This window comes from Euwallacea fornicatus, chromosome 9, assembly GCF_040115645.1.
Source record: "Euwallacea fornicatus isolate EFF26 chromosome 9, ASM4011564v1, whole genome shotgun sequence".
NCBI classification, from domain to species: domain Eukaryota; kingdom Metazoa; phylum Arthropoda; class Insecta; order Coleoptera; family Curculionidae; genus Euwallacea; species Euwallacea fornicatus.
Window position 1 is genome coordinate 4,163,409 of NC_089549.1, and position 410,096 is coordinate 4,573,504.

Consider the following 410,096-nt stretch of genomic DNA (forward strand, 5'->3'; position numbering starts at 1 on the left):
GCAAAACTAGAAATAAATTATTTATTATCAAATGACCCTAAGTTTAGCTTCATTTTGATAGCATGTGGGCGATTTGATGGAATATCAGTTGAAGTTTCAATAAAAAATATTAAAACTCGTTTGCAAACCCTTTAAAAGGGTTACTCTAATGGGAATGAATATTCTCTTAACGTTTACTTTGAAACTTGATCTTGTTGTATTAATCCAAATGCTCACCAAACTTATAAACTTTTTTCACTATTTCCGTGAAGAACAAAGTTGAAAAATCTACAAAAAGGATTAAAATTTAAAGAAAACGCATTGAAGGCATAAACTGTGCCATTTTCTAAATTTTTACTGTATCTTATTTTGAAAAAATGTGGCAGGTACCTGCGGAGGCTCTAAAAGTTTACATTTCAGCTCTATAAAAAGTGAAATGTACCCAGGGTAAGGAGAAAAGTCGCTCTAAAGGGCTGTTTCTTTGAAGACCTGTAAAACCAATGATTGTGCGTTCAGATTAAGAAAATTACGTTTTTAATATTCTTCGAGAGTTCGGCTATATCGGCCACTACAATCCGTAGTGAAAAAGTAATTCCAAAGGGATGAAAAAGCCGAATTCAAGCGCCACGTGGAGCTCTTAATTACAACTTTACGCGGGCCTGGGAACCTGCGTTCCCCCGAAGCGCGATATTTTTTAATTAATTTAGAAGATTATTTTACAAGAAAAATTAAGAATTAACGTAATTTGTAAAAAAAATAATCGCAATAATGCGCACTTAATATTAGGTTGGCAAAAGGCGGCCATTTTGCGACACCTCCTCTCGCGTCGCGTCACCGCCGACTTCGCGATTTTAAATCGCCGTTTTTGAAGTCTCTTTTCATCACCAGGTGGCCCTTTTTAGCTTCGAAATGTGCCCCGATGTCCGCAGCACACGTTACGTTGCCCCAGATCACTTTCCCGCCCTTTGCAAGGGTGAAATTCACCCGAAATCGTCTTCCCCTCCCGCTGTTCGAAAATTCAATTGTGCGCTTGTCTCTGACGTAAGTGGCCTCGCGCCATCTCTCTCTGTACAATACAAATCACATATCACCGATTTTAAGTGATCCTCGGTTGGTTACTATGCGATAATATGCGAGCTCGGCCAAGACAAGAAAACAGCAAAACTGCCGACAGTCTCTGTGAAACCGGCCTGTGAATGTGGTGTGTCTGATGCGCTGTGTGCGAACTTTTGACCGGATGGATTATGAGGCGCAGTTTCTCTGTAAGTATTCAAAGACAAAAAAATCCTTAACTTTTCCCCTTCATTGTTGAATTAGTCCTGATGAGCCTTATTGGAAGAAACATTGACTGTTAAAAGCTCACAAGAATACAATAAGGTGCAAGGAGCGAGTTTCAACGCAAAAGGGGCGCACGAAAATTTTTTTATCAGGTCGTCCTTGCCATTATCATTAACATAAAGTCAGTAGAAGGTCCGCAAAAATTTGCTTTGTCGTCGTCCAAGCGGCCATTTTTTCGCAACTTTTTATTAGCAGATAGTGTCGGTCATGGGAATGACGACTCAGTTGTTGCCAAATTTAAGGTCTAGCAACTCGGGGCCCCGACTGGAATCTAATTGTGATAGAGTGCGGGGGACGTGTGTACATGTCTGTCTGTCTATAGAAGGAAGTCAAACAGCCTAAATATTTCGCACACGGCCATTTGCCATATTTTTTCCGCTCGTCAGTCGCTAAGTGGATCTCGCGGAGTTCGTATTGGTCCGGGAGTAGCTGAGTCACGCTTGTTATTTGAACTTGTACACCAAAACTTCTTTACTCTTTGGTCTGGGAATAGCTGAGTCGCGTCTGCCGCTTGGCTGCCTACAGTAAAACTGTTTCCCTCTTTTCCTTTGGAACCTTTTATTTATGCACGGCATGACGCAGGTTCATCTCAAATACACATACGTTAATTACTGATGTATATTAAACTGCTGCCCATTGATTCTATGGTTTTGTATCTGCTATATTAATTCTACCTAAATCTCCAAAGACAGTAAAAATGTTATTAAATAAATCACGTCTTATGCTTCTGTTCGGTCGTTCCTTGAATTTAATGAATTAGTCACTGAGTCAATTTCGGGAGAATTTAGTTTGAAGTTAGGATCACTCTCTGAGGTCAATGACCTCCTGCTATGAAAACTTTAATTTCAAGCTTTCTAAATAAAATTTTCCTGATTTGAGTACAGTTGCATTGGATGATTAGGGGAAAAACTTATATTTGCCCCCAAAGACCCATTTTTTGCATTAATGACTTTCTGTAAAGTTTTCTGTTGGCAAATACACCTCAGCTCTATTTTATTGGAATATTAGTAGGCTGACATTTAGTAGACAGAATTAGATATACACACTGTCGGGGATTTTTATGTTGTAATGGCGATCCTTAATGTTATAATGTTCTATTGCAGCAATTTATTACGGTACTTATCCATTTCTGTCTATTTTACTATTGATTTAGTGGGGGCAGATTCAAAAGTAATTTCTAGTATTTCAAAGGATAACTGCTGGTAAAAATTCAATACCACCATTAACTAAATTCTTGGCCTAGATAAACACTACTATTATATTCTTACAGCCGCTCAGCATTTCATGCTGAGTTTTATCCACTAACAATGATAACCGTGGTGATTACATTATTAATGGACCACACAGCATTGCATGATGAGTTTATGGTCCAATTTTTTTTTTATATGCGGTAATTTATAAAAAATGCGACATGAGATGTATCATATGTTGTAATTTTAATATGTATGCGTTTTTTAACGCTTGTCTGAATGGACCTAGTTTGCAGTAGAGTACCTTTTAAGGGCTATGAACTTTTAATGAGGTAATTTATTATACATTAAATGGGAAAAAAATTATTCGCAAAAATACGTGAACTAGGCTGTCAATGGATATATTTAAATTAAAATTTGAATGAAAGTTTGAGGATACCACTTAACACTCAGCCACCTATCAAGTGGTTTAATGGCTCAGAAATTGTTTATTCTAAAGCATAAGATTAAGTAAAATCGACCTAGTTGTTTGCAAACATAAAAATAATTTTATGGATTTAATAATGCAATAATCTACTGCTACCGAAAGTTTACATGCTAGAAGAACAAAATTCAGTTCTCTACCAATTACCACCATCAGTCCAAGAATATAAAAGTATGGAAGAAATACTTCTTTCGCTATTCTCAAAGTTTCTCCACTTGGACCTACATTTGCATATTATTCGCTTTAGAATTCCTCTGTGGCTCATCATTGTAATGTTGCAAGAACAGGAAGCGAAAATGTCATACGAAACAAAGCAGATGAGGTGTTGCTTAGCTGTATTGTAATATTGCTAAGACGAATCAAGACATATGGTAGTCATTCACGAGCATTCTTCAAAGCCGAAAATTAGAAATAAATACACTCTTATTTGGAGAGTAACCATTTTGTCTTTAAAAACGAATGAACTCGTTAATTAGAAGAAGAAAATATAGTAGATTGACAAACCTTGATAACCGTCAAAATTTGACATTTCCTGCCATGCTATGACATGTGTGACAATTATCAATAAAAAGGAGAATACATTTGGAAAAATGTTTTTGAGACATTCATTCACCTGTCAAATTTCCTATTTCAACAAAGCAAAACTGGTTTCGCATTATTATTTTCACGTAATCACTCACGGGCGAAATATAACGCTGGTTTGTACTAGTACAATCATTATTATAATGGTCGTCCTAAAAATGGTACAACAAACTGAAACGTTACAATGTTGTGACATATTATTCGAGGATGTGATTCACAAAATTTTCCCCTTAAATACAATTCGTGCAACAAAAATGAATTTATAATTTTTGACAAGTTTACATTCATGCAACTTAACCTGAAAAAGGCACTCGTATATTGCGTGCCCTCGTGCTCTTTTTCAACTTAATTTGAATTCGTGCAAACTTTCCAAAAATTATCTGTAATTTTCGTTTTACTCATTATATTGCCCCCAAAAATAATTATTATGGGTTGACAGCACGAGCGATTTCTTTAATTTCCAGCAATGAAAAAAACGTTCATGAGAACGATTCGTAATCTCCTATTAGTTCGACAAGAGAATCGAGCGCTTAACGTAATGTTTCTGGGTTTACTTTTTCAATTTTAAATTGATAGAAATAAAGTTCCAATAAATATATAAATTATATAATCCAGAAGGAAAGAAATAAAGAATGCTAATAAATGGTTGGAAGTTAGTGGTGCTTTATCATCACTGATCGTTACATATATGGCTTATGATGACACACCGAGTCGTGGAAAAACAGATGAAAATTACTTGTGTTTTTTCGTAATAGTCATTGACTCTCTAAATAATTTTTAAAATTAGGTAAGAAAAACGCAGCGGTTTTTATATTAAAACTGTCTTAATATTATCTATTAAAGATATATACAAAGTATGCATTTCATTTTTGTTTGAAGCATCTAAATTCAGTATGTTCACCGAAAATTAAAATCACACTAGAGGACCGTGATAAGATAGAAACTGATGAAGAAATTATCATTAAACAGGATAACGACATGCGTTCGACCCTAAGAAATGAAAAAAATGTTGGGTTTGGTAAGGATAGAGAAATGATTGAAAAGCAGAACATAATTCCCATTCAGTCTTCATTGATTAGTAGTTCTAGAAAATAGATCTGCAGATTATAGTGAAGGATCTTACGGTATAACGAATACATTATTGAATCCAAGGTTGCGCTCCAAGTTTGTTACTTCACCAGAACAGTAACGAAATGTTAATTTTTGTCAAGTGGAGTGGGACAAAGAAACTCGGTTTTAGTTGGATTTAGGTTGATTTGTAAATTAAATCACTTGATTTTGACACTAACATCAACTGATTTGATACATATTACTGAAATGGTTGTAATCAATTTTTAAAATAGCTGAGCACGTAATTTTAAGGGTTGTTTCTTTTGTGATTTTTATAGACACTTACGGTGCTACTACGTCGAATTATTTTCCTTGCCCTATAAACGTCAGTAATTTATTTTGAAAAAATAAAAGAAACCCTTCATTGATTACTTTATAGTTTTACTTTTAATTGTTTGTAGTTTCTACTACAAATCGAATGGCTTTTTACCATTTCATACCTACCATTTGTCGGTCTAGCTTGTGAGAAATAGGCGGAAGAGAAGTTTGTTGACCTTTCCAAATAATGATAAGAAGTTCACACAGACCATCACGGTTGAAGAACCTTTTTACACGGCAACACAGTCCCCCTCCCTTGTTAACATGCTGTTGAGAGGGCGATTTTCGAAGTAGACAAAAAACCAAAAATTTTTAGCAGAGAAACAATATCAGTATCATATGTTTTCAATGAATAACCAACAAAAGAAAGACCCAAATTCAATTTATAGTAGATCATAAGTATTGAATTGAAATTAATGGCATTCAATTAACCCATTACTGTTGATTATTCCCTATTTATCTCACCCTGAAATACGGGAAGGGACAAATAATGGTGAATGAAAAACACATTGTGCAGCAACATAAATAATTTAATACTACGTGGTTTGACTCGTCGTATACATTCAATTATCCGGCCACCACTATCAATAGAAGCAGCGGCGGGTTAACACATTTTAACCCTAAAAAACGTTATAAATAAAATTGCTTAGTAAGAAACTGACTGAACTAATAAAAGTCATGTTTAAAGGTTTCATGTATCATTAACAATCTTTAATCGAGTATATGATAATGAAGCTCTATACATGAATGCCCATCGGGAGGCCCCTTAAAATATTAAAAGCAAACATCGCCCTTGATCGTAAAATTACGCCTAACAAACATACGAGACCCTTCACTCTATTTAAAGAGTTAGCGCTCAACTTGTTAGGCTGGTTTTCAGCTTCCGGTTTGTGTGCTTGGAAGGGTGCTTAAAATGCCATTGTCAAGGGCTGTTGACCTAGAAAGGGATATAATTTGAAATCCTTTCTTTTAATTCCTCGTTACGGTGATGCCGTTTAATGGTTGTTTAAGGGCCAAATTATTGATGTGCTGTTAATTAACCTTAACTGCCAGCTAGCTTGCATAGAAATGCTGAAAAACTCAATACGTTTTTCATGTAATTTTTTTTTAATTTTCGACATTGGGACTTGTATTGGTTACGTATAAAATTTTCTAAAATTGTAATTATTTGTTTTTGAGATATGGAGGGGAGTAGATTTGTCGAATCGGGCAAGCCATGTAGGTTGCCACAAGTTGTAGTTGCAAAAGTTGAACGGGTAAATAGTTAAATAACTGACGGAAATTTGGTCTTTATAATTCTTGAAAAGAAGTAACGTTTAAAAAAATTGAAAATTCGAATATTATTTAACGTTTTATTATTCAAATTTGATAAAAGAAAGATGGAGATGGGGGCAAGCACACTTACGTACCTGCAGAAAGCGATTTCATAATCCAAGAGCGGTTGAGTTTTATATAAAGTTTTTTTCATATGTTGTGTTTTAATCGATGTTCTCAGGTAGTTCAAAAGCTTCACTAGAAATATTCCGATTTATTACATAACCACATCATTTATTCACTATAAAACTTAATTCTTCTTTTCAGAATGCAAAGTGCACCGGCTGTAAATTACTGCACATAGTTAACTATCTAAGTAATACCTTCACTGGTAAGTAATAATTAATTTCTACGTATAACACGTGTCAAGTGTTTTAATAAATTACTACGGAATTCATGACGTCATTCTGGTCTTGATGATGCCTTTCGATGCATACCAATCGGTCCTCGTTTGTTAGGCATCATTGGCGATGATGTAGTCTTGCCCTTATAATACTTCAGAATCGGAACATTTCTTAAAAGAAATACTTCTGGGGGTCCCTGTATTGTTGGTAATTTGCCAAATGGTCACTACTAGGGATATTGAAAAATCGCAGCTGTTTGTGAGACATCCTGTATAGAGCAGTTGTAATAAAAATCACGTGCCACGTACGTGGTCTTACATAAAAGGTGAAATTGCAACATTGCTGGTAAAGTACATTTTCGGTGCACTTTAAACCAACATTTACATGAAAATTCAATAAATGTCCATAACATTAACTATCAGTCGGGGCGAGCAGTGGCATTTTTTTATGGGCAACGAATGATAATTGCCGTTTCTATTTGGAAATAATAATAATTGTTCCATATTACACCCATCGAGCATCCTTAGAAGCCATTAATGGCCGTTTTCCGCATTAAGCGTAAATTGTGGTTTTACATAGCAAGACAACGAGTGTCGATAGTATGTGATCGATTTCATATAAACAGTAATTGGTTACGAATTGGCCATTTTCTAAATTTTATTAGTTCTAAGAAGGAATGTTGGTTCTGCAACATTACGCGGAAAGCTGGAGGTTAGTCAGGTTTTAAGCCTATTAAGTACCCGCCATTATATGTTATTGTCTGATGTATGTACAAGTATTCTAGCATTTGTCACACCACAGGAAAATTGAAGTGAAACGTAAATTTCGGGGAATCGTTGCAGGCATTTCCCCTTTGCAATTGTAACAGTTAACTGACGGGTTTTCACCAGGAATTTCAAGAATTTGTTTTATAGAATAAGAGAGAAATCGTGGGAGTGATAGGTGAAATCAAGACCAAGGCCACTATATCGTGTTCTTTTGCATTCACAGTCTTGATATTGTTGCAAAATCAACCATGATCGTGGCCATGTTTTATTGATGCACACCTGAACGCGCCTCTTATGGGAGAATCGCCTGCCTGCACTCCTAGATACTTCTGCGAGTAAAAAAAGTTCTTGCATTTGTCGGGGAATTGAAACTTTCGAACGGCCACTAGCGTACTCCAAAAGGTTAAAGAGGGGTAAAAATTGCCTCACTCGGGAAGAACATACAGTTCAAATAATGTGAAATAAATGTTTCAAAAACTATGCGAAAAAAAATTAAATTTAACACCCTGCATTACGTTAACGAAACATTTGCTGACCCATGTTGATATAACACTTTATTACTATTTTTAGAGGAACCTAACTCTGAAAATACCGTGTCTAGGTACATTATTACTCTAGCGAGCAAAAAAATTAGGTCACTTAAAAAAAAATGTGCAACTTTTTCGAATTATTTGTTTTAAGGTTGACTGTAAATTACCTTATGTTATTTTGCAAGCTAAACTTAATATTTAATATTGAATCGAAAGCCTTACTTTGGCTTTTTCGATTTTATTCTGGAAAAAACAGGAAAATTACATTTCAAACAAAATTGAACTTATTGTTAGGATTATTCGGAACAAAAGGAGTAAGTAAAAGTTCGCTATATATATATATATATATATATATATATATAATTTATTATTTATTATTAAATACACTGGCGAGTGTATTTAATAACAAAATGCGGTCACGGTAATATGAACATTTCTATAGGTAATAAAATTTAAAAATGCATTAAATATACTAGCGTCAGAAAGCATATCTTCTTATCAGAGAAACGAAACTAGTCGCAGTGGTAATAACGATTTCCTAATATATTTACCAACTTCAAATTCCCAGCGCGATACGACTGTAAACAGATTATAAACTAGGGGACTTTTAAACTTTAAAGCGTCTAGGTCTCGGTTATTTATTTAAATATCTGGCTAACTATCCACAATAATAGTGCACAATGGCACAGATAATAGATATTAAACAGACAATCAATAAATCTCGGTAAGCCAACCGCTTATTACTGCCTCTTACGAACAGTCTTCAAATCATTCATAAACAATAGCCTTTAACCGATCATTTATTATGTATTTATATATTAGAAGTTCTTCGGCATTTCTTCCTTATAAAGGCGGCTATTGATTATTTAACAGCCGGGAGAACACGGTTCTCCGATATAATAAATGAGTCTATATCGACTCATTAGATGTCCTTTTAAGGTTATCTATTTGTCTCTGAGGGACTTCTTTGACAAAGCGGTGGTGTAATGATGCAGTTATGGTACAGGAAGTTTTTTCCAGTGCAAATTTATGTTCTTCGGGGCCAGTGGAATATCGTCTTTAAAATAGCCCGACTCTAAACCAACACATTTTTGTTCCAATAGCTCATCAGGGATAAACATGGGCAGGTCGTTGCATTTTCCTGGGTAGTTATTAAATCCTTAATCATCAACTAACATCATAATTTCGTTAAACGTTCACACCGGCATAACTGTGCATTAAAATTAATAATCGTTTATTTTAAATCTTCCCACGCGAATAATTACAACAGCCAGTGGATAAATGAGAATTTCAATAAACGATCCGATACACATTTAAATGAATAATTAAAAGCATTGGCAACCCAGTGGGTTTCGGGTCATGTGTTTATTTTTGTGTAGGCTTACGATTGGTTTATATGTAAAAAGTATGTCCTGATTTCTGGTTTCAAAGTCTCCATGATCCTCCAAAACCACAGTTGAGCTAACAAATGAGTATTGAGAGGCGAGAAAGAGAAGAAAATTACTTAAAATTGCTACATTTTCCAATCTGCTTAATCGGCTCTTTTTTTTATCAGAAAAGACTACCTCTATACGATCTTGCATAATTGTCAGAGGTACTTCTTCCTGGAAAGAAAACATACTCTCGAATTGGGCTCAAGACGGGATGAAACTCAAAAATATGGAAACATCGAATTTTAATCTATTATATTTAAGACTGATAGCTATTTCTTCGAAGTACCACATGAAATTTACATATAATGATAAGGTACTTTTTCAATTTTTTTAAATGTTTAATTGCTATTCAATTAAAATCATAAATTGATATAGTTGTAGTGGCTCTTAGAACAGCAAACTCAGGAATAACTTACGAAGTAATTTATTTCACTATTAAACAATGAACCTCAATCAAGTTTACAAGAGGTCGGTTAACGAAGTATTTGTCAACACAATTCGACCAAGAAAGATTTTACAAGTATTACGAAGGTTTCAAGTACTAGAACTAAGGGCTAACACACATAGGTGCACTATGGCTAAGAGACAGTTATCGGTTAATTTATTTTCTATCTTTGTAGAACGTAACATCTAGTTGAATAGCGAAATGGGTCTTCTATTGGTATGTTCCAGACATACCAATTTAGTGAAACAGAGTTATACTTAAATTAAATTTTATACAAGGAAAATGGGTGAAAGTTCGATTAAACAGAGCTATACGTTTTTGAGAATAATGAATACTGAAATCTGCCGTGCCAAGGGCATATGGCTAAAAAAGTATGAAGTACATGGGCGTACCATAAGGATTCCTTACATGCAGTTAATCCCAAAATTGACCGTTCAAGAACATTCGCTATAATTTCTTTCTTATTTTTTTATTCATAATAAATATTTTCGCCAAATAATTTAAAGCAACTATTATTTCATTCAATACATCAATGTTTCAAATAAAGAAAAAATAATATATTGGAGTCGATGGGGCAAGATAATTTAAACATTCTTGAATATTTTCACACAAAATTAAACGTATATAAACAAACAATAACAAAAAATTAAATAACGGCAAAAAATTTATGAGAATGTTGGTGATAAACAATTTGGATTTATCAGTACCCCATAGGCAATTCAGTTTCGACACAGTTGTCAGAAGCCTAATAAGAATTTTCAGGATGAAAACTCAGCGATGTGAAACTAGTGAATCCGAAAGGAAAATAATTGTCAAACTTTTTTCACAAGGAAAGAGTATGCGAGAAGTCGATAAAATGGTAGGCAGAATGCATTCCACAATTCAGAAAATTATAAATAAATAAATTTAGATTCGAAGGAACAGTCTAGAATAATACAGGGAGAAGAAGAAAAATAATTCCTTCTGCTAATTGATGTACGTTTTATTTTGCGTCAAATTAAACATCGGAAAGAGTGTTCCAAAACTGACTGTGGGGATGAGCTCAAGGATTGGTCAATCAGTGTCCATAAAAACAGTTCGCAAGGTACTTAGGAAAAATAATTATAATGGACAAGGAGCTCGGAAGAAACCATACATCTCTAAAGTAAATAGAATCAATTGACTTAATTGTGGTTGGGAATACATTAATGAACCACTGGATTTTTGGAACCAAGTTATTTTTTGTGACGAAACCAAATTGAACTTTTTTGGATTAGATGGAAAATAAATTGTATGGAGAAACCCGAAAACAGAACTGCAAATGAAAAACACCGTTGCGACTCTTAAGCACGTAAAGCAGTAAAATCTGTGATGTTATTGGGATGTAGTTGGCCACTCATGGACGAAATAATGGATCGACATGTTTATATAAAAATATTAAGGGAAAATTTCAGAACTTCAGTTGAAAAAATTAACATGTCAAGGGTTTATTATTTTCAGGATGATAATGACCCGTAACATACGGCATTAATAAATGGCTCTTACAAAATGTGCCGAAATTGCTGAAAACTTTCCAACAGAATCCTGACATAAACCTAATCGAAAATCTATGGGATCTATTAAAAACTTCAGTCCAAAATAAAAACCCCAAAAGCACAATAAAATTGAGAAATGTAATTCTTCCTGCATGGAAGTAAATATCACCTGATTACACACTTAAATTAATCCAATTAATGCGACGACGACTTCAAGCCATTGTAGACTCCCAGGGAAACTTCACAAAATACTGAAGTTGAACTTTATACTTATTTTTAACTAAATTGCTTATTTATTGATATGGTGAACGCTAAATTTTGTGTCCCAATTTATAATAACAATTTGTTGTATTATTCTTTCACTTTCAAAAATATTCAAATATTTTTTATCTTTCATGATTTAAAATATCATATATATTAATGTTGACAATAAAAACTCCTAAATTCGTTCATCCCAGATGATTGTTTTAAGGAGTTATATAATTTTAACATATCTACGCTCAATTTTGTAACTGTAGTTACTTTACTTAAAGATGGATTTACCACTGTAGTGGCCCTGGACAAACAACTACAAGGGCCCCTGGGCCCTACGTTGATATTTGTTACGTATTATAGGGTAAGAGTTTTTGTTAACTTTATGATGCATGACATTAAACTTGCCTAAATGTGTTTTCAAATGGGACGCCCTGTATATTAACAAATGCGTCGAAAAACAAATAAATTTCTGTTAAAGCGATATATCGCTTTAAAAACATTTTGTGTTTTTTTTTTTAACGAATTTATTGTTTCCATATTCAAATCGTCATATTTTGCAAATAAACTCAGTTTTGTGTATGGTCTGTCCACATTAAATTATTCTACCGTTTTTATTGAAGGGGGCTCTGGAGCATTGTCATGGTTGAAAACAGTTCAATTGTTCAAGCAATCGTGAATGTTCGTTTTTCGTCGTTTCGAAGGTATTTGAGCTACACTGAAAATGATCGAGCCGAGATTTCCGAATTGAGCTTAATCATACTTATTTCGAAGTATGTCGTAAAGTTATGATTTACTTTCTTCAACACTTTTTTTAGCTGCTGTTTTTTGTCGAATTAAAGATTAATATAATTACTGCTCTCAGAATAAGATTTAGAATTTTAGTTATCCTTGGATAACGAATTACGTTGGCCCTTGGATCCTAGTCTGACATTTTTTATATATGTAGAGTAAGATTTTTTTTACCTCTATGAAATATGTATTTTTAGAACATTGGGAATTTAAATCGGGCGTAATTAATGATTTGGCTAATTTATTGCAATGTGCTCTTATGCTACGCCTATGTGTATTACCATTTTTTGTAATCTACTCAAGATAGTTAAATTCTAGAATGCATTATCCTCAGATAAGGGTTGTCTTGTGTAATGGAATTTCCGCCGCCTTTCTTTGTCGAACTACAGTTTGGGAATGGTCAAGTATCGTTAAATCAGCATAATTGCAGTGCCCCGCCAATAAATCAATGTTGCGATTTATTATTATATTTACCTAAGCGTTACGGTTTAGTAAGGTGGACAGTAATTTAATCGATAACAGCCATTTAGCTGTAGTGCGCCTATGAGCGTTAAGCTTTATTTTAGTATTTAAGAACTTAGCAACTGTAGTCACTCTCTCAGACTCTTAGATCCAAGATTCTTCCACACACTCTTTGGTGTATTGTCGCGTTGAGTTCGTCAACCCAGTTCCTCCCTAGTTATAAACCTGATTAAGTTAGCATTATTTAACAGAACAATAAATTGCTTCGTGAGTTGTTTCTGAGTTTGCTGTTCCGAGATCCATTATGCCATAATGCATTGCAATTGCTTTGTAAACTGCCACTAACCCTAATGAGCTTAGACCTCTTAAGTGCCCGAAAGTGGATACAATTTATATAAACTTAAGTTTTCAAGAATCGATCTCCTATGGCGCCAAAGCCAAAAATACAACTCAGGATATAATCGGATGGCTTCCCTTCTTAGAAAAGAAGTGAAAACCGTTTAAGTTTCGTCGTCCAATAACGAATGCTTTAGCATTTTATAGTGCCGATAGTGACAGTGATTTAAATGTGAATAGTTTTCTTCACGAAAATAAGGCATAAAAGAGACGAGCCAGACCGAAAGGAATTTCATTATGGCTCGTTCTTGAATACATTTCGGCCGCTTCGTATCGGCCTTCTAGGACGGTTTCCCCATTGTTTTTAACGGTTTTTCAGCTAGATATTGCTAATTTTCTTGTCCCTCGTGCAAATTAATTAAATCCCGATGAAAAATGATCCTGGTGTGTTGTTAAGTGTGCAAAGCTCCGAGCACGAAGTGTTTAATGTTGTGTTTTTGTATTAAAAGCTGCGTTAAGCTTGGGGTAATTTATTTTAACAGAATATTTACATACAATGCAACAATTACTTATCCTAGCGGATGTATTGTTTGTTAAACGGAAGCCCAATGAACAATTTTTGGCAATTTCACGCGATATGGGTTCATATATTTGTAATTTTATTTTTGCAACTTGCTTTGCACCCCATGGAACCAGGTGCTGCAGGAGTCAACCACTGGAACGCAATGTAACGGTTATTTCCATTAAGAAAGTTCGAAAAGCGGCCAGACAATGAAGTTGAATATTTCCTTCCATAATGTATCCTCTTTCAATTAATGGAAATTTGTTTATTACTATAGTTTATCTAGGTAAATCTGCATAGGACTCTTTAGGACTTTTATTTTGGCACTTAAACTGTATCTTTTTCTATATAGAAATTTTAATCTTCTAATTTGATTATTGGAGCTATTGTTTTCATTGTTTTTAAAGTCGTATAAAATTATTAATATCTCAGAAACACTAACAGGCGAGTAAACGAGGAACTTCAACGTTTTATCGGTATATCGAAACATGTATTTATTAGGGGACCCTCAAAAAGGACAACGGAAGAAAAAGTGAAGTAAAGGAATTCAAAGGGCAATAAACTGGGTTCCTTGTCTCAAAGCTCTAAAATGTACTGGGTAAGGAATGCATGGACATCGAAGTTCATTTTCCATTTTTTTCTTTTCCTGCAGTTCTTCTACAGTTTTTCAGATATGAACTAGTAACTCGGGGAACATACAGCTAATTGAAATCTCGATAGGCTTCTCGATTGTTTGCTAAAATCTACAGAGCCTACAGTTTTTTCTGGAGTCTCACCCGTCTTTTCCATACCGCACATCGTTCGTAGTAAGCCAATAGCCATTTATTTTACATAATAAAATTCCCTAATCAAATTAGAATATTTTTATTGTTTGCATCTTTCCCATATTTGTCCCGAAAAAGCATCTGCATTCCTGCATACCTTTTTTTAATAAATTGGTATAACATATAGTATGTATGTACATGTCATGTGCGAAGCTTGTGTGAGTGAATCTGTTGTTGATCGGACAACTTTTAATTAACTAAAATAACAGTCACTGTAGCCGATTTCGGTTATGGCATGACAAAACTGTAACTCTTGGTTAACAACGTAAAATTTGTTATTTATTTAGTTTCAAATGCTATATTTTCTTACTAGACCATCGCACAGAGCGACTCGGATGCCTGTACTCGGCCGCTGTAGGCCTATTACTCCTCTCCTATTGATCTAATGCCAGTAAAGGGAGGTTTTTTGAAGTGGGTTTAGTCAACATTTTTTCTTGCGAATCTTTTCTCAGGTTTTTGGAGTAATTCCTCCCCATGGCTTGTCGGCGCTTTTGCGGCGCTAGACCTTAAAAGGCTCTCTGCACCGTGTGATCCGAATAGGAACCCGCGGGGGTCATAACACGCACCCACGACTCGCATTCCTGCCTAGACGGAACCCAAGATTAGTTGCGCACATAACGGCGCTTTGAAACACATACTAGTGATGTCCTCGGTAACGACGAATGACGGTTCTTCCTCACTGCACACCTGGGTACCGCTCACATCGCAAGAGCTTACATCGGTAGACGTATACATACATCCATAGTGCATGCCCGAATTGCTTCTTGCCAGTATTGAATAGCATTGCGTGATTTGGACGATAAGATAACAATCTCATGCCCCAAAGGTAAAATGGCAGGACTGTCGTTCAAATGACAATTTGAACGGGTTGGGAAGTAATTTCGACTTCCTCGATTCCCTCTGAAAGTTGATAAGCACGCTATTTGTGTGTTTTTATAGAGAGCAGCTGCTGGGGTGCTAAAGAATCTTCGCCTTTACACCTATTACTTAACTATTTTTATCGCCCTTTATAAGAGGACCCCTGTCTCTTTCTATTTTAAAACTGTTCCCCATAAGTCTACAGCCATTTTTGAGTCGATTTGTTCAGACTAGATTTAATGTTTTTGTCTAGTCAAGACTTCTTATAGAGAAAGCGAACGTTGCCACGAAAATTGATAGCGGTGTCACATCCTGTAGCTGACCGCAGCTCAAGAAAAAATATTGGTCAAAACACTTATAATTCACATAAACCGAAGCTTAATTAACATTTCAACCACACCAAAATGGTAGGCAATATAGATGTTTCCGTTTTACATAATTTCTCACTCAAATTAAGTCGTGGGAGATGACAACCAAGTTTACAGAATCCGCAGTCCTATTTTAACAATAATGTGGGTAAAAAGGAAAGCGAACCGCTTAATAAACAATTATTGGCTAATTCTTAATGCATAATTTAATTGGAGGAACGCTAGAACAGCTATTTGAAAAGTGCACTGTTATTTCAATTCGAAGTTCCTTTAATTGAAATATTTCCAAACTTTGATATTAATGGAGATACAAAGGTTCTTAAGCACTATTTCCAGTCACGAGAAAACATGTATTGCGTCGACAAAAAGATATTAAAAGGAAATTTATTTTTAGATTAAAGGATTAAAAGGAAAAGGGGGTTTTATAAAGTCGTATAGAGATTATATGCTTACTTATAGGAGTTAACAATCTTAATTTCTCAAACGTCTAAAAGATGAAGTCCATGCTTCACATTTACTTGAGCATTCTCAAATGTGACTATGAATTTAGATCTATCCTATCGAAGTCTTCATTAATCATATGACGTAAATTGTTCATATTTAGATAGAAAATCATAGTCGAAGAAGTCCGTTCATGACCAACACCAAATATTAACGCACGATTGGTAGGTTCCAAGGTTGTCTGCAAAATAGAGACAAGCACCTGAGTGGGGCGCGCCTAGACCATCTACCGTTGAAGGCGTTGTATCTTTATTATATCTCTATGTGTGCCTCAGAGATCCTCTCTAAGTCTTTTAAACTGTTTTGTAGATACAGTTAATTCATTCCAGAAAATGGTCAAAATCTCTGCCAGATACAACAAGATATATCTGGCAGAGATACCATTTTGTACAATTCGTTCGTTTATTTTAAACTTTCCCACATCATCTATTTTATCACGTCATCATTTCGCAACACAACACTGACAATACTGCAGAAACATTCGCTTTGTTGTCGCTGTTGCCAAAAACGCAACGCACTCGTACATATAAACAACAATATTCAGCCATTGTTAGACTTTCATCCGTTATTTATTGAAACATTTTTTGTTACAGACAATGGCTGGTCGCCTCCCAGAACATTCCGATTGCCTTAGTAAGCCGTAAGTATTAATAATAACCGTTTAAGCGCATTTATCGTGCATAATCTAATGGTTTAAGTTAGATGAGATGAAAGAGAGGGAGGCACACTTGTGATTGCAATGAGTGACGTCAGTTATTAGTCACAGACCTTCTGCATGCGCAGTAACTTTTTTGGGGAAAATGCTACTGAATAAATTGCCCGGTATATACATAAGGCTTGGGAAATGTTATTGTTGTTGTCCACGAAAAGTGACCTTGCAGCGTGTATCCGCCATTCACTGGGAGTTGCTCCATGGATGGAGCTTATGTTTCGGTCGGGTAATGCTTCGTTTTCAAGATACAGGGTGTCAATGTTTTTTATCGTTTCATATTAAAAAAAAATCCTAAATAGTAAGAAAACACAAACTAATGTGACCTTGAAACTTGGCCACAATTTTTAATGCAGCACAAAGGAACCTTTCAAACTAGAAATTGTTGATCTCTTATTGCTGGTGGCATGCGCAGGAGGGACGCCGGAACAAAGTCAAGTAAGAAAAACGCTTTATTAAAACAATTAACAAATAAATAATGTAACAACATAAATAACAATAATAACCATAAATAACAGTGTAAAATTTCAACAAAATCGCCTTAGAATTGCTAGAGTTTTTACAAAAAAAAAATTTTAAGCCCTTACACCCTGTGCCTAAAAAACGAAGCATTGCCGGATAAATGTTTACGCTTTTTTTTTACCTTAGAATCACTTAAAGAATCACCCTTTAAAGTTTGCCCACGTACTTAAATAATACTCTGCACATTTGCTTCATTTACTCTGGAAATGTTCTCCAAAATTATACCCGAACCACAAACTAACGAGATAATTTGTGGTCAGTAATTTAAAAGTGGTGATAAACACCCAAATGTTTATGTTTGCGTAGCTTGCACTTAGCCAGAAAACATCCCTTTTTTGGAACACTTCATTTGTGTTGTGCGATGGCACTAAAAGGGGCGTATTCGGCTGTCTTCCTGTAATAAAAACATTTAAAGTTGTCTCTCTTTATTATTTATCGACCATAATTCCTTGAGCATATCAAGAAGTCGCATTAAATTCCAGGGTCTCTTCGTTTTCTCCGCCATCATAGTCATAGTAATCGAGAAATTTCCCGTCTTTTTTTAAGTTTTTAGACATGAGCAAATAGACACACAGTGTTGCTTAATGCGGTGCCACAATTTGAAGGTGTAAGTTCAGACGTAACTTTGTAAAGAAAAGGTGCATGTTCTAATGCCTCCCTCCTCTCGTAAACCAAATCCACCGACTCATCCATTACTTACCGGTCTATTCATTCTAGTCGTTGTAACGATTAATCATCATTTAAATATAAAATATTCACACCCCCATTACACAAAATAATTATATCTCGGGCCCCTTTCGTTGTGGCATAAACCTGGGTTGAAAGAGCGTCGCCGTAGAAAAACCATTCACCTTTGTGAAAAGGAACTCATTCGTTCATTAGAATTTTAGGTTTAATCGTAGGATATCCTTTTAAAACCGAGGCCGTACCGTATATTTAATTCACATTTTTATTTTTTGCTTCCTTTCTACAGGGTCTCTTCGTTATTAAAGCCAAAAAAATGCGATTATTTTTAAGCAGAGCCACAATGACAAAAAGCGTACTTCCTCCTAGCCCAGATGAGATTTACTATTTGCTAAACAGTGCACATATCTTCCTCACAAAACATCACTCTTGTTAACTAAAGCGATAGTGCGGACGGACCCGAATGACACGTGTCGAACCAATTTTAAGCCGTTTCAAAATTTGGCGGAGATCTAATGGACATCGAATCCTGGGAACGACCTCGGGTTCCCTCAGGAACCTGTCTCGTTGGTGGGAAAGTGTCGTGGGAAGCTCGGCCTGTGATGTGAACCGAACTCGGTTCTCGTGCCGGTCAATAAAAACGCTAGTCAACACGATGCCGGATAGGATATTGTTACGGAGCAGTGGCGTGCATACTTTGGCCCATAATACCCATGAGTAAAATGTTTTGGATGCGCACTTAAGGAAAAACTAATGATGTTTTGCCAGATTTAGTCGGACCTATACAGGTTATTCGCACGGCAATAATCAGACAGTCAATGAAACTCAACTTTTTGGTACGTAGTAGTGGCTGAAATACCTAAAATCTAGAGTAAATGATAATGGTTGATATTTCTTATCGTCAGCTTGGCTGGAGATAACCAAATTCCAGTTGTCATCGCCAGACGTGACGAAGTTAAGTTCCAGTTATCTAATATTGCCTATGGTACTCATTAGATTTTTACGAATAGGTATGGGTATAAATTTGAATAGGTTTTGTCCGTTTTCTGATTGCTTTTCTTTGATATAATCTATTTTTGCCATGTCTAGAATGCTAAAACTCTGCTTTTCCATATACAAAACCCTTTGTATATCGGGCGCTTTTTCGCCACTTATTAACATTAATTTATATATGAAATTTTGACATCCATCTTTCGCAGTTTTCAAGTAATCTCATAGCAATATTTATAATAGCACGTTTTCAATTTTTTTAAAGATCGTTTTTGATATGACTTACTTCTTATGATATAGTTTTTCCTACGATCTTCATCAAAAAATAAAACTTTCCTTCATAGAAAACCGAGCAGTTAAATACCAGAAAAATAAAAATATATATTTTCCCTATATTTGAAATGCTTAAAGTTTATTATTTCTTTTAACATAAATTTAATTTATCTATGAAAAACCTCATGGCTCATCTCTTATTTTTCGAATAATACCCGGGTTTTTTCGCCTTTTAAATGAAGTTACATATGTATATTACCTTTTATTTATATTGCTTCTAGGTCACTAGAAAGTCATCACATATTGTAAAATTTTATTCAGAGCACCTTTCTCGTTTATATTTCCGTTACCGTTTAGGGTCTGGAATGAACTTTTAAATTCCTTGTACCAATAATATTATGTTATTTACACTATCTAATCATTCAACATGCAAATAAAATAAATATGCCGTTTTTCTGTGAAAATTGCGTTTCAGGAAGAGACCAGGGAATTTTATGTTTGTTTATTTATGTCCGATAAATGCTGATAATGCGAAATTTTACGTTTTCGGTTACAAACGCATAATAAGCTAAGTAGTATAATCAATTTGTGGCTACAGTACTGTTCAAGTGAGTTGGTGAGTTGTGGAATTCTTGATGTGCTTTCTATCTCTGCATCAGTTGTGGTTTGTATATTAATTGTTTGAAGGGGGAGATATTTTATGCAAAAAGTCCAAATAATATTTTTATTTCACAACGGATGGAATTGTATACAAATTCTCTCCAATTTTCCCACCTAAAATTAACGTTTGGCGAGTTAAGACCGACCAGTAAGTTGAGGATCGGCAAACAGGCCATTTTCCATCCCTGTCTGCGAAATTATAGTGCAAAATTTAATAGCTACTGTAAAACTTTGAAAAATTGTTTTGTTTTTTTCTTCGTGTGTGTCACCGGACTGTAAACTAATTCGTCTCATACCTGCTTATTACATAAATAACTATTAAAAACCAGTGGTAGCTGTTCTATAGTCGTTTATATAAATATATTTTATAAGTATGTGGATTTGACTTTGCTCTTAAGACAATTAAACACAAATAATTTCACGAATAACTGTCTTACAATAATAATTAATACTACAGCTTCTGATGCACAATAAATTCACTACTCCATTTTATTATTCCATTACATCAAAAATAGCGGCAATCGTTATCGTCCTCTAATCTTTCCCTATTCATACACAAGCCCTGAAGTGCCAATTCGAAAATGTTCCCATAGGAAACTGCGACGATAAACATAAAGCCGGCTCGCCAAAAGCCCTTCTAGGAAAAAGCCCTTTTCAATCTTCCAATTTCTCGGAAGGACCGCGACTTGGGGTGAACCCTCCATAGCCCACCCATCGACATCCATGGGAATATGTTAGCTTGGCATTTATCATTAGACATTAATTTTTTTAATTCGACGACAGACGCAAACAACACTTTTCCTCAATACTGCATGCTGTAGAGTACGCCTATAAATGGGTACATTAAGTCGCCTAAACGTTGGCGACCCACATTTGCTTATATCGACACGGTAAGACTATAAAAGTTGAGCGTAGCATGAATGAATGTACCAAAGTATACAATGAACCCACGCACCAAAGAATGGGACCAAAGTAGGTTGTCTCAGGGTGAGAAAAAGTCCGACATGCTAAAAAGAACCCACAATTTACTACTACACATGTGATTTAGGATTCAAAACATAATTAAGTCGTGGTGTTTCCGTTTTGATGAAAGATTAACGTTACGTCAGACGACATTGTTTTTGAATGAATTGAGAAGATACTTGGTTGATTGTAGCATAGTAAGCGGAGTAATTTGAAAAAGAAAAATCCAGTGAACTTAGAGGATTTTTAGTAGAAATTATATATGTAGATGTTTGATTACCACCTTAGTTTGATTATCTATAGGCCATTTCAAATTCGACCCTCACCACTGGGATCTCTGAATCTAACAAAGGTACAAAAAAGTTTAAATAAAGGTAGAATTGCGTAATTTATCGTTTGACAAAATGTCGCTTTAAAAAATTTGAATTTTTCGAGCACTTCCGAACATATCCGAAAAAAAAACTAAAAATTTGAGAATTCATTTTTATTTTTTTTTAAAGCGTTATTAGACAAGCAAGTCCGAGATCACAAGTACATTTTCACTTTTCTCCGCTGCCTGATGACGTTTTCAGGTTTGCCATCCGGCTATTTTTCTGTTGAAAAATTCAATATGGCGCCCATAAAGAAAAATAAAGTCGATGATGGTAGCCGAAAGATGAACAGTCGGATGGCAAATCTGAAAACGCCCTCGTGTAGCTGAAAAAAAGTGGCAATGAATGTGTGTGGTACTTGGGGTTTTGCCAAATGACGTTAAAAAAATAAAATCGAAATATTAAATTTTAAATTTTTTTCCGGCTTTTTTGGGAAGTACTCAAAAAATTAAAAATTTGAAAATGACATTTGGTCAAGCACTCAATTATGCATTTTTGCCCCCTTTTAATTTTCGTATCTTTAGTTTCTGAGATCCCAATGATGAGGGTCGAATTTCAAATATTCTGTATATTGCACAACAAAATTTTTTAATGAAAATCTAAAGGCTCTAATTTTTTAATAGTTCACTGAGTTTTTAGCTTTAAAATTTCACTACAATCTTGTTTAACTGGCAACCATCAAAGCCAGTCCTCGATAAGTAACTGATTATCTTCTTAACCTCTCCTAACTCAACATCATTATATCAAAATATTGGAGCACCCAAAGATTTAATGTCTGAAGGGTGGACGGATCGAGGTATTGACGACTTTATGTGAAAGATAATTTCTATAAAAACGATTAAATGAATATAAATTATCATATTATTCCGAGATCTAGCAGACGAATTTTCTTTTTTTTTTCTGGCTAAAGTTTCCAGGACAGGACTACACATACATATGTTAATTTTATCCTCTTTAGGCTGGTTGAATATAATATTCTTTTAATTGTATTATTCCTTGTTCGGGACATGGTTGAATACCAAACACTTGTGCGAATGCTTTGTTGTAGCAGCAGTGTTCGATCTGGAGCTACATGTGTATCAACTGATTTATTTGGGGATGTTTGGGGGGGATATTACTACCCCATTTCTCAGTGTCGGATATTATCTCAAGACATCCGGGAAATTTGAGAGCTTAGGTGCGGTTGGTAGTGGATCATTCTCTGTCAAGAAAACTGGGTACCTTTTGGTACTCCTTGCGAGAACCCATATGCGGGAGGGGCCAAATAAACACACCTGCAGCCTGTCAAGAGAGCTCATTTTATATACTAAACGTATCACTTCTAATTTAATTAGCAGCTTTAAAAGCGAGAGGTTGAAAAGCACCTCCAGAATATGGCGGAAGCAGAACGTCGGCTAAATGGAACTCATAGACTGTCTCAGAGCTGAAGTTAGAGCTTTAGTCTGACTGGATTGCAACCAAAAAATGGAATCTACTATGTATGGATTCAAATGCGGATTTAAACATATTTGCCAATTTGAAGATAAATTTCTGTTTATTCATGATTCGTCATAGCTTGAATGATTGACTTTGCACTGGTTAAAACGTTTAAAACCGACGCTTTAACCAGAATGGCATACCTGGCATCCAAAGCATTTCTAGAAATATTTGCTTAGAGCTTATGGGACTTAACCATTCCGTTACTCTGTAAATACCAACGGGATAATTTTGTTGTTTGTATTATGTAGGTACATATTCACGTAAATAAGTGTGTTTGTCGATTTACCAACATCCGCTCATCCTGATTGATCTTGAATACAAAGCTTGTTTTTGGGTCATTTTAGATAATTTCCTTAACTGTCTTCTTATCTCTGAAATATTACGTGCTGTGTTAGGGAACATTCCTCAAACTTATTAATTGCACCCAAGAGACACCACACCCAATTGACTGGGTACAATTTGCAAATTCACCCAGGTGGAGTAATTACTATGGACAACAATTAATAATTCTAAACGATGCATTTAATAATGTCCAAGAAACTTGTCTCGGGCACTACAGGAATTCGAAAAATAATAAATTCTCTTGGTCGAACACCTGCTAACATCCAAACTCTGAACGTTTCCTCGTGTAAGCAGCTTAATGCGTTAAAAATCGGTATACCCGCTTTGGTTGACATTAATTCTTGCTCCGACACTTAATTGAAACAGTATACCCTACGATTAACTAAACGGCATACTTATTCCACTCCATAGGCTTAGTTACGATAATTAACTCAAACGAATCCCTTGAGGGATATTAGAGACAAGATTCTTCCTCAATTAGGTGCAAGTAATTGCGAAAAACGTCATTAAGATTCTTAGGATTCAAGTATCCACGCGTTCATCCGCTGGATGCTTGACATACTTTTCATGGTAGTTGCAACATTGTCGGAGGTGATACATTGTTGCCGCCTGATTTATTCGCAGGTTCCTTCCTTTGATAATCGCCTCTTGATATGTAATAATTATCGCTGTTATCGGTTTTTAGTTTTGGTTAACGACATAGAGGAACTGGACACAGCATTGGTTTTTACAGTTTTGTGTCCTCTTTTTTGGCAGGTGAGAGACTAATCTATGACGGCGCATTCGGAATGACGTCACCATAGTCCACGTGTTTGTGTTATGTCAAATGATTGGAAGTCGCGAACTGTTGCGTCTTATTTTATTATTTAACATTTATTTCCAATGCAACAATTGCTGTGAGCAAATGTAGGTATAGAATTATTGACTCAGCTGTTAATGATATTTGACTAGTCAGCAGCTTTATTTGAAGTCACAGAGGAAACTTTGAATTACTAAAGTTTAATTTTTTCGTATGGGATCTGTAGTCAGACAGGCCTAACGACCAACGCACCTCTGTGAAAATAACGTGTCGACTTGTTTTTGCCCGTATTTGACCGATATTTTCATAGATGTCTAATATTCAATAGATATTTATTTCTTCTAGTTGCTAAGGCTTTTGCACCATGTGATAATCGTTTTTGGTGGCATGTATTCACGCAAACAGTGGACGTAATTGATTTTTTTCGAATGTTCAAGATGTCGGCCATTCTTTTAGTGCAACTAAGGATACCATTCAATTCGTTAAGTAAAGCAGACTTTAACTGCTTGTTATACGCTGAGTAAATGTGACGAATTTGATCGCTTCAAATAATAGTAAAATATAGTTTTTTACTCAACTAATCAAATATTTCATTGTTTTCGTGTTATGCCTGGGGGCGCATCAAGAAGTTAATACAAAGAAACTGTGAAAAATGCGCAAATTAACCTAATTGGAAAAAACGGAGGTCCGTACATTGCTACCAAAGGAAGGTACACTGTCCACTTTGTGTAACCTGCATAAAAAAAGATAGCAATCGACACGAAACTGTACACAATCGGCTGCTAAGTGCTCTAATTTCCTGAACTAGGTCTATGCCCATGTCGGAATCCACTATACTAGGCCGACTTTTAAAAATTAAATGTCCTCTGATGATATTACACCGACTGGGTCGTTGGCCTCTCATTAGCAGCGAGTCAGACACGACGCAACGTATGGCACTCGCAGCAGTACTTACGGACGTACTACGTTATATTACTTCATTACTTCATTCATATCGAGCATGGCCTCTTCCGCACGCTTATTTTTTCTACTTTTGCTTTGCTGTGCCTCGGCGACAGGACGTTCGGCGTGGTACTACTTGAGGGCGGCCACTTCCGGATGGCGACAGCGTCACTTGAAGACAGTACCCACCTAACGATTCAATTAGTGGCCCGATACGATAAAAATATTGCATAGTCGTATGGCAATACACGACGTTATTACATTACAACCTAGAAGGTCAAAGACCTAAAGTTTCTGTTGTTTTTGTATTTCCAACAATTTTTTTCAACTAAGTGCCAATTTGATATACTCACATAGGTGTCCAAGATAAAGGGATCCAGTGTGGGAATCTAGCACACCGTCATAGATGCAGACTTGGTTAAATGAGAGCAGCGTTGCGTGTTCAAGGGAGTAGCTTCAAGGCGCCAACAAATGTACAAAATTATTTTTGGTTTGTCCGTTATTTTGTAAAAACCCACATTTTTCGAATTTAATCACTGACTGATTTAACAATTTTCGAATTAATTGATGGAATGTGTGATGCAGAATTGAAACAAGAGCTTTTTAAATTTAAAGATGCAAAAACTTAAAGAAAAACGGAAACCTTCTATAATTAAATGGCAATGCCGAAAGTGCATCAAACTTTGGCCTCTAACACTAAACATGTAAATATAATACGGCATAATTAGCTGCTTACTACAAACGCATAAAGTATTGCTAATAACTGTTTTAAAAGTCCACTTAAAGCAATATAAACGTTTTTCATGTCGTAACAGGGCTTTTTAATTATTTTAATAACATAAGTGTATGGAGAAATGAGTTTTCTACACCGTGTCGTACACGATTTGTCAATCGAAGAAATTACGTGATACAATAATTACACTGTGGAAAGCAGAAAATAAAACCTTTTCTTCCTAGAACATATATGCCTTCTTTCCTTAAATCAAAACTATTCAAAATAGAACTGAAGTTGAATTTTTATTTTCAAGCTTTATATGAACCTCGGCTAACGACCCTTCATGATGCTTCGATTTTACATTAGCTGCATTATGTTAATCGAACTACAGAAAGTACATAGTTTCAAATAAAGTTTGAAGATATAAAATATATGGTCTCATTCGAAACCTTGTTGTGGTCTTTAATATCATTTTTTTTTCTAGTTTGTTTTCTCGTACACATACACAATATGTAATAGTCCAACATGTCAACGTTTTTTTTTATAACTTTCACAAATAATAGAACATTCTTCCCTTACTTGAGGGAACAAAATGTTTTCTAAGAAGTATTCTTTCCTAACATATTTATGAGAAAGTATATATGATACTCATTTCTGTTTTTTTTTTTATAAAACAAACAGAACGTTAAGGAAAATGCTTTTTACTCCCATAAAAATATTTAATAAGTTATACAACTTAATTGGCAACTTACGTATTGGCGAACTAAGCCAAACCACAAACAAATCTAGAGTCAGCTAGGAAATCATCTAATCGAAAACGGGGTACAATAAGGGTTTTATTGCTGAAAATTCTCTGCAATCTGACAGAACGAATATTATTTGCATTATAAATGAGGCTATCGAACAATCGTTGTTTAATGTTTGCTCTTTAATTACTTCTCCTACTGTTAACCACCTGTACAAACCTGCCATTAAGAACGGTAATCAGTCAAAATCTTGACGCACCGTAACAGCGATTAAACATGCGTTACTGTTAGGTTCTTCGCCTTTATTCGTCTATTTAAGGGACGTTGAATATGAAATTTTCTAGATATAAATAAATGAGCTCTAAATATTCTTGCATACAATTAATACAGTTGTATGTAATCCCGAGTTGAAATGAATAAACAAAAATAAGTGAAATTTTCATATGTATTCTGTAGAAAGCTGTGAGTTTGTGTATGAGACCAAGTTTATCGAAATCATAATATTTTTATAGAAAGAATATGTGGATGAACTATGACATGCGTGTTTATTATTAAACGTTGCGTATATAAATCCACTACGTGGTCTTAAGACAATGAGGACATTAAAATTCGGGTTATAGTAGAGACCAAGGGCAATTTACTTTAGAACGATAATTATAAGCGGGTGTATTTAATTGCCCCCAAGTTAATTAATTCGAGTTTTGCAACGTAATGTCCGGCAAATTAAAAGCTCCAATATCCTTAATTAATTTGGGACTTGTTTATTAACATTTATATGGTTTTTTTTCATTTCCGCCTTAACGGAAATACCTGCAATATCGCATTAATACACCCCTAAACGATGCTTTTTTTTGCTACATTAAAGAAATTGGATTTAAAAGTAACGCTTAAGAAATGTTAAGTACTTTTTGGAATTTGACAAAAAAGGGCATCTGCTTCGTAAAGGGAAATCCGGACATTTTTATCTAGACATTTATTATTACTACTTATAGACATTTCGTAAATTTCTTGTCATGCTAATGCCGATAAAATGGACAGTAAAAATGTTCATTTTTAGAATTCTCTGGATAAACTTCAATTTCTCTAATGCTATTTCAGAAATTGTCAATTCCAAAGGTGAAAGCGACTGCGAAGTTAACTCAATCCATCAGTTGTTATAAATATCATATAACAGATATATATATATATATATATATATATAGAAGAAAAGACATGGACGGTATGACTACTGTGTCATAATGATGTAGAATTATGCTGTACATTTCGTAATTAAAATATATATTTCATATTTTATAAGAATAATAACATACACAATGTAATGTATAAAAGTGCGTGAACCCCACCCGTGTTTAAGGTTTTGGAATGGGGTTAATTGTTTTCCCTAATTATCTTCAAATGTTCCATTATTTGGTGTACAAAATACTTCATAAATACTAAGCAATAACGGCTATTTGACTTTTAGTTGGCTACTTTAAGAATTTAGTAAATTTTCTTCAGCTTTCTCTCGAAATTGCGTGAAAGTAATAGAGCAAACATTAAGTCATTTGGATTTTCTAATATCTATATTTCTACCAATTTGAATATTTGAAAATCTATAGTGTTTATTATTCATCATCATAGTGAAAATATAGTTTTCAGATGATTCTTCGTAAATCTCAGGCTGTATCCTTAACGACAATTTTATGAACATGGTAATAAAATGGAATTTTCTTGAACTCTTTGTCAAAACTTAACTAAAATCCTTCATTAATACCTGCACCTGCCCCAGATACTATCAGTTTACTTATACATGTTTCACACGACCCAGTTCACTTACCCCCATCTACGTCTTATGTGTATAATTAACATTTTTAGCCTCCCCAAAGTCACACTGGTCGAAAACGGGGTTTGCCTAGACAGAGTTTAAATCCGAAGAAGACCAGAGGCCATCATCACCTGCTATTTGATGATGACACCTGTTGAGGGCACGTGTAGCGCAGATGCACCTTGCACCCCCTTTTCTTCTCTGATTCTTAACGGGATCGATTTGTCGTTGGACTCCAGCTGTCCAGGCTCATTACCTGCTTTTACTGATATTTTCTGATAACATCGAAATCTGGTTTTGATGAGTCAGGGCGATTAGTTCACGTTAATCCCAAAGAGATGAAGTATTGTTAACTTTATCGAAACCACCACGTCAATGACACACATAGCATTACCTATATATTTCAATACAGACAAAACATCCTACATAGAAACCGACGGTGACACCTCTTTGGCATCATCTGCGAGATGTCCTTTGCTCGCATTCCTTCCCCAAGGAAGCTATAAAATAGCGGTTACGTATTCGTCTGGTGCCCGCAGTGACGTAACGACGCGCCGGGTTATTTTCAGAGCATCGAAACGGACGTCGTCGTTCGGCGTGCAGTGGCCCAATTGCAATTTTACGTCGCGTAAAATCCTTCTTCGCGAATTCTCCAATTTTCTCCAACTAAGTATCGAAAACTTATGTCCAATATCGGAAGCTGATAACCAGGGTTGAAATTTACGTTTTTAGGTCCAAAAATTTTAAAAATTACTCAAATGTCACTATCCTACAAAACATTGTTTATGTTTTGTGACATGAAATCTTCAAAATTCTCTCCGGCTGTCGCTTTCGTATTTTTGAACGGGGTTAAAGCAGACGTTGTGAGAAGAGGCTCTGTGGCAGAGCGACTTGTTTCGCTCTTTACTGTAAATAGAACATGTACCTAGCACTCTATGAAATCTGACTGTTATGAAAATCGGCTTTTTTTGCAATTTTTTTCTGATTGTTCTTTCATAATAACCCAGGTGATACGAGAAAGACGTGCTCAAGTAGACAAAACAGGATGCTTAAAAAACGTGTAACACTAGTGAAGGATTTTTTTTATAAACGCAAATCATTTAGATCCTAAGAGTAACTCAAAAGACGAGAAAGTTCTTGGAAAATAACTAAGTTTATTTACTTGTGGTCTGTTTGCGCATTGGGATTTGACGTTAAAATGTAAACAGTAAACAGCAATGGTTTCTTGTAACGGAATAATTTGAATGAAATTTTGTGTGGAGGAAGCATAGTACTGTACTCGCGTTTAATGAACTTTATTCCTTCAGAAGAATCGTGCCACTCATTTCATTCGTGATGCAAGCTTTTACACGGGGAATGATAGGCTTCATTATAAACTCATCCAATAGTACATTATCTGGCAGTACATTATTGGACGAGATGGAGCAAGGCCATTCGAATCCCTACTTATAATGCGTTCTTTAAACATTCCAAATATTTATTTTTTCCTTGTCCTAATCCTTTACCTTACTTAAAATTTTGGCCTGTTTATCTGTAATGATCCCGCAGCTTTGCCTGCCGCGTTTCACCTATGAATAAGTTTCATTGACCTCATCCATAGCCTAAATAGTATGAATTATCGGTATGTCAATAAACTTTGGGTTTTTTCAACTTACCTGTGAAGCTACATATATTACCCACAGGATACAGGTTGAGTATTATAAATAGGCCTGTGAGTCAGCCTACGCTTCCAGACAGTTTTAACTTTATGCCTCTCGAATAAAAAAATGGTCGAATACAGCTTCGGGACACTTTTTTCAGCTGATACCAATTAACACAAATCTCATAATTTCTACCCACAGGTTTTCCTGTATATTGTGTTACCGTGTACTTATTTATAAATCCCTAACGAATTCCAAAGAAGTGTTCCAAATATTTGACTTGCAAAACAAAACATGAAAGCAAGGATAATACATCTAAAAGTATCGGCGTGGGCGGTTTTAGTGGAGATATTTTCATATTTAATATCCCAAAATAACGAATAGGTAATGATAATTACTACACTATGTTATTTGCATGACAAGAATGTAGGCGCCTCTATTATTTTAGAGCTTGCGTAATTGTAAAAATAGACAAAATGCTCTATATTCGTCAGTTGGAATCACTTGTTATGGTGATTAAGTATTTTTTCCTTCTTAGACAGCAATAATTGTTATGGCTGTAATACATGGTCAGCAGTGCATGACTGGGTACTACTAATTCTCCCACATTTGGCCCTTATCAATTCGACTCGAGCAAATACTCAGTATTTCATATAATGTAAAGGTTATCGTCTGGAGATAAGAGCAGGCGAAGGAAAGGACACTGTGGGGCTGTGTTTACTCAAGACAAGAACTACATTTCCTGCCTCATTTTTCCGGTTACGAGTCCAGGTAATTATCTTTATATTAACATACCTCAGCAAATTGATAATCAGAAATTGGCATGACGTGGGCAAATATGGGAAGTAATGTTTAAGTTATTCAATCGTCCTATGAGCAATGGCTGATAAGTCAGTAGGGCGTTTGGACTCACACCGCAACATTCAGGCTGATTCACGATTTGGATCTAGGCCATTGAGATGTTTAATATACATAATTAATTTTTATTTTTGTCACCGAGACGGGATTTACTGGATCCTGTCCAGTCATACGGGTCAATGATCAGCTGATTCATGGAGTGTGGAACGTTTAGTTTCTCTAATGAAATTAAGTTCAACGTTCAATTCGTAATATCATCAAGGAAACCCGCAAATATTTTTTTGAATGTTCTTTTCCACATCTGTGTTAAAATAATTATAGATTGTAGTAGTATTCGATATATTTCGTGTTCCTTTGATCGGTTTCCTACATTTATTAAAAACGTAAAAACGTTCACCTTTTTCGGTCTTTGCCCATTCCCACTGAAATAACCTCGTTGAGCAGACCCATCGCTTTCAACCTCTTCCTTAAACCCCCTAGTCCTATTCCCCTACTTTCCCATTACCGTCCCATGCAATCGCACGTCGCTACCTTGAACCAACTAACCCTGGGAGAAATCAGATTACTTAGGACTTTTTCTCTTCCTCGTTTCTCACTCGGACATTATTGTTGCAGCTGTCTTAGTCCACCTGCCAGCAGCCATCGGCCAGTAACTTCATAGGGACCGCTTTCACGAACTCGTGCTTGCAGACCATGTTCCCAAATTCACGTTATAGTGGCAAAGGTAGGTTTTTTCACGTGGTCATAAGGGTTTAAATCATTAAAGTGTAGAGGGTCGAAAGTATTACTTAGAAATTGTAATCATAGTAAAAATGTCGATTGGTGGCCAGTGACTGATGTTGTGTAAAGTAGTTCGGATAAGGTGGATAATTGCAGGTAATGAAGTAAGCATACTTATTGAGGAGCACGAGAGTGCAGTAATACATGACTTATTTATTAACGCTGGTAATCAAGCCCTAATTGAAGTGATTTATGATGACGGTAGTAGTTCCTGATACTCGTTTGACATACTGTTAGATGTCAACGATTTACGTTAATTCCTAATTTCTCAATTTCATTTGAATGGCTAATTTTAAGCTATTTATTTCGCATTAACAGTTTGACTATCGCGGACTTCGTTCTAATGTTAACTGCGCATATTTCTTCCATTATGCTCCAGGGTTTGATACGTGACCGAAATCCACATTTTATCGATACTCTGTCCGATATACTTCTGACAAATTCGGTTAACATCTTCAATGGAGGTACCTTGCGAAATGTGATATACCATACGACGTTCGCATAGGCACCACAATCAGCCTGCAAACCGAAGCAAAAAATTACTAATGACACGCATGAAGAACCGCCTCGGGGTTTCAGGAATGGGTACAGTTCGATAATAACCGAACCACAGTTATGTCATAAAACACTAATTTTCCATGTTTTGCTTTTTTCACTAGTTAGTATTGTTGAATGCATTCGAGGTGCTTTTAAAGCCATTACTGCACTGACGCAGATACGCCCAATCAAAACGGTGCATTTTATTATCACGGCGTATCGTATCGTTTTTCCGGTTACAAGGAGGAATTACCTGCAATTATCTAAATTGTATCGATTATCTTGATGCAATTGTGGAGTTTTTATTACTTCTCGCCCAAATGGAACTGCGATGTGTTTGTCGTTACACCAGACCGGACCATGTATTCCGTTAGTTGCGTTATACTCGCCTTTCCCTCTTTATTTTTGCGCTTTCAATTATCCGAAGAAACAAGTACTTAGGGTCCAAGCAAATGATAATTCTCCAATAAAATATTATCAGAGATAATATAATACGAGCAATGAAAATTGTACATGACTTTTTGGGCGTTTGCACGAATGCAAATTAACTTGAATAAGAGCACGAGTGCGTGTAATGGCCGAGTTTCAGTTTAAGTTGCATAAGTTGTTAAAATTGTTTTCGCGCACGATTCCTATTTAAAAAGGGAATTTCATGATTCATGTTCTCGAATACGGTGACAAGACTCAAATATTTTTTGCTATTAAGCATTCCCAGCCCGATCAGGGAAATTATCGCGAATATTTCCCTCCAATCCGCCCATTTGAGAAATCCAATTATCGAAAATTTGCAGTGATGATTGCTAGCAGTAAAATACATGGATGATTGCTCCCTGGTCATCGCTAAATGCTCGGCGGGAATCAATGAAATGAATCAATAAGTGAAAATTGAATTTAGGCAGTAGTTTTTAAAGACTTAGGGACTGTTGGACTTAATGCGAAATATTGCCAGGGAAGTAATCGAAAATACTAGAAGTTGTGTGTGAGCAATACATTTGGGGTTAACTTTCTGTATTCGGGACATATAATATATAATAAAGCCGCGTTTCAATATCAGCAGATAATTTTGCACCCGATCGTGTGTTCTTTAAAAAACTGTATTTGAATATTTCACATTTTGCTGAAAGACCCTCGGTATGCGATATCGGTATATTTCACAAACTATTGAAATTAACTCATGCGGTTTTTAGAAAACACGAATTTATGCAAAAATGTAGTTTCCCAGCCATAATGCTTAAGATCGAAACTCCTCGTTTAATATTTCCATGTAATATTCATTGCGCCAAGGATTCTGTTTAGTCGACTTCGAAAGCAAAAGAAAAGACCCAGGCTTAACACAACTGTGCTTTTATTGGTCAAAGTTGAAGGTTCAGCCTGAGCTTACTCTCAAATTTTCAATTAGTTCAGGTTCTTTTTCAGTGGTCGTCGAGCCATAACTGAAATTTTATGGCAGAGTATGCAATACATGCACTAAAATTCATCGAGAATAATTTCTTCCTTATCCAGTGAAAATCCGATTGAAAACTGCTTCTCGCCACATGCCACGGACTAATCTTGAATCACCTTTCCGACAAATATTTTCTCACAATCTTATTCAATAAGATAATAATCGGAATTTTGCTCTCTCCTATTTTGGACAGGCTAAGTGGTCCATCACGGATCCGTTTTGGTTGTCGAGCAATAAAGTTGTGCTGCAGCTATCGCACCATCGACTGAAAAGTGCTGCAGGAATGTGAACTACATTAAAACTGTATTCCTGCTGTTGAAGACGATGAATCGTCACGGCTATTGCTCGAAAAGTCAAGTGTCTTGGGCTCGAGCTATTTGCAATAAAGCTCAATTTAGCAAGCCTTTGTTGTGTTTATTTACGATTTGGGTAAAAATATTCATACAGTGTAGCTGCTTATACATAGTGGTGCATTCGAAACACACTCTGATTACCATTTTTGCATAAAACAGGAATTACAAAATACTGCGAAGTCATATTCATAAAGACATCGTCGCATTTAGATGCCTATCGACATTCTAAGAAAACGGTATGACCCCAACAACCGTTCCATCATTTTTCTTTAAGTGTGCGTTTTTCGAGTGGCCATTTTGTTACAATAAGATCCCTAGTGCTTTTCATTGAATCGCAATATGATTGACATCAAAAATATCTCATGTCTGTACAGCTTTTTCGAGGAATCCTGCGCTGTATCTATAAGATTTGAACATCCCAGTAACGGTTCACTGAGCTTCTCTAACATCCACTTAAGCGGTATAGAAATTCCGGGGGTTGGTCTAGTTAGAAATTGATTCGAGACCACGGACAAATCTTTGGCTCTCAGTCCTAGACGACGAAAAGTAAATTTTTAAGCTATGAAGCTTTTGATCATCTTTAATATCCGTATCAGGATTAACTTTCCATATTAAATCTTCTCACACATACCTCTAAGTTATCGGCAAACCTGTCCTGAAATCAGACGTAGGCCGTTTAGGCGGCAGCGCATTAAAAGCAAAAAGTTCAGTTCACTTTTAGTGACACTAACTCATGTTTTAGTGACTCTGAAAGGCCTTACGGCGTTAAGTTCAAGGACGTCGTTTAGTTAAGGTGCACCGAAAGGGAGGTCTGCTCATAAGTGGCGACCTTCAATTGACGCAAACCATTGGAGAACGTAAGAGCACTACAAAGGTGACTTTCACACTTTTAATTTTACTCCCAAGCGGTGACATCTTTGTGTCGACGTAAAGAGGGCTTGCAGGAGTTGCCTCCTTGTTCCTAAGGCCGGCGGCGGGTCAGTCAGACGGTCAGCTTGGCCCGTGCTAATTCTGGTGGGAACGGAGCGTTAAGCTCGGTTCCCACGGAACGCACAGGGCGAGATGACCCTAGCAATCTTTCCTCTTCCGCAGTCCTTGAATGAGATGTTACAGATCCAACCAAAAATGATAAATTCCAAAGTTCTGAAGTTAGGTCTGATAATTATGTGATATCATATTGTATGATCGGAAAGTTGAAAGGCGGTTTGACAAACTTATTATTATTGGTTACGTCATTGTCGTTTATATTAGTTCTTAATTAGGAGCACTGTCTATAAAGGTCCTATAGACTTAAAGGAGAAAAAGAGCTCCCATTTTATGATATTAATTGGAGGGGGGAAGTTATCGTCCTTGGCTGAATCTTGCGGGCCGAAGAGCATATGCCCAGGCAATATGCAGAAATAACAAACAATTAACCAGTGATCTCTTACAAAACCGTTCGGTACTTTTTATTTTAAATCCGAGTACGACCGAGGAATGCGGTACATTGTGCTTATCGCAGTCCTTCAGCTGATCGGCATGCTTCCAATAAATTCATGAATGCATCTTCTTATGCAGCGTTGCCAATTCTACCACAACGAAATTCCCCAATACATTCATACTTCATTATGTAAGATTTAGGCTTAACCGCGCTTGCGAATTGTAATTAGCGAATCCTGTTGTGAAATCACGTTATTGCGAAGGAATGCTGTGTGACGCATAAAATAGAATGAAGAGGAAGCGCACGCCATGATAACCAAAATTGGGAATGGCATGCTTTAATCCGTATTCTAGTAAAACTATACCTTATTTGGCCATTCCGAGCTATAAATTAATTGAATAGCTCGTCAATGTGATCTGATTTGGAGTTATCGGCCACGAATGCCGAGCATACTTTTTTCAAAGCGAAAGGAATGCAGGCTGGTAGTTCGCGGTCCACGACCACACGACTATGAAATCGATTATGCTTAGCATCGAGAAATGCTTCAGCATTAAATCAGCCAAATTTAGAGGGAATATAATAATAAAAGTCGCGCCTCGTTGCATAGCTTTGAGGTAAAGGCGCTGAAGAAGAGAGGCCTTCTTGGAAACGGCGGCCAATGCATTAAGGCAGGCTGCAAAGTGGCGTCTTTTTGCTCTCCTGCAAATTCCATACCGTATGTGGCAACCCAGCAGCCGAGTTGCAACTTCTCTTCTTCACCCCGTCAGCTGACCTGATCCGATCAGCTGCAAACCGCATTCCATCGGCCCACGGGCTCTTCTTGTTTTTGTTTTGGCCACTCCACCGTACTACATTGTTCCCATGATTGCCCTATCGATTCTGTCCAGAATTTTTTCTGGGACATATTTCCAGGAAGTATCGGAAGATCCAAATTAAAAAGGGGTCTCCTCGTTTGTAATGGAAAAGAAGGCGAATTTGCTGAATTTACGAGAACTTCCAAACGGGATTTCCAAGAAATTTGCATGCAAAACCTGTAGTCATGATCGTGCTGTATTGAACATCAATAATTCACAAAACGTATCTTGTAATTACTTGACTTGAACCGATATTTGTCTCTGTCGCAAGAATTTTTCATACTCATGTCAAACGTGCTAGACAAGGCAAAAATGCAACAAGCCCTTTATTTGAATTCATTCTGTGGCAACACTAGTGGCATTTACAGGATTTCGTGTGGAATTTCCCCACGAAATTCGAGGTATTTTTTTTAATGGAGTTGGAATTTCAATTAACTGGTACTTAGTTGGTAATCGAAATTCATAACCACGTTAAACGCGCCTTGTTAAAGCGATTTCACAACGAGTCACTGGTAATCAGAATAATTGTTGTAGGCACTAGTACACAATTTTATGGTAGTTAAATGTATAGCTCCATCTAATAGAGGAATGTACTTTTTAATTGCAGATGCGAAACCGCAAGAGTGATATGCGCTACACGTTCACGAGGATTCTTCATTCCAAGCATTGCGATTTACTTAAAATTGAAGGTTAGTTGGTTGATTTGGGGCTTGAATCGGACTTCTTAACCTCCCGAGATGATTGTAATAAGTGCAGTGAAGCGGATTATTGATAAAAAAATGCTACCCAATCTAATAAATCATTAAAATAATTTATGCCGAGCCGTACAGAATCGATAGCATCGAAACAATTTACATTTTTTCCCTATCGGTAAACGACAACTAACTGGAACACATTCCTTCAAAAGAATTTCCAATCACTTTGCACGAAAGAAGCGGCATGAGCGGATCAGATCCGGTACTTCATGCAGGCCAAAGTCCACCTGCATTGCGATCGTTAGGATGGACAGCAGGATGGACGGTAGTTTCGATTACGCTAAAAAGTTGATTCATTATGGTCGGAATGCTTAACTTTCATAGGCCAGCTTTCTAATCGCTAATAGCTTTGAAGTGATGTTTTCTTGTTTACATAGATGAAAAACATTATCGGGTATTTCTCTCGAGCTCGCTATTCATCAATTGGACGTCATGGGATAACAGTGGTGGCTTACTAGTTTCAGGCGTATAAAACGTTTTATACCTGGGGATATGAAGCATAGCGAAGAAGTAAATGAGGGAAGTGCATTGAAGGACCGCACCGAAATGTAAAAAGTCGGAATGCCTTACTAAATTAAAGTGTTTATGAGAAAAGAGGAGAAAACCAAGGAATATTTACCTGGAATTTAATCTTAGCAGAAGTGATATGCCTAGAATAGCCAGAACTTTTAAATTTCATAACCACTGGAAAGACGAAAAGTCCGGTCTTTCTGTGGGCTGCTACTTCCACAATCGTCTGTTTCCGATAATTCGAGGCATGGAATTAACAGGACCCTGTAACTTTGAACCCAACACAATACACCTGAACTTTGAACCGAAAACCTAATTTACTATACAAGCCAGGGCCCCGCAGGAATGCATCTCAGCAGTAGGTGGCATCCCCCGTAGGCAGGTTGGCAGCCATGTCTTTCTCTGATGTTGCCGCACGCTTTACCACCGACCCGGTGAGAATTAATTGGAATGTCGACGTTGCCGAACCTACTTGGAAAGCTCATCAAATACCTATCATCTCACATTAAAAGTTTTATAGTAGAGAAGATACATGTGTCACGTGCGTATATTCCACTTCCACTCTTAGCTAAGATCTGTGTAGATTTCTCATTTCTTTACATGGCTTATTTTTTTAATCGAGTTCCGATATTGTCGATTTGATTTTTTGAATTTCATTTCCAAAAACTTGCATTCTTCTGAGGTGAGAGTTACAGCCCCTACAATTAAATCCATCACATCCAGAGAAAACTCGGAGATTTCGTGTGAGCCTTTGCCAAACGAATTCGCCACAATGATATCGTCACTACCATTGTTGACGGATTCATCCTGGCATATGTTGAGGATCTTTAGGATTTTTTGGTCCTAAGGTAAAACGTGATGGAATGATCACAAAAGATCTCGCAAATGAAAATTCCAAATTAAATAACTCACCTCGTGGAAGGGTTAGAAGAAACTTCGCTCTGGTCGTTTTATTTTCTCCGAGTTCTACGTGAGTATGACGCAAGTAATTTTTGACATGCGTACCTGACGTCGAATTAGATCGATTTCCCATCGAAATTTCTAAATTCGATTTACACCCTTAATGGGACATCGTCTGACGACTTTTAAATAGAGCCAAGGAGGCCACGACGATGTCCCTTTCAATGTCACCAGCGTCTCGGATTCGTAATGAGCTTTCTTTTTCGATTGCTTGTTCTAAATCGCACATTACTTAAGACATAAATACCCATATCCCCGAAATTTCCCCCTGTGTTGCATTTCGAAATGGTTAAAGTCCCTAATGAACATTTTTAGGCACTTATATTAATCAAGAAAAAAAAACGAAAAAGCTTAGTTTCGCACGCCTCTGCTCCAGCCCTTTCTGCCAATCACCTTCGTAGGGGGTGAGTTAAAGAGCTGCAACATTAGTACTTAAACGGTCTTATCCTCACCTCATTAACACTTTGACTGCTGCTTAACAACGGGTAAAGTACCGTAGAAACTGCATCGTCACTTGCTCCATTTTCACTAAATCTTTATTTTTATATGTGTAGTGATCAGAGTAGATACATTCAAAGGCACATTTTGATTCTTAGTTTTTAATGTGATTACTCTTGTCGAGGTCAAGGGCACCGAAAGGCAACACTTCGCAGAGTTGCTAAACGACTATTGTTGGAACCAGAGTGGGTCGTTCTAAAGAATATAATACAAGAAAGTTACAGTTTTAATCAAACACATATGTATATTTTGAATAAAAAAGAACGAAGAAAACAAAACACAAAAAAAAATTATGTCAAATGATAGATTTTTTGGCAATAAAGAAAAATTTCGAAAAAAAGATGAAAAACAAACACATTCGAAACGAATAACTACACGAAATATTTTTATAATAGAAAACCGGCTACGAACAAATGCCCATCCTTTAGGGCCCCAAAGCTCAAAACTTCGAAAAATTCTACAACTAACATGCTGTCGTTAATGTTAAAAAGAATTGGGGTATATCTTGTGTCTCTAAATTCATCCCCCCTCCTGTTAACTTTTTGACAAATTATTGTTTTTTTCTTAATCAAAAGTATTTTATATGTTAGTTACGTCACTGATAGTACAAAATAAGCATTAAAAAAAATAAAATATGGGTTAAGTGGTACCTTAAATTATACTCAAACTACATTCAATGGTTTATTACAATTCAAAATCTATCGATTACTTTTTCAGAAAAATAAGTGTAAATTTGGTAAAAAATGCAATGTCAACTTAGTTAAATACTACATAAATAATAATAAATCTTGGTTGTTCATGGCAAATTTGTTTGTTTTTTATTTTTTGCTCGCATTTATGTTATTCACATATTTTTATGTACCTTTTTATATGTTTCGTACTAAAGAGTGTGAGCATAAAATCGAAAACAAACCAATTTCCTGTCAACAAACAAGTTTTTTGCATTGTTTACGTACTATTTAACTCAGTTTGTATGGCATTTTTTAGTAGGCCTGTATCTATTTATTCTACTATATTTGCTAGAGTGTGAGCACAAAATCGAAAACAAATCAATTTATTAGCCACAAACAAGATTTTCATTTTTTACATACTGTTTAAGTGAATTTGTATTGCTTTTTTTACGAAATTTACACCTGTACTCCTCGAGAACTAACCGATAGATTTTGAATCGCAATATACCGTTGAATGTAGTTTTGAAAGACCGACAATTTGAGCTCTCACCTACTTATGTTTCAATTTGTTTAAATCGGTCATTTTGCGCTATCGGTGACATAAGCAACATTAAAACAATAATCAAACGTCAAAAGATAGTGTTTTGTGTCCTATTTAATGCTGCTTGTGAATCTTGAAAAAATAATAATTTTTAAAAAAGTGGAGGAGGGGAGGGGGGAATTTAGAGCCGCACCATATAATCCTTCTATGTGGTTGTGGTCGAATAATAAAATCAAGATCAGAAGTGGGTAGTAAACCTCGCAACACTGCAAGAAATATAAAACTTGCTAGCAAAAGCGTTGAAAGTCTTCAATTTTTAATATGATAGTTATGTACACAAGTGAAGAGGGCTGAAGGAAGATTATTCGTAATCGCGGCCGGAGTTTAAGGACCCATACGAAGCGAAGAGTTTTTATTCAGGCAAGGGGTAATTTTTTTTTAACCCTTTGGAAGATACAATGTTTCGCTCACAAATTACATATATTTAATATTCTACATGTAAGTAGAATAGTATTGTACTTAGTTATTTGATTACAGGCGGTTAAAAAATTAACCGGCATTATTTTCACTTTACGGCCCGTTGCCAAGAGCGACGGGGGTTATTGTAACTTTACGGCCAGTTGCTATGGGCGACGGGCCGTAAAAATATAACAACGCCCGATGTAAATATGGTCTATACGTTTGAGGCGGATTGTTCATTCCTTTTTTTATTTTGTTGGGATAACGCCTCACACGTCCGAACCTTCACACTCGTTGGAGCGGTAGAGTTGCACCTTATTCTTAGGTAAAACGTTGACTCACGCATGTTAGTCGCACATATTGAAACTCATTTTTGAAAGTCCATTCATGCTTCTCCATGTTGTAGTAACCTTTTTAGATAACGTGGTCTTTTCCCGACAGACTAAAATGAAAATCCCACGCTGCCGTAGCAAAAAGTTAGATCGAGAATCGTTTCCATTATAAACGATTTGAGTATTATTCTCCCGAAGCGTTAAATCCATCACCAACTGCTGGTTCTTGAAATTGTCCAATAAAATACGCTCATGGCGGCCCTGCCTTATGAAATCCCGCCGATTTGAACACTGAAAAATTCAATTTTAATAAAAAATTTCGTTCGACAAATATTCAAAAAAAAAAAAAAAAAAAAAAAAATCAAAACACCACTCGGGACAAAACTTTGATGGTCTTTTCAGGCTGGAAACGAAAGTTGGTCTGCTGTAATATTTTTTAAAATCAATTTTTGATTTGAAATCGACGGTTTTTCCTATAACGCAACTCCGTTATCGATGTAATACCATTGAAAAGCCGTTTTATGTATGTATGTACTTAGTTAAAATTAATTTAGTAGTGGATCTCTTTGGCGTGAATAAAGGTAACTTAACCTAGATTCCACGGTACATTCCTAAAATGCCTTTGAACATTCCAGCGAAAATAGATAGTTGCATAATACACGAGCGGAATATCCGGTTTCGGAAAGTTTTTATTGATTTCATGAATGAATTTAGGTTTACGACCGAGTGTAACCGATTCAGTTTGTGGGACAGCAAACGCTTTTGTTGGGGCTTCTTTGCTTGGATGAATGAACTTTCTACATACCAACGGCGCACAGTGACGGACACCCAGTGTATTGTTCGGTTCGTTCGGTAGTACCACGGGAATAATGGTAATTATTCGCGTTATGCCTATTAGTGGGCCATGATTCGTCGGGATTAGAGGAGTGAACTGTTTCTGCGGTTGTTCCCTGTGAATTTCCGAAGTTTCAAGTGGTGTTTAATAATCTGAAATTAACACACAGTGAAGAATTAATAAATATAATTTAAGCCTAAAGTGGTAATACTCTTGTTGCTGGTACATATTACTACTTACACGTGTCCAAACGCGGGGGATTTATAGTTCATTTCCTGTTTGGAGCAGTTGTCTATTTGATTACTACTTCAAGGTAAATATTTGTTTAAAATTCTAAGGAGAAATTCTTTGAATTCTTTCGGATATCTTTAAATAAGCTGTTTCTTTGAAAGTATTATTTAGTGCTGCTGTCGAGCTATAACTTAGCATTAAATGCAATGATTGGAGTGCGTGATGTCGGTTTTGTTAATCTAACATTACTTCTTAAGACTGCCTAACGAGAAATGGTCGCCAGTAAATTGCACTCTCACAATATAATTGTTCACTTCAATTTCCGCACCTTTGCAAGATATTATATTTTATAAAAAGAAAAATAACATTGACATGATGATGATATTTCTGAGGTTTGGCATCATCATTTACTTGCCATTTGTATTTTTCTCACAGGTATAAAGTAATTAAGTTGTTTTCCAACATAAGATGGAAAACACTATTGTTTTATAACCAGCCAGAAGCTATGCAGCTTCTATTCACTTTGTGAAGCGAATACTGTGCAACGAAAGTGACATTTTGGTTGCCGATCCCTCTTATTTTCCCCCCGTTTGCGAAATTATAAACATGTTTAGTCATTCTTTCGTAAAATCTAACACAAAATATGAACAAACGATAAAATGTTACCCAAAGTTGGTGGTAAAAAATAGCGAGTGACCACTAAAAAATATGTCTCACTAGGCGGTGAACCGTAAACATAGGGCGTTGATACTATTAACGGGGCTCTCGAAGCTTGACTCGTCCTGCAAAGTTACTTGCCTCGCTCTGCAAAACACTACTTTCCTGTCTTGGAACAAAAATAAATACTTTCCTACTATTCAAAACTAATTTCAAAAAACATCTGAGGCTAATTAATAGAAAAATATTATTAATTTTCTCGTATTTTCTCAAATAGCTCGAAAACTGATAGGTAGGAAATAACGCAAGAACCTGACAATTTCCTAAGTTGAACAAGGATTTACAATTTCCGGAAATGATAGTACCACGTACCACGTATCACAAAGAGATTGGGATGGTTCAAGTAGACCTGACTTAAGAGGCATGACCTCCATCATGTACAGGCATCAGCGGGATACCTGTACAGGCTGTCCCAAATTCAGCTTCAAATATGGGGATCTCGGTAACCATACGAGATAGAGAGTTGGTTAAATAAAGAGAAAATTGCGTTTTTCAGTGATTAGTGGTATGTTTTCACAAATATTTGTCCTTTAAGTATAAATTGCCGCCAAAATTCATATATTTCCTATTAATCACGCACACATCTGAGTTTTAGGGTGCTGCAAAATAACCGATAGATATTGCTTTTTTCATTTCTTAGCACTTAATGTGATTCCCTATAAAATATTCATAATTTACTGCAGTTTTTTGGGACCGAACACTCACGATATGCCTCAGCTCATCTCAACTTAATATGTCTCTTAGTCAGTACCGAAGACACGGAATGGTGGTTAGTATCAATAATAATTGGTACATATTATAATTCGGTGTATCTGCCAAGGACAATACTATTTCAATTTTACACACTTTTTTTTGTCTTTAAAGACGTGAGAGCAGAATTGAACGATAAAAACCATTTCTCACGAAGAAAAACAACAAGCACCGCGAACAATAGCCCTTACCATATCGACAGTTATGGCCGTAAAAACGCTGAAAACGAATTATGCCAAGTTAAGCGGTCTTGAGTACCATCGATAAGTTCAAATTCCACAACCGCATCGGTACTGTTCATTACTTTTATCCATTCCGGCGATTACTAAATCATGACTAAGAATGTTATCTTCACATGATCGGTCATTCATGCAACAATTGTTGTCGTTAGTTTTATCGGCTCTGGCTGGCACCAGCGATGCATAATGCAACCTAAATTGTTTATAGCTCTGACGCAGATGAAGTTCCGAGGAAATATATCGATATAGGGACGAGGAAAATTGTCGATGGTGCAGTTTTGTTTACTGGTTTTGACGATTCAAATGACTCAGCGCCGGATTTTTCTGCATATGTTCAACATTCTGCGGTGTCAACGGAAACTTATGTTGAAAGAATCATATCAAAAAAGAATTCTATAAACGCCCACTTGTAGATCTCACTGGTAATTAGCTACTTTATATCTATCGTCTTTCTCTAGGCCGTACCAGTTTGAGTGCATACGAAATATTAGCATTAAATCGTTCCGTATTATACGCAAGTGGCACTGTTTCAACCGTGATTAAGACAGACATGGCGTAGAACGTGTTACATATCCTTGTAGAATCCAGAATGTCTGCATATGAGTAGTTTATTAAGTAAATTCGCTTCTGGGTGGTACTACGTGATGCGGATCACAACTGCAGCATTGAGCATTAATTATCAGGGAAGTTTTAATTGCCGGCCAATAAATTCTCTCAAAGATCCTACTATCACCGCATTTAGCAGTTAATAAGGGGATTCCTAAAAACACAAGAGGGCTTAATTTGGCATTGATATGCGAATTGCTAAAGGCTTGTGATCGACGATTAATCCTTGAAAAAGGTCAGTGAAGCCCTCGGTATAGGTAGGCTGAAAGTAATGTGGTCAAGAAACCCTGGAACAGCAGCTATGGTAGCAGTCAATAAAGGTAGCAGAAAAGGCACCTAGGTATAAATAACACTGGTTGAAAAAACTCAGCAAAAGGCACTGACTGGGCCTATCCAATAATTCAACCATCACTGAACTCGGTAATTGCATCTCTAGTTGACTTATGGACAAAAATCACGCACGGTTGAGGTGTGGCTTGGCGATTGTGGTGTTGTCATTGGTTTGGCCACTTCTGCCATATTGCACTGGTCACTCGCTTTTCTTTACTTATTTAGTGCCTCGCATCTAAATTCTCTATACAGGGTGTCTCAGTAACTCTGTTACAACGCGATATCTCCGTTGTGGTTAGATGTACTCGAAAATGTTTTAGGACAAATTGCTCGATTTGACGAAATGTATTATGTGGTGGGATTTTGCTGTTTTTACTACTTCCGGTTGCACCGGAAGTCAATGTCAACTGCTTTATTTCAAATGGAACAACCTGTATGTAACTATTACTATTACTGACTACGCTATTTTGCCAAAAATCAGCCGTACTGCTTGCAAAGCTAATCAAGATATTTTGATATATTTCTTAATATTTAAATTGCAAATTTAATTAAGAATGGTTAATCATTCCGTAGGCATGTTACTAGCACGAAATTACAGGTGTGCTTCTAAGCTTTCCACAGCCAAACATCGCATATTGCGAATAAACGTGAGGTCTAGGAATGGGCAGATGTAGTAATTATTCAATTACCTTAATGTATGGAATCTAAAAATGCAAATATATATAGGGTGTTCCATTTGAAATAGGGAGGGTGACATTGTCTTCCGGTATAATCGGAAGTATTAAAAAGAGTCTCACCACATAATACGTTTCATTAAATCAAACAATCTGTCTTGAAACCATCTTGGAGTATATCTAACCTTAAGGGAGTAAAGCGTTACCGAGACACCCTGTAGATGATGCGGTTTATATGAAAGGATAAGAAATTAGACGTCATCTTTAATATTGACAAATTTGTCATTTTACGAGCCGATTATCGCTTTATTTATTTGTCATTATTTGCAATTCTAACAGTATTTGGGCTAACAGAAAGACCGGCAGTTTACTGTATTTAGCAGCAACGCTCACAGGAGAGACAAACTAACAGAGAAATGTGAAGTTTCAACTATTTTTGGGGTGGATTTAATATGTCCTTTTTCAAATTCTTCGTGTTGAACGGTTCTCGAGATATGGTCGACAGCCATTGTTAATGGAACACCCGGTACGCCTCTATTATTATTGCATCATTAGGAGATTTCATCATAATAATTTTCTTATATGGTTTCCTTCAGTTAAATTAGTCTTCAAAACAATATATATATATCTCTCTCTCTGTCCCTTTCTCTCTTCCCCTCCCCTCTTCTCCCCCTCCACCAGGCTATTAAGGAACTTTCAAACGTCACAAAACAAGCATTTACAATGTAGTTAAAGAACCATTATTAAACATATGTACTTACATAGTAGCATCGAGGCTGCCGCAAACTACCGAACAATTTCTATGCCACGTCCTTTAACGCATCGTACAATTTCCCATACCGGATACAATGGGCTCTTCAAAGTTACCAACTTAATGGTTCTGTCTCGGAAAATCAATAAAATGGTACCATTACAATATTCGAAGTGCCAGAAGCGCCGGTGGTTCGCTTTTCAACTCGCATATTTATTGGCAGTTTTTTCGGAGAACCGCTCACATGCGTTCATCGTACCCCGTGAGAAAGTCCGGCTCTCTGGCCGCTGTGGAATGTACGAAATGTTAACTAAACAACGGCACTGACCAACAATCGGGTCATACGGACCGACGAAGGCCCAATCGGCGTCTCGACTCTTTTAAGTTAAGCTCCTTAAATTTTATTGATAATCCTTCAACTGGAAGCGAAACCTACAAGCAGAATTATCCACGTCTAGTTTTAACTGAAAACAGTGTACAATTCCACCCCTGCTTGTGTACGCTAGCTTATTCGCAAACAGAGTTAAAAAATAAAGCATATTGTTGTATATTAATGCTATATAACAGATTTGTTTTATAACATTGTCATAAAACTTAATTTGTTATCTGCGCCACTGACCTGAATTCGAGCCAATGTACTTTTCACCTCCAATTCAGATATTGCAGCTAGAGCATCGTTTTTAGCGTGGCTCACAGATTTTTGATATGACGTCAAAAAAGAAAAAAATATATTTTCAACCAATATAGCATTGCAAAGTCATATTTCACACATTCGCCAATATAATCAATCCAATACATAGAGGTGTGTTTCTAGATTGTGGATGTGTGGGGGAGTTACGCATTTTTCCGATCCACTGTACATAGTTGAACTGTATATTTAGACACCGCCTATTATTTTTATTATACAGGATGTCCAATGATAGAGTTTGCAGCAAATATCGCACAACCCTGTAGAAATTTAACACAGGTTTTAATTGAAATATATAAAGTAGAATTGGGGCTGCAAATTGAACTGATAATAAAATATACAGGGTGATGCGTAAAGCTAACGAAAGAAATTTGCAATTTTTTAAATGGTACCGCACACATATTTTGGCATATTTGAATTCTTAGTCAAAATCTAGACCCATTTGATATAGTGCGCTGAAAGTTTCCGCCGTTTTCTGCACATTTTGCCTTAAATTCTCAAAATTTTTTTGTATATGTACATTGTATATTGTACATTTATTGTCCAATTAATTCTTAACTAATTAAAAAAAAAAATACACTTTCAACCTTTAAAAAAATTAAAAACCATGAATGAAAAACAAGTTTTCTTCATAAAATTCATATGAGTAAAAGAGCAAATCATATTAACGCATCTTAGTAAAAGGAAATTCATTATTTTTACTTTTAAATTACAATTTTTTATTTAAAACGAGCAACTGGCAAGAAAATAGTCTAATTATTTCGACAAGCTAAAGTAACAGTGTTTAAGTAATGCGTTGCCATGCGAATGACCCACAGCCACCATTGTCTTTGCGGATTTGAAATGGTACAACACGATTTGGCCTTTGGGTTAAAATCTCCTAAACAAAGAGAGATATCGGAATTGAGCAAGAATACCTTTTTTTGAGTAGAAATAGCTATTCGTTCATTATATTGAATAGAATTTGATCTCAGTAGCACTCATAAAAAATATGAACAAATACGCCGAAGCGGTGTGTTGAAATTAGCGTTTTCTAAGAGCTACGTAAAAATTAGATCAAAATTTTTACTTGGTATTTACAAAATCTAAATATACCAATTTTGATGTTACCGAAAACACAAAAACTTATTAAAAAATTTAAAAATAAATTTTCTACCGTTAACACTCTGTAAATATGAAACACGCAATACTAATGTAAACTATGTTGGGCCTTGCCATGTCCAATTCCCAACGTATCACCCTGTATATTTTCGAAATCGAAAAATAAAGGTCCATTATAAATTTATCAGTATTGTCTTCTTTTTTTAACTTTGCACTATCTTGCAAATATGGATCCTCCAATTTTTCACCCTATAATTTTTTACTTAATTTTTTTTATATGATAAAAATAGTAGACGCCGTCCAAATATACGGCCGAACCCTGTACTTTTCACATTTAAATCGGAAACTGTAATTGGGCCAGTATTTTTTGCGTCGCTCAGAGATTTTTGATGCGTGGCCCTGGTATAGGAATTATTAAGCAGAAATTATCAAAAGCAAATAGCGAACCAAAGTAGCTTACAGGGTGTCCCTAAAACAATGGTAGCAGGTAAAAAATAAACCAATTTAGTTGGGCTGGTCTTATAGAAAAGTTACGTGTTTTCATTCTACAAGGCATCAAAGTATCTCTTTAACTCTACAAACTGGAAATACAATTTTTGGTTTACAGTCTTGAAATTTCTCCTAAGGGGTTTCTGGGCACGATAAATCCATTTACCTTTAATGTTCCATACCTACAAACTGAAAGTTTAATTTCTAAAAAAACACTCAGTAGACGATGAGTGGAACGACTGATGTCCGTTCAAATACATTCAAAGTTAACGAGAGTGCCACAGAGTTTGGTACCGAAGTCCATGAAACCTGCAAGCGATCTTGGTAACCCAACAGGAAGTGACACCCGATAATTTTCTGATAACCCGACGAACTTTTAAATTTATTAATGATACGTGGCCGTCTCAAAATATAAATAAAGTTTTAATTAATAGTAAGTTGGTTAAGAGTCGTGTCGTCCAAAATATCTGGGACATTTATTAGCTGATAGTATTGGTGAATAACCCCATTCCTCTACAGAACAGTTGAGCCAGCAAGATAGTGTGAGAAAGACGGATTTTAGAGCTCCGTTGTTTCGGTCTTTCGACATCAGGATGTAATCACGCTCCGTATAAAATATGTGCATTGTCACGAGTACCGCGGTACTGTTGTTCTCATGTTCTTGACACTCATCAATATTCCCTGACGTAACCGCAGCATATGCACTATTATTGCAAGACGCCAGCATTTCACTGCGATATCAGTTCCTGCATCAATTATTCGCATAAAAACAGCAGGTTATGTTTCGATGAGGAGGATATTAAAAATAAAAGTCGGTTTTACATGGTTTACATCTATGAGTTGAGTTAAGTAGCTAAACAGTTGGTCTTCAATTTTCTGTTCTCCTAGGGGAATTTATACAGCTACTTAGGCTGAGCGGCAATTTCGTATTTACCCCCACTACGGCGTAGAAAAATCGTGTGTTACGTCTTCGTCTCGCAATTTCCAGTTCATTTCCCCTTTGAATTACTTAAAACTTTCGTGTGACAAATCCACTAATTTTATCAATTTCAGATAAACCGGACTTACCTACACGAGCCCGACATGAGAAAAAGAACTTTGAGGGGCAAATTCCGTTATACTGCGATACGAAGGCTGCAGGCAGCACTTTCCTGAGTACCTCGGAGGAGTAGTAGAGTGGAGGAAATATACTTGATGTAAACGTCTGTAGATCGTGGCCCTTTCCATAATTGCAAGATAAGCTGGCTGGAATTTGATTGTGATTTTCCAAAATTATTTCAACAAAGTTCTGATGAAATTCTTCAGATGATTTAATCACCACCTTTTCTACCAGAAATGGCTTCTCAAGTGTTTGCAAGTAAGGGAATGGTGCCTCTCGAGGAAGTTCCGACTAAAAACCGTTTTCGATTAGCCTTGTAACTAATGCTTAAAACGCCAATTACGAATTTGTAATATTTGTCATAAGTCAACAAAAACTATTTAAGATTGACGTGCATGGTAATCTCAAATATTTCCCCAGAGATCGTTCTCTGGTATTATCGACAACCTAAGTAACCCTAATATCACTGTTCCAGTTCGTGACTAAGTTCTGGTCAGTCCAAAAATAGCGACATGACTTCAGTACTCTTTGATACGGAATTTTGATAGGAACTCTTATGGTAATTTTCGACATTATATTGGTTAAATTATGCAGTCCGCTGATAATGATTTCGTTCGGTTTCATTCATGATTTCCGTTCATACAGTAGTGCTGAATGAACGGTGTTCCAACTGGTACGTTGTTATTTTTACAAGTGGTTTGTGTCTTGCATATTAGTGAGGTTCTGTTTAAAATTGTTAATTATACCAACAATGTACTGTAACTATTGCGATATGTGAAGTGTAATACTGAACGATAAGCTTGAACTGTAACTAAGAGATTTTGTACAAATGCGAACTATTTCTATCGGTGGGCGAAATATCTGGGACGTATTCCATTGCGCCACTGGAGCCGTGAGCTTTTAGGGCTTGACGATCGTTTACGTTTTAAAATTTATTTAAAAAATTGTTTCATACTTATTTTCATAAAGGCAAAACGGCAAAGGAGATGTAAAAGTTGAAAATGACTTATGACGTGTGTGTGATGACAAGATTTTAACTTTAACTGTAACGTTTGTCTTCTTGTCCTGAGAAAAACAAAACAAAATTTCGAAAAATCGTGAATTTTAAAAATTCTGTACTACCTAAATTAACCACAATTGTTTGTACTATGAAGATTGTTTTATTCGTCTTCGTGGTCACAAGTTTGTGAAGAGGGGTAGCTCATCTGTCCACGTAATTTGACACTTTCTCTAAGCTGAATACAAACAGTGCAAGAGCGGAAATTACATCTGTAATGAAAAAATAGATAACTTTCTATCAGGGTTTTATTGTAATTCAGGTTATTAACATTTTTTACCGCCTACCTCTTAATTTGATGCACAAATTGACTGGTCGGTTTCCCACGGCGGCGACCTCATTGATTAGTTTGTTATTTATTTTAGTTATTAAGTAATGTTGGGAAACCTATGCCCGTCAGTCTTTGGTTTGCTCGTGCGCGCCTGTCACTTTATGCAATCAAAGCTGGAGTTAAGTGATGATACAAGTTCACTGGCCTGCTGAGTGTCTCTATTTTCTGTACAGAATTTGGAAATGGTGATAAACATTATTTTAAAATTTGAAAATTACCATTGGCTCGCTTAGATTACGCAGGCAGATACCCTGAAACTGTTTCTACTTATTTTTTGTTCGGTTCGAGTTCATATTATCGACGGTGAACTGACCTACGAGGATAGTCTCAGAGGTACCCGACCTAACATATAAAGAAGAAAAAATGGGAAATATTACGCTATTTCTCAACATAGTCTCCTTTGGGATTGACACACTTTTCCCAGCGATGTTCTATACCGTGTTTACATTATCGTAAGAAGCTCCGAATGTTTCAAAATAGGCATCAATTTCGGGCCCCACCTCGTTATTATTGGAAAATCTCTTTCCACTGAGCTAATTTTTCAAGTTTGAAAATAGAACATAATGTGAGGGGGCTAAATCTGGCGAATAGGGTGAGCAATAGAAAAGTTTGAAACAAAGTTGATTGTTTTTGGCCATCGCGATAACGAAAATGTGGACTCGTGCGTTGTCTGGATGAAAGGAGACTTTCTTTTTTTGCGAAATGCGATTGTTTTTCCCTAATTTCGTCGTTCACTTGCTGCAATAAATTTGTATAATACTCTTTGTGAACTGTGTTTCCATTAGATAAATAGTCAATAGCAATTATACAGAGTGCATCCAAAAAAATTGACTCCATCACCTTTCCTGCAGATGAGACGGCCGCAAAACTACTTTGGAGTTCGCCTTGGCAGCTTGCACGAACGCGTTTAAACTCTGCCACTCAATATTTTTCAGTTGTTACCGAAGGACCAGATTCCCCCAGAGCAGAATCTAACTCCGCTTTGATGTTAGATAAGACTAAGATCTTTCAAATGAAAGTATTGAATCACGCATCGATGACCAATTTTTTCCATGTTCACAATTGCTAGCAATGCCAAATAAATGAAATGCGTATTTCATCAAAAATTCTGATTCGTAGTACCTAAATCAACCACTTCAAATAATTCAAATATCCACCTATACAAAACGTACACGTTACTATTACGGCTGGCGCCATTATCAGAAATTCTAATTGAAACTCATTATTTGCAATTACTTGATGTGGCGCCAGCAAAAACAATAATTTTTATATGTAACTATGTATTTGCATTTTTGACGTCATTCTATTTGTTCTTGTTTCAATGTATTACCGTTTATTTTTAATCGTATCCCTATATGTAATTTAATTCTGATTGGGTAACTCTGTTTGCTCTCTAGCATTGCTGTTGGTATAGATGAGTAAATAGATTACTGAATGTAGTACTTATCTATGAATGTGAAGTGTAGCATTTATAAAAAGATATTACTGCCTACTCTGTAAGACTGATTTATGTAATAGGTAAACTTAATTCGAATACTGATAGTTAACACAAGTCCCGGATGAGTTATTTCAGATTCTGCTGCCGGTGGAACGCGATAACTGGACGGAAGAATTCAATCTTAGACAAAACGGGTTTTCACAGTGATTTGACAGATGTTTTTGATTCTGAGATCATTGTGAAAGCTGATTTTGTCGAGATTTCATCGGGGGATTCACAGAGATGACAATGTTGTGGTTGTTCATGAACAGACAGAAACAACGAAAATATGGTTATTATCACGTGCGATCGTTAAAAAGACTTAAAGCACGTATAGAACGTGCGTCAGGAATTCGAATGTCGAGTCCCACTAAAATGGTGCTCCCCAGAGAGATGTGGGTTGATCGGAGAACAACAAAAAGGCCCTCTAGATATTTTATATGGATGGATAGGTTAGTTTAAATCTAATTAGAGAAAATTAAGAGTTTTTTAATAATACCAGTTCACATAGGACTTCTTACTCACGTGTGGTTTTCTACGTGAAGCAACACGAAAGGCCATACAATTAACTTCCTACGCCAAATTGTAAAGAGATATTTTTATTCATTTTTATTTCACGATTGCTCTATGGAATTAGTGGTTCATCAAGCAATTTATTTACCTGTGTCTATTATATACTTTATATTGTGTTTTTAGACATTTTTTATTTCAAGCAAACCTGTAATTTGTAATAAGTACCAAGCATGTTTCCTGAAACAGTATGCTGTTTAAGTAAAATGGAAAGTAGACGGACAACTATCCAGAGAACCGGTCGTGAAAGCTGTAGAACAGAAATGAAGAACTATCGGTCCAATTCTTTTTTAAGGTATTTCATTAATCTATTTACATGGTGTTATTTATTGAAGAATCAAAGGATAATTTGTTTTCAGGAACATAAACTGCACAGTACTATCGAAGTGAAATCCTAACTCCATTTCTTGAGCAACTTTATGCTGTTAAACTGCAAAATTACTATTTATAGCAAAATGGGGCAACTGTAATATCGATGGAGAAGTCTCTGGACAGTCTACAGGATACAGTCCCAAATCCCGTCCTCCTAGGAACCACTTCAACCCGTTGAGGCTACTTATTGTCTAATTCCCCGGAAAACTGGTCTCCATTTTTAACCTCGAATATACACTACTACCATTTGTATGTATATGTATAACCACCCAAATGGCGGTCCCTAGAGAGACTGCTTTTTTGATGAACCACCATCCCCCTTAGTTTTTAACAAATTATTATTTTTCTAAAATTCAAACGCAACATTAAACACTACTAAAAATATTATCTTTTGATACTCGTTCATTTCCTTAAATGTTTTCGTCATTAGTAGGGCAAAAAGGCTCGATTGTCTCCTTAAGCAACCGCGCTATTTACAACAAGATGGATACATTGCAATGTAGGTAACAAGCTTAGTTTAGATTAGGTTAGTTCAGGTTAGTTAAGGTTCCATCAAATAATAATCCACACAAGTTTCCTTACCCACCTATTGTTTTCTATAAATAACAATAATTGAACGAAAGTGACCGTAGAATAATTTTCCTCCGCCATATTATGAAGAATTATATTGGTTTTTCTATTCGTATGACATTTGATGACTTTTTGTTTGGAATGTGCGATTCTGCAGAAAAATATAGATATTTATGCTTATGAAGCCCAAACTTTTCAAGAGTTGCTACCTTCAGATTGCAATAGACGAGTACAACTTTTCCAATAGTGCCTCAATCATATTGCCGATAACAATACTCCCGGCTATGGAAATCTCAGAGTATGAGAATTTGTGCAGCAATAAGTAAAGGAAAAATTATTGATATAAAGTTGGAAAAGGTATTTATCGAGGAAGTTTGCTTAGAGAACGTTATTTATTGGAAAACTGAAGTATTATTCGTTTTCAGGAACATTAACGCTAGCGAAGCGAAATGCTGACTCCATTCTATGAACAACTTTACAATGATGAATGACAAAATGGCATTTTTCAGCAAGATGGCGCAACTGCTCACTGTTTTTTTCATTATGAGTTTTTTAAGATAGTACTTTGATGGTCAAATTATGATTACAACGCAAATAATTTATTAACTACAAAGGACTAGTAACTATTCAGAACCATTTACAGGTGATAGCTTGTATTGCCTTAGGTGTTCGTCGACGTCGCTATGTGTGCCGCGCTACCGCCCTCTGTGTCCCAAACAGTACACAAAAAGCTTTATTCCGTTTGCGCTTATAGAGACCTTCTCTTGTTCATATTGATTTTTATGCTACATACGACTACTATCACAATAAGATATTCATTTTATTGCTGGTAGCTAGATGAGGCTTCAGTCAACAAGCGACATTATCTAACTATCAAAAGGATTCCGGTTTCGCGTACATAAATCGAGTCACAAGCTATTTCTATCGGGAAGTCCGGACTTTCAGGGGTTGCAATTGTCAAGATGGAACTGCTCCAAACTACAATGCGTTAAACCCTTCTCAGTTACTGAACTAACTCTGGAAGGACTTTGGCTTCCTTTTTTTGATGAATGTTCAATTGAATTGAATGTTAAACAAAAATTTTTTGTTTGTTTAACATTATGAAGATCAAAAGACTAAAAGACGAAATGGCAGTTTAACAATTTTTGTGATCTAATGTATGGTAAATTCGTGGATGAAGAGCCGAAGTGTCTTGTGGCAACAGGCGACCGAGTGCTGTTTTTAATATTGCGGAAAACTTGGTTAGTTTAGAAATTTTTCTGAAAACCCAAATGTTTACCTAAAAAAATTATTTAAAGGAGTAGAACAAAAGGAAATTAGTAACTGGACACATGAGGGCAACCAGCTAATCTAAATCAAAGACGTCCCTTCGAATTCGACGCTCGCATCAATATAATTCCAGGTCGTCTTGGGTGTGGTTAAAAGCAATATCGAAATTTTTAGTGGGCAAGCGCTTCGGGGAATCCCACATTGCCCGGTCGCAAGAACACTCGACTGGGTGCCTTTTTGAAGATTTTCCTCATGAAAAAAACAGACGAATCATTTAATAATTTAGTATTTTCTACTACGGTTTCCGGTGAAGATAAGTTAATAAATCTTGCTGATCTATAAATGAGCAGGAAATCGCACGTCTGCTTGTGTAGGAGGTTCAGTAAATTACATGAACGTAATTGTATTTTTGATCGTCTCACCTGACATTCAATCGCACACATCGAATTGAAAAGTATGTCAAACATATTACCATCAGAATATGTTAATGCGTTTCGGCTAACAAAAGGGAATATAATTATACGTTATGACGGGCAAATATTGAAACGTGTCCTTCAAAACATCAATTAATGAATATCGTAATGTAATCACAAAGGAATCGAACACCACGTCGAATTGGTTTGATTAAGTTTAATGAAATATGACATAACGTATGCACTCGCATTATGCTGACTTTCAGCAAAATGACTTGCTGGATTTTGAATTTTTATCAGTCAGATTTGGGCTGATCGATGTTGTAGCTATGGTTGCTGGTTGCTGATCAAAGTGTATTGGAATGAGAACGGTGACATCGGAATTATTAATCAAGCACCTACTCCGGTTTAAAAAAACTTATTATTTAGTACCTTCGTGCCTTGGTGGCTCGGTACCTACAAATCATTCATATATACAGGATGGCACAACGGAAACTTTCCACTGAAGAATTTTGTCTGATGACGTAGAAAACAAAAAAACACTCGAACCCGTCAACTTCAATTCCAAGCGGGTTATATTTCTTTGATAAATCATTTTCCCAGGTTTAATCTCTCAAGGGGGTGAGTTTCACCCTAAAAATTTTAAATGAGAAGGGCCATCATGTTATATATAATTTTAAAGGGCATTTGATCGCCTTTTAAATGCCACTTTATTTTTTTTAATCTGAATATGAATATGAATTGAGAAATGAAAGATTAAAAGCGATGTTATTCTAAGAATGTTACAAAACTGCTACAGAATGTTTTTAGTAAATAAGTCGTAAAATGCAAGTCAAACCATCATTTCTACCTAAACATCAAGAATTGTAACCAATCATGTGCTTTATTTACTTCTGGAAACACTGTCGTTTTGTTTTAAAATAGTTCATTTTATTCAAGAAAAAATGGAAATTATGTCACTCGTGTTTCAAAATGATGATTATGCTAAACAGACTAAAAATTTATTGAATAAACAACACCCTGATACATACCCGTCCCATACTTTCTTGCACAGGCTGGTGACAACAACATTTCTCGAAATTGGATCTGTGGAAGTCAAAAAGGAATTGTTGAAAATCCAATAGGAAGATAAGCAGTTGGAACGATTATTTATCACGATCCATGGGGTATTAAAGTAGCGAATTTTACACTTGGAAAATTAAGTTAGTTAAGGACCTAAACGAAGATAACAATAATCCACGTTTGAAAGTTTGTGAGATAATCAGTCAACGAATCATTAACAACCAAGAGTAATTTATAATATTTATTTTTTTTATTAGTATTTTTTCTTACTTAATGGCGAAGTTACCGCCATAGTTGCTATTGTCGGTCGTCCAACAATTCAAGACTCCTTCATGAATTTCACATTCGACACCCACAAAAACTAAACTTTTAACTAGGAATTTTTGGAAATAATATTTTCGGCCAATATTTTTTACCTGGAAATCTGAATAGTGAAATTAATATGAATTTATAAAAAAATGCCGTTGACCCGGCATTGACAACAATTACTTGAGTAACGTACCCGTCACGGTGCCAAAGACATCATTTCCTCAAGGATGAATTAAGTGACGACTTACTGAACGGCCTGCACGTTCCCCAGATTTGTCTCCACTGGATTTTTTTATGAGGCCATTTAACATAAAAAATTTATGCAACTCCACCTGAATCATTTAAAAACTTGCAGCAACTATTATACGAATGTAATCTTATAGCTCCATGTTTTCATACTTCCCTTGTTTGAACTTACCAGCTTATCAAGCAACGGCATGTCGTAATTTTCCGGTCCCCTGTAGATGTTTGCCAAGGAATTATGCACATCCCTCCCTCTGTGTTTATTTAATAATCATGGCTTAGGAGAATAAGTATCAAGTTTTGCCGAAGGATGGAGAGATTAGAGGAAAAAAAGTAGAATTTTGAACATGTAAGTTACGCCCTGTATATACAGAATTACGGCAAATTTCCTCAGTAATTTTTGAACGCCGCTACAAATTTAACATTTTTTCGATATTTGAAAGAAAAAAAAAGAAATTTAATACCTTTGCAACGATTACCCCTCGAAGTCGGCCATTTAATGTTTCCAAGAGTGGTTCTCTTGACAATATAAAAATTGACGGGTATAATTCGTGACAATACGATGTTACTACATCCTGCTTTACCTACTTTAACTTTAGATAATAATATTTATTTTTGTTTACGTCTGAGGGCATGACGGCCTTAATCTCCTTCGAAGTGCGTCCTGCACATGCTTGCGTTTGCCAGTCGATTGAGTAACAAATTTCATTAGATTATCCGGTTACAAAACCATCATAAAAGTCTAGCAATCCATTTTTATTATTATTCCCGTCACTATCAGGTCGTATTCGGGCTAAATAAACAGGTGCCCAATTTTCTTGAAAAAACACCCCTTGAATTTATGGGTGGCAATTAACAGCCTATCTGCGGCCATTATTCCCAGTATGGAAAACTGGTAGTACGAGGATAGTCCCAGAAGTATCCGATCTAACACTGAAGGAATAGAATTACATTATTTCTCAACATAGTCTCCTTTGAGATTGACACACTTTTCTCACCGATGTTTTATACTTTGTTTATTGCAAGAAGCTTCCATTGTTTCAAAATAGGCATCAATCTCATACTCCACCTCTTCATCATTGGCAAGTCTCTTTCTACCAAGCATTTTTTTTTCAATTTGGAAATAAAAAATAATCCGAAGAGGCTAAATCTGGTAAGTAGGGTGGCCGAGGAAGAGCTTGCAACCAAGTTAATTGATTTTGGCCATCGCTGTGGTGGAAGTGTAGACTGGACGTTGTCTTGAAAACTAAAGCAAATTAACGTAGTACTCTCAAACTTTAGGTATAAGCTTTTTAAGATTAGGTCTTTGCAATATAGGCAAATTAAAAGAAAAATCGTCAACTCTATATCAAGTCAGGTACCTCTGGGACTATACTCTTATCAGAAATGAGGGGTTGGTTAACAGTCAACACCGGGTTCCGCCACAGCAGAGTGCCAGATAGGAAGTTTTTGTTCTCTTTGTTTAAATTATATTGCTTTGGCAAAATGTAAAAATGCAAACATTAAGAATTTTGACGTGTTATTTTTATATACCAATCCGCAGAAGGGAGGCTACCCCGGACATTTTATCTCTAAACGGTTAAGGACTTGATTTTTTACCGTTATGTTATTTATTAAATTTCCGGCGGAACTAAAGAAAAAGATATTGTTGGTTGATGCACGCCAATCTAACCTTTTTCTAGAAAAACACCATTTTGTCAAAGGGGGTATTTTACAAAAGTAACGGAATTTTCCGTGTATTTTTTACTTTATCACAAAAAAAAAATGTTCACAATAAATTTATTGCTTTGAAATGTAAATTCGTTAAATTCCATTATCTGGATGAAAAGTCATTCGGAAAATCCCATTTTCGCTATCAAATTTTGAAGAGCCGTATTTCCATAGGAGCACTTTTTTGGAAAACAATGTATAAGTATAAAAACGATCTTTTGACAAGGATTTTCTATTTTCGGGATTTTGCCCGCATTTTTTGAAACACCTTGCACGGCCCTTTTTGCAATTTTTATCGTATTTAATGCAGAAAATTACTTGTAAAATACATCTCATGCTCTCAAAAAAATGTGCTTTTAAATCCAGCGAGAATGCAAGAAAGTAAATGGTGGCTGCGGAACTTGAAAATACGAACACATAAGGTCATGTGGGAGCTTTCATGCATTACTCGACTTTATTGCACTTTTAGCGTCGCTAGGCCGAGATTTACGAGTTCATTTTATATTTTATTGGTTTTCTGCCATTATTAGCTTTAAATAATTAGAAAGAGGCAAGCCAAGCTGCAGTGATCGGTCTGGGACGGAAGAAAGCAGAAATTTCCAAATTAACGTAGCTTTCGATCATTTTTCATTGCCTTTTTCAAGATTATAAAAAGTTCAGTGGTCATTATTATTAAGTTACTTCTCGCTAGTATCCTCCGTGAAAGGAAATGTCAACCTCCTTTTAGAGGACATCCTTTTGTTATGGACGAGAGACACCCCCAAATAATCCATTGATTTTACAAGGTGTCTCTGAACATAGTGCCACGAATTGAACCACGTATTCTAGGTCTCAAAATATGATGGAATCTTATTATAAACATATATCGAAAGGCTCTTCGTTTTCGATATACCGGGTTGGAAATATTGGATCCTGAGGAGGGTTCTTTTATTAATATTTTCGAAACAATTCAAAATAAATAAATGAAAATTTGTACTTTATTATAAGTTTTCGTGCTCTGTGTGTGTCTCTATAAAGAATTTAGCACATTTTTCCAGGGGCGGATAATGTGCAATACAGAGGGTAGTGCTTGAAAAATACCTAAACTTTTTATGCTTGACACCTGATAGGGTTGTCACAGATTTGAAAAAATTACCTTCATTAGCCTCAGTTGCAGCACCGTAATTGATTTTTTTATGAAATCGCAAGGACATTCATAAAAGTCCGAAGGGCTATTAAATGGACACCCTATATAATTCCGATTTTTAAATGCAAATGTCGCGAAAACGGCTAAACCAAATGTTATATATTTTCAAAATCAGGCAATAAATGTCTATTCAATTTTTATAAAATCTACTGGATGTTTCATTATAAATTTACCCGCCTTGTGTCCTTTTTTCAGCTTTGCAATATCTATCTGTTGCGTTACGTAACATTTTCGGACGACTCAGGACACACCTTACAAATTTTGTATTTAAAGTTTTTTGAAAAAGTAACAGACGCTCTCTAAATATACGGACCAATCCTATACATTTTTTTACATATTTTTAAAAAAGTTTCTTCTTTTAAAAGTGTTTGGAGACAGAATAAGCCTGGCCATGCGTAACATGTTCTGGGCATGGGACATCACATCAACTTGCCAGTAGATAACCGAGCTTTCCCGTGAGACTTTACTTGGAGATCGTCCTTTTACCACGATTTCCTGTCCAGACAGCCATCATACCTCAACACAAATTATGTTCATGGCACTCGACATTACATTACATTAAAAACCTACCGGGCAGTAGTCAAGTGCATTGTTGAAGTAATTTAGATTTCCATCTTTATCTTGATGGTACTCGAAGTACCACCCATGTTGATTTGGAATTTTCCATTATCAATATGGTCGCTGCATTTTTTCGCTCCTGTAGAATGCCGAGATAAATGTTGAAGGGGGGCATATGCTTATAGTTTCAACATGATCCGGTTAGTACCAAAATAAGGGAAAAAATTGATGCTAAACGGCCTGCACGTTAACGCATCTCTTCCATGTCGGCTGCGGTGAAGTGGATGGACATCGGCCCTTGTCAAGAACAAATGCGGTACTTTTTGTAACCGGATCTCGTTTAAATCGATTTATACTACGCAGACAACCCATCCGGACAAGAAATTTATCCAGATTGCCGTCGTCCTTTATGTGAAGTCCGCCTCGATAAGAGCAAAGAAGCACAAGCCAGAAATTTCAGTTGTGAAAAATGTGTATTAGAGAGATATAAAACTTAACAAGTTTCCCTTTCAATCAGCATCCGAAGAAGCATAAAAGGCCTCTGGCAGACGACACTTGTTAAGTACGTAGGTTTTATGGCAAAAGTTTATGCACTTCACTTCCTTCGATATAAGTAAACATTTAGCAGAACGCATTATCTTCCAGCAATTAAAATTCTTTTATTACCTCATTAACGTGATTTGTTTAAGCAGTAAAGCAGCTCGGGGTGCTTCTGTGGTGCCATCATCCCCTCGGGTACCTCGGCTGCAAATTTCGGCCGAAATGGATTTCTCCAATAGTGCACTTTTGATTCGGAGTACTTATGGCTGCATAACTCCGCCGGTAGCAGTACAGTTATAAAATCAATAACTGCATCGTACAATTTAAATGGCGGTGAAAATCTTCTTTGACCGTTGTTAGATTGGAATAGAAAAAATAATATAACGCGCACGTTTCATTATACAGGGCCATCTAACGAAGGCGTGACCCCTCCCTGATATTGAAAAATAAGGAATCTTGGAAAAATCCCCGAAATACGTTAAAACTAGTTTCTAGAGGGGAGGAGTTTTTATATAAAGTTCAATCCTCAACTTTCACCGTTGGACGCGTCGCAGCAACCCTCTCAAACATTTTAAATGGCACGAGGGGTCACGTGATACCTCAAATTAAAGATCTTTTAAAACTACATTTAATGGTGTAGTGCGATTCAAAATCCATCGAACAGTTTTTGAGGAAAACAGCTATAAATTTCGTAAAAATTGCAATATAAACTCAATTGAATAATACGCTAATAATGATTTTTTTTCGATTTTATGTTCGCAAGCAGTTTTTGGTTAAAAAAACAGCTTATCAGGTTCTTGCACCAGATCTATGAAAGGAATGAGTCGAATGTACTTATAATTTCGTTTCTTAGTGAATATTCTTCCCGTCTTTGCCCCAAAAAATAGCTTATGCTTTGGAGCAGACTGCGGAACGCATATCTCACTTTTGGCCACATGGTATCTTCAGCCCCTTTTGGCATCAAGGTCTTCAATTAGTACCGGACAACATTCTTTAGGAATGGAGTACAACACCTTCTTGACAGCCTTGAAGAAATCTCGACATTTTTTTATGTTTTGTTGTCTTAACGCCTTTTTTACATCGTCCCATAAATTGTCAATCAGGTTAAGATCTGGACTACAGGAAAGCCATTTGAGAACCGACACACAATTCTAGTTGACCTAACCACGGACACTAGCTGTCGATGCTTCAGATCGTTGTCTTAATCAAAATTCGAAATTACAGGCAAGTTTTCTTCGGCATAGGGTAGCATTTCTATTAATTTTTATTTGATCGGACCAAAGAATGTATTTTCATGTGGGGCAAATCCCATGCTTTATGGGCAAATTGTATTATGGGCGTGCGAATTTCTTTTGGAAATCTTTTTCTTTTTTTTTGGAAAAATCTCTTTCTAGACATCAACCGAAGCCATCATGAGTTTTTGGCGAGAAATTTTTACAATTTGTCGGTCTGATTCAAAATGCGTTTTTCGATATTTCTTTTGCGCAGTAACTTTTGTATAGTGCCACGTTGTATAGTGCCATGTATAGTGCCTTAAAATGCTTAATGGTATGAAAAACCATCGTTTTAGAGCATTTTAATCTTGTTACAACGTTCTTATGCAATATCCTAGAAAACCTGAAATTAATAACTAATTGTGTAAGTTGCAATGTACATCTTTTTGATTTTTCCATTATCTTTCTTCTTCACTTCCAATATTTAAATTAAATTTATATAAGTTAATTAATATTTATATATGTTATTGTCTTTTTTCCTGATTAATTTTAAGATTTTATGATTTAATTTTTCGAATTTTAGCCTTTTTGCCCATTAAGCATCAAACTGGTCGCTCCGATTGGGTTAGTAGAAATGGGTACATTAAAAAATTAGTAGTTCTAGTGATAAGAATTTAAATATTGAGAATTATTATTAATTTTTATACAACATGAAAATAATAATAAAACCTTTTTATAATGCCTAAAACACAATTATGTCCCGATGTTTATGAAAGGTTCTGGCTCCTAAATTTTTTCTTTGTAATCCAAGAATGATTTACGTGGTTATTAAGCCGAAGTGTATTAAAGCAGCACCGAACCAAATTGGTTTGAGCCATTAACGTCAAATAAAATTATACTAAAACGTGTTCGAAATATAAAGTTTGTTCGTTAGGCCGCTTAAGGTGTTAAGTGGTTTTAAGTTTTCAGAAAAGATAGGAATCGATTCCGTTCTTTCGGAAAAAAATTATTTTTAATGAGCAATGAAAGACACATGCGGAAAAAATAAAAATGTAATCAAATATACAAACTTCCAGAACGAAACGACACAGGAAAAAAATGTCACTCAATCATCGCTTAAATTAGAAAAACATTTAATGTCTTTTAGGGGTTCATGAATTATTTTTCGAAAAACTCTTAAAGAACGCACGGCATCACCTTAAATTACAAATAACATAATGTTTATTTCCTCAAGTAAAGCTGTGTAAAGATCATATTGTTTGCTCACGTGCGGAGCGCTATATGAAAGCACCTGCTTCTCAAAAGGCCTTAATCTTGAGAAAAAAACACTTTATAAAAATAATAAATTGGCATCAACGTAGCTTCGGCGATTTTTCGGTTTTTGAAGAAGCTAAATAAAATTTAAATTTTTAATTAGAATGACCACCTGGGAGCAGATTTAGGAGGGGTGATCAAAAAGTTCCAGGACTAATGCTTAAAAAGTTTATTTAGAAATGATAAAAATTACTCAACATTGCCTTTTTGAAAGTACCCCCCTGAGCGACGTATACACTTCTTCCAACATTATTTTCTCTGCTGGTGGGAACCTGAGAATTGTTATTGTGGAATGCTGTTCAGCTTTTGCAGTGATTTTTCTAAATGTTTTCATCTAGTCAAACCGCTGATCTTTCAAAGTTCTCTTGAATTTGGGAAACAAAAGAAAGTCTGCAAGGGCCAGACCTGGTGAGTGGGGAGGCTGAGGGATGACAGTCACAGAGTTTTTGTGCGGAAATTGCGAATGGGCAACGCAGAATGTGCTGGTGCATTATTTTGGTGCAGCAGCCAATCTCCACTTCACCACAACTGTATTAAACAAGTTATGAAATTCAATTATTATGTTAATAAAATTTAAAAAACACCAATTCTCTGCTTCATTTAAATTCATCTCGTAAAATATAGAAAAATCGTCGAACGCCCAAAATTCGTTGCACAAAATCAGCTGTAACTTTACGTGAATGAAAAAACTGAGTATTGGAAAAAACAGTAGAGCTTGGGCTCGGTCACGCTAAACAATGCTGCCAGCCGTCCTGCTCTTCATTGCCATGTTGTCCCGCAATTCAAAAATCCTAGTACTTTTTGATCACCCCTCGTATATTCAATTTCAGCAGATTGAATAGTGACTTAAGACACATTTGCCCAACTCATCATGCTACTTATGAGCGAATATGATTTTCAGCTTATGTCTATCTTCAGACCATTGTTCGCCCCTTTGTTAACCTTTTTGCACGTGTTATCTATACGAGCGTACGCTAGAGTTCTTGACAGCACTCAAAACAATGCGATATGTGCCACTGTCAAAAATATTTGTGATCGCACGGTTGCTTCCAATCGTTATTTAGCTAAAAAGTGCAGAAAGTGATATTCCATTAATCTCCGAATACCGTTTTGCGTCGCTCGGTCAACGGCAATTAGCGTGCAGTAAAGAAACATTAACATACTATGCATTCATCAAGCGATACAGGGGATGCCCATTTTCGTTGGTTCTATGATTTATGAGTTTTTTTTTATATTTAGACAGGTTTTTAATAAAAAGAGTTAAAATTAGTGACATGCAAATAGATACCTATCAACAAACTAATTAAGAAGAGGGAATTGGGACACATTTTCTGGAAGGCTCGCGTTCCAAGAAATGTTTTTTTTTGCATTTCGGTCAGCGTATTGGAGTTTCACTAGTACCGAATGTGCTGAAATCTGATCTGTGAGCTAGGACTGACTCGTGTCCCATACATCTGCAATATGGTTCCAATTATTATCAACAAATACATGAATAGGAGCTCTTAATATCTTTAGTGTCAAGTTTCTTGGTCATTAGTCTGTTACCTTGCGCTACGATTTATCTGCTTAAATTTCAAGATAAAATATTCACCAAGACTTACTGTTAAATAATGCACTAAAAAGGCATCTCCTTATAACAAAAGTTTCGATATTTGGACTACAAATTAATATTTTTGGACAAAAACTGCTCGAAGCTTGATGAAACTTGCAGTTGTCGACGGGGAGGGGGGGAAAGGCGCTACTTTCCTTAAAATTTTATGACTTTTTAACTCTCATTGAGGACATTGGAGCAATAAGGAGATGAGTCACTATTTTTTTCGTGCTTGATGCTTGGGTCGATCAGAATTCTGTGTCTGTTCTAAAATGACCTTCCCGTGTTCCGGATCTGAATCAGATTGACAATTTCAGAAACGATGCAAAAAGACTTTGAGACAACAAAACATCAAAAATATTCCAGATTTATTCAAGGCTGTCAAGAAGGTGTGGTATTCTATTCCCAAAGAACATTGTCAGGCACTAATTGAGGACCTCGGTGCACAAAGGAGCTGAGTCACTATTTTGCCAAAAGTCAGATATAAGTTCCACAGTCTGCTATAAAGCATAACCTCATACTTAAATTGAAGAAGTTTAAAAAATTTACTATTCAACGATATTCAGAAATATGCAAAATGCGTCACAAAATAGCAATGAACTGAAGTTATGGTTTTTCCTATGGAATGGCAAACAACATTTTCCAAACAAATTTCATGCAACAAGTCTATGGGTAACTCTGACGATTCAGAAATGGTTGCCGGTATGGGGAAAACCAAACGAATTTGTTTTGATTAGATTAAGTACACAAAATGTGCAGATGCGAGAAGTCTGATGACCTAGAAGACCATTCTAAGCATTATTAATAAGGCTGATAATGGCTAATTTTTTTTGCCTAATCTATCTAGTACTCGGCTTGCTTATTATGAAGTTTGGACAGGACATGGAGGTGAAATTGAGCGGCCCCCTAGATCGCCAGACTTGACTCCCTTTGACTATCTCCTATGGGGCAACTTAAAAAGTAAGGTGTATGTCACGAAACCGACAGATTTAATTGAGTTAAGAAGAAGAAGAAGAAGAATTACTAACGAATGCCGCCTCATTAAGATTGAAACGCTGGAATATGTTATTGAGAAATTCACGTTTCGCATTACATTACAATTTACGTTATGTTTTTCAAGTCTACCTGCTTCAAGGGGGATTGCCCCATTTTGTGGAGGCTCAATATTTGTTTTTTCTACATAATTAAGAGGCTCATAAATTCTGAAATTTACGTCCAGTATTAACTAAATGATCCGTCTTGGCCCCATATGTTATACGAGACGCATATTAAGTTTTAAAACTCTCTGCAACCCATTACTTATTTGGGACATGTAGGTAAAAACCTGTCAATCAATGGCATCAAAATGGGCATATAACTTAAGTGTAACCAAAACCCTCACCCCCTATTTGTTTTACGATATAAACCTACTTTTTGGAAACACTATCCATTACAAATTTTTGTGGTTTTTCGTGGAAATTCTGTTTTGTGTATCTCGGAGCAGTTGAGATAAAAACCATAAGGCGTGTTAAATAAATACATTAATATACTGTGTGACATAGAAAAGAGAACACCTGATAAAAATGGTTTAATTTTAATAATTTTTTGCGTATATGTTTGTATATGAGAACACAAAAAACAATTCAGTTTTCAGCTATATTTATCAATGTATCCGCGAATCATCATGAATTTTTTTACAATAAAATATCAACAATATAACTGCAAAATGTCATTTATTGGTTTATGGTGTGCGTAGAGAGTGCTTTTAGATTGATCAAGAATAGCTATATGCAGAATCCAGCGAAACTTTCAATTGAGCGAGTTTGAGAGGTCGAATTTATGGGTCTCCGAGAGGCCAATCGGTCATTTAGGGAAATCGCCACTAGTTTGAACCGTAGTGTACATACTATAGTGAGATGTTGTCGGACATGGTTCCAAGAAGAGCAAACAGGCAGAAGGAGAGGCACCGGACGATCCGGAAAAACTACAGAATGCCAAATTATGGCCCTAAGAGATGGGTTTATCTCATCGTGGACGGATCAGTGGTTTGCTGAGCTTGGAAGGCCTATTGGGATGCGAACCATTTATCGCCGGAACAAAAGTGTGGGACTAATTTCCTATCATCCTCATCTTGTGTTACCTCTCACTTTAAATGATCGTCAAAATCGAGTGCAGTGGGACAGAGAATGGATACATTGGAATCTGGTATGGGATAATATCGTGTTTAGTGACGAACTCAGATTCTGTTTGGGTATGCATGATGGTCGGACAAGAGTAAGAAGAAGGTGGGGTGAAAAACGGGATCCTCAGTTTACAATACAGAGGCATGTTCATCAGACTGATAGAGTAATGGTTACGGCTGCTATTACATATGGAAGCAGGTCTCCTTTACTTTTCGTTAAAGGCAAAATCACAGCGCACCGATACATCTAAAAAGTCCTGAAACCTCATCTCGTGCCTTATCTGAAAACTCTTGTTAATCCAGTTTTCCAGCGACTTTCTTCAATTTTCTAATGACGCATTTGTTTTAGCGCAAGACAAACGCATACCAAAAATTATTAAAAAAAAAAAAACAATTTTACGGTGTGTTCTGTTTTCTATGTCACGCAGTATATTATCAAGGACACGCTGAACCCACAATTGCTCTTCATACTTTAATGGCAAATGCTTAGAGCGGACATGGACCACATGCGCCTGGATGTATCCTCAGCTTCACTTTTGTCCAACTTTGGACAAAATTCCATCGCCTTGTAGTGAAACGTACCACACGCATCAGGAGAGGACAGTCAGCGTCTTCGCCTGAAATAAACCATAAAAACTGGTACCACCCGCACTCTAATTACTTCAAAGTGCATTATGTTCCCAAGACACTTCCATAAAATATGTAAATTGGCATCAATCACTGCGTTATGTTAAGATATGACAAAGGTCGTCACACTTGTGGGCGTACGCTGTCAATTTTGTCAGGTGGGTCTGGGTCTGGTCCGTCAGCAGCGCTCCTCGAGTGTATCGCTTCAAAAGCATTACAACTCCTTTTACATGTTTCTTGTCGATTCTTGAATCAGAAATTAACAGCTCTTAAGAAGTCACTTCTTAAAACCCGACACCATTTCAATGGGTACTGAAGTACTTATGCGTCAAAGGCTTAAATATTTTAGCCAAATAAAAGCGGTCGGAACGTATTGTATGTTAAACAAACGCGGATACGGTTAGATTGTTTAAATTTATTTTTTGAATTATCTCTAGGTTGAGGTGATCGGTTTTTCAAATTCCCTGGTCAGAAATAGATGAAAAAGTTTCTGGCGGCTTCACGGACCTGATTTTTTATTGCCGTGGCGCTAATGTGTGCCTTCCTGTTGCCATAAAATTTGAAAGTTGCGCTCCTGCATAGACCTGTATTGTTTACCCAATAATAGGCCTAATTGGTTTTTAACAAAGTTTGTTAATTTTACTCCAGTTTACCAATTAGAATCACCTAGTTTTTCAACGGTTAACGATAAAAGAACGGTGGTACATTAGCTGGTACTAGTTATGTCGAAACTTTTGCAATAAACGGCACGATTTAACGAAATGCAATCCACTTAGCTTCGTTATCGTACAAAAAAAAAATTATGTAAATGTTGCAATTTTTCTCTTAAAAATTACCTAAGTAATGACGCTAAACAAAAAATTTAATGTCTGTAGATTGCAAGGTGCGTAATTCTCAATTTAACATTAAACCTTCGTAAGGATTAGCTAAAATGTTACGTTCTCTTCCTCGCAACAAGGCGGTAAATCGATTAATTAGATAAAAGCGAAAATAGCCAATCGGAGGAATGTTGTCTTTATAGATCTGCCTTAAAATGGAGATTGATTTGGGCGCTTACTATTTCTATAGTTACTTTACAACACGCCGATTGAGGTTTCCTGAACGATGCGAAGCGAAGTTCGGGCGGAGTGTGGTAAAACCCACTTTGCCGCATGTTCACAGATGTAACGTGACTCCCGTATTATCTTAGTATATTTCTTTTGAACATTTAGACGCATCACGGAACAATTAAACTATTTGCTACATTTAGATATTTTATCTTTGTTCAGTACAGTAAATTCATTCTAATGTAATTCGCTGGGGTAAAGTTCTAAGTTCAAGCTTAATCTACAAACAACCCTTAATGACAAGCAGTAGCGTATAAGTGACTTGGAACACCCCGAAAGAGGCAGATTCCCTACAGAAGTCAAGCCGATTCGTCCTCAGAAACCGATATAAGAAGAAACCGATAGTTAGTGCCTAGTATTGTCTTGGTCTTGTACCATTGAAAAGTTGAATAAAAGTGTTGTATCTTAATTCTCGTATAACTCCCCACGGGCACATTACACAGAGAAAAAAAGTCAACGATGTCGATTTTTAATTTTTTCATACACATAAGGCGACTTAAATGAAAGGAAGGTGCAGTCGTAAATGGAGCACCTTGTACAGAAGGCTCCACACTCGATGCCCCTAGACCTGTTTTATGGAAACTGAAAGTAATAGAAAAAATTTATACTTGAATAAGGTTGGATGACATCCATTTCCACATGAAAAGATTAATTTCGAAAATATCCAATCAACTAGTTATGACGTCGTCAATGATATATTTCCCAGAAACATACCCAAATTCTGACAAAATCAAATTGATCCCATTTTTCGCAAAAATTTTGTCGAAAAAATGTTTTCTTATATGTTACCATTTGAAGGTTATAAACAAAAATGTTTTAGGACTTGTGGCAAAAATACAGGGAGTTTGTAAAAGATAGTACAAAGTTAAGGAGGTGAAACCAGAGCCAAAAATAGTAAAAAAAGTTCCTTAAACTTAATCCGACATCACTGAGACATGGTCGTCGAAAGATGTCTTATCAGACGGATATTTTTAAACTAATTTTTTGGTTAAATAATGAAATGAAAACTGCAGGTCATAATCATATCGTATGGGTCTTTAACTATCATAATTTTCACCAAAATCGATTATAAAAAAATGAAGTTTCCTAACCGCCCTTAACAAAAATGTTCTGAATTTTTTCTATTCCTTTGAATTATCAAATAAATAATATTATTTTTTAATTAATTATACTTGTCTAATGTCTCAGTAATGGTGCTCTGTCGTATCAATGTTTATAGAAACTTTTTTTACTGTTTTTGACTTGATTTTTGCTTCCCTAAGTTTTGCACAAACTTTTCCAAACACCCTATATATCCACAAACATCAGACTAGTTTTGATTTATTGCTACATCTAGTTTGTTAGACTTCGTATCGTGCAGCAATACCTGAATGACACGTCAGGACAAGAATTAATTGGCGTTATCGGGCCAGTGCAGTGGCCAGGAAAATCTCCCGACTTAACTCCCTTGGACTTTTTATAAATATTTTTCTGATAATTCTTAAAACATTTTGGCTTCTGACTTTTAAACGATAATGCTAAAGAAAAATGTTCTTTAACAAGAATTGTGTGGAAAAATGGGATCAATGTAAATTAAAAATAAAAATAAAATATAAATTTGTCAGAATTTGTGTACATTTTTTGGCAAAACATCAGTGATGGCGCCTTAACTCATCAGCCCGACATTTTAAATAGTAATTTCTTCAGATGGACATGAAGGTCATCCAACCCAATCGAAGACCCATAATTAAAATTTTTTATATTACTTTCGGCTTTCACAAATCAGATACTCGATTTTGAGACACTCTGTACAAATATATGTAGAGGGGAATAGCTGGCCGAAACACTGTTACTATTTGTCTGTGGTCGCCGAACCTCTATTATATAGTGTGTTTCCTAAATGTTAGCAAAAATTTAGGGAGCTATTCATTGAGTAATTTTAAGAATTTTTTTCCATTCACCATTTTAGGAAAAGTGCTTTGTTCCCTAGATACAAAGTGATAAACGTTTTTTTGAAATTTAATAAAAGCTACAATAATTGTTTAAAGTTACTGCTGCCAGTGTGTATTCATACTTCTAATTTTTTCCTCATTGACAATTAAACTCTTTGAAAAGAACCAGAACTGTCATTTATTCAATTGCGCCCATCAATTATGCAATTTCTCGCATCTTCCAGGTTTCCCACTTGATTAGCGTAAACTACTGATTTTAAATGATCCAGTAGGAAATAATCCAAAGGGTTCAAGTCTGGGTATCTAGCTGGCCATAAGTGAGGTCCACCACCATCAATCCAGCGATTCCCATATGTTTCCATTACAGATTCGCGAGCAATCCTACTAAAATGCGCTGGTGTTCCATTGGGCATAAACCACACTGCACTTCTGTTTGCGAATGGTACATTTTCAAAGAATTCAGGAAGCGATTTTTCCAATAAGTTACAATAAATTAGGCCTGTAAGTCTTTCTAGTAGAAATATTGATCCAATTAGTCAATCATTCATAATTCCAACCCAAACGTTTTACAAAATTTGATATTGAAAACTAACTTCTAGTAGTCCGTATGGATTTTCTTCGTTTCATACATGATTGTCATGAAAATTTCTTATTTTGCATTTCTCAAGAAATTTGGTTTATCAGTAAAAAGAATGGACAACAGCAGTTGCCAAATTTGCACCAATGTGTGCAAAGGTATTGTCGAAATGCAATCCTCAAGGGAAAATCTGCGGGAAGAAGAGCCTGAACACGTTGTGCCTGAACAAATTTTCCCTCAAAACTTTCCACACGGGGTGTTATTACTAACATCAAAGGCCCTTCCAATTTTTCTAATAAAACTACCTGGGTTTTGCTCTATTATGTTTAGCACATTTCCTTCCAATTTTGCCTGTCTCGCTGTCTCTGGTCCTCCTGCACCTCCACTTCCTTTTAATGTACCTGTTTCACGAAGACTTAGATGAATTCTTTCGAACATTTTCCTAGTGGGAACATTATGATTCGGCAATGGTTCAATATGAAATTGCCTGACCCTTAACGAATTTCCATCGGCAAGTCCATAGGTGAAATACATGTCAGTTATCAGTCACCAATCGTGTATGTATTCGTGATGAAAAAAAGAATAAAAGTGACAAATTTGGAAACGTATTCAAATTAAATGACCTTTAACGTGTTTATTGGTGTTGTGTTCAAGATTCACAATATTTTTCTACGCTTATTTTAACTATAAAAAAAATCAATAAACATTTATGGCCTTGTATCTAGGAAAAAAAGCCTCTTTTCCTAAAATCGTTAAAGGAGCAAAAAAATTCTTAAAATTACTCAGAGAATAACCCTCTAAATTTTTCGCTTACATTTAGGAGACGCCCTGTATATGTGCGTAAACTTAATTCCTTCTACCATCCTCTTCATTTAATTACGAAAATTACTGGCCCACAAGAACATTTTAATAAGAATGATGAGGAATAATCTGAAGAATTTGGCCACCCCATTGATTACCCATTCACCAACGGTACGAGAGTTGATGAAGTGACACGGCAAAGAAGGGTCAAGAGTGTGGGTTCGCCCATGAGCTGTTTACTCGGCGGTACCCTCCTCGTGGCGAAGTACCTATCGGAGAACCATCCGATGACTTTCACAAATTAAAATTTATGTTTCATCCAAGATTCGAGGAGTCTTTAATAAAGTCTCGACTCGTGTAATTGACATCGCGTTAAAAACCATCGGCTGCATTCGTCACGCCGCGCCGTCCTTCAACGATTTTTCTCTTCGGGTAGGAACTCAAATGATTTGACAGAATGTCTGTCTATAAGGATTAAATTAATATGATTTATGATTATGTCGTTCGCGTAATTAATTCAAATTTACCTTGATGATTTGGCTGTTATGTCATATCGCAGATTTTGGAATATACTAAACACGTAATACGTCACTCAACAAGCCTCAAGTCTGACACATATATGACAGCATTGTTAACAGACCCACTTGACATTTGGAGAGTGTCAACCTTCAAATAATACCTGTCAAAAATTTATGACATTTTGTCAGTTAGTTTATAGATTAGTGGTTTTAGTGATTTCAGTTGTCTAATTTTCAAAACAATGAATGACAGGATTTGGCGTGTTGATTGAACGTTGCTGTTTAATAAGAAAAATCCTGCAGAAGCCCAATAGAGGCTGGTCAAACGGTGCACAAAGAGAATCACCCATTATTAACTGGTATGCTGAATGCTCTGGCCGCCCAAAGTCGGCAGGTGTTCCGGAAAACATAAAAAGGTCCACAAAATGTAACAGTTTTAAAAATCGTAAAGTGAAATTGCGTGAGACAGCTGTCACCTTACAGATATCCGTAACTAGCGTGCCTACAATTTTACCCGAAAATTCGATCATGCGCACGTGGTTTTCGAAGTGGATGTTGCTTTTGCGCAAACCGGACTAAAAACAATCACACATCAACGAGTCGCAGCGCTGTTTGGAACTGTTCAAGCGAAATGAAAAGGATTTCTTACGTTGACAATGGATGAAACGTGGGTACACTATTGCATACCTGAATCAAAGAGATCGTCAATTGCGCGGACAGCAGCAGCTTAAAGTCGTCCAAAGCAACCAAAAACTTAAAAGTCACCTGGCAAGATTATGGCATCCGCATTTCGAGACTCATACGGTATTTTATTCATCGCCTATCTTGCGAAAGATCAAACTATCAATAGCAAGTATTACATGGCATTTTTGAATCTATTGAGTTAAAGAAAAATGGCCTCACATGCAAGAGAAAAAAATGCTGTTCCACCAAGCCAATGCATAAGTCGGTGAATATGAGGTTTAAATTGAATGAATTACGTTTACCACACCATTACCCACCGTACTCTCCAAATTCGGCTCCCAGCGACTATTGGCATTTTGCAGGCATCGAGAAAAGTCGCTCCAGGGAAAGAAATTTGGTGCAAATGAAGAAGTGAGTGCCGAAACCGAGGCCTATTTTAAGAGCAAAGACATATCGTTCTACAAAAGAGCATCGAAAAGTTAGAGGGACTTTGGAATGAGTGTACGAGGATAGCCCCAGAAGTACCCCACTTAATAGTTAAAGAAAAAAAAAGGAAAATATTACATTACTTCTGAACTCCATTTTTACTATTACCCCTGTTACGATCCGGTCGTATTTGAGCTAAATAAACAGGTGCCCAATTTTCTTCAAAAACACACCCCTTGAACTTATTGATGGTAATTAATAGGTTGTCTGGGGCCATTATTCCTAAGATTAAATACTGGTAGTACGAGGGTAGTCCCAAAAGTACCCAATCTAAGAGTTAAGGCAGAGGATTACATTATTTCTAAATATAGTCTCTTTTGAAATTGACACACTTTTCCCAGCGATGTTCTACAAAGAGGACTGAAATGTTTCAAAACAGGCATTAACCTCGAATATTACATTTCCGTTATAGGCAAATCTCTTTCCACTGAGCCATTTTTTAAAATTTTGAAATAGAAAATAATCAGAGGGGGCTAAATCTGGCGAATGGGATGGCCGAGGCAAGCTTCGAAATCAACTTGATTGATTTTGGCTATCGCGAAGATGGAAGCGTGGACTGATGCGTTGTCTTAAAAACAAACACAAATCACTATAGCGCCCTCAAACTTAACCTTTTTAAGGTTAGGTCTTCGTGCTATAGGCGAATTTTGAGCAAAAAATCGCCATCTATACCTCAGATCGCGTACTTCTGGAACTATCCTCGTACCGCTGTTGAAGGAGAGCGTGTTGATGAACAAAGTCGAATTTATTTTAAAAAAATTGTTTTTCTTAGTTAGATCGGAGACTTGTTGGGCGATTTGTTGAACAAACAAAGGTTTAGATATTTGTTAGTTTTCTTGATGCATCTAAGCAGGAAATCCGTAGTGCTTGATAATCGAGGCCCGTATCAAATGTATATTAGTGTAATCATAAAATTTGCAGACAGTTAATGCTTAATGGTAATGGTTTCCTTGCCCCTTGACACAGGCAAAGCAATGCGATATGACGATATAGTTATTTAGAGTTGCATTCAATGCTGCAGATAAAGTATTGCAAGGTTTAAGGTTTCTCCATGTTGCGGTTTCTCTAATGAGTATTTGCATATACGTAGCTAATTATCACCGGCCGTAACAATTAATTTCTCCTTCCTAGCAGCGATGTGCTGAGGCAAAAAAACGATGAAAACAGCGTCATCGAAGCAAATAGGTCGTCGCCAGACATTCGAGAGATGATAGATAGAGATTTCAACATGGAAATGATCCAAATTTAAATTTATTAAATTAAGTTAGAGACCATTAAATTCTCGGGCTGGACACGAGTCGTGATGGCATGTTTTAATAAAGCGACCGTGGAAATTAACTCCGCCGCAATCTTAATTGATACCAATCCAGGGACAGGAAATCGGTCTTTTTTGTCATTCTGCTTCGCTGCTTTTCTGTCCTCGTTCTGGACTAAAAGCAAGTTTCGAGAGATACATTGCACGGTCTTTCATAAAGGGGCCCGTAATGAATACGAAGAGTTCGCTGCCTGTTTGCAAATAAACGGCTCCACAACAGTGAGGGACACGGTCGAATCTTTATATACTACAAACAGCGTGAGAGTAAACATATTTTTTCCTTAAACCCTTAAAGCGATAACAAATAATATGGAGAAAAAAAATTAAGTTTATTCCTATTTGAGATTTTTTTCTTTAAATCGAATCGAAACATTGATATCGCATGCTCTACCATTCGAGTGACCCTCGTTACTTTACTGAGCCGTACAAAGGTGTTCGCACGTTCTTATAATAGTTCGGAGAAAATTCAATTCAGGAGAACAAAAGCTGGCCGCAGATATGCTACAGGCAGGATCAAAACAACAGAATGTTGCCCAATTGCTCCACGTTCTTCAAAGTATGATAACCAGACTAACAACAGGGTTTCAACAAACTGGAAACGTCGCAGAGGTGCTGCGCACAAAGCGAGCGAAGAAAATTGCGGCTGTGCAATAACGACTTATTACAGTCTCTGCGCGAAGAGACTGCACCCTGCAGACATATGAGTATTTGGCGGGCGATTCAAGTTCTCATTAAAGCAGTTCGTAGGAGACGCAAAGCAGTGAATATAGTCTCGAGAAGACACTGTTTCAGCAGAGGTCCCCTCATCCAAGGAAATAAACTTGCAAAACTAGAGTGAGGAAGAGAGCGCATCAATTGAGGTGAAGAGTGGCGTTCTGCATTTTTAATGGACAAGTCAAGATTTGGCCATAATTGCGATACTCGGCATGTTCGTATCTGCACAAACTGCGGAGTGAGCAGAAACTTAAAGGCTCTACAACAACTGCATCCTTTCAAGAGAGACACAGTAATGGTCTGGGGCAAAGTTTGCTCTTAGAGGAAACGTACGTATGTGAAAGAAACATGAATGAACAAACCTAAGAAGGAGACATCATCGACAACATTTCATCAAATTTTCCACCTGCTATAGGAGAAAACTTCCGATTTTTGGTCCGATCGCAACGTGCAGCAGTCGTTGCAGATGCGATTAGGAAATGTAAGTGTCGAACATTTACCGCGTCCGTCAAGATCACCTGACCTTAACATTATTGAGCGTGTGTGGGACATGATGCAAAGAAGTGTTGAAGAACATCGACCACTCCCCGAAACAACGCCACAGCTTCGAGAACTTCTTCCATAGTCATGGGAAAATTTACCACACGACAAGATAAATGGTCTCATTGAAAGTATGCCAAGACGATGTAAAGCATTATACGCTAGGGGAGGTCAGGTGAGGTCATGCAAAATACTGAATTTTCGATATGTACTTTTCATGTTATTTTCGATTTTTCAAAAATTACTTCTCATGTTTTTGATTCTCTTAGATAAATTAAAAAATATCAACAATGGTTTTTTGCTTATTTTTCGGCATGAATTATCAATTTGTTTTGATCGCACATTGCCACATATTCGTGGTAATTTTCAAAAGTAGTCAGTGGTAGCGTGGCTTCGGTCCTCCTGGATATGTTTAAAATTTCTATGGAACGATTTTTCCCAAGTCAATGTTACGACTATTAAAAAAAATTAGGAAGAATATTAACAATTTTACACAATCTGAGATCAAGAATCTTCAGCCTTCCAGCCTTAAAAGATATTCGTGCTGGTACTGTGCTTAAAAAACTAAACCTCCCGAGTCAAGGAGGGATGGAAAAAGCAAATAACAGTAGTTTTAGCTGCTAGTAAATAGATTATATCCACATTTTCTTAAGTAAAAAGAGATTGGCGGGTTGTAAAGGAAATAAAATTAAATACCATTTTTGTCAAAATAATATTTTTAATCATAGAAATTCTAACAAATAATATAAGTATTACAAAATGCGACTTAATAATAAAACGAGAACTTTGAAAGTTCATTCAGACCCTTACAAAAACGATTACTGAGTTGCTTAGAGTTGTCATCTTACTACAAGAACATTTTTTACTACTTAACCTAACCTACAGAAGGAAGAATTTCTAGAAATTTCTAGAGTGGACGATAGATTTTACTTTCAGCAGTAAAAATATCGGTCCCATATAAAGAATAAACCGCTTAGGAAAAAGTTAGGTACAGCAAAAATTTTTCTCAATCTTAAGAGCTCCTGTCTCCCAAAACTCTTGAAAAAAATTTATTAAGCCAAAAAGATTCTGGAAGATCGTTTCTTCATGAATCGGAAATCGCGATTGATTTTGCTTATAAATTATTTCTTGAAAGGTTAATCTCTTTATACCATTAAATTTTGTTAAGTCGCTTTAGAGGTACGAGCACTTAAAAAAGCCGCATTTCCTAAATCAAATTATCGGCTTTTCCGTGAGCAATTTACTTAATACAAATCACTAAGTTTACTCAGTAGGTACTAATTTAAAATTTTGGTGAAATGCATTGGCTCATCTAAATTCGGTGTAAAATTCGAGATTCGCAATGAGCAGGGAGGAAGTTCGTTATATACAGAGTGATTTATGTAGTGTCGGGCATTACCGCCAACTTCAAGACCATGTCTACAGGATGATTCATTGACAATGAGTTCACCGAAGGCTGGGGATACTGCACGTCAAATGATCACGATGGGAAAAAATATGTTTTCCCTGAAAATTGACGGTTTCGGATATATACAGAGTGAAGAAAGTTAAAATTTTAATTCATTTTTTACTATTATTCTAAAAATATCTAACATATATATATACAAAGTCAAAGAGATTTTTTTCAAATGCGGATTGAGAGTTCGAAACGAAACAAGAATGCATAATTAATAGAAAAATAATTGCTCTTTCAGATTTTGAAGCCAATTTGTTTTTGGACATTCAGGATAAAAAGTTATTGACTGTAAACTCTGCGAAATAGACCTTAAGTGGCGCCCTCTATTAGTAACGCAGAAATTCCAAAACGTACCTTGTTCGTCTTCTAAAAAACCATAACTTTACAATCTTTCAAGTGTATAGATATTTTTACAACAATTACAAAAAAACGATTTAAAATGTTGACTTTTAACACCTTGTATATATCCGAAACTATCAATTTTCAGTTATTCCGGTGTTAACGAATCACCGTTTATACAGTTGGAGAATGGGTTTCGAAATCCACATGTTTAAAATCGAGTTTGAAACACCCTTTAAAGAATAGCACATAAAATAGTTCATAGAACACCCTCTATATGTGGTGTCTTGTTTTTATTCGTCTAGATTACGAAAAATATGTATATCTGGTTTCATGGTAAAGTGCCATTTTCAAATCTTTCCGACATTAGGACAATGCACCATGCATTTTCGAAAATAGCAATTCTGATTGATAAAGTAGAGCCAAACATATCTTATAACTAATCTTGATTTTGAGAATTAATCTAGATGACAACTTTGACATCTGTCAAAATCTATGTTGAGATTAGACTTAAATAGTCACGCGCAAACTCAAGAAGTACCTCATCCAAAAGTCATTATGTCGAAAACAAATCAAATATCCAAATTGCGAAAAAGGTACTCGAGTTTCGAGTGGAAGTGAAAAACGCAACTATGTGCGCGATTTTTCATTTACAAAATAAATTATAACGATTTCTAACTTCGAATATGGCGGACTTCCAAATTCCAAAACTAATACGGTTACAGAAAGTCAAAAATTGTGCCTAACGAGCAGATCGTGTTGGTATAGCTAAAGCCGATCCAGACTAATCCATAACACTCGAAATTATTGGAGCGGCTTGGAAACTAGATAAGAGTATATTAGTTAATTGATTCATGCGCTAACAACTGCTGCGCATGGTTAGAAAATATACACGTTGGTTAAAGAAAATTCGACGTTTTACTTTTTTGAAAAAATGTGCCTTATAAAAATTGAATAAAATCACCCTTAGAACACAGGGAAATCGAAGCATTGATGCTATCCCGTAAAAAAAACTTATTTAGGACCCTGAGAGTTTTTGAGGCACCCTGTATGTCTTGAAAAATATATAATTTTGAAGTAGGCGCAGAACTTCTTTTTACAACTCCTGAAATTAATTTTTGCCGTAGTTTTAATAGTAACAGAGATATCAACCGATTACAAACTCTTGGGGCACCCCGTATAGCTAAAATCGAACCGAAATTTGGAATCGAATATAGTTGTTTACTGTCAATTTATAACGGATGGTTAAACTCATCCAATCCCTGAATTTGGGCGAAAAGAGAGCTTCGACGAGTAAATATGTTCATCGGCAATCTCCCCTATTATACGTAATTGCTTCAGATCACTCTTAAAGTCCTCCATGCAGACTTCCCACAAATATCACTTCATATTTACAAGAAAATAACATAAAGCAGTAAAACACTGTAACTATGAACAACCCTACATATTATAGTGCGCCGCCGTTGTCCAACCTTCGGTACCGCCCCCCTCAACAGTACTAAGGCTCCCCAAGGAGGAATTGCCTCCAAAAATACTTCTTTGTTGCACATACTGTGGGTACGGCATATACTGTGCATTACTCGGATAGTAAGAAGAACTCGTCGGTCCGGGACTTTGATAGGTGCACCCTTGAACGTACTTTTCACTCTTTAAGGATGTACCTTGGAGCTCGTGATACCTCCCGAAATTTTCAGCAAAAGCACCATCAGGTTGGGAAATCAAGGCTGCTTCCAGGCAAGGTCTTTTGGCCTTGTAATTGTTATTTCCTTCATCATCTTGCTGCTGATCTTTGCAATACACCGGACCGAAATTCGGAAAAGGCCCTTGAGAGGGTAAGTACTGGTCTAAGTCGCTACTGTCCAAACCGTCATCAGCAGTGAAAATTCCGTTGTAATTACCATCCAGCTCGGACATGCGATGGTATTGCTCCATATCTAGCCCATGGGGATCGCACGAGGTTTTGAGTAGTGGGTGTGACTGAATCTGAGGGCTGTTTGGTTGCGAGGAACAAGTAGAAGGGCTGGTGCTATGGCTTCCGGGGCTGCAAGGTGAGTCCTCTTGCTTCAATGATCGACTGAAGTTCTGACCGTTTTGCAGATGTGGTGGATCGGGGTTCTTATTAGGTTTGCGGCGTCTGGGTTGGTACTTGTAGTCTGGGTGTTCGCGCTTGTGGATGACCCTCAGTCTCTCTGCCTCTTCAATGAAAGGTTTCTTGTCGTTCTCACTCAGGACCCTAAAACAACGATGAAATAATTGTTTAAAAATGGGGTAGATAATGAAACTAACTTCCTTAATATTTCTTAGGATTAGCCTGACAAAGTGCCAAGTAATCCAAATACGCACAGCTGCTTTTTAGTTCAAGTTATCGATTTAGGGAAAGACGGAAATTATTGAGCAAACAAAGGGTTGTACATTACTTCTTGTATAGTATGTATACTATGGGGCTTTAAGGCGACAATGTTATCTAAAAAATGGCTCGAAAGGCAGTTTAGTAAAAAGGGGAGATAATAGCAATTCTTCAAATAAAGAACACCTAGTTGACTTAAATTCAGGAAACTGAGAATTTTACTTGTTAGTGTAATTCTAATAATATTTGTCGTTTTTTAGTGACAAATAGTTTTCTTTACTGCGCTGTAGGCCACTTAATCTATGAATTACTTGAGTATATTTGTTGCCTTCAAGTCTGCTCAAATCATTGAAATTCATTAAAAATTCATTTTACTCGTCTTAGGAAGAAACTAGAGATGGTTCTATAATTATTGAACGCACCTTAGACGTTTCAGTGTCGATGAGGGACTGAAAATTGCCGTACATTGAACTGCGCAGCAAAAAAACTGCATTGCGCAGTAAAGAGGCTGCGCTGTGCAAGTTTTTTGTCAAACTTGAACATTCAGCTAAACTCAGGTGAATTGACAGTGTCAGGTGACACTGACAACTAATTTTGCGATTGAAGAACGAATTGTGGTTCCGAGTGCTTTGGCCGGGCATGGTCTGACGCTCCAGTAAAAAATTGTATGTTTTCCATAGCGAAATGAACTTCTTTTTATTTCTCTCAAATAAGTTGACTATGGGGCAAATTCCTTAATTTAAATTCAAGAGTACGTAATTTGTCGAGCGAAATTCCTAAAATTTTTTTCGGCATATTCCATTGAATCCAATTATGTTCGATGTAGCAGCACTTTTACTTACTTCAGTAGAAACGCTAATTTTACGGGTTCTTCCCAGAAGACCATCAACGTAGTTTAGCACTGTCAGCAGACTCCATGACAGTATCAATAAATCAGTATTATGTGTATAATATACAGGGTGTTGCTTATTGCAATGCTAATATTTCATGATGTCATTTCTCAGGTTACTTAATGAAGATAAGTCCATATGAACGTATGTCTGCCACGGCCCAAAATTCGCTCAAGCGCGTGCAAAGGGGGGTGAGTCGCAAAATGTGCATTTTTAGTTAAATTCATAACTTAATTAAAAGTTTGTCTTAGGGTTATACAGGGTTATTCACGCTATACGGAACGGAATATTGTGGTCAAAGTACGAAGCTTTCAAAAAGTTTTACTTTTGGGCTAAATGGGCTTCTTATATAGTTACTTTTAAAAATAATTTTGATATTGTACAGGGTGTCCCAAAAATTCTAAAAGTATTAAAATTATGTTTTTTTTAATGAATCTCCGTGTATATTATTAAATTTTTGGATTCTCCGATCAAAATAAGACCACATAAAATAAAAGCAAAATATTTACAACAAATATTTGAATCGAAATGTAGACCTCCATTATATCCGCATTTTATAACTTAACGTAGGCTTCTCTTGGTCGTTGGTATTAATTTTCGAAGTCCCAAAAAAGACATAGATTTTTAAAATTCTCGTGTAGTTTACGAGCTAAAAATGCATATTTTGCGACTTATCCCCCTTTGCATGCACCTGAGCGAGTTTTTAGGTACAGGACGTTGAAAATTTTCTTTGCAAATATTAATTTTTTTATTTCTCTGAAAACACTTTAAATATTGCTTTCAATTTTGGTGTGTGTTAACAGGACATACATCCATAGGACATAAGAAAATATGTAATAAAATTTTAATTAAAAAACAATTCTATCCCTTTATGGGTGGCGTCCCCGCATACATGTCTTTCGACATTATTTACGAAAAAACTGGCACGGCACTGACATTTTTTCTCGGATTTTTTTTCCGATTAAGTCGGTCAATTCTATACGCAAAAGGTCTCTTACAACAAACTATAAAATCTATAATACAGCAGATGCTCGATAATGTAAATTAATTTAAACCAATTGTGTCTGACGTTATCAAAATGTTCACATTAGCGAACATGATTTATATAACAAACGATTTATTAAAGGAACATTTAATAGATATACCGTATGTCCCCGGATAGATGACTCGACTCTGGTACAAGATAACATAATTTCCATTTAAATTTTTATTTTGTGGGGTTCAGCCCAGCTCAGTTAAAGACTAATTTCTAACATAATTTCTCTTTTAGAAAATCAAGTAAATCTAAGAAATTTTCAAAAAACCTACTTCAGTGTAGAGTAAAGTTTTTTGCTGCGTCAAATACGATATAATGTTATTAAGAAAAATTGTTTAAAATCGGGACCTAAGACTCTACGCCAAATTTGAAAATGATATTTTGTCGTGTTTCTCAAATAAAAGAAAAAATATATATTTTTACCAATTTTCATTTAATTAAAATTATGAACTATTATCATTAAAGGAATTTAAAAATGTAAAATCTTACGTTAAATTTTTTTTGGCGAAATGATTAATTTGGTGAAAGATGGTTTGATAGAATAAGTCATATATTTTGGCCGTCCGGATCCCCAGACCTTACGTTAATAGATTTTTTTGTTTGGGCAAGAATGAAAAAAATAGTTTATGAGGAACACATTCTAAATGATACGAAAATATTGAAAAACGGGATAACACAGGAAGTTTGATTAATTCCTAGAAAACACGTACAGGCAGCTTTTAAAGAATTCCGACACCGTATTGAAAGCTGTGCCAACTTAGGAGATTTAGTGGAGCTTTAAGTTTAATATGAGATTATACATTTTTCCATTTAACTAATGATAATGCTTATAATAATAATAAATCAACACAGTTATTAAAACTTTTTATTTTTCTGCTTTTCGTGTTATCATTGGCTTTATTTTGTGTGTCACCAAGAACTGTTTACGTCATCTAGAGTACAAATTGTTCACGTTATTGCTCGTTCCGCATGACCCTATAGTACGAATTGTGTCTTTACACGTTAATGCAATACTTTCATTATGACGTATTTACATTTTCGAACGCCTGCTACGTTTAATATAAAATAATAACTTATAGTAAACTCTTAAAATAAACATATTAGTTAAGACAATTTTTATTTTTTTAGTCAAGAACGGCTCATCTAACAAGAACAGCGCCAGATATATTTTCCGTTTAAAATTGACCAGCTTAATCAGAAAAAAAATTCCGAAAGAAAATGTCAGTGGCTTTCTACTTTTTACATAAGCAATATCACAAGAGGTGTATGCACGAACGCCATTGGTCGACCATTAGAATTACTTCTCCCATGTACGGAGTTTCATGTCTTATTTACTTTCTGAGAAATTTAAAAATTACTATTTGAATACAAAATTTTCAATATCCTGTAGCTAAAAAATTAGGCCGCTGCGGACATAGCTTCGTATGAGCTTTTCTCCGTGAAATGACCTCAGCAATTACACTCAGAAATATTGGCACGATATTAAGCAACATCTTGTATAATGTAAATTTTAAACACATAAAATCATCTATATTTTTGTGCATGACTGAGAAAATAGGCGTAAATGACCTTCTGGAAAAATGCGGTTTACCGCATCTATGACTCAAAATCGAATGAGTTATTAGCTATTCACGAAAGAATGTCATGTGAGTTTGAATTAACCTCAATCGGCCCAAATTCCTTTCGAAAGAGTCGAAGTCGGAAGTAAACAGGTTGGGAAAGATTTGCAATGTTGGAAAGGCAATCTGAAAACAATTTTCATATTTTTTTTCTAGGAGAGAAATGTAGTTCGGGAGTTTTGATGACTCCATTTAGGAGTTTTCCTTTGCGTTTTCCCGGATTAATGAATTAGAGAAGTTGAGGGAAAATAAAACCACCCTCTGCAATGCTCAACTAAAAACCATATTATAATCGTTAAGATTTTTTGTGATTGCTCAACCAACGCCATCCTTATCGGAAGCGAACCATCATAACAATTAATTATCATCAATTATTAGAAGTTAAAAAATTGCAATTAAGTCGAAGCGATAACGTAACCTTAGGAATTATAGCGGTTCTTATCGGCCCTATCATTGAATTTATTATTAAACAATTTCCTGTTTATTAATCTCATATCCGACGACATTTCGCCGTTTTTATTTCTTTGCGATAAGTCTTAATGTTTGATCAGTGTTATTTATTCTGAGATCCACTTACTGTTTGTTCACATGCGAATTGTCTGCCACGTTTAAATGTTTACCATAGGAGACTTAAATTCCGTTTAGTACCTACCTACACCTTCACTTCAAATATTTAGTTTAAGCTGCAGCTCAAATTTTTTTAACAAGTGACAATGTGGAAAACTTAAAGGAAAAGCGAAGGGACGAAGAAGTCGAGGTTCAAGAGAAGTGGGACCAGCCGGTGTGATTTCCATCCTCCCCAGATGTCCGGCGAACCGAAAAGGCCGACATTGCAACGAAAGTACGAGGTAAGTTGGACAAAACTGGATTTCGACCCAGCAGACCAATCGACTCAAACGGAACGGCTAGACAAATATCAATAAATGAAGAATAAAGAAAAGTAATTATAATCGCTCTCTGAAGTGGTCAGGATATTCACGAGGTCGATCAACAGTAAAATACTTCTTTTTGAAGTCTGTAGTGAACGGCTATAATTATGGGCCACCCTGTAAACGGAAGTGTGCCATACACGATTCGCAACGAAAAAAATTCCCATACTCGCCCATCGTCATCCTCTTTAATGACCAGTAATGAGTACCAGGTTGGTATCTCGGCGAATCGATGGCATGCGCCGCTCTAGGCACTCTGTCGGCACGTTTGTGGCACCACCCGCTGGGGCGCGGCAGTCTTGGGACCCCGTGGGGGGCCTTGGAGGCGGGTGGAAACAATTCGGTATTTTGCATTGCTACAAGTTTGTGTGAAATTATCCACAAACCGTCAGCCGCAAACGGCGAATGAACTGCATAATAAACTGCTATCAGACCAGGTAAACCGAGGGAACTGGCTGGGCAGTTTCGAGAAGGTGCAAAAAATGTTGGGAAAGTTGCACGGGATGGTAATTGTAATGCCCCCTTAATCCCTCAAATAGAATATCTCTTCGTCCAAAACCGTAGTGTAAAGTAACTAAATTGCGAAAGTTGACTCGTTCAATGATACGAGGATAATCCCAGAAGTACCCGAACTAACGTTTAAGGAAAAAACAATTGAAAAATATTACTACCCCCGTTCCAAAATAAATGTCCAATTTCAGTTTTTTTTTCATGAATTATGAAAATAATGAAATGACGTATGCCAATAGTGAGTTAGTTAATTCAGGGATCACCCCAGCAAGATAATGTTAGATTACATTGCAAAGTTGATGGTGAAGAAGTTGTTCGCGTCGGTACTAAAAATGGGTGGAACATACGAATGGTTTGTCAACCACCAAACGGCCTCGATTTTAATGTTCTCGATTTGGATTGTTTTAATGTCATTCAATTATTGCAACACAAAGAGGCCCCGTCCAGCATTGATGAACTCATTGGGGCCGTGCATAAAAGCATGGGACGAAATAACCGCGGTAAAACTTGACGATGTTGTCATTACATTGCAAAAGTCTATGTGTTTCATAATAAGCGTTAATTTTCAAAAGATTCCTAATTCACGTCGTGCAAGGTTTGGCAGGAAAGTTTGCATAAAAGTGAAACAAAAAATGTATTTTACACTTAATCAGGTAATTCAATTTTGTCTCCTTCAAAATAATCTCCCTAAGATCCTAGACACTTGTGCCATCTTCGTTTCCACTGCTGGAAAGCTTTCGTAGCCAGAACAAAAAGCGCGTGGGGCGGCATGCTGTGAAGCCTGGATGGAAGCTGAAGAGAGTGGTAACTTTCTCGATAGGGTAATTATCGGAGATGAGTCTTGGTTTTACGAATTCGATTAGTAACTCAAATCCGAAAACAAGGAATGGAAAAAAGTTGGGGAGCGAAGGATGAAAAGTCAAGGAAATCGAGGTCGAATATCAAAACAATGTTGATGGTTTTTTTCGATTCTCAAGGAATCATCTACCGATAATTTATCTCTGCAGGCTAGACTGTTAATGGAAACTTCTACATTGATGGCCTCAAACGCCTCAAAGGTTGCGTGGCTCAGGTTCGACCGAATTTGGCCCAAGGGAGGCGGCGGATTTTCCATCACAACAATGCACACACTTTCCTAGTTGCGCGTGAGCTTTTGACACAAATTTTTTTTACCACTACAGAACATCCCCTCCATTCACCGGATTTAGCACCGTGTGACTTTTTCTATTTCCTAAATGCAAGATGCCGCTTCGGGGGCGGCGTTTGGGTAATGTGAAGGCCATTAAAGCTGATATGACAAGGGTGCTGAATACCCTCAAAACAGAGAACTTCCAAAAAGCTTTCCAGCAGTGGATACGAAGGTAGCGCAAATGTCTAGTGTGAAAGTGAAGGGTCAAGTGTAAAAGTGAAACAAAAAATACATTTTTTGTTTCACTTTTATACAAATTTTTCGGAAAAATTTTATTTGTGAAAATACACGTTATATGTCCTTTTGCATATTTTTTTAATGGAATTGGACGCTTATTTTGGAACCGAGATAGAACATTATTTGTCAACACATTTTCTTTCCAGATTGACATACTTTTCTCAGCAATGTACCCTGTTTATGGCAAGAAGCTTTGAACGTTGCAAAGTAGGTATCAACTTTGGACTTCACCTCTTCGACCTCGTATTCCGACTCTCCATTACTGGCAAATCCCTCTCCACGGAGCGATTTTTTCAAACTTAAAAAATAATCTGAGGGTGCTAAATCTATAGAATACGGTGGGTGAGGAAAGTTTGCAATCAAGTTAACTGATTTTAACCATCGCGATGTCATAAGTGTTGACTGGTATGTTGCCTTGATGAACGACGATTTTACGTCCCAAAAAATTGACGTCGTCACCTTTCTTGCAGGTGGAACGGTTTTCGTCTTCTTTAAGTGTTATACGTGAAAACTTGAAAATTAGCAAAATGCATATATAATTATAAAAAAAAGGTCTTGGTCTGAATAAGGTGCAAAATTGCACAAAGTTCCTAAAGCTACAACAAAAAAAAAGACAGTTGGATAAATGGGAAAGAAGCGAAAGTGCGAAAATAAATAAAGGAAAGCCGACTGGTTTCAAAGAAGAATTTAAAAATATTATAGTTGAGCACATATTCAAGCTGGAGCAACATATGTTCAAGTGAGCAATTACGAATGTTCGCTTACTAAATTGCAGCGAAAAATTCTGTTCCTCATAATTTTAATAACGCAACCGAAATGGAACGCAAAGCTGGGTATTGCGCTTTCATGAAGCAACATTAAAAAAATCGGCCCAAAAACCTCAGAATAAATAAATTTAAGTAAAAAATAGAGGAAACAAATCGACTTCTCAAATAAAAAATAATAAATACGGAAAAGAAACGTGTAGAGATGAGTAGGTAAATGCTGAAGGAAAGCACAATTGAAAAATCAGATTACCAAAAAGAAATTTTAGTTCTAGATGATTCAGACACCTGTAACAGATGATCAAGAGAATTAATGTGCAAAATATTAATCTAATTATTTTAGTAAAAAAGGACCTAAAAGGAATGGTTGTAGTGTATATGTTAGCTTGATTGGAATCATGAAACTCACATCAGTAATCCCGACATATGGGGGGAGGAGGGGGGAATAATTGATTTTTGATCATTTTTCAACTTTTATTTGCTACGGCTAATACTTAACCATCTACTACTGTTTTTGCAACTTTTTTTTCTTTTCCAATATAAAAGCCCAATTTAGCCACCCCATGGTCCAGTTACTACGACTCGTCGGCTTATTTTGAATAAAATTTTGACTTCAAATTTTATTCGTTATTGAGAAATATAGTACAATTGGGTTGATTTATCTTTAATAAACATGACGATGAATAGCTGTTGTTTCATTTGGTGTTATTGACAATTTGGCCAGTTGAAAATTAAGTTTAAAAAATATATATTTAACAAAAGCGGCCTAATATAACCAACTTTCCCCGAAATTTGTTGTGTTTAGAACTTTTCGGATTTTAATTCTGCATAATCTCACCCAAGTAAGGTATTTCGTGAAGTCCATGCTAAAAAGCTTTCTAAACCCTTCGGCTTATTGACCCAACAAAGAGGTGACACCACCCATAATGTTTTGTTTACTAATTAACGCATTCTTATGGCGTTTCAATTATGAAAGTCTGGGGCTTTCTGATTAGTCATCCTACGGAAAGAAAATTAGACCACTTAAAAAAGAGATTCTAAAACCAGTTCCCTGAGCAACTTCCCAATGTTCGCTCTACTCAATGTGAATTTAGGTAACTTCCGTTCGTTGCAAGTTCATTGTCTTCATGCTGTACCTTTTCGATTTAAATTGATAAAACTTTGTTACGGCTTGTAAGTTTTTTTTTGATAATTTACAGCAGTAGAATACACACTTTCCTTCACAAAACACCTAAACGTGAAAATCTAGAGATGTTAAATCGAGCGATCGAGGAGGCCAAGCAATTGTTCAGGCAAGCAAACAGTCCCTTACTCCCAAAGAATACTGTTAAGGTCATCCGTCCAATTATGCTATTAACTTGTGCTCAAAATTTGAACTAGACATCTCGAAAATTTTCGGAGCTGCAAAAAATAAGTTGAAAAAATATAAAACTTCAACACCCTGTAGTTCCACAACAAAGGATTTCTCGAATATACGGTGGATCAGAGAAATATTCCAACAGCTATGCTTTTGAGCGGTATTTGCTTATAACTAAGGACAACTTAAAGAGTGTTTATTTTTCTTTTTAATATGATTCTTGCAGTCGTTTATTAATAACAAAAAAGCAAAAACATGTAAATATTTTCTTCTCGATACAGAAAAAAATTGATAAAACTTTAATTCCGTATCGATTTTGGATATCGAAAAAATATTCGAACATTTGTTGATTCTTCAATATTCTAATGTTTATTGTAACAAATAACGCAATTTGACAGTTTTAAATCAGTGTTATTTGTGAACTTAAAGTCAGAACCGAAGAAAGTGGGTCGAATCGAAAAAAATATATATTAGTTTTGATTTAAGACAATTAGTGATACACAATTGTGAAAAGGAGCTTTCCTATCGCAAAATCGTAGAAAAACTAAGTTTACCGAAAAGTCCAGTTCGTGACATTATGCAACGTTATAAAAACGAAGATCGCATTTCTTCCCTAAAACAAACCGGACATTAACGTGCCTTAAACGAACGAAAAGAAAGGTTTATTATGAACCAAATGAAGAAAAATGTCAAAATTAGCGCCCCTAAACTGCAGATAACCCTAGAGCTACAAACGGGTAAAAAAGTATATACTGACACTGTTCGATGTCGCACACGTAGAAATGGATATAATGGGAGGGTAGTTAGAAAAAAGTCCTGGTTCAACAACAAAAATAAGAATTTCAGATTCACGTTTGCTTATGATTTTTTTTAAAAGAATCTTTCCGAGGAAAATGTCTTTTGGAATTACGTAATTTTTTATATTAAATCAAAATTCATCGTTTTCGGTTCCGATGGAGGTCGAATGTTGTGGCGAGGGCCAAACGAGAAGCTAAAGTCATAAAACTTACCCGCCACTGTAAAACACTGCGGCGGGTCAGTGATCGTATGGGGCCGTATTGCATCTCAGGCTGTTGGTAAATTGATTTTCATTGAAGGTATCATGGATAAAACAATGTACAGATTGTCCAGTTTTCGACACGTTCGCCGAATATCTCCGTTATTGTTGCAGTTCGAGGGTTGGGGGTTTTGCAAACTGTGTCACTTTTTTGTAAAACAAACGATGCCACCAGCAGATTTACCACTGTCCTCTCGCTTTTTGCGATACAGGGCGAAATTGAAAATTGTGCATTTTCAGACACCTCTAGTAATTCACTTATCGTATAAGTTATCGACTAGGTAAAAACGGAACCTTACACATTTTGTTATGCAGAATCCAGTGATGTATTCAGTTTTCTTCCAGATGCCCCATTTTCTTTGGATCATTGTCCTGATTCGTCAGGACAATGATGCAAAGCACATTGCTAAAATTGTGGATGCTGTTCAATTGTTCAGTCATTAAAACTCCTGTCCAATCCCCAGGTCTTAATCCCATTGAAAACATGTGGCATTATTTAGACATAAAAGTAAGACCACATGATATTTAAAACAAAAACGAACTTTACATGAATTGTGGAAAAAAAAACAAACTTTATAAGGAATTTCGTATCATCCATACGTAGATGTTTGCAAAGTATGATAGAAAAAAGGTTATCCTAGGTATTAGTTAGTTTTTGGATGTGATAAATAGCTTTAAGATTGAATGTCCGAATACTTTTATGATATCCAATATATACAGGGTGAGTCGGGAGGATCGTGCCAAACTTCAGGAGCGTGTTGTACATGAAAAATAAATGTAAAAAAACTTAAATGTTGTTATCCGATTTTCGTTTGTTTACAAGTTATAGCGTAAATAAAATTAAAACATAAAATTTAAAAAATGTATAAATTTCATAAGAAATTCCATAAATTAACATTTGGATATCATAGTAAATGTTCAAAAATATTGCCATTAACTTCTAAACATTTTCGGCTTCGTCTATGAAGAGCATTCGTTGCGCTCCTGATTGTTTCATGTCTTTCTTTAATAGCAGCTGCAGCATTTCTAATGCTGCAGCTGCAGTGCATCTTGAGTGTCCACTTTTACTCTGTACACTTCAGTTTTAAACCAACCCCACAAACAATAGTCTAGTGGTGTGAGATCTGGAGACCTTGGAGGCCAACTAATAGGGCCACCACGACCAATCCAACGTATTAATTTATGGAATTTCTTATGAAATTTATAATTTTTTTAAATTTTATGTTTTAATTTTATTTACGCTATAACTTGTAAACAAACGAAAATCGGATAACAACATTTGAGTTTTTTTACATTTATTTTTCATGTACAACACGCTCCTGAAGTTTGGCACGATCCTCCCGACTCACCCTGTATAGTTTGTTGTATGCTTGTTCAATATCTAATCTAATATTCCAAATTGTTAAAAAAATTGTTAACATTTTTACGTTTTTGTTAATAATATATCATTACAAAGACTACTATAAAAAAATCATTTATTTATTGTTTCTTAATACGGTATAGATACATACAGTATCCAACAATCTTGTTCGTACACATGGTTGTGTTAAAGAAAATACTCGATTTTCGCTGCAAAAAATTATTTATTTTACTGTTTTTTTTTATTATTAACAAGCAATGCATTTTATCATTACGTACTTATGTACAAGGGATTTATAAAATAAATAACAAAATTAATTAATTTAACTAAAATACCTCATTTTCATACAACATTTTTGTTGGTACACTTAAATTTAAATATAAAACTAAATTTTTGATTAAACAATAATTAATCAATACTTTGTCGAGCAATTCTTTGCTTTGATGACCGTTTGACATCTTCTATTCATAGAATAAACTATTTTTTTGCATATTTTAGGACTGTTTTTTTTTCGTTCTTGTGATACAATGTTTTTTAATTTTATTTTTGATGAGATTTCATGTTTTCTTATATATATATATATATTTTATCATTTCTCCGAAATGTTCAATTGGTATTAAGTTTGTTGATTATGGAGGGGTTTTTAACAATTTTAGAACGTTCAAAATTAGCGATTCTTTGTTGATTAAAGCCAGGTGCTTAGGATTGTTGTTTCGTTGAAACCTATAGACATGTGACATACCTAAGTTTTGCGCATTTTCGAATATCATTATAACCACGTTTATCCATAATACCATCTATAAAATGTACATTTCCAACTCCATTTGAGGATATGCAGCCCTAAATTGTAGGGGTCCATCTCCATGTTTTACAGTCGGAATTCTATTAGGAAGATTATTATCTTTATTCACTTTTCTCCACATTCTATGGATGCCATTTGAAAAAATTAATTATTGTTTCATTCGAGCAAATTATGGTATTCCAAAATTCATGATTTCTATTCATATGTTCATTCGCAAATAAAAGTCTTTTACTCTGATTTTCTTTGCTGACGTACGGTTTCTTCCGTTGGATTCTACCATGACAATCATATTTCCATAATACACCACGGATCTTTTGGTCAGAAATATGTTTTCCTATTGCATTTTCAATCGTTGGGCGAATTTATGACACGCTCACTTTGAATTTTTCTTAATTTTGTTTATTATCATACGCTCATCTTTTTCATCTAGCTTCTTTTTCTTCGCTCTTCATGAAAAACTGGAAATCGTGCCTTCGTTTTTAAATTTATTTATAATATACTGACTCGTGGAATGTGTTTTATTAGTTAATTGACCTATTTTTCTTAAGCTATAGCCTTGCACTGCCATATTAACAACAGACTCTTTTAAATCACTATTTAGTTGTTTTTCTTTGGGCATTTTGTATTAAACTAATGAGAAGAGTAAACGAATCGACAGTTTGCAACAAAATATTACTCATCTGTACAGCACGAAGAAAAAGTTGTTTACAATAGATTAGACTACGCGCTATTCAAAACAAGTGTACAAACAAAAATGTTGTATGAAAGTAAAGTATTTTTGTTAAGTTTATTGAATAGTTTTATTATTTATTCTTTGAAAGCTTTGTAGATAAGTATATACAGTGCATCCCAAAAATATTCAAACGTTCCCGTTTTGAAGATTTCACGCGTCGTAATTCAACATATTAATTATTATTTTATTTTTTTACATCAGAAATGCCTTTATCAATCATTAAGTTAATGACCTGCATAAAAAAAGAACACGAAGTTATAATAGTTTATACTCCAATTTCAAGAAAAAGTCTAAAGGGCCATTAAGTGCGTCGCAAAAATATTCAGACAGCACGCACCACGAAATGATCCATAATAAAAAAAAATGAATTCTTACGTATTTGGCATACATTTCTTGCTTGCTGAATGCAGATATCGCAAAGAAGAGTTAGAAATAATGTCCATCATGGGTCGGGTACCAAGCAAAAGTAATGTTAATTTCGATAAAAAGCAACATTTGATTATGAAAGAAGTAATTTCTATAAAAATATTGGGGAAATGCTCCAATTAAGTAAGAGCACAATTGGGGACACTGTCTAACGTTACAAAAATTAAGATATGTACTTCCAAAGACACAAACAGATCGAGCAAAATTGTTAAATGAGAGGGACAACTGCTTCACAATGAGAACCATTACAAAAAACCCCAAAGTTAGTGCTTTAAAATTGAAAATCTTGTTGTAACATCATTCTAATAAAATAATCAGCACTGAGACCATTCGTTGGTGTGTTAGACACCATGGATACCACGACAGGGTATGTAGGAAAAAGGCTTAATACTAAAAATATTGAAGTGCGATTCAATTTTGCTAAAGGATTCATTTCCAAGCCAGATAATTACTGGAATGATGTAATTTTCTGTGATAAGTCAAAATTTAATATTTTTGGCTCAGATGGCAAATGGTATGGAGGAAAGCTAATGAAGAACTGCAGAAACATAATCTTTGTCCAACGGTAAAACATGGAGGAAGTTCAATTTTGGTTTGGGAATGTACATCATCACTAGGAGTCGATGAAATAATTTTCATTGATGATATTATGGACAAAAACGGATATTTAAATATTCTAAGATAAAATTTACGGCAAAGTGCGGCAAACATGGGCATATTAAATTAATTCAAGCTATACCAAGACAATGATTTAAGACATAGTGCCTATATTGTTCGTGGTTTGCCGTTTTCCAATTGTCCTAAAGTCCCTGAAACCTCTCCCCAATCTCCAGACTTGTATCTGATGGAAAATGTATGGTATTATTTGGAAACGCAACTTAGAAAACGTGAAATAACGTCAAAAATTGTATTAAAAACCAGGTTGCAGGAAGAATGGAATAAGATTGATTTAAATTACTTAAGAAAAATTGAGTAAAGAGAGAAAAGTGTAGTTGTGGAAAAATATAGTCATGCAAAATACTGATTCAGTAAATTATGTTAATTATTTATCTTTAAATCAATTATATAGATATATTAGTTATGTACTAGCTATTACCGTTGGAATATTTTGATGACGTCTATAATGGTTTTCTAGATTTTTTCTTGAAATTGAAATGCAAACTATTATTATTATGTGTTCTTTATTTACGTAGACCCTTAAATAAATGATTGATGAACACATTTCTGACGTAGAAAAATAAAATAATAGCTAATACGTTGAATTTGGACTCGTGAAATTCTTAAAAATGGCGCGTCCGGATATTTTTCGGATTCACTGTATACTTAAAATATATTCCTTATTAATAATTAAAAAAAAAAACACAGTAAAATAAACAACGTCTTGAGAGCGAAAATCGAGCATTTTCTTGAACAAATCCATGTGTACGAACAAGATTGTTCGATACTGTACACGCCATGCGTACAAGCGTCCGAATATTTTTCCGATCCACTGTAGTTGACACAGCAAACTAATACTATGTTTATGGGTAATGGTTAAAATCCTGCTACAAGAAATCAGGACGCCCTGTATTCAGCATGAAAACATGCTCGTGTAAGATAAGCCCGCAGCACAGTCCAAGATCAACTAAATGAATCGTTTCGCGTAAGGCTCGAAACATCAGGAAGATTATCGCATGTGTGCATTCTCCAACGCCAGTTTAACATCTAAATCGGTATATCGGGATCAAAAATCGCCTGATATTTGTCATTCAAGATAGACATCGGCCTGTCAGTAGCCTGAGCCATAAATTAGAAAAACTTAGCTTAAAGTTGCAATTAGAATTGCCAAAGGCGATTAATAATCCTAGTAAAGCGACACGCTCGCTGCAAATCCAAATGGACTTTGCAAAATATGTTTGCCCCTGCCAAGAAAATTTTTTTCTCATATGTATCTATAATAAGTAGGTGCAGCAGTTGAAGTCGAACGGGATTTGCGACTTTATTTTCATGAAAACATACGAACAACACATCAAACCGGTGGGTCAGCAAGTTTATTTATGGACATTCACAAGGCATTTGACAGAATCCGGCACAGTGGTCTAGCTCACAAACTTCAAAGGTCAAAATGCCTTGAGGTACGAATTGGCGACGCCCTTCCTTTCCCCCGTTCGCTTAAACAAAAGCCAATGGCGCAGGAGGCTTAAAGCTTAACATTTAAGCCTTGGTGGCATTTGCGGAGCATGTACGAATTGTATTGAGCATGGTTTTCTTCGCTGATGGCTGCAGAGAACAGAGGAAGTTGTACGGTGCAAGATTGCACTGAAACAGTTTCCTCGACCCTCCAAATCAACCAAAGACTCATCACCATTCGAACTGCTGAGAGCTCGATGCGCCGTATGTCGTTTGCCATTAGCTCTCTCTCACCCAATCGACCAACTTTTCCTCCGATGAATGCCGGGTCCATATAGTACGTATTGCAAATAGTCGAAAAAATAAACAACGAAAAAAAGGAGTTTGCTTCCTCCGTCACCAAAAAATGTAAATAATAATTTCACAACAACAATCTCGAATTTGTTATTTCTTACTTTTTCCCACCAAACAAATCATTAGCGCCTCACCAACAGAAAAGTATGATAACACGTCATCAAATAAACCTATTTTAGTCATGACTCAGATAAATGCATCGCCGTTGTGACCACGATAACAATCAAATGAGACTCATATCGACGTTTTTATGGTGGTGTGATGAATCACGTAAATCTGGCCTTAAAATTGTGAAATGGAGATTTGCACAAGCTGGCTTGAAATATCATAAATTTTGTGTGTGTTAGACTTCTTTTCAATTTAATTTCTCTTTCTAAATCCACGTTTACGAGCCCGTAATCGCACCGCTAACAGCGTTCTTATGAGCTCATAAAGATATCGCCGTGATCGTTATTTCTCTGATATGCAGAAATTACTGTTAAATTATTTTTTTCGTCCGAGGCCCAAATTAATTCTTCTATTTTCAATTTTTACGCATTATCTTTTTTGTGATTTTATGTTAAAGCTTTTAAGTTCACTGATACAAGACCAGCGTGATTATTAATAAATCTTACTTAACGGAATCAATAAGGGATATAGTTAAATTAAGACACCGCGCACCAACGAATCATCTACACAATTCTCATTTCTCAATTTGTACAAACAAATGAGTATTTAATAGTGTATATTGCCCCCTCTTCCCCTAATCGCTGCTTCAAACCTCATTGACATGCTTGAAATTAATTTTCTAAAGTCGATTTGATCAACTTGATGTCATATGTCCGTGATCCTCAGTGACAGGTCATTTAAGTCCCTAAGGGAAACTTGCATGGCCGTAGCCCGTCGACTAATGTTGTCCCAAAAATGTTCGATGGGGTTCAATCGGGGCTTCTTGCCAACGTTTGAATTCCCACATGTCGGAGGTAAATGCGTATTATTCCTGTCACGTGTAGACGTGCGTTATCGTGCATCATTAAAAATTCCTCACTGGTAAATGTGACATGTAGCACCAATTAGGGTTGTAGAATGTCTCGTTATGTATCGGTGGGCTGTGAAACTACCGTTCTCAAGCACAACTCTGTGTAACCTCCCAAACTAACGCCTCCCCATATTCTAAAAGTCCACCTCCACAGCTCACAGTTCGGACTATGTTGTACTGGGCGTGTCGCTCTTCAGAAGATCGACACACTCTCCTACGACAATCACCATCAAAAAGGTAAAATCGACACTCATTCGCAAAGAGTACTTTGCCCCATTGACGATCTCCCCAATTTTGGTGCTCTCGGACTTACTTACGGTCCATAGGGGGCCGCTAGCAGCCCTATAGGGAGTAACAGTCGTTTTTGCAAAATTTCTTCTAACTGCACCTTGACTGATATGAAAGTTACATCAATGAGAAAATTCCTGCTGCAGCACAATGCTTGTAATCAATTGACTTCCTGAAGCTTTCAGTCGCAAAAATCGATCTTGGATATTAATCGTCCACCTTGGTCGTCCTTGGCCAGGTCTTTGAGTACTACCAGTGTCCCGAAAGCGCGCCAGTCCTCGAGATTGTGCCAATCGAAATCGTACTGCGACTTAAACTTGGGGTTAATTCTGCAAGTGCCACAGCAGCTTCACATTCTTCCAGCAAAAGATTTCCCCTCTCATGGAGACTTTGGGCCATTTTCTTTGAGGACAAAATTTTGAACTAACAAAACGCACGGAAAACACCATCTAAACGAAGTTGAATGGAGTATATAACCTTGAAGCCAGTACTGCTGAAATAGCAGTTTTAAATATTTTGTAAACAACCGTCGTTATCTCGTAAATAAAGGCGTAAAAATTATGAAAAAGTTTGAGAGTCGTAAAAAATTAATTTCAAGTCACTAGCGCACGTTATTAAACATTTTCGTAGGTAAATTTTTTAATTTTAAAAATTATGCGTTAATTTTGCGGTGCAGTAATATACATACAAAGATCTGTATATCTGTGAGAAATTGAATTAACTTCAATTAACCTAAAGAAGTGCAAATGTAGGTCTACAGTTGCACATGTTATGTATAATAATTAGCGTCGTAATCGAGATATTTATGAATGAAAGACGCAGAGGATGTATGGAATTACACACCTACCAGCAAGTATAATAATCCCACATATTATGAACGACTTTTGTAATGGTATTTTGCGACCCAGCAAATGCGCTTTAAGTAGGTGTAGTGATTATTTACAACTTTTCAAAGTATAAACATTGAGCATCAAAGCGATTTCCTGAATATGGAAACTGATAATTCTTTCATTTTTCACCGTGTTCTAGTTTTAGTGCGCTGTTTTCTAGTGTCTAGTTCTATGTTGAAAGCGAGCCTTCAAAGATCAATTTCCTGGTAGCCCCAACTTCCGCAATCTCAAGCACTTTGACGATTTTATCAATGTTTCGCATTTAGGCAAAACACCGTGTAATTTTGCATCTATCACCTAAATCCACGCCCAAAGCAGTGAACATAAGAAAAAATCGACCTCATTCCGAATTTTCCAATTTGACCGACATAGTCGGTAATATCAAATAGAAACGAAATTTCACACGACTGAACCGTTTACCATGATTACAATGAAAGAAAAAACTAACTTATTTTTAGTTTTATTAAGAAATCCGAGGCGATATCTAAGAGGTCAACTCGGGGTTATGCAGATGCGCCCTTATCAGGGTCGTTGCTCTTATTCGAATGAATTCCCTCGTTGCCAATCGGTGCACTACTTTAGCTGATAATTTGAGTAATTTGAACATACTTTTAAGGTTTTGTAAACTTCTGGTTGTATGTTTTTAATTGACAGAGTGACCTGATTGGAATTTGCACAGGGTGATTCATTGGAAATGGGACATGGCGAGTCCCAAGATAGGGGACAGAAAACTATGTCGATTGGACCTAACATACCTTATACCAATGTTGCGTGTTAAAGGTGGAAATTTTATTTCCAAATTGCTTAATAAATTTTTGTGTTTTCATAGCATCAACACCCAAATTGGTATATGTAAGTTTCGTAAGGTGACGAGTGAGAATTTTGATCTACTTTTTACGTAGCTCCTAGAAGGTGTTAGTTACAACCCACCGTTTTGGTATTTTTGGTAATATTTTTTTATGAGTGCAACCAAGGTCGAATTCTATTCAATATAGTGAAAGAGTGCCCATTTTCACTCAAAAGACTATTTTTTTTAAGCAAAAAAATTGTAATTTAAAAGTAAAAATGTCAAGGAAAAGTGATTTTTCCTTCAGTGAGATGCACGTTATTTGTGTTTTTGCTCAAACGAATTTTATAATAAGATTTGTTTTTCAATTGGTAACAAATATTAATTTTTTTAATGATTGAGAGATTTAATTATTTAATTAAGTAAAATATTTTTATTTTGGGTCAAAATCTCGTAAACGAAAAAAGATATCGGGATTAAACGAAAATACCTTTTTTTGAGTAAAAATAAGCACTCCTTCATTATATTGACTAGAATTTGGCCTTAGGTGCCCTCATAAAAAAATATAATCATATATAGCGAAGCGATGGGCTTGGTCCAGTACCCTCCAGGAGCTACGTAAAAATTCGATCAAAATGATTTTTTCGAACCTTACAAAACCTAAGTATTCTCGTTTTGGCGAGAAAGCTATGAAAACACAAAGAGTTATTAAGGAACTTTAACATAAAATTTCAACTTTGAACGCCCTGTAATTCTGAAACACGCAATATTGGTGTAAGGTACATTGAGTCCAAGCGTCATATTTTGGTGTCCCCTATCTCGGGTTTTGCCATATCCAATTCTCAATGAATCACCCTGTACACTACACCCGCTTTGAACAAGAATAATTCATCTCAGACTGTTCAGCTTCACTGCGCATAATTCCTGGGTGAAATTAGTTCAATCAACACTCATTTAGGTCGCTAATGCTGGCAAGCTTAAGTGCAAACGAATATGTTCGGTATTGCTCAGATTCTCTTGGAATTCGTGGAAAGTAACTTAATGTTAGTACTAATAATTTGATAATTACATATTAATTTAGCTCCTAACGAGGAGGAACTGCTGTCACCATAAACCTTTTTTAATTAAGAGGTGGTACTATTTACTGGTATCACAAAACAATACTAACCTCCATAACTTCCCTAAGGTCTTCGACAGCTCGGCATTATGTAGCTGAGGATATTGATCAGCTAACTTTCTTCTAGCTGCTTGGGCCCAAACCATGAAAGCGTTCATTGGTCTCTTGACGTGTAATTTTCTCTTATCTGAGGCTGCTCTGGAAACGAGATTCGATATTGCTTAGAAGGCGGCAAAATGTGAAGAAAGTAGAGACAATTTGGTGGTTAGTGCCTACTGATATCAGAAGTGAGTGAAGAAATCATGAGAACTATACTTTCAAAAATTTCCTTATAATGACTTAATGCATTATTTTGTTGTAAACAAGGTCTAATTAAAGTTGAAAATCCTGTACAGGGTGTTCCAAATTTAAGACCCGTCATTGGGATATCGGTAACTATAAGGGATATAAGGTGGCTTAAACTGGGGCAAAATCGCACATTTCAGTACCCAAGAAAATTACACTTCGAATTCGGAAAAAGTTTCGAATACTTCCACAGGTATTCAAAATTTTGCTATATCATTTTTTTTTTGAAGAGATATTTCGAAACAAATATCACTTCATTTTTTGAGACCCTTGAGCATATTAATTTGCATTTATTTATTAAAAATGAAAATATAATTGATTTTCTTTCCATTTTAAATAATTTAATTAGATCCATAATTTTAATCATTTTTAATGCCGCTTTTAAAATTTTTTATTCTTGCAAATGACACTCTGAAAATAATTGAGATATTAGAAGTGTAACAGATTTTTTATCACATAACGCATAAATCGTTTCAAGCAATGAGAACATTTTATTTTACTTTAGCAGCAATTAATATTAATTTTACAATTTAGTGAAGAGATTCGATGGAAAGACGATTTGGCAATTAAACAATTTAACATTTGTTTACTTATTTTTAAAGAAGTACTAGTAAAACGAACTCAATTCATGGTCACCTGTTTGCCCAGACATGAATTCTTTTAGTACCCATAAATTTTATCTATTTGTTATGCTTTATGAAAAATCATTAATGTTATTCATTTCATATATTAAAATTGATTAAAAACATCTATTACGCGAGTAGAAGATATTGCAACACAGATAAACCTATGCTAAAAACGATAAGTGAGAGAGTGACAGATGCTATATGCACTTTTTAAGAGAACTTTTTTTATCATATCTACTACTTTTTTTATGGCGGTTAAATGTCATTGTTCTTGGAACAGCAAAAGATAATAAAAAAATATATAAAATACAGGTCCGTATTTAAAAAATTTAAGTTAAATATGGCTGCTCCAAGACAAAACGTCGAATTTCAAATTTCACACCCATCTTGCAGGGATGAAAAATTAGTAACAAAGAAGTGACATTCGTTTTAAATATCTTTTCAAAACAAAAAAATAGGAAAAAATAAAAGTGATATAGCAAAATTTCGTTTTTTTTTCTGCACATCTCCAGAAATAATCGGAATTTTTCTGAGTTCGAAGTGTCATTTTCTTGGGCACTAAATTGTGCAACTTGGCCCCAATTTAAGCGGTCTCGTATCTTTTATACTTACCGAGATCCCAGAGATATGCTTCAAATTTGACCACCATGTATATGCACTTTTGGACACCTCTAAAAGGACATTTTGATATTTCGAATTTATTTTCTTTGCTATACTTGAGACCGCAAAAAGTTATATGGTTGTTTATAATATTAATCACGAAAATTAAGAATCATTGTTAAACATAATTTTCGCTTCTCAAAATGTAATTAAAAAAAAGTATTTTAACAAGAAAACATATTGCTGTTTATTTGCATTTTCTATAATAACGAACTCTTTCATTAAAAAAATATTAAATTTACTTCTCCTAATATCAGAGTATTGTGGCCGTTCTCGTAAATATTTTAGTAAGATTTTTTGGTCTTAAATAAAAAAAGTTGAGTTTAATGCACATTTTCAATTTTACCTGACAATTTACGACTGATAATATCATAAGTATCGTAAGCAAAAATAGTCCAAAATATTGAAGGAATTTTTTTATTTTGTCCGGAAGTGTATGTTATCAGTTGGTTCAAGATGTCCGCAGAATAGTCCGATTTTACCCATCAGCGACAAGAAAAAGGAATTGGGCTTTATATAAATTTTGTGTGTTATTGCTTTAGTCCTCCAATTACGCAAACAAATTTTTTTAAAATATACTGGGTTCACTTTATAATCAGTTTACGGCTAGAAAAAGATCAGTTCTACCAATCTTTTGAGAAAATAAAAGAACATTTGGAAACATTTTTGGACTCCACAAGAATGGATATATTGCTAAAAATAGTGTTCTACAGAGGCGTAGCATTAGGGTACATTGCAAAACATGAAATATTAAACGATATTAATACCAGAAAAAGAGGTGATGTCAGCATTTTGTTTATTCTTTATCACGATAAGTGTCCATCAATCGGCTAAAATCGGGCTTTTACGCATGACACCATTAAAAACCATCGACGTAAGTACATTGGCCAATCTCAATCGGATCGGAGATCTGTCCCTGAGCTCAGATTTTCTGATTGGCCAACTTTTCAGTCGTTAATGCTCGGTTAGGTACAAATGAATTACCATTAATGACTTACTGCAAAATCGACCGAGCTTTATCGAAGTTTTTATCCCACGGGACAGTTCCGAGAGGGCGCAGGCAAGAAGTGGAATCTCGAAATTTTTTAATGGGTAGAAGCAGTAGACGAATGCCACATTATCCAGCCGACAGGACAGCAGGCTAGATGTCTTTTGAATATTTACTTCCAGGGACAAAAATCGGCCAAGCAGAAAACTATTAATGTGCGCCTAGCCTTGTGTGTTGGCAGGAAGAGTTCCCGACCCACGGAATCACCCTGTATAATCTTTCGTGTCATCAATAATTACGTTAGCTTATCTTTTAAAATGAGAAGAAGAAACATGTTATCGTTTACTTTTCCGACATAGTACTGGCGGTTGTTTGAATCACCTGAAGTAAACGTAAAGTTGCAATTTTTGTGGCACACGCTGGCTTTTCCGTTACTTGATAAGGTGATAGAATTACAAAAAAACAGAGGGCAATCAAGGAGACGAATTGCCAAAAAGGTCAAAAGAAGCCGATGTTTACTAATAGTTGCACTGCAGAAATCTGATATCACAGACAAAACAAAATAATCACAACATGACGATTGCACAGCTGCGCTGAACATCCTCAATTTTAGCACATGCCAAACACCTTAAGTAGACAATTTTCTATCTTTAACTGTAGATTTCAGCCTCAGTCAACTGATTGCAATCCATAAATCAATGGTTTCAAGTTTTCTAAGATGATGATTTTAAACTGGCATTCACTGTCACACTTAAACACTTTTTAGACTGGTGATCATCAAACAAAACGTAGCAACCGTAGAATCGTTAAAAGACTCTAAGGCTCGTGAAGATAAAGCAAACCGCCAGTTAGGGTTAATTAACAGCAGTACCTTAATTAACATGCTTTAAAATCTTTTTGTGCAGACAAACAATTTTGTACCACGGAAAAATGACGTGTATAAATACACTTGAGCTTTGTTCTATTTAAGATCAAAAACGCGGAGAGTTAACGCCTTTAAGGTGTTTTAACTTTTAGCGGATTCCAGCGGGTGGTCTTAATTGCTGACTAATCTCGGTTTGACCAATTATCTGAAAACTCACTCCTAACGGTTCCCAGTTGGTGTAGGATGATGGAAGCGTCGAAATTTAAGTGACCAAGCAAGAAACTGAGTCGGTTTAATTAGGAAGACTCTGTAACAGTTAGGTCTGGTAATAAACAATACCAACATTAAAAGATATTAAAGAATAATTTCTCTTGAAAAAATGTAGAAGGCCGAAGAAGTCACACGGAAAATCAGGTTGGGGTGAAGGCGCAAGGAGATTCAGCCCATTCCAGTTCTATGTGAGAAAGGCCACTTTTAAATACAGCTATTGTGAAAAGTATTCCAACACATTTACAACTTTCATAAACCTGATATTAAAAAAAAAAAGATCCTTAAATACGTATAATTTTATTTAAAAAAGGCATTTCATGCATTATTTGTGATGTTCAAATATTTCACCCCTATCCAGTGACCCTTACTAACTTTTCATTTTCAAATGGAAAGGTACCCATTGTAATATATCAAATCAAATGTAATTCCCAATCTTTTTCAATGTAAACAATTTTTTAAATACAAAACATTTTGGTTTTTATGGAATTCATTAGCAGTTGAATTCAGTTGTTAGGCATTTACCACAGTTGGAGTATAGTAAAAAATGGATCTTTTATCTAAGAAAGAAGAAGCAGAAAATTGAAATTGTAATCTTTTTGGGGTATGAAAGTCGCAAAAAAACTTATGGAGAGGTGTGTCTTACATTTAATGAAAAATATCCAGACTGACCTATTGATACAAGTGTAGTTTTTCAAATTGATAAAAAATTTCAACAAATTGATAGTGTGAAAGCTGCTTAAAACTCTGGAAGACCTCGAACTAGTGGTGATAAAACACTAAACATTCTTTAATGTATGCATGGAAAACCCATACAGTCAACCAGCCTGAAAATTTTGATCGCAGGATAGAATTTTGTAAATTGATTAAAGAAAAAGGCATTCGAGAAGTATGTTTTGCGTAAATGGTCTACAGACAATCCTCATTCGATGGATATAATCGGCCTCCAGTCTATCGGTTCATTTTTCATAGAGAGGAACTTGAACAACCCGTTATACTTGCACTTGTTGTAAAACGAAATAGTTCCATTAATCGTCGCAAAATTTCCTGGAGAAAATTGGGAATAAGTAACCAATAACATTTAATTCCAACAAAATGGAAACATTATACTATGGCTGTAAGAGTGTCTTGATGCGATTTTCCCGATGGATCGGTAGGAGAGGCGCAATAGAATGGCCGCCACAATCTCCAGATCTTACACCCTTCGACTTTTTTTTGTGGGGTTTCTTAACAGGTTCCATTTACAAAAATAGGCCACAAAAATTGAATGATTTACGTCTTAAATTTCAAAGAGAACTGGAATTAATATCAGAGGCAACAATGGATATTTGCATAAAAGAGTTCGAGCAACGGCTGAATCATTGCTAAATTGTTACTGGAGCCCAATTTGAGCATTTATTGTAAGTTTCAATTTTGTTTGGTTTAATAGGGAGTTACATTATATTGTATCTAATAATTTTATTTTTTAAAGGAAACTACAGATTTTGTTTAAATTCTGAGTATAGCGCTGTATCCCTTATTGAATTATCTTCCATTTGATATACAAAAATGGGTACCTTTCCATTGTAAAAAAAGTTAGTGAGAATAGGCGGTGAGGGGTGCAAAATTTGCACATCGAAAATAATGCATTAAATGCTTTTCTTTTTATTAAAATAATACATGTTTACGCATTTTTTTTTTAATATCAGGTCTACGAAAGTTACAAAAATGTTGCAATACTTTTTACAAGCGCTGTATAAAAAAATAAGTGAAAACAAAAAATCTGTATAATCTCGACGTTAAGTCCTTTTGGCCAGGCATTGGGCAGATTATGCTCAACATTTTGTAGTTACCTGCTTGATATTTACAGATTCTACATAGGTATTTGTTTTTCTCAGGTGAATTATATCACAAGAGGGGAGTGGTAATAATTTAGTTCCGGTGATACTTGAGGGAGATGATAATCAGTCACTGAATTGCAGTTGGCACCTTTTATACGTGGGAATGTTTACCTTTGTGATATTAATCGCTTATTTGTTTAGGGTAGAATAATAAAGAAAATAAATTTTTAAATAACTTGTTTGCAAGTTGAAAATGATTTACTCAAATCTCGATACCGAAATCAAAAACACCTGAGTTCCGCCTGTGAGCATATTGAGCCAGAACCGATCAGGAATTTGCAACCCGAAGCACGCTGACTTTTAGTGTAGAGCAGATGATTAATGGAATTCGCAAAGGTAATGCAAAGTGCCCGTTACGCTGAAAGATAACTAAATTTCCTTTAAAACGATGTATCACATTCATATATCTAATTTTTTAATTTAGCTAATAAATGCTGTTTTATGTATCATCTCTAGATATTGGAGATTATTTTGGCATGTTTGTCAAAGGTGGCCGTGAAACGTCATGTGATCGAAAACAATTGAATACTGGTCTGCGCGTTGGCGCTGCGTGGAAGACCTCTCAGCCAAGCTAAAGCTGTCGGTGAATTACATTTTCCGCATCGACCGTAAAAAGTACAGTACCTCACCAGGTCAGTGACGTAGTTAAAAAACTAAGTTTTATGATGGCGGTGTAAAACGCTATCAATTTTTTGCATGAAGAAAAAAAATTGAAATCCTCGCAATAGAATACCGCAGTGATAATGGATCGTGTTACCTATTCAAACATATAAATTAAGATGTTTGCCCATATTCCGAGTAGTCTAAGCTGGATTTACTGTGATACGAAGGACACTTAATTGATGGAAAGCCCGGAAAAAACTTATTTTTTCTAGTTTTCGTGTAAAATGCGGTTACATGATCATGAATGGTGGTCACGTGAACTTTCAACTAACCAGACCTAGCCCCGCTTTCCTGATCCCTACATAAATTACTTAGGAACGCACGTTCTAATGAAATTTCTCTTGTCGTTTGGGCTTGCACTGGTATATTTTCTTTTGAACTCACAAACACATAATTCCACCATATGGGCACCCAAAGTAATATCATACGTGGCACATCTCCATGTATATCACAAAAAAACAAAGCTCGGGTGCAGGAAAAACCCTTTAAGGCATTCAAGTAGGTAAACACAAGCCCATAGGTGAGGGAAAATTTCCAATTAAGCACGCTATTACAAAAAAAAATCAATTTAGCTTAAGTCCCGAATGTGTGTTTACTTCAAAAAATCACTTAAGAACTGATTTTAAAAACTATAAAAATTAGGCAATAAGATTCAAATAAAATTATCACTGTGTTGCAAAATACGTTAAGTAATCTGTCTCGACAACTTACTTTGAAGCAATGGGCACCAATGTCCAATCGTACCCTTGCAGAACTTTGGTCACAGCATCATTAATTTCACTTTTGTCCAACTGTTGAATCTTTGGAACACTAGAAGAACTGGATGATCCGGAAGTTCCAACATCAGACTCATCCTGAAAGGTACTACCGACTCCTGTCGTAGGTGACGTTGCGCCACCATTGTCGCCGACGAGTCCCGTAGGAGACAACATTATCCTGCTGACCGCTTTGTCCTGTTATCTTTCGTTTATGAATGGACCAACGAATCACCTGCTCGCGGAACAGTATGCGCGCTCCAACGCTTTGGGAGTCTCGAATTAGAATGAAAGAAGGCTTTCAGCTTTTCGGCAGTACGCTTAAATGCAAGTGCTCCTTCTTTATTTTTAACTCGAGTACGAGCGAGATGAAGTTCGAGCCGGCACCACTCTTGAAACCACTCGAGGGACCAATCAGGTGACCCCTAGGAGATGAGGGCCCGCCTTTGATGTCCCATTGGTGAGCATTTATTGCACTATTCTTTATTCCGATACCAGCTACTCGGTACTCAACACGATCAGTACGATGTACCACGAAGTCCGGGAATAGTTTCTGATTAGGTATCTGATCACCGATCTGGGTGTACTGAGGAAGAACTAATTAATTTAAGATGTTCATACGCCATTAAGTAGCTAGTTTTCGCTTTTGAAATTTTTGACTGATTTGCGATAGAAATTTTACGCACTTAAAAATGGTTGATACGAATTTATTTGATATAAAAATGAAAAAAAGCGTTTTTTTTAATTTTTGTCTTCTCTTCCAACCATGTTTAGAATTCCACATATATCCATATTCTGAAACTCTCGGAAAAATTGTTATAAACTCTTCCCTTTATTATTTCTTTTATTTTTAACTTACTACTTTTAAATTAGTCTAAGTTTGAGAATTTTAGCGTTTATACAGAAGTAGGTACAATGGAGATGGGGAAGTAATAATATTTCAATATGGAAATAATTAATTATCATTAGAGCTCATAATTAGAAGCGATTAAGCAAAAAATTAGATTTCTTTTGCAATTAACTTCTTTTATCCGTCATGGACTCAAACCATGGTTTTTTAACGTTTGCTACCTTCCGGGATTCCTGCACCAACCATCTAAGAAAACCCTGTCTGAAGGTACTGATAACTAATTGTCAAAAATAAAAAATGCGTAATTAAATTTTGTTTTTGAAATTTGGGATAAGCACACCTGGGCCTGTCACTTTTCTAAAATTATACACGTGAACCCAACTTAATGACGCGCGTCAGACCGCCAATTCATGGGGCGTAACATGCGCCGCGACGCATGTCGTCACCATCTACTTACCTCCGCCTTCAGTCTCACTAATGAACGTCTAAATAGCTATTTATCGCATTCAGATCTTACTGCAAGCTTTTGATGATTGTTGAGATATGAACATGATAAAAAAAATAAGAAATTATTTAATAAAATGAAAAATATTTATTTATTACTTTTAAATTAATTTCATTATTTTCGAAGTACTCCCCGCCCAACACAATGCATTTATGCCGTCGTTTTTTCCAATTTTCAAAACAGGCAGAAAAGTCTTTTTCCAGGATGACCTTCTACGCTTACTTCGATTCGGCTTTTATCTCCCTATTCGAGTCGAAACGGTGTCCCCGGAGCGGTCTTGTGAGCTTATTGAACAGCCAGAAATCCAATGGTGCTAAATCGGGCGAATACGGCGGCTGTTGAACGATATGGATCGAGTTTTTGGCAAAATGTTTTCGAAAGACTAATGCAGTGTAGGAAAGTGCATTATCGTGGGGCAACAACTGAGCATTGTCTACCCACAATTCTAACCTCCTGAGGCGAATAGCTTCTCGCAAGCGACGTATAACGCTTAAATAGTAATTATTTCTAGTTAACAGTTTGGTCTGGCGAGGGAAGTTCATAAGACACATCACCGCAATAATTGAAGAAAACTGTCAATGTGACCTCGATTTTGGAGCGACTTTAGCACGGTTTTTTCAGTCTTTTTTGCAACTTTTCCATGATATTCGCTCGATTGGCTCGTTGTTTAAGATAGTACGCATAGATTCCACCTCATCTCCCGTAATAATGCGCTTCATGACGTTCTAGTAGTCAGAAATCATTGTCTAGCAGATTTCAATGCGGTGCTTTTTTTTCAATAAATTGAGGGTTTTTGGAACAAATCGAGATTTGACGCATTTAAGATGCAAGACATCATCAACTTTCGCCTTTGACCCACTGTAAACATAACCATATCACCAAACCCTCCCTGCAACATCGTCAATGTTTCCACGATAGAATATTCATTCCGCAAACAAAATTTTATACAAATTCTTTGCTTCACAAAATCAAGCACACCAGAAATTGAAAAGCTCACCTTTATATGTTCATATATATTATATTCATATATACACATGTAGCTCTGCATGAATCGAATATATTGACATGAAACTTTCGATAGATATCGCAGACAGTGCTATCAAACTACAAAGAAAATTATTTCAAGATTTTATAGTACCCGCGAAGTTTAAATAAAGAATTCACCCTATTATCACAATAGTATGTATTTGTAGTATATGGAATATTCCTAAAGTGGCGGTCAAAAATAGTTTACACACTTTTATCAAAATTAAATTTCTTGATAAATACAAATTTAACGGTGTTGTCCAATTCAGCATTCTGATTTGACTGTTTGATTCCTCTATCACTGTGCTACACAAGAGTTACCCTCTGGTTTACTTGATACCTCCTAAGTCATGTTGTACAATCATTTCACAAAAGCGCTTTTCTTATGGGACTGTTCAAGTACCGTGAGGTTTAGCTAAACCGACTTTTGAACCATTACGATTATATATTTTCTATGATTTAGCCCGGATACAAAATAAAACAAATTTATTTAATATGCCAGTTTTGTTTCGGAAAGGATTTAAAATATAAATAATTCGTTATATTTTGTATGTAAGGTAAATCATGAAAAAATCTGAAAAAGTGTTTATGGAATAGAAATTTAAAATTTTATTTTTGGGCCTATCTTTTAATCATTTTTGAATCTTTCCCATATCAATTGAGATATACAAATTTAGGAAACTCCGTTTTGAGGTTTCAACGACATCTCTCTCTTTCTCTCTCTCTCTCTGTTTTAAATTTTATTATTTTTTAATTATTCCCCCCAATCAAAAGCTTGGTTAAAAACTCATATGGCTTGCGCGTCAATCACTATATTCTAACTTCGTTGAGAACGTCCTCATCGTCCTCACTGTCTATATCTTCATCCTTATTAACATCATTAGTTTGCTTGTCTACGTTCCATAAATTAATCGACCCATCCTCGCTCCTCATTTGTTGCCCTGAAGAATGACTTTGTACATTATCTAATAGGAGCAACGCTTTTATTGGAAGCTCCTATTTTTTTAGGACATTTTTTATCTATAAATTAATTAATCTTCAAATTATGAATATGTAGAACATTAGTGATTACAAATTCATTGTCATATCTCACGAACAATGCGCTTATGGAACCATTTCAGGAAAATATTGCTAGTCATCCAAGCCATTTTTGAACAGTCATAATCAACAGGAATATTAAACATTTTAAATAAGCGCAGATTTTTTGCCTTTTTATTATCGTTGGCTTAGTTCTTCCACTATCGCATGTTTACGTTATCGAGCGTGTGATGTATTTTTTTATTTTCCGATATAACTTGGAAACGATATATGTTAGACATAAGAGTTTGTACTAATCTTAAAATTTAAAGAGAAATTGAGAAATGCCCAAAAAATTAAGGGGTTTCGTCTAAAGTAAGAAAATTGGCAGCTCCTTCTGGTATGCCTGGAAGTGTCATCATGTTGAAAATGTTTCATTTGGATTCGAAATTGTCGATTCTAACCTGAAACCAAATTTCATTAGGCTATGATAGGGATAAATAAAACTTTTTCTAATGGACTTGTTACGTGGCTCGCCCTCTATATCTTCGAAAATAATTAAAAAAACTCAATACGTCATTTGATTCGTATTATTTTCATATAAAATTTTATATCTCATTAACGTTTTGTGATATCCAAATCCCCAATCTCTAAAAAATTTGGGGACCCCTGCCATGACCTTTCATTTGATGCAACCTCACTGTACGTTTTTCAACAGTACAGAAGTTCAAATCTCCGATAGCTGCAAAAAATCGCTCAAAATCTACATAAACACGTTAATTATTCTCTCTTTAATGAAACAATCGTAAGCAAACCGTAATAATTTTCTTGTTTTTATTATCACTCGGGCACATTTCTGTGAAACTTGTGCTCGATTGCTGTTAATTCGTGATTCGGCACTTCCTTTGACATGGGGCCAAGGGGCCCACCACTGATATTTTCGTTCAGAGACAATTCATTAGTCACTGAAATATGCCTTTCAGGTTACCGCCGGCATGTTGGACCACCCTTTTTGTCCAATCCGAAGCCACATTTCACTGTTTCAATAAATTATAAGCCGAAAATTTGGAAAATACTTATTGCACCCACCATTTTCTGTACAACGTCTAGATAGATCTAACGAGGCAGTGATCATTAATTATTTGATTTTTCGCCGGTAATGATTTATTTATCACCAAATTATACCAGCTTATAATATGTCAACAATAATCATTGAAAAAGTGATTTTGACCGGATGGATGAAATGAAGCTTGAGAATTATTTGGTAAACACTTTGACGATAATTACTTTAAATTATCTGAAGTACCGATATTTTCAGTCGTGTGGTTTGTGATAACCCTGATTTGCTAGACCAAGACCCGTGCCATACATGTTCCACCTCGAGGAACCGGATTGGGGCGGAAGTCAGTTTGCCAAGTGTTAAGAATTTGTCGCTTCATGGTTGAAAGCAAAAATTCCTTTCAGGCATCTAACTACATATGTATAGCTATTTTACTTCCAAAATTCACCGCCACCAAAAATGAACTTGTTTCGTATAATTTTTCCCTAAATTACTTGCTCTATTTGATTTTTTACTTCGTTGCCTAGTACTGCTATAGAGGGAGCCCCGGAATATGCAGCTAATTTCCCGGATTCGTATAGAATACATTAGATGAACGTGCGGATATGTCGGCTTCTAAAGAACACGCCCAAATCAGGGTTTCTTCAAAAACTCGGTATATATAGGCCTAATTTAATAGTTGTTTAATATTATGAGTAAAAACGGTGCCTTTCAATTAAACTCATTTCTTTAATTCCTCAGGAATTGACTATGGCTATCACATTTTACTAATATATTTTCGCTAATCGAATATTTTTTCGGTATTATCATAGCATTTTTTGTATCATTGTTTCAATCAAAATTGATAGGATCCAATGTAATTAAAAAAAGTTCTCTCTAATTTAGGCTATTTTCGAGGCAATTGTTCCACACTGTATAATATACAAATACAGTGGGCTTCAAAGTATGGGTGTAACAAATTAATTTTCCATATCTCCAATATTTAGGAATATTAAAATTCAAATTAATATGTACATACAGTCGCACAAAAAAAAAATATTCGTGCAGTCGAAAAAAATTCTGTAAATCGTAATTTTTAACTGATTTTGTTCAAATTTTGAATAATGAAAATTCAAACCTGAACTCAATTTACGCGTTTGAGCAACTTTTGGAAATTTAACTTTTAGAGTGCTTTTAAGGGTCTTAAAAAAATTCTGTTTTGGAAACTTCTTGTGTGGTGCAAAATTTTCAATGTCATCTTTGTAATCTTGTAGAGGATTTTTCCACATATAACCTGAAAATGTTATCAATGTCGAACCACAAACAAGGGAGTCGCAACCTTTTAAAATCGCCAAAAAATGACGGTTTTCACGCAAAATGGTGGAATGTAGATATTTTTGACTATGTTAAAAAGCTGCAACTCCCTTATTTGTGGTTCCAGTATAATCAAATTGTCAGGATATATGTAGAAAAATACCCTTTACAAGATTATTCAAACGATAAGAAAAAATTTCCACCGCACAAGAAGTTTTTCTATAAGAGAGTTTTTTTTAAGACCCCGAAAAGCACTCCAAAAATGTGATTATCAAAAGTTGCTCGAACACGTAATCTGGGTTTAATTTTGAATTTTCATTATACAAAATTTGAACAAAACCAGTCGAAAATTACGCTGAACCAAATTTTTTTTCGGCTGTGCAAATACTTTTGTCAGTGACTATATTATTTCGTGTCGCATATCGCTCGTTCTTTATCGTACGACCTGAGTTGTACCTTTGTAAAAGGCGGACTGTAAATTTTTTTGATGTTTTGAACCAATATTACTTCTTAGATGATTCAGTTGAATGTTAACGTGGGGACGAGAAGGTCCTTAATACGAAATGATTTAATAATTGGGTGTTATTTCGTTTCACATGCTACTGAGATAAGTCGTTAGTATAGCTGATATTTAGTGAGTGAAAGAGGATGTCGTGTAACTGACATAGGGAAAGATCGGGGCCGATCTACACGTAAGTTTTGGCAGGTCCAAGGGAACAACGTGATTGGAAATCTGGCATAAAGTTGGAGTCGGTTCATCTTGCAGTAAAAATTAAGATCTGATTTGATGTGGTATTTGGCTTTTGATATTAATTTCGGTATTCTTTAATTATCTTTTTTAAAGGTCTAGAGGTTTTCTGAATAGAAAATTTCACATACATGACGTGTTTTGCGTCTACGTTTTCGTGGATTCGCTTTTGTACGTTTTTTACTTTTAAAATATTACTTTAAAATACAGCTTTTATTATGATATCAGGTGCTCAAGAATCTTTGCAGTCTACGTGACCAAAAAAATCTTTAAATTATATATACATATATATACAGGGTGTTTGGTAGTCGGTTGAGGAAACTGAGCAGGATTGCAAACTGCAAATGTCATTCTGCATCGATTTTACCAAACTTAGTTATATATAAACTGTTACTAATCTCAAGACATACCACTAGAATAAAATAATAATAGAGTATTGTTAAATCAAATGCTGTATTAGGTAAAATAAATATCAATCAAAATATCATAACTGCCAACGAATCTACAAACTTTTAACATTTATGTTCAAACTATAAGCTGTTGTTTTGAATGTATTTGAGAGTTCTAATTCTAATGTGAGTTGTGGTACCAACTCGCATTTCATTTTTAACTGTTTCATTTGCTTGAAAAATTATAGTAATAAGATGACCCCAATTCTGAATTTCTATTTGATACATTAGTTCTTTCATATGCCCCCACACAAAGAAATCCAACGGTGTCAAATTGGGAGATCTAGGAGGCCATAAAATAGGACCATTCCTGCCAATCCATTATAATTAGACATAGATAAATATTATTATTTCTGGCAGATACTCCTTAACAAGGAAGTTTTATAATAATTTGGATTATTAGGGCGCAAACTATTTTGTTTTTTCGATTTTCTAATTAGTTATTTTGATCCTCATGTGACGTTCACGTACAATAAGCTGATTATTTCATGTAGATCATAGTAATTTGAGATAAATTGTTATGGAATGTGCACTTCCAACTTTCTTAAAGACAAAATGTCCATATTTAATAATGTTGACTATTTCAATTTATTTCAATGCATCAAAAACATACCATTTATACTGAACACTTGAAAAATAGAAAATCCTAAATGTCTCAAGAATGTTAACACTTTGCATATGACTAAATTTGGTTGAATTGGTTCAGAATGATCTATTTTACAATCCTGTTCAGTTTCCTCCACTGACTACCAAACACCCCATATACAGTTGTTTGTTGTAACAAATTTCATTAATAAATGCCCTTCAACTATCAATAAATATAGGACCATATAGAGACAAATTCAATATAGCAAAGTTGACATACAGGGAACAAAATAATATTATATTCATGTAAGTAGCAAAAGAAATGTAATACCCAACTATATATTCTCTAATTTGTTTTTACTACTACTCAGTAAAGGTTTTTATGCCAGAAGTAACTGGACATCTAACCTCCACAACAGGCATTATAGCTTGTTGACTAAATGGTTATTAATAATTTGAAACATTAAACGATCATAGTTAGATAGTTTTAAGAAAGTGAATCCTTCTGGGACCATTTAAATAAATTATTTTAAAGATTTGTTATTTCTCAATTTACTTCTTTTTCTGCAGCAGATGCGACAAACTTCATCAATGAAATGTATATTATTTCCAAGGTAACAATAGGTTAAAGTTGCAAAAATTGTTATATAGAATATTACAATATGTATAATATATCACAAATCCAAGAATTCCAGGTGATAGAAATTATATGTCTCTCTCTCAAAGATAAATCATATTTTTTTGCAATATATCAGGCTCTTTATTTTTATAAACAAAAGTATAAGATATTTGTTATTTAGTTTTTTTGAGCGCTACTAGAAAAATGAGTTTTCCTATTTTATTTTGATAACCCCTTTTTTATGTCACGTCCTCTTATAATTCTAAATTTGAAATAGCTTCTACTCTTTAATTTTTTCAAGTTATTATCATAATCATCTAAAGACAAGAAGGAAATTTATTGCAATTAAAAGTTATGTAAAGATAGCCCTAGACTATATAACAAAACATGTTTTATAATAACATTATATCTTTTCTGTTATCCACAAAATGCAACTTACAATGTGGCATTGAAGTCACAAACTCTGTTAAATAATGAGAGTTGGTTTGTGCATACCTTATATCACAGAAGATGCCCACGTTGCTACTACATTTTAGTTAAATATACATTATCACATCTTTTGGAACATAGTCTGGACATGTCTTATCAATTTATTAAACAAAATGGGCTTTGGCAACAAACGCCCAGAGTGTTTCAAATCCATAAGTACCAGAAATGTTTTGTTTACACAGAAGAGTTTCAACGTGGTAATATCTGCTTTATTATTATATTTAAGAACTATTAAATTTACCACTGTTCTTATACAGGGGCCAAAAAACCTCTCGTTTTCCTAGCATTAGAACTTAATCTAACCTTACAATTTGCAAGGAGAGAAGTAAATTCTGACAAATACAAAGCTTTGACATTTGGCAGTAGGTTATTTTGTTTTTTGTGTGGCAGCTTGAGTAGGATTAATCGGTGCGAATCGTTCTAATTTCTAATCTGAAATATCAAAAGTATCATGCTCTTTTCGCCACTATAACTATTGCATGAACCGGTCTTTAACGATACTCAATGCTACATATAGGCGTCAATATTAACATGCTTATTTGCTTTAATATTTGTCGTTATATTGCCTTCGTTTCGAAACTATAATAAACATAACAAGTTTTACTATACTTCTTAGAATACACGAAATTGTCCAAAAGAAGACAAAATTTCATTCGTGTATTTACCAGAGTTTCAATTCAATTCTAAAATTTTATAAGATACAAAAATCATGGGAAAAATCAAATGAAACTCAATAGTATAAATTCAATTTATCATTGGACAATCTTAATAAACTGTAGACTTGTTCGAAGTTAAACACCCAATGTATCATCAGTTCAAATAAGTTTTTGAAACTTTATGCATAAGTAAATTTTATTGAAATACATAACTGAAAAAAATGTATTGTCATTTTTTTATATTGAATTAATAGAATGAGCACGTTTGTTTCGACTTTTCCCTTGTTACTCAGAGCGATTATGCACATAACATTAAAGAATTAAAGAAATGTTAACGAAAAAAAAAATGTTCCCTGTGTCTACTCACAACAATCCGTCTATATAAATGCGGGGTGCTTTGAGCACCAACCGCCCAATTCAGAAGATTCAAGTGGAGTAGAGTGAACGAAGCGGAAGTGAAGTTTTCAGCTGAGTAGCGCATCGATTTAGCGTCTACTGTTTTGACTGACTAGCATACTCACTTCCGACGTCCATGTATACCGCTTCTTTCTCCGCCCGCCATTATTCTGTGCAGCCGAAATTCGTCTTCGGATTTGTGTGAAAAAAGCAACTTTTAAAAGACATTGAATATTGTTTATTATATCCTTATTGTTCTATCTTCATTCTTAAACAAATTGTTCTAAAATGGGTGATGAAAAGAAGGTAAATATACAGGTTTTTCTACCTTTAATAGAATGATAAATCCCGGAAGTGGAAGTTGTGTGGAGCAACAGCGTTTTGTTCGTGTTTTAGGGAAACGAAGCCGAACACATCAACTTAAAAGTGCTGGGCCAAGATAATGCCGTTGTCCAATTCAAAATCAAAAGGCATACGCCGCTTAGGAAGCTCATGACTGCATATTGTGAACGAGCAGTAAGCATTTTTGTATACTTCACGTTAGAAAGCATGACTTTATCACTTATCCCAGCCCTTTCGATCGTATTTATTTAAAAAGCCAATTTTCAATTAATTCTTCATTGTTCTGGTTCTTATTCAAAGCAATATATTTTCCAAATTCAAACCCTGTTTTGCTGTAGGGGCCGTTACCTTTACAGCAATATGATGCTCACATATCATAACCTAACATTTTTAGTTTAGTTTAATGTTGTTACTGTTTATTTGGGAAAGAATCGGCTTGGAAGGGGGGACAAATACTATATTAAGTGAAGGGTAATTATTAAAAAAGGACTTTAAGTGAGTATTGAAGTAGCAGGAGTATGTCTTCAATAAATTCATCTGTTACCAATTGTCATTTCGATGTTTGTGGTATATAGCAAATAACTTACTCAAGGCCCAACTTTTAGAGTTCACTACTTATTGTTCATTTTGTTTTCAGTCTGAATAGTATTTTTTAATATTTATCACCTGTGGTGTGCATACATGCCAGAAATTGAGCCGTTATTGTATGTTTGTGTCTTTGAAACACTGTTCTTAAGTTTTGTATCTTTATCGTTATCGTTACTTGATTTAATGTAACATATCATAGATATGAAGATTCCATTGCATCAAAGAGTCTAAAAATTAAAAATGAAGAACAAAAAATATTGGATTGCTTAGAAATAAGTAGAAAAGTTAAAATAATGTTTTGTAATATATCCAGTTGTTTCCATCTGTCTTATTCCATGTTTATCATGTATACCATCATTGAAGTGTGGTGTACAAATTGTGCTGGATATGTAGTTCTTATGCATTATGTGTTAAGGGCTGTATATATTCACCATTAAAGACTGTCTGAAAAGTTAGTATAATGTGATTTTTTTAGTATTATTATAAATAATTTAGTATAAGTTTTGGATAAATACTTTTGAGGTAATTTACTGAATGGGCAATGATTATTTATAAAAAATTTACCATCCCTCGTTTAGCTCTTGCATATCTTTTATAATTTTGTCACTTCTTCAGGGTATTAGCACACAAGTGGTGCGGTTCCGCTTTGATGGGAATCCGATAAATGAGACCGATACTCCAACCACCCTTGACATGGAAGAAGGCGATACTATCGAAGTCTACCAGCAGCAAACGGGAGGAGACTCGCCCTAAATTTTAATTTCTTTTGTTTGGTGGATCTAAGAATTTATTTTAAATAGTTAAATAACCTTATGTGACAATTTAAAATAAATCCTTTGAAGATAAATTAAAATAGATGTATGTAAAATAGACTAAGACATTTTCTTATTTTCGTTTTGCATAAAACAGCCCCCAAAGCATGGGACATATTCAGTAAGAAGTTTTAGGTTTTTTAAGATAGGTCTGATTCTTTTTTGTATTAAATTTAAAATCATAGAAAATAAATAAAAAAACATTTCTTAAACCTTTTTTTTTGCTTGTAGGTTTTAGTAAATGGAACTTCTTTGATTTTCTTAGTCAATATCATCTTTATTTCAGTATCATTCTAACTTTTTCTGTTTAGTACTTTTCTTGCCTTTACCAACAATTAGTTTTTCTTTAAACGTAAAGACTTCATCTCCATAGGACCGGAAATGAGCGTTGTAGTATACGCTAAATGCTAAGAAACATATTAGCGAAATAATCGCGATATATTCCGCCCTGTTTTCAAAAGGCGTTCCACATGCAGTGTACCATGATGCTCCAGCATTCGGTGCCTTTTTATTTGGCAAACAATGGAAATCAAAATACTTTTCGTCATAGTCTGTAGCACATAAATATTTCCTTTTCTGCAGAACCTGAAAATTAAATGGTTTTCTTCGATCTGTATAGAAAATGCAACAGATCCTTAATAATAATAGTAGCCTGCAGAGGCTATTAATAATTATAATATCACCTTATATGATGTTCCATTTACCGGCCGCAAATCGGTACAAAACAGCTGAGGTAAATCTAATAGGTCAATATGAAAAGTGGTAGTTTAGCGGCGAATGAGTTTCCAAGTGATTAATGCAAAACTCATGAAGTGAACCTTTTCATAGTTTTTAAACTATAGCAACATTTTCAACTTACCATTCCCGAAACAGTTTGAACCGGCACATATTCGTTACAAGGACCTATTGTCTCTTTAATCCCCGTAACAATTTCATCTTCAGGGTTAAAGAAAATTGGCATTGCTAGGAATGACGCGTAATGTAGAACAAGGTGTGATATTAACAAAAATGTGGTCCAGTGTGTCTTCACCTGGATCGATGCCAAGAAATTGCTGGATTTTGGCGTTCGATCACCGCTCCAAATTAGGATCAAGAAAATTGTGAAAAGTATAAAGTAAGTGACTTCAGAGTGGATTTTTAAGATATCATGTAGAGGATGGTAGATGGGAAGGAAAAGTAGAACCCCTCCGACCGGCCCTAGAAATCCAGCCATTATGGTAGTTATGAGTTCCCGAAAGAAACTAAAACAGTAGTTTATATTAATATTTAGCACCATATTTATCTTCGAGGTGAAACTTAGGTCATACCTTTTACTATTGATCCATTTTCCCTCGCTATCACAGAATTGTCTTTTAAGGAAGTGGAACCAAAAAGTGAAACTGGCTGCAAACGTAGAGTGGAAATAGTAAGAATTCCACGGAACCCAGTAGTGTCTGTCGTATATATTGGGGTCAGTGTCATGCCAGAACCAGTGGACAAATTTGATGCTCACTATATCGTAGGGAATATCGACAAGGACCGACCCTAAACCTACAGCAAATGGTTCTGACCATTTAGGTAGATGCATTTTTGCCACTGCTATAGACGAGTTATATATGAAACATACATCTGAAATGATAATCATAGAGGTTGTTTTCACTGTTTTCTTCACTTATTTTGTTGACGAAGTCTTCTTACTTACATAATAAAATTATGTGTAAGGGAAGCCTTCCGCCAAGGAATACTATTGGTGTTTGAGAGTGCCAGAAATTGTCTACGTCGGGAACGATATAGCACATAATTTCCAGGAATACTCCATGAAGGATTATTCCAAGCCATAGCCACGGAAGTCTTCCGCCTCTCAGAATGGCTGTGGAAAAAATAGAAATTGCCTCAAAACAAAAATAGATAGATATTTAGTTTTTTTACTGACCATGAATGAAAGTGACCAAACCTCCAAATAAAAATGCAATTTGCGCAATAACATAGGTCGGTTCATATTTCCAATGTATTCTCGGGTCAGTTATACTAATAAACCAATCCAGAAACTTAAAATCAATATTCTCTATTATTATTTGCTACAATTTTTAAAAGGTAACTTACTCCATCAAATTTTAACTCGGACAATTCAATCCCCGGCTGTAGTAATTCGTTTCCACCCATGGTAAGAGTAAATATTCGATTTTTGAGATTTGCTTGTATGTGGGTTTACATGTTTTATTACGATAATATTTTAATATTGGTTGTTTGATGACCTCTTGCTAGTTAGTTGAGTTTTATCTTATCTCAAAGCATGTCGAAGTATGTTTTAGAGCTTATCAAGTTATTTGTTCATAAAGTAATTGCCATATTTTTCAAAAAATTAGGATTTTCTACATTTTTGCATTGTCAAATTGTTATTTTCTTGCCTTTTCGACGTGATATTTTTACATTTTTTATAATACAAAGAAAAATAGAATGTGTTTAGTTGGGAGTAACAGGGATTTTGTAGATGACATATAACTAATTTTTGGTGCACCCTGTACATTTTCTTTCTTAAAAATATGCTCATTAAAAACTAAAGTAACACCTATCTGACCATTTTATCAAAAATCACTGCCTGAGCGATAAACGAATTTATTCCATGGTTTTGCCGCGCAATATAATTTTTTAGTAGTATATTTTCAATTTTTTCATATTAAACGAACGCAGCTCTTGATGCAATAAGCGTCTTATAGCGAAATAGCGATTGAAATTTAGCAAACTTGACGCCTATTCATCATGGAACCGATTGCTTTTATAAATAAAAATCAATTTACGTTCAATGAATTTTTATATTTCGTCATAACCAAATTACTGTAACTAAATCGTATACTTATTATATGCCTTAATACCCACAATCACCTCAAGGCTTGATAAACTACGAGGGACATAACTATTACAAACAGCGAAAGCAAAGCCACCCAGTACTTCCTAATAAAACCGCCATCATCTTCATCAGCTTGGATTTTCTTTTCTCTATTCTTCTTTTTACCCGCAAACTTTTTCTGGTACATTTCCAATTCCTTCTGATTTTTTAAATCTTCTTCTTTCTTTCTTATCTCGTCCTCTATGTCCTTTTTTTTCTTATCTTCTGCTTGTTTTTGCAAACATACTTCATCACACTTTACTATAGCTAAACCCTTTCGTATTGTTTCGCATTGGAATTCTCTCTTTAGACGCCGGCATTTACACGTTAATTTCATCTTTTTCTTGCATAGCTCGGGATTGGGACAGTCTCCAGAATGACAATTAGATTTGCATCGGTGGCCGCAAATATACTACGATTGTGGAAAATTAGAAAAAAATATATATATATATATATATATATATATATATATATATATATATATATTTTGATATATCTACTTACATTTTTGGGACACTGATTTCCGCAGCTTTGCAGCTCCTCTCGTTTTTCTTTGTCTAGCCAGTCGCCGCAAGGCACATATGGTTGAGTAAGGCCACAATGGCATTTTATTCGTAACATTTGTTTGCAACAAGGGCAGCTGCCAGGATGACAAGGCTTTAGGCACTCGTGAGTGCAACCCTCGGGGCGGGGTTTAGTACATGGATTTTCACATTTTTCACAATTTTCCCCCGCCTATACAGAAATAACTATTTATGTTTAGTGCTTACGGGTGTTTTACATAGGTTACCGTTCACTATGGCATTTCAATATAAATATAATGTAGTAAGTACAAGTTAGTAGTATCATATGTCTATTAGTCATGAAGCATATTTCCCAGTTATATATTAAAATTATAAATTTATTCTATATTGATGTTTGAAGTACCATCAGAACGATTTTCGTTCACCCTGCTAAACTAAGGTTTTGGCACATTATTTTATTTAATAAAATACATGTTTTATATACCTCTAAAGCGTTAGGCGCACCCTCAACAGTATGACAAAGCAAAGAACACGAGTGGTTGGTGCACGACAAGAGTCGTCCACAGGGTCTTCCACAAGATGATGGTTTTGGAAGGTGACACGGCCAATCCGCTGTTTCGTGGCCACCTGCGGAAGAACAATATAGTGACAATGACTTCATAAAATATTTTTGCGAATACGGCATTTTCGCTAGCAGGGCAAAATACTATACTATAGGATGTAGTATTCTACCTCGTAGTGGGTTTTTCAAGTTTTCTACAAACATTAAAAATGTAAAACATAACCCAAGTGTTCCAATATAAAACAATTCTGGTCTGAAATAAATATCTACAATAATTTAGAAGTTACTATCGAATCTTGTGATAACAGTGGGCCACACAGAGTGAACAATTCATCTTACCAACACAGGTGACAGGGACAGGAACTAGACAAGGTGGACAGGGTTGATCGCGTTTTTCCAATTGAGGTGCACTCTGTTCCCAAGGCATAGTGGCTTTTTGAGTCTCGACTTTAACGAGAACAGCGGAATGACATTTTGCTGGACAAAGATGACCGCAAATTGACCGAGTCTTATTGCAAATTTGCTTGCATGCAGGACAGTCCCCAAAATGACAACGATGTTGATCGCGTTTCTCATGGTGGCAATCTGGAGGTATCCTAAAAGATTAATAAATAAAAATATAAATACAATATTTAGTATGAAACTAACAAATTACCAACTAATGAATAAATATCACTGTCACTTTCAAGTAATTAGTACAGGAATGTAAATGTCAATGATATTTTCCTGCACTAGTGTGGACCAGTAACACCTGATTACAACTCTTTTCCGCATCCAAATATGCGCGAAAAGTAGACTTTACCGCGTGCAAATATAAATTAAAATTAAAGAAGTACAAAAAAAGGTGGATATATAGGAAACAATTGGTAGATACTTGCATACACAACTTTGAACATTTGGGCGGTCTAACCCTCTGCTTCCTGCCACAAGGAACAGTCAATTTTGTTTCCCCGCAACGACAAGATATTTCTTTAGTTTGCTGACAAGGATAACAAGGCCCGCGGTGACACACTGATGGACATTTATGGTTGCTGCACTGAAGGGAATTCCCGCAGGGTTTTTCGCAGGGAGGACAATTTCCATCACAACACTAAACCATCATTAAAAACTACACATGAATAGTGTGATTCAACGCGAAATAAATACTTACCTTTCTATTACAAGGATGCTTATTACAGTCTTTCATTTTCTTACATTTGGTGTCGCATAAATACTGTTTGCAACACTGTATTTCTTTGAAATGCTGACCGCAACGGCAAGATTTTGTGACAATTTCTAAACACTGAAAGATCGTGAAATTATTGTCGATGAAAAAATAATATAAACTACACGTTTCGTAAAGCCATTGGCGCACTCATGCATTGCATACATTCTCAATTCATTGGTTCATTTTTCGTTTTTGAAGTTTAGATTTGTGCATAAATGTGCAATCTAATGAAAATTGTATCTTAACGTATTATATACGCACATGCGTGGTAGAAAGGGTTTCTTATGAGCGTGAAATGTCTTGAAGCTTTACCTACCAATCCACATTTATCCTTATGACATCTGTAATTGCAAGTATGTAGTCCACATTCTAAAAGTTTGTCACAAGTGGATCCGCATGTAGGTGTCTCTTCAGTGCAAGGCAATAAATAATTGGTTTTTCCACAAGGACAAGAACGTGGTTTGCTTAAAGGGCAAGAATCACATACACCTGCATGACAAATTTCTTGACACATATCTTTTCCACAATCCAAGAGTTTGCCACAGACCTATATAACAACATACTGTAAGTAAAATAATGTATTGTTAAAACAGATTTTTAAAAAAGGAGGAAGATTCATAGATGCTCCTTTTTATGGTTTAATTTTTATATATTATTATTACATTATTTATAAATGGGATTAATCTTCTAGCATCAAAAGAGAAACAATTACAAGATCATTTCTTTAGAAAATGTGCAAAAATTGCACTCACCTTCTCACATTGCCAAAATGGTGATGAACAATCCCTCAACTTCTGCTGACTTCCACACATACATTTTTGAATGCTCTTTTTGGAACAGGGCTTGCAATCACCAGAATGACACTCATCACTGCAATTGTGCTTTTCACAACTCAATGTTCTGCCACAGCGATTACCACAAGACCAGCCTCTATTGCAACACCTTTTTGTAGAGGGTGGTTGAGAACCACAAAAACAAGGCACATTCACAGTAACTGGGCAAGGTGCACAAGGACCTAAAAGAAAAGAAACTAACCTGAACTTCATTTATACAGTATATTCATTAAAGTAAATATCAAAAAGTGAATAAAAATGGTAATTTTTTTTAAAGAAAATTAAACCAAGTGTGAAAAAAAATTTAAGTGAAATAATTTGATTCTTACTTACCTGGATGACATAACAAAAGACATTTATGTCCACAAACTGGCAACAATTCTTTCCTGCAAATTTCCCCACAAGAATGAGCCACCAGGAATGGTTGGAATTTGGGATCTTCAAGTTTTCCACAAAAGCAAATATATTTTGTGGGATACTGATCAGGAGAATATTCAGCTCTACACTTGGGACAACACCAACACACTCTCTTTTTAAGCTCAGTTTGGTCCTCAATTCTCTGTTTTTGCTGCATTACTGTATCCTTAGACCACCGTTGAATGCAATCCAAGTGGAATGCTCCAAAACAACTCTGGCAACTCCATATCTTTTTATAAAAAAAAGTTGTGTTTAGGTCGTTAGAACCCAGAAATGAGAACTAAAAATATAAATGAGGTACACACCCTATCTTCCCTTTTAATCCGAGAAATACAAATTAGGCAAGTGTTTCCACCTGAAAGGAATGATTCTTGAATAAAAGTTTGAGTTCGTAGGGCTTGATCACTTGTTCCCCCAGTGTTTCGATACTGCTGAAGGATATTGTCTGCATTAAAATGAAAAAGTTTGCCTTTAAGTCAGTTAATCAAATAAGTAAAAACTTACCTAAAAGATCAGATGATTTTACATCTTCTTCCTCGGAAGAAGAATCACCATCTTTTATGTGTTTTTGTACTGCATTCTGTAATTTAGCCTGGGCTTCTTTAAATTTTAATGGTCCAGCAGCATATGGACTTGACTCAAGTTTGCCGAGGTCTAGGGGCTTTTTTGATTTTGATGCAGGAGTGCAAGGGTACCATGGATTCGATTTTGGTTTGTTTGAACTCATTGTTGAAAGTACCAGAGCTTCTTTGGGGAATTAAGTAAGCAATTGCTAAGGTTATTAATTTAATTAATTAAATGAAGTCGGTGTTTATCGTAAGTACTTACGTCAATAGCTTCATACATCATCGACAGAGGAAGTTTAACCTGCTACATTATAGAATCATATAAACCAAGATCTACGAAAACGTCTGAATTAAAAACGAGAATTAATATCTCTTATTGGACTCTCTTTAAATTTTAATTCTTTAATAAATATATTTTGGTTGTTTTTTCAGTGTTCGGAAGGTCTCTTGTCCCGTTAACAACGTTCAGTCAAATAACTATTTAGTCTTAAATATGGCGGACTATTTTTATATTTATTGAATATGGCGGAATTCTCATGAGCAGATTCCATGAGTGAGTTATTGTAAAAATTGTAATCTATTCTGAGTTCGAAGCTAAAAACTTAGATATTATATCATTTGCTTCATGCCATTGCGCATGTGCCCAGTTTTCTTCAATATTAAAAATGTCTTCTTCAATCCACCCTTAACGATTTTAATTACGCATTATTTTCAACATCCTAAGTGGAGCCCCCTTTTGACTTTTCAGCTGGTAACTCATAATTTTTTATTCATCATAACATCAAGAAATTTTCCATATTTGAATTTTAATATGTTTCGCTCTAGAAAATAAAATAACTAGCATCCCATATTCTTTTAAATTTAATAAGTTTCAATTTAAAAATATACATAATGTTTCAATGAAAGGAGCCACCCCGGAAATTTCTTATGCTACTGTGTTTAGAGAAATTTTCCAAAGCACGTCAATTGATTATTTTTTTACGGACAAGTTTGACGTATACTTAACGCCTGTCCATAAAACGTTCTAAGAAGGGGGCACTATAGGCCCTCCAATTTGCATATGAAAGAAATGTCATGTGACATCTAATTTTAAAAGTCTTGGAATCCTCTTTACAACAGGCTACGACAAAAGATTATTTGACGAGTCGTTTAAACACAAATTTAAATTTTGTTTGTCATCGTTAAATTCACTTGGAAAAAAATCAGATTTTGTTTGTAGATCATCTATTTATTGCTTCTGAATTTGATCAATTTGGTTATAAATAAAATTTTAATTTTTGCAAAAAGGACTCGTCAAAATTACTTTTATTATATCCTCTTGCAATGTGGATTCCAAAGCTCTTAAAACTAGGAGTCTCGTAATCCTTCTCTATTTAAATTGGAGGGGTTGTAGCGCTTCTTCTTAGGGGGTTGTTTGTTCAAGCGTCAAGTGTACGTTAAAACATGGCCTCTATGTTGTAAACTCAATTCTGAGCATGATGTTGTCGTGAAAATTGATGATTCCATCGGAAATAAACAAGTTATTGACCTTTGAAATAATGAAAATTCGAAAACGTATTTTGAGAGTTATGAAAGACCTTTTCTCAAAATCAATTACATAAAAACGTAGCTTATTAGGTCCTCTTTTACTCCTAAAATGCCTATCTTGAAATTCGAAGCGATCAGGGAACACCGATTTCTCTAGGATATTACATCTGTCAAAATTTTTAAATTTCCGAAATAACTCAAAAACGGTAAATTTGAAAAATAAAATACCTTATATAAATTGATTTTAAAATTAAATAAGAAATCCAAAAGTGACCAAAAATAGGGAGATTCCATTTAAATTAAGGGTAGTCACGTGCGGGAGGCGGAGGATGCAGCGTGGGGTAATAGGCCATCTTTAAGTTCTAAGAACTTTTCTTGTAATGTCAAAAATAAACAAATTATATAGGGGGTAAATTGCTAATGGGACATCCCGCATAATTTTTTCTTACAGCAGGTAAGAAACAATCCAAAGAGGCGTCGGTGGGCTTTTAATTAAGCCCTTATCCTCCATCGGGCGCATACGGATAATTTATTAAGGTCAAGATAACCGAGCGCCATCGCGGCGCGAAGTGATGCAAACCTGACGGATACCGGAGTCGGTTATTATCCTTGATACCTTTAACTTCTATTGCCAGAGGGCAGCATGGATTACAAAAGGAGAAAGATGACTGCTCTCCCTAACCTAAAAATTAAAGAAAGTAGAAATGAATGTTCAAGAATTTGGAGGAGGAATATAAAAAGCAAATTGGAGATTGAAACTTAGAATTATCGGTTTTTGTAATCTACGCTAACATCAAATAGTCAAGGATCTGTTTCTAAATAGCAGTCGTAAGTTTCGAGAACGATATTTTAAAAACCCTTAATTCTCAATCAATCTACTCCCACAGCTATTTTTATAAGGCTTTTTACGTTTCTAAAGGCAACAATGATTATTCCAATCCGCTGCTTCACTTGTGGTAAAGTTATTGGCAACAAATGGGAAGCCTATTTGGGGTTGTTGCAAGCTGAATACACAGAAGGTGATGCTCTCGATGCTCTGGGACTTAAAAGATACTGCTGCCGCAGAATGCTACTTGGACATGTAGACTTGATTGAGAAATTACTCAATTACGCTCCTCTTGAAAAATAAAGTGTTTTAATTATGCTTATTTAGTTCATGTAATTGAAAGTGTATCTATAGATTGGAGATTTACTCGAGTCTTGGACTCTTAATGATAATGTAATTACCCACAACTTATCTATTTGAAAAGAAATAGAATAAAATTTTGTCCCATTTTTATATTAAAGTAATGTATTATAAATAGTGTCTATATTGTATTATAGTGAATTGGGTTAGCTAATACAGCCCTATTGTTATGTGAGGTCTCTCATGCTTTAATATTTTAATAGAGGGTTGTCCTCAATCTTATAATTTAGTTGCCTTGAGTTTTCTATTTGCATAGAAGTAAGAACCTTGGTAAAAGAAAACTAAAACACACCAAAGAGTAAGTAAAAATACTTTATTTGCGATATTAGGAGACAAAATAATCTAAAAAAAAAACATACTTCTAGCAGCCTATAGATCAACCATTAAGTGTTAAACTTAAAAATATCACAATGCAGTACAAGCACAACAAAATATAGTTTCGTGAAACACCAGTATCATAAATATGATTTCTTAAAACTATATTATTGACAAAACTGTAATTCATTAGAAGTGTTTGCTGCTTCATTTTTTTATCACGTTGGTAGTAATACTGATCTACATTTGATGTTACAATTTGAAGCGACTTTTAAAGATGCTACAGTTTTATCAATGAGCCTAACCTAGTCAAGGACCAGTTTCAGTTAATAAATATAGAAATTAAAGAAAAACTGCTTATATATACCTCTTCATAGACAAAACAATTTCTTATAATAAACAAAACGAGAAATAATTTATTATGAATCTCTCATTACATGTTATGTGACTGAAAATTTGCAAGTAAAAATCTTTCAACAATCAACACAGTAAGAAGTTTGTTCTTTTTAACATTGTATGGTATAAACAATTTTGTCTAACAGAGGGTTAGAGAAGATTTTCATTTCGATGCAATTTACAGGAAAACTGTACTAGCAGTTTAAACAATTTACTATAAAACGTATTTATAAGTCTATACAATTTGATGAATTCGAGCCAGAAAACCACACCATCAGACCAAAAATCTCGAGTCTATCACAATCGTCTTAATCTTTTAAAGACAATTACATTATATTTGTTTGTTGATCTCAGCATTATTCACATTCGATATTGGTACCTTTTGCAAATAAACAACACAATAGATGATAAAGTGGAAAAACCGATATAAAACAATGAATAAAATTGAGAAATCTTTGGTAGAAATATCAATCTTCGTGCTCTCATACGAATAAAGTACTGTTTATTTCTGGCTTGAAAACTACTATTATGAATTGTGTCAAAAAACATTTATTTTTTACAATTTCGTCGCCAATACGAGAAAATAACGTTGCCTTCAAGCTTGCTATCTATCCAAGCAACGTGACGTAGGCAGTTGGTGAACGGACTTAGAGCGAAAACAACTTGAGAAAGGCCGAAGGCGGTACTGGAGAAGGCGGAGTGATGCCGCCCGCTTCTTGAAGTCGAGCCCGAAAATCCGGGCATTGATCAGCTATGCAAGGGTGGCCTAAAGATTTCCAAAAGAGGCAACGACAATATTTGCATAAAGAAAGCATCTCGGCATATTGACGCTCTTCGTTTAATCCATATGTCCTGAAAGAAATGGAAGATCTTAGCAAAAGCAAGAGGCAATTAAGAAGATTCAAAAGTTAGATTAGGAATCCAAATTTTTGTGGATATGGATTTTAAAAAAATATTTTTAATAGCAAAACTCCACACGGAGAGCAGGTCTAGCGAATCTGAAAAATGATAAATATTTATATACTGCAATTGTACATCGGTGCATTGTGAATTAAATGGATAAAATAAAAAATCATGTTAATTATATACCATAAATAGCAAACGAAAATAGTTACTAACTTTTTCAATGAGTGATAAACATTATTCCAGTCAACTTTTCCTGTATCCTTTGGTAAGACTAGTTCAATTTGTTCGGGAGAAAAATGGAACTTGGTTAGTTCTCGCCATACCCTTTGCTCGCTGACTATCGAGCAAATTTGATCACAAGATTGAGCACCAGCCAATAAATCTCTATGGTCGGACAGTCTTAGAATAATCTCTCTGATACATTCCTCAGGAAGGTTGAGAAGCTTCGGATGGAGATCTGGATGGGGTTCTTGTATTTGAAATTCTGATCCCATATTGAGAATTCTATTGATTTTGGCGGAGTGTTGGTGCCACAACAGCTGAGATCCTAACGGCCCTAAATTACACTTCTAGTTACGTTTTGTTACCATTTTTATCAAATTGAGCACAAACCTCCCCAGCATGCAGACCGTTCAGCTACGCTCAGGGCTCGAAGCTTGTTTAACAATCGCCGGAAACTTCTAGGATTGTGTTGGCTAGAGGTCGCGTGTCTGGCCACCTCTTCAAGCATCGCCAATAGTGCTCTCTGGGCGCATCCGGACATGTTGGTCATTTGCTGACCGATCAGGTGGTCGAGGAGGGCGCATATGTAGTTGAAACGCCGGACGTCTCGGACAGCATTGCGGAAATCAAGTCGCTTAACTGCCTCGTCAAGTTCGTTAAAACCTGCAATCTGAGATTATACCGAATTAGTGTTATTCGCTTTAAAGGTTGTGTGATTTTTGGAATAGTCATTACCTCCTTTGTACTTTTTACGGTAATGTGGCAATGGGGTTGGTGACTTGCGGACTGGTCGGCAGAATCAATATTTTCTTTATCTTCTTCATTGTTCTCTTTAAATCTGAAAGGACGACGATTTTGGAAGATTTTCAATTTACAGTGTGTCACGTTAACAATTTATCTCCTATTTAATTTCTTTATTTTGGACATTAAAAAAAAAGATTCAAACGAGGATCTTCCTTCGTTTTTGGAGTAGACCTTAGAAATTACCTCGTTGCCTCCCCCCGCACGTTACAAAAACTTCCTTATTTCAAATAGAAGCCCCAATTTTTTGCCATTTTTTTTTAGATTTTTCGTGAACATTTAAGATCAATTTTATGTAACGTATTTTACCTTCAAAACACACCGTTTTTAATTTATTCCGGAAAATTTGTAAATTTCGACATCTACAAGGTCTCGTGGAAATCGGTGTAGTTCCCGAACCGCTTCGAATTTCTGAATCTGCCTTTTAGTGCTAAGAAAGGACCTAATAAACTAGGTTTTAACGTATTTAAATCTTAGATAGAGTCTTCAATAACCTTGAAATTACGTCTCCGAATTTGTATGATTTCAAATGTCAATAACTTGTTTATTTCAAATGGAATGTTCTATATTTCTCGACGGTATCCTGTTAATAATTGAAAAAACTACAAATATTGTTAATATAATCCTATCTCTAAACCCAGCCCACGACCTTTAAAACTAGGTGTCACATGACTTTTCTTCTCTATTCAAATTGGAGAGGTTCTATTACCCTCTCTTAGGGGGTTGTTTGTTCAAGCGTTAAGCGTACGTCAAAACATGCCCTCTATGTCACACACCTAATTCTGAACACGATACCGTCGTGAAAATTGGTATATTCCATCTGAAATAAAAAAATTATTGATGTTTCAAATCATGTAAGTTCGTAGATGTATTCCAACGGTTATGGAAGACTTTTTTCAAAATCAACTACTTCAAAACGTAGCTTATTAGGTTCTCGTTTAGCCCTGGAAGGCTTATTTCGGAATTCGCAGCGATCAGGGAACAACACCGATTTCCGTTGGACCTTACAGTTGTCCAAATTTTTTAATTTTCCGGAATAACTCGAAAAAGCGAATTTTTAAATATAAGATATCTTATATATACAAATCTAAAAATTTTAACAAGAAACTTAAAAAAAAAAAAAAATTGAGGGTTCCATATAATATAAGGGAGTTTATGTGCTATGAGGGCATACGGATCACGTGGAGGAGGGTAACGATGTAATTTTTGAGTTTCACTCTTAAAATTACAAAGAGATCTTCGTTTGAACCTTTTTTTCTAATGCCAAAAATTAATAAATTAGGGGGGTAAATTGATAATGGGACACCCTATGTTAAGAATGAATAAAAATGCAGTATTTCGATTTTCAGTACTTTTTCTCATGGTATTTTGCTTATATCGAGATTTTTCTAGCTTCAATTCCCCACATTACGACTTTTCAATTTTTAAATCCTCAATCTTATTTTTTGTCATAGGTTCGGCATTCAATGGGTTTTTAGTACGCAGATTGGTTATTTCACATAAAACGTAAAAACGGTGTTGATAATCGCGACTCCATCAAGAAGCGTTGTGGAATAAAAATTGGAATTTACCGAATAACCAATGAGTGTGACATTCGGTAAATCCTGAATATAAATTCTCAAATTGTAATTACAACACTAAATATAACTCAAAAAACGGCATGGCCTTTTGTGTATTAATGTGCCTCATATTGGTTAATCCCTCTTCCTACAGGCTTACTAAAATATCTTTGATGCATTATGCATGCTTAAGAAATCTGCTGGGATCTGGTAATGTAAATATACTAGGTATTACAACATGCCTTACAAGGCATTGTGGCAATTCTTTATTAGAATATATTACAAATGTTATTTTCTAATTGTTCTAAATAATACCTTTTTATACTTGCATATTGTGAGATAAAGTTACATTTCTTAGGTATTATTGAATTCTCTGTTTATGCCTCTAAGGCCAAGTATTTCTGCCTTCTATTGTATTTTATATTGTCTATCTCGTCCATTATAAATGCTCAAATTCGAATATTTAAATATCACAATCTGATTAAATTAACAACAAATTAAGAAAAATACCAAGTAAAATTGTGTTTTGCAACTTGTCAATGGCGGCGAATAACCGGTGAGCTTTGTGACGTCAAAATGCTAGCCCGTCGGTCAGTTTCTAATATATCTATTTTTGATTTATTTGGAAATAAAAACGTTTTCAATCAATAATCCCTGGAAACTCTTGACTTCCGAACAAACACTAATTTTGACCCACACACTTCAATAAAAAATGTTATTAAGGCCACTGACTGTCCTATTAGCAAAATCATCAATATTCCTTTTATATCATCGAATTCAAATGCCTTGTAACGTTCTCCACCCGTTCTACCATCGTAGCGTAGTTTCTGCATCCTGGAATCGTAAATAAACCCATCGGCAAAGTCACCAAACCATTTCGCTTTTAACCCAACTTCATTGACCCAAACTAAGAATTCGTTAATCGCCTTCAAGTAGGGAGAGCCAAGGGGTACTATGTAGGAAAGGAAGTACGAGTTTGGGCACTCGGGTATAATGTGAAGCAACGGATTGAAATTTTTGTCTGAGAATTGAGTGTGAATCAGCAACTCACTATCCAGATATCTTTCAATACCTCCTAGGTAGTGGGCAGCGGCGATTTCAACTGAAGTTAAATTGTCGTCAACTACTTTCATTTTCTTAACCACTTTCTTGGCCAAACGTTCATAAAGAGGAATGGGAATCCCCCTGAAAGGGTTGATGGATGACCTCATGCCCAAGCCGCTTTTATCGAACTCTTCTAGAGTGTTAATGTCAGGCAGGTATTTGTTGGTCGTGTATACCGAGAGTAATGCTCCTGAGAATACAGTCGATAAAACTATGGAATAGACGTAGAAGCTCCCTAGAAACATTCTTCTTGAAAGCCTGCTGTCCGTGGGAATTGTGTAAGTTACCGATTGTCCCAAGAATGACGCAAACATTTCTTGGAGGGCTTGGGCCAACGAAGCCGGACGAATCCTGAAGAATTTATTAATAATCCCGCAGCCTAGCAGTACTAACAAACTAAGCCCGGCAAACTTTCCTGTGACAATGTGCATTGTTCCCATCCATTTGGACAATTTCTCAGCCTTGGGCACTATCAGACAAAGTTTGTCAAAGTGGAACATGTACGTGAACTCCAAGCCCTCCGCTCCATAGGGCATCATAAACCTTGAGTTGCCCTGAAGGTCCACTATTCTTTCTAAAATTACCTTCAAACTCCCTCTGGGAGTTCCATTTTCAAACATTCCTCCATAGAATTGAGCGTCAGGTTCTAGCGATAAGACCAGCGTGAAATTCAAAAATTCGGACAGGCTGGACATTGCTACACCATCTGCTCCATAAAATGACGATGTAGATGGTATTTTCTTATATATAGTGGATCCTTGCAGGAATTTGGGGGGATGTGCAATCGCTGTAGGGTACCGCTCGAAGAGCGATAGTACCAGGGGACACCCATTTAGGTCTTTAACATAGTTCAGCAGCAGGTTTGGGTACTCCAGTATATATATGCAAGGGTACAAGACCACTTGCCCACAAGACTGATGCTTGTTGTTATCATGGTGGAAAGGCTTGTAGGTGAAAATAGAATCTTGGTATTCTAGAGAGCATGGGAAGTGAGCGATAACGTTGAGTATGGAGAATTTGGACCACAAATGTGTTAGCAAAGCCTTTATAGTAAGTAGGTTGACTACCATGGTTGGGAATATTAAAATTGTGAAGCACCGGGCACTTCTTGTCACATTAAGAGTGTCTGTATTGCTGAAGTAACTCATCAGTACTTCTGGATTTTCTCCCATGAATATACGCACCATGTCCGCATCGATGTGACTTTTCGCCTCTTCGAAAATGCCGGAAGCATCTTCTTTGGTAATATTTTCTTCGTTTTGGTAAACTACCACTTCACCTATAGTATTCTCAGTTGCATTTATTTCGTCAGATTTTCCTCTTTTCAAAAAAACAAACTCATTTTTAAGCCAGACGATCTTCTTAAGTGACTTAGAGTTCATCGCAAAGAAACCATCGAGTAAATCTAAAGTAGACCACTGTCCTTTTTCCTCCTCATATAAAATATTCGTAATTAGAACATTTTGAGATATGTTGAAGTAACGATCATAAGGTTTGTAATTCTGGAATGAGAAACATTGGTGAATAGCTGCAGATAGTTGACTTAATAGCAGACGGGGCCATAACAGCATTAGGAGTAATACTGGTGCAAATTCAAATATCATTGTGTCTATTAAACTTTACTTCGTGGGCTGTTACAGCCTTCTAATGAAACTTTTACATTAAGGCAGGTAAACTACCGAATGGGGTTTAGTTGTCTCGGAAATGGTGATTTCCGAGTCCCTTTAAAGTGTCAAAATCAAAGTAAATTATCATTTAAGGTTTAACAAGTGGTTGCGTGCCGAAAGCAATAAATGCCAAGCTGTAATTATAGAGTCTAGTTTCGAATTAAAGTAAGTTAAATTTAGAGAATTAGGCAGTGTTTGATATAATTTGTTTGGATTTCATGTGGGGAGTTGCTAGATACGCGGAAAGTTCAAAAAATACATCCCAGAAGAACATAGAAAAAATTGGTTTTCGATACGTGATGAATACTTTCATTTGAACGGAACATCAAATCGGAGTTAGATTCAATTCTGGGGGAATCTGGTACTTCGTTAACAACTGTAAAATATTGGATGGTAGACTTTAAACGGCGTCGTACGAGCTGACAAGACGAACTTCGCAGGGGTCAACCCAATGGCACTCCAGATCTGACTACTTCAGATATTGTGGTGAAAATCCATAAAACTGTACGGGAAGATCGTTGGGTGAAATTGAGCGAGTTAGCAGACATCAAAGGTATTTCGAAAAGTATTGTTCATCGCATTTTAACCGAACATTTGGATATGAGGAAATTATGCGCAAGATGAACAAAAACAGCGCCCCGAGGATGTTCCAAGGCAGTGTTAGGCAAAGTTTCGCAGCAATAAAGCGGAGTTTTTGCGCCAATTTATAACCATGCCTAAAATACGGATCCATCATTTCACACCTGAGACGAAAGAACAGTCAAGACAATGAACTCAAAGGGGAGAATTGACTCAAAAGAAGGCAAAAACCGTTCCATCACGTGGCATAATTTTTATTAATCTATCTCTCTAAAGGAAAAATCACGAAGAACATTATACAAATTAATTGCAGTGTTTACGTGAAGCAAAGAGGAAAAAGCGATTCCATTTGGCGAAAAAAGGTCTTGTTTCATCAAGACAACGCACCAGCTCACACTTCCGCCATCGCGATTGCCAATATTTTAATCAATTTGATTTCAAACTTTTCCCCACCCACTTATATACCAGATTTAGTCCCATTAGATTATTTTCTAATAATTAAAAAAAAAAACTCGATGTAAAGAGTCTTGCCAATAATGAAGAGATGGAGTCCGAAGCTGATGCTTATTTTGAAATATTCGAAATTTCTAACTATAAATGGGGTAAAGAAGCTATAGAATATTGCTGGAAATAATGTCAATCTCAAATGAGAGTATTTTGGGAAATAAAGTAATATTTTCCAAGTTTTCCTTTCTTTAAGTGTTAGGTTGTGTATTTCTGGGACTATTCCTGTATAGAAAACTGAGTTACCAAGAAGTTTAAGACTCGATTAGATAACATCTCAGAAAATTTCAATGGCAAACTCATAGAGTTTTGCAAATTATGGAATTATCTCTAATGTAATTATGAGGCAGACGTTAGGAATTGTGAACTCTTCAAATTCATTGATGACTCTTTGTTTTATTAATTATGAATTAGCAGAATTTACAAATTTTATTTTATATTATTTTTGTTTTAATAAATTAAACATATTGCGATAAATTTTTGGACAATTGCTAAACATTTTTAGTTTTCCTCATGGAATTTATAAACATGCCTAGGTATGTTATTGTAATTTTTTTCTTGGAAACGAAGCGGAATGCTAAAAAAAGTTAAGAGATCAAAATGTATGTTTAATAGGTTTATCTGAATATTACATGAGAACCGCAAAAAAACAGGGCGATATTTTTCGCTGTAAAAAACAATCAATTTATTCACTGGCGACGCTTCTATTTAATGGGTCGAATAAATATCTGATAATTATTATAATAAGCCATGGAAAAATTGTTAAAATCGACCAAAACGCTGTTAAGCTATTAATAAAACACTCAATTAAAAAAACTTAACTTCCTGTATCTCGGCAACGAAGCATTTTCGGACCCACGTTTATACGAATTTTTTTCCGTACTTTGCTAAGTGGAATCTCCTTTAGGCTTTTGTCACTTCAACGTTGAAACATCCTGTATATTACGACTGACTCTGCTATTGTCTTGCCTTCTCAGTTCCTGGAAGATACCTCAATCCAAAATAGAATCTCCGATCCTAGGCCATCTAGTAGTAGCAGTGGTAGCAACTTCATTCTACAGTGTTTCATCCCTAGATGGCTCTGTCAGGCTACCCGTCTCTATCTTATTTCTAATTTTAATCCTACCGTGCGTTGAAAAAAATCGAGTCAAGTAGGCTTTGGAATTATTCGACATCGAGCCCGTATGTCTTTGATATATTCTATGTAGTCTTGAACAAACAAATAAATCTAACTTCACTTAAATATGACTCCGTTTACGTTTATTTATTGGATTTTATTAAAACTAATATTTTCCACGAATTTGTGTGTTCGTTAGTTAAAGTGTTCTAAGTGTTAAAAATGATATTTACATTGAAATAAAAAGTCTTTACGGTTGAGGTTTATTTTCGGAATGGACTGTTCATTAACGGAAAATGGGCCTTTGAAATTCCACCCTGTCTTTTTAGCATTTATTGTAAATGGGGTAAGTAAATAAATATTAATTAGATTTATTTATGTTTCATTTTTTCTTGACTGGTAGTGAAGATTAAAATGAAAAGTGAGGTCAGATTTATTTGGTTATGTTCGGAATTATGTATGCACAATATATCACCGACATACGGACTCAGTGTCAAATAATTCCAAAGCCTACTTAATCGGATTATTTTTTGAAACACACGGTATAATACTCAAATTTATGAATTACCAAATCTCCAATTTGTACTATAAAGCGTCAAGAACTTACAACAGGTCAAATAAAAGTATTTTGGTTTACTAATAGTATTTTCTTACGGATCAGCATGTGCGAACCGAAATGTCTGCCAGGAAAATCCCGAACGGGATTAACTTCTTTGTTCCAAAAATAGCCTTAAACTTTCTTAAGTACTTGAACGTTGCTAATTAATTGCGCATTTCAGACGCGCTCTAAATCCGAACAGCAAAAATGAAAAAAACATGCTGGTAAAAGGCGTAAAACAAGACCAAAATGAGTTTATTCTTGTTTCACCTTCATAATCAAGTCAATGACAGACCTATCTAATAACAGTACTTGGTACATAATTATTTACTTTCATAAATTTATTATTGCGTTTCTCAATTAGGTAAGTAGGTACAGTTGAATGGAACAGAGATATTAAGCGAAACAATTTATAAAAAAACCGAAGACAAAGTAGAAAAGTGCATGAGATTCCACTTCAAATCACAAATATCTTTAAAAATCTATTAATTCTGAACGAATATTGTGAAAGTCCACATCATAAGAACAAAGAAACGTGTCTAATCACGCTTGAAGCTGGCGATCGATGGCCTGTGCTCGGAAAAATAAACAATTGAATATGGAAACTTACTTGATCTGCTTGCAGTGTTCGAGGACCTTTTTCTTTTCCCATCCCTCCTCAGTTTTCACCCATGCTTCCCCAGGACTTCTCCAGTCTTTCGATATAAACGGCATGCTTTAGATCTGTTCAAAATTCAAAATATTGCGTTTCTTCTGACAAAACACAAAACAGCTGATATAAACATCAACTTTCCCGTCTAGTCGGCTGGTAGTGGAGTGCGGTGGCGCCTGCGCAAATTTTGCTAGGAATCGCGCATGTCTTGCGGCTTGCAAGGAGTTCTGGTGTGGGTTGTCATTTTAGATCGGGACTATGCATTTTGCATGGAGCATGCCCTGGGGCTTGAAACGAGTTTTATTTTAAATCGGGACTGGATATTCTGTACTAAGGAAGATGTACTATGTTGATGGGAAGGATCACTTTTCTTTATTTACAAGAAAAGAATTATTGTAGTACTCAGCAAGCGTTGATAGGGCGGATATATCCTTCGAGGACGCAAGGGAAATACGGAGAATCTACCTGAGTTTTACAGAGTATCTCAAATTTCATGATTTTATAGGTCTCTCAGTTATTGCAGAAATTACAACTGTCCGTAATTCTAACCCTGATTTTTGTCTCTATCGTAATTTTTTAGATGCAGGGGTTTTAGAAACAGTATTTTGGGACCTTCTCCGCATTATTGTCATACACCAAGATGTCAACACTTAAAGTTTAGCTAGTAATTTGGTGGGAATCGGAATGCATAATTTTGTGCACGTATTTATTGGTTGATTGAAATCAGCGAATGTATGCACCTATATATGTTATGTTCATTAAGTAATGGATTAAATTGTGCACCAACAAATTATAATTAAATTATGAGAATATTAGTTCTTATAAATTACAAACTCTTGATATTATGGTGGATAAAATTTTATTGTTTAAGTGGAAATGCATTATATTGCATTATTTATATCCTTAGAAATTCTTTGATTTTATCTCATTTATGATCAACACTACTTGTAATTTCAACGAGCTGTATTAAAAATGAAAAATGCGATTTACTGAATTACTTTATTGTTCTGCTTAATAGTAAGTACGGCCAATTTAAATACATACAATATACACTTCCAATCACACACTGTGCATTTAAACTAGTTTTTATATTATTCATTTGCTTCCATAATAGTCTGACGTGGATACAAGAACCAAAATTCTCGGAAAACGTTTTTGAATGGGTACTGATTTACCCTGTAAATTTTTAGAAAGGTTTGAATTTTAGAAGAATACAGCAACGATTATGGAAGGAATAGCGACATATTTAATACATTTATTAATTATGCTTATTTATTTATTAAAAAAATATCATTAACAGCTAAAAATGTCCACTGTGATCAGTGATTGTGATGTGTAACCTGGATATGTAAATAATATGTCTTAGGTATATGATTTTTAATCTATAAACGAATATAAATAATTTTGTTCATGTTACTAATCAAGGATCAAACTGTTTTTTATTTGCTTTAAGTTTGTACAAAAATTTAACGAACTTTAGCTACTTATATGTATGTAGTTACATAAAAAATCGTTAAAAATATAAAAAATTGATTTACAAAAGTACGAGTACAATGATAGGCAAACAAGACGTATATTTTACATGCGAGTATTATACTATAAAATAGATACCATATTTCCTTTTCTCCACACAGTGCGGCTTTAAAATGCCAGAAAAAATATTATAAGGTATAGAATTGAAAAATTGGAACTTATTATGGTGTTGGTTTTGTGGCAGACCCTGTAAAATAAAAATAACACGTGTAGTGAATGCAAGAAAAAAAAGATGCATGTTTTTCCAGTTTTGTGAAATATCCATTATTCATTGTTTCATGTCCGCACTGTATATCGAGTGTCAAATGGCAGATAAATTGATAATTGGTGTCATTATTCCCTTTCTTCGTTTTATAGTGAGGGTCTTGAAAATCCTATCCAAGCGAATCTTTGAAAATATATTATGAAATCAAGCGAGGCCATAATAATTTTTCATATGAAGTTTAGAGTTGGTTTCGTGACTACTTTGTTTTTTTTTCCTCCATATTTTCCGAATGTCCCCAAGCTGAGATTAAGACATGCCGAGACTTAAGCTCAGCTTGTAGGCCTATGGGGAATACGGGGCTTGACCTTTTCATAATGAAACCACATTTTACTGAGTGTTGCGAGTATTGCGACTATGACGATAAAATGGCAACACACACGTTTAAACCGTAGTTCCCACTTTGTCGGTTTGAGTATCCTGCAAGTTCTCATATAAAAGCGCGAATTGAAATATTATATAGTTTCTTGAATTCCACCGGGGACATGCTAGAGAAACGATGTGAGACGGGAAATAAAAGTTCACTCTGCTGATCTTTAAATATAAATAATAAATTCCTGATGTCTCTTTGAGAGAAGCGATATTAAAAATCTTCCTAGTACTGCTTTGCAATTTTTTTCAACCCTTTATATCTCTTGCTGTGAGAGATGCTCAGTTGTGTAAACAAACAGCACTGGGTGGACGAACACTTCGTCTTAATCATATGTGTATCGACTTAAAAAATATAATTATTTACAACTAAAGTGCTCACAAATACAGTCGAAAGGGCAAAATTTTCAGTAAATTTTGATAATTCATATATCGGAAACATCCGGGTTGATTTTCATGATTAATAAAAAAGATTCTGAAGTTCCTTTCTTTTTATAGCGATTGACGAAGAACAATCTTGAAAAAAAATCCTCAATGCTATCAAAACATGATTCGCGATATCGATTAAAGCTGCTAAATGGTATTGGCATGGCATTTTCCTTTGTCTTGTATAACATTGAGTAAACATGTTTTTTCTTTCGAGACGAGTGCCCGTCAATTATTCTGGAAGAAACCGACTATCGGAACTTTTTTAGTTCAAGAAAATTGGTCCCGAAATCTCTGAAATATAAGCTACCAAAAATTACTGAAAAATTTATTGTTTTGACTGTTATTGTGAGTAGTTTATTTGGTAGTAAAAGTTAACAATGCTTTATTACCTTGACATCAAAGTCTAAATGCTAACTAAGCTTATTAACTAGTGACTGAACTTTTACTTAAAATGAGAAACGTTCTTTTTTCATGATCTTGCTAATGTTAATATAAAATGTACAAAATACAACTTAATTCACTGACTGATAACAAAATATTTCCTAAAGCTTTTTTTCTTGATTTCTACCCCGAATTGACTGCTAACATATTCCTATGGATGGAACGAGAAAGTTATTGAACTTGTGATTTGAGTTATGACTTAGTTACATAGGATAAATGTGATGCGTCCAGTATTAGTGAATTGAGTCGAGGAATTGGTGATATTGATGCTCTGACATCAGGCTGTCATTGATGTGTCTGAAAAAAGTTTGTTATAAATAAATTTAAATTTCAGAATATTGACAAATAAAATGACAGTTTCCTAAGCGAAAACTAACGAGTACCAATAGTTAATGTGGTTTTGATTTTGACCATTCAGCAACATTTCGAACCACTGTAATCGCAATACATGTTGCGATTAGTGGTTCATGTGTGTATCTATATATTTATATACACATGCTGTATAGATAAATATACACGCATTGCGAATACAGTGGTTCAAAATGTTGCTGAATGGTCAAAATCAAAACCACACAAGTGTGCACCATTGCTAACTTTATTATGAGTAGAAGTGGAGCCCTAGTTTAAATTGCAAAGGGTTGTATCTTTTTGTAATTTGGGCAGTATAGAAACACAATTTGTTTATACCAGTGAATATAAGAAGAGATAATACATTCCTTTTCTCTGCCAAGTAAAGGTAGTTCAATAAAGGATGTATATACAGGTTGGCGCATTTATCCTTTTGATTTAAACAAAAATATAAATCAATTATAAAAGTTGCAATAATTATGGCCAATACTGTATACTATTATACAAAGTGTCACGTATATCGAGATATCATAATTTTTCCAAATTTCCCAAAATTCTCTGTTTATTTCCATACAAGTTGCAATAAAAAAATTGTCGAACATTTGATAGAACTATCTTTTTTGTATAAATTTAAATACGTATTTTACCGATGTCAAACATGTAATAGGATCTACATATGGAAAACAAATTGTGACCCTTTAAAATTCGAAAAATGAATTCCATGAATATCAAATCTTATTCAATTTGTTAAATTACCATATGCATTTCTTTTGCATTTTTTTTATAATTAAATATTTTGTGCAACATTAAGCCTGGGTTTTAGGATATACGAAAGAGTAAGCGTTAAAAAAGTTTTTAAAGATATTTGGACGACTCTTCCATTTATATATATATTTTTATTCGCTTACAAAGTGGAAGTTGGATATTCAACAAGTTCATTTTTTCAATTTTAAAGGACCGCGTTTTTTTGTATATGTAGATTCCATTATATGTTTTTATATCGATAAAATAGATATTCAAGTTTATGCAAAAAAAAGTCATATCGAATGTTCGACAAGATTTATATTTAAACTTATGTATAATATATATATATAGAAGTAAATAGCAAACTTGGTAAAATTAAGAAAAATTACGATACCTCGAAATGCGTGACAATTCGAATAATAGCATATAAGGTAAAGTACATTGAAAATCATCTTTTTAACCCCTTTCTTTCGGATGTGTATCGGTGATCCAGATTCACTGTATATTATTCGTCATTCCAGTGGGGTTCGATTGTCCATGGCGCTAGACGTCTACGTGTGGGAGGATATGTGGACAAGATAAAATGCGAAAAAAAAAAACAGATAACCACATGAACATACAGATGGTCCTGTGATATTACTTGTGGCTATATAACACTCGTTCAGAAATAATCGTAAATTATCAGGTATATGCAACGATAGATTTTACTTGAGAACCCTTCAGGTACCTGGATAAATTATAAAAAGCTTCTATTAGGGCCCTCTATTAAAAAAATACTCTATATGAAACTTATGTTGAAATTTACGAATTTTTAAACTTTACCACCACTAAACGTTTTACCATGTGAAGATAAGTTTTGCTGGTTCCTTTGTGTGGCCAATGGCGGTGACTGATTTCTTCAATATTTAGATTGATTGAGAGATAGATGAATTATAGTTCAGTTTAGTATTTCGAAGGTGTGGGCAAAACTCTTAGTTCAACTAAGAATGTTATTAATTTCGTTCATTTTTAACAACATGTCGCAATATTTTGTGCCCCCCAAAGCTAATTGGTATTCCGTAAAGCTTATTTACTAGAATAAAACCCAACCTAAACGTCTATGTTAATATTGTTAATTAACGCCTTGGCTTCACGTCGAAACTTTTTTGCTCTCCATTGATGAACTTGGGACTTCACGGCACAGGCACCCATTATAAGCACCTGCTAATTTCGACCTTCTCGGAAACTCACGATTCCCTCGTCCCAAGTTTATCACTGATGGAAAAGAGGTGTTTTTCTCTTTTTCCCCTTTATTAAACCGGAGTGATTCATTAAAAACTTTCAAGGAAAAAGGCCGTATTTGGCGCATGAACTTCATAATGGCCTTTGCCAAAGTCTGGACCTAACAATCAAATGCAGGATTTATGTTCGGTTTTAGTTTACTTCTTGTTTGAAAGTTAGCGCAAGCAGTTACGTATTTCTTCATGTTCATAATAAAATTGTTTTCCAAAAATCTTAGAGGATATTTTGGCACCATTGGCAGCAAACCTCATAATGTAGTCTAAATGTTTTTACGGAGTTGGCAACATCAGCGGGAATTTGAACTTTCTGATAGTATTTTTCCCTTAACCTGTCGCTGCAAGTGAACGAACGTGTTCGAAATGCAACTCCGTTACGTGCTTCCATTATTTCATACAACTGAACTTTATACGTTACACCCGTTCATTAATAGCGTCATGTTGTTATAGCAAAATTTTCCGAATTAAAACTGAGGTTTCGACAGGAACTTTATTTCAACTTGCTGATCTCAATAAGCCTTTTGTGCTATAACTGAATCGCGCTGGTACAAGAACTTTTATGGAACCTTTGTTCCTAAGCGAACATTCTGAATATACGGGGAAATAATGATGGGGAGCTTTCATGAATTGTCGTGTACAATAGATTAAGATAAATATGCAACGAACATGGATCGAAAACTATACAAGTATAGGATACAAATGTGAAAAAAGAAGGAAAGGAAGAAACAAATGTGAAAATCAAAGGCGATATTGATAAAGTGATGCGTGAGATGCAGATTTTAATTATTACATTTTATAAGCTAGAAAAAGTGTCAATATCTCCGAAACGATACAAAAGTTTGTTACTCTAAAAAATGCATTTTATTGCACTGCTAATTGCGCAATTTTGCCATAAGAGAGAAATGTATACAGGGTCTTTCATAAACATACTGACAACTTTCAGGAGATGTAACGCTGATAACAAATATTTAGATCGAATAGAGCTAGATTCGCAACAGCTTCGTCTCCAAGATACAGAGTGTTTAATGTCTGATTTTTAAAAATTCTTTACATATATTATACCAATGGTTCGGTTTAAAGAGTTGAAATTATGGACATGCTATGGCGGAAGAAATGTGCATGTTCTGGAATAGGCAAAATATTTGCACCTATACCAGTAGCGTTTGTGTGGCCACTTAATGGGATATTTTTAATGAACAAAATGTTATGCCATTGACTTCTTTTAATACGAATATATTTTTTTAATATTTCATCTATTCTTAAAAAGCGGTATTATAGAGTTTTGTTGCTCAAGTAGCCGTTTTTAAGAAAAAAACAATGATTTCTCACACGTGTACCTGGTGCAAAACCGGTATAGATTTCCAAATATGTGTTTTTTTTAAATTTTTTAGGGGGAATGAATTTAACTTGCTTTCAGTTGAAGTAGAGGATATGAAGGCAACGCTTTTTTGTCTAAAAAAAATATGTCCGCAAATTAACGATTTTGACTAGACGAAATAAAAGTGTATTATGGTAACAAAATATGCTATAATCTAATGTTTTATGTAGATCCAGATAAATCAATATAAAATAGATAAAAAAACAAATAAATATTTTATGACAAATTTACAAACTTTCGGCCATTCTCCTCATTACGTACTTACTCCATACCCCTTTTGAAATATTTAAAAAGTGTTAAAAACAGAAACAAAACCTCGGTATCTAGGAAATGAAACGATTTTGTACCTACCTTTATTTGATCTAAATATTTGTTTTTATGAGATCTATATCCTATGAAAGTTTGTTGGTATACTTATGAAACGCCTTGTAGAGGACGTTTTTTAAACAATTTTCTTCTCGTAAATTACTGCGTCGTATGATTTGCTATTTTATATAGTTATTGTTGGCTATAATAACTACAGAGTTATATTTTTTTTGGAAATACTCATTAGTGGTGAAACAATGGTGGCTTAAAATATACCTGAGAGAAATCTGTGGTACTCTGTGGAGGTCGATAAAATCATCTTTAAGAAGTACCAAAAAAAAATCGTTAATTGATGGAAACACGCTTCGCATGAACCAAAAATATTATGAAAATTCGAAAAAAGGCAACGTTTAAAAAAAAAGGCCATGTTGGCTTTGGAAATTATTATCGATAATTTTTTTTATAGCGTTAAACAAGAAATATTCGTGAGGTTTGTGCAAAAGTCAATGAGTTAAGAAATGTTCTCTCAAGATTTGAGCGAAGTCGGTCGAGTAGTTTTCGAGTTCTCGTGTGTACTGCGTGCGACATTTCGGATTTCGAGAAAAACGATATTCAAGTTTTAGAGAACGAAATGCCAAATGTGAGCGTCCAAACTTTCATTGGCCTTCCGTGAATAGCCTCTTAAATACCTATCAAGCAGATTTTCCCTTAACAAATCCTCATATATCGGCAAAATGTTAATTTGACATCTTGGCCAAGAAGAAGTGGGCGGTTGAATTCGTCTTGATCCAGCGTCACCCGTACTTGCACGATCCGGCGTCATCGCACTTTTAGCCAGAAATAATACAGAAGGAAACTCGAAATTAGTTTCACAGTTCTCCTAGAATATTCTAGAGATGTTTTGATGACATTTTAAGGCAGAAAAAGAAATTGTCGAAAAATTTTTTCCATTTGTATTTTCCCCTTTAATTCCCCATCAAAATATATGGTTAACGACCTCTTATGCCGAAAGTGCCGACGCCGTTTCACTGAGCAGTACCTTCGGCGCGTTGTATTCAGTACTCTGCCGAATGGTGCAGACCGAGCCGACCGTTCCGGACTCATCCAGGACGTCTGCTTGTTCAGTAGTTACTATGGAATTTCGGAAACTTATTTTTCATGCTTTTCTTTCCTCCCGCGTTCTTTTCCGCTTTCGCCTAGTTGCTTCTATGATTTTTTTTTCTGTGGCGTATTGTAGCGCACTTTTCTTCTTTCTCCGTTATTTGCTGATGCAAGTTTCCCCTGCTGCAGAAACGGTTTATAATTTTCTTTTAGAAGATGAACTTAACTTTCCATTGATCTCCGGAACACTATAACGATCTTTTGAATTATTATCAGAAAATTTAATATCCCGGAATAAAAGCTGCATCAGGGTCATGCATCACTCAAACAGATACCTCTAGAGCAGTGTTCATTCAAGAAAACTACTGGCCTGGAAACACTTGGAACTTAGGACTTCCAATGCAACGTCAAATAGTCAATTGGGATTTTAAAGAACGGAAATTGTGTATCGACTTGTCTGGAAATATGGAGCGTAAAAGATTAAAGGTTGGCATTACTTTCTATGGGGGAATAAATGGGTGCATATCTGCAAGTAATTGGTTGCGAAAATAATGAGACCGACGTCTGGCTTTGAATATGAGAAGTTTTTAAAACATCGAACCTGCGATTTTTACCAACTTATTTGAGTATTCGATTTATAAGAATAATAAACAAATAAAACCAATTTTAAGGGCTTCGCAGTTAGACTCCGACAAAAGAAACCATTACCGGACGCAAGCTCGAACTTTGCACAAAACTTCTTTGTGTCCATTCTCGAGCGCAATTTGCCCTGCTCCATCCTCGCAGTCCTACAGCGATTACATACAAATAAAATATGAAAGTGCTTACCTATTGTCGTTCTCCATCGTACTCCTTCGTCTCCTTTGAACAAATATTTCGCTGGTTGCCTCTACACAGAGGAGGATTAGCTTCTTGTCGCAGGGCATCGGATTTTGATCCAGCAACATCTGCCCTTTAAGGTTCCCCGCCAGCCCTACTTTGCCATAGTGCGATGTGTGCCAGGCTTCGCATGACGTATCCAATGCTCTGGTACCGTCCAGCAGGGCCCCATGCCAGGCCGATTTGATTGGCCAGTGGGGGTCGGTCATCACGTTTTTACCTGATGAGCGTTTCATGGAGGCCACTTCTTGACATTAACAAAGTGTCGTTTTAACTACCGTTAAATGAGAAAATTCTGGGTTGGTGGGAGAACGGTGCTCCTCTTCCTTCGAATATATCCATCCACGAATCGAATAGTACCTCACCTCTGAGGTTGCTGACTGGTAGTACTCGGTCCACTTGCCTGACGATTGAGCTGACATCTTGTGCTCGCGATGAAAGGAATGCTCTGAAAATCAAACAGTAAAGTTTGTTTCGGATTATCCAATTTATCCTATTAGATCCTCAATTTTTGAGACATCAAAAGATTTTTGAAATGCTGCGGAAATTTCGTGTGTTGCTTCCCACCTCCAATTTGTATTGCATGCTCCGGTAACACCCTTTTTTATTTGTAAAATTTATGGCCACCTATCACAGAACTTGTATTTTTTGTAAAATTACACAAAAATTATAGTTCATTTTAAAGAGAAAAAAAAAATTTAATGATGCTGAAAACAAATATAATTTTTATTTTAAAAAATTCAACTCTGTTCTAACTCTAAAAACCGTCAACTTCTAAAGTTTTTATCTTTATCACCGTAATTTACTCAGAAAGTGTGCTTATAATGTAAAAGTTATATTTATGTAATTAGGGTAATGAAAAATTAGGAGTATTTTGCCAAAAATCGAGTTTTTGTTTATAACGTGAGAACAGAAGACGATAAAAAAATTTTGAAACCGGCATTCAGTTTGTCACAAAAAAGACATCGAATGTGCCTTATTAGTTTTTTTTCTATCTTTACTGTAGTGTCTGTACTGTTTCTTAGATTCTCTCTATAAAAACATCGAAATTCAAAAATTGCTACAGCAGACGTTCGATAACGTAAACATGTTATAGAGGAAATATTGCATTAACGTAAACACAAAGTTCGTACTATATACTTGGCGACACGCAAAAAAACGCTAATGGTAATAGGAAAAGCAAAAAATCCTTATTCACTTAAAAATTTTAGTATTCCATTTGATTATGGCTGTTTAAAAATCGAATATATGTATTAAACATTTTTTTAACAAATCGTTTATTATGTAAATTACGTTCGCTAATGTAAACATTTAGATAAAATTAACCACACTTGATTTGGATTCCATAAAAAACCGGACAACATAAATATTATTCAATTTCAATCTTACGTAGCTTTTTTAGTTTCATATCTGTTTTGATAATTTCTTTGATAAATTGTAGGCGTTCTTATTTTAGTCATCACTGGATATTAATTTTACCAACAGTTGGAATTAATTTATCATTATACAAGGTGAAACCTTGAGATGCTTTTTGATTTAGATTTCTGAAAACCATGTGGCAGAATCTAAAAACATTGTGAGATATTTTTGAACGCAATTGTAAAGTTTTATGTTTTCTTAATATTCCTTTTTTTATTCATGATAATACATCCATTCTGAAAAAAAAAACAATTTTTTTGACAACAAGATGCAATTTACCAAAAGAACGTCAACATATTTAAAACAAATAAACAATAATAAAAATAACATGTTAGTGAAGAAACATTAAGTGTCACTAAGTACCTAGATGAAATGGAGATACAAAGGTTAAATTGGCCTCCTCGTAGCCCTGATCTAAACTCAATTGAACATATATGGGACATGCTAGGAAGACGTCTATACCACAGATAGTTAGAAACCATTGAAGACCTTCGAGTGGGAAAATATTCCGCAAAAACTAATTGTTAATCGCGTCCCAAGTTTACCCGACCGTGTGACAGCTGTCATTAGAGCACGACGAAGAAATAGGCGCTATTAGTGTTTATTGATCTTTAATTTGGATATAAATTTACGTTGTTCGTTTGTTCGACATGATTTGACTTTTTTTGGTAAATAGCATATTTTTGTCAAAAAAATATTGTAATTCCTTTGAGCATCGATTGTTATATATAAAGAAAAACGAAATATAAAGCTCTACAATTGCATAAAAAGATTTCACACAGGGCCTTCCCATTCCTTCAAAAGGTGTTCAAGAGGCTAGTTCAAAAAGCGCCTTTCGGTTTCACCTTGCATAATGACAAAAAAGTTACAACTTTTGTCGAAATTAATATCCAGGAGTGATTACAATGAACACAAGTAGAATTTTGTCAAACAAATTATCAAAATCGATATAAAATTAAAAAAGCTGTGTAAGATTGAAATTGAATAGTTTGGTTCATGTGTTTAGTTTATATCATCGAGCACCTGCTGTATGTTGCAACAATCAATTTTGCTAAACACAATTTTTGTGGTCGGTTTCAAAAGTCACTTAAAATTTTCGACGAAAAAAATTCATTTGCAAAAATAGTACTTTTTATTGACCCACAATTACCATTTAAGGGGAAATAATAATATTCGCTTGAAAGCGCTATTTACCATACTCTGTATGTTGATTTATTAATTTATTCAAGAAAAATCCACGTGGTCGGGGAAAAAATGCAAAAAGGTAAACAACTTTGCTTCTGATGCCCAGTTTTCTTTCCTCGGAAGCCGGCTTCAGGCAGCTGTAATAAAATTGTGTTTTCTACAACAATATGCGATTTCTTATACTTCTAACCCTCGGATTTTATTTGCCGTTTTAGGAATTTCACAGTATTACTTTGCACTTGTGTATTTATGATACAGGAGCTTCGTTTGTTCAAGGAAGACTGCGTGCTTGAACAGGGACAAATTCCGACTCCCCTAATCAAATCGTCATGCAAATAAACTTTACAGTCTCAAATAATTTTAAATAAACAGTGTGCAAAATTCTCGAGGAAATACTCAGTTATCTGATAGCGTAAAGTTTCAAGGGGGTCGCCCAATCCGACAAATTTACCGTATTTATTTATCGAACTGAGATCATTAAGATCAGCAGAGAAGAAAATTGGCATTAATTAAAAACATGGATTGAAGCGTTTTCTCTCACTGTCATTCCAGGCACGCATTTATTAAGGTTCATTATGGGAACTTGTTTCAACTCAAATTGACTCCTTGAGAGACTAGTATTCCTCCCCTTGAAATTTACCCTCCGTCTCTTTAAAAATTACCTTCATGGCTTTTATGGGCTCTTCTCACATCTCTTAATATAGCTAAGTTAATAAAAAAAAAATCATTTTCCTGCGGAAAAATGTTTCGGACCCGTTAATTTTTAATTTTAAGCGCACATTTTTTTAGCTAATTTCCATTTACACAGGGTAACTCAAAAGCAAGTTGAGATACCTCATTTAATTTTTTTAATAAAAATGTTCAATTACAACTTATATACAGGGTGAGTCGGGAGGGTCGTACCAAACTTCAGGAGCGTGTTGTACATGAAAAATAAATGTAAAAAAACTCAAATGTTGTTATCCAATTTTCGTTTGTTTACAAGTTATAGCGTAAATAAATTTTTTTAACTAGGATTCTATTTACCATAAACGTACCTTTGGTATTAGTGATATTGATACTGCTTGATGTTTATTTTCGAGTTAAATTAAAGTGTTACAAGATGCCAAACATTTATTCAAATTTAGAATATGCAAATATGGTGTTTGTTTATGGTTTTTGTTATGAGAATGCTAGAGCTGCTGCTGAAGAATATATATCGTCAACGGTTTCCACATCAAAGACATCCTTCTAAAAACGTATTTATCCGAGTGTTCAACAATTTGTGCGAGACCGAAAAGCTTCCCAGTGCCAACATATCATCTGAACGATCTACTGAACAAAGCTTGGAAGAAGTAGAAAATATCCTGGATCTAGTAGAAGAAGATGCAACGACCAGCTCACGAAGAGTTGCTACTCAATTGGGCATTCCACAAAAAAGAGTAATAAACACAACGAATGCTCTTCATAGACGAAGCCGAAAATGTTTAGAAGTTAATGGCAATATTTTTAAACATTTACTATGATATCCAAACGTTAATTTATGGAATTTCTTCTGAAATTTTTAATTTTTTTAAATTTTATGTTTTAATTTTATTTACGCTATAACTTGTAAACAAACGAAAATCGGATAACAACATTTGAGTTTTTTTACATTTATTTTTCATGTACACCACGCTCCTGAAGTTTGGCACGATCCTCCCGACTCACCCTGTATATTGACGAAGACGCTTAGTTGAAGTTAAGTAAGTTTGTCGCCACTGTGCCGTCCTCACTTTGTCTCATTTGAGGCTATATAAGTTTTTTCGGCGAAGACGCATGTCGCCTAGTGCCGCTTCACGTTCCTAAATTTTGAAGCAAACTACAACATATGGCAACACAAGTTTCGCATTGTTCTTTTGGCGCATGGACCCATTAACGGCCTCTATGCAACATTTTGAAAGATCATAATGGATACCTACCTGAAAGTGCCTTTTAGTCCGGCTCGATGGGCCTCTCGGTAACAGTCATAATCCGCTCCCCGCACCCCTCCCGCGTTCCCAGAATATGGTTCGTTGAGTGCAGCTATTCGTAACTGAAACAGATCATAACTTATGCAGTGTCTACTTCAATTCTCCATAGCATTAGAATTCTTTCACCTTAAAACCTTTACGGATATGAAATGTTTCAGAAAGCCGCGGAAAATTGGACAAGTTGGTGGTTTAATTCTAAAGCAATATCGGCGGCGTTGGAGGAAGTGAAGGAGTAGTAACTCAATTAGACCTCTTTCCTTTGAAAAGTAATAAGGCAATAAAGTTTAATTTTCTTCCCTCGTAATACGCATAAAGTTTACACACACACATTCTATATTACGCTCATTTAGAAACAAATTGAGGAAAAGTCGTTGCGAATTTAAAGAGAACGTACCTAAGCAGAGAAAATAGCCATTATTTACGCTGCTTTGTGGGACTTTTTATAGGCTGTTGAGTTGCAAACGAATTTTCCTTTGAAGTGGATAGGCAATTTGAAAAAAAGGCGGTTGTTTAACACGTTATGCCAAGTATGATGAGAAATTGATGTTTTAGCGAGTTTGAAAGAAGAGCTGAGATAGTGCACTTGGGTTCATTGGGAGGCCCTTAAAAAGAAAATGCTGCTTATTCGCTTTTCACTGGAGAATTGAATTTCGTAATTTTTGACATTAAATAAGTAACGGAACTGACCTCCAGCGAGCTCTTGGAATCGAAATGGTTCAATGAATCAAAAAGCGCGCAGATTCCCACAAGATTCGGCGAAAATCACACAACAACGAAGAGGCGTCCAGGCTCTTGATGTCCAGATTTACATATAGATGACTCAAGCGGACCAAATCGTTCGAGCTGGCTTCCTCGGAAAAATAAGCGATGCAATGGGACAAACTTGGCACACAACTTAACGTAGAAAAGTATTTCGCGGAGAAAAACTCTGTCTATACTGCTTTTTAAGTGCATTCGAGAAATGTATTTATTTAATTTTAAAAAAATGTATAAGTAGCATGAAATATACAGAAAGTTATTTAGAACTCTCACATAGCTCGAATTATTAAGCCCATTTCCACGATATCTAAGGACAACTTATTTGCCCTTTAGATATTTTAACATCAATGGTATTTACCGATAATACTGGTTTCCTCAGATACCAAGAAACCATTGATCAGAAAACTCTACTTGACATTATTACGGAGGCTTAACGAGATTTCAAGTAAAGTCAAGTCGAGCAGCTTGAAAATGAAGTCATGCTGTAAATACTTATAATAGTTTCCTATAGCTTTATTTTTCTGTGGAAACGAGTTTGAAATAAGACATGTATCGTGGATTTACTTTTAGATATCGATAGTATCATACACGACAGCATCAGAGAAGGAGAGGGCGAGATGAAGGCAAGAGAGTGGGTAATAAGACAGGTTCTCCTCATTGAACAACATAATGAGACATGCCAGTGAAATGCCTCTCACTGATGAGCAAATAAGTAAATATCTAGTCAAGAGCATTATTCAATTTATCGATTCGATGTTAGCAATAATGTGTCAAATACCAGTTATGGCAAAACTCCTTAGTGATGGAAACCATAAAGTCCGAGAAGTGAATTACTACTAACTAAATATATTATATTTAGTTGAGAACAGCAAACTTTATAAGAGTGTGCATAAACATAAAGCCTCTTTCAAACTATTCAACTTTGGTCTTATCATTTATTAAGTACGGCTATAAATCCACTTTCCATTCCGAATATCGGGCCGATCTGAAAGTTTCCTAAAAATTGCAATATTTCAAAGGCAAACATTCCACCCCCAAAGATGGATACTGTTCCTAAGAGTTTTTAATATGCAATAATGAAATTCTTTTATCTCTCGTCAAAATTTAATAAATTTCAGAACTTGCACCCCATAATTCATGCGGCATCAGGCGGAATTCCAACGGTGCCGGTGGAGCATTAGACAAATTTATCGTCCATCTTAAGACTATATAATATAAAGAGGAGCTTATTCAATGCTAAATCATTTTATTAGGAAGTAACACGATCGCAACTTGCCCGTTGGTAAAAGAACTGAAAAATTTAAAAAAATTTACCACCGTTGAACCCTGAGGAAGACTTGATGTGAAATCGAAACGTTGGTCAAAAGTAAGATATGGAGTTTCATTATCCTTCACTTGCAAAACTCCCTGCATCCATTCGATTAGAAAATGCTATCGCTTACAATGCTCGTATTAAATTTTAGTATACATCTCAGTTCCCGAGATATCACGCGTCAGCCCAGTTGGGGGTTGAAAGACTAACGATAACTTTAGGTGCTCTTCTTTTTCTTTTGTTGAGGACTTTCCTTCCGTTCAAAACGATTATTGATTTATTCCTTTCAAGTAAAAAAACAAAAATTAAACGTTGCACAAAATTAAATTTCGTTTTCTGCTTATGCTCGAGCATGAATATTCCGAGGGTGCAACACAAGCCCTTAAAAATGTTGCACGATTTTATGGCCGCCTAGACGCTGTGGTTTTCAGTATTAGCATTGCAAGTTACTTTTATCGCTACTACAGTGGAAATGTTTTATTCAATTTGCTTTTAAATAGTTAATAGGAAAGTTCTTTCTGAATAGCTCTGAATTAATTTGTTGCGAAAAAATGCTGCTTTTAAGAGTCTTTCAGAGAAAATTGGAACTATGATGCTTTTGACAGAATTACGAGAGGAATTTTAAATGGAGCTACAGACACTTTTTTATTTTAAAGTTTAAAATTCAGTAGGAGGAAGCAGGAAGTATGAAACCGATAAAGTTTCTGACATAAGGAAGTGGCAAAAATATTATAAATAATTTCCTTTCTGCCTTCATGCCCTCAAATTTTAAAGTAATATAAAGAGTGGTACCTGAGCATAGCTGCATGTTCGCAGATCCGAGTTTATGTTTATGCTTTGGGTTTATAGCAGGAAGTATCTGGATAATAACAGATGCGGCGTTTTTGCTTAAGTAAATTTGAACGTGATTTACTTTAAAACGGGAAAGGAATGAAACAGGTGAATAACGGCGATCATTTATTTGCTTGCGGTTTTAATTAACTTGAGAGATGTGCGTATACGAGGTTGGTCCCAGAAGTGTCCGACCCGACATGTAGATGGCGATTTTTTGGTTAAAAATTCGCCCACAATACAAAAATTTATCGTTAAAAAGTTTATGTTTAAAGGTTAAGGGTGCCACGTTGATTTGCGTCGGTTTTGCAGCAGTTTTTAGTGAATGCTTTTTGAGATCTTGTGAACGTGGAAAAAATTGCTCATCGATTCGTGAACCAACTCTCATTTAAAAGGTCTTGGTCCATTGAAAATCAAAGCGGAGGTAGCTTCTGCTCTGGGAGAAAATTTGCTGCTTCGTTAGTGAAATATTGGGTAGCAGAGTTTAAACGCGGTCGTACGAGCTGACAAGACGAACTCCGCAGTGGTCGACCCGACGAAACTCTAGACCTGACCACTCTAGAAATTGTGGGGAAAGTGCACGAAATTCTATTCACAGATAGAAATTTCAGAAATTAATGCGCATCGCATTTTCATCAAAAAATTGGATATGAGAGAAAAAAAATGGGTGTCGCGATTACTCACAATTTAACAAAAACAGCGCCGTCAGGATGTTTCCAGGGAGTGTTTGGTGCAGTTTCGCAGCAATAAAGCGGAGTTTTTGCGCCGATTCATAACCATGGATGAAACATGGATCCATCATTTCACACCTGAGACGAAAGAGCAATCAAGTCAATGGACTCACAGGGGAGAATTGTTTCCTAAGAAGGTGAAAACCGTTTTATCTGCACGAAAGGCGATGATGTTAAGTTTTTTGGGATGGGGGGATAATTGTTATTGACTCTCTCTCTTTGTAGGACAAACAATAAGCAGAGAATATTACGCAAATTTATTGCAAAAGAAATTGGGAAAAAACGCCCTCATTTGGAAAAAAGAAAGTCTTGTTAGATCAAGGCAACGCACCAGCCGCCAACGCAATTGCCAATACCAATCAACTTGGTTTAAAACTTTTCCCCGCCCACCTTACACATCAGATTTAGTTCCATCAGATTATTTTTTAATTAAAAAAAAATATGTCGGTGGAAAGAGATTTGTCAACGGTGAAGAGATGGGGTCCAGATCTGATACCTATTTTGAAACGTTCGAAGCTTCTTACTATAAACGGGGTATAGAACGTCAGTCTACTGTGTCATTCTCAACAAAGACTACGTTGAGAAATAATGTAATGATTTCCAATTTTTTTTTCTTAGAGTGTTCTGTCGGCCAATTCTGGGACTATCCTTATACGTTGAGTACAGATGACAGGAGGTGGAAGAAAGCAATACTGGTAATCGCACTAGAAACGTTGATGTATGACCCATTTTCTTACCGAAGCTCGTTTGACATCCGACAAAAATGATGCCCTTAAAATTCATAGTTAGAAAACTCCTTTTCCACATCGGTATATATAGTATTTCACGACCACCTTGCACAGAATCCATTCCTTTGGCAAACTTTAATGAGACACTTTGAACAGTCGCCGAGTCTCGTTTCGATAAAAAACGGCCCTTTTCCTTGGAATCTTGAAATTTTATTAATTAAATCGAATCCCGATCCGCCCTCGGGGTGCTAGTTTATGTGTATGTAAGCGTGAAATATTGGCTCATTTCCTTTCAACAATAAAAGTGATTTATCCTCGATGAAGATATAGAAATTTGGCTGGGATTGTGCCATTTTCTGTTAACCTCGTAATCCGTAAGCAAAAATTTATTTCTCTGAATTCCGAATTGCGAATTCGGTCGGTTTTGGACCGCAAATGTTGCGAATTTATTGCGATGAGATTTCGGGTTATCTGGTGGGAAATAAATAACTTTTTCCACTACTTGCTTGAAAAGACACCGCTGAAAACACTTGATTAATAAGTTAATAATGACGTATAGCGGATTTTAGTCGGGGAATCGGTTACAACGCCATCATCGTCTCCATTGTTGTTTTATTCGTGAATATGAATATGAAATAAATTGTCACCGTTGATGTTATAATTCGAAACGCGTCGTCTTTTTTGCTTTTCGGTTTAACGTAAATTTTATTTTAAACATATAAAATCTGGTTAAAATGTCGTAGTGGCTCAAACCTTACGTTAATCGCTATTGTGAAATTAACTCACGAATTAGATCACTCAGCACTGCGCGTTTCGGGACTTAATCATGCCGTTCGAGTTATAATAATGCACCTTGTACAACATCATGGAGGTAGAAGTGAAAGCTGAAAGAAATCGGATATAAAGATTGGATGGGGAAAAAATGCCCCATGGCGGCTCTGGGGAAGACAGGAGGAGAGCTTAGTCGATCGGTGATCATGAAGGGAACTCAACACGATACTCTGTGGATGAACTAGATCGCCTCTATACTGGATTCTCCAATTTTCGTTAGAAAAGGGATGAGTAAACAATTCGTCCGCGACAAGAACCTGTTTTAGTCCCTTTATCCTAACTACAAAAAGCTGAGTTGTATCCCATTCTTCATCATGTTTTTCAATGAGGTGGATTCATGCTCGGAGTTTCATCCCCAACACGGTAAAACTCGAAATTCACGGAGGCCCAAAAAGGTCCGAGTGCTGCAAAAAGGAGCCGAGAAACGCCGATTAACTTGTTGCTGTGTTGTAATATTCTGAGAAATGGCTTTTAACGGTTTTTTGAAGGGCGTAATTATAGTTTAATAGAGTTTTATTGCCTTCCTTGCGTTTTCATTGATTTATTCCTTTTAAAACCCATTCAGCGAATTGAATATCTAATTTAGTTCTATTAGTTACTTCCAAAAGTTCTTACTATAAATTTGCTTGTGCTGGTATTGCCGTATTAAATTAACTGATAAACTATCCGTTTTCAGGATTTTTCTGGTCGCTTTTAGATATCTGCCCAATGAATTAAATTGAAATTTCTCTTCGAGCCAATCCGATCTGAAATCGATTATTCATCGCTTTGTAACTTCGTATAATATTATCCCATAAAGCTTTTCGGTTCTCTTCGAATTCCATTCAATAAAAAAATGCAATTTATCCTCATGAAAAGACTGAGAATTCGAGTCAAATTACGCCAATTCCCATAAAGCTTAATCCACAAATAAAATTCTTTCGTTCGATTTGAAGGATGCAAACAAGATTACGCTCGATTGAAGGCGTATCCAGAATCTTAAAAATTTCCAGTCGAGATCTCGCGTGAACTCAATTGGATTTAATGTTAAGATTGGGCCTAAATTATTATTGTTGTTAAAGACAGATTTTTTGTTCATAAATTACAATTTTTGATGATATTCTCTTGCACTTTACGAGCAATAAACTTAGTAATAAATCTGGACAAATCCGACGAGATTGCTCTTTACTCAGTATTTAATTTAAAATTTTGATTAAGGAATTTTTAATACAAAAGGCTTTTAGCTGAAAGGGGAATTTTAAAAAGTTCTGGAGCTGACGGTTTCTATACGAAATAGATTTCTTAATCATTTATTAACGGCAACGTTGTCTACAGCATATGCTTAGGATCTTAAGTATTCACGAACGAACAGATAATATATGATCGAGATGGAGCTCCGTGGGGAGAACTTTCAAAGAGTGGATCGTTACTATATTATTATCTGTATATTATCATATGTAATATCACAAGTGAACTGAAAATTATAGGTTAATTTTAGGGTAATATACAGTGCGACCCATTTAAGATGGAAACACCGCTGTAACTTTTGCGTTTATAACTCGATTTCAAAGAATAAATGCGCAAAAGACAAAATAAATAGCTCTATTTATGCTGTAAAAATTGTTTTCTATGTCAATAATCGGAAAAAAGACTTAAGGTGTTTTTTGGAAAAATATTAGCTGAATTCGGCTTTCTTTGCAATGGATACGTACTAAATTAAAAAAAAACAATTATTAACTATTTCAGAGAAATTTATTTTACAATTGCAAACAGTGTTATTTTATTAAGATAGCCATAGAAATAAGTAAAAAATAAAATAAAAAAATAATAAAGTAAATCTTGAAAGTTTCCACTAGCCCACTCTTCAATTCAATGCATTTATTGTATGTTTGTAAAATGGCCCTTTGGACATTTTTCAGTTGTTGAGTTATTTCCTCATAAGCTTTGGGTATGCGAGTTTGGAGATCTTCAACGTCGAGAGGACGCCACTTGTAAACTATATTTTTTACCGTGCCCCACAGAAAAAAACCGAAGGAGGTAAGATCGGGAGATCTGGCAGGCCATTCGGTAAATAGACTAATGCGGCCTATCCATTTAATTTCCAAATGCAAATTTAAATATCGCACAAGCGGATTTTATGAATAGAATTGCCACCTAATTGAAAATGGAGGTTTCTCAAATAAGCGAGTGAAAAATCGTCCGAGTTCTTACTGAAGAAATTATAGAAAATTTAGGCTATTTAAATTTCCATCCAAAAAGAAATTTACTTGACTTTTACCATTCAATTTAATTCGGGTGATTTTATTTTTATGGCCATCATGATAAAATAATATTGTTTGCACCTATTAAATAAACTTCTCTGAAATGGTTTATTATTATTATTATTTGATGAAATTTGGTACGTGTCCGCTTTAAAGAATGCCGAATTCGTGCTGTCGTTCGTTGGGCGAGTTAAAAAATAATTTTTATAGCACAAATAGAGCTTCTTACTCTCTATCTTTTGAGTCTTAGTCCTTTGAAATTAAGTTAAAAATGCAAAAGTCGTAAGGGTGTTTCCATCTTAAATGGGTCGCACTGCATGTACGTGAACCCTTGAGTAACACAAATATTCCCTGAATTGGTTCAGGGATCGTCTATTTTTACCCGTGCCTCGAAAGGAGTTATTAAATTTAACTTCTTCTCTGTTGAATAACCAACACTAGTTTTGCAGGGTTTACACAATTTATGGTATCCAGACCTCCATAACTCAAACACTTACGGGTCAAACATGAAACGAATTTAATCACGGACGCAATTTCTCATCATATTTTTGAGGTCACGTGCATCTTAGCGCTTATTTCAAACCCAAGAGCGCATTTTTTAATCGAGAATCTCCGCGTTGCAAGAATAAGTTATAGCCCTCGCAGATTAAAGTGTTACAAAAGCAATCCAAGGGAATCACCTACCTATCGACCTAACTATATAACAAATCGTTTTCTCCCCAGAAACCGGGGGTAATAAATCGGGAAACTAATAAAATAAGAGCAGAAAAGAGAGACAACATCGGAGGAAATAAATTCCGGTCAAGCACCTAGAAAACTGTTGCCGGAGTCGTTTTGGCAAAATGCAAACTTAGGACTTCCAGAAGTTATCAGCGAAAACGTCCACAGGGGACCCGTAACGGGGACTCAATAGCGGAAATCGAGAAAGGCTGCATAATTATCCCGTTTTAATAGGAACAAGGCTCTATAAAAATGTAAATATTACACATGAATTTTAAGCGAGGTCATCGTCTAATTTATCTCATTTGGAAACGCGATTTTGTGTAACAGACCTCGCCTCGCTTGTTGGGCAAAGCAGAATGCCACTCGCTACATAAAAACATTCATTTCCTAATTGGTTAAAGTGATAATTAAATTGGTGATGCAACAAGATGATCAAAAATAGAAGTAAACTTACCGTTGCAAACTGAGTAGCCTTAGCTTCTTCTGGTGACTGTCCAGGTCTCACGTGGAACTCTGGCCTCGAAGTCGCATGCACCTTGTGGGGCATAATTTCTGGCAGTCGAGGTAGCTGAGGTATTTGATTGGATGTTTTCGACAAAACATCCTGTGTAACAAGGTTGCTCGACTCGAATGGATGATGCACCAGAGGCGGTGCTCTGGTAGATGGTACTGCTCCCGGCGACGGAACTGTATGTAATAGCGCTCCCAACTGGAAAAAAGCATACAGGGAGATTTACAAATATACGTATATCGACAAAGTTTTAGGGGACGTAGAGCTCATAAAAACAAGTATTTAGAACGAATAAAATTATGTCCAAAATCGTTTTGTTTTTTAATATTTTAAAACCAGTTTGGGATACGGACATAAAATTCGGGACACGTTATGGCGGGGGAAATGTGCACCTTGCTGACTAGGTAGAATATTTCCGTTTACACCAGTGTCACTAGTGCGGTCATTCAAAGGCATGTTTTTGATGAAAAAAATGGAAATCCACTGACTTTTTTTTAACACGAATACTTTTTCAGTAATATTTCATGAATTCTTAATAAAAAAGGCCTCTTAGCGTTGTGTTGCTCAAGTAGCCGTTTTCGACGTAAAAAACTATTTTTCATTCATGTGCCTATCAAAAAAACCGGGATAGGTTTACGAGTGCGATTTTTTTGGAGAAATTTATTTAATTTTACTTTAGTAGACGTGGAGGACACAAAAACAAACAATTTTATGTCCATATCCCAAACTGTTTTTGAAATTTTCAAAAAAATGTCAAAAAAATTAAAAATTAAGCATCCTGTATCTTCGAAGGGAAACCATTTCGGACCTAACTATATGCTTTCCAAATACTTGTTTTTATGAGCTCTACATCTCATGAAAGTTTGTTGGTATGCTTCTGAAACATCTTCTATACAGGGTGATTCACGCTGAGTGTCGTACTAAAAGCTTACGAAGTTCTAATATAACTAGTAACCTGAAATGTTGTGTATCAATGTAATGGATTTTGATTGGTTCAATTGAAATATTGGCATCATTGCGAGGTTGCCAGATCTATGTGTAACCGACAACAACTTTGTTATTTTAAATGGCACACCCTGTATTTTGTTACATTTTCGAATTGCCCGGAAGATTTAAACCCAAGTTTGTGTATCATATGCTATATGTACATTGATGTAATTATCTTCAGTCGTTTTTGAGATATTTGCAAAAATTAGAATCTTTGAGAGTAAAAGGCAGCACTCATTAATCGATTTGAAGAGGAGACTATGCGTTACTATGGAAGCATTATAAATAAACAATTGTTTTTTTTGCAATATTCACTATTATCGGTTAAAATTAAATAGTGGAAAATATTTGGACATTTTGAGGACAACAATTACCGCGTTTATAGACAATTCACCATTAAATTTATATGGGCACTGTTGGTATTAATTAGTTGGTGCTCCTGCTCACTGCAATAATGAGATGAGTGCCCAACTTCTTTCGATGTTTCGAGATCGATGGATACGGTGTCTGGATCCTTAGAATTGGCCATCCTGGTTACCACATCTAACACTGGTTGATGCTTATTTATGGGGTGTCATTAAAGTAGAGTATACTGGGACGAGCTGCGAAATATCGAACAGTTAGAGGAGCGGGCGAAAGAAGCATTAGATTGGCTTGACCCAAATGAGCTCTAGAGAGCTAAAAGCATCCACGTTATGAATTCAATCCAAGAATGTCTCAAAGCAAACGGTAGCCATTTTTCATAAAATCTCTAATTTTGTTTATATCACATTGACCTGGTTTATTATAAAGGATGTTACAATTTCATTTATTTTACGTTGTTAATTTGTAGTCTCTTCCTAATTAAATCAACTAATAAGTGGTACCTTTTACTCTCAAAGATTCTAATTTTTGCAAATATCCGAAAAACTGTTGAAAATAATTATATCAATGTTCGATAATTTTCGATAGAGAATTTATTGATCTTTTAGATGCCATCCAAATATACAGGGTGTTTCCTAAGTACGTGTAAAAAATTTAAAGGCGTAATCCTCGACTGATTTTGAGTCAAAAATGTCTAATAAACATATGTCCGCAAATGCCTTGTTTCCAAGATACAGGGTGTTGACTGAAAGACGTAGAAAAAGTTTTTAAAGGTTTCTAAAGGTTTGGTGGTATTTACTAACTTGTTTATTGTTAGTTTTTTTGCTACTTCCACTACTATAAATAAGATAGTCAGTGTTATTTTGGTGTTTTACTCTCTAAAGTGAAAGAATTTAGTTCTGTGTCCCAAAAAATCAGATTATACCTCAGTTTTGAAAATTTTTCAAATGCCTAATTACACTAATCAAGAAATGGCCAATATGGTTTTTGTTTACGGCCTTGCTGATGGTAAGTGTTTGGCAGCGAGGCGCATTTACATGGAAAGGTTTCCAAACCACCAAGCTCCCAACCACCAAACCTTTAAAAACCTCTTTCAACGTCTTTGTGATACAGGATCTCTTATGAAGTAATGGTGGTCATTTTCAGCAATTCTTATAATTAATCATTAAAGCATTCCCCCAAAAAATTGTCTTTTCTAAAATTCAAACACCCAAATTGAGTCATTTTGGAAATAAAATATCTTTTTCTTGTCACATTTCAACACCCTGTATCTTGGAAACAAGGCATTTGCGGACATATGCTTATTAGACATTTTTGACTCAAAATCAGTCAAGGATTACGCCTTTAAATTTTTTACACGTAGTTAGGAAACACCCTGTATAGGGTTTTCTATTTAACTAAAGTTATGATTTAACACTCATATTCATATTCTTCTGATATCGTGCTAATTTTCTCACGCACTGTATGTAAATCCAAAAAATTTATAATACTACAGGATTCAGATAACTAATAAGAGTCTGTAGCTCAAATTTCAGCTCTCTAGCTGTGATAGTTGAAGAGTTATGCGTTTTTAAATTTCGAGGAGTTTGTCGTGCAATTAGCCAAAGAAAAAATTTTTTTTCGAAAACGGTACGTCATAGTGACGGCATATGTACATAAACTGGGGTTTAAATTATCCGGGCAATTAGAAATTATAATAAAATACAGGGTGTGCCATTTGAAATACCAAAGTCGTTGTCGGTTGCACATAGATCTGATAAATCGTCGGTTACACATAGACTGATAGATCTGACAACTTCGCAATGATACCAATATTTGAATTGAAGAGATCAAACTTCGTTATATCGGCATTCAGAATGTCAAGCCTCTAGGTATATTAAAATCTCGTAAACTTTTACTAGGACACTCACCGTTAATGACCCTGTATATATATTATTTTCGCATCCAGTGCGTTAAATAGTGCTTTGTCAAAGAACTCATCCACCGATTTCGCACCACTCAAAGTACCATCAGCAGATAAAATGTTGATGCAGCTCGGCCGCGAAATTTCTTTGTCGCGCTCTATCGATTTTTGACTCGGCTCCGCGTCGTTAAACACTTTGGATCTCATGGACCAAAGTAGTATTTGCCGCACTTGATACAAAAATATAATTTGCCGTTGTCGGAGAGACTTTGAGACAATTGGAGTGGAAATGTTCCATCTCAAAGTCCTAAATTTGCAACGGTTGCAAGAATGTCTTCCCATATATTTTGGAGATATTTAACGAGCCAGAGATTAAATTGGTCGTGAGACTCAGATGGAGGTGTGTGCTCGTTCTAAAGCAGATACTTACGAAGCAATTAATATAAATTATTCGTCTGACTGAGCTGTTCAGGTGCAAAACTTGTTTTTGGTTGAGGAATTCCAGTTGTCGGAGAGGTTTATTAGAAGAATATTGCTTTGCAATCAATGGCACGAAGTATTCCGTTCTTGTAGAAATGTCGAAGCAAAATTACAAGATATATTTTCTTTAGGTAATTAGGTAAAAGGAGTTTCCTGAATAATTGATTGTTCGCTTCAATTGCAAATTTGCAGGAAGAATCGACCCTTTTAACGGCATTCGGATCCATTGCTTTAGTTAAAATATGCAATTATTAAGTGCTCTGCACTAAAAATATTCCCTTGATTGGAACTATGCTTCGAGCGGAAATTTTAGCGTTTTTTCCCTGCTGTTACTATGGCAACTTGCAAAGTTTCTAGAATTTTATAATTGAATTTATATTATGATTTCTTAATTGAATTTCAGTTAATAGTAGTCATTTCTTTGACATTTCAGAAGATTAATCCCTCAGAAAAACATCCGGGCTTATTTACAATTGATAAAACGGACATAGCATTAACGCCCATTGGCCAACACCCCGACAAAAATACAGGCAAAAACGGAACTGGCGGATAACACCAGAGACTCAACATACAAAAGCCTTCCGGCTTGTCTACATTATTAGGTATCTCATACCGGGGAACTCAAATCATAATCAAATCATAAATTTCGAATACATACCGCGACATACTGCCATCCCGCATTCACCCGAACTAACAAGGATTCCTCCTCAATAATGTATACCATTGTCCCAATAGGGCTCCCCTTTGTCGCCTCAAGCATCATATTCCTAGATTTGAATGCCATTGCTCCAGACATAGGAGTCTCGGTCTTTTTTTGCGTCACAGCATGTGCTATAGGCGGGGCTGCCGTGGAACGACCTAGAAGTAAATAGATAACTTATACATAAAACATTGCACGGCAAAGGGCACGGAAAGTGATACTTTAATGCACGCTGAATGAACTTGACCGAACATCGCGAACGTTCGCGAACGATGGCGAATTCTGCTTTCGATGTTTTGGTCAGAAATCGAGTGCGGTAAAGACAAAAACACTTTCGTACGTGCATCAAATGTAGTCATATTTATCATTTTAAACAGTATATTTTGTACAGGAATTATTCATAGAGTTCGAATGGACAAAACTTCAAGATAAAGAACTGTCGATTAAGTATGTGCCAAAGGAAATGATCTCCAAGGATCCATTCCGGCTCTTTGAACAATGAATGCAAACTTGCATCGTGACAAAAATATATACTTATTCTCCCACAGACGACATGTTACAATTTATGCTCTTGCAGGGGCACCTGGAGAGCACTTTTCCACATGCTCTCGATATAGAGAAGAATAGATTATGGGACCCCATTTTTCCGTTTTCAAATACAATAGAAACGGCATTTTGACGTTTGTTTGTAGGGTGCAGGGCGTACATTTATTTATTTTTGGAATAACAACCACCTTGTGAAAGACTACCGACAACAATTGCTGTTTGGCAATAAGAAATATAAGGTTTCGGGCATACGTCTGAAACATGAAGGGGAATCAATTTTTTTCTGTATCCAATCTTATACGCAAATAAGGTGTATGGAAACCCAATCCCTGCTTTAGAAAGGATATATTTTTTCTTGTAAATAACGTAAGGGGGATTTGTCGATCTCAACGTTCCATGTTTAATGCGTTCTGGAATGTTTACGGAACGTCGTTACCTGGAAAGATGTCTGCTTTGAAATTAATTTTGATATACAATGTGTTCATCTGAAAACTTACAAGCCCAAGTCCGAAGCCAAGCCAAGATGACCCCATGGTGGTCATCGGGTCAGCTGATTTATGAAGGTCCCAAAGGAAAAAATCAAGAGGCGTTAAATCAGGAGATCTTGGAGGCCATTGCTGCTCTTCTGCCAATCTATCTACCTGGAAATCGCCCATCAAGCCATTGTCGCATCGGCATGATGTGATATGGCAGTGTCCCGTCTTGTTGCTTTGTACCATTTAAAATTTTCAAGTGGGGGGTAGCGTGGTGGCAAGGAGTGATTATTAGGTTTACACAGACAATGTCAAAAGTGTTCTCCCTCGTACCGTGGAAGACCACCTTACTCACTAGTTTCATGTGAATCTCCGTTTGTGCGTTGTTCGGGCTGGTAAGTCTTCTAATGAACACACTGTATGTAAATATATTCAATGTAAATAAGGTAAACGAAGTAATATGTCCCAATGCAGCGGCGACAAAGCAGAAAAGTTAAAAAGCACTTGGATAGCCAAGAATTGCAAATTTAGTTAATACAATTTCACAAGTCCGGTGTGGAATTGCTGCAAACGAATATGTGAGTGGACCACTCAGCGCCATTCGGACGAATATTGAAGTTAAAACAAACGAGAAAGTGAAGCAAACGGGGATGTACAAAAGTGTTAAATAATTCACCCTTGAGGCAATTCATTAGGAAGTACCTTTCAGAATAATACGCATAGGTATCAGGAACGCATCAGTTCAGGATGGTGAGAAGTTAATGTAAAAATGCTTCATGATCATTTAACAGCCCCAGAAAAATAAATTTATTTCTATGTTTTCCACCAATCAAGTGCCCCTGGTATCATCGCGAACTGAGCTCAGACCACCCAGAATATGGATCAATATCTTAATTTTCATGCTTGAATAGGTTACAGAGTCCATTATGACTGTAGCGTCACCTTTATCTAGTGGAAAGATTTAAATATTATTTTACTTACGTAATAAATTGAGCGCGGTTCATATCATCATAAAAATTCATTTGTTAACTACGCCGCTGACCTGGCGAGCTAATGAACTTTTCAGCGCTCGTCGACTTGTTTTGTTTTTCTGAGGGATCTTTGAGGCGATTCAATTATTTTCATTCACATGGCGTTGCACAACCACCCTCAACGAAAACGCTCCGATAATCCGCAGCGTTTAGAGACGATACACAAAACCGTATTTATTAGATAAATTTTAAAGGCAATTTAACCGCATGTATTTAATGAACGCATGTGCTGATACACAGGGTGTTAATATTTGACTAATGGACAAATACGCGGGTGCCTGTTGTCTTTTGTGTATACAGGGTGTCCCAAAAGTAATGGGACAAAGAGCGTTGTTGACATCTAGATCCGGCGAAATTGTTGCATTCCGAAAGTTAATAGTAAGAAAATTATAGGTTGTTAAAAATTATTTTTCAGTTTATTTCATATCTTTATACTCTTTTGGTGTATGGTAGTCAAATTTAGTATACGGGGTGTTTGCACCTGGGAAACAACTTACTGCTCTCGGTTCCCTCGACTAGGAGATTCCTTTTGACATCCTCTTGGCTAGTTAAAAGGGCTCTAATTTTTTTGCACTCATTGAACCTATGGACCAAAATGTCGTCCGCATCACGAAACTTTGCCGCCGATCCAGTTTGTTGTCTTCAATTGTATCTTCGAAATCCGAAAATCTATTCAAACTTGTGAAGGAACTGACCATTAAGGATGCTATAATAAATCTTTGGCTGGCATGGAATAGCCATTAGGCTGACACGGTTAGGAAGTTCCATGAAAATATTCTAAATTTTCCTAGAACTAATAGTGATGAAGATCCAGAAGAGGATATTCTCCTTAGAATGTCGAAAGAAAAATATCATAGTTAAACTGAAGAGCCAATCCCAGAAGTCCTAACCTTATTAAATAACATGAGTAAAGTTCCTACAAAATTAAGCAAAACATTATTACAGGCTCTAACGTTAAATGAAAGATTAAGTAAATATTTGAGTTTCTCATCACTGATACCTCCAGTATCCAAAATTTCGTCAAACTTACATGTTCCTAATGGTAGTAAATATCAAGGGGGATTTTTTTTTGAAGTCCTGTATCTCATAAACTAAACTGATTCTCAACAAGGTTCATATGAACTTTTTATCTTAAAATTAGTCAAAGATTCGCTCTTTAAAGTTTGCACAAGTACTCAGGAAACACCTTGTAATATATTAATTGCAGTTGACGCGTATCGAAAGCGGAATAATTTCAGGGATCTTAATGATTCGAGTCAAATTTGAGTTACAAAACGTTGAGCTTATTAGCATTAGGGCACATACGAAACGACTTTCCTAGTGAGAATCCATTCGATAAAAGGTTGAAATGACGTGTCAGCGCCACGGAAGCATATTTCCGGTTTAAAATTTATGCGAAGAAAAAGTAAAGAAGCGGGGTTGGTTTCTATTAAGATCATGAAAAATGGAAGGATCCACATACACACGCGACCTCGCCCTATTCCTGGAAAAGTGACTGTGCGGCATAAAGGTCTATTCACGAACGTTCCGGATGTCAGTGCTCGCGTAAATAACGTGCATTCACTGATAGAGTGCTTATTGAAAACATGTCGTAGCAGGTTTGGGCTCGTGGATCCAATTTTTTGAAGCTAGGATATGAGTCTCATTATTTTGTTCCAGAAATGGACCAGCTCGGCAGCTACAATGGGAACAGGTGGAAATCAAGGGAGCAAATTCGATAATAGAAAACTGGCTGGTGATAAAGTTGACGGCAAAACATGGGACGGTTATTGTTTCCATTTCATACCAACAATACCTCCAAAGGTAGGCTCAATATTTGTGCAGTGATTCAGCAAACATGTTTTAAGGAAAGGAAAATGTGTTAGTTATTTTTGTTTCTACAGGGTGTGACAAGCTCGAGCCTATGTATGGGGATCTCGGAAACGGTAAGTTAAATGGAGACAAGGTTGCATATTTTAGAGCTCAGCAATAATCCATTTGCGAATTTAAAAAATTCGAACATTTTCGCAAATAACAAATTATATCGTGTAAAGGTGCGCTCATGTATTTATTACCTACGTAGTAAAAAATAATTTACACTTCTTCGCGATTTACGCAAAAAGTATAACTTTTTGGTATAAATGATGTGCATTTGCTCCTTTTCCTTTTCTACCAATCTAATTGTGCAAAAATTATTGTAGGGGGCTGTTTGGAAAAAAATGACTATTTTGAAATTAAAAATTTTTAACTTAAATAAGTTTTTTCAAACTTTTTTTAAAATTCTTTAATTGTTTATGGAAATTAATTAATATTCAGGCGACATAAAATTTATTTCGTCAATTTGTGTCAAATAGATCAATAGACAATTGTGTTTCAGTAAAGCTCTATAAGTGTCGGAAAAGTCGTAAAAATTAAAATATGTCAAAATAATCGTTGTATTATGACACTTAAATTTATTTTCGACCGAAAACCCAGTCGAATTAAAAAAAAAACTGCCACTTGCATTGAAAAATATTGAGTGAGGGTCAGTTTCCGGTTCAAGCGGAAGTCATGCCAGGTTGAAAATATTTTAAGAAAACTTCGTCAAAGTGGGAAAAACGTTAGTTAATTTTTTTTAGTTTTTCAATTTAATAAATTGCAAAAAGAAGGATATAAAATTTTTATAACTACATAGAAAATAAGTAAATAGAAAATGCCAATATTATAGCAATAAAAAGTAAGAGAAAATATCTTAAGAAATCATCACATTTTGTGGTGTTAACAGAGATCTCTCACAAGGACACGACTTTATCTCCAGTTCACAGACTTATCATCTCTAATGGTTTGCCCCAAGACCACTAAACATATTCATAATTTCGCCCTTTTTTGACATCTCAAATAAAAATCTTGCCTTGACTTTAGAATGGAGAAACATAGTCATAAATATAATAATAAGACAATTTGTCACGGACTAGACTCGACCAGACATTAACATTTTCACATTTTATTTCATAAACATGGAAACTTCAGGCATAAGTGTTCCATTGCCTACGAATGGAAATATTTCCTTGCATTTATCCCCCATTTAGTTTATGTGAAGGAAGATATGCTGTACAATTTTAACATACGTTGGCTACAATTTACATCTGCAACGCAAATGTTACATAAGAAGCTTTTTAATGGCTTGGAAAGATGGGGGTTTACCTAGCTTATGCCTGTAGAGGAATAGACAAATCCTTAATAAAATCCAAACTTTTATTCAAAAGACAAAAAACTGAAGCCATCTTCATAATCCCGCCAGGAAATCTCTCGAAAGTATTGCTGACTGCGTCATTATTCAGCTTCTCCCACATCAATTGGATATTCCGAGAATAAGTTCTCTGAACAAATTTGATCTGATCTTTATCGAAAAAAGGGCGAGCAAAAATTGAGGGGAGTAGATAAGGTTAAAGCAGTGATTTTTCAGTAAGATTCCCTGATTTCTCTTTGTTTGTAAAACTGTCTTTAAATAGCGTAATTTAAGGTGAAACTTTACTAAAACTCCTGTCTGCCCTAAAAGTCCGGCCCTAGTAAAGCCTCCTAAACCTACGGTGTCGTGTATCTAATCTATTTACTTCGGAAGTGTGCAATAAAAATAGGAAAACAGTGCAACAACTAAACGAAAACAAGGACGACATACAACAGAGATAATACGTCTAAATTCGTTACACTACCTGCTGCTTCCGTTCTCAGATCCTTTAAGTCGGTTAATTCCTGCACTGCTCTAAGTTCCTCCATGTTGCTTTGGGCTCCTTTGGGTAAGTTTGAAACAAAACGTTTCGTTAGAAAAGAAATTAAGCGATTTAATTCGGTTCTAAGAAAGGTGTGTTTTAGGTCAAGCAGAAACTTGTCTTTCATTAAATTTAATGCAGGAAAATTCGTGTCATTTACAACCGGCCACTAGGGAAGGCCTAATGGATTTGTGGAGTTAATAATTTAGTTCCCAATTTCTGCCGAAGGCTTGAGTTTCTCAGCCAGTTCTTTCATTTATTTTTAACCAAGCTTTATGGGTGTGGCTCGAAAGTTGCAATTTAAATGGGGCTTTAGGATAAATATTAATGAGGTTAGTGGTATTTTCTCTAAACCTTTCCTTAGCTTATAATTATGTTTTGTTTTCTTTCTGTTATACTATTACTTTGCTGCACCGCTAGCAGTTTGATAATAAAATATATTACCGCAGTACAAGCGTTATTTTATTTATTTCGTGTCAGCTACGATTGATGAATAAACATTTCAAATTTCAGAAAACGGAACTGATGTAGAAGAAGTGGTCACCACGGAGAAATTCCGACGCTCTACTGAAATTGGTCCCATTTTTTGAACGGTAGGTCGCCATGCATTAGTGCCTCTGCGACGACATTTTGTTGTTCGAGAGGTGTCACGCGCCGACGCGATCGCGGCAGGTCATACGCAAGAGGGCATGCCCGCGTCACTTGATCCGATGTCGCCGCCATGAATTAGTGTCCAGTTGCCTGGGAGAGGGGGGGTTATAAGACGGAAAAATACAAGGCTCTGTCCAGTCCTTGTAGATCATTGGAAAACGGTGGCGAGAAAAGTATTTCAACTTCATCGCGTGAATTACTCTCACCTCCTTTCAGTTCGATATCGGATAAATTGTTTACCACCAACCACTGGCTAATCTTATATCAAATTTAGCTCGCGCCTTCGAACTTATCCCCAAGAATTTAGTATTTTATCGTTAGAAAACGACCTCACGAACTAAACGCTACCCTAGAAAGTTATTACTGGCTTTGAACCATAAGTAACTTCTATAAATTGGTTCAAAAATTTCCAGTCCTCCTTCTATAAACCCGTTATTGGATTTTATGATCGCAATATTTCGCCCGATTTTGATTACGGCGCGTTTAATTTCGTTCCCCTTAAAGGGACAATTTTCATTATTACGAAAATATACTTTAGTGGCTATATTAAATACTAACCTGGTCGTATATTGAAGAGAGGTTCACTGAAAATTGATTCACCAGGTTCGCCCTTCGGTCCAGTAATGGACAACCCCGGCAATCCTGGCGGTCCTGGTGGACCAGGAGGTCCAGGCATTGCAATAATTCTGCTTTCGGAGTCTCTCCCAGGCTGTCCGTCTTTGCCATCACTTCCTCGTTCTCCCTTATCGCCTTTCTCACCTTTAAGGCCCTTAAAGAAACAAATAACCAACACTGTAGGAACCACATCAAAATGGTTCAATAACCTGTTTTCCAGCCATCAGCCTTTTGATTGGAAGCGATATTAAAGCGAAAAGGCCAACAGGCTGCGAATCTAATTAATCCCTCGTGGATTTATAAATTAAGCTTGACTGCAGGTGCAGATTCATTCAAATCATGCTTAGTAGGAATTTCTTTTCAAACTGGTAAACAGACGCGCCCTTTATTAATATTAACGACCTTATTAAGGCCAGTCGAGTTTCAGGGAATAAATCATGGAGTAGAAAATGGTAATATGACCTTAAAGGATTTATCGGATTGGTATTAGTTACTGTGGTGTTACGTACAGATCCACCACCCCAGGAATCTCCTTTTTCACCTTTGGGCCCTAGCGGGCCTGACGGTCCAGTTGGTCCTGGCCTACCCTGGAAAATAAATTTGGTGTTTATACTATTTGCAGTAAACCGAATGCGGTTGATATGTGGCAGATCGCAAGTAAACACTGCGAACGAACATTATATCAATTTATTGTGTGATGTTCAAATTTTCGTTTTGGTACACAACTTCGGGGTTATTGTTGCTGTTTTACTATTGTAAAAAAAATCATCAAAAAAGTACTGGATCATTAGTTGCAGTGTCTGTGTTCAGTCAGTACATGTATGGGATTAAAGGTCAAATAATGGTTTTTTACAGGTAGCGTCCTGGAATCATTCGAATCACAGCAATGCAATAATACTTCTGATTTCCGTTAGTTTGAGTGATAAAAATCAACAAAGCACTCGGAATAAATCTCCCATAGCCCACATTTACATATCCGCATACAAAGCCCATACAAACTCTACGTGGCAATTCCACCAACACCTTTTCCGGCAATATTCTCTCCTAATATCCCTATTCCATGTAATATTCATTTCCTGCGACAACTATTAGGGCAGTAAAACTAACTTACCTTTCCATTCTTTCCGGGCGAAAGCACCGGGAAACAAAAACAAATACCTTAGCATATATGTGCATGATAAATGAAAATGTGCCTTAGCCCTTAATGGGCTTTTCACCTATTAGATGTATGATATATACTAATAACAACTCAATAATAATCAATTTGGCATTTAGCGTCGACGAAAAAAATCTTTTCTCAAGTCTATACAGGGACTTTCAAAGAAAATTCGATCCTCATAATCTTCGAAAATAATGAGTTCTCGGAGAATTTGGTATGATCTCCCAGCTTCGCCCTTTATGCGCATTAGAGCGACTCTCTCAAAAATTCAGACCGCACGGAGGGTCATCAATTGAAATATATTTTGATTCTTTATACAGGGTGATCGTTAAACATACTGCAAAAGTTCAAATTAAGATTCTCTGGATTATTCTAAGAATATTTTGTCCTTTGATCATTTTTGAAAAGCCTCTTTGTTCCGAAGATACGATAATGTAAGATAATGTGAAATATATGAGATCGCTGGATTGGTCGAGGTGGACCCCACTTATGGCCCGCTCGATTTCCGGTCTTAAATCCCCACGATGATTTTCTATTGGGAACATCTAAAGCCGTTAGTTCATGATGTTCCAGTGGAAAATGCGGAAAATTTGAGAAATCGGATCATTGATGGGTGAAATTCAATGAGAAACCACCTTAGTGTTTTTGAAAGAGTTCGGCAGTCAAGGAGGAGCCGGTTAGATTGTTGCAACCTAGCTGGAGGTGGTTATTTTCAACAGAGCATGTAGGTTAAGATGCTTGATATGTAATATTTAGTAATCAAACGTTGTTATTCTTGAACATTTTTCTTCTAGAACTTTTCTTTATCTTCGGGACAAAGAGGCGTCCCAAAAATCATCAAAAGACAAAATATTCTCATGACGGGTCAAGGATTAACCCCCTGAATTTTTCTCGCATGTTTAATCGTCCCGTGGAGCCACACGACTTTTTCTCTTTTCACTGATTTCGTGGAAAAAATTTTATAACAACTGTTGACGGGACGGACCCCGTGTAGTCGGCTCATTGCTAATCTACAGTAATAAATTCTAATTTTTGTTTTTTAAAATGTCGAATTTTGTTATCCTCACCGTCCATCCTTGTGCACTCCCCTCTGCACCCTTGCCTATCATCCCCGGTGGACCGGGAGGTCCGGGCTTGCCTCGTCGTCCTCGTCGTCCCAAATCGCCTTTTTCACCCTGTAATAAATAAAATAATTGAAGGCGTTTAAGGAAGTGCGAATACAAAATTCCCGGCATAACATGGCTGGTAACAAATTAAATGGAAGTTGATCCGAGCGCTATCGGGAATCCGACTAATTTAGTTAATTAAAATTGATGTCGCAGTCCAGAATGGTCAAGGTCAAAGAAGGAATGGAATGACGGGACGCAGTAATTTGATTAGGGAAACAAACTAAAATTACTTGTTGTTAGTGTTTTCGTCCCTAAAGGACGCTCTAACAGTCGACTTATTATCTAACCGTTTGATTTTATACACTAACTTAAAAAAAAAACCGCAACACCAAGAAGAACGCATTGTATGTATGTGAAATTTTGGTATGATTTTAGACTTGTAAAGAGAAAAAAATGATAAAAATTTCAAGTTCGTATTTTAATGCGATATGAAGTTTTTCTTTACTTTTTTATCTGTGACGATCGTTCTTTTTGCAAATTTTCTTACAGGCGGATAGCGATAAAGGTACCATTGTTAGTACCACATTAAATGTGTGGTAGTGCAAAATGCCTCCTGTACGTCAAAATGCAGTTTATCGGCAGTTAACTCTCTTTGAAAGGTGAAGAATTGTTGATATGCATGAGGCAGGTTTACCTTTCCGCGAAATTGCACGTAGATTGGATCGAAACGCATCAACAGTGCTAAGAGCTTGGAGAGATTGGTCTAACGAAGGGTCAGTAAATCGTCATCGTGGTAGTGGCCGTCCAAGAATGACGAACCAACGCGAAGACCCGCGACTTCGTCGTTCAGCGAGAGACGCCCCGTTTGATACAATTCCGTCTCTTGGTGCTAACTGGGTAGCCACCCTAAATCGAAGGGCCTCCCTTAGTACGATGTATCGCAGAATTCGAAGTTTTGGACTAAATTCATATCGTCCTATGCGTCGGCTTCCATTATCACGAAACCACAGGGTGGTCCGACTAGAGTGGTGTCGTCTGAGAGTGCGATGGGTGGATGAGTGGAGAAGAATCGTGTTCAGTGATGAGAGCCGATTTTGTTTATGGCGATCTGATGGACGGTTACGTGTTAGAAGGCGCAGGGGAGAGCGATTAAATTTGGACTTTTCGGAAAGGCGTCATTCTGGTTTAACACCAGGTGTCATGGTTTGGGGTGCCATCCAGTATGGTAGTCGGTCTCCTCTTGTTTTCATTTATGATAGATTAAATGCTCAGAGGTACATTAATAGTGTCTTAGAACCGGTTCTTTATCATACATGCACGACCATCTTTGAAGCACATTTCAACAGGATAATGCGCGACCACATGTAGCCAACGATACTTTGAGGTACTTGGAAGCTGAAAATTTGGATACTTTGCCTTGGCTAGCTCGGTCTCCAGATTTGTCCCCAATAGAGCATGTATGGGATATAATGGGTCGGAGACTTCAACGTTTATCTCGCCCTCTAGAGACCATAGATAAACTCCGTGAGCAGGTGCAGATTGCCTGGGATACAATACCACAGGAAGATAGTGACAATTTAATTTTAAGCATGCCACGTCGCTTACAGGAATGTATTAATTTAATAGGAGATACCACCCATTATTAAATTATTATTAAATGTTTTCACTTATTCACAATAATTTTGATCGTTTTCATCTATTACCCGACCCAACGTAATGCCAGAATTTCAAACGTGTACGATGTGTTCTTCTTGGTGTTGCGGTTTTTTTGTAAGCCAGTGTATTATCTACCTGATGCTATACTATAAAATGATCTGCAATGGCCTCGTTCTGGGCTATGAGATTCGCTCATTTAATAGCCATAGGAAAAATCTCAGAAGATGAATGTCCATGGCGTCTTCACGTCTCATCTTACTTTTGCATTTACCTAGGCCATCCAGAAAATCGGTTTCTATCCTACGGGATCTCCTCAGTTTTCGTCTCGAGCCGATGAAATATTGGCAGAAATCAGCAAATTCGACGAAAGATATGTTGCGCCTGCAGGAAAATATCCTTCCAGCGCCATCTGCCATGTCACCTTTGCTGCATCCAAATCTTCGCGTGCGAGCGGCAGGACTTAGTGTACAGTGCCGATCTAAAGTCAATAGCAACGAAGTTTCAATTCACGATTTGAGTGTCACTGTATGATTGAAATCTTTGTCGCACAATAATAATGGATAAGGAAATCAGTAATAATAGGAAGTTATTACTCATTGGAGTTCCCCAATTTCCTTCCATTTTCTAACTGATTTATGTCGCTTACGCTCAGAAACGCTATAATATCGAGATTGATATTCCTCGCTCTAGGCTCTTAATTTTCAGCAAAATTGTTGCATATTATTCGTTGTTTTTTTTAATTTTTTGTCCCTTCCTCCCATCCTGAGGCAGCTCAATATGCCATGAACAAGCGGATGACGACATTCGTAACTCTCGCGATACTCCATAATGACTTTTTCGGCAGATTCACATCTTGCAGCATTTTCATTGTACTTATGTACAAAAAATTAAGCATTTCATTCCTAAAGGTTCCCCACTTTTTTTTAAGTATAAATCCTTAAGCTGCTCATGCATGTAATACTAAGAAATCATCTGAAGGCAACGTTTCGATGGTCGATTTCCAGAATTATGGAGTTGAACTTTTAGACTAAACATACATTATCCAGAATTCTTCTACAGGAACCGATAAAACCGCTTCTGGTCGTTGTACACGGAATTGTCATAACTTCAACAGATAACGACATATCCAAGCAAGTAGGTAAGTAATCAGAGAACGACGAGAGCATCTGGAACAAGATTGCGGCGGTTGATTTCCAGATTCAATGGCCCCAACTCCGACTATTTTCTGGAACGAAACTATTTCACAGCTGTTACGAATTGCTGGCACTTTCCAGCCATTTTGTGGCCTTTTCGATTGCGACCTCGTTAAATCGTAAAGCTTTGCGGTGTCCTTAATTCAGTTCGCTTTCTTATTAAAGAAAATACCGGTAAGTCGTAAATTTCGCTCTTCACGTGTAGGTGGTAATCGGGTTTCTTGGAAAGATACAATCCAGGGGGCTTCCAGATCTATTTCTGCTTCCCGTTAAGATGTGGATGTTGGTAAGATGTAGTGTATTCGACAATTGCTCGATACGACTTATAAACACTTAGTAAAAATTTAAAATCTATCTTGTGTTGAAATTTGTTAAAAAAGAAATAAATTGCAATACAAAAAATCGTGATGCTTACACAGTTTTCATACGCCTTCTCACGAGCGTTGTGACTCAATACTAATTACACTTTCTAAGACAATTTAAAAGCATAGAGATCAAGACCTAGAAAAAACATATACAGGGTGTTTTAAGAACATTGATACTAATGAATGTCAAGAGGTAAGAACTTAAAAAAATAAAGTAAATAAAGCATGTTTTGTACAAAAATAGTTCTTTTTCGCTCCGCAGGATGTATAAAATATCTATAGGGCGTCCCAGGAATTTGTGCCTCTATCCGTATCTTGAAAACTTTGACTACGAAAAAATTCAAATTTGAGTATCGTACTGAAGCGGAGGTGATCTATCGTTAAAAATGATTTTTTTTTATCGAAAGATCACCTCATTTTTATAAAAATACCATTTCCGGTTATACCGGAAATTAATTTCAACTCACTTATTTCAAGCGATACACCCGGTATTTTATACCGAATTTGAGTTCTACGGAATATTATGAATATTTTTAATTTATATTATTCTATACCTAAATTTTACGGTTTTTGAAATATTTAGAATTTTCTCAAAAAAAGTACAGTTCATGTATTTTTTAACATTTTGGAAATTTCTGTTTCAATTATTTCGTCATCAACAATACACTTATTTCCTTTGTGATATCCTCTAGTTTTAAAATAATTTATTGTGCTTGGGAACTTTTTGTGACAACTGCGTTTTTTCTAAGTATCGAATACTAAATGTATAACGTAATCGCGTTAATACTTCGTTACATTCACCAATAACAATAAACATATTGAGATAATCTTCGTTTGTATAATTTACGAGCGCTGCTATATTTAAAGTAGATTAGGGGCTCCCTGTTTAAAAAATAAGATTTTTTAATAATTATTTAATGATAATTTTTGTATGACGAATTTCAACTTTTTCTTAGTCACAAGTTTTAAAACACGGATATATTCATGGGTCGCCTTGTATAGAATGCTGAACTTGTTTTTGTTTTTCAATTTTCGAAGGTTTTCAATTTTGAGCTTAAAAGTAAAAAAATTACGCAGGGCTAGAATGACGTGTAAAGGATTAATTTTCTCAGAGGGTTGTTGGGTACTGGCGAAAAAAATATATAAAATCACTTAGATATATTGGCGCTTCTTTGTAGGAAAAAATACTCAATTTCTAAAAATTGAAATATCAACTAAGGTTGTCACAAAGTTGAAGATATGTTTTTATTTGCTTTAAAACCAGTGTTGTTAGTTGGTTGTTCTAGCAATTCACTTTTACACATATTTTTCATTTAACGTTAGGATAAGTTTTCGCCGGCTCTGAGCAATCATGCCTTGAGCAAATACCGATAGTTTGTAACACTTATTCAGCAATAAGAAAAATAAAAAGTAAGTTATTTAAAATGGGAAACTTTTGTCTGAAACAAACAATTGCACTAGTTAACAAGTTTAGTTTAAACTGAATGAACCAATTTTCATTTGAATTACCTCATTGACGATTTCGCTTAAGGATTAGTAAACATTGCTGACAGTTTTCAGATAAGTTGATGAAGGATTTTCGACGCATAGTTCATCGGAAAGGGCACGAATAATTCCAAAAATATTCGAAAAGAAAAAATGAATCTATAAAAAAATATATATATATATATTTTTAAATTAATGATACTTCATTATTAATATTTTTATTCAACTTTTTTTGTTAATAAGTTATAAAATTTAGGAAAATAATGCAGAAATGACGAGTCACAATCGAATTATTGTATTATTTTTGTTACACCTCCCATCCGGTTTAATAAATGGGCCGTAAATTAAATTACTCATAATCATATTGTATTGTGGGTGTAGAAGCATATCGCATTTGCATTTTATTTTATGTTTTCATGGTGAATTTCTCACGAAAGACGTTATCTGCCTCTAAGTAAAATATTTAAGTAAGTATATTTATGTCATTTATAATTTTAAAATTTTAATTTTAAGATGCAAAGTTCACATGAACATGGGTCTGTATCGGCTTAGTTCTTAAGACACGGGGCTTTAAAAATAATTTCGTTTAGTATTTTAATTATATTTTTGTCCAATGTCATGGCAATTTAACGAAATTCTGGATACTGGGAGTATCGACGATGAGAAACTCACAATACTTCCTTGTTTTTGTTTAACGTTAGAGTGCTTCGCATACATATATGCGGTGTGGTACCTGGATTTAAATTACCACAACTCTTAGTACTGTCGCTGAAAGACGCCTTTTTGAAAAAAAAAAGAGTTTAAACTTAAACCTCCAGTGAATGTTTGTGAGTTTAAGTTGAATCACTGAGGGTTTTTGAAAAATAACCGGAAAACCGTGTCTGTTGTTGACTTTATTATTGCGTGACACCCATAAATCACTTGCAAGACTAAGACTAAACTACTTTTTTAAATAATTTAATAATATTTACAATAACTCCTGAAAGTGGCTGCTGTTTACTGGAACGCACGCATCAATTCGCCTTAACGTCGAGTGAGGAACTCTTTCGGATATGCCTGTTGTCTGATTAATAATGGTACACGATTCAAATATCTTATTTCTAATATTTTATTCACTTTTGACTATAGTTTTCTAAACTAGTGTCTTAAAGAGGCTCCCCGGAAAATAATCCAAAACATTCAAATCCGGCAATTTTGGAGGCCAGGTTTCCGGTCTCACCCTTCCTATTTCACGGTTAGGGTAATTCTCGTCCAGAAATGGACGCGTAACCAAACTAAAGTGTAGCGGTGCTCTATCGTGCACTAACCACATCCTGTTTATGATTTCTAAATGTCCACGAAACTCGTGCTCGAAAAATCTGCGGTAGTCTTCAACAGAAATTCTTTGTGCAAGGTCCAATTAGATGACCACCGATAATAACAGCACCAAAATCACAACACTGCATATGGCGGCGTTTAGCAATAAACAAAAAACTAAGTAAATATTTGAGTTTTTCATCACCGACACCTTCAGTATCCAAAAATTTGTCAAACTAACATGGTACTGATGGTAGTAAATATTAAACGGATTTTTTTTAGGCCCTGTATCTCAAAAACTAAGCCGATTTGGACCCACGTTGATATGAACGTCGTATCTTGAAATTAGTCAAAGATTCACTCTTTAAAGATTCTACAAGTACCTAATAAACACCTCGTATGGTTTTTTTCAAAAGGAATATTGTACCACGGAGGTGAGTTAGTGTTTTCCAATGCGGGCTGCACCATTTAAGCTGCGAGCCGTTGTAAATTAAATCTGAGCGCTATCCACGTATGTTGTGCTTTGTGATCGTGCATCTTCGGAGATCCGAACGTAAACGACACGGTATTCCCGGTATTGTGAAATATAATCGAATTTTAAAAGGGCAATTTTTACCTGTTTCCAATTAGGCACAAAGCCCTACGAACATTCATTACGTTTCTATTAAATTAACCTTGAGCTCCACCCAAACTTTTCTCACATTTCCAGTCGAAATTTGATCATTTTCGCGAGCGTAACGAGAGGAAACGCGCAGACGCCAATAAAACTGACAATCGGAAAGTTGTTGATTTGATTCCAAAGCCTCCTTGACGAGAACGACCAAAGAACGATATTTTGGAAAAGGAACTTTCAATATCGGAGACTTTGCAGTGTGCCCCAAATTACTTCTCACAATAAAGAAAAATATTTAAGATGATGCAGTTTTGCTCCTTTAAAGTGAACGGTCCTGTCTACTTGCAGTGCTGAACAAAAGTTTAAAATTGCTCGCATATATCCCTTAAAGTCAGATTTGGTACTGATTACCATTTATCACCATTATCACTCTATCACAACTGGGGCAATGTTGTCCGCCTCTCTCATGCTTTCTACTTCTTTCATCAGTTTTTTCCATAGTTTTATTCATTACCATCATATTAGCGAAATTCTCAAACAACAATTCCGGTTTCCGTTCACTTGATCAGTTGCATTAATTGTGTTGAAAAATCCAAAATGTATCGAAAAAAATCGGACTTCAATCCTGAAGGTCGAATAAATTTCCTTTTTTAAAGAAAAACTAAGTGCAGTATTGGCTGTAATCTAAAGGTGATTTTTCTTCATAAATCCAGCGAACTGTAAAGCATTTTATGAACTCGTAGAGCGATGAGCGCTTTAATGATGGACATAGGTCAGGATGGGTGGCAGGCAGAAGAACACGACTATTTTTTGTTGAAGAAGGATTCATTTTCTATTCATCCAGTCATTTCCTAGAGAGCTACATAAAGTCAATGTGCCTGATCTTTGCTTTGCTCGTGGTTTGTTTTAGTACTGTATTAGTCTGCTATGTGATATTCAAATTTGAAATACTTCGGACCAGGACCAACTGCATTATTCTGAATTTTTTCATTTCAATCACCACTTATGCCACATCGGTCATTTTTCATAAGTTTTTACTAGTAACTTTTCAGTACGCTCATATTACTTCTATTTATTTCATGTTTGAAGTGAAATATGCCTTTTATGTAACCGCTGTTCTAATGATAGTATTGTTGGCATTTCAGTGGTATAGTTCAGTAAATCGGTCGATAATATTCCTAACTTAAACTAACTTGTAGCGGTAGAAAAGTTACAAATGGACGGCCGCAAGTTGTTATTTGCTATGTGGAGGCTTCGTTATTTCGTACTTTGTTTCTTCGGATGAAATCAAATTAATTAGGGGCATTGTCGTAGTTGCATTAGCAGTTAATTTCGTAGCGCTGGTAGTTGCAATAACCATCAGCGTGCATAGAAACAGGAAAATGTAGCCACCTGATGAACTGAAGATATTCTACGCTTTTGCCAGTGCAGAATTGTATATGTTCGTGTGGTCGTTTTTCTGGATAAGTGTCAGTGGATTGTTTTTATGTGACTTGTTCGTAGATTCGTACCAGAGGTATGTGAGAAACGTGTCCGAGTGCATACGTCGTTTGTTCTACTGCCTTGGTGTTATGTCTTTCGGGTTAAGTTTATACTTCTTAAAGAGGTGGGACAAACATTTCAGTATGGCATTTGAGCACACATTTAAGAGATCTCTTGGGAGTTGTATTCCAACTGAGAATTATGCAGATGCATAGTAAAGTTTTGCATAGTACGTGGGTTTAATAATATTAAATATATACAGTTACTCACAAAGTTGAGCGAACATATGTTCAAATGACATAATTCTTTAAATAATGATCTGAAATGAACGAATTTAGGAGTTTTTATTGTTAATATTGATTTATATAATATTTTAGGCCATAAAAGGTAACAAAATATTTGAATATTTTTGAAAATGAAGGAATAATACGCCAAATTGTTATTATAAATTGTTAAATTGTGACACAAATTGAGCGTTCACCATATTAATAAACACGCAATTGAGTTAAAAATAAATATAAAGTGAACTTCAATATTTTGTGGAATTTCCCTGGGAGTCTATAATAGCTTGAAGTCGTCGTGGCTTTTATTGGATTAATTTAATGTGTAATCACGTGATATTTCCTTCCATGCAGCAAGAATTACATTTTTCAATTTTATTGTACTTTTGGGGTTTTTATTATGGACTTTAGTTTTTAATAGATGCCCTAGATTTTCGATTAGGTTTATGTCAGGGCTCTATGGGAAAGTTTTCAGCAATTTCGGCACATTATATAAGAGCCATTCGGGAACTATTAACGCCGTATATTTCGGGTCATTATCTTGCTGAAAATAATAAACCCTTGGCATGTTCATTTTTTCAGCTGAGGCTCTGAAATTTTCCCTTAATATATTTATATAAACATGTCTATTCGTTATTCCGTCCATGAAGGATACCGTTGGCCCTCTACATCCCAATAACATCACAGATTGTCCACCGTGCTTAAGAGTCGCAACGGTGTTTTCCATTTTCAGTTCTGTTTTCGGTTTTCTCCATACAATTTGTTTTCCATTTAATCCAAAAAAGTTCACTGTGGTTTCGTCACAAAAAATAACTTGGTTCCAAAAATCCAGTGGTTCATTAATGTATTCCCGAGCGCAATTAAGTCGATTGATTCTATTTACTTCAGAGATGTATGGTTTCTTCCGAGCTCCTCGTCCGTTATAATTATTTTTCCTAAGTATCCTGCGAACTGTTTCTGTGGACACTGATTTTTCAATCTTTGAGCTTACCTCCACAGCCAGATTTGGAACCTTCAGATTCACTAGTTTCATATCGCTGAGTTTTCATCTTGAAAATTCTTATTAGGCTTCTGTCAACTGTGTCGAAACTGAATTGCCTATGGGGTACTGATAAACCCAAATAGTTTATTACCAACATTCCGATAAATTTTTTTGCCGTTCATTCATTTTTTATTGTTGTTTGGTAATGTGCGCTCAATTTTATGTGTGCACACAGGGTATTAAGGAAACAACTTTCGTAAATTTAACCAATGGTTAAGAATATTGTCTTCAATAAAAAAATCCTTACAGTAGGGGTAGTAAATATAATCATTTCTTCGAAAATCAAGAAAAAACACCTTTTAAGAATTGGCAACGTCGCGTCACTTTTATTTCATTTTGATGCGTCCCTAAGTAGTGGGATAAAATAAATTGACATTTTTAACACGGTTTTTTTGGGTTCGACACCTGTTTACTGCGGATCTAACGCTTTATCGCTTCACCCGCTAAGTTAACTTGGGCAACCCTTTAAAGGGTCGGGTTACTTCAGATTCAGTGTGGCGTTGCCGGTTAAGTTTACTTTTACCTTTAAAGTTTTATCATCAGTTATTAAGTTTTAAAGTGCTTTTAACAATGTTATTGTTAAATAATTTTAACTTTTTTTCGTTACGCCTCGAACTATCAACATGCGTTAAATACGTACTTTAACATTTTATGAAAACTTAAGCTTATCATAGATATTCGATTACTAACTCAAACATTTTTTTTTCGCTGTTAGGTTTTGGACCTCGGTTGCAAGGAAATTTTGCTCTTAAAAATGATGTTTTTTACGTTGTGAAATTTACGAAACTTATTTCCCTAACGTCCCGTATAATTATAAATTTGTGTTGTCACAATTCCTAGCCATTTTAAAAAAGTGTTCGTTTCATCATTTCACCCTTTTTGATATATTGGAGTGAATCAAATATGAACTCGAATTATTATTTGAAAATATACTGGAACAACTTGCAAAACTGAAAGGCACATGTTATTTTTTACATAATTTCCTGATTAAAAAAAATATTTTTCCCATCGCATTAGAATTTTTTTAATACCGTTTTTGTAGAAAGAAGCGGGGCATGTTTGCAATCAATTGCGCACGAAGCCCTCAACAGTTGCATCGTTGCCGAATCTTTCTCTTCTCAGTGCCTCTTTCAACAGGCCAAACTTGTAAAAATCACATGGAGGTGAGTCCGGACTATAGGGAGAGCATTCCAACGTCAACCGGTGAATTTCTTCCATCTTTTTCCTAGTTAGTTTGCCTGTGTAAGGACGGGCATTGTCGTGAAGCAGAATCACGTTTCTGATCGAAAATTTTGTTCTTTTCCAATATGCGAGCTTCGCTTAAGCCACTAGCTGGCAGTAGTAGATTGCGTTAACTGTGCGACATTCATGGAGAGAGTCAAGGGGCAAACACCATCTGAAATCCTAAAGGACTGTCAAGAGGACCTTTGCAACTGAGAGGCGTATTTTGGCTTATGTAGATGTACCGTCACCCTTCGTCCGTCAATTTATAGTCGTTTGCTTTAGGTGTAGTGGTGAACCTAGGACTCGTCGCAAATGACAATACGTTGCAAAAAATTATTTCTTTCAGTTAAAAACTTTCAAAGAGACGTCGACAAATGACAAGGCCCTTTGGTTTCTGTTGATCAGTCAGAAGAGGAAACACCCATCTGTCCGAAATTTTCCAAAACCTTAACTCATTTGTAACGATGGATTGGGCACATCCATAGCCTATGGCTACTTCACTTGCAATATGAGCAATAGTCAATCGATCACCCTCGAGAATGCGGCGAAAGGCGGTGATATGCTGAGTCATCCCGATGCGAGAGCGGTGGGCATGGGGCTCGTTCTCAATCATTTGTCATCCTTCCAGATATTTCTTATGCCATTCACACAATTGGGTATTCTTCACACAGGTCTCTCTGAACTGTGCTTTAAGTCTTTAAATGATTTTCGCTGGTTTCACACCTTCACATGTAAGAAATTTTATAAAAATGCGTTGCGAACCCTGAAGATGTATTTCGGAGTCACTCGTGGTGATGCCGACTAAGAACGTGCCATACAGATTTTAAGCATGTTGGAGGTGGTCTTGTAATGTTGCCATCTATTACTCTTTTGGTCACGAGCTCCCTCCCGATACTTTATTAGCCGCACAAGAGAAATTTCCGTTCATAATTACAAAACTCAAAAATGGAATATGTATCCAGAAGCATTTAACATGTTCCAACATTTAAAGATTCGCACAGACCTGAAAAATTAGTCGCTCAATGAATAATACAACGAATCGAATGCCGAACTAAACACTAATTGGGACGGGATGGGATACACGTTTACAGACAAGTTTGCAAATTCTATAGATTTGTTATCCGGTCCAAATTAGTGTTTTGCTCAAAAAAAACCAGACTACTCACTATTGAAACACGCACATTTGCCCGGTTTCACAAAATGTACTCTCGCACCCTTTTTATGATATTAAGACACTAAATTGTAGTACCTTCCATAGCATAAAAATTTTTGATTTTAACAATTTTTTTAAAATTAAATTATTGTTTTTTTGACATTCCATTACACTTTTCCTTTCTCGTCAACCTCATTAACATACCGGTTTGCCCCCGATTAGCACAAATTCGATCAGATACGATTCGAAAACGTGATTGAACCAGTGAATAATATGCATTATATTACTGTTCGCCAAGGTTGTCAAGTTTCTATCCCGAAGGGCACCCTAATGCCTGAGAATTACAAGTACTTTACGACCGCGGTGAATGTGTGATTTTTTCAACTGTAACAAATTAAATCTTAAACACAAAAATGCAACACGTCTTAATTCATAACACCAGCGGTCACTTATCATTTGACATTAATTTCCATGACAACAATTAAAACGATGGAAGAGATGACGATATTGTGACGCGCTAGGTAAATAATGAGCCACATGCGTGTCTTTATTAATCTGTTATTCAGTTGTTGAAATTTCAGCGGTAGAAATGAGAGAAAATATACTTTACAGTCATTAAAAACACAAAATAACAATGCGTTTTAGAGCCAGTAGTGAAAAAAGCATAATTATACAGCAGGAAGTGGCGTTTGACAAGGTAGTCTAAATTCCCCATTCCCATCGAGATCTCGGAAACGATAAGAGATACACTGTTGGTTAAATTGTCGCAAAGCCACGCGATTAGTCACTCAACAAAGTGCCTTTTTGAAAATAAGAAAACCCCGAAGACTGGAAAGCTAATGATAATTAGTTTTCATTATTGAAACACACGTTTTGGTTGTTATTAAAATTCCCTAGGGAGACACTGCGTTAGCTGTTTACAACAGAGACAAAAGCTTTGTAATATTATTTTGAAAATAATGCGGTTTAAAATGAAATAGTTCAGTCTTTATCTCAAATGTAATCACTTCCTAATAAAGAAAATATCAACATTGACATACAAGTAGCTGAGAGGTCATCTTAAAGAGTCACATATGATAACGATGCATATGATTTTTATTATGTTTGGGCTCAGTGCAAACTTTCCACCAAACTATTGAATTAACACACAATTTCAACACGATATAAATCTGCTTGAAGAACATATTCTTTATTCTTATGGATGTTAAAGTCAACAGCATATTAATAATATCCAACAAAGTTGTTATTATAAAAACCGATTATATTTATTCATGAAAATTCCTCCGATTCACATATGCACGGTGTCCCACAATGAGGTCAAGGTTTAATCACATATTCCTTCGTCAAGAATGGAACCCTGGACATAGGAGATTAACATGGGAAATCGGTTTTTATTTTTTTGCGTCTGCGCGGCTTATCAAATTGGAAATCTTCTACATGGAGATCATAGTTCCCAAGGCCGGCCATCGTTCGGTAATTTTTCAAATTTCCTCCCTGGAGCCGTTTTAGTTCAAAAAATCACCAAAATTCAAAAATTTGAATATCTCGCATAATTGTTCGAGCCGCCAATTGGTCAGATTGAATGGTAGTTTCTTCGAGCAACTACTGCAAACGTTTTCGCAAGTAATGTTACATCTTGTTGTATTTGTTCACTTACTTGTTTGGCTGAACTTTAATATGCAGGTAGTTGTTTAATTTATTTGTTTTCACTTTTTCTAATTGAATTTAAATAAAGGATTTCATAAAATAGACAAAATCCATTTGAAGTGGGGACTTTACGTTTATATTGTTGGCGACTTTGTGTTTGTTTCGTTCTGACCTTGACTCTGACCAATCACGGTCTCGAGCGGTTACGAGGGACATTCAAATTTTTGAAATTTGGAGGTGTTTTCAGCCGAAACAGCTCCACGTTAGAACATTGAAAATATTTCGAAATGCAGGCCGATCTTGGGTGCCGTGTAATGTAAAAGATTTCCAGCTGGATAATCTGTGCAGATGCAAAAAAAACAACTAATTTCCCATGGTAATCTCTTGTATACAGGGTTCGCCTGGATATCCGGTATAAGTGTATCAGCATGAAGCGATATATTTTTAATCACGAAATATGTAGTTAAGCGTCGGGACGCCCTGTATAATTTCTGAATTTCCGGGACTAAAATAAGCTTCAGGATTCGAGAATATCCCAATAACAGGATTATATTCGTTAATTGCGAAAAAATCAAAAAGCAATAAAACTTCAATATTTGCATCTAACAATTTCTCTGTCTATAGATTCCGATCACGTGGCAAACATATGCGGGGTTTAACTATCAAATTTCCAAATTGCTACTAAAACCAGCTATGAATCGATTAAGTTCACTGATTGACCCTCCTATACACATTCCAACTGAAGTTTTCCTAGAAATTGTTGACATGCAGTATTAGTAACGTAGACAAAGAAAAAAACGACGAAAACTGGCAGTTCCTGTACCTTAGAATACGTACTAAGAGATTATGCTGCTGGTGCCGGTATTCGCATGCGTTAATAAAATAAATAGTCTTATTATGAGTTTATCTGAATACTGTGGTGAAATGTGGGTAACCACCAAGATCTGTTGTGAGTTACTAAATAATTGTATCTGCAGAATTTAAACTTAATTAAACCTCTTTCTGTGCATTTTATTGAGTTTATGCATTTATAATGCTGTAAATGCGATTGTTTTATTCAAGCTCGAAGTGTAGTTTTAATAACAAAAAATATCAGGACCGTAAGGCTGGGCCTTTGCTGTAATTTCGAGTAAGTTCCAGTGATATTCTCTAGTGATAAATTTAGTGCGAAATTGGTATACCTCCTCGCTACTTCACTGACATCTATTACACTGGAGCAGTTCGTTAAATTTTTATTTCTCTTGCAGGTATAGTCAAACTAGCTATCAGCAACCAGTAGGATGAATATCTCGATTTTTGATGACTTAGAAGAGGTATCTCCCATATCGCCTCCCCAAGATTTGATGCTATATCTAGACGAAATCGCCGAAAACACTTCATCTTCAACTTACTACTTCAACTGCTTTGTCTTTTTTAGTGGTATATTTTCCATTTTCGTGTGTTGTATAAATAGTGCGTTAATTTGCTACACAGTCTTCAAATTTAGAGCCCTCCGAACAAGGACAAACTATTTGCTCGTCAATTTCTTCATTGTGTCTAGCTTATTTTCTGTCATTTACGGGATAGAAACATGTATAATCTCCATCGCAATGAGGTACTATTTCCTAATCTACTTTCTAGCCTTGATGGAACCGGTGCTATTGAATATCACTTGGTTTATAATGATGCTGTTAGCATTGGATTGGTATAGTTCAGCCCATTGGCATGGTACATTCATAAAATTTACGAAATATTACAAATTGATATTGGGGTTCCTTTATTTGGTGTCTTTTGTTGTATTTATTTTGATCCATGTAATTAATGTACATAAGTTTATTATTTTCTATATCTTTGTTATAAATTATCTAACAATTTTGATAACTATAATCGCATGGAACATCATGAGACTAAGAAGAACTTACACAACGGAAATGATGAAGACTTATTATGCTTTCGCTAGCGCCACCCTGTATATCTTAATATGTTCACCTGTCGTCTTTTTTATGCTTATCAACAACATAGTTAATGAGTTCAGTTATAGATCTGATTGGACCCAAATATTTGATAACATAATGTTTTGGGTAATATCCATTTCAATGTACATTACTATACTATCACCAGTCCTAATTGCATTTCTCTTGACAAGATGGGATTCGCAATTTAAACTGGGGTTTGGACAAGTGTTGATGATGAAGTTTGCAAGAAACAACAATCTTGAGGGATATACGCCTTATGTGAATTATACTTCGGGTGAATGTATTGAAGAGGATGTGAAGCTATCTTGAATTACATTGTTAGTCCACCAAAATTAAGAGAAGATTAAATAAAGATTTATTACTACCAAATTTGCTTCACAGAATCTAATCCTAATTTTTTCACGTGCTTATTTATGCATTTTAAGAAATACTAATGCTGACATGGGACATACATGCCGGGTGTCCCAAATAAAGCGAATTCCAAGAGATACGACGTGACTGAAATTAGGTAAAAGTTGCACGTTTTTGTGCCTGTTCAGAAAATGTTCTAAAATTAAAAATATGTGCAGAAGCTGTCAAAATATGACCGAAGAAATGAAATTTTTGAAAATCGTAAATTATGAGTGAACATTTTGACTAAATTTGACAGTTCTCCATCATGGACAACTGACTATCGAATGGTGTTGTCAGAATTTTTTAGGCCTTCTAGATTTCAACTGATTATATCCAACTTTGTCATTTCTTATGGCCGCCATATTGGATTTTGGTAGTTGGAGGAATAGAATTACTCGTTAAATTTTTCAAAAATTAGTAACACAACAACAACAACAACAAAAACTTACCTTTATCGGAGTAATTTTATGATCTGCCTGTCCCACTCTGTGTAAGTAAATATCCCCTGGAGGTCCACGTTCTCCCTTTTCGCCTTTAGAACCGGGGGGCCCCACGGGACCCAGAGCGCCATCAGTACCAGGTACTCCTTTCTCACCAGGCAATCCTTGAGAGCCCACTGGTCCTCTAGCACCTTTTTCCCCAGTTTCACCTGCAAATTAAAAATTCTAATGTCAATAACAAAATCACAAAAGTCACCAAAACCGTAAATGAACACGTTGCTTGTAGAACTATTAGTTATCTTAAAGTTTAAGGACTTGAATGGAGGTTTCAGCCTCTTTGTAACCAAAGGGAGACTTTTGCCTCGAAGCTAATTTTAGGGAAAGAATAACACGGGCCGACGTTTTATTCAAAGAAATTAGATTTCAGTTAATTTAAATTTTAAGTTGAAAAAAGTTTAAATTTCAGTAGATTAGAAATTAGCAACTGCCAGAATCCGTAATCGAATAAAACGAATGAATATCGCAAATTACTATGAGTTAGTTCGGGTTTGCAAATGCATCCGAAAAATGCATTGCGATGCAAATGCATTAAAAAACACCAACTTAGCATTTTTTTAACTAAATTGCAATCGTCGTCCATTTTATTGGATGACGATTTTAGGCTATTTGGGAAAATTACCTCAATTTTTGTAATTAAATTTTTTTTTCTATTTCTTGAAATAAGCTCGCTACGGGTGCTCTAAAATCTGTGGAAAACCGTGTACAAGGAAAAGTGTGTGGGAAGATATGGAAAATATACTCACTCGTATATTTTTGCATTATTCGGCGCGCTTAAGAGTTACTATCAAAAATATTTTCTAGAGTATTGTCAAGGGCAGCTTTTGTGCTTTAAAGTTGCTGTTTGAGATTCTTATAGAGGGGCTTAAAAATAAGGTTGAAGCTCAGAATTTTAGGAACTTTATGGGCCATAACGTACTCCATATTTTGAATAGAGCATTAATGTTTACCTTCCTTTAAAATCCACACTTCAATCCGTACAATTTTGAAATTAATTTTAGTATTATAATTTTAATAATTCACAATATTGTTCAGGCAAAAAAGCAATATGATTTTATTTTAAATAAATTAAAGGCTGTGCAAATATTTACATTATAGTAAGCAAATATTTGGTTTCTCGATTCTTTAATGTTTTGTTTCAGATCTGGTGAAACGAGAGAATTAATGTTATATCAAATCAAACATTTTCCATTTCATGCGTGTTTACATTTTTCACTTGTTACTAGGAAGTAACGGTATGTAGCTCTCAATGCACACGAATCTGAACAATGAATACCTGGATCCAAATATTTTATTATTGAGAGCTAACAGGCGGATAAAGGCGAATAGCTATGTGCAAACTGCAAAATGAAATGTGAACCAGACATTGGACGGCAATTATTTGTTTTATATTATTCAACAATAAAGAAATAGTTTTGGCGGATTTATTCGTAGCGAGCTTGAGAAAAGTTAATTTGAAAATTCGACTTATTGCTTCAGAAAAATCCACAACTACACGCAGGTGCTATATAACGCACCCTCACACCGTTACGTAATATTATTACGCGCACGTATCAGCTCATGCACGCTAACCTGCTGGCGTTTCCATGACAATCACGTGAGATCGAAGAACTGAAACTTCAGTAGGTTTCTAATGAAACACAATATCCGTTGCCGATGAAGCAGCAGTGCAAAAAGGTTTCTACACAATCCGAAACTGCGCCTGCCGAAAATGCTGACCTAACGTATTCAGACTTGTGCGATAAATGTGTTGATGCTGATTACTGAAAGCACCAAGACAATAAATCCCTATTTTCTCATAACAGACGAGCAATAGCTTCTGAACAAAACGCTTGATTACACTTTGGAACTACCCCAATTTAAACTTACATCGCCTTGTTAACAGCAACTTGACGAGAATCTATAAAAGTTTCGCGTTTCAATAAATGTTCGTGACACAAACTCTAAATCAAGCGAGGAAGGCAAAATATACATTTCCCATATTTCCCAACTTTTGTTACTTATTCACGCCGTTACCTCCTCGAGAAGTTGTCATTTTTTTTCAATTCGATAACTTCGGCCCTGTCGATGTCGTCAAAAGGTATGGAAGTTCGAATTCGAACGGGAAACGGTAAAGAGAAAATTCTCAATACGGATAATCAGCCAAGAAAATCGGGAATAAAATTAAACTTTCTTGAAGGCTTTTTATACGTATGGTTCCAGCATTACGCACCTTTAGTGCCAGGAAGTCCGTCGACCCCCGGAGGACCCGGCTGACCATCGATGACGGCGGTGCTGCCATTGGTAGTTAGCACTCCAGGCAAACCGGGCGTGCCCGGTACTCCAGGCTCGCCTTTGTGTCCTGGAGTGCCCGGCGTGCCAGGAAACCCGTCGGTCCCAGAATCTCCTGCAAATGAAACGGAGTTATTTCATCTAAATTCTGATTAGACGTGAACTGAAACTGAAAGAACGCCGTAAGTTGCTTCCAAAAATACAGCTGATGTTCCAGAAAATAATATAAAACTTCGGCTAAGAATTTAATTATAAAAGATCCATTCTGGTCTTCTAATAGAATAAGGATTTGTTGACATTTAATATAAATTCCGAGTTTCCAGGTGAGTATTAAAATATTCAGGCCGCCATTTAGGGTTAATTTCGGTAGAAATAATGATTCCAAATAGTGTTCGTTCTTTTGGGTTGCTTCTTATTTATTTATTTATATAAGAATTGTACAGAAGCTTTCATTATTAGACAGGCGGTTTCTGCTAATAAAAATGTTATTTAGAACCACTTTATGTTAGTTACTACGGTTGGCTCAGGCGGAAACGGATTTATGTGACTTAGGAAGGTAAGTTATTTTCACTCTTGTATGCTTTAATGTGCCTTAAATTGGATTCTTGAAACTCTTAATATCCTTCCCATAACCATTAAAAAGACTGACTCTGTATATTTCTACATTTCAATCTCAACTTTTTCTACCCACCTTTTTGGCCATTAGGCCCTCTTTCCCCAGGCAATCCTCTATCTCCTCTTTCACCTTTAGCGCCTCCTCCTCCTTTCGGCCCGGCAGGGCCTTTGTCCCCCTTAGCGCCCTTTTCCCCTGTATGTCCCGGCTCCCCTTTACTTCCAGGTATTCCTGGACGGATGATTGGAACACCCGAAGAACCCTAGCAAGCCGAAAATCAATGGAGAAATTATGATATGCATGGCCTGCTCACGGGTCGGCCGATTTAGAAGCTTCCAGATGCTTTTAGCAATTCGCACAGAGTCGTCCCCAAAAGGATTTTCTCAATATTAAATTGCTTGGGAAGACAACTGTAAGAATTAGTTCCTGTCTATTGTGCTCGTCTAAAAATTATAGTCAGGGTAGGGCACAAAGAAAATATTTTTCGAAGTTCACGATAAACACATAACTTTTTTGAAAGTTTCTCACAAGCAAGTATTGCTAGGAACAGTGGAAAATCCTTAGGGGACGGCACTGCATCCAAATGCTAGAACTATCGGTGCGGGCATGTTACTTGTGTCCTAATACATTTATACTAGTGTTTGTTTAACATGGACACGTATTAACAAACATGTTCATTAATATAAACACATCACCAAATCTGATTGGCCTTAATCATCACTCTTCATTTGCAGTGGAAAAATCTGTGTCCGCGGCGGATCGCTATTCGAATTTGGTTTAGGTTTACTGTCCGAACAGGTAGCTCATATTAATCTTTTTAAGCTGAAAAATTGGTAGGTACGCTTTTCTAATTTATCCCAGACTTGGCACCCCAAATTAACTCGCAACTTAATTTCGGTTTTCCACCCCTTTCTACGTAAAGATCCCCGGCTTGTCAAACAGTACTTCAATTTTAATTAGGGTTAAGCCCGTTCTTTCTGGTTATTTCGGGGCACATTAATAATCTGCTAGCGGGCCTGAGTTTAACGAGAACCAGGAGGCAAATTTTTCTCCCCTAAATTTATCAGAAAAATCTTCTAATCCGACGATTAAAATATGTGCCAAGCTCCTGGCTAAATTTATGTCTCCACGGTCCCAATAAATTTAAGCGATCGCTACGGCCATTACAAAACAAATAAGACACGAAAACCGTATGGCCATAAATTTTTTTAATTCGTGTTTAAACGTTAAAAGGCCATTTTATGTATTTTGCGTTATTTCTGGTTCAATATTAGCGATATATTGTTATATAACACCATAAGGCCGCGAATTTCTGTTTTTACACTCGCAAGGTCACCCATAATGAGCAGAAATTTGATCGATTGACTGTATTGATAGGTTTTAGTCCAGGTTTGAATGCATTTGGTTTTTGTATCTTTTCGTCAAATACACTCGCGAGCACAAAATTAGGGTCACCTCGTGATTTGCATTTGATTTAATGGCTCATACTTTATTCAAATTTTTGTCACATGTAACATAATTTACTAACTTCATGCTGCGATTTTGTCGTGATTGCTCGAACGAAAAGTAATTTTTGTTCTTGCTGTAAAATGTATTAAAAAGTATGAAATTAAAGAACACGCATTTATCCTCAACATTAAGGTTTTTGCGGACTTCGGTACCGAGTGTTTCCTCCTCTAATAGCGGTAACAGCTTGCAAGCAACGAGGTATGCTTCGAATCAAGTTTTGGATCGCATTCTGCGGAAGATTATCCCATTTCCGCACCAACATTCCGCGAAGCTCTCTGCTATTTCTAGGAGCTGGCACACGTTTCCGTAAACGTTTATATCATCCCAAACATGCTCTATAGGATTCAAATTCGGACGTCAAGCGGGCCAGACGAATCGCGTGATTTGAATTTCGTGGAGAAAAGGGGTAACCATGCGAGTAGTGGGGATCGTAGATTATCATGCATAAAGGTTGCGTTGTTTCTAAAAATGACCATGAACAGTGCAACATGGTCTCCTAGAACCTCTGTCAGGTTGATGTACTCATTTTCGATTAACTCTAACTTCGCATGAGCCTGAAACGAAATTGTTCTTTATGCCACAACTCCGCCAAATGGGAGCCAAATACACGCTTGGGCATTCCTCTGAGTTGGAGTCGATACATTCTTACATGTCTGTATGAGCTCATAAGATAAAATTGAGATTCAGCGAAAAACAAAGCGCGAGTCTAATCCTCTACTCTCCAAGCCAAGTGTTCTCATGAAAAATTCAACCTTGCAATTCGGGGTTCCCGAGAAAGTGGAGGCCTTTTACCTCTAGTTTCGGTGGATAATCCAGCAGGATGAAGTCACCAGCTAACGGTACTTTCGCTTACGTTCACATCTCTCACTTCTTTCAGATGAGTTCGACGGGAAACTGCCGCAGCCGTTCGGTGCCTCAACGTAACAGAAACACGGAGGCTCTAGCTGGTCTAGTCCTTCCTCTTCATGATCCGGGTTTAAGCTGAGGAAATCAGTCTCTTTGGATCGCTGAAGAACTCGGTGCACAGTAGATAGACGTACGAGCATAGTCACACGAATACCAGACCTAACACTCACAGAAAACATTTTGTGGAAAATATTATATTTTTTCTAAACGTAATCCTCTAAGATTAACGTACTTTTCTTAACGATGTTCTATACTTTGTTTAAAGTAAGAAACTTCGAATTCAACATAGGCACCTTCTTCGGACTCCACCTCCTCGTTCTTGGTAAATTTCTTTCTAATGAATCATTTGTTCAAGTTTCGAAATTAATCTAAGAGGGTTAAATCTGGCGCATGAGGTGGTTGAGGAAGAAATTTGAAACCAAGTCGATTGATTTTGACCATCGCGAAGACTGAAGCGTGGACTGGTGCGTTGACTCGATTAAACAAGACTTTGCATTCCAAAAAACTGACGTCATCGTTTTTCCTGATGGAACGGTTTTTTTCCCCTTTGGAGTCAATTCTCCTCTTTGAATCCGTCGTTTCGACTGCTCCTTCGTCTCAGGTAGGAAATTATGGACCCATGTTCATTCATGCCTCGTGGCTGAAGATGATTTTGTTGAAAAAATTACTGTCCAATTTTTGTTGTTCAAGGATTCAATTGACGAAGGCTTTTCGTTGTGTGATCTGCAGGCTTGAGTTGGTTGGAATTTTCAGGTGTGAGGATGCAAATTTTTGGAGGGAACATGCCGCGTAGCATTTCTTGTAACGATAAATAAGAACGGCGTGAACGAACACGTATTAATGGTTTGGCATCAATAATCGACCAGGCCTCCTCAAATTTTCTTATTAGTCGCATCACAGTGGACGTATATGGAACATTTACCCGACCAAAGATTAGACGCAATTTGCGTATTGCGGCAGCCAGACCCTCACCATTTTCGAAATAATATTCAATAAGTCAATCAGCTTTTATGTCGGACATAAGTCTCTTTTAAAAAATTGGGGACCTTCCTAATTCGAATTATGAAAACAGTTTGACAGCGCAGGTCCAACAGAAAAAATGGCGCCAAGTTTAAATTTTGCGCTGTTATTAAGGCACCCTTCTCAAGCTTTGAGGAACTTTTCAAGTGACTCCAATTTTACACTCGGGAGTCTATTAAAGTAGTTATTGTCCCTTTGTTGGGTCCTCCCCGAAAATTGGCCAGGATTTGAGGCCGTCGACAATGCGAAAATGTCTGGATCGGATTACCAGACAGATATCGCCTTACCGCTCATCTGAACGGTAAGTAAATCACTTCCTGATTTGTTAGCCTTGGCAATTGTCTTGAGAAGAGGTGCGGTAGGACAAGTCGGTCAAAAATTGATTCTATTTGTAAATATCGTTTAAAATGGACTTCTGGGGGAATAAATGGAATTGCTTGTTGAAATGCGAGTCCGCATAAATTTGATGTCATTTCGACGAGAAGTTGCGAACAACGAAGCAATTAACGAAAGCACTGCATGCAGTTCAATGGGCTCAGTAATTGTAGGCGAACAGTTTCCACTTGAAAGTGACAAAGACAAATATAATACGGACAATGGATTGTCGGATGCACAGCAAAAGTGCTTTTTAGTTAAATATTTAATGCGAGTGTGTTGTAGCCGCTCGAAGGCCTTTTCGTTGACGAATGTTTTTTTCTTGTTTTCAGAGATTCTGCTCTATATCACACACAAACTCTTACATACACACACACGCACACACACAGTATAACTAATTAACATTTCGCGATCGTATTACGGTAGCAACTATCCCAGGTACCCAACAATGCTAGACAACCCTGAGTACGAACCAACACGGTAATTTGCTCGAAAATAGCACAACAGTTATGCATGCCGTAAGATTTAAAAAATATTTATAAAAATGTCTTATTTAAATAAATGACGTTCGGCTATTTTGGAATTCAAATGATTGTAAATTACATACAGCTATAAACAGGATTTGCACAAACCAAGAAAGGAAAAACAAATCATTGTTCCATTCCGATTTGCAAAATGGCGATGCATATTTCCATTTTTCCTCCTAAGACTATTCAATTCTTAGCTTGAAAACCATTGCCCCTAGAAATCCATTTTATTCTAGCGAACGATTTGGAAAAATATCGGAGTTTCCTTTCTTTTCAGGCAAATCTACAGTTCCAATTTTGTAAGTATTTTGCAGTCGCGTCGTATTGAAATTCGAAGTTATTGTCAAATATCCTCGGGGATACATTTAATAATATGAATTAATAATTTCATAATTAATTTTGTTTTAGTTCCGGAGATTGGCCTATTAAATTTTGTTATTTAGATTGAATCTCAGCTTAGGACTGCACCTCTCTTAGTTTATCAACAAATTAGATTTCCTCTAATGTTAAAGGAAAAAAAAATGCTTTCGTAAGTAAACACATTGGAGTTTGGTTTTCTATACTTGCCCCATGAACAAAAACCACAGGCACCTACCTTTTTGAGGTCTCCCACCTGAAATTCAAGGGAGAAGCGATAGCAAACGTCGAATAGACGATTTTAGGGTGAATACTCACATTAACTCCGTCTATTTCGGTAGGCCCCGGAGGGCCACTGGGCCCTGGTGGCCCTGGTGGGCCAGGAGATCCCTCTTTACCTTCGTCTCCTCTGCCTCCAGGTGGGCCTGGAGGGCCCGGAGGACCTCTTTCACCTAAAATTAAAAACTTTATTTTAATACTCGATCTACTAATTTACGTGATCTAAGAAGGTATCCAAAATTCTAAAGTATATTTGGCCTGCTCTACTTTTCCGGTTTTGTAATTTAAATAGCTGTTGTCATCAGCGAATGGTTTTACCAATTCCTCGGGATAGCTTTCCGGTGTTGAACAGCAAGCGATTTTTGCCGGCAGAAAGTGCATACTTTCTAACTTGTCATAATAAAATACAAAAAACTTGAAACTTTCTTTTTAAGTCGTGTGAAACTCCAGTTCTCAAGAAATTGCTAAAAATTGAATCAACGTAAAAATTGCAAAACATTTTTTGCCGCAATAATTATTGTAGTGCAACCGACAGAAAAATATCGTAAGTAAACTTTGACTTTTGTCCACACGATTGTGTTAGAGTGTCTCAATTATTTATCCATAATTACTAATTAATTAACAGATTATTGTTAATTATAATTAATTTTTTGACGCTTATCGATTACTTACTAATTAATTAATCATTGAATTACACTAACGTGGATGCTAAAAACAGTCTAAACTAATAAAAATTCATTAATATTTTTCTTTGACTATATTGCGAGTAAAGTAGGTCAGATTACGTCAGGTTAGTTTCAATCGTAAAAAATAAAAATCGACTTCTTTCGGAAAACATTTAGCATATTCTTTAAAAATATATGTACCCCTTTCTCCTTTATCGCCCCTGGGACCAGGTAGCCCTCTTTCTCCAGGCCGCCCTGGTGACCCTGGAACCCCAGGCAGCCCTTCCTTTTCTATCGCTGGGGAGTACGGGAAAGGTATTCCCATTGCGCTGAGAAGCGTTGTCACATTGCATGGACAAGAACCCTAAGAGAAGAAAATGAAAATTTTACTTCAGTATCGCAAGCAATTCTCTTTTTCCATCAAATGCACATTTCTAAGTCTTGACCTGGTTACGTAACAAGTTCCCATTTCACCGGAAGTAATCAAAGCTGAAGGACTTTTCGTTTCAGACAACTTCATTTTAGGACTTTTTGTTTCGCTCTGTGAAACATGGGCGCCACGCAAACTTTGCCATTCAAATTATAATATTATGTGTCACATATGGATGTCGTGTTCCAGGCTTTTCACTTTTATGTTTCGTATAATGCGCTAAGTTTGAAATTACTTTGCGGAAAAGTACAGTGGAATAAACTTTGTTAGGAGGTGGTGTTTGATGTAGGTACGATCATTATGCGGAAGAGTAAAATCAGTTAAATGGTGGCAACTGCTTTATTTAATAAGCCGATGAGGGCCAGGAATTCCGCAACAAAAAATGTTAAATTTAATAAATACGCCAGAAAAAGGGAAATAAAAAGCAGTATGCATATTAATAACAGCGATTCATGATCGTGACTATTTATTAAATTAAGTTGAGCTAATTAAGGTGAGGTTTGCCAGCTTTGGAAAAAAAAACAAATAAATACAACATTTCCACTACTTTCAGTTTAAAATTCATTCTCTTTACTTTAAGTGGATTTGCACTTCAGTTTGGAATTCAAACCCATGTGAAAACTCGAAACTTTCATAAATGACAGACACCTGTCATATGTCAACCATAGAAATTGTGTCATAGGTCAGATGTCTTCACCGTCACAACGCTCTCAATGTCATGCAATAATAAAAAAATACATGAAGATGTGGGGGTGTTATTAATGAATAGGTATTTTGTGTGCATTAAAGTAATCTGTTAATGCTCAGTCGACAGAAATAAAATATTTATTAAGTAAGAGATGTGCTGCTGGTGGATATACTCGTAATGTAGCTCATGTTGGAACCTAATGATTTTTAATATTTCCAATGAGAGTCTAGACTGAACCAGAGACAAACCAAACCAGAGAGAGGTTCATGAAGCTATTCGGTTTAATAGAATAATTTTCATTTCAGTTAAACTGATAATCAAACAAATTGTAGATAATAATGTTTTTGATACGAGATAGGGGACTGAGGGTAACTGGCTACACTAGAGAATTCGTCAGTCCATTCCATCCTAATGCATTATGATTGCCTGAAAATTCGATTAACAAATAACTGTGTAAATGTAGGTGCAATGCTATTATTATAACTTGTCATAATTTCAAATGGCCTAATTTTAAAGATAATAACGTGATTGAAAAACACATAATTATAATATCGAAGTTTGGCGCCTTTGTCTTGAAACTGCACTTTATTGCACTGATTTGAATGTCTTTATTTTAAACACTAAACACACTTTGGAAAGGAAATTTTAAATATGACTATAAATTTTTTGACTACTTTATACTGACTAAAGCTACTGCCGAGAGATCGGTGCCGCAATATAGTTGTCCCAATATAGGGGAAATAATAGTTTCCAATGTGAATTACGATCTTGTCTACCACTAAAATGTATGAGGAAAGTTTTATAGCGCCCGCTACATTGCGGCATCGCTTTCCTAGAAAATTCCAGTGTAATCGGTGAATTTACCTCAGGGGCTGCAGGTCCAGGTAAGCCCGGAGGACCTGGTGGTCCTGGGGGTCCTCTTATTGCTTCACCCGGTGGTCCCTGTAGAAAAGAACATTATTATTACATGCCTGTTTTAATGAAATGTTTTATGACCTAAAGAATTAATTAAAACCAGTGGAACAAAAATTACCTAATGTTTCCTTTATTTTAGGAAGTAGAGTAGTTTTAGGAGGGGGGGGGCGGGCTTAGTTAATTCGATGTCCAGTGAACCTTAAGAAAGAGTTCAAGAGGATTAATTTTGGTCACCGTGAGCAAATTGCCCTGTATATTTGCAAGGTGTTCCTAAAATTACTGCACAACGCTTGACTAAAAATTGTTTAACAAAAACAAGACGCGTTACGCAAATTTGCTTATATGTAATGTTGCTTGATTTTGCTGCTATAGGGCGTTAAAGTTCTCAATTATATTTAATTTTTTTAAAATAATTTCTAAACGCTTTTATCAGTTTTCACTAACTTTGCAACTAACAGTTACTACAAAAATTGGCGCATTTTAACGGATGCGGGATTTTTTCTAATGCGTGAAAATATTAAAAATAGCATGTGATTTGCAAATAAAAGTAATTTTTTTTTATTATCCCCGGTACGAACGATTTAAAATTTTTTCTCGTACCAGTCGACTTCATTTGAAAACTTATTTGTCTCTTGTAAAATTTTCGCCGGACATATCGCTTTCCGACAAGAAAATTATACGCGATACCTTGCAATTCACTATTGTCGTGAAGGTAATGTTAAAAAAGCCTGCCACGGTGCCCAAAGAATAGATTGATTTTTTTAAACGAATTCACTTATGTATTCACGAAAACAGTGAACTTTATTAACAGTATTAACATGTGTTATAAGAATCAAACTAAGTTGTTAATTATTTAGAATTAAAACTTTTTTAATGTTTTTGTTCCTACTAAATAACAATGGTGAATTGCGAAATATCGTAAACAATTTGTTAGGGACTTTAAGTTATTCGTTTTTTTTGCTTGTTGTGATTAATTTTGGTTTTGTTATGTATTTGCATTTTATCCCGTAAGTTACGCCCATGTGCGGCGATACTTATTCTGAGAATACCACCTGGGTGCCAGACAACATGGCCCATCAGGCCAAAAATAAGGGTACGTTTTGGCTGGGGGATATGCTACTAGTTAAAAGAAGCTTTCTCGGCCGGTACTATTGCCGTGATGGTCAATTTGTTGGGCCTGCGATGTTCCCAGAAAAGCGACTAGTATAGATATTCCCAAATGGCCTCGATTTATGGGATCCGGCGTAGCCATAGCTCGTAATGGTTCTTGGTGGTGGTGCACCCCTGGTTGGAATTCCTCGGAATTAGTACTTAAGGGATAATCGAAGTAATTTTTACCCTCTTTTTCTCTTTTGCTTCTCTTCGTGTGGAAGCTACGTCCTGTCGGGATGTGATCAGAATCATAGTGTGTAACCCGCCCATTTAAGCATTCTCTCTCTACCTATTTAGACCAAAACTCTTTCATTTTTTGATATAAGTGCAAGCTAAATACCAAAGTCCATTTTATGTAAACCAAATTGTCGTTGTCGTGGTTTCATTTATCGAAGGAATCCCTCAACACAATTTTGGGAAAAAGAGATATTGTATGTCTGGCGAAAATTTTAGGAGACAAAAAAAGCTTCAAAATAAAGTCTAGTGGCTAGTAGCAGAGAAAAAAATTTACGTTAATCACAAAGGGGGTAACAAAAATGCGACTTTTATTCACGAAATACGTGCCATTTTTGATATTCCAACACATCCCGATTTATGCAGTTCTTACTTCAAAATGTTTTGCAGCGATTTCGAAATAACGATATTAATTTGAAAACTTTGGCCCCCCTTAAAAAGAAGCAACATTGGATTTAGGTAAGTTTGCCTGGAACGCCTTGTTTTAAGGTAAAGAATTTTTTGTCTAGCGTTGTCCAGCCGTTTCAGGGACACCCTTTGCATCAACCATTTGACCTTTCCACCCATTTTCCCTTATGTTTCGTTTATGTTTTGGAATATGAATTCTATTATTTTGCATTGTTTTATGTACAAATTGTGTAAACATATACAACCGTATGTTTTGAACGCGCCTGAGAATCTTGTATTGAATATACGTATATACACATAACATAACGTGAACCCTTAGCTTTTAATTTCAACCCAACCAGGCTTAGCTCTGCGAAATAGGAGAAGGTGAAGAAAAGATACACACAGAACATATCATTAACGTCATTACACCATGCATCACTCCCCCTATTCAAATCTTAATCCCTTCCACATTCCCGATGAATTCATTATGAAGGCACTCTGCCTCTGAACGCATTAAAATGAAATATGGCAACGAAAGACCCGGCTCCTTTCTCATAAACAAAAACAACCGCAGGCCTTTGTCTTCCCATCAAAATAAACAGGAACAACGTATTGTAAATAATAAATTCTTCCCAAGAAATTATTAATATTCCCCGTTGCTGCTGAGAAAGCGGCTTTCAAATGCTTCGTCGCCATTTTCCCCCTTTAGGCCACGTTTTTTCAATCTCGAACAAAGCACTGAATAGCTAAAAGCCAATGCGCCTGAAAAAGAGTACTTAGAGCAGTAGCAAAATAGTGGAAATTTCAGCTACATCGAGAAAAGTGCACTTTATGCGGTTTAAGTGGCTGGAGCTGAAAAGTTGACGTTTAAACTGAACGTTGGAACCAGAACGCTCGCGTTCTGGTTTAAACTCCATTGTTGGCTAGCGACTTGCATGTAGTACGAGAGTTTTGAAATATTTATTTGATATATTTCTATTATTGTTCAATGAACGTTTCAATGATCGTGGCCGATGGGACAACAAAACAAAAAGAAACAGAAAGAGAACATTTCCAAATGAGAAGAAATAATATAATATTAATTAAAAAAGTTTTCTCTTAGATATTAATATTTTTTAATTTTTTATTGCTTTCTATTTCAAAAACCCCCTAAAAGGGTATTTCTTGAATAAATTCCTGTTGTATTCTTAGCACTTAGCCCCTCTCTCCATTAGGGGTTTCGACTGTGTTTCGTCCATCATTGTAAAAGTTCAAAACTGCGCTTTTAATTAACGCGATATTGAGTAACTTTTTTTTTGCTCAATAGGTCTCTTATAAATCATATGTGATTAATGGGCTTCTCACAAAGCTTGCATATGAATGTCTCATAAAATGACCGGCCACATAAGCTCTTCAATTTGGGTTTTGACTCCAAACACAGGACAAACTTTTATGTGGCGACGCAGAGTCAAAGCTCGATGAATGCAAATTGAGGTGCAACGATACAAAAAGGGACAAATTAAAGGTCTGCGCCCTTACTGCATCCGATACAGGGATAATCCAATCAGGGCACGTCCCAGCACTCAAACATTGTGCAAATCCCATTGCAGAAAATGATTCCAATTGCAGATTACTCTGCCACGTTTGACGATAGAACTAGTTTAAGGGATAATTTCAGCAGTTTATGGACTTGATGGATCGGATATGGCTCTTGTAAACTTGTTATGTTTTGGGACTCGGGATATACGAGGATAGTACTGAAAGTGTCCGACTTAACACTTAAAGAAAAAACAATTTTGGAAAATGTTGCGTTATTTCGCATTATAGTCTCCTTAGGGAATGACACACTTTTCCCAGTGAAGTTCCATGTATTTTATATCCCATTTAGAGTAAGAAGCTTCGAATGTTTCAAAATAGGAATCAACCTCGGATTTCAGCTCTTCATTATTGGCAATCTTTCTCCACCGAGCCACTTGTTCAACTTTAAAAAGTAATCTGAGGAGGCTAAATCTGGCGAATAAGGTGGGAAAATGGAAAACCAAGTTGAGTGACTTTGGCCACAGGGATAAGGGAAGTGGGGAATGGTGCGTTTTCTTGATAAAAAAAAGCCTTTCCATCCCAAAAAAAAACTGACGCCATCACCTTTCCTGCGGATTTTCTTGAAATTTGGAGTCTTCTTAGAGCAGATTCTTCCTTTTGAGTTCATTGTTTTTATTGTTATTTCGTCTTAGGTGTGAAATGATGGACCGATGTTTTATCCATGGTTAAGAATCGACGCAAAAACAGGGCTTTATTGTTGGGAAACTTTGCCAAACACTCCCTTGAAACATCCTCAAAGCACTGTTTTTGTTCAATTGTAAGTAATAGCGAACCCATCTTGCGCGCAGCTTTGTCATATCCAATTGTTACGCCAAAATTCGGTGTAAAGCACTTTTTGAAATACAATCTTTCAGTACATTTTCGTGGATTTTCATCGTAATTTCTGGAGTGATTAAATCTGGAGCGTCATCGGGCCGACCACTGCGAAGTACTCCTTGTCAGCTCGTACCATCGCGTTTAAATTTTGCCACCAAATATTTTATAGTTGTTAACGAAGGACCAGATTCCCCCAGAGTAGAATTTAACTGCTCTTTGATGTTGGATGGACTAAGAACTTTCAAGTGAAAGTATTGAATCACGTATTCATAAGCAATTTTTTCCATTTTTACAAAATCTCTAAAAGCATTTACTTAGCACGCTCCAGACTTGTGATATGAGCTTTTCAAAAATAGGTTTTTATAATATACGCAAACTTTTAATAAAAAATCGTTATATATTTGTCAGGTCGTGTACCTATGGGACTATCTTCGTATGTAGAGGATTAAGTTGACTCCAGTTTTGTATGCTAATGAACTGCTCATTGAATTCAGTCCATATCTTTAATACATTATTTTTTTTAATACATCAGAAATTGGTGTTCTGCAGTGACAGGGGAGGATTTATTCGCATTTTAGTCTATCTAGAGATTGTGGCTTCCGCCTAAAATAATTAAAGAGTTCGCTAGAATTACTTACGCCCGAAGGGAAACGTATTTGCACAACTTCATAAAGAAAACTGCTTCGGGAGATTATCAGTTCTTTTCTTCCTAAAGAAGTTTTCTACGAATAAATATAGCCGTAAAGGAACATCGTAAGTAAGTTATGAAATTTCCCAACCGGCAAATTTAATTATCCTGTAGCATACAACCGAAAAAGGGCACGAAGCAATTAGTCTGCCAGTAATCCAGAGAAATTATGGAAATTAATGCTCGGTAAAGCTGTAATATTAAATCAAGGTTAACATAAAAGCTCTTAATAATGCTAATTTACCAAAAGCGTGAGTATGTGGTACACGCAAAGTTCAATAATGAAATTACCATTGATGTTTCGTCAGGAAGTAAATATAGGAGTCTACAGATTTGTTTAAGCGATCGCCAACTTAGAACTCACTAACGACTATTTTTTAACGATCTGATAAAAGAGCGCGATCCGCGTGAATAATGTATTCATGGTCCGAACGAAATAATGAACAGCTACAGGACTTTCGTCGAGGAGGTGGGCGAATTACGGATAGTACCAAATCTGATATGTTAACTACAACTTACCTTGGCCCCACGATCTCCTTTCTCTCCTTTATATTTTCCCGCTGCATGTAAATCATTAAAAAGGAAATTACAGCAATCCTCGAGGCCGCCACAAGGACAAGCCTTACCGTCTGGAGGCGGCGGTGGGGGCGGAAATGTCCCCAAACCGTCGACGTCCTCTCTGGGGAACGGGGGGTAATCTGTCCTCTCCACCTGCAAAAGTACAAATAAATATTAAATGCGCCCGGAAATTAGACTTCCGTGGTGCGATTTGCCGGATTTTTGGTTTAACGGAGTTAGTCGAGCACCGTATCGGGTTAAATAGGTAATTTTGTAAAGTTTGTTAGACAACTTTGGCTGTGAAAACTCCGTGGGTCTAATTTGCTTTGGAACCGTGCAGTGAGTTTATTTAATTAAGATTTTAATAAGAATTAAGGATTAAATTGAGTCGATCGTAATAATCTTTTAAACTTATATCGCCAATTTTCCGCTTATATCGTGCGGCTCTAGACTGTCCCCCTTTTCCCGTTACCTTTTTAACAATTTTATTTTTATTGAAAAACCGCATTAAATAGGGTGAAAAATACTATCTTCTAATATTTCTACATTTTTCGAAATTATATTGACGTCACTGAAGGGGCAAAATGGCCGATTTTTTAAAATTGAAGCATGAATTAATTGACACCTCAAATTAAAGGTGTTTTAAAACCACATTGAAAGGTGGATTATATTTATGGAGAAAAGAGCTATAAATAGAAAAAAATATATGTAAAAGATGCCATACAAATTCAGTTTCGTAGTATATAAAAATAAAAAAATTATTTGCTAATAGAAATTACAACATAATATGATAATTAATATAACTTAAAATAATAATGATAAACCTGTTTTCGATTTTGGACAAACAAACAGTCTCTGGTTATTTTTATAAATGGCTGGGTAGTGCCCAATAATGCTAACCATTTGTCAGTTATGCGTGCCCGAGAAAAATAATTTGGGGCTATTTGAAACTCCCGCGTCCCTGGAAAGTTGTTCAACGCAAAATTGTTTTCTTTTTTTATGTTATTATAATTATTATAAATTATATTAATTATTTTAATACTTTTTCGTTTCCCATTTATAAATAAGTTTTTCTACTGTGTATGCCCTATGAAATTTGCATTGCACCGTTTACATAACTTTCTTTTCTATTTGCAGTTTTTTTCTCAAACACTATTCGATCGATTTTAAATCGCGTTACACCATTAAATGCAGTTTTGAATCACGTGTAATTTGAGGTGTCACTTGACCCATGCTTCGATTTAAAAAAATCCGCCATTTCGTCCTGACGGTGACGTCAACAAAATTTAGAGAAATAGTCAAAAGTCAAAAGATATTTTTTCTGTTCTATTTAATGTTACTTTAGAATTTAAAAGAAGTGTTAACAAGTTTACGAGGGGAGGGGGATACAGTTTAGAACCGCGCGATATACAGTTAAGGCACGAAAACTCTCCAATTCACCTTCTCGTCGCAGCCTAAAATAAAAAAAAATATTTGATCAAGATTTTGTGGGCTTGAGTGGCGCAAGTACAAGAGCCATAAAATTCACGTCTTGGGAAAACAGATTTATTGGAAATCTCTTACTGCTTGAGGCTTCATATAGATTTAATTCCATCGCCCATAAAACTACAAAGTACACCAAGCGCTCTATCTTTAGGGCTGAGTTGTAAAAATTACCCCAAAAATTCCTCCGTAGCTGCCTCGGGTTTTTCAGGGTATTGACTTAAAGAAAGTTCGTTAAAGGAGTTAGCGAGGTGCGGTAGTAATGAAATTTTGGTGGAGGTAAAACAGATTGCATTTACGACGTAAATTATGATATTTACTTTCAATTACCAGAGCGATAGACCACGAAGTCTTCATTCTTTATCCGTCCATCGTTATTTTCCAAAATAAGGCAGGATGATAGCTAAGAAATTTCAAAGCCAAACGAAATCTTTTACGGCCTCTTAAATTCTCCATTGATCTCAAAACGTCTCTTGTTCTTATTAAGGCCTTTAAAGTTTTGACGATTTTCCTTCGTAGCTCATTAATATTAGTTAGTGCAGATTTATAACTGTTTATCGTAAATCTTTTCTTTCTATTACATTCACGAAATTTGCAACTAAATCGGCTTTGCGGTCGTGCTATCAATTGTAACAAAAGAGAGAACAGAACGATAAACAAACATGTGTTTAGGTTTCAATCCCCATTAGGTTAGTTGGGTTAGTTCCAAATTAAGGGTAAATAGAGTCGCTGACACCACTTACAAAATAATTTACATCCTGGCTAATTTCGTTGTCTTCGGTGGATTCCTTGAAAAATAAACAGAAAATAAAATACCGGACTAACTTAAAAAAAAAATGAATGAAGATACAAAGAAGAAGAAGAAGAAGAAAAGGAATTCAAAAAGTAACGATTGTTAATAGACCTTTAATAATTTAAATTTGGGAGTGTTAGTACGTGAATATTGCAATTACTCACTTTCATATCTAAATTATTACCATCTATGTCATCTCCTTGCAAATCCATAAAATCCTGGTAAAAACGAAATTAAAATAAAGTTAAAAATTTAAAAATAAATAAATAAAACGATAACAAACAAAATATACTGGAATTTCAAACCATTATATTAACATTTAATGAAGGTCCCAAATCCTGATGTGGAAATCGTTTTTCCTACATTCCATCACTATCAGTTAACATGAAAATACTGATTATCAATATCGCCATGATTATCAGCGGTAAAATCCGTAAAAATTGCATGCCGACCGAATCCACAACAATCAAACAATACTCCATTGTGCCAAATCCATAAATCAACTCATAAACGGATAGATAAACTGTAAATTTAGCAAATAATTTTGGATTTAATAGAGATAAACGACAATTTTGTTTCAAATTTCCTCACGTCATCACCTTCACTATAAAACATATTTTTAAAACAAACCTGAAAATCCGTTTTGCATTGTTGCGCTGCCATACCTGGATCTGCATATATTTTCACGTGCGATAATGTACCCTTGAATAAACAGAAAAATGTTCATAATCCTGTATATATAAAAACGATTATTTCCAAATCTGTACGAATGAAAGGTTCATGCGACTTCAAGCTGTTTCATAGTTTGAAAGCATTTTAGCACCAGGTTTTACAACAGCACGCTTCAGCACTCAAAGTGAGTCACCAATGCCCATTAAGTCCTATTAATGAGTAATTAACTCAAAACAAAATATGATTTTTTATAGCTTTTAGGTGCGAAGCAGTGTTCTAAACAGTTTAGATATGCTGAATTAAAGTTTCTAATGTTGTTCCTTTAGCAACCATACAGGCGTCATAAAGACCGTTTTATGCGCGGTGCAACGTACATAAAACACCGATTATTATGCAGGCGTAATAAAAACATATTTTACGATGATAACCTTCTTCATCCTAAATATCCGACCAATAACATGTATATTACTGCCTCTGAAAACTCCGCCAAACCAACGATAGCATTTTAGTTCACATAATCCGTCATAACTCACGAAATTGCTCAGTATTTCTCTCATTTCTCTTCAGAAACTGAAAGGAGAGAGGAGGAGATTAAGCTTTACGCTATGGTTACAGTGCAAGCGTTTACTTTTACTTTGTCGACATCGGTGGTCAAGCATTCTCTTACGGAAATCGTAATCGTAACGAAATGTGACAACCGAGAAAATTGCTTTCTGATCTTTTAAATAGCTGTTACGTTAACGTATTTGTTTATCGTGACTGGAAAGAAACAGAGAGAGAGAGAGAGAGAGAGAGGGAGAGAGGGGGAGAGAGGAGAGAGAGAGAGAGAGAGAGAGAGAGAGAGAGAGAGAGAGAGAGAGAGAGAGAGAGAGAGAGAGAGAGAGAGAGAGAGAGAGAGAGAGAGAGAGGGAGAGAGAGAGAGAGAGAGAAGTTTTTCAGAGCTCTTTCTAACATCGTGGTCAAATTGGTTTTTCTAAGGGTACATCATTAAAAGCAGCAATCTTCTTCGATTCTGATGATCTTGTTACCCAACTTAACATTTAAAGATTTAAAAAAAATCGGTAATGCTACATTGTTTCTTAACATGATGGCCTTTGAGCTTGGTAGACTCTTTCATTCTATACAGTGTTTACAGTAACTAGCTTCGAATATTTCAAAGTATGCATCAACCTTGGACTGCACCTCTTCATTATTCGCAAATCTCTTCTCACCGAGCCACTTTTTCAAGTTTAGAAAATAATCTGAAGGGGCTAAATCTAGCGAACAGGGTGGGTGAGGAAAAAGTTGATTAATCTTGGTCATCGCGATAACGGACGCGTGGACTGATGCGTTGTCTTGATGAAACAAGACTTTCTTTTTCGCCAAATGCGGTCGCTTTTTCCTAATTTTTTCGCTCAAACGCTGCAATAAATTTGTATCATATTTTCCGTTTATTCGGTTTTCTTTAGGAAGATTATTATCCTACGTGTATCGGAAAGAACTCCGGTCATCACCTTTCCTGCAGATCGAACGGTTTTCGCCTTTTTTGGAGACGATTCTCCCCTTTGAGTCCATTGTTTTGTCTGCTCTTTCATCTCAGGTGTGAAATAATGGACCCTCGTGTCATCCATAGTTATGAATCAAACCCAAAAACTCGGCTTTATTGCAAAACACTCCCTTAACACGTAGACTGCCGCACCAAACTTTCGAAATCCGCCCAAAAAGCACGAATGGATTAAATTACCTAATATTACTAAAACATATCATAACCGCTAAATATAAATGATATTTTTAGTTTCTGGCAATTTAGCTAAAAATTTCATTATTGAAAGTATTTTTTTTAGATTCGTATATTTGTTTATTTATGAATAAATGTTTTGTTTAAGCACATAACGCTTGACTTATTTTTGTTTGCCGAGACGCCGGAGATTCATGTTTATCTCGTAACTTGAGAGTATACTCGTAGTAGCTAAACAGTGACCAAACGGAACACCTACGACTTAAGTCGTAGGTCCTGGGTAAGAAGTGTGTCCACGAGTTATCTCGTAGTTGGTAGTCAACATGTTGAAACATCCTTGCGGCGCTGTTTTTGTTCATGTTTGTGAGTAATCGCGGCATCCATTTTGCGGACAGATTTCCCAACTCCAACGTCAAGTCCAGTAGTTCCATCAAAATGCGATGGATAATACATTTTCAAATTCCCATCTTCCAGCATAGTTTTGTGGATTTTCACCATTTCCGGAGTGGTCAGATCTGGAGTGTCATCGGGTCGATCACTGTGGAGTTCGTTCTGGCAGTTCATACGACCGCGTTTAAACTCTGTCACCGAATGTTCTACGGTTGTTAACGAAGGATCGCATTTCCTCAGAACAAAATTTAACTCCGTTTTGATTTTAGATAATCTAAAACTAGGAGAATTTTTTAAATCTTCACAAAATTTTAAAAAGCGTTCACGAAAAACGGCCCCAAAACAAACATAAATCAATGTAGTGCCCCCAAACTTTAGACCGAAGCCTTTTAATGTTACGTTTTTGTGATGTAGCCAAATTTTTAACAAAAGATCGCTATCTACATGCCAGGTCGGGTATTTCTGGGACAATCCTCGTAGTTCCGGTCATTATCTATTATAACATTGGCGGTACAGCAACTCTTTCTTTTCTGACGCTTCCTGGACCGGCTGGATTTCCACAAACTTGTAATTTTTGTAACGCCCCAGGATGGCTTTGAATGACTAACCCACGGTTAATTAGCAGCCGGTGAATATGCGCCCAACATGAAATTATTTAACAATCGCCCTCGACCTCTATTTAAACGCACTGGTTTAATTATGACTTACACAACCATGGGGTAACAGTAGCAAATCTATGCATGGTCGGTCTCCGGCAACTTGCCGCTGGGCCGACGACAATTTTAATGCATAGTTCCTCATTGAGGAAATTTCTGGATCATCCAGCGAAATGGAAGTAGACACGCTAAATGGTCAGTAATGAAGCAATTTGTCAAGTTAGGATATTCATTGGGAGGTGCAGGGAGAATTCCAGGTCGTGATCTATAGGAACATGTGAGAGTGCGAATGGCGACGTTGATTGGTGAAGAAAATCCATTGGGAAATTTTATTTGACAGAATATTTCATTGTCACTCTTAGTTCTTTTTATGGAATGAGGGCTTGACTGGATAGAACATTACGCTTAGTGAATTGTGCAGGGTGTCCCATTAACAATTTACCTCCCATCTAAACTCTTTCTTTTTGACATTAAAAAAATGGTTGAAACGGTGTGTCATTTTAGGAGTGCAACGTGAAAATGCCCCCGTTGCGCCCCCCCTGCACGATTCATCCCATCGCGCGTGGCACAAATTTCCTTACTTTAAATGGAACCCCTCAATTGTTTAGCAGTTTTCGATTACGCCTTACATTTGAAGTCACTTTATGTGAGATATCTTATCTTTAAAATCTATCGTTTTCGAGTTATTTTGGAAAACTTGAATGTTTCGGCAGTTGCAAGGTTCCACCGAAATCGGGGTTATTCCATCGCCGTATATTTAGGAATCGGCGTTTTAAGACTACGAGAGGACCTAATAAGTTACGTTTTGGCGTATTTGAGAAAGTCTTCCGTAACCCTCGATACCCCCCCCCCCCCCCAATTTGTGTATTTGCAAATATCAATAATTTGTTTATTTAAAATAGAATGTCCCAAATTTCTGGACAGCATCGTGTTCGGAACTCAAAAATCTGCTATTTTGATTAACATGGCCTTGTCCCTATACCCCGCCGTTTCTAAGTGTCTGAAAATTTTCCCTTCTTCTGGGCTAAGTCTAAAATAATAACGTCATAAATGACGTCATCAAATTTTGATATTTGGTCAAAAAAGAAGAGCGCCGATGACTCAAAATTTTTTATAATACATTTTGGTTATAGTTTCATGCTTGTATTTGTGGAAATGCTCTCTAATATTGTTTATTCCCAAAGACAGAAACCTGATATGCTTCAAGTTGATTTTTAATTTGATATACAACTGTAAAGAAGAATTAACGCAAAAGATGTCGCGATCCTTCTACATCTAGATTTTTGAATTCTGAACACGGTGCCCTTGGAAAAATTGGAATATTCTATTCGAAATAAACTAGTTATTGATGGTTGAAATCATGTAAATTTGGAAGCGTATTTCAGAGGTAGCGAAAGACTTTTCATCAAATTCAAATATGTCAGAATGCAGTTTATTAGGTTCTTTCTAGGCACTGAAATGCCGACTTCGAAATTTATATCCATTAGGAAGCAACGCCGATTTCCGTGAGACCTTGCAGATGTCAAAATTTCTAAATTTTCTAGAAAATTACTCGAAAACGGAAAATTGTAAACGTAATATACTTGACAATAAGTTCATATTAAAATTTAAGGAAAAATCGATAAACATTAAAAAACTAGAGGGTTCCGTTTAAAATTAGGAAGTTTATGCCACGTGCCAGGGACGGATTATGCGAGAGAGAAGCAACGAGGCTATTTTTAAGTCGTAGTCCTAAAAAGAATGAGGGTCCCCGTTTGGGCCTTCTTTCTAATGTCAAAAGTCCAGAAGTTAGGTGGGGGCTAAATTGTTAGTGGGACATCCTGTGTTGAGAAGATTTTATGATATGTCACGGGTGCTTGAATCACAATGACTTTTGGAAGCGATCACGTTATCAACTGTAGACATAAAATCCCGAGATTTCAGTGGACGGAAGCTCGCAGACTTTCTGCTCAGGGAGGTAAGGAGTAACATTACCATCTGTAGAAGAATGTCAGGCAATATTCTAAAAGGCGAGTAAGGGGCAGATACGTTTGATTGATATAGATTCAACAGTCCCGGGTCCAAACTGAGGAAATCAAGACCATTTGATACTATGTTGAAGTAAGGCTTTTCACTGAAAGTATTACAAGTCAGTTTGCCTTGATTTTTCTATCCATCTAGTACCATAATTTATTTTTCAGGGAAATGTACATCAAATTGTTCAGCATCACGAAGGTTCTATCAAAGGTTTTGCCCAATAGTAGATGTTGTGTTGAAATTCCAATTAGCATGGCCAAGATAACGTGTTAATTTACATTCAGGATCAGAATTCAGGAGAACACAATCTAATAAATCTCTCACTAACCAAACTTAAATAGGTTATACTTCGAAATCGAGAAACTTTCCAACTTTGACAACTTTATCCGGCATTGAGAGTAGGAAAGTAATATTATTTCGCCTCACTTGGGGATATACTATATTCAAATTAGAGTTCGTTCTTACTGGTTATGAATACTCAGAAGATCTCGCCTAAACGACTTTCTTTTTTTAAGTTTTTAATCCAATTTTCGAGGACGAAAGTGGAAGTTCTTGAACCAGTAATGCCGTAATAGCATCATTCCAGAACGGTTGAGTAATCTTAAAAATTCATTTTAACCGTGTAATTTATCGGAGTTCTCAGTCATGTTTTATGCAATATGGCGAGTGAAAAATCGCGACTGTTAACTAAAAGATATAGGCGAATGGAGTGGCATTTTGCTGCCAGACTCGTAATATACTGCCCAAATTTCAGTTGGATGTATTTTTTTGGTGAATCACATATAAGAAAAATGCGGAAAGCTTTGGATGCAACGTCAGGAGGTCGCATAATTAACCTCCAGCTATTGCTGCCTTAAACAGCCTCATGGTTTTGTTCTATTTAGTATAAAAGCATCGAAATTTATAATATCATTTACTACATACAATAAACTTCCTGATGAGCTCAGTAAAGCAGTTGAAACTTTAAAGCACGTTACAAAGTTCCAAAGTGTAATTAGTATCGATGTAACACTCTCTTGCAGAAGGTTACAGTTAATGCTTGCAGCATGGGGTGCAAGAGTGGAATCATTTTTCACGCTTCTACCTGCGGAATTATAAGCGAACATGTGCCAGGGAAGAAGAAGGATAAAAGGATAATAAATCCACTATATCACTGACAAAATACGAGTATTTACTTAGCTGAGAGCTAAAACCAACTACTTTCTATCTTTTCGTGTTTGCATGACGATACACTTTGGCATGTTTGGACAGCGTTGTTGCTGCTACAGGAGAGATGCACTTAAATATGTGCAGAAAAGCTACAGCGGCAGTAAATTTGCGCACTGCAAACATGTTTTGCGGAATCCCAGCTTTTGCCCCGAAGGGCTTTTAATTGTTATGAAATTCCTTCCCTAGATCGCTCATTAAAATATTTCATTGACGGAAATTTTAATGAGCATGAGTTTACTTCTTCCTGGTCGTGCTTTATCGCTTTTACAGTTGCCTAAACATTGGTTTGAGATAATGTGTTATGCCAGGGTCTCAAAGTGCCTTCACCTTATCGACAGCAAACACGGCTGTTTGAGCGTCAACATGCTAATCGTAATACATTAATTTAAATAATATGACATGAGTGTAGGGGGGGATGTACACAGATAAAATGCAAATTACCTCATGAGCATGAGGTCGTTGTTAGAATTTTAAGTCTCGATATTGATTAAGGTGAAATAAATAAAAACGATCGCGAAGAGCGATTTGTAGGGGTGAAATTCAAGTTGAAAGGGAGTTTTGCGTTGGAACTGCAAAATGAGGTGTTGCAACGCGTTATCATTAAATGAGAAGGGGTGCGCCTGCCAGGGCAGATCATCCGAGAGGAAATATGCTCAGAATTCCTTTACGATTTGAAAAATGTTGCTTTCCCCGACTGAGTTCTCCAGGCCTTTTGTAAGGAAGTTGTTACTTTTTGATCTCAATTATCTCTAATGCTTTGTTAGTGCAAAGAACGATATTAAAATTGAAATATCTAGCTTTCTTCTGCGTTAGACCGTGAAATATTAAATAAATATTAAGGGAAAGCAAATGAAAAAAGGAGTCGTGCCTGACTGGAATTGATAGAATTACATCAACCGAGGAGCAGTGCTCCATCCCGCGAATCTCCTTCTAAAGCCCAATGAAATATCGCATAATAAATATTAATCGCCTAATTTCAAAAACCCATAAATCCAGCGATACATAGCTGACATTCCCTTGCAGTTGAAAGGTAATATTTCCTCTAGTGCCAACTTAGAGCCACCATAAATTTTAAGAGTGGCAGCGGAAACAAATGTTCATCTAAATGGCAAACAAGCTGCTTTCCAGACAGGAATGCCGTTTCTTCCAGGATAGGAAAACAATTCTTTTGTGGATACACGTCAATTTCGACCATTTGTTAGAGGAAAACCGACTGGCGTTCTTTTGTCCTGCAACGTTCTTCTACGAGTAGTTTGCTACTGTGGCTGAAGGTTGGTTATAAATAAGTTTTTTTAGGTCGAAAAATAAAGCAAAGTGAAGTAAATATTCCGTGAAACTTGGTCGAAAACAAAAGACACCCCTCGTTACCCCCGTCAACAGTGATAAAGAAAATTTCAATAATTTAGTCAATGAGATTCAGATCCAGCTGGAAAATTTTTGCGGATATATTAGATTTCCGACAGGGTGGTGTTGGCGGGCTAAAAAACAGATGGTTGTTTTAATACGAACACGGATTTTTCCCTTTGTTTTTCGCCTTTTAATTATCTCGCTAAAGTCCAATTACGGATCTGCGTTTGCCACATCGCACCGAATATTTTATGGAGATATAGGGCATGGCGATGGAAGTGATGTTACAAATACATATGCAAAGCATTTGCTAATTACTTTGGCTGAGTGCAATTAACATTATGTAAACCCTTATATCCATATGTTTGGGAACGGGCAAATATGTATTATGTAATATGTGGTTTCGAGATGTGCTCTAGTATTGGATTCCCGTTATGGATAACAAATAGCTCGTTGACACAACAAGAAAATTATTATCGTTTTCGGTTTCTTGAACATCTCTTCTCATCGTGTATCTTTATTCCTCGTTTTCCTTTTAAATATAATTGTTATTGTTTCAAAGCATAATTTTTTTGTCCGTTGGCTACGTGTAGTTGAGAAGGAGAATCAAGCTTGAACGCCGCACTAGTACTTCAGTCGGAAATTGTTGTTCATATTCAACTGCAAAATCGATTGTCTTGGTAATATATTCAAGAACTTAATAGCAGTTTTAAAAGGACATTCAGGTTCCATGTCACTTCAGGTTAAACACGAAACTGTGCGTTGCGTCGTAAAGTAGTCTATTAGAGCTAAATTATGATTAGTGCAACATCTTGAGTTTTCATACACCGCACCGCAAAATTGTGGCATATTTTAAAATTTTCCGCCCTTTAGTTTTCATGATTTTAAAGTGAAGATGTTACGTCTACTGACGAAGTACGATGATAATGTTCAATAGGTCCAACTTAACGGAATCAATCAGGGATATATTTAAACGAACACACGGTGAACCAAAACCAAAAAACTATATAATTTCCACTCTTTAATTTGTACAAACAAACAAACATTTAATAACGTGCATATCCTCGTCTTGTCCTGATCACTACTTCCCACCTCCGTGACATACTTCAAATTAAGTTCCTTATGCCAACTTAATCAAGTTCAAAGGGGATCCAATCATCAAAAGGGATCGAATTAATGCATTTGATCCTCAATAACGGCTCATTTAAGTCCCTAGGGGAAACTTGCAGAGTCCTGACTTGTCGATCCATGTTGTTCCATAAATGTTCCATAGGGTTTAGATCGGGGCTTTTTGCTGGCCAAGGTAACGTTTGAATATCCACGTCTTGAAGTTAATTTTGTGCTACTTGCGTCACGTGTCGACGTGCATTATCGTGCATCAATAAAAACTCCTCACTGATGTATGTGGAATATGGATTCAGCTCCATAGCTCTCAGTGTTGAGAATGTTGCACTTGGCTTATCGCTCTCCAGGATGTCGATGCACTCTCCTACGACGATCTTCACTAAAAGGGCAAAAACGAATCTCACAGACAAAGAGAACGTTGCCCCATCAACGATCTCCAAAATCCTGGTGCTCTCGGGCAAATTGAAAACACTCTCCCCGATGTTTTCCTGTCAATAGGGGGCCGCTAGCAACCCTATAGGGAGTAACATTCCTTTCTGAATACCTTCTTCTCGCTGTATCTGGACTGATATGAAAGTCATATCGATGAGAAAATTCCTGCAGCAACAGTGTGCTTTTAATGAATTGATTTGCTCAAGCTTTCAGGTGCAAGAATCGATCTTGGTTATTCGCTGTTCACCTTCGTCGTCATTGTCCAGATCTTCTTTGATTACTACCAGTGTCCCGAAAACGCGTGATCGCGCCACTTCACATCGCGGTGCGATCTGAGCTTGTGCCTAGTTCCGCAAGTATCCCGGTAGCAGCATATTCTTTCAATGAAAGACGTGTCCTATCGTGGACGTTTTGGGCCATTTTCTCTGGGAACGCAATTTTAAATACAACAAAACGTACTAAAAACACAATCTAAACGGACTCACATGAGGTATGCAGTCTTCAAGGCAAAATTGCTGCGAGAGCAATTTTTAATATTTGGAAACGACTGTTGTTATCTAATATATAAACACGTAGAAAATTATGAAAACATTTTGAGAGCCACAAAAAAAATTCAATCATAAAAATACAGTGCGAATCTCTAATTTAAAACAAATTCACTGAATCATAGTTCTTTTTTTTTAAATATGCTCAGACACGCCGATTAGCATTTTAAATTGCGCTTTTTTTGACGTAAGAAAATTTTCTACCGCATGTCCCAAATTTGAGATGTGACGTCATCGAAGATTTTTTTTTAATAGTAACGCTAGTTTTTTATGACTATTTTTGAAAGGTACATCAAGTTACACATATGTACAAAATCGATGTGCCCGAGCATATCTCCGAAAAAAAAATTGTCTTTGATTTATTGAATTTATTCCAAGTTAGAGTCTCGCATTGTATAATATAAAGGGAGGGCGTTTCTGTATTGGGAAAACGACTACTATGAATTGCGACAGCAGCCTTACAATTCAAACACCTCACGTGCAAAAATCATATTAATTTTTACATCATTAGATGATGCTCTCATGATGAAAATTAAAAAACAAAAGATCCGCTACTTTCTTCCTGAATCGGGGTAAAACATATTTTTTTCATTACATAGCCATGTGTCGCGAATGGAAAAAGTTTCATACCAACCCCACATCATTTTCGTCGTAAAATCCAAATTCGCAATAAAAAATGACGGTTGCCACTTAAGATTTCAAAGTTCCCCCGCCTTACCCCCAGGTGGTTCGGGTGGGACGTCGGGCTTGGTGGCATTGGATGAGCCCCTTCGAGACAAACAAATCTCATTTGGAACTTTTTTCAATTCGATACGTAATTTGCGAGATATTCCGATTTGTCGTTATTATTTCCATATTTCCTTAAATTTCGGAATCTTAAACCAAACATGAACGAAATTATAATAGAGCTCTTTCCCAGGCTAGCTGAGTATGAATAAAGGGATGCCTAATTACAGTCTAAATTAAACCTAAACATAAATAGAAATTAACTCAAAAAACGACTAACGCCAACTGCAGCACTGCCGAGGTAAGAGTTCATTTTATATCTAGTATTATTATGAATTTTATTATTTTCAGCAAAAAATGTTTCAACTAAAAATTCTTTCATTCTCAACAAAGGATTTGAATCTCCAAAAAAATTCTGTGCTCCGTGCGAAAAAACGAACATCATCCTACATGACAGGTGTAGGTGACCTTGGGAAAAAATTGACAGCGAAAAAGTCGATATCCCGAAAGTAAGAAATACTTTATTCGAACATTTTTTTGTAGATTCTCAAGATAGCACGATGTATGTTTGTCTCATTTATCGAGAATCACCGGGTACCTACATCGATTAACGCATTACTTCTTAGGGGAAAAGACTATCGACCAAGCTGGTGTTTTTGCCCATGGTACAAACTCCTAACAATAGGTGACTAAACATTATTTACAACCAAACTTATGAGCTACATCTGGAAGCGTTCCAACAGGGAGATGGACGGAAAGAGCAAGCGAGACTATCTTGTTAAGCAAGGCGGCTTCAGTACGCTCGAGTTGCTAAGATTGTTCTTTCAATTCTTCTGAGGTTTTAGAGGTGTTAATATTATTCTTGCCATGTGTGCGCTGTCACAAATTTATAGTAATTACCATTAACTATACATAAAAAGACATGCCATGGCTCTGAAACTACTTACAAAGTCCATCTATTATTATTATTAACATAATATTTGAACACATAGATTGATTACGCTCCAAAGCTCTTTAATATAGAGTAGCTTATCGGATTATTCGTTCCGATTTATTGTGTTACGGAGGCATGAATAATACGAAAATATCGAATATCAGAAGGAATAATGCATGAATGTCGACGATCATACCTAATATATTACAATTTTAGCAAGTACCTTAAAAATCCATTTGCATGAAGCATGATTTGTATTTTATAGTCACGAAGTTTCTCTACCTAAGACGAGGGTCCTGTATCCCACCGGTTAACGACAAGTAGTCTTAGAGGAAACAACTCAACCGTCACCGAACCGAATTACCTTAGAGAATCCGCTTTGAATATAAATTCGTTTAGGGGATTGCCTAATCAGCCAAACTACTTAAGTGCACTTAGATTCATTTGCCTAATTTTGTTCAGTGAGAAGCTAACATTAGCCTTTCGACATTCAAATTTAATTTGCAATGGACTCATCATCTAAAACTTTAGGTAGGCATGTCAATCTATGGCATTCAACCTTAGACAAACAGTATTACCCAATCCCCCTCTTAATATGTTGAAATTGCATTCATTATACCCAGTCTCTGTAAACTGATTTCCAATTAGAGCGTGTAGCAGGTATTATTCTGGCAAGACCGCTTTGGAGTTTCATATCTTTATCAGAGGTATTTGGTCAGCTATATTCTATGAATAACGAAATTTGCAATCTCCGATGGTGGGAACTAATTTTAGCCTCATTAAGGGGAGACTAAAGTTTACAAAGGTGAATTAATTTCGCTACTTGTTTTGTGTTTTAATGATACCAGGAACGCCGGATTAAAAAGAGTAAAAATCAACGAACCAAAAACCATTTACATTCGTTTCAATTTTTTTTTTCAATTTTAATATCTTCTCTATGCGATTTTACAAATTGGTATCGGAACACGAGTATGGTACCACTCGTTCCCCATCGAGGGTAATAGCCTTCGTTATAAATCTGTTCAGTAATGTACTAGTGCTCGGCGGAAATTTACCAAATTTAAGATACTGCGAAATGTCATACAGTGGAAGCACATTAATATACAGGGCATTTCAGAATCGCTCGGCATTATTTGAGGTATGCATACTAAAGTACAGAATAAAGAAAGAAATTCATATGAGCACGTGTCCGATCTCGATCGGTAAGGGGACTTACAGGGCGTTGAAAGTGAGGAAAAAGTTAAGGCTTTATTTTATTGCGCTTGATTTACTGCAAATAGAGCTTTCAAATTTTATAACGTATTTGGTAATAGGTGCTAGGTAATACGAAAGTAGATTGTCCTCCATCGCCTTGCAGGGTGGTGTATTTTTTGAGGCCTTGGTGCGTAAAATCTTCCAGAAAAATTTAATTGTACTCCACTGGTGAATTCTAATATTTTTACCAACTTCTTCGATCTATCCTTTAACTTCTCTATCCCTTGATTTTTGGACGCATTCTGTTCAGCTTGTCGATAAATGAATTAATTTTTGAATTCAATCAAATCTACGAGCCCTTCGGTTTTCGGATTTTTTTTTAGGAATTCCACGAATCCATTTACACGATTATAATTGACCTTTCATGTTAAATAAATTACATACTTGTATGGCCCAACACTGTGAAATTCGTCCAGTTTTGGAAAATGACATAAAAAAATCAAAACATTAGCTAACTCTGAAATTCCGAAAAACGAAATAACACAAATCTGAAGTGGAGAGGACCATAGATTTAATGGATTTCATAAATTAATCAATTTGTGAGGAAATTGAACAGGGTTCGCCAAAAAATTAAGATAAGGTTTAGGTAATAAATTCAAGCACTTAAGAAAAATGTTAAAATTCGTCAGTGGCTTACGGGAAATTTTTTTCTAAAGAATTTCATGGATCAAGATCAGAGAAAATACACTATCCTGCATTTTAGTTGGAGGCAATCTACAGTCGAATTAAATAGCACCTGCTATCTAATGCGCATATAAAATTTGAAAACTCCATTTGCAGGAGATGAAGCACAATAAAATAAAAATCTAATTTTTTCTCAACTTTTAACTCCACTGCGGATCGAGATTGGATACATTCTTATGTGCATTTTTTCTTAATTTTGTTCTAGATAATACATAAAGCAAAAAGTGCAGTGTAGTTCTGAAACACCCCATGGTAGTTGTCTGCATACATTTCTTTAATTGATATGTCTTAAATAGTAAACTGTTTTTGTGTTTTGTGACCGATACTGCGCAATTAATATAATACATGTGTCATTATATATCTAGTTTCAGCAGGCTCTAAAATTGAAAAATGGTCCCATTTTTCACAGTGTAGGGGATTATAATTTGCAAACTAGTTTAAAAATGTATTTAAAATTCCGTTTGTTTCAAAAATGATCCATATGAAAAACGCGTTTTCATTACTCCCTGTCTGTCGTGAAATCCCTAATAATTGCTGCTAGTGGAATAACATAGTGCGTTAGAGTCGCTCAATTTCTGCAAAACCTGGGGCACCCTGGAATATTTTGTTATGACCCTAAGATTGTAATTTTTAACACATTCCACAGATATTTTAAACTTCCGAGGAGCATCTGCGGAATTGAGCAATATAAATATCAAATTGCGAAGTGGAACTTTTCAAGAACTTTCCATTAAGAACTTATCGTAACTTTGGGAAAACCCTGTGAAATCCATGAATTTAGGAGAAATTCGGCATTGCTTAAGAAGACTTTCAAAATTTATTATTAAAAATTCTCATAATAGGCGAGGCAAGTCCTGAATTCCCATGGAATCTTTTGATATTTTAAACAATAAAACTGTCGGAATTTGCCTGAGTGGAGACACGAAAAGCCAAGGGAATGTATTGTTAAAATGGAGGAAAGCTTCGAATCCGAAGGTCGGCATAGCATAGAGGGTGCTCCTAAATGGCCTGTCGAGAAAACCTTCAACTCAAAATTATTCACGGCCCTGTTCCATTTTTGGCGAAGAGATTTTTATAAGTGCAGCAATGCCAGTCTCATGCGCCAGTGGTACCATTGAAATTTTAACTAACACACAGAGAACTTGTTAAGTTCACGACATTCTCCTTTAATTCTCCGGGACTTTTATAGGGCACTTAATCGTGTGTAATAAGGTCGTTTTCCTGTGGGAACTCATCAGCTATACATATATATGTCTGTTATCAAACTGGGGGCTAATGAACGTTCGTTTTTACTGCTATCAGTGCACTATAAACTGGAAATGCCTGGTTCCATTACCAGCTAAAGGAACTATTAATAACTTCTTCGAACGCCCTGAAATAATATCGTTTATCAAATTATTTCATGCTTCATTAACAATCTCGTAGATTTAATCCTGTCCATTATTGAAAGCTACCTATTATCTCGGATTTGTACATTTGCAGCCCTACAATGGATATCGATGGAAACTGACGTGCTGTTTGGCTATTACGAGGAAGTCAAAAGTGGCTTTTTAGTGTCTTGCACTTCTTCATTCCGATCATATCGACGTTTTGTTGTTTGATTTACTCCACTTCAACTCTTTCACTGCAATTTCACCTTTTTGCAGCGTTCATGACGAAAAGTTTTTCTTTTTTTTTTTCCCTCGAAATTTCTGGGTAAAAACATTTCACTGCCGAACGTTTCATTGTGGCAAAATGCAATATCATTGTGCCATCGAATTAAATCACAAGTCCCAATGCAACCCAGCATGGACAATTAGGAAATTAATCCAAATAATTATACGACGCCGTTCTAGTTAAATTTGTTTACAGCTATTTGTTAAACCCGGAAGTCCATTTACATAAAATTCAGATAAAAGCGTATGTTTGGGAGTTTATAAAACGGTGCACCAGAGACTGATAACATTAGACGGGAGAGCACGTTACTAGCAACTTTATTTTGAGGGCCTTAAAATACGTGAATTGTAATTTGCCTTTGGGCTCCTAAATTTCCATTTGTTTGCTTCAGAGCAGTCAAGTTGCTTTTAATCCAGGTTTATGGTGATTTCAAAGGGAACCTGAAGGAAAATCAGGAAAATGTAATGGAAAGTGAGGCACATTGACAATCAGCAAAATTTATAGTTCGCCTCAAAAACTGGATCAACTTGAAGTTCCTTCAATTTTGCCGACAAAAGGTTACTTCAGGTTAACTTTGTCTCAAATACTTAACTCACTTGGCTGTAACCTAGTCTTAAATCCTGCTACGTGGGATCCTGAAATGGCAACTTTCATATCATTAACCGAAAACGAAAATGAAGTTAGAATTCCGGCACGAATCTTGGCAACTGTGCAACGATATATTGCCACAAAGTGTCTAAATTTATGTACTATGTACGTAAATTAATATCAACTGCTATTCAACACGCTTCCAGGGCATTGGGTGAACCCCATGGAGTGGATTATTGAGTTGCGGTTTTAACAGTGTGAATTTATTGAGAGTTAGAGTTGTACTAAGCAAGTGCTTCTTGGAAATGCGATTATGGACTTTTATTGAAAGGAGCAGTAACTCATATTATTTGATCTGGGGTTGTGACAGAAAGTAACCGCACCGAATTTGAGCTGATTGCAGAATGAAATTATTCCATTACTTGTCACAGATTGCGTATTATTTCGCAGTGGGTAAGAAACGAAAAAGGCAAGAAAGTTCAGAAACGCCTAAAGGACAAGAATTGCAAATTTAGTTAGCCCAATTTTACAAGTCCGATGCAAATTTTTCCGCTCAGATGGATAGTAGAGAGAAAACAAACTTACATTGGACCAATTTTGTTAAACCTATTTTCTTTGAAAATAATTTAGGGCTGGCCAAATTATCAATTAAATTAAACAAAATGACAATTATTTATCGTCAAATTTATTGAAAATAAATCAACACGTTATTTCTCAATAATAAACAAAATTATAAATCAAAACTTTGTTCAAAATTAGCTTGCCAGTCGTACTAATTAGACCACGGGGTGGCCAAATTGAACTTTGATAGTGAGCGACAAAATAACAACGAAACATGTTTATTAAAAAAACTTTGGATCAACAGTAGTGGATCGTTAAATATTATTGGTAGCAAATATATGTCCTAAAATAAAAAAAATGTTTATCGTATATATCGGGATGGATGGTGCAGGTTTCGAGGTACCAAGCAGGGCAACGTACACACTGCGACCATTTTAGTTTTTTTTTTGTCAAAATAAACGATTTTACATTTCATATATTCATTCTTCTGATCCTCTGAGATACAACTGTCTGAAGCATCTAGAACTAATTTTTGTTTTTCGTAGCCTGATTCTTCAGTCGTGCCTTTCTTCATCATTTTTTTATGTTTCTTTACACGTATCTTTCCATATTCTGCTTCCCTCTGTTTTCTGTTTTACAAATCGATCTGTTTCCTTAATTTCCTTTAGCTTCATTTGCTTTTTCTGGGGTTCGGTTGTTAGTTTTTTCTTGATATCCTTTAATAAAAGCACAATATTCAGCTTTGCTCGCTATGGCTTTCGTGCAATTGAAATTATGAGGAATGGAATTTTTCTCTGCAATTTGGTAACCGAACATCTGTAATTATTAAGCCGAACAAATGTTGTTCCAGCTACAATATGTGCAAAACTTTAATATTTTCAAATTTTTCTTCGAAAACTATCGGCCTTTTTTTTTATTTTTGCATTTTCGCTTGTATCGCCCTTATCGAACCGTCTCTTCAAAGTAGCTTCAGGAATTTTGCACAATTTTACGCACCAACTTAGATCAATACTTTCATTTTTATAATTATGTATCGCATTTTGCAAATCTTCAGGTTTTTAGTTAAAATACTTATTTTCCGTAATCTATAATGAAAACCGTTCGCATCAATTGAAATGGATCGGTTCATTTTACCCAACTACTTGCGGTCCAATTTATCAAACTGCATGATGTAAAAAAAAATTTTTAAATACGCGAACATAACCTATAAAAGCCGATATTTTGTGTCACTGCAGTGAATTGTAAATAGATAATAAATGTAAATTATACATACAAGCAATGAAAGCTCACCATTAACTACGTTACGCCTTTAAAATAAAACAGGAAATATTACATTAGAATATTCGAAATTAGAAATTTTGCAAACAGTTTAAGTCAGTTTGAAAGAAAAAATAAAAAAAGCAATTTGAGATATAGTCGTGGTTCAATTTAGCAAACGGTCCAATATTACCAGCTTTCCCTTACATCTCAAAGGTCTCCAGACTTAGACGTGTAAAAGTCTGTAGATTTGACGTAATATGAAGAAACGGTCCAATATACCCAACTTTTCCTTAATGGCACTTATCACGGAAGCCTGAAAAATAAACCGTTTTCATGCTGTTCACCAATCAAGTTTCCGTGATATCACGTTAAACATCTGAATATGGACCCGTTTCTTAATTTACATGTCTGAATAGGTAACGCAATCCTACTAGAACAATTTTAGTATAATTTTCTTTGCTCAAAGCATTGAACGCGGTTCGCAATGTAGAGATCTAACATAATTTGTTACCTACGCCACTGCTCTGGCGAGCTACTGAACTTTCCACGCTCACCTTCAAAAGTCCAACTCGTTGATGGCTTCGACTTGTTCGGGTGGCCTTTAACCACGTAAATACGTAGGCGATTATTCAATTGTTTTCAATCACATGACCTCCCACGGCCACCTTCGGCGAAAGTGCCAAAATATTCCTCAACGTTCGGAGACAGAGTGACATTTATTAGTTAAATCATAAAATTATTAATTCACTCAAAAAAACTTAATTTGGTATCTACGCCACTGACCTGTGTTCGAGCCACTGCACTCTTCATGTTTACTGTGCAAATTGCAGCTTAACCCTCATTTTTAGCGTCGCTCAGAGATCTTCGATACGACGTAACACGAAAACGAACATTTAATTGTTTTCGTCCATCATGGCGTTCCATAGCCACTTTCGGCAGCTAACTTCGACTTTAACACGTGATGGGTCATGATACTAATCGGCATACCGGATGTCCAAGCGAACTCTGGACATGGAAGATTAACACAGGAAATCGGTTTTTATTTTTTGCGCCCGCATGGATTATCGAATTAAAAAACTTTTATATAGAGGTCGTAGTACTAAAGATTGGTCATCATTTCGCAATTTCTTCAATCTTCTAATTAGGACCATTTTGGTTGAAAACGCCTCCAAATTTCAAAAATTTGAATGTCCCGCGTAACCGTTTCAGACTGTGATTGGTCAGAGTCAACGTCAGGATTAAACAAAAACAAAATGGCCAACAATGTAGCCGTAATATCTCCATGTCAAATGCATTTTCTCTTTATTATTTATTCTTTAGTTTCAGTGCAACATAGAAAAAGTGAAAACAAGTAAGTTAAACAACTACCTAGATATTATATTAAAGTTCAACCAAACAAGTAAGTGAACGAAAACAAGAAATTTTAACACTGTTTGCAAAAACGTTTACGGCAATTACTCGAAGAGATCACCGAGCACTCTGACCAATCCTGGCGTCGAATGGTTACGCGGGACATTCAAAATTTTTTAATTTGAAGGTTTTTTGGACCATAACGGTTCTAATGAGAAGATTAAAAAAATTGCGACACGATGACCGGTCTTGAATACTACGACTTCCATCGGAACGTTTTTCAATTGGACAATTCGTATACGCGCAAAAAAATAAAAACCGATTTGCCACGTTAATTACCTATGTCCAGGCTTCGCCTGGACACCGGGTATAAAATGGAATAATATTGTGTGTTATTTTGCGTCTAGCGCAAAATACCTTGAGATTTTCTGTGAATAATTTTAATAAGCATTTGAACGCAGCAGGTTTATAACACGCCCAAATTTCAGTTGATATCACGAACATAATAGATTTGGATATGAAATATGGTTTCCGACACGCGAGGACATTTTATTTGGTTTCTCACATTCCCTTCAGCGATAGTTCCAAATTTTTTGTCCTCGAGGGACCTTTAATTAATCACTGGCTGAATTTAGATATCCGTTTCCTACTTTTTCGAGCAAATAAAAGGGAAGTTTGGAAATTGGGCTTTTTATTCGATTGACGCCATGTTAGGGACTTTAAGTTATTGGTTTTTGTTATGTATTTGTATTTTATCCCTTAAGTTACGCCCATGTACAGCGATACTTATTCTGAGAATACCACCTGGGTGCCAGACAACATGGCCCATCAGGCCAAAACTAAGGCTACGTTTTGGATAGAGAATATACTACTAGTCAAAAGAAGCTTTCTCGGTCGGGACTATTGCCATGATGGGCAATTTGTTTGACCTGCAATATTCCCAGAAAAGCGACTAGCATAGATATTCCCCAGATGGCCGCGATTTATGGGATCCGGCGTAGCCATAGCCCGTAAGGGTTCTTGGTGGTGGTGCGCCCCTGGTTGGAATTCTTCGGTTGTAGTATTTAAGGGATAATCGAAGTAATTTTTTCTCTCTTTTTTCTTCTCTTCGTGTGGAAGCTGCGTCGTGTCGGGATGTGATCGAAACCATAGTTTCACTCGCCCAATTAAGCATTCTCCCTCTTCCTACTTAGACCAAAACTCTTTCATTATTTGATATAAGGGCAAGTTAAATACAGTCCATTTTATGTAAACCAAATTGGCGTTTTTGTGGTTTCATTTATCGAAGGAACCCCTTAATACGCCATTGATTTCTGGTTAAAAATCCATCAATCCTATGGCAACTATTTTACGACTAGTCGTGAATTATGCATGTAAAGCGAAAAACTTATTTTTAGAGCTCGATGGCAAAGCCGGGTAAGCTGGAATACTGAAATGTCACGCAACTGACGTTCTGCATGTTAATATGTTTACTATTATTGTCTTGACATACATTAACGTAAGCCGCAAAGTGTAACGTTAAGACGTAAGAAACTAAAATAATTCGAAATGCAGGGTATCTCAGGAAAGTGTCCACTTCGAATATGTGTTCTGCAGTTTGTTAAAAAAATGACCGTCAACTTTGATAGGGAAGGAAATATAATTTTCGAAATGTCATCTCTCTACCCCTGGAAACCAAACCTTTGAAATTTTCAAATTGTAAGAGGGGTTGTGTTATACCTCGTTTGAAAGGTAATTTTACGCTCTACATGATCAAGATTTTTTTTTGTTTTTGTATGTCGATCTTGTAGAAATTGCACACAAACCAAATAACTTTATTTTGATTATTTCAACTGATTAATTTTATCGTAAGGAATGTTGAAAGTGATCTTCATTGGCTTCTATACACATATGTATACAGCTGATCCCTAAAATGTTTTGTGACTTTTGGTGTTATTGAACTGCACTGTTCGAGAGCTTCAAAAGAGTGTACTCCCATAAGAAAAAGTCCAGGGGACTAAGGTCAGGGAATCTCTCCGACCACTCTACTGTACCTCTTCTGCTGATCCGTCTTACTTCTTTTAAAATCCATGAATAGTATTTTTTGAAACGCCGGATTATTCAGCATTCTGTTGAACAGACGTTCTGTCGGTCCATTTGAACATGTCCCAAAACCGCGATTTGGCTTTCGTCACTCTCGTTGAGCGGTCAATGTTTTTTTTTTTAATTTTGGACGGAACCAGTCTCGTTGAATTTCATGAGCAACTCATATACAAAAGGTGGCATACCATTTTGTCGGAATGATCTACGTTGAAGGCACCAGCTGTGGCTCTTGCAGAATTATGGTTTTTGTAATACATACAGACTCACAATCTCTATTCTCTCTTGTAACGTGTATACAATTTTAATTGAATTAAAACGAAGTATGAAAACTACTGAGTGCTGAGGTAAATCATATCAGTAAATTGTTTCTCCAAAAAGACCAGGGGGATTAATTAATTTTAAATTGAATATTTAGAAGTGGCATTGTTATTGATACACCTGGGATATCGAGGCGTTTCAAGCTTAAGTCTACACTTTCAGCATTCATTACAATAAAATTCACGGTTAAAATCAAGTTATTTAGTTTTTTTTTCAGTTTCTACAAACACGTACAATGTACAAAAATAAGAAATAAAATTTTCGTGGTACAGAGAGAAAAATTACCTTTCAAAGGAGATATAAGACAACGTCTCTTCCAATTTGAAAATTACAAAGGAATGGCTTTTGGTATAGGGTAGAAGGATGAGATTTCAAAACAGCTTTTTCATCCAATGATTTTTTCCTCCCTATCACAGTCATCGTCTTATAGGATTTTTTTCCAACAAACAACATAAAAAATATTTAGGATGGACACTTTTCCCTGGGACATTCTGTATAAAATCTTTGCGAGGCGTCTTGTTGTTTGTATTAAAGGAACTATGAATGAAGTGTTAAAACTCAGTTCGAGTTTAGAACGGCCAAAGTTAGCAAAACTGCCCCGGTTAAAGTCTTATCTATTGCAAAATTGCTTTGTTTTCATTTTTCATTAACGTAAAATAATTTTGAAACATTTTCGCTAAAAGTACATTAATTATACATTTATGTTAATAAATTGTAAATGGAAAAATAAAGTTTTTTAAATGAACTTTGATCGAATCGATGCGGCTGCCGCTATTAAGTAGACTAAAATAACACACCAAAATGCCTTTTTGGGTATGAGGGTGTTGTACTGGGTGGCACAAGACTTACCAGTCAAGCAGTCACTCCGGTAAAGAAATGTAGGATTTTGATGTTTTCGGGGTGAAAATAGTGGTGAGATCAATTTATTTATTTGAAATAGAGCACCCTGAATTCAGAAAGAAAAAATAGTACGTTTTAGAGACAATTTAAAGAAGTGTGCAACTACATTTATTATTATCAAATATCTGATTTTGAGCCTGAAACAGGTGGTTAATGAAATTCTCAGTAAAAAGACCTCCTTCGTCGACATTGAAGTGACGATTGATTGCATGGCATGAACATTAATTCCGGGGAGTTGATTACCTGCACGCAAAGATTCGTTGATTCGACATTAACTTTTTTTGAGGATACTACAATAGCTTGCGGAATATTTAAAAGAAATAGTGAAGATGGGCGCTAATGAAAATGCTTTCATGTCTTAATGAAAGCTCCAGAAAATGCTGCCGTCGTCGTTAATTTCTCAAGGCGTATACGTGATAAGGAAAAGTCAACAATTCTCGTGATTTAGGTCTTCAAAGTTAGTCTATAAACCACATGATTCTGTCTGACGACGACTTTCCTGTTGGCAAATGTATTAAAGTCGTTTGCTTACCTACCAATTCTATTGTTATCATTTGAATAAAATATTCATTCCTTTTGAGTCAAATAGCTAAAACATTCCTTCTTGTCACAACGAAATACCTTGTAGTATAGATGTTTATTTGTTTTCAATTCATTTTCCTACCCTTTGAGGTCTACTTTACAAGCACGGTATCTCCCCTTCTTTGAAACTATATTGTCAATTTCCTTTGCAGATATTCCCATACTAAAAATAGCTTCTTTATACCCCTTTAGGAGGTTTAGTCTTTAGATATTCTGAGATACAAGGGCTTTTGTTCGGCTGACATATTTCACGTATCTTCTGTGGAATCTAACGGAAATAAGCTGTGCAAATCAACAGCACTTTTGCCCCCTGCGAAACCCGGAGGTTGTCAAAGATTTGGTGCGATATGAATATTTAAACAAGATTTCACACACAGTGTGGCATAAATGTATTATATCTAAAACGAATGGCATTTGATAAAAGTCCTAAAACACATTTATTTCAATTTTTAAGGGGTCGAATTTTCGTAAACATTTTAAAGACGTGACGTCACCGGAATGAGCGTAATGTGTTATCGAAAAGTTGTTTAAATATAAATACGGGTCGTGTGATATCTCTTTCGCAAGGTCTCCACATCGCTTATCCAGCAGTATAATTGTTTTTTCCTTGACTCTTAAATGACACAGTTTATTTAGTAGAACTGTTTAATTCTGTGAAATTATTATAAACGTTCAAACTGACGGCATTCAGTAATTATGCAATGCGAAGTCCGGGGAGTAAATTGTGTTTTAACATCGTCGAGAATCTCTGGGGGCTATTTGAGCGATCTTGATGTGTGCCTTCAATTCTTCTAAATTCTGTGGTGGATTTTTATAAACTATGCTCTTCTAATATTCCAAGCGCTACGGGGTCAAATCGGGTGAACTTGGTGGCCACTCGAGCTGTCCTCTCTTCGCAATCCACCTATCTGGGAAAACATTATGTAAGCTGGTGCTCACAGCAACGGCATAGTGTGATTACGCTCCATCCTACTGGGACCACAAATCACTTCTATTTGGAAACTGCTGATTCAGTTTTGACCGCAGATAATCCTGAAGAAATTGAAGATATCAATCACCAGTTAAGTTTTCCGCACAAAGTATGGTCTCATGAGGTGGTTGTTTATAATTCCGGTCCAAACATTCACCTTCTCCGGATATTGCGTGCCAGACTCCTCAATCCACTGTGGATTCTCACGAGTCCAATGCCGGTGTATTTGAGGGTTTACGTGACAGTTGAGCAAAATGTCAGCTTCGTCTGGAAAAATCACCGTTGCTACAAAGCCTTCTCATGATCGCGCAGAATGCGATTTGTCCATCAAAGTCATCTTCTAACAGCTCCTGGACCAGATGTACTTTGTACGAATGTCACTTTTCCTTTTTTAGCACTCTCAGGACTGATGGAAGAAAAATACGTCAAGTTTCTTGGCTTCGAAAATTGCTCTTTTACTAGTTTTGGGGGAACTTTAACATGACCGGCATTGCGAAACTTCTTCTCACGTCTTCTCAAGTTTACTAACTGTTGATTGAGAAACGGGTTCTCGGTTGAGGTAATTAGCATTAAATAAATTACACACTTGTGCCCGAGTCCTTGCTCTACCTCCACAGGCAATCATCATTAAAATTTCAATTTGTTCAGCCTTTGTAAGCTTCACTATTTGATTAATTGTTTTAATATTTTTAGGAAAATTATAGTACTTTACTCGCACAATGTCAATTAATAAATGTGAAATTGGCATGCTGCTTTTTTAACTTACTGCATGTTAGTAGCTAGGTCTTACATTTTTCGGTATTTCTTATCTAAATCACAAAAACCAACGAAAGCCTAAATAAAATGTTTATACGATATTTTATGCATTTATTATGATGTCGTAGAATTAAACGATATTATTAAAAAAACTTATTCATTTAAAAATCGAGAAGGAATAATTATATTGCTGGATAAGCGATGAGAAGACTTTTCGGGAGAGGAGTGACATGACTTCAATTTGTATTTAAAAGCTTTGGATTACATCATTATCCCACCCTGGAGACGTCGCGCCTGTAAAACGTTTACTGGAATGAGGTCTGTTGAAAATTGAAATAGTTTTTTGACAAACGCCCTTCTCTTTGCACTGACACTTACACTATAACTGAATCAACAATCTTCAAATAAAAATTTCAAATAAAAAACGTCCAGTAGCATGGAGCGCGACTTCACTGTGCCGTTGTTGTAAGAACGTACTTAAATAACGTTTTCCCAGGTATATGGATTGCGACCACAGGATTGATTAAATGGCCAGCAAGATTACCCGATTTGGCCCCGTTGAACTTTTTTGAGGAGCAAAGTTTATAAAAATCGACCGCATAATTTAAGACTGAAGTCGCGTGTCAGAACGAAGATTGCTCAACTAACCCCGGAGGGTCTAGAAAATGTTAAACAAGAATTTAATCCCCGGATCTCGCATTGCATAATTGCCGGATGCCGTCAGTTTGAACGTTTATAATAATGTCATAGAATTAAACGATTTCGCTAAATACAGCGTGTCATTTAAAAGTCGAGGAAAAAATATACAATTAAATTGCTCAATAAGGGATTAGCAGACTTTTCAAAAAATGAGTCTCATGACTCCTCTTTATATTAAAAAATAATCGATTACATCATTACACCCCTGGCGATGTCACGTCTCTGAAATGTTTAATAGAATGAGGCCCCTTGAGAGAGTGAATACATGAGAATTAAAATAAATGTGTTTTTTTGGAATTTCTGCCAAAATGCCGCCCATTTCACACATAATGAGTTCATTCCATACATTTGCGCCATACTGTATATTTAGTTAGTTATAAGCACTACCAACATGAGCATGACAAGTGGGACATTTTGAGCACGGCAAGTTTATTATAAGCCCGGTTTCGGTCGATATCGCCAATTTAAGCGCTCAAAGTATGAATTATAGCTTCCGACACGCAAGAACCGTATGAAATTCCTCCGAGGAAGTTTAGTTTATTATCGAGTAGAACTTTTAATCAATTCACCAGTAATCTAAATGGATATCTGATTGTCGAGATTGAAAACGGGGGAGAAAAAGTTTCGGAGTTGTCCTTTTTGCTATCGGCACAATTGATTTCGGTTAAAAACCCATCCGCAGTAAATTGGTTTGGATGTTTTACAAATTTCCCATGAATTATGGATTAGCGACTACATTTTTCTTTTGTTGTCAGCAAGTAGAAAGCGACACTAAAGGTGACTTTATTGAAACACTCGCCAGTATAGCGTGTTTTTTCCAGACCAACATTTCAGGCTAAGTTGCTGCACAAATTTTCTTCCAGCGCTTTTCCAAACTTGTTCCAGCCCCCTGGGCGTCATTGCAAATTCCCCTGTTTAACCGCTGTTAGTTAACTATTAAAATGCGACAACATTCTCCAGCTTCGGACAATAATTTATAATGGAGTTCGTGACTACTGTTATATTCACTTTGTTCGCTGGAGACATTTATTCCCTAGAGTTGTACAAGTGCACTTTTTCCAAGACCATTTGAGCAAATGGAAAACTAAAGGAGATGGAAGATGAATTTACAGTTTTTGTCGGGACTTTATGAGGCAGAATCGTAGTGACGGGCCGTAAAAGGCAATATTTTCGAAATATATAGTATCCCGCATTGTTCTCAGTTCTAATGAAGTTCTGTTTTTTTTAACATCCCTGATCATAAATTCAAAACAACCATGTTATGCATGTTTAATTTTAGCGTAAAATTCATTTTAATTTCTCTAAGGAATCAAAATTTCTCAATTGACCTGGTCGGGTAGAGTATAAACAGGCATTCAAAAAAAGTAAAATCTAAATTTGTAGGGACCTGGATTTTGCGCCAATGGTGTAGGTGGAGATGTTCTACCTACCCCAGAACATGCACATGTATACCGCCACAGAGTGTCCCTAACTTCACGTCCTTATCCCAAACCCTTTTTGAAAAATATTTTTTCAAATTAGAAATGAAACGCTCCGAATCTCGGAAACGAAGCGATTTCGGATCTAACTTTATTCGTCCTAAATATTGGCTTCTATGAGCTGTGCATCCTCTGAAAGTTTGTCGGTATGTTTATGAAATACCCTGTCTAACCGTATTTATCCTTATGCAAAGCTCATCGCTTTTGAATTATTGGCCAAGAGGGAGAGTAGAGAGGGCAGAGCAGAGGGCCCAAGTAAGTGCGCTAGAAACAGAGGGTCTTATTTTGAAAATGAAACTGGTTAATAGTAGAATTGTTTAAGCTAGAATTAGCGCTATAAGTTTTAAAATTATTAATACTAAATTAAATTTAATGTGACTTATTTTTTTGTTGTGAATAGTATTTCGTCTTCTTTTTAGTTTTGTGAACTGAAATTTTGTCCTAAATCATATTTGATTTAAAAGGGTATAGAGAAGAGAGGTTTTTAAGGCTATTTGAATTTCGCTAGCAAGCGTTACATCGAAAAAAATTGTTTAAATTCTGTTCAGGTGGAAGAATAAATTGGAACCAAAGTATTTTAATCCATCGATTTTTCTTCTGGTTTGTAATAATACATTTTAATTAATTTATGTTTCGCTTCGTCAATATGCACATTAAAAATATTTAAACAAATATTATCGTAAGCAGAACGTTTTTAATACTAAAAAAAAATTAACTTCATTGTATCAACTCGGCGATTTCGTATGAAAAACTAAGAAGGTCGATATTTCAAAAACGACAATTATTTTGTATAGGGATAAATGTGCTTATACAGATTCACCATGGTTCTATTGTTCTATCGCTCCACCAAACACCCAGTATAAATTTTGGAACGGGCTGCCAGCTCTCCTGATTTAAATGTCATAGAAATTTATGGTGTTGGTTGGTCAAACGTATCTAGACTTGGGGGAGATAGTCTAATAACATTGAAGACCTAATGGCTGCCATTAGCGATGGGAGGAACTCCGCATGAACCTGACAGAGAGATTTAATCAATTCATTACCTCATCGAACGTTGACAATCCTGAGAATTGGCGGGGATTTAAAAGAAGTTACGATGGTTTGTTTACTTTTTTATACTAACTCTAAGGGGGAGAGTAATCAAATATAAAGTGTAAAATTCTAAAAAAAACAAAAGTAAAAGACGAAGAAAAATTTAGCTTTGTACGTATGAGGCACAAAGCTTCATCCCTAAGATGGCACTACCCATGAAGGTTTGCCAACTGAATTCACCTGATCCTATAACTATTCACCCCAAAACGGTAACTTGCAACCTTTATCTCGACAAATCTTCCTACCGAACATTAAAACAAGAACGAAATCAACGCCACATGTTGCGTAATATACGAACACTTAATTCGTTTAGTATTTGGTGGGAATAATTAAATACCAATTTTCCATGAGTTCCTCAAAGGAAAATGGGGCATTACCGTTTAGGATCAGGATTATAAGGTTGTTAACACAACATTGTTAAAAGTGCATTAGGGCCGGATCCGTTGCTTTAGCGAGTCTGATTCGGATTTCTGATGCTGTTAGTTGCACGTGCAGCAAATTTATTTCACTGCAGTCTTATTGAAGTTACGTAGGAGACCGGAAATCAGTACCGCATTATTCGATATTCCTGAATATGAAAGTGACTAAAAGTCAATTCAGCAACTGAGCTTATCTGTAAACAGTCATCTTAAGATTTTCCTAAGCTGCCCGCGTCGCCGAAATTAATTACACACGTTCAGCAAGTCGGGGATTTGCTTAGGTCTGGTAGATAATTTGTCTTTACTTTGTTTGCTAACTGCTATTGGCAAGATGAATGTCCCACCCTGAATATCACGTAAAGGGCGCCGCATTATTCATACCGCCTTAGGGCTAATTGGTCAAAATTGAAACTTTCGCGGGTCTCCCGGGTACGTTAACGATTCAAGTTGTTTTCTTATAAGTAACAGGATTACTGGGTGTATTCCAGACCCTAAGCCTTGCTCGCCGTTAAAAGCGAAGTTACATGAACTTTTATTTCAAAGATTTTCTGCTTTCAGATTGATGAGGGTCCGCAATTTTATAACAAGATTATATCACTTGTGCTTAGGGTCTGACGGGTGCGTTCTGTTCCATCTCATATGGGACTGCTGTCTCTAAAAATGCTTCTCTGTAGATTAAGTACATTTTGTCGAGACGATAACGACTCATCTTTTTTCCCTCCTTTCTTTTCCTCTTTTATTTATTTATTTTTTTTTAAATAACGCCTCATGCACCATTTTCGCAATGTGGTTTATATGAAGGGCGATGATGATCTATTACGTGTGAATTCTTGTCGCACACACAACAAGAAATGTTGCGTCACGATCTTGCGTTGCTGCACTCACCTTTAAATGTAGGGCGAGTCATGAGGAATTGTACATAATTCTATCATGGAACAAGATTGTTGAGAGGAATATAAAATGAACATTAAAAAGTTGCTCCCATTTTTTACTGTTATTGTTGAAGTAGTTTTACACATTTAAATGATTTTGGATGTAAGTTTGTGATGGTAAATTGCTTCCTTCCCTTTTCTGATGAAAGGGTACACTGTTGTGTATGAGTAAGATAATGTATCCAGGGTTCAAAGAGCGCATAAGCCGCCGTCAAAAGATTCAGTAAGTTTTTTACCGACCAAACACATCACCCTGTAGACGAATTTTCAAAAAAGCGCTGTGCACGTTTGCCATAGGTTAGATGAACTCCTAGTTATGCCCAGTCAATAACTTTGACTCAATCTTTGTTGCTTAGTAAAAAAACCAAGTTTACGAAAATGCTGCTGTTCAAGATCCGTAGATCTATCTACCATCTTCATCTGGAATACGCCATATTTCAAAATAGAACATTACAATTAATAACAAAATGCAATATTGCAATATGCAATGGAATCATAATGGAAAAAACGATTTATATTTGAATTATTTATATTATAAACCTCTGGATTCTAAGTATTTAGCTCAATCAAACCAATAATAGTAAAACTCTTTTTTCTCCTTTCTTCCATTATTTTAAGTTTAAAATGTTATGAATGTCTCTAATATTTTTTCATTATGATTCTATTTCATATTGCAGAATCTTGAAATTTGTTATTAATTGTAACATTTGATTTTGAAATACGGCGTGTTCAAGATAGAGATGGTGGATAGATCCACATATCTTAAGCTGCAGCAATTTAGTAAACTTCGTTTTCTTTCGAAGCAACGAAGAGTGCCACAGATTTGGTCAACTATCAGTTCATCTAGCTTCTAGCAAATGTCCATGGCGTTTTTTTCGAATATTCGAATGAAGGGCGATTTTTTTGGTCTGGAAAAAACCTACTAAATTTTCTGAATAGTCCTGTTTTTTTGAACTTCGAATACCTTGCCTCACTCATAAACAACAATGTACCCTTCCACAAGAAAAGTAACAAAAAGCAAATTAGCATTGTAAAATTATAGCCAAAATCATTAAATGTGTTAAAACTCGCTTTATAGCATCAATAAAAATGCAAGCAACTTTTTAATGCTCACTCAATATTCCGCTGGTAATCCCGTTCCACTGTAGAAGTACATATGCAGAGTTCCTCATGACTCACCCTGTATAAATCAAATAGCTCTGTGATTAATTAAGCTATTGTAATCCCCAGCCGGGTTTAGCGATTCCTGATTAATAAGAATAACGATCCTCTTTTGATTCTTAAAATATCCGAACTTTTTCCTTTCCTTCAACAATCCTCCACTTCACTTTGAGAGAGGATTTTCCATAAAGGAACGAGAAACCGGAGTTTAACAACAATAAATCTTTCAGCTTTTAAAAACCCCCGTTGGATAAGGTTTGGGATAAAGCCGATATAATAGTGCAAATTGATCTTTATTGCAGACGATAAGTTTACGTCAAAAAAAGTATACCCACTAATTGCCGAGCAACAAAATCGGGTAATTAACCCAAATAGCTTCCAGAATTGATTTTTTCCATAAATAGTGAAACAAATTAGCTCGCGCATTAAAAATCCCTTCCGATTTTTCACAAAAATTTCGCCCTGCCATAGGGAAACAGTTTCCATTCATTTCCATTAGCGTTTTAAATAAAAACGAACCATTCACTAATATCCGCCCATTTAATTACACGAATACGACAGGAGCGATTTTAGTGTTGGATTTTTTCGATTTTGATCTGATTGACCGTTTTTTACTGATGCTCTTGATTCGCCTATCACGTTTTTGTTTCGGTACTAATCTAAAATTGATGTAACCGTACACAAAGTCCTCAACAGAAGAAAATTATTCCATTGGACGCCTCTGAAGGTAATAGAAGTGCCACAAGCACACAAATTACGGTCAATGAATTTTGCAGCGTACTTTTGGCAATTGAGCACCTGCACTACACCGGGCGATTTGTTTTCGAGGACCGGAAATGGCAATACGATTGTAGAGATTTAGAGGGGTTGCTGATGTTTCTGGACAAATGGCTCGATCAAATTACTGCCAGAATTAGCTGCGATTCACATCATGAGTCCGTAAATTTAATTGTTCGAATTCATTTGACTGAAATTGTTGCAGTTTACTGTAAAAATCTTCTTTCAAAGAGCAGTTTTCGACATTACCAAAGTAAGCGCATTTCGACGTTCCTTTCCCGTATGATGGATTCCTAGAGAAGAGTGGAGAGTGAGCCATCTTAGGGATATGCGCCATTGGCGCCACGGGTATTTTTTGTCGGCCTCCCTCGTTATGCAGAGTATGAATTTAATGCGGCGAAAGCTCTCACATTTTTGCCCACAATTTGAGAAATAAGAGGGAGTTCGGCAATGAGCTGCCCAAAAAAATTTTTTCTGCGACACGCACGTCACCTCGGGAGGTCCTTTGGTTGTTTTTGATACGCAGGATTGTTGTGGAAATATCGCCAATTTATTAAATCCCGTATTGCCTTCGAAGTATACCCTTTTTTAATTAAACAATAACAGACGCCGTTTGAACTGTAACAAGGGATAATTTTCGCTGGAAAGTTGTTAAGACCAGCGGTGTGCAAAAATTTAGAAATAAAAATTCCTCTTTGTTTGCGAAATTGCAAGTTTCATTCGGAATGACTGTTATAAAGGTGTCAATTAATAAAAAAATGGTACAGTGGACCTTCGCTAACATGGGATTAAATAAGACGGACTCATATAACATGGCGGAAAAATCGCGGTTGTGTTCGTATAAGACGCTAAAATAATGGAACAGATGTTGCGATTTTATTACGTTTTAGTTAAAATAATTAATATAGCTTTTGGCTGGTAGCACTAAATGCCATTCCGCTTTTCAAATTTCGAAGAAACTCCATTTTAAGGGTAAACACTCTCAGTTTGTTAAATAGTTACATTAAGTATTTATTTTACATCTTTGTAAAGTATGTGTGTAAGCGTATGTTTATGTAGAAATGAGCATGTGTGTATATATGCATAAGTATGGGAGCCGCTTGTTTTCAAAGTCCATAAAAGAAAAGGTAGACAACATGTATTGATAAATATTTATACAGTTGGTGTGAAAAAAAAACACTTATTATTCAACGGCCATAAAAATTGTTGTCATGTAGTGTCTTAAACTTGATTATTAATGAAGATTTATTTTAAATTAAACAAGTAGGTTAGTCGTTTTGGCCCGTAAACTGCTCATTATATGAATAACCTAACTGATTCGTGCGACAAAGATGCATATAATATGTAACCTATCTATCGTATTATAGGAAAGACGGAGCGTGTTCTGCATATAACAATTAAAAAATTAAAATTTCGGATTAATTCTTCTTTTTTAGATACTTAGAAGGTACCACAGAGTAGTCATATTTCGACTGTTTTCAGAGAAACCTCATAGTTCTAGAATAGACAAAAAAGAGAGAAACGCATATAGTATATACAAGATAACGGTGTCCAAAATGGGGATCTTGTGAAGGGTAATGGATACAGACTTGGTTAAATGGGAGAGAAGTTGCGCGTTCAAGAGAGTAGTTGCGTCACGGAGGATGATAAAATCTTTAAAAGTACCCTCAATGAATTCCCGGTTGCTAGGAAACTACAATTTTGAAGAAACCAGAAGAAATACAAATCTCTCCATTAGACTTTCATAAAATTTCACTCAGCGGAATAATCGACTTCCTTAGGAAGCTGGATCTGGTAGGTGAACTGTAATAGATATTGTGAGACAATAGAACTGCTAGGCCGTGATGCCGGGACAGTTTCGGGTCCATAAATCTATTCTAATTTAGCACACATTTTTTTTTGGATTAATTCGCATTTCCTTTTTACCGTTCATGCAGTTGCTCCGGCTCTGATCCACTTTTTGTTGGCACAGGATTTTGATAACAAAAATAATCTATATTTTGCAAATGTAGGAAAAATTGGAAAACACTGATATTTTAATTTTTCATGTTACTGAGCTCGCATTTGCACGCTCCGAATTTATTGCACCTTTCTGTGTTACGCTTAATGAAACATGAAATTTTTCCATAAGACCGAATTTTCGGTTTTAAACCTCGTAATACTCTTTTTGCGTGTTACTGGTGTCTGTTATTTTTTTAATTAAAATGGGAATATTTGAAAGAAAACCAGAGTTTTGTTAAATAGCGATGTTTCCATAACCGTGCAGTGGGTCAAAACATACAAAAAACGTGCCTTGTGCAAACAACAGTGGACATTATAAGGTTCAAAACAGGCATTTTACGAAATTTCGCAAAACGCTAGATTTTCGGTAACTTTCGGAAAATGTACTAAACAATTTACGGAAATTTTTTTATACATATATACAATGTGTCCCATAGATAATGGCACAAATGAGTAGAAGGTAAAACAATAGGGCGTGATATTTTCAATTTCGTAAAGTGGAAACAAATGGCACAATTTCCCTTCCACCCGCTCGATATTGTTCGGAGGGGGGTAATAAAGCCTTTTTTCTCTGATCTACTGCTCAAAAAGCTAAAAATTCCCAATAGATTTCAAAAGCCGATTCAATCTCTGGTGAAAAAATATGAATTAAAACAAAGCGCATTCGCAACTAATCAACTAACAGAATTCTGATAGGATTACTCTTCAATATTTCTTTACGTTTCACGGCATTCTCATCATTAAAATTGCGAGATCGCTGTAAGTACCTACTTGAACCGGGAACTGCAGCCGTTTTCTCCTTTTATTAACTTAGGGAGTCATCTTGCCATGATTTGAAACCGCATCGTTTCAAAATACCCTAGTTTTATCTAAAGTTAGACACTAAACCTGTCTAAAGTGCGTTCGTTAAAATAGAACATCACGTGTATTAGTAAATGTACTGAAAGACAATTAAATCCTCTTTAAAACGATGCATCATGTTCCCATACCCAAACCGTCATATTTAACAAATAAGTGCAGTTCTGTGTATGGTCTCTACGAATACTGTAGATCAAAAAAGCATTCATAGACCTAGGCGAGTCCCATTTCTTTGCAAATTTCGTACCTTAAAAAAAAAATTTACCATAGAAACTTAATATATTCGCACAAATAGAGCATCATGACACAGATTTACGAATCGCTGTCCTGCTTGGAGGTTTTAGGCCGGAGAGTCATTTCGTTCAAATCAAACGTTATTGATTTCGACATTAGGAAGCTCTTTTATTATTAGGAAACTTGATGTTCGAGAAATTCTTGCTATTTTTGAGCGCTCAAATTTCCATCAACAAAGAAAAATCCAATAACGTGATTTTCCAAAGTCTCAGCCTATACGTGAAGCTTTTGAGGTCCTCTGAGCGCCTCTATCATAAGTCTAGTAAGAATTTTTTTGAACCCAGAACCGAGCGACATATGGATTATGTTTCGCATACAGTAAAATACGTGATTGGGCGGTGAAGATGAAGTAGGAAAATGTTCTTTTTTTAAATCTCTTTTTTAGAGAAGATAAATTTTCTTCTAGCGGCGCTTTTTAATCCCAAACATTTATATACTGCGTGACATAGAAAAGAGAACACCCCGTAAAAACGGTTATATTTAAAGAATTTTCGACATGCATGTTTGCATATGGGAGCGCAAAAAACCATTAAATTTTCAGCCATATGTATCAATGTATTTACGACTTATCAGGAATTTTTGTTTTGTTGTTGTAAAATTTTCAATAAAATATCAACAATATGACTGTAAAATATCATTTATTGGTGCGTAGCGTGCTTAAAGAGTGCTTTTAGATTAATCAAATATTTCTAGATGACCGACACTTTCATCAATTGAACGAATTTGAGAAAAGTCGAATTTATGGATTTCCGAGAGGTCAGTCGGTCATTTAGACAAATCGCCACGAGATTGAACCATAGTGTACACACTATAGTGAGATGTTGTCGGGCATGGTTCCAAGAAGAGCAAACAAGCAAAAGGAGAGGCACTGGAGAATCCCGAAAAATTACAGACTGTCAAGATCGCTGTCCTTTGAATTGTGACTCTAACAAATGGGTTCGTCTCGTCGAGGACGCTGGCGAATCACTAAATTGCTGAATATGGAAGGCCCATTGGGATCATTTATTCAAGGATGAGAAGTTTCGAAATGATTTCCTATCGTCCCCAGCTTATGTTACTCTTCACCTTAAATCGTTGTCAAAGTCGACTGTAGTAGTAAAGACAACGGATACATTGGAATTTAGAATGGGATAATATCGTGTTTAGTGACGGGTCCAGATTTTGTTCGGGTATGCATGATGGTCGGACAAAAGTAAAAAGAAGACGGGATAAAGACGGGATCCTCGATTTACACTACAGGGGCGTGTCTAGCAGACTGTTGAGGTAGTGGTTTGGGGTGATATTGCATATGGTAGCAGGCCACCTTTACTTTTCATTAGAGGCAGTGTGACAGTCCAACAATACATCCAAAAACTTTTGAAACTTCATCCCGTGTCTCACATGGAAACTCTCGTTAATCCAATTTTCCAGCGAGACGATGCACGACCACATGTGGCTAGAGTGGCTATGGACTTTTTTCAAGGAAATGCAATAAATTTGTTACCTTGATCACCTTCATCTCCAGACCTCTCATCGATTGAACATGTATGGGATATTGTAGGTAGAAGGGTGCATAATTTACCTCATCCCTCACAAACCCTAGCGGCGCCATATCAGGCTGTCCAGTTAGCCTGGAATGGAATCCCCTAAAAGGGTATCAACCACCTCATTAGATCCGTGGCTAAACGTGTGGAATGTATAAGACCGCGCAGGACCGACAAAATTTTTTTTTGGCTTTTAACAATTAAATTTGTACAATTTTTAATGAAATATTTGTTTTAACGCAAGAAACCTACAAACCAAAAATTATTTAAATAAAATTATTTTTACGGGGTGTTCTCTTTTCTATGTCATGCAGTATTTTTATGATAAAACGGAATGTCTGATCCAAATCACGTAATTTTCCATTCACGTCACAAAATGTAACGATTGAGAGTTGCCTTTCGTAAAACGACAAGTCATATAAATTTAATATACCAAAACAAAAGTAAATATATATTAAAATGTCTGAACATATCTAAACAATTTTTGCGCGGTTGCCGCTTAATTTGTTGAGGTTTTCATTTAATTTAGTGTTTCAAATCGTCATGTTTTTTGTTTACCAACTTTTGGGGGCGAAAATTAAACTAGTGATGGCACTGCATCAATGCCCAACAAATTCCCGCTACATATTAATTTTAAAAAGATGTGGCATCTCTGCTGATGTGAAGTTTGTGACGTGATTTGGACCATATGCGCGTAATTTGCATCCTCCCAAAATCGCGTATAATTACACCCCTCCTCGGGTTAAGACGTAATGCTTGTGGATCAACGATATTAGCCGATCGTTGACAGTGGGAGGGGAAACAATAACCTGTCTCCCTTGCACTCATCAGTCGCTCAATTGCCTTTCGCTGGCACTCGCTAAAACTCCACGTGCAACGATAGTGAAAAAGGCACTGTAAGTCTTGCAATGAACTGCAAGTTACTTACTCCTGCAAACGGCATACGCCACCACAACATCACTTCACCTCCACTGTGCTTCACCGTTGTTCAGGTTTATATTAAGCTTTTTTTATCTGATCCAAACAAGTTTAGTTTGGTTTCGTCAGCCAATTTTACCACCCTTCGGATTTTCTAATTTTTACTAATGTGCCCTTTGGGGTACTCCCATTCTGCCCTCCCATTTCTTTGGCTAATTAACGGTTTATTTCTGGCAGTTCGACCGTGTTTGTTTTTTTTTCCTCAAATTGGGTCGAGTTGTTTTCCACGTGTATCTTCTTCTAAATTGTGTCTCCTCCTCGACAATTTTAGACAATTTTGTTTAGGATTATTGGTTATTTCTCTTACAATCCATCGCGTTCTGTAAATATTTCATTTGCCCCCGGGACTTATTCGCGATTCTATTTTCGTTGCGGCAATGTTCAATAATGTGCTGAATAGTTGATGGACATCTATGTACCATTTTGGCTATGTCCCTTTGGCTGTATCCATCTCTCTAGTTCAAAATGAAAATTGAGTTTCTTTCATTAACCGTCGTTTGACGATTCATTCTTTTATAGTTCCGTTTAACACAATGAAATATTGCTTTGGAATATCAAACTAAGTAAAAAGCAATTACTAAATCAATGCCGAACACCTAAATTTAAATTGAGACGTTTTGCGTCGTTTTTTGTTGACTGCGTCTCCATTAATCTGTGGCATTTAAATCGCTCATAAGATTTAATAAATATTTATTTTTAAGAGCGGCAAAGTATTAATTTATATACTCTGAAAACACTCATGTTAATTTGATTTCAGCACATTGTTTTTTCAAAATAAATATTGTGCCAAGTTTGTTTTTTTCAATATTGACTGCATCATTTAAGCTGCGAGACGCTGCGTATGGTCTCAAGGCAGTGGGACGTACCACATATCTGACGATCTAGCGGAAAAGTGATTGATCGAGATGCGATTTTTGCATTTGACAAGAAAAGCACAGTGGTTCTATTCTCGGTCAGTGGCGGAGGAAATAAGTTAAATGTTAGGACGATTTTGTAAAACGCGTTTAATTCTTAGTGCAAAAAGAATAATATTAAATTTCTTCTAGAACTTAAAGTTGGTGCTACAGCCATAATGGACAGTGCTACCCATTCGAATATGGAAATTAAGATGTTGATGCACATTCAAGATTTCCTAATCTCGGTTTGCTATGATATCTGGAGCTAACCTGCACTTAGAAGATTATTGATATCATTAAAAAAGTACTCGTCAACTACAGATATAGGCACGTCTAGTCCAAAGATGACACATTCAAACTTTAAATAAAAATCCACTATTTACAAAAAAATGTGAATCCACAGGTGGTTAAAATTAGATAGTCTTTGATTATCTCATTTAATATCGTTGGTAGTTTAGTAGGTCCTATAGTGTTATAACGTCATTCATGATTTAATGACCGTGAATAACAAATGTGATGAACTATTCATACGAAAAGTGTTTAAATCATTAACTGACCTCTAAGGATTGGGAAGCTCTGGAATTTGACCAATTAAGCTTAAAAGGCTCTATGAATAAATCAGTGAGTTTAACTTAATATGGAAAGCCGGGCATGTTGAATTTGCCATAAGCGTTTAACTAAGTACTGGTTTTCAACTGCTTTAATTAAAGTAATTGACATACAAGTTCACTTTCATACAAGTGTTTTTAGCATTAGAACAAACCTACTTTGTGTTTAAATTTAATTTATATCATATAAGAATTTTATAAAAAAAAACACTTGCTTCAGGGAGTTAATGACGATAGGGCAACATTTCTACGCAATGGCAAAAGGGTGTAGCGATTTTACGTGTGCCCGTACACATCACAAGGCCTATTAATTCTTGTAATGCATCAAATGTTGTCGGGTATTTCACAACACGTCCAATAAATGTGTTTCAAAGCTGGTATAGAAAAAAATAATACGGGGTGTCCCAACATAATTTTCTGATTTCATCTAAATGTGGGAAAAATTCTAATATATGTCAATTTAAAATTGGGGGAGTGGGGGGTTAAATTTTTTCATGGTTTCGAAGTAATTTATGTATCCCCCTAGCGGCCAGAGCCATCCCTCCAAAAATTTTAAATGACTGGAGGGGCTGAGTAACACATAATTTTGAAGCTGTTTCCATTATCTATGCAACAATGTCCTTATTGCAAGATTGAGCTGTTGGTTTTTGAGAACAATGAATGACTGTGAAAGGAAAGAAAACTGCTTATAACAAACGATTCAATTTAATGAATGCATTGCTCAAAGTGTACATCACTAACTTCCGTATGATAGTACAAGCGATTTTAAAAAGCTTCTCTAAAGTTTTGTAACATTTCTGACGTGATCAAACGGCACTTTGTAACGGTTCGTTCTCGAAGCGGTGGTAGAGATGCAGGAGCAGGATAAACCTTAAACTTTAAGTGGCCCCAGAAAACGAAAAAAAATATGGGGGTAAAAATTTCAGACATTAGTGCAGATAAGTTAACATTTCTTAGCCCCTTTCCTATAAAAAAAATTTTTTATTTGATCGAGCGCTTACCGGATTAACAATGTTGAAAATTTCAATCAGCCTACAAAAATTTCCTAATTCTCGAAAAGCAATCGCTCAAATTTGAAAAAAAAAACATGATTACATAGAGAATGGAAGCAGTTCCAAAATAATGTGTCACTCTTCCCCTTTTGCCATTCAAGTTTTGACAGGGTGACTCCGTGCGTTAAGGGGATGCAGAGATGACTTCGAAATCACGATAAAATTTTAACTCCCCCCCCCCCCCTCTGAATTCACATATTTGAGCATTTTCCCGATATTCGGCCAAAATCGAACATTTCAAGAGATGCAAATTTCAATTAGGAAACCCTGTATAGTCTGCTCGTCCATCAAGTGTTGTTACAGTACGCGTTAACACTTCTAGTAAAGAGAAACCACCTACTGGCCTCGTAATGTAAATAAGTATAACGAGCTTTCCCAATACCACCCCTGTAAGAACACATCAAACAATGTAACACTAAATCAGTTTACTGCGTGACACTAAACTGGAAGCGAGTTATTAGAGTGATTAAACCAGGAAGGCCGTTCTGTAATTTCCATTTTAGGTGTACAATACACACAATGGAAAGACCTCTCTCATTTAAATTCAGCTCGGAGCTGAAGATTTTCTCACCGTTTAATCAAACAGTTCTAAGACCTTCAGCTTTATAAAGGTTTATTGGGGATACGGTAAGCCTTGCTCTAGTTGTGCCATCTGGATCTAAATATAATCCATGTTGGTTCCAAATTGTGTTGAAACAATATCAGGAACTAATGTTCTTTCGAAATTGATTTATTAATGGAGACTTGTTCGTGTGTGATTATTACAGATATCTCCACCTGAGTTTGCCTGTAACATTTTAGGCTATCACGAAATGTAATCAACAGCGCTATGCAACGGTAATTAAACGATGGAGAATAGTACTGTGGGGTTTACGCACAGTTTGTTTAAATTGTGAATTAAAAACAAAATAAAAATCTTTGAAAATCGCCGATAAAGGGTCGATAAGGATGAGAGGTGTTTTGGGATGAAAATTACCTTGTGGGGTGTTCGTACTGGAACATTCCAGCTTATTAGCATTGAGAAATGAATCGAATATTTTCTTGTTTCCACTCGGTTTAATCTTCGAAAGCAAACTAGAGCCTCACTGACGACAACAGAGTTAAATTACTTCGCAGATTCTCTAAAAGTAGGAAACCACCGGGGATTGAGAACCAACTAAAGGCCAACTAAGTTTTTAATTAATTCCAATTGAATCTGAATCCGGCATTAAGACGGATGTCTTTAAAATTCTTTTCAAACTCGGTTCTGGGCTTTTAAACGAAAACAAAGCTCTCGTGGAAAATTGGGAGAGGAATGCTAAGTGCAATGTAATGCTACTACCATTGTTTAGCCTCTGTATACGTCTGGTATGCCTATTGGATTTTCTCTCCCATTATGTATTAAATTGTGAAACATGTTGTCTGTTTATGACAGGATTATAGATAGTATTGACACCCTCCATATACATGTTTGAAGCAAATAGCTCAGCAGCGTGAAATTCATAATTGGACGGTTAATCGAATACAAAATTCTTCTTCCTGCGATGGAAGTTCCTATCGCTAAGCTTAAAAATCGAGAAGCAGCAGGGTCGGATTCTGAGGACATTTGTCCCGTTCGTCAAAGAAATGCTTTAGAATATTAAGGGTTTTCCTGCCCATGGACCTCGTGAAACTTAAACGGTGGCCCTCGTTTAAAAATGCAAGAGGGGATTTTTCGTCGTTGACAGAGGTCCCCTTAAGGGTCAAATGAATAGTACAAAAAAAAACGGTTTTCTTTTACTGTTCTCTGATGGGATTTGACACGCCAAATCCTGCATTCTTTTCTCTTCCTGGAAAATAAGCCAAGGGCGTTTCCGTTAATTCTGTAAACTCAATCTGTTTCCTCCATTGTTCTTTCTCGGAGGTGGGAACAGTAAATCTCGCCCTAGTTTAAAAAAGCCACAGTGGCACATTAAACGGGAACATGTGCCGTAAATAGTCGCGACCTTCTTCCAACTTTAAGACATTAATTTGAAATGCAATTTATGGGGAAAAGGGGAACTTACAATTTGTTGTTAGAGTATCCAGTAACTAGGCAAAGCTGATGTGAATGGCTCTAAATAATGAAAAGATTGTTGAATAAATGCTGAAAGATGTTTTCCGCAAAATCAAACAATTTGTTTTAATTGGGAAAATATTCAAATCTACATATCTTATGACGTATCTGATTTGCAGGTTAACCCAGATATTGCTTGTGCCCTTTTTATTGGGCAGATACCCGAATCTGCCAAGCGACAAAACTTGCAATCTCTTTGATATTTTCAAGAATGTTAGCATATGACATTCTATTAGTTAATGTTTAGATCCACTTATTAGTAAACAAATTACCAAATTTTACTCAAACAAATGGTTCTCATAGAGCGGTCTTCCATTCATTGAACGGTGGCAAAATAAATTACTCTTCTAGTCAAATAATGAAAGCTTTATTAAAGTGTGCATCCAGAGCCACGTGACACAAAATAAGAAAAATCTATCATGCACACTGTGAAAAAATAAAAATGTTTCTCAACTTTACAAAAAGGTATTATTTTGAAAATACGTTCTACTTCACATGGTATGATAAAAAACATTCTTTACCATGCAGAGCTGGGACATATTCTTGATAAGCAAAATTAAACTTTTTGCGATATATGCGCAACACGTTTAGCTCTCTTTATACAGGATGTTTGGTTCATCGATACACATCCGAAAGAGGGTGGTAGGTAAGATGATTTTGAAGATATTTGACTGTATATACTATTACATAAAGTTTCATGCATTTTGAGATATATAAATTTCCCTAATTTTACGAATTTCGCTGCTTACTTCCATATAAGTTACGTTTGATCTGACTATTTTTTTCCGTATAAGCTTCAATATGTATTTTGTCGATATCAAACGTATAATGGGATCTACGTATGAAGAAAAATTGCGGTTCTTTAAAATTACGAAAATAAATTTCTTGAAAATGAAACGCCCACCAGTTAAGCAAATAAAAATAGAGATAAAAATGGAAGAGACGTTCGAGTATCTTCCAAAATTTCTTTGAACATCGCTCTTGCGAATGACATGTGGAAAGACGCAGACTTGCCGTTGCATAAAATATTTAATTAAAAAGAAAAAAAAGTGCAGTAAAAATTTATATCGCAATTTAACAAATTGAATAGAAATCGAACAATTAAAATTTTTCAAAGTTCCAATTGCAAATTCAAAATAAAAATTTATTTACTTTACCCTTTTGCTTTTTCATGTTAATTAATAAAATTGTATGTCTGTAGATGCCTTTCAGCCTGCAGACCATTTCCATTAGACAAAGCGATCTTAAAGATATACTGGGATTGTACTCCACTACTCGCCTCACATTTTCAACAAGTTCTAGGGTTTGTTTAGTTGCTCTAACACTTCTCGATTTTCTTTGAACACTGCCAGTGTCACAAAGCAATTTCACAGCATAATTTAAAGTGTCGCGAAATCGCTATTCTGGCATTGCTACGTGGGGGAATTTTCACGAAACTTTTGAAGATAAGGCTGAATTTTACAGGCCCGTTCTCTGTATTTGAAATCGTTAATTCGAAAAAAAGGCTTTTTGTTGCAGTGCAAACACCATTTTTTGCACTCAGAAAACTATTACTAACCAACACACAAGTCCGCTGAGTCGTGGAAAAAACTACTTTTTTGTAAAAACCAACTAATAATACAGTTAAACGGAATTATATTTTTAAGTGAGATTAGGTTGGTTCGTTTACGTTCGAGATTACGTAGAACATATCAATTCCGTGGTGTATTTGAGAGGAAATTTTTTAAGACACACGGTATATATTTGAAATCATAACCTATAATACACAGTGTACACAGTGTTGAGAGCATATGAAAACTCGAATGTATGACAACTTGACATAAACTTAATTTTAACCATATATTTTTAGTGAAATTTACCTTGAATTTGATATTTTATCAATATTATTTTACTGATCGCTTTCAAACTTTGTATTTACGAAAAAAATGTGGCTTGAACGAAAACATAACCTAAAAATATGGCGCCTGGAATAGTTACAAGAATATTTTGGATGCTGCCATCTATGACTTCATAGCTAAACTTACCGCAGGACGCGACATTTGACAGATCTTTTAAAAGGACAGTGGCAAAATGTGCTTATGCAGGGTAACTATTTGAAAATTAAACACGTGCAGTTCTGTACAGCTAAGAGGATTTGCGAAAAAACACTGAGACACGTCAAACTTATTTTTGAGGGGTTTAAAACATTTTAGGGTACTTCGAGCTCCCTTCTCTGTAACTTCTTAAACGGAAGGATGTTCACCCCCTGAAATCTTAAATTGAAAAGGAGGTCGAGTGACACCTCATTTTCAAGGTAATTTAATGTTCTTTTCACCCCCGAGTTTCAAGTCTTTGCGATCAACACAACTACGTTGGCGATTTCCTAAAGATACATAAATTGAGCTAGTTATGTTCAGTTATTTTACTTGTTTCGCTTTATTGTAACAACAAAAAATATTCGGATCAACAATGGAGATTATCTTTTACCTTTTTGTAAATGAAAGTAAAGTTACTACAATTGGGTAAATGTTTGAAATGTCCACTTCCAATTTCCATACAATGGAAAGAATTTGTTGAAATCGTTGTTGAATATTTTGTCGCAACTGTGAAGTGGTTTGATTATATTCGTGAATAATCTGCTGCCTTAATTCGGTCAAATATGTTAGTTGGGTCACGTAAATTCTACTTTTTAAGTGGCCTCACAAAAAGAAATCCAATGGACTTAAATCTACAGAACGCGAAGGCCACCCCATGAACCCTCTCCTTCTAATCCAACTCGAAAACGTTTGATCTAAATACTGGCAAACCGTCAGTGCATACTTATGTGCCGCACCGTCTTGCCAGAATACCAATTACTTAAATGGATCTATTATATGGATAATCCATATTGGATGCAGTCTCTGAATACACAAAATCCGCAAAACTCAATGTATATACGTACAAATAGTCAATAGTATTTGGTTCCAATAAAATGGTGCATCACTACATTATGCTATAGCTGTGAGAATATTTTGATGAGATTTTCCCTAGAAGATGCCTCGGCAAATGAAGAGCAACGGAATGGCCGCCCCGATTTCCAGATCTTACACCCATTAATTTTTTTTTATGAGGTCACTTAATAAAAGGTTTCGTTTACAAAAAAGGACCACGAAATTTTATATGATTTACGTCTTAGAATTCAAGTGGAATTAGAATAGTAATAGAAGCCACATTAGACAGTTACATAAAAGAATTCTAGGAACTTCTGACCCATTTTCAAATTGTAACAGAAGCATAGCTTGAACATTTAGCGTAGAAATTTCAACTTTGTTTGATGTAACAGTGAGTGAACTTATTTTGGACCTAATAATTTGATTTTTGAAGGAAATTGTAGATTCAATTTTAGTTCTGGGTATATTGTTGTATCACTTGTTAAGTTACCTTTCACTCAATATACTACATTGGTTATCTTTTCATTTTAAGATAAAAAAATTTGAGGGTAGTTGGATGTGAGTGAAAATTTTGAGCATCAAAAATAATGCATTAAATGTTTTTTTTTTAAATAAAATTATACGCGTTTAAGAAGTTTTAAAAAATATTATGAAAGTTACTAAGGTTTTGCAATACTCCTCGCAAACACTGTATATAATATTTTGAATAATCATTAATTTTTTGACGAAGATTGTCCAGCACCGGATTGAGCCGACCAGCCGTGGCTTATGTATCCCTGAACTTGAGTCCATTACGTAATTATTCACATCAACACTTGTCCTTAGGCACGAGAATTCCTCTACCGTAAAAGCGTATAATTAATTTTATGAACTTTAATTTGAATTAATGGCTGCATTCAACAAAGGTAACAGTTGGGCGGTTGTTAGGGAACTATTTGGAATTCCCAATTTGACTAAAGAACATGTCGGAAACAGCAGTTACTCGTGAGAGAAATAGATCCTACCGAAACGATATTTTGTGTCATTTTACTTATATTTATTGAATGTTTAGTTTAGATATTCCAATTTGAAAACTCAAATTCGGTTCGCTTTTTTTCAATATAAATATAATTGAATGATGGTAGATTATGCAAATGAGTAGTGGAGAATTTATTCTCGAAATGTATTATTCAGGATATAAATCAAATTGATTTAGGACTGGAATTATATTCAAAGGGACAGCGAAATTGGATTTTAGAATATTCATATGTAGTATATTATTTCTCATTCACATATCGACCCATGTTTTATCCCAACTCAGTATAAAATTAGGGACGGTTATATTAAGGCTTTGTGCACAAATTACCAAAACCGGCTTATGTGAAAAAGAGGATCAGTTTGAGTTTAAGGGGAGAAATACCTACAGAAAAAAATTTTTAAGCATTTTTTTTCTTCCTTAAAATTATAGGAAAACGTTTTTAGAATATTCTAGGGAAACCGTGCGACCGATTTCGGATTTTCTTCTGTATTATTTCTTGCTAAAAGTGCAACGGTGTCGGATCGTGTAAGTAGGGGTGACGCTGGAACGAACAGAATACAACCACCCACTTTCTCTACATCAAGATATGGAAATTAACATTTAGTCGATATACGAGGACTTTTCAAGGGAAGATCTGTTTGAAAGGCGTTTAGGAAGCCATTCGCAGAAAGCCAATGAAAGTTTAGACGATAACATTTGGCACTTCGCTCTCTAAAACTTTAAACTCGTTTTTCTAGAAATCCGAAATGTCGCACGCGATACGCGATAACTCGAAAACCACTCGAGCGATTCGCTCAAATTTTGAGCGAACGTTCCTTATCCCATTGGCCTTAGCACCAACCTCTTGAATATTTCTCGTTTAACGCTATAGAAAATTATCAACAATGATTTTTAAAGAAAACGTGACCTTTTTTAAATGTTGCCTTTTTTGGAATGTTCGTGATTTTCATAACTTTTTAGATTCATGAAAAGCGTGTTTTAATAAATAAATGAAAACATTTTTGGTACTTCTGTTACGGACGTTTTTACCGACCTCCACAGTGTACCGCTGATTTTTGACATGTACATTTTAAGCCGCCATTGTTTCGCGATTAATGAGCATTTCAAAAAAAAGTGCTTTGTAGTTATTATAACCAACAATAACTATATAAAATTGCAAATCAGACGACGCAGTAATTTTCCAGATAAAAATTATTAAAAACAAGCGTTCTATACAGTGTTGGTAATTATACCTGCAATAAATTGGGCACCTACAAGACATTAGACTTTTAGCAAAATTGCTTAAACATGTCTTTTTTATTTTACCCGATTTACGTTTTGGTAGTATTTTGATGCTACAGATGTTAACCCCTTAACTACAGTTACCCTTAAAAGTTTAAATGGAAGAGGGGTTCAAGTGTTATACTATTTTAAAGGTCCTTTCACGCTGACTTTATCTGAAATATTACTTTTCAGCATAGAGCAAAATAATACTAAATATACATTGATTTTCAAAAAAAAACGTAACACCAAGAAGAACACATCGTACACGTTTGAAATTCTGGCATTACGTTGGGTCGGGTAATAGATGAAAACGATCAAAATTATTGTGAATAAGTGAAAACATTTAATAATAATTTAATAATGGGTGGTATCTCCTCTTAAATTAATACATTCCTGTAAGCGACGTGGCATGCTTAAAATTAAATTGTCACTATCTTCCTGTGGTATTGTATCCCAGGCAATCTGCACCTGTTCACGGAGTTTATCTATGGTCTCTAGAGGGCGAGATAAACGTTGAAGTCTCCGACCCATTATATCCCATACATGCTCTATTGGGGACAAATCTGGAAACCGAGCTGGCCAAGGCAAAGTATCCAAATTTTCAGCTTCCAAATACCTCAAAGAATCGTTGGCTACATGTGGTCGCGCATTATCCTGTTGAAATGTGCTTCCAGGATGGTCGTGCATGTATAGTACAAGAACCGGGTCTAAGACACTATTAATGTACCTCTGAGCATTTAATCTATCATAAATGAAAACAAGAAGAGACCGACTACCATACTGGATGGCACCCCAAACCATGACACCTGGTGTTAAACCAGAATGACGCCTTTCCGAAAAGTCCAAATTTAATCGCTCTCCTCTGCGCCTTCTAACACGTAACCGTCCATCAGATCGCCATAAACAAAATCGGTTCTCATCACTGAACACGATTCTTCTCCACTCATCCACCCATTGCACTCTCAGACGACACCACTCTAGTCGGACCACCCTGTGGTTTCGTGATAATGGAAGCCGACGCATAGGACGATATGAATTTAGTCCAAAACTTCGAATTCTGCGATACATCGTACTAAGGGAGGCCCTTCGATTTAGGGTGGCTACCCAGTTAGCACCAAGAGACGGAATTGTTTCAAACGGGGCGCCTCTCGCTGAACGACGAAGTCGCGGGTCTTCGCGTTGGTTCGTCATTCTTGGACGGCCACTACCACGATGACGATTTACTGACCCTTCGTTAGACCAATCTCTCCAAGCTCTTAGCACTGTTGATGCGTTTCGATTCAATCTACGTGCAATTTCGCGGAAAGGTAAACCTGCCTCATGCATATCAACAATTCTTCACCTTTCGAAGGAAGTTAACTTCCGATAAACTGCATTTTGGCGTACACGAGGCATTTTGCACTACCACACATTTAATGTGGTATTAATAATGGTACCTTTATCGCTATCCGCCTGTAAGAAAATTTACAAAAAGAACGATCGTCACAGATAAAAAAGTAAAGAAAAACTTCATATCGCATTAAAATACGAACTTGAAATTTTTATCATTTTTTTCTCTTTACAAGTCTAAAATCATATCAAAATTTCAAATACATACAATGCGTTCTTCTTGGTGTTGCGGTTTTTTTGGAAGTCAGTTATATGTTTTCATACTTAAATGATGTTTATTTACTTGTAATTTTTTTGTGAAACATTTATAAAAGACCAAAATAATTTGAGTATCCCTTCAATACAAAATTTAGTTTATTTCGTTTAATATAGAAAAAAGAAGTTCTTCGCGCAAGTTACGAAATTTCGAATAACGCCTTACTTAACTGTATTTCATAACGTCGAAATTTTAATGATGACCTGACACGACAGAGTCCGAACAAAAAATTAGGGTGTTCAATTATTTCGACAAAAGTATCCTGATTTGCTACCCATTAATCAAGGGACCGTAAGTAAGACGGAAAAAAATTTAGGGATCATGGTCATGTGAGAAATACCCCAAGAAACGGACCGTGAAAAATTTATCACGATCAAAAATTAACACACTATTGGCATTAGAAGAAAACCCGATTACACCAGCCTGGCAGATATCTCGTGAAAATTTAATCAGTAACACATCCGTTTTGAAAATATTGAAAATTGCAAATATTCGGCGTTATAAAATGCAGATACATCAAGAATTGCCTGAGGATGATGAAGATCGACGGTCTGAATTTTGCGAAAGGATTATGAATGCTGTTCAGCAATTAGAAATATCTGTGAAATGGATTTTGTTTACTGATGAGGAAACTTTCACACTAAATGGACACATCAATTAACAAAATTGTCTATATATTGGTCTACAGTGAATTCTCATTGGATGAGAACAGGTCACACGCAGTACGCTGCAAAAACAAATGTTTGGGCGGGTATCACAGGGAAACCAATATTAGGACCAATATTTCTCTATGAAAATTCAAATGGTCAACGATATTTAGAATTTCTCGAAAACGAACTAGTTCCTAAATTATCTAATTTGCTTCCTGGTGAAGTAAATCCAGACGTACCGGACGAACGCACTTGGCTACAACAAGATAGAGCACAACCACATTTTGCTCGAAATGCTCGCTTACACCAAGATGATTCTTTTCTAAATCGATGGATACGAAGAAGAGGCTCGATAGAAAGGCCGCCGAGATTTCCCGATCTCGCTCCTCTTGATTTCTTTTTATGGGAATACGACGCGACATGACATCGACGGACTCAAAGAACGTTTAAGACAAGAAATTAGGTAAATCACTCCGAATACCTTAGAAAATGTGAGCGATGAGTTTTATCACAGTTTAGGGCTGTGTCAAGAGGTCAACGGTAAATACTTCCAACAATTTTTAAGTTAAAGGAAATAATTTAATTGTATAAAATTTTGTTTATTTTTAGTATTATTTTGCTTTATCATGAAAAGGAATATGTCGGATAAAGTCGGCTTGAAAATATCTTTAAAATGATGTATTACTTGAACCCCTATTCCATTGAACCTTTTAAGGTCGACTGTCATCCCAGCTAAGGAGTTGTAACATCATAATACTACCAAAAAGCGTATCGGGTGAAATGAAAACTGACGTGTTTAAGCAATTTTGCTAAAAATCAAATGTCATGTAGATATCGAATTTATTCCGGTAAAGTCGCCACGGTATGAATATTTTTCCCCTTAAATTTCGGAAAGTATTAAGTTTGCTTATAGAAAGCCCAAGTTCCGATTTAAATTAGTTCAACGTTTACGACTAAATAGTTGATCAAATCATTGCAGATCTCCCAGATTGTTGTTCTACCACAATATACTCGATTCAAATCAACGCAGCTTCGGCGAAAGCCATTTCCTGGTCCGCATAATTCTGAGCTTTCGGATGTCAGTTTTAATTGCCAATTAAGTTATGGCTTTAGCAGGTTCGTCCAACATATTGACAGTGCCATTAGGAACCGATATTGGATAGGAGTGTGTAACTTTGCTTATGCCATAATACACTTTAGACTGCGCGTTATTGGAGTTGAATTATTCGAATATTAGACAAGAATGTATTAGATAGGTACCTAAGTTTCAATTAAGAGTTTTAATTGTTGCAACACGGAGGTTCAAGCTGCTTAAACAAGTCCTTGTGGTAACGTTATTATCAAAGAAGAGACGTCTTTATATAAATATTAGCATTTAGGTTAGTTTAGTACGTTGCCTCAAAACTTGGAATTAAAACTCGCAAAGTAACTCGGAGTGCTTAGTTTACAACCGCCACTATTTCACGTAATCAAAATTAAATGCTCAGAAGTTTCATGGAAATATTTCTACGAAACTTATTCAGTTGATGCGGCCTTAGGTATTAGGATAGGGCGAGGGGGGGGGGGATCCGTATTGGAGTTTCTTATCCGTCTGGAGTTCCCGCTTAATTAAAACTGATTTGCTTGTTCTGGCTTAAGGAGTTTTTCTAGTAAGCTCATTTAGGAGTTGATTAAATTAGAGTTTTTGGGGATGCTGCTGAGATGTGCGAATATCAGAAGTTTCTAGAACAGCGTTGAGGCCCAACCCAATTCTCTCCGTCTCAAAACACTATAAGTGGTCACATTTTACACGTAGCAATAATATTGTACTGCGTGTTTTCTTGTGTTTATACTCTTGCTGGCAATTTATAATCAAACACCCTATATATAGGGTCCGTAAAATACACTCTGTCCTGGATAAGGCGGAACAGCATGGGGATTTTGGAAACGGTGAGGGATAGAATATCGCTTAAATTAGGAAAAAGTTGTGCAATTTACAGCAAATCAATAATCTATTTTTATATCGGCTAAATTCTGAATGGTGAAAATGAATTTGGCTATTTTCAGTTTTTGCAGATAACTTTTATGCCGTTACAGATAGAAAAATGGAAGTTTTACATTATTAAAAAACTTTTTTAAAATATTCACAGCAATGTTGCCAATTTTCTTGTCAATTCCTTACTTTCGGTGATACGTTTTTTAACTTTTGATTTTCATTTAGGCGCAAAATCGAATATTTACGTACGTCATAAAATTCTCTTATTAGAGATGTATTACATTTGGCATGTTTCTCAGAAACTCGATGAGTTATAGCCATTGTATTTTTTAATAAACCGACTACGATTTTTACTTATAGCAATGAAAATTACGAAAATTACTTACATTAAATTATGTTTTTAATAATAATAATACGGCTAAATTTGAATCGAGTGGTATTTTCAAATTATAACAAATGATCAAACAAACCACCATTACTTTCCAAATTTAAATGTGCTCTTTTCACCGAACCTAAAATTGTATTTAGCATTTTTGGGGTAATCGCGTTATATAGCTCCCTTACACAAATTTATAATTGTTCCTCGTTATTAAAAATTTCAATGTACATTTTGTTTTTTGTGTAAGCCCAGAAGAAAAAATCTAACGGAGTTATATCCGGAGATCGCGCCGGCCATTAAACATCATTGTGAGTTCTAATACATCTTCCTAGGAACTACTCAGTCATTTGCATAGCATTTATATACGTATTTATTGTCTATCGTCGCTATAACTCAAAATAATGTCAGATTTATCGAAGAACGTTTTAATGGCTTTAACTCAGAGAATTTTTGTGAAAAATACCGAATGTAACACCTGGCTGAAAAGGGAATTTTATGACGAATGCAAATATTCGATATTGCGTCCAAATAAAAATCAACATTTACCAATTTACCTAAGAAATTCCGAACTCAACAAGAAAAGTGGCAACACTTCTAAGAAGTTCTCAAAAAAGTGCTGCAATAATGCAAAATTTTCGTTATTCTAACTCTCACAGTACAAAACTTAAAAAGAGCAAATAAGAACAAAAACAAGAAAACCGCTAAATTGGTTTTCTTCCGGATATATTTTTAACTATTCGGAATTTAGCAGGTATAAAAACAGATTATTAATTTGTTTTTTTCTTTTTTCTTCTTAATTTTAGCGATTTTGTATCAATCAACATTTCTGAGATGCCCATTTTGTTCATTTTTAACTGGGACAGACTGTATATGGAATAATGGTCCCTCCCAGTTCGCAACTTTTTAAAGAATTTTTCTATCAAAAAACAGTTGAACAGTGTTGATTGTTGTTCAGTTGAAACAATGAAATGATTGAGAAAAGAATTAAAAAGTTATTGCAATAATTCCATCTACAGAGTCAGTCAGTTTATACTAGCAAGACTAATATTCGACAGAGTGCCTCATTTTAAAATCAGTAAGTCTAATAAACATATTTCTATTGTTTTTTAAATAATTATTTTGAATTTTACCACTTATTAACTACGATGTTGCACAATATTTGACATGTCTGACAATTTAAACACCTACAGGATAATATTTTTCCGCGGTCAGGCCCTCTTTTATCGTCGAGAACTTTCTTATAGTGCGCTACTGACTGCATAACCTCAAAAATTTAGATCCTTCGTTGAATGTATTTTTTTTTCAGTTACACTTATCGTACCAGTAACCATTTTCTCGTAATTTGCAAAAGTCTCTGGAACAACATTTTATTCAAAAAGAACATTTTCTAGGGTAATAAGGATATAAAAAATTACCGAAAATTTTTGTATAAATACGTATAATAATAATAAGCCAGAGCGTTATAATTTTACAAATAACTCGGAACCATTTAATTTTACTCGTGACTTTAATGGCTGCCTCAAGATATTCTGTTGTTAAAGTGCGGATGAAAAAAATGTTTATTAATGATACACTCTTTTACAGACTGTTTCAAATTACTGGAAAATGGTTACAGATACGATAAAGCTGCACAAAACAAAAAAAGTTTTCAAATAGCGTGGAATCTAAAGTTTTGAGATTAAGCGGTCAATGGCGCACCACGAAAAATTTCGGGACGTTAAAGTGGGCCTGAAACCGCCGCAAAAACTACCACCTTGTAAGTATTGAAATCGTCTACACGTGTCAAAATTTGCGGACTATCATAAGTAGTAAATGGTAAAAATTTGAATAATGCATTTCAAAAATCAATGGAGCTGTGTGGGAAATATACAACAAACCAAAATTGTCACACCCTGTATCTCAAAAACTAAGCGTTTGTCGACATGTGTTTGTACGACTCACTGCACTTAAAAAAAGGTACTATATCGAATGCGAGTCCTGCTAATGTAAACTGTCTCACTCTGTATATGACAGACCCTGTATCTTGTGACACAGGTGGATAGATCTAGAAAAAATGAAATATATTTTTTGAATTTTTCGATTCATCATTTCAACTTACGTTATTTTCCCCATCATGAAATAAATATTGATGGATGCTGGATTCGGATGCCGAAAGAAACAAAATATATGGGGGAATCACAGTCACGCACAGTATTTCTTCTACTATCGACGTGTCTTGTCCTCGCGAAGTGTCCAGTATTGCTAATTTGTCGTCTTACCTCCTGTTCTTTCAATCGCAATTTCAATTAAAACCTTATTATTCAAGTCGCCTTGCTGATGGCAACAAATACTGAAACCGAAACGTCGACGCAAAAACCAACGTAGTCTTCGTTGAGAAAATCCGATCCTAATTTTACGAAACTCTGATTTGCAAGAAAAAATGTTTTCACTGCATGGAAATGGAAAACTTTCAGTTTTACAGGTTCTCGTTTCTGAAATCTATTAATTAAAAGTTCCGAAAGACGTGCGATTGTACAGATTCAGTTTCTTTTACTCGCAGTTTGAAAACAAAAAAACAAAAATTAAGCACGAGATTCTGCAAATCATTATGTAAAATTCATTCTTCTAAATTTTTTTACGTTTAATTATACTTTTATCTTCGACTTTTTCACACTGAATTATTTCACACGCAGATACGTATATGCTTGAGGAAACATTAGAGGATTTGAATATTTGTCTGTAAATAGACCCGGTTGCGATTTCACACAATGCCACTAGCAAAGCTTCATCCAATTTCACACAAAACCAGCGGTTCTCAAAAGATGTCTCTCATGGCAACACAGAACCGGTTACTCGAACTAGCTCTCTCTTTATGACCAACTTGGCGAAAACAATTACTACCCACCGAACGAGTTCCACGTTCCGGATTTAGTGCTGGAACTGGAAACTAAACTAGTGTGTCTGATACTACTTGTAAATACCATTGCCGCACAGCTTCTGGAGAAATCCAGGAAATTATTTCGAAATTTAATGGTGGCACAAGTAATTTTCAGCCATCTAAATTGGCTCGTGTTTTACCTCGAAAAGTGGATTTTAATTAAAGGGAATTTCAGACAATACAACGACAGTATGATCAGGTGGTTTGTGAAGTAGATAGCAATTCCGGCAGATATTGAGTATAGAGTAAATATGCTCATTATTACACTATACCTATATCGGTGTACCTAATGTTCTTTTTTAAGTGCAGTAGAGTGTAGGTTTTCGCTTCGCTGAAGTTTTAAGAATTTTCGAAGAGTGCCACTGATTGAGAGCATGGCAATGCCAAGTCGAATTCTACGTTACCGAAAACAATGATCTTGAGAAGGAACACAAAAATTTACAATTTTTACCTGTCCTAAGAAATGGACACTGTTATCACTTAGCATTTTTACTATTTGACCAATTATGACTAATTAATGTTAAAAAATGCGATTTTAGCGTGGCTTTGCACCACCGCCAAAGTACTGGACTTGCACTAGGTGATTAAATAATTCCGTCTCGCTTACATTTTACCAGAATATCGATATCAGAAATCACACTGTGTTAATGGAAACTAAATATTTAACAACGAAAGCAAGTTATCAAGTTCTTTACAAAGTGCTGTTATTGTCCAATACACAATATACAATACATACACAATGCAGTTTCTGTATAAAAGCTATTGACTAGAAGGCACAATATTGAGCTTCCAGATGTCAATTAAATTGTCAATTAAGGATTGCCCCAACTTTATCGCCCACATTGACAGGACCGAGGCAAGTTGATATTAAATTCGTCCCAAATCTATTATTTCGAATGATTCGAATACAGATTACTAAATAAATATACCATCAATGCATTTCTGTTTTACAGAGTGTTTCCAAAAATGTGGATAATATTTCGGAAAAAAAAATCTTGTTAAAAGATTGTGCTGCCGATTGCAAGTTGGTTTCCAAAAATTTACCCTTAGGGAAATATAACTTTTCAAAATTTGATAGCGAAAATAGCATTTTCAAAATAACTTTTCTTCGAGTTGATGCAATTTCATGAATTCATTTCAAAGTAATAAATTTGTTTTTAACAATTTCAACACGAAAATTTTGTTCGTTTTAGTTATCCCCAGAGCAACAATTGAGGAGTGAGAATTGGTCAATTTTTGTCATGTAGAGTCCTCGATATTCGACTTTCAACATGGAGTTCTCGGAAACCGTAGCAGATAGATATTTCGTTGAAGGGAGGCAAAGTTGTATCTTTATGAGAGGAATACTTAGCGTTTCAATTTTTTTTTTAATTCTTATTATTTTCGGAGATATCCGGAAATGACTGATAATTGCTATTTTTCTTCTGCGTTAAATTACGTAGAAACATGAAAATGAGGAACATTTTCTTAAGACACTTCTTCCCGCGTTGCAACATGAAAATATTTTTTCAAAGATAAGACGTTTCGGTTTTTCAGTATCATCATTAACTTTTTTTTCAAATAAGGATCTGATCGTTTTTTTTTACGAATTTGATTAATCATTGATCATTGAAAAACAGCCATGTATTACACTTGCTGATTTACGACGTTTAGATAAAAAAATATCAAGTGCATCTACTTTTGTTATTTGTTTGTGTTCATTTCAGAAATTTAAAAAAATTTCTTGAAAATGATGTTATCAGGTCTTTTAGTTTTTAATTGACTTATTATTAGCGTTTATAAAATTTATTCGAAGATACTCTTTGAATGTTTAAAATACATTTTCAAAATCCTGTCAATAAATATTTTTGATCTAGACGTCGCAAATCGGCAAGCGTGAGAAGTGGTTGCTTTCCAAATCTCTATAACCCGTCGAATTCGCAAAAAAAACGGTCAGGCCACTATTCGAAAAAAAAAAGTTGATGATGGTATTGAAAAATCGAAACGTCGTACCTCCGAAAAATTATTTTTATGTTGTAACGCGAGAAAAAAGTGCCTTAACAACGCGTTCTCCATTTTCATGTTTATATGTAATTTAAGTCAGAAAAAAATAAAAAGAAAGTAACAATTATCGGTTTTTCCCGGATATCTGCGAAACAAATCAGAATAAAAAAAAAATTAAATGGCAAAGCACTCGTCTCACAAAGCTTCAACTTTGCCTTCAATTAACCGACTCTGTACCTCCTACGGTTTCGAGATCCCAATGATGAGAGTCAAATATGAAACGCCTCATAGATGCTACGCAACATAACTCCATTAATTGAACTCATGAGCTAAAACGTAATAAGAGTCACAAACTTATATTACCAAAAACTTCTGTTTTCGTCTGTTTTATTAAAGAATCCTGAAAACGCATCTAAGGCTTTGAGATAGGTAATATTACGAGAAACTGTTTTAAATTTGCATATGGCCTGGAATGCAGTTAATCAGCAAACTATTCAAACATGTTGGAACAACCTTTATTTGTACCAATGATCAAGATGAAAGCGATATTATCTTAGGCGTAATCACGGAACAATTCCGATCCAATGCTGAGCGCTCATTTTCGCACACTAAAATTATAAATTATTTTTCTTTTAATTAAAAAATACTTATCACAAAGAATATTTATTTATTTTGTTTTATGCGTATATATATGAAGCGTTTCTTTAATACATCGTTTATTATTTAAATCACGTTCGCTAATGTAAGCATTTCGATAATTTGAACCACACTTCATTTGAATTAGTTTACATTACCAAGCAGGCTCTATACCATCTTCGCTAACAAATTTTGAAAAATCTGTGTTACCGTAGGGGTGAGTTTTTGGAAAACAACTTATAAGCATAAGTACAATTTTTCGAAAAGAATTTTCCATTTCCTGGATATTGCCTGTACTTTTAGAAACGCCCTGTATGAGGAACGTGCGTGTATTTTCACGTGCAGTGGTGATTTGAATCGCTAACAACCGGCACGTGAGACTGAAACTATAGACATGTAACATACAGAGGCGAACTTGATGGACACAGAAAGATCTGTGCCAAACACTGCAAAGAAGAAAGGGACAAGAGATGGTGAAAATGTTAAATTGGAATTTTCAGGCGAAACAAGACAACGGTCCTCTTGTCGAACAAAATCAAGTGTCTGCTTTGGTTTGAGGGGTTACGGGGGGCACTTGCCCAATCGACTGGGCAACTGCCCTAGCCTACACCAGTGCCCAACAAATATCTCGGAGATCGTTCTTCCTCTAAAGGGTGGCTCAGTACCATTTTTCAAGCAGAAATAAAGTTAATTTTAGCTCCTTTGTCTTGAAATCTTTCAATTTTGACCGAACAGCAAAATTAAGCCTCAATTATACAGGTTAGTTTAAAACTAAAGAGAAGATGCGTTTGCTATGCTCACGCATAAAAACAGTTTAATTATCAATTTTCATCGTTAATAGACTTGGTCTTTAATTAACTCTAACGGATGCGTTGTGCCGATTTAGTTCGGTCCACTAACTTTGTACAAATAAACTGAACTAGAATGCAATTATTAAACTTACCTGAAGTCGAGCGGGCATAGGTTCAGTGAAAACAGGACTAAACCAGCCAGCCAAAGACCCAACAGTCAATGCTCCAGCAAGCACTAACACCGTGAAGCACAGGGCAACCAAAAGCCGGCTCTGGCTTGATAGTACCATCGCCATTTTGTCAGGGTTTTAGTGCCAAGATTTCCACTTAAGATCACATCTCCGACCGAGCTTACAGTTACATTTTGCAATTAACATTTCACATACAGAGTTCACGTTCACTTTATAGTTTTACTCTTGAACGTTTCGTTGTTGTGATTGTACAACATTGTAGGCTTCGTTGCAAAACCTGGAATGATTTTGCCGTTTTATGGTCAGATAGAAGAAAATTATATTCTATCGAGACCTAGGTAAAGTACGCTGACCATTACGCGTTTCAAAGCTTTATATCTTTAGGCTATGTCCCCTTAGGCCTGAATCAATGACTTCTGGTTAACTTTAACAAGAGTATAGCTTGTATTAAAAGAAACCATTGGGAAGATTCTATTTCTCGATTACATGAATGTTTTGGCCCCAGAAGCACGTTATGGACAACACCTTATTTTCTCTAGAAATTCGTTGGTATAGAAGTTTCGTGGTTCATTCGATGGGGTGAGGGAGTCAGAAACCTGGTTAGTCCAGACAAAGGATTGAAATATTTTTGACAATTTTTCACTTTGTAGTTAGGTTTTTCTTTCGTCAACGTAGAAAATAAAAATTTTATCCTTCATTTGAGACAGAAAAACCGCCCTTTTCCCCCGTAAGGCGGAAAATCTTTCCTCCCTCAGGGAGTAAAAGCCCTTGGGGAAGTATTGTTATTTTTATTCCTACTGTAAGCAAAACTGCTTCCTTTCTTGGTAAAACCGAACGATGGTCGTTTCAATTGCCTCTTCAAGCCTTGCCAGTTTCATTTGCCCCACGATCTCATCGATTATCCTGGATATCTGAAGAATTATTTGCGCACATTAAATTCATGGCCCAACTGCCATTTTGATCGCTATACGAAATACGATGCTACATCTCTGTACGAATTTCTATACGAAATGTTAAAAAGTTAGCTTTAAATTATTATTTTCTGGCAGCTCTCCCTCGGACACAATCTCTACAAACACACCCACCACACTAGCTTTACTACAGTTTTTAACTGGAAATGATATGCCGCTGACAGTTTAATCCGGCATGATTCATTACCTCAGTTAATTCCCCAGTTTTTCAAACAAATATTTAAAATTTAAAGCACAAAAATCCCTTCCGATGGTATATTTTTAGGAAAAATTAAATATTTACAGGTATCGATTTAGAATGCTCATAGGACGGCCATAAACTCGTTTCCTCCAGCACTTTAGCTTCCGATAGCTTATTTATTGCAGCAGATTTCGTAAATACTCAAAAGACGATAAAACTGAACGTGAAAATTAGATCTATTTGTTATGGGAATCCTGACCTCTTATTCTTTTAGCCTGGATAGGAATTTTAGTTCGAGACAAAAATGCCCTTAAATTCAATTTCTCGGTGAAAACTCCAAACACCTCAAAGAAGCTTTCTTTTGGAGCCAATCAGAAGCCGTATTTGCTTTCAGCTCGAAAAACCTCCAAGTTCAAGTTAATTGAAGTTGTAAAACCGTGCATTCTCCTAACAAGGTTTCAGTAATTCTGAAAATATTTCGCAATAATCATATGAAACGCGGCTTAAAAGTTCGCACGGATCTCTTCAAAGTTTTAATACTTTTCCAGGCTTTCCTGATATTCTCCAATTTCTTGGTTCGTGACTTCGCTGGTCATTATTGCCCCACAACTTCCCCAAGGTTTCTTAACCAACTTTCGGTTTAATCGTATGAGAGATCGGCACCAACAAATAAACGTTGATGTTTTCGTAATGTCGCAGTCTGGTTTCGTTTTTAGTCTTTTTTAGTGCGCAATGCAGGGTGATTTAGGGCAAATTACCTTGAGATTGAAATCGGTTTTAAATCGGGTTGGGTTGTGGCAGACAACCGTTCGGATCTTGTGCAACACTTGGAGGTGTTTGAAGAGAATTCTTGAATTTATAATCTCGTTGGAGGAGGGAAGGGGGGTGGGGATGATTAGTGCAAGAAAAGCTCCGAGAGTCTTGTTTACAGACTCAAGGTCTTTTTTCCATTTTTCGTCTTACGTTAACTTTTAATGAATTTGACTGTCTTCCTTCTGGAACCAGTATCATCACGCCGCTAGTTTGTAATGCCCCATAGAAACAGTGATGAAACGAATCCATTATGTCGCATTTACTGACGAGCGGTATAATGTGCTGAAGTGCGGAGGTCACCAAGGGAGTTACTAGCCGGCCCTTGTGCCAAGGGCCGGCTTTGCCCGGCGACTCCATGAACAGAAATAGTCCACGAATGCTCAATATATTAAATATTCACGCCACATATGGAAAATTAAAAAGTAATGTAGCAATGTTTAAATATTAAGGCACTAATTGTAAAATATACTATTGGTGGAGGAATCCTCTAAATTACAAAATTCAGGGATTTACAAAGCTGCTTTCACGGTTATCAGCAACAATGTATTGAAATAATCAACTCGCTTCGATAACGATGCACACATGTATGTGTTGCACGTACATAAAAAAATGTATCTCTTATTTTTATCTATTTAAAAAGTTTAACAAGGAAGAGAAAGATGGACAAAGAACGTCGAGTTTTTAATGAATAATGGACAATAAAATATTTTTTCCATCAGGGTAGAGAAAAGATTTTGTGCCTTATTTGCAGAGAAACTGCGGCAATTTCCAACGAATACAATGTGAAGAGACTTTATGTTAATAAACACGGTGAAAAGTATGAAAAGTTTCAGGGAAAGTTGCGTAAAAAACTGTTAAATATCTCGGAAATATTTTGTCAAGTCAACAATACGTTGAAAAAAAATTACAAACCGACGTGAAGGCGTAGTTAGGGCCAGTTAACGTATCGCAATAATCATTGCTGAAGTTCTTTGAGTTACGAAACGGATTTGATATAGATGGTGTTATTTAGGTACGTGGCAAAATGTCAAGGAGCGATCTTTTGGATAATTCTAAGACAAAAAGTTTATATAAATATAAGTCCGGTAATACATTATTTTCAAAATACAGGGTGCCCAATTTTTTTTTAACAAACGTTTTTCCGTTAATATCTCAATATTCCTTTAGCCGGCTTTTTTGTCTGTTTTTTTCGTAGCAAGTTCTATCGGTAGTTGCTTATGTGAAAAAAAATTTAAGCCAGTCACGCATAAATTACAATAACAACCATAAATAACGCTGTCAAATTTCAACAAAATCGGCTAAGATTTTTACAAAACAATGACTTAAAAAAAGTTCGACACCCTCTATCTTAAAAACAAACCATTACCGGACCCATGTTTACGTAAACTGTTCGTGTTAGCACCACTCAAAGAATCGTCTCTTCAAGTTTGGCCACGTACTTGTATGCCACCCTGTACTTGTGTTAGAAAAATTAACGCCAAATGCTTTCAGATCTCATATAGTTGCGGGAGCACTTTTGGCTGACACAACTCAACCTCTTAACTTTCTTAATGTAAATTTGCAAGGGAAAGGAAAACTTGTATATGAATTCTTTCTCCACATTACATAAATCATTTCAAACAAAATTACTTCTCTCCAAACGACAGTGACAACAAAATAATTTTTCACATTTTCAGCGCTGCGAAAATTTGCAGAAAATTGCAAATTGGTAATTAATCATTTTCTGCAAATTACCAACATATTAATATTATTTCTGTACGACGTTTTAAATCAGTTCCCTCATAGTTTTAAATGTGCACATGCGGCCCTATCTCCAAAGAGTTTGGAGGCCCCCGGTATAGCGGATGCGCGTGCGTCAATGACAACCGCCCATCAAAATTTTAGACATTGACATGTGTCACTTTGATTGGCGACCGGAAATTTTTTTTCTTAGGTAGAACCCTTTTAGAAGCATTCTTTATTTTTTCACGTAGAGTACGCTGATCGAGCAGTTTCCATTAATACTTCTGATGACATTTAAACTCACTAAAAGAAGCATCAATCAAACATACTCTATTGGCCGCCTTGAAAACTTCCCTAATATATATTTTATCCCCAAATCGAACTTACGAGCACATATAACCGGAAACTCGATTTAAAATTTAAAGAGCCTTCAATATACGTAATGGTCGAACGTCTGACTTTGAAGAAAATTTAATAAAAGGGCACCATATAGATTCAATGACAGTCTACAACGTCTTATCAAAATCTGAAATCGATGTTTCATTGTGTGGTCCTTTAGGACCGGATTCTCCGGCTTCTCTTATATTTCGTATCCAACGTATAACAGTATTGTGGTAATTGATGGAAATTTACTTCGTTTTGAAGTAGTGACGGTTGAAATTAATATAAAAAAAAAAGATCAACGTCATGAATAATTGCTTTGCTGACCATGTTCTGCATGGTCCGCTAGCAATCGATGCTAAGTTGCTTGCATTTCTTTAGGCCTAGAGTTTCTCCTCGTAAATCAGAATTTTTATCAGAGAGGTTTGCAGATTAGTTTAACTCTCTAATTCAGTCTGATTAAAGCTTCGACGTGAAATATCTGCTTTCAGTAAAAATCTGCGATATAATCTCATAATCTGCATTGGGTTTTTAAATGGTTATGAGAAGATTTATCGTGTTTATCCAGGACTTGCTGCAAGGCTGGCTCTCGCGTGAATAGATTGAATAAAATATGATACGTAACAATCATCGCCATAAATATACACAGAGTGTTCCTAAATATCTTGTTCATCCGGAAAGCGGCAACTCTTTAACTTAATTCAAGACTAAAAGTTCACATACAGGATGTTTAAGGACTACGGCATTAAACTTCTAGGAATTATTCTGTGCAGCGACAGAATACATTTGAGCATTACAACGGAGATGTTTTCCTAAGGTATTACGGCCTTATGACGTTTTAGAGAGTTATGTGTAAAAGTGTGTTTTAGTCAGTTTTTGTACTTTAATTTTAATATATTTGTGCTGCATAATACTACGGTAATTGTTCAAAATGTCGTCTTTAAACTTGAATGCACCTGTTTAAACGATGTACATGGTTTCGGGGCTGAAACTTCTTAATAATCGTTGAGAACGACATTAAATGTCGCAGCTGTTTCTGCAATCAGGTCTTACTCTGTTTTCACAGGGATTTCCTAAACCAGAGACTTTAGATGTCCTCACAGAAAAAAAATCAAATGGTATTAGATCGGGTGACCTAGGGAGCCACTCAACTGGACCACTTCTACCGATCCAAATACTGAGAGGCTTGAATAGAAAAGTATGCAGGCACACCATCATATTGCAGCCACATTTGATCTAAAATGGTTAATGGGGCATTTTCAAGAAGTTCTGGCTCGAAAGTAAATAAAATAACTCAACAAGACACACTTTGCTTTGCACATTAAAGCATAATAAGGCTGTAGCACCTGAGGAACACATATTCCGACATGGGTTCTTATACTCAAACGTCTTCTAGTGTTGAACTGACTAATCCTTAGAAGTTTGATCCCATAGTTATGAGTTACTCTGTAAACATAGGTCCGCAAACACTCCGTTATCTGTCTACAAGGCGCTCAAATTTCAGAAATTTACCAGTGTTTCTTTATAGTTACTGCAGTTTTAGAGATATTTAGCTAAAATTTGGAGGACGCCTTATGTTGTAGAGCTTACATTACTGGGCGCGTCAAGTGGTGTTGATAACTTACAGGGTGGTGTTGTTTCAAGAGTCAGATCACGCCCTCTTTTCCTTCCTGAATTTTTTCGCGGTGCATCGTTGGCACGTTTTAAAATACAAAATGACTTTATTATTTTGTTTAGGAATTTTTTGGTCCCTTGCAGTTTTTTCGTATCTACGTTGGTTATCGAGGAAAAAAAAATAAAAAACGATTTTTTGTCATTTGTCAGATGAAATTTAAATTTATTATGGGCAAGGAATTATTTATTGTAAGCAATCCGGTATTTTTAAGAATTTCTAGAGTTTATTTGGAACTCCATGTTAAAAATCAAAGCCGGGATGATCCCGAGTAATAACCTATATAATAATAATAATAATAACGTTAACAAAGAAACGAATGATGAAAGTAACCTCCTTCAATCCTTACACAAGCGTCCACCCTTCTTTTTATTGATACCCGTAGTCTTTCGAATTTCCCCGGAGTATTTCTTGCGATTTCCAATGCATCTAATATTCGATTTCATAGCTCATCAACGGTATTCACTTTTAATTTCTTTAATTTAACCACCCTGTAAATGGGCAGCGAGGCGTTTGCGGACCTATTTTTATAAGAGCTTTTCGTCGTGAAATAAGCTAAAGAACTACCCCCTTCTGGATGTACAATATGTTTAGGGACACCCTATATATTGATCGAATTTCTTTCCATACAGTGTATCTTAAGTTGGCTCTATATACATGTAAGTGCCACAGTCACTTTCGGTTCAGTTCGGCTCAGTCGGTTCAATCAGAAAACGATAAAACTTAAAGAAATTTGTGAACCAGGCCGCAGTTGTTAATAAAGTTCTCTAAAGAATCCCCATCTAACCGGCTTTCTGTCTTTTATGATAACTGGGATCGCTATGCATGTAAGACCAATTTTCGGTACAGTACAAGTAAATCAATAAATGCACTCTCGGGGATATATTGCATAATTCAAAGAACTACTAAATTCAAAAAGATTTAAATCTGAAAAGGAACATGAATATAGCTCGTGACTGAACCAACCGAGATTTTAAAATAATTCGATTATAATTGAAGGTTAGCCTGTACTAAAGTACTAAGAAATACTAATTGAATTTGGAAAAACTTTGGTAAAAAATTCGTTAAAAACAGAATTTGGTGGTTTTAAGGTTTTTCGGTTTATTTGTAACATATGTCCATGATGAATTTTATGTGAAGTAATTTCGGTGCAAAATGGCAAATTACTGACTGAATTTCCAATTATTTATCAACCCGTCAGTGGCTTCAAATAGTAACTGGAAACATTGAAATTCCCAAGGATAAATAAATAATAGTAACGCTTTACTGTCGACCCTTTTATCTTGTAATATAAAGGGTCTGGGAAATGTAGCCTACTCGTCAAAGGGACATCCAAAGGTCTAAACGAAATTTATCAAATTAAATGGTATTAGCGCGCCCTAAACACGAAAGGCCATAATAGGGCGTTTTAATCACTCTGGCCGTATCGTTCCGGTCAATCCTGGGGTTTCCAATTTTTCCTTTGGTTTTCAGCACAATTTAGCTTTTAATAATACGAATTTCGCAAAAACAATTAATATTGAAATCATGAAAGCTGCCATAGCAGAGGGGTAACGCACACAAAACACAGTTAGTTCTAGATATTTCGGATGTTATCGCCATGTTTGCGAATTCACACAAAACCACATTTTATACATATTTATAAATTATTTATTATATTACAAAGCGAGTAGCAGAAATTAAATCATTAACTTTTATTCGGGATAATTTTCGTTTTGTTTGACAGTGGCGACGAATTATGAGCCAATTAATTTCTGGTTAAGCCCAGGAAGGAAATACTGTCGTAAACAAAGCTAAAGTGAAAAATGGAACATGGCAAATGCGAGATGGTTTGTGTGTTTAATTTGAAAGCAGATTCATTTCCGCTTCGGTAATTTGCATTTTACTGTCATCCGTTTCAGTATATGTTATTGAAAAAAGGCAGGAAAGCGTTGAGTTAAACAGGGTCGAGATAAAGTACCTGGAAATAGCCCAAATCGGTGCACAGTAAAATCTTGAGGTTGACAAGTTAAGAAGATCGGTCGTGTTTATTTCCTGTTTGTTGCGGAAGTCCGCTACGCTCGCGTGCAGAAATGAACTCGTGAGTGCTCATTGGCTAGTAAAACTGGAAAGTAGAGTTTTATGCGGCGAGCCAAGCAGAGTTCAGGGCGAGCTGCATGCGAGGTCTGGATGAGTATGTTGGACATATTTTCGGTCGCGCGGTGTCAAATATTTTTTACGACAAACTTTAGCTGAGGCCAAAATAACCCTTAACTGCAGTTTTTAGAAAACGAGCTTTCATACAATACTACCGGCAAATAGGGAAAGAATTCAACAAGAATTAAATAAATTTCCATATACTTTCCAATTCCGAAACCATGCATCAACGAAACTTCTACCCAACGACAATAAAAAAAAATAGTCATCATCATTTACATTTTAGGTAATCATTCCGGCTTTTCTCAAGATTAATCCTGCAGAAACTCTAGTAATGTTCAAAGCCCTTTCTTCTCCTCTCCCTCCTAGCCGAGATTGATTAATCCACCAAAAGCCACAAAAACTCCCGAGCGACCTCCCGAAGTTTCACTCGAAAAAAAGTTTCGGAAACTTCGAATGATATTCGAATTGAGCGCATCTAGAAAGGAGCGAAAGCGACGTCGTGTCGGCGTCGGCCACGCTACTATTTCGGAAGAAGCGCCGCGACGCCGACCTGTGTTGTACCGGCAGATCGGCTGCGCACCATAACAATCATAATGTATCTCTTTTCCGGAAATTGTTTATTGCTATCTGGGAAACTGAGGCTGGAGGTGAACCATTTCACGAAGGTGGAGTTTAAAGAAGTATTTTCGCCAATGTCAGGTTTATGAAGCTTTTATGTCCGCTGTGTGCTTAGCCCGGCTAACGTGAACTAACACCACTGCATGAAATATGTGACACTTGGTTACTTTCATATAATCAGTGGTGTGATATGGTTCATAGATCCATCCTATCGCATGTTAGCAATTTTTTCTCCTGAAATATGTGATGAAATACCACTTGCGAAGGCGCTCATCGCGTGAACATTATCGAGTTTGATATTTTATTGAGTATTAAAAATTTACAAATAATGTCCACGGAAACTCGGGAATTTGAAATATGAGCCTTTGCACAAACTAGTTCTCGCGGATAACTCAGGCATTGTGGCAAAATCAGAATTTTCAATCGAAATTAACAAATTTTCCAAATTTGAAATTTTATCCGATCGCTGTCATCTCTGCCGTTCTCATGCACATTTATGTGGAACATCAGTGTATATTTTTAAAATTTTTATCTCGTTTCATCATTCGAAAGATAGTAGGGTGAAACGTGGTTTAACTATATGCAAGCAACCCACAAACTGGCATGGAAAGTGAAAAGTTCAAAGTTAAACAGCTCGTCTTACATAAGAGCTATACGAAATCTCCCAATAGGTTTCTTTCCTCTTTCCCAGATATTTGTGACAACGAAGGAAGGGAACTTTTTCCGGCCCCTCGCGACCTACGACAGACGACGCGTTTAAAAGTGGTCGACGTTTACGTTGAAATTTTCAACCCCGATTTGCACCCCATATAGGAGTACCCTTGGCTAAATGTTAAATATGTCAAAGGCAACCCGTGGCGGTAGGCCGTTTTTGATACCATCGGGCAGTTCTCTTTGCTTCTCCGATAACATAAACATTTTTCCTCCGTGCTCGCAAGAATCGAAACTTTGGGATTTATTTTCGATTTACTTGTTCTAAACGGCACATGAACTAAAGGCATCACAACACTAAGCTATGCTTGGGACGTTCTCTTGCGTTTTTTTATGCGAAAACATAAAAAAAAATTCCAAAATTTCGATTTTAGCACTGCTTCATACCCTCTTTTCGATCCACCGCGGCAGGCCCGTGTTAGAAGCCGGAACCTTTCTCTTTAGCCGACCTCCAGCCTCGAACTGTCCAAGATGAACTCCCTTCCCTCCATGACATATGGAGAGATATTTTCAATGTAAATCCAGTGACGTAGTTCATTTTTACTGAAAATATGTGGTTTGTTCGCTATTAGAAAAAAAATAAAAAATTTTAATTGGGACACTCCGGATATTATTAGCAACTATTTTTTTAAATAATTTTTTGCATATAGTTATTGCTAAGTGATGCGACACAGACACAAGTAAGTGACTTTCAAAGTGTGAAATTTTAATATTACTCGGTATAATAAAAGCCAAAAGGGCCGTAATAAATCTGCATATACCGTATAGAAAATATTTCTCTTCGATCTCTATCCATCATAACCGCGTCGCATTACGGGTCCAATGGAGGTATAAAAATTTTAAAAAATTAGCGCTCATATCCCGGATATTTAACAACTCTCAACCCTCTTCGCTCTATTATTCGAACTGTTTACTCTATTACTAATGAAGGTTTCAAGTCCATTAAACGGTTCAGTAATCTCAACGTTATACAACGCTGCGCTTTAGTGGCATTTTGCACATAAATCTCTCTTTTGAAGGGAAGGGCCTGATCAGAGACCACAATTCCTTCCTGACAGGGGCTATAAAATTAATAACACGTATAGCACACTCTTCAAGAGTTAAACAGGACCAGAGCAATTTGGCACATAACGTCAGCCTTTTAAATGGAAATGCAATTTCCTATATAGCGTAAAAGTGAGGCTGAAGAGAACCTTAGACATTCATGTGGTCATTTATCAATTGGACTGATTGTTCCAGTGCAAGTGTGCTAGACAAGGTGCCTTAGAAACAACGATTTTTTTATACCAAAGTTGTTTCGTTTCATTCTACAGGGTGTTCAAGGATTTTATTATTCTAAACTACTGTGTAAGTCTCAAAGGTTCTAGTTTATATTACAACTTTAATAAAATTTTTGTTGCAACATGATTTGAATTCGCAAATAGCAGAAGTCTTGGATGTATTGTTTTAGAAAATATCCGCGAATTTGCCCCATGTAGAAAAAGCGAGTCTAAAGTAATGTTGTTATTGTTAAACCTGCCTAAAGTGCGTTCGTTTAAATAAAACATCCCGTATATTAGTAAATGCGGTGAAAGACAATTAAATTCGCTTTAAAACGATGCATCATGTTCCCATGCCCAAATCGTCATATTTAACAAATAAATTTAGTTTTGTTTATGGCTTCTGCACATAGAAATACAGGGTGTCAATTCAACAGCCTAAAGCAATTATAGGGTTGTATATGAGGGTGATGAAGGTCAATTTCGAAATTAGTGACAACCCTACAGGGTGTCTCAAAAAAGCGAAGCATCGTAAACCATCATTTTTTTAAACAGGATCACTTGCATTTTTGTTACGTAAATCCTCTCTGAATCCTGTGTTAATTCTTACATTTTTTCTAAATTGGGACGCAGTGGCTCGAAGTTATAAAGTGTGTAACAAAAATTTTAGGCATTCGCATTGCCTCATAAGAAAATTAATAACGCAGTTAACTGGAGTTAGATTTTCGTAATTTTAGGACGTATTCAAATAGAATTTGAAAAAAGTAAGAAAATCAAAGTTGAAAAAGTGATAATGACATTTTTTATTGCGAACACCTTGCGTGTATTTGCGGCTAAATGAGTATTTGTGCCTGTTAAAGTGATTCTTCTACAGAATGTTATGGAAATAACTTTCGCAAATTTAACCAATGATTAAGCACATGATTTTGAACAAGAAACTTTCTTAAAACGGAAGTCAAAAATCTGTTAATTAAAAAAAATTTTAAGTTGGTAACCGAAAAGCTATGATGAGCTTAAAATTTTAATAAAATGTTGAAAAATGCACTAAGCATATGTTGATTGTTTTACTTGTAACAAAAAATATTCAAATTACACAACAATAATATTGCTAAAAATAATTTAAAACTTAAATAATAAGTAATGCCACTTGTTAATCGGTAAAAGTAAATTTAAGCGGCAACGCCGCACTGAACACTGAGAATCTGACCCTTGAAAGGGTCGCCTAAATTAACTTTGCGGGTGAACCGATGAAGCATTGGATCGGCAGTTAACAGGTATCGGACCCAAAACCCTTGTAAAAATACATATCTAATTTATGCAGTTAGTGAGGAAGATATCGAAATGAAATAAACACAACGCGACGTTGCCAATTCTCAAATGATTTTTTTTGCTTTCCGGGGAAATGGTTGTATATACGACTCTCGTTCTAAGGGATTTTTTTGCTAAAAATGATATTCTTAGTCACTGGTTAAATTTAAGAAAGTTATTTCCCTTACATCCTGGACGAGAATCGATTCTAAAATTAATTCAAATCTAACTTAAGCTAACTGCTGTATTAATTGTTTTATGAGGTACTGCAAATGTCTGAAATTTCTTTTAAAACTTTATTATAGCTTCGAGAGTCTGCATCTTACTGAAAAAAATCTAGGAGCTAAGACAGGATCTAGAGAGGGTTCTATCTCGTGAAAAAAATCCAGGTGATGCCATTTAAAAAAAATACACTTTATGACGTCCCACTTTTTGGAACACCATGTAGGGTCGTCGCTAATTTTAAAATTTACCTTAATTAACCTCACATACATCTCCGTAACTGATTTTTTTATGAAATCACAAATAAACTCGAAGGAGTTCGAGGGGGTTCTCAAATGGACACCCTGTATTTGGGCGTGTTTGCCGAAGATGACCGCGAAACCCATAATGGCGGAAAAAATCGAGCATCGATGTGGCTTCCAGGAAGTGTGACGCATCAAATATCTCTGGGCCAATCTAAAAATGTTGATCGCGCTGCGATTGTCGATTTGAAGGCGAAAAATACAGTGGCTTGCCAGGTCAGTGGCGCAGAAAACAAATTAAGGTTTATGACGGTGTTGTGCCTGTTGTTTTTATTTTATGTTACTTGGGAATGAGGGTTCGCATACAATCGTAAGGGTGGAATTGCAGTCTATTCTGAGGTAAAACTGTGATAACTGGAACTGAAAAGATACCACAATAAATGCGTTAGAGTAGGACGGAACCCTAACTCGGCCTGTTATCTTGCGTAGAGCAATTAATCTTACAGCTAACAGTTATTGGAAGAATTAATGTTACTGTATAAATATTATTAGTTCTAGGTAACAATGACGAATCGATACATTTATCATAATATGAATGTGAGAATTGCGTGCCTGGAAGCCATTATCCTTAACATAATAATGTCATTTCAATCCGATTTTCTAGGGTACAGTTGCTTCCGAAAGACGCAGTAATTTTTAATATGGGTAATGGAAAGGGCAAATTGGACTATTTATGTAAAAAATAAAAAAATCTGAATTACTTTTAAAATTCTGCAATCTCCGAGGAATTGTGCGGACAGCAATAAATGGTGGCTTAAGTTTCCAATCCGAAACTCTAGAGTCCTCCGACTCACGATTGATATAAAGGGGCCCCGAAACTGGGGAATAATGGGCGAAAAATGAGCATTTATTCCTAGCTTCACTCGACCTTCCATTGTCCATTGTTTCAGGCAATTCTTTGTCCTTTGTTCTCAAACGCTTCTTTTATTTCCAGCCTTGTGCAAGTCGAGAGTATAACTTTGATTGCTTATTATTGGGTGCTTAAAAGCAGCCTGCGTTTGCGTCTGGCAGAAATAAGCAGCTTAGAAGTAAACAGGAGGATGGAATCAGTTATTCGCTGAGCATTTGCACGTTGCCGCTCATTTCAAGATGTTGCTTTTGGGACTTTTCTGTCGCAGAATTGCTAATACAGTCTACAAACTTATCTCTAGCCCATCAAGAATTAAATTTTTACGTATGTCACGTGTATTGCATATTTCATGTGAAAATGACTCGTGCTGCTTTTGTCAAAATATTTGTCAAAAAATTGACATTTCATAAGAGGCAAACTTCAAAGGGGCCCAATTAAGACACGCGCACAAGCGAGCCCCATCCCGAGTAATAACTGAATTCATGTTAAAGTTAACTTCTCATAAAACATTCCATTGAAATTAGTCTGCGTTTGCCTCTGGCACATTTCAAACACGTATATTAAATAATTAATTTTGTAATATTGTGTATCACGAGTTATATTTTAATTAATGTAAGTTTGATTTATGCCTCATGAAAGCCCGCCGATACGTATATTACATGAGTTTAAACAAACATTACGGTGTCACCCGATGGAACATGTTTCAGAGAAATAAAACGATGGTTTTAAATTTTGCATTTCCATTATACCCGACAAATCAGAGCACTGGAGATTTGATAATGATTTTAAGACGTCGTTGCATGAGCACGGCTTCAACAGCTCAAAAAACCGCTCACTAAAACAAGTTGAAACGAGCATCCGGGAACTCGCTCTAACAATATCAAGTGCGGACATCAAATTTGATCGGTTTCGGAAACACAAGTTAGGAGCAAGTTTTAGTTGGAAAGTATCTATCATTTCCCTCATCTGGCCACCGACGGGGATCTCGTCAAACTAGTAAGTCGTATCAAAATCCGGTAAACTTGCGAAAACGAAACTGACGCGAAAGCAATTTCGAATGTCATCTTCCAGAGCTCGTGCTTTGCAAATGAAAGATTCCTTGGAGATTAGAGGGATATTCAATAAACTGACCTGATCACTTAAGCACTTGTCGTCAGAACAACACGGAATATTCTGGTAGCAAAGCATATTCGACTAAATGACCGGAGGCAAAAATAATTTTTTTTTCGCGTTGAAAGAATAGACACAGAGAGCAAAATGCGCATGTAAATCAATATGTACCTCTAATAAAATATTTAAAAAATCTGTATTTACAAACAGCAGCTTAAGCAGGCCTGATGCAAAGAAATAAAAACAAAAATATTCACCCATTTCCATCAGACCCAGCAGCCTCGGCTCGAAGTTTATCTGGAAATTTAAATTTCAGCGTGCAGAAAATGTTTTTATTTTTCACCCAAGAGCATAAATATCATCCGGAAGGTTCAATTATAGATGAAATTGCTAGAGAGACGGTTTCCAGTACTTTCGATATGTTTCATCACCGTTACCGTGGAAAAACTTTTCTCTTTTGAGTTTATTTGTCCAACACGTCGCGCTAAAATGATACAAATTGCACCTTTATAAATTTCGTTTACTGCTCTATCGAACCAGAGCAAGGAAATTTTAAATTGTTAAGTTTGCTTTAAACACGTTTCGAATAGCAGAAGTAGGCACGCCAAAGCTGTCCCACATAACGATGAAAAATTTCCGGCTTCAAAATCACTGAAGCATGATTTCCTTAATGATTCAATCTGTACATTGGGCGACGTGCTTCCTTTATTCAACTTTGTCATTTCATAATGAAATGTCAAGGAATTTTGACGTTTTCACTTTATGTTGTTCCCTTTTCAGTGGTATGCGCATGGACTTTTAGTGAGTGTAAGCGAAATGCAATCAGGCGAGTGCTAAGTGCGAGGGAGACGGGCTACCCTTTCCCCTTCCATTGTCACCGATCGGTTAGCGTCGTTGACTCGCAGGCAGTACGCCTCAGTTCGAGTATGGGTGTAGTTCTGCGTGATTTGAAAAGACGCAAATTACGTGAGTACATCGGGTAAAAAAAGCATTCGTACACCATATTCTTTTTAAATGGTAAATATACATATTTTGTCTTCAAATTCAATTTGGCGTTACACATGTATACACAGGGCGTGTCTAAATAAATGGTAAAAAATTTAATGAGTAAATTCTGAGTTTAATTTAATACGAAAAGTTCCTATCAAGACATGTCCAAAAATGCTTCGGCTTCGATTTATAGGGTGTTAAAAAACACTTCTTTTTCATTTTTTTAAGTTACTTGTTTATTTTGTATCGAAATTTGCTGAAAATGTCTACATATCATACGCCGAGCGTTTCCTACAAACGGAAATTTTCTTTGCGGATGCTGATGCGGATTAATGGGTCTTGAACTCTCATTTATCACATTTTTTCCCTTAATATTTTGAATTTTGAGATAAATATCTGAAATCCGCATTGAGTTTTCTCACTAGTCAGTCTATTATGAAATTTCGGTTAAATCGGTGTTTTAGATAATAATTGCGATGATAGTCAGGGGGGTGTTCAGATCGATCAATTTAAATAATAAAGTAATATTCGGTGAAATTGGCCATGATTTTTTTATGCATTTGTATGTCGTCAGGTTTGACAACTATTGGCTGTTGGTTGCCTGAAACTGCTAAAAAACAATGGTTTTTTTGGTAGCGTTTGTAAAAACACAACAGTATTTTTTAACAACCTGTAGGTCAAAGCTCAAACATTTTTGGATATGTCTTTATGTGAACATTTCGTCTTAAATTTGGCTCAGAACTCACTCATCAAATTTTTAGTATCTATTAAGAAACACCCTGTATATTCTTATAGGGCATGGGATATATATAGGATGTATAGGGTGTACATATACTATGTAATAAATTAATTTTCTCTGAACTTAAATAATAAAAATGTTTGGACAAGTCGACTTTAATTTACAATTCCATATATTTTGGTAGGGTAATATTAATCGTGACGTCATTATGATTTAAAATCTGACGTCAGTGTTATTTTTTTTTTAATTGTAACTCCTGATTTTGAACATTTAATGTGAAAGGGCACACATTTTGGCGTACCCGACATAAACTTTTCTATTATTGTATGTTACATAACAAACTTTGATAAACTCTCTAAAACAAATCTTTCTTTACTGGAAATTTAAACTCAAATTTTACTAAATATAGCATTTTATAAGTGAAACAATAAGTATTTATTAAGTTAAATGTTAAAATCGAAATCTTCCATGCTCCTGGCAGTATTTCAAACAGTGGATAAATTCATGTTGAACCATATTTATTGTTTCTTGACTAATATCAGTGCATTCCGTGTTGATTTTAGTTTTTATCAGTCTCAATTGTTTCAGGTCTGGTTTGGTATACGACATTTTCGAAATGGACCAAAAAAAAAGTCTAAATGATGAAGGCCCGGAGACCTTGGTGGCCATTCAATCCACCCCTTCCAATCCGTCATATTTGAAACACTGATGGCGTCACGGCTAATATTGTCCAAGCAAAATATACGGAAACGTGTGAAAGTATTTAAATTCCACACAGAGAAGACGAATCAGTTCCATATTTTATGTACACTATATATAACCTTTGAATGAATATTTCTATATTGGTAAGAAGGGAAAACGTTAAGATGATAAACAAATTTTCAAAAAAATGTGATTCTGGGAAGCCAAAAAAGTATTGGTTCACAAATAATACCTACAAAACAGAAAATCTAATTTAAGCCGAATTCATAATAATTATTAAAATCGACATTTTGACACAAGCCCTTGGCATTCATGATTGCTTGAAGCCTTGTGGGCATTGATTCAACAAGAGTTCTGATTATTTTTGATCTAATTTCTGATCAATATTTTTGTCGTTTGGCAATTAACTTCTAATGGGACTGAATTTCAGTCCTCTTTAATTTGGTCTCTAAATGAGCCTATAAATTTCCAATGGGGTTTATGTCTGGTAACTATGGAGGAGTGGGAAGTAATCCACCTGCATTGTAAAGCAATCATTCATTGGTTATTTTGACAGTGTGTTTGTGGTCGTTGTCCTGTTTGAACAAATATGATTCCCGTATGCCCTGATTGATAGCACTTTCAGTCATGTTACCCCGAAGTATGTCAACATATTCAATAGCATTTTCATACCATCAAGTATGACAAAATTACGTACTCCTGCAGTACTCATGCAACCCCAAAACCAAGATGTTGCCCCTTCCTGCTTAATAGTTGGCATGAAATTTATTGGACCTAATTCAATATTGGATTTTCTTCGGAAAAAACCTTTTCAAATTGAACTAGATATATTGTACTTACTCTCATCTGAAAGTAGAACATCTTCCCAAAAGAATAGTGACTTATTTGCATGTCTTAGTAAAATCTAAACGTTTTTTTTTTCAATTTTTTTTTGCTTATAAAAGGTTTTTTTTCGCATAGTTCTCCCTTTAGAACCAAATTCGTGGAGCCGATTTCTTACACTTTCTATACTGAGGGCTTTGCCAACATCTGTTCGAATCTCTTTGACAAGCTTTGGAGCACTTGTATTGGGATTTTTTGCCAACTTTCAGGATATTTCGAATTTCACGCATAGCGATCTTTCTTGGATATCCACCACGCTTTAAATAATCAATTTAGTCATTTGTAAATTTTGATATAATGTATTGAACAGTATGAGTAATTTTAAGTATCTGCCCCATGTCTCGAAGACTTAGATTTTGGTCAAATAATATCAGTATTTGATCTTTTTGGACATTTCCTTTGACGATTGCACTGTTACTGATAATCCCATATAAATAATTGTTGTTACACAAAAAAACCTCAACAAATTTTAAAAACATGTTTACAAATTCTGAAAAAGAGGTATCTTGCAGGAATGCTCTACCTGTATGAATACTTTTTGGCTTCCCAGATCATAACTTTTCGAAAATTTGTTTGTCATGTTATTATTTTCGTTTCTTGCCATTATAAAAAAGTTCTCTCCTGTCTTCCTCGCACTTGCCAACTGCTTAATTGCCTTTCGCTCGTACTCACTAAAACTCCATGTAAAAAGCAGCGCAAAAGGTACTGTCTACACGCATCAGTTTGGTTCCTGCCAAAAATTGAGAGAAACGAAGTGCGTGCGATCATAAAATACTTCTCTATCAAAGGTTTAACGTCAAAAGAAGCGAAAGCTGAGTTAGATTCTACAATAGGCGATTCAATCCCATAATTTTGCACCGTTAAGTCAATGGTTACGAACTTCAAGCGTGGCAGAACCAGTACAAAAGGTGCCACACCCCATGAAGAAAAACAAAGATGCCATTGCCAAAAAGCGCATCAAATTGTCTTAGGTGATTGGAGATTAAGGTTGGTTGAAATTGCTGACACTCTCTGAATACCTCAAGCACATCATATCCTGATCTAATTTTTAGGCATGAGAAACCTGTCTACAAGATGGGTGCCGCGTCTCTTGACGCTCAAACAAAAATTGAGTTATGCAATTATTTCGCGTCAATGTTTGAATAGGTTTCGAAAGAAAATCACTGATTTTCTGTATTGTTTCATTATGATATATCAAACATGGATTCATCATCATTTTCCGGAAAGGAGGAAATTCGTCATTGTCCGCCGGAAGGATCTGTCCCGACAGCGGACAGCAGAGAGTCAACCCGTTCCAAAAGGAGTCAAAACTTTATGACGAGTGTGTTTTGGGATTCCAAAGGGATTCGAAGCTTATAGAAGAAATACGTCGAAGAATTTTGGATACATGTCTTGGTTTGCTAAAAGAGAAATCCTGTTTCATCAGGATAACACACCATGTCACAAGTCTCATGCCGTGATGGATAAAATTGAAGAGTTGGATTTTCAAACACTGCCACATGCACCAAATTCACCAGATTCGGCTCCATGTGATTTTAGTTCATTCCCGAACTAGAAAGAAAAGTTTTGCTGGTAAGAAATTTTGTGTCTGTTGAAGTGATATCAGCACCAAAAGCGTATTTTCAAGTTGGACAAATCTCCTTATAGCAATGACATAAATGTCTTGGAACGTCATTGGGCTAAGTGGTTTGAACCTTAGGGGGACTACGTAGAAAAATAAAATAATAATAATACATATTACGAATTTTTAAATTATTTTATTTTCAAAGCCGGAAACATTTCATCCCACTCTCGTATAAAGAATGTCCAGATGATTCTCATTCGCTCCTCCATTGTTCGGGAAATTGATAAATGTTACTATGGACGAATACCCCGGATATTGACGAACATTTTGACAGGGTGGCATCTATGCATAAAGCAGACTAAAATCCTCTATTTCATTTTATGAGATAATGGTGTAAAATGTAGCTGGATTTACACCGGAGGGCTTTATCTATTTTGCAGCCGATTATGATACAATATGGTTCATCGAGCGACTAAATAACGCACGACGTTATAACCAACAAGAGAATACAAAACTGTCTCTATTTTGTATCTATTTTGGAACAACTAATGGAAGCGAGATGTTATAAATCATTAATGTAATACATTCGAAGGTAACAAGTAATTATATAATGTAATTGGCAGATTAGGAGAAAAGGCAATAAATTGAACCTCCATTTCCTACCCTGCGTGAAATTTCGTAATAGCTGTACAGGGCGATGCAAATTCAAGGTCAATATGGGAATTGCGAAACTAATACGATATACAGCGTGGTCCCTAAAGACGTTCCGATATTTAAGATGCTGATTTTTGGATTACTTGAAGACGAAAATGTTATAAGTTATTAACAAAAATGTTCTAAAATGAATCGTTTACGAGATACAGGGTACTAAATGTTAAGAGAAATAAAAGTATGTTCTTCATATTTTCAAAATGGCGTAAAATATATTGTTAAAAATCGGTATTCCTACGCAGCAGTTCAACCAGTATATTTCCCTTCGATTCAAAGAAAAATGCTATAACCGAAGACATGCGCAATGGTTACCATGCTAATTCTTAAAGGCGACTGAGGTGTACACCACTGGTGTTGTATTTTCCTAATTGGATACATTTTTTTACATAATCGACTCGTAATACGCCAAAAATATCTCTTGTGTTTTTTTAATACAATAAGTCGTTTTTCGGAACAAATAGATACCTCGTTAAAAATCTGGATCGTCAGTATGCAGGTCACTGAATAGGTCGGGGAACAGTAGACCAAAATCATGGATGGCCACCCAAATCCCCGGTATTGAATTCCTTAGAGTATTTCCTATGAGAACATTTAAAACATTAGTTTACTCTACACCAGTTAATACTGTGGACCATCCAAGGCATCGTATAGGGGAGGTATGTGCGGTAATTCGCAATACCCTCTGGTATCTTTGAACGTGTTCGAGAGTCCATGAGAAACGGGATAGACGCACGTAAAGGGTGATACAATAAGTATGTAACATTTGAATTTTAAATAAAACACGGGTTTCTGTAGCAAAACACGGAAATCTCTATTGATTTAGAATATAGAAATTTGGAAATTAGGTGTGAAATAACACATCCGATAAATGGCCACAAAGGCTTCAGTGACAAAAATGCATTTTTTTTCACGAAATTTTGAACAACTCTTTCGCATAAATGTGGCGGTAAATGTTTGATACAGCACTCAATTTCGGCATTCAATGCCTGGATGGCCTTAGGTTTGTCGGCATAAACACGACATTACAGAAAAAAAAAGAAAAAGTCAATAGGTGTTAGATCATAAGAACGCGTAGGCCAATTCTTGTTGCCACGGCGGAGGAGGACCCCACCAAGAAAACCCACGAGTAAGATCGACAATGTTTGACGGGCAGTATGACAAGTGGCATCGTTTTGCTGATGTCTCCAAGAGCAACAACTTGCAATCGAGGCTCACATAGGGCGTTTACAATTATGCCGTTGTCAATTTTGTGTTTTTTTATTTCTGACCTCGACTCTGACTAATCGTAGTCTCGAATGGTTACGTGGGAAATTCAAATTTTTGAAATTTGGAAGCGTTTTGAGCCGAAGCGGCTCTAATTGGAAGATTAAAACGATTGCGGGATGATAACCGGTCTTGATTGCTACAACTTCCATGTAAAAGCTTTTCAATTGGATAATCCGTGCAGGCGCAAGAAAATAAATACGGATTTCGTAAGTTAATCTCCTGTGTCCAGGGTTTGTCTGGACACTCGGCATAACATTTTCGTCTCAGAACAATCTAAAGAATCGGCTCCTTAAGTGTCAGAACATCCTTAGGATCCCGCATTTGTAAAACGGATAGGTTCCGAACACTGTTTCGGTTTTATTTTGTCTCTGAATTAGCGACATTTCTGAGATGAACGGAGTAATTTGATTAATCCTCCGCCTGCTTCCCCCATCTTTCTGCTCTTCTCCGTTCTTTTCATTTTCCGAGTTCTCTATCTCGAACAGCGTGCCGGAGAAGAGAGCTGCCCCACTGTCAGCTTTTCTAAAAGCGTGAAAAATTTTAATCAGATCTTTAGAAATACCAAAAACAAAAGTGCAGCAAATTTGTGCGCTGTCGTTGCAGTGTTGTGCGACGTGAAATTGTGTAGAAAAACTGTCCCTCGTCCATTTTCCACGAGTCTCGAAATTATCAGATTAAAGAACGCTAAACCGGAACAAAGCAAACAGGCCACCATACGTATTTTGTTTAGTTGGGAGGAGGTAAATTCAATTGCTACCAGGGCAAAACAAACTGTCCCTAATAAAAGAAAAATAATGCCTCTGCAATTGTATTTTCTCTTTAAATTTACTTATTCCCCGGTTTTGGGGAGCGTCTGTGGCGATTTGCTTTGTTAAATGAACTATTTATATCCCCGAAAAGTGGAAACCGCGAACTCTATCTGCAGAATTTAAATTTTTCACCAGTCAGCCATAAAACCGAAGTCTTACTGCTTAGCAGTTTATGACGCAACGAGAACGGTCACGTTCGGAACTTTCAGCCTCATTTCCAGCCAATTACTTTGGCTGCATTTTAACGGATTTCAGAGAAATCGATAAGAAACTGACTTTCAACTTATGTTATCGGCAATGTGGTAATTTGAGCGCCCTTGTCCCAAGGGCCGCCATTTTAGATCCTTCGCTGGCACAATCGTCAAATCTCCATTTTCGAGAAAGTTTTCATCGACTTTTTGTCAAAGATTAAGCTATCCCTTTGGCCTTATTGTTACGCTACCAATCCGGTTGAATTTTCCCCAGGATTCCTCTCTTATCTGGACCTTTATCACATTTCGTTCTCAGATAAACTGTCCGGCTTCCTTTTGCATTATATTACAGGGTATTCTTCTGTCGCTTGCAAGCCACGCGGGAGAAAATTCAAAATATGTCTGAATGTCAAGTACGAAATGCTAGAAGTTCACCCAATTTATTATTTACGTTAACTATTTAAACATTAAACATTGAAAATCAATTTCATTTCAACAACAGCTCGAGTAATTAATACTAAAAACAAAACAGTGCCTTTGCAGACAGTTTATACCGTGAGTTCGGAGGGAAATTTATAAATTGAGAAAATGCATCGAACGGATTCTATGTCTTCACGACACCTTTGTTTAGTAACGACGAATAATTGTTGTTACAGTCACATGATTAATTTAACATCTTCACGGTGACAGCCGCCAATGACAACAGTGACAGCGCGACCGACAGCCGTGGGAACAACGTGACACGAGAGCAATGACAAATGAAATAAAAATATAAATGTTCCAGAAGGCCGCAATAAATTAAATAAATAATGGGAAAAGTCGCTATTCTGAGAGTGATTTGGCAAGAGGATTCATGATGTCTAAAAATATGGGATGAGACAAAATTGAATGTAAAAATTTTTTAGGTCAAAATAACACTGTTTCTTCTTAAAAACTCGTGTAGCCTTAAAATGCACTCCTTTGGAGCTGCAGCCATCGAAATTTGGGCGAAAATTCGATTATATCAAATTGTGACAGGTCAAATTTCTCTATTCATTTTTTGATTTAAAAATGATGCAAAACTAATTTCAGAAGGTTTGGAGGGAGGTTTACGCGTAGCCCACATCTCATGTTTCTACCGAAAAACTCTAAATTTAACTATCATCATTTAATAGGCCACGAAAAAATTTAAAAAATTGAAAATTTTTCTTTTTTTTCATAAAACTAACAGTTTGCAAAAAATCGTTGGAAGATGAAAGAGTAATCTTATTAAAATGACAAACTAAAAAACTTGGCGCAGTGTGATTGTTACGACTCCTGATATTTTCGATTATTTTCTTTTTTGGATTTATTTTTCAAATTTTTTAAAATAAATTATCTTAATTGTTCGAGCAAATATCGAAAATGCCATTTTCCTGCTGCAATACAACCCTTCATTCTTCTCCGCATAGATTGCCGCACACGTCGTAACATGCCAGGATTGTTCTTTACAGATCGGAAGGCGTCATTGAAGCGTTGTCGGAGAGCTTGGACCGAAGGCACTGGCCCTGCATTCGAAACTGAGGTTTTTCGGTATTCCAAAGAAGAAAACGAGTCCGATGGGGTGAAATCCGGGGAACGTGGGGGCCAACTAATTGGACCTGCCCAACCAGTCCACCAATTTCGAAACAACAAATTTAAATGAGGGCCCACTGTTATTCGAGAATGAGGGGGGCACTATCGTGCATTAACCCCATTTCCTGACGAATATTTAAAGGCACATTGTCGAATAAACCACGCAAGACGTTTTGTAAAAAGTCTAGGTATGTGTCACCATTTAAAGTTTCTGGGAAAAAATACCAATTAGTTCACCTCCAACAATTCCTGGCCATACGTTTACGCTGAACTGTTCCTGACAGCGAGATTGTCTTGTCTTATGCGGATTTTCCAGTGCCCAAACATGGAGATTGTGATAATTCATCACGTCGTCACGCGTAAAGTGAGCTTTGTCGGTGAAAAGGATCCAAGATAAAAAATTGGATTCCTCGCTCACTTTTGATATCCCTACCTAGCGAACTGCAAATGTCGCGGACAATCTTGAGCATGAAAATCTTGAACGAGTTGGATATGGTTAATTTTTTATTTTAATGTTAAAAAAAAGAAAAAACCACGATATGCTAACGAGTAACGAAAACCAGGGAGAAAATTCAAGTAAATTAAAATGTCAATAAAACTCTTTTACATAATTTTTGAAGCAAAAAGAAATAAAGCGCCTAAAAAAACAAGAGCTTACAAATTTCCATCAAATTCGATGAGTAACTCTGGTTAAAATTTGATGTAATCGATTTGTTCGCCCAACTTTCAATTACTCTAACTTTGAAGGGGTGAGTTTTAGGGCACAGATTTATAGAAGAAAAGAGTCTTATTGTGGTCTCAAGAATATTCTCTTAAAATGTGTGCACTCAATTTTTAATCACCCTGTATAGAGGTATTACCAGTTTAAATTGGAACATAGAAATTATGCAAGTAGGAGAAACGCCGTGTAAGGTTTAATATGCCTCCGCCAAGGACCTACGAAATGCCTTTTCGGGGCTGGCAGTTGAAGTGGGCGGAGTCAGTCCAGATCTAGTTACGAGATCTCTCACCGTCTCCGAATTTTTACTGATATAAGTCCTCGTGATGGATTAAATTAGTTTCGAATTTTTACTTATTTATAAATTATGGTATAATACCCAATTATAGAATAAATTGGATACGTCATTGATGAATATGATGGTCTAAATTCGCTGATATTTGTCTATGATCTTTTGGTGAGTCTGGGACTGGGCCGGCAACACCGGTTGAAGACACAAGATTAATTGTCAACAGAACGATTCGTTTATCCTTTAAAACGATATGGAAAATAAATTAATTAAAGTAGAGGACGTAAGAAATTTCGATTTTAACTCGCAAATGTATTGCGTTTTCGTTTTTTCTTTCATTCATTTACGTTGCTGTTTTTTCCTCTAATATATATTTTTTTAATTCCACCGCCGTGAAGGCAACGAAATCGATACTGATCTAAAAATCGTAGTGATAACCCCGGCCGGACTGACTCTGCCCATTTCGTTATCAGTTTTTGTTGGACGCATATAAAACCTTAGTGGACCTTCTTCCACTTGCACGATTCCTATGTTCCGAATTGAACTGGTGATACCAGATCGGGTCTATCACTAAAAAATTCTATTTTTTAACAGAACTTAAAAACCTCTAATGAGGGAAAAGGTGTCAGGTACGCCACTGAATACAAACTCACCATCTCAAAATATTGTTAATTGAACTATTGTTCTATTTCCTGTGATTGCCGGGTTACGGGGCCAGCTGCAAACGGAATACTTTTGAGAGACCCTGTATATCAGGCAGGAAACAATTTAGCTTTGTGGCAATGACACCATAAAATTTATCTTGAAAATAGGATCCGAAAGTGTGCAATCGGATTGCATCGATTTAGTATTACCATTTTGTCGATAACTCATAAAGACGCCACCCTGTACAGAATATCAATGGTTTTTAACTAGGCCGGTGGTTCACATTCACGTTTCGTAAAATCTTGGACGAAACCCATCCAATATTGCTTAATGCTTAACGCCAATCCAGATTATTTATCTCTAATATCTTATCTTAGTTTGTCTTAGTCTTCTGTTAGTCAATTCAAAGCTGTGTATAGTATACAGGGTGAGTCGGGAGGATCGTGCCAAACTTCAGGAGCGTGTTGTACATGAAAAATAAATGTAAAAAAACTCAAATGTTGTTATTCGATTTTCGTTTGTTTACAAGTTATAGCGTAAATAAAATTAAAACATAAAGGTTAAGAAACATTTAGACGAAACGTTTCCTGGACGTTGGATGGGTCGTGGTGGCCCTATTAGTTGGCCTCCAAGGTCTCCAGACCTCACACCACTAGACTATTGTTTGTGGGGTTGGTTTAAAACTGAAGTGTACAGAGTAAAAGTGGACACTCAAGATACACTGCAGCTGCAGCATTAGAAATGCTGCAGCTGCTATTAAAGAAAGACATGAAACAATCAGGAGCGCAACGAATGCTCTTCATAGACGAAGCCGAAAATGTTTAGAAGTTAATGGCAATATTTTTGAACATTTACTATGATATCCAAACGTTAATTTATGGAATTTCTTATGAAATTTATACATTTTTTTAATTTTATGTTTTAATTTTATTTACGCTATAACTTGTAAAGGGGAACGAAAATCGGATAACAACACTTGAGTTTTTGTACATTTATTTTTCATGTACAACACGCTCCTGAAATTTGGCACGATCCTCCCCATTCACCCTGTATAAAGCCCCCACCCTGTATAGTAATAAAGCCAAATGGATTTTATGTATGGAAACTAACACATACACAAATGCCCACTATGCCAGTTCCAGCATCATCTAAACTGTTTCAGTTCGCTTTCAAAGTGAAACTGAATCTATTCAATGTTTAATAAAAAAAATGGAAACCGGTGTTATTTTGGATTGTTAAATGCCCGTCGGATTTCAAACTTCTATCAAACGCATATCCATTAAATCTCCAATCAAATTTTGCCTTTGAAATATTGGAGGGTTCATTTACAGAGGTTGAAAAAAATTCTTATGCGTCGATAGGTGGTGGTTTTGGATTAAATTGATATCTGCAATTTTTCGAAGGTGGAAGATGACGTAACTGGTTAAGCTGTTATTATACAATGTTTTACTACGCCAAAACGGCACTTTAGGTATTTCTAACTTTACGTCTTACGAATGTCTTTTATCGGCAGTAATAATAGATAACTGTACATTGTACTGAGGCATTAAGTCATACACGAGCTTATTGTTAGAAAGCTCAAAGTTCTGAAAAAGTATGCAAATTTGTTGGAAAATTCGAATTGCCGACTTGGTAATAGCGTGGTATTTCTTTTATAAAACATTTCCTTATACGAACTTGCTCTCGTAGTTGCAGGCAATTGAAAATGCCGCATTCAAAATGGACACTGCATAATCAATTTTGGAGTTCCCGGATAAAATCTAATATGTTGTATAATTCGTATAGATTATAGCGGATAAGATACTTACTTCCAAAAAAGGCTTACATTCTATTAAAATAAAGATCATTCTATTACGATAGAGATCAGTCTACCGAGGAGCATTTTGTGCGTCGAGTTAACAATACAGCAGACCCTCGATAATATAAACTAATTCAAGCAAATTGTGGCTCACATTAGCGAATGCCATTTAAATAATAAACGATTTGTTAAAGAAATGTTTAATATATACACAGTGGGTATAGATGTAACGTGAGGACACATGAGCCAAAAATTTTTTGATTTTTGAATGACGTTTGGGACTTGAATCCTGCTTGTTGTAAAACTGTGGTATAGAAAAAATCAATTGATTCTTTGTTATACAGGGGGCTTTATAACAAATTTATAATAATCATTATCAAAAAAAGTGCCTTTATTTTCCAAAATTCGACTAAAAAAAGTTGTATACAATGCAATCTTACACCTGCTTACCAAATTTCAAGAAAATAAAAGTTTTTTCGATTTTTTTTTTATTTTGAATCATACAACAAACACCGCGTAAACATTATAGCAAATAATAAATATTAAATTTAACACGGCAGCTTTATAAACAAACTAATTAGTAATAGGTTTACGGTTTTGTAATATTAAGTAATTATTTATTCGATGTAACCACCACCCGTATCCGCACAACTTTCAATTCTTTGTCGAATTCCTTAAAACTGTTTTGAATATGTTCCAACGTTAACCAGTTCACCGCATTTGTAATTCTTTGCTGCAATGTTGCTGCATGATTACGAAATTGGTCAGTATAAACGAATTGTTTGAGCTGACCCCATAAAAACAAGTCCAATATTGAAAGGTCTGGAGATCTAGGGGGCCACTTAATTGGTCCATTTCGAGCAATTCAATTTTCTCCGAGGTAAAAATTTTTTTTTTCGAAAAGTACTTTTATATTTCCGAAATTTGATACGAAGATGTAAAATTGCATCCTAAACAACTTTTTTTTATCGATTTTTTTTCGTATCTTGAGACATGAAACACTTTATTGGTGATGATTTTTACAAATTGGTTTATAAAAGACTCTGTATAATACCGAGCCAACCTATTTTCTGTATACCATAGTTTTACAACAAACAGGACCCATCTCCTAAACTTCATTAAACAATTCAAAACTTTTGGGCCACTTGGCCTTTTGTTACATCTATCTTGAAACGCATATAACAAATTAACAAATATTCTGATAAAGATGAATATTTTTTAATTAACAGAAACAGAATCTACAATTTTAATCTGCTTAAACTGGCACTTGGCATTGTGTTCTGATGTCTGCGTACGAAGAACTAAAATATCAGTGTATGAGAGTTCTTTTCTTTCAGCCCAATCCAAAGCTAGGTGAAAAACCTGTATAGCTTTTTCTTCAATGGGAACGTCCTCATTGTACATATTTTCGTCCTCACTAATATAATCGGTTTTGTCGTCTTCTTTCCATAAATTAATACCAGCTGGCATGCAAACAATGTTGGGATTCACTATTTTCAATAAATCAAGAACATCCAATGATATATTGACAAGAACATCAGCATTGGATCACATCTCTTCCCTAATTAGACCTAAGGGAACATCATCTCCACCTTGATTATTGGTATAAAAGAGATTTTTCCAACATTTTCAAATAGTTTATGTACGAACATGCAAATGCCTGTTATCATTGACTTCATTTTGTGTATGGCCAAAAACTCTTTACGTTATCGAGCGTCTGTTGCACTTCCAAAACTAGATCACTAAACACCAATTGGATACAAGTTGGCATTCACCTTGACCATTCTCCAATATATACACGAAACATGAGCAAATCAGATCAAAATATAACCCATTTGTTTGATTTCATTTGATTTTGATCGGCGATAAATCAGCCCTCTTCCGCACAACCTACAACCTAGGTCCAGGCAGGGCGAGTATTAATTTTGACTGACCAAACCGATCAATCATCCCCTAATTCAATTGCGGTTTTTTGATTAATTATATTAGCCAACTTAGTATTATTCTTTCCCAGTTATTGGATTTCATTGTTCGATATCGCGCAGCCCAATTGGTTTGGCCAACTTGGAAAAGTTTGATTTATGTTGGGCTATTAATTAGGCACCAACAGAAAAGGCATTCGTACAGATTTGGATTCGAACCTAAGGTCTTCTAGAAGAACGCTTTCAAGTACTTACCTCGAAAGCTCCGCCAATCAGAGGCCCGGCTTGCGCCAAGTACAGCGTCGACGCAGACTCAAAGCCAAGCTTCATGGGTGCTCGGTTAACTTGGACAGTGCCGGCTTGGCTGCAATTGAAGAATAAGGTGACGTCATCCATCGTAATGCCGAAGGCGAATCTAGTCCATCTATTGGAGAACTTCGGTACTGTGAAGTTAGCGAGAGCGTGTGAAGCTACCTCGCTGGCCACATCGGTATAATAGAGAGAGAGGACAGTCGACGACCCATTCTCTGGAGCTATTCTCACACCTGAAGAAAGCACCTTCATAATATCGGCTCTTCTATGAAACGATTCACAAACCAAGATGATAACAAGGTCGGTGCATATCAAAAAGGGCATTAAGGTAAGGGTGAACCAATTCGGTCGTTGAGATATTTAGTTAAGCCTGTTGGTTTTGTTGCGTTATCCCTCGATATAATTTGCCTTTTAGCTAGGCAGCCCTAGGCTAAGGTGTAGATTAACGCCTGATTTAATATGTTGTACCTTGACCCAGCGTTCGCTCCATAAACACGCGTGCTTATTTACCTAAAGGGTCGCACTAATCCCTCAAAACGAAACAGATTGTCGAATTCTCATTAGAGCAAAATTGGAGTTATCTCCCTTATATTATAACTAAACGTAAAACGGAAAATATACTGGGCAGTTCCTGAACGTGCTGCCAAAACAAAAATAACTTTCTACAAGCATGTTTCCATGATAATTTAATTCTTGAAATGCGAGGTGTTGAAAAACGACTCTATTTTATTTTTTTATAAGATAGATTAGATATGTATGATAGTTTGGATTTTAACGTTAATTACCAAAACGGAACGAGATACGAAAACTCTTAACAAATCTACCGGACGTTACTATTTTTGTGGAAATTTACGATCGATTCGACTTAGGGAGACGCTCCTGAAATTTCTGGACAAACTCTGATATATTCAACAGACACATCATAATGTTGTTATCAAACAACGAAAATATAAATGAAATCGGTCTATATTTTTGAAAATAATGAAAACACGATTTTTTAAACGCCCTGTATTTCGGAAATGATGGTATTGGACAAATATTCATATGTCTCCTTATTGTCCCCTTAAATCACGCCGTGTGCACTGGAAACACCCTGTACAGTGAATGTTTTGCGATAAAATAATAAAAAAATGTTTTGTTAGTTCAAAAGGCCATTGCTGGAAAATATGTAAACACGTATCGGGTTATATACACACGAAATCCAATAATTCGAATTTTAATTCAGGAGTTGGATGCTTTCGGCAATTCTGTAATACACGTTTGATCCCTGGCCGATGAAATAGTTATAAAACGATCGAGGTCGTGAGTTCGATAACTTTTGAAACCTACTTTTAACATGATAAATTCGGTTTTTTTCAATCGCATAAATCGATAAAAATTTTACTCGCGCACATCGAATCGTGATGGTAACACTAAAATTGTTCTCTACTATACAGGGTAGCTCACAACCAGTTAGCGTTTTCCGTATCTGGCCAGCTACAACGTAGAGTTATTGAAAAAAAAATTATCGTCTCGACTATTTAACGATTATTTTTTCACAACAATGCAAGATTATGAAAAATAAGGGATTTACTGCTTTAAAACTTAAAAATTTGACAGATCTGTCATTAAAATGGTGAATTTTTGTTGTTTTGCCCCGTTGTTATGGATGCATGAAGCTGTGGGGAAAGAGTTTATTTCGTTCTGATTGCGCGCGCAACTCGTAGGAAATGCCAGTGATAATTCCCAAATCAAGGGTTTCGATACCGTTTTTGAGAAGGTAACCATGAAATATTTTGAGAATCGTAGAAAAATAATTTATTTAACAAGCGATTGAAATAGCATTTTCTGTCACTGATAATACCGCTTGGTTTCGCCCCGTTTGGTAATGTTGTCGAATTACAAAAAATGATTTTTGACGATAAAAACGCTGTTTCTTTTTTAATTTTATTATTTCACATTCTCCGTAGTTCGACAGGCCGCAACATACACAAAATCAAAGAAATATTCCATTGATTGTTAAATAATTTCAGCAACACACCGCATTTCTGTTCCGGTTACTGCTCATCCAGCAATTAAAGCGATTTGTTGCAAAATATTCAACCTTTATCATCTGTAATTGTGAGGCACATCGTGGTTCAGTCATTATCATCGGACTTCAATTTTTGCACTTTCATATTTCCAACGCTCTCATGAATGGCGGGATGCATCCATGCGTCATGGTCAAACTTTTTTCTTTAGAGATGAAAGCTGACATTATGGGATATTCTATTCCATTCTATATAGAAATGAAGCCGATAGTTAGTATTTTTTTTTCTTTATTTTAAATGTTGCAATCTGTCACAAACAAGGATATTCAGCAACTGGATTTACGTAGTATCCAAGCTTTTTGGAGAGTGACTGTCTATACAGTCAAACCCTGTGATAGTTGAACCTGCCAGTTAATTCCAACGAGTTAAATCTACGCAATCTTGAGGAATTTGTTGAAGAGTCTAATAGGTTCATGACCAAATGGTTGGGATGGGTGTCTAGGCGGGATAGATATCTGGCGGAGCGGTTCTGGATCACTTCTCTGACAGTTTCCACGTTGAGGTCATCATGTAACGTGTCGTTTCTGACATACCATGGAGCTCCTGCGAGCATACGTAAAGTTTTTGATTGGAATCGTTGAATAATGTCTACGTTTGAATTGCTGGCTGTTCTCCAAAGCTCGATTCCATATGTCCAGATAGGTCGGATTATACATTTGTAGACAAGGGCTTTGCTGTTTAGGCTCAACTGGGAGTGAAATCCTATCAACCAGGCCAGGCTTGTAGTGGTCATGTTAAGTTGGGATATTTTGATCAAAATATGTGTTTTCCAGGTCAGTCTACGGTCTAGGTGGATGCCCAGGTATTTTACGTTATCCGCTTGGGGAATCTGCTGGTTAAAGATTGTCACTTGTGAGCATGAACCTCGCCTTAGAGAGAACGTGACGTGAACCGACTTTGTTTGATTTACTCGGATTTTCCATTTGGTTAACCATTTTTCTAGTTCATGCAGGTAATTCTGTGTGCTCTCGGTTGTAATCTGTGGGTCTGCATCACACGTTAGATGGGCTGTATCGTCGGCAAAAGATGTTAACATGCCCTTATCGCTTTGGACCGCATCCGCTGTATATAGAGAATAGAGGAATGGTCCCAGGACAGAACCCTGTGGAACTCCAGAGTTAGTATAAAATGCGATGAAAAAGGTGGTTTTTGCATCGTCATAGAATAAATTTTGGCAAATACCGTAATCTTAATCCAGTAAGTAAACGGGATTTTATTTCATTAGCAGAAAATCAGTGCAGGTACCTGAATTTTGTAACTCAGTCAAATTTCTTAATTTTTAATTAGTCGACATGAATAATTCTGTAATTGACTAATATTTAACATGCGGCGACCTACTGAAAATAAGAAAGCCTGCATGGAATTGCGTTTCTTTGGAGAACCCTGTATAGTATATGAATTTATTATGCAAATGATCAAGTTTCTTTATAAATTACAAGGTAATAATGGACGAGAATTGTATAATTACAAAATAATTACAGTCAATAATCTAATATTCAAAATGGCTCAATTCCAGCCTTATTTACAAATTCATACATCTCTACTTCCCCAGCACTAATAAATATTCTGGGCAGACATTATTACAAATTTCAGTAACACTGAGATACATAAAATTGCCTATCGTACAAAGTTACTTTTTTAATCATGAGCTATAGCCAAAAAGAGGTCATTACTTATGAAAGTGGTTCTGGTGGTGTTTTTAATGTTTTTCTCTGCTCTTCGGTTCTCCCGAAAAAACATGAATCCATAAAAAAAAATTTCGGAAAATGCAGCGCAATACATTGTATTCAAATCCTTACAAAACACCATGAATACAGAATATTACTTAGTGGTGCGCTATGCTTTACAGGACATTAGATGTGAAAGTTCTTCGTTGGCGATATACAGGGTCCTAAAGTTTGATCAGTCCTATACTCACAACTGCTAGATTTCAAAACGTATTTAGTTCCCCCTTATTTCTACCAAAAGTGTCAAAAGGCACTTTTTAAAAGTTTAACTTGAAATTATTTTATAAGTTTTATAATTTCTTCTCAATTAATCAGTTGACTTTCCGTATAATAATTGGTAAATTTATTTAGCGGTACCATTTGCCTTCAACTCATCGTGGATAGAAATATACGTGCATGACATGCCCGTGTGTTTCTATCATGAGGTAAAGCCGAACGATTTTCCAATATTGTCCAATTTTAAATTATTTTACACTTAATATTAAAATCATTTGAAATTTCATTTAAATTAGGTGATTTCAATTTTAGTTGTAATAGAAAAAAGGGAAATCCCCGGCATAATTTTTATATTTGGTCATTGCATGCAATGTTGCATTTTACTGCACATCATTGAAGTGATTAGTTCTAAAAACAATTGCACCACAGCTTTTTGCTTTATTTACTTTGCAACAACTTCAATTCAAATCTACAGTAGTGTAAAATTTGTTGAAATTGGCATTTCAGGTATTTACTTTATCGTTTACATGTAGAGCAACTAATTAAAAATAGAAAATAAGCCTGTTTCCAAAAAAATATTTTATTATAATTAATAAAATATATTACTTATATCTCCAAGTATTATAGACGTACATGTATATTTTCAATGTATTTTATATATGTCCTTTTTCGAGAATATTTTCTTTTGTTCATATGTAAAGCAACTAATTTCTTTATTTACATTATTGTGTGATATCGACTTTGCTACTCACAATATTGACTGAAAATATTTCAAGATGCCAAAGAAAGTTAAAAGAAAAAATCTTAGAAAAATTTTAAAGTAGTATAAAGCAGTGTAAAATTGAAAAATATTTCAATTTTAATACATCAATAATATCAAGCATATTTTCTAACTTTAAAAATAGAGAAACTTTAGTTAAACTATAAAACTACGCCTGAAAATTAAAAACTGATAAAGTGATAGACTGAAGAATTAAAACATTATCTATTCAGGATCAGTTCAAGAGTGCAAGTCCCATCCAACAAGAGTTATGTATTTCAGTATTAATGAGTACCATAAAACGAAGATTAAGAGGTATGAGGGGAAATCGGCAAAGAAAGCTTTCATATCAACGGAAATTAAAAGGGCTAAATTGGGTTTTGCGAGAGAGCATGTGAACTGATCTTTTTAAACATGAAAAACTGTCTTTTTTTTAACATGAAAATCGATTTAAACTGTTCAAATTAGACGAGATGTATTGGGTCAGAAGACCAATTAATGAACGGTTTAATCCGAAATAGAGTAAATCGACGGTTAAACATAGAGGTTGCCGTACTATATTGTGGGGTACGCCAAATGATTTGGCCTTGGTCCATTCGTGACCATTGATGATATTTTGGATCGATATGTTTATAAAAATATTCTAGCAGCATTTTATTACATACTGCTTTAGGCAGAAGAAAATATGAACCTTCGGTGGAAGTTCCAAAATGACAACGAGCCGAAGCGTCTCTTCAAATTAATTAAAGAGTGGTAGTATGTTTTACTCAAGTACTATCTCCTTAGTTGGGCCAAAGAGTTATTTATCGATTTCAAAATAAAAACAATTGAAATTTTAGATTTTGACTATTAAAGTAATTCTAGGCAACTTCTTTCAATAACATTTCATTTAAAAATAAGAAATTGAGTTAGTTTACTCTTAAGTCAAAACCTTGTTTAAAAAGATTTTGAGCTCCCCGTATAAGAAAATGATTTTTTCCTGAGATGAAAGGTGTTTTTCGAAAAAGCAGAAACTTTTATGAAAAGTGACTTTTTATTTGAAGAATGCAAAATTTGGGCCTTTTTATAATGCAGGCAAGCTCATCTAAAGACAGCCGGCATATCTAGTTGTGAGGATGTCCAGAATTTCAAGAGTTAAGGAAATACTGCAAGAAATAAATTTTAAAAAAATTAACAGAAAAAGATTTCGGATCGATGAAGGCTCGGAATTTTCTAATAAAAATTAAATGATTGTTCATTCAACATGAAGAATGAAAGTTTGTTAGGTTAATAACATTACCGGGGTTAATTATTTTATTGTTCTGTAAGTAAAATACAAAAAACATAAAACGAGTGTGTTTTTTAATAATTATTTCCATAGTTATTTGTACTTAAACGTAAGTGTGTCAATACTCCGTTTGGTCGAAATAAGCATTCTTACTCAAAATCGTGGTAAAAACAGTGCTAAAATCTACAGCACCTTCTAATCTTAAGGATATAAACCAAAAAATATCATAAATTGATAGTAAAAATTTATACGGTGATTATGTGGGACTCAAAAGTGAATGAAAAATCAGTGAGAGCTTAAAATCATTTTTATCCTGTAAATTTGCAACGGCAGCCCTCATATCGTATATACCCTTAAGATTAGTGATCAACAGACATTTCAACTGAATATTTCATTACTAACAGTAAAGAAAAGGCTAAAAACTTTTTTTACAATTATGACACTCTCTACCTCGCTAACCAAGCATTTCTCTGGAAATCTCTGCCTTTTCACGAATTCATCTGAAAATCACCGCTATGTGTCATTAACTAACACTTTCTATTTTAAGAGAAAGAACTTTCCATAATAGGAGTACCCTAAAACGATCAATCTTACTTTAGATGGGAACTTTTTTGTGAGACCTAACAAACCGTTAAGCCCAAACGGACACCGGTAGTTTTGACTATATTAAAACAATTTCTCATTTCTCCTGTTGTTTACACAGATTGCGTAGGTACATTAAATCAACAAAAGGTATCAAAGATGCTACAAATTCGAGATGACACGCCCACAAGAACAACAGGTTTAAATATACGATCTTGGGTAATTTATTGTTATGCCATACTGAAAGAAAGCTTATTAGGGCTCTCCATAGAGGCTTTTTTAACTTACGAGGATCAGCAGGGGGAATTGTAGGGAAACTTACCAAGCTCCACAATAGTCTCCAGGGAATTCACAATAGCGAATATGAAGCCTCCGTTCTTTGTTTCTGGCTTGGCATTGATGAGAACTGCAAATTCTTCGCTCAAGGTATCAGGAAGAATCTGCTTGTAGGCCATTTTCACGTCGGACCCCACTCGAAAACCGAAAGCTGGAAACCCATCTTCACTCTCGCCTACATATTGCGTTTTGTGGTCTTGAAGAGGGATGGTGACGGCATCGAGGAGATTGTACTCGAAGACTTAAAAAAAAGACAAAAAATCGGTGTTTAGTACAATAGCTAGATCTAAAGCAGAATGCACAACGTGACCTCATACCAATGAAAATATTATTTTATGATACATCGATTTAAGTTAGTTAATTTTCCACACTGATGTTGTAAGTCGGCTCTTGACGTGTCTTAGAGCATGCGGAACATGATGTGTCTGCCCCCAAGTTGTATGCACATAAACGTGATGAAGCCAATAAGTAGAAACACGTGTCACAGCACTTCCTCTTTTCAATTCTACTTGAAGGCTCTATTACTTTTGCGAACCTACTTCCCGTTAACTTTTATATGGGATTTGAAAGTTCTGAAACTGGCCTTAATTTTTCCAGCATAAATACGAGCATGGCGCCAAAAGTACCCGACATAACACTTTAAAAAAATATGTATATGTGAGCTTTTATGAAGAAAGTGATACGAGGGTGTTTATTGATTCGTCTAATGTGAGTATGAAAAAACATGTTGTCTCATAAAGATAGTGCTTTAACCTGGCCTTAGGTATAAGGACAATGTTACGAACGCCTGTTAGTGTCTTATCACATTTTGGAAATGGACTACGCTCGTACTAGTTGAAATAGATCATCGGTGATAAAAGATGAAGAGGGCCTGTTTATAATCTCGCCAAAAACATATGGAAGTGTGAAGGGAGTGATTCAGGGATGCGAGCGTGGTAAGAATGTGGAGGTCTGGGTGCCGGTTTTCGTGAAAAAGAACAGGCGCACCCAGTGTAACTCGGATATATTGTTTGGGGGGGGCATTCGATCCCCGATCTTAGGGAAGTAAAGAAGTACTGCTAAGACTTGTGCTTTATTTCACTCTCCTCCATTACCATTCCAACAATTTTCTGACATATATTATTTCTCAACAGAAGCTCCTTTGAGCTTGACACAGTTTTTCCAGTGATCTTCTATGGCTTTTTCCATCCTGTTTATAACAAGGAGCTTCGAAAGCTTCAAAATAAACATCAATCTCTGACTTTACCCCTGCATTACTGAAAAATTTCTATCCGCCGAGCCACTTTTTCAAGTTTGGAAATAGGAAATAATCTGTGACGACTAAATCTGGCTGAAAGGGTGGGTAAGGGTAAACGTTCAGGTTAGTCGATGGTTTTTGACCATCGCGATGACGGAAGTGTGGACTGGTGCGCTGTCGTGATGAAACGAGACTCTCTTTTTCTCAAAACACGGTCGCTTTTTGTTGGGAAAAAACCCAACATAAATCAGCGGCATCGCTGGGCTCCAATTAGACCCTAAAGACGTTGGGACAATCCCAATGCACATCTGCTGTATCGCACCCCGCGATACAGCACTTACTCCTACGTGCCTAAACCCGGCCACGATGATGGCACTGATTCCTTGATTTATCGCTCTTCCGATTTATGGGGGGCACCAATAAATATACCAAAGGAACCAGCGAGCCACATCTGGGCTTTGACCGTGGAGATTCTTGGGAAAAAACTTTCCACGAACCAGGGGGCGGTGTCGGTTGGGATTGGTCAAGGGCTTATCGTGGTGATCTCCCTCCAACCCCACCATCTCTGGGACGCAAAAACAGTTCTTACCAAGACATTATCTAAAAACCAGTGTTCGCGAACGTTCTCTCTCCCGTTTTCTCGGACACTTCTCGATCCGTGAACGCGAAACTCTATCTCAAATCTCTCTCTCATAACATTACTCAAAAACCTGTGTTCGCGAACGGAAACACCCTCTTGCTCTCAACTCTAACTCTGATATACCCTAAATATTCACGGTCGGTCGCTCAACTCTCTCTCTCTCTCTCTCTCTCCCGTTTTTTTGGACACTTCCTGATCCGTGAACGCGAAACTCTCTGTTTCAATCCTCTGTTCCGTAACTTAAATGTAAAACACCTCTCTAACTGCACACGTCAACCTTCTCAGATCTCGGGCAACCCAGTACCGCCTCTGTAAATCAGTAGTGTATATAAAGTCGTAAATCTGTAGAGTGTAAATTAGAGTGATATCTGTAGTGTGAAGTAAATTCATTAATTCGTACTACGGAGTTTGTTTTCCCCGAACCCTTGAACCCCATATATGTCAATTAACGCATCAGCGTCTGGTCCTTCGAATCGTAACAACTCTCACCAGCGAAAGGGAGATACCTCTTCGGGTGCCTTGTGAGGCAGTCGATTTTGTTAGGCAGACTAAAAGCCCCCAGCCTAAACACTTTTCCCTAATTTCTTCCCTCGAACGTTGCAATAAATTTGTAAATAATAATCTCTGTTTTTTGTTTTTTCTTTAAGAAGATAGTCAATAAAAATGATCCTAAAAGTATAAAAAAAAAACTGGCGCCATCACCTTTTCCGCAGATGGAACAATTTACGCCTTCTTTGGAGCCGATTCTCCCTTTTAAGTCCATTGTTTTGACTGCTCTTTCGTCTCAGGTCTGAAACGATGGCCCTATCTTTTATCCAGGATTACGAATCGATGCAAAAACTCGGTTTTATTGCTGCGAAACTTTGCCAAACACTCCCTTGAAATATCCTCGCAGCGCTGTTTGTGTTCAATTGTGAGTAATGGCGACACCCATCTTGCGCCCAGACTTCCCATTTCCAATTGTTCAGTCAAAACACGATGTACAGTACTTTTTGAAATACTTTTCTTCCAGTACAGTTTTGAGTACTCCCACCGCAATTTCTGGAGAAGTCAAATTTGGAGCGTTCTTGGGCCGACCATTGCGAAGTTCGTCTTGGCAGGTCCGACCGCTGCGTTTAAACTCTGCTACTCAACATTTTCCAGTTGTTAGCGAAGGACCAGATTCCCCCAGAATTAAATCTAGCTCCAGCTTGGATGTTGGATGGATTTAGACCTGTCAACTGAAAATATTGAATCACGTATCGATGATCAATTTTTTCCAGGTTCAGCAAATCTGTAAAAGCGTTGAGAAAAAGGGCTCTAACACAAACACAAATCAACGTAGCTTCCTCAAACTTTAGAGCTAACTTTTTTAAGGTTAGGTCTTTGTAATACAAGCACACTTTCAATAAAGATATCGCCATCTATATGTCAGATAAGGTACCTTTGGGAGGACCCTGGTATATCAATTGCGTTTCGCAACTGAAAGTAGCATTTTAGCACTTTTCCGCGGCTCAATAGTCGCATTTCAGTGTGATACCATAAATCTCCATGTTCGGGCTCAATATGTTCAAGCAGATTATCTATGACCAAGTCCAGCTTTTCTTATACAATTTAACGCAGAAACGATGATCGACATCGCGTGCGTTAAATTAAGTATTTTTCACATGTAAAATCTGTTAACTGAAAATTTTCGATACGCTTTTATATGGCACTAATATTAAATAAGTGAATATCGATGAATTTTTTTAGTGATGAGTCAAGGGTGGGGATTTGGCCCGCGGGCCGTAGTTCGGGTACCTCTACCCGAGAGAATTCACATATAAAATGACAGAGCTGGCTTCGCCCATTATGCAAATTTTCGGGTTAATGTCCTAACGACGCGTATTTTCCACATTCACACCACAAATACCCATTATTTGGTGCTGATTCGTGATTTATGGCTAAAAACTCTATTAATATAAGGCGTGTGTTAAGTATTAAAGAAGCATTCACAAAGAGGACTGTTATTGGCAAGCCAGGCACACGGAAAACACTTCATAGTCTTTTTGCCTCTGCCGCCGCTTAACGCGATATTATCATCATTTCCATAAAAAAGGACAATAATGTTGCGTCCCACGTTATTAAAATTTTTGATTATATTGCTTGGAGACAAGCCGGAAAAAGTCGATTTTAACTTGTATTAAAAGCTGAGTTTGGTTTGTTAAAAGTTGAGAATTTGTTTTCGATAATTCCATTCGTGTAAAAAAGTGCAATTATATCATAGCTCAATACCGGAAAAATAATTTGAATACTTTAAACGCCTAAACCATCGTTATTCAGTAAAGAATGGGTTTTGGATGCAAATAAAGAGGAGATCTCGTCATCAGTGCGATATAAATTTTCTAAAAGGACAGAAGAGGTTGCACCCAAACTAATGTTAAAGAGGGTAACGTATTTCCCTCGACTATTTCGAATGCAGTGCTTAATGTTTATGAATTTCCATATTAGTTATTAATCACGATATAAAATTGACCCTACGGGTACATCATCTCTAAATCGTTACCCAACTGCACTTTTGGGAAGTATAAAACCCACGATTTGCAGTTTCCCAGAGTATTTGAGTTTCGTATGTAAATAGCATTTGGAGTTGTTGGTTTTCGCGGAGTTTGACCCCAATTTAATACCGACTCAATTTTAGTGTTTATTTTAAGGTACCCTGCAGGATGTTTACTTCCGCCCCATTTGGCAGCAATTTACTTTGCAAAAATGTGTAATCGGTAACGAAATGATGGGTCCCTAAACACATATTCAAGAAACTGCTACTGTAGTTCATTCAAATCTAAAATAGAGTAGAAGCAAACAAAAATTTAATATAAACATGGAATACCATTGGCGGCAAGATGGATGCAGCGCGGTACTTAGGTTTAAGTGATCTTTGCCTAAAGCGCCCTAAGTAAGAGGAAGACACAATATTTCACCAACGTCGAATTATTTGGTAACTTCTGCCCCTGGGTGTAATTTCCTCGAACGGCTACGGTGCCTACAGGGTGTTAGGGAAACACAGTGGTTCAAAAAAGTACTTGCACACCAACACTTTTCGAAACATTTGAAACACCTAAGACCCACTTTGATTTCTAATATTTTATAACATTAAACTGAAGTATATTAAGTAAGACTTAACACAATTTATTGTTCTTATTGAATGTATACAACGTCATAAAGGAAAAATTGAAAATTTTTCATCAAATAAGTATCTGCACATGTGCATATTTCGTAGTAAAATGGCTTTCGTAAAAGGCAATTTGCGTGTTATCCATTTGAGCATGAGCTATTTTCTCATCAAAATTCTTTTATTGAAACTATTTGGTTCGATTAAGACCATCAGTGCAAATATGAGTCCGAAAACGAGTGAAACAAAGTTATTCAAACGTGTTTAGATAGTTGGTTTACATGAAAATCGTAAAAGCTATAGAGCAACAGCAAATATCATTAATGTGTCATTCTCAGCAGTGCGTTATATAGTAAAAAAAAATCAGCAGACAGGAAATGTGAAAAACAAGCCCCGTTTTGGAAAACCTTAAACACTAAATGGACGAGAAAAAACGAATGATTATTAATGAAGCTCAAAGAAAACAAGTGGTTGGTAACGTCTGATGTTGTATCAACAACGAGAAAGAATGTCTATCCTCAGAGTATCAGAAATGTTCCTCATTCTGCAAATATCTACGGCAGAGCAGTATGAAAAAAAAACATTTATTTCGAAGAAGAATCGTCGAGAATGTCTGGAGTTTGCTAAAACGTATATTGATAAACCCTTTAGAGTGGTGAAAAAACATTTTTTTTTCTGATGAAAGTAAATTTTGTCTTTTTAGGTCTAATGGCAAACGGTTTGTGTGGAGAAAGCCTAATACAGAACTCCAAACGAAAAATTTGAAACTAACGATCAAGCGTGGTGGATACGTCTTAGTTTGGGGATGTGTAGCGTACAATGTGTTGGGAAATCTTGCTCTTGTTGAGGTTTCATTATTAAATTTTAATATATTTATATAATTATAATATTATATAATTTAAATTTATTGCAATTTTGCGTTCACTAATACTTAATTCTGTTCGTGTCATTTTAAAGTTAACAGGAGTAAACTTAAACTCATAACAAATTTGATTTCAATATACTATGTATACAGGGTGAGTCGGGAGGATCGTGCCAAACTTCAGGAGCGTTTTGTATATGAAAAATAAATGTAAAAAAACTCAAATGTTGTTATCCGATTTTGGTTTCTTTACAAGTTATAGCGTAAATAAAATTAAAACATAATTTATTTAAAAAATTATAAATTTCATAAGAAATTCCATAAATTAATACGTTGGATTGGTCGTGGTGGCCCTATTAGTTGGCCTCCAAAGTCTCCAGACCTCACACCACTAGATTATTGTTTGTGGGGTTGGTTTAAAACTGAAGTGTACAGAGTAAAAGTGGACACTCAAGATGCACTGCAGCTGCAGCATTAGAAATGCTGCAGCTGCTATTAAAGAAAGACATGAAACAATCAGGAGCGCAACGAATGCTCTTCATAGACGAAGCCGAAAATGTTTAGAAGTTAATGGCAATATTTTTGAACATTTACTATGATATCCAAACGTTAATTTATGGAATTTCTTATGAAATTTATACATTTTTTTAATTTTATGTTTTAATTTTATTTACGCTATAACTTGTAAAGGGAACGAAAATCGGATAACAACACTTGAGTTTTTGTACATTTATTTTTCATGTACAACACGTTCCTGAAGTTTGGCACGATCCTCCCGACTCACCCTGTATATTTAGAGCTACCTTGGCTGTTCTTTCAATTTTTTTTTGCAATATCATGAAAAATAGAAATAAAAATAAACATACTTTTACTACAAGACTTTTGCGAGGTTGTATTTTGCCCGCCGGACGAAAATGTATTTTTTTCTTAACTTAATTAGTTATATTATTTAATGTAGCAGAAGTGTATGAATTAATATGTAAAGTGTAAATAAAAGTTGTACTAGTTGTTAAAAAGAAATAGGTAATAATGTACGTTTGATAGAAGGGTACCAAGACTATTGCGGGCCAGTGTACTTTTTCCATCCACTGTAGCTGTCTTAAATTCAACTTATGATTGAGAACGTCATTTTGGGCAAAAAAGTTCCTCAGAAAAGGGGTTGAAAACCTAATAGTTTTTTCCCAAAAAAAAAAAAAAATATTAAAGTTGGTAACCGAAAAGCTATGGTAAGCTCTTAACAAAATTACGAAAAACGTATTGGAGGATGTCGATCGTCTGACTTGTAGCAAAAAAGTTAAAATTGTTCAGCAATAGCATTACTAAAGGCAATTTAAAATTTAAATAATGACTAATAATACAACTTCAGCGGTAAAAATAAACTTAACCGGCAACGCCGCACTGAACGCCACGAGTAAACGGAGTTTATTTTTGTTGTGATAATTTTTTGCAATACCTCAATACTCGATAACTAATAAGACCTGACCCTTTGTTAGTACGCGAATTTATTCGGATCCGTTAACAGTAACTCCGTGAAAATGTGTACTTCACGCGAGTTTACGAGATACTTTTGGTTTATGAAGAGGCGTCACAAAATTCCAAAGAAGTTGGACGCGTCTACGCTAATCGTTATCCAGAAAGAAAACTTCCAGCTCGGCAAACGGAATATGTCTTCGTGTACGGGGAAATTCGTTCAAACGCTTTCGTGCATGCATGGACTGGAATGGACATCGTGGACATTTCGAACATTTTTGACTGCGACGTGAGTGGTGTAAAGTGTATAACGTTACGTGTTGTGCTACATAGGGATGACGACAGTAATTTAGAGGTGAGTGGCTTTTCAATATATTAAAATGAGAAATGCATAATGTTTACAATTTTAACTGTAAAACCGATCGGGCCCAAAAAAACCGGTGTAAAAATGCATATCTGCTTGATTCGACTATTTAGGGAGGCATCGAAATGAAATTAACGCACCGCGACGTTGCCAATTCTTACAAAATGTTTGTTTTTGTTCGAAATGATTTTTCTCTTAATCAAAAGTTAAATTCGCAAAAAATGTTTCCTTAACTATGTTATATACGGCGTTTGTTGAGAGTATTGCAACACTTTTATAATGTTCGTAGATCTGATATTTTTTAAAAATGCTTAGGCGCGTACAATTTAATTGAAAAAAAAATGGATTTTAATGCATTATATGCGATATTAAAGTACTTCGCTCCTATCCAGCTACCCTTCCTAACTTTTTATTCTCCAATAGAGAGGTACCCGTTCCAGTATATCAAATGAAAGGTAATTTAATAAGGGATACGACAGTATATTGAAAACCGAAAGTGGATCTATAATTTTCTCAAAAAATTAAATTGTTAGGTACAAAATAAACTGACTCATTATTACATCAAATCAATTTGAAATTCCTACAATAAATGCTCAAATTGAGCTCCGGTAACATTTTGGCAGTGACTCAGCCGTTCCTCGAACTCTTTTATCCAATTATCCAGTGTTGCGTCGGCCATTAATTTCGTTTGAATTCAAAGACGTAAATAATCATCAAAATTTTTATGGTCTACCTTTGTAAAGCAACCATTTGAGTGACCCAACAAAAAAAATGGAGTGTAAGACCTGGAGATTGTGGCGGCCGTTCTATTGCCCCCTTTTTTATCAATCCACTTCCAAGGGGAAATGTCGTCAAGATACTCTCTCACAGTCACATCATAATATGGTTGTGCACCATCTTGCTGGAATCAAATATTATTGGCCACTTCTTCCCCATTTTCTCCAGGAAAAATTGCGGCTATCGATCTTTTTACAATAAGTGCAAGTATGATACGTTGTCTAACTTTCCTCCTATGAAAAATCAACCAATGAACCCGTGACCGATTACAGTCAGTACCAAAAATATTGGGAGGGATGTTAAACATTTACAAAGTAAAGCGTTACTCGATTAAAAGTTGTCAAATAAACACAGATTTTTAAAGATAATTATACTTTCAATCATCAACAATAAAGACTTATAGTTCAAGTTTTCAAATATTTAACAACAAAAATTTGCAATCAAGAAATAATCAAAATAGCACCCTTTGAGTTATCCAAAAGCATTGGGACGAATCTGTTGCGAACCCTTAGAGTGACCCATAATACTCTTGATATCAACAATCTTTTTTTTTTTTAAGAAAGACTTGTTTCATCTTGTTCGTGGACTATGTTAAGTATGTGCTATTTAGTCTTTAAATTAATTACAATATGTAATAAAGGAGACAAACTGGACTTTATTCCACCAACTGGCCATTCAAAACTTTTGAATCAAAGGGACCAACGTCTTATTATGAGAAAAGTTAGATTCAAAAATGAGTGCTCCAAAACTCCAAATTTTATTAGACCAACATACATAGAAAAAGGTATGTCTTCAACTAATACGCCCATGCATCCATTTTCATGGTTATTATGGTAGAATAACACGAAAAAAACTATGGCTAAATGAAAAGAATAAGAAAATACGGCTAGAATGTGCATTCAGTCACATTAAAAAAAAATGACTACTGGTCAGATGTACTTTTCTGTGATGAGCCCAAATTTCACATTTTTGGCTCTACAGGCGTCTTAGGGTAGGGAGAAAGGTAAATTGAAGCATTGAAAATGGAGAATTTACGTCCAACTTTCAAGAATGGTGGAGGGTCTGTTATGGTTTGGGGTTGCGTATCAAATGCGGGAGTCGAAAAATCGGTATTTGCAGAAGAAACAATGGACAAAATTTACTATTTCGATCTTTGAAAACAAAAATTTTCATGTAGGACTGAAAATATGGACATCTTAAACACGTTCAAATTCTGTCAAGACAACGACCTCAAACATAGCGCTCGAATAGTACAAGAATAGCTACTTTATAATTGTTCTAAGGTCATTAAAACTCCTGCCCAATGTCCAGACCTTAACCCCATTGAGAGTGCATGGCATTTTCTTGAGACGCAAATAAGAAGTCATCAAATTATTAATAAAGATACTTTAAAGCAAGTGTTGCAAAAGAAGTGGAAGAAATTGAACAGAGATTTACTACAAAACGATGATTTTTTTCAATGTCAAAGCGGTTGAAAAGTGTGAATGAGTAAAATGTCGCCATTCTAGATATTGAAAATATCTGTGTTTCCTGTAATTGTATGAGAACTGAATCGTCCCAATATTTTTGTATCATTGAAATGTTACGATTTTGAATATTTGTTTATTTTATATTTTTGTCGTTAAACCTTTCGAAGCTTCTACTGTAAGTCTTTATTGTTGGCGATTTAATATAATATTATAAAAAAAAAATTCTATTTATTTACTACTTTTTAACGAAGAAATATCTGATTTTATAAATAATTATCTTCCGTCCCAATATTTTTGATACTGGCTGTATAAATGTCCATATATTGAATGTTTGAGATTGCTGTGTATGCAGAGTTTGCGTCCAATGAGAATTGTCTGTAGACCAGTAGCGACAATTATGACGATGAATAGATCCATTAAAAAAAAAACGTTGCTTCATCTGAAAATTAATTTTTGAAAATGAACCCATTTTCCTGAATTTTCTATTTTCTTGCATCAATTCACAAACTTCTATCCTCTGATCAAAATCTGCAGGCGCCAAGTCTTGGATAAGAGAAATTTTGCATGGATGAAATTTTCCTTGTTTTAAAAGATTGCTTACTGATTTTGCAGAGACACCGAATTCATTGGCAATTTTTCTGATAGACTGTATGAGATTTTCATCGATATAAAAAAGAATGTTTCATGCTTTATCGCAATCAGTTGCTGTTTAAAGTCTTCCACATTTCGCATCTATAGTAACGCAAACTTTATAATTTGACACTACATACTGTCAAGCCAAAATTGATATGAAACTTGACATTTGCTGTACTTCTAACCTCACTTGACTGTCAAATTTGGCTGCTGTCATTTCTCAATTGGTAAACAGAGTGGCGCTCTCCCAAGGTATTTAGACAAAGCAATATATACATGGCGATATATATATATATATGAAATCAGACCAAATTTGTCTGCGACTTCTAAATTTGTGAACTTTCTTATTACGGCTTCAAGTTCAAACAAACATTGTTTTTCTTTCTGCAAACAATGTCGACCAAACAAAACCGTCATTCCGCTCCACTGACCGTAAAATATTACAAATGTATAATGTATATAATGCCCTTCTGGCCTGAACCTCGCCGCCTATCTTCACTTTGCTCGAATTCTAAACGTCCTATTTTCATTTAATATGAAATATTTATGTTTTTACCAAACGGACACGATCCATATTCAGCAATAATTCAACAAATTTGCAAACGAGCACGCCGTATAATATTTGGAATTTCTTTTATAGCCCTGGGCGGCAGCTTTTCGGTTGAAAAATTCTGAAATTTCCCATTTAAGCCACGGAAATTGTCAGGAAGTGCCCTCATTTTGTAGATAATGAAAAAATTAGTTATTGCAATAATATACGGATAGACATGAGCCAAATCATGTGGAATTTATAATTATTAGCCAGTAATATTCGAAGAGGAATTGTAATTGAAATATGGAAATTAATTAAGTGTGGTGTATGGCTATTAATATTACATTAACTTTGTGAGCGTTTATGGTTTTAACATTCCTGGTGCAACCGAAATAATTGGTTAAACATCATCCACATTGGAACGAAACCACATCAGGGTGAATAATAATGTGGAATTTATTTGGTCTAAATTCGCCAAATTCCACACTGCAAATCATTTAATACAACAAATAACCTGGTAAAACATCATCTCAGACGGCAATTCGTTATAAAAAAAATTTATATTTTGTTTATTTTTTGTATTTTATTTTATTTATTATTATTCGTTTATTTCTTCGAATTTCGTTTATTAACTATTTTATGTCGAATTTGCCCTTTCGTCCATTAAAATCGCACAATTGTCGCAGATCTACACCCAGCTTGATGGGATAAATATCACTTTTTGCATCTGGCAATCGCATGTCAAGACACACAGGAAGTCGGAATGGTAAACTCAATATTGCCCCAAATCCGGCGAGGAATTTCAATCACCGATCTCCGGAGAATTCCGTAGAGTAAATTAAAAACAAACTAGAGCTAAGAAAGTGCACAGCAAAGCGAGATCCATTGGGAAAAATCTCTGCCTTCTGTTTGCAGAAATAAAGGAAAACTTGCTACGTTCCAGATGTTCTAAAACAGCTTTTAAATAGCAATTTTGGGGAGTTTTAGGAATGTTCTTTTAAATTGTTGAGGGAAAAGTGCTTTACCTACGAAATTTCTTTCATGAAAATGCTGGAGCTTATCAATAATTGTTTTAAAGTTGTACATTCTTTGACGTGATAGACGCATACAGGGTTACCCATGTAGCAGGTAAATCTATTTTTCATTTTTTCTTATCAAACTCCATGTACATAATGACATCCTTGAGTTTTTTGAGAAATTCTAAACGTACTTTTTGTAACATGCTCAAGCCTAAATTCCACAGTTATTCAAATATTTTCGCAATATCGCAATTAGAGTGGCCAGTTAGGTCGCCCGACCTCACCCCTATGGACTTTCTTTTATGGGGTCCTCTAAAACATAGGGTATATTTAAATAAGCGTAACAATATGGATTTAAAAAAAAACTGAAAAACGTCATAATATACATGGGGTGCAGTAAGAAAAAATGAAACAGTATATTTATTTACTACATAGGTTAACCAGTACACAGCTCTGACACGTCCAAAAAATTCACAATTAAAAACGATAGTTGACTTCTTCCAGCATGTTTATCAAAAATATTCCCTCAATTTTTAACGAATTTATACTAGACTCTTGGTACTTTATGTATAACGTTTTACTTCAAATTCTGAAAAATGGAGTGGCAGTTTGTGTAATAGCCATTTTCGGGTAGATGGGTTTCATTTCGCAACTAGCTACAATTTAACAAAAGCAGCTGTCTTTTGGAAATTTCCAGTAAACCGTGGGAGGAGAAAATCGAATTATCGACTCTAGAATCTTCATTCTTGGTTTATAGCACCCTCTTCCGCCCCTCCCTTTAAAAAAATAAAAGGTGTGCTCTCCGGTCTACAAAAACATACGTGTGATCTCGGGAGATTTAGATAAATCTTATGACGAATTCTTTATGAACGAACTGACCTAAAGGCTGTGCACTCGACTTTGCGTCTGTTATGGTTGAGACCTCCATAGATTCCACGAATTTGTAGCGCCCTGTATACTAAAAATTATGCCACTGAGGTGAAATTTGAAAATGGTCAAAAATGCACAGGAGCTGTAGTTTTATTTAAAAGTTGTTAAAGTTGAAACTAAAATAACTGCTACCTCCGGGGAATTTAAATTCAGGTCAATGTTTATCTACCATCAGGATTCTTTGTTTGTTCGTTTGAAAAGAACGATGGTGTAGCCAAATCGGATTAGCACAGTTGTAATCTTGGTGAATTTTATTCGTTTCGCCGAATTAGTTTCCCCCATCAGAAAGAATTCTAGTACTATCTCGCCTGGTCATTCCTATAAAAAAAATAAAAAAATTATCGCCTCAATGTCAGCCAACACTGTAAAAAGTAGTTATATCCCTTGGATTATAATATACTCATTTATCGCCTGGCAGTTGCGGCTGGAATGTTCCTCCTTTGTTGATTCGCGTTATCGGCTGCGCAAGGAAACTCCCCGCACACTGTATAAGCAGGAGATCTTTTAATGTTAAATTTGAAAAGCGTTAAAGTTTCATGTGATATTTCTGCTTTAAAGAAATGAAAATCGTATCGCAAACTAATCTAGCTGGAACATTAGTGTCCGGCCCCAACGATTCCGACAAGACAGAGATCAATTCAATTTAACCCTGCTACGTTATCAGCACAAAGCGATTTTTCCTTTGGCTCCGGAATGTTACTAAATTGAAGCCCGATGATGAAATCCGCTTTTTTCCTTTAAAGGTAATTTTGCCAAATTTTAATTAGGATAAGGATGGGGAACTAGGATAAGTGCAAAACCTTCTATGTTTAAGACAGATGGTTGATGATTAAGGACAGATTTGCCAGGATTTCAAACGTACTCTTGCGTTGGGAAGCACGCAATCCCAAAACTTAAGAATATTGAAATAATTTTATTGATTAAGATATTTTTCGAAAAAATCACAACGTTTTTTGCAAAATTTCAGTGTTTTTGCAACGACCCCGAAAATCCCAGAAGGTTTCCAAACTGTAAAACTTAAACCTAAAATGGTGCGACCTTTCGCCTTTCATGGTTATCGCGGTGGAGCTTCAGATACGAACACTCTGTATACCGTCTCGAACAGCCACGTTATTTCGGTGGTAATCTAATATCTAAAGATAAAATTTGATTCCAGCAACCGACCATTTACAAATTAGTGCTGCATAAAGAGGTCATTATGGCGCTTCGCAATAAAGATTTTTTCTCAAGTACAGCAGTGAGAGCTAATTGACTCGGGTAATGATGGTGCAGAGAATAACGTACCGGGTGATTCAAAATTGAGTGCAGATATTTTACGAGAGTACTTTTGAGGTCGAAATAAGGCGGTCTCTTCGTGTAAACTTGTATCCTAAAATGCACCACTTCGGAGCTGGAGTCATAGAAATGTGGCCGAAACAAATCGTTTATGTCAAATGGTCAAAAATCAAATTATGTCAATTTTTTTGGCGTTCTATTTACTTTTTGCTTCAAAAATTATGTAAACTCAATTTCAAAAGAGTTGCATGGAGGTCTACATTTTGCATAGCCCACATTTTATGTGTCCACCCTGTAAGTCTTAATTTTACTGTCGTCATTTAGTAGACCGTGAAAAAATGTAAAATTTTAATATTTTGCGTTTTTTTGATTCAACTTACCGTTTGCAAGAAAATCGTTGTTGAACGAAGAGGTAGTGTTATCAAAATAACAAACTAAACATTTTGGTAGTTTGCGATCTGTGTGAGTCCTAATATTTTTCCTTTTTTCCTTTTTTGAACTCGTTTTTTACCTTTTTAAACAAATTGCTCTAATTGTTTATAACAAGTGTTGGTAATGTCTTACCCCTGTTGAGATGCAATCCTCTATTATTCTCCGCATAGAGTAGCGTACACGTCCTAAAATTCCTGGACTATTCCTCACAGATCGGAAGTTATCAATTAAGTATTGATGGAGAACTTGGGCCAAAGGCACTAGCAGCCTTCCATCTTAAACTGAGCTTTTCAGATATCCCAAAGAACAAAAAAGAGTCCAATAAGGTGCAATCCGGGGAACGTGAGGGGCCAGCTATTGGACCTGCTCTACCAATCTGACGATTTGAAAACAACAAATTTAAATAATGGCGCGATGTTATGCGAAAATGAAAGGGGGGAGAAGGGTATTGTGGTAGATAAACATCATAAAGTAGTAAAGTGAGCTTTGTTGGTGAAAGGGATCCAACATCACAAATTGGGTTCCTCGCGCATTCTTGAGGAAGCAAACCTTAAACGTGATGATTGTGGTTAATTTTCCATTTTTAATGTTTAAGAAAAAAGGAAAAAAAACTAAGCTAACGAATTAACGCTTTGGACGAACGAAAAACAGGGAGGAACATCAAATAAATCAAAGTGCCAATAATAATTACAAACACTAAAAAAAAAGAAGAAAAAGAGAATAAATAGGAGAAAGTCGCAACGGTCACAGCCCATCAAGTTTTTAGTTTATCTTGATAACACTACTCTTTCGTTCAACGACGATTTTCTGGCAAACGGTTAGTTGTATGGAAAAAAGCAAAATATGAAAATTTTGGATTTTTTATGGCCCACTGGAGGATGAGAATTACGTTCAGAGTTTCTCGGAAAAAACATAAAATGTGGGCTATACAAAGTATAAATCCCCCCACCAGCCTTTCTGAAATTAGGGTTCCGTAATTTTTGAAGCAAAAAATTAATAGAACAAAAACAAGGGCTTGTAAGTTCATAAAATTTAATCGGTGACTGAGCTCACAACTTGACATAATCGATTTCTTTCGGCCAACTTTCTATGACTCCAGCTCCGAAGAGGCACACTTTAGGCCACAGGTTTATGCGAAGAAACAGCCTTATTTTGACCTCAAGACACTCTTAAAACATTTGAAATCAAATTTGAATCACCCTGTGTAACAAACTTAATCAAACTCGCCACTAAAATTTTAATTGGCATTGAATAGTAGAGAGTCTGAAGGTAGGGATAACCCTAGAAGGGTCTAAACGGCATATTTAATGTATTCCTCGTATGGGTGAATAACAGGGATAACTCGACAAATGGATTTTCTATCCCTTCAGATAAGTTCGAACTGGACGGTTAACTGTTGCTTAGTTGCACACAAAGGGAATCCGTTGCTTGTTTAACATTTGAGAGATGTTTACTGAGAATTTCGAAAAAATTGGCCATTGTGCACCTCGGCACACAGTGTCTCTTTGTATTTTCCTAATGGGCCTTCAATGGAGAACTTCAGGGGAAATATATCCTTGATTTCCGCCTTGAACAGACCCAATCAATAATTACTAAGATAAGTTTTCGGCTATCGGTTTCGGGATTAATTAATTCACTAACTTTCGAAGAGGTTGTTTCTTGCAACGGAGGCGATAAATATTTTAGGAAACACGTATTAGGAGGGCATTATCGATTTTAAAGCTTCCCCTTAAACATGGAAAAAAACCCGACTGTGCCATCAACTTCCGGTCCATTGTTTACAGCAAATGTAACTCCTGCTTTCCAAATGGCCCCTGCTTTAATTCAGCCCTTAATTTATACTTCTTTACAGTTAAGCTCACCTCATTACCATCTGTGGCCCATGTTGACAGTATAATGAAGCGCCGACGGCTTGTTTAAATGAAAAAAGCAAGCTTGACGGTGCGACATGCTCCATTTTCATGGTTTATTTCTTTCGCTGCTCACAATGGGTACGAGACAAACTGTTTATGTGTGAATGTGGGCTCGCCGCGGTAACAAAGGCCCATATGGTCGATAAGAAAGGAGCTCAACATTAATGACATTTCATATACATCGAAAAAGTCTAAAGGTATTTTTAAAAAAATCCTCAAACCGGTAACAAGTAACTTCAATTACACATAGTTTATACAATACTGCACTACACTCATTTTCACATGTAACGTACCACCCGGTAATCATAATAATTAAATCTTGTAATTTTGGCAAAATGATGTCGAAAGATTTTCAGTACGAAGAACATTTATTGATTAAAAAGTTTATAATAAGCGATATCGCCTCGAAGAGCAATGCAAGCTGTACCCTTCGCGGCATGCCTTAGAACAAATGATCAACTTGGGGTATCTCATCCCATGCTACCTCAAGGTGGTGTTGCAGGTCATCTAAATGGTTTGGAGGCCTGAGTAAACTTTGAAGACGGCGACGCCTGTCTCGAAGATGTTCGATAGGTGATAGATCCGGTGGCCGTGCAGGCCAAGGCAGCATTTTCAATTGTGCATGTTTCAGGTACTATCGATTAATGTTCGCAGTATGCGGCTTGCTTGAAACTCCCTTTCAGCAAAAAACAAAAAGCGCCAATGGTCATTTTTCTATAGATCTTCCATATTTCGTGAAACGTTTGAAAAAATCTACGGGTGTACGGGGTGGTCCATTTAAAGCTGTGATTGAAGATCAATCAAAAACGGTACGATGTATGGAAAAAAGTTTCAAATGGAAGTTGTCGGGTAAAGAGAGGGGCACGTGATGAAGATAGTGACCTAGCCAAAACGTCATTTCAAAGGTTACTTTTTTTTCAAATGGCAACCCTGTATTTTTTTACACATCCTTGCAGAAAACAAAAAATGAATATCTTTTATTTAAACAAATTTTTTATTAGACATTTTACTGCAGAGTTATACTTAATTTTGTCCAATTTTTGAGACGATAGATATTATTGATTTTTTCTCCTAAAAAAGTTTTATCATACATGCTCTATTTAAAACTCATAACAATCCTTCTATCTAATAAAAAAATATATATTTCTATGGAAAAAATATTTTCTTAAATTTTCTCTTGTCAGAGTGTACCTTATAACCAGGTCTACAGGAAATCGATATTCTCTTTTTGACAATTAATCTGATTTTTTCGTGTGAAATTATTAAAAAATAATTATTTTCTTTTCATAATTCAATAATTGAAATGAGTCGCTACACTTTGCATGAAAAATTAGAAATGGTTTTTGTTTAGGAAAGGCTGCATGAAATGTTAGTTGGGAAGTGGTACTTTATGCTGAATGACTTCCGGATGAAAGAATTCCTTGTTGGATGACTTTCAATAGTGTCATTAAAAATTTTGAAAAAAACGAAAACGTTAGAAATAAAAAAACGCAATTGCTCCCGAATTGCAACGCACGAAGGCAATCAAATAGCAGTTCTTGCAGCTGTTGTCTTGGATCCGCATGTAAGTTGTCATCCAATTGCTGCTGGCTCAGGAATATCAAAGACAAGTATCCAGAGAATTTTGACGATGAATAAATACCATCGTTACCACATTTATTTACATCAGGAACTTCATGGAACTGATTTTGAAAACCAAATCGGTTTCTGTAATTGGATAAAGCAGCAATTAAATCAAAACGTAAATTTCTTCTCCGATGTTTTGTTTTCGGACGAATCCACTTTCACAAACAGATGGTGCAGTGAATCGCCACAATCTGCATTTTTGGAGTGTTGTAACCCTACATAGAGAAGTTGAACGTCAAAGACCATGGTCAGTGAATGTATGGTGGAGATTTACTGGAGAATACATAATTGGACCTCTCTTCATTGAAGGAAACTTAAATGGAGAAATGTATCGCAATTTCTTGCGTAATAATCTTACGGAATTGTTAGAAAACGTTCCACTTGCGATTAGATGGGTGATGTAGTGTCAGGATGACCGCTGTCCAGCCAATTTTTCTAGAATGTCTCGTGAGATTCTGAATGAGATGTATCCAGATCGACGGATTAGACGGGGCTAGTGGACTGACCCCCTAAATCGCCTGATCCGACCTCACCAGGTTTTTTCCTTTGGATTTTTTTAAAGTAGAAAGTTTATACAGAAGTACCAACAACTGCAGACGACATGAAAAGGAGAATTGAAAATGCGGGGAGATGGATGATACACGGGGAGGTATTGCGCAGAGTAAACAATTCTGTTCGAACGGAGGTTGAGACGTGTTTGCAGCAGAAAGGACATTCCTTTGAACATTTGTTTCCATACATTTTTCAAATCGGGATTTTAAAATAATTTGCTAAATTAAAAAAAATATATTTGTTTTTTCATAGAAATAATTCTGTTTTTTTTTATTAGATAGAAGGTTTGTTATGAGTTTTAAACAGAATATGTATTACAAAACTTTTCGTCTATCTAAAAAATAGAATAAAAATCTAGGATAACTCTGCAGCAAAAACTTCAAATAAAAAAATTGTTCAAATAAAAGAAAAAAAATCCTCTTAAAATGACGTTTTGGGTAAAAATCACTATCCTCATGACATTTCCCCCTATTTACCGGACAACTTTTTTTCATACAATGTTGAGTAATCTTCAATCGCAGCTTTAAACGGGATACCCTGCATAAACAACTTCCTTGCGGATATAAAAAGTCTGAATTTTGTACTGAGCCGAATTATCAGGTTGATTCAATTTCATTCCTTCGATGCCAGCTGGTGTTTAGCAGGTGTTTTGAAACAACTGGATTGTGCCATGTAAAAACATTTAACCCCGGATGCGATTAATCGAGCAGTAGCCCTTCTTCAGGCTGGCTTGAGGCAAATTGAAGTAGCTGAACGCACGGGTGTTTTCCAAAGTGTCGATTAGGGCGGCGGTTTAGGGAAACTGGGAAACTGGAATTCTGGCCGGACAACACCCAGGACACACGGCTCAAAATCGATTTTTGTTTTTACCAGCTAGAAGACAACCTACAATTACGGCACCCGAATTGGCTGTAGATTTACAACGGACGCATCACGTGACTATACCATTAGAAATTGTCTAGATGAGGCCAATTTTCATGGTCGAAGGCCACTGAGACGTCCACTTCTTTCCAGAGCCGATCCTGCTGCAAGATAAGAGTGGCGTCAAGAATATCGAAATTGGAGTGGAATTGATTGGGCTACAGTTTTATTCGCTGACCATTCCAGATTTGGACTTCTCCCAGATTCTCATCGGACAAGAGTGTGGAGGCTGTCTTGAAATACGGAACGTTTACGACATGTCCAGGAAATCTATTAATATAGAGGTGGAACAATAACGACATGGACAGAAATAATGATCAACGAGAGAACCGACCCCGTTTTTTCCATATCGATTCCTAAGCAGTTGACAGCACATCGATACCGTTTTTGACCCTACAATCGGACCATTTGCTAACGCCGTTGGGCAGAACTTTCGCCTCATGCATGACAATGCTCGTCCACATGTCACGGTATTGTGACAAACCGATTGACCAACGAAGGAATCCTCGCATTGCCGTGGCCAGCGCAACCACCAGATCTGAATCCAATTGGGCATGTCTGGGACATGCTTTAAAGAAGATTGTTGCCATATATGGCCAACGTTCGCGTTGCCTTCTGATTCCGGGAGCTACTCTCGGACGAATGGGGAAGGATACCACAAGCGGAAATTAACCACATCAGTTTGAATATGAACGACAGAATTAGGGCTGGAATTAATAACGGTGAAGGCCATACGTTGCACTGTTTTGGTTGTTGGAAATGTTTGCTTAAGTTGAAAAATGATCGTTTTTAGTTATGAACAAATCAATATAATTCAGAAACGTATCAACAAATGTCTGAGTTTTGTTGCAAACACTATGGGACACTTTAAATACATAACTTTATGTTTTAATTTATTTCAGACGATCTTCAATCTATAAAAATGTCCTTAGACTTTCCTGATGTGTATATTAAGCTATGCAGTAGTTTTATAACGCTGGCCTTAAGCGGTTTCTAACACCCAAAAGTACTTTTATACCCCCATTAACAAGCAATATCGCCTATTAGCTCAGCTCTCCAACTTCCCCGGGTGAGGCTTAATATTTATTTAAGTAGCCAATTTTATGGACACAGTTACGATTAAGATTTTACTATGTGGCGTTAAACTTATGTCAATTAACGTTTAGGAGTTGATAAAGGATCTACTGAGTCGAGTTTTGGAAGGATTCCAGGGAAAAATATGCTCGTAAAATTCACTCCAAGTACTTTTATGACTGATTATGAAAAATCGTGCCGAGTTTCCCATTTTCGCTTTCCACATAAAAGCAGTAAAGTGGCATGACAAACATCGTATTGATGCTATAAATAATTCCAAAATGGAATTTTTGTCAGCGTGAGTGTAATATTTAAAATAGCTCAATTTGAATCGGCCCACGAATGTTTCGAGGTATTAACACCCCCCCTCATGCCGATTTTGGCCTGTTAAGCTCAGCAGCTATCCGTTGTGAGATTTTCATTATTTGCTCTGTTTTCCGTTCTGAATGTTTAGGTAAGAAAGCAAGTCGCACAAAGAATATCGAATCACGAGTACGGGGGCTCAAAAAAAAAAAAAAAAAAAAAAAAAAAAAAAAGTGTCAATCCTGATGCACTTTTTTGGGCGACACTGTATGACGGACTCGGTTTATTTTGGTACACCTTGCGCATTTTTCTATAATTTCGTTATTTTTTTCCGTTTTTTATCGGTTCGTCAGCCGTGGCAGCACACCGGATTTTTCCCGTTCATCTCCATTTCAAAATGGCATCAATGTTCTTCTATCTGATTGATGATCTTGTATTAAACTTTTAGGACAAGGGCGACAAAAGATAAAATATTGAACGATTTTGTCGGGGTCGCATGGCGAGAACGCGGTCAGTGAAAGTTGAGAAATTACTGCAGTTTAGCTGTGTGGCAAGAAGAAATAGTGGTGGCTATTTAATTTTTTTTTTGTTAAGAGAATATAATGGGCTTAATAAAAACAGCTTTTACCAGTGCATCTAAAAATGTCTGACATCACTAGAAATGTCAACGTTTTACTCATTTCAGCAACTGACCAATGAATACCAATTGAAAATAGTTTTATCCATTTTATCGTCCATTTCGAGGTCTGTTCTAGTACACCATTTGTTATAATGGAATGATACGTTCCTTATCACAAAAATTTTCCCATCTATTTTGAGACTTTGCCTGCATAGATTAAAATCCGTAATTTCCCGAAAGGACCTGGTGTGAAGCAACTTCGGATAATTGTGCTTAACACCCGGCCATTTATGCAAACTTTAATGCGGTGCTTTAGAGCTTTTTCAAATCCGAAGCTCTAAAGCTCTAGGGACCACTTTAAAAATCAACAAAAATTCCTACTGCACTTGTCGTTCCAGCTTTAACAACTTTTCACGCCTTTCATTAGGGCCGACTTTTCTATAGATCAGATTTCAAAAAAATTCCGAATATAATAATAAATTAGTTCTCGAAAAACATTAAAACTATATTACTCAACCACCACAGGGTATTAATCAAAATTAAAAGAACTTGAACAACTGCAGCGCTATAGCCAGATGTAAATGAATCAGGACTTGATATATGATAATGGCCCTTGATTTAAAGCATCTAATGAGCATGCTCTTAGTTCAAACGCTCGTGTAGTTTCATTTTCAAAGAGACTAATTTTAGCCGAATGATTTACTGATTTACTTCATATGCTTTACGCATGAGCTCTTATTATACGCACGCTTTGTCGTTGCATCTTACATATTCAACCGTAAAAATCCTTATTGCAACAACTAGCATTTACGTATATACAGTACGACTCATATGCAGAGCAACTTTTGATATATATATTTTTTCTATAACAACTTAAATTTAATACATAATCTATTGCATTGCATATTAATTTCAAATGAACATAGTAGTGTCAAGGTTTTTTATTTTATATTTTTAAACTGCAAATAAAAAAAAAATTTAAACACATGAATCAAAAGTAGAGCATCTAAAGTATAACTTATATTTTTATTAAAATATCTTTTATTTAGCATCTAGTAGCGCATCCCTTATTTTTACTCGCTTACCATCACCCGTCGTTAACTGACGTTAATAATTTTTCGACATAATCTTCAGACATTGAGATTTAAGTAGTTTGAACTTTTTCGAACAGTTCCGCCATATTTTCTATTCTTCGCGCCTGAATTATTCTGCCAACTTCGTCCCAGAGGTTCTCTATGGGGCTCAAATCGGGGCTCCGAGCCGGCCAGATCGTCATATCACCTTCACGTACGGCTAACCGCCCTTTAATTAATTTAGAGCATTGCTTCGGGCCGTTGTCGCGTTGGAACCCCCATCGGAGGCTCATATTTTGCTGGAACCATGCTTATTTTAAATTTTTAACGAGCTGCTCCACATATGAGCGATAGCGTGCACACATATTTACTACAGGAGAGCAAATAAATTTATTTATATGATAGCTCAAACTCTCCATTCTGAATAGTTTATTTGAAGTATGGGTTTCATGGCTTCCATTCAACTATTCACGCCACATTCCACCGTCCTTTACGAGTTGCTACTGAAGTTCTGTAAGGGCCCTAAAATGCCTTTATTCCCTGAATCCCTAAATTCTTGTTTAAATACTCCTGAATTATTTCCCTCTAGTCGTATATACTGTAATTGAGTTAAGCGTAAAGATCAAACTTATTGCTTAATAAAACATTTGGACCTTAAGCGATAACTTCGAATTTTGCCCTGGGCATCGCGCACTCCGTTACAGGGACGTGATTCATATCATTAGAGGAAAAACAGGCTTGTGGAATGCGAAAGGGCCTCGAAGGTAAAAGGAAAAAATGCCTGGCAATGCAATTCCTTCTAATATGGACTAAATAAGGCCGAGCAGATTTTTTCTGAGTTTATCTTAATTTTTTGCCCCCAGCATGATCCTGCTGTAATAATTCTTTATGAAGTGCGTACAAGTTTTATTTCTTTATTTCGCGAATCGTCGCCGAAACTGCAGGAAGGAAAATTGCCATAAATCTTATGAATATGGCGAAAAAATTAAAACATTATCGCCATCCCACGCAGTTGTGTTTGGCCTACGCCAATGTTTCTCACTTTCGGTTAATGCTAATTGCTATGCGGCACTGCTAAGCGAGCAATCTTTAACCAACATTGAAATTATTTATGTAACTAGTCGGGAAACGTGCCACTTTGCGCCACAAGCGATTTCTTAAGGAACGCACAATGACCGGACGATGTGAATCGCACTAGATTCGATAATGATATGTTTAAAATCAATATATTTAAAAAATAAAAAAGTAGTTTTACGGCTTTACTAGAATGCAAATTAATACCTCACAACAGTGAAGCACCTCACTTTTGAGGTGTTCCTGAAATTTTTATAACAGTCCTGTAACCCACAAAAATGGCACCACCTTAAAGCCCATTGTTAGCACCGTAATCCCACCCGCACATCGGAGGTTTTTTTTTCACGGGAAAAATATCCAGTAAGACACCCGGTGGGACGTTTTGATGACCGGGTAGTGTGGGATTCCCCAAAGCATGTCTCTGCTAAAAACTTCGGGATTCCCGTTGGCCCGCCCTACGGCCGTCCGGGACGGTCCCTAAGGGGGTATAAGCATAAGGGTCGTAGAGACGCTTAATTAACTGGTTGCGTTCTGTCAAGTTAATAGTTTCTCATTCGTCTTGTTCCTACGAATGATTATTTTTTTCCTGGCGTTTCGTTGTCGTTTTTCTTTTTATTTCTTTCGTTGTGTTTAGCGCCATTCTGTTATGGAAATGCAGATCTTTCATCTTTTTGTGCTGTTCGTTTTATTTGCTCCGTTTCCCTGACCATTGAGGAGATGGCTTCGCTGCAGTGGTCCCCTTTTGGGTTGCTCTCCAGCATTCCGTTGATTGGGGATTTCGGTGTCAACGTCTGAATGTCCGTGATCAGCTCACTTCTTTGTTCTTCTAAAGTCGTGTGCTGGAAACTGCAATATTCCGTGGTGCAGGAGACTCCGCAGTCCCTGCCATCCGGGCCCCTTTTCCCTTCCGGTGTGTGAAGTTTCTAAAACTTTCGTGACCGCCTGAGAACCTGTGTTAAGTAATAATTTAGTTTGTGTCGGCATGTTGTCCACAATTCTAGGTCGGGAACTAGTCTTTTTGTCCACCCTCCTTTCTCATCCAGATTCTACCACAGTTCTTGCCATTTCCAAATCGTCGTTTCCCTTGTTTCTTGCCCGTTCCTATCCATTGCTGGCAGAAGCCGATTTAGCACAATCCTTTCTTCCACCAGGGGGTCGATAAGAGGAGTTCTCACCAGTACCTGCGCTACCAGGAATGATACCGTGTGGTACGCACATACAGGGTGGGTTTTTTTTTAAGTATAAATACCGATTTCACGTCTAGGCGTCTTACTTGTGGACTTTGCATTTAAGAATTTATCAGGTACTTTTGAGGGCGGAATTCTAGAATCTTTAGTACCAGTGGAAAGTTTGCTGAAAGTGCTTTCCAAAGATATATCGCAATCAGGCCCGCGCTATCGAAAAAAAAAATGGCTTCAGGTGTCTGGGGCGTATTTCGTAGAGGGTAATACGTCCGTCACACCCTAGACAGTCTTGCCCCATCATATTGTGGTAGACGTGTTTTTGGATTTTTCCATTACCGGCATAATTTTCAATTTGTGCCTTTGATAACCCCGCCCTGTATAATCTGTAGTAGGGCCTTTCTTAACACACTTGCCTACGTTCGTGCGTATTTCTTGACGCTCAGCATCCATCCCCAAATAGGGTCGACGTACCTCCAAATGGTAGTGCCAATGGTACTATTTCGTAAAGTCGTTTTTTTGGATGACTGACCGCTTTCTCGCCAGCACGATCCTTTGCAATGGTCCCATTGTCTTTTTACTTTTGTTGCGCCTGCCCGTTAAGTATAATTCATTATATAGATAGAAGTCAAGTTGGGTGCCCAGGGATCTGATGGGTTTCATGGCACATCTCAGGTCCAGATTTTTGCTCAATGTCTTAATCCGCTCCATACAAATGAGTGGGAACACGACTAAATTTCCCATAAAACGACGTGTCCTGTCCCCATGCGCCAACTGTCATATTTTGAAGTTTCGTGCCTGCCGATTTTTGCCGATTTTTGCCGATTTTCAACCCGAACAATTGAATATTCTTCTGCGCGTTTACGTCACGTGACAGGTCTCTCAACCAATCTAAAGCCCTCGTGGAGCTAGACTTCAAAATCGAACGTGAAAAGTTCAGTAGCTCCCTAGATCAGTGGCGTAGTTAATAAATTAGGTTTTGCGACTTAGAAAATAGACTCCCGCGGAAAATTAACGAATTACTTCAATATTTCCTAATATTTTTGCTGCGTGACATAAAGCGCCTCTTATGACATAATCGTAAAGCCGACAAGCCTGAAATCGCAAAATCACATATTTGCAACAAAAGCGAATGATGCATTTAACAATTAGCAGCTTTTTTTAAATGAAATAGTTCGTTATTATTGGAAATGCAAATAAACAGCAATATGTTTTCATGTTAAAATATTCCGTTTTATTTCATTTTAAAAAGCGAAAATTATGTTCAACAGCGACTTTTAATTTTTTCGATTAACGTTGCAAACAACAATACAACTTTTTTCGAATTCCGATATCAGAGAAACAAATATTGAAATATCGAAGCGATCCTTTAAATTTGTCCGGGAGTGTCTACAGAGTGTTAAGTAAGAATGTGGCCAAACTGAATTTTTTTCGCAGAAGTTTTAAGGAGACGAACAAGTTGTGTTGTTAATAGCTTAATACGAAAAAAATGTGAAAATTGAAAAAAAAGTCAGTGGCGCATAAATAACAATGATAACCATAAATAATTTTGTCAAATTTCAACACAATCAGCTAAAGCTTTATGACGATTTTCATGAAAAAACAATTTTTTAAAGAAAATTTGACAACTTGTATCTTGAGAACGAAGCATTACCGACCTGTGTTTAAAAATACTATTCGTCTTAGAATCACTTAAAGGATCACCCTTTGAAGTTTGCCTGCAGACTTAAATAACAGCTTGTGTAGGATAATGAAAGGGAAAATAATATGAAAATATTTCCAGTAAGTAAAGGTAAGGCTACCTAGTGTTACCTATTCAAGCACGCAAATTAATATGCTGATCCATATTTAGAATCCCTTAAGCATTGTTAGCTGTGATACCATATTACTTGCTCGGCGGCAACTATGGAAAGCACTTTAGTTTTCTAGGTTTCTAGTTTTCTGGTTTTCGCGAAAAATGCCGTTAAATGGCTACGACCGAGGTTGGTTCATATTTGAAAATGTGGAGTATTTACAATATGCGTCTGCCCTGTATATCATGAATGTCGATCCAAGCAATGTCACGTATGTTCCTCAGATGGAAAATGTATATTGTAATTTTTTTAAGCACGTCGACTACTGAATTCATAGAAGTATGAGTAACCTCAATACCATCAGACAAGAAAATTGTAGTGATCAGGAAAAACTCGGTTTTCTCCTTGCCACTTGTCACCCATGTAAACATTATGCATACCATTACTCATCGCAATAAACCAACCTATCAAGTCTTCAAAAACCGCATTCCTATGTTTATTTTAAAAGAAAATCTGAGAAACCGACACTTAATTTTAACTCGTCCTTTCACGCATACACCACAACGAACGATATAAATCGTGACACTTGCTAACAAACCAACGGACGCTGTGAGTTCTGTAAATAACATCCAGGAAGCTTAAGAAAATTCCAGAAATAGTTCTACGTTCTTTTGGATTAATCTGAGCTTAATTATATAAGAATGGAATCCCCGAATTTATTCCTCAAATTTCCTGCTGCCGAAATGCAAATTGGGCTTTAAAAATGGTCCCTTCGGAGCTTTTTGTTTTTGTTTGGACGGTCCAGATTAAAAAGCTGCACAACGTTGTCTTATCTGATGCGTTTATGCAAAATTCCCGCCGGGCAAGACTGAAAGGCTTATGTTAATTACCTTTGAAAACAAGCGAAAAGACAAAAATGGATTAAAGCTCGTAGCAAGCTTTATTGAATTTCTTCTCTTTTTAATAACATTTCCTCGTAAATTCCCTTACAACCCAGTTCGAACGTACACTGTCGCTCATGCGTGGACCAACTTTTTACATTCGATTTTTTTCTTCAATCACATGAACTTGATATAATCTATTAGATTAATTGTTATTAACTGTAATTAGAAATAAATATATTAGTGTTAAGATTGATTTGTTAAATATTTTAAAACTGTAAATAAAAAAATATTCTGAAACATACGGTTCCAAAATAGAGCGACTAAAACGCTTTTTATATTTTTCTTTAAAAATAAATTGCTCAGAAACTTTAATAATTTTTCAATATAATCTTCAGATATTGAGTTCCAAGTATTTTGCACTTCTTCGAACAAATCTGCTATATTTGTTATTCTTTGGCCATAAATTATTCTGCCAACTTCATCCCAAAGCTCCTCCATGAGGTTCAGATCAGGGCTTCGAGCCGGCCAGATCATCACATGAGCGTTAAGTACGAATATCCACTTCATTGAATTTAGATTTGCTACAACATTTTTATGTACATATCGATTCATAATGTCATCAATTTGTACTAATGGATCCATGTCCAATTCCCCGAAACAGTCCCAAATTATAATAAAGTCACGTCCACGTTAATCGTGCGTTAATTGGTCTTCTAGCCCAACAAATTCGGTCTGATTTGAACAGTTTAAATCGACTTTCATAAGAGAAAACAGACAGTTTTTCATATTTCAAATGACCTGTTCACATGTTCTTTCGCAAAACCCCATCAAGCACTTCTATTTTCCGTTGAGATGAAAGGCTTCTTTGCCGATTTTCTCCCATATAAATCAACTTTTCTTAATCTTCGTTTTGTGGAACTCACTGATACTGAAACACATAACTCTTGTTGTATTTGCCTTGCACTCGTGAACGGATCGTGGATGGATAACATATTTTAATTCTTCTGTCCATCACTTTGTCAGCTTTGCGTTTTCGGACACGCGTCCGAAGTTCATCTGAGGTTCCTCTATTTTTAAAATTAGAAATCACCTTTAGTAATATTTATTTATTTAAATTTGAATCTTTACAATTTTACGCTGCTTTGCAGTACTTTAAAATTCGTCTAAGATTTTTACTTTTAACTTTCTTTGACGTCTTGAAATATTTTCAATCAGTACTGCGAGTGGCGAAGTCGATATCACACAATAATATAAATCAATAAATTGGTTTCTTAATATAGAAACTACGAAAAACGAAATAACCTGAAAAAAAAGGACATAAGCAAAATTTACTGAAAATACACTTGTTCCTTTAAAATATTTGGACAAAGAAGAAATTTATTTTTTTTTATTCTAAAAAGAATATTTCATTTTTCATCTTGAATTAGTTGCTCTACATATGAGCGATGTTGCATATTGAGTTGCAGCTCTGGACTCAAACACGTGTGTCTCTTTGCTGCATGTGCAACCGCAATTAAAATCTCTCGTTCATGATTTAGACAACTCGTAGTTAACTGATAAGGAGTCAAGACCGAAATCTAAAACGTTTTGATGTCCCTTTTTTAAATTAAAATAAAACAAGAGTAGCAGATTAGAGCGAAAAGTCTGAGCGTGTTAAGTACGGTGCTAAAAAGTTGGAGTGTTCCCTTTGAGAGAAACTGTTTGAAGTATCGTCGCGACGTTGTGGAAAAATTCGCAATCTTAAAGGATTTACTCGGAAATGAGATATTTCCCAAGAGACAGATTTAAAAAGTGTTTGCCCTTTTTTGTCAGAGTGTTACCATCTCCTCGGAAGCCTCATCGAATCTCATTTGCGGTGAGTCAGGTCTCATGAACAGCGAATTAGTGTTGTAAAGCACTAAGTTCCGCCAGGAGGGAGGCTTTTTCGAGACATCAAAAATTAATTGCTTCCACAATCCACCCTGTGTGTTTCACGTTCATATTTTTATGAAATAAACTGGAATAGAAGTTGCACAGATCACTCAGTATGTTTCCCTTCTACTGAGTTCTACATCTCTAGCGACAATCTTTGCTATTGAGGCTGTTGTGTTTGACGGGGAACGTAGGTAGACAGTTCCGAAAGCTATAGGAATGCGTAACAATATGTACTCGGTTCCTTCGCAACAATTCAAATCCTTTAAAGTAAATTAACCAGAGGTAAGCCCATCAGCGCTAAATGATGCCATTTCTACTAATGCCATAATACTTACAAATGGCTAACTCGCTGCCAAATTATACGCTCATACGCTCATTGTCTGCAACTTCATATTTTCCAGTTACCTGGCAGGATAATTTAATCCTCTGAAATCCAAGGGAGTCACGGATTTAAATTATGAGACGTGTATGTTTAACTCACGTTCCATGCTGCGAAGGAAAAAATAGAATTGCTGGAGGAGATGGAACCATTAAATCGAAAGAATTTAGCTAAGGAAAGACAACTCTCGCATCTGACTCTCACCGTATTGATTCAGTATTTAATATTTGTCGGAGAGAGCAACAGCTGTCCAGTGACTGTGTCCATCATCGGTCAGGACACTATGGGATCTTGGAAATAACAAAATATTGTTCCATGCTGGGTACTCATTGTACTTCTCGTACAAAAACCAGGTTAAACGCTTAAACTTTAGTCAAAATTGAAGGCATCCAATAAAGGGCAACTTTGGATAAACATGCGAAGATAGTCCCAAAAAACATTTTTTGTTAAAAATTTGCCTATATTACAAAGATCTGACCTCGAAAAGCTTATGTCTGAAATTTGAGGGTGCCATTGAGGGGGGAGGATTTAAACGCTATCGTGCGAGCTGCCAAAACCAACTTTGCGGTGGTCGATCCAATAACACTCCAGATCTGACCACTCCAGATTTGTGGTGAAAATCCACTGTACAACAAGTAGCAAAACTATTGTACATCACATTTTGACCGAACAACTGGATGTGAGAAAGCTGTATGCAAGATATGAGTGCCGCGATTACTCACAATGGAACAGAAACAGCGCCGTGAGGATGTTTCAAGGGAGTGTTTGGTAAAGTTTCGCTGCTATAAATCAGAGTTTTTACGTCGTTTCTTAACCATGGATGAAACATGGGTCCATCATTTCACGCCTGAGATGAAAGAGCAGTCAAAACAATCGACTCAAAGGGGAGAATGAGCTCCAAAGAAGGCGAAAACTGTTTGATCTGCACGAAAGGTGATGGTGTCAGTTTTTTGGGATGTACATGATATAATTTTTATTGAGCATGTCCCTATAGCAAAAACAACAAACAGAAAATATTATACTAATTTATTGCAATGTTTGAGCGAAAAAATTAGAAAGAAAAACGGCCACATTTGGCGGAATAGAAAGTTTTGTTTCATCAAGACAACGAATCAATTAACTTAAGTTAGAACTTTTCCTCGGCCACCTTATCAGCCAGATTTATCCCCTTCAGATTATTTTCAATTTCCAAACTTCGAAAAATGGCTCGGTGGAAAGAGATTTGCCGATAATGAAGAGGTCGAGTGCGATGTTGATGCCTTTTTTTGAAATATTTGAAGCGTCTTACTATAGGCAGGGTATAGAAGAGTAAAGTGTATCAGTCTCAAATGAGACTATGTTGAGAAACAATGTAATTTGTTTCTAAAGTGTTAGGTCCGGTGCTTTTGGTATTATTCTCGTATGTACTTAAAAGCGCGAATGAACTTTGCGTGGAGGTCTCCCATGTGTTGCTAAATTTGGATTATTCATGAAAAAAAACTTAAATGGCTTCTGTGCCTCCTAAAATTTACCCTTATCCGAAACTGTTGTACCTGCAGCTGGACAGTCTGGAAAGAACACAATGGCGGAACCTCATTTAAAATTTGATCGCTACGAGAAGGAGCTGTGGAATAAAGAATATTTCTCTAATTTACCAGATAATTCAAATAACGACAAATTTAATCATATTAAATAACCACAAGCTCTTTATAAAACGGTGTAAAAGCGACTACGATTATTGCTAAAACTCGTCCTCTAATTACAAACTCAAAGTACCAATTTGAGATCTCACTTCCAGATACGTCTGGACAACTTAACAGGAACATAGACCGTTTACGGCAGTACCATCAGGACATTAACATGAAATAACAATCTAATCACATCGAACTAAATTGATAAAATTAATTTGGCTTAATGAGTGGATTACACGGTGCATTTATTAGCATAATTACTCACTTTCCTGAGTTAATGGTTCTTAAAACGCTGCAACATAGACTTTAGACGATGATAATGATATGGGCGCTCCTTTGGATGACAATAATCTTTCGGATGCTTTCTACGCATTAAATATTGTTGTGGTTGAAAAGTTTTATTGCTATTGGTTCAAGTAATACTTTAGCCATAGCTCAGTTGTAATAATCTTGAGGAAAGCTGCTCATCCAAGGAGATTTCGTTAAATTTTGTATTTTTATTATCAGTCGAAAGTGGAGAAAAACCTCTTATAAGCAAACATTGAAGGAATTCAGGATATGGACGTGACAAAAAAAGCATATTTTTTTAATTACTATAATAAATAAGTTATGTACGTATTATATTTAAATTAAATTTGAGTACAGGTTTCATCATTTTCATCATCAATGGAGGCACTATCAATGCTCGGGCGAATGATTATTTAGGCAACAGGAGGCAACGATGTATTAAACATTAACATTTTCCAGAAATTTGGTTTAAGAGACCATCATCAGGGTTTTTTTTATAAATGTGAACGAAGTTTTCCTACGAATATGAACATTAACACGAAAATTACAAATTTAAAACCTTAAAATAATAATAAAATATTAAAATATTAATGTCCTAAATGGCCAAAATACGATTCAAAATATTAATGGTCCTATATAGCATGATTCCTTAATTTAATCCTTATGGATTTCATCATATGGGGCTTTATTAAGGACAAAGTTTATCAAACATCGCCATGAAATGAAGAGGATCTTATTCAAAAAATTTATATTGCTTCTCAACAAATTACTCCCCGAATGCTAAATAATATTCAAAACAAGCTTATTACAAATACCCGAAAATGTTCGCGATACAATGCTGGGCATTTTGAGCATTAATATTTTAAGAATTTATTATTAGTTTAAGATTTCATATTTGCCATTTACTCGTTAATGTCTATATTTCCAATAAAATTCCGTTTATATTTACCAAAAACCATGGTTTTTTTTTTAAACCAAAACGCTGGAAAGTGTTATCATGTGATTCATCGTTGAAAAGGCTTTAATGAGGACTTTCAAAATGTGCCAAAATTTATCTAGGTCCATATAAAAAAATAATAATAAAGTTGAGGTCATTATCTCGAAAACTAGGCCAACTATAAGATTTAGAAAAGCTCATGCGTCAAGATTCCGAAAAAATGTAAAATTTTTGTATCAACATTTTTATTCAAACATCTTCAGTTTTCGATTTAATGAGGAAATTGAATTTTGGCATTTTTCAGATTTCGCGTAACATCTCGGAAAATAATTGGAAGATGGCAATACTGTTTTGGAATAGCGACTAAGCCCCAAGTTTGATACATTTTCTTTAATTTAACCGACCTCGTAGCCCTCACCGTTTAGGAGATAGCAATGGTATCCCATGGCATTTGGGACACTACTATTGTCTAATCCATTGGTCATCTTCCGAACATTTTCCAAAAGTCAGTGACTTATTTATTCTTCGTTAACTATTATTATTGAAGTCGTTAAGAGCAGACCTTTTATCGGTTTCTAATATAATCCACCATTAAAACTGCATTATTGAATATTTTAAAATAATTACTGCTTCATTTAATAAAGAATATCTTTCAATTATTTAGAGGAAATTATTTAAATTAAGTGACCACTGCGGCTGGCTTGAAATTTTTAATGCAGTTTCTTTGGATCGGACGCTAACTCTCACTTATTTATATCTTTTGAAACTGAGTGTTACGTTTAACATTGGCAAAGTTGTCTCACTTGATATATCAACATATATGAATGACAGTTTGGTGTTATTTTCGGGGAGGAGGTACCATTGGCCCGCGCTCTTTCAACATACGGTGAATGGAGTGCGCCACAAAGATGTGATAACTGATTTTTTTGTGATCGCATATAACTGATTCGGACTTGAATGAGGTTCGGTTCTAGCAGGATGAAGCAGTGCATCACACAAACAGAAGAACGATCGATCTTTCGCATACCAAATTCGGTGACTGGGTATCAATCGCTTTACACTCCTGGTCAAATTTAAGTGTACAGCTGATGTCTTTACAAAAAGAAATAGAAAAATGAGACGATTACTGCTGCATAATTTCTATATTAAGGACGGAAACAAAAATTTGATTCGTTAATTATTTTATTTCTTTATTAACAAAACAGTCATACATTTTAATTACATAGAGAGTGATAGTTGGCCAAATTAAAGTGTACAGCAACAAAATATGCATTTTTTTCAAATTAAAAAATATCCAATTTCATGAATTTTTAAAACAAATCAGTAATTAATTGAGTCTCCTTTAGATTCAATAACTTTCAACAATCTACGGTTCATAGAACAACACAAAGTTTTCAAAAGGTTGGGTTTGTTTATTTTAATTTTCTGCGCTGCTTTTAAAATTTCTTCCCATAGTTGCGAGTCAGAGTTGTATGCTCCTTTTTTGTACACTTCCCCAGACAGTGCTTGCCAATAATTTTCTATTGGGTTCAAGTCTGGAGAGCGCGCCGGCCAATCAAAAACCTTCAATCCCATTTGTGATAACCCTTCTTTTGTGACTCTGGAAGAGTGAACGGGTGCGTTGTCCTGTAAAAAGTAAAAATCTCCATCTGGAAACAATGATGCCATCCACGGATAAACTTTCTTCCGTAAAAGAGTTAAATAACCTTGGCTATTGATTCTTCCAGAGATTCTTTCCAGCATAAAATGCCCTGAAGCAGTTGTTGCTCCCCAAATCATCATCCCTCCATCTCTTATTTGGCGTTTTGGGCGATAAAACGACGTTGTTGATCTATTTTTTATGTAACTATACTCATTATCAGGACCATCTTTTGAGAATTTTTTTTCATCGGTGAATACTGTCTTTGTCCAGATAAAGTCCCCTAAAGATAACCACTCTCGAGCTTTTGCCACTCGAAACTCACGGTGGGCTTCGGTGAGAGGAATTTGTTTGTGAACTTTTTTCTATTTAACACCCATTTGAGGAAGAGTTCTCCTTAAGATTCTTGCAGATGCGACCAATTGCAAGTTTTCTTTTAATTTCCGAGAAGTCACCAATTCACCTTCCCCTGCTAACCGGCGAATTTCTCTTTTAATACGCGCTTGGCTTCGCATATTTAACTTTGATTTGGGTCCTCTCTTCTTTTTCACTCGATTATAATCCGTGTTACACATTTGTGCAACTGTAGAATGAGACAGATGAAATTTTTCAGCAACAGCACGATAACTCATACCACGCTCAACATCCTTTTTAGCTCTAGTGATTAAATCAAAAGAATACATTTTTAATTTGTTCTTTTTACATAAAAGGAAAAAACTAGACTGATTTAAAAAATAATCTCATGTTTACATATAAAATATGCGATGTACACTTTAATTTGGCCAGGAATCTGTTATTGTTTATTTATTAATACAATTCTCATTTGAATTGTCAAAGATTAATACACAAATAAGGGATGGGCATTATATATTTTTCTTAAAAGTGTGTAAACGAAGTATTAAACCGAAAAAACTTGAATAACATATTAAAATTACTAAATTTTGCAAATATTTTAATTGTACACTAAAATTTGGCCAGGGGTGCAGAGACGTTAAATGGCCATCGCACAGCTGCGATTTGACCCCGCTGGACTACTTTTCGTGGGGATGCGTTAAAGATCGTCGTTACCCCAGCGATCACCAAATAATTAACGTACTCCAAGGAAATATTAATCGAGTTTACCGTGAAATAGAACCGCAAATTATCAAAAATATACCGCCAAATTGGGTAAAAAAATGGGTTACTGTCACGCCAGTCGCGGGGGTCACTTAACTGAAATCATTATTCGTGGATAATTGGGAGATATACTTAACGAATGAAGCAACAATTATTTTAAGGTATGCAAAAATGTAGTTTTAATAGCAACTTCACAAAAACGATGAATGGCCCACCATTTATAATCCCCCAAGTTATCTCGATTGGGTTAAAAATGCTCTAACAAGGGCGGGAACCGCAAAATCGTGCGTCCTTACACCCCTTTATGAAATTTAAAGGTTGTTATGTTTAATAATCTTTTTTTGGTGACTTTTTTCTGGAATATGTACATTTTTGTCTCTCATAAAGTTGATCGGACCCTTTGTACTATTACTAAAGGTCTCGAGTAACGACCGAGAATGATAAAGGGCGTTATCCATAACAATGGCTGAGTCAGGAGAGATGTTTGGCAGTAATTGTTCGGTGGTCCAATTTTCGAGCAGTTGAGCTATCATGTCTTCGTGGTAATCAGCAGAGAGGATCGAGTTATATTTTTAGCGAACAACAACAAGCCATTTGGCACAAATCCATTTTCACTGTCAGCGTGCAGACTAATAATTCGTTTGCCTCTCGTAAGTGGGGTACCCCAACTGCAACTTTTTGAATTATCCACCAAATGTAGCTTATTATGCTGTGAGTGTTGAATTATGTTTCTCTAAATAAATTATTGACATTTCTGACTGTCGATATTCCCTAATTTTACATAAATACTTTCCCCGCCAATCCAGTATTCATTTCGAGTCCATTACCGCCACAGTGGCTCGCAATGTTACCAACCAATTATAATTATAATGTTGAGTAGTCTTTTACCTTTTCTCGAATCATTTCTATAGTGTGTCTCACGAATATAAAATATCCATTCAAACAAATGCACGTGATCCGTTCAAGACAAGGGTATTGAACAGGGCCGTAGTTATCCCGCTGTTACGCTGAAAAAGTTGTATAAACAACTTTTAAGAGTAATGGGCACTAGAATTTAATCACGTCTAGTGGATTTCAAAAACAATGACGTCCTGTACATTAAACAGTTAACCAGTTCAGTTTCTATTCGATTATGCGCGCGCAGTGACCGCTCTCGATGCAAAACGAAACAAGTTCAACCCTGTGAAAGGCCAAGCTGGCGACCACGCCTTTGGTTTGTTTACATGAATATTTTATATTGCTAAGATATACTAAAGTATAGGTACCGTATTTTTTTTATAAAAATTATAGATGATCCTTCAAATAACATCTCCGTAACTACCGTCGATTTGTTTAAATTTTGCAGAAGTCCGTCTCCTGTCAAAGCCATAGCCTAAAACATTATCCTCCTTAATAGCCTGATAAATCCTCGACAATGAAAATTTAGTTATTTCGCTTATTTTTGTTACAATACATTTAACTGAATTTTCCTTCATTTCTTTATTTAAACGGTCATAAATGTTCAAAACCAGACGTTAACACGGCACATGTAAGTCATTGTTTTTAAAATCAGTACTAGCCCTTTTCCGAATGGTCTTCAAAGAGCCATACTCAACGGATACACCTAGAGAATTAACACGCTTGTACTAGTACAATTAATACTATGAAGAATATACGGATAAAACTGTGAATGGCATAATTTAACTATGTAACACAAATGGGCAACAACAATTCAATTTCAAACGCCCTTCGTCGACGCCACTGGTTTCAGTTGGTACATTTGCGAGTACCGGTCGCCGTGCAGAGTAGCGGCCCTCTCGAACATTCACTGTTTGGGAGCTCACGTACAGGCAATATTCATTATGGTCCGCTGGTTTAGGCCCTCGCAATGTTACAGGGCTCCGTCACCAGAAAACAGAGGAAGCTGATTCATTTTCCATCGTGATATTTCTGATCATTCCTTCTATACGCAAGATTTTCAAATGATATTCAAAATACTAAAAGTTGCACAACTTTGTTTCCGCCGTTTTTTTCCCGAAAATTGGAGACTTTATTGACAAAAAAAACTGGTTATTTGCACATTCAAAGTATTGTCCATTGCTGGCCACTACTTTCTCCCAACTTTCTAACTACTAAAAGCCCGGTGTTAAAAAAACTGGTCATCTTTTGAAGCGATCCAGGAACCAATTCAATTTTTCACTTCTTCACAAAATCGGAAATGCTGGTCATCCAGGTCGTGCGTCACTGATTGAAACAAGTGATAGCCGCAGGGAGCAATGTCTGGAGAACACGGTGGGTGGAGTAGGGCTTCCAATTTCACACGTTTCTAGGTATGTCTCCACGACTTTCGCCACTTGGAGTCGAGCATTCTCGTTCTGCAGCATCACTTTATCGTACCCCTAGATGTATTACAATCATTTGTCCTTCCGTGCTGAACTCAATCTAAAACTCATAGTGATCCTGCCAATTTCCTTGAATTCGCCACGAGTTCTCATTAAGTAATGCCTCTAATTCTGCATGTTGGAAAAGGTTCACTTCCACTGCAATGCCGGCCTTCGACGTGAAAATGACCGTTATTGAAGAGCTCAAATCATTCACGACAGATTCTGTCACTAATGGCGGCCTCATCATAAGTATTTGTAAGCATTCAATGAGCCTCAGCCGCAGATTTCTTCACATTGAAGCAAAAAATTAAAACCTTCAGCAAGTGATGAGAATTTGCTTCAGAAACTGACGTTTTCAATTTAGAATGATGTCATGATGTAGACACACATTGATTAATATTTCCATGGGGTTATATTGACAAATGCCAAAGTTATATCGACAGATGTCAAAAATTGTATTGACAGATGCCAATGTTATATTGACAACTGTCAAAGTAGCATTGACAGATGACAAAGTTATATTGACAGACGTCAAAATTATATTCACAAATGCCAAGTTTATTATGTAATGATTATGATCTATTTGCTTCGTCCGCTACTTATCACTAGAGCCTTCCATAAAACTTTATTTGATAATATTAAATATTTTTTAGGCTCTTTAGATTGCCTTAAGTACGTTTCTCGAAACATCCAATCCTACAAATATTCGCGGTCAATTGGCACGACGCTACGAAAACAAAACTATTACAAAAATTAAACATTGCTAGAAGATAAGGCCAGGGCCTCCAAGTTCAAAATAAATCCAGCTTTGGCCCGCTTCCTCTAGGATGCAAATCTTGCGAGTTACTAATAGCCATGGTCGACATCATTAAGCTTAGGCTAATATTACTTCTCGGTACAGAGCATAAGCAGGCCGAAATGAGAATAGGTTTGTTCGTTTTGGAGCCAAATGCAAGATTAGGATAAGCCTGTCTTGTCCAGGCGAAGGTTTAGCATTTTGTGTTGGATGAGTTGCCATACATTCCGGTTAGCTATACAGGATATTTCTAAACGTCATGTACATACGGAAAAGGGTACTTCATTTGCTTATTAAAATTAAATTAGCTTTAATAAGCTTGTAAATTAGCATAATAAAATTTAAATGTTCGTATAAACGTAAGTTCACAATTATCCCGTTACCTATCTACAGGGTGTTCGAATTAAAAAAATATAAACTATAACCGTCGATCAGTTACAAAATCGAATATTAAATGCATTTGAATTCATAATACTCGAGGGATACTAGAAAAGGTACGGGGATCAATGTGAAAAAGGGTAAACGCATGTCTGAGGGTTGAAGGAGGTTGCTTTGAATAGTTGCTGTAACGTAGTTTCCTTATCGTTATTATTGTTGTTATTTAGAGTCATTCTGGTTCTAATTTCCAACAAGTAGTTCCAAACAAGCTCTCAAAATACCCAAAAAGAGGATTATCTATAATAAATAATCGCTTATCCATAATAACTTTGAATTTAATCTGGCGAATAACACAACGTCGGATTTTTCTAGATTACTAGCGTAGATACGAAAAAATTGCCAGAGCCCATTCCAATTGAAAGAAGTTTTTAAAGAAAATAAAAAAAAGTGTTTTTTTTATTTTAGAATCTACCAATGGTGCATCGCGAAAAAATTAAGGGTAAGAAAAGGGGGATGGCCTCTGAAAAAATTTCACCCTGTAGATTTTGAAAACAATTTGACATCCCCAATAAAGTACGTCCTAGAGCTGAAACTATATTCCAAATTTTAGCTAAATGTCTCAAAAACTGCAGGAGCAAACAAAAAAACTGAAATTTTTCTGAAATTTGAACTCCCTATATGTGTACATATAAGTAACGAAGCATTTACGGCCCTAGGTATATATGCACCTTTAGTCATGAAACAAAACTAAAAAATTACCCTTTTCCATGATATTTAGGAACACCCGGTATAAAAGGAATTTTTAAAGTGGATTCTGAGAAGTACTGATTTATTCAACGTTCTCTTAACTATCATGCTGAAGCTGCTGATGTTGGAGCTTTGGGGATGTAATCAGAATGAAAGACTTTGATCGGGGCACAGGGCTAATTTCGTCATTTAAAAAAATTATTATGACGTCATGACTATGATACGTGCCCAGTAAAAATAAGTCCCAGGGTGCCACAGAAAAAAATAATCTAACGTATTCCTGCATTTTGTACAGAAAGTCTCTCTGAAACAGTCTTCATACAGAACCGTTAAATTACGGATCGATTCGTGGGAAAAAGCATAGAATAAGAAAAATCGTTTGCAGTTTAGGGCACTGTAAACATGAGATCCTTTACTTGTTCCTTTGTGAGAGGAATCAGAAAACTTTTAATTGCGAAAAAAGGCTTTGCCAGTAGCAACTCGAATGTTGAAGATTAAAGAACCGACTTAAGGGACTTTGTATCTCTTACGGTTTCCGAGATTTTCCAACAGTGAATCCTTATCCTGCACATCCCGTATACATTTCATCTTATAGACACAATGTAAAATGTTAAGGGTGGCTGGTTTCAATTAAATTGGCTAATGGCAAGTTTCATTTTGCTTCAAAGCAGTCCTCCTTTATTTAAGGAGGTAGCAACAGGTCACTTCTGACCGGCCTAAGAAACTTCATTGTATAGATTAGAACGGATTTGTTCTGGACATCTCCTAAGTTTCATAGGGCGGATTCCAGAGCTTAACACCCTTTAATTACAGTAGCATCAAGTTGTCGTTAGAACGACAAGTGAACGGCTCATGATAGAGCACTTGTAATTCCCCAATTCCTGATAGCCAATAGATGAAAAATTGTTATTGTTCTAAGTGTAAGTTCATTTAGTGGAGTTTCTGTTCGCTTTGTAACATGGCACCTTATGCAATATTGCATTATGCCCATTCGCCGTTTAAAACAATAGTAAAATTCAAATTTCGATTCAAGGCTCGAAAAGAAAAATTAAGGAACGTGTTCTGTTCAAAAAATGTAAAATAAAATTTTTGCTGGCAGACCTTTGCTTCTGACTTATTACACGTCAAAGCTCCTGCATGTTATCATTTTTTATTATTCTAATAAATAATACCGAGGCACGAAATAAATGATAAGAATATCATAAGTATGAAGGGAAATTATTTCTGAGCTTTTCCTAGTTTGTTTTGTTAAATATGCCATTTTGTTGTCATTTGACTACACGAAACTCTTAATAGGAAACGGATTGGTGGGGGTGGTCAAGTGATATGGCCGGCGCACTCGCCCGACTTGAATCCTTTGGATTATTTTTTATGGGGGCATTTAAAACAATTGGTTTATGCAGTAGAAATTAATAGGCATGAACAATTAATGCAAAAAATAATGAATGCAGTCGAATATATTCAAAATAGACAAAATATATGTACATTCAGCATACGATTCGCTTATTTCGTGTTGCCAAGCATGTATCCGCGCTAATAGTAATATTTTTGGGCACTTGTTAGAATTGTTTAATTATGAATAACGAAAAATGATGACACAGAGAAACTTTGAAATGTAACAATTCGAAAACAAAAGTCCGCCGGCAAATTTGCTTAAATATTTTTTAATCAGAATGGCTAAGTGTACACGTTTCTTATATTTTCCCAGAATTTTGAATCACCCTGTATACAGACTGTCGAAAGTTAAAATTTTAATTAATTTCTTTTTGTTATCCTGAAAAAATCTAGGTTAGAGAATGACTTTAAATAATTACGTATATCATTTGTTTAATTTTTATGTGTTCTAAATAATGAAAATATACTCAGTTTGTTTCGCTTTTGATTTCTCGCATTATCTAATGTAAACAGATCGAGATATCGAAATGGAACATAAATACGTAATTAATGGAAAACTGGTTGCTCTTTCAGATTTTGTAACAAATCTCATGTTAAACGTACCGGGTAAAAAGTCGTTAACTGTAAATTCTGTAAAATTGACCGTAAGTAGCGCCCTCTATTAGCGACTCAGAAATTGCAACACGTAAGAAATATTTTTACAAATATTTAAATATTTAACATAGGTATTTTCAGAATAATGGCAAAAAAATTAATTAAAATTTTACCTTTTAACGCCCTGTATATATGTGAAACTATCTGCTTTCAAATAAGGTATATTTTCTCGAATTGTCATCATTTCACGTGTAGTATTTCCATACCTCTGTTCTCTCATTTTTAATTAACTCTCCTATATATACGAATGTGCTTCGGTTTGGAACTTGAGCATTAACTGAGCACAACGGTTCTTTTTCAACTGGGAAATTTATTTTAGGCATATTTTTATCTCAATCACGCTATATTTACAACAAAGTTACCTTTTGGGCTTTCACCCTGTGTAAATGATGCTGGCAGTTCGAACGAATCTTCCTCTCCAGTTGATGGTGTCAAGAATAGCCAAACGATGACCACTGGCAGAGCACGACTTATCCTGAAAGAAAAGCACAAATTGGAGTGGTTATGAAAGGGATTAATCGTAATAGTTTTTCTAGTAATAGACGTTGAGTACTTGATACAGACACGCTCGAGTTTTGATTGATTGTTAAATTGATTAATGCATTAATCCATTGAAACATAATTGGAGCCATGTTCAGTTTTTGAATTGCAGTTTCCATCGGTCTCGGTGTCAATATGCGGATTAAGATTAACTGAGGGAAAATTTACTTTTCATTCACACATAAACAAACATTAGTGATTTTCTTGGTCGAAATCCGAAGAAAACAACGATCATCTATATCCCACAAGTGTGACTCTATTTCCGCCGTAGCTTACCGTTAAAAGGTGTTAAGAGTTTTACCACCATTCAGCAGGAATTCCTTTTATTTTCAATTATCTCAACATCTAAAATTTACTTAGGAGGGAATAAAGATTATTACCTTGGCAAATGGTTGTTAGGAATCCCTGTAAATTCCAAATTGTTTAGTACCTACTTAACATCCACGGAAGAAATGGACCCAACAAGACAAATGCCTTTTAAAGCGTTAATAAAACAGACTTTATGGGACACTAGGACGTATATAAATAAACACTACAGTTTTTGTAAGTGATAATACTAAAGAAAACAAACAAGCGAAAAAACCATGGAATAACAAAGGCAAGTTTAACGAACTTATGTAAGCCACATGGTGAGGGTCGTGAGATTTTACAATAATTAGGTATTATCAGTATTATTACATTGGTCTGCGTATATGCCCATAATTAGCATGTAAGCAACAGCAAATCAGCTGGAACAAGTCCCATTAAAGAGAAACAAGAAAGTAATTGGTAGCAGTAAAAATAAATTGCAAACCTAATGATAGTCATTAGTTTGTAAACATAGAATTCTGAGATTTCAATGAACACAAAACGTATTGACATAATCCACGCCCGTTGGGGCAAAGACCAGAGGTGCATCCCTCAAAGTGAAATATGGGCCATAAATAGTAACAATTTCACGCCCCATCGCGATTGAGTTTCCATGTCAAATGTCCAGAGTTGGCTTTAATCTATTTTGTGCTATTGCCTGGCCATAAATACCAAGGTGTAAAACACGATTCGCGTTTCACTACGAGAAGCTAATCCTGCGTGATGCGCCATCTATATTACTCAATTGACAGCTCTCAATGAATCTCTATAATGCGAGCATTGTCATTGCGCCAGCAAGATTTTTAAGGGCCCCCCATGTCGATTGAATTAACATCGTGGCGGGTTTCAACTATTTATTTGCAATACTTTGAGCTCCGCATAATGCCTTTTCATCACTTACTAGCACTAAATCAATCCGACGCATCTCTTTATGCATGTCAAGTTCTGCGTCACGAAAAAAACCTGGAGACTTGTCGTCAAGTAAGTGTTTCAACCCAGTGGTTGATGAATTATTAATCAGCAGCTCCATAACTGAAAGCGTATCAATATCCCTTATGAATTTCAATGAATTCGCTTTGACTATTCGTCTTTTCGAAATCTGTATCATATTAGTTAAAGAAAGAAATCTTGATAAATCAAACTGTAACTTAATTGCATCTCCGAGGAAGATAAGGGCTTGAGTTTGTAATTGCCTGAATTAGCTTTCAGGCTCTCACAATTGCCGGCCGAAATGAGCTTTCATTAGCAGTTGATAAAGTCCTGGATAGTGTAACAAAAGAAAAGTATTGGGCTTGCTTTTGCGTCATCAGTGAGACAAAAGGCTTAAATTTTTTCATCGCCTCTAGATTGAAACTTTGATTGCTTTTAGATAGTGGAGCCTCAGTTGAACATATTTAATTATACTATGAAAGGAAAGGAGGGCGATTGAAGATAACGTTGCAGAAAATCATACCGAGTCAAATTTCTAATTCAACAAAGTATAATCAATGATACTAAAAATATAAACAGCAAAAAGCTTTTATTTTATGCGGGCTGCCTCGTAAAAAATCAGCGACGCTATAGCTCAGTTATTTATGGATGGATTTTGATGAACTAAAAACCAAATAAATCACACTTGTCAGACTACTAAATAATATCAAAGTTAATTTTTTTTAAATTCAACTTCTGCTTCAGGCGTTCACTTCGGAATTTTAAATAAAACTTCATTTTTTTCACATTTTTTGATAGAAAATATTTTTCTGAATTTGACCATATATGACAAGCTAGTGTTGTTAAAACATTTTTAACTGAAAATTGTTGATTTTTTTGAGTACTAGTATATTGCCTTGATTCCACAACGTACGTATTTATGCGCAGTTTTCACAAAATATTATTTTTAAAGATTTTCCTCGAATTGATTACCAACATATTGTCCACGCAATGAACGTCTCCTTACTGCACCATGTGTAGCATTTACAACGCCATTTGGTGCATTTACCTTGCAAGCATCTGTAATTATTTGTCTTAAAATATCGACATTTTCTGGCTGAGTAACATAGACCTTAACTTGAAGATGGCACCATAGCCAAAAATCTAGCGGTGAAAGGTCCGGCCAGCGAGGCGGCCGGTTCATCTTGTCCCTCCTCGCCGGATCCTAATGGACTGTAGTTGTTTACGGCACCAGGCGCCTTTACACAGGATAATGCAATGGGACAAGATGGGATGAAATGCAGATGACCGCGGAACAGCGCAGATGGCCCAAAGACGATACAGATGGTTACATAACTTATATTCATTTTTAAAGTTTTTCAATATTTTTCAGTTAAATATTGTTTTAACATTAATCTATCTGACATCATCGAATTCAGAAAAATATCCTGGAACAAAAAATGTTAAACATATATAAGTTGTTCTATTTAAAATTTTCAAGTTGACAACTAGAGCAGAGAAAGTTGAGTTAAAACAAATCTACTTTGATGGTAGTTAGCAACCTTAATATCATTTCAGTTGATTTTAGTTCATCAAAATTCGCTCATACGTAATTGAGCCATAGTTTCGCCCATTTTTATGAGACAGCGATATAAAGTTGTTGATACAAAATAAACGCAGGTACAGTGGTCATTTATGCGCAGCCACTAATTTTTGCCTAAATGCTACTTCAGGACATAAGCAAAATAGTATACTGAGCCACCCTGTAGAATGAGCGGACCTGATCCTAACGTACTTACCTGTGCATTTTTTATTTTTTTATTTTATTTTTTATCGTATTATTATCTGGGCACTTTTTAAACACTTACTGCACCTATAGCTATACTACTAATCAAAGGTGTGAATAAATTACCTTTGTAAAGGGTGAAGTAACAATTTTGTGGGATTCGAAACAGCACAGCTCAATCATAGGTTTCTTTACGTTGAGCGTGTTACTCAGCGTTTTCATGGTTCTGCAAGACCATTTTGTTGCGAAGGGTGATTCAGTTTGCATCTCCATATAAAGATATTAAAGAGAACACGAAGAAATTGAAATACATTAAAAATGTCTATTTGCACTTTGAAGTTGCTTGATGAATGATGATACCATGTAAATGACCGTCACGGCTCAGGTGGCATGAAGTAATCCGTTTGTGATCATTTTCGACCGCTTTACAGCACAAATCAGGTTCGATGCCGGTTATTTCGCGTCTAATCTCCTGTGTCAGCTCCGCAATGGTGTCCGATTTATTCTTGTGGGCCCAGCTCTTCGGACATCTCTAAGGAAAAAAATCAGCAGGAGTTGAATCACGTGATCGCGGCGGCCAATCGACGCAGTTTGCTCGAATTTTCGGATCATGCTCCACGTTGTCCGCTCAAAAGATCGATTTTGCGCGCCAAAAAATTTTCGTATGGCGCGAAATGCACTTTTCCTTCATCGGCTATTTTCATCATGGACTTGGACGATTTTAACACGTTTTTTCGTCGTATATTGCTCTATGAGTATTTTTGTTTAAGTTTTCGGTTCAGAAATCTCACGTTGCCGTTGGCAATACATTGACCTTTTAAAAATATTTTGTATTGTAATGTGGAAACTCGAATTGAATCATCCCACGTTTCTGTTTGATGATTCTCTCCGATCTGTTTGACTTATTCTCGTTATCAAAAATTCCCGATAAGGTGCGCCCAAAAAGTCTAGGGCCTCCCTTGAAATGTTAAAAAAATACAAGAAGTTGAACCAACAGTATAAATTTAATACATTTTTGCTTACAACATGAACTCGCTGAAATTGTGTCCCAACTGTTTATTTACTCAATTTTGCTTGTGGGCGCAAAAGTAAATTTAAAAAAATCATTTTATTCGTCTAATAATATAAGTCCGTCTGTAGTTTTCTCTCCTTAATCGTCTCCTTTGTGCGCATATCTTTAGTTCTTTGTTTCTACTTTAGTACCATTTTGAATCCCATAGGTTCCCTTTCATAATTCTGCCACCTCATGACGTCTCGTGGAAATTCGCTAATTCCTGAAGAAAAGGGACAAATAAGAATTTCACACGAATTGAAGTGATCGAAAAGAAAAATTGCTCTAAAAGTAGGTCGTTCGAAAACATTAGTTCGAAATTTTATTAACAGAGTTTGTAAAACTACCAAAAGAGGAAATATCTAAGCGAGATGAAAGAGGGATTTTGAGGAAAGTTTCCCAAGAAAATATGTCACCAATGAAAATTATATCTGAACTTCAATTAGACACATGCGAAAAAATAGTTTGCAAAGTGTGGAAGCGCTTCAAGTTCGTGACTTACAAGAAAAAACAAAGAAAAGCACCCATTGCGCCATCCAAATCCGAGAGTGAATTTTGGAAAACGAATTTCGTCTTGGTCCAACAAGAGGCTTTCGATCATTTTTTCAGGTGAAAAAAAAATTGATCTCAACGGACCAGATGGTCGGTCCGACTATTGGCCCGACTTGAGAAGAGAAAATCAGTTCTTTTCCCAGCGCCCACACGGTGGAGACTCAGTTACAATTTGCGCAGAGTTTCCTTTCAATGATCCGACCAATATCGGTTAAAATAGAACGTCCGCAATTATGTATCTCACCTCGAAGACAACCTTTTGACTGCTGGTGACTTTTTGACGGGGTCTAGTTGCCTTACAGCAGGATAATTCCTCGATTCACAAGGCTCATGTGACGAAACAATGGTTTTTCGGCTGCGACATCAATGTTATGAAGCGGCTCGCGAAGAGCGCAGATCTAAACCCCATGGATAATTTACGGGGATATTTATCTCGCGAGGTCTGCAATCAGGAACGGAGGCAGTTCACCAGCATTGAGAACCCGAAGAAAAAATTGCTGAAGAGTGACGTGGCACTCCCCCTGAAATTTTCCAAAGGAGAATCGAAAGTATGAAGGAATGTTTAACGTCATATAAAGGAAAGGGGAACCAATGCGATTGTGAGGGTAGTTTGGCCGAAAATTTACGCTGTCTTATATTTTTCAACAAGAATTTTTGATTTTGCCATATATACAAAAATGTTAAATTATAAAATGGCCCAAAATCTATGAATTATTTGTGTAAATTCGTTGTTTCTAGGCCTGGTCAAGTAAATTCTGAGGTGTTTCGGTGAATAATGTCAATTTTTTTGCTAAATTTAACCGTTTATTTTCATAAAAAACTGAATTATGTCAACGATCGAAATGTGGGCCATCGTTAGCAATGACTTTTCCGTCAAAGAATGGATCCGTGTGAAAGGAATTTTTTGCTTTTTGCATGCAACAAATTATCAAATCAAATTTCTATTTCTTCGTAAGAGTGGAAATGTTGTTCTGAAAGTGCGTGTTACATTGATAGGCCGAAAGGGCCAAATCTGAAGAGTGTGACGAGCGGGGTAAGACGTCCATTTAACGTTTTCCAAATATTTTTTTGTCAATTTTTCAACATGAGGTCGAGCATTATCCTGCTGAATAATAACTTTTTTGTGTCTTTTGACGTATTGTGGTCTTTTTTCTTTCAATGCTCGGTTTAAATATATCAGTTGTTATCGTTATCGATCGCCAGTAGTCGTTTCATCAGGTTTCAGCAATTCGTAAAACACAACTCCCCTGTGATCCCACCAAGCACACAGTAAGACCGTCTTTCCATGGACATTGCGTACTGGTTGATGCTTGGCCTGGAGCTACCCATAATTTTTGCGGTTTAGGGTTTCTGCCCGGCAGTAAACCTTCAAAAATGGTTTTTCGCCTTTCAATGTCTCGTTCTTTTAATTTATATCGCACCCATTTTCCTTCCTTCTGACGCTTGGAAATGGCAGATTGGGCGGCAACAGAGGTTTCTGCCAATCGTTTCAACATTTCAGTGGGGCCTTCGTTCAATAATTTTTGCAAATCTGCATCTTATCAGGTCGACCGGTATGAAATGAGCGCTATTTTGTGAAAATAAAACACCAATTTTAACAAGGAAAGAAAAAAAAAATTATTCAAAATATTGACCATTGCTTTCTACACATTTTGACGACTTTTCTGGCAATTTGTGGATACCACGCCAATAGAAATGTGCCTCTTTGGCATCAAACCAATTAGACACCCAATTTTCTACTTCTTCGTAGGAATCGAAGTACTGCTCAGCCAATGCGTGTCCCATCGATTAAAAACAAATGATAGTCTGAAGGAGCCAAGTCTGGTGAATACGGCGGATGGGGTAGCAATTCCCAGCCAAGTGTTTTGATGGTATCCTGAACCTGTGTTGCTTTGTGTGCAGGTGCGTTGTCATGGAGCAAAATTACCTTCTCGTGTCTTTTGGCCCATTCTGATTGTTTTTCGATCAATGCATTGTTTAAATTAATTAATTGTTGTCGGTAGCGAACAGTATTAACGGTTTCACCAGGTTTTAAAAGCTCGTGGTGCACCACACCTTTCTGATCCCACCAAACACACAGCATTGCCTTCTTGCCGAATCGAGCAGGTTTTGCAGTCGATGTTGATGGTTGTCCCGAATCAACCCATGATTTTTTCCGTTTAGGATTTTGAATATAAATTCATTTTTCATCTCCAGTAACAATTCGATGCAAAACTGATTTTCTTTCGTGCCTTTGAAGCAAAATTTCACAGGTGTTTTTTCGGTTCTCCATCTGTCTTTCATCCATTTCATGCAGCACCCATTTTCCACACTTTTGGATCTTTCCCATAGCTTTTAAACGATCAGAAATTGTTGTGCAATATTTAACATTTCTGCCATTTGCTTTTGACTTAAAGCGTCATGTTCATCCAATATTGATTGCAATTCGGCGTCTTCAATCTTGTTTGGTAGTCTGCCACGTTTTTCATTTCGCACATCAAAATTGTTATTTCTGAATCGTTGAAGCCATCTTTTGCATGTTGCTTCTGATAAAGCATAATCACCATATGCCTCGACAAGCATTGGATGCGACTCTGCAGCACTTTTCTTCAATGAAAGCAAAAAATTCATGCTTTCCGCAAACCATCATTTTGTGGTATAAAATTCGACATTTTTGGCACGATGGAATAATATACAGGGTGTTTCCTAACTACGTGTAAAAAATTTAAAGGCGTAATCCTCGACTGATTTTGAGTCAAAAATGGCTAATAAACATATGTCCGCAAATGCCTTGTTTCCAAGATACAGGGTGTTGACTGAAAGACGTTGAAATAGGTTTTAAAGGTTTTTAAAGGTTTGGTGGTATTTACCAACTTGTTTATTGTTAGTTTTTTTGCTACTTCCACTACTATAAACAAGATAGTCAGTGTTATTTTGGTGTTTTACTCTCTAAAATGAAAGAATTTAGTTCTGTGTCCCAAAAATCAGATTATACCTCATTTTGAAAATTTTTCAAATGCCTAATTACACTAATCAAGAAATGGCCAATATGGTTTTTGTTTACGGCCTTGCTGATGGTAATTGTCTTTTCTAAAATTCAAACACCCAAATTGAGTCATTTTGGAAATAAAATCTCTTTTTCTTGTCACATTTCAACACCCTGTATCTTGGAAACAAGGCATTTGCGGACATATGTTTATTAGACATTTTTGACTCAAAATCAGTCCAGAATTACGCCTTTAAATTTTTTACACGTAGTTAGGAAACACCCTGTATCCTCCTGTGCGAATTAGAGTGACGGAGAGAAGTGTGATGTGGGAAGGCAGAAGTGGGGTGAAGGAATGGGTAATGAACGAGTGGGAGCGGGAATGGGAGAAGTATGAGGGTTGGGCAAAGACCTTCATACCCCGGATCCGTGATTGGTACGAGTGTGAATGGACGAAAAGTGGGTATATGTTGGCTCAGGTGTTCACCGGACACGGCGTGTTTGGGAAATACCTGAAGTGGATACGAGTGGAAAAGAGTGCGGAATGCTGGTTTTGTGGCGAAAGAGAGGACACTCCGGAACACACGCTGTGGATGTGTCCAGAATGGGAGGACTATCGTGCGGAGGCAAGGGAGAGGGGACTCGACCTGAACCGAAGCACGATAGGGAATGAGCTAGTGGATAGCAAGGGGAAATGGATGGTATTCGAGGGCCTGATAGAGAAGATCTTGAGGGCCAAGATTGCAAGAGAAAATGAGAGAAAGAAGAATGGGGTGCGGGATAGTGTCCGTACCTAGTCCGGAGAAAAAAGAGCCCTTAAGTAATACCGCGAGGTAGTCCCGGGGCAGAAGAGGGGAGGTGGGTTTAGTGGGTAGGCAGCCGACGTAATGGTCGGTCGAATCCCACACTACCCGGATGACGACCAGGCCGGGAGTCGTAAGAAGATTCCCCCTCCTCGGAAAAAAAAAAGGAAACACCCTGTATTGTTATTTGTTCAAGGACTTGATTTGTACTAAATGTGTTTGTCAGTTTGCATACCAACCAAGCAAACAAAAAAAAGGTTTGTTAACAACAAATACCCTATATCGAGACATTTATATCCTGACGCAGACTTCATACCAGTATATCTGGTAAAATTTCTTAGACTGTCCTGGTTTTTCCTCGTCTTTTATATCAAAATCGCCACTTCTAAAACGGTTAAACCATCGTCCACGAATTTTTTGGGATAGAACATGTTCATTGTACGCTTCAAGTAACAATCGATAACTTTCGACGCACGTTTTTTTTTTTTTTTTATAAAAGAAGGTTATTGGACTTTCCCGCAAAACGTCTTTGCCTGGTACTAAAGTCGCCATATTCAAAGCTATGAAAACTTTGTTTATTGCACGGCGGCAATTGGTAGCGGGCCGGCTTTGAATGCGGCATTTTTGCCTCTCGAGACGCTATCGATATCGTTGGTTTATTTTAACTAACGTATCAGTAACGTAATCTCCTAGCATAGTCGACCTTATTAACCGAAACACCTTTTACCAGGTATGTAAATATGAAACCGGAATCTTTTAATAAAAAGTATAACTTAGCTGCGCAATAATTATAAAAAATATTTTATTCGAAATATTTCCCATGGTTACGTATACATTTTTCCCATCTCTCTGGCAATTTGTGGATGCCACGCCAAAAGAACTGTTGTTCTTTTGAGGCAAACCGTTCATCGAGCCATTTTTGAACTGTTTCGTAAGAGGTGAAGTGGTGTTCTGCAAGAGCGTGTCCCATCGATGCAAATAAGTGATAATCGGATGGTGCTAAGTCGGGTGAATAAGCCGCATGCGATAGTACTTCCCAATGAAACGTCCCAATCGTTTCCTTCACCAGTTTTGCAGTGTGTGATGGTGCATCATCATGAAGCAATATCACCTTGTGTTGCCGTTCTAGATATTCTGGTCGTCTTTCACGCAAAGCTCGATGCAAGTCCATCATTTGTTGTCGGTAACGTTCAGTATTAACTGTTTCTCCAGGTTTTAGCAGCTCACAATAAATTACGTCTTTTTGGTCCCACCAAGCACAGAGCATTGTTTTCCGTCCATATCGATTTGGTCTTGCTGACGATGCTGATGGTTCGCCTGGAGTTACCCATGATTTTTTACGTTTGGGATTCTCAAAATACATCAATTTTTCCTCACCAGTCACAATTCGATGAAGAAATGACTTTCTGTTATACCTGGTAAGCAACAATTGGCAAGCGGTTTTTCGATTTTCTTGCTGTCTTTCATTGAGTTCATGTGGAACCAATTTTCCTATCTTCTGAATTTTTCCCATAGCTTTCAAGCCATGGGAAATTGCTTCCCATAGCAAGCAATTGCTTCGCTAATTGTTGTTGCGTTTGAGTATCGTCCTCATCTAACAAAGCTCGCAACTCGCCGTCTTCAAACTTTGCGGTGGTTTTCCACGCTCTTCGTTGTTGACGTCAAAATTGCCACTTTTGAATTTTTTAAACCACTCACAGCACTGTGATTTTCCAAGGGCACGTTCACCGTAAGCTTCAACAAGCATGCGATGTGAATCTGCAGCCGTTTTTTTCAAGTGGTAACAGAAAATCAATGATGTCCGCAAATCGTAATTTGTAGGCACAAAATTCGACATGCTCAAAGCTATTGCAAACTGTACTGCAGCATTGAACCTGTATTGTTATGATTTGAAAATCATTCTCAGATGTAAATGAGAAATGTAGTACCCTAATAACACGATAAGGTAGTACCTATATTGACCACTAGGGATATTTGGAGGCAAATTCCGGTTTCATATTTACAGACCTGGTATATTTCTCAATTTGTTTTCATTCATCTTAGGAAAAAACTAAGGATGGTCTCGTACTTTTCGGGCGCACCTTAATTATCGACCGGACACAATTTAGTTGAGTGCGGACCAGACCGTCAGAGCCGAAGTCATTGTTACGATCGTCGCATTTCAATGTCAGAAAAATGACGTCACCTACCGCAAATTTCGGCTGACTCCGTCTATTTAATTACGGCATCCGCAAATTTATGTCCAACATAAACTATAAAATACGTAATATGTGAGCACGCCATCATTGTATTCAAATGACGAAGGAAAGCGTATAGTCTGCAGTGCCCGTTGAAATACAAAACGGTTTCGTGTTAAAGTCAAGTGGAAAATGTGTAAATTGAAGCCATTGTCCTAGAAGCAAAAATAGCACAGTCTGCTATTAAAAATAGACCCAATTTAATGGAGTGACATGACTTCCAATTACACCGCACTGACACAATTCAGTAAGCCTATAAGCCTGGCTAATTAGTTCTTTAAACGAATTTAAGAGTCTCACTTAACGAGTGTAATTAACACGAATTGATCCGAGTCGTCGCGTATATTTTACATTCACCCCGCGAAATGTAAATGAACCGCGATAACGACCCAATTTAAAATAATTGTCTTAGATAAGTTCTGTCTGATAATACGTCGACTTTATGCAGATGAGGTCCTCGGTGGTTACTTTCCTAAACTCGGAAAGAACATTTTTTCGAATTAATCAAAATTCTACACTGTGTAGGAAAAGTACGAGTACCCTGAAGTATCTCGAAAAATATACAGTTTATTAAAACCCACGTTATACATTGTGGCCCCCTGACAAATCGTCCACCTGAACGATCTTCAACGGAATTTTTTTCTTCGGAAAACCCCGAGAAACGCCGATTTTCCTTTTAAGGGGGACATTTTCAGATCACAGATTCGCAAGTGTAGAGTCGTCCCCCTGAACGGGGTGGCGCCCGCTCCGGGAGTCTTAAATGGCACTGGGGGTCGAGCGGCGCATCAAAGACATTTCGATTCTCTTTACAAGTATGCTAATTTTTTTTTGTTACGCCTTTAAATATATAAAAAAAAAAAACGTTTCAAAAAGTCGGTGAAATAAATCGAAAAAAACTTTTAAACTTCGTAAAGATAAATTCACCAAAACTGCCGAAAATTATGTCTATTGTCGAATTCTTAAGATGAGGTGGTGGGTTTTGTTCTGATTTCACACTGATCAGAATTGCGCAGCGAAATTTGTCGATTCATCCGACGATTTTGAGCATCGTGATTCACACCACTGAACTGAGGATTAAAATGGTCACCGCTTACTTGAAAAACAATGAATTAGCCCGAGAAACTGCAGGAATTTTTAATGGAAAGCGTCCCGGTAAGAATATGAGCCATCACCATGTGATGAATTTAATATGTAAACTCATGCAGACTGGATGCGTTGCTAACAAAAAACATGATAGGCGACATACCGTTACCAACGTGGTTGCACAGATTGCATCTTTGGGACATAATAAAATGTATCATTCAAAGTAAAAAAAGCTTATTTCGAGCACCCTAGAATCTGAAGCAACTTCAGGTATCCGACGTAGCGGTATTCAGAGAATCTTAAAAAAATATAATCTCCATCCCTATGAGACGCATCTCATTCGTGAGCTTAAGGAAGATGATCTAGATCGCCGTATGCAACTTTGTGAGGTGATGAGTGAAAGTATTTTGATCAACACCGTATTTTTTACATTCTACATATTTTTCTGACGAATGCCAGTTCTTTCTGAATGGTTTCACCAGACATCGTTGCAGATGTTGAAGTGATGTGAGTCCTGGAATTAAGAGAGAACAGTCACGATATCCAGAAAAATGGAATGTATGGTATGGGATTTTAGAAAATCGTATTGTTGGATCGTTTTTCTACCTGGAGAGGTAATCTTCCTTCAATCTGGTTCAAAAGTTCATCTACCCTCAAACTGTGAATATTCTTGAGAACTACGATCTGATCTCAGAGAATGATACGTTTCTTCACAAGATGGCAGTCCGCCACACTATGTAGTTCCTCTACGTAACTTTTTGGATCAACACTTTCCTGAATACTGGATTGGTAAAAGAGGTTTTATTGAATGATCCCCAAAATTGCCTGATTTAGCACCGTTGGACTTTTCTTATGGAGTAATTTAAAAACTGTTGTTTATGAAACGAAATCTACCTCTTTAGAAAATTTTCGCCACTGAATAGTGATAGCATATAGTGAAATAACTCCCGAAATGCCACAAAATGTTCGAGAAGAAGTGGAACGAAGGCTCTTTTGATTGTATGGAAGTAAATGAGTCGCAATTTGAACAGTTCATTAAATAAAACATTATTTAAAAATTAATTTTTTTCAATTTATTTCACCGATGTTTTAAAACGGTTTTTTTTTAACAATATTTAAAGGCAAAACAAAAAAATTTCAACATATTTCTAAAGAGAATTCAAACACCTTCGATTTGATGTGCCACTTAACCCTCAGTGCCATTTAAGTTTCCTGAAAGAGTTGACACCCCGTGCAGGGGGATATCTCTTCTATGAATTTATGATCTAAAAATGTCCCTCTTAAAAGTAAAATTAACATGTCTCCGGGTTTTCCGAAGCAAAAAATTTCATTATGATATTTCAGATTGACTCTTTTAAATGGGTCACCCTGTATAGAAATTGAAGCAGTTTAAAAATTCTACCATTCTACGATATTCAGAAATGTACAACGTGCGTTATAAAGGAGAAATGAACAAAGGTTATATTTTTTCTTATAAAATGGCAAACTTTCTATGACATATTCTGATTCGCCCTCATGATGTGAACACATTTCATGTAACTTGTCCTATGGGTGATTCTAACGATTCAGCAGCGATTACGGGTATGAAGGAAACCAAACGAACTTGTTTTGATTGGATTAAGAGCAGAAAATGTGCAAATGCGATAAATCTGGTAATCTAGAACACCATTCTAAGCGTCATTAATAAAGCTGATAATGGTTCGTGTTTTTTTGCCTAATCTATCTAGTAATCAGCTTCGTTATTATGCAGTTTGGATAGAACGTGGAGGGGAAATTGAACGGCCCCCTAGATCACCAGATTTGACGGCCTTCGACTATTTTCTATGGGGCGACTTAAAAAGTAAGGCGTATACCACGAAACCGGCAGATTTAATTGAATTAAGAAGGAGAAGAATTACTGACGAATATTGTCTCATTATGGTTGAAACGCTGGAATATGTTATTGAGAAATTCTATTACAATTCAGCCCATTGTCAAGCTGTTCAGGGGACACCTTTTGAGCACTTCCTTGAATGAAAATAAATTCATTAGCACAAGAGCAGTTTACTTTTGTTCATTCAGTTCTACAACAGCTGTTGAGCCGCTAAATTTAGCGATAGTGCCTGTTAGATGAAATCTTTTCAGAATGCGAGGACGAATCAAAATATGTTATATAAAGTTTGCCGTTCCATCAGAAAAAAACGTAATTTGAATTCACTGCTACTTTCTGACGTACCTTGTATATTTCTAAATACCGTGGAATGGCAGAATTTTTAAACTCCTTCAATTTTGATATAAAAGATTTTTAAATCAATTGTAGATATTTTTAGATATATTAGGATTGCCTAACTTTTCGTCCACAGTGTATATAAATATGATGTATGAGTGCTAAGGGAGAGATCGACATGTTTATTCCCCTTTCCTCGTAACGTTACGCCTCGCAGCTTACGCTACCGAAATTATAAATCCAGCTTTGGTTTTTCCAATGGGGGATTTCGACGGAGAGTTCTGATTTTCTTCCCACCGGCGAATTTTCACTGACTTTGTGGCTTGGTATTTTCTCTTTGTTTATTGTCTTGGCGATTTGTCTCTTGTAGGTTTGTTTCCTGGAAACAATGACTCCTTCAGGCGGTTTGTCTGCTGCATGATATTTACATTCCGTGCATACCGTATAAACAATCTTTTGTCTGTCTGAGAGACTTATCCTTTCAACTACAACATGTAAATACAGGGTGACCCAACGAAAGCTTTGCACCTCGATTTTCAACATTTATACTAAAAGTCGGTTAAAACGCTCGGATCGATCGACTTTTGATTTGAGGGGGACAATTCTTTGGTACATTTTAAACCCCTGAACAGTGACCCCCAAAATTTTTGACGGGATGGAGTATCAAGTGATACTTCGTCTCAACGGTAGTTGGACTCTGATCGTAATTTCCAAGTTTAAATCCACTGTCATTATCCCCATTGATAAGATAGCTTGTCAAAGTCTGTGGAGAACAAGCTTCTAGTTAATAATAATTAATTTACCATCAGGAAAGCTGCAGAGTTCAAAAAGAGAGGGCGAAAGCCTTTAAAAGTAAGATATCATTGAATCGTTTTGAGGGAGGTAAATTTTACCCCTCAAATTTAAAAGGGCACGTTTCTTTATTTATATATATTATTTTTTAAGCGGATATATAAAAAATATATATTCACATTACTGTTCCAATCAATTTATCAACATGGTCAGAAAGTTCATTCAAGAAAACTCACTTATGAAGGTCTTCCTACCCTTATTTCGAAGTCTGCAGCCCTTCTTGTGATAAATTAATGAAGAACTAAAAACTTGTTCCACACAGAATTTGGCAAGCTGTCATATCAACCGGGATAACGGCAGTGACTTCAAACTTAGACATTATAATCAGGATATAACTACCCTTAAAATGAGGTATCACGCGACACCCCTTGCCATTAGAAATTTTGGGGTTAACTGTCACCACTGTTCCGGACTTAAATTTGAAGGGTTGAAAATACGATAAAAACACTGTCCCCTTTAAATAAAAAATTGATGCGTTTTGACACGTTTTAATTTTAAATACTGAAAATCGGGTTGCAAGGTTTTCGTTGAGCCCTCTGTATGGTAGTTACCCACGAGATGGACAGGAATTTTAAATACTCTAAGCTGATGCTTTATTTGTTCACAATTCGCATGCCTACTTCACCTCAGCAACCTGGAGATGAATCTTGACTATTTTATCCCAGACACAACCGGACACCGTTCGATTTCGAGCAAGTACGAAGCTTAAAGCTTAAAAGTTTTTGTTCAAAGCCCTGTCAGGAAAATGTTGAGAATTATCTACAGCCTGCTTGAAGGAAAAGTAATAGAACAGCAAACGTTGTGAAGAGCCTTTGTTGCAACTGAGTCATTTGAGGGGCTCCCATTAAGGGCCGATGGGGGGCCTCAAAGTTAGTGGTACGCTCCACACAGGAAAACTGATATGTTGAAGGTTGAGAAGGCGAAACTTGCCAGATTTTGAGTGAGGTCTGTGGATGTTCGCGTCATCTTTTGCCATCGGAGCACGTCAGCGGACATATAGATGTTCAATAGCATAAGAACGCGAGAAATGGAAGAATTCGCCCGATATGACCTCACGCGCATATCACGGATCTAGAAGGGCTCATTTGGCGACGTCCGACGAGTACTGACCAGGAAGTGTTTTATCTCTCACCACCTCTAGAAATGTATTCCTGTAGGTTTCCCAACGCATTATTGCATTTTTGCTGGTAAACGGGACGGTCCCCGTAAAATTTAAATCTAACATACCGTACACGCCCTAAACGGACCCCCCCTCACCCCCCCCCCCTCACGCAACAGCTCCGTTCTATTAACTTTTTAACAAGTCATTATTAATTTTTAATTCAAAAGCAGCGTTAAATAGGAGAGAAAATACTATCTTTTGACGTATGACTAATTATTTTAATGTTGCTTGCGTGACCGGTCACGCAAAACGGCCGATTAAAACAAAATTGAAACGTGGGTCAAGTGACACCTCAAATTGAAGGTTCTTCAAAATTATATTCAGTGGTGGGTTGCGACTCAAAATCTATCGGTTAGTTTTCGAAAAAAAAACGAGTATGGATGTGGTGGAAAATTCAACACAAACTCGGTTAAATAGCACGTAAACAATGGAAAAACTTGTTTTTCGGTGGGAAACTAATTTGTTCTCGTTTCTGTGCTCACAAACTATCTTTAGTTATGTTTATTTATCTTTTTATTATTATTCTTGCCGAATAACACACGTCAAAAAATGGGATTTTTCGTCCTGGTTAATGGCGCTTTTGGATTAAAAAAAAAGTTTTAAAAAGTTAACAGGGGTTACAATATAGACCCGAACGGTGTCGCATCAATCACTATCACCATTCTTCGTTTTCTTCGCATTTAATTGTCATACCCCGCACGTTTTGAATAAATTAATCCGCCATCTATTACTCTCGATTTATGCCGAACATCCCTGAATGTCAAAAAAATTGTCTGGAAATTCCTCATTTATTTGACACAATGCAATTTAACCCGCACGTTACAAATGATCCCGCAATTAACATATAAATGATGCCGGCCTGCCCTAAGTGGTTATCATTAACCAAAATCGCAGTTTGGGTGGTTTAGTAAATGAGCCAAGCTAGTCAAGCGATTAAGATGGACAGCTAAGAAATTGGTCAACCGCTTTTGTAAGTGCATACGAGGGCGAACGATAACGGAAACATAGAGAATGGCGAAAAAAGAATAATGAATCAAATTCATTATTTACGATAAAAGACACTTAAGGATGGAGATTGCGGGTTTTATATCAGTGGAAACAGCAAACAACTGAAACCGATATTTCCCTCGAAGCAACCAAAGAAAAGGCATTAAAATTCCTTTGCTCTGAATATCGTTAACAAGATGATGCGTATTTCATGTCGATGCGATCTTTTTATTACAATCCGCGCATAAAACAGGCAAAATTAATATGGTTTCGCCGCTATGTAAACCGATTTCGTGTAAGTAAACTGCAATTATCTGCACAACTCGTAATTAAGTAATAACATATTTGGTTTTTCTTTAAGATAAGTACCATTCATTATATCCGCAATTACGCCTGTGGGAAAAATTTCGTTTTGAGATTATTAACGACGATCCTTACCAGCCTTGGACAGGTGTCTTGTAGTCTTTCCCTAATACAGCTTAACGAGACGGAAAGAATTAGCTGTTATAACTGGCACGACCTCTATCTCCTAAGCGGTACCTGACCGTGATATACCGCTGACATTCAATCTGGCGAGTATCAGTCATTATTTATCATAAGAGATTAATTTTTGGTGCCACAGGGGGACCAAAGCGACATAAATAATATCCGAGAATTTTTAGAACATCCAAAACTAGTGATCATCGAATGGTGGTTGCGCATCGCATTGCCGCACAACGGGTCCTATTAATGTACAAGTTTGGTCGCTAGGCTCACTTCAATACCAAACGCACCATCCAGCGGTGATGATAATCAAATCTTGTGGTTTTGACAAAATAATATTTCGTAACAGAGTGTCAGACGATCAGGGTTTCAGTAAGAGAAGCGACATTTATTAATCGAAAAGTTAATAATGAGGGACATCGCCTTGTACATTAATGCAAGCTGTGCCCTTCGCGGCATGCTTCGCAACAAATGATCAACACCCTCCTGGGGTATCACATCCCATGCTAGATTGGTCATCCAAATTGTTTGGAAGACTCGGTACACTTCAAAGACGCCGGCTCATCACGTCCCGAAGATGATCGATAGATGATAGGTCCGGTGACCGTGTCGGCCAACGCAGCGTTTCCAATTGTGGTTGTTTTGGGCACCTTTGGGTGATGCAGAGATGTGCATTTAAGGTATCTGGAATGAACACAAGAGGAAATCTTCGGCTGAGATATATCGCAGCCCAAACCATAACACCAAGTGTTAAGGCCTGTCACAGAACTGCAATTTTCTTCTTTTGCCCCAGCGAGGTCTAACACTTCTACGACCGTCATTGACCCACAAATAAAATCGCTACTCGTTACTCAAAACGATATTGTTCCACTGATGATTCCAACCAACGCGTTCTGGACACCAGGCGGATCTGGAAACTTGGCGGTCCGCAATTTGTGGAAGTCGTAGGTTTAGGCGGCGTGAATGCAGGCCGAAAGACGAAATTCTTCTGTAAACTGTTGTCATCAACCCCTGATGGTCTAGAGCTCGCATTCAGTCTACTGCAACACATCGTATTGCTTGAAACCAACCCGAACTAACCTGACCAGTGGTGATCCGTCTAAGAAGCCGATCAACTGGGCGATGTCGCTAACTCCCTTCTTCAGACCACAAAGATCATATTTTCGCAATAGTGGTGTGGTTTCTATTCATTATTTTCATTTTTTTTTTCATTTCGTTTCTGATTCCTTCATGTCGATAATTCGCTCTCTATCAAAATCCGAGATGTGGGACAAATTTCGAGGCTGCATCAGTGGGGGCATTTTAAGGTGTCTTCTTAGCAGCTCGACCACAAAATAAACTGATATATCCATGTAGTATTATTTTATTTATTAACGATCGAAAGAAAAATCTAGAAGATCGATGACAAAAAAGCCAGTGGCGTTCCTCGTTTTTTACTGAAACTCTGATCATTTGATATTTTATTATGAAGCATAATTTTGCCATAATTACAAGACTGGGCTGTTAGTATTACTGGGTGGTGCGTTCGATACGAAACTGAGTGTGTCTAGACAGCGTCTACTACTTTTCTTATAAAAAGAAATAAAATACTTTAAATACGAAGGGTGCAGGGTTTATCCTAAATCCCCAGAAAATGTTATCTAACATAACAAATGAATATTGCACAGTTAAAAAAGGACACAAAGCCGGTAAATTTATAATGTAGCTCCCCACATATTTTATAAAAATTAAGCAGATCCTTATTTTTTTATGTCAAAAATATACAGGGTGTTTCTTAATGGACGGTAAAAAGTTAAATGGGCGAATTATGAGCTTGTTTTAAGATAAAAGCTTCCATCCATGCCGTGGCCTAAATTGCTTCCATATTGATTTACCGTCTCATCATATGCTTAGATCAATCGAGGCGAAGATGGTTAGATGTTTTTGCAAATATCTCTTAAACGATTGTTCGTAATAAAAGAACCGAAGAGGCAAAAACTTTAATGAGAGACGTAAGGACCTAAATGAAGTTAATGATTAAAATTTAAAATGCCATAAAAAAGTTCTGATGTAGGATATTGAGAACGATCACGAAAAAAGTAACGCCCTGTAGAGTATTTTAAATAGCAATTGTTTCAGTTTGTCCTCAGTGCTGAAATTGTTGTTACTACCAATTTTGACTTAATTATCTATAAATAAGAGAGAAACTAACGAAAACAGAAAAAAGTGAAAGCAATTTAGAACATGCCGTTGTATGAAGTTTTTACTTAAAATAAACCTATGATTCACCTGTTTCATTTTTTACCATCCTGAAAGAAATACCCTGTATAACATGTTGACATTTGGTTTAGCGGTTTGCACGATATTTGCATTTGAAAATCGGGATTTTGTTGTTTTTCAAAATTGCATTTACCATGAATAAATAAATGGACGGAACGGCACAAGTTATTACGGTTAATTTAATATTTTCATCTTGGAAATGATTAGAACAAACATAAACAAATTGCATTTTAAGTCCATCCAACCAAGATAAACATTTTTTTTAAACAAATAATTTATGAAAATTCAAATTTTACGAGTGCTGAATGTGTCCGCCGTTATTTTCAATACATGTTCTGTAACGTTCGTCTGATTTCAACATGCATTGCAAATAACCTCAGGACATTGATTTAATGAATCGACACTTGTTTGGATTATTTTTTTTTTAATCCTCTACAACTTGTCTTCTTTATACACTCCATTATTTCTAATTTTTCTTCTTCTATATACCTTATTTTACGGATGAAATGAAGATTATGCGACAGGCGAATGAATATTATATAGTATATAAATAATAAAATATTTACTAATGACGTTCGGTTCGTTTGTTTATTCATTGCAAATGCGATTTGGAAAAACAATATAATCTCAATTTTTAAGTGGAAATATCGCAAAAACGGCTAAACCAAATGTCAACATGTTATATATTTTTGAATGTTAATAATAAAAGTCTATTCAATTTTTATAAAATATTTAGTGTATTCCATTATAAATTTACCAGCTTTGTGTCCTTTTTTGACTTTGTAGCATTCAACTATGGTGTCACGTACTATTTTCTGGCGGTTTAGGATGAGCTCTACAATTTTTGCATAACAAATTTTTAATTTAATATTAAACGTGGAATTTAAGAGAACTTTAAGCGACTTTTGAACCAAGTACTTCCCCATACTGAATAATTTTAAAAATGATCTTGGTTTTGTTTAAATGGCTTTGGGTAAATTCATGGTTCTCCAACACCCGCTGGACCTTTTGAAATCGGCGCGAATACCTTGTTAAGACTACTGCTCGATCTGTCAAATTGACGTTTTTTTGAAAGTTGACGCGGACATCAACCACGATTTGACAGTTAACAATTATTAAAACAATAACGTCACGCCGTATTATTGAAAACACCACTTCAGTTTCTTTTTTGCAGTTCCGCATTAAAAAAAAAAAAAAAATTGCGGGATTTAAAATCGGCATTCGCTAAATACAGGCAGGGAAACTTAATCTCTATCTACCGTGATCGTCCATCACTTAGCCAGGAAATCATCCGGCTAATGTTACCTTGCAATCATCTTAAATCTTAATCCCCTCGTTAACCGCGATCACTGAACAGGCACTTCATGCTACCGACTTTCAGCGTATGAAATACCCGTTCATTCAAGAGGATTAAAGTCGGCGGCAATTTAAGACACAACACAATTTACTGCCGTAAAAATATCTATGTACAACCTGTCTTACTCCTTTTCCAGACCGGTGGGCAATTTAGATCCCAGATTTAAGAAACTTCTTATAATTTATAAGTTTACTCGACATGGCTGTCATGGCGAGAAAGTGCATTTTACTAGCTTGAAAAAGGGGCGCTTTTCTAAGCGGAAATTAATGCTTTTCGGAGATTTGGAAGTTGACTGGGGAAGACCGCTAGAGTGGTAATGTAAAAATTGTTGTTTGTGTAAAATTACGTTCAGAATACCGCCATGAATTTTAAAACCAAAAACGATGCGAAATTAACGGTATGGAAAGGGGTCAAACTGTGACAGTGCCGACCAAGGGGGACCCTGCGTTGGATGGTGCTTGCGCGGCGTGACATGGTCGACCCCTGCATCCATTGGGCCGCGCGTGAAAAGGAGTGTCGAAACGAGGGGAGAACATTACACTGACCTCTCATGGAAATTGTTCTATAATCGGCCCCTTTTGAAACTACTCCCTGCCGCCAGCTTTTGTATCGGTCGAGGTCCCGATGGCGGATGATACAACAACTCTCACTCTGTATATCAGTTAAATAAAGGCGATAAACAGAGAAGAAGATATAACGATGACAACTGAAATGAGTTATTGTTCGGCCCTTATTTCAACATGAAGAAAACAATTTCAAGAAGATCGGCCACGAGGTCGCTAAAAATAATATTTCATCGAGCATAAATCATACAGATAAGAGCTTCAAAGAGACCGTCTGGAGGCGGTAATTTAAGCCAAACATCAAGTTAAATATAGAGGTTTAGAAAAGGAGATTACAGAGAATTATGGTTCCGAGTAGTAAATCCTGAAAACGTGGAGGGCATTGCTGATTGTTGAGATGCCTAGGAATGCGTCCTGTTGTAGGTAATCTCAGCTACTTATCTTAAAGTTGATAGTGAAGGCCGAAAAGGTTTCAAATCGATGGGTAATTTTTAAGCCACCAAAGCTTGAAATCAGTCCTTCGATTTAGTCGCTACGATAATTCAATTCAACGCAAGTTGTGGAACCTCTTCCGCAGTCTCAATGACAGATATAACCTTTGCGTTAGATCGACCATTAAAAAAATCAGTGACTGCAGCACTCTGTCCAAGGTGGTCATTAATAATTTTCAACGTCTGATCAAGACAAACTCCAGGGCTGGACGCAGAAAACTTCGGAACGGAAGCGACGTTAACGCGATTTAAGAGCGTAGAAATAGTGCAAAGTTATTTTAAAAAAAAAAGATTTATTGGGCAACTGAGTTTCGCGCCTAAGGGTATCATCAGACAAAAAAAAACATTTAAAGTGAAAACAGGAAACTGAGGTACAGAGTCTTAGTGTCGGAGCTTAAGTGCGTGTATTTTACCCTTCCTCCTATTTGCGAACTGACGATGTCGGGGGCGAAACTCAGGTAATGCACCCAATAAAAGCAGTAGCATCCCCCTGTCTCGCTAAAATACTAACTTTTTAAGTTAACAGGTGTTCATGTTCCAAGTATTTTTAGAGGTAGACCAGTCGTCGCAATTTATACCTTGAAATCATTTCATTGTACAAGGTGTTCCGTTTCCGGAGCGCGGACATGCGGGCGACGGGAGTAACCACAGGAGATCGCTTAAATCGGGGCAAAGTTGTGCGAATGGGAGTTCCAGATTGGATCGTTTCATAATGGGAAAAATTCTCACTACTTTCTCTTCAATCCTGCGTTTGCATTTTGTTATCATATTTGTGTTTCTTACAATGCACTTCTTGCGAAAACAAGCTTTTTTTTATATTTCCATGAAATTGCAAAACTGAACCTTAGCACGTGATGTATCATCGTGATCAGGAGAAAAAGTTGAATTCAAAAATGAGAAAAATCAAGACGGCATTCATAAGAAAAAATAAACGTCGCGATGGTAATTGAAAATCGTACTGCCGGATTTTTAATGCAATAAAAAATTCAGGCCTCTTTAAAAAAAAAACGAAATTAAAGATGGTTCCCAAATTTCAAAACTACATTTGAAATCTAACGACACCATATTATAAAGGAGGAAAAAACCCTCGTGAGCAAGTAAAATCAATTTTTAAAAATTCCTTCAAATCACTTAAATAGAAAAAAGAAACGATTTGTGAAACGTTCGTTTTCTATTTCGATTATCTTCGGAAATAATCGGAATTTTTCAAATTTTAGAACAGCATTTAATGAACCTTGAAAATGCACAACAATGCCTTAATTTAACCGACCTCATATCTTTTATAGTTTTCGAGATCCCAAAGGTGAGCAGCGAATTTCAATTACCCTATGTACATACATACAGTATATATAAGATTATAAATCTGTAACCCGTTTTGATTATTTACGACCAAACTACACAAAGAAATTGGTTCTACGCAGAGTAATCTCTGCTTGCGCTGTTCGATTGTCAACAATAAATTTGTTTGTTTACCCTTCGTTCTCATTACAGCTGGTACTTTATTGCGGTGACTGACTATTGCATCAATTTACATGCATTACCATTACATACATGCGGCATGTAACCACAAATTATGATACGCCTTCTGCATTTTTCCGCACGGGTGCCCTTCCCTTATTTTCTGAGGGAAACAAGTGGATTTCAGTCTCCACTTCTCCTGTCCCTTAATTTACAACACCCTTCATTTTTAATTGAGCAACAGCTATTTTTATAAGAGAAAAATCCATTTTACGGTCTATGAGGGGGCGTTTACGGACATGTACACCTACGAGGATAGTCCCAGAAGTACCCGACCTGACAGAGCTGACGATTTTTGGTTAAAAATTTGCGTATATTACAAACACCTAACCTTAAAAGTTCAAGGGTGTTACGTTAGTTTGCGTTTCGCTTGAAGCCGTTTTTAGTGAACGCTTTTAGAGTTTTGGGAACATGGAACAAATTGATCATTGATCCGTGATTCAGTACTTTCATTTGCATGGTCTTAGTGCATTTAAATCGGAGTTAGATTCCACTCAGGGGGAATCTGACCCTTCGCTAACAATTTTAAAATATTGAGTGGGAGAGTTTAACCGCGGACATGCGTGCCGACAAGAGGAACTCCGCAATGATCGGCCCGTTCACGCTCCAGATCTGACCCTTTCAGAAATTGTGGTAAAAATCCACGAAATTATACTAGAAGATAGGAATTTCAAAAAGTACCTTTCATCGCATTTTGATAGAATGATTATATATGAGAAAGCTGTGCGCAAGATACGTGCTACGATTATTAACATTTGAACCAAAAAGGCACCGTGAAGAAGTTTTAAGGGGGTGTTTGGTCAAGTTTGGCCGCTATACAGCCGAGTCTATGCGTTCATTCAAAACCATCGATGAAACACAGGTCCATTATTTCACACCAGAGAGGAATGACCAGTCAAAACAATGCATTCAAAGAGGAAAATGGGATCCAAGGAAGGTGAAAAAAAAAGACGAAAGGTGATGGCGCCAGTTTTCTGCGAATGCACGTGGGATAATTTTTATTCCCTATCTCCCTAAAGGATAAACAATAAACAGAAAATATTACACTAAGGGTTTAGCAGAATAAGCACGGCGCACCGGCCAATATATGAGAATTCAAAGTTTCTGCGTAAAATAGATTTACTCGGTCATAAAAAGGATATTTCTTTTTTTTTGGGAAAATTTTTCAAAATGATCTTGAAATATATCAAAGAGATCGCGTAAATGTTTTTATTAATTTAAACTCGAATATCTCAGGAACTAAAAGGGAGACAAACATTTGATCAAAGGCGAATTTGCAACTGAGACTCTGAAAAATATTTACGTATTTTCTTTCCAATTTTTAAAGAGTCGCAGTATTTCCAAAAACTTAAAATTGATCTTTTAAGTGCTAATTTTTAATTTCGGTTTTTGAGTGACAATCACAAATTTAATATATATCATAATATGGTCCAAATGCCATCTCCTGTAAAAATTTACAAATTCAAAAAGTGTCGTAACTCATGCAAATAAATACAAAATGGAGAGCGCCTCACCAACTGTTCGTATTGATTAACGTTACAAGTTCGAAATAGAAACTAACACAAGATATTATTCTATTTTACAATTTATTCAATTGTGGACAACTAGTCTTCATAACTATCTTCATTAATAATCACCTTTATTTATTTATTTTTTATTTCTTCACAAATTGAAAATAAACTACACATTTTGAATTATAAAATTATGTCAATGCTGCGTTTTTCTATTTTGTCGGTTAAAATTTAAGTGTAACAATGTTAACCCCATTTTGGACAACTTCATAAAACTTCATAAAAAATTCAAGAAATTGGGCCTTGTCGTATACAGTCCGTCCCTTTTTGTACTTCTTTCAGTTCCTGAGATAATCGAATTTAAAGTAGTAAAAACATTTACGCGATCTCTTTGGTATATTTCAAGTCCATTTTGTAAAATCCGCCCAAACTGAAAAGAAATGTTGTTTTTATAACCGAATAGATCGATATTAGGCAGAAAATTTGAATTCTCGTATATCGGCCGATTCGCCATGCTTATCCTGCTATACCCTTTATTGTAGTGTTAGAGGGAAGAAATTAGGGAAGAGCGATCGCATTTAGAGAAAAAAAAAGTCTTGTTTCATCAAGTCCACGAACCAATCACCGCGATGGTCAAAATCAATCAACTTGGCTCCGAACTTTTTCATCACCCACCTTATTCGCTGGATTTGGCCCCCTCGGATTATTTTCTAAACTTGAGAAAATGGCTGGTTGGAAAGAAATTTTCTAATAATGAAGAGGCGAAGTCCGAGGTTGATGCCTGTTTTGAAACATTCGAAACTTCTTAGCGTAAACCGAATATAGAACGTCCCTGGCAAAAGTGTGTCAAGAGAGTCTCAAAGGAAACTATGTTGAGAACCAACGTAACATTTCCCGAATTCTTCTTCTCTAAGTGTTACGTCGAATACTTCTGGGACTATCCTCGTATCTTACAATGGCTCTAGATACTGCGTAGATAACGTCGCATGAGTAGTAGTTGCCTTGTTAGCGTTGCTGTCATGCATGTTAACGAAATATGTTATTAATCTCGGACAGAAGCTTTCTAATATCGAAGACCTAAAGTCCCAACATTTGAATAACCTATTGACTCTGCCATCAATTTATCATCCCATAAATCATAACAATTAAGCCTGTCTCAGGTTACCTTGCCTTAAGTATAGATATTTCCGCATACTTTCTCATAGGTTTATTGCCACACTCCACGGGAATGCCATTTGGACGATTCTAATTACAAACTTCATTGAAGATGCAACTTGAGAATGTCAAGCATTTAAATTTACCATTCCTCCTTGAACCTTGAACGATCAAAAGCGGCTCTTGGAATTTAAAGCTGCCAGTTCATTTCACCTCACATAAAGCCACTATGTCTGTTATGTGAGAGATATTGATGTTATTGATTGATCACGCACAGGATAGATATTTCGACGTCCTTCTGACCTCAGAATCTAATTTGTTGAAAAGTAGTTTAAACGCAGAGATTTTATACGTATAAATAGCGCTTATCTCATTTTCATTAACATGTGTCATAACAAAATATGTAGTGCTTAGATTAAAAACCTTCACATAGTTCCCTATTTTATGTCATTAAAGTATGAATAACAAGGTTATTCATACTCTAATCCCATAAAAGTTATTTACAGCGCGGCACAGAAAACGACTGCAAATACGTAGCCGATTTATTAGATATTCATACCTAATCTCGTCGCAGAGCTCTCGCTTCCCATCTACAGTTGCGGACGAAAGTATGGAATATTTTTTGAAAAAACATTTTCTTGTTGATCGTTGCTGTTTTCGTCTTCAACGTTTATTGATAAGGTAAAGATGTGTTCCTAAATTCATTGTAAAATACTTGGCTTAGCAATGTTGTTTGAAAAAAAGTTGTTGTTAAAAACAACTTTTTTGTAGCACAAAATTATGGAACACTATGTAGGGTGGTTGTTCGGTCCGATTATGTGGTTGGTGCATTTTATAAGAAATATGCCAAAAAAATGGTATTTTTCAGAAGATTTTTGAAAATCAATGGTCCAAATGTCTCGTGATGGCTACAACCAAAAAGACATTGCAAAGACGTTAAGAATCAGCCAAGGGGGCGTCTCCGAAATTTCAAAAAAAATTGGCACTTTAAGGGGATGTGAAAGACGGTCTAAAACCTGGACGTCCAATAAATGCGAATGGCACTACCGATCGACGGATTAAAAAAAAGTGTCATCTGCAGATCCTGGCAGGTTTTCCAGCATTGTAAAGCAAGAAATCACTTACAATAGTGATATCAATACAAGCGATCGCCCTGTACGTCGTCGGTTTTGCGAAATGGCATTGGTAAGAGGGACTGAAGTGAAGAAGCCCTTAATTTCTAAGCGGAAGAACGGAAGAGCCATAACCAAATTTGCTCAGGAACATTTGTTTTGGTCACCTTCGGAGTGGAATACTGTTCTTCTCGGTGACGAAACTAAAGTTAATATACTGCGTGACATCAAAAAGAGAACACCCCGTAATAATGGTTTTATATAAATAACTTTTGGCATGCACGTTTCTTGCACTAAATCTAATATTTCATGAAAAAATTAAACAAATCTAATTGTTAAAAACCGAAAAAAAAATTTGTGATTTGTCGGTCCTGCGCGGTGTCTTATGCATTCCTGTACGCGTCTAGTTATGGGTCAAATGACGCGATTTATGTCCTGGGTATCTCATTCCCGGCTAACTGGACAGCATTACATAGTGCCACTAGGGTTTGTAGGGGATGGGGTAAATTATGCAACATTGTACCTAAAATATCCTATCCATGTTCAATAGGTGAGGGGTCTGGAGATCTAGGAGGCCAGTGTAGCAAATTGATTGCATTTTATGGAAAAGAGTCCATAGTCATGCTAGTCACATGTGGTCGTGCATTGTCTTCCCAGAAAACTGGATTCACAAGAGTGTCCAGATAAGGCACAAGATGAGTTTCCAGGACTTCTTGGATGTATGGTGGGGTTGTCGTACTACTTTTAATGAAAAGTAAAGGTGATCTGCTACCATATGCAGTAGCACCCCGAATCATTACCCCAACAATCTGATGGACATGCCTCTACATTCTAAACTGAGGATCCCGTCTTTTACCCCACCTTCTTCTTACTTTTGATCGTCCAGTACCTCTCCTTCTGCCCATTTACTCTTCTTGGAACCAAGTCTGACAACATTTCACTACGAATTTACACTATGGTTGAATCTAGTGGCGATCTGCCTAAATGACCCACCAGCTTTTCGTACACTCATCGTTCGGCCTCTCTCCAACTCACTCAATTTATGAAAATTTCGCTGCATTCTACCTCAGGGCATATTTGATTAATCCAGAAGTACTTTTTAAGCACGCTAAACACCAATAAATGACATTTTGCAGTCATATTATTGACACTTTATTGCAACTTTTATGATAAAAAAAACTAAAATTCCTGATAATTCGTAAATACATTGATAAATCTGGCTAAAATTTAATCGTTTTTTGTGTTCCCATATACAAATATGCATATCAAAAATTATTTAAATAAAACAGTTTTTACGGGGTGTTCTCTTTACTATGTATGTCACGTAGTATACGTTTAATTATGACGAAAAAAGTTCATCGACCTATGCGAATCAGGCTTGATCCCAACCATCCAAAAAACCAACAGTGAAACGTGGTGGTGGCAGCATAATGGTATGGAGAAGTTTTCCTTGAATGAGCGTTGGACCATCGATCAAAATTGAGGGAATCATGGATCGGTTTCAATACAAAACCATCCTTGAGATCCATACGTTGCCATGTGCTAACGAAGTTAAGCCTTTACTTTGGCGTTTCCAGCAGGACAACGACTCCAAACGTTCATCCGGATTAGTAAAAAATCGACTAAATGATAATATCATCCCCCTGTTAGAGCGGCCGTCTCGGTCGCCGGATTTCAATCCGATTGAGCGTCTCTGGGAACACTTAAAACGAAAAATTCGAGACAGGAATGTGTCCAACCGGAATGAATTGTGGAAAGTCCTACAGGAAGAGTGGGTGAAGATCCCTATTTCCATGTGCGAAAATGTATCGATTCTACGCACCGTCGATGTCAGGCTGTTATCGACTCAAAAGGGTGTACCACGAAATATTAAATAATTTAAAGTTTTGTATTGATTATAATAGATTTTACGAAGTATTCTATTCTCTTGTCGAGCATAATTTATTGTTTTTGTTTATAATATTGTTAAATATATACTTGAGTTGTAGTATAATATTTTTATTTTTTAATAATCAAATATTTCAACATAAAGCTATCATGAATTTAAAATATTCCGTACTTTGTCCACTACTGTATGCACTAATGTGATAAAAAATTAACGCGAATTTATTTATAAAATGAAAAATCTCTGTTTGTGCTTTCAAATAAGTTTCATCGCCTTCAAAGCACTCCCCGTCCGGCACAATGCAGTTATGACGTCGTTTTTTTTTCTATCCTCGAAACAGTCAGAGAAGTCTTTTCCGGGATAGCCTTCAATAGTTTCTTCGATTCGGCTTTTATCTTCTCAATCGAGTCGACACACCGTCCCCGGGGCGGTCTTTTGAACTTGTCGAACAGCCAGAAGTCCAACGGCACTAAATCAGGCGAATACGGTGGCTGTCGAACGATATGGGTCGAGTTTTTGGCAAAATGTTCTCGAAGGACCAATGCAATGTGGGACGTTGCATTATCGCGGGTCAAAAACCGAGAATTGTCTGTCCATAATTGAAGCGAGTACCTTAACGCAAACAAACGCATAACGTTGAAACAACATTCCTTATCAACGGGTTATTCTGGCGAAAGGAATTCATAATGCACAATGCCGCGACCATTGAAGAAAATTGTCAACATGACCTTGATTTTTGGCGCGGTTTTTTCGGACCTTTTCCCACTTTTTGCACGATATTCCCTTTGCAGCAATTAAACGTGTTGACACAAAGCTTTGCATAGATATCACAGAAAGTGCTACGGACCTAGAGGAAACGTTATTTCATGATTTTGTAGTACCCGTGAAGTTCAAACGAAAAATTCGCCCTGTTTTTTCCTCACAGTAGTACATACATATGTATGAAAAAATCCACTCAGAGGGTTTTTTTTTCTCTATTGAACTAACAAGTTCACCAATAGCAATCCCCGAATTAAATATCTTAACCCGAAGCCTAAAGCAACATAAGGAAATACTCTTTGGGCTACCCAGCAGACCGAATAATCTACCTCTGCCTCTGTTTAACCACATTCAATATTTGCTTTTAACGACGGGCCCACGAAGGCTCAATAAGTTAAAATAACTGTTTATCTTTTAATATCGGTATTCTTGTATTGAATAGAGTTTTTAGAGAGGTAGCCTATGTAAACATGAGGTGAAACAGTGAGCGTGACAATAATACATGCAAAATTAGCAATATGTCGGCCCATATAAAGACTCATAACGTGCACGCCTTCAATTTGCTTATTTATGTATGTACCATGTAGTGAACAGGGTATCAGAACGCCGAAGGTTTTAATGGCATCACGATAGATTTGTCAATGGTCAGGTTTCAACAACAGTGCACATACAGGGTGTTCCAGAATAAGTCTGCCAACTGCTTGCTGCAGGTTACAGGAACCTAAGTGAGCAATAAAGTTCCCACCAATATCGCTACGTTCTAGCTTTCTGTCTAAAACACAGGGTGATAAAAAATTTTAATTTTTTCTTACTGTTTTTAAGAAATTTTGGGAGATTAAAATAGGTCCAGAGCCACATTTTTTGAGAAGAAAAATGTATGTATTGTCACCAGTGGCGACCCCGTTGATGTCCCCCTCAACATTTTAAGTGAAAAATATGATACCCCACTGGTTTAAAAAAATCTGAATGCATCATATTTCTGTAAAAAAAGTCTCTTGAGTATTTTACATAACTTTAACCGTTTTCATGGAAAAAACCATAACTTGCTAATTAATAGTAAAACTACAATACCGAATAAGATACGATACGTTACGTCTGTGAAAATTATGAAATAAAGTGTTGAAAATACCTTTAACGTGCAATAATGCACGACTCGGCCCTTTTTTGCACGTTATCACGCACCCGTTAAAAAATCCCTGAAGTATTTTTTATGGCGTTAAACCAATGAATTATGCGCTTTATCAATTGCAGATTGTTGCGTTTTCTTTTTTTTTTCATGAAAACGGTTTACATTACTAAGAATATTACAGAGCCCTTTTTTTTTAACAGAAATTTGAAGCATCCAAAAAACGTTTTTACTTTTTTTTACCAGTGGCGTGTCATGGTTTTCATTTAACATGTTGAGGGTCAATTATCAATGAGGACGCCATTGGTGAAAGTAAAAATATATTTTTGCCGCTAAGGAATGTTTCTCTACACCTATTTTACGATTCCCAATTTTCATAAAAATATTTCATGCCGGAACGGTCTTATTAGAAGAATTAACAAAATGATTATTTTCGTCGCTCTGCATTTCAGACAGGCAGCGAAAACATACCCATGCTCGTATAAACTCTATTTATTATTCCGGTCACACAGTAAGTGGGTGGCAGATTTATTCCCAAACACTCTGTAGATAGTGTGGTCCAAATTAGGGATACATGTATGAATATCTTCAAAAACTGTAGCAAGAAAAATAGTTAGTTTTTAGAAAATAACTCAAAAATTAAAAAAAAAATCACATACTCTTGAAAATCACATCGAATTGGCCATTAAATTCCTATCATTTTTTCCTATTGTTCAATTTTTCTATCTTTTACAGTTCACCAGATGTCGACAAATGCATGCCCAATTTGAGTCACAGCGTATCGATACTTACAAGAAAAATTTTCTGATAAAAAAATTCTAGCTATCTTCAGCCTAGTAATGAGCTCAGCTAAATGAACTAATAATGTAGGTCGCTAATAATGCCATCGGAGTTCAATAAATTAAAATCTGACATAATTAGGTATTTTTTATACGATAAGCTCGGTCAATATTTAATTATCTAAGGAATAAGAACAAATTTTATCAGTAATAAGGATTTTTTAATAAGTTCCAGATATCTGAATTAAATCTACTGCCTATTCATACATTTGATGTAGCTTCTGATTTTAAAATTTCAGTTATTTTATTTTTATAATTATTTTGTCTTATTTTTGCTTTGGTTTAGCCATTAATCACGGTCAATAAATCGTTAAGAAGTTTCCACATTTCCAGCCTTGTCCATTACCGAATGGATTTTTAAAACAAAACAAGACTTATTTAGTCTAAATGGGGTGCGCACTTCATGATTTACTAATTGCTTCTAAGAGATTTAGTCGGTTGATTTGCTGTTAAGACCTAAATTTGATTTTTTTAAATAATCGAACACTATTTTTGGTATCTTTTATTTAACTCCTTTCAGGGGACTTCCGCTGCCTCTATAAAGGCGTTGCAGTCGCCAGAAAATGTAATGAAGATCTTAACCCCCCCTTCCCCTAACTTTAAAACTGAATTAAGTCTTTTTAACAATTTATAAAATAGAAGTAAACGCTTTGTTCCACTTTTAAAAAAGATTCACTTTGTAGATTTTTTCTCGTGTTACTCTTTTCGGCAAAAAAAAAATTTTAATTTTTAATTGCGCTACATTGTTGAAATGTAGGTTCGACTGTTTTTTATGTGTTGAAAAAGGCTTAATTTTATAAAAAGAAATTAGTTGGTGGACCAAAAACAATTTGAAACCACTTTTAGAGTTTATGTAGCAGATTAAGAGCCTCCTCTAAACATGGCAATTTTTTTCAGCGATGTTACAACTCTAACCGTTTCGGAGATAGCAACAATGGGCATCCAGGAAACAGAAAATCTCCGTCCGTTTCCAGAGAGTGCTGAGCATCCTTCATTTGCTGCATATACGTAAGCTGCCTAATTTAGTTATTGATGGAATATTCAAAATCATCGTAAAAAACCAAAAAAAAAACCAAATTGTCTAGAAGGTAATCCGATTCACAAAGCCTGACAAATTCATTTGAATTTTAAATTGAAATGAACCGGAACAACGAGATTATCTAAAACCGCTCAATTGCGTCCTGGATTCCTGCCATTTGGATACCAAGTTCATTTCGGACGTGATTTCCTATAGATCCTCATGGAGTTTTTATGTTTAGAATTTTACTGAAGGGCTGTTGCATAAAGTACCCAGTTTTAGAATTCCCAAGTTGCGAACTTCCGGATTTCGATTTCCCAGTGCCACAATATGCGAAAATGCACTTGGGACAAGTAAACATCAACTTTCGTAGATAATATGTCAAGCCACTCTCATAAATTAATGAATCGACACTAATTATAATTGCAAAATTGTCCAGAGCGCATAAATAACGACATTTTTCAGCTAAAGCATCCTTTTATCTCCTGCACTAAACCGGTGTCATTAATTGATAGTTACACATAAATCAAATCTGAGGAAAAAGCGTCTTGAAATTGCACACCAACTGATTTAAATTTCAAAGTAAATAATAATTGCGAAATTGCATATTATCTTCAATCGTTTTTTACGAGACCGAAGCAATAAATTCGATTGAGTACACCTACGATATAAGAAGATGTTATGCGGTCCTGATCGGGCAATTTAACGTGGCAGCCTGTTATTATACGGGTTACGTAAATGGAGATCATTTTCTTGATATAGAATTATGGTAGTAACTTAGCGTGGATTCTAGTTTACGTCGCATCCGCCTTTATTAATTTGCTCGGTTAGTCCAGGTTATCCCCCACCAAGGCTCATTTCGTGGTAATTATTAAACTTTTTGTTTGCCCCCGGTATATTTGGAAACGTGTCCGCCATATTTTTGGAGCGTCGACTCCACCTTGACAGGGCTCTTTTTTCGACAAGAATAAAGGGAAACTCCTCGAAATTTGATTTGTATACCAGGGGCAAGCAGAAAGTTTAAAGCTTGGGTTTGCAGTTCGTCGACTTCTGCGGTCATGTTGACGTTTTACATTTAAAGTATCTATTTGTGAAAATAAGAGAGATCGATCCGTGTACAGGGTTTGTCTGTATATTTAGACAGCGCCTGCCTTTTTTTATTATAAAAAAAATTAAACTTTAAATAAAAAATTATTGAAAAAACATATGAACATTGTAAAGTTAACAAAAGACACAAAGTCGGTAAATTTTTAATGGAACGCCCTGTGTGTTTTAGAAAACTTTAACAGAAATTTATTTTCTGATTTCAGAAATCTACATGTAACATGTTGGCATTTCGTTTAGCAGTTTTCGCGGAATTTGCATTTAAAAGTAGGGATTATATTGTTTGTCCAAATTGCGGTTGCCGTGAATAAACAAATGGACCGAACGCTATTAATAATGATTATTGATTAGTTTATTATTTTCTTCTTGGAAATATTTCACACTAACATAAACCAGTTGCACCATAATACCATCGAATCAAGCTGAACATTTTTTTTTTAATAAATAATTTACGAAAATTCCAAATTCACAATTGCTGAATGTGTCCGCCGATACTTTCAACACACTTCTTGTAATCTTCATCCAAATTCAAGAAAACATTGGAAATAAACTCAAGATGTACACTCAATGAATCGATACTTGTTTGGATCGTTTCTCTTAAATTCTCCAAATTTTGACTTCGTTCTCTATATAGTTTTTTTTTAATACTTTATACACTTCATTATTTCTAATTTTTCTTCTTCTGTATAACCCCTTTGTACGGAAGCAACAAAGAAAATGCCAGAGCCGAATAAATTTTATATAATAAATAAATAATAAAACAATTACTAATGAGGTTCGGTTCATTTGTTTATTCGGGGCAAATCCGATTTGGAAAAACAATATAATTCCGATTTTTAAACGCAAATATTGCGAAAACGACTAAACCAAATGTGCACAATTTATATATTTTCGAAGTCATAAAATAAAGGACTATTTGATTTTTATGAAATGTACAGAGTGTTCCATTATGTTTTAATTTTGCAGTATTTCCCTATTGCCTTAGGTAATATTTTTGGCCAATGGGAATGAACCCTGTAGCTTTTGAATTCAAATATGTTCTCTTTTTTTTTATAATTAACGCAGTAGACACTGTCTAAATATACGGATTAACCCTGCCCATGCGATTTAGATCACTCAGTACTGACTCGAAAAAATAATACTAAGGGTGAGAATGGTGAAAAAGAGTAATTTCTCCATACTATCCCGCTCTATATGAGAAAAAAATGATCTTCCTTGCACCCAGACCGACTATCCGAGAGTGGTCAACTTTCATTCTAGTTATTATTTTTAAATTCCTTATTATTTATTTCTAATGAGGAAAGCGGTCTGTTAAAGCCTTAAAAGGACTTGCTGTTCTCTGGGAACTAATCGCCTTACATTCTTGTCCGTGATGCTGTAATTTACTTTGATCCGATCTATTGATAAAAAGGTTATCAGACGGTTAATCGGTTAATGGGAAGGTCCTACCTACTCTGATCGTTTGCCTACTTATGAGAAAACCAATTTAGGGCTTTTGAACAGTGAAGCGCATCTTAACCACGTTTAAATTACAGTTGCTAGGAAAACGCTGATACTACGAGGATAGTCCCAGGAGTACCCAACTTGATATGTAGATGGCGAATGTTTTGTTAAAAATTTGCCTATAAAGTACAAAGACTTAACCTTAAAAATGTTATGTCTAAAGTTTGTGGGGGTTACAGTTGTGGTCAAAAAAATAGCAGGGCTTTAAGGAATTATAAAAAACATATACAGTCAGAACTTTTAACAATAATTAAGAAAGCTTGAGTGTATTATTTTATGTTATAAATAAAATGAATTAAAGTGATAAGTAAAAAATGAAATATATCCTTGAAAATTAAAGCAAAACCAAAAGTATTCATAAAACACGATGATCAAACTATTAGCAGTATTTCTGTTAATTTAAACACCAGTCGATCCGAAAAAGAGTTTATTATTTTATTTTAAGTTCTGGTTACATGAAGCGGTAAAAATGAACAGACTAACGCTAATGTCTTATGATTAAAAAAAGGCAATCGGCGATGCTGATTCTGATTATTATTTGTCGTCTAGGAGAATTGACTCTAAGCAGAATCAGCGTGGAATAACAAAGAATAAATCACGCCAAATAGCGATTAGATATGAGCTTAATAAATAAAGGCTCAAATATTTTCCTAATCTAATTCCATTTTAACAATTTCATTAATCTTACGAAAATAGACAGATAAGTTCTCACAATCTTAATATCTTGTTGTGGACCCTTCATTGGCAATGACAACTTCATATCGACCACCGATGGAATTTACTAAGCCTCGGCACCTAGCAAGAGAAACGTTTTCCTAGGAATTTTTCACCAGAGTCCGAAGATCCTTTCGACCTTTGGGTTTCTCCTTTGCCACAGTATCTTTGACATCGCCCCCAGAGATTTTCAATGGGATTAAGATCCGGGCTTTGAGCTGGCCAATCGAAAACATTTATGTTTTCATCGTTTAAAATTTTTTTGCAAAACCGGCTAGTATGCTTTGGATCGTTATCCTGCCTAAAAACCCATCGTAGTGGCATTTCATATCGTGTATAAGGTAGTATAACTTCCCTCAAAATGCCAACATAAACTCTGGCAGTCATGATGTTTTTTTTTTATCCAAATCATAGATTCCACTCCATTATAGGAAAAACATGCCAACACCACAATTTCCCAACTTCCATGTTTAAGGGTCCTAAGGGTGAACTCAGGTTGATAGGCAGTTCCTGGAGATCTTACTTTCATCCGCCCAAAGAATATTACGTCATTTTATGGGCGGCCAGTCCAAATGTGCTCTTGCAAATTTTAATCTTTTTTTTAATGTTTTTTATTGAGCAAGGAAACCTTCCGTGAATTTCCTGCTAATAGATTGGAATCCTGAGGACGTCGGCTTATGGTTCTTGTTGAGATATTTCCACTCGCCGTCTCCTGGAGTCGAAAAGAAGACACGAGTGGACTGCCTTCTGCAGCTCGCATCATAATTCTGTCCTCTTCTATGGTCGTTTTCCGTTTCCAACCACGGGTTTCGGGTTAGGTTGCCAATTTACAGCATTTCTCACCATTTTCGCTGAACAGCCCAAAAGATTTTTAATTTCTAAGTAAATTTTGCCCTCATTACGCCATTTTTTTAATTAAATCTCGCTCTTCTGCAGAACAATGCGTTTTTCTTCCCATGATCTTTTTAAAAATACAATATTATATTGTTCATAATTGTGTACATAATACAAAAACAAGAATTATTTACGAATAAAAAAAAGTAAAACCGGTGCAAATCCCAAGAAATTTCGAAAACTGCCGAAACGTTTGAAATTGGGCACCACTACGGTACTATTGGAGATTTTTTTGTAGATTTTTGTATGATATTTGAATTGAATCTTGATAAATTAAAAAATTTTACTGTTTTTTACATTGAGAAAATTTTTTACATGCAAAATCTGCATTTTTTGCAATTTTATTGAGATACTGCTGTTATTTTGACCACTACTGTACTCTAATTTTTGTTTGTTTTGAAGCCGTTTTTCGTGAACGATTTTAAAAATTTTGAAAACATGGAAAAATTAGTCACCGATGCGTTATTCGATACTTTCAACTGAAAGGTCTTAGTTCATCCAATATCAAAGCGAAGTTGGATGCTACTCTGGGGATCTGGTACTTCCTTAACAACTTTAAAATATTGAGAGGGAGAGTTTGAACGTAGTCGAACGAGATGCCAAAATGAACTCCGCAGTGGTCGGCCCGATGACATTTCAGATTTAGCTACTCCAGACTTTGTCGTGAAAATTTACAAAACTGTACTGGAAAATAGGAATTTCAACAAGTACTGTTAATTGCATTTTGACCGGATAATTAGACATGAGAAAAGTGTGCGCAAGATGGGTGCCGCTATTGCTCACAATTGAACAAAAAGAAAGTCGTGAGGATGTTTCAAAGGAGTGTTTGGCAAAGTCTCGCAGCCATAAAGCCGAGTTTTTACGTACGATTCATAACCATGGATGAACAGAGACAATAGAGCAGTCCAAACAGAGAACCCGAAGGAGAAAATCGGCTCCAAAGAAGGCGAAACCCGGTCCATTTGAAGGAAAGGTGATGGCATCAGTTTTTTCGGATGCACACAGGATCGTTCCTATCGACAATCTGCCTAAAGGAAAAACAACGAACGGAGAACGTAAAAAAATTTATTGCAGCGATTTAACGAAGAAATTGGGAAAAAGTGACCCCATTTGGCGAAAAAGAAAATCTTGTTTCATCGAGTAAAGGCACCAGTCCACACTTCCGTCGTCGCGATGGCCAAAATCGACCAACTTGGTTTCAAATGTTTTTCTCACCCACCCTAATCGCCAGACTTAGCCCCCTCAGATTTTTTTTTCTAAAGGTGAAGCAATTGCTCGATGAAAAGAGATTTGCGAATAATGAAGAGGTGGGATCCGAGGTTGATGCCTATTTTGCAACATTCGAAGTTTATTAATGTAAACAGGATATGGAAGCCATGGAATATCGTTGGAAGAAGTGTGTCGAGCTTAAAAGAAACTATGTTGAGAAATAAAGTAATATTTTCCAAAATGTTTTTTCCGTAAGTATTAGGTCGGGTACTTCTTAGACTACCCTCGTACATAAATGTTGCAAATAGGTTTGATACGTCAGAGCCGGATTGTTCGTTATTATTATACTTTTTAATAAATGAAACTAACATAATTATCGTATAACTGCGTATTGTTGAAGTAACAACGATAAATCACGTACCGTCACTTTTCCTATAGACAAAGGGTACAACATATCAAAAAAATTTCTTGCGTAATTTCATTGAAGAGGACACCGAGTCCATCGATTACATGAATGGAAACTTATATTACACGAGTATAGTAAAAGCCCGTGGAGGCAAGATTGAAAAGCCATTTATCTTTGGCATTAATTCCCATACATTAAGGCAGGGGCGTGGAAGATTGTGTGCCCCTTTGATATTTGAAGACTAAAAGAAGCGCTTTTTGATTAGAGAGTGGGCGAAGTGCATTCAGTACTGCACTCGGCCATTAAATCATATTTTTCCATGAATATGATGGCGGGTTCGACGAAAGAGACGGCTTAAGCGCCTTACTAGTTTTAGATCGACTAAAAAGGATATGCCGTGGTGTAGGTGTTGAGATTGATAATTAACAGGATTTTATTGCTTTGGTTATTGTGTAATTAACTTAAGTTTAACAGAGTGCTTCGAACTTTTATTCGAAATTATAAAACTGTTAATTTCTCTTAACGCCCACACCACTGAGTGCAGAATGTATATAATCTATGTAAATTGAAAATTGAATGTACTGATCGCAACGAAGCGCTGTTACTTTATTAACATTTGGTAAAGTACTCGATTATTGTCACCATTTGTTAGTGAGTTTAACACCCAGGGGGGCCTGAACGGCGATATAAAGGTGGTTTATCAACCGCTAATAAAATGAATTTTAAATTTAACACTTCGTGCCGTTAGACCAACCCAGAACAACCATCTAAGGAGAAATTCATTTTTCACACTCAAATTCTCCCTATTCGTTATCGTCCTTTTCTCCTCCTGCTTTCGCCGGATATACTTTTTGCATCAGCAATGGTTTCAGTCGGAGATTGAGGAACTCTGAGGTGCTCTTGGAGGATTTCTCACACCAACACGTTGACCTCAATAATTTTTTTTCCTGTCAACAAACGTCCAGTGGCATTATTCCGCGCACGTAAAAATTTATAAAAATAACGGAGACGAGAAAATGATTTTTCCAATCCGTTAGGTCGACTTCTGGCCAAAAAGTGCATGCTCTCTGGCGACTCGTAAAAATAGTTTTCTGTTTCATAAGGCGAGTAAGTAGCAAATTTACTGCCGCCGATATTTACAGGCTATCCGAAGACGACGCTATGAATTATTAAATTTACTGCCATAGTTTACGCGAAAGCAGTAAATCTCGATTTTCGCCAAGTAAACTTCGACTGGTACCAATGGATTTATTTTTCTCCGATTTGCATAAAAGTGATTGAGTGAAAACAGTGACTAATGGCGCGAAACGGGCCTTAAAATGTCACTTTTAATGTCTAGGGAGCATAAGTGTTAGTTTGTGGGCTAAGCAATAAAGGCGGCGCTCTGCAGCCAATTTTGCGTCGTTTTTTGTCCTCAGGAGGAGAAGTAGTACATGGTGTATTCGGTAGGTAAATCACTTTTTCACGCCCGACGATGTAAACTCAGATCAAAAACCGGAAACCGAGAATGTGGTTTTCCTCGGAGATGTACATACTGTTTATTTCGCAATTCCAGATGAATTTTTAATTTGTACGTTCTAAACATCCATTAAGGTGCGTACGTACATGTGCGTGTCCCAGTGTTACGGAAACGTTTTTGATTCCCGGGTACACACACCAAATGCGACCGGGCATGTTTATTTCTATTTTTATTATGTCGAATTGCAAAAAACATTGACAATTAATATACCGAGCTTGTTAAATTATTTAATGAAAGTCTGGACAAGCAGATGGTTCCTCTGGGTAAAGAACTATTACGCTATTATGAGCACCGACGGCGGTCCTCTATATTGGTCGGAATCATAGCCTGAGGGGTAAGTCCCACACAATACTAATAAGAAATAAACTCAAAATGAGCTTTACGGCGCTGTAATGACCCAGTCTTTTTTTGTCGTGATCGAGCTTTTTCTTTCAACCATTTTCCTCTCGACATTCAAGTGGGCGAGAACACCCGTATCGAATTTACAGATTTTTATCGGTTATCTTGTTAAGATGTTATCTATAGACATCCATAACATTGTAGACCTATTTAGAGTCACTTTTGATTAGCAGGTAAAGGAAATACTTGACGAGCTGTCTCTTATTCCGGCTAACAACCTTTCTAATTTCCTTCAGTTTTATTCTTAATAATTAACCTTGAGATGGAGGTTCTTTGTATGGTACGTATGTGGATATGCCTTACGGTGGACGAGACAGCATTTATTACCTTAGGAGCAAGCTCGATCCTGTCGACCTACTTCTTAACACAATAAGTACCCAAGGGAGCATTTTAATAAGTAATTTTACATGCGGCCATAATAAACCTACATCGTCCGAAATTTGCCTTCTAAATGTATCTCAGTTTTTATGAGGCTTTTTGTGGCCCGGGAGATAAATGATGTAGACAAGAGATCTGATTGCATCCTTTTGATAGAGGCGATGTGAATGAAGGCATTACCGTGGATTAGATATGCAGCCGGATTCGCGGTCTGAAAGTAAATTTAGACAAGGAGAAGAGCTTAAGACTTTCAAGTTACCTAGCCACGAAAAAGAGCCCCATCGTCGAATTCACGTTTTTTTTTTCTCTTTTTCGAAATAGGATTAAGAAGGACAAAGTGTAATCTCGGTGCAGCTTTGCCAAGCACATCACCACGGCCATGGCAATTTTCCACTTTTTTCATATTTACTTCAGTCCTATTTTTCACTCTCCCTGCTGCCCCTTCTAATCTTTTTTCCGGCCCTCCAAGCCGGATAAGGGAATCCCGGGTACTCAAGTCCGACTAGCGGACCCCGGCCCTACTTATTTGAAATCCAGACCCAGTCCCAAGCCAAATTTTTTCCACGATTTAAAACTAAATTTCGTTTTCTGCTTCATTTAGTGTCTAATCACTTCAATTTTATTCTCCATTTGTATGGAAATGTTTTTTTTATCGGTCTTTTTATTTCTTTCCGCTAAACACGTTGGAAATACAGCAGGTGCTCGATAAGGTAAACACGTGATAATGGAAATATTGCGTTAACGTAAACACAAAACTCGCACTAGAGGATCAGGTGGAACGCGCGATAACGTGAACAGTGTGTACTCTCGATGACGCATAAGGTTCTTGACGATACACAAAATAACGCGAATGATAATAGAAAAAGTAAAAAGTCCACACTCATTTAAAATTTTTAATATCGCTGTTGATTGTGATTGTTGATGAAGCTATACGAGGTTTTAACCAAGCTTTAGATTGGGGGGAAAGAAAGGAAGTATCGTACACGAATGTTTTTGTTCTTCGTAAATTACAGGCGCAGACGTTGAAAGACAATGCTGAGTGCTAATTTATGCAGACTAAAATTGCAGATTCTTGTTCTTCTAATTAAAAAACACTAATTACTACTAGAATATTTATTTATTTTTTTTTATGCAGAGCGTTTCACAACTTAACGGACAAGTTTCGACCACACATGATTGTTACACCACACGTGATGTTGTTTGTAAGAAGTCCATTTGTAAAAAAAATGTAATGAAAGTCCCACAGATAACGAGATAAAAAATAATAAAAATGTATTTATTGTATTAGACTCATTAATCCATTTAGCTCTATCGAAGTTAATACTTCGTGTTAAAATTTAAAAAAAGTGCAAAAATTGTTTTCTTCTCCATCCTTATCCTTCTTGAAGATGTGCCCTTGACGGTCCGAGCACGTACGTGGTTTATGCACGATGAGGCACCTTCACATTTTCGTTTAGATGTCCGAAATTTTTTAACTTGCATACATGGCATACGTTGGATTGACCGGGGTCAACCAGTGGCTTGGCCTCCCCGGTCTCCAGATCTAAATCCCTTTGATTTATTTTTATGAGGATATTTAAAAAACGAGGTCTACCGTACCGAAATTCAGAATATTGAAGAATTTCGAGACTGCATTACTGCGGCGTCCGACAATTTGCGTCTTCGGAAGAAGCAGGCAGAAGGAACATGCGAAATAATCCGCCATAATTGGATTCGACGGGCCCAAGCTTGCGTTCACGCCAATAAAAACAATTTCCACCAATTTTTCTAGCACAGAGTAAATAAATTCTTATTATTGTTTATTTCGGTACGTGTGGAACTTCCATTAGAATTATTTTTGACAAATAGACTTTTTATGTAAGAGCGTGGCCGAAATTTGTCCAATAAATTGTGAAACACCCTTTATACGGTGTATTTCATGATCGATACAACAAAAGAACAAATGGAGCAAAAATGTTTGAATTTTTGAATGATTGTAGATTGAGTCTTGCTTGTTGCAAAACCATGGTATGCAAAGAATGAGTTTATTCCGTGTTATACAGGGTGTTTTATAAACCAATTTGTAACAATCATCGCCAATAAAGTGCCTGTATTTTTCACGATACATTCGAAATATTTTTCTCGATTTCTTCATTCGAAAATATTCGACTGAAAAAAGTTATTTAGAATGCAATTTTAGATCTATGCATCCAATTTGAGAAATGAAAAAGTATTTTTTGAAAAAAAAAATTAATTGGAGGAAACTAAGTTACTCGAAATGAATCAATCAAGTGGCCCCCTCGATCCCCAGACCTTACAACGTTAGACTTTTTCTATGGAGTTGATTCAAACAATCGGTTTATGCTGAACCACTTTCTAATGATGCAATATTGCATCAACGAATTACAAATGCTGTGAACTCCTTAACGTTGGAACATATTCAAAAAAGTTTTAAGGAATTCAGACGAAGTGGGTGATGGGGCTCTATGGGTGGCGGTTACATGGAATACGAATCGTAAATAACTATTGCAAAACGTTAAACCTACTGGTAATTAGTTTCTTTATAAGACTAATGTGTTAAATTTGATATCTATTATTTATTATAATATTTAAGCGGTGTTGTATGATTCGAAGTAACAATTTATTTTTAAAAAAACTTTTATTTTCCTAATACTTGGTAAGTAGATGCAAGATTGTGTTCCAAATAACTCTTTTTCGTGGAACTTTTTCACATCTTGAAAACTAAAAACGCCCTATTGGTGATCATTTTTACAAGTTTGTTTACAAAACGCCCTGTATGACACGGAATCAACTCATTTTTCGTATACCACAATTTTACAACAAACAGGACTCAACCCCTAACGCCGGTCGAAAATTCAAACATTTTTGGTCAATTTGTCGTCTGGTCACATTTTTCCAGGGCCACACTGTATATGTATTAAACATTTCCTTAACATATCGTCGATTATTTAAATCACATTCGCCGATGTGAACGTTTCGATATGTGAACCGCACTCGGTTTGAATTAGTTCACATTATCGAGCGTCCGTTGCATGAGAAATGAAAATATTAAACGGGCAAAGGAGCGCGTAAAAGTACGAGCACGAGATCATTCTCATATTCCTGTGCATTATTGAATGATTTGCATGTTCTTATAACAGATCAAACTCCTGAAAACTAATCTAAACCTTGCTAATAGAAGTGTCATTAGTTGGTTCAGTTTAGAGCTTCTATGTGGCAAAACATAATCCACAATTTTCATCTCGAACGGAGGCAACAGTGACCGGATTCGAGTTTAAATATTAAAATGCAATTTTCTTGGAACCGGATCCCTGAATTTGCATAACGAGAATTTAAAATTATTGTTCCAAAATTCCAGCCACTTAACCACGAGGAGCATCCAAATGATATTATTTTACTACACAATAACTGACTTCGTAAATAGCCATTCCGTGATTGTTTTCAAAAATACGCATAATGTTTATTTAAAATTGCAATAAAAATAAATGTTAATCCGATCAAGACGACGTTGCTAAATGACGAAACGCTTCAGGATTAGCTCACGATACTATTTTTAAAGTTGGGGAAGTTTTTATCGTCCCCAATCACGTTTGTTGCATTAGTATTGTATTTGATCCGTATTTCTATTAGAGGGAATCCCTAAAAGCCCGCTTTAAATGGGGGCGTTTTTCGATCTATGGAGTCTAATCGCATCCAAATCTACTGGGGCTGCAATGTGGTACCGATTTTATCTTCGCAAAAGGCTTTTTAATGGCTGCCTAATCTCGTAAATGCATCTTGTTGGTCATTCATCGACTCCTAATAACTTTGAAAGTATCAGCTTCCAAAATTAATTTTCTAGATGTTACGGTGCACGTCGACCTTCGGATTTTTTCTGCACTTCTAGAATGAATGGTCTGGAGCGATTTAGTCGCACCTTAAAAATTAAATAAAAAGTAATAAAACGGAATTGTTTTCGAGCCGGAATTGGATCGGACTGGATGGACAGCGCGGAGCGTTCCTGACCTTTTTCGATTTTTTTTTTTTTTTTTTTTTGTTAATTGTTGGTCAGCCAAATTAGTTCTCGACGGAACTCAAAATGACGGAAACGACAATCAAAAACGTTCCGGACACAGTTTAACATAAATTTTTAAGTTAAATTAGGCCTAATACCCTCGCAACCTCGTTCATTCCGATGTTGTTTTAATTTACGTAACAGTTTGCAATTTCCCTCTGTGCGTACCAATAGACTACCGAGCTGAAAAATAATTTACATCCAAATTTAGTCATTTTTGTGCATTTTCAATTCATTTGGGGTCGCGAGTTTAACAAGCCATAGCGATCCACAATTTCGTTTGATCATATTTCACGCCGAGCCGTTTTAACCCGATTTACTTGAGTTTCGTTTTATATTGCACCGCGAGATTAATGCAATTTTTGGTGTTGTACATGTCGATTTTCACTTTATATTGCAGAGAGACTAATATCACTAATATTAGAGAGAGACTGTAAAACTCTAACATATTGTTAATGGTTTATTTTGTCGTAGCGCATTATGAAATAATGCGGATGCTTAACACATTTTGTTGTCGAACAATCAGTGAAATGCAAATCCGGCCTCCAACTCGAAAATTACAGTGTTGCGGCAACTCACTGATAATCCGCAAAGTTTAATTCTATTTTAATGCATTAAACTAGAAGTTTCATAAGACGCAAATGCGCTTTGCGTATGGATTCAAGCTCTCAAAATGCGATTCGAAACGACGTGTGTTGCGATGGATTAATGTTGCCGCAGTCGCAATAATTTCCAGAACGATTTTCGCAGGACCTCGCGCTTTTCCAAGGCAGAATTTACGTCAAAAAGTCGCCGAATAACATACTGCAGCACCGGCCAATGCGCTAATGGACAAAACCAGAAAAACTTTTGAAATTTTCGGAAATAAGTTTAATCCGACCCTGTGAAATATTCATATACGAGGTGACTCATCCGGCCCGTGTATTAAAAGTTTACTGGGATCTAAAAGCAATACGAGTTTGAGAGTTTTGAGTTTTTTTTTAGTTTCCTGTCATTTCCGGTTTAACCGCAAACAGCTGTCAACATGCTTATTTCAAATAGCACCCCCAGTATATCATTTAACTTTTGGATACTTCGCAATATTTTAGGTACATTTTCTGTGGAATAACCTATAATTAGCCCTTACCGCTTTTGAGATATTCAACCTTCAAGTAAAAACGTACCTTCGTAATGACCAATTCTAAAATTGCACACCTCCGCAGTTATTAAAGACATAATCTTCATGTTTTGCAGAATATCAACACAAAGCCCTAAGGTTACACTTTTGCTTTTTATATGGTTCAGTTCAAAGAGGGTGTCCAAAATTCAGCCCTTAACATTCGCATTTTCGAGGTTATTGCAGTCTATTTTTTTTTTAAATGGGACACCCTATAAGTTTAAGCAGTTTCAAGTAGAGACTGTAACTCTATGAAACTGTGTTAGGGTCACCTATACCTATTCCAAACCATTTTCGAAATAATTAAACTTCATGTGAAATTGGAGGTACATATTCATTCTGGCAAACTCTTTGAATACATGAAACTGAAACTCCCAAATCCTTTTCTGCAGATGTTGAACTTCATGGGGATACGTGAAGATACCTCAATGTCTTTATTAATTACGCGAGAAGAGAAAATTTACCAGCAAAAACACCATTGATTTCTCAAAAAAAAATTAAAAAGCTCAGGTTGCTGTGGCCCAAAAGTATTTACATTGCGATCTAGTGTTTTGGAAAAGAGTCTCGGTTAGTGACGAGACCCAAATAAATCTTTCTGGATCTGATGGGATAGCATGAGTCGAACGTCCAGTTGGTAAATGGTATGACCCCCAGTATACTTTGCCCCCAATAATGCATGGCGGAGGTTCTGTTCTTCTATGAGGATGCTCGTCGTCTTACAAAACGGGTCCAATTTACTTCATTGAAGAAAACGTGGACAATGCTCGTGTACATAAACATTTTGGAACGACAATCTGCCGGTTACTTAGATATTCCAGCATGACAACGATCCAAAACGTGAAGCAACAACCGTTACCAATTGGCTCAAGGATTCGAGAATCGTTGTTTTGGATGGGCCAGTGCAAAGTCCAGACTCAAATCCAATTGACAATTTGTGGAGTGATTTAAAAGTGCAAATTAGGAAAAAAAATATCGCAAATAGAGAAAATTTAAAACAGTTCGTTCGAAACTTGCAGAGAAGTATGAATGTGTCCAAAATAAATGCTCTTTTTCAATTCATGTCCAGAAACTGTTTAGAAGTTAAGAACAAAGAGTATGCTCTGCATTATTAACTCGGTTGATTTGGTTTTATCACGACTGCAGTTTATTTTTAGTTTTTCCAGAGTTTCTTTAGTTTTGCCCAACTACTTTTTTTTATAGAATAACTCACTGTTTTCTTTCTAATACATTTTACATATATATTTGTAATATATGTCAGCATATTTCTCCTCTCGGCTTGTGTATACTGCCCGACATAGAAAAGGGAACACCTCGTAAAAATGGTTTTATTTAAATAATTTTTGATATGCACGTTTCTTGCGCTAAAACAAATGCTCCATTAAAAAATTTAACAAATTTAATTGTTATAAACCAAAAAAAAAAATAATATGTCGGTCCCGCGCGGTCTTATTCATTTTTGTAAACGTTTAGGCATCGATCTAATGAGGAGGACCTCATTCTAGGCTCACTGGACAGCACGACATGGCGCTGCTAGGGTTTGTTGGGAGATGGGGTAAATTACGCACACCCTTCTACCTATAATATCCCATACATGTTCAATCGGTGAGAGATCTGGAGATGGAAGTGGCCAAAGTAGCAAATTGATTGCATTTTGTTGAAACAAGTCTATAGTCATTCTAGCCGCATGTGGTCGTGTATTGTCTTGCTGGAAAACTGGATTAACAAAAGTGTCCAGATAAGGCACCAGATGAGGCTCCAGGACTTCTTGGGTGCATGGCCGGACCGTCCTTCTACCTCTAAAGAAGTGAAGGTGATATGCTATCATATGCAGTAGCATCCCAAACCATTATCCCAACAGTTTGATGGATATGCTTCTAAATTTTAAACTGAGGATCCCGTCTTTCACCCCACCCACTTCGTACTCGTGCCCGACCATTATTCATACCCAAACAGAATCTGGATTCGTCACTAAGCCCGATATTATCCCATTCCAGATTCTAATTCTCTGCACCACTGCAGTCGATTTTGACGATTTTTTCGTGTTCCCATATACAAACGTGCATACCAAAAATGATTTAAACGAAACCACTTTTATGAGGTGTTTACTTTTCTACGTCACGCAGTATATATTATCATACATCAAACTAACTCAGTTCAACGGAAGTGTTCAAAGACAGGAATATCGAAAGTTTCCTTAGGTTTGTCCATTAGTGTACACCTCGAGACTTATCCAGAATTACCACAATTTAAGCCTGAATTGAACTAATTGATAGTGGTGGTTCCTGAATCAACCGTTTTATCAGTCGCAAATGTGCTCATCCTTATCATTATCCTTTCATGGCGGGCAAATTCAATGGGACATCATGTTAAACCATCGCTCACCGATTTTGACACACCGTAGTTGTCCTGTCCATGGTGACATAATGAAGTAACCACATGACGTCACTCCCAGAACCATTGACCCGGAAAATGAAGCCTCACTACGAATGGCCGCGACACTGCTGTAAATAAAATTGGATGTATCCTGTATAATCTGATTAGTGGTAATTTACATGCGCTATCCGATTTCATCAGGGGGATATTTTAACGCGACAATATCGTCAGCAATATCTATATAATATAAAGTTTCTTTGATAGTTTATTTATCGCCCCAACGTGACCTATGTAAAGAATGAACCACCTGAAAAGAGTTTCTTGCAGGACCGAGATGTCGTTTGTCTCGAGTAGATCGGATTAAGTGGCCTGTCTCGGTAGGGTGATAAAGTGTTCCGATCGAGATATGGTAATCACGTACTGGGAAACTTTCTTTGTTAAGTTCTTGATAAGTTCAGGGGCTATTCATATGGAGACCATTAATTACCTAATTAATGGATTTAACTTTTATTCGCTCATGTTCAGGGTAGTTCAGGTCAGGCACTATTCGTGTACAATGTGCAGATTAATTATAATTATATAGGGTGTTCCGGAATAATGGTCAAATCTTTTAACAAGGCGTTCCACTTGTCACTTCAGTGAGGGGTCTCCGTGTAGAATTTTTCAATTTGGGTCCTTTCTATCGTTACATTCGGGACTCGAAATGGCGCAGAATAATCGGTTTTTTCTTTCTTCTTAAAAACGGCAACACTCAGAAATTTCAATTTTGGTACTTACTATCGGCCAGTTCAGCGCCATTTTGCGGTGGTGTCTATTCTTTCAGTCACGTTTCCAGGGGGGCGTGACTCAGCAACCCCTAATTTTATTTCTTTCGGATTTTTTTTTTAAATATCGCACACACATCATTTTAAAACTTTTATCCCTCTTTTCACTTTTTATACCACCAACAATTTGCATAGAAAAATGGAAAATTGTTTCTCTTACCTTATTAAGCATACCTTCGTCACCAGTTACTGGCAAACGCAGTAGACGATGGTTATGTTGGTGTTTTTCTGTTGTTCTATTGCGAAAAAAGCCGCCCTTAAGTCTACTATTATAAAATATTTGCAAACAACTGATTTCGCGATACGAATATTAGTGGGTAAATTGATACGAATGGATGCGGCAAGATTGGCTACAGCTATGAGAATAGGCACGGAAGTCCAGCATTCTGAAGGTTGGCGATGTTTTGGTACTGGTTCGATCTTGCGGACTTAGCTTTACATAACAAAGCTCTAATTTGTTCATCAGTAAAGAAAAGATGCCTAAGAGCGTAAGAAAAACTAATTTTATTTTTTTTCCACGCAAAATTTCGGTTGTGTGAAAAAATGACAAGAGTGAAAAGTGAAAAATGTTTTTAAATTATATGTAGTATTAAAAAAACGGTTTTGTTGAAATGGGCTATTGCAGGAAAAAGTTTTGGAAGACATTAAATTGGGGGTTGCTGATTCGCGCCCTCCCGAAGTATGAGTTGAAGAATAGACACCACCACGAAATAGCGTTCGACTAACTGATAATGTGCACTAAAATCGAACTTTCTAAGTGTAAACGCTTCCAAGAAAAAAAAAACATTATTTTCCGCCATTTTGAGACTTGAATATCTCAGCAGGGCAGACCCAAATTGAATAATTTCATTCGGAGATCTCCCCTAAAATGGCTAGTGAAATATATTGTTAAATGATTTGACCATCAATCCGGAACACACTGTGTAATGGACAATTATTACAGGGTGTTAATTAAGTACATGTACTTAATTCAAGGAATGAATATTTAACTGATTTTACCACAAAAAGTTTCTCTTAATGTAGGTCCACAACGTCTTAATTTAACAACTAGAGGGAGTCGAAATTTCATAAAATTATTATTTTTTTAATATCTTCGGTCAGAGATGTGGTAATCGGACAAAATTGTAAATCTACAGAAAATAATATACAGGGCGTTTCCAAAGTTGAAGTTATCCTCTCACCAACGAAGAGGGCTTCACAAAATAAGATTTTTTCCTTTGGCGCTTTTTCGAAATATCAACATCAATGGAAATACAAGGCGTCAAAGTTTTATTTAAAAAACTAAAGTGTATTAATGATTGCCCAATGACTTGAGATAATTAAGCAACACTTCGTAGGTCTTAGTGATAGTAAAATTGCATTACAACTATCACTTCGATGATTTTTACCTAAAAACAATTTTAAAAAAATTTTGAGTTTTGGCAAAATTTCTAAATAATAACTGAACTTACTTTTAAACAATACGAAAATCAAAATCTACATTTCTTAATACAATAATAATTGTTATATTTAGAAAAATCAGTGGCGTACCATCTTTTTTTTTCATAAAGATTAAACAACTTTTTTGTGTGTGCGGCACCGATAAATCCAAAAATAATTTTATTTATTAAACAATTTCTCTCCCACGTAGCTATTGGCACGTACAAAATTTTATTTAATTATCTCAGGTAGTTTGGCAATTATTTAAAAAAAATTAAATTATTAATAAATTATTAATAGATTTTTACATATAGCGTGAGTTGCATATCGGATCTTTTTAAGCAAAGAAAAACCCAGTCCATACTTTTCCACGATCAAGTACCTGGTGACGTATGTGATTCATATTCAAAGATATCCATTAGCAAGTATTAAACGTTGGTGAATAATATGAGCAACAATTTATTTCTCGTATTTTCTAATTTACGTAAAGCTTTGAAATTGGATCGCAAAACAATAGTTTTATTTGGACCCCCGGTATTCTGAGAATAGAATCAATCGACACGTGTATGTGTGTCGGTTCATTATATTTTCAATGAAGTGATATATTCTTCGATAAAAACAAAACAGCTATTAATATTAAAATTGCTGGATCACATCGATGTTTCTGTTCTTGGAAAGCATGGAAAGCACTTTACCACAAAATATAACTAACACTGCGGTTATCATTACCATTGCCGATGAAGGCTAAATCTCAATTTACAGTAATTGAACATAACGTTGTATTATTTACGTTTATGACTTGCCTTATAGTAACGGCAATAATCGTAACAGCCGTCATAAAAATCGGCCTTATGCTATAAATACAATTTCAGGGCCCAGTGATGAAAAAATGTTTGCTTTAATACATTTTACGACTTCTTGGCAATAATAATATGCTGTTGACTAAGACATGCGTCAACCGGTTAACTTTCCATGCAGAACGTGATTTAAGGATGGTCCCTGAATGACATACTAAAGTTAATTTGCAGGCATATGGAATTCTCTGTAAAATGGCTACCTAATAATGGCAAATATACAGGATGGTCCGAGAAAGGAGGAAAATAAACACAGCAAATTCCAATCCCATTTGTCATGTACAGGATGTTGAATTTAAAATTAAATTTTCGTTTTTTTTTCCTCTGGAAAAATTTTGAGAATTTGCTTCGCAAGGTACTTCTCAGTTGTTTGCTCAATCCTATAGAATGATGTTTCCTGGAGTCAGGCAGGTGAAACCACATTTTTTTTGTGGTACTTCAATTGCCATCTATTTATCCATATCGTAGCCGCCTGCCCAATTTGGAAACTATTTGTTATATAATATCGGAACACCCTGTATATACATGATTCTTCATTGAGATGCCTTACTAGTTACGGTGTGGGTTGCTTGTGGAAAAAAAATGCGACAGTTCAGTGTGTCTCTACAAGGCTTTTCTGTTATATCAAACTCATCAAAAACCAGCACAGGATCTAACAGGAATGTGGCGCAATTCCGTTAACGAAAAAATAATTTCTCCACATTAGTTCAATTATTTTTAGACCAATAAAACACCGCGTGTTTCGTACTGTCGTTGATTTTCGATCATTTAAGAGCCACTTTTACATTTTGGAAATTCTAGATAATTTGAATAACGTCTTTAGCTACGTCATAATTTCACAATTTTATGGCTCATCTCATAACGGTAATCAATTTAACGTTAAAAATAATATATCAAACGTGAAAATTTAGATAGCAAAACCGGAAGCCCTGAATTGCCTGTGCGTTGCTTCACTATTTCTTAATACTTTGGAACCGACATTAACGTTATCTTGATCTTCATTCAAATTGATTAAGGCTTCAATAAGTTTGTGACCAACTGACACATATAGTTCCTATAAAATATTCTCCTAATACATATCATCGAATTGGATAGAAATGGTAAAACAGACATTGTACAAGGTCAGCTATTATACAGGGTGTTTCGAAACATGTGTCGGAAGATGGAAGGTGTGATCCTTTGGCTCGTTATAAGAAAAAATGTTCCTATTAACATGGGTCTGAAAACGCAGTTTTCGAGATACAGGATGTTAAAAAAATAGTTTTTTCTTCAGTTTTTTGAGGATATCTCAAGAATTGTTAAAGATACAGATTTCAGGTTCTGCACACCTCTTACCAGTAATATTAGCCACGTTTCGAGCGCTACTTCAATTGTTTCCATACGCCAGAGGCGGAAATTTTAGGGTTTCGTAAGATTTTTTTGCCCCAAATTTATACGCCACTCAGAAAATTAGCATTTTAGAATAACAAAAATTGTCGGAAATGGCCTCCTCCTCTGGTAATGCAAACCTCCAACGAAGACTTAGCGATTGACGTAACCGTTCGAAAATACCCGGAGTGTTGCGGATCGTATTGCAAGATACGATAATACGATTCCTCAGTTCTTTAACAGCCTTAGCTGGTGTAGTGTAAACTAAACTTTTTGAGATGCGAAGACCAAGGAAACCAAGCCGATTAATGTGATTCCAAAACGCTAATTTTCTCAGTGGCGTCTAAATTAGGAGCAAAAAATCTCACGTAACCCCAAAATCCCCGCTTCTGGCATATGGAAACAAACTGAAGTAGCGCTTAAAACGTAACTAATATTAATGATAATAAGTGTATGTCGGAGATTTATTAGTCTTTAAGTGATAAAGTGTAACATTACGAGCTGATAATATGACGAAGGGCAGGCTGACAGAGCCACCATAAGGAAAAGCATTGTCGAACGAGGTCGCTACCACCAAGGACGAAATCGAGAGCCATGTGTGCGAACCTTCGTGGAAAACAGGGACTAGCAGGTACCTTATCCCTCGGAATTGGAGGACTCGCGAGATCTGGAAAACCAGAAACTAAATAGGAACAGGCAGATTAGATTGGAAAGTGACGAGAAGCGCTCGTGTGGTAGCGAATTCGTTGGTTTTGCCCTTTTTCTATTCTTGCCATTAAAAGTGAACTAAATACTTTATATCATCATGGAAAACCTTCCTATTGATGATCCGACATGTACAAAAGGTGTATCTCAAACGATTCCTGAGACATTTTCAAAAAACTCAAAAAAGTACTGTTTTTTGACACTCTCTCTCTCTCTCGAAAACGATGCGTGTTTTCTGACCCATGATAATAAGAATTTTTTTTATTACAAGCCAAAGAATAACACCCTTCATTTTTCGACACACGTTTTGAAATCCCCTGTATATGGCCTCCTCGGTTACCTGACTTATTAAAAAAATCTAAAAGATGGAGAGTAAAACATTTCTATTCTTAACTCAATTCTCATAAGAAAGTCTTGTATTCAAAAAAAGTTGTCGAAAACACAATGTTTTTGCACTAACAACATTTATTTAAATGAAACATATAAAGCATTTCACATTCGACCGTCACCATTGGCATCTCGAAAACCAGAAGAGATGCGAAGAAACTGCGTAACTTAGCGCTTGACCATATGCCGTTTTCAAAATTTTCATTTTCCGAGTGCTTGCGAGGTTATCCGGAAAAGACTCAAAATCGAGGATTCGATTTGTTTTTTAGCGTTATTTGACAAAACCACAAGCACACTTTCATTGTTTCTTTTTCTAAGCTGCACGATTACCTTTTTAGATTTGCCACCCGACTCTATTTCTATCGAAAAGTTCATTGTGGCGCCCGTAAGAAAAAATAAAATTGATGATGGTAACCCAAAAGACGAAACGTCGGATGGCGAATCCAAAAATGTCATCGTGTAACAGAGAAAAGTGGCAGCGAAAGTTTGTTGTGGTTTTGAATTACTTTGACATACAAAGCGTAAAAAAATAAAAACCAAATTTTCAATGTTTAGTTGTTTTCGTATGTAATTTTGCCCCCATTTAAACTTCTTCGCGTCTCTTCTAATGTCCCAGATTCCAGTGGCGAGGGTCGCATTTGAAATTTTTCCATTTCTAGTTCTCCTTCCTCCCCCTTTCTTAATTTTTTATATCTAATTTCTCAATATCATGCCTAAATTTTGTATATGTTGCCATAAGCAAGTGATAAATTGCTCAAGGGCAGTAAAATGTAACTAGGTAGGATCTTGACTATAATTCATACTTTCTCCCGAGATGTTTCAGGTATAAAGACTTAAATCTCTTTCTAATTTATTGTTTGTGTACTTATAGCAGTTAAAAAGTTTGTTTAGTGCATTCGGTGTCAAAGATACGTGTTAACTATAGGGAACATATTGAAGTTTAAATGACTCCGTTAGGCAAATAGTGTGATTTTCGAACGGGTCCGTGCAGTTATGCTCATAACAAGAAGAGATTTTGCAGTTTCCGATAAATGCCAGCACGATCTTAGATATCTACGTGTGAAATTCAAGTCCTCTAATGGTATACGAAAACCGTAAAATTTAATTATGTAAATTATGCATCAATACTAATAAAAACTAACGAAGTTTAATAAATAAACGGTACAAGAGATAAGTTAAAAACGGCTTAGAGAAACTACCGCTCGTACACGGTTTATGGCGTGTTAAAAGTTTTATCGCCCCCCCAGGGGCTGCCAATGCGCTTCTGATAGTAACCACACCCATAAAATACCTACAATTTTATAAAGAAACTTAAAATTATGACTTAAACCCCACTTGATGGAAAAATTACCATAGAAAAACCACACTAAAAACGAATGGAAAACTTTCCACCATGTGTATCACACGGAAGCGGGTTAATGGCACTAAAGATCAACATTGTATTTTTGAGTTCAAGTGCTCGTGTCCGCTGACTTGTGTTACATTAGCGTATGTTCATTAACAGTTCTGAAAATATAACTCAACATTGTTTGGTTGCTGATTTCTACGAGTCAGTGATTAATAGGTCTGAGGAAATATTTAATAAATAAACGTGAGTTATGCGGTAGCAGGGAAATCCTATCCATGGGAAGGTGACAGGGTCAAATCGGGGTTTAATCGACAGCAACCGGACAGAACCGGACAGTGACAGTTGCCGAACTTGACACACGCATAGGTGAAGTTAGAAAACTACCAAACGTCAAATTTTACATTTTGTGTAGTTCAGGTTAGAAGTATCGTTCCTGCCTAGACATTTGATAGATTCCTAACCGCATTCATGCGTCAAATTCGGTCGATGTCACTGTCAGTTATTTATCCACGGGCACAGTAACAGTTGGCAGAATTAAAGAAGCGGGACCGTAAAATTAAATGACTGGAAAACGAACTCTAGAAGAAGACAATCGGGGCGAAAGGTGCTTCTAAGAAACACAATGGATTAAAAATCGATCTTGAACCCATAAAAAGAAGCTATAAATGCCCCGCATGGCAATCACCAAGAGTAATCACAATCCTTTAAGCTTCATTGCGAGTTACCCCAGAACCCCCAAAGTAATGTCCGCATCTATATCCAATTATAATGTGAATCTTTCATGAATGGTATTTTAGTAATCGATTTCAATCACGTTTCGATATCATTGAAAGAAACAAAACAACTCCTTTTCTCATAGTAGGGTATATTAAACCCCACACATCAGATAATCATCACTCCAAAGGCAAAATGCAACAAAGGGTCTCGCATACTAAAGCTTCCACTGCACTTTCATCAATCACGACGAGCTTTGTGCGAGCGCGCGCCCTGTCCAAACATCGAAATTGTTGGTTTTACTGAACGTGTGCCGCATTTTAGTTCGAGATTCTTGCCTTTATTACATTTAAGTTACACAAACATGCTCCCGAGTTTATCGACCACTGAATACATTAGCTTTAGGGAGAAATGAAATTCAAATAAAGGTTCATTTGCTTTTTTCCAACGTTCTAATACTCCCATGTTGCCTTGGAATGGTACTGTTTATGATTTTCTCCACGAGCGAAAACGTATAATTAAGGAAAAACACAGATTCTAATTTGGACGAATTTCAAGAATATCACCTGCAGTCGAAAGGGGGCGGTCGCGCAGAAATTACCTTCATACTCCAATAGATGCCACCGCAAGGGACATCTGCTGAACTGTCACGCAACATCTTACGCATCCGACGAAACAAATTAGATAAAACTGTCATGTGGTCATGTTTATGGTGGAAATTGTTAATGTAACTGATAGCTACACGTTTACTCAATTAGAAGCGGCAATTACCAATCTTTCACTGCGGTTTTCCGGATCACATATTTTATTGCGATATTTAGAGTTCGTAGTTTGTTTTCGGACTAGACCTGTGTTTTCATTTCTGCTGCATTTGATGTGTTTACTGTGTAAACAACGCGACTACACAATGTCGCCCATCCGTCCGCGCACTATATGTTGATGTAAACAGTAGTTGTACTCCCAATGAGTTGCATACGGTGCTTTCTTTGGAAACATTTTCCCAAGCGGAAACTAAATACACAAAGAGAAAAACAAAGGGTAACATTCCCATAGCTGATGGGGAATAAAAATATCTTGAAAAATATCCTGATAGGTCTAGACGGACGGAGTGTTTAGGCACACCCACTAGCAGCTCAGTTTTTGGCCACAGCCATTTCCTCAGCTATCTATAGTTCTTAAGTGCTGTACGTGTGGCATTTGACTGGGATAATGGCCATTACCGAATCGCTTGCGCTATTCTATTAATAATTCATACTATCAAGCTCTTTTAACTTCTGAGTGATTTTTATTGCTGCTTCTAAAGTCAAATAAACGTTGAGCCTGCATAAATAACACCATTTATACATATATATATATATATATATATATATATAAATAATATATATAAGTAATAAATATAAAAAATGTATAATTATGGAAAATCCTTACTTACTGAAATGCTGCGTGCGAAAACTTTAGATTTTCCATTTCGTCCATTTGCCGATTTGATTTTATATAACTCCTTCAGTTTCTGACACATCAAGATGAAATTTCGTACCGTTCAGAATCCACATGTCTACGACTCACCGGTTTTTATCATCATCTACAGTGGCACTTTTCCGGGGGGTCCGAATCTTCGTCACGATATTTTTGATTTTCTCACCCTCTCTGTGATTTCATTGGATAACCCCATTTTTGCATTAATTTGTTATCGATCTGGAAATTCAAATGGGAACACGTGAAGCATGCGCACTGCTAATGAGAAAATCTCGTTTGTTTCTGAATAATTTTGTAAAAAACTGAAAAATCGTGCCGGATGCAGAAACAATGCAGAAAAGTGGAAAGTTTTATAAAATATACAGAGTCTTCAAGCTTCAACAAGCTGGACTGTCAATAGCGTGCGACGAAGGTAATATTGGGTGTAAAACCTGAGCGCAGAAGTTACACCCTGTAGACTTAGCAACAAATGGTGAACCATAGTTTAAAGAGTGCTGTACATACGAAATTTCAACTTGATATCTCAGAAACTTGAGGAGTTCCACATCAAAATTTTAAAAAATACCTCAAACTTTAACACCATGTATATCGACAACGATGATTTTAAAAATATAATTCATACAGAAAATAGTATTATGTTCAATTGAAGATATCTCTGTTTAAATTTGGCTCTTTGCTTCGGAACACCCTGTACATTAACTACAAACAGCTACCACCTGAATTTCAAATTTCGCAATCTTTGAATCAGCTGCACGAATCTGATTCAGAAATTGGTCAGTTAGGAATATTTGGACCAAGACCCTGTTGGAACAAAATCAGCGTATCCTGGCATACAAGGAGTCTCTAATGTTATGGGATACTATTGTTATTTCTTAGACGGTGAGAGCTACGACGTCGGTTAAACTAGAGAAAGTGTGTCAAACTTGGAGCTTAGTGAATATTCGAAAACAATGTTGCCCTCTTTTTCTTATTTTCCGAGATATTGGGCAAATATTGAAAATTGGCAAAATTTCATTTTCATAATAATTCGAAAACTAAAGATTAAAAAAATATTTTATACAAAAGTTTTACTCTTTTTTAGGCTCTCGACGAGTGTGATTTTCCAAATTTTTTACTTTGCTTAATTTCCGAGATAACGACCCCAACTTAGTTTTTTTTATATGAATTTAGATAAATTTTGGCACATTTTGAAAGTGCCCGTTAGGGGCTTCTGAAGCATGTATCACATGATAGCATTTTCCGGCGTTTTGGTTAAAAAGAGACTATTGTCAGAAATTTTTGTTTATAAATGTGAACCGAATTTTATTACAAATATGAACATTAAGGAGTAAAGAACAAACTTAAAATATAAAAATAATAAAACATTCGGAAAATATTACTGTTTAAAATTTCGTTTACATTTATAATGAAATTTTGATGATGGTTTCTTTTAAACCGAAATGCGGGAAAATGTTATGTAATATATCGTTGAAAAATCCGCAATGGGCACTCTCAAAATATGTCAAAATTTATCTTAGTCCATATTAAAAAAAAAAGCAAAGTTGGGATCGTTATCTCGAAAACTAGGGCAACTATAAAATTTAGAAAATCGTGCACTTTAAGAAACCAAACAGTGTCAAACTTTTATGTGAAACTTTTTTTTGAAAAATCGACTTTTGATTTGTCATAAAAACAAAATTTTGACATTTTTTCAGATTTTTCCCAATATCTAGGAAAATGAGAAAACGTTGGCAACACCGCTTTCGGATATTAACTAAGCCCCAAGTTTGGTACATTTTTTCTAATTTAGCCGACCACGGAGCTCTCACCGTCTAACAACCAATGGTATACCATGGCATTTGGGACATCCTGTATAGAGCTTATCAACGCTGACGTGACAGTAGTGACGCCGGAGCCGCGCACAAAGAAGCAGGAACTAACTTGTGAAACGATTTCAATCTCGCTGGGGACCTCTACGACCTACCTCTATGATTTATCTCATCGAAATTCTCTCAGCACACCTTACCATCCCACACTTCTTGCTCCCACAGAATCCTACAATCCCCGAAAGTTGCGCAAACCAAAATAGAATGAGCCTGTTAACAACCAACAAATATTAAGCCACAGCTTACCGCTGATTTAGATAAGAGCTGATGGTAACACAACGAAGAACCTCGTTTTCCATGCATCATGAATAATTATGTTTTATCAGCCAGAGAGACGTTGGGCGAATGATAATGGATGATGTTTTAATAGAGAAGATTAATAGGACGGCAATTAGGTAAATGAGGGTACATTATTATGTTATTAAAAGATTTCGAGCTGGACTTAATAACGGATAGGAGTTAGTAATGGATGGACGCCAGACCAGGAGACTACTGCCAGTGACTTTCACGTTATGTATTATTATGCCAAATGACCGATGAGATTTCAGATTTACCATTTCGTGTCTGAGACTTTGCTAGATTAGAGTAATGGTTTAATAATCAAAAATAGATGGTAAGACGTTGCCACTATCAAGGAGTTTTCTCTGTTCCCGCTCATAAACTAGTCCAAACGACTTAAGGACCACTTTTAAGTGTGCGTACCTTTTGGTACCTACTTAAGCAGGTTCCGTATACGTCCATTTACTGGTACCTTCTCAATATCAAAGTTGTGAAGAGTCAAGAATGATCATTTTTCGTTCGCATGTTAAAATATCGAAGGTAACACTTAGTTTGTCTCGCATTGTGCATTGCAGTGCTTTTTTTGCAATTCGCGTCGAATTTTGACGCCACGGCAAAGTCCATTGCCCGAAGGGCACTTTCGAATCGAGACGAAGTGGTCAGGGGAGTTCGTTTGTTTGAAGAAGGTGACTCCGTGCACCCGAGCAATGGCCGAAGACTTCAAAGAAGCCTTTCGGTCATTTCAAGTCTTCTTAGCCGACATGGGTAATTTAGTCACCAGAAGACCCGATCCTCCTTGAGAGAGGATAACAGCACGTCGCGCAGATCGCAATTTGGTAAAATCAGCAATCCAACATAAAGCAAGAAATATTGCTGATTTTCATTTAGACGCTACGAGAAATACCCATCCACACTGTAAGAAACAGACTTCACGGCGTTAACATATATGATCCAGGATCGGAGCCGTGCCGCCCCAGTTAACACGTACAGTTGCGAAGGCTGCGAAGCCCCACAAACCCCCTCAATCACGCCAGGGACCAATGAGGGCACGTTTTCTTAACAGATGAGCCAGGACATCGACTTAGCCGCAACGATGCACGTATTCGAGCATGGAAACGTAGTGGTGAGCCATATTTACCGTTAAATGTGAGAGAAACTGCCCATCTCGGAAGGGGCTCCATTATAGTCTGGGGAGAAATTTCTTTAACAAGCCGTACCACTTTGCATAGTTTTCGAGGTGGAATTGTGAATAGTCGTCGGTACTTAGGGGGCACTGACGAACCTTACGTCTTCTCATTTGCAACAGAAGGCGGTCCAAAGTTTGTTCTCCAACTAGATAATGTGAGACTTCAAACCGTCCGATTAGTAACCCAATAACTTCAGGAGCAAAATATCGAAGTTTTGGAGCGGCCAGCAAATTCTTCAGACTTGAACTCCTTAGAACATCTTTGGGATGTTCTTCAGAGAAGGTTGAGAGACCGTCGCGCTGCCGAAAATTTAGATGACCTGGCAGAAATGCTTCAGGAAGAACGCAACGACGTTCCAAAAAAATGATAGAAGACCTAATCAACTCTATGCCTAGACAATGCCGAGAAATCCGACTAGCTCGAGGCAGGGACACCCATTATTAATTTTCTTTGTTTATTGCGTTTGTTAAGTTCAATTCAACAATGCAATTTGGTAAAAAATTAAATACTTGCAGTAATGTTTTAATATCTTTATCATTTCCTGTACAATTTTTAACTAACCTGAACTAACCTGAACTAAATGTTGTGTTTAAGCCTGATTATCCTCTAAATAACTCAAAATTTTCTAAAAAAACAATGTAAAATTGATTTCATGATCATTTATTGAAGTACTTCTTGATTCGTTTCGACTAGTTTATGATCATCGTTCGTTCCACATTACCTTTCGCATCACTCTCGCTTCAGGAACATAGAGGCTTTTACAACCTCTATATTAGCGGAAACAGGGGTGTGAATGTAAAATCAGTACTTCTATGTTAGTCTAAAGATTGTACGGCTCAATCCACCATACTTTGGGACTTCGAATGGCGTCTGCAACTCACCCTCAAATTCAACTGTACATACAAGTTATCATAGACTTCATTACATCTAAAGTGGGCATTATCAAAGAAGCTCCAACAAGGATTCCCAACACAGTGGGTCAAATCGTAAAGTTCTTGTTGGGCCTTTAGAAATTTGCCTCACGCTGTGCAACACCGTCCGTTTCATATTGGGAGCGGCAACTCGATAAAGCTATAAATGATTCTTTTTGATAAATGATTATTTTGACACGATTTTAAATTTTATATCCGTGTTAACAGAGTTTTTCTTGTATCTTTGACAGAACGATCTGAACATTAAATGAGTTTTGGGGATGTGTTAATCAAATGCCTTTGCAAAAGGCTTTATCGACGATATTACATAATCGAGTGAGGTTTCTGTGTAAGAAGCTTTCTTTGTCTCTTAGATTGAGCGATAAAGATGGTCCCTTCAATCAATTCTTAAACCATTTAATAATTAGTCCAAGCACGTTCTCCCTGCAAAGGAATAAACTGCTAAATGGGTATTAATGTGATCCTATATCTTGTAAACCGAACAGGGTCTTCCAAGTCTATTTATGTGGGGCCATAGAGTACATCGAGACGATTAATTCGAGCTATTTTTGGAGGCAACGCGTGTTCTTGATGTATTGACGTTTAAAGTGGTAAAACTGCAAAAAGTGGGTATCTCCTCTCTTTAGTAAATTTTTAGAAAAATATCGAAATTTTTCAGGCGTCCCACTTCGGTTTAATAGACTAATAAATTGGTAGCGTATGCTTTTGCTCCCTAGGAAGAAAAGTATTTCCAACTCAAATCGCAGTGGTCTGACTTTAATATTTTTTTCTTAATTAAATTTTTTTTTCACTCTCTAGCCGGCAAGAACGTCGATTGTCGCTCAATTATCAAGAAGTACAACAAAGCCACTTTTAGTTCCTAGGTAGGAAAAGTACCCCTTTGCAGCCTGGCAAGTAAAACTGACACTTAGCAGCGTGTCTGCATTCATTGTTTTGTCGATCGCAGGAAGGATCGTCTTGCACACTCGATCCTTCAAAAAATCATTTAGAGCTCGCCTCGCTTTTGTTACAGTCCAAACTCCGCTCTGCTAAAAAATTTCATCGTTCTCATATAAGTGAGAAGAGTTTGAGGGTTCAACGAACTTCGCACCCTCTGAAGGAGTTCGTCCACCCTTTGGGATCAATTTCGCCGGCCGGCTGCGGACACCTGTAAAGCGTTAAGGGCAAGGGCAAAAGCTCACCTGAGGGAAAGCACCATGTTGCCGCCCTCGACCCCGGAGTTCCTGAGTGTATCCTAATTGTCATGCGCACTCACTCACTTGCGATCATTCCGGACACGAAAAGCACGTGACACCGGCTTCACGCTGCAACCGATCACAGATTCTCCCACAGAGCGCGATACAGAACTGATTTCAATAGCGCGCTCCCAGACTGCACTCGGAAGTCTTCGGTAACAAAAGAGCTTCTCCTTCGGGAGGGGATTTCTTTTGATTTAACACTCATTTTCGATTTTTTCCAATATCCGATCCTGCTGACAGCACTCAGTCACGTCCTATAGAGTGGCGAGGAACCTACCCCCTCCAGGGACGTGATTAATGGAGATTGAGAGGATGAAGATTTACTTGTGCCTTGTTTGTCGAGCATCGCCTGACAATTTAAAGTACCTGCATATTATCTTTGCCATTTTTTGCACGTGCTGTAGACAAACCCCGAAAAAAAA

The 410,096-nt window shown here is 36.1% G+C and overlaps 10 protein-coding genes and 6 long non-coding RNA genes across 37 annotated transcripts; 8 read left to right on the forward strand and 8 right to left on the reverse strand.

Annotated features, from left to right (window-relative positions):
• The first annotated feature begins 1,102 nt into the window (after window positions 1-1,102).
• On the forward strand, window positions 1,103-52,426 carry LOC136340993 (uncharacterized). 3 transcript variants are annotated; one of them, XR_010732415.1, is made up of 6 exons: window positions 1,103-1,241; window positions 6,583-6,646; window positions 16,897-16,943; window positions 31,416-31,524; window positions 36,796-36,877; window positions 49,379-52,426. It is a non-coding gene; the product is annotated as an uncharacterized lncRNA (long non-coding RNA). The 3 variants fall into 3 exon arrangements; XR_010732416.1 differs by lacking the exon at window positions 36,796-36,877; XR_010732414.1 differs by lacking the exon at window positions 49,379-52,426 and having other exon boundaries at window positions 36,796-37,026.
• On the forward strand, window positions 13,862-15,392 carry LOC136340995 (uncharacterized). The gene is made up of 3 exons (XR_010732419.1): window positions 13,862-14,350; window positions 14,405-14,558; window positions 14,890-15,392. It is a non-coding gene; the product is annotated as an uncharacterized lncRNA (long non-coding RNA).
• LOC136340994 (uncharacterized) lies at window positions 36,987-38,444 on the reverse strand. Of its 2 annotated transcripts, XR_010732418.1 has the most exons (4): window positions 38,366-38,444; window positions 37,775-38,296; window positions 37,563-37,723; window positions 36,987-37,223 (listed from the first exon to the last, which is right to left on the reverse strand). It is a non-coding gene; the product is annotated as an uncharacterized lncRNA (long non-coding RNA). The 2 variants fall into 2 exon arrangements; XR_010732417.1 differs by having other exon boundaries at window positions 37,563-38,296.
• Window positions 52,427-52,528: 102 nt separating the features above from the next.
• Window positions 52,529-54,427, forward strand: LOC136340965 (uncharacterized). Its single transcript, XR_010732412.1, has 3 exons — window positions 52,529-53,154; window positions 53,219-54,158; window positions 54,227-54,427. It is a non-coding gene; the product is annotated as an uncharacterized lncRNA (long non-coding RNA).
• Window positions 54,428-77,379: 22,952 nt separating this feature from the next.
• On the reverse strand, window positions 77,380-107,995 carry LOC136341031 (transcription factor SOX-9-like). Its single transcript, XM_066285600.1, has 3 exons — window positions 107,290-107,995; window positions 100,336-100,482; window positions 77,380-80,698 (listed from the first exon to the last, which is right to left on the reverse strand). Exons 1-3 carry the CDS (start codon window positions 107,508-107,510, stop codon window positions 79,906-79,908), a joined length of 1,161 nt encoding a protein of 386 aa, XP_066141697.1. The 5' UTR covers window positions 107,511-107,995; the 3' UTR covers window positions 77,380-79,905.
• Window positions 107,996-117,192: 9,197 nt separating this feature from the next.
• Sumo (Small ubiquitin like modifier) lies at window positions 117,193-118,980 on the forward strand. Its single transcript, XM_066286103.1, has 3 exons — window positions 117,193-117,332; window positions 117,423-117,542; window positions 118,572-118,980. Exons 1-3 carry the CDS (start codon window positions 117,315-117,317, stop codon window positions 118,707-118,709), a joined length of 276 nt encoding a protein of 91 aa, XP_066142200.1. The 5' UTR covers window positions 117,193-117,314; the 3' UTR covers window positions 118,710-118,980.
• LOC136341281 (uncharacterized) lies at window positions 118,242-120,996 on the reverse strand. Its single transcript, XM_066286084.1, has 6 exons — window positions 120,851-120,996; window positions 120,681-120,795; window positions 120,450-120,617; window positions 120,076-120,376; window positions 119,628-120,009; window positions 118,242-119,353 (listed from the first exon to the last, which is right to left on the reverse strand). The coding sequence occupies exons 1-6, from the start codon at window positions 120,908-120,910 to the stop codon at window positions 119,057-119,059; spliced, it is 1,323 nt and encodes a 440-aa protein (XP_066142181.1). The 5' UTR covers window positions 120,911-120,996; the 3' UTR covers window positions 118,242-119,056.
• Window positions 120,997-121,540: 544 nt separating this feature from the next.
• LOC136341276 (NF-X1-type zinc finger protein NFXL1) lies at window positions 121,541-126,296 on the reverse strand. 3 transcript variants are annotated; one of them, XM_066286078.1, is made up of 12 exons: window positions 126,006-126,296; window positions 125,682-125,924; window positions 125,483-125,622; window positions 125,094-125,406; window positions 124,680-124,942; window positions 124,244-124,474; window positions 123,871-124,002; window positions 123,599-123,810; window positions 123,060-123,316; window positions 122,643-122,785; window positions 122,139-122,369; window positions 121,541-122,046 (listed from the first exon to the last, which is right to left on the reverse strand). In XM_066286078.1, exons 2-12 carry the CDS (start codon window positions 125,902-125,904, stop codon window positions 121,627-121,629), a joined length of 2,565 nt encoding a protein of 854 aa, XP_066142175.1. In that variant the 5' UTR covers window positions 125,905-125,924; window positions 126,006-126,296; the 3' UTR covers window positions 121,541-121,626. The 3 variants fall into 3 exon arrangements, with proteins under 3 accessions (XP_066142175.1, XP_066142173.1, XP_066142174.1); XM_066286076.1 differs by having other exon boundaries at window positions 125,682-125,949; window positions 126,006-126,294; XM_066286077.1 differs by lacking the exon at window positions 126,006-126,296 and having other exon boundaries at window positions 125,682-125,996.
• A 1,655-nt stretch (window positions 126,297-127,951) lies between these two features.
• On the forward strand, window positions 127,952-128,685 carry Rpb10 (DNA-directed RNA polymerases I, II, and III subunit Rpb10). 2 transcript variants are annotated; one of them, XM_066286104.1, is made up of 2 exons: window positions 127,952-128,098; window positions 128,158-128,685. In XM_066286104.1, the coding sequence occupies exon 2, from the start codon at window positions 128,196-128,198 to the stop codon at window positions 128,397-128,399; it is 204 nt and encodes a 67-aa protein (XP_066142201.1). In that variant the 5' UTR covers window positions 127,952-128,098; window positions 128,158-128,195; the 3' UTR covers window positions 128,400-128,685. The 2 variants fall into 2 exon arrangements, with proteins under 2 accessions (XP_066142201.1, XP_066142202.1); XM_066286105.1 differs by having other exon boundaries at window positions 127,959-128,098; window positions 128,190-128,685.
• Window positions 128,686-128,752: 67 nt separating this feature from the next.
• LOC136341284 (F-box only protein 25) lies at window positions 128,753-139,047 on the reverse strand. The gene is made up of 5 exons (XM_066286090.1): window positions 138,835-139,047; window positions 131,031-131,133; window positions 130,686-130,965; window positions 130,287-130,629; window positions 128,753-130,019 (listed from the first exon to the last, which is right to left on the reverse strand). Exons 1-5 carry the CDS (start codon window positions 138,936-138,938, stop codon window positions 129,815-129,817), a joined length of 1,035 nt encoding a protein of 344 aa, XP_066142187.1. The 5' UTR covers window positions 138,939-139,047; the 3' UTR covers window positions 128,753-129,814.
• On the reverse strand, window positions 131,923-156,585 carry LOC136341278 (uncharacterized). Its single transcript, XM_066286080.1, has 2 exons — window positions 156,503-156,585; window positions 131,923-136,401 (listed from the first exon to the last, which is right to left on the reverse strand). The coding sequence occupies exon 2, from the start codon at window positions 135,361-135,363 to the stop codon at window positions 133,300-133,302; it is 2,064 nt and encodes a 687-aa protein (XP_066142177.1). The 5' UTR covers window positions 135,364-136,401; window positions 156,503-156,585; the 3' UTR covers window positions 131,923-133,299.
• LOC136341290 (uncharacterized) lies at window positions 137,684-196,688 on the forward strand. Of its 6 annotated transcripts, XR_010732476.1 has the most exons (6): window positions 137,684-137,972; window positions 169,347-169,490; window positions 169,571-169,612; window positions 170,947-171,110; window positions 171,169-171,442; window positions 171,519-172,088. XR_010732476.1 is itself a non-coding variant. In XM_066286102.1 (4 exons), the coding sequence occupies exons 1-4, from the start codon at window positions 137,901-137,903 to the stop codon at window positions 196,607-196,609; spliced, it is 366 nt and encodes a 121-aa protein (XP_066142199.1). In that variant the 5' UTR covers window positions 137,684-137,900; the 3' UTR covers window positions 196,610-196,688. The 6 variants fall into 6 exon arrangements, 1 of the variants encoding a protein (XP_066142199.1); XR_010732477.1 differs by having other exon boundaries at window positions 170,912-171,442; XR_010732475.1 differs by having other exon boundaries at window positions 170,947-171,442.
• Mp (Multiplexin) lies at window positions 139,862-409,769 on the reverse strand. 8 transcript variants are annotated; one of them, XM_066286064.1, is made up of 26 exons: window positions 409,618-409,769; window positions 346,175-346,287; window positions 303,740-303,994; window positions 296,740-297,029; window positions 210,108-210,179; window positions 209,642-209,695; window positions 209,428-209,472; window positions 207,271-207,355; window positions 207,164-207,204; window positions 201,736-201,813; window positions 199,955-200,117; window positions 199,128-199,261; window positions 199,048-199,065; window positions 194,194-194,377; window positions 193,444-193,617; window positions 191,184-191,383; window positions 174,908-175,015; window positions 173,191-173,268; window positions 172,625-172,835; window positions 171,359-171,436; window positions 165,596-165,795; window positions 161,148-161,402; window positions 152,488-152,600; window positions 148,222-148,391; window positions 147,893-148,163; window positions 139,862-142,207 (listed from the first exon to the last, which is right to left on the reverse strand). In XM_066286064.1, the coding sequence occupies exons 1-26, from the start codon at window positions 409,632-409,634 to the stop codon at window positions 142,144-142,146; spliced, it is 3,471 nt and encodes a 1,156-aa protein (XP_066142161.1). In that variant the 5' UTR covers window positions 409,635-409,769; the 3' UTR covers window positions 139,862-142,143. The 8 variants fall into 8 exon arrangements, with proteins under 8 accessions (XP_066142161.1, XP_066142160.1, XP_066142165.1 ...); XM_066286063.1 differs by having other exon boundaries at window positions 207,164-207,355; XM_066286068.1 differs by lacking the exons at window positions 209,428-209,472; window positions 209,642-209,695.
• LOC136341298 (uncharacterized) lies at window positions 166,514-167,250 on the reverse strand. Its single transcript, XR_010732487.1, has 2 exons — window positions 166,681-167,250; window positions 166,514-166,619 (listed from the first exon to the last, which is right to left on the reverse strand). It is a non-coding gene; the product is annotated as an uncharacterized lncRNA (long non-coding RNA).
• LOC136341286 (uncharacterized) lies at window positions 180,033-190,710 on the forward strand. 2 transcript variants are annotated; one of them, XM_066286095.1, is made up of 2 exons: window positions 180,033-180,115; window positions 189,634-190,710. In XM_066286095.1, the coding sequence occupies exon 2, from the start codon at window positions 189,667-189,669 to the stop codon at window positions 190,648-190,650; it is 984 nt and encodes a 327-aa protein (XP_066142192.1). In that variant the 5' UTR covers window positions 180,033-180,115; window positions 189,634-189,666; the 3' UTR covers window positions 190,651-190,710. The 2 variants fall into 2 exon arrangements, with proteins under 2 accessions (XP_066142192.1, XP_066142191.1); XM_066286094.1 differs by lacking the exon at window positions 180,033-180,115 and adding an exon at window positions 189,269-189,515.
• Window positions 282,584-286,722, forward strand: LOC136341295 (uncharacterized). Of its 3 annotated transcripts, XR_010732483.1 has the most exons (3): window positions 282,590-282,682; window positions 283,983-285,965; window positions 286,031-286,722. It is a non-coding gene; the product is annotated as an uncharacterized lncRNA (long non-coding RNA). The 3 variants fall into 3 exon arrangements; XR_010732484.1 differs by having other exon boundaries at window positions 282,584-282,631; window positions 283,983-286,722; XR_010732482.1 differs by having other exon boundaries at window positions 283,983-286,722.
• Window positions 409,770-410,096: the final 327 nt, after the last annotated feature.

Excerpts from the sequence above, each read along its gene's own strand:
- LOC136341031 (XM_066285600.1), bottom strand. The coding sequence starts at position 107,510 with ATGTTGTCTCCTACGGGACTCGTCGGCGACAATGGTGGCGCAACGTCA. Across the intron at positions 100,483-107,289 it reads TTGGTGCCCATTGCTTCAAA|AGCAGCCTCAGATAAGAGAA; the intron begins GTAAGTTGTCGA and ends TCTCGTTTCCAG. Across the intron at positions 80,699-100,335 it reads ACCTTAGGGAAGTTATGGAG|GGTCCTGAGTGAGAACGACA; the intron begins GTTAGTATTGTT and ends TCGTTGTTTTAG.
- Sumo (XM_066286103.1), top strand. Across the intron at positions 117,543-118,571 it reads CTGCATATTGTGAACGAGCA|GGTATTAGCACACAAGTGGT; the intron begins GTAAGCATTTTT and ends TCACTTCTTCAG.
- LOC136341281 (XM_066286084.1), bottom strand. The coding sequence starts at position 120,910 with ATGGGTGGAAACGAATTACTACAGCCGGGGATTGAATTGTCCGAGTTA. Across the intron at positions 120,377-120,449 it reads CTTACACATAATTTTATTAT|ATGTATGTTTCATATATAAC; the intron begins GTAAGTAAGAAG and ends TTATCATTTCAG. Across the intron at positions 119,354-119,627 it reads TTCAAACTGTTTCGGGAATG|GTTCTGCAGAAAAGGAAATA; the intron begins GTAAGTTGAAAA and ends TTTAATTTTCAG.
- LOC136341276 (XM_066286078.1), bottom strand. The coding sequence starts at position 125,904 with ATGAGTTCAAACAAACCAAAATCGAATCCATGGTACCCTTGCACTCCT. Across the intron at positions 123,317-123,598 it reads AAATGTTCAAAGTTGTGTAT|GATACCTCCAGATTGCCACC; the intron begins GCAAGTATCTAC and ends TTAATCTTTTAG. Across the intron at positions 122,786-123,059 it reads TGTCCCTGTCACCTGTGTTG|GTGGCCACGAAACAGCGGAT; the intron begins GTAAGATGAATT and ends GTTCTTCCGCAG.
- Rpb10 (XM_066286104.1), top strand. The coding sequence starts at position 128,196 with ATGATTATTCCAATCCGCTGCTTCACTTGTGGTAAAGTTATTGGCAAC.
- LOC136341278 (XM_066286080.1), bottom strand. The coding sequence starts at position 135,363 with ATGATATTTGAATTTGCACCAGTATTACTCCTAATGCTGTTATGGCCC.
- LOC136341290 (XM_066286102.1), top strand. The coding sequence starts at position 137,901 with ATGGACTGTTCATTAACGGAAAATGGGCCTTTGAAATTCCACCCTGTC. Across the intron at positions 137,973-169,346 it reads TAGCATTTATTGTAAATGGG|AAATGGACCAGCTCGGCAGC; the intron begins GTAAGTAAATAA and ends ATTTTGTTCCAG. Across the intron at positions 169,491-169,570 it reads TACCAACAATACCTCCAAAG|GGTGTGACAAGCTCGAGCCT; the intron begins GTAGGCTCAATA and ends TTGTTTCTACAG.
- LOC136341284 (XM_066286090.1), bottom strand. The coding sequence starts at position 138,938 with ATGCCGTTTATATCGAAAGACTGGAGAAGTCCTGGGGAAGCATGGGTG. Across the intron at positions 130,966-131,030 it reads CCGTAAAAAGTACAAAGGAG|ATTGCAGGTTTTAACGAACT; the intron begins GTAATGACTATT and ends GTATAATCTCAG. Across the intron at positions 130,630-130,685 it reads ACGGTCTGCATGCTGGGGAG|GGCCGTTAGGATCTCAGCTG; the intron begins GTTTGTGCTCAA and ends AGTGTAATTTAG.
- LOC136341286 (XM_066286095.1), top strand. The coding sequence starts at position 189,667 with ATGAATATCTCGATTTTTGATGACTTAGAAGAGGTATCTCCCATATCG.
- Mp (XM_066286063.1), bottom strand. Across the intron at positions 191,384-193,443 it reads CGGACTTCCTGGCACTAAAG|GTGAAACTGGGGAAAAAGGT; the intron begins GTGCGTAATGCT and ends TTTAATTTGCAG. Across the intron at positions 171,437-172,624 it reads TCTCTTCAATATACGACCAG|GAGCCCAAAGCAACATGGAG; the intron begins GTTAGTATTTAA and ends ACTTACCCAAAG.